General features: G+C 41.1%; 15 protein-coding genes across 20 annotated transcripts; 8 read left to right on the top strand and 7 right to left on the bottom strand.

Annotated features, from left to right (window-relative positions):
- The first annotated feature begins 14,988 nt into the window (after positions 1–14,988).
- On the top strand, positions 14,989–31,317 carry grhl1 (grainyhead-like transcription factor 1). The gene is made up of 15 exons (XM_063497698.1): positions 14,989–15,008; positions 17,113–17,302; positions 17,578–17,651; positions 18,195–18,328; positions 18,433–18,665; positions 19,275–19,357; positions 19,639–19,792; positions 20,129–20,240; positions 20,646–20,740; positions 23,373–23,579; positions 24,082–24,217; positions 26,088–26,207; positions 27,615–27,700; positions 28,153–28,217; positions 30,011–31,317. The coding sequence occupies exons 1-15, from the start codon at positions 14,989–14,991 to the stop codon at positions 30,123–30,125; spliced, it is 1,824 nt and encodes a 607-aa protein (XP_063353768.1). The 3' UTR covers positions 30,126–31,317.
- Positions 31,318–42,006: 10,689 nt separating this feature from the next.
- On the top strand, positions 42,007–45,490 carry LOC134646052 (Krueppel-like factor 11). The gene is made up of 4 exons (XM_063499725.1): positions 42,007–42,194; positions 43,005–43,307; positions 43,672–44,611; positions 44,842–45,490. The coding sequence occupies exons 1-4, from the start codon at positions 42,180–42,182 to the stop codon at positions 45,141–45,143; spliced, it is 1,560 nt and encodes a 519-aa protein (XP_063355795.1). The 5' UTR covers positions 42,007–42,179; the 3' UTR covers positions 45,144–45,490.
- A 2,905-nt stretch (positions 45,491–48,395) lies between these two features.
- On the top strand, positions 48,396–50,699 carry dnaaf2 (dynein axonemal assembly factor 2). Its single transcript, XM_063499419.1, has 2 exons — positions 48,396–50,192; positions 50,289–50,699. Exons 1-2 carry the CDS (start codon positions 48,429–48,431, stop codon positions 50,667–50,669), a joined length of 2,145 nt encoding a protein of 714 aa, XP_063355489.1. The 5' UTR covers positions 48,396–48,428; the 3' UTR covers positions 50,670–50,699.
- Positions 50,700–50,808: 109 nt separating this feature from the next.
- On the bottom strand, positions 50,809–55,920 carry lrr1 (leucine rich repeat protein 1). The gene is made up of 5 exons (XM_063498245.1): positions 55,391–55,920; positions 53,868–53,966; positions 52,441–52,693; positions 51,757–52,231; positions 50,809–51,656 (listed from the first exon to the last, which is right to left on the bottom strand). Exons 1-5 carry the CDS (start codon positions 55,571–55,573, stop codon positions 51,401–51,403), a joined length of 1,266 nt encoding a protein of 421 aa, XP_063354315.1. The 5' UTR covers positions 55,574–55,920; the 3' UTR covers positions 50,809–51,400.
- A 1,627-nt stretch (positions 55,921–57,547) lies between these two features.
- si:dkey-13p1.4 (transmembrane protein 151B) lies at positions 57,548–62,927 on the bottom strand. The gene is made up of 2 exons (XM_063498566.1): positions 62,434–62,927; positions 57,548–59,979 (listed from the first exon to the last, which is right to left on the bottom strand). The coding sequence occupies exons 1-2, from the start codon at positions 62,545–62,547 to the stop codon at positions 58,378–58,380; spliced, it is 1,716 nt and encodes a 571-aa protein (XP_063354636.1). The 5' UTR covers positions 62,548–62,927; the 3' UTR covers positions 57,548–58,377.
- A 2,955-nt stretch (positions 62,928–65,882) lies between these two features.
- On the top strand, positions 65,883–67,623 carry LOC134645487 (dnaJ homolog subfamily C member 30, mitochondrial-like). Its single transcript, XM_063498940.1, has one exon. It carries the CDS (start codon positions 65,902–65,904, stop codon positions 66,940–66,942), a length of 1,041 nt encoding a protein of 346 aa, XP_063355010.1. The 5' UTR covers positions 65,883–65,901; the 3' UTR covers positions 66,943–67,623.
- Positions 67,624–67,648: 25 nt separating this feature from the next.
- Positions 67,649–74,018, bottom strand: LOC134645488 (cleavage and polyadenylation specificity factor subunit 3). Its single transcript, XM_063498942.1, has 18 exons — positions 73,855–74,018; positions 73,667–73,730; positions 73,318–73,415; positions 73,084–73,212; positions 72,828–73,005; positions 72,628–72,717; positions 72,374–72,524; positions 72,000–72,175; positions 71,755–71,913; positions 71,163–71,309; positions 70,920–71,072; positions 70,698–70,806; positions 70,404–70,502; positions 70,109–70,203; positions 69,603–69,690; positions 69,019–69,085; positions 68,787–68,883; positions 67,649–68,708 (listed from the first exon to the last, which is right to left on the bottom strand). Exons 1-18 carry the CDS (start codon positions 73,923–73,925, stop codon positions 68,607–68,609), a joined length of 2,073 nt encoding a protein of 690 aa, XP_063355012.1. The 5' UTR covers positions 73,926–74,018; the 3' UTR covers positions 67,649–68,606.
- Positions 74,019–74,167: 149 nt separating this feature from the next.
- On the top strand, positions 74,168–78,483 carry itgb1bp1 (integrin beta 1 binding protein 1). The gene is made up of 7 exons (XM_063496676.1): positions 74,168–74,398; positions 76,146–76,260; positions 76,347–76,425; positions 76,524–76,654; positions 76,777–76,869; positions 77,252–77,401; positions 77,478–78,483. The coding sequence occupies exons 2-7, from the start codon at positions 76,189–76,191 to the stop codon at positions 77,559–77,561; spliced, it is 609 nt and encodes a 202-aa protein (XP_063352746.1). The 5' UTR covers positions 74,168–74,398; positions 76,146–76,188; the 3' UTR covers positions 77,562–78,483.
- A 189-nt stretch (positions 78,484–78,672) lies between these two features.
- asap2a (ArfGAP with SH3 domain, ankyrin repeat and PH domain 2a) lies at positions 78,673–136,700 on the bottom strand. 2 transcript variants are annotated; one of them, XR_010096451.1, is made up of 29 exons: positions 136,132–136,700; positions 119,662–119,734; positions 111,848–111,993; positions 109,868–109,942; positions 101,602–101,651; positions 97,135–97,264; positions 96,609–96,694; positions 95,881–95,956; positions 95,713–95,799; positions 94,494–94,597; positions 93,840–93,909; positions 93,251–93,338; positions 92,394–92,442; positions 91,939–92,105; positions 90,313–90,446; positions 89,679–89,773; positions 88,401–88,590; positions 88,155–88,240; positions 87,673–87,788; positions 86,226–86,293; positions 86,023–86,130; positions 84,677–84,902; positions 84,063–84,203; positions 83,573–83,669; positions 83,072–83,130; positions 82,880–82,959; positions 82,178–82,297; positions 81,462–81,524; positions 78,673–80,449 (listed from the first exon to the last, which is right to left on the bottom strand). XR_010096451.1 is itself a non-coding variant. In XM_063496675.1 (28 exons), exons 1-28 carry the CDS (start codon positions 136,258–136,260, stop codon positions 80,375–80,377), a joined length of 2,925 nt encoding a protein of 974 aa, XP_063352745.1. In that variant the 5' UTR covers positions 136,261–136,700; the 3' UTR covers positions 78,673–80,374. The 2 variants fall into 2 exon arrangements, 1 of the variants encoding a protein (XP_063352745.1); XM_063496675.1 differs by lacking the exon at positions 81,462–81,524.
- Positions 136,701–147,641: 10,941 nt separating this feature from the next.
- On the top strand, positions 147,642–191,457 carry mboat2a (membrane bound O-acyltransferase domain containing 2a). The gene is made up of 13 exons (XM_063499105.1): positions 147,642–147,872; positions 167,507–167,652; positions 173,545–173,622; positions 178,414–178,509; positions 180,821–180,876; positions 183,682–183,736; positions 184,666–184,852; positions 185,433–185,625; positions 186,264–186,367; positions 186,466–186,530; positions 186,786–186,918; positions 187,716–187,867; positions 189,159–191,457. The coding sequence occupies exons 1-13, from the start codon at positions 147,789–147,791 to the stop codon at positions 189,325–189,327; spliced, it is 1,518 nt and encodes a 505-aa protein (XP_063355175.1). The 5' UTR covers positions 147,642–147,788; the 3' UTR covers positions 189,328–191,457.
- An 806-nt stretch (positions 191,458–192,263) lies between these two features.
- Positions 192,264–239,538, top strand: kidins220a (kinase D-interacting substrate 220a). 5 transcript variants are annotated; one of them, XM_063498086.1, is made up of 32 exons: positions 192,264–192,371; positions 195,683–195,841; positions 197,107–197,205; positions 197,894–197,992; positions 199,169–199,267; positions 199,612–199,710; positions 199,926–200,024; positions 200,807–201,004; positions 201,111–201,209; positions 201,547–201,645; positions 203,272–203,370; positions 203,471–203,648; positions 203,759–203,923; positions 204,056–204,235; positions 205,419–205,584; positions 205,784–205,935; positions 206,685–206,785; positions 206,929–207,114; positions 207,300–207,440; positions 208,316–208,553; positions 211,367–211,458; positions 213,832–213,976; positions 214,418–214,580; positions 227,896–228,074; positions 230,098–230,309; positions 231,039–231,152; positions 233,784–233,816; positions 235,013–235,129; positions 235,333–235,431; positions 236,394–236,612; positions 237,541–237,762; positions 238,123–239,538. In XM_063498086.1, the coding sequence occupies exons 2-32, from the start codon at positions 195,710–195,712 to the stop codon at positions 239,011–239,013; spliced, it is 5,115 nt and encodes a 1,704-aa protein (XP_063354156.1). In that variant the 5' UTR covers positions 192,264–192,371; positions 195,683–195,709; the 3' UTR covers positions 239,014–239,538. The 5 variants fall into 5 exon arrangements, with proteins under 5 accessions (XP_063354156.1, XP_063354155.1, XP_063354157.1 ...); XM_063498085.1 differs by lacking the exon at positions 192,264–192,371 and adding an exon at positions 193,685–193,767; XM_063498087.1 differs by lacking the exons at positions 192,264–192,371; positions 233,784–233,816 and adding an exon at positions 193,685–193,767.
- Positions 239,539–240,943: 1,405 nt separating this feature from the next.
- Positions 240,944–243,434, bottom strand: id2a (inhibitor of DNA binding 2a). The gene is made up of 3 exons (XM_063499411.1): positions 242,982–243,434; positions 242,594–242,654; positions 240,944–241,693 (listed from the first exon to the last, which is right to left on the bottom strand). Exons 1-2 carry the CDS (start codon positions 243,333–243,335, stop codon positions 242,598–242,600), a joined length of 411 nt encoding a protein of 136 aa, XP_063355481.1. The 5' UTR covers positions 243,336–243,434; the 3' UTR covers positions 240,944–241,693; positions 242,594–242,597.
- A 193,662-nt stretch (positions 243,435–437,096) lies between these two features.
- Positions 437,097–467,357, bottom strand: rnf144aa (ring finger protein 144aa). The gene is made up of 9 exons (XM_063497245.1): positions 467,286–467,357; positions 466,799–467,056; positions 452,216–452,366; positions 449,575–449,679; positions 448,757–448,817; positions 446,324–446,540; positions 444,830–444,977; positions 444,390–444,479; positions 437,097–442,474 (listed from the first exon to the last, which is right to left on the bottom strand). Exons 3-9 carry the CDS (start codon positions 452,348–452,350, stop codon positions 442,343–442,345), a joined length of 888 nt encoding a protein of 295 aa, XP_063353315.1. The 5' UTR covers positions 452,351–452,366; positions 466,799–467,056; positions 467,286–467,357; the 3' UTR covers positions 437,097–442,342.
- Positions 467,358–470,268: 2,911 nt separating this feature from the next.
- Positions 470,269–472,992, bottom strand: rsad2 (radical S-adenosyl methionine domain containing 2). The gene is made up of 6 exons (XM_063498560.1): positions 472,555–472,992; positions 472,310–472,471; positions 471,962–472,191; positions 471,731–471,880; positions 471,118–471,150; positions 470,269–470,878 (listed from the first exon to the last, which is right to left on the bottom strand). The coding sequence occupies exons 1-6, from the start codon at positions 472,877–472,879 to the stop codon at positions 470,714–470,716; spliced, it is 1,065 nt and encodes a 354-aa protein (XP_063354630.1). The 5' UTR covers positions 472,880–472,992; the 3' UTR covers positions 470,269–470,713.
- Positions 472,993–473,442: 450 nt separating this feature from the next.
- On the top strand, positions 473,443–477,100 carry cmpk2 (cytidine monophosphate (UMP-CMP) kinase 2, mitochondrial). Its single transcript, XM_063498559.1, has 5 exons — positions 473,443–474,150; positions 474,404–474,518; positions 474,906–475,107; positions 475,302–475,535; positions 476,422–477,100. Exons 1-5 carry the CDS (start codon positions 473,557–473,559, stop codon positions 476,540–476,542), a joined length of 1,266 nt encoding a protein of 421 aa, XP_063354629.1. The 5' UTR covers positions 473,443–473,556; the 3' UTR covers positions 476,543–477,100.
- Positions 477,101–576,716: the final 99,616 nt, after the last annotated feature.

The raw sequence follows: 576,716 nt of genomic DNA on the forward strand, positions 1-576,716 counted from the left end.
CTTATAGAAAATACCAAAAATAAATCTAAGAGCTACATCTCACACTCTGCAAGTCTCAGTTAGCATGTTAAATGTTAAAGTTCATGACAGTTCATTTAGAAAAAGACTGAATAAGTATGGCTTGTTTGGAAGGGTTGCATGGAGAAAGTATTTTCTCTGGCAGCGGGATTTATTCCATCTGGTCTTCTGAAACAATTCCCTTTGGACAGATAAATCAAAGGGCTCTTGTACCAACTCTCAGGCATGGTGGTGGTTATGATTCGGGCCTGTTTTGCAGCACAGTTACTGGGCAACCTTACAGTCTTTGAATGAATCATGCACTCCTCTGTATACCAAAGTATTCTAGAGTCAAGTCTGATGGCTAAAGCTTGACTGAAATCAAGTCATGCAACAGACCTCAACCTGACTGAAACGCTGTAGCAGGACCTTCGGAGAGCTGTGCATAAGTGAACCCCAAAGAAATGAAGCAATGTTGTAAGGAAGAGGGGGCCAAAATCCTCCAAAGTGATGCAAGACTCAAAAGGTTATACAGAAAACAATTGATCCAAGTTATTGCTGCTAAAGATGGCTCTAAAATAGAATACAATATATTAGAAAAGCCCTCTATTTTCATTGTATGTGTAAATAAAAATTGTGGGTGCTCCACACTAACTGTGCCAGAATAAAATATAAATCTTAGAAAGCAGGAAGAGATAGCAAACAGGAGAAATATATACAATCAAAAGAGAAAGGCACATATTACAGAAAATAAAAAAGATGCTGAATCGGTGTTTTTCACACACTGTCTGCATTTTGGCTTAGTTTGTGATACATAAATAATGGCATAATGTGATATATCATGTGCTGCTGTTTGTCTCAGGTTATATTTACCTAATTTTGAGACCTGCTAAGGCCCAGTTGTTATTTTATCATGGCTATGAGAGAGGGTTTACTTTTGTTTTACCATGACTGCAGGTCCACTGTATCATTTGTAAACCTTAATGTGCATGCAGAGAGAACAGGCTGACTGAATGTGGGAAAACTGATCCTGCATTATATGCTTACATTGTACACTTCATTACATTTTCAGTATTTGTACAGTATTTTTTAAATTTCGGTTTACCTGCCACTAGCTAGGTTGTATGTGACCTATGAACTAAAATTAGCTTGATGCATTTTAGCAAAACATGAAGCTAAATCCATAATTACTGTAAGTGTGAGCCATTTTAGATGCTGCTTCAGTTTCCTGCTTCCTCTTAAGGCACAATTCAGGTTTGGCAACTAATCTTGTCAGAAAGGATTCCTGTCTGCTGAGTGTCTCACACAGGTCGGTTAGTGTGGGGGTGAGCATAAATGTGTACCTAAATATGAGCGACAGATCTCAGAGCACGTACATAATGTGCAAGAACATTTAGCCAGTGCTTTGATGGAAAGTAACCCAGGAAATGTACTGCAATATGCTTAGTCATGCACACTTCTGAGATTTTTCTTTCATAATTGATTAAAGTAATCTGCTTCCTACAGTATGTCTCCTCTTTTGCTTCACCGAAGCTAATAATTATTTTGCAGATTAAAACCTTTTCCACTCTGGAGATCACAAATACCCTGTTCGGGTTAAATCTGTTGTAAAAACATAACCAGCACCTTCTTCTACTCTGAAGCGGCCCTCACAAAGTTGTCCTCACAGTTTTGCAGCAGTTAAACAAAATCTGATTTTTAAGTGGAAATAACTAACATTGGCCAAAGTTTTTTGTAAGTAAAAGTTATTTTATCATTAAATTATTCCTCTGTTAATTAATAGCTAAAAGCTAAAATAATAGCACTTTTGCTGCCTGTAACAATAATATGCTGTTTTTGCATTGCTAATTGCAAAATATAATAGTGGCCGGGTTGTTTTGGGCATTGCAGTTGCATCCATTTGTAACATACACTAACTAGCCACTTTATTAAGGACATTTTTTTTAACCACCCATTAATGCAAATATCAGCCAATCACATGGCAGCAGATCAGTGGAGCTCAAGGCATAAGACAGGCTCAAGATCACCAGTCGAAGGTGACTTGTGAGTTTGAATGTGCCGTGGTTGTTGATATATTTCAGAAACTGCTGATCTGCTGGGATTTTCCTGCACAACATCTCAGGTTTACAGAAAACAACCCGGAAAAGAAAAAAATTCCAGAAGACAATCCCTTGTTGTTGTCAAAGGTTAGAGTTAGGACAGTTGCCAGAATGCATAGAGGTGTTTGATAGCAACAGTAGCTCAAATTATCACTCATTACAACCAAGGTATGCAGAAGAGCACAAGAGCTGAACAGGTCGAACATTGAAGCAGAGAGTCTGCAGCAGCAGAAAACCACATCATGTGCCACTCCTCTCAGTAGCAGGAAACTGAGGACGCAACACTCACCAAAACAAAAAGGAGACAACTGCAAAACTGTTTCCTGGTGCAATAAGACTTGATTTCTACTGTACGGCATTCAGATGGAGGGTCTGAATGTAGCGTAAACAACATCAAAGCTTTGTATATAAGCAGTTCAGGCTGCTGGTGGTGTAGGAGATATTTTCTTGGCACACTTTGTGCCCCTTAATATCAATTTAGCAACATTTAAATGGCACAACCCACGCAGGCATTGTTGATGATCACGTCCAGCCTTTTTTTTTTACCACAATGTACCCAACTAATGATGATTGCTTCCAACGGGATAATGAACAATCTCAATCCAATAGAGCTCCTTTGGGATGTGGTGGATCTGGAGATTTGCATAGAAGAGAAAAGGAAGGACGAAAGACAAAGAAGTGCAAATTAGAGGCACTTTACAACATTTTGGCATCTTAAATGACTTGTTATTTGTTGCAGTCTATAAAGATATACTACACTGATATAATGAAGGGAGATGAGATTAGATGGGAATACTGGCATTTTTCAGTGAGCCAGGTCTTTTGGCTCAACTCAGTATTAAGACTCCCTGCATTTAGTGCCACATCTGTTTTTTTACAAGTCAGTCGACTTTAGCAATGCTCAAACTATTCAGTGTAGTTGCACCTAATTGTATGTGTGTTATTCATAATAACTGCATTTTTGCATTATGTTTGGTATGCGTGTGTTCTGTACACATTCGGCCCCTTTTACCCAGTTGTTGAGCCTTCACTTGAGATCATGTGAGTGGTTTCATAGCAGAGACTCAGTATTCAGTCAGTTCATGGTGTGCACTTGGAGGGCCAGTTGCTGAAAAGGTACACAAAATAAACGATAGCTATAAGAGAAAGTGGAAAAGAAGCAGACTGACTTGTGACTGACACATACACACTACCTTTAATAGCCTGACAATATACAGAATGATTGAAATTAGCGCCGTCTTGATCAGTTACAATACAAAACGAATCTGCATTTCGTTCATATTTATATGTACTGTGATTTTTTTTAAAAAGGAAAGTCACTGGCCGTGATTGCTGCTTGTGCAGGTGAAGTAAAATCAATCACAGCAGAAACAAAACTGGACTGGGCAGAATGGGAGGTTGAACTAGGTGACAAGTGGCAGAGCTTGTTTGGCAGTCTCTCACGCTTTCTTCAACAATAACCGCCTTCACTGAAGTCAACAGGCCAGTCCCATCTACGCACGTCTTCCCCATAGAGCAAAATAATCCTCGCATTGTTGTTTGTGCATTTCTGTAGGCACCTTTAAGTCACAAGACTGTGATGAGTAAGGTTAAAGTGTTATCGAGACGAACAAAAAAGACAAGAAAAAAAGGACTTCATTTGGTTGGACTGAACCTCATGCTTTAAATTTAACATAATAAGACAGATTCACATCCAGCTGTACAAACTGAGACAAAAACTTTTCACCTAAGCTTTATGATAAGATCAAGATATTTTCACTGAGAGCTCATTTGATCAGGATTTTAGATCAGCAGAAAATGATAATCGAACTCACCTCTTAACTAAAAATGTTCTCAAAAAGTGCAAAGCCTGACAACAGAGAAAAAAGCAGTTTTGGACAGATAATATCTCAAAACACTAAACTGAAAAGGGGATTTCTTTATCTTTTCAGTGGGTGAATTTTAAGATTTCATCTTATCTCAAGAGTAACGCCTGCTCTCCTCGTGGAATACATGTCTGTATATGTTTTAAGTGGAGTTGGGAACATTTCCTGTACATGTTATTAAAGCAGCACACTGCCGAGGTTCACACAGGAATGCTGCGACATCTGTTTACCAGCATTCCTCAAACAGCCAACATTAACTGTACTCGGCTGTTTATAAAGGCCTTACACTACTGTGAATACAAAACAGTTGCAAGTTGTCACTTTTTATGGGATAAACAAGCATCAAAAGGAAATGGAAGCAGAGGCTGCACAGAGCGAGCAGCGATGAAGGGGAGGAAGTGTACAAAATAATGTCCTTGTGTTCAAGATTTGAGTGCAGCTTAGGTAAACAGCATGCAGCTCGGAAGCATCCATTTGATGATGGAAAAGTGATCAGGTTACTACTGATTGATACTGTTGATGCTACTGATTGTGCAGCTGTTCACAGATTATCACCTCACCTTGACGCCGGTCATTGTTCCTCATATTTTATACATATAGCCTGTTAATTGAGCTGTTTGAATCTTGAGCTGTGCAGCTGGCTTGCACAACAATTCCCAGAAAATATTTCATGACTTCTCTATCGTGAAAAAACTCATTATGTAAGTCTCATAATTTCCACTGTATGCAACACTTTAGTTTTACGCCTGAGGTTTATTTCAGTATATTGTGATAATCTGTTTATTTCTTCTAGTAGCAGCAAAAGATACAACACTATAGTTTGATATGTAGATGACACAACCGTGGCAGCACTCACCACCAAAAGTGATGAGTCTGCATATATAGAGGTTTCACAGAGTGGTGTACTGTCAATAATCTTACACTTAATATCAAAAAGACAAAATAAATTATTATTGACTTTAGGAGGAAGCTGGATGTCCATGCACCAATATATACAGTTGGGTCCATATATATTTGGACACTGAACAAGTTTTGTTTTTTTTTACTTGTCCATTGAAACATATTCCAATTATAGTTATATAATGGACATGGATATAATGTGTAGACTCTCAGCTTTCATTTGAGGGTTTCCACATTGAAACTGGATGAAGGGTTGTTGAGTTTCAGATCCGTAATATGTGCCACACACTTTTTAAAGGAACCAAAAAGTAATTGGACAATTAACTCAAAGGTTATTTCATGGGCAGGTGTCGGCAATTCCTTCATTATGTCATCATCAATTAAGCAGATAAAAGGCCTGGGGTTGATTTGAGGTGTGGTGCTTGCATTTGAAAGATTTTGCTCTTAAAAGGCAACATGCGGTCAAAGGAACTCTCCATTCAGGTGAAACAAGACATCCTTAAGTTGCAAAAACAGAAAAAAAAAACCCAGCTGAGAAATTGCTGCAATAGTAGAGTAGAGTGGCAAAAACTACAGTTTGGTACATCCTGAGAAACAAAAAAAAAGCACTGGTGAATTCAGCAAAGTAAAAAGACCTGGACGTCCACAGAAGACAACAGTGGTGGATGATCACAGAATCATTTCCATGGTGAAGAAAAACACCTGAACAACACTGCAGGAGGTAGGCGTCTATCAAGACTGCCATAAAGAGAAGATTGCATGAAAGTAAACTGAGAGGATTCACTGCAAGGTGCACGCCACTCATAAGCTTCAAGTACAGAAAGGTTAGATTGGACTTTTATAAAAAATAATAATAATAATAATTTTAAAAAAAAACTTTAAAAGAGCCAGCACAGTTCCTGAGAAACAATCCAGAATGACGGCAAATATGGAGAAGGCGTGGAACAGCTCACGATCCAAAACATACGACATCATCTGTAAAACAGGGCGGAGGCAGTGTGATGGCTTGGGCATGCATGGCTGCCAGTGGCACTGAGACAGTAATGTTTATTGATGATGTGACTCAGGACAGAAGCAGCTGAATGAATTCTGAGGTATTCAGAGACATACTGTCTACTCGTTGATTGGGTGGCATTTCATAATACAGATGGACAATGACCAAAAAACATACAGCCAAAGCAAATGGCTGAGTCAGTCACCAAATCTTAACCCAACTGAACACACATTTCACTTGTTGAATTTCAGACAGAACGGCCCACAAGCAAACAGCAACTGAAATCTGCTTCAGTAAAGGCAGGGCATTAAAAAAGTTCCATGAGTTCAAGACTTCATGCTGTCATTGCCAGCAAAGGATTTTCAACCAAATATTAGAAATGAATATTTTATTGTCAGGTAATTACTTTTCAGCCCCTGAAATAAAAGGCTCGTGTTAAAAATGCTTTAGTTGCTCACATTTCTATGCAACGTTTTTGTTCAGACAACTGAATTAAAGCTGAAACTCTCCACTTCAACTGCATCTGAGTTGTTTCATTTAAAATCCATTCATATTCATTCATTCATTGTGGTAATGAGCAGAACCAAAATGACAAAAAAGTTTTCTATGTCCAAATATGTACTGACCTAACTGTATCAATGGGGAGATGATGGAGAAAGTGTTGAAATTTAAATTCTTGGCTAAACACACAGAGGACCTTTCATGGACAGTAAACACCACAGCCCCCCCTATACAAAACATACAGGTACAGGAATAAATCACAGTGTGCACTTTGAGGAACTTTAAATATACAATAATGGACTTTTTTTTATCAATACATACAGGGTCAGTGAATGTATTGCATGATGGAAATACTGGGAGATTGGTGTGTATGAATTAAATTAACTGTTATTACTTCTATATAAAGTATAACTTATTTTTAATTGTTGTTTTTATACATTTATTAACTGTGATCAACTTAATTTCATTGTTTATTTCTTTATAATGACAATAAAGAATCTAGAATCTTATATCTGGATGCTTCATATTGTTGTAAATTTAATTTTAAATGGATAAAATTCAGGATTTGGCTTCAGTTTTTATTGTTTAGTAATAATTTAAAGCAGCTATCTCAGAGTTTGTGAAACATTGATAAAAAGACTGAGAGCAGCAGGGATCTCGGATAATGTGATCTGATGACTATGGTGGTGCTAGGGTTGTGTTATTGTGGACAATGCAGTTGTATAGTTGTATACAGTTTGTTTTTAGGAAACTCAGCGCTGTGAGATATGGGAGATGGTTCACCTCTGACAACCCAGGAGGTCTTTGGACTTCAGACAAACTGTGCAGCTCCACATGTTTGATTTAGCAGTTTTATGCCAAAAAATGCATTTTTGTCTCTCTGGAACCAAACCAGCAACCTTTCACTTGCCAAGTGACTACGCTAACCACTACACACTGGAGGAACCTTAAACGGACAAATTTATCCAAATTCCTGAAGATGTCACTGTGCTGTTTTCAGTCACTCTGAGAGAAACTGAGATGATCTGGAAAAGAAAAAAAAGAGATAATCTCTTCAAATCCATGCGTGCAAATCTTGTAAAGGCAAACACACTCAAAGCTGCAACTGCTGATAACAGAGCTTCTATAAACGGATTACGTGAAGTGTCCTTGTGATTTTTTAACAAATATTTTTGTTACTTTGGATTACTCAGATTAGACTGATACAATCAAAGTTAAAGGGCAATAAAGTTGGCAAAAGTGAAGGGATCTGATTGAGGTCTGAAACAGCTGTACGTAATGTATGTGTATATCAAAGCAATCTTTATATATATATGTTTATATGTATATAATATATAATATATGTATATTGATCAAACTCCTCTCATGACAAGTATAGCTCAGTGAAGTGCACTGCATTCAAATGTTGTTAAGAAAAAGGGTCTCTTCAACAGGTCAAAATGGTCATTAATATCTGCAGCTCGGGGCTAAAACATCCGCAGTGTTGTAAAGCAAAACACAGACACACAAACACATCATCAAGAATCCCAGAATCCCATAACACCTGGAAAAAACACCGGCTCCTTTCCCTCTTTCTGTGTGTGTGTGTGTGCGTTATTAGTAATAGTGCAAGTGTTTTAGTTACCGTGAAGCAGCATGCGGGTCTGCTGTGCCCTCAGTCCTCATGGCTGTTTTTACTGTAATCAGTGGGAAACATTGTGATACCATCTAACCCTGACCTCAGCATAAAAGATTACTGCGCTGTTTCCATCAGACTCTCCAACTGTCCTTCACTTAAAGCTCCTACATCAAGAACTCATTGAATAATGACTAATTGCAGTTTTATAGGCATGGTGACCATCCCACAATGTCAATATAACATTTGTAGGTCAAACTAATCTGTCGCCAGTTTAATACATGTAAATAGATTTACGCGGCTCGCATCACTTTCCGTGCTGAAAGGCTCTGTGTACGCATACGTCCGTTAACATTTAGCCAGCAAAAATGATAATGATCTTCAGACACATTACAACACTGTTTCATTGTTCGCAAAGGGTCGCCCACCTGTTTAACCAATAATAACACCCTCTACCGTAGGACCTCACTACAGTTAGAAATGCCGCCTGCTCAGACAAGTGCTCACATGCTGGACAAACGGGGTAAGGATTTGCATCTGATTTCCATCCCAGTTATGTGCCTGGAGTGTGCTAGGATAGCGTTAAACACCAACTGACTTCGAAGATGAGAGGTATGACAGGGGCGGAAGATGGAAAAGGTGGTTGGTGAACGGTGGGCACATTGTCAAGCAGGTGATACGAGCATGCTGACAAGTTGAAGTCGTTGGAAACTGTTGGAAAACTGCACCGAAAAATAAACTAAAGGTGTATTTAGGCCGTCTGTCTTTTTTTTCTACTCTTTCTATGTTTCTGTCTCTCCCAAAACACTCATGACATCATCACTTTGCCTCAGGCTGTTGAACAGCTACAAGGGTGTGGGTTCTATGGAAGCTCTTTTCTGCAAAAGGGTTATTAATAAATAAATAAATAAAATCGAGTCAAACAGTTTGTGATCAAAATAAGAAAGCCAGTCAAAATTAGGACACTATATTTCCTCATTTTTAGGCACATGAATATAAACTCATAATTATGAGAAAATGTCATTAGATCATCAAGCCATTAAAATTCATTAATATGGGATTGTACCATATTTTATGGGACACAAAGCCATAAATATGATATCTAAGCTATTAGAACTTCACATCCTGAGCCCCTATCCTGGTATGGCGACATTCCTTTTTTGGCTTTCCTGCAATTTCTACTTCATTCTGCTTAATAAGTGTAAAATAAACCCACTGTGCACATATGAGGACAATAAAAATATTTCTGTTCAAAGATAGTGCCCAGTTTTTGTGCTATTCCAAATAGGAGAAATTTGAAATGCTTCCCCAGTATTTCATAACAAGTCATAATTATGAGAGGCAAAGTCATGACTGCAGTTATTTGGGTGACGAGACTCTAAGAAGCTACATGTAGGGCAAAGAGTGTGCTCGTGTTGACCAATATGGGACTAATGCAGGGAGGTAGTCTGAGTCTGAGATTGTAATAAAACTTCTATGCAGGACATTTATATTGTCTTTTTAATACAATTGTTCTGATGCTGAAGCCTTTGTACACTTTTGTATTCACTTTCTCTGTCCAATAACTACTAAACTGCTAACTGCTGTTTCTGCTGCTGTTCTTTCTTGTAACCACCCTTCAGTTTAAGCAGGGCTGCATCCATAGTCGGGCACATTTCTTTATGAACTACACGTTTTTATATGAGAGTCAGTGTGAGCTGACCAGGGTTAAAATCTGGGACATTTTCTCTAAACGTGAGACAAGGAGACACCTGGTCACCCTAATCACACCCTTAAAAAATGTTCTCAGTATTATAACATATTACAGCGCTGTGGAAAGATCTCGAGTCAGCCCTCTTTTCTTTACACTAGTAAACCCCCACAATACACATACGTACAAACCTGTGCTACCATGATTATAGTATGATCTATGATACATTATATTGTGACACAGCGTTTCATACTATTACATTTCATTCGCTGCTCAGTTGAGCTGTGAAGTGCACAAATACATACGATCGTGGGCTCTTTATAAAATATTTGTATGTGCCGTACAGATGTTGGCACTCACGGTGCCCTAGGCAGTGTTTATGCAAAATCTCATCAAGAGTGTTCCACTTGCCTAGGAGGCGATAGGGAACATACAAACAGAGATAGATGCACTACAATCATTACAGTTTGATGTTGTTAGGAAAACTGGAAATAGACATAGTGATTCAGTTAAGCATGTGCAAAGATACATGGAAATACAGTACACACAAGATAAAAACAGAGTTTGTTCTAAAAGAGTTTGACTGTCTGTATTTGGTTCGACCACTTTTATTCTTTAACACAGCCTGAGCTCTCTTAGGCAAGTTTTCTTCTCATGTCTTTAAGCAGTCTTCAGGAATAGTTTTCCAGGCTTCCTGAAGGATGTTCAAAGCTGTTTTTCAGCTGTTGGCTGCTTTTTATTCCTGAAAACATCTGATGTCTTCAGTTTTTTAGTTCAAATGCATCAATAACGCTGAGGTCTGGATCATTGTCATGCTGCAAAATGAAGCCATTACCAATCAGATTGAAATATGACTGTACTTTTCTGTGTTCATAATTCCATCGGTTTTGACGAGATCCACAACACCACTGGCTGAAATGAGGCCCAAACCAATAAAGAGCTTCCACAGTGTTTTACAGATGGCTGTAGACAATCCTCTACACCCTCTCTGCTGACCTCCTCCGTTCATACTGATGACAATTTGAACCAAAAGTGTCAAACTGACTCGGTAAGACGCTTATTTTCAGTCCAGCTCTTGTGTAATTTGACATACCTCAGCCTCTCCCTGTTTCCCTTTCTTAAGAATGACTTCTTGGCAGCCACCCTTTCTGTTGAGGCCTTCAGGTCCTGTGTCAGGTCTTTGTTTTTGTTTTTTAATATTTCTTAAGGACTTTCAGATACTGTTCATCTGCTGTAGATCATTTTAGGCCTACCTTCCCTGCTTGTCTAGTTTCTTCAATTTTTTAAGGATACGCAAGTTTGCAGCTGTTTAGGAATCACCTTGTTGATGGAAAAATACAATTTTATGCCAGTTTAACTGGAAATTCTACTAAAGAAAATGAAACAGTGCCTGAAGATCTAATTCAAAATTGCTTCTTTGCTAAATTCTCTGTTATGTGTCGACACAACACTGGTTCATCCCTTAGGTTAGGTGCCTTTTTTATGCTTGAATGACCTACAGGTCAGGGTTAAGTGACTCAACAAACAAAAAAACCACTTCTCTGAAAATGGTCAGGTGCAGCAAAAATGAGTGAAAAACAGGCATTGTCCAAAGAAAACCTTTAAAAGACCTTCACAAAACCTGGAGAACTGTTGCTCAAGCCCACTACATAAAAATTACAAGAAAGTTTGGGTCCTTGGAAGCAAAATACAAAGAAACGAGGGGTGGCTGAACAGTTTTGAATGGAAATATGCATCACTTGGAGGTCTACACTTCATTTGAAGCAAAAAACTGAAGACATCAGATGTTTTTCAAGAATACTTTCTTCTTTATTTAGAGGCGGGAGGACAGGATTTGTTACTCCTGCTCTTGTTGTAAACATAAGAAAATAAATGCACCATTCATGAAAAGATTTTGCCATGTAATACCTACTCGGCTCACGTCATCAGATGTTGCCATGTAGTAAAAGAATCGAACTACGTGGTGACTAAGCCCACGCCTTCCTGTCTGGACCACACTGAGAACAGAGACCTATTGATAATTTAAATAATTGCAGAAATGTCACCAAACAGATCTGTTAAAGTTCTTCCAGGAATGTTAAATTTGATTTAAATCTCATTATTTGAAGGTGGTTAACTTTAAGTTATATGAGATGCTTTTTGGTGGCGTGGACATAGATCTCTTTTTCAAACAAAGAGGGAGTTTCAAAAGTCTGGATAGAAAGAAGAACAAACCAAACAGCTCTGAATCAAAGCATTAAGCTATAGAAAGTCCCCTTTGACTGTCCTTCAGGCACTCTGAGAGACAAAAAGATGCATCAAAGGAGAATTGTAAAGTGGGAGAGGCTTATTTGGACATCCCCAAATTAAAACTAAAAGAAGTTTTAAAGACATTCGGTTCACTTTAAACCTTTCAGCAGTTCTTAACAACAAATTTTTAAGTTTATTCTTTTACACTGTTGTTCTTTCACCACTATCCAGATGAAATGTGTCTTCTACATCCCAAAAGTGATTCAGCAGGTCTTTTCTCAGGTCTGAACCCGTGCTTTGATCCACATTCTGCTGTCTTTGGTGTGTTTTCCCTATATGTGCTCTGTCGAGTCAGCATCAAGCGGCAGCTACCATCAACAGCACAGCCACATGTTCCCAGCCTCCCCTCTCTCGCACACAAAGCACCACACACACACACACACACACACACACACACACACACACACACACACACACACACACATCCTCACATCCCTCCCTTATTCTACTATCCCATGTCCTCAATGCAAACACAAATAAGCACCAGCAGAAGCAGGTGTCCTTCCACTGGGATAAATAAACAGTACACCAGGATCCAGGAGCAGGAGGTTGTGTCTGCATGGAAGTGTGTCAGGGATGTGGGGGGATGGGTAGGTAGTTAGGCTAGGTGGGTGGGGTGGGGTCGTTGGAGAGTTTCTATGTAAGTGTTTGTGTGAGGGGGAAACTTTGAATATAACTGATAGCATCTCTTAAGACCCTTCTATCGCTAACAAAGCTGTTAGTTTTCACTCAGACTTCCTTTTCATCTTGCTTGTGTTAGAGTCATCTCATAGCTCACAGCTAATTGCAGAGCAATTGGCAATCAAACAATCCTAAATGTGCCATATAGACACATAACGACTAATTTATTCAAACAGATGCGTGACTGCCAGTGCTAGTGTGATTCTATTCCAAGCTCTTGGTTCAGTGGTGTCATCACTTTATTTGCACTCTTGATGTGGCTTTCAGGACTAATTTGCCTGTTTCTTACCTGCAGCTGTGCAGACTGATGCTTATCTGTCCTCTGGAAGAAGGTAAACAAGCTTCTGTATCATCATCTACTAGTAGAGACACAGGTGGGACGAAAGGTGTACTTACAGTTAAACAGAATGGAAAAAGTGCCCCCAGCTATGTGAGGGAATACGTTTAGGTGAGTGAGGGGTCCCATGATTGGAACTTTTTAAATTCAGTTTCTTGTTGCCTTCAAGATACCCAGAAACTGACACAAAAAAGCCCAAAGCATAACTCTTTACTTGCTTTACAGTTTAATCATCTTGTTTTATTGCATTAAGACAGATTACTGTAAGCTTTTGTAATCATCAAAGATGTTTCATGTAGTAAATACTGATACACATGGTTTTATATCAGGCACACTGATACACCACTTGTGATAATTGTCATGTCACTTATTCATAAATCTGACAGCACAGGTATATATCGGCCACTGATGTCAGTAGATGGCATTTTATTTGTTGATATCATTCAATAGCAGGTCCGATATTGGCGATACCCATGTTTCACTGCTATATCTGTGCATCCCCCAAAAATTAGTGTAAACTATCTTCTTACGATGCTGTCACAGCAGCTTCTGTGTGACTTGGCATCGTTGCTGCAAAATTCTAATAATCTGATACTTAAACATCTTTCTTGGAGCCAGCTGGCTAAAAGGTTGGTCCAAATTTTCATACAGGCCATAACACACGATTCAGGTAATTTCCAAACCATTCAGGGAGTGCTTTCGCCTTATGGATGGAGGTCATACTGGAAGAGGTGAATCCTATCAGGATAGAAATAGTTCAACATGAATGAAATCCCTTAGATGAAGAAGATGTGGCAGGTGTGGGCAATTAAATTTCCCAAGGGGCTGCATGAGAATCTGGGACTGTTGTGGAGGGTCACACCTATAATCTGAGGTGCGACCCAATTTTAAGTTTTATAAACTGCCACTAATAAAAGAAGTGTTTACAGTTAGTGAATGAATGGCCCGCCCCTGCTCTAAGGGCACAAGTTAGGTTAGATCAGGTTAGATTATTTTATTTGTACCCATAGATAGATTTGAGCTGCATTACTTAGTCATACTCATATGCACATTTTCAATGCAAACACAGACAACAGACAACAGCATGTTGGCCAACAGCTTAACACAAAACACTGAGGAAATAAATAAATAACAATGACAAAGAATTCCCACAGCATCATGTAGGATAGCAAAGGATTTCCAGGAAGACCCAAGTTATCAAAAAAGTCTCACAGAGCCACCATACAGAGACAGAGGGTTTTCCTTTAATTTGTCGCCTTTGAATTGACTTCATGCTCATAAAAACAGGTCTCCACGTATCCACTGCATGCTGATCATTTATCAGCGAACTACGTTATTAGTTTACTAAACGTCTTATTACCGTGTTATACAAGAGTTATCAGTGTAGACTTTAAAAGAGCACGTTTGTTCATGTCTTTGTGAAGTGAATCAGGTCTTTCTGCCACAATAATCTCCAGCATCGTAACTCCCACACAGCGACATGTATGAAGCCTGCAGGTGTGTACAAATAAGGGAATATTTCCTTAGTGACTGTAATCATCAAAGACTTTTTTTTTTTTTTTTTGTAAATCATTTTAATTTTTAAGTCATCCCAATAAATTTTGCACTGGCCTTTTTATGGGTAGGGGGGGGATATATTTCTCATTTAATATTCCAATATGATAAAATCACAGCTTTTAAAACCCAGTTTTACCACTGCTTTCTCCAAACTCACCCTACAGCTGCAGGTAGGCCATCAGGTGAGCCAATCACAAGCCCGGCAAGGGCAATTGACAGTAAGACCCCGCCTCCCGTCCACCTGTAATCCAATCCGCGTCCTTGTCACAGGTAAAACCGGCCTTAATTTCTAAGCATTGCCCCAAAAAGCGAGAAAAGCCGACAAAACCCGTTCTCTCAGGAGGGGACACCTTGTTTGTTGCCGTGGCCCTTATCCAGTGTTAGCAGCGGAGTTTTCCAGGGTGGTAAAGAAGACGGATCGGATTTTCAGTACCAACTAGAAAGTCCAGTTCGACCGACCGAGATGTCACAGGAGCATGACAAGTAAGTTGTCCTGACTCCTCTGTTAGCCCGCACAACGAGCATGTTGACACTATAAGCTTGTAATACTGACTTTAATTGCTTTTGCGGATTTTCTGATTATTTTTGCACTTTATTTTTTAAAACAAATAAATTCATTTCACTGACGGATTTTTCAAAAGCCGAGGTCACACTGTGACCTGCAGCTGCAGCCTTCTGTATTTTTCTCAAAATCGTGTCCTGATGTTCGTGTCGTATATAAGCATGAGCCTATTCTACGATCATTATAGCTCCTTTTAAAAGGGTAAGTGTGCTCTGTTACAGCGGGTTGCCAAGCGGGGAGTTGGTGTAGTCTCATAGTTTCCCATGGTGTTGTAACTCCGCTCGTTTCACCTGTCATGTTCGAGCCTGTACAGGTGTACCTCCACCTGTCGTGCGAGCTGGAGGCGACTGTTGGAATAAGAGCCGTCCCGGAGTAGAGATGGGCGGTTGTTTGATTTTGCCTTAAGCTTTAACTGTTATGTGGATAGTAGAAATGATGTTTGCTCAGGAATAGGCACAAGTCTCCGGCAGCAAGGTGTCAGCCAAGGAAAACTGCCTCTGCACAGGTGTAAAAGAGTTTTAATGGAAGATAGAGCTTAAAAAAATAAAATAATAAAAATAAATCAGTATTTTTCTGATATATGAATGTTTAGTGTGAGATATATTCTGTATTCTGTGTGTGGGGGGGTTGAGGGCAGTGACAAGGAGACATTTGAGGGGAGTGAAATCGTACACCTGCTAGGCGTTGGCCCCACGACTAACATAGACAAGCGAGCACAGGGCTATCTGAGGTTTTCATGGATTTTACTCTACACTGCTGTGTGTGTTTTGTTTTGTTTTTTTAATTTAAAATGAGGGATTAAAGCTCTTTTCTCTAAATGTCCAAAAAAGTAGTGTTATTTATTTTATTTTTTTTACTGCTCCTGTACATTAAAGTGACAGAAGTCTGGACTCATGCTGCCTTACTCACTTTATTTCTTGACATCTCAGTGTAATTTCTGCCTGATCAGCAATCAGACTCTTCATTGTTTTAGTAAATAATGGCTTATATTACCTTACCTTAGATATATTTTTTATAGCCAACACATAATGGATTATATCAGGTTGCGTTTAGATATAGGGTTACTAATTATCACTTTCTCTGACCACTGGGAGACAAAAAAGTTGTATTTGTTGTAGATACTCAACATGGAAACTGATCCAGTCCGTTCACACTTTATAATAATTACTTTGGTGGATGTGGTTGCAGGATGGCTGAAGAGGGGATATATGCGGTTTCCAAAGTTTGTGGATGAAACTTTAATAACAAGAGCTCCATTAATGACTTTACTTTGACTGGGGCTTAACGCGTCTCAGCAAACAGAAGCTGTGTAAACATTAAAATTTACTGTAAACAGGTGACTTCAGTGCAAACGTCGTAGGCTCATCATCGGCCGTTTCGTACACGCAGAGGCATTTTTGTTTTACTTTAAATGTAATGCACCGAGGTTCAAATAGCTTAAGCTTGCACACTGTGCACAGCATACCAAGGCGATGTTGAATTTTGAAGAGGAAGAGAAGGAGCGCAAGACAGGCGGCAACTGAGCGTTAAAATCTTGTGATTATTTGTCACAAACAAGTTCGTTTGCAAGCACAGCGCAGGAATGCAGCCGGGTCAGATGCGTCACATGTGGGCGGCTTCTCAACCAATGAGTGATCCCCGAACTAGAGTCGTTACACTGGACGATCCTGTAGAGCATCTTTTTCTCGATACACCTTCTGCCTCTGTGGTTCGGCGGCAGAGATTTGTTGCACAATCCTCGAAAAGCCTGACCAACTGGTCCTGCAGATGAAAAAAAAACATCTACATGGGTGATCTCTCGCTCTTATAACCTGTTTGTCTGTTTTGAGCGATGCTGAGATTTCAGGTCCCGGTCTGGTGAGCTTATGTGGAGTCAGTGTGGAAAATAAGTCCATAACAGGAGACGAATCCCTTCTAGTATGGACGGCTCTTCTCTTTTGGTGCCCACATCCATGGCTTTTATTTCATGTCATTAACTGCTTTGTATGCAGTAACTAAAGCACACACTCTCCTCCCTTTTAGCAGTAAACGCGCGATCCTGGTTCTCCAGAATGAGCCGGGTTATGGCGGCCAGCGTCGCTCTTTCACCACAGAGGATGAAGCCTGGAAATCTTTTCTGGAGAACCCACTGACAGCTGCCACCAAGGCAATGATGAGCATAAATGGAGACGAGGATAGTGCCGCAGCTCTGGGTCTGCTCTACGACTACTATAAGGTACCAGGAAAAGCTCAGCAGGAATAGTTTCTCCCCTCCTTCTAAGAGGAGTAGTGCAAAATCACATACTGGAGGAATAGTTGCCAGATTCTTGCAAACTTTCCCTCTGTGATCCTCACCCTTAGTGACATCTGATCATTAAGTAACATCTGTGAGACAGAGTCTACATTATGTCATGTAACTGATCTAACTATGCCTACAAACAGCAGGATGACCCAGTCTGTTAGATGTGATGTGGTCAGACGCTGAGCGGCTGTGTTTACTCTCGTATACAGGTGCCCAGGGAAAAGAGAACAATACACCAGCCCAAGACAGACACACTGGTCTCTGATGTGGATCCCAACAAAAGGTAAGCGGCAGTCCTCTCCGCGTACCACCTCCCCCTTTAAAAATAAAAGCACAGCAGAGGGCAACAGCAGGAAAACAAGAGAGCGATTCAAGCTCTTGTGATATGATTTTTAAATTCTATTTAAAAACTGTATGCACATTTATCCTCAGGGGTGCACCTGTTTTCTCCAGAGCAGCAAGGAAAAATGATTATTCAGTGGAAGCAGGGTTTTACTCATCTGATTTAATCAGGTAGCTTCATTGACATTAGGATTTCTTTTGCTGCTTTAGTCAGGCGTACTAAAATAGCTGCTCCGAGTGTCATAGAAGACATCTTTAAAATCTCAAAAAAGGAAGGAAAATGTCCGGTGTACAAATTCCTTTGTGTTATCAATGGATCGTTAATCAGTTCTCAGGCATTGCAACACCAAAGGTGAAACCCAGGACTGAGAAAAGGGAGAAGCAGAAAAACATATCATATAAATAACCCATTGTGTCAAGGTTCATGAAAGCAATGATGTGCCGTATTGGAGATCTAAAATTTATGTGCACTTCTTTGTCACAGGCACCAGATCCAGGCCGGACACTCCATAGTCCAACTCCAGGAAGCCAGTATGGAAAACAGGATCCCGGTACTCAAGCCTCCCTTCAATATTCTTCAGCTGGGCCCGGACAAGAGAGCCCACTTTTCTTCACCAGGTCTGCTCTGATTCAGCAACACAAACAGAAAAAAACGGAAAAATCTAGAAACCTGATGATCAGTTAACTGTTTTGGGTTTTTTTGCTTTGTTTTGTTTGTTCAGACACTACTGTCACAGTTTCCATTGCCACCGTGCCAAACCAGACTATCAAGACAGAGGTGCCCACCCACGGCTTCTCGGTGACTGTGCCAAACAACTGCAGCGAAACGGAGAGCCACGTGGGCGTCTTTGACCGCCAGCTCACCCACAACACGGTCCATTTCAGCCCTGGCACCCAGGCTCGTACGCCCCCTGACTCCACCTTTCCCGAGAGCTTTAAGGATGGTTCCCAGGAAGTGAGTGTTTCGATCCCCCCCCCTGTCTAAACCCTGCTAATGCTCTCCCAGCACCCCCCACCCCGCCTCCTCCTTCTCCTTCGCGTTCCTCTCCCCTCTCAGATCTCTCCCATCAGACAATAGGATATTCACCCGATCCCATGGAGCCAGCGGTGGGCTCAACCTTCCCTGGTTTTATTTGAACATGCCAAAATAGTGGCCAGTGTGTTATTATGCCATTGTCTCACCAACACAATAAAGTGCTGTACTTTTCTCCTACAATAGCCAAAGCCCTTTCTCTCTCCTCTTTCTCTTTTTAACCTGGAGGGGAATTACCTCAGAAAAGCCAACAAAACCCCTGTACAGGAGGGGGTGGAGGTGGCCACAGAGCCATTTTTTTAAACAAAAACCAAAATGGAGTAGAAGGGGAATAAAAAACACCAAAACAAACTGTTATACCTGATGAGAGAAAGCCTAGCCTAATAAATGACTAGAATGAAATACAGTGTTCATCTAGTTGCTTACACAATTTGCTAGTTGAAGAAAATCATCTAAAATTTATGCAAAGCAGCTGTTTTATTTCCTGTTCCCGTGCTTTACTTGATTCTGTTTTCCTTTTTTGCGCTTCAGGTGTTTTCCCTCCCAGGAGATCTCCAGTTTCGCATGACCTCCATGACGCCCGAGGAGTACACTCAGTTTGACACCGTGCCGGGGTAAGTCGCCCTGCCGCCGGCCCACCGTCCAACTTCCACACCGCCATTCAGCTTTTGACACGGCACAGCAGAATGGCTTCATTCATCTCAGTCACAGGGGAGACACCAGACTCCTGTCTGTGTGTCTCACAAGAGTCTGCACATATTTAAAGCCCGCTAGGTGTTACTCTGCTGTTTCATTTGTCTCCTTGGATTTGTTTACAGAAGGGATTTTTTTTAAACGCAGCATGTTGTTGTTTATGGTATTCACTAGATTTGACCCTTATTTTTGTGTGTCTCAGGAATAATTTTGAGTACACTCTCGAGGCATCCAAATCTCTGCGTCAGAAGACAGGTGATGGGACAATGACGTACCTCAACAAGGGCCAGTTTTACCCCATCACCCTCAGGGAGATTGACAACAAAGGCCTGCAGCAACCCATCACCAAAGTCAGGGTAAGAAAGAGCACTTAAAAAAAACAGGGAATGACATATAATTCATTTCAGATCAATTCAGTTTTATTCATATAGCACCAAATGACAACTACAGTTGTCTCAAGTCCCTTATATTGTAAAGTAAAGACCTTACAAAATACAGAGAAACCCAAAGGACTTGGCGACAGTGGGAAGGAAAAACTCAGTTTTAACAGGAAGAAACCTCAGTGTGGGGCAACCATCTGTCGTGACCGGTTGGGGGTAAAGGGAGGAAGACAGGAGAAAGTGTTTGGCAATGATTATTGATTATTGACAGTCATATTAAGCTATCACTGTGCTATCTTTTTTTACCCCCAGAGCGTGGTGATGGTGGTGTTTGGAGAGGAGAAGTGCAGAGACGACCAACTAAAACACTGGAAGTACTGGCACTCCAGACAGCACACGGCTAAACAGAGGTGCCTCGACATCGGTAAGTTCTGAAAAACGATATTTTCATAATAAACCACATCGTGAAATAAAACAAACCAAAAAAAAAGAAGTCACGCTACCAGTTTGAGTGCTGAGACATAGCGAACACGCTAATCCTCATCTGTCTGCACACTCAAGCAGCTGTTTGTAAGCACAGCTTAGCAGGAAAAGGTGTGTTGTTTGATTGTGACAGCTCATTTTGCTTTTGATGGATTACTGTTAGTCTGTAACTTTCATAAATCTCAGCATATGTTGAAGTTACCTTACCTTTCTTACTTTTTCTGGTTTGTTTTTTATCATTTATTTATATTTATTTAAATGGGTTAATTTCTTTTTAGCTTCGGCATAAAGCAGTTAATATGCTTTCAATACATCATTTATTAATAACCAACATCTGTTGCTCCAGCTGACTACAAGGAGAGCTTCAACACCATCGGCAACATTGAGGAGATTTCATATAACGCCATTTCCTTCACCTGGGACACAAACGAGGAGGCCAAAGTAAGTCAATGGACTGAATGCATCCACACCCACATCCACACCTTCACAGGTATACGGCTGCCTGACACCCCCGCTGACATCTCTGACACGGTTGTCGCTTGAACCAAGTCCAAACATGACAGTTCACTGTTTGCACTTCAGTGTTCCTGTCAAAACAAGAACAGTGTTTGGTTCTCAGGATCACCGGTGATCCGAGGCTTCCGCGTACTTCCTGGTCTTGAACGTTTAAATATGAGGCTTGACCTTTTAACAACAACAAACTTAGACACCTAAAAATAGTCCTCCTTTTCTTTTTGTTTGTTTGTTAAGGCCCCGTGCCTGAATGACAGTGTCAGGTGCCGAGTCCCCTTTATGGGTGATCGTCATCCCCTTTGCTCACTATGATTCCCCCAAAAACAGTTGTTAAATATAATTAGTGGTTTTAAAAAAGAAGAGTGAGGATGCGGTCATGTCGCAGTCACTCCTCTCCTGTGTGGTTACTCAGGTTGTGTAAAAACACAGAGGTGTAGGTGTGTGTGTGAGTGTGTGTGAAAGAGAGAGTTATTCCTACACTCTGTTCTTATATTCTTGACTGGTCCAACCTGCCTGTCACCCTTATTGTGATGTCGCATGTTTAGGTATTTTTGGACAAAGAGTGCAGGAATGAGGAAACTCATTGGGAGGGGAGGTGACCAGATGGGACAGTTGTCAAATAAAATCCAGCAGAAAGGAGGAGCTCCTGTCCTCGTCTCCACTCGTGATTGTTTCTTTCTTTGTTCCTAACCCTCGTGCTGCCCTGTGGCTCTGCTCTGCTCTCGGCCTGAGATGGAAGACTACTGACAAGCTGGCAAACAGACAAAGAGACAACACGGCGCTGCCGCTCATCACCGGCGTACTTTTCTTTAGGCTACACTTTGGATAAATAAAGTCACATGAACAGACCTTTCTAAGCACACACACACTTATACACACACTCATGCTTGCATACCAGGATGTGGGTCTAACTGTCTCATGACTTGTGGCATGCATTCATAGGATGTTCATCCTTGTGTGTTTTTGTTACTTCACCATTTGTATAACCGCCCAGCCACATTGTTTGAGCATCTCATCAGCGAGGTGTTTGGTTACAGATGAAGGTGTTTGGCGTGTGTGTCTTTGGATGGATGTCTGAGAGGATCGGTTTGGGTTTCTGACCTTGGGAAGTGAGGTCATTTTACATGCTGATGGGATTTCGGGATATAATTAGGAGTTTAATCATTTGGTTGTGTTAGTTAAACTTGGAGTGTGTTAAGGTGAGAAGTCCGTTAGAGGAAGTACCTGTATGTGTGTGGTTTGCCCTTGGGCTGATTGCATAGCAGTATATGTGCATATATCAAAGTGTACTGTATATGTAACCCTTATATAGTCCTGTGATGATGGGGGTAATAAAAGTTATAAGATGAGGAACAAAGGCAAAAGTTATGTAAGGCTTTACTATATCAAATCAAGGTTGCAAATCATATAGTTTTAGTATGTTTACATCAAAACAGCACCAACATCAAAACTGTCTGCATGTGTGTGGTTGTTATTGATTGAAACACTTTAAAAAAGGAAGAAAGGGTATTAGATCATCCACAGTCACGTGCTCTATGGAAAAGCTTGTGACGCTGCATCAGTTCTCCTTAAAAGTACTTTTGTTATCAAGTCGAGTTCATCGATTTATTAAGTGCAGTTTTATCATATGATTTCCATGACTTCCATTACTAGTAATACTAACTGGTTACATTTTAAATACTATAAGACATCATATTGAATGTTTTAGATTCAAAGTAACACCTGGTATTTCTTTAGTGTGTGTGTGTGTGTGTGTGATTTTTTAAATTAATTATTAGTTATTGACCCAAATTAAGTTTTATGGATATAAAATGATGTATGAAATGTTTCTGCTCCAAACAGACTTTTTCCTTAACGTTTAAAATATAGTTGTTGACCATTAAGGACCATTAAAGACTGTTAAATGTCTTCATTTGTGGAATACACCAAATGAACGACAAAGACTATATTTATTTGTAGACTGCTTAACAAATTAATTAAATCAATTCAAACTAAAAAGGTGGTTATAGCCAAATTTTAACACTGGACTTCTTTGAGAAGTCAGAAATAAACCGAGCATAACGTTCAACCACTAAAACTATTTATTTTTCTGTTCAAGAAATGCAAGTAAATAATAAAACTTAACATATTAATAAAAATAATGATTTACTTTACTATTGTTCTGCTCTTGATCAGTTGATCAGCTTAACAAATCTAATAAATTTGTTAAGCCCTTTCCCCTTGAGACTTTTCTATATGGTATTTTTAAACCTGTCTTGATTGTGTGTTGTGTTAACACAGTGAGAGTGTGTTTTCAAAGCAAATAACCAGGACAAAGGAAAGTAAAATGAGCATGTAATTACTGAAGCCCACCAAAAGAGGCCAGCAAAAGACACTGAAAGCATCTGAGGCCTGACTATGTGGTACCTGCTGCAAAAAGGCCTTCCTGAAAGCTAAACGTCATCATATTGGCTTCATGGTTAAGAAGCAGTTTCTACTTTAATAAACAAACTTTGAAGTTTAAAGTTGTACATTAGTCTGCTTCGGTCCTCAACTTTCTTCTTCTCTCCTCCCCTCACAGATCTTCATCTCCGTCAACTGTCTGAGCACAGACTTCTCCTCTCAGAAAGGGGTGAAGGGTCTTCCCCTGAATCTGCAGATCGACACTTACAGTTACAACAACCGCAGCAACAAGCCCATCCACCGTGCCTACTGCCAGATCAAAGTCTTCTGTGACAAAGGCGCCGAGAGGAAGATCCGAGATGAGGAGAGGAAACAGTCCCGCAGGAAAGGGAAAGTTGTCGACCTAAACCCTGGGCTGGCTTGTAAGTTGCTTTTAAGTTTTAGGATAATCAGCTACAACATATCATTACTAAAATGACCAGAGGCTTCCACAGTACGATCAATTTTCCCTTCAAGTCGCCCTGACACGTGTATTTGTTAAAATGATTTCCTGTATGTAGATGAAAACATCCCCTTAGTGTGTTTACCCCCTGAAGCTGTAGTTCCTCTGAGCTCTGCAGCATGTTTCAGCTTGCTTCAGCTAAACATTTTTATTTTGAAGACCTACGCTACAACTTCGCTATAACTACGCTCTAATACTGGAAACCAGAATAGAGCAAAGACAAGAGTTCATGTTGTTCTCATGTGTCCAGGAGGTTTTCCTCTGCGTTTGCTGGATAACTTTCAGCAAACATGTATTCAATCAAACCTTATTTCACTCATGTCATGTTATGTTTGACTTCATCCTACTGCATGAATATTAAATTGCTTCCTGCTGTTCTCCCCTCAAAGTTGCAGATGTGAAAGTACCAATGCTCCAGAAACGTAACGATGTGACCATCTTTAAGATGATGACTGATCTCGAGACCCAGCCTGTCCTCTTCATTCCCGACATTCACTTCTCCACCTTCCAACGTCATGTGAGTGCCGATCAAAGCCGCAAAACTTTTTCTTTATTTTTTCTTTTAGGCCACCACTGAAAACTGTATGTTTCTCTGCCATTCCCAAAGCACGAACGTGTCTGTTGCAACATTCGTAGCATCTTAGGTGGTCCATAAACAGTTTGTTTTTCAGCTTCCGCCCACTCGGCTGCCAGCTGAGTCGAGGTGACCTGCCTGCTTGCTAGTTGGCAAGAACAGAGAGTTCTGGTTTTGAGCTTTGATACAAGTCCTACATACTGATGGCTAGGTTTCAAACTGGTTACTCACACCATGATTCATTTATCAGTGACTCAAAACAAACCGGCGTACAACCACCTTGATTTATGCGTTCATATGCTCAGAGCAAAAAATAGACTTGGTGCACAGGGAGAGAGGAGTGCAGTTTTCCTGTCGGTTTGTGGAAACATGTTGCAGATGATGAGGAGAGATATAGGAGTTTACCTGAACTCTGCATGCAGGTTATCTGGCTTTTTTTATGAGTTTTAAATGGAAGGAGCGTCTCTTCTTTAGAACTGGACTCTGTGCTCTGCCACAGTGAACACGTCACATGGCACTTTCAAGATGAGCATGTCACAGGGCGAAGCATGCACACCTGACGTGCTCATATGAGTTTACCGGGCAAAGGATACTGTTTTTGAGAAATTCCACTAAGTGTGAGCTTTGATTGCCCCCTGTTGGTAAAATGATACAAGTAGGACACCAACACCCCACCCCTCCCCCTTCTCTCTTGCATGTGAAGTTTACATTAATACCAGGAAAGCAGAGGAAGAGACAGGAGGTTGGTTATTTTGGGGGATGCCATTGACATTGAACCTGACTGAACTCTCTGCAGCCTCGCTATCAGTTTTTGATAACGAACGGGTTTACTGATTTTCCTCTCAGAATAGAAAATCTATTCACAGCAATGCCTGTAATCGATACAGTCAAAGGGCGAAGGCTAGAAAAACAACAGCCTTCCAGGAATTACAAAAAAAAAGCGTTGGATCATTTTAAATCAGAGGATCTGCTTCTTTACTTTGTTTTATATGATAAAAAACCTCTAATATTTATTAAAAGCCTGCAATCTGAAGGCATTAAGTTGATGTGTTTGAGACTAAATGGATAAGTTCTACTTTATTCTCACGTTTTGCAGTCAAATTTATTCAATTGGCTGATAGATAAATAATGACAGTTATTGATATTTGGTATTTCACGCGCGCTAACAAGATAACAAGGAGTGCAGCTGCGTGAGCCACAAGAAACCAGTGAGTGCTGTCAGTCCACCTGACCTGCACTTCACCATCCACAGCTGTACAGGCTGGTTTACGTTGACCAGTTCCAGTTCTCAGTGATAAAGGAAGAATAAATGGGGCAACACAGGAAACTATTTGGACTCGGCTGTTGACTTTACCTTTGGCCTAGTTGACTGATTTAGCCACTACCATGAAGAGTTACGTGAAAAGTTACAACTGCAGCCTGCGGAATGCAGGAAATTGGTTAAAAACGTGTTTGGATATATTTTAACTTCACAAATCATCATAAATATTTGATAAACATTAACTATAATGCAAATAAATGTATTGTGAGATGCTGTATATAGTTTGTAACCTTTATGTTGCATTTTAGTGAAATTCTTTTTTTTCTCTCTCTGTTTTGCAGCCCTTCCCCACAGAAGATGGAGAAGACAGGTGAGTTCACTTAAGGCCCCCCCCCCATAGTTTCACATTTGCTTCATGGTAGCTTTGAACTGCCGTGACCTTTGACACTTCCCAGTAAAATGCATACAGGGTTGCGGTTTCTAGGAAATGTACGTGAGCTTTTTTGTCTGTGCTCGTACTTTATGGCCTGTCAGCCGGTTGTTGAGACCATTTAAGCAGCTGTTTGTGTGCGTGTGTGTTTCAACCACAGCTCGGGCATGAAGAGATTACCCTTCAGCGACGACGAGTTCGGTTCACCCCCAAACAAGCTGCCAAGAGTGGAGGAACCAAAGAAAGGTACTACGTGTGTTTGCTGCTGTATGTCCACACTGCTCATGTTCTAATCAGCAGCCTTTGAGTGATGCTCCCCTATGCGGCTGCGTGTGCACATGCATGTCCGTCTGTTTGCTGTGGTCAGCGCCTGTAGCTCCACACATGCACACACACACACACACACTCTCCCTCGCGCTCTCTCCCTCGCTCTCTCTCTCTCTGGGCCATGTGATAATTCCAGGTCTTTCAACATATACACGTGCCCCAGCCCTCCACTGACCCAACGAAATACCACAGATCACTACGTGCATGCAGACATATATGCAAACAAGCATTTGCCCTTCACCACATATCCTATTCACAGACTTAACAACGGGCATTTTCAATACATTACAAATCTGTAAATGCATGTTTTGAAATATTTTGTAGCTTAGGAAGGAATTTTTTAAACATTCAGGCCTGCTTCAAAGTGCTTCTGCACAAATGCACCTCTCGTACCTTCACAAAGCCACGCTCGACCTTGTTAAATACATTCTTGCGGAAGGATGTTAACCACAGAGAGGGGAAGAAGGAGTCACCGATTGCATGTTTTTTAAAAATAATTTCATCAATAACTGGAAACTTTTTTTTCTCTTCTGTGGTCTTTAAACACGCTGCTTCATTTCAAGGGGACACGAGGCAGAAAAGTGGAAGTAACTACATTTAGAAGCTGCTGTAACACTGCAAGTGGTACAAGCCCTACTGTACTGGCTTTGCCACAGCAGTCATGTTTTTCCTCGTTGTAAAACTGGAAGCTTTGGGAACTTGTTGACGTCTCAGTGACGTAGAGAGTAGTCAGTCAGCTCCTGTGCAGGCTCCTTAAATTGAAATTTGAAATTATGTTTGGCTTCTTCAGACCACAATGTGTAAATCTGGCTTGCCAAATATCATCATAAAAGCATCTCTCAGTTGCCCTGTTTGTTTTTAGTCCACATAACGAAGTAGATAAATTAGCCACATACTCAGATTACAGCTGCAGACTGTATTATTTTTTAATTGTATTAAAAATCTGTTGGAACCTGATCTAGTGTAGTGAGGGGTGCTCTATCTGAGATCTGTGCATGTTCTTCTGCAGTCTAGCAGAGAGATGGCTTGCAGTGTTATATATAGTATAGCTGCAAATGTATTACTGGCTCAAGACATATGTGTACATATGTGCATGCAGCTTCACCACTCTGAAAGTCATTTGGAGATGTGGTAAAACCCCAAATCCTCAAACCCACACGAATGTACCAAAGCATCAGTTAAGCAGTCTGGTCTGACGCAGATAAACCCTTTTATGACTCCCGCTGACATTTGTCTGAGGTTGAATTTGTGTTTGTGTTCAGTCCATGAGCGTGCATGCTTTTCTTTGACGCCTGCTTGCCTCCTCTCTCTTTTTTCACCACACAGTCCTGCTGTACGTGCGCAAGGAAACAGACGAGGTGTTTGATGCCCTCATGCTGAAGAATCCCACGCTGAAAGGCCTGGTGGAAGCTGTAAGTTGTCCTCAGTTCACCGAACTAGCTATGGATTGTACTAGAGAACAGTTTCTTGCATCATCTAAGCTTTGATGGGCCACTAACACAGGAATCATGCAAAGTAGTGATTGGGGAGAAAAGAAAAATGTGTTTTTTAGAATTGCACAGGGGACAAAAGGTGCTAATGGAGGGGAGGGTTAGGGGAAAAGATTTAGAAAAGACATGGAACGTGGAAATGTCCTGCGAAAAAAGTGGAATGGGTACTTCAGGGGTCATCGAGTTTAAAAAGAAGAAAAACAGTGCGAAGGTCATGGATATTAGTTATGGAGTACTTATGTGGAGTGGGTGAGATAACAGGTAATCAAGGTGTTTTGGAAAGATTAGATTCGAAACTGATTTTCTTGACAGTCCTAAAGCTTCTGTATTTCTCTTAACACAAATTTGTGTTTGTTTTGTTTTTTTCCAACCAGATTTCAGAGAAGTATGAACTGCCTTACGATAAGGTTGGAAAGGTCTACAAGAAGTGCAAGAAAGGGTGAGTGTATACATGTTTATCACATTCCCACACTATGTCTGAAACTTTGTGAAGGACGAAATCTGATATCCATGAACAAATTAATACAAAATTCATAAAATGTATTTCTATATTTCTTGGTGCTTTACTGAACTGTTTCACCTGCAGATGAAATAGATCATTTAGTTATAACCAATCATATTTTTCCATTGTATTTCTAGACTAATGATTGGCTCTTCCCTTTTACATCAAATTATTTTATATATATTATATCATATAAATTATAACAAAATATATTTATATTATATTAATATATATAATTTAGTGCTGTCAGCGTTAATCTTGTTAAAATGACGTTAACGCCATAACCGCACTAACGTGGCAAATCTCTGTTAGCGAGTTAGCGCGGATCGCCCCAAGCGTGGGGCTGCACGGCGTCAACACGTTACTGCGGTTAGCTCGTTAATGTGTTGCAGCACGGGGCGATCTGCGCTAACTCGCGTTAACGTCATTTTAAAGAGATTAATGCTGACAGCACTATTATAATTAAATCACAACGGGTTCTCCTCACACATAAAGTAACGGTAAACTTGGGGATTAATTGACCAATCAGCAATTAACACATGCAGATGAGGTAATCATGACCTGGGAGGAAATACGCACATACCTTATAAGGATTACACTTATATAATGGGAGAAAGTGTTTATGCTAAGCTAACCAGCTGGTGGCTCTGGCATGGTTAGTCCTGCACGCGCCCAAACTTAATGCTTTCTAATATGCCCCTTTCCAGCTCCATGTCTTTATTCTTGAACTCCATTAGAGTAGCTTTGCATGAGTCACAGTTCAAAATAAGTGTGTTTATTGTATACTGGGCCATTATGTGAAGCAAAAAATCAGTCTTTTCACCTCCCTTATAAAACAGCTGTCTTCTCTTTGAAAGAAAGTAGGTGGGAGGAGTTACTGAGCCTAAATGACCATATTAAGTATTTCCCCTGTCAATGATGTCATACAGAGCTAAGAATAGAAAAAGCTGTCTGAAATTATTTGTTTGGTTCATACTGAAGTCCAAGTTTTTGGCTCATATGGATTATTTGTGGATACACTGACTTATTTAAAACTTTGGCTATGATTCATATGAATATGTACCACTGCAAAATTACATATATGTCACTGTTACGTTCCCCTGAGGGGTCTAGGCGGTGAGGGGGAAGTAACAAAAAGTATCCGGGTCAGAAAAAGGAGACAAGAAGGCAAAAGGGTTAAATTAAAGAGTTTTATTAAAGTTTGTATTAAAACTAACTAAAAGAGACGGACAAGCCGCTATCACCATTTGAGGAAAACAAACAAAACTCAAGTGTTGGTCAATAAAATAAAAGTAAGTCAAAAAGAAAGAGAGCAGCTCACTAGCTGCAAACACAGCAAAGACACACAGCTCCCTAGCTGTAACCACTCACATGGCACTCTGGCCCAGAGCTCACCTGTCCCTGGGCTTAAATACTTTTAATTACTGACGAGAGTCAGCTGCACAAAAGAAAAAAGGTGGCAGCTAAGGCAGGAGAGATGGTCGGACACGCCCACACAGACAACTTCAGGAGGCGGCCCTGCTAGGGCCGTAACACCCCCTCCCATAAATACAAACCCGTGGTTTGTCAAATGATTACGATAACCAAAACAACACAATTAAGTCCAGAACCGTTTCATCACCAAATTGCAGGCTTTAAACCTACCAAACCCCATAGCAGTAATAATTCATAATATTAAAAAAAACATTATAAAATATTTCACTTCAACACACTATTTTCTCTTTTGACAGCATTCTAGTCCACATGGATGACAACATCATCAAACACTACTCCAACGAAGACACCTTCCAGATCTCCATGGAGGAGTTGGGCGGCTTGTACAAACTCACCCTCACTGAAATCTGATTGGAGATGTCGTAGATTACCCTGAAAAGAGGGGCGGAGGACAAATGGAGCCGTCAAGTTTACACTTCTGGCTATGCAGTGATTATGGACCTGTCATTCATGTTGTCTGCGTGTTGTATTAGCGTCCAACAGATGTTTTTTCTGTTTGTTTGTTTCCTTTTTTTAAAAGCCATAGCTCTTAACGGATACTGGTTAGAGATGTAAGTTATACATTTTGATCCTTATAAAGCTGTTTGTTTGTGCATAGGAATTAACAAGTGAGGACATATTTGACACTGACATGACACTTTTGCATTTAGTGAGAATGTGAGCTGCGCCTCAAATGTCAGTGCCTGCTTTTGTATATTTTGCTCAGGCTTGCAGAACAGTTGAAGTGCTGCTATACCTCATGCTATACAAAGCAGCAGAGTTCATTCATTCTTCAGAAGAAAGAGATTATCTTTCCCATCATAAAGCTACAGCGCTGATGATCTGCAAAGTTTAGCACACAGAAATTCATAGTAAAATGCCCTTAAATTGTTGATGAAGCTCCAGAGGTTCAGTGTATTAATCCTAAACAAAACGTGGCAGTATTTAGTGTGTAAAACCATCATATAATTTGGTAGAATATTGTAAATGTTTGTTTTTTTTTTAGCCTAGAAGATTTTTTTTTAGGTGCCATTAAAAAATGCTTTTTCTCAGATCAATTTAAATATTGGTCTCCTTGTAAGTATTAAATGGTCACTAAATATGTTGATAATATTGCAAAAACAGAACTACCCTTTTCCTGTAGAGTAGATTCACAAATGCTGTAAAAATAGGTCAATTAATATCTAGCACAGTCTGTAATGGCTGTCCTGGAAGTGCAATATGATGATTAGATTGAGTCACATTCAGAAAACAAATCTCATCAATTGCCATAACATACAGTATAGAAATCATGTTTTTTTTTTTATTTGTACATAGCAAAAAGAAAAAAGGGATCTAAATGATCTCTCTTTTGTATCTCAGTACTTATTGTGTATATATTTATTAAGAGAATGGATGTGGGTCATTGTTTTTTAACCATATATAGATTTCTATTTCATCATAATATAATGTTGTTGTTTTTTTCTTTTTATATGAAGTTATTCAAAAATTACATGTCCAGGGACACAAAGTTAACATCTTTTTGTTTTTTTGTTCCCTAATAAAAGCTCTGCTATAGCTGCTGTTTTGGTTGTGTAAGACTTTTTTCTTTCTTCTAATAAGATGTGTTTTATTAAATATCAGATATGATGGTGGTTGATCTGTTGGGCTGTGGCAGAGATTAACTGTCGGTCCACAGGAGCAGATGTCTGGGCATCAACTCCAACCCTGCAGACAGGAAGTGGGCATGACAGGATAGCCTGGTGCAGAGAAGCTTCTCTGTCGGAAACCTGGCCACAAATTTCCACATACAGTAGCTGGCATGCTTTGATTGTGCCAGGTCCTGAAATTTGATACATTAATGCTACAATTAACATTTAAATTACTCATTTTTGTAAAAATGTAGAAAAACACAGTACCCACGCTTTTAAAATAAAGTTTACTACCCAGAGCGGTGTACTACAAAGCGATTATAAAGACTTAATGAGCTATATCAAGCCTGATCGGGAGCAGGTTATCCTTTGTGTTTCGGTTTAAAATCATTTGGAAACATTACATTTTACTGATTCATTTTCACTGATTCTTTTATTTTAAGCATGTTTTAAGTGTAAGTGAGAATATGTTTTATATGTGCAACTTGTCAAGTTGTAAATTACTAAAACCACTGAATTAAGTACAAAGTGTGCATCACAGAATTGTGCATGTATTAACTTGGTGATTTGGAAAGTGTATAAATGCGGAATTGTAAGATGGCAAAAGACGTACCATTAGGCCCCCTCCTCAATTCAGAGATGGTCTTTCCCTTTTCACGTAAATTGCCTCCTTGACTCCACGCTCAAACCAGCATTCCTCCCTGTCCAGGATGTGTACATCAGCCATTCCCCAACTCTCTGTGAATGGTACTCATGGCCATTAATCATTGGTCTTTGATCAATGTCCTGTCCGTCAGAGGATAGACTTTAAAGTTCTGATGCTGGTCTATAAAGCTCTGAATGGTTTAGGACCTAAATACATCAGTGACCTCCTGACCCAGTATGAACCTTCCAGATCCCTCAGGTCATCTGGATCCGGTTTTTTATCAATTCCCAGAGTCAGAACCAGACACGGAGAAGCTGCATTCAGCTTTTATGCTCCATATATCTGGAACAAACTCCCAGAAAGCCTCAGATCAGCTGAAACACTCAGTTTATTTAAATCCAGGTTGAAGACTCACCTATTCTCAGCTGCATTTGAATAAAACACCAAATCCACACTTTTAAGCTTAAATTTCAAAACTTACATTTTAACTACTGATTTTATCTACTGTTCTGATTTTATCTACTGTTTTTTAATCAATTTTAAAATATGCTTTTTATTTGTTTTTGTTTTTTAATGTCTCTGTAAAGCACTTTGAATCACCTTGTTATTGAATTGTGCTATATAAATAAACTTGCCTTGCCTTGCCAATGATCTTTGATCAGTGGTTGTTAATCAATGGTCATGAGAATTTGCATATTAATGATCAAGGAACTGACCTCCCAGCCCATTGTTCCCTCAGTGGTGCTAGTTTCATTCATTATGCAAATGTACTGTTTATAAGATTGGGGAAACCTGCAGTCAGCTGAGACTGAAGAAGTCACTTGGAAGAGTAACGAATCGTTTCTCCTACTGAAAAATGCTACATCCAGATGAACAGAATCAACCTTTGTGGACAGGTAATCTAAGCTTTACACCATTTCCACTTTCCCACGCTGTCAAGCCAATTGTGACATCACGGGTGTAGTCCAGTGAGCATTCTGCTGGCCTTCTTCAGGCCAATCAGCTTTGACTTTAAAACGTTAAATCTCCTTGCGCAGCTGTCATTCTTCCTTGCAGTCGACTTCGTGCAGCCCACCTTCTCTCCATCACTGCCTCTCTTCACTCCATTCAAGCCTCCATCTTCATCTACACCATCAGCATCTAGACTCTGGGAGGGTCCTGCTCTAAACCCTATCACCACTATGCTGGGCCGTTGGGGTCTAACTGCCAAATAACTCAAACTGAATTCTTTACATCAATAAATCATGTTCATTTCCTTCTAATGAGTTCTCCGTATTAAAATATATCACTTTTCAAGACTAAGATCACAAAATGCTTCCCCACAAAATAACAGAGTATTTTTTAAAAATGGGGAAAAAGAGTTAACTAAACACAAGTCTAAAAAAATTGTTTTTATTCATTTCTTGATAGAGACCACGGAGTCCATAGACCTCAAGCTGCCTTGGTCAGATTAATACCAGTTTTTTTGTTTTGGTACTTTTGCATTTGCTTCATTTTCCAGCCCTGGAGGTTGTTCTACTGAATCTTGCCAGGCAAGCAAGTTGTCTGGCCCACCCAAACCAACCAAAACCAAACAGGAATATTTTTCTTTTTCTTCAGCCAATAATAAAAAAAAAACATCACAGAAAACAGAAATACCCTTTCTAATGTCTCACTGGGCGAACAGCCTACAGCTTGCTATAACAGCATTAATTATAACTGCATTTATAATCAGTATATTGTAGGACTAAAGGCTGCACGGCTTTTGGAGAAAGTCTTTCTCTCTGTTCCTGTTATCAAGAGATGCAGATGTTGATTCCTGCTGTTCCTGTCTGTGGAGACAATCTTACAGCTTCTATCTGTGTGTTTTGGAGCAAATTAATGTTCTTAATATTAGTTCAATAAGGAAATATCATAAGAAGGAGCTGAACACGATTTATTGATATACAGAATGTATTATCTGGTGATTAAGCTTGGATGGTCCATCACTACTGAATAGAAACCCAGCATTAATAGAATTTAGGGCAAACAACCCCCTCACCCCGCTCCCCAGAGTCTAGAAGCTGGTGGTGGAGAAGATAACATGGAGGCTTGGATGGAGTGATTTGGGTAAGGCGGAGATGTAGAGGAGGCGAGTTGCACGAAGGAATCTGCAAGAGAGAATGGGAGATTAGCAGTGTGATTTAGGTTGAGAGTGAAGGCTGATTGGCTTAAGGAAGGAGGTCAGAAAGATGATTGGACTAGAGCCATGATGTCAGCATTGAGTTTTACAGTGTGGGAAAGTTATGTAAAGAATAGCCAAACACCTGGGAAAGCAGACAGACCAGTGAATGCAGGTCATGCTTATTGAACTTAGTTGTTTAGTCTGTCTATTTTTATTAGTGGTCATGTACAAAAGCAGACATTTCAGCATCTAAACAGGGATCCAAACCAAAAACCTGCAAATTAGTAGCTGCCTGCTCCAACCTCCAGTTTTCTCTGACCAAAGTTACCCACCCGGCCCTGCTTATAGCTGTCAGTAAGTAGGTAGACTCATGCAGTACTACCGTTTGTGGCTACAGAAGCAATCTGATCCCTTTAAACATATAATCATAAAAGAGGGCGCTCTCTTATGGTTCAGTTGTGCAGTTATAAAGAGGAGAAAGCCCTCATTTAGTTAGAATTTAACCAACCAGCCACGCCAGTGTTGCCATGTTGCCACACTGCGATGCCTTCAAGTACCTTCCACCATCTGTTGTCTTTTACTCTCTCATTCTGCAGGAGAATAGATTAGAAAAAAATCTACTATTACACATGATGAAACTTTTTTATGGCTGTGGAAGCCCGATATAAATAAACTTGAATTATTTGCTTACTGAATAAAACTGTTTGTTATTATGTGCAATTTTTTTGTATTCTAAACAATGTTGAATATGTAAATGATCTCATTAAAATGCCCTGAAAGCTACTTTCAACTGTTCCCTTATTCACAGGAAGTCACCACAGCAGGTAGCTCCACATGTTTGATTTATCAGATTTTTTTTATTTATTTATTTTTTTTTTTTACAGCAGATGCTCTTTCTGACACAACCCCAAAGGGATTTTTGTCTCTTCCTGGGAGAAAAAAACAGGGATCTTTTGCTTGTTAGGCAAAAGTGTAAACCACCACATTATGAAGCCACATTGAGATTTTTATTCTTATTGAAATGCACTAATTTGCATAAATGATAGTGGATATATCCTGTAAAGACAAATAAAAATGTGTGTTTTGGACATTTTCTTTCAACTAGTTTGAGTTAGCATAGCGTCTTGCATTAAACCCACTGCTGGTGTCATGAAGGAACTTCTGTTGTAAGTATGGATGACTGATCAGGAAAGTGGTTCCTGATCACAACTCTTCTGTTATATGATTTAAAGAAATTGATTTTAGAGAAATTAGTAAGTGAGGCTTTGGCACTGGATTTCAAATTTCTGTAGTTACATAAGGCATTGTTACAACAGCAGATAACAACAGGTTATTAAATGTAGCAGAAAATGACAACTAAAGTGACTGAGTAAACAAAGTGTAAAGTTCAACAAGCAGTTCAGGGTTAAAATGAAGGGTTTAAAGTACTGCTGTGTAGAGTTGTAAAGCGTTATTGCATAGGAAAGCTGAGTCATCTCTAGTGAAGTGTGCGGATGAAGAGGAGTTTTCAGAAGACCATTCTCTCCCTGCTGCATGAACATTGTCCGTGTCCGCTCCTGATGAGTTCATTGCATTTTTAACACCATCCTTTTTCTTTTAATACCCAACAGACCACAGCTTAGTAAATGTAATTACGACAGACTTACAAAATACTCTTAGGTACAAAGAGTTGCTACCACATATAGTGAAGAACCAAAGCGAGCTTGCTCTGGCCGTTCCTGCAGAGAGCCTCGGAGTTCCTGCTACAGTACAGAAACTGTACTGCAGGAACTCAAGTGCTTTACTGAAGAGCAGTTTTAATATATTTGCACCGTTTTCTTCTTAATTTACTGCTACTCTATAGTACATTTGTTATACTTTATACTATTTTCTACTTCTACTTTACTATAGTTTATACTCCATGCCATTTTTTAAAAGTTCTGATTACATTTTTAATTTTTGCAGATTTTGTGATATAATTCTACTAATAATATTAGAAAACAACTGTTTTCAGGTTTAAGGCTGAACATTGACATGAATAACCAAAAGCCCCAAATTACTCCACAGGAGCTAGGGAGGCACACTACGAAGAGGGAGGACACGAGAAAGGGCAAAGGGAGACTCGGACAATATATACGCAAGGTAACGAGGACAGGGGAAAACAGGTGGGAAACACAGCGGGAATAAATCAGGAATAATCAGACAAGGGGAAGTCAAATGAAATATAAAACACATGAGACCAAAAACCTAACACAGAGACACAGAGACAAGGACTCAAACATACGAACTAGACACAGAAAAACAACCAGTAAAACAAGAGTGGAATCACAAACAGGAACTAATAAACCCAAATTCATCTATAAACAAGCAAAGAAACTTAAAAACACCAGGGAATATGAAATTGCATCACTAAAAGAAGGCTATAAATAGAACATAATACCTTCATTCTGGAGTCTTCTGTTATAATACATCTGTTGGTGGCCATCCATCTGAATGGATGATAGAGGGCCCATTCTGGCTCTTATTGGTCTGTTTACCTCTAATAAAACCCTTTGAATGGACTGATAAGATCCAAAGTGGGTGTCTCTTCTCAAAACCAACAGAACTCATAAAACCACAAAATTCAAAATTCAGTCAATAACCCAGGTGCAGTGATAAATGGATGCTTTATTACTATAAGGAAAGATGCCCAGTAGTAGAAATCTAATTAAAATTATCTCCTGCTGCAGTGTTAAAGTCATACATACATTAATGAATTATGATCCAGTGATACAGTCTAATGTTTAATATTGTGAAAAAGACTACTCTGCACAAAAGCATTTTTACAGTTACCTAAGTAGGATTATGATTTTTTCCTTAAGGTTCCAAATAATTTCACCGCACCACAAAGCAATAAATTTAAGGCTCTTGTGCAGTTGTGATACTGTGCTTTTGTTCTTTACGGTTTATTATTGCCTGTGAAAATTGTGTACATCACTGGCCATCTCTTCATATCCGCAGACTTTCCCATTGGTTGGCTTTTATCTATAAATCTCTGCTTTGGCTGGTTCCTTCTTATCTGTGTGTTTCTTTGTGTAAAAGCCACAACCAATATAGCCCACGCTATCACAACAGCATACAAATCTCAGAAATGGTTACAATGGTGGAGTTTAAGTCCATTTTAAAGGAGTGAGAGAATAGCCTTTTTGGTCAGTGCGATTACCGCACACTTTTATCGCACATTATTCACTTATTTATGTTCACTTGTCTGTATGGAATATTGTGTTTGTTTTTTACTTGTTATATTGTTATGTGTTGTATTTGTTGTAACTTGTGCTGCCCTCATAGCCAGGTCTCAGGGTTGCTCGTGAGCCTGAAAATGTGCCAGTTGTTTTCTATTAATTATTTTTTGATGCTGTATTTTTTTTTAATGCCCCTGAGTTTCATCGAATGCCCAGAATTAGAAAGACAATTGGCTGGAGTCCATATCTTAAAAACACAGAGAGCACATAGGATAGTGAGGTTCAACAGAGCATACACTGAGTAGACCTGAGCTATTTTCAGACTTACAATGGAGCACAGAAATAGTTTGTAATGTAACTAATGTAGGTGTTAGAAAGTGGGGATGATGAATAGAGCAGCACAGAGAACCGAGTGGCCCGACAGCCGCACAGAACAAAATTCAAAGTGTAATATTTAATAACAACATGGAGCCCACATCATTAGGCACCACACATCATTAGATCGTCTCCTCTAGGAAAGTTCCTCCAGGGAGCCCTCAAACCTGCCTCCTGTTCCTCATGTTGCCAGGACAACAGACAGCAAGCTTGCAGCACACAAGTCAGTCTCTCATAGCAACAGATTGTCTTCAGAATCCCATTCTGACCAATCAGGAGTCGGCTGCTGGATGAGAACTCCCTGTTGTTGCTCCACTCTTATGTGTAGGAGGGGAGGGGGAGGAGTCACATGGTGTGAGGTACACAAAACATCCTTCACTGCGGACTACTACAGGTCATCTGTGGCTGGAAATAAACACCAAAAATTTTCATCAGGAGCAGGAAATAAAATTGGTTTTTCCTCTTTTTCCAATAAAGTTGAGAGCGATTGCATACCAACTGTGATTATTAAGATGAAGATTTCAGTCATATTTCAGTGCTTTTGCTTTGTTTTGTTTTTGTTTTTTACATTCATGCATGCTCAAAGGATTCTTTCAGTGAAGTTCCTTTAGAACTAGTATTTGTGCCAGTAATTGACACAATAACTGGTCATTGTAAAAATTATTAGAACAATTTATTAGACCTCTTCAATTGAAATGATATATTTAATACTAAAACTATATTAATTGTTGTTATCCATGAGCTTTCAAATGTATTGTTTTAGAAAAAAGCAGAAAAAATAATAATTTGGCTTTTTTTAATTAAAATGCCAAATTAAATTTATTTACTTGCATTCCTGAACAGAAAAAAATGTTTTAGTGGTTGAATGTTCTACATGATTCATTTCTCACTTCTCAAAAATGTACAGTTGCTCAAATCTGTGTACAAAAACCTGAATTTTGTTCAGTGAATTCAGTAGGACTTAGTTTTAAATACATTTTTGACAGATTTCTAAAATATTTGTGTTTTCTTGTTTTTATGACGTGTGGTCTAATGTATCTGTTAAGCACTGTACAGCTGCTTCTTAGCCGCTTATCCTGTTCAGGGTTGTGGTGGCAGGGGGGCTGGAGCCTGCCCCAGCTGTCATAGGGCAAAAGGTGGTGTACACCCTAAACAGGTCAGAATCCACTGGAAGGCCCATTCAAAATAATATTTAAGCTAAAAAAAAAACCCATACATTTAGGAACTAAATAACGACTCTAAAATAAACAAAAACACACTTTAATAATTTTTTTCTAAAGGAAACATCCATTCTATGTGTTTTGGTTTGTTTTTCAATACACGTTTTTCACATAACTTTGCAAATCTCAACTTCACATATAATAAAGTAAAATAGTGTCTTTATTTCAGTGTGTAATTCATCATTTTCAACACATACTGCAAATGTTCCTTACCAGCCATGGAGTTATGTATTGTGTCCTTTCACCCAGATGCCAGTTTGTAGTTATGGTGAAAAGGAGCAACTGCTGGACAGTGTTTCTATGAGCCCACAAAGCACTCTGAGTACTTTAATATTAGCATTAGCGTGTGTGACTATCAGGAAACCATGCAAGTGTTGCCAAGTGTTGCAACATTCGAGCCGCAACAATGATCTGCAAACAACAACGTAGCTCTGCAAAGGACAGCAAGAACTACAAACTGGTTGTGCATGTCTGCTTTAACTGGGAGGTAAACAATCTTGCCACATATTTGCAGGCTTCACTTTGAATTCAGGTCCATAAAAATGGATTGAGATTGTGCTAAGTTTGTTTATAGTGAAGTTATGAATGCGCACGCCCTCATATTTTAGCAATCAGATGAATATATTTGGATTAATGTGAGTGATATTTATGATATTTTACATTTTTAGACAAGAAACCCTTCTCTGTGAATGGGTGTCAGAGTTCGGAGGCTCTTAGTGAAATGTGGCTCCTGGTGATATATTTAACCTCACTGGGGCAACTCCCCCATTTTCTGACTCCGGTCCAGGAGTTGCTGAGTTGGGGGAGTTGACCGGACAGGGGAGTTGTGCATGCAGAGGCCCAGATAGGGCCAGCATAACCTTTCCTCCAGATTCCCTTAAGTAAGATGAAGTGAACTGGCCCACAAACAGGCTGCTGTACTAAGACCCGGCTGCTTGTCATGCCTGCATGCTAACTGGTTTTCCTAGCAGCTCCTCCCTCTTCCCCTCTCTTCTCTCTAACAGCTGGCACTGAAACTGCATTGCCACAGCTCCAAAGCCCTCAATGCTCCCTGAGGTCATGCTTATGTGAGTCATACCGAGACCAGGCCCTCCTTAGCAGCCATGCGCTGCCAAGGTTGAGCCGACACACCTGCTACTCCCCTCCCTGCTGCAAGCAAGCAGCACCTTAACAGTTAGGTAAACTGTGCTCAGATTCTTATTGTATAAGCACCAATGACTAGAAATAAAATATAAAATACAATGGTGATCATAACAATCACAGTGGACCTGCTATTACCTTCAAAGTTTGTGATTATACTAAAAATAAAAACAACAACAACAACAACAAAAAATGCTTTTAAAGCACTGAATTTACTTTTTTTTCATATTGTGGTTTCCAGAAGTTTGTTAGAAGTTCTGACACATTTTCCCCCCTTTTGTCCAAATACAGTTGGTGATGATGTAACTAACAGCACATGTAGGTCAGGACCAGTTTGGTTTCTCTTACATGTAGATGTGCTCATACAAATGGTCAGACAATAGGACGCAGGAAAAACACGCAGCACACACTTACATAAAGCTTTCAGAACATATTTAGAGTCAGAAGCACAATGCATAACACAGAAAGCCCTTTGCCCTACATACAGGACAAATAAGCATGTACTGCCCTGTGGAGACTTGAATTATTTTAAGCCATAGCATGTCTTCATATGTATGAAGATGTTCAATAAAAATAAAACACCCAATAAGACAAAAGAAGGCTCGGGATTATGACAAAAAAAAAAACAGGAAAACATGACTGACAGTGAATTGGTGTGTTTTCCTGGATGGCCTAGTTTACAGTAAGCGGAGGGGGAAAAAACTGAAACATGGGAGTGATACATTATTTCTGGCAACAAAGTTAAAGATCGCAACAACAAGCTGGAGGAAACAAAGCTCTGTGGCTGAGTATCATTGTGTTATAAAACGTGAATTTGATACGTAATCCATTGTTTACCGGCTCGTTGTGCAAGAAAACGACATAAACACCTTGAAAAACACAGCACAACAAAACAAAACACACAAGCGAGCGGGAGACAGAACCCCGCGCTTCGGCAGGCATTCGTGTTGCATTCAGGTATTGTGGGAAAAGCTGGTAAAAATGACTTCGCTGCCCTTCTCAGATAGACCCATTTCCATAAATTCAGTCAAATCAGCTGAGTATAAAGCACAATTAAATCGCTGTTTTTTTAAGCTTTTTTTTAAAATATGCCTACTGAAATGTTTTTCTAGATAGTTAACTACAAATTCAAATGTTTACTTGCTTATGAGCTATTGCAAATGCTTTTCAAAATAATCAACTAGACATGGACTTTTTGCTGTATTATTCATTCTATTTTAGATTATTAAAAAAACATATCGTACAGCATCACAAAAAAGCAGAAAAAATACAGTTGAAACATCATATAAGAGGGTTCACTGCAATTTCTTATTTAATATCAAAAAGAAGAGAGAGGGAACGGCTATTATTTGAATATTTAAAAATGCCTGATGAAATTTTTAGACTCTGAAAGGTAGATCTAATAAAAATAATAATTTTTAATCACCAGTCATCACTTATGGACATTTATTGGCCATTGTTTTTCATTCTTTTCTTATAATATATTACTCTATCATATATTAAAATGAATCCGATTTACCATTCTCCAGGACATACATTGTGCTTAAGCTCCAAATTAATGTTATGTGTGATTTCCGCGAGATTATTCCTACAGCCCATGAATGCAGCATACACTGAAACGACCTTTCGCCTAGTTTGGCGGATGGCAGTTCATCGGGTTTACCCTGACACTGCTGACTCCTGTGACCACGCCCACCAACGACCACGCACCCTGTTTCCTCCAACCGTCCAGCGAGCACGCACTGTTCACGCGCTTTTTGCTCTCCCATTGGCTGAAGCGCTTCACACGCACGCTCGCGATTGGTGGAGTGTTGCCACCCGCCTTTGCGTGTTGTGAGTTTTGTTATTCTTTTTTTTTTCCCTTCCCCCTCCTCCTTTTCACCCCCCCCCCCACGTTTTACACACACAGCTGAGAGAAAAGGGAGCCAGTCAGAGAAAAGACGACCTCAACCCTATCGGAACAGGCAGCAGCTCTGGCAACCGCCGTCTCTTTGTTCTAAACTGGCTTCAGAAACAAAAACGCGATATCAAAATATTTTATTCCTCAGTGCCATCGCGAAAATTCAACGAAATGGACTCACTCGAGGTAAGACAATTTTAGTAAACTGTCACTTTAGCTTTACGCAACATTTTTGTTTGTTTGTTTGTTTTCACTTCAATTCTTTGAACGTCCACTTGTTTACTTTGACATTTCAGCACTTACATAAATGAAAAGCTTAATTCGACATTTTTTTAAAGTATATTTATTATAATTTTTTTGTCTAATTAACTTTGCAGTAGTGCCACAAAAAACATATTTAACATGAACACTATTTTTAGCATTTTATTCAACCTTAAATAAAATAAGAAAAATAAAAATATCACGCAACGACACGCGCAACTCTGTCGCTGTCAATTTTCTCTTTTAGTCCGGGTGTATTTCTGTGGAGAATTACTAATATGCTTTGTTTACTGTGAAAAATATATAATAAAAGTTGGAACGTGACAAGCCTACTTCCTGATGCAAACCCGCTTTATGGGGATTTCACATGGCTCATCTCGGCAGCACGTCACTGTTTGGTCTATATTTGGTAATGGGAGGTGTCCTGGCTTCGGGCCAGAGGCAGTGCATGGGGTGGGGTGTAGTCACCAGCACCCCCCTCTCCCTTTTTGGCCCGGGAACTTCAGATACAGGAAGAGTGACTGAGCAGATGATAACTGGAAATAGAATTTTTTTTGTTTTGTTCCATTCGGGTTCATAGAATTAAAAAAAATGTCTCCTCCTAAGCGCGATCGGAGAAAAGCTGAATAAACATAATGTGGAATAGGCGTGGAAAATAGCTTTGTGTGTTTGTGCGTGAGTTGTCAGTGACCTGAACACAGAAATGTAATTTAATTTTCTCCCCCCCCCCCCCAGACTGAGTATATGGATGCCTGTGAGGTTAACGTAAAGAGAAGGAGGCATGACAGCGAGCACTCTGACTCTAGTGGATTGGGTTTCGACTGCTCTGGTCTGGAGTACACTGACCTGGAAGCAGCGGAGGCTCTGGTGTGCATGAGCTGTTGGAGCACAGATCTTTTCTATAACCGCAAAAAGCCAAAACCAAAGCCAAAGACCTGCAAACCAAGACCCCTAACCCCAGCTTCAGACTCCGGCGACTCCCTCCCACCATCAGAACTTCCAGACCCCCCAAAGGACTTTGTGTCCCTCTCCTCCCTGGTAAGACATATCATATAGCACCAACATATGGGCACCACCACTGCAGCATTTCTTCATCATAGTTTGAACTAAAAGGACTGAAAGGTTTGACCTTGTGATGCATATGTGTTAATGATATGAGGTTGGGGCAGCTGACAATTGCTACAACAAGAAAAACCTTGTTGCAGTTAGGTGTTTGACCATCAGGCAGAGTTCCTTCTTGCAGAGGCAGGGTCATAAAAATCACTGTTTTATAGCTCATTATGATGGTTATTCTTATGTCTTATCTGCTTGCCACCTGTGATGCTTATCACTGCAAATGTAGGTTCTTATGCAACTAGAGACAGTAGATGCACTTTTTAACTCTCTGACTGTCTCTTTGCAGTGTATGACCCCGCCCCACAGTCCCAGCTTTGTTGAAACGTCATCAGGCACTGCGTCGCAGTCAAGTTCTGGCTTGGTCACATCCACACAGCAACTTGTCCTGGCAACCGTTGCTGAAAAGACCCCCTCTCTCCCCCTCACACAGCCCTGCAGAGCAATGGCGACAAGCGTGATCCGCCACACTGCGGATAGAACCCTCTGCCAGCACCACATTCCAGTGGCCCCCAATCCAGAGAAAGCTAGGGACATGGTAACAGCTACTACAATGGTCTCCCAGCAGCAGGAGCAGCAGTGCATCACAAACACAGAGCAGATAACCACACCTCCATCCCCTCCTGCTTCTCTCATACCTTCAAAAACAGAGCAGCCACCCAGTCCCCCCAAATCCTGTTTGGACGGTGTCTCCACCCTAACTCCTGTCAACAGCCAACCGCAAAATAGCCCACCCTCTCCCCCTGTTCCCACAACTGTGTCCCCTCCTCCAGTTGCAAGCCCTCAAATCATCTGCCAGATGTTCCCTGTCAGCAGCCAATCGGGTATAATCTCAGCCTTCATCCCCAGTGCGGTTCAGACATCCAGTTCTGGCATTCGGGCTGCTGCCACACCCATCCTCCCCCAACCCACCTCAGCTAACAACCCCCCTGTCCAGCAGTCCCTGATTGTGGGCTCCTCAGTGCCGCAAGGCACAGTGATGCTGGTTCTCCCTCAGTCATCCGTCTCTCAGGGTCCCCACTGCCCTCAGACTGTCATGACCCTGGGCAACACCAAGCTACTACCTCTGGCCCCAGCCCCTGTGTACGTGTCAACAGGACCCAGCAGCACCACAACAGCCACAAAGATGGATTTTTCCCGCAGGAGGAACTATGTCTGCAACTTCCCAGGCTGCAGGAAGACATACTTCAAGAGCTCACACCTCAAAGCTCATCTTCGAACACACACAGGTGGGGGGGTTTACTGCCTTCAGAGTTGCTTGTGAGAATGTGGACTGAAAATGTGCCTGTCGATGATGAGTGTTGCATCCTGTTTGTAAAACATTCCTTCTCCGACCTTGTTATTCTTGTCGGGAAATAGAGTGAGCTCATTGTTTTATTGTAAGCCAAGCTCAGTTATGTGTCAAGTTTTTATGACTACAATGTGACTCACTTGTTTTCTTCACTTGGTCCTCCCTTAGGTGAGAAGCCCTTCAGCTGCAGCTGGGACGGGTGTGATAAGAGGTTCGCCCGCTCTGACGAGCTCTCCCGTCACAGGCGTACGCACACTGGCGAGAAGAAGTTTGTGTGTCCCGTGTGCGACCGGCGGTTCATGCGCAGCGATCACCTGACCAAACACGCCCGCCGCCACATGACCACAAAGAAAATTCCCTCCTGGCAGGCTGACGTCAGGAGTTTGAACAAAATGGCCGCAGGAAAAATCCCTACCTCGAAATCTGGCATTGCAGCGCTAAGCATGCTGGTACCTGTTGGCTCAAACTAAACAATGAACAACCTGGCACCCGACCCACTCCCAAGATACCAGAGGGACACACAGGAAGCAGTCAAGCACATGGGACTGCTGTTCTTTTGAATCATGGGAATGAAAAAGAAATCATGCACTGGACTCTCTTCCTGCTCTACTGCTCATTTGTACACATATTTTCTCTAAAAGATTCTTTGTTTATATAATTGTGATTATATGTATGCACTCTTGCCAAAGCCTTTGTATGAAGTTTTGTCTTATACATTTCACCTTCTGCACCTCTCCTTTGTTTGTGTTGATATTCATGTACGTGTATGTGAATGTGTTGTTTGTTGTACTATGAAATGAATTTGTCACATTTTGGGGGGGGGGGGGGTGGGGTGGGTGAAAAGAAATGTACATATGAATAGTAATCATCAGTACCATAATTATACCTTGATTGTATCTCCCTGTCTACCTTTTCATATTATTTAATACTTATTTGTAATAAAAAAAACAAGGGTAAATGAGTCGTGATTGTGAGTCCTGTGACCTTTCCCTTATTCTAAAAATGAAAGAAATCGTGTGTGGGATCAAGATGAAGTCAGCAATTTTTCCCAGTCAACTCATGCACAAATACAGAAAAGTGGTGCCTGCCCACATCCTGTGTGTGTGTGTGTGTGTGTGTGTGTGTGTGTGTCATGCTGACTCCCACTACCGCCACCGCCCTCTTTGGTCAACTGAAGCTCACTCATGTTCTTTCAAATGTGCTGACTGGCCTGTGGGTAGCTTCCTGTTGGTTGAATGATTTTTTTCTGGGTGTTATAAAAGCACTTTTGGCGAATCCATCTGGGGACATCGCGTCCTGTTCATTAGCTCAGAGACAGAGCCAGATGAGTCAGAACAGACAGGCAAGTTGGTTGTTCTGTACTGGAGTTCATTAGAAGCATATTTGAGCACATTCAGATCTGTCACATGGGAGCAAGGAGGGCACGAGTTACAGCTCTTGCATAATTCTCTACTAAGTTAATTATAATGTCCCTGGTGTATTTAGCATATGTGGACTGGTGTTCAGAATAAAGTCACATGCCTGACCTTTTTTCGTGCAAAGCTCTGAGAAACTGTTAGAACTTAAATTTTTTTATGAATCATAAACAAAAAATAAGATGTACTGTCTCTTTGCGATGCCGCTTTCTCTCTCACACACACGCAGTTTCATAAGCAGTGGTCCCATACCTAGTAACAGTCCACCCCTTCCAATCACACAGTGAGGAACAGGAACTGCTGGGGGTGCGACCAATCAACTCTCTCGCTCGCACACCCGCCCATTTGCCTTACTGACCGATATACTAACTGGCTGAGTTCCACCTGAACTGTGGTCTACGGAGACACCTGCTGGTGGCACTGTGTAATGTTATTGCTTGCAACGATGGAAAAAACACGCCCGGAATATTAAAAAAGAAAAGAAAAAAATTTCACAAATAGCGGCCTACCCATTATGTCATCATTAACATGATAACATAATGAGTAGAAATTAAAAAGTATACTGTATAGAGTTCAAGGGTAGCTAATTCATTATTTGTACTATGCATTTTATTCAAATTTGTTTGCTTAAAGCTTTAATTAATATAATTTGTTTAATTCATAGGTTGTGATTAGGTGGCATGCTCTAATGACGAGATTTTAGTGGGAGTTATTGTTGGGAATTATTGTATCTACAATACAATGTCTCCTTAATCACAGTTCCGAACAGATCATATTTTAAAAATGATCAAAATGTTAATTAAGATTTTTCTGAAAAGACAGTAAAGACTAAACTATTAAAGGTCAGGAAAACATTAGTTTTAAAAAAAACTGTAGCAGTGGCATGTTTATGGAATTTTTCATTGTAGAAGAAAATAGGAAGACAAACCTTGACACACGTAAATGTTGTTTTGTAACCTAAAATAAAATTTTGCAATTTCTTTACGTTGTTACACATTTAAGGTCAGCAGTTGTTAGTGGAATTTTTTTATGTAACTTTGAAAATGTTTTCTGCAATGCTCTAATACTAAAGTCCATCTGGTGTTTCTTTGATGAAGTCTCTTCCAGTGTGTGTTTTTAGGTAACACCCTGTGCCTATGAACCCTATTCAGAGTCACTCACTTGCACACAATTTTGTTACAAACCTGATTTTAAGTGATTTGGGAGTGAATTGGTAGTAATATCAGAAAACATATCTACCATCTCTGACTACCTGCTCTGTCTGATTTGGTGATGTGCAGTACAGGGACTCTACAGGGAGCGTGTGCTGTGTCCATCCATGTTCACCTTCTACACCTGAGCCTTCCAGTACAACTCCAAGTTGTGCCATGTACAGAAATACTCTTACACTTCCACAGTGGTTGGATAGTGATGGCCAGGAGGGAGAGTACCGAGCATAAGGGGAGGTTTTTGTGGAGTGGTCTGGCAGGAATCATCAGCTTCTGAATGCAAATAACATCAGAGAGATGGTGCACATTTCAGCACAAGGACATCAGCACACTGGATGAGTACCAGGGTGTCCACATTGACAACAGGCTGAACTGAAAGAACAGCACAGAGGCTGTTATAAGAAGAGTAATGTGCACATTCAGTTTCCTAAGGAAGCTGAGGTCCTTCAACATGTGCACGTGAAGCAAAATGATGAAGATTTTCTAACACTCAGGGAAGGCAGTGCACTTTGCCATAGTTGGAACTTGTGGCATCAACAGACTGAATACACTGATTAAGACAGATAGAGAGCCTTTGATACCGCATGCTGTCACATTGTGTAACACAGTAATAAAAAGATAATAAAATAATAATGATATTAATATTATTAGCATATTTCATCATGATTTCACCTGCTCTAACAAAATAATTTCCTAAATATGGGATTTAAAAGTGTCTCATATACTCATTCATTTTTCATTTTTTTTTTGGCATTCATTCGTTAAATGACGACATTTATTATTGTTTATTATTGGATTTTACCCTTTAATCCGTAAAAAAAAAAAAAGGCAAACGGGCGGGGGTGGGAGGCGGGGGGGCTATCAGGCGGTATTTTTGGTTGCGCCGGTCTGTCGTTGCTATAGTTACATCAACACAACTGTTGCTTCCGCTACACTGTCACTGAAGCTGGACCGTCTATTATTGGACCTAAAGAAGAAAAATATATCGCATATCTTTCACAATAGTAAGACCAGGTGGTAAATGTGTTTTGAATTTCACCTCTTTATTTTTCCAAAGATCTCGAAAGTTTGTGGCCATTTTCTGTCCTCCTAGCTACGTTCAGCTTAGCGCTTCTGTTCTCCCAGTATAAGCATGGAGCTCGGGGAGAAGCTCAAAGAGCTCAACTTGACAGCGTATGAAGTCGACAGGTTTACGAAAGCTTTCAAAGACGAGAAATTCCGGGAAATGCTCCGGGATTACACCCAAGAAATATCAGACCCCGAGAACAGGAAAATGTACGAAGAAGAGATCAAAATCCTGGAGCAGGAGAGAGGCAACACCGTCGAGTTTATCCACCCGGAACCGTTTAGGGCCATCAAAACCAGCGTGGACGGCAAGCAGAAATGTTTCATCAACATTTGCGCCAGTGATAAAGTTGGGAAGCCTTCATCTGAGTGGGTTGTGTCGGAGGATGGGCGCAGAGGTCAGTGTTGGTCCTTGCCTCATAGTCTGCACCCTGGGAGGCAGGACACAGATCCTAAAGGTAATAAAATGATGATTTATGATGTTGTTTTCCACCCTGACACTACCCGCATGGCAAGCAAAAACAAGAGCTTTATGGAAATGGTGGACAGTATAGCTATCCAGGGAATCCAGGACACTTTTAAAGTGACTCTGGACAAAAAGAACATGAGAGAAATGAAAACAAAATACAAAGGCACCCCACAGCCCTGTGTTATAAGAAAAGCCATACCTGGATTCAAAGCCAAGGAGTCTTCAGACCATCCAGACCCCCTTGCCTTTCCATACCCAGATGAAAAAAGACCTAGCACACAATCAAAGCCCACAGAGGCACCTAGGACAACAAAAAACAGTACTGATTCTAAACCTCAAAGCTTACTGAAAATCAGAGAGCCAACCAAGCCGAACTATACAGTAAAGTATCGATCACTTATTGATCTCCAGGACTTTAGATGCTCTAGAGACTCAGCCCAAAGCCCCAGGCCCAAAGAGATTGTGGTGACTGTTGATTTGCCTCTTCTAAAATCTGTCAAAGACACAAGCCTTGAAGTAAAAGAGAAGCAACTGCTGCTGGAGACCAAGAAACCAGCCTACAGACTGGAAGTACATTTAGCCTACCCCGTGGATGAAGACAAAGGAGAGGCCAAGTTCAACAAACAGAGAGGACAGCTCATGGTCACCCTGCCTGTTCTTCCTCATAATTTGCCTCCTGATTTATTTGAAGGGCCAGTAATGGCCAACAATAAGAGCTCAAGTTGTGATGAGAGCGAGGAGGACAAAAGTGAGGTTGAAGAAGAAGACAAACAGAAAGAGAGGGTAGGGGAGAAAAGGGAGCAGGAGCTACAGAAAGGGGCTGAAGAAAAGGAAGAAAGACAAACTGAAAATCCCATGCAGGAGAAAGGGGGAGAAAATAGTGAAAAAGAGGAAGACGGAGTTCAAGAGAAAGAAGAAGAACAAATTAGGGAAGAGGTGATCGGTGCAGATGAGGCAAAATGGAAGAAGGGCCAGGAACATGTGGAGGAGGAAACAGTAACTGAAGGTCACGAAGGCAGAAACGTGCAGGAGGAGGAGGAGCATAAATTACAAGAGAAGCAATGGGCAAAACAAGGTAATCAGAATGAAGATGAGAAGTCAAGTGAAGGTGGATGCGACAGAGCAGCAGAGGATGATGATACTCTGTGTGAAGCTTCTGCCCTGAAAAGAGGCCCAGTGGCTGATAAGGGCCTTGTGACTGAAAATCAGCACATTTTAATCTCCGCTGAACAATCCCATGGTGCAATAAGAGAGGAAGGTGTAAATCTGGCCTCTAGTTTGGAGGAGGCATCCAAAATGAAGCCTTCAGATATCCAAGAGAAGACTGAAAAGAAAAAAGCAAATGTAGCAGGAAAGGCGCAGGTGAGATCAATTGTAAAAGTCAGTTTGTTGGTACAAGTTTCTACAAACTACTGATTTTTCCTTTTCTCTCCTCTTCTTTCATCAATTTTGTGCCAGGTGGAACAAGATGCAGCATTTCAGAACCAGACATCCAGTGACGAAGCCAGAAATACAGCTATGGATGACTGCGACACTTCTGAAAGGGTTGTGAAGTCCAGGGATACGCGTCCAACACGTAACGTGAAGACGTCAAGCGGAGGAGAATCAGGCCAGCGGGTCACCTTCTGCTCTGAAGACGTCACTTTAGGCTCAGCAAAGCAGGAAATGGATGAAGATGACCTGCAAACGGAGCAAATCTCACCAGTCTTACAACGTAACAAGCCTCCACCTGTATTACTGAGGGAAATTGATAAGGATGGAAATGAGATAGTAATCAGTGATCATACATCATCAGCTGGGTTCACCTTCCTAAACACTCTAATGTACGAGCTGGACTGATGGTGCTGTGAAGGATGCAGAAACATTGCTCGTAATTTTAAAAAAACCTGACATTCCTTTTTTGTTGATTTCATGCAAACTTGTGGAAAAAATAATAATAATTTGGATCCAACAGAATAAAGTACTTAAGACATGACAATGAATACTTTTATTTAATCTTTCACATATGTAAAAATTGTGGGTCATTTGCACAGTAAAAAGCACCTCCCTTTGGCTGTTAGTCATTGACCCTGAGGCACTGTTTTCAGGAAATTTATCTAATCTTGTAATTCCCCTGTCTGATGGAAGTAGGTCAGCGGTCTCTTTAAACACAAGGAAGGAAAAAAAAATACTGTTAAGAGATTTGCCAGCAGCACAAGGTTTTGTGCTGCCTGCTATCATAACGTACAGTAAGTGCCACTCTGTTTCAGATGGAGCAAGAGGTAACATATTCATGCTTGTCTCCGACCCCATTTTGATAAACGGAAACTGCCTCAACATAAATTTAAGCATAAACAAACAGCTTGAAGCTCTTTTTAAAAACACAACAAACTCAATATTGTCCTTTCACTCAAAGGCAGCATAAGGAAACTACGGCGGAGCCATTTACCACTGCAGCTTCCTCTTCACATACTCTTAAGACTGTATCCCACAATCCTAACTACTGCAGCGCAAACGCGCACGCCGACACACATACGCACACACAGAGGTTTCTAGGCGGCAACGTTTTTCGATCAAATAAGTTTCCGTCCTCATCTGGTTCCTCTCTGGAGGGAGTTGTCTAAGAATTCGGAGTAGCAGGAAAGCGAGCAGAAGTGTTGCTCCACCGGTGCGTCTGTGCCTCCCATGTCATCCACCAGCACAACTGTGTGAGAGACTTGGTGGAGGTTCATGCTCACTGCAGTCTTGATGTAGAAACTGATGCAGATGCGACCACAGTCACAGGTTTTGGCTATTTCGAGGTCCCGACACAAGTGAGCAGGGATAAGGTGAGGTCCATATGGGATTCTGTAAAGTGACAGAAAGAATAAAGGATTAATGAGTTTTATACTTGCTAGAGAACCACAGCGAGGTCTAAACTGGATGTAGAGCAGCATGTAAATCTAACCTGAGATTGGCCACGGCTCTGGAGGCCAACTCCTGAAGTGGAAGTGGGAATGTAAGCTGCATTTTGTGGTCCAGAGGGTTGGGCTGGATGAATGGATTTCCGAACAAGTCCAGGTTCTCTAGACTCAGCTTGCGGAAGTCACCAGGCAGTACAGCCAGCTGGTTGTGTGCCGCGGACAGGAACCTCAGCTTCCAGAGTCGGCCGATGTGGAACGGCAAACACAGGAGTGCGTTATCGTCCAGTTTGAGGTTCACGAGTTCTCTGAGCTGGCAGAACTGAGCAGGGAGCGTCTGCAAGCGATTCTGGCTGAGGTCCAGGTGTTGGAGGGTCCGCTGGAGGGTGGACAGACAGAGTGCCTCGCTGAAGGCTTCCAGGTGGTTATTGTGGAGGATGAGTTCGGAAAGACAGCTGAGGTCACCGATGGTGGCGGGAAGTTTCTTGATATGGTTGTTACTGAGGTCTAGCTTGCGCAGAGCTGAAAAAAATCAAACAGAAACACCTCAGCTTAGAGAGCAGAGTCTACTCTGACATACAAATTTTCAATTTTTAGGAGTCTGGGGTCTTGAAATGGCTTTTTCCCCATGTGTGACTTGGAGCTACACCCAACTATTTATTATTGGATTTGCATAGACAAGGAGACATGGTACCTTTAACCAACTTGACTCACTTATTTTATTTATTTACCTTTGAGTGAAAGCATTCGCATGTCCACGCGTGACAGTTTGCAGTACGACACCTGCAGCTGCTCCAGGGAGTGAGGGAAGTTGGAGGTGAGTGGGTAATCCTTCTTGGAGACGATGGAGAGTTTCTTCTTGGGCTGCTCTACGTCTCTGGCGCGAACAGGAGTCAGTGTGGACAGAGGAAGGCTGCTCGTGTCACTCCCTCTGTCTGCTAGACGAGCTGCCGAGAGAAAGTTCTTCAAGCTGTTGGAGTCAGCCTAGAGATAGATAAATACAGTTACGCTGGATCAGTGGATTAACAGGAAACAGCAGTTTCACGGGTCCTCAAAGGTCGCTGTGGTGCATGACTAGATTCACTGAAATATCTAACCCAGATTCCCTGACCTAGAATACTCTGACATACTTCTTTTGAATGAAAAGGATAGACTGTATGCAGCTGGGAGTGAGAGATTGTCAGTTGGATAGAAAATAGAGGAGTTGGAGACAGGTTTGTGCACCTGTACAGTACACTGACAGGTAATTTAATCCATTTACTGTAGGAGAAGTAGAATGTTTACAAAACTGTGGCCAAGCAGGTTAACCAAGGTTTGGTTTACACATTTCTCCATGTTTACCTGCTCAATTTAAAAGCCTGTGAGAAGGTGTGTGCTTTCTAAGAGTGTGACGCGTTAAACACCTCAGAGGGCTGTGCAACACAAGAAAAACAAACAATAAGTCATCTAAGTTCTCTGCTGTGGCCTGAACTGGGGTTGAAACTGAAGTGTGTGTGTGTGTGTGTGTGTCTGTGGTGGACAAATGAGTCAGAGAACATAAAGTTCTTTTTCCAGGACAGACAAAGAACAACCATTCCAGAGGCCTGCAAAATTAGAGTCTTAGCGAGGTACTTAGTGGGGGGGGGGGGACTTTAATACGGTGACATGATCCTATGATGGGGAAGTAAGCTAAGCCTACTTGCTGGCTTGAATTCTGTGTTTATATTCATTCTTCAGTGTTCTCAGAAATCTGAACACCAGCTAAAAGAATAAGGCTAAGACTATCCCAGGCACATCAAAAAACAGCCTGTTAATCTAACAAAGTGTCTTCTGTCCTATGAGTTTTCCTATTACACAGACTCAAACAAGACTGCTTAGGCGGCAGAAGCATGTTATGTGTACTTTACTAATATTACAGTTTAAACATCCTCATAAAATATATCACTCTGCTGTGAGAAATGTCAAAACAATGTAAAAATTACATGTTACAGTCAAACTTTTATTAACTAGCTGACTAAAAGCTCAATAAACAACCATATAACACTGGAATTGGACAGTTAGTTAATGCAAAACAATTTGTTTCACTCATGTAATGTACATACATCTTCTAATTTAATTCAGGGTCTTCAGTTGTATAGTCCTTACTAAGACTGCAGTCACGGTGTGCTCTATGTCATACCTTGCTCAAACAAATGTCAACAGCAGGTTCCTTTAATCTCACAGTGGCCTTGCCTTCCTCCACAAACCAAGTGAAGAACTTCTCTATGTTGCCTTTTAGCTAGAAGAGAAATAAACGGGCAAATTTCAGCAGTGGAAAAAAACATTACACAACTTCAGGGCGGTGGTGCGCCAAGCAAGTTAAGACTGGAATACTGAATTTCAACATTCAACAGCTAGGTGACAACAGCTGCAAACGTTTACATCAGAGGCTGACAAAATGAAAACAATATGACAAGGGTTTCCAGTTTAGGTCACTATTGGAAAAATAATGAATATTTTAAAAGGTAGATCTGATTAACTCCAGCAGTACTTTCCAGTGAGATTTTCCTGATGTTTGTTTTCTTTAGGTAAATTTGGGATTTTTTTTCTTTTTCTTAAATATCATTTAGTGTGTGTGCACAGGAACTAGTGAATTTCTATTTGAAAAATGATCCAATCTTTAACTCACTATGAAAACTGGCCATAGATCAATAAACTAAATGATTAATATATTAGCTGCTGGAGCTTGAAAATGAAAAGAAAAGGTCTGGATGTTCTCACTGACCAATAAACAGCACAGGCAGTGGTTTTCTGGTATTTGCAAAAAAAAAAAAAAGATAACTGGTATTAAAAGTGTCTTAAATGACTTGTTAGGGTGTAATCTGTCAAACATATCTAAAACATACCTCTCATGAATGATATAAATACATTTTGAGACAAAAAATAATGTCATAAGTTTTTGGCAAAGTGGCTTTTCTATATCTTTCATTTATCCAGGTAAAAAGTGTCACTGACATTAAAAATGCCTTTTCCCAAAACAGGTCTAAACAAGAGGAGAGCAGAAATTGTAACAAATATAACATACTAGTTCTATAAAGATATCGTAAGTGGCCACTATAATACAGAACAGAGTCATAAAGAGAGCAGCAAAACAGGTAACTTCTTTATTTTATAAATACCCCCTTACTAAATCCAGTTGACTATAGTCTACTCATCAACTTACGGAAAGATATTAGATTTTAAAAACACATATAAACATCAGCGATCACTTTTTGGCACAACACCGTAACATTTCAAGTATATTTTACTTTATTAAATAGTCTAAACAATGCTGAGTCGCCGGGTCAACTGATAGTTTTCACGATTTATTAAGTTATTAACTTTTTAGAGCCGTGCCGTTGGGTTTCATTATTTATTTATTTACTTTTTCCCCCCTGAGTGTCTGAAAAGCAAGGCATGATGGGATAGCGTCACTTCACTTCTCATGCCATCCATGACATAACAAACGGATGCCAGAAGAAGTAAATTACACGTTTCTGGCCTTGAAATGTACTTTGAAAAATTGAGTAAATTAAATAAAATAATTAGCTTTAATCATCTTGTAGTTTGCTTACTTTGGGGACCAAATAAAAACAGACGCACCACACCCAGAGATAAACATTAGCTCCAGACTGAACAGACAGTACTTGCTGTACAATAGCTTTTAAAGTAAGGAGTAAATACCTTGTACTTTGATCCGGCTCTGTCTTTGGCTGTGCAGATCATCAAGTAGATGTTGCTGCGTTGAGTCGTCTTGTCCAAATGCTTCCCAATGGAGAGCACTGCTCTCGTCCCCTTGCCTCGACTTTTCATCCCAAACGTCGGCAGCATCCGATTCACCACCTCGACATCACACTGGAGCTTCATCGCAATCTCTTAAGTAACAGACTTAAGTCCGGCCTAATGCCGCGTCACAGTGAGCAAATGCTTGAAAAGCATACCAGGTGGGAAACTTCCGTGAGAAAGTTAGGCTAGCTCGAAGCGTTTGTGGTTAGGCTGGCGACACATCCGTGCTCGTTATGGATGTCAACAACAGACCAGCCTTCTTCACAGAGCCGCAGCTGCATTTAAACCGCTGTCGAAAAAACGAGCCGGCATCTACCGCGGAGATAGTCACTTGGGTTTTCCTCGCATTACTTTGACTAAGCTACAGAGCTCAGGGAACGTTCTCGGCTGTCAGTTGGTTCGTTAGCTGCCGTTAGCACAAACCTCGCGTGCATAGGGAAGTGACGTTAGGGAGGCGCGAGACCAAGCCCGCGATAAACATGTACACATGTACACTCACCAGCCACTTCATTAGGTACTCCAGTTTGACTTCAGAAGTGCTTTAATTCTCTAAAATTTTAGTGTTGTTTACAACAAATTCCTACCCTATGATCAGAATGTAAAAGTAAAAATTAAGACCATCCAAAGTTTTTTCTAATCTTCCACTGAGAGTTATTATACTTTTATATTATCTTATTAGTTTTTATTTTGTTTTGACTTTTTTGGGGGGGAGTTTGTAGTTTTTATTGTTTGAAAATGTTTAGTTTTACTTGGTTTTTACAAATATTTTGTACTTTGATATTAATTATTATTTTTACAGATTTGGTATTAATGCCCATATTTATTTATTGTATTACTCTGGCCAAAGTATAACGCAGAATTCCTATAATTTCTAGAGCCTGACTGGTACAGGATCTTTAAGATTAATTGATATTTGATAGTCCTCAATAAGATAATATAAAAATGCATTTAAAAATTGTTTTATTGTCACAACAAATCACTGATTACTTCTGCTGGTGTGTTCCTTCATTCAGTTGTGTGAGTGCCCACTGGTGGGCAAAGTATGCAATATCAATACTAATAACATATTTATTTGGGCATTATAAATACTAATACAGATATATCGGCAAATAACTAATATCAGCCTCTCAGATGATAATAATTTTAACAAAGTTCTCTCTATAACACATATAGATGATTTTATATAGCCTACTAATGACTTTTTGCAAATTATGTAAATGCCTGACATAAAATGAAATGAAATAAAATATTAAGTAGCCTTGTGTTTTTCAAACTACATTAAAACCTTAAAATTCTAAATTTGTTCATAAACATTAATCTGGTTAATATTAATTGAATAATATTGATGTGTAACAATCTTCAAAACAGAAAATCTCCTCTGAAAATAAGTGGAAAACAGAGTATTACCAATGGTGCTTTGTAGTAGGCAGATGAAAGAAAAACAATTGTTCATTCGATAATAAAAATGTAACTATTTAAACATTTTTGTTCCGAGCTTTCCCATCAGACATTGTTAAATGGACTGAATCTTATATAGCTCTTTTCTACTCTCCTGGAGTACTCAAAGCACTTAATATATAACTAACATTCACACTCCAATGGATGCATCAGACAGTAACTTGGGGTTAATGTGTTGCCCAAGTATATTTGGCATGCAGGCATGGGATCCAACCACGAGGCGTCTAATCCGTAGATGACCTGTTCTACCTCCTGAGCTACAGACACCAATTGTTACAGTGAGTTGCTATAGGATAAAAGGATTGATGACTTCCAGTTTAAAAGGATCAAATCTTTCACCTCAGTTATAGATCTTAGTCTTAGAACCCCAAATTTTACTAGAAATTCTTCTAGAAAAACATTTTGAAGTCTCTAACAATGCGCAGTTACTTACTATGCTAATAAGACTGGTTGAATTTAAAGTAGAGTGAATCAAAAACTCAGCTTGTTATTCAGAAAATGAACTCTCCAGTCTAAAAGGCATGCTGAATTTATTTTTGTATCAATACATGCTTCATTTGTACCACTCCTCCCTCTGGTATTATTTGAAGTGAAGTCCCAACTCTATCTTTAGAGTTTGTACCCTTGCAGTTAAGGACGGGAGACGTACCAGTGAGCTGTGAGTCTGAGAGTGTGTGACATTGTCGCTTTGGATCAATGTGATCAGAGAAAAAAAAAACTTAACTCAGATCTTGTTTCCTTGTTTTGTCTCCTTTCTTTCTCATCTTGTGCTTTGAGGGTCCCACACGTGTTATAATATTTGTTACAGTTTATTAAAAAGTCATTTTACTAGTGATAAAATTCATTGGGATTTTAGGAATTTTCACACCTGTTTGACACCTTTATTGTTTTCACTTAGACGTTCACATCACGGTCTTCAGTTCACATGTTCCACATTATTTTTTGTAGGTCTCAATAAAAAATAACATAAAAAAAGTCTTTGGCTTCAACCTGGCGTGTCTTAATTTTTCAAATGGTCTGCAACAACATGCAACTTTTTAAATTTTACCTCTTTTTCTTACATGTGCCTCCGAATGGATCAACGCTCTGTAACCATAAAGGTACATCACCCACACACACACACACACACACACACAATGAAAATATTTCTGCAAATAACAGATGATGAAATTAGCAGTATTGCGCAGATCATGCAGCAAAGACATCATGAAAATTCCAAGATGACACTCTCTGGTGTAGCTACAGGATGTGGATGAAGTTCAGTGCTATCGCTATCTGTAACTTTTTTCAAAATAAATAAAATAATACCCTTGGTTTCATTTTGGTTTAATTTCTTCTTACTGTGAAATTTGCTAAAAGTGCATATTTTATCCACATAGCGATGAACCCCACCATACCCTCCATCATATCTGATATTAACCACTGTCTCACAAGGCCGTCTCCACACAGGATGACCCCCTTCGTACATAGTAGCGCCTCACTTCCCTCTCGCCCTCGCTGCCCTCGGACCGGTGCACAATGAGAACAGGAAAGAAGTGTGCGTCTCTGTACGTTGGTGGACTGTTGCTGAGTGCCAGCTGGCTGGAGTCCGACCGGCAGCACTGCTCATCCGCGCAGCAGGGCTCCGTCAGGTTGCTGCTGCGACTCCCTCTATGAGAGCCATACATGCGACAGAGGGAAAAGCGAGAAGTGTCCAAGGAGAGGTGCGAGTGGAACAGCGCTCCGTGGCAGGACAGAATGGAGGAGCAGCTGGAGCTGGTGATCGTCCTCCTCCTGCCTCCTCCAGCTCCTTGTCCACTCAGCTCGCTGCACTGCTCGCAGTCGTCCTGGCTTTGGAGAGCTCCGTAGCTCTCAGCAGTCTGGCTGCTGTCCAGTAGAAGGCAGTTAGAGGAAGACGTGTCTTGTAATGAATTAGAAGCCCCTGTCCTCATGTTTAACAGCATCGCCTCTGAGTAGCTGGGAATCACCTGGCGATTGCAGCGTATGTGCCACTCCATTTCAGTGCTGTCCAGCGTGTCAACTCTGGGAATAACACAACTAATATTTCTCCCCACAGGCCTGTCTTCATCTAGAGGGGAGGGGCTGCTGTGGGTGTACTCCAACCCAAACAGTTTCTCGATGCGGTAGTGCACGTAAGCAGTGCGGTACTCCGTGAGCACTCTTAGAGGCCAGGAAAGCATGAGCAGAGCTGCCAGCCAGAAGGCAACCTGGGAAGTGTACCAAGGCATCCTGTCTGGGTCTACATAGGCTAAGAGGTTTTCTCTGAAGTCCACGTTCTTTAGCTGCATCCCCTCCCGAGCCTCCATGTAATCATCCAAACCTTCGATTTCAGAGAAGAACCTGGCTCTCTGGCTGAGGTAATCGTTTTCTGGGCCCGCCTCGGTGAAGCTGAAACACTTGGTGAAGCGCAGGCGAGTGGCTGGATGCCTCTCCAGGCCTCTAAGGTCACGTGATACATCCTTCATGCCACAGTGGCTGTAGTCAAACTCGCCCTCGGCCACGTGAGTGTTGACTCGCTCGTGGTACACCTGCGTGGTGGTGTAGGCATCCCCGTTACGATACCGGGTCACCTGTCGTGTCCGCCGGACAAAATGGTAACTGATGGCTTTCCACCATATGCAAGGCTGGGCCCGCTGCATCCGAAGCACCCGCTCGTACACGCTGTCCACGTCTGCCTTGCACTGCAGCTCGCTCCTGGCCCTGCAGTGCCAGCACTCCACAATATACAGCACGTAGAGCATGAGCAGGAAGGCCAGGGGGATGTAGATGAGGCCGTCCGAGCAGGGGCTGTCGTGGTAGATCATAGCGTGTCCTCCGATGCCCACCCCAGAGGCGCCCCGCAGGGAGGAGGTAAAGGAGGATGTTAAAGAGGAGGTGAGGGCAGAGTTGAAGCTTATCTTGGTGACCCGGGTCAGCTTACACCAGGCCACTGCACCCAGGCAGCTGTACATGAGCAGGGAGAGCACCAGGCAGCGCCAGTGGGACTCCCGACAGACGCAAGCACCCAGGGACTGCTTGACTGGACGCTGCTGCAGAGAGAAAGAGAGAGCGAGGGAAAGGGATGGAAAAGAAATGAAGGGGAGAGTAATGAAAAAACGCACTTAAAGCAATGAACCCCCTAAACATGGCAGCGATTTTAAGGCTCGCAGCAGAAATGCAAATGAAAGTGGTTAAGCTATAAATCGAAGCGCTTTTCCCTACCTAAGCACAGAGTAAATCACACTGAAGGAAGAACACTGGGATTCAGCAGGGACATTAACACATCTAAACATAAATAAAGTAAAACATGTACAAGTGAGTGAACCGGATTATGTGCAATACCATTTCAAGAACAAGAGCAATTATGAGAGCAATTAAGCAGATCAAGGGAACTTTTTTCTTGATCCTACACTGGTTACTGTGGAGGACCACATTCTGTAGATTATTCCTGGATAACAGCGGCTGCTTATTAAAGACTCTTATTTCCTAATTCTCTTCTGAGTCTGGAGACAAACGTTTGTGCTGCGGGCGCACAGAGACAGCCGCTTAACAGCAGCATACAGAGAACAATGGCGTACATGACTATGATAGAATCTGATAAAAACGTAAATAACAACGGCAGACAGCATCTGATCTCTTTAGGTATGGTCAGGTGTATTCATAAAAATCAGATCACCATAACTAAGGTAAAAAATAAAGTGGCAGAAATTAAGTATTGCATGATGTTGAGAGAGAAACAAGATTTATTCCTGAAAGAAAGACTCGTGTCGGCATGGATACAAGCTTTTTTCATGCTATTTTGCAGAACAAAGTTCCACCAGTTATCAATAATGGAAGCAATTTGTTTGTTCCATCCCCAAACAACACATTTTAGTTGCATTAACAGCTAAATTACAGCTAAAGTAAATAGAGGTCAAATGTAACTGAACACAGTGGCTTAACAGTGGCTCAGTTGTTAGCACTGTCTCCTCACACAAAGAAGGTCCTGGCTTCACATGCACCAGCTGGGTGAGGCTGCATGGAGCTGTATGTTCTCCGTGTACTGTGACTTCCTCCAGAAACCTGCATGTTAGATTAATGGGTGATTCTAAACTGGCCGTAGGTGTCTGCTTGTCCAGGGTGCAGCCCTCATTTTGCCCCATAACAGCTGGGACAGACTCCATCCTCCACAACCTCTGAATAGGATAAGCAGTTAAGAAAATCTATAGATGGACCACACTTAATTTCAGTTATGAAGCACCAGTACTTCACTTGAACACGTCCATTTTAATCTACTTGCAATTGGCCTATACTGCTCTTAGTACAGATATATGTCTCACAGCTTTTAGCTACCCAAAGAAATAGTAGGGTAAAAGTATATTTTTTCACTTTTTTTTCACTCTCCCTTGAGTAAAAGTCCTGAAAGCTTCTCTTGTTACCACTTTGTCACAAACCCATCCATCACTCTGCGGAGCACTGGGAGGTTTGGAGCGGAGCGCCCAAACAGAAACACAAAGTGCTCCCATTTGCAATACTGAGCAGCGGTCAAACAGTCCTATTCAGCAAACACACTGGCTGAAGGCTATTTCATCAGTAACACTAACAGTCAAAACTTCCAGAGTGCATAAAGAGAACCTGAGCTCGGACCATTTACTGAAATTAAATTGACGGCATTTTGTCAAGTAATTATTTGAGATTCCTGATTTCAAATGCTTAAATTTGTTTTTGTCTCGTGGTGATATTCCTCCACATTGACTACCTCTGGTGTTTTAAGGAGTGAAAGGATTTATGCTGACAGCCAGCCATTCATTACTGCACTGCCACAGGGGTGGAGATGCCTTACACTGCCGGGTTCCACCTGAGTTATTTGTGGAGCAAACGAGGGATTCAGTTCTTGTGAACCAGAGAGGGTGGACTTTGAAGCGGTCCAAGCCTTGTGACTGCAGACATCATAGGTGCGACATCTGAAAAAGATTACCCTTTAAAAAAAAGAAAAGCTGACTCATATATGCTAGATCCTTGGTCATGGATACAGTTTACAGGAAGCTGAACTCAGGAAATGTAAGGGAAAAATAGGCACAAGTTGTTTGCAACCACAGAAATGTGGTCAGAGTCATTCCCCTGCAGACAGAAGCACAGTAATTACGTGATGACAGTAAAAACCAAGGGCGTGGAGGAACCAGTGCAGACACATGCATGTAAACTTGGGTTGTGCAAGACTACGAGCTGTGCTTTTGTCGTTACAGTACTTTTCCAAATCACTGGAGTCTGCTGCCACTATGTCAAATTAACTATTGTGACATTTCAGGAAGCAATGATGCTGCTTGGCTGCAGGTGAAAGTGATGGCACAGAGAGGACTGCACAGGGTACCAAAAAGGCAGCAATGAAACAAGACTGTATGTTTTTGTGGCTTGTCCTTCTACATTTGAACAATAAACATATGGCTCTTTATTATTATCTACTACTTACTTTTCTGGAAGTTATCGGAGAAAAAAAAAAAATGACTACATCTGTCTGCTCTTACCTCCTCCGGGACATCACTCTCAGCCGGTGAGTCCTCTTCCTCCTCTTCTCCATCAGCATCATTGAGACCGCTGGCCGCCGCGTCCTCCGCAGAGTCCTGATCGGAAGAGAGCATGCTGCACTTTTTCGCATGTCTGGAAGCTCACTCCTTTTTATTCACTTGCTTCGCTCCTAATACCCCTCCGTTCGCTCCCCCCTTTGGTGGCCCCCTCAGCCCCGAGGCGTCTGGGCCGGAGCCAGCAGGCTGCTGCTGGTGCTGATGTTGCTGCTGTGCGGAGCGGGAGTCCCGCGCTGCTCCCGGAGGAGGGGGGCGGGGTTCAGGGAGTTCACCGCAGCAGAGACAGCAGAGGTTAACCATGATGCAGTCAGTGTACTAAGTCAGTAGCTGAAGTTACCTGAGAAAGACCATAAAAAAGGGGCATCGCTGCATTTGTTAACGCAGGCACTAAGTGGATCCAAAACGCTGGTATGAAATGTTTTACGACGACAAAGAAGACCGCACTCACGGACTTCCGGTTAGGATCAAACGGCGTCCTTCACAATAAAAATTCTTTCTTTCTTTTAAAATAGATTTAGAATAGATTTGTCAAAATATATACGTTAAATTGGTATTATTTAATCATTATAATTAAGGACAAAATAATCTTCTAGAAATTATGAGATTTAAGTCAGTCAAGTTTTTTTATAACTACATTTTAACCGAACAACAAATATAGCCTTACAATAAAGCCAGGTCTTCTAATATGTTAGGCTATGTCTTTGTTTTTGACACATATTTTTACTTGTGTGTTTTGTTTTGCTCTGGTCGCTTTTTTTTTTTCCAACTTGGGTTAAGTTTGAGTCCCATGTGGGGGTTTTATGTTATGATTGTGGGTGGTGAATGGTTATCTGTCTCTCTGTGCTAACCCTGCCACCAATGTAGCTCATTTTATTGTTTTTGTTTGTTTTTATTCCATATTTATTCCATTAATTTGATCGATCTACGGTTTTATCTTGTTTGGTTTAACCAACTTATAAGGCACTTTGCTCAACCTTGTTGCATTCAAATGTGCTATAGAAATAAAATTGACATTAACATCTGACGTTTGCATGTCCACTAATATATGACATATCATTTTATTTCAGTGACATTTATATTGGAAAGTCATTTAGAGTGTGCATATTTTTCACTGATGTATCTGGCTTCACCTTTCTCTCTCAAGAAGCTAGATGATAACTGATTACATTTAACTGTCTTGATTTTTAGTTTATTTATGCATGACCTCTTATTTCAGTGTTTCTATATCCCAATTTAAAAAGAGAGAAAGTATTCAATAAATAGCAATACTGATAACACTTCCTTTACTGATTTATAATTTTCTATTAAGTCAGCGGTGCTTTTAATTTTAAAACTATCTAATTATTTTTTAACGTTATATTTCTGTCCTGATCTTCTTGGGTAGTTTTCGTAAGACATAAACTTATCATTAAAAATTTTGTTTAAATACTCGTCATTATATTTTATGTTATAGGGTATGTTATATGTGCCATTAATCTGCACCATACAGTTTTTTGCAGAGGCTGTAAAGAGCAGTTTCAGCCTCCTCGTCGCTGGGGCGCTGCCGGTGAACGACGCGGAAATGGGTATGTCAGTGGTAGTGATGGTCAAATGAAGCCTCGTGATGAACTGAAGCTTTCCATCCAACTGGTCGACTCATTTTTCGAAGCATTGGAGAAGGGTCTGAAGCATTGTTACAATTCATTTGCTCTACTGCGCCATAAAGTGGACGACGCAAGTGAAACAGGCTCAATGATTATAATGATGTGATGTGTAAACCTCTAAACTGACTAAATAAATTGTTTTCATGGTTATTTATCCTGAATATTGTCTCAGTATGTCTGATACAAAAGAGAAAGTGGAAACTATCAGGACTCAGTTTTGGTATGATTGTGTAACTGTGTAATCATGCTTATGTACATCTGGATAATGACACAAACTAGTGTATGGCGTTTCACCTTTTAATAAACCAAAAGACATAAATCAGATTATAGGATCTGTTATTTATATTATGGTACTTATCATTTGTGATATTTATTACTGTCTGCATACCTTATTAGGAGAGATGAGATCAAAATGTTGCCAGATAGGGGTAAATCTTCTCTTCCTTACTGGTTCCATCTATTAGGAAAATATATTTTCTAGTGCTTATTTGCTGTGTATTTTGTTTTATGCATTTAATAACAGGCCAGTATATTAGAGGCCACCTTTCAGTTATAAACTGTGTCATAGGTCATTGCTTGGCAAAACTGAAACTGTGGAGAACAGGAAGCTTTGCAGAGAGCATTGCCTGCGTTTGCGCTGCTAAAAGAGAACAACAGGAAACAGCGGGGCGAGATGCAGTTAAGATAGATTTCTGAGTAATTGCAGAAAATCACCGAAAAAGGAATTGTGTCTAACTGTCACTAACGGTAACTGATGCATGTTATGTTATCTGCTTACGCATGAGGGGACGTGAACCCTGACATATTAAACAGTATGATCTGTGCTTCCTCTTTGAGATCTACGCAGAGGGTGACGTTGTGTACATCTCCCACATATGTGTTAATAAATAATTGTTGTTTACTGGATCTGCTCTGTGTATTGGGTGTTTATTCTCTGCACATCAAAAAAGAATCGAAGAAGAAATGCTCAAGTAACTATGTAACACGTACGTAATCCAATTCCACAACACGGTGTGATGGGGAAATCAGCTGAGCTGTGTTTTGCTGCCCATTTTATTTCGAATCTGGCGCGAACCGGCGAGCCAGTTCCTAAATCACATGGTACGGACTCCCCGCGAGGCCTCGAACGTCACTGCATACGTAATCAAAGCAAGCCTCGCGCTTCACAAAAACTCCCCCGAGATTACCCGACACCAGTGTTGCCAACTTAGCGACTTTGTCGCTATATTTAGCGAGTTTTCAGACCCCCTAGCGATTTTTCTAAAAAAAAAAAGTCGCTAAAAAAAGACGTGAAAGCCCGTATCGCTTTTACTCTCAACAAGCAGCGGGTGCTGTAACGCAGTCAGTTCTTCTTTTACTCTTTTACTCTTATGCTGTTTTGTGGATCACAAGGTTTAAAACTACTTATAAACACACACACACAAAGTAACTCCACCAGAGTGCCTATTTCGGGTCACTTTTGCCGGTCCAAGCCCGGGTAAAGGAGCAGGGTTGGAATTGTGACATTAAAAAAAGCAATAATTGCTAAAAGAAATTTAATTTGTAGTTCTAAATAAACTCTAAATGCATTTAGGACGTTTTTTACTCACTTTATGTCTCTTCCACAATGTTATTTCTCTCTCCAACAATGTTACAATTACATTAGCATGACCAATTATGCAAATTAGGTGATGACGTCATTTAGCGACTTCTAGCGACTTTTAGGACAACCAATAGCGATTTTCCTTACTGAGGAGTTGGCAACACTGCCCGACACCCGAGAGGAAACATGGCGGAGGTTAGGAGTTGTTTTGGAAGGAGGGCGCACGGTTTCTTACACAAATTAAATAACTATTGCCTACGTGACAGCCACAGTAAACACGGGAAATGTGCCTCACACGGTTCGCCTTTGCCAGCAGGGCTTCTTTGGGGTGATAGTCGTATTGGCGGGCCGTATGGAGCCAAAGACGCCGCGGACACAGACCGTGCTCTAACTTCTCGGGACGGTTACACAAGCGTAAAGCCGGTCCTTGGTGCTATTTGGGAGAACGGAACGGTTGCAGAGAATTACCATTACTATGTTCCTGAGGAGTTTTCTCTTTATAACAAGAACCAGGTACAAAGAGAAAACAGGAGTCTGTCTCGACAGTGGAAACGCACCGGGTTTTGGAGGACTTTGCCCCGCACTTTCCGCCGACAGCAGAGCCCTTATAGTCAGCATTTGTACTGGCAACACGGGCAATGGACATTTGTCAGGGCTTACAGCGGTGATGGAGCCAGACCCGATCCTCTTTACAAAACCAAAACCGGCTACTATGATATCCTTGGAGTGGCACCTTCCGCCACTCGAGCCCAGATAAAAACGGCGTACTACAAGCAGTCCTTCACCTACCATCCGGATAGAAACACTGGCAGCGAAGAAGCCACAGTCCGCTTTTCGGAGATCAGTGAGGCCTACACCGTGCTGGGAAACAAGGGGCTCAGGAAGAAATATGACCTGGGACTATTGAGTCTGACAGACCTCACCGCTACAGTCAGGCCTTCAGCCAAGGACACGAGCGGGAGCGCAGGCAGACGGCAAACCGACAGCCGACGCTCCGTGGTGGACCCAGACGGCCGAGGAGGCATCTTTGATTTCGACCAGTTCTACAAGTCCCACTACAGCGAGCAGCTGCAGAGACAAAGAGACATCCGAGTCCGCAAAGAGGAGATACTGAAGAAGAAACAGGACACTATAGGCGAGAAGAAAATGGGCAAGATGATGGAGCTAGGAGTTGGGATGCTGCTGGTGGTAGCCATAGGTATACTAATGAACTTAAAACGGGGATGAAGACATCTTCTGAGAAACGATGAAAACTGTAGTGGCACCGAACACTGTGGGTCCCCCTTGAAACTCCACCACCGATCACACTATTAAACATTTCACATGTGTAATTTTAAGTCAGTTACTTGACCTAAATTGCCAACAAGCATCCATTGGTTAAAGCTGGTGAGGATTTAAGGCTTTTTTCGTTCAAATGTGTTGTTAAAAATAGCTGATTCGGTAACTTTGATCAGCAAAACAAGTTATATGTGCAATGTGCACATGAGCAAACATATGCACATTTGCTGTTTGTGAATGCATCATATAGAAGGGGTTAAATATGACAAAAAATAGAAATCACTTGTGGTCTTGGTTCATCCTGTATTACCTTTTGCACAGCAGCGCTTAAGTGGTTGGTTTACAACCGTTTACTTCAGCTCCTTTGGCTTTAATAAAGTCATTTGTCTGGTAGAAATTATACAAATTTTAATGACAAGCCAAGCTTCAATGGTAATGTGTTGCTATTTATGACATATTTATAGCAATATAAGTAAAGGGTGTGGTAATATCTTGAAAGTTCAGCCAAAATGGGCATTAAAGCAACTTTATGGTTAAAATCAGATGGTTATTTTTAAAGAATGTGCCTTTGATTATATTTATTGTGAAATTACTGGGTATATTGTTTCAGATATTTAATGAATAAAAGACTTATGGGCACTGTTTGTGTCGCCTGTTTTTATTTGATTTTGTTAATGCATGTAGTGTTTTTAGTGAGAACAGATTTTAAAACATAAAAATAAATATTAATTACATAAAACAAGCATGTGCATGTCCATAGATAACAAGATTACAATGAATACTGTATATTTAAAATTGACAAAACTAAACACAATACTGTTTTTGAAGTAGAAGTCTTCTTAAAACAACAAATAATTACAGCACATGTAGTGCATTTAGAAATTCACACACATCATCACATTTAAAAGTAAACAAGTGCATATTAATAATGAACTCAGGTCAAATGAAACCTGCAGTGAATCTACACTCAAACGCAGTTAACATAATAATGTATTTCATAATTAAAAGTGCTTACAATACAAACAACACTAAAATCTGTTAAATAACATCACATAGCTTATTCTCGCAAGTCAGACTTGCTCACTTAGTTACTGTGTTTCTTCAGTCTGTGAAACTGTAAACATTTTCCCCCTTTTCATGAAAAATATTACCTCATTTCGAATTTGATGGCAGGAACATGTCACAATAAAAGCCACGGGGGCAACAAAAGGTGAAAAAGTGAGTGGTTATTAAAAGGAAACAGCTCTGTAAACTGTGGAACAATTTCAGAATAATGTTCCTCTGTAAAATTATGAAGACTCTCATCATCTACAATACATAAAACAGACAATCTGGTGGATAAACATGACTGTCCCAACTTTCCTAAGAAGTGATGCTGCCATCAAAGTAAAAATGAGCTCGTATTGAGCTAATCGCACATTTTCTCAGTTTAAACATTTGATATGTTTTCTACACTCTACTGTGGATAAAATGTGTTTTTTAATGCAAATCACAGCATTTTGTTTTTAATCTACGTTAACACGATGTCCCAACTGTTTTAGAATTGTGTGTGTATATCTGATGACCGATCGCTAACGATGTTTGCAGACCCGCAGCCAGGTGTTTGTCTTTCTTCAGATAACGGGGTTTAGAGCGTCATAGAGCCGCTGCACCGCCAGTTCCACCATCTCTCTGAGCGAATCATCCTCTGTGCATTCATCTTCGTAGCACACAGACTGGTGAGGGGATAAGAAGTCAGCGACATATTCAAACACCAAATCAGCAGCTCCCACTAACAGGATAAAGACCCTCACCCTTGTTTTCAAGCAAATGTGCACCGTCTTCCCGTCCACAGTCACAGAGATGATTTTACCATCGCTGAAGTTCACGCATTCTTCTCCAAACATGTCCCTGAAAACAGACAGCAGACAAATAACATAATTCATTAAGAGCTTAGCAACTATTTATCCGAGGAACTTCATTTCCATAAAAATATTCATGCTACTGCATTATAAAAATGTTTTATGGGTTTATTCTATCGCTTACTGCAACATGACTTCTAGCCGGGTATGGAAAACATCCATGTCCATAGTGCTGCTCTGGGTCTCCATCACTGCTCATAAGGCAGAAAGCAGATCACTGCCATTAACCAGATAGCACCAGATAATAAAACCTCAAACTTACAGCAGCAACTAAACACACGTGTGCACCATGTGTTCAGTGGCACTGTGTTAACTGTATATAAAAGATGGATGTAACATTGACTTCTGAAAAGTGAAACAAATGCAGTATGCATTACTTCTAATCACCTGCAGGGGGCGACTCCTCTTACAGCAAAAAAATGTCAGTTTGTATGTGATAATGACCCTGCTTTTCATTTGATTTATGACTTTAGTAAAGACATTCCTCTATTAAAGATTAAGACTATATATTTTTTAATATTCATATTCTTTTCACAAAGACTATAAGTTCTATGGCCTCAGGTGGATTGGGGATGTCAACAGCCCTTAGCTCAAATGTCACAGCCTAACTGTTTAATTTCAGGCTTCAAAGTGTGTGTGAACAAACCAGTGTGGGATTTCATCTTACCTACATCCATCTTTTATATGGGTCTATATAACCAAGCTGACCTTTTTGAGCCTTTGGGTTGGACTGCACCTCCAGTACCACGGTGGTGACAGCATCGGCATACATGTCATTTAGAGGGTTAGCTATCCACTGAAACAGCAGATAAAGACAAATTAATAAAACACAAGTCCCAAGCTGTCTCTGAGCATCACAATGTACACTCCCGTTAAAAATCTGTGGCTAGGAGCAGAAATAACCAATCATAAAGTTGCCCCTTAGATTTTACATGGCTATAAAGGAGAGTGATCCAGTCAATAGTCTGCACCGAACCAAACCCAGGATTGTAGTTCACTGGACACATGCACGTGGAAAGCTGCAGAAAACATAAATGAGTAGTTGCTATTACGTGGCACACTGGTGCAGTGTTCACCTTCTTACCTTGTTAAAAGGATCATTAGAGTGTTTCAGTGATATCAAACCATGTGTCTATCCTGTAAAGAAATAAATTTAGGACTCCCAGTTATGCACACTGGTGTGAAAAGCACAGCGCTACGTTGTGGGCTCTCACCTCTAGCAGCACCATGCCGGCCTCTTGGATCAGAGTGATGTTTTTAAAGATCTTCAAAGTGTTCTTCTCAGTTCCGTCCAGCTCTTCAACATCACCTGAGACAGACGGACACCACCGTGGGGTACAAATCACACACAAAACTCAAAAGGATGCAGTGCGTGACAAACTGTAACAATGTGGGCAGTTCAGAGTGTTTTTTGGTTTCTTTTTATGAGTTTGGATGGTCTCAGACAGCCTACTGATGCATGCAGAGATGGTCGTAGAGATTTCCACAGAAGTGGTCACGCAGTCTTACCTGTGAGATTCCTCAGATGGCAGACAAGCAGTGAGTAGGGTCCAGTGAATGGGATGGCCTGGGTCTGTTTCACTGTACTCATGGCCAGCTCTGTGTACGCTGCAGAGCAGACAGATCAGGTCAGTACAGCTCCGAGAGGAGGAATGTTTCATTCATTCGTTCAGTCTACTTTGGTTTAGTTTTGAGCCCAAATACCCCAAAACAATAACAGAGCCATGAACTTTCAAGCATTAACGCTACTAAAATGCTTTGGTGGCCCTGTGCTCCATTTGGGGACGATGAAAGTGAACTTACTGGAAAGGTCAGAGGGATTGAGGATGTGGTAGTTGAAATTCTTCTTCACCAGTATGCCTGATACCCTCTGACCCTGAACACACTTCTTATCAGCCAGTGAGCCCATCACCTGAAAAGAGAAGTGTATCTGTCTCATTTTCAGTGGATTTGTCATTTTTAACAGTGTCATTAAAAAGCATACGCACAATGCAGCGACTGCTGATCACAAAAAGCGTACTGCACCTTAGCCAGCTTCTCTCCTCTGAAGTTCAGCGTGACAGCCTCAGTGTTGCGAGGGTTGTGGACTTCGATGTGAACCTCGTCGTTATCCTCGTACTCTCTGATCAGCGCGGCTTTCAGGCGCGCCATCTCATTCTGCTCCCCATGTACCAGGATCTGAAATTAAACATGTGCAACATTTTATGCAAGGGGGGAATAAAGAGTCCAGAGAACTGTGAATTTCACCACACTGCTTTCTTCTCATACCACATGTGGTGGTTTGAGGGCTCTGATGAACTCGCTGGTCTGCTGGTAATCAGTGTGGGCGGAGAAGGAGATGTAGTCCACCGACATCTTTAGCTGCAGCTTCTGTCCCGACATGGTGGTGATCTCCTCTGGCTCAGACATGATGTGCTGTAGAGTGTGCACAGCGGGAAATAACTGATGACTGATTTTACAATTATCTTCTTGATAAATCATTTAGTCAGTGAAATGATTTACAAAATAGTTAAAGAAAATGGCACGTAAATTGCTTTTAGAGCCTTCAGTTTGATTGCTTTGCCAAATTAATGACCTAAAAACTTCAGATGTTCGATTCATTTTCATTAGAGAAAATGAACAAAGAACATTGAAAACTTTTTTTCCTTCTTCTTGTGGTAACTTAATTTCTTTTCTTAAAAAAATGAGTAATTTGTCTCTGTCTTTTGTCACAGCTTCTAAATTTTAAATTTGATGGCTTGAAAATTGCTGTAAATAATGGCAATCTGGTGCAATTGAATCAGCATATCTATTATTAGATCACAGTATCTCTTCCCACTTTGCTAAGAAACACTTTTTTGCCGTCCCGCTGTGCTCTAACCTTGGCGAGTGTGCCCTCCACGCAGTAACCAGCGATGATAACTCCATTCCTCTTGTCGGTGCACCAGCTCTCAAAGAGCTCCCTGGAGAGCCCGCTCTGCATCATGCCCGGAGACGCCATCACCACGCTGGGGCCAATATCATCAAAGTGATCCATGCTCTGGAAAGAACACACAGTGCTGCTTTATTTTGGAGAGAGGCAGTCAAGCCTGAGAATATGCACAGGGTTTCTGTGACGGTCTCTACCTTCAGATTGCTGATATGCTTGAAGACAAAAGGGTTGTTGATATTTATGGCCTTCCGGATCTTGTCGTTCATTGCGTTAACATATGTCTGGTACACAGCCATGCACTTCTTGGCCAGGGAAGAAGCATAATAGATGGGGATGTCATGGAGCTCTGGGTGATTCTGCCAGTACTCGTCTGCAAGAGAACATTAAACCCAATCTTACAGACTTCTATGAGTGATAATGGGATAATGGGATAAAGAGAAGACAAATAACTGAAGTCATAACTATCAGCTGAAATCCAGTGCTAAACATAAATTTGAACATTGAGGTTAACAATATTGACACACATTATCACATTTTCAGTATCAGGGAGTCAAGCATGACTTCTAACCCAAGATAAGCAGCAGTTCCTGTGCTCGTCCCAAAGCAAACACAGGGATTAAACAGCGACCCTCTCTGTTGACAATGTCATGGACGGTGTTACAGAACCGAGCTTCTCGCTCCTCCCTTTTTTCATGGATGTGAGTGCCGTAGGTGGACTCCTGCAGAAAGACAAATAATAGTTTCTGACTATGTTGCGATCACCCTGCAGAGCCTTTTAAAAACATGTTCAATATGACTTATTATAGTTAAATAATGTCATACTATGATTAAGATGTCAGGTTTGACACTGGGGATCTCAGCTGCCATGAGGTGCCTGTCTTCTTGTCGGGAAAAGTCTCCTGTGTACAGAAGCTTTGGAGGGAAAAGGAGATGGGCAATATACATGTAGGTTAGCTTTTTAAAAAAAAAAATAAGCAAACAATCCTTTCTTATCATTATAGATTAAACAACAACAATTTTACTTTGACTCCAGCTATTTCGATCATGAACATGGCAGCTCCCAGCACATGACCAGCGTGGTAGCACCAAAACTTGATTCCAGCCACCTCTTTGACCTCGTGGAAGTTGATTGTCTCTATCTTGTCCATGCTCTCCTCCAGGTCGGTTTCAGTGTAAAGCATGTCGTCTGCCGAGATGTTACTGCAATAATAATAAAAATATGACTGTATGCTGCACTGCAATTAAAAGGTAATTGTCTCTAGGGACCTTTGCCCCTACCTGACTTTAACATAGTCTGATAGGAGCCAGCGGTAGATGGCTTTAGTGGCATGAGTCATGAAGGTCCTCCCTTTAAAGCTGGTCTTCTGGAGGAACCAGGGCAGAGCTCCACAGTGATCCAGGTGGAAGCTGAAATGAGAACACATAAAACCAGCAATAATTAGAGAGCTAAACTGTCGTTTCTGTGCAGGAAAAATGTGAAAATGTAAAGGAGACAGGACAGTTGAGCCTCACTGGCTGATCAGCAGCAGGTCTATCTCAGCTGGGTCAATCAAATCTATGTATGGGAGAGCGTCCATCCCCTCCAATCCAGGGTGAATGCCGCAGTCCAGCTGCCACACACAAATACAGCTTTGTTAATTTAAATCCAATCTGCATCAATGCTGCTTTCTGACACGAAATACTACAATAGCAACTATATGTCGAAATATATAAAATAATAAAATTAATTTAATTGTATTGAATGCATTAAAACAAAAACAAAAAATTGCACTTTGCACTCCTTCAAACAGGTAACCGTAATATAGTTATTATTGCTATTGATATAAGTGTATAACAAATTATTTGTTATTATTTATTTTACCATAATTTTCCTTCCTTTGAACTCCAGGATAATGCATGACCGCCCAACCTCCTGCCCAGCACCGCTGCAACATGAGCCAAATACGGTATCATTGCATGTATGTGGTTTTATGGCGGCACAATGAATCAGCCATAAAATATAATATTTATATGTATGTGCATATATCTAAAAAATAGAAATTAACTCACAGTGGACGAATCAGGAGCTGGTCGCTTTCCTCGGCAGGGACAATTATCTCTATTTTGCGTTTTGTGGCCATTTTGTTTTAAATTTTTAGTGTCATTTTTAAAATACAAAAATAAATAATAACAAATCCGATAATACTGCGCTCAATGTGTTTGCTGAATGAACTTCCGGGGGCGTGTCCAAAATACGCCCGACTGGAATCAAGTCGTGTGACACAAGTTCCGAGACGGACGTCGGTTGGCTTTTACCAGCTTTGCTCTAACATTTATTAAACAACCCGACGCCAAAAGAGGCTCGGCGGTTAAATATATTAGCTCAATTTAGGATTATCTATTTTAAGTTCAGCAATGTATCGACACAATAATCCGTATTATTCGTAGGATTTTTATGTGTTTATTTTTCCTCTGCGTTGCGTCTCCTTTAAGTGGTGTTGGGTGTAGGCTTCAAAGCTCAAAGGGAAGCCGAAGAGTCAAACTGTGGATAAATATAAAGTGGATTGGAAGAAAAGCAGCTAAACGGTACGCTGAGAGGGCCTCGGTACAACAGGTATGCTGTTTCAAGTCATGTTAGCGTTAGATAATTCACTCTCTTTACAAGCCCCTCCGAGGAAGTCCTCGGCTTGTAACTTCTAAATTGAATGCGACCAAGAGTGAGTAGGATAAGTTTGAGTCACTCAGGTTTTCTTGTAGCTACAGCACTACAAGCACAGAGCAGCTCGTAGTTTGGGTGATAGGTGTCGTAACCTTTGGTGTCTGTAGCCTGGGACTCCGTTAGCTTCATCTGTTTACAGACACGCTGTTCAAACCGCACCTAAACGAGGCTGTTACAGTAGCAGGTGTAATTTCCTGTTTAAATGGTGCTCCTGTTTTTAACTTAGTGGTTATACGCGTTGTTAAATAGTACTGTAATGCTATAATGTTAAAAAGTACAAATAATCTCACAAATTTGTGTTTATAATCGATATTATCAAATTAGGCTTTTGTTTGAGTGTTATATCGTCTGTTATTCTGAGTATTCCGGTCTTGAGTTATTTTCAGACTCAGACGTGATTAAACTCAAGTTGAAAGTGAAATGCGGTTTAGCAGCGGTGGTGATTGAATATAGACAGCAGAACATCTTCAACATTATTCTGTTTGGGCCTTTCTAGCCTTAGTTTAACTTTGCTTTCAGAGTTCCCAGGACAAGTACACCTTCCTACATGAAGAAACTACTCGAACAAATATTTCACCTTTCACTTGAGGATGTCTTTTTGTGTGTGCTGATACCTTTGTGTGGATGACTCAAGGTTATTATAGTTAACTAAAACTGATCTAGAAGATTGAGGGAAAAGATTTTAGTTCGCTAGAATAAAAATAAAGCCTGATTTTTTTTTTTTTTTTTAAAAAAGGAAACCAACCGGAAACATGTACTTGCAAAAGTAATTAAAATAAAATAAAATATCCAAGAAATCTCATAAATTTCATGAAAGATATTTAGCAGTTTTTTGTTGTTGTTTTTTTGAGCCAGCCTTCATTTCTTAATATTTTACTTTCAATGAAGCCAGACCTTCTTGTAATTTATTACAGTACTCTTGAGCAATAGTTCTTCAGGCTTTCTGGAGGTCTTTCAAAGTTTTCCTTTGGACACGGGCTGCTTTTTCTTTTCATTTTCAGTACAGTATCTGCAACAGAGATACTAGAGTACCAGATTTTTTTTCTTTAAGCCACTAAACACTGACCCATGAATCTTTTCTTTCTTTAAATTGCCATTGGTGGTTCAAATTGTCATCCGCATGTTTTAAAGGAGGACAGGAGAACGGTCCAATGGTGAATGAGTGCAGCCATCTGTAAAACACACTACTCTCTCATGGTTTGGGGTGCATTTCAGCCAGTGCTGTTGGGGATCTTTTCAAAATTGATGGAATTATGATCACAGAAAAGTACCATCAGATTTGAATCCACTGGGCAGTGCCATCGGGAAAGGGCCTGATTGGCAACGCCTTTATTTTCCAGAATGACCGTAATCCCAAAAACACTGCCAATGCAGTAAAAGTATACCAGGGTAGAGAAACGCACAGTAGAACACTATCAGTCATGGATTGGCCTCCCCAGAGCCCAGACCCCCCGTGTCATTTAAGCAGTGTGGGATCATCTTTATTTTTCTTCTTTTCTAAGAAGAAAGAGGAACAAACTAAGTATCAATTATTCAAACCGTATATGCTCCTGTGTCCTGCATTTAATTATTTATGGGCTCCATTAACACCTGAGAAGGCAGCCATGCTGTGCGTTTAACTCTGAGCCCTGTGATGATCCAGGTCAGCGGGTCTGGAGGGCTGGATGCGGTCGTCATGGTGAAGGATGTTCCGGAAAGGCAAAAAGCGCCACAGCAGCAGCAGCTCGCAAAGCAGTGAGATCAGCACCAAGAGCAAGGTGGTTAACAACACAAGCATGCGGAGACACTCGTGTCTCTGCGTTTCATTAAGGCGGCGCTGTCTAATGTTTTTGTCTCACTGTAGTCTGTGGACTCCAGCTTGGGAGGACTCTCCAGATCGAGCACTGTTGCCAGCCTTGACACGGACTCCACCAAAAGCTCAGGTCAGTGTGACTTCCTGTTTAAAATTTCGAAGCGGCCTCGCAGTGTTAATTTTCTAATGTGGTTTTTTTTTTTTTTTTTTTTTTTTTTTTGTCTATAGGGAACAACACATCTGAGACATGCGCTGAGTTCCGGGTGAAATATGTGGGTGCTATTGAGAAGTTAAAGTTTGACATGAGCAAGACCCTCCAGGAACCGCTGGACCTCATCAACTACATTGATGCTGCTCAGGTAAGAAGCTGGAGAAAGATCTGGGCACATTTTAACTTTAACCTTTCTCCTTGGAAACATGCTGTAATTATTCTGATATAAAACAGAGAAGGTACAGCAAATTTTGCTTCCTCTTCTAATAGCAAGATGGAAAGCTGCCATTTGTTCCCGGAGACGAGGAGATGGTTCTCGTAGTGTCCAAGTACGGCGTCAAGGTGGCCTCGCTGGACCAGTGTGTGAGTAGTAAAGGAATAGAAAGGTGGTACACGGTCATTTCGAAGAGTATCCCAAGAACGGAGGAACATTTTGGTGTCTAAACTACAACAACTGAGCTCCTCGGTTACCTGAATTTTAAAAAGAAGAGGTGATGCAACGGGGTGGTAAACATGCTCCTGCCCTCAATGCACTGAAAAATGTTGCTGGCATCAAATTCAAAGTGAGCGGGTATTCTGTGAATGTGCAGTGAAATTTCACACTTCCAACCTTTGATGTGATTTGATTTAACAGTTTAATTTTAACGTAATTTAACTTAAATTAATTAATTACAAATGATTTTTGGAAACGGAGTTAACAAATTCAAAAAGACCCTTACTTTGTATTTTTGTTGTACAATCTCAGAATGTGCTGCATCGCCATCCTCTCTACCTGATCGTGCGGATGCTGTGCTACGATGATGGCCTAGGCGCAGGGAAGAACCTGCTGGCTCTGAAAACCGCCGACACAAAGCAAGAAGAGTGCAGCATCTGGGTGTACCAGTGCAGCAGCTCAGTAAGTACGAAATGAAAGGTCTTTTACTGTGCGTTTCCTTTGCTTGATGCGTGACATCTGCCATCTGTGTGAACAGGAGCAGGCGCAGTCCATCTGCAAAGTGCTGTCAGCCTCCTTCGACTGCGTTCTGACATCAGACAAGTCCAGAGGCTCTGAGTGAGAGTTGGGATGAGAGCGAAACATCTGCAAAACCAGCAACAGTTAGACAACCAGCATTGTTATTGGCAAAAAAAAGTGCAACCATTTCCCTTTTATTTTTTTGCACCTTTGCTTTCTTACTCTTCTGAGAGGTCATCTAAAGGGCAGATCTGATGGTGCGTAATCTTTGTTATTGATGGAAAAGTCTGGCGTGAGCTAGCTGTTGTTCCCCTTCCTGTAATCTATCCAGTTAAAACAGAACTGTGGTGAATTTTTCTGAGTCACTTCCCTGGAATGTTTCCTTTTTTTTTTCTTTTTTTTTTTTTGCCTTCTCACAATAAATATTAAAAGAAGGTGTAGTAAGGAGGGAAACGGTTGCATTAAATATAGCTTTGGGACACAATGCAGAGCTTTTATAAGTGTAATGTTAAGTGTATTTAATGTACGCAATGGTACTACACAGTGCTAAAACTTTGCTGGCATGTGTTAATTCACGGAAGACAATCATCGGATTAACTGCTCGGTACACAGATGTGACAGCTGGCTTCAAGAGGAAATCACTCAAATCCCTCTTCAGGTTTAGAAACCTTGTGAGTGTTTTGTTTTCTAACAGCAGTATTGGTACAATAGTGGTCGCTTTTTGACCAGAAGGAATGTTACAAATATTGCCTCACTTTTTGGACACATTGATCTTAATTTGTGGGATTTATTCATTTTTAAAGATTTACTTGAGCTTATTTTAAATCTTTTTTTTAAACTCTTGGTACCAAAAGTGTGATTAGCTGGGGAAAAAGTAAATTTTAACAGGCTGGTAGCGACACATGTAAGATTTTGTGGGACTTGTTTACAGTTGTGGTACTAACTTGACTTCACCTTGTGAAATAATACTTTGGTCCAGTTGAAAATGTGTATGAAGAAGGAAAATAAAGGCGTGGATCAGGTACAGCAGAGGAGTGTTTTCCTTTTCTTGAGTGCATTTACCAGCAGAGGGAGCTCTTGAGACATCATTTAATTCTTAGCTTGACAAGATTGTTTTTAAAATGCAGGTCACGATATATGGTAATAAGGGGAAAAAAAAAACACTTGCTGCTGGATCACAAACTCTGAAGAAGAAACACACCGACGCCTTGCACTATTTCATATTTTATTATTCCAGTTTGGGTTTTTTTCTCCGATTTACTTGCACAACAGAGTTAAGAGTCAATGCAGTGATTCACAGACTGTTAATGAGAATGATTTGAATAGTGTTTGTGTGTGTGCGTGCACACATTAATGTCTGTATTCATGTTTACAGCACACACACAGGCCCAGCTGAGGTTGTGTGACTGCTCATCACCACAGTGCATTAAAAGACATTTACTGCCCGGGTTAACCTGCTCATCTTTTTTTTTTTTCCTTCCTTTTATTTTCAATATTTTACATTTAAATATCCACAAACAAAACCTGCTCTATTTACACAAACAAATTTAACAATCCAGTGAGTTAATAATAAACACGGTGGAGAGAGTGCGCGTCAGCTGCCGCCCTCTCTTCTCGTCATTCACAAATCCACGAAAGGCTCCGATTTCAGGTTAAATGCCTAAATATCAACAATATGAACAGAGAGAAAGTTGCTCTGCAACTAAAATGAAGTTAATTACACTATGTTTAATATTTATTTCATAATGCATTAGATAAACTTGTCTTAGAAGTACTATATGAGGCTTAAGCTGCAGGAAGGGTGTTCCCTCTCTCTCTGGAAACAGAATTTATTTAGCTCATCTGTGAAGAAAAAGTGTCTCTAGGAAGCAACAAAAGTCACAGAGCTTACTCCCGCTTTTCATCTCATTCCCACGCTCTCATTTTTTTTTTGCTCCCTGTTATTTGAATATGCTTTCATTTGCAGCTTATTTCCGTGCAGACAAAACATGCACTCTCATACATACAAGCACACGCTTCTATTCCTCTAATAAGGCAGATGACAGGTGGAGACGGCCTGAGGTGTCAGGACTCAGCATAAAGGTAATTACTGCCTGCTGCAGCTCCAGTCAGCATTGCATCAGGAAGAAGAAGAAGAGGATGAATAACTGGAGTGTTGCTTTTGAATATGACCCCCTGCCCCGCAGCTTAAATTGGTGCAGGCAGTGTGCATGTGTGGGGGAAAGCCTTGCAGAGGATGCATGTTCCTATTACTCTATGCCGGCTCGGGAAAGCGGACTCTCCCAGGTGTGATGGGCTGGAGGCTATTTTAACATGCAGCATCCCCGCTCTCGATTGCCAGTCCGTCACTTAAATTGGGTCAGGGAAAGGCTCCCTTGGGTGCAACTTCCAGCATATTTTAAGGTTAACTTAGCACCATTAGGAAAACCTCCACACGGGAGGGCTACTACATATGTGGAAAGCTGCACCTAAAAGCAGGCATTTCAGAATTGCTCATGCGCAGATATGGAATGTAAGCATGGGGACTAAGTTCACATTGACAGCTGTTAGTAAGTTAAAATACAACACTGTGATCTTCTCAGTGCTGTCGCTTTAAGGACTGTCTGTATAATGGAGAAAATGGATGAGAGGAATCCTGTACATACATGTCAACAAGGGAAAAGACAAGAAAAGTGCATTTATTGCGAGAGGACATTCACTACAATCATCTTTGTTTTCTTTTTTAACTGCAAGCATTAAAACCACAGAGTCCGATGAGTCCCCTGTGACACCCAGACTCGCTGGAGCAGCAGTGACGCTTGAACGAGCTCGCTCGAGACGCCAGCGGAGATGGTGATGATGGTGCCGATGATGTCGACTGCAAACACTGGGGCGATGGTGAATGTTTTGTCGGTGATACTTCCCGAGTCCTGGATTTCAGTCAGCGATGAAGTGCACAAACGTAACGGGGAAGGCGCCTCTTCTCATTGGCTCGCCTTCGATGTGGCCCAGCTGCGAAGAGCAAAGACAGAGATGAGACGTGAGGTCTGAGGACGATATGAGGCTGCCACGACAAGAAAAACAGAGGTTTAGTCTGTTTGGGTAGAAATGCTTAAATTATTTGAGTCAACTAAAGTATGCACAGACTTCATCTAAAAGATGGACATAGCCACGGGGAAGTCACCTACTGGCTGACTAAAGTTGTGTAGCCTCAGGCTGAGCGTTTGGAAAAACACGTGGATCTGACTGAGCTGTATGCAATTAGACTTGAAACTAGCAATCAAAACAATAAAATCATCAGGAAAGTGTTTATGAGGTTAGAAATCAAATCAAATGAGCAACAGGGTTTGTTTTTGCACCCGTTTTGGCAATAAGCAGTGCTGCCCCCTGCTGGCCGCTATAAAATAATGCAGCTTTCAGGCACTTCAGCATTGGCTTCACTTTTTTAGAGCAGGAAGCTACGCCCATCTTTAACATACAGTCTACGGCAGTACTAAACACCACAGAAAATGACAGAGTAGTTAAAACAGAGGGGGAAGACTTTTCCAATTATTTGTGATTTCAACCGATGTGATTCAGTTTTGATATTTTAAATCCCGAAAACACTACTTACATACTTCTTTGGCTTTTATTGGTGTACGTTATAATACTTGACACGAGACGTATGCTGTGCTAAAAGTGAAAAAATGCACAGATACAGTTCTTAAGTGCTCATAGAGGGGGAAACGTGCATTTTTTATGTGTGTAAGTATCATCCGGATATACAGCAGGCACTGTTAGAGGCTCTAAAGTGCTTGGATTTAGTTGATATCCTTCTATATTTTCTGTCTTTGGCTCAGAATCTAAAAAATACATCCTCAGCTATATGAAAAATGAGCATGTATCCAACGTAAATCAATCGGGATTTTATCAAACAAAACTGAATCAACAGAAACACCATCTAATTCTGCAAAGAGTAATAAAAGGCTACGTCACAACAAACATGAGAGCTTTACATTTAAAAGACTTTCCCCTTTTAAATTACCTTGAGGATAAAGAAGACAGTATCTATTATCTCCATTAAAGACATTTTAAAGGTCGTCTATACCTGAAAGTAAAAAGCTAGGACATGTTTCTGCTCCGATAAAGTTAAATGAAACATGACAAGTAACAACATCAAATGCTGATCAAAGCTTATCAGAGGAACTACATCAGAGATAAAAGTCATGTTTTAAACACTGTAAAGCATTCTTTCCTCATTACGCCGGTTTTCTAGAATATTTTCATAGCAAGCAGACTTTATAGTGTATGATAGACCCGCTTGTGCAGCCGCAGCTCTGTGCTGTTATTTGATATCTCAGACACAAAAAGAGTGATAATGTAGCTGGACATAGGACAGAGAGGAAGCATGGCAACGGGGTCCTCGGGGGGAAACTCTGGATCCACGGAGGGACACAAAGTGAGACTGACTAAATACGGTCATATCTGCAGGGGTGGCTCACAGAAAACAAGTTGCAGCTGGTCAGCGTTCACACAAGGGGCTCCACAGAGGAAGCAGAAGCAGCAGCAGGCGGAAAAAGAGGAGGAGGGAATGAGCTCATGGTTTATCAAAAAAAAAAAATTCCTTTAAGCCACCGTGGTTACAAAGAACGCCGACATCCATCAAAGAATGTTTAATATCTCAAATCTGAAAACACGTGCAAACATCCAAGATGCACAAAAGAACTTGCACACCGAGTCTTCAACGTGACAGATACTGACCCACCACTCCTGGTCCTCCTCTCCGTCCACCACGATCACCTCGCCCTCGGAGAAGGTCAGCTCATCGGGGTTGTCGGCTACACAGTTGTACATGGCTTTCACTCGCTTCGGCCTCTGCTTCTGGGACACGGGAACAAGCACAGACACACACACACACACACACACACAGGATTTCAAGGGCATTTGCGTTAATCTGTGGGATTTTACTTTTTAAATAGCAAACTAAGGCAAAGTTGAAGAGAAGATGAAGTTTGTGAATCATCGCGGCACTGCATGGGATTGGACTGGCAAATACCAACAACTAGAAGCCAGCGAGGGGGATTAGTGTACAGACCATGCAAATGAAAGACGTGCACTCTTTTCTGGTTTTTCTAGTCAATTTCAAATCGCTTTGAAATATTAAAACGCTTAAAATGTGCTAACATGAAACACAAAATGCCAGCAGTAGCCCCCTCTCATGCAGAATAAGGCCAAATTATGGAGTCAGGCTGCAGAAGGGGAATTTACAAGCAAGCACTAGAATCACTGAAACAATGGGGAGTGGACTTACACAGCTCTACAAAGGCAGTAAGCCATGAATTAGGAAATAAGCTGCAGATGAGTCTGCACTGCAAAGCGAATGAATATGCAAAGTAAAATCTGGATGATAATTAAAGGGGGTGGGGGGGAATTGAAAAAAAAAATAAAAAATCAGGGACTCACTGAGTATGCTTTCCTCGGCATGGGGGCTGGAGGCAGAGACTGACCTATGGAGTTCTGAGGGCATCCTGGCAGTTCCTTAGCTGGAATGAGAAAAGGAAATTAGATCACGGTGACAACAAAACTTTCCACGTTTCCAGAGTAGAAACGGGATCTGAGCAAATCCTCAAACAACTCACACGCAATGTTACTCACATGCTCTTTCTTTAGATTCTGTTCGATTTAGGGGCCCTCTGCTGAAGCTTTTATCATTTCTGGAAATAAAAAAAAAATAAGGAAAAGAAAAGAAGAGAGTGATAGTCGTACCAAGACGGAGAAAAGAGCTCTTGAGGAAGCTCAAAGGGCTGTCAGAGATTTATCACAACACTATGAGGCCTGTGGGAGGGGGGAAAAAAAAAAAAGGACAAAAGGACGACTGTGGAGGAAAGTTATTACTTGTCTGGCTTGATGTGGAGCTTAGCCTAGAAGCTAAAGAAGCGTCTCTATCCACTTGGAAAGAAACGCCACAAAACAAGCAGCCAAAACAAGACACACGACCGCAGTGCACAATCTTCCTGTGTATGTGTGAATGCATGAATATTTTTGTGTAGCTCAGAAAGCTCTACTACTGGCTTTAGTACATGTCGACACGCCTTTTACATCTAAGGAAATGAAAAACTTTGCTGTTCATAAATACATGCGCCTTTATGTTCTTACCCTGCGGGAGATTTAGGTGGCACCGCCCGGGACCCCAGTGGCCCCTGACCTGACTTGCTCATGGAGTCCATCTTCATCGCAGTAGGAAGACCCAGAGCTGGAACACAGCAATCCTTTGCTTTAGCTCATTTGTTTGCAGTGTGAAGAAAAATGTGACTAAACTGATGTTGTGATGAGTCAGGAAGTCTGGTTTTAAATAGATCAACTGATAAATGAAGGTCAGAAGAACTTTTGACATATGCACGTGGAAGGAAAAGAAAAACTGTGAAGGTGAGCTGAGTGCATGTATCGATTATGTAAATGAAACATTAAACAGCTTTCTTCTAGTAAAATGTTTTATTAGACGCTGAGAAGAGCTGCGATCCAGACACATTTATAAAACGTCCACTACGTCTTATTAAATCCCTTCACTGTAGCTCTGGTCAATACTGAGAACGAGTTTCTATGCCTTAAACGCAGCATTTAAGCGTGCACAAAACTGGGGCCGTACCTCCAGTGGAAGTGAGCCTCATGGGCGGCAGCGGAGGATGCATGTTGGGTGGGTCTGAGGACGACCTCTGTCGGCCAGTCAGGTCTAAAGGACTGGGCTTCCAACTGCTGGACGCTGAGCCTCCCGGGCCGGACAACTGGACTGGAGACGAGATTGGGGGGGGGGGGGGGGAGGAGAGAGAGAGATGGGGGTTATTAAAATGAAAAAGAAGGGAGACTAAGAGAGAGCAGGGCTTTTTTTGCCAGAACCAACGTCCACTAATAAAGTCAAGTCGTTTCCATTTCAGTGTAATTGAGAGCGACAGTTAATGAGGGCAATGAATGGCGAGGCTGGGAGCTGTGGGGACGTGAGGGGGGCGACACAGCTGGTTGTTCGTCCTCTGCTCTGTTGGCAGCACTCCAAACAGACACTAATGGTATTATAGGCCGACTGTGGCAAGTCACTAGATTTTATTTATTGATTTTTTTTATTCATATCACTTCTTTATAGGCAGGCAAAGAGGCCAGCTTCAGAAGAAGTGAGGTTATCTGTGTTATCTGGAGAATGAGATCATCTTTTTCCATTCATATAAACTTCTACCCACATTCGCCTTTATTTCTCCTGTCTGAGCTTACCCAGGTTCCTCGGGGGCAGAGGTGGAGCAGAGTTGGTGGTGGGCTGAGGGGGGTTTGTGTTGACTATGGTGCCGTAAGTCTCGTTGTTGACCAGGTTGGGCATGAAGGGGCGCTGCTTGTCCTTAGCTTCACGGCCTGCGGAGCCCAGGCCGGACTGTACGTGGTGGGAGTTACTGCTCGGGGTGTAACAGCTGACCGGTCGCTCGTCTCTCCGATGGGGGCTCGGCTGGAGTGGAGGCATGCATGTGAGGATGTGAGCATTACAGTTACACAATGTGAGACAGGAGCACATCATATATGATTAACCTCTTGTTTTTAGTACATGCTGCAAGGAAATAGGTACCATGCACTTTACACATGCACCACAATCATGAACTTTTTATTGACATTACGTGACATATGTGCAGGTGAGCATTCATAGTGAAGTATGGCTGTCATGTGACACCTGCACGCTCTGTGCAGGCAGCAATGTCCCAGTCATGGGACTTTGTCTTTTAATAAAGCTTCTCTCTAATGTTTTAGCATTAGTTTGAATAATTATTTTACTATTTAGGAGATTTCTCATTTGGCTGCAACACTTCAACAAAGGCAAAAACACAACAAAAATAAAATTAAAAGATGGTTATTCAAAAAAAAAAAAAAAAAACCAAACAGTTTCAATTATCTGATGAGTTTTCAATAATGAACTCAGGTCCAATCAAATCTAAGTGGCAACTTTCAGGGTTTAAAAATCAAGCCAATGCCAAAACTGCAGTTCCTCGAATGGCCACTTGAGGCAGGTTAACTCCTGCGTTAAAATGTACAATTTCTCCTCCTATATATAAGGCTCCTGTGTTAAAATGTCCACATTCAGCCTTGAAAAAAACATGTTTAAAGCCTGCTACAAAAAAAGTCTCACACTTCACACTTTTCTCATATAAAGTGCCTTGAGGCGACTGTTGTTGTGATTTGGCGCTATATAAATAAAACTGAATTGAATTTTCTCAGCAACTATTAGTAATTAAATTGTCCAAAATCCAATCACATTCAATCATTTCAGGCAGCAGGAATGACAAAGCGCATTATAAAGCACAAAGGAAATAAGGAATTTAGTGTTTAATTTAAGGAGATTATTTTGTTTCCACTAAATACAAAATAAAATAAACCTTTTGCAGAAATTCAGAGTTCTTCAGGTTGTTTTTCACAGCAGCCTCACTACAAAGCTGATTTGATCTCTCTCTCAAGCGTTAGTCGTTTTCATCCCTTTCATGTTTGTTTGTTTGTCTCTTTATCACTTTTTTAAAACTTTTTTTGTCTTGAATTCTTTAAAAAAAGGAACTATTATTATTCACAAAAGCATCCCTCACCTTCTCATCCAGATCCTCGTCGCTCTCATCCAGATCTTCGTGCTGCAGGCACCATTCATACTCGACGTGGACGTGGGCGTTGAATTTTCCTGCCAGTGCTTGATTCAGCTGTAAACACATACGTACGGAAACGCAAATGACTGACAGCTCTTACATTTCACGAAGCGACGATGTGCTTACAGGTCTAAACATAGTAAGCTCACCAGCTCCTCACACTGTAGGTGTTTGAGCCTTCGAGCGATATCCAGCGGTGTCTCCCCGGCCTCATTAGCTAGAAGGCAAAACAACAGACACATATAATCACTGTTGTACTCACAAGCCACATGAGCACAAACACACGGCCCATTTTCTCCCTTTCCTGTCACTGTGACAAGACAAATGTATAATTAAACCGTTTCCCACACCGAGCATCTCTCTGGTGTCTCTCTGTGCTCCGTCTCTATTCATTTGTTATCTGGCTGTTTTGTTTGATTTCAGAGCAGAGCAGAAAGATAAGTGCTGTGAGAAAAAGTTGCCACGGCTTGTTTTCTGGGAACCAAGTGTGAGATGAAGATGGGCCACCAGAGAAAACAAAATCCTGGACTCAAAAGTCTCACTCAAAAGCAACTTTATAAATACGAGCAGCTTTCATGTATTAAGCACACTGTTATGAAGAAATTCCATTGCAGTGGCCTCTATATAATGTGCAAAAGTCTCAAGCCACCCCTCATTTCTTTATATTTTACTAGTAAATAGGTGCAGCAATAAGATCATTGCCATGCTGATTAGAAGTTTTTCCTATGGTATTGCACGGAAGGTCAAAATCTGACTTTTCTATATTCAGTTCTGACCAGATCACAAAGAATGGCGCCATGTTTTACACTCACTGTGCCCCTCATGGTCTCCTCCATACAAACTGATGATGATTTTATCATTTCATTACTATATAAGATCTGTTGTCACTGATTCTTTAGTCCAGTTCTTGCATAATATGGCACACCTCAGCCTTTTCTCTCTGTTTCACTTCCTTAAGAATGGCTGCTTCAGACCTAAAATCAATTCTTTTCTAAGTCATATGTTATGTGTAGGCAGAAAAAATGGTTCTTCCCTTGAGTTAGGTGCATTTTTTAAAGCTTGAATGATTCAGAAGTCAGTGTTAAGTGGTTTAAAACACAAAAAATAATACTCTGAAAATGATCAGGTACAAGGAGTGGAATGAAAATGATGGAAAATTGTCCTAAAAGGCCCTTTTTGACAATTTTAGAAAGTTTTGGAGAGCTAGTGCTTAAACCAGTTAATACTACAACTACAAGAAAGTCTAACTCCTTGAAATCAAAATATCAAGAAATGAGGGGGAGCTTCAGACTTTTGCACAGTGCCGTAATGTGCAATTTAAATTGTACTGTGATCAAGTTTAATCTGCAAAATTGTTTTTTTTTGTGCTTGTGATTCCTGATTAAAATGACCGGTGTCTCACGCTGTCAGAAAAATGTGAAGGACTAAAAGTACAGGGAGAGAAGCAGATGGACATGGAAACACTCAAAGTACAATTACCTCAAAACTGTAATCACAATATTTCAGTCCTTGCACTTTGTTAGCTGCTGCAGAAAAAGAACAATGGACTGTTGATGCACTGCGGCTGTGCTGTTTGTTTCTGGTGTTTTTCCTTACCAATCTCTATGGAGGCTTTCCCCCGCAGCAGCAGCTTCAGACATTCACTGTTGTCAGTCAGGCAGCAGTAGTGCAGCGCTGTGCTGCCTTTGGCTGTCTGCTTATCCAAATTTAAACTTCCAGGGAAGAGAAACAAAGAGGGGAAAAACTTTAAATCCCAACACAGAGGATACAAAATCCAGCTTTCTTCTGTCCTGCCTCAGTGCTCCATAAGACCAGGGAGTAGTTTTTGCCAATACAAACACTTTTTGTAAAATTGTGTTTTTAGCAAGCAAACCACAGCAAAACAAAGCTCTATTGTTGTTTTTAATGCATCATTATTATTATGCAAATAGTTTCTGTCCATAGAGAAAAGAGTTAACAGAAAAAAAGTGGATGTCAATAAACCAGCAGGACTGAAAATAAGCTTTTGGTCTTTTTATGATGGTCCGACAGACCATCTCAGCATATTGATTTCTGGTTGCCTTCAGTGCTGTGTTTACCTGTTCTGAGTGAGGAAGTCGACAATGTGAAGGGACGTTCTGTCCACCAGCCTCACCGCTAGATGAAGAGCCGTCTCTCCTTGTTCCTGAAATAAAACGATCAAGCATTTGCATGAAATCTCTGGGAACGTGTGGTGGATTTCAGGTTCATGGAAGGAGATAAAGAGCAATAATAATGACACAGATTATTATAAATATGAGGAGGAATGGTACACAGGAAAATGTTAACATATGTTGTGCACTGACATGCCCGTTGGCCAGAGGAATGGGCTCCATGAGGTCCACCCCCTCAGCGTAGACCTGGATGAGGGAGAAGATGTCTCGGGCCTTCACTGCATCGCACAGCGTGTGAAGCCGCGACGTCGCATCCGGACACTTCTTCTTGGCGAAACGTTTCTCCGTGTATTTGGCTGTGATGAAGTCTTTCCTCGCCTGCCTGGGGGAGAACACGAGGACACAGATGCTCTGAGGCAGCTGCTTGTACAGTTTATGACGTTCGCAGGCTGTGCCATGTTCATCACTGACGACATCTCAGTGTTCGGCTGATTTTTCATAAAAGTTTTGAAAATAAAAGGAGTCACAAATAAGCCCTAAAAATTCGACCCCGGTGAATCCTAGCATTGTCATCTTGGAATATACCCGTGCCATCAGGGAAGAAAAAAATCCATTGATGGAAATACTAAACTGCTGTCTTCATTTTTTAATCTTGCTGAACCTGGACCTTACCAGCTCTAACAGCTGAAGTGACCCCAGATCATCACTCTGGCCCTTGTAGGGTGAACGCCAGGCATAAAGGGTGCATCACCATATCTTCCCCTCTTCTTACCTCAATGTACCCATCACTCTGGAACAGGCTAAATCTGGAGTAATCAGATCACACGACCTTTTTCTATTGCTCCAGAGCTGAATCTTTATGCTCCCTGGCACGCTGAAACCCTTTTCTCCGATTAGTCTCACTGGCAAGTGGTTTTCTTAAGGCTATCCAGCTGCTTAGCCCTAAACCCATGAGTCCTCTTTGCACCGTGCATGTGGAAATGCTCCTATTTTCACTATTAATAACAAGAGCCATGAATTCTGCTAATGTTTCGCGATCTACGACCATCCAATCAAAAGTTAGAATCATTCAAGATTTTCTTCCCCCAATCACACTTCTTCCCTCAAGACAACACCTCAACACTATCTTTCCAGGTTTCAATAATGCATTAAACTGTTCTTTCAGAAGTCGCCTTAAGTGTTCTCACTCTGAGGATCAAAAATAGCTTTTGTGATTATGATAAAAAGTTGATCAGATTTCAGATTCTTTTCTTACTTTTTTTTCTTCTTTTTTTTTTTTTAAACAGAAGAGATAATCAATAAAAACACGTCAAACTTGTTACTTAAAATGTGTTAAAGGGTCACATAAAAGCATCTCAAATCGATGTGCAGAGTGTAACCTGAGATCAGTGAGGAGACGGGAGCAGCAGAAGAGCTATGGAGGTGAGGTGAGGGGATGGAGGAAGAATGGAGTGTGAGGGGGTGACTTACATGTCACTGGTCGGGTTGGGTTTCACCACGTTTTCAGCGCTTAAACAAGCCTCCATGATTTCATTAAAGCCTACATTCCCCACATTCTTGGCCAGCTGTGGAACACACACACACACACACACACAGTAATTAAAACTAGTTATGTGTCATTTTCTGAGCCACATCGATTAATTCAAAAGTCATCAGCTCCAATCACGCCCCCACCGGGAGGCAGGAGACATCCTGAGCTCCAAGTGTGGAGCCTTACAGACTCCACAACGCCCCGTCTGACTGTGGCCAACGCGACTGGCGTCTTAACACCAGGGAAAGCAATGATGGCTGGAAGCATTTAATCCCGACCGTCCCTTAGGCAGTAAATCACTACACCAAACGGTGATTAGAAAAGCCAAACAAAATCTCAGCTATTCTGAGTGTGCAGGCTTCCAGAGGTCTTTTAAAGAGGAAGACGCAGAAGGCCAAGAAAGGTGCTGTAAGGCTTTCCTTCTCACTTTCACCCAATCTTTATTTACTGTCCACCTGTCCTTAAAATCTCCCTCTATTTTTTCCTTCTTGTTTCATTTTCCAAGCTTATCCTGCTTAAAATATTCCAGAGAGCTCTGGAAAAACAGGAACAAGAAGATGGGCAGTGATTTACCAAGAGCTCTGAGGTGCTGAGTACATCCAGCGTGAGGGACTGGATCCGCGAGTAGTGGACTCCCAGCTCCCTGTGTATCCCTGAGCATTCAATACAGGTGAGGATGCCCAGGTTGGTGGATAGCCAAGTCGGGTCTGTTAAGGGGTAAAAAGGGGAAGATCATTGTAGAGAAAATGGAGAAAAAGGGACATAAACAATGCATGAGTGACATGAGAGAGGAGTGTATGTGGGTGGCGCACTAATTGGGTGAAAAGCACTAAAGCAGAAGTCATTTCAGCAGCCTGTGAGCCAACTTTGATGTGTCCTTGTGGAAATCCTCTGGAAATGTAATGGCTGCCTGAAGAGCCACACTGCACAGTGTCACAGGAAAGTGACCGAGCTGGACTGGTTACTCTGTGCATGTGTAGGTATATGTGCCTGCCATACATACATACTATAATAAAGTACAGATCTGTGGTGGGGGTATTTCATGGGACTTTGGGGGATTTCACAAAACTAATTTCAAGGTTGTGGCAGAATATTTCCTCAGGGGAACCACTCTAAGAGTTTTCAATAGGAGGAATTTATACCACTGGTGTGCATGAATTACACTACCCGCTCCCCGTAAATATTGTATACTACATTAAATTACAGCAAACATTTTGCCAAAGCATTGTGCACATGTGTGATCTGCCTCCAGGCAGGCTTCTAAGTGTCCGCTGCCTTTAGGAACCGAGGACACGAGCGGAAGGACGTTAAAGTCAATGTTGCTTTTTCCAGAAAATCTGATCATGACTGCAGAACTGTGGAGATTTCTGATTTGATCCAGTCCCCTGTGTCAGGAGATTTAAATAATTAATGAAGTTATCTGCTGCTGTGCTGTGTAAAATGCACTCGGTGCGGCTCTCTATTTGGAACAATACGCTTAGGGTCCACTGTATATGCATTTACTAAGATCACAGCTGTAAGCAAGACAGAAAAAACACCTGAAATTATATAAGAGTAATATTTGAAGCTAAATGTAAAGACTTAAAAATCTTTAATCCAAATGATGTTTAAGGAATTGAAGAAATCAGAAGATCCTCATGACTGGAGATGCACCAACTAACTATGTGCGCACGCCAGCCAACTAAAATTTGAGATCGTTATGGTTTCTGAATTACTACAATTTGAGGTCTACACAACAGCAGTTACGCAATCGTGTCTTTCCCATAAATCATCTCTTAGTACATGAACACATAAACAAGTTCTTCAGGGAAAAAGGAGCTGATACTGGAGGAAAATCCCAGGAAATCCTGAGATCTCAATTCCTGGCATTCAACCCAATCTGGTCCATTTATGAAAGTAAATGAGCTGGCATCACTATGCTTTCAATAATCAAAAATAAAAAAACATGTAAAGCATGTAAACCTTGTGTTTAACTGAAAAAAAGAAAGAAAAAAAAGGCATACTTAGTCGTTTCTGGTCTTAAAAAGCTGCTTGTATAAGAGTTTAGCATAATCTAAATTGTGGGATATCTGGCTACCACATAATGATCATGTAAGTTTCAAAACACCTTGCAGAAGTGTTAGTTTTCCATTTGTTTAGGCTTAAATTGAACTTTATTAAGGCATCTGAGGGTTTCCCCCGTCCATCTGTGCCACTCACTCGGGGCTCCGCAGTCACAGCAAACATCATTCCCTATCATCCGCTTGACTTCCCCCAGTATCGCCTTGGTCAGCTCCTGCACGATGTTGTTCTCGCCGACATGATGGTCCCCTTTAAAAGCCTGATTTAACGCCTCCTCCTTACTGTTCTGTAGCACCGAGATCCAGCTGCAGGAGGGACAGAGTAAAGGAGCACGGGAGACATGAGTCGGGCAGATGAAAAGAGGAAAAATGACAAAAGGAGAAGCAGTGGGAGGAGAAGGGGGGAAAGTGGGTAAGAACAGGAGCAGCTAAGGCAGACAAGGGGGGTTCAGACTGGAGTAAAGGGGCAGTTAATGGGCATGAGGTGGGAGGTAAAGTGACTGAGTGTGTGTCAGGGAGGAAGTGTGTGGAAAGTATTGGAGGTGGTAAACAGGCGCACCCACACACAAGAGGAAGGAAGGGAAAAGCACTTACATTTGACAGTCCTGGTCGTCCTCGGCCTGAAAGTGATAAGTTCTGTCATCTAAAAACAAAAAAAAGAAAGGAAACAAATGATGGAATATAAAAGATGAGCGGGAGAAAAAACAGAAGAAGAAGAAAATCAGTCAAAGAGCTGCAGATATGCAGTAAAAAGCTTTGAGTGATTCTCTCCAGAGGGCATTAAAGTGCTCAAGTGAAAGGTCAGACTGAGGGCGCGCTGCAAAACAAAAACATAAAGTAAGAGTGTTTCCATCTTCAGATGGGAGTTTTTTATACAACTAAATGAAAGGAAACTTAAACTATGTTATATCCCTAAAGCCTGAAGTTTAGCCTCTTCATCTTAAATTCATCCTTAAACTTTAAATAACCACAAACTGCCATGTTTGTCACATGATCATCACACAGATCATCCCTCCCTCCCTCCATCCTCCTTTCCTGCCATCTCTTTATGACCAGACTTCCAAGCAAGTGTTATTTGAATATTTGTTTGGCAGAAACAAACAAAAGAAAGCAACATTGTAGTCTTTCAATTTATCTCGGCCATGAAAGCAATTATTCTACCATCATTTTGCTCTTTGGTATTTGAGTCTAGTCTACACGCTGGATTCAGATGCCTCAGACGTGTTAATATTGTTTCTTAATCATCTCTGTTTTCCTGCTGCATGGGAAATAATTGAAATCTGCTCAGCTACATAACAAATCTCGGCCAGCTGCTGCTCAGAGCCAATTAAACAGAGGCATTTGGTTACAACAACACACTGGAGAATGGGGAGAAAAACATGGAAAAGAGTTGGGAATAGGCAAAAAGATATCATAGGCAGCAGAAAGCAAAGAGAAGAGGCTAAACGTACGTGATATGAGGTCAAAACTCCGCTTCTCTTCAGGATTGTGTTTCACCTGGCAGGTGAGCAGGTTGAGTTTAGCTGGCGGCCGGTTAGCCTACGAAAGAGAGACAGATGGAGGGAGGGAAAGAAAGGAAAGGGGGAGAAGGAGAAAAATGAGAGAACAAGTGAGCAGGAGTGTTGGTTTAAGTGTATCTGACGGTTGCTGGAGCCAAACAGAACATCTGATAAGCAGCTCTGTGAGAGATGAACCGTGTCAGCAAGAGGGGTTGACCGAATCTTTAATGGCAAGGGGGCAATCACTTTTTTCCCTACATAGATTCAGGTAGGTTTGGATAGATTTCCCCTTAAATAAATAAAAATCATTTAAAAACTTAAAAAAAAAAAAAAACACTGAACACTGTGTTAAAAGTGTGTAAAAAATGCTAAAAAAAATGCTAAAAAATGCTAAAAATTCACTTTTGTGCTTTTTCACTGCACTGTATATGAAGACAAGCAGCAATGATGAGGCTTGCAGCCAAACTAAAAGGTTTATGCGTGTGTTTTCAGATGAAAAGATGTCGTCTTGTTTTTCATACCAGTGCCACTGTTTGCTTACTGTGCCGTGTGAGATAGTGAGGAATCCGTTCTTCGCTGTACACTTCCTCTTCTGCCACACTTTCCTCAACCTGCGACGCAGAGACGGCAGCGATTAGTATGTCGCGCATACACCGGTGCAGTGAATTGGTAAAAGCCAATGAAATATTTATCATTATCACGTTACCACTAGCATTCACATGCATTAGTTATGACACACAGGGTGAGCATGTCTACAATAAAACAATAAAAAGAATTAAAAGCCAAAATGATCTGTATCAATTTTGACAAATTAATGTCAGCTAGCAGGATCTCCAAAGTAAACTACCTGTTATGGACATTTTCAGCATTTTGCAAATTCTATGAGGAAAAAATTTATATATTCAAGATGATCTGCAGGCTGCTCGTTTCAAACAAAGCAAACCACACTTCTTTTATTTTGCAAGCTCTTTTACTGCACGTGTGCTCCACCAAGCTGCTGCATGAAACTGTGCTGGCAATTTTTGCACAATCTTGCTGACAAACACTCATTAGTAACCCACCAACACGAGAGAGACAGAGGTGGAGGAATAATGAGACCTCTAAACGCCACAGCCTTCTCTGCGTTCTTCACTGAAGAAATAGTTTGTTGTGTAGTGACTCATCTGATCTTTTGAACGCCCTTTTCTAAACGTACCCATCACTTTTCTTGTGAAGGTACCCGCTGCGCTCCGTGCCGTGCTCCTTGTTGCCCTGCGGCTGGTGCAGGCTGTAGGTGGTGCTCTGACGCACCTGTGAATCCTGAGGAAAAAAAACAGCAAAAGCAGAGCTGTGATTTCAGCAAATGAGGCGCGGAAGGCAGGAGCTACACACTGAATTAGCAAAAAACAGTATGAAGTCGAGGGGGAGCTGCACAAGCGCAAAATTGCTCTGGATTACACTGCGCTTCTGGGTCTCCTGCTCCGCGGAGGATTTTAAAGCAAATATCAATTATGTTAAGATTGCTCCTCTCAGGCTGAGTGATTTTGTGCAAATAAAGGGAAGGGAGAAAATAAGAGCTTGTACACCTTTGAAGTCAGAGTCTGCAGCAGCAGCTGGCCAAATTGTGTCATTAGCATTTTAATCTCATTAGCAATTCTTGCTGTTTTAACACATGCAGCCTGAATAGGCTTCATTTAAATACATCAGCTACCATGAAAGAGGACCCAGACTTTTTTTTTTTTTTTATGCATGAGCGATATTCCTTTTTTGTGGAAACACTACGGGAAACAGAGAGGACGACTTCTGAGAGCTGGAGCGGCTTGATGTGTGCCGATATCAGCAGACATATACACACAAAAAAAAAAATATGACAGCCCCACCTCAAACTTTTCTCACTGAACGACACTGTGAGCTACTACATCGAAAACATCGAGCACTGGAAGCAACGACATCACCACAGGGAACACGAGATGCTATATGAAGCTTTTTTTTTTTTTTTTTTTTTTTCCCCCCACAAATCCACTTACTCTTCTGGACTTGTTTCACAAAAGGCGGCAGCAGCAGAGGAGAGAAGAAAACAATCTTCAGATTAGACCTGAAGCTGCTGCGCTTTGCAGCATATTTAACAGTTCACTGAGCACCGAGCTGATGAGCAGTCTACCTCAGTTCATTTGGGTAGAGAAGTAAACGACTAATAGCACATGCAAGAAACAAGACAGATGTAAGAAAAGAAAAAAAGATGTGCTTCTTTTCAATTATAGTTTAGATCCCAACCCAGAGGGATAGATTAGTAATGGAGTCGTATATACATTAGTGTGTGCGTGAGTCCCAAGTTAATGTCATCACTGAGAGAAGCTGAAGTCTAATAAGCAGATTTGAGCTTGTCCGGTACATCATAAAGCATTTGATCGTTTCGTTTCTGTTGTGGGTGTTACCTCCTTCTGCTCCACCTGTAACGCCGACTTGAGGACGTCTCGTAACTGAGCCAGCTGCTTCCTCTCCTCGTCTTGCACCTGCTTTATCTGTACAGACACAAGTCATGTCTAAGTCATGAAGGAAGGTTTAAGAGTGGAAAAAACAGGCTGGAATTAAATGGCTCTGACCGTGTGCAGATCTGTGGCCAGCTTCTCTATGGAAGGTTTGAGGTTGTCCACAGCTTTTAGACCGTCCTGAAAGAAACTGAATGACGAAGCACACAAATTTATCCCAGTGTGACAGAAGTGCCACAAAACAGATTTATAGTATACGTGAGTAACTTTTTCTTTGCAGTGACAGTGGATCAGGGCACTGGATTTCCCTACATCCTAAAAATATTGTTGCTATAATACATTAAAAATAACATCAACCGTGCATACCCCAAACTAAATCTTTACTATTAGACTGTAAAAAATATGCTTTTCATATATACTCAACTTAACCACGTGTATCAGGGGTGTCAAACATAGGGCCTAGGGGCCAGAATAGGCCTGGTAAAGACTCCTACTCGGCCCGCTAGATGGGTTTTGAGAATGTAAAGGAGTGCACAGATTTTGAACTTTTAACCACATTTTCCTAGGTTTTACAGTTTTTTATTTAGATAAAAGGAGTCTCATCAACTGCCAGTCAGTAATAGATAAACAATTAAATAACAGAAACATTTTTCACCAAGATCTTTCACATAATCTTTTTATGTTATAATTACAGGACTGTCTGGGTGATGAACTACCAGAACTTTTCTGTAATTTTACACAATGTGTAAAATTTCACTGGTCAGGTCCACTTAGTATCAAAGTAGTATGTACGTGGCCTACGATGAAAAATAAATTTGACGTATATAATATGCACGTCTTACTTGCACTGTGCGTGGAAATACTTGATAAGGTTCTGCAGCAGATCCACCCCCTTCTTGATCTTGATCTCATTGACTTTGAGGAGATACTGTAAACAGATTGAATCCAGATCCAGGAAGAGGGGTCAGTCCAGGTTCACACAGATGGAAAAGCAACTCTGAAGTCTGAGACTTCAAATACTCATGGACCATCTCAAATGTATACATCCCTTTCATCTCATACCCAGACACTTCAAAAGGGGAAAAACGTAATTTTTCAAGCAAGGCTTCATTAAAATGAAACATCTAAAAAGGCATTCAGCACATAAACATGCTTACATGTAATGTGATTTTTGTATTCCAACAGGCCGTGCAGTATTCAGTTTTTACCGTACTTTGACAGAAACTGCCCTGTTTTCTCAACCCACCACTGCCAGGATAATACTATCAGGATTTCATACAATTTTAATGTTTCATTAATTCATGTTATATATATTTAAAACACTGGTAATCAAATGAAACCCGTCTCTTGATAATCGCTCCAACTAACCTCACACATCTGCAGCTGGAAGAATCTTCTCTCTTTCTCCATCTCTTCAGCGATTTCTGCCCCGCTGATTTCCGTCCTAATCATCCCATGCTGTCTCGCATGCTCCTTCTTTTCCTTTTCTATCTTGGTGCTGGCAAGAGTGACAGCATGGGAGAGGGTGTCAAAGAGCAATCAACAGATCCATAACAGTACCGAAAGCATACAGAAGGCATCATAATGTGAAAAATCAGCCCTAAAGTTGTCAGGCAGTTCATGGTTGAGCTACATATAAGATGAGAAAAAGCCAGGTTTGTAAAAGTGTCAAGGCAGTAGATGGGCTTACATGAAGAAGCAGAAATTCTCTTTATTAAACTTAATTTTTGCAATGTTTAGAAACCGTAGAGTGTTGATTACATTTGCTGATTTCGAGTGAAAAAAAGTTGTCTCATGACCTGAAAATATCGAGGCGAGCAATTGAAGAAGCTCCTGATAAGAGCACAGGATTGACATAACCTGGTATTAAATATGTTACTGGGTTACCTAAGCAACCGGAGCCTGAAATGTCTCCTAGAAACCATCAGTTAGCGACAAAGTGATGCTGCGTGGACGCAGATTTAGTCAAGTGCCTAAAGTTTTTGCATAGTAAAGTATTTAGCAACACCGAGGGGGGTCGGCACAGGAAGTGATTTCATTGCACATCCTATGTCAGTGACCCAGCCCGCTAGAGGAGTTGCCTAGGTAACCCTCTGTGAATCAACTGTATCCTTTGCTCTCATTGATGGCCGCTTCAGTCACTGGCCTCGGAGTTGAGAGATGTTCAAAAAGGCATCAATACGGGCCACGCTTTGCTCTGAAGTTCAAGACAGGTTCAGAGCAAAGTCTCGGGTGTAAAAAGTCTCGGGAATGAAGAGTTGACCGGTCCTGAGATAAACCTCTCTCAACTCCAAAGCAAGTGATTGAAGTGTCAACCAATGAGAACAAAGAATACAGCTGATTGACGTATGACGGGGAGGGGGGGCTATTGTTACAGTGCTATCTGGACAGCTGGAGCTTGGGACGTCCACTAGAGACCAACCATCATCAACAAAGCACGTTCTATGTTGACGCCCCTTGACGTTTGACATTCCAGGCTCTAGCTGCCTAGGTGACATTATAATTTTCGCAACTCTGTCACATGTCGCCTTGAAATTGAGAAAAGTTTAACTCGGGGGAATGCCCACTTTATTTGTATTTTTACCCGTCATCATTGAATCTCTCCGACTTTCTCCGAATTTGTGATCAGCGAACTGCTTCCTTTCCAGACACCCCATTAGAAAATAAAAAAACCTGATCCACCAGCTATGTCAGACAATCATGATGAATTAGAAAGTAATTCTTGCAAAGCTGACTTCATTCATTCCTGAGTAATTCGAGCTGGTGTCTCATTTAACCTTTTTTTTTAAATCACCTTGTACTGCCAGATGTATCGTGTCCTGAAGCAAACACACCAAATGTGTAGGTGTGTCTGCACAGGAGGAACGCACGGCTCATTGCACCGATTTCACTGAGATGATAGAAAAACAAATAAATAAATAATCCAAGCTGCTTGAACAGAAGTGCCAAGAGTCAAACTGCACTAAGCTCATCAGCGCTTTTTTTGGAAGGTTTCCATAATTAGCAGAGAGCTTGTTTGGGAAATCAAACACTTGTAGTTTCTCGCTGATGACGGCAATTGAGATCAGTACATAAAGCAGAAGGAATTAGAGAGCAGATGTCGACCAGGGAGAGGGGTTCAACTCAGCGATTCAACTCCACTCAGACTTTTTGCAGGATTCTTTTGTGCACGTTTTTTTTTAGTGTTTGAGGATGATTACGTTAAAGATGATTAAGGTTAGCCATGGGTTTAGTGTATTAAAAAGGTCAGGAGTAGGACCTAAGAGACTACAAGCCAATGAGATGAGTGATTAGATTTAGATTTGTTTATACATGCTGCCTGACAGCCAGCGCTCAGAGCCAGTTTTTCCCATAAATTCTCCATCTTCCACAGGCAATCAGGACAACACAGAAAAACAACAAAGGGAGAGGGGGGGTGGGGGCAACGTTTCATGCAACAGGTCATTCTTTTGGATATGCCGCATTTTCTCACAGCATATTTTTTAAAATAGTTATGCAGAAATGTGACTGAAAGCTGCGTAAGAGTCCAGCCTGGTTCATGTGCATTAAAGTAACATTCACAACCAGAACACAAAAAGTTGATTGTGTTCATGAACACATGTACCTGGATGGATTGAGCATGCATCGAGACATTTTAGCTCACTACCTGATGTTTAACTCACTTATTAACCTTAAACTTAATATTCAAAACTTAAAATTAAAAATCTTAGCAAAAGTAAAAAAGCAACTTTAAAATGTTGTAAAGCTTTTCTTTTAAAGTCCATTAATTATTTAATTAAGTATTTACCTGGGAGGTATATGGGTGATTACTGTATATTGTTTGGTAATTATAAAACAAATGAAAAAAATAATAATTTTACTCAAAGAGTGTTACTTTCCAAAGCTAACAAAACTACTCCAATAATATTCTGTCTTACCTGTGACATTATGAGCTGTTTGTATTTAGTTGTACATTCACATTTGTCTAGGTTTCACTGGAGGTACACTCACTGGACACTGTGTTTAGGTACATCTGGGTAGTATCAGGTTGGACCCCTCTTGCTTTCAAGTCCCTTAAATCTTGAGGTCTATTGGTGCTCTACTGGACTGAGATCCGGAGGCCGTTTGAGTGCAGTGAACTCATCGTCACGGTCTGAGCTTTGTGACACGCCACATTAATCTGCTGGAAGCAGCCATCGTTGAAAGTGAGGCAATGTTTTGGTGGGAACATGAGAATTGCAGCATCAGTTTCCTGTTCTTAGCTGACAGGAGTGGTTATGGAGTGAGAGGTTTGACGTGCTGAGCATTCAGAGATGCTCTTCTGCATACTTAGGCTGCAACAAGTGGCTGTTTGTTTACCAGCTCGAAACACTGTAGCCATTCTCCTTTGATCTCTGACATCAACGAGACATTTTCACAGAACAGCCGCTCGTGAGATATTTTCTCTCAGAGACCATCTGGCTCTTAGGTCACCTTCCTCCATTCTGAAGCTTGGCTTGAACTTCAGCAAGTCACCTTAACTGTGTCTACATGCCTAAATGTACCAAGCTGCTGCAATGTGGCATCTGGCATCAATTCAACTGTTAATTAGATATTTGTATTAATGAGCAGCTTAACAGGTGCATCTAGGAAAGTGGCCAGTGAGTGTATATTCATGGGTACAGTGTTAAAACCTTAGACACAGTTAGCACACCACACACAAACAGCCTCACACTCACAGACATTAGTCCCAAAAGCTTTTGGGTTTTTGTCCTAAACTTTCTGTTTGGCTTTGCTGAAGGTGCCAAACCTGATTTCATTAGATTTACACTGCCGGCCTTTGTCAGCACATGAATCTTCAGCCCCGACAGCATTACAGCACCATCAGGGCTGCAACTAATACAGAGACACGCGTTAGCCAGGCTGTTTGGCTGCGAGCCAAACTGACAGTTGTTCAAATGACGACGGGGCTGAGAGTCCATTCATTTTCACTACTGTTGGTTCAGGAAGCAAGGCACCCACAAGACAAAGGACTTGGAGTTTTTCTACATTTAAACAAAAGATAAATGAATCGCTTGTGAAAATGAAGGCAAAACACTTCCTGAATAAACAGCTTTCAATGTGGGATGAACCCCCAACAAGGAATTCAAAATCAGGCATTGGGTGCAAAGAGCTCGCAAACCAAATTAGGGAACAAGAAATCAATGCCATGTTGACCAAATACTGTAATTGCTCTTTGACTGAGCCTATGAAATGGAGACAGCAGATAGATCAGATGATCACTGATATGTTTGGATGCTTTTCATATCAGGCAGAAAACTCTATTGATGGCCTCCATTAGCCATCAATAGAGTCGAACAAAATAGAACAAGTTAGGACGGTCGGGAATGGTCACATGGCATCTAGATGAACCCTTAATGTCAGCACACGGCCTGCACTGCTTGATCAAAACGGTTTGGAGAGAAGACGCATTACCCTTTCAGTAAAGAATGTCCTTTGCTGCTTGTAAAATATATAAAAGTGCTATAAAAACTCCCGAGTTCTTTGCATGCACAATCACAAAGGAGTGTCGGTGAAAATGGAGTCTTAGTGTGGAAGTGGAAAAGGTGACAGTGGGTTATTCACATTATAAGGAACGCACTGAGTTGTTAATCAAGGGAAGAGGGATTAGAAGGGAAACATGGAGGACAGACACAAGACACTTACTAAACATTTGATTTTAAACATACTGCCCAAAATCATTCAAACAAAACTAACTTGAAGTGTTAAACTACTGATAACTACATGAGCACAAGTCATGGACTAACAACAGTGCAAACATCAAAAATGGTAGAAAACACACAAAGAACTGCAGATTAGATGCGTGTAGTTTCTTACACTTTTGTTTCGTAGTCCTTCCAGGCTTTGTCGAAGGGCTTTTTCAGATCCTGTGAAAAAAACAAAAGGAAGTAATAATTAATATAATAATTATTTTTTTTAAAAATGAACAAAACCAGCAACAAGCTCTTTGAAAGACAGTGAGACGATCGAGGGTCGAGAAGAACATGGACGAGAAATAAACTGGGACTACATTTTCTTAAATAGAGCACATGGTAACATTTAAAGCTGCAGGTGTGGAATGAACGGGGTAGTTTGGCTTTTATAGTCCATTAATTGTTTGGGTGATTTATCAGAACAAAGCCTTTATTGCATCTCCATAAAAACAAACAAACAAACAAAAAAAACATTACTCTGTGGTTTTCCTGTGATTGGTGCCACTTTTGGGATCCTCACATAAATTTAATTAAGAAAGTTGAGACCCATTGGGAAGTTACTTTCGGACGTCAGTACCATTTTGAGAGTAAATACGAAGGAGAAGCCAAAAAGTTACAAGAAAGACGGAAAACAGAAGGAAACAGCTTGTGTTTATCCAAAAATAATAAAAGGTCTCTGAAGCTCATTAATATACTCGTGACAGCTGTTTAGTTTAATGAGTCCAAGTTGCTGCACTTTTGTGGGAAGTTGTCTACTTCTTGGCCGGCCTCAGAGACTTAGTCAGAGGCGCTAGCAAGTAAATATCTATATCTATCTATCTATATATATATAGATATAGATATATATATAGAGATATATATATATATATATATATAATTTTTTACCTCTCAGAAAGAGTCTGACTAGCAGCTTCTACCCATTTCTTGTATTTATGTAAAGCTTCTCAAGGAGCAAAGATTTTATTCACATATCACTTCCAAACATGGTTAATAAATACTCTTAGGTCCTCAACAATGAAAGTAGCTGCTAGTCAGGGCAATGTACTATAAATATTGAACGCAGACAAGCGCATCAAGCAGAAAACTCGGGAAGTGTGTGGTTACACTCTTAAAATAGCGAGCAGAAATCAAGAAATTGGATGCAGAATGACACATCCTTCGTCATGTCAATAGCAAAACATTGCAAATAATATATATCTAAAAGCTAATCTATGCAGCCGGCATTTGTCTCAGCAGTGAGCAGGAGCACAAGGTGACTGTTTCTGGCATTCATAACGCAAATTCTCTGGTAACGATTTCTCGCCGTCGTGTGCTGCTTGAGCAAAACTCTTGATTAAAGCACCTCTTTGGTGCTCCAGTGGTGATTAAACAGTGATTAGGACGCACAAAGCAGACATTACTGGGTACAGCTGCCCATTTTATTCCCTAAAAAACAACCAATACACCAAAATCAACTGTTGTGTTGTTATGAGGAGTGGAGGGGGGTCAGGATGCCAGGAAAATCTGCTGTACAGCACGCAATAATGACAATTTTTAAAAAAGAGAAAAAACTAAAGGATTCAGCTGCAATTAAACCGCTTTAATTCTTGTAATTAAAACATTACAGTGAGCACTCCACAGAAAGCCAAACCAATTCATGCAGCACTTTTCTCCACCTTGCTATGAATTTATGTTGCCTCAGGTTTTGCTTAAGGCTTCAGTGCCACTGTTAGATCTCCAGAGTGAGCTGATCCCCACCGCTGACCTCCACTTCAACAGCAGAGGAGTGGCAGGCTCGACCTGTCAGCCCACAGGATCACAACATGGTTCACTGGGCCAAGTCAAGGGGCAGGGAGCCATTCACTCATCCAGCTCAACGGCAGAAACCGCCAGAGTAAAGAGAGTATAAAAGGCTATAAAAATCCCAAATCCAATGTAAAAGAGCAGGACTGTGGGGAAAATTGTCAAAGTGTAGAAGGAAGCCGCTAAAAGAATGAACTGCAGGTCAAGAGAGCAAGTGAGGAAAAAAAAAGGGTGAGCGGAAGGAAATGTCAGAGCCGGAGAGAGGAGAAAAATGGTAACAATGGCTAAAAATACCAGACAGAGGCATCACTGGGCAGGGAAGGGCAGAGCAGAATAGGACAAGGCACAGGGGCAAAACACTCCCTCAGAGATATGCAGGCTTTTAGCACTCTGTATCCTGTCTGGCTGAATCTAAAGATGGAGGATGCGACCTCTTACTACCCAGGACCATACATGTCAAGGATTAGCAGCTCCTGGAATACGTGCCTCACACCTTTTCCTACAGATATACTAAATGTGCAACCTAAAGTAGATTGGAGTCCTTTTCAAGGGCTCTTGATGAGGGGTAAGGGTGCCACTGGGGGAGTGTGGTGTCTATGTACACCCTAGCAGAATCACTACATGCTGCAGCTGTCAAAAACATGTGAAAAAAAACAGTACTGTGGATTACTCTTGCTTGTGTTTGGGATCTTTTTTGTGTGTTAGCTTATCGCCTGCTGCAAAGAAGACAGAGGGCACAAAAGACAAAGAACTATGTAGCATTTGCATTGGCTGGCATCCCATAATCCTTCTAACGTCACAGCCAAAGATGGACAAAAAACAAAAAGCATGTTTTGGGGGGCCTATGAGGGAGAGAAACAAATGAAATGTTACTGTCATCATTTAACAGACTGGCTAAAGAATATTTAGAGAGAAAGGAAGAAAGTGTGAGCAGCAAAAAGACCTCTGAATGTCACAGCGGGATCTTAGATATGATCAGGCAAGAGTGGAGAAACAGAAAAGGGATGTAATAAGGTGTAACTCAAATGTATCAATGATGTGGAGGCTCTTAACTTTAAAACTTTGTAGAACTGTCTACTGCCCTACTTTTTCCTTTTAATTTTTTTACAGAAAGTTTCAGAGAGGCAGGAAAGTAGGGAGAAAGCAGAGGGATGACTTGCAAAAAAAATAAATAAAAATGCTTGGAGTTGAATTGATGCGAGGCCACCAGAATAATGACTAAGCCTGTGTTACATGTGACGTGGTGCTACGAAAGGGTTACTACAGCGGAGGTCCACTGGCACGTTAACCTACTTCCTTGTGCTGTTTTTAAATGTCTGACTCTGTCATTTTTAAAAGCACTAATACTGCAGAGTATTTGGTTTGCAAACTAATGAGATCAGCAAACACAGATCAGCTCTCATCTAAAAAACCTCCAACAGCTAACATGCGTGGGCGGTTTCGGGTGTTCACGATCCACTGAAACACAATAAGGGGGGACACAGCTGGACTCACATCCCTCAATCCAAATGCATTAGTCCACACTAGCTTCCCCCCTCCCAATGCTCCAAACACACACACACTAGGTTCTGCACCCCTTAGTCACTGGGGTTGAATACTGATAAGTTGATATGATTCACGGCGTGTTAGAGACCTCTCCATAAGCAGGCGGGTAGACGGCAGGCATGATGTCATGCAGGCATCCACTCTTATAATTCAGTATTAGCAGAACAGACTGATAAAATCAACACTTTCTAATTTCTCCTGAGTGGGAGTGTGTCTATCTCCAGCAATAACACTACTGGGCTTTCCACTGACCCTCACAGTGGCGTTCTTGTTGGTACTACAGTGAAAGGGCTTAATCCTGAGCAAAGAACATTTCAGTGAAGAATTTCATTACTGTGCAAAACATCTTTAGCCACCACTAATTTCTTCACAGGAGCCAGACTTTCTTCTACTCCTGTAATTTTTTTCAAAGTGGTCTTGATCAACAGTTCATGTTTTCTGAAACCTTTCAAGGTTTTTCTTTGGATATTGGCTGCTTTTACATTCAGTCTAGTCCTTGTACCTGACCATTTTCTATAGCTGAATCTATGCCAAAAACAACAGTCAGACAGACATAAAAGAGTATTTTTGTGATTACCAAAGAGCTGTTAACTGAAAAATTGGTATATCTCTGCAAGGTGTGCATTGTGTCTGTAAAAAAATCTGAGGGAACTGGACAAGTTGAGGACAAAAATGGCAGGTATAAAATAATACTTATTATACTTATAATACTACAGCAGCAGATAAACAGTTTCTTAAGAACTAGAAAAAAAAATCCATCAGACATCTGGCAAAGTACCCAAGAGATGCATCTGACCCAGGAGTCCATCTACTGTTCACCAAAGTCTCATTCTTAAAGAAGGGAAACAGGGAGAAAATGCTGAGGTATACCAAAACTTCCACAACCATCTGTAAAACACTGTAGGGGCTCTGTCGTGGTTTGAAGTGCATTTTAGCCACTGGTGCTGGGAATCTTGTGAAAATTGATGGAATTATGAACACAGAAAATTGCCATCAGTTTTTAATCCACCATGGAGTACCATCTGGAAAGCCTCTCACTGGCAGCACGAACAGATTCATTTTTCAGCATCACGATGATCTCAAGCACACTGCAATACAGTAAAGACATAATGACTAGAAAAAAAAACACACACAGTGCAAAACCATCAGACATGGATCGCCTCCCCAGAGAGCTCAACATTATTGAAGCAGTGCTGGATTATCTTGACAAAAAAAACAGAGCAAAATGTCACTCAAGAAGCTTGGAGAACTATTCCTGAAGACTACATAAAGAAATGACAAAAGCCTGAGAGACTTCAGGCTGTGTTGAAGAATAAAGATGCTCATAACAAATGCATTTCACATTTTCCTAGCAAAATATGAAGAGAAGAAGGGTGACTCATTGCCTTAAAATTGACTTTTACACATGAAATCTTGATTCTCCTTTGTGATAAGATGGTAGGGGTTTTTAATCGAGTAACAGCAGTGACAGGTTGTTAAGTGTTAGCCCTCTAATCCCAGAGCCATTAGCTGCTGCCTCTTGCAGAGTGAGTTCATTGCACTCATTGCTGAAGACAGCACTGGCAGAATATTAACAGGGTTTATGTGAGCACCGGTCACCAAAAAGCCATTAAATCCTGAATTAAATCAAATGTAAAGGCTGGTAACTACTGAAGCTGCCACACCGAAGCGTTGAACGTGGAGAATTTTAAGAGACCAAACTGCATTTTTGATCTGCACTGAACGGCAAGAGGGAAGTACATTTCAAAAAACGTATCATACTTCTCATTTGTTGAGGTGTTACTGTTAGTTGCTCTCTTTTGTGTGTAAATTTTTGAGAAATGATCTGATCAAGATATACATTTAGCCTTAAATGCTGAGTAAAGAGTTACTGGCAGAAGTTAGGGTTAATCCTACCTATTAAAAAAAAAAAGGGGGGGGGGACTTATAGGTAAGATGGGCTTAAGGTGCTAAAATGGTAGGTGAGCTCAGATGTCTTATTCAGGACTGGTATAAAATAAACAAGCATTATTTTGAACCCTAAATCATGCAAAGCCATTCTATTAAAGTCAAAGAACAAAAAATAGGGAAATCAGCACAAGTTCCTTTTATTACCTCAAGCACGGCCTACTTTCGAAGCTGCATTAATAAAACTGAACTCAGGTTTCCGTCATCAACATTTATTCGAGTTGAGTTTCATTTGCTTGTAAAATTGTTGCATATTTGTTCCAAAAACACCACAACTTGTTTAAAATGAGCGTACAAATGTGTAAATCTTGTTCCTGCTTGTGACTGGTGAAGTACATAATTCCCATCCGCATTGCAATACATTCCTCCTCGTAAGCTCCTTTGATCTTTTAAATACATTACTCTTTAATGACGTCCACATCAGCCAATTAATATATTATACTTTAGTTGTTCCTCTCCCTGTAGTGTAAACAGCCTGTCGTGCATGTCTGGACTTCTTCCTACTCCCCCCCGCTCTCCTAACAGGTACTTCCCGTGGTAGTGGTGGAATAATGAATAATGAATGGCAATAAGGAAGAGGTGAGGGAAAGCCTCTGGGCTGTGTAGGTGAGCAACAGGTAAATATTACTGTACATCTCTGTGACCTTTTCTCTCTCTTTTTGTAGAAGCGTAACTTCCAGGTTTAGTGACTACATTTATATAAGTGTGTGTAAATGTGAGTGTGCCCTGAAGTATAAAATAACCAGCAGCTCATTAGTCCTTTGCCACTGGTGTAATGAGAATCGTCCGAGGGCTAATGAGCAATAAGTGGGCAAGCATTACAGATACAACTGGCTGCCAAAGCCGGGTGGGTGGGGGTGGGGGGGAGTGTCGAGAGAGAAAGGCGGAGATATCAGCAGAGTTAAAACAGAGACGAGAGGACAAAGGCAGGAAATCACAGAACAAAAAAGGAGATTGAAGCCAAAAAGACAACACTTGAGGAAAGAACGCAAAAGAACCAAAAAAAAAGGGAAAAGGGGGGAAAAAAAAGGGCAGTTCAGGGGCCAGACAGCACAAAGTGGCCAGGGGTCATGGGGACAACTGGCTTCCCCATGGCAACCACCCTCATTAGAGCTGACTTAACTACATCATACCTCAGTGGAAACCGAATCTAATCATGTGCCTAGAGAGTGAAAGGTCACAGACCACTGTGGACAGTCTGATTGCATTACAGACTGGCAGAGACTGTTGATGAGTGTCTGTCTGGGTTTAGTCTGATTGGTGGACACACATGACTGTCTAGCAGACTGCATTAATATACAAGGCACAGGCCTGTCTATTAAACCTCAACACACTTTATTTCAGACCAAAGCGTGTTTGCAGGCATTAAACATTTCCTTGCTGCGAGTCTTTGTGTCACCCCTTCCTTGCTTACTGCCGTCTCCAACAGTAGCACTAAAAACCTGCCAAAATACTGAGCTATGGTCTTTTATTCCCCCCTTAATTTACTGCTTTTGTTTTGGTGGCATTTCACGGTTGTTTAGCTCTTCCCCCGATAAAGACGACATTGTTTTGACACCTCGTAAAATATCAATAAAGACTCCGTTTAAGGACCATTAAGATAGTTTCCAGATTTTTCCAAGCGTAGCTGCACAGGCAGAGACCACCCCAGCTAACTTCTGATGCACACACAGTTAATTTCCTCTATAAGAAGGCTTGAAATGTCACAGAAAGCACTAAGTTTAGAGAAGAGCTTCAAGGTTTACTCCTAGTAGGCTTTCAAGAAGAAGAGTTAAAAAAAATATGACTTTACAGGAGAACATATTTATTATTATAAAAGGAAAGTGCCACAAAATACATACATGGTACCATGTATGTAAAATATATTATAGAGTGCCAATAGACAGTTTTTTGAAATAAAGGCGGTAGTCCTTATACCTATATACTCCTATATAACTGAAAGGACTGCAAAATGAATCAAACGGACCTTGATGGGCAGAAAACTGTTTTGCTTCTCCAAGCTAAACAAGAAACACACAGTTATAGATTGAACCAGCCAAGCAAATGAATATTGTTTTAGATCTCACAACAGAAAAAGTGAGAGAAGCACTGCATTAGATCCTGCAAACACATGCACAGTAACACATTCTCATACATTCATATGCTCCACATTTCTATACACGGCCTCTAAAAAGTAGCTTTGCATAATTCATGGTTCATAATAATCTTTATTTATTTTCTGGGCCTTGTTCATCCTCGATCTGAAAAAAGTCAATACATTATTAGCTAGCGCCCTTCTCCCTTTAAGTCAAGTATCTGATTGGCCTCCCCTTCCAAACAAAGCATATAAATAGCATGTTTGTAAGCAGCTGTGCTCCTGAGAGAACCTTATTAAGAATATCTGCTCTCACTGGTGTTGTTATTTGCACGCTTGCTGACCTTATGGCCATTTTAATATGAACCTGCACCATTGTAGCAGCAATTAAGGACAGATGTAAGGAAATTTAAACAGGTCTGCTTTAAATAATCACTCAAGCTGAGAGATTGTGGACTCCATCCCTCATAGTTTTGCATAACTACACAAAGACATCATGTTAATATTCATTCAGTCAGAGGCAAACTCTGATTTTTTATTCTGCAGTTTGATGTATTAACTCTGCTGCAGACAGGTATATTCCAGGAACTGCTTCACCCACCATCTCTCTCTCTCTCTCTCTCTCTGTGTTGCCAGCTCCACTTTTACTTTTTTGGGAACAGGAACGTGGTCTGAGATCAAAGCAGTGTGTTATTAACCTTGATAGCTAGACTGCAGCACCTAAAGGAGGGTAATAATTGTCCAGCAGCTTTGAACCACTCAGAAGGTCTCTGTGTACTTCTAGTGAGCCGTTTTCACTCTGCGATCTGGTTTCTTTGACGGATTAAACAACTGCAAGATGAATATGTTCATCAGCTGACATTTACATTGAAATTTGTGCAAAAACAACCCTTAGTGTAGTGGACTGACACCATTTCTCGTTCCTTCGCAGAATAAGAGGTACTTCAGGGCATCATCCAAGAATAATGGCTTTAATATTTCCTCCTGTATAAAACACAGCACATGGAGAGTAACACAAAGACTTGCTGTTTAGTTGCCTTACCCCTTTGACACCCTTCAGGTCTCCTTTCAGTAGGCTGTCCAGAGGGAAGGTGATGATGTTGTTCATGTTTTGGAACTGGAGGAAGTTGAAGAGAGACACAAATAAGAGTCGAAAGGTTACATCAGAGATTTTAAGACAGCAGGAGACTGAAAGTCACGGGCATCAATCGTCACTGAGACGTAATCCTTTCAGCAGTGTCCTGTGTGCTGCGTGTCCTTGCAGTGTACATAAAAAATACAGAGTATCCAGAGTTTCAGCTCTTCATCTTAAGCAAATAATAATGTTGAAAGACTAATGCTGCGCAAATAAAGAAGCAACTAGCAGACACGTTGTAACACAGAATACATCATACAGGTTCAGTGGAAACAGCCACTAAAAATATATATGTGTAAACATCTACTCCAACAGCATATATACACAACTGGTCATGTTTTACAATAAAAGCAGTGGTATGGATGGTTTCTCAGTCTTTCTTTTTAAGTTATTCTTTAAGCCTGCAGTATGTAGCATCTTAATGAAGATAAGGCCTCAGTCAGGCAGGCTTAGATGCGTGTTGGTGACCATCTGGCAGCTTCTGGTGACAAGGGAAACATAATGCTGCACCAAAAAACTACTTGTGATAGCTTTAGTTGCTAGCAGGTTGCTGCAGTCGTCAGTAGTTTGCACAGAAGTCTCCAGATACTTGCAAACCACTTGCCAAACAGTAGTGAAACTGTGAAAAATGTCACGCAAACAGGAAGCAAATACTGTTCTCCTTCAAAATAAAAGTTGAAAATGTTCTAGTTGCAGCAGTGAGATAAATCTTTTACTTTGAAGGAGAATGCTCTCGATTTCTGGTTGGTGTTCCATTTTTTCAAGTTTCACTGCTTCTAGTAAGAGTAAGAGTAAACGGTGAGTGTTTGCAGAAAAGTCCATGTACACGCAAACTATAGGCGATCACTACAGTCTGCTAGCAACCAAAGCAATCACAGGGAGGTTTTTATTGCGGCACGCTCTTTGGGACTGATTATACTTGCTAATACCCAGCTACATCAACCACTTGCCAACCAGTCCAGGAATGCAGATTTTTTTCCTAGAAACCATGCTTGCCACGAGAGTCACTGACTTAGCTCTAGATTTGTGTGCTTGAGACCTGAATTGATTATATTTGTTCAAGTGTAGGAGATTCTCTCTAACACTGTAAGATCTTACCATACAAAGTGACTGTTATTGTGAATTGGTGGCATCTAAACAAAAGTGAATTGAATGAAATGCTGTTAAGATTTTAGTCTGAAATGAATTCAGGAAGCATTAAGTTTGTGAGAAAACATCAAGTGAAGGCTTAATGTTTCAAGTGCAAAAGGATTAATTACACATATCTCAGTGTCTTGGGTCCAAAAATTCCACCACCCTTGGTATCATTTTCATTTTTAATCAAATTTCAAACTTGTTAAAGACACAAATTCTGCCTTTAACTCGGCTGTTTCCAAGCTGCTATAAAGGCCAGCCCCTACATGCAATCTAGGAACCCAGTGCTTTCTTAAGCTATTGGAGATTACATCTTCACATCCAGGTCAGGCAGAAGCTCATATTTCTTTAATATAAGACGCTGAGATCACACCAACACAAAATCTCAAGCTCCTGTTCTCGGTATGAGCTGATAAAGTGTGCGAGGGGGAGCGACAGACCTCACAAGATGGAGTCAAATTTTTTTAATAAAGCGTTGGCTTTCATACAAGACCTGGGCTTAACAGATCAGGCAGTATTAGATCCAGGAGATATTTGGTGTTGCACTGGCTCTTCGATGTCTTGATGGAAAAACTAGGGCTATGTCCTCAGGGCTTTAAGTTCAAGCTGGACTTGGTGTGTGCTCAGTGTGTATTAGAGAACACACACACGGTGGAATAAACACAATTAAGGACAGCATGAAAATTTTTCTTTGTCCCAAAGGACTTTACCCACCCACACATACAGCCACATACACACACAGTGTAAACTCACAAGGTTTTTGAAAAGCGCTGTGAGCTCCTTGGTGAAGACGGAGAACTTGAGGAAAGCCGAGCCCAGATCAGGATCGTCTCTGTACACACAGTTTTCTCCAAACTTCTCCAGGGCCTGAGTGTACTGCTCCTCATTTTCTACATGTGCTGGAAAACACACATATATACACACAGATTAACCAAAGTCTTTTTCTCTCTGATCCTAACAAGTTAAAAGTCAATCAATAAGTATTAATAATGCATGGCGATAGTCTTTCAGTGTAAAACAATCCAGTTTCCTTCCATTACACAGTTTTCCTCACACGTCTATAGTGAAGGTGGTCAGCAGGGACGGACCAAAAGAGAAACTCACCCCCGGCACAAACCATAAATTCTAAAAATTAACCCTACATGTTGATAATATGTTTCAGTCAAGTTATAGTTGCAATCATTTTTGATAGAAAAAAAAGATGGGACAGACCAATGAGGCTATGGTGAATTATAGAGACCAACAATACAGGAGTTAATATTTGTTATGTGCTATAATAACATGTTTACGTGTTTGTGGTATTACAAACAGTGCCCTCTGGTGGACAAACTATGCAACATCCACACTCATAACATGGTTGAAGGGTGTTTCTCCTGTCTCTTCTTCAGTTTTTTAAAATTTCCCTTTAATGACTGATATAACTGGCCATACCAATAGATGGACAAATGGCTAATATCTGCTGCCTGATAAATTGGTCAGACTCTATCCAGAGAAGTGAGTTCTCTTGGTAGGCTACAGTGTGTCTATTTACACCCACTGGGCTTACTCATATTTTATAGGTCATACAAATACAAATGATGAGATAATTAGCCTAAACAGAATGATACACAGAGAGAGCGCAAATGTTCAAATGATATGCAATAATAATATTATAAGGCCAAGCATGTATTTGTGCTTTCGCTCACGTTTTTGACAACTGGTCCCTATCTGAGGGTTATTTTTCAGCATTTGCTTACATCTGTAGCAATGAACTCTTTTATCTTCTCCCCGCCTGCCATCTTTCCTGTTCCTACAGTATGGTCCTTTTCACTCGATGGCATCGATGGACTTGATTTTGCCTTTATTGTCTTCATGCTATAGACTGAACAATGTTGGATGGGAAAACTGCAGTAGATCAGCAGTTTCTTTTATCGTCCTTCCCAATTTTGACGCTAAAATTGACTGCTGAATGCTTAATGTAGCAATAAATGACAGAAAACAGGACAAAAGGACAACTGGTCCTTTTTAAATGTGTTACATATACTTTAGCTATCATCTAGGCAAGGTCTTTATATAATATTTTGCCAATCTTATCTATATTTTGTTGCCAGTGAGTTCCTTGTGCAGACCTGGGATGTATGTATGCAAATCCTGACAGTTAGTAATCAGCAAACCGCCAATTCCTGCTCGCTGTTCACAGCCGTCCAAAAGCACGAGATTGCCACCAAGAAATATCCTAGCACCCTTGTGGTGAAAGGCTGCAAGACAACAGAGAGCAAGCTGGACTACTACACATAATGTCAGCATCTGATGGTTGCCGGGCTCGGTCACTATGTGCACTTTTTTTCCCCCTGAGGAAAACACTCAGCCAATATCCTAGCGCCCCTGTGGCAGCACTGATCACCACTGATTTGGCCGTTTCCTGACCAGTTAAATCTCAAGTTTTCTTTAATTTACTCAAATCCTCACTAGGGTTGTCAAAAAGAAAAATAAAGTATCAATACTCAAATATTAATAGAGAATAAACATTGATATTAAATTAAATGAGGTCAGGAAAATTCCCATTTCAATACCACTGAATAATTAACCAGTTATCAGAAATGTTAACCACAACAATTTATCCAAAGTTCAAATTTTATGCTCTTCTAACTTAAGTGATTGTGACTTTAGGTATTGTGTTGTTGTACCCTTCGTTTATTATTAGGTTTTGTAAAGAAATGTTCATAATCTGTAAAATGAAAGAAACCTCTAATGATAATCTGAAATTATTTTATTAAATCTGGGGTCAAACTCTTCCTCGTGGTATCGATAAAAGTTATTGAGTGTTTTTCTGGGTATCGTGACAACACAACGCAGATCATCGTGTCAAGCTTGCCATCCGGTTTTCAATGTAATCCGCAACACACAAAAGGCCTCCCTCATCTAATGCCGCCTGCTGCCCCTTAAATCTCAGAGTGCGTCTAAAATCGGTTTAATGTACCACAAGGTTAGACCTAGGTGTTTCCACTTAATGCACTTCACGCCACACTAGGCTGCTGATAACAACCAATGCCACTGGGACAGCCGTGGAGCGAGGGATGGAGCACCAGGGGACTGTTGCTATGACGACAACTTGCAGAGAAACGCAACAGAGGTGGAAGGAAGGGGGTGCAAGTAGGAATAACTGAAAGAAAAAAAATAAGGGGGGGGGGGGGGGGGGGAATTGTGAGGATGCATGCCAAAAGACACCTGCAACCACATCATGACTCAGCTTTTAAGAGGTAAAACACACACACACACACACACACACACACACACACAAAACGAGCAACTGCACAGATGTTCCAGGTAACTAGATAAGCTCACGTCTTGGCCGCTGACATATCCATCAGGTTATTAAAAGGGAAGAGCTGAAAGCCTGAGTCACTACCTGCAGGCATGCTCACGAGACAAATCTAATTTAAGCCACAAAATATCATCTGACGCAATAACAGAGGTCGATGATAAGAAAGCTGCCGTGAGACTCACAAGGGAAGTGGCAAAATGAGAAGCCTGGCGAGTATGTGTTATAATGAGACTTTTCCCCCTCTGTCTGTGGTAAGTGCAAAAATAAAAGACCTATAAAAATAAATAAATAAATAAATGGGGGAAAAAAACGATCTCATGTCTCCATAAAGTGATCAATTCTTCATCCAAAAAATAAATAAATAAAAATCCAAATCCTCTTTTACATAACAAAGACCTGCAGTGAGATGTACCACACAAAGATGTAGTAAACTTCAATCACTGTCATGTGTCAGAAACCGACCACTGCCACACATCCACAGCCCACTTTCCAAATCCGCTCCAGCTGTTTAGCTCAGCCAGGCTTCGAGCCAACAGGGCGGGGTCCTGTTGTTGTTTTTGAAGTGGCACATGAGAGCCCTACTCGAAGCTGACAAATAGCACAAACCCCTCCAGGGCAGCTTAGTGACTACATGTGTATTTGTTGTAACATGACCCAAACACGTTGCGCATGCAGCCCCGTAGTACGGAGCAGAGGGCGTGTGACACGCTGAGTGAGTTTACGTGGCAGGAAAAAACCAACAAAGGACAGGAGCGACATTTTCCTGTAGTTTACACTGCAAACACGACCTGCTAATTCCTTGTTTACCTGTAGATGTGCAGACACTGAGTAAACATTTCCATGAAATAACACTGGTGTTCCGAGCCTCACTTAAAGAAATGCAACAACAGAAAATGGGGATTTGGAATTTTATATGATTAGAGCTTAAAAGATTCATTGATTGTTGCATTATATAAGCTGATTTTACCTCCAATTGTTGAAGATCTAGAAGACCTCAACTCGGGCTCTGATGAGAGGTTACTGGGCTGATACACTGCTTACTTACTAAGGAGTTCTCATGGGAGGGAAATTTCTGAGAGGAGACTAACTCAGAATATAACAAAAATACTAAATGAACTACAATTAGTGAAGAGCTGTCAGGCCGATTGCAAGTTCTTAGTGATTCCTCAGGCTATTGCACAGGTATGCAAATAATCACAATCCAGCCCACTTTGACATAAACCCTTACCCTTCTGCAAAATACTCAATGTGGGGAATGCTGTGCTTATTTTTAGTCTTAGTTTCTACTAGTGTAGCTTTGCATGAGTCACAGTTCATAATAAGTCATCTTTATTTAGCTTCTCCTGGTATCTCTGAAACAAGCTTTTTCGTGTTATTTGCAGTAGATCCTTAATAAGCAGTTTGAACCTAATAAACTGACTGCTGAGCATATATTGTATCAGTAATGTATGAAGATAAGGAAAATAAAAGGATAGATGGTCCCCTCTCCTCTGTATAACTGAAGTCAGTACTTTCATCTTCTTAAAATTAGCATGAGAAATACAAAATGGGCTTAAATTCAGAGAAAAATCGCTTAAGAAGTCGGCTTGAAAGTAAATGGCAGCATATTGTGTGTCAAAGGGAGAGAAAAGGATTCCTGTTGCTCAACCTCAGGAAATGATAAAGTTGCATTTACTGCAAGACAGAAGCCTGCTCACGCCTGTGGCATTCATCGCTGTATCTTTCCTCCTAAACTTACAAACACACACATGTACAGCTTTCCAGGCGTCTGCTGAGGATTATCTTACATCCCAAAGGCTTGTTTTGCAGCCTCTTCCATTTCTCTCCCACACACGCGGGGTTTAATCACCAGATAGCAGCTTCCTCTCTCCCACACAGCTTCGTAAGTCCGGGTCAGCTGACGCTCGGCGACACAATGCGCCGGTGACCTCCGATCAATTCCAGATCTCTCTAAGGACTCAATGAAAACAACGCTGAGCAAAATGACCACAAGCACGGAGAAAAGGAAGCGTGACTATTAATCCCATGGAACAGAGACAAGGAATCGCAGAGGCATGAGAGACAATCAAAGGAGAAAAAGAACTTTCCTTAAAGTTCAAGTTTGATGTTTTGCTAAAATATTTTTTTTGCAAATTCCTGGAACGAGGACAGTAAGTGAGATGACAGTGAGTGAGAACATGTGCTACAGTACAAATCCAGTTAGCTTAGAATGAAAACAGAAACTGGGGAGGTTAGCTCGGCCAACTTGACTTTGTCTAAAGCTAATTTCTGTGCAAGCCAATGCACATGGAAATAATTTATTTTAATATTAATATACATATTTATATATAAACATAAATAATTTAATATCAATTATGTACCCAGCAGCTTAACCAGCTGCCAACTCCACCTGAAACCTTCAGTCTTGCAAAGACAACATTGTATTTTCTAAATATTATTTACTAAAATCTAAGAAACCGCTTTACACAAGTAACAAGAGCTCTTTTTTTGAGTCCTCTCTGCATTCATTTTAGTTTCTCCTCAGGCCATTTATCTCAGACATTAATTCAGGGTAATCGTGTTAAAAGTTTATGGAGAATCTCATTTTCTCTGCTACCTGCAGACACATGATCAACTTCAGTGTTTCTCTGATGCAGCGTGCTCTGAGTTCTGCATTATATTCAGCAACTAAATGTCCTTCCCGGCTACAGGTACATCATCCCCCTCCAGTTATTCTCTGTTCAGCAGCTCTGACAAGCCTGTCCGAGCAGCTCTGCGCGATCAGCTCCTGCTCCTTCTGAGGTCTGAGATGCTGCTGCTGGTTTATTCATCAAAACCCACATGCTGACACCTTGACAGGTCTCTGCAGCAACACAGGGTTCTCCTGCTCATTTAAAAGCACTCCCTCTTTCTCGCTCCCTTTCCCATCTTTTTCTTTATCCACATTACAAACTCACCATGCACACTCAGCCTCTCAGATTTTCCCTGAGATGGTCATTCTTTAAACAATCGTTGATTTGACCTCAATACAGTCTCTAAACCTTCAACATTCCCTCTTTTACCCAGCTCCTCTTTCTCCTCATCGTTACAATACGTTATTTCTTAGCCTAAAATATCTTTGCAGAATTTTGGAAGAGTCAGTCAGCCATAGCAGGTGCTGAAGCTCCCTGTTATGTGTCACATTACTCACACTTTACCCACAACATCTTCTCAGGAGAACATTATGAAAACTCAAGTGATCCTTTTCCCTCTATATTTATGTTAGAGCTTGGCTTTAGATACAAGTTGCATGCTATCTCAGCTGGTTTTAAAGAGCCCATAGGATCCTTTTTGAGTGTATGTAGCTTGTTTCTGCAGGTAAAAGGGTTGGCAAAGCCGCCCACTTAAACACTGCTCCTAAACTACAGTCGAGGGATTGTTTATTTACAGCGCTATGTAACCCATTTACATTACACTGATGTGCGGGTTAGTTTGGCATGCTGTCAAACAACTAAGGCGGCGCTGCCTTGCAATCACTTGAGCCAATGGTCCAACTACGAAATATGCAGCCACTAGTGAGCAAGCCAAGCTTTCTATAGATGGCTGCAGCAGCAAAGGAAGCAGATCGCTCATATTTTAAATCCTTAGCATTAGCCTGCCGCCCTGAAGTGACAAACATTAGATTTAATGATACTGAGGTCTGTCAGACTTCGGGATAACACAACAACCTGGCAATGCTCATTTCCTCATTTGGACACAGGTGTGCTGAATGAGGAAATACACACTGTTGGGTTGGTCACCTGAGAAACATAATAGCCACTTTTCTGGTTTTCTTGTTTTGATCACCACCAAATCCAAAAGGTAATTATCTGGCTTCACCTGCAACATACTCCACTATATTCCCCAGATAGCAGCTAAATGTCTGTATACACTTAGCTGCTGGGCGGGGAGCACACTGAGCCACAACAGAGGAGGTCTGCAGCCGCCTAATAATAAAAACAAGTGCGAGTTAGCAAGATGTAAGCAACAAAAAGCCCTAACAGCTGAAGCGAACTGGCAGGTAGTAATTTAAACTGCCCTTGTCACAACACTCAGTGGATGTACCGTTATTATAGAAATATGGATCAATAAAACTTAAAGTATAAGGCATGGCTTTTAATTTAGTAGCCTGTATTTGGAAAATATACTAAATAACTGTCATTATTGTGTTTCCATTTAAAAGTGCGATGTACTCGGCACATGAGGATCACACAGACATGAAACTGAAATCCTCTGGGTTACACTCAAAACACACTGGTGTCCTGGCTGCTTCTCCTTGATAATTGCTGATAACGAAAGGTGACCTCCATTCATGCGAGCATCCCTTGAAATGAGTGTAAATAAGAGCATTCCCCGTGGTATTTCTACAGACAAAGCAATGTTTCTACTCCAAACATATATAAAAACCGTCTGAAACGCAGCAACGTCCCAGTAAAAGATTCAAATGAAGAGCCTACGGCAACAATTTGCAGCTTATACGCCTACACTTACACCTGCATGTAAGATTACACGGGACTGAAAAGTGCTAGACGTTATAAATGTAAATGCATGTTTAAGAGTGACGTGAGAACATGTGTGTCCATGCCTCAGCGGCCACATACAAACACAGGCTGTGCCCCTCCCCAGCTGTTCCTTCCGGGGGTCTGGATCAGACAGCTGTCCCTCTGGCCTGAACAGAGCTCACACTGTTCTGAAAAAGACGTGCTCAGCACATTGTTCAGAGGTCTCTCTCCCTCTCTCTCCATTTCTGCCTCTCAGCGGGGTTCTGTCAGGCAGGCCAAACAAAAGACGCTAAAAAACACCCAACACTGGCACAGCCAGGCATAATGAGCATGGTAATGACACACACACATACAAAGGGCCTAAAAGACAAAAACCTCTCTCTCCCCCTCAAAGACAGAGGATATACTTTCTTTTAAAATCAAACAGAAAATAAAGAACAAAGGAACTGTAAAAGGAAAAAAAGTATTTCCAGCAAACCAACCTCTTAAATATTTTTTTACTAAATAAAGACGTAGAAGTATTCTGCTCACTGCACTCCAACAAGGAGTCTCCTCTTAAAGGAGACTCAAAAGGTAAGAAATAAGCATGTAGTCTTACTGCAAATTAACTCTTTGCTTTAGTGCTGGCATGTTACAATGGTTCATAATATTTGAATCATGCAGCATTGTTCTTTCAGTAATGCAGAAGAGGCCGCCGATCTGCTGTGGTGACCTCCAAAGGGACCAGCCGAAGAAGATGGTGATGGAGCGTAGTCAAGACTCACCTAGCCCAGACGTGTAGATGGCTTTCACAGACTTCTTCATCTTGTACAGTACGCTGCGATCCACATCCAGAGCCTGGACAGACACACAGAGAAGAGCACATTAAGAAGTCAACGTTCAACTAAGTGCAAATTTATGGCGTGAAAAAGATGGCGTATGTTTAGTCTGCATGAGGTCTTTACTCTTCTTCCAAAGGTAAACTCAGTAAGATGTAGTGCAACAGTGTGCACAGAATACAGAAACACTAGTCTGTACGGTGCTTTTTCCTGTGAGGTAGATGGAAATATCTGAATCTCTTATATTTGTGTGGAGATTTTGAGGTCTTGCAAGCAGCCATGCTTTCTGCAGTAACACAATGTACCAACTTTATTAAATGTGTACTGTTAGATAGTTACCTCCTAATCCCAGATTGTGCTTCTGCTCTGAATTGTAAAGAGGCGTTGAGTGGTTTCGGTTTAGTCCACATCCTCAATCCACGCCTGTGTGTGGTCGCTACAGTTTGTGCGTTTCTAACCCACCGATGTGGCTCCTAGCAATGCATTATTCAAGGTAAAGCCAAGAATAGACCTGGGCTCCCTCATTAGTCAGTGTGTCGGTGTGTGTGTGTGTGTTCATCACTGTAACGGCTCGTAGGGCAAGAGCAGTGAGTAACTGAGGTCCATTGCAAGAAGGGCATTTTCCCCACAGTGAATATACACACATAAGTCTATGATTAACCAAAGTCACACACACATGCACGCACACACCTTCCCTCCAATACATTAAGACCAGTCTCACAGAGAAAAGCTCAAAGTCACACTGACACAATGCGCCACTGTGTCGGTGATGACAGGAATCTTTTGGGGTGAGGGGTTTTTAGGAAATTAAGTTTTTAGGGACTTTATTAAGTATGTCCGCTTGACCAGGGCAAAGCCGGCGCCACTTTTCTCTGCCCCGCTCCCCGTCTTACTGACACCCATCAGATCCCCTCAACTCCCTGAAAACAAAAACAGACAATGACTCCCATTCAGCAATGTACTCACACATACTTCACACACACACGCACTTTTTCTACTCTGCAATTGCACAAGATGCGATGACAAAACTTATTAAATCCATAAATCGGTGCCGTTTTAATATCCAGGCTCCAAGATGCTGAATAACTGCTCAGCACGTCGTTTTCCCTGAGGTCACATCTCACCCACACTAACAGAAAAAGACGAAGTGATGAGAGACTTTGAAGGGAAAGTGACAGATAAATTAAGTGGCACTGGTTGAGGGACAGACAGAATAAAACAGAGCTCAGAGAAAAGACAAGAACATTCACAATGTCCTCTTTCACTCTTCTGTCAGTACGGGCTCACAGAGGCCACCTATAAGAGTAAAGAGGGGGGACCCTGTCAGTCTGTTAGGGGATACAGTTACACTCATGGAAGAGGGAAAAAAGACTAATGGAGTGTGGGGGATGAGTCTTGAACAGAATAATGAAACTTTTATAGTTTAACAGCATTTTAATGAGTTTAATGAGCTATGACATTTACACTTACTTCAATGTAAAATCGGTGTAACTTCAAAAAACTGTATATAAAAAAAAATGGATAGAGAAACCATGAAACTACCAACTTTTATGGAGCTGCCAGGTGATGATTTTAGTTATTGCCATCTTATGTCACGCAGGCTGTCACTACGTTAAATTGGACGCAAAGAGCACCAAAAACCTCCTTGCGCTTTCTAGCATATCACAGCTGCTTGCCAACTAGTCTGCAAACACTATCCAACCACTTGCCGAGCAGCAGTGAAGGCAAAAAAGGCAAAACTTTTACTTTCAAAATACATGACTGCAGCTTTACCAAACGGCTTCACAGAAGCTGTTAGCAACCACTCGCAAACTGGGTGGGGGAACTGGTGACTGCCAGTGGACTCCCCACTGGTCTCTAGGCCTGTAACTAAGACTGGGTTTGACGGAAAACCAGAGGGATACAACTTACCATTCACAAGGTCGGCCATATTAGTCAAGCCGAGGAGTCTTTTACAATAGGAAATCTCTTTGAAACAAAAGCAGTCTAACCCCTGATCACTGGAAAGCATGCTAGCTTAAGGCGTGTTTGATGCAAATCACTAATTTGCAGATGAGAAAATTAGTTAGCAGATCAGCAGATTAGCAGACTGAGGATGGAAACATAGCAGGAAGTTTATTTCCCACATCCATCATGAAGCAAAAAGAAACATTACCCCAGCAGGAGAGCTCTCAATCAACTTCACTCACTTTTAGTGATGAATGATTTAACCTTCCCTTATTAGCAGACACCGGTGGGCATTTTCCTGTTTCATTACTCTCTTTATTAACTTCTTAATAGTTTTTTTTTTTTTTTTTTAATATGTGCAGAACTGTTAACACAAATGCTAAACTAATAAGATACATGACATACTCCTGCCTTTAACAAATGCAGTTAGTCTGCTCATTTCAGCTGAAAAATACCCCGGGGTCACACTCACCTAGCCTTGACCCCTGAAACAGCAGCATATTATCCGCACTGTCAACCTCTACTTGGTGTTTCACAGAAGACCAAATCTCTCCCATATACAGTTCAGGCATTTTTCATGCTGTGAAAACACAGGCATGTGCAAAGTGCTAATATTTCAAATTTCTAAATATAACTCCTTTCCCCCCCTGAACATATGTGTTTATACAACTAAGCTTCCAGACAGCAGTGTCTGGTAACAGTAACATGTGCTAAAAATAAAATATGATGTATTTAACCAGAGGAACTGTGCAAATTAAAAGAAGCTTTTGCATATAAGTGGGACTTACAGTTCTGTGGTTTTAGTTCCTTCAGCTACCGTTAAATGACTCATCTGTAACATATGCCATTATCCCATTAGCTCTGTCTGGCTCAGACAGAGTCTGCAGCTGTAGCTCTGACTGAGCTTCAATCGGAAAAAGGACTGAGGAAAAGTACAGCTTTCCTACAAAGAGTATCATCTCTGCATACGCCGCCAAACCAATTCAACTACACAAAGACTTTTAACCCAGAGCGCATTTTTTTAGTAACGCTAATCTCACCTGGGGCTTGCCTTTGTACATTAAGTCTACTCCAAGTGCTAAGAACGAAAGCCATAAAAGCACTCAAAGCATTTCTGCTGGTATCTGAGCTTCTGTGAGAGCGTAGAAGGCTTCCAGGAGGATCTCATTGATCCCCTCTTCAACATAAGGTGGAGTTAATGATTTTCAGGCTCGAAACATATCAAACATGGTGAGGGGTGGCGCTTGAGGCGATATGATGTGCAATTTCACAGTCTGACTACCCTGTAACTCTCAGGGTGTCATGAAAACTGCCTCACGTATAGCTGAATTCATTTAAGCTAGCCAGCAATTTCAGAAAAACATGCTTGAACCTTTCATCTGCTTATTGATCAGTTGAGGTTGAGTGTGTTTTGGTTTGGAGGACGAGATGTCAAACAGAGGTGAGCTGCTGAAGCTAACGCATGTAGCAGAATTTTACAGATGAGTTTTGCGCATAAAAAAAAAAAAAAAAAAATCATCTGTGTATGTTTAATTCATAATTTTAAAACAGAAGAGCAAAATGTGTGCTGCATGTACGGTCAGGTGCAAGCTCACACAGCTCCAGTTAAGTTGAACAGCGAGTTCTATAACAAGAGATAAGAATGATATGTTAAATTAAAAAATACACGACACAAGACGAGGTCGGTAGTCATGGAGCACTCTGACTCTGACTCAGCGGGACTCTCTGGCAATAAAGTGCATGTTTTCATGGAGGACGATGAGCCAAATGGATCAGATTTACCGCAATCTGTTAGTTTTGTGACTAAAGATTTTGGTGCATATGCTGTATCAGGGCAGTCAGATGGCGGCTATGCGTTCTGCATTAGTATCAGCAAACAGCCTCTATGTTAGAAGTTATTTGTCGACTACTGCAAACTACACAGGGAAACACTGACATTCAGGCAACAATGATTTCAATGTGACCTCATTTCCCTGTGCAGGTTATAACAGTTGTGATGAATAAAAGAGTCCAACTTTATTCACATAAAGCAAGTTTGTGTTGCAGTAGAGCTCGTTTTAAGTAGGTTTACAGTGCATATGCAAACTGGGTGCGCTGGTGGATGCGGCACTATCCCAGAATACATTTCACTACTCACATGCTGCCTCCTGTGCTGCTATTGACTAGAGTCTTCTCATTCTTGTGGATATTACTTTGACATGTATCATCCCTCCTAAAACTGCTCCCCAAAAAGGTTAATGGGACTCCCCCATGACAGATGCCTCCAGCTGGAAGAAAATGTGCCCTACCTAACTGCAAACTAGCCCAGGATAAGCTCAAAGAGTGCACGATTCCCTCCCCACACACTGGGTCAATGACCTGGTGCCGAAGTGCGATCCGATGGGTCAGAGCTATTTTCAGTGGCACAATATTAAACAGCCAATTTTTATGTTCTGGCTGCTCAGTTGTCAATACTTTGCTCTCACAGACCGTTACCTCTAAACCTCTGGTTGACCTCTCTCATAACAACACTAATCAGTGTGTACATCAGTGACGAGTCCAAGCCTTACATGCACATTGGAACAGGCATCTCGCCTCCCAAAGACACAAGGTGTCCCCCGCTCAAGCACAAAGCACACCATCAATCAGGATCATGCCTCGGCAGACCCCTTCAATCAGCACAGAGTGGTCTGACAGGCCAGCAGGGTAATAAACCCACCAAACGCAGCAAACACACTCCTCTGACTCATTCTCACATGACCCATCAATCACTTTCACACATTTGCACTCCGATGCACTGCCCACATTTGAGCATAGCGCGAAATTTTGTAAAAACTTTGTTTAAAGCAGCCGCTCAAAAAAAAACAGTTCTAACCCAGAAATGTATTCACAGTGCGAGGGGAACTCCGCGGTGTTGTAATATTTCATCAGCCCAGGCTCCGAGCTGAATCCACACACACACAATAGGCCTCGTCGCCCGGCCTGGAGCTGCTTCACCAGCCAAATTTATGTGACATTTCTGCGATGTCAGCAGTTTTCTTCTCCCTGTTAGCAGTTCACAGTAAACTAACTAGAAGCGCACTTTTCTCCCATCTTGTGCAAGGGGAGAGACCCAAACTGAATTCCACTGATAATCATCTTAAAGGCATGACATCAGCATCATCATCGTGGTGATTATAACAAAGCAGCATCTGCTGCAGCCGATCTGTGCAGACTAACTCAGGGTCACGGGGATGACTGTCAGAGTGATCCATTCACTTAAGGTTGTACATTTCCTGAATTGCTGAGTATTATATGTCATGTTACTGATCGCCGTGAACCCACAGCTGATAGATAATATCGGAGACAGAAGGAAAGAAGACACCGTAAAGCTGAATAATGCTGAGGATGCTAAACTCCAGTCCACTAAAGTTTAAATTTAAAAAAATTAAAAGAATTTAAAGGGGTTTTTTAAGAGGAGAAAAAAAAAAACAGCGGACAGATATCATTTCTGCTCGAACGGAGCACTCAAAGAATTTCTTTTAATACAACTTGACTCATTCACACAAGCACTTTTTTCTATGCTTTTTCCAATGCAAGTGCCTTCTATCCAGCATTGATAACATTCATGCTCCGATGGATGCATCGGAAAGCAAATTGGGATTACTATCTTGCACAAGGATATTTGGCATGCAGATCACCAACCTTCATATTAGTAGGTGACCTGCTCTAAACTAAAACTTACTTCAAATCTGATTTCAGACTGAAAAAAGTAACATTATATAAGGACAAAATAAAGAAGTGTGGGGTTTTTTTTTGCTTAATTTATAACAGCTTGTAATTGACAAAAGAACCTTTATGTCTTCAGAAGAGAAACAAAACCCAAAACACAGTGAGGTAGTGAGAACACGAAGACTTTACGTGCCCATGTGAGACAGCGGGGAGTGATCGACAACGCCAGCAAAAGTGGGTCCAGCTAACAGGCCTGTTTTATCGTAGCAGTTTCCACCTCTTTCTCCTCTGTCTGAAGAAGAAACACATTCCTGGATGATTGCATGCAGGAGTGACTGACAGACAAGACAGAGACCCAGCCCCATTGTTCCTGCCAGCTAACTATCTGCTGATGACAGCATGTCTGCTTTGCAAGATGCCGTCCCTCTTTCCTTAGAGGCCCCATCAGCAGACAACAAACACGTTCAATTTTAATGAAAGGCAATCCGAGAAATCTTCACACACTTCTCTGAAGCTCACACACACGCACATCTGCGCTCTGTCTGTGCGTCTTTATAACTCGTCTTATAACCTTGCCTTACCCTTTAAGCTCCCCACCGCCTGCGACAGCCACCCAAGGAAACGTCTGCGTCATATAGTGGAAATCAGGGAGTAAGAAAGCAGCAGCCTAGGATTTGCTGCATGTGTTGGTACAGTAGCTCCACAGAAAAAACAACTACAACTAAAAGAGTGAGTTAATAGGACAGAAAAAGCCTAAGTTTTGATGTGAAGATCATTTGACTGCACTCAACATCACGTTTATCATATTTATTTCCCCACTGCGATGCGGTCAGCCCACACAGCAAAAACTGGAACAGGATCTCTTAATGAGACAGATCTAACTTCTTTCCTAGTTTGTTAAATCTTCAGATCTGAAACCGCTGATGAGCTGTGTAAAGAATTTCACAGGCCAAATAGCAACTGACTCAAAGCGGTTAGCAGGTCGACCACTAGCGCTACATAAGTGTCTTATGAACATCTATCATTAGGTGTACGAGGTTAACGCCCATCTATACACTGTGTGAGACTGCATCTAAAACTTTCCCTTTTTTTGAGTCACCTGAAAAAAAAGAGAAAAAAAAATGAGTATACTTGGGCCCAAGAGACACATAAATAAAACATTACATTTGTATGCAGTCTTCTCTGAAACATTACAAAAAAGGGACAAGTCAGCTTTTCTGCAGGTGTGCTGTTGAAGCAGCTGCACAGTGCAAAGTACTGACCAGCCTTCGGGCTGCTGTCTGCACTTCCATATGTTTCACAGTGTAAACACAGGAAGGGAAACTCGCTCTCTGTGCCGGTGAAGGAAGATCTATGTCTCAGCTCAACACTCAGGACACTGAAGTAGACCGATTATGCTTTTCCTTATATCTTGTCATAAGTCTCCCTTCACAGTGGTGATTATTATATTAAACAAATAGTGAGGTCACAATAGCCATAAGTAATCCCCTTGGAGAGCTTTTTAAACTCTTGGCTCTGTATGATGTTGTATGATGTGAAGCAACATGTTTAATGTGGCTTAATATGATCATCTCAGTCACAAAGGTGCGACACTGAGCGCAGAAGCCCGTCTCTCTTCCTGTTCAAACCTTTTGTTTGCGAGGAACAGGAGCTAAGAAAAAAGGCTCAACCCAACAGTGGATGAATTTTGTTGCATCGAGGCTCAATGTAAGTAAATATAAGGGCTACTTTATATGCAGACATTAAAACCAAGAGGCATGTCTCTGAGGAAGCTGTGCTCAATTCGTGCCGTTTTCTTACTTCTCTGCTTCTGATATTCCACCCGAGACAGATTTTATCTATAATCTCAATTTTAAACCTCTTCAGCTGAGCTGCAGATGAATTCCCTCTTTAAAAGAGCTCCTTTAAAGACACGTTCAAGTGTTTCATTCACAACTTTTCTCTGTGCTGAGTGAGAAAAGTCAATATTTGGACAGAGGTGGGTTTCGTGGAGCGGACTGCTAACAGGCCATAGTTGCAGGCTTTCTCTGTTCCCTCGACCGCTGAGAAGTGAGAAGTCAGTCTGCCCGAGGTCAGCATGGAAAACTCCACGCTGACACAAGCTCATTAACACAGAAATGCATGCATTTTTGCATCTCTGGCGACAGAACTGATGAAGACTCCAGCACAAAGCTAAGCAGTGACTACATTTATTATGAGTCAATATCTTTTTCCAGGGAACCTAATAATTCCACTCACTTGGGAAGTTTCTGTTTCGTTTCTGTTTAAGTTTTCTCCCCAACTGCAAGTTTCTGAAAACATCTCATCCACCCACAAGTACTTTAGCACCGCGCACTCGCTGCTTTACAGCTCCTCGGTGAGCACTACAAAGACCGCTGCTGGACCACAGCCTTGACTACCAGCTGCCAGAAATCACACTGGGATGACAACATCAACTGCAGAGCTTTAAGTGGCAGAGAAAACAAACTTTCAAGTCCCGAGGCGTATTTCAGGGTGTTTTACATTTTACAAGGTGAGAGACCCCAATGCAAGTATGGTTTCCTTTTGGTTTCCCCAGACAGCTGCACTGCCTCAAAGTGAAATGCATCTATAGCATCGGAGCAGCCCCAGCCCGTCACTAACAGATTCAGGTCTGCGTCACTGTATCCACCACGCTCTGTGCGTGACTTCAAATATAACATAAAAGATCTTAAAAATAAGGGTTAAATGAGCAGCAGGCGTAAGACCCCGATGGCGCCATGTATTTAAAACCTGCTAAAATGGTCTGCCTAACTTTGAGGGGGAGTATTTAATGAAGTTTATAAAAGTAGCAGGAGGCTGATAAAAGTTTGCAGGAGAGGGTGGGGGGGGGAATAAGGACCAAATGTGCTGCACTTTGAGGAAGGAGTGGGGAAAAAACCCTCCTCTGACTTCACCTTAAAGTTTCTGTTTGGCTTCTTTTCACACGGACGTTTGTGCCAGCTTCACGGTGTCAGAGACTCCTGTGCCAGAGACCAACAGTTACAACATGATGCCTGAGAGACAGAGGGGAAAATGACCTGTTTTCTCCTGGAAAACTCTGCTGTAAAAAACTACAGAGACCACCATTGTGTTTGTGTGCCGTTGTTGGCTTGAGAGCGCACTTCAGACGTAGAGACGAGGATGACCTGTATTTCACACAACTCTCTCTGAACTCCGCCGGGAACTCAGAACTTGAAAAGAGCTCCGATTGACATGAACTCATTCCGCTCTACGAAACTCAGACAATCTGAAAAGTGTCAGACTCGGGCAATCTCTACTGATAAAACCTGCTTCACAGGTAAAATTACAGGAGGTATCACTGTTTCCAGTGCTGCAGCGGACTCCCACAAATAAATTCTACAAATCTATTATAGAGCATTTGCTAAATGACTGAACATTTAATTTATCACTGATATTATGAAAACTGCACAGCAGGAGGACAGATGTTGGATGTTGCAGAGCAGTATTACAACTGAAGGGTGTTGGTGCAGGTTCGACTGGAGGTTTCACACCGTCCAAACTACCGATGTGTAATTCCAGCACCATACAACTGATCTTCTGCCCCAAGCGAGTCAGAAGCAATCAAACTAAGATTGCCTTGAGAGCCTCTGAGGAGGCAACGCTAGAACAAACAAAGGAGAGGTCTGGGTCAGATCTCTGAGTGAAAGTGACAACAGGACAGCACAACTGTGAGGATTCACCCCTCCCACGGCACCGTCGGCCTAAGGAACATGGAGTGGACAGGACTACAAATCAATAGCGGAGTTCATTAATGGAGAGGTAGAGCCTGTGAGGGAACAAAAGCCATCAAAAGCAGGCGTCTCTGACAATCTGGGCCAGGACACTCTGATGGATGAGATGGGCTTTAATTTCCAGGCGTCCCCAAGTGCCCCTGGTGTCTAACCCCCTAACCTCTGTTTAGGACAGAGAGAAGCCAGTTTGTCCTTTAACCTCAGTCCTTTTCACCATGCTGGACTCAGTTTCTGACTATTTTCACCCTGTCTCCTAATGAAACAGACTTATTAGGTCTAACAATGACTAACAGGCTGCAATAAAGGAAAATTAATTCACTACCAAGTCCTGATGCATTCACCCACAAGTCTAGACAGCATAAAAACTGAATAAAATCATATCACATCCTAACAGTCAAAGCCACAGAGGATAAAAGAGATCAATGCTTTGAAGTGACTGGGACAGGGCTGGGACGCTTGCCGCTAATAGATCTTAATGAGGTACATCATAGAGAGTCCTGGCCAGAGTCCATCTGAGGAGGATGATAACACAAACACTACATTACCAGGCCCCAGAGGCCGGACAGCCACCTCCCATTTGAAACCCTTGGGAATCATTGAGTTAGCAGTCCCACATAGATAATGAAAAGGGATTTTTATCACAGATATAGTCATAAAGTGAGAGTTTTTAAATCACATGCAACATGTCTTTTTCCAGATATCAACTTTAAGTATTCCATCACCAGTACCTCAAGCAAGATTACTATAGAAAATAAACTAAAAGCTAAAAATTCAAGAGCTCATCCCAAGATCTGGCTTTGCTTCAACATACTCGGCCTATTCTGGTGCCTTAACTACAGTTAAGGCAAAGTCGAGGGACAACGGATAAAGAGTTAGAATGAAGGGAGGAGACAAGACTGCTGTGATCGTGCCAGAAATCCCATTTCAATTACTGAGAGCATCATTAAGCTTCTTTGGTGGGATACTGAAGACTGGCCGAGGTGGCTGGGGGTTTGGGTTGCTCACTTGGACCAGACGGCGCATTTAGGCCGTATGTGTAAGAGCTTATAGATCCAACTGTGTGGCTCTAAAGCTATTAGATGTGGATTGTCCCTGCACTGATAATCCTTCTGTCTGAAGGCTGTTAAAACTTTCCTCCAGGCCACCTGTTCCAATGGGGGTGCAGCTGCTGTCCCTGACCAGGTCACAGCCGTTAACACCAACCACGCCTGGGATGGGGGCAGGAATCAGGACAGGAGAAGGCCACGCTCTCTTTAGGCCCGGGAGCTGCTGGAAAATCAACACAAGCCAGCAGAATGACATGTGTAAAATGAGTTAGGAGACCACATTTGTCTTTAGATGTTGACACATCCACCACAAATTGTTGCACTTTAGGTAAAACATGTCAACGCAAATAGTAGAAGAGAAGAATAAATGTTTTGTCCTGCTCCAACCGGTTATGCAGAACAGACTGGAAATTAAGAAATATCACCATGTGCTAACAGAGGATAGCGTCAAGTTAGAGCATGTACCCATAACAACTGGTGGCTTCAGATTAGGCTTAGAGGTGCTATAAAGAGATGAGAGGCTAAAGACTCAGAGCAGGCAGTAATCAGCTGCTGTTTTTTTAAACACAGTTTTTTTTTCATAAGCCACATCCCCATGCTGCACACCAGCGTTAGAAAAGTTAGTAACAGTCTGTGAGAACCAGACTGCAGACTGGTATGGGCTGCAGAGCCAGCACCCCTGCATGCTGTGAATGCCATTTCCATTCCCAGAGATACTCACAAAATAATCTCACTACAAAATCAAGTGCAAATAATCCAGCAGGCTTTACAATGCATAGCTGGCATGCCAGAGAGATGGACCTCTGTTGGGTGAATTAATAGCCAGATGGATGAATAATGATGCTAGCCTTCAAGACCAAGTTACCCTCAACTGCCCTCAACGCCAGGAACAATCCATGAAAAGCTGACTTGGCTATAAATAACCGTTATTCATCTGCGAAAAATGAATAAACTTAACAATGAGATAGAGGCCAGAAGGAGAGGCCCACTGAGTGGGTGTATTAGAGGGCATAAGCCATGCAGTATTCTGCATCAGTCATTTACTACTGCCATTACATCAAGAAACTGATTTTTTTTAGCATTTCATTGAGCTTGAAGTCACTTAAAGCTTCAGACTGGACCTCTAGTTGCTCCGTGTCATGGTTCATTAAGTTTTCTGGCTCAGTAACCTGAGCCGTTTTCACAAAAGCACTGCAGCCCCGAGGCTCTTGAACCAATGGAAGTGCATGTAAAAATGCAAATTTTAAACCGCCTGATCGGACATCAGCAGATCTTTAACCTGTTGTTTAACCTGCCTTGCATAAAATCTGTATGCACGCATGGACAAATAGATGTCTTTGGTGCTGCATCCTGCATGCGGTATCCTGACACGTCACTTACAATGGCATCGAGCCCAGTTGACAATGCCCTTAAAACTGCTGGTGCTACAGAAAAACATGTATTCCTCAACCAGATGGCAAGTGGTTTCTAGACATTGCTGGCTGTCACCAGGTTAAACTGGCTGCTGTAGCAAGTCAATTTAACTTTAATTACATAGCACCAAATCACAACAACAGCTTCACATTGTAAGCTAAAGACCTACAACAACCTCCTTACAACTGGTCTCTAGTTCATCACCATGGTTGCCTGTAGACTGCATGAAAGATGGTGACTTGTAACAAACACTTGTGATGCAAACCAGAATTAGAAATGTTGACTTTCAAAGTAAAAGTTGCACCTTTTGGAAAGTGCTGGTTGAAGCAGTAAGCAACTGTTACTTTGAAAGTGAATGGTCTCCACTTCTGGCTTGCATCGCCGTTTTTCAAAGTTTCACTGTAAACCAAAGTAAACACAATGTACAGTAAACAGCGAGTGTTTGCAGACAAGTTGGCACCTTCCATGAAAACTATTGTCAACCACCGCACCCAACTTGCAACTAAAGCAATCACGGGAAGGTTTTTGGTGCAGTACCATCTACTGAACTTTGCAGCCAATTTCACTCCAGCGACTGCAAGAAACCTCAACAGGTTAAAGAATATAAAGTTCTCCCAAGCACTCTGTGGTCAACAGTGAGATCACTTAACACTCTCTTGGTCTGTGTGAGCAGGGCTTTAGCAGTCAATTTCACAGTGAGTGCCAGCTACCAGTCACAAACAGCCAGGAGATAAACATTTTTCCCTGGAAATACACATTTTCCCTAGCAGCTAGAGGTTGCTGACTCATCTCTAGTCTTGTTTAACTGAGGCCTTACCTAAACCACGCACTTAGAGCAAGCTGTAAGGTGTCTTTTTGTCAAATGTTGAAACACTTGCATGATAAGTGGCCTTTCATAAATACTTTATGCTACTTTACAAGAAGTAATTGTCTTCCTTTGTTGTGTGTGTGTATTGTGGTGGACAATGTTTTACATGATCCTTTAAAAAAAAAGAGAAAAGAAAACACACACACACAAAAGCAACACACATATCATGTAACATACAACAACAGAAAGACAAACATGCTGAGGTCGAGGAACAAGTTAGGGATACTTTTACATACGAAGCTACACCGGGGAGGCAAGCACTCTACCTGTCAAACAACTTTAAATGAGAAAGCAGCTGTAATGTCATAACGGATATTGTGTGTCTGCCTGCAAAGGGTTGATCAAAGGGCTGAGAACACAAAAGCTTGTCTTAAATATCAAGTAGTGACGGCTGTTTTACAGCCCCAGACACTCCTGCTCAGCAGTCTAAAGTATGACTAACATCTCTTTCATACCGTTAGCCAACGGTTTGAGAGGACTGTTGATGTTACACATCGCTAACCCAGTAAGTGACCCACTTTACCACAGAATGAATGTACTAGTAATTCGTTAACCTCCTCTGTGAGCTTCAAGCGCAACATAGTGACAGTACACGAAACTACCAGGTACTGCTGCCAAAGATAGAAGTGAAAGCACGTGAGATTCATTCCTGGAGACAACTCTATTGATTGCAGCTGTTTTAGGTGTCTGTCTGCCAGGCAGCCTTTAGTAACTGAAAGAGGGGAAAAAAAGGTGCAAAAACAGACAAGACGACTACAATGTGTGCCAATTTCTGACTTCAGCCAAACATACTCATGAGTTTCTCCTCAAGTGAGACTTGAGTGCATGACTCTTCAGCATGATCAATAGACAGGGATCAGATCATCCCTCAGGGCAAGTCCCGCTTTCCACTTGAGCTCATGGTTTTTCCTGAAATGCACAGTCTGTGTTATATTTGGTTGCCTCATTAAAAAAACCCAAAAAAAAAAACCTGACAGCTGACATAATAACGATTGCCTCAGTGTCATATTTTTAAATAAGGAATGAGAAAAAACTATTACGAACAAAGAAAAACAGATCCTACATCTCCGACTGCTGAAAAGTGTGCCCAGAGCAAAGTCAGCACAAGTGTTTTACATGAGCACAGAGGGGGGTCATGACACAAAGCCCAATATCCTCTTACTGGATAAACAGCTTTTTATTGTTGTGGTTTTTACAAACGAGCACCCACATGCGCACAAGCTCTCTGAATGGCCTCCTAATAGCCAGCACTTTAAAGCTACTAGCCTAATTAAGATTCTGTCAGATGCAATTAAGTTTGGAAAGAAATAATTACACAACAATGTGCACCCGTTTACATAAACTCTCAGAGCGGTGCAGTCTCCGCTTTGGTTAACATGTTTAAAGCTTTTCTATAAACAGCCAGAAACAAAGGTCAGAGTCTTTAAAGAAGTTGAGACTGTAAGCCCATCAGGTACTTTACAACACGCTTCATTAGGAAAACAGATTATTGGATGCAACCTTCCAAAGATGTGCAGCGTACAGGTTTATAAGCAGTTTGCATCTCCAAAACAGTACAGGATAAAGCAGATAAACCTCCTGTATTTTTCCCAAACAGCAAACAGGACTGTTTTAACACTAGTAATCATTCCTTTCTACTAATAAATAACCCATTGTTAAGTTATAATGGGGGGGCAAGCTCCTAAAGCAGTGGAACAGGAGATACCACGATACACTACTGCACCATAAAATGCATTTTTGTGCAGTGTGGTCATTTTATAAAAACACATTTTTAGTGGAGAAGATCTACTTGTCGAGTGGAGCTTTTGCAGGGAAACAAAGCTCACAAGTGTCACCTGAAATCATATACCAACCCACTGTAGCATCACAGAGCACACTGCTGCTCTGTCCTCGACTGTCAGCTGAAGGGTAAAAGCAAAGAAATGAGCACTTGTACAGCAAACAGAAAGGCCAGAATCAGCACAAGGTATCGGTATAATGCTGAAAACAGCAGTATAAAATCTTCATCCGGCATTCATGACTAGACAGTATGCAGGTGTATTATTTATACTGAGGTTAAATGTGTGAAGTACGCTGTCCATTTGACTGCTAGTCAGTTTTTTCCAAGATGAGCCACCAGGAAGATGTGCACCACTAACAGGTGCTCGTGCACGCATGTGTATGTAAATGTGTTTATGTTTGCGTGCATGCGCTTGAAATTCCAGGCAGGCCTGCAGACAATGAGAGGAAGTGTTCCCCTTCCACTGCAGCGTTTAATTGGTCAAACAGACCAAAGTGAGCGAGCTCCGCTAGGCCCAACAATAAGGCCCTGTGTTCCCTGAGCCTCGGCTTTGGGCAGGTCAATGTGAAACAACAACACGCCACTCTGTGCGTCTCTCCAGCGGCTTCAACGGCAGCAGGACTCTAAAACAAAGCTGCTGAATTAGTCTCTCAACCCAACAATTCAAGCTCACAAAGCCACCAATTACAGCTGACCTGCTATTTAAGAAGAGAAAAAACACTTTTATGTTTACTTCTACGGGAAAAGACATTCGAGCAGTGCTGAAAATCCTTCCCAACTGGAGATTAGTGGCTATTTTGAAAAATGAGCAGCAGCAAAAAAATAAATAAATAAATGAAAAGGTTGAGGCAGACTATGTGCAGAATGGTGGCTGATGCCAAGGAGAAGCACCTGTCAGCTAGAGCAGGTGTGTGACCGTCTGCCTGGCTCAGTCCTCCATGGCTCAGTCCTCCATGCACGCACACACACAGATACACAGGTTAAAAATGAAGCCACAACCCTCACCAAGGTGTGGAGGATCAGGAAGCTTAAGCTGACACTGAGCCCATATGTGGATTATCTAAGCCACCAGATTCCCTCATCTTGTCATTTTTTTTTTTTTTAAATAAAAAGGTGTTGGATGGAAAAATGACTGCACCAGTTCCAAAACTTTTTCCTTAATGACACCAGAATTAAACCCCCCATTACCTCCACATGCCACCCAACGGCAAACAAAGCAGCGACACACTAACACACATAACAAACGGAGCTACTCATGTGGGAAATTCTATTTTTACCAGGAGGCAGGGCGAGGCTCTGCCATTACAGTACACAAAGTAGGGAAACTACAACAAGAGAGGGAGGGAGGCAGCAGAGGGCTGTCAGGAAACAAAGCGGAAGTGTCCTTCCTCCTGATGACCTGCAAGTTAAAGGAGAACACAAAGTGCTCTCTGTGCAGGAACAGTGAAAAGTCGTGTATAATTGACTGATTTCTTTTTTTTAAATCCTCTCACAGCCCCTAATTTACCTCATTCATTTACTCTGCACATGAGACATCTATTGCATGTATAGTCCTCTTAGAAAAGAGAACCCCTCCTCTGTTATACATTTTTAGATTCCTTCCATTTTGGGGAATCGGGGGTTTACGGATAGATATGTTGTAAATGCTGTGCAAACCTTTGAGGACTGATCTCTAATTGGACATTAAAAATAACTGAATTACAACCAGAGCACATTGTAGACCCAAAACAGTAATAAACCTCTAATTAATGATGTCTGAGCTTGCCAAAGCGTGAATATAAAGGTTAAGGGATGTGTAAGTGAGTGGTAACCGTTTACGTCACTACTTGCTAATACTGGAAAATCTGAATATAACTCATTTAAGAAAGGAATGATTTTCTTTAGGTCATGTTTGCAGAACAAGGGGCTACCATCACTCACCTCCTCCAGGGAAGCCACTGTATTCCTACACTGGGACATCCTGGTGGTGAAGTTAGAGGCGGTCGGCGATTTGTAATCTTCATTGGTCTCTGCCACAAACTCTGCAACTGTGATTTGGTCCGGCATCATTAATCCCTTCTTGCTGATAAGAACGAGCCCCTTTTTCTTAACCCCCTTCTCGTCTGCGCACTTCTAGGACTGAAAAGTTCAGAGGAGCAGTAGCAGCAGTGGTGTGTGTGAAGGTCCCCGCGGGTAGTAAACCATCTCTGTTTGTGTTATTCCCTTGTTTGCTCCCTACACAATCCAGCGCAGCAGTGCTGCACGTTGCCGCTCTCACCGCGCCGTGCTTTACAAGGTGATGGATAAGGTTAAATCCCTCCTGCCTTTTTATCCCGCTACTCCATTCAGTTTAACGGCCAGCCGGGTGGTCACAGGGGAAAGAAAAGCTTCCTCGGCAGATCCCGCTGTCCTCTCTCGGTGTCCCGAAAACCTGCGGCAGAGCAGAGGTAACTTCTCCTTCCTCCAAGCCCCGGGAAACAACAACCAGGCGTTTCAACGGGAGCGCAAGGAACTGACAAAGGTAGAGGAGGGGATTCAATGAACCCGCACCAGCCAATGGGGGCACGCCGCGTTCAGTGCTGCTTGTAAATTATAGCACCGCAGTAGGAAGGCGATTTCTGTGATATATATGGACACTGTAGTGCGTGTGGGGGCTTCAGTTTTCACGTTGATATGAACTTTTACATTTGATAAAAGTAATACAAACTGTGATTTCAATCAAAAAATACTATAGGGCACACAAACAGTACTGTGTATCTGTTAGGCTAGCTGTACTCAGTCCGCATATGACTCTGATGCCTTTATGGTAATTTTATACATGCCACTTTTAAATTTTGGAGGAAAACATATATAAGTTAATGTAGAACATCACTGATATTGCACAAATTAGTGCCTGAGGACATCACCAAAGGGCTGCAAAGTGGCAAAACACCCTACCAATAATACTACATGCGGGGTTCTATAATCAAAAGTGGCATAAAGGGTTAAGTAAGAATGTGTGTATTAAATGCACAATAGAATATAACATACATGTCATGTGTTAAATTAGCTAAACTCAGTGCACTGTCCGCGTTCCACGAGTCAGTTTTTGCGCTTACCGAAATATTTCCTACAGACCTTTAAAGCATCACTTTGAGTGTACAGTCGCTTGCTGGTTCTTTTTTTTAAGGTGGAGAGAGGAGAAGCAGCCGGGTGTAACAAATTGGCGGCACTATCATAATCAAAATGCGGTTTAGAGTGTCATTTTTGCAGGTCTGTATTTCTGTAATGCTCATAAAGCAAAACGGTTCTTATTCTGTACAAACACAGTTACTTTTAAAGGAATGATCATCACTAAAGATAATCTCTGAATCCAATTATGTGCGGCTAAACACCTAAACAGCAGGAGCACATTAACATTTTATTTTGTGTAACAGTGGGTTGCTGTTCAGATGTTGCCTGTGATTACAAACAGAGCCTAAAATACTCCAGCAGTAGCTAAAGCATGTACAGTATTCATTCAAGGGGCCTGCTCATCATGGCTCAGTGAATCAGAGAATAAAGAGTTAAAATAACTGGATTAAATGTGATTGTTTGGATTATGCTGATGCTTAAAGGTGAGCATCGTTAATGCGACTGTGCTGCATGAGAAGATTAAATGGAAAATAGCCATTTTTGATCTCTTGTCGTCTTCTCGATAGTGCCACCTGTTAATTTTCTTAATTTAATTCTGTCCATAAGTACAGAGACAAAAAGATCACAAAGCTGGATAGTGTTGATGCAACCCTTATGTATATAATAGCCTTCTGTAGCATGTTCGTGAAGTTTATAGATTTTTGTTCATGTTTATGTAGACTGATGACTGGGTCCAGCTCCTCCACATCTTTGATAAAGAAAGGAAAAAGTTCCAGATTTATGTTTGAAGAGGACCAGCACCAGTGCAAGGAGGGAAATCTGATGGTGTGCTTTCTATCATCTTTTTATCTGCCTACACTTCAGAGTTTGTTTAGTATATGTTTGTTTTCCCCATGGAGTATGGGTATTTTAAGTTACAGGCAAAAATAAAAATGAAAAAAAAAAGTTGGATCTACCAAAATACAGTTCAGAAAATAAAATATTCTATGATTAGGCACAGTCTAAAACTGTGAAGAGTTACTCTCATGCCGGAATTTCTGTCAACAGGAGCTTGAAAAAACAACAGCCTTTGCTCCCAGAGTGCTTGCATTTCTCCTGGGCTTTGGGATGATGTTTCCCAGCTCATTCAGCCCTGGCAGGACAGCTACTGGTATAAATAGTCTAGGGGCGGCAGAGGCAAAACCCTGGGCAGCCTTTAAATCACAAAATAGGCACTGTTCACACATTCTTTCAGTGCTGCAGCGTCTCCTGGCAAACTGCTAAATGAAGAGCCCGAGACCCAGGCTGACCCTGACCGGGCTAGCTGGCCTCGACTCCCTTATGAAATGAATACATGCACTTCCAGGGAACATCTGCTATCCAGAGACAGAGACGCTCTGTCAGTGAGGTCAGTAGAACCAAACAACATCAGCCCTCCTCTTCACCACGGACTTAATATTTTCAGTTGCATCTGCCTTAAACAGTGAGTGCTACGTCTCCTTCTGAAGTACTGCAATGAGAAGCAGGTGTATAGGGTCATCCAGAAGATATGGCTTGGAAACATAATAAAAAGCAGCATGTTTTATATTTTATGGGACCTGAAGAAGAACACGCAGCCTTATCAGTGAGGAAATATGAAATCCTGTTCAAATACACCAGTTTTTGCTTAAATAATCAACGGTCCACTTTTACTGAATTGTATAATCATCCATGTTTCCATTTTACAGTCAAGCTCTATTTGTTTAAAGCCCAAACGGAAAAGGGGTGTCATAGCAAAAAGCCGTCAGCTGCGTTATTAATCTGGACAGAAGCTTCATTCAGCAGCTCAACGCAGAGCTTGTTCGCATGCAAGAAACTTCCAGCCCTGAGTAACAAGTCAGAATTGTAGCTGTTGGATCTTCAAATGATTTACTGAGAAAGCGAACTGAAAATGTCCACATTAATCACTGAATTGTTGTGAAATGTGTTATTTTCGCTTTCCTTCGGAACCAAAGTTCATTTAGTCGTAAAAAACTGAAACCAAACGCAACCAGACAGCTGCAGACAGAACAATAGCCAAAGCAGATGTCATACTGTACACAGAGACCTTCTTGGAAATGATGTTTGTAATTTGTATCCTGCACAGAAAGGCACAGGGCGTGTCAGTGAGCCAGTTCTTTGGTCAAAATGAGCCACAAATATCCAACAAAGTTCGACTGATTTGGCATTTCAGCGTTAGCGGGAACAAGGCAACATGTCAGACTGCAGTAATGAAGGGGACTGAGGCTCCAGTGGGAGTCACTTTTTCCTAATTGGACTGCCATGACATCATGATTGTGTAGCAGGTGGGATAGGCTCACAATCCAGCTTGGAATGAATGACTTCTTTGTTTCAAATAATCTGCAGGCTAATTAAAACCATTCTGCACCTGAAACTTTTCCACACACGAGCGAATAAAACAGAATATTCCACGCTAAGGGGAACTTATGTACCGCGTCATCGACTGCTGATTAGATTAAAGACGAGCTTGTTATACAAACGAAGCAGCTGCAGATAGGCAAGATCGGATCAGACAGTGCCTGCTGAACCTGAGCGGTGGCCTCACATACTTGGACTCTGTAATGGGAGGAGATGAACAGATGAAGGGAGGGCAAGGGCAAAGGAACAAGAGGTGAAAGAGCAGCAGTAGGGGGCCCATCGGTCCACAGACTCAGCCTTTCCTTACAGATTCTCTGAGATTTTCTGACAAATTAACAAATTCTGGAGCATGACTGTCTTCGTGAATGGCGAGTCTGCACAGAGATGATGCTTGCATCACATGCAGATTACACTGAAGTGCATACACAAAATTAGAGGCGTTTTACTCCAGCTGTAACTCACTCTTGCTTCGCTCCTGCTAGGTTGAAGTCATATTTTTACGCAATCTGTGTGAATATCTTTTAAAGTAAAGCCAACTTTTCAAATTTGACAGTGCACAGCACGCTCAAAATTGATTGTAGACTATTTAGTAGAGCTCAGTGGTGGTATTTAACAAAAAAAAAAAATCACAGTCATGCATCTTTATTTTCATCTTATGTCTTCAGGTCAGCTGAAAACCTCACCAGGGTCAAAGATCAGTATTAGCAGCAATTACATGTGGTTCAATCAATAATAGAAATCATTTAACTGGTGGGGATTGGTCCAGTATGGCTGACTGCAATATATAAACTGTATACTGAAATGTTACTTCATAACACACAAAGAAGGTCACAGGATCGATAAGTAATTCCAATCTTGAGCACTGGGTTTCCATTAATATGCAAATCTGAGCACATTCATGCACTCCACACAGAGGAATGACCTGGTTTTAACCTTGCCACCCTGAAGGACATCCAAGAAATCATGTTCTCTCGAATAATTGCATGACATTTTTAGTCAACCCCCACCACGCGCATCCATCTGAGTGATGATCGAAAAGAGCTTGGGCTTTGCAGCTGCTTCACTGTCATCATTAGGAGTGAGAGGCTTTTACAGTAATTATGAGTCCTCTCAGGATTTGGCTGTGTGAGCCTGAGTATATCAAGTGTCCCCGTGCTTCATTATATCCTGTCAACCTGTCACCATCTCTTGGTTTCCTAGATACTATTAGGTGGTGGCCGTGGTTGAGGTGGTAGAGCAGCTTGGTAATTCAGTTCAAGCCGCCACAAGCATCTCTGGGAAAGAAGACGAACCACAAGTTGCTCTTGATGGAAAGCAAATAGGTGAATAAGAATCAGATTGTAAAGCACCATTTAGAAAAATCTCCATTCAGAGTGAAAGCACACTTTGTCATGTTTCATTGTGTAGGAAACACCAGCGTCCTATTTTGTTCAGTGTCCCCTGGGGCAACATGAGACTTCTGAATTAATAAAAGGTCGGTGGCTGTGCATATTACTCTTCTCCTCTAATCCCCAACACATACCACAGGATATTAGCTGTTAAACTATGTGACAAAACACACACACAAATGTGATAATGACCTCTGAACGATCTCAGCAGTTCATTCCTCGTATCTCTGGGTTGAAAACATGCAGATGGGCACAAACGCTGCTGTGTACTAAGAAGACCTCATGCCTGCTGAGGAAACATAACATCCGTGCTGTGTGGACTCTTCTTGTGATCAATGCAGATATTTAGATTTTTTTTTTTTTAAATATCCACAATTAAAAATGAACCCCTCCTCTGATGCTACACTAAACAGGTTCATTGCCTGCTATGGATCAGTATAAGTAGATAAAATAGTTTAAGGTGGTAATCATTATTAGGCTGCAGACATGACAGTTACATTCTTTGCCACCAACTCAAGTAGCAAGCATGCTCAGTATGTTGTTATTGTCTCCATCCTTCTACCAAGGGAGGTTAGGCTAACAGGGCCTTGAACTACATGTCACCATTTCATCCACACTAATTCCATTGAATTTAAAACAGGGTAAACTTGGCTTTAGATTCTCTCTCAATCTGCTACTGTTCTGCACCTTGAAACCAAATGAGCCTCCCAGAAAACCCTGCAAGCCCCCCTAAGTGACAACTGGCATGGTGCAAATTCCCAGGCTGCATTGATACCATAACGAATAAGGTGAGAGCATCTGAGGCATTTAAAGAAGTTGCACTGTAGATCCTATTGATGGATTCACAGCAGGGAGGGTAGATGCAATTCATTTCACAATCCTGAAAATGCCGGGTCAGTTCAAAGTGCATTAGGAGTGGATGCTACAGTTATGGTGTATCACAGAAAGAATAAAGCGAAGTGAACCTGCAGGCCAGTGAGTTCATTCCATGCAACACAATGATTCTGTCGGTCCTGATCAGAAATTGTTCACAAAGTGGAGCCTAAACAGCAGTTGTCTTCATCCATTTTCCTGACTAGATGGAATTATTTATCCATATGGAAAACTTCATCATAGAAGAAGCTGTCCTGCATAATGCAACAGCAGCAGGTGAAAAGACAGGAAGTGCAGCGAAATGACAATGCGAGGAGGAAACAGAAGCGCGATCTCTTTTCTGGATCGGATCAATACTCAGGTCCACTGGGATTTTTTATATCCCCCACAATTTGGTTATTAAACGTATCCACGATGAATCACCGTGAGATTAGTCTAAATAAGAAGCTTGGTGATTGACATTAGCTGATTCTCTGTGATTCATTATCTTCTTGGTTTATTGATTTTCTTGCCAAAAGTCAACTAAAAGAAAAAAAAAAGCTGCTAGTGTTTAATTGAATTTATTCATCCTACTGGGAAAAAAACAGCTGTTGTCAATTTAAAGGAAGGCTTGAATTTAAAAAGCACTTTGCGGAGATTTAGACTACAGATTTGCCTTCCTGTATCTTGGCTAGCTGTGGTTTCACAGGAGAGGAACATTAAAGAATTCAGAAAATAGATTTTGGACGTGGAAATCAGAATATTACAGGGACATGTGTGAAAACTGACAGGCCTCCTTAAATTCTGCTATGCTCACTCTCAGTTACACTCCCACTCTTCCCCTCCCCTGAAGCCTCTATTGTGTTTCCACTTTGCATGCTGCATTGGTTTGTGCAGTGCTTCTGAACTTTGGTGTGCTGGCCATGAAGTGAATTTAGGTCTAGGGCAAACAAGAAGATCACGAGCTGAAATTCTGCATGATGGATTCAAACATCAATTGAACACTGCATGCATTCATTGACAAAACTATGAAAAAAAACCTGTCCGAGAACCAGTTTGGGAACATATATTGTGAGCTTAATCTGTTCTTCTTCCACTATCTTGATAAGATCGGTCACCTATTTGTTATCTCCATTAGTTGAGATGGCTACAATCCTGGATGAGTGGGGAAAAAATAGAGAGACATTAGGAGACTACATAAAGTCAGACTGTAAGTGAGGGTACATGAACGACTGCCCCACCCTTCAGCTGAGTGTGGGCAGAAAATGAAACAATGAGCTGGGAGAGCTCCCGTTTCTCTGACGGAAAAAGATGTTTCCAAATGTATTGTTGATGTAGGAAAATCATGTGTGTGTGTTTGCACTCTGCAGTCTAGCTGGGGCACGCCATGCTAATTATTTGAAGTGTTAGTAAATCTCTTCTCCTCTCTGCAGTTTTTATTTTTCTGAAAAACACCTTGCAACTTTCATTTAATGTTATTTTTTTGGTATTTGGATATTATGCGGCATTATGTTGATATTGTATTTCAACCTTTTTCCCCTTTTTATTCAGAAAGTTTTTCAGTATCTCAAAGCTAGGATTTATCTGTCAGTAAAAGCTCATAACACTGTTTACCGATTAAAAAACACAGCCCCAGACTTAAACAACAGCTCATTTTATTCCCGCAGGTTATACTACTAGACTATTTTGAGTGACGATGATAATGTGCTCCCAGAAAATTCCCACTGGGAATTGCAGAACCATTAAAACGGTTGACACTCTCCTGTGCCAAGTAAGCTGTCTGTGTCTGCGGGCATTGCTGCTAAACCAAAATGGAAAGGGAGGAGAGGGGAGGGGTGAGGAAGAGAGCGGGCTCTTCAGACATCGCCGATTGTGGTGGTAAATAGTACATGTCCATCTCTGAGGACTTGTGTTCTATTTCAAGAAGCCTAGTCCAGCTTTGGGAGTGAGGCCTGACCCCCAAACACAAAGGCACTTCCTCTCTGATATGTAAAGAGAAAGCTGCGTGTCTCCTGAGAAGCAAGAATGAGTGCAAAACATGAGCTACTGACTAAATAAGGAGCTTTGCCTCAGCACAGCTTTGCTGATAAACAAATATTAGCGTGGTGGAAAGGGCCTTTTTGGAAATAGACGTAGTAGCAAAAATAGAAGACTGAATGCAGGGATTATCACACGTGTGCATGTGGCCTCCCTAGTATGTGAGTGGGAACTTCCATTAACTCCACCACCATTCACATCGTGCTACAACCTTTTAAACAGCCCAGTGAAAGCTTCTCCCTGCTCTTTCTCACCACCTCTTTTCTCCACGCTCTTTAGGTAGCATCAGTTTGTAAGAGAGACACAGTGAGAAATAGGACGGCGTTGCCATGACAGTGTCAAGTTAACAAACTGCGTCTCTTTTCACGATTTAATTGGATATCATCGGTAAAGAACAAAAGCACAGTTGTCTTTGTGTAGTTATGAATGATTAACGGTAATTACGTAAGAGCTGCAGTACAAGAAGTGTATGTGAGTGTTCCAGGAGAGCATAGTGTGGTGAAGGTGCAATCTCCAGAGGGCCTCGGTATAAATAAATACCTGACAATTACAAAGGCGCTGATGCCATCCAGTCTCACACACTCCTAAGTGAATGAATCAACTGACAATTCATTACACCCACTACAGTTACAGTTTTGCTCTCAAGTGTAATCTTATGCAAGCCGTTTTCTTTCTTGCACATGGAGCTTTTCTTTAACATTTCATGGACTCCTTAAGCATCCAGTATGATGCGCAGCTTCAGAAAACCTTATGATACACCAGCGACTGTTAAATAATTGAGCATGTCCAATCCTCACAGGCAGACACGCACAAGCGATAGCACAAAAAAAATATGCCTAGTCATTCTTCCATGGAGTCAGACTGATTCCAAATAAAACTGCAAAATACAGTTTTAAAAGCAAAAGTCAAGGTAAAAATGATACTGAGTGATGAAAAAACAAGACCACCAAGGCTGCCAGCAAAAACGTATGCAAGTGTAGGAAACAGACATATAAGAGAAAAAACACAAGCCTCTTAAACAAGAACACTCCTCATGACACACACTCACACACATGCATTAAATAATGCTTTAGCAGTTGAGCTTATTTACACTGCTGTATTGTCTCAGTTAAGATTACGCATGGCAGCGAGCCAGTATTTATATTAGAGTCAATAGAGAAAAAAAATTTCACAAATAGAAGAAAATAAATAAATCAAGCCGACTCGTCTACCCGACAGCTGATAAAATGTATTTGATAAAATGTGATGCTTTAAATCCACTTTAATCCGTACACCTGCAAAAAATATTTACATGCATTGTCTGGGATGTGTTTAGTAGCTACTTGTGTGCATTCACACACACTGGGCACAGGTTTAAGTAACACTTAATGTAATATAAGAAGTGTAACTTAATGTCATTTAAGAGCAATTTTCAGACAGTTTTAGTAGCTTCAGTAAGTTGTTAAGTTGCTAAGACTCCTTTGGATGATGCAGATGTTTAACTTTCCCTCTCTGCTCCCTTTTTCCTCTTACTCCAGTTCCCTCCTGCTAAGAAGCGGGAAGTTGTGACAGTATACCTAATCTCTCTGCCCGTACACCAGGCAAACTGAAAGTCTTCCGTGTTTATTGCTCCTCTACATCTTAATCTTTTCATCCTCCATTTGGCCTCTAGTCTGTATCTCCACAGCAGCTGTCGTGCTGTTATGTGTGCCAAGGTGATGCATTTTGTGTTGGGGTGGAACAAAAAATCAGAGAGTTGTGTTACACATCACCCTGCTTTTAATTAAGCGGCACTTAAGGAGTCCACTGAGCTGTGCCATGGTGAATGAGTCTGATCTGATCAATGCTATGCAATGCATTTAACTCAGTCAAGCCGATCCTTGTACCAGTGTCATTAAGATATGTTTGTGTTTCTTATATATAAAGTTACCTTTATTACCTAGAGACCAAAAAGCACATAGTGTATTTTTTGTGTCTTTATAAACCTAATAAAATGTAATATGTTTACTATGCTGGAATTATACATAAGCTTTAACTCCTGAAGTTTTCATATACTGCAGGACTAGTGAAAAAGCGAATGAGCTGCTGTTTATGAGTACGCGCTGCCCTCTATTGGCTACTGTGGCCAGGTGCAGACACCAGCTTTACCGCTTTAAACAAAAACATAACTTGATTATTTCAGGAAAACTTAACCACACACTATGATTAACACTTCAGTGAAAATGTACACGAGTTAATTATAATTCCATTTTAAATATATATCCGATACTTTATACCTAAGCAGGGTAAAAGGAAAATTTAGTGGGAACCACTAGATGGTGCTGATAGCAGACGGAGAATAAAAGTAGCTGTGTGACTTTTGTGGTTTGCTAATTTTCATATACAAAAGGCATATACAAAACCTTTGGGAAAACACATCATTTTCATAACGTGCAAGGCTGCACCTGCACACCTTTCAGATTGCTCGACTTCAATGGTGTTTTCCTTTCAGCCTCATGATGCAGTGGAAAGTGAAAGGCAACATCCTGTCTTACATTCTCAAATCGAAAACACAGATAGATTAAATAGAGCAATGGAAATGACTGTTACAGCCACAGGCTAAAGAATAAAAAATTCATAATCTATAAGCGGAAAAAAGTTTATATACACAACAGTGATAAAATAAATAAAAACAATGACGTTCATCATGAAAATAATGACTGACATTGTGAAAAGTAATAGGGGCACTATACATTTAAACAGTATCTAGCAGGTATAAAAAGGAAATGTGCAAATATTGACATTTTGAGCGATATTATATTACATAATTTTGATGTTAGAAACATCCCGTGAGTTACTTAAGTGTAATATAATAATCTTTATATAACCACCCTCAGGTTATACAGATGGTGACCGTTTACAAAGTCATGTTTACCTCCTTTTATGTCGCTATAAAGGACCAATGCTGATATTTGAGATAGAGGTCTTGCTTTTTTTTATTTTTTTTACACCAGCTTCGTTTTTGTCTTTTTCTTAAACGAGTATTACCAAAAACACCCCTTACGTCATGCTTTTTCTCCCCCTTCGCGTGTGGAATGGTGTAAATGACAGTGGAACGGAGGGGGGCGGCGCGTGCAGCGTCCCTCACGTTTAAATTCAATTTGCCTCGAGGACCCCGAATCCAAATGCGGATTTACAACAGTGGCACTGGATAATGGGATTCACGTTCTCCGCACACAGGGGTCAAAAAACGTTGTCAGGGAGGGCTGGGCCGCCATCTCTCCACCCATACCGACACCGATTTCATTGTCATCAAAGGTCTTGTACAATCGAGATAGTTCACGCCTTCAAAAATAGCAACCGCTGTGTCCTATTTGAGCTAATGAAATTGAACGAGGATTATATTAAACGTTAGATAGAACAAACAAACAAAAAAAACAAACAAAAACAATCCTCAGTTCGTGAATAAATAGCGGTGGATATTCTTTTTTTTTTTTACGACAACTTACATTGCGCGTGCTCCTAACAGGAGTTGCCACTTTTCTTCAATGCAAATAATTAGCATGTTGTGTAAGGCGAGAGGGGGCTTAAATGTGATTTAGTTTTCAAACGTGTTTCTTTCTTGCAACTCGTAGCTAATAGATATATAACTACGAGTTGCAAGAAAGAACATACGGGTAACTCTCTCGTTTCGGCTGTGTACTCTTCGTTGAGTGTGTGCCGTGGATGACAACAGTACAGCTCGTCGCAACAACAGCAGCAGCGGCAGGAACAGCGGCGGCGGCAGTGTATTTGTCATTGCAGCAGCCTAGGGGAGCGAAGTGAACCGAGGGGAGGAAAGGAAAAGAAAGGATTTACGGACACCGTCCAAGCATGGCTACCCAAACGACAGCATCATGCACTGGATCCACTCTGTTGCAGCCGCTCAGTGAAATTATCAACCTCCCACTTGACCAGGTATGTGTTTGGATGAAGAAAAAAAATTGATCGGTGAAGCGAAAGGCACGTTACGATACATGTTTGTCACAGTTAGGAAGCATCCGTAGATCTGAGGTTAGCAGAGGCTGGTGATGCGCACTACCAAATCGTTAGCTTAGCATTTATACATTGCGGTTTCACTGAAAACGAGTACACACACACACACACACGCACACAAATATCACAGTTGGTGGTTCACTGTCACCATCAGCTAGTTCTTAGCCAAGCTACATTAACGGTAATGCCCTTTGTGTCTTTATTTCGATGCCCAGATCCTAATCCAGTCTTTTCCAAACTGGGATCTCTTAAATATTCCATCGGGTCCTCCAGTCTAATTGAGGTCTACTAGTTTAAATGTATTTAAATTTCACTTAAATATTCCTTAAAGAGTCAGTATGCAGGCAGGAACGATTAACCCACTGCATTGTTTTTTCACTCTTACATACAAAATCTATCACTGTATAGTTAAAGGTGAGCTGTTTAAAAAAAATCAGGCATGTGATTATGATGTAAGGCTTTATTTTAGGTTCATAGCTGTAGGAATCTTAGCTCATGAATCCCTTTTTAAAAAATTCCCAAACCGCGAAAACATGTGACAGTGCTGTGTTGTTCACCAGAAGAGGGACCTGTGCCAGGTCTTTGGGCATTTTTTTTTAACAGCATGGAGACGGGTTGGGTAACTTTTGATAGCTGTGCCTTGTGTGGATTATTTTGAATTATATTTGTCACTGGTAGATTCCTGAAGTAGTGCAAAACATCGGCACTTTAGCAGCACTCACAGGCACCACACCCACTAACTCTGGTGGATCAGTCCATAATGATCTGTAATGGTGGTTTCAAAGCTCTGGACAGCAGAGATGGTGTGGTTGTCTGTAAAAGCTTCTGACTAGTCTGAGACAGATAAGGCCCATTTTTGTGTCTTTTCTAATCTCATCCATTTGTACTGTCATTCGTTGAAGTGCCACTGTGGCTAGGAACAATATTGCTTCACCTGAGCTACGCTATGATGTTGTTCTCACATGTGGGGGTGTCCAACTGACTGAAATAACTACCTTGCTACCTTCCTTGTCAATTTCAGGTAATGTTCTTTTTGTTAATTGTGATCTGAAATCAAACCTCGATTTACTTTTTATTCCCCACATTGCTTTCGGCATTTGACATAACTAGTCTGAATAACACTTTGTGGTATAAAGCATAAAAAAAGTTCCCCAAAAATGTTCTCCTCCTAGCGTGCCATGCATTTTTCTTCACATGCAAGTCTTGAAGTCATTATAGAAGGTTTTTGGTGGGGAATGTTTGCTTCCCCAGCCAAGCACTAGTGCTAGTGCTTCACCATATTTTAAAAGTAAAAATTTAACTTTGTTACACAAAGTAGTTGTGTGTCCAGAATCATGGATTGTGTCATTTGTGAATAAACTACGTGTTTTGCATCTCCATTGGCAGACCCTGCACACAGCTACTTAGCCAATGTTTAACTCCTTGTCTTGCTGTGTCAAGCAGTAAACCAGTCTTTCATCCTTAGTTGAAGCTACATGTGGAGACAGGAATGTGCCATTATTTCTCTCCTCCCTAGAATGTACCAGTTTCTGCAGGGAGTGTCATGTGTTGAGAACTCAGTCACATGAAGTAAGGAGTATACATCCCTGGGATCCAAACTTACTTGCTTGTTTTTTTATTACAATAATTGTATTTTAAGTTTTAGAATTATTAGAGGAATCTGTGGCTGACTGGAACCAAATCTCATGCTAAGCTGTTGAGGTTTTTATTCTCTTGTATCCTGCAATATTTAGCATGTTTCAACCTCAGAGTTTGGCATTAAAATACCTACATTTCCATTTCTACTCTGTGCGGTCCCGTGGACATCGACACCTGCTTTGGTCTAGCACCTCCCTGTATGTTAGGACTCCTCGGCACTGGCTCGTCTCAGAGCTATAACAGAAGCTGTAAAATCTAAAATGACGCTATGTTTTTCCTTCTCTCTTCTTTTTCTCTCCATCACACACTGCCCGCCTTCTGTCAGTAACATGCCGGCACTACTTTGAATAAGACCTCCCACTGCATTTTGTGTGCCCACACAAACACTCTTCACCTACTCTGATTCAAGGGTTTTTATAGGAGAAAAGATTACACACAATTACATTCCAAAATCCCAAACTGTGCCATATCTAGTACAAATTGATGCACTTAGTCTTAAAGATACAGTGTTCATGAAGAAATCATCCCCATCCCATCTTCCTCCTACTCAGTCTTCTTATGTCGACTGGTCTACAGATCCTTTTTTTATCAGGAAGCATGAAAAACAGTTTTTGTTTCCGATATCCACTTTAAATGAGGACGCTGGACACTTATTGCTCTCTCTTACTCCCTTTAGGACTTAGTGTTCTATCACGTATTTGCACAATTAAGCAGAGCTGCCTTAGCTGCCATTTTCAGAGCTGGTGGGTAAATAAATCAAATCTAATCTCTTGGATTTAATGTTTGCACGTCCTGTTTGTTTGTTTGTTTTTTCAAACAGGTCGAGGCATCGCAGATCCAGTTTCAGTCTGAAATGTCCAGTTCACATAACCTCACAGCTGCTTTACTTGTTATCAAGGCTCAATGGGTCCATATCATCATTCAGCTCCGTGACAGAAAATCAAAAATAACCCAGTTGAATGAATTATGCAGTCCATCTATAAATGTATGACTCCATACCAGAAACGACTTCGGTAATGGCCAAATTTAATTTTCCTCTTTTTGATGACACTGAAGCTAGAAGGGACCTTTGTAACTTGCAGCATCAGCTGTGATGTTCCTTCTGCAGCTGTTTCAATATGCAGCAGCTGGAGGCCTGGTGAGAGACTCCATGTAGTATATATGCACTAACCCTTTGTTTTAGACATTTGTAGGCTGAAAGTGATGTTTGAATTAACTTAATATAGTTATAATAACTGGTGATAGCAATACCAAATGTATGTGAAACAACAGATACAGCCTTCTTGCTTGTCAACAGTGCAAAAGAGATCAGTTGATTAACTTTTTTTGTACATGCAGCTATTCCTTGTCTTGCATTTACATTGCAGTGCACCAGTTGTGCAGTTCTGTACTGCCCTTTAAAAAAGCAATTCAGCTGATAGCTAATGCCATAATAGAATTTTTTTGATTAATATGAAACAGGAACAAATCCATGCACATCGTGTGGCGCAGGTGCAGAGCGGAAAAAATATAACATGGAAAAAAATGAACGGCTTGCACACTGCAGGACTCAACAGTTTTCTTACTTATTGCATCTAGTTGTGACGTTTTAAGCAAACCTGCTCTTCAGCAGACCATGAAACACTGGGCGGCACAATCTTAAATCACCTGTGATAAGTCACATGACCCATGGCACTAACGTCTAATAAGACAGTGTCTTGTATAGGACAAACAATTGATAAATAATTGACAAGTAATACATGTTGCCTTGGCATAAATCAGAAAAAAAGGTGCCTCAACCGACAAACCCAACAACTAGTAGAAGATGTGACGCAACAGATAAATATCATCCACTGACATCAGTAAATACCATCTTTGTGGTACACAGATGGTTGATGCAGCCATTACAGCGTGTTATTGTTTTGTTTCCTTACAGCGCTCAGGCCTAGTGGCTAAAACTACAGGGTGGTGTTCGTGTCTGTAACCAATGATCTTGTTGTATTGTTAAGTTGACATAGTTTACGCATGATATACTTTGCATTTCTATTCAGTGTTCTGGGTAAACATGATGTGACTTGATAAAGTTTACTTGCATTCAAAAGGCTGACGGCACTACCACCTGTGCAGGTGTGTGGGATGTCTCAGAGGAGCATGGCAGTGTGGAAATTTCCAACTGTACCGTGTTGTGTTTTGCAGGTGGTGCACTCAGGCTACACTGCCACAACTGGCACGACTTCACTAATGAAAGGCATTTTGCTCATTTACTTCAGGTCTTTATAGATCTCAAATATTCAGTGGAGATTTTGGATGAGATGTTTTTTAATGTAAGCAGTGACCTTTAAAGCTGGGAGGCAGGAGCTTGCACATATTCAGGTTCAGAGACAGCTTTGAGATTTCAGCTGATTATTGCAGACGTGAGTGTGTCAGTAGACCGTAGTGGCCCTGCCTCTTGATGCAGAGAAATACTGTCTGATGGATTACACAGTACTCTCTCTAGTCTCCGGTGATTTGATGGCTCAGCCACAAAAGTATCAGTTTCTCACCTTTGTCGTTTTATCTTGAAATAGTAGAACATTTGTACCCGTGCTGAGAGGTATTCCGTGAACATGCAGGCTTTGTAGCTCAGTGGTAATTTCACTGTGCACTGTCTGATATAAAGATATAGTCTTTGGGGTATCGGCTCAGGGTGTACAGGCGGCTCTGCTCTGTGTCCTATGCTCCCAAAAGGCCCGGCTGTAGAATCAATCTTCTGTTTGTGTTACATATTGGATTGCAGTCTGTCACAGTCAACGGACATGTCTGTTATCACAATAACAAGCTTTCTTTTGTTGCTGCTGCTGGATTGCCTACCCAGCTATGGTACTGTAAGGCCTTTGAGCCCACACAGTGCTTGAGGGTTTGACTCCCACTTTTCTTTTATTCGCTGTCAATTCCCTGCGATCAGTGACACAATTCAGTTCAATGGTTAGGTTAAAATGCGTTTAACTGAGGTTTGAAAGCAGATAAAAGTAGTCACATCTACAGTGTAGAAATCAGGATCTTGAAAGGGGACTCAAAATAATTCCAGATACCTCTGATTTCCTGTAAAATGAACTAAATGTTCCTTTTATTAGCCTTAAAGCAAACATTTGCTTCTTTCAGTTCATTTAGTAAAGCGATAGCAGAGTCTGGATAAGCCTTGCCTGAAAAATCCTATGTTTGCTCCTCTCCAAAGTCTCCTGCCACTGACTGAGTTCCCAGAGTCCCCTGCCTTGGGGCTTCTGGTCTTCATTTTAAGCCCTTGGGTCTTGTTAGATTTTCCCTACCTCCCCTTTGTCTTTAATTGGCTGACCTCTTGGGAGTTGTATCCTTTCAATTGATTTCGGTCCCTTAGCTCTCTGTAATACAGTGCCAGCGGCTGTTGCGTTATTATGGTTAGCTATCAACTATACAAGCATGTGTAATTCCTCCTTGGGAATATGGGAATGCTTTGTTGTTAGTGGCTGATAACAGGCAACGCAGTAATAATAACAAGCAGACAAGCTCCCTCTAAATGCGATTAGACATAATGATTATGTGTTTATGACACTTATCTATTATAAGTGTGACATACAGCAAAATTCAGAGAAGTAGAAGATCTGACCATAGAGGAAGGATCAGCCCATAGCTTTCCAATTTACACATCTTAATCAGTGTAATTACTAAAACTGCATTTTGTAGTACTTCTCCTCCATAATGTCCTGATTAAGTTCCATTAAATGTTATTAGGAAAATTAAATTTGTTGGACCTCTTGTGAATTTTGGACCATTTATTCTTAATTCTTTTTCAACAGCGATTAATATTCTGCTGCTGCCTTTCATATATTTCTTTCCCTCACTGAGTCTGCTACATTATAGAGAGCCAAACTGTGCGCAAACCTGCGTTCTATCATCATAGCGTGGCAGTACATGCATTCTTTGTCACCCTTTTATTTACCCTTTCAAGTGATTTTCCCAAATTCTTAAGTTGTCTGGAGACTCACTGGTCAGCTGGTTTTGGTAATCTTTGAGCAAAACTTGGAGCTCCCCCCTTTTTCTTCCACTCTCAGTATTCGCCATGACCTCATCCTGTATTAGGGTTGAAGTGATAACTCTGATGGGTATGGATGTATTTCTTACTAACCATAAATGCAGTCATGGAACGGCAAAGCCATTAGGCTGAAAGCATCAGTCAAGTGTGATACAAGGCATCTGTTATGTCCCACACACACACACACACACACACAGTCAAGTGATTTCCGTATATCCTGTAATGTAGTTTTTCTACTAATGCCTGTTGTTATCGGTTTGGCTGTTTGCATGGTAGAGCAAAGCAGGTAGGTTGTAGATGGAGAAAGGGAGGGAAATCTGTGCAGCTGTCGCTCCTCTTCAGTCTGAAGTGCTCACCACAAAAGTGGACGTACACATGACTCAGCTATACTAACTCATTAGTTCTGCTGGTAATGGTGTGGTGCTATGAGGGTGGATTGGGTTTCTAAAAAGCCTGCACTCTCGGGCTTGGAGTGCCAGTTTAATACTTGAGTGGCACAGCATATAGGCGGCACAGAGAAGATATTTTCAGGGACTCACTTTAGCAGTTTCAAATTACAGGCTAGTCAAATTACTATAAATATGATGTTGCAGAATGTGAATTTATGTGACCAAGCAAGACTCATCTGAGAAGATCTGCTTTAGGTTATGATGGTGAAGGCAAAGCTCACAGTCTTACTTTATTAGGTGTCACTGAGCGAGGCTGTAATTTGCAGCTTCGGAAAGTTTTCTCAGTTTCCTAAAGTAATTAAATGATAGTTGTCAGTTTATCCAGTGGTGCACAGCAAAAAAGGATTTTTTTTTTTTTACCCATATAAACAAATTTATAACTCATGAAGCAGCGCCTGAATATATTCTCCGCAAGCTTATCAAATACAAGGGCTTCCTCGGACAAATAAAATGTCAAATTCATTCCACAGCCAGTTTTTTCATTTCGTCAAACAAGATGAAGGAGATGCATCCAATATAAATAAGAGAACATACAGTACTGTGCAAAAGTCTTGCACCGTATGTTTCTTAATATTTTGCTTATAGGGAGTCAGACTTTAATTTATTAAAGTAGTCTTGAACAATAGTTATTCCAGCTTGTATTTTAAGTTGCCTGCTTTTTCTACTCATTTTCAGTCCAGTCCTTTTACCCTAACCTGTTTGTTTTCTCTTGCCAAGTGGCAGGCCTGAAAGGGCAGCAGATGAAGAGTATGTGAAACTCGTGTCCTTAGGAAATAGGAAAACCTTTTAAGTTGATTTATCTAGAACAAAACCTCATCATTATTGGTCTCAGTGGGACAATAATGCCAAGAAAGTAAGGTAAACTGTTAAAAAACAAGCCTTAGGTATGCCAAATTAAACAAGAACTGGACTGCAAATCAGTGGCGACAGGTCTTGTGGGGTGATGAATCCAAATGAGAGATTGGTGGTTCAAATCGCCTACAGTGCAGAGGTGGTCAAGAGTGAGGTACAACACTGGTTATAGCCACCTGTAAGACACAGTGGAGGCTCATAGTTTGAGGCTGTATTTAAGCCATTGGTGTTGGGGATCATGTCAAACTTGATCCACCAAGCAACCATCTGGAAAAAAGCACAAAATGGAATACTATCAGTCACATATTGTCCTCTTCATAGCCCGGACTTAAACATTATTAAAGCTGTGTGAGCTCATTTTTGACAGAGAATAGAACAAAAGGCAGCCAAGATCCAAAGAAGAGCTTTGAATGTCCTGGAGAACTAGTCCCGAAGACTACTTAAAGAACTTAGAAGAAAACCTGCCACGGGGAGTTCATTCGTAAGCTGAACAAACTGTTCTTGCCTTACATACTGTATTTCCATCTATGTTTGCACATCTCATTACGTTGTTGTTCCTATTTCCCCATTTCCTCAAAAAACATAAAGCATTGAGGAGTGGCTGAAGACCTTTGCATAGTACTGCGTGGGCATACAGCGAATTGACCCTCACTGGAAGACAGTCACATTCACCAGGCCTGTGTCTGGCTGTACATTCCAACTAGTCAACGCAAATGTTGATTAAAAAAGTACGAGTTGTATTGTCATTTGAAAAGTGGGACTTGATTCATCGTGTTCACTCTTCAGCACCTTCTGCCATCGATTCCCTTGAACCTGATTAGCTGTGCCACACGATGCTTTTTAATTTGTACTTAAAGGTGAACAATGCTATGTGCACACTTCAGCTGACAAAGTTACAAATTAGTGTGCCATGGTCTGCTAGATTTGTCATCCCTCGCCTTGCAAACATGAAAGCATATCGTGCTTGAAGCTTCGCCACATTATGTACATGTGCATCAAAGCAGCCTCGAGTGTTTCCTGTCACATTGCCAGCTTCTGCTAATAGCCAGTCACTTCTGCGCCAGTTGACCGAGCATTGTAACACAGGTTCTAGATACATTTTGAAGGATAGCACAGCCTTGAATTTAGAAAGAGCCATTGTATCCATTTTGCTTGTAAGATGCCTGGCTGATCGTATTTGTCCATTCAGAAACATTTTAGCAGGTGCCACTCTGCACATGCTGAGTTGCACCTATTGCTATTTTTAATATAGGAAGTGGCCACAGTTGCTTGGGTTTCTCTAGCATTTGATCGCTCTCTCTCAGTTACAAAGAGATATCAAAGGCACACTGTTGATAATTTTAGAACAAGCGTGTCTACACACAAACTCCACTTCTACTTTCCTGTAGGGTACACTTGTGAAGGGGGACGTGGTTTCAGATGATATTTCTTTCAGCGACCATCAGTAGTAGAATAGAAATGTATTACCACAGAAGAACAACCACAGAACATTCATCCATCCAGCTAATGTCGGTTACTTAACTTGCTTGTGTAACATTATCCCTGCATTTACAGTCTTTTGTAACTTTACACAAAAACCTGTCTTTTGTGCTGGTAGGTCCGATAGCCGAGCTAATAAAGCCTGCATCCTCTGTTGCTGATATGAACTGAAAATTCTTGTGAACTATTTGTGGCGATGCCAGCGGTCAGTGCCAGTTTCCTTTAACTTGCAAAGTGTTATCAAGCAGTTACTGGTTTGAATACATTTGACTATTTATGGCAAGTTTAGGGCCACTCTTTTCTTAGGCTGTTTTACTCTCTGCATTGGTCCTCATCGGCTGAAGAAAAGGCTTTCTTTAAGAGTTACACTCAGGAAATCTTTGCAGAGCTGGTTCACTGAGTAAAAAAAGGCCTTCAGACAGTGTTTGTCAAAGCTGTCATGCTCTTGTAGATAAATTTATTATAGCTCTCAGGTGGGGGTGGAGAAGTTTAAATAAGGCATTTCTATAAGGACTTTTTCCACAATAAAGCATTTCAGAAACATGCAGATTACAAGCTAAAAACTGAAGGAAAGCCTGAGTCAGAGACAACAGAGCCACCTTTAGTTTAATTGCTGGCTTGATATGACGTCTTTAAGATTAGATCCAGCTCCTCTACTTCACTTTTAAAGTGTTAAAGGGGATTATTAAAGCAAGGCTGATCACACATGGCAGCATGCCCTCCCTTTGAAATGCTGTCTTTGCACATTCCATGTGCACAGCTGTGGCCTCATGTTCGAACAACATGAGGGTGGTGATTAAAGTTTGCTTAGACGCTCGAGGTGTAACTAGCTCATCTTTATTAGCAATTCCCCAGCAGCTCTGTGTGAGTAAAGTGAGGTGATCTGTGTGGGCAGCAGCCCAGTATTTTTTTGCCCTTGGGCCAAAACTTGACATGCAATCAATTACACCAAAAAATGTATTGTTTAAAAACTGCAACTATTTTGCATTCATGAATCAGCACACACACTCATGTGAGACAGCAGCCGTCCAGAGAACAGGCTCTGGAGTCGGTCCCTTAGGTAATGTGACAGAGATAAAATAATAATACTGCTTCTTTAAACCCTTCCAGCAAAATTTAATCATTCTAATTATTTGCATGCATTATTTAGGGAGGGTTATGTGTGCATTTTTTTTATTTTTACACCTGGGCACCATATAGGATACCCGATGCTTGAATAAATGCTACAGCCTGGTTGCTCTGACTGTGAGGTGACCATTGTGTGTACCCTGATAAACTTGCAGTTTGCTGTTGTTTTTATTTTTACTGATACATTAAAAGAAAGGAAGCAGTGGCGACCACTGACAAAACTGAATTAATATACTTTTAAAAAGTCTGTCAAATTCAAAATCATAAAACAAATTTTTGTGCAGCTGACCTTGTTGCAAACTGATTTACTTACGTTTACGACGTGCAATTTACTCCAAATTGCGCTGATATTTAACACAGAAAAAAAAAGAATATCTTGGGGGTTTTTTGCCCTTGATTTGAAATGAACTGTGTTTAGAAAACAGAACAACTTTTGTAAAGCGCTCGTAAAACTAACCACACCTATGAGTCCTATTTGGGGACTGTACTCACATGCTATTTGGGCCCATTTAGTACATGTGACTCATAATCTTAAACTGGACTGGACTTGACTTGTTTCTTCAGTTTGCATTGATTCAGTAATGTACACTATGGATGGAATGAAGGTCGAGCTCAAGGTCAGTGCATCTGTGGAAGCACGACTTTATCGTAGCACCTTCTTAGGGATCCAAGATGATTTTTTGGGGGGAAGGGCTCAGATGATATTTATGATTAAAAGCTACCATATAATCTTTGCTTGGGACAGGTTCAAACACTTTCCTGGAGACACGCACACATACCATGAGCATGGTTCTGGCCCAGTCCTACTTTGTACCTTGTGGGGAATGTCTGATTGTTCGCCTATTAATAGCGGTGACTGTAGAGCCTGACTGGGATCTGTGGATCAGCTCCGAGGGGGAAAGCACCACACTGCAGGCTTTAACACGTCTCTGTTTGTGTGTGTCTTTGTGCACCAGTGCACACTTCTTTTAGGTTAGCCTTATCCGCATGACACTTTCCTCATTATCTCCAACATAATGTAGCCTTGGGCAACACAGTGAGTTTATGGCTCTGAGTGAGGCCTCTATTCCACAGTTTTCAGTGGCTATCTTATTCATCTGACAGCCTTTTGAACTGACTTAAGTGAGACTTTGTGAAAGTGTCAAACTTTTATTTTTTTTTTTATTTCTTCTTTTTTTTTTAATTCGAGTTAGCACAGAGACATAGCCAGTGTCACAAAACATGTCAAAGCTTTGTTTTTGTTGGCTGAAAGAACAAGACCACTTTTGTTCTCGTACTGTCAGCACAACCTCCTTGCGCTGAGCAAACACACACGCATACACAAACACACACACACACGGTAGTTTGTCTCTGGGAGCCATGACCAATTGTGGCACATTTACTGGCAGAGGCTAAAGTAGTCATGACATTTCCCACGTCTTTGCCCGCAGAGAGTTTGTTTGGCAGAGGATGGAGCTCACTATATTACATGTTATTGAAATTTACTGCTTCATATATGCAAGGAAACATTTGTTCTTGTATAATATTTAGCACTTTCTCTTCATTTTCCTACCTCCGTTTCAGAAAGAAAATTCCTCGGCTCTTTTCCTGTTTTCCTTTCGTCGTCCCCACTTTCTGTAACGTTTACGAACACTCTTATCGTCAGCTGCTTTTAATCTTCCGGGGAATTAAATATGAGTGCTCTTTCTCGCTGTCACCTAACATGAAAACTGCTGCAAAACTGCTGCTTGCACTGCACCACTCTCTAAAGAGGATTAGGACAGTATATGTGTGGTGCACCATATATGCTCCGCAGACAGTTTTGCATCGAATGCAGACTGTGGAACTAGTTGAGTTTAACTTCGAGGCTTTGGTTCCCTCCCTCCACTCGAATCTGCATGAGTCACTGTGGACTACAGCTGATGGAAATCAAATGAGACTGTGCGGAGCGGGACTGTAGCGTCGCTTAGGCTGTATGGGTGGAGGAGTGTTTGGGGGGAAGGGTGGGTTTACTTAATGACATGGAAAAAAGGGTTTTATGCTAATGACTGTCTAAATTTATCTCTCTGTGTGTGTAGACACACACAAGCAGATGCACACACATGCTGAGATGGGAACTCACCCGTCACAGCGAGTAAAGGGAGGCTTTGTGCAGGAAGGAACTATTTTAGTCCCTGGGTGTTAAACACAGACTACACACATGGAGAGGACAGGAATATTCTTCATGAAAAGTGATATTACCCCTGTGAGTGTGTATGTGTGTGTACCTGTGCTACTTAGGCTTACTAGAGTGAAATTTTATCATTACCTAAGCAAAGATCTCATCTATGGAAAAGGTGTTAGCACCAACAGACAGCAGGTCAAACTCATCAAGGCAGTCTTAAGATGTTTATCTCTCACGGTAACCCACGGGAACCTTTTGTATCGCATTTTTCCCACTCTTATCATAACACACAGTTTGACACAAGTGGGCAAATAAGCACTTTAGTAGACTCGATGCAAATTCTCACTTCCGCTTAGCATTCGTGCTTTTTACCCGAGGCGTGTGTCTGTGATTGTGAGCCTTTTGAGCCTGTCATCGGTTTCCTCATAGGGCACATGTAGATTTCCACATAAACACTACTAATCACATCCTGAGTTTATTGGCAGTTAGTCACACAGGTGATATAGATGTCAGAGTCGGTCTGTCAGTCAGTTGCTCTGAATTTTTTAAAAAGTCAGTTTTTTCCATTACAGTCTGCAGCCATTATTTTCTTTAGTGTGACTGTACTATTACTTGGCAAATGTTACCATGCTAAATCAGTAACACCTCAGACCCCTTGTGACCCCTTGGCAGTTACTGGTTGCTAAATGGTTGGCAAGTGGTTGCAGCAGTTGGTGAAACTAGTTACAAAATGAGTGCTGCACCAAAAATCTTCTTGTGATTGGTTTGGTCATTAAATGCTAGATTGCTGTGAACGCCCGCGGTTTGTATGGAAGACGCCGACTAGTCTGGAAAGGTGTCCAACTCCTCACTGAGTAGCAGTGAAACTTGGGAAAAATGCAAACACAAACAGGAAATGGCAAAAGTAAATTTTGCACCTTTTTAAGCATGTTGGCTGAGTGCTGAGGAGGAACTTTTCGTTTCAAAGTGAATGGTCAACAGGAACCACTGGTCAAGCAGTCAGGAAGTGGATATTTTCCTTGGGGACCAGACATTGCAATGGTGTCACTGACCGTTTTCTAGGTCTGTGTGACTGAGATGGTGAAGACCGTAAACACTATAGCTGCATAACTTGTGAGCGTGACATAATTGTTTTAATGTTAACATTTAGCTCAAAGCATAACTGTGTTTCAGGGCAGCGTGAAACTGTCGTTAGCATGGTTGCAGTCTCTTACTGTTGTTTTTGTGGAAAAGAGAAAAAAGATAAGCTTTGCCCAGAGTATAAAGGACTTGCCGCCCATCCCTTCGTTCCTGTGCTATCCCTACTTTCTTTCCTCACAGCCTCCCTGCTCAGCTGCAGCTCCTCTCCAACACAAAATTCCTGGCTGATGAGACAGATAAAAACCTGAACAGAGTGGGAAGTAGTTGCTTTATAGACACGCTTTAAAATCCAGATTGTGGGTGAGGATATCATTTTGGTGATAAACGAACTGGAAAAACTGGAAAAAGATCAGCCCCGAAGGCCTTTATGTTTCCTCACATGCTTGCAGGCACCCATACATGGACACTGGGTCTGACTCAGTAATGAGCTTCAGGAAACAGGCTTATCTGTCTTCAGCATTCACAGTGATTTCCTGCCTTCCCTTCAGCTTCTTTCCCAGTGCCAGTTTGTGTCAGTCTATAATATAGCGTCTTTAAGCTGAGCTGAGCTGAGCCCTATGTGCCACAGCTGCCAGGAGGAACTGCCTGACAGCTTATGGCCCCTAAGCGCTGGCTGCACACTGCCACTTGCTACCTATCAAAACATCCGTATGTTGCCTGTCTCTGTGATCTGTACACTCTGTAATGACATGTGATTGATTTGCTGAGACATCACTGTTTGACATTGTATGCTGAAGACAAAGGATGGAAGGAGCTTTAGCTTCACAATGGTTCTCACCAGGGCTCATTGGAGCCACTTCTCAGCTTCAGAAGTAAATATTCTGTCAGTGGCAGGCATGGACATGGCACCTTACCAGCACCCCAGATCTGCAACTTTTTGTTTTTGGGGTCTTCCTCCCCCTTTCCCAAGCTGGTCTGTGTCCCTTTTTTCCTTGTCATAAATGCAGTGCATTTATCCAGAATAGCATTTTCTCCTCTTTCATCCCCTTGAATCTTGAACGATTCTGCAGCACAGATATTCTGCCTTAGTTTCTGAAACAATAAGAGTGCTGTACCCCAGGGTAAGGTTGACTTCAGAGTGAATCAATAATGGAAGAGGGGATCCATGTATTATGAATGAAGGAACAACGTACCTCGGCACAGGAGCTTGTCTACTGCAAAGTGTTTATTCAATAAACAACCATCCCAGGCTGAGAGAAAACACATTTAGCCTAATCTTTTAACAAATCCTGTGACTATCAAGTCTGATACTGCTTTTCTTTTATTTTTGGCATGTGGCGGCTTCTATAACGATATAACTTTGTTGCAAAGTACTGCATGCAACCCAGAGGGAACACTGGTTCCTACATATCCCAGAATTCCTTAGATTTATGTCAAAGGCAGAGGGCTCTGGTTGAAAGCACCTTTTTAAAGCGAAGAAGGGAAAAAAAAAAAATCACAGATGCTACAGTGTCCGTTCACAGTGTAAAATCACATCTGCGAGTGAAATGTAGCAAGTTTGCTTGGCATCTGGTCTCATTATGTAAGTGCTGCCCGGGTGAAAGAATCGTTCCGAAAATGGTTATGTTTTCCCTGGCAGCTTATTTCTCAACTGCTGGCATTAATTTCTAATGTCAATCTCCTACATGATTTCACAGATTCTGCAGGAGCTCTTGTAATTGACCTGTGAGCAATAATAATATATCTTCCCGCTGAGCTGAACACACAGCACTGAGTGGTGAGAGGTACTGCAAGCTGTGGCTTTTGTCTATAAAAGGATTCCGATTAACTAACATATGGTGCAGAAACGCTGTGAGAATATGAATGCAAATGCTCTCATTTCCAATAAGCCACCAGTTAGCGGGGAGCCGCTCTTTAAAGTGGTCATGTATGTGCGCTCACCTTTAGCTATTCAGTGTAGATGTTGCACAGCATTCTCACAATGAACTGGTGTGAAATCAGTTAGTCAATGTTTGGCAACTATAAAAGACTCTCAGGTGCTTTCTTTAGAAATGAACCCCTTCATTACTCATTAATTCAATCTTTTCCATCTCAGATAACAATCAACAGGTTGTTATCAACAGGTAAAGTAGCAAGTATGTAATAAAAAAGTCATCTTTACTATTAAGGAGACTTTTGCTTGCATGACTTTAGTCCTTGAAGTAAATTTGTAAGTATACATTTGGTCTTAATCCTGCAGATTTTTCATGAACTCTCCTGTTCTCCTTTAGTCCTGGGTCCTCTGTTCTTTATTTGTCCTAATTAAATAGCTTGGAAGCGTAATAAGTGAACAACTGCAATCTCATTTCTGAGTTCTCACTTTAAGAATAAATGATTGACAGTTGTCAGTTGGCCCGCTTGAGGTTTTGCCACAAATAGTCACCCACAGCTCCACTTCACTGTTGACTCACCCAATGCTGTCTGTCTGTCTGTCTGCCACGCCCCTTCCTTGCTCTTAAAGCAATATTTTGATATCCGGGGAGGGGCCAATTCACACTTCTTGATTTTTCAGCTAGTCAGCAAAGGACGTTGTAACTTCCTTCAGTACAAATCCAGAGTCGAGAGGTTGTGGCTGTAATAATCTAAGATCTAATTTAAGATGCATACCTGTGGTTTGACATACTGTCAATGCTCATTGGAGTCATGTACATTTAAACGCTCCTAAAAACTAGTTGGGTTCTCACAGAAACATTCAACTAGTTGACTTTACCTGCTATTTTTGCCTTACTGGAACACTTGGATAAATCAGTGACTATAGTAAAATGTGGGCTGTTTGCTGCTTTGCATATCAGCCTGTTACCCTGTGGGCCGGTGTACAGGCACACAAGTCATCTTCAGCAAGTGAGCAGCTTGAAGGTAATCAAAGTGTGAATCAACATCCAAAGCTGTGGACTGAGCAAAGAAAGAGGCTTGCATGAGAAGGGGTGGGTGGAGAGGGAGTCAGAGAAGGTCGGTTTAATGTGATTTCTTGTCATTACATTAGGGCATCTTATTTTATTTTTAGCACTTGAGCTTTAGAGAATTAGAAGCGATCTGCAAATGAACTGCGGCTTAATTTTGCCAAATTTGTTGCGCTAGAGTTTCTGAGCAGAAGAGCAACAACAGAAACAGAAGCCACTCGGTTATTACTATAAGTCAGGGAATGATTTAGATTGAAACTGGGCCTTTTCCCTGTTAACCATAGCTGAAAGATGGAAATAACAGACACTGTCAATAAAACTTATCTTTATTGGCACACAGCTGGGTGCGGTTGTTTGTCTTTCATCCATATGAGACAGATAAATGACTCATAGTCTTCTTTTGGCAGCCGTGGAGCTAAAATGACACATTTCTTCCCAGCGGATTGCTTGGATTTGTTTGCTTTTGGGCTAAGCTCAGGGAGTATCAGCATCAGGACCTGAACACAGCCATCTGGTTTAGCTTCTCCTGCTTGATTATTTGTTAATTACACTCATCTCAGTCCCAACTGGTTTCCTCCTTTTAAACAATATCACTCGTAACAATAGAAGAACAAAGCAGGGTAGCTTCTATTGTTGAGGCTCATATACATTGTGTGTGTGTGTGTGTGTGTGTGTGTGTGTGTGTGTGTGTGTGTGTGTGTGTGTGTCTGTGTGCGCATGGAGAAACAAAAGCCCTGATATTCTCAACCAACTAGCATCTGATATGAAACTCTCAGGCTAATGCTGCAGATGATTTGTGGCTACATAGCCCTGCAGACGTGAGGGCTTTAGTACTTAGGGCTATATCTGTCCCTCTCCCTTTCTCTCTCATCAATCATGCAGGATCCATAGATAATGGATGGCGCTCATGGTGTTACTTGTCTTTTACCGTTCACTGGCCAGACGGATCTGTTAACATGACCTATATACATTGGCGGGCTGTCATGTATTCAGACATGCATCGCTTAACGTGACATCAAACAAATGTGGGCTTAGTGCTTAACAGTCTGTTTCCCTTTACAATGTACTGATGTTTGAAATTTGTTTTGTATCTGTAGTTCATTTGCATCTGCCAAAGGAGGCTGAGGGCAGAGATGGACTTGGAGAGGCAATAAAGAAGTTAACGTGCAGCCTTCTGCTTTGCATTTGTGAGGGTGTATGTGGAATAGGCCTGTACAATATGCAGAAAATGTGCAATGACATGCTTCTATATTGCAGAAAAAGTATGATGTTATAGAAAAACTATTATTAAAGATATCATAAGGTTAGGTTCTGAGGTTGCAGAGGTGAGGGTGTGGTGGTTCTTCTCCCCATATTCACAGTAAAACTTCTAGCTAGCTATACTGTCATCCTCTTCTTTATTTCTATTTTAAAAATAGTTTTTAAGATAATCACTGTTTAGAAAAAAAAAAAAGAAACGTGATTGGAAAAAAAAAAAGTGAAATGTCAATGAACACAATAATATTTAAGACATGGAAAGCCATTGAGTTTAAAAACACTGAAGAACCATAGACAATATAAATGATGTCACCCATTGTTTACCCACCGTTAGTGAAGTCTCTTTATGAAGCCTTGATGAGTGTTTTCACCATCATCATTTTGGTGTTGATGGCAAATGGCTTTATGAAACTTATACAAAATGGACCTAAAGTTTTCTTTAACATGCCTTGAAGTAGGGCTGCTCGATTATGGCAAAAATGATAATCACGATTATTTTCACTGAAATTGAGATCTCGATTATTTGACGATATTTATTTAATAATAACAATGTATTGAATAATGGCTTTAAAGATGTCAAAAAATAATATAAAATAGTGTGCAAATACTGATAACAGTGCAAATGTTTGCAATATAAAAAAAATAAATGAAAAATGTAAACATCTATGTTTAGTGAACTTCAAAATACTGCATAATACTGGTTGTTCACTGTGTTAATTGAGCAGTGGTCTTTGGCGAGGAAAACGTTACCGCATTTGTTATCTCCTTGTGTCTCTGGGAGCTGGTGGGATATTTATTCGCGTTGTACAGGGTAGCGTGAATGGAGGTCTGTGAGGATGAAGCAGGTGTCGTCAAGAGTTTTTCTCTATGTTCCTTCATTGTTTGATCATATGTCACTTTGTGAGCGGTCTTCAAATGATTGAATAAATTTGTAGTGTTGCTCTGTGGTGCAGCTACGACACCGTAGCAAAGTTTCCACACTATGTCTACTTGATCCACGTCTGACTCCGCGAACCCATAATGTTTCCACACCACTGAAGTCGTTTTACCTCTCTTTTCAACCAATGGCATTCTTTCTTCAGCAGCCATTATCCTCTCCTCACCAAATAACTTCTGCTTAGCTTTCCGAGCTTCCCCTCGGGTCCTCTTAATTGTTGTGACGCGTGTTCGAAACGCAGAGAGGTGCGCTCGATTTGCCACACGGAGCAGCGCGAGAGGAGGAGCTAATAATCGGCTCAGTCATTTTTAATGATCGTTGAAAGCCCAGATCGTAATCACGATTAAAATTCGATTAATTGAGCAGCCCTACCTTGAAGTGTATGACTGAGCCCATAAATTCATCAGTATTAACAGAGGTCAAGTCCAAGGGGTTTTAGACTGAAAGTCTTTTCACAAAACACATGGTCCCTGCAGGCTACATAAGCATCAGTCATTCTTTGTCACCTTGCCAGAGGGGATCGACTGCTGCCTTGGCCCACGACTAGCTTTGGAAGAATCGGCTATGTGAAGATAATTGGCACATTAAGTTACCAGTAACACTACGTGCAGAGCTTTTTTTATAACTTGTGCAGAACAATTCAAATTCTCTGTTTAATCTTGATAAAGGTGATTTAATAAAATACTGTAAAAGACTCGGCTGTGAAGGCTGATTGCACGTACTAAAGCTGTGTTGTAAAATCTTCACTTCACCTGGGCTTGCCTCTTTGCTGCCCTGCTGCGTGTGTCAGACAAAGAGGAAAGGCTTTAGCATGGGACAACAAAACATGATAGGGAACAGTTAGCTTTTTATTGTTTATTTGGCTCAGATGCACTGCCTCAATAGTAATTTTAGGGTGAGAGGTTTTACAGCACACACGAAAAGATAATTTAGTTTTCTGTACCGGTATATGACACACGAGGACTTTGTCCTGACTTGCAAGGTAAAAACTATGTGCTACTGCGTAAAATACTTCAGTGTTGCCTGCACATGTTAAAATGATCATAGATCCTTACTCACCTCTTTGTATACTGAAAGACATGCCAACACAGCCAACACTACTTGAAATATAATGATGACAGACAGTGTGAATCAAACAATTATTACAAGGTTAGCTTGGGCTGTTGTCACAATTGTGTCAAATAGCCTCGATATAGCAAAATCCAGACGGATCAATACCGTATAAGAATCTCTTTTCTATCTTCCACCTGTGTTTGGTGTTACTAATCAAACAGAGAGGTTTCCTTTGCCCCCTCCCACTGGATTCAGTCAATCTCACTATTGACTGGTGTAAAGCCTCTTTGCTGTGCCATTTGGAGACATTAGGAGATGAAACAAGGTCTCAAACACCCACTCTAACACCCTCCAACCCAGCTATGACCTGTCAGACTCATATTATATTAATTTTTTTCATAAATAGATGGATATATTTTGCCTTATTTTTCACTATGAGAGACAATTTAATAGTACAAGGTGGCCCACACCTTTGTTTTATGCCCAGTGTCTTCTACTATTAATCTTTCATATGCAAGTGATACACAGAAAAAGCATACATTTTTATCATTCATTACTGTGTCTCTGTGCGCAGGTTAACTTTGTGGCATGTCAGCTGTTTGCCCTGCTGATGGCTGTTTGGTTTCGGATCTACCTCCATCCCAGTAAGACCAGTCCCTTCATCAGACATGTGGTGGCCACTCTGTTGGGCTTCTACTTGGCTCTCTTCTGCTTTGGCTGGTGAGTCACCCCTCTGTTTATCTCGCAGCTCTGTTCTTGTCATCAGTGTGCTTTCAGACTCTGCTCCAACCTTCCTTCCTACAGTATCACGTTAGTGACTTTGTTTTCCTGCAAACAGAGGGCATGTCCCAGTTTCATGTTATGGCTATGTGCTTTGTTTTTTTTTTTTTTAATTTGATTTTACTTATGCTTCAATTATCAGTATATATTATGTTATGTAATGTTATATAATACAAGAAATGTTATGTAATGAAGTGTCCATTTCTACTTAAGTTATTTTTCTACATTTCCCAGAATGCTTCTTTCTAAATCGGGACGTACATGAACAGTTCACCCTCTGCTGGTTTTGCTAAACTAGCATTCATTTTTACACATAGATCTCCAAACAAGTAGTTCTGATAGAAAGTCGGCTTTTAAAAATGGTGACACGGAAACCCACATTTGCTTCTTGTTTGGGTTTCGTCAGTCACAGAAATTAAGCCAAAACAGCTCGACTCCCAAACCATTTTGGATTTCATCCCTGTGCAGCAGTACCCATTTTCCAGTGTCATGGTTTCCGTTGGCAGTTTGTGCTCGCCTTTGTTGTCCTTGTAAATAAGAATGCGTGCCAAAAATTAAGTCACAACTTGTGGTGCGCCTTGGCATTGTTTTGGCTTTTCGTGCACCCCCCTACACACACGCACACAATTTTCTTTTTTTTCTTTTTTTTTTAACCTGGTGTGTCCAGGGCATTTTGGATCTGTGCAAGCAGGTCAGAATCTACTTGAGTGTAGAGATGCCAAATGGTGCCAAATGGCAAAGAAGGAGTTTGGTTTTAAAAAGAAACCTCTGTGATGGCTTTCTTTCTTTTGTCGTTTTCTGGTCTGTTTGAATTTCTTAATCACCTGCAGTGTTTATTCTGTTTAAATTGAACTCTGGTTCATTTTCCTTTTGGTGCATTTCATTTATGCAGGTGTGAACACAGTAATCACACCCTGGTGCTGACCAAAACAATCGCACCAAGACCCTTCGGAGGAAGTGGTCTCAGTGCGTTTCAAAATGAACTTCACAGCGAGTCATTTATGGCGTGAATGTGATTTGACCTTGATCCTAACGAGCTACCAGGTATACGTTACAAGGTTGAACTAAAACAACTTCCCAAAGCCACGTATGCTTTTTCCTCTAACATGCAGCAAGGTACTACAGATGTGCAAAGGTTGGTATGAGCTATCAACTAACCACAAAATGAACGTAAACACTCCGTGTAGTCTAGAACGTTCTCACGTGGTTTGTAGTGATGACTTTTGGTTCGCGTGGAGTGCACTTGGATTTTTCTTTGTGTGAAAAGAAACCAAACAAGGGAGAGATTAAAAGTTAACAAATTCATCAGCTGATTCACACTAGAGTAAACAAACTATAGGTGTGAAAAACAAAATGTCACTGCTGTTTTTGCTCTGTTGCTTTAAGAAAATATTACAAACTTCTACCGTACTACCTCTACTGCACACACATGGTTTACAATGAATGATAACCCTCAAGTGCCGTGCTCATATACAATGAGATTGTTGCTAAAACTACTAAAATGCTCATCAAACACTAGTAAAATCTGTTAGCGTGCAAAGAAACCAAATAATCAGTTAAAGTGAATACCACAGTGACACTCTTTGGTCTGCCTATGGCCTGATTATTGTAGTTTATTTGTGTTGATGTTACTATACTAACAAATGAAACCAGCAGATTCAGCAGTAGTTACTTCCTGCATATTTGTCGGTGGTTGTTCGGAGGTTAGGTTTGATAGTAGGATTGCTTCATTCGTTTTTCCGGGCTTTTTTTGGTTTGTTTTTTTTAATCCTGTACTCATTTGTTTGCCTGCCATCATCTTTGCTCTCCCTTGTCACTTCTGCCACTACCCTCACAGCCCTTCATGCCAAAGCAAATGAATCGATTGGGTAGTAACTGCTGTCTCATTAGGAAGCTGTTGTCCTGTATTAGACTGTACCTCTGGCACAGTGCCACTGTGTGTGTGCGTGTGTATATATAGCAAACACAGGAAACACTTGTTTCCTCTTAATCAGACTTCAAGCTGCACAGCAAGTGAGAAAGTGATAGCCAGATAAAGTGTTATCTGATCATCACACCGATGGGGTCTTATGTCACTTTACCAACAGACTGTTTATGCTGCATGACTGAGCTGACACCAAGCTGCAGATGGATGATAGTCAATCATATAGTATCAGAAACAAGCCTTAAGACCACTCTCCTTATGTACAGTGACGTGAAAAAGTATTTGTTTTGTTTTTTTAAATCTTTTTTGTTTTAGTTTCTTTTGCATATTTGCCAGATCATCAAACAAATGTTAATGTTAGACAAGGATAACCAAAGGGATTACATAGCTGATGGAGTATTGTTGTCACTCTGGTGGGAGGGTGGTTGGCATGGTAACCTAACTTTGTGAACATTCTCAAATCGATGCTATTGGTGCCGCTACTAGAAATCTCAGTTTGATTCTCTGTGACCCTGACTTCGAAGTCAAGGTCATATGACCGCAAGGTCAGAGGTCAAGTTTTCTTAAAACACTTGTGAATCCAAGAACTCAAGAAGAAAGTCAGCTACAAACTTCAAACTTAGACCACAGGTGCATCTATGTGGAGGGTGAGGGGTAGCACTAGTGACCTTTAGTATTTTAAAGTGATGATTTCATTTATTAAGGGAAAAACGTTATCCAAAAATAAAACCAAAGTAGAAAATCATCGACATCTGTCAGTCTGGAGAGGGTTACAAAGCCATTAGTACAGCTATGGGACTCCAGCAAACCCCAGTGAGAGCCATTGTACACAAATGGAGAAACCATGGAACAGTAGGGAACCTTTACAGGACTGGACAGCCTATGAAAATCACTCCAAGAGTGCATCGACAATTCATCCAGGAGGTCACAGAAGAACCTGGAACAACTGTACGTCTTACTAGTCTCAGTTAAGGTTGGTGTTGATGATTCAACCTTAAGAAACAGAATGGGATCCATGGGAGCGTTACAAGGAGAAAACCAATGCTGACCAAAAAGAACTCAAAGGCTCGCATTTGCCCAAAAGCACAATGGGATGGTATTCTGTGAAATGATGAGATACAAATTGAACTTTCTGGAAGGTGTGAGTCATGTCACATCTGGAGTAAAACTAACATAAAAAGAACACCATACCAAGAGTCAAACACAGTGGTTGTAGTGTGATGGTCTGGAGCTGCTTTGATGCTTTAGGATCTGAATGACTTGCTATAATTAACAGACTCATGAATTCTGCTCTGTACCAGAAAATCCCGAAGGAGATGTGCGGACATATTATATCTGGCAGCCTAATCAGTTTAATGTAAGTTTTGAAGCTGGCAACCACAGATGTTTTAAAAATTCAGGCAAAACACAGGCTGTGGTTATCCATGTGGATGCACTGCAATTTCTAAATCACAAGGTCCCGTGGCAATAACAGTCCCAAGTGGACAGGGCTTAAATTTATTTTTGCAAATGAACAGCATTTGACTATGTCTTCAACCACAGGCTACTTGGAAAAGTCGGCTCTAGCAAGGCTGCGGAACTTATCATCAGATACTGGCAACAGGGGAAGTGTAGTAATAAAGGAAGTGAAACACCGACTTAGTCCGACAACACAAGAGATGTGAGCAAACTTCATTCTCTCTGGCCAAAACCAGCCGTCTATTTTAGCACAAAGGGGCCAAATAATCACTATTTGATATTTACCTCTGTGAGCGCCCGCCAAAGAGTTTTATTGTCTGCAGTAATTAGTAGGTAATAAAAAGACTATACACTCATAGAAATGTCATTAAGAAGATACATTTTATGGAGGTAATATATGGCATTTATTGTACTTGGCTCAGTATTCCCAGTTAAGTGTTTTATGTTGCTAAGACTGAATTTGCTGCTAATCACAGGGTAAAAAGGTTGAACTTGACAAGTGGAATTGGTGATAAGCATGTAATGTAGAGGAAGGAAAGGGCATGAAATGCATGAATGCATCAATAGTTTTTTGGTTTTTTTTTTGTTTTTTTGGGTGTATGCTTTTATTCAGGGGGCATATATGATAGCTTTCGTGATGGCTTTCATAGCACACAGACATTCTGCTGCTGCTCTGTGTTAGAGAGCCCTCGACTGCTGGTCTTATACGAGCTTCCTTCCAAATGCTCCAGGCTGACTGGTTTCTTTTAGGTTGTATTTCCTCTCTGCCAGAAACATACGCTTTTTCCTCAATGCTGCTGGACAAACATTTGGAACTGTTTAGCACGTTTCAGGCAAACGGGTTGGAGTCTCTTTGTATAAGAATTTTATTGCCTTTTCCCCTCTCGGACTCTTAACCCTTGTATTTTCAGTTTATTCCATTCACCCACCCCTATGATCTCTCGCCAGCCCTGATAGACGTGTTGTCTTTGTTGAGTCACAGCTAACACACTGTGACATCTCTCCTCTCCTGGAGGGCTTGACGTCTGTAGGATCACACACTGCGCCCTTCAAAGATCCATCCGGTAGCTGCTGCCACTGCTGAACTTTTGTGCCTCGCACAAAGGGAGCGAGGTGGATATATGGCAGAGTTGGTTTAATATCTTGTTAGTACGTGGTGTTACTAACACGTTAATTAAGAACATAGTATGATGTTATGGTCACATTCCCTGCCCTGTGACTAAAGATGACACTTTACTAGTTACAAAGGTCTGTCCTCACATGGTTGCTGGTGTGACTATGCTTTGTAATTCTGTAATTTCCTCTTCCTTACAACTAGAGCTGGGCGATAGAACGATAACGATATGTATTGCGAAATAGCTTTTTCTCGATAGAAAAATTTAACTATTGCGATAGGCCTCATCTCTCTTGTCCTCTTAAAAAAAAAAAACCAAACAAACAAACAAAAAAAAAAACAGCCAATCCAAATTAAGTAGCGCAGAGATGAACCAATCACAGCCGCAGCGTCACGTCACGTGACTTGTTACGTACAGCACAAGTGCCAAGGCGCACATGTGTATTTGTTTTTGCAGCCGGGCTGCCCGGCTAATGAAGGAAATGAGTTTGCCGACTAGAGAAAAATCAACCGAGAGCGTGAGCGAAGGTTACCGAAGAAAAAACCGATGATGGTTCCAATGCCGGAGAGCTTATCGAACGGAAGGGCCTTAGAAGTTCCGTAGTGTGAAGGTATTTCGGCTATTTCAAGTCTGACAAAAAACAGAGTAACGCGCACTGTAAATTGTGCCGAAAGCAAGTCTGGAAATACAATAAACCGGTGCATGCTCAATCTCTGACTGAAAGCGCTAATTCGTCATTCGGCTTTTGTCAGACTAAAGTAACTGTTAAAACTCTTTGAAAAGCTAAGCTATACAACAAGGAGAGATTGAGAATTTCCTTTTAGTTCTCAGTTTATTTGATATTGACAAAAGTTAGTCAATTTTGTCTGTTCTTCTGGAAAACGAACTAAGATTTATTTTTAGAATTAAAATTTTGTTTCTAAGTGGAATTGACAATTTAGTAGTCTGTTTTGTTTGTTCTATTTTGAAACTTAAACGCTTTAGCGGCTGCCTTTTGTGTAGTTTGCAATATTTGCCTTTATTTATCTGAAACTGAAGTTTCATGTTCCTTAAGTACATCTACCCTGTTGAACTTATTATGGGAAATAAATATTTAAATCAAAACAAGCTGCAGATTATTTCACATTTTACTCGTGAGCAACGGCACATTTAAATCTTACAAATATAGTTATTTGGCTTATATCGTGATATATATCGTTATCGCCTGAAATGGAAAAAAAAAAAAAAACATATCGTGATATGAAAAAATCTTATATCGCCCAGCTCTACTTACAACTATGCAGGTAGATAAATAAACAGTGGTATTTATTATTTGTGGTATCTGTCTCTCTACAGGTATTCCCTTCATTTCCTGGTCCAGAGTGGCCTGTCTTACAGTGTGATGGTGTTTGCTGGGCTGGAGAACATGCACAAGTAAGAAGAAAACTCACAAACCTATAAAAAAATCTGTTTGATTTAATAAACCCTGAAACCAAAACTTGAAGTTTGCTGCACTTGAATCTTGTCATTAATGTTACATTAGATATTGGACTGTTGTAAGGCTTCATGTGCTTTATCTGTTTAGGGCACATAGGCCTGGGTCACACTGATAATGATTCTGCTCCCGGGCTTCCATCTGTGTCCATGCCTCATGAAGACAAACACACACACTCAGACGCACAGGCATATTCACATTGGCTTAGATGTTATTTTTGCTAGAATTCAAGGTTATGAGTGCAGGTGTGAACATTGGATGTTTCCCCCTGGGAAGATCGCTCTAAATAGATACTAAGGAAATATTCATCACAACAGCTGCTCTCAGAAAGAAAAGGCTCCAAACCCAGTGACAGAATGGAAATGACAACTTTGGTTAACTAGATGAGTAACACGTTTTGACATGCCTCACCTTTTGCAAGAGGTTCAACTCTTATTGTCCTTTGTAGCCCGGTGTTGTGTCTTTGCAGGTCGGTACATAAGCGCAGTCCACTCCCTCTTATGGTAATGCTTATGAAACCTTCACCTGCATTATATTTTTACATAACAAATTAGTTATTATCAGTCTAATAAGCTGAGATTGAGCTGGGGGTTTGTGCCAAGTGGCTGGACACGTCAGTCTGAACTTTAGACTGCAACCTTTGTTCTTTGAACTATTTCTAACATAGCAGATTATGTAGACTTTAAAATATCTCAACACATAAAAGTGTGCCACTGGTAAAACTTTTACCTTAGCGCCCTCTTTTTTTTTTTTTTTTAACTAGTCTGCAGTAATCAACCTAAGGAAATAATCTTTTGTCCCTTTTAATGGAGGCTTGCGGTGAATTACTATAAAGCTGAATACACAATTTTTTCCCCCCCCCACTATGAAAGCTGTTTTTTGGTTTTTTTTGGGTTTTTTTTTTTTTGCTGCCTTGAAAACACTGAAGGCAAATCAACATCTTCTCCAGTGTATGAAAATGTACCAATCCATAGTAGGGGACATATATGACATCCTGGATTTCCCCTGCCATCTGTGACAGATGGGGAAATCTAATGAACCCATACACAACATACAGTGAGGAAGGTCGAGCATACAGGGAGCACAGTATGACAGCTTTTTGGGTCTAAGTGTGGATTGAACCCAAGTCTGGCTGTAGTCTGACTAGGGGTGCTTTGTTTAGTTGTTGGCATCATATTTCGTACTATTCATCACGTGAGCTCCAGATCTCTTTCAGTCCCAGCTCCCTGCTGTCTTTGACGGCTCACCTGTTGGATGTGGCAAGCAGACGGGGAATGTTCTAGATACATTCCAACTTGCCTTGAGCGTGAACACAGCACTGCCTACTGGTTGAAGGCAAAGAGGGAGAACTGTGACATTGTTAGATATGGTGTAACTAATGAAAGAGGCTATCAGAGTAATGAAAGAGCCCACTTACAGGGATACTGGCAGTAAAAAAGAATTGTAACAAGTCAGACTTCTACAGAAATGAGAGAAAAACTGCTGTCTTGATGCAAATGTGTTGGTACCTGATCTTTATAGTTTTCAGCTTTTGAGCCTTAAAATGAGGTAATTGTATCTAATTGGCTCTTTTACAGCATGTAGCTACTTAAAGCTGTTTAATCAATTGGGTTGTTTTTCTTTATTTTATGTGTTTTTCTTTTCTTTTTCATTTGTTTTATTGGCCTCAAAAGCCATTTTCACACATGAGCTGTGGGCCTGAGCTATATGTGAGAACGCAATTTTCCACTTCAGTTTGATTTGATATCAAATGGTCTTTGCCCTGCCAGCTCCCTAGTTTGATGTCACCTTGAACCCTTGTGAGAATCGAGCATAGTCTAGAGAATTCACAGCCAGCCAAGAGCACTTAATGTATCCTTCCACCTGCACACTCTCTAACCAGGCAGCACCTTCACCTAAACCAAACAAATGACACATAAGTTCCGGACAAAGTCTGGAACTTATGTGTCATTTGTTTGGGGAAAACATAAAGGTAAAGAGATACTGGCAGGATGCATATTCTCCCTGTGCTTGTAGGTTTCTACTGAATACTCTCACTTCCTCCCACAGTCCAAAGACATGCACAGTAATTGGTAACTCTAAATTGGGCGTAGGTGGATGCAAGCTAGGCAAAGCACTTAAGTGAATAAATATATGTGGAAAAGGCGAATATAGTGTAGCATACATTGAGTGGTCATTAAGACCAAAAAAGGTCTGAATCCACGTCTGTTGCATCTGTCTGTTCATGAAACCACTTTGCTACCCTTTAAACATCTGTAGCTCCAGTGCTAGCCAACAGAGTTAAGGAAATTTGATCTCTTTTTAAATTGACTGTAAATCTAAGGGTGACATTTGTATGAATTACTTCCTCAAATATGCTTGGCCTGCTTTTAGTTTTCATTTCTGTATGTACACCGTGTACTGTATCCATACCTTCTCCTCCAGTGTGGCTTGACCTGTCTACCGCTGTCCCACAACGGGAGGCCAGCCTGCTTTAGTCTCCAGGCTCCATCTGATGCCTTGAGTGGAAATGAAACACCCCCTTCTGAGCTGTAAATTACACAAATACAAATCAGGTGATGATAAGACAGGGTCCCTGTTGGGCTCAGTACAAATATAGCCGGTCCTGCATATATAGTTCACATCCTCACTGATAAAATGTGGCTGCACACTTCTACTGCAGAGTGCTGATCCTGGCAAAATTAGGGTTTTTGATAAAGATTCTTTTTTTTTTTTTTTTTTTTTTGTGGAGTCAAAAGAAAAATTCTCTTTTGTGTTGCACTAAATGTGCACTTTCTGGCATACAGTCTAGTCTTTTTGTTAAAAGCGAGTGTAATTTCTGCCAGTGCAACAGAACAATGTACCTCACTCCAACGCATCAGTAATATGTTTTAAGTGGGCTTTCTCCAGGTGCTCCTGCCGCCTCTCACGGATAATTGGTGATTTTTATCTCGGCTGTCAGTGTCAGAAAAAGCGTTAGTAGTCATTCTCTTTGTGTCTGCTGTGTGATGGACTGGCGACCTCTTCACGATTTATCCCTCCTCTTTTCCCCAGCTAGGACAGACTGCAGTATTGTCGCAGATGCAGATTTCAGTGTTTTTAATTCAATGCTGGATGACTGTTCAGGCAACAGTGGCTTACCTCTTTCCCTGACAAACACTTGACGACCTCCGCTGTACCCATAATGACGAGTTTTGACACCTCAGAATATATAATTAAAGATGTAGTTTGACCACCATCAAAAAATAGTTTCCAGGTTTTTCCAAGGATAGCTGCACAGGGAGACCCCGCCTTCACTAACTTCTGCACACAGCCACCCATTTTGTAAAACCCCACATGGGGGCTCAATAAAATGTGTATATTTTCGCCAGAACTGATGCATGTGCAACGATACACGGAGCAGATATAATAGGGCGTTCGCACTTGCTTGGGGACAAACTAATCTACTCTTTGTAAGTTTAAGGGGTAAAGAGTTTTGTCATTACATAATTTCATTGCATTTGTTTCTTGCCACCAGTATTTACCAGCCAGTGTGACAGATAGCCCTCCAATATTTACTGACCAAATGCAGAGTCTTCCTACTAATCTACTGCTTAGTGGGTGTTAATTTTGGACCACGTATGAATGAAGCCTTGAGAAATATTATGTGAAAGCGTCTGACGGACAGAATATTGTCAATTTATGCAAGAGAATAATGAAACCAGCTTTGAAAAAGCTACAGGCAGCGGTTAATAAAGTATTATAATAAGCTGCTGGTGTGGGAATCTTAGCAACATTGCAAAGAGCCGTTTGGTCTCCTATATGTGCAGAATGCTGAAAGAATATTGTGTAAACTGCTTATACCCTCGGATGAGATGCCAAGTGTGGGCTGTATACAAATCTCTGAAAATAAAAAAGGACTACGCAGTGATTATCACCAGTTTACTGTGCTTTATCTGTCTCCTCTAAGGGTTTTGTGATTAATAGGAGTGTGCAATTGTAGTGTTTGATTGCTTCTAGAGAAATGGCTCTTGAAAGCTATACAAATGTTTCATACTGGAGAAGTACGAGTGCCTTCTTTTATTTTTTTCATACGTGCTTGGCAGCAGATATCGGGTGACGTCTTGGATACAGTAGGCTGTGAGAATCAAGAGGTCCCGTTGTGGCTTATCTCCAGCACAGCATTGTTGTAGCTGGTATGCTGTATTGCTTCTCGGAGAGGCACAATCCTCTTATTGTTGACAGCGGAGGGATGCTATCTGGCTAGCTTTGACTTGAGCTGACTCTGCAGCAGCTTTGTATTAGACCCTTTAGCGCTGCTCTGTTTTTGGGCCTTGTCTTGAAAGGTCGTGTTGTCCTCCATCTTCCCTCCCTGACAGAGACACATTGCTGGAGCCTTCTCTGCCCTTTTGTCCAGTTTACGACTCCCTCCCCCCCCCGCTGCATAGTTCTGCCCTGTTCCTGAGGCCACTGCGTACTGTGCTGTATTGGAAAAAAAATCTTTGTTCAGCCACAGAGATCAAAACAAAGAGATGAAAGTTTATTTTTTTTCTCCCCAGAACTCTAAAAGTAACTGTTTATGTTGCACATATCAAGGTACTAGTCTGAAAAGCTCCTCGTTGCTATGTTGAATAGTTGAGAACAAGTTGTACCCAAGTTTCTTAGCTGTTTTCGTGTCTGACTCTTGTGACTACTACTTTATTTATTTTTAAATGTCACTTAAATGCAGATAAAATCTAATAATTTTTTTTCTCTGCTTCTTTTCTGTGTAGATACTGCTTCATTGTAACACTGGGCTATTTGATATTGTGTCAAATCACACGGGTCTACGTTTTTGACTACGGCATGTACTCTGCAGATTTCACAGGGTAAGCTAACACTAGAACTCTTTCATCCTCATTTTTTACATTTCAAAAGAATGCTTTTCTTTGTACAGCCCATCAGTTTATCCATTTTTTGAAACAAGCTATTTCGAATGCTTTCCTTTTAAGACCACGCTCTCTTTAAGCCCAGTTTGATTGGCTAGCCCTTGCATATACAGTGTGTTTAAACATCAGGTGTTTGGGGCATCTGTGAACTGTATGCCTGAGCTGACCAAATTTTAAGAATAATCCCCTCTCTGTCCTCTCTAAAGACTGAGGGAAACTGTGTGTTTTGAGTAGACTGAAGCCTGAACATTTGGCTCACGGGGATTACTTGTGTGCTGACCTCAACATTTGAGACTTTGCCAAATGACAGTAAATGAGGCATAATCAGTGCACTTTTAAGATATTTTGGACCTTAATTTAACATTAAAGACCTCCACTGATTGAGCTTGAATCCCAAATGGACTACAAATGACGCTAAAAGGAGAAGTCGTCGATAAGAATCGGCCGAATATTGGATGTGACTCGAGCTAAATGGATACAAGACTGAGTCCCACTGCTCATCTGTGTCCGCACGAGGACGTCGGCAGGGACTGCAGTTCCAAGTGGCTGGTTCCCATTTCTCCAGACAGTCTGACAGTTTGAGCACACAGCCCGCACTCCCAGCAGGTTGGGGGTGGCTAGTTACTAAGCAACCTAATGCAAAGCCATACTTCCTCTGTGAGATTTCACTCCTTCAGCTACATCTGTTGTCCCTCTGTTTTCGCTCAAAATGTCAAAATCAGATGTTTTCCTAAATGTCACTGTACCCCCACCCCAGCCAAATGTGCTTCGGAAAAAGTGAATTTCATTTAAGGCCAGTATTCAGATTTTGGACTATTTTGTTTCCTTATTATGTTTCTTTCGGGCTAATAGGGAAAATGTCTAAGATAGGTGTTTATTTAATTAGAGTAGTAGTGCATATTTATTGAGTTAATCCATTTTTTGCATATTACAAAAACATTTCTACACAAAAAAGAATTGCCTCAGTGTAATCAGTTAGGAAAGTTTTTTTCTTTTTCAAATATCTTGAGCCACATATCTCCACACTATATTTCAAAGATGACTAATATACAGTAAATACATTTTTTTTCTTTAAGTCACTTAACACTGACCTATGAGTCATTCAGGCAGAAAAAAGACATGCTCAGGGCGTGAACTAGTGTTGTGTCAACACATAACATACAACTTGGCAAAGAACACATTTTAAATTCTGGCTTTAGGCACTTTTTGCATAAATATACAATTTCTTCCAATTTCTTAGCTGAATCTGCAAAAATGTTAGATGCCAAAAGATGAGACAGTTTGATAGGCATAAAATAGTAGTTTTGCATCAATAAGATGGTTCCTAAAGAGCTATTAGCTGAAAACTTGAAATATTTTGGCATGGTGGTCAGTGTGTGTGTGGACAAGTGGAGGGCAAAACGTTGCAGGCCTAAAAAACCTATCAAGAAAGCTTGCCTAAGAGAATTTAGGCATTATTAAAAAATAAAGGTGGTCTTATCAAATATCGACTTTCAGGCTGGTTAGTATTATACAAACTGTTTGTATTTAATATACTGCATTTCCATGAATCTCTGCAACTATTTCTCTTCCTACCAAAATATAAAGAAATGACATGTGGCTCAAGACTTTTGCACAATACTATAAATAGGTTAATAAAGCCTCATTTACATATTTATCCTTAAAACTTGCAAGATAAAAAATAATTGCCTTAAGTCTCATAGTAACATCCCATAGTTGCAACTTTTACCCATTTGGCCTTTAAAGAGCAAATAATCTCTACCTTGTGGCTTATTCTTCCATTTGTAGCTCAACTTCATGCCACCAGCAGCTTTCATGTATAAAATTAATCCAGAATGTGCTGATGCAAGCATCAGGAGAGGAGCTGTGTTTTTCTGAGTTCAGGCTTATACATATCCCGCACTGATAGAGAATATCATTAAGTCGGGATAAGGAGGGCTGACCAGCACAGAACTGGAAAAAAAAACAACAACAGGAAGTTTAATAAAAGCCTGCCGTTATCCTGGAGGAAACTAGCCATTGTGAAGATACTAGCACTCAGTGTTTGCACTGTTATTGGAAGATTCCACATAAAATATCAAACAATAGTTGCTAAATGAATACGGGATAGCAGCCAGGCAGGAAAACTCAGGACAAAGGTTTAGTGCGTGAGGAAATGTATGTATCCTAAAGTCAGAACACTGAGACTTAAATATGCTGCGTTTGTTTTTTTGTCTGTTTGGGTTTTTTTTAATGTTTACTCTGTCTTTAGGCCCATGATGGTTATCACACAGAAGATCACCAGCATGGCATTTGAAATCCATGATGGTAAGAACAAGTGTCGTTAAAGCCCGTGTGTCTCCAGTGTAGTGTGCGTGCGTGTGTGTGCATACTTTGAAAAAAAGAAGTGGCAGATGTGACAGAAGTGAAAATGTCAGTTCAATTCTCTTTGGAGTGTGAAAACGGATCAGATGGCCACATTTCTGAGCCAGTTGTCAGTTCCTACAATGGGCTACTGAACCAGAAGGAGAGCATAAACATAGTTATATAATGGAGCAATGACCAACTTTGCATTGTTTTTTTCCCCTCCTCAACCGTTAAGACTTTCTTTAATCCCAAATCTAATTAAACTAGACTTTGTGCTGTCCAAAAAGTCAAGACAAGACATGTGATGGAACAGCCCCGTGTTACATTGTGACATACCGCAGAGCCTGTGATTATTTATTTGTTTTTTTAAGGTAGCACAACTTTAGTGGACGTGCAAAAGTCCAATTTGTCTTCCTGTGGCTGACCTGGATTTGACTCTCCCTCTGCTCCTGGAACAAATAGAGACTTTGCTGATATAATTGAAACACCACATGTGCCAATGAGGAGTAAATAAAGATCCAGAAGTGAAATCATGTTTAAAATAGGAACACATGACCGAGTATCAGACAGGTACTCACAGCTGTTTAGCGCCCACTTGGAGGCTTAAGTCACCTCAGTGCACTGACTGAACACAGTCATCAGTCTAATGACAATTTGGATGATGTTTACTTGAATAGTGTGATATAAGGATTTTAACTGCTTCTCTTTGCAATTATGCCAAATGCACTGGTGTCACTGGATGATTTTGCAAAGTCTCACAGGAGTACATGTTTTCTGGAGATTTCACTGTATTTTGTAGGAAGCCAAATCATTAAGAACAAGATGTGGCATATGAGTGGCATGGACATGGCCTGCAATGCAACAATGAAGTGAGATGGTTAAGCCAAGGAGCTGTACCAGCATGTTTGTATTTTGAATTTTTGACAGTAATGTCTCTGTAATCACAGGAGATTGAATCTGTAAAAAACAGAAAGACATATTGTTGAAATTACACTCTCAGACATTTTGTACTGTTCATCTGTTTTGTAACAGGGCAGCTCGTTAAATGCGAACAGTTTCATAAAATTCTTTACATACGGCTTAAAAATGTGGATGTCTTTTACTCTTGGTAGCTATGCAGTCCAGCCCACTGAGATAAAATGGCCCATGAATTAAATGATTTTTGACACCCCTGGTCTAATAAGTGAGATAGTAGTGGCCATGAACGAAGTGCCGCATCCTGATTACCTGCCCAATATTTATTCTCTCCCTTTGTTAGAATACATGTGTAGATGGCACAGTTTACAGTCTCAGAGGTCAATATTTAATTTGAGTTTTTATTGAGTCAGAGGGTTAAATTGTGGCCCGAGGAGCAGGAAAGTTTAACTAAATATTACCTTGCACAACAGGCATATAATCTCATAGTATAATGAATTGCATAGCCACTGGTCTTCATAACAAAGAGCAGACTGCAAAGTGGAACAGCCAGTGTTAGACAATGAGTTTGTACGAGGTTATGCACACAACACCCTGTTTGCTCTGTTGCATCATCTTTTCTTTACACCCTTTGCTCTTGCTCTCCGTCGCTCACTGTCCTCTGCTAACTCAGCTGTGATTGATATTGTATTGAATTTTTAAACAACATAATAGCTTAATGAATGTGAAATGGGGACAAGGGGTGATGGGTATCTTAAAAAACAAGCACTGAAGCACTGAATAGAGAGAGATGAGAATGTAAGAATGAGTATTAAAAAAAAGAAAGAAAAAAGAGTGTGTTGGGTTTAGGATCAGGTAACAAAGGATCAGGTGTGTGTGAGCCATAAATTTCCATGTAACGGTCGTTAATATTGTAAAGAAATCGTTCCTGTAGCAAGTGATATTGTTGTGTCCCGCTCAGCTATATGCTGCCAGCCAGGCAAGTAAATTTTACCAGCCTGCGATTGATGGAGCATAAGTTGATTTCCATTGTTAGACAGGTGGTCTCCTTACCAACATGATGGTGGTCTGAACCCATTCTATACCTATTCTATGAGCGTACATTGAACTCATCATCATTTCCAAGAAACTGGTTTGCGATGACTTGAGCTTTGTGGCATCATGGCATGTTACCAGCCATCAAAAGATGGGTACTGTGGTCACAGGGTCAGCAACAATACTCAGGTAGGCTGTGGCGCTTAAACAAATCAAGACCAGGAAATGTATTTTCCAGTCTTCTATTATGCAATTTTGGTGAGCCCATGTGAATTGTCACCTCAAGTTCCTGTTCCTGTCCTGTAGGTTAGATATTTGCCTTAAGAACCAGTCCAACAGGTGTTCCTAATAAAGTGGCTGATGAGCATAAATGAAGAGGGAATTGTGTTATTAAGGAAGGACAGGGCTGCGGACAAAAATAAATAAAAAGGGGATTTACGCGCCTGCAGCTTTCTGGATAAAGCCGTGAAGCGATGTCCAAAAGTTTGTAGTTTAGGGCAGCCTCATAGGACGTGAGGTTATACACCCTGGTCAGGCCCTGTGTAGCACCTACGCTAACTTTTACAATTAACCCTACAGAATCTATGGTACAAAATGTTCTGTTGATAGTTTTAAATTGTACTAAACTGCTGTGGCAGGAGCGTAATCCATTTCAATCCATATCCTGTTGACAGAATAAAGAGCTAAAATAGCATAGTGTATTAGAAAAATGCTTGTGGCCCTTAACAAGCTTAAAATAATACGTGTGTGTGTGTGTATTGTGAAGCTGTTATGCATGTCACTTGTTGGCATTGAAGTGTCTCTCTACATTTGTAGGTTTGACCAAGCGAGAAGGGCAGCTGACTCCCAGTCAGAAATACCTTGCTATCAGGTATGTGACTCAGGTATGTTTTTGATGCTTCAAATGATGAGTTCACTGAATCAAGTGGAATTAAAAAGCTGCTGTGATTTTTAAATTGGCATTCAGTCTGAGAGCAATGATGCTCTTTTCTTTAATAAAAGCGTTATTGCTTTCTGCATAGGCAATTGTCACACTGCCCTCCCCTTTCAGTCTCTCTGGCGCTGTCAAGCAGTTGTTAGGCACTCTGTATCTAGGAAACAACACATTGACTACTCTCTGGTGACTTGTACTGTGGGAATGCCTATCCCCTCCATCTACCCTGCTGTATAACTGATCCCCCCCCCCCCCCCCCCCCCCCCCCCCCCCCCCCGTCATTCCTATTGGAGACCATAATGCAGCAAAAACAAAAGTAAAAGTAGTTGTTTAGAAACAGGTAGTTTATATGTGTCAAAAAGGTTAGGAAAGACTAGCCAATAAAAAGAACAGAATAGAAAAAAATGCACAGCAAAGAATAACACATATTTTACATGTGAATCTTACACAAACCAGCCTAGATGGTTATACAACAGAGCAACATAGTGATCACTAGAAGACCTACTCATTGTAGCTTTAAGGCCCTAGACATCACAATCCTTCGCTGGGCTACTCTGAGTCAGCCGCTTACTCTGAAATGGCTGCTGGGAAGGACATCCCGCATGTTCAAGCAGCCAGACTGTGCTTCACCTAGCAGATGAAATTTAAATAGGAAAAACTAGGAGAAAAAAAGTCTCCAGGGTCAGTCGAGATTCTCCATCTTTGCTTGGACTGTTCAGTCGAATAAATCCTACTTCTTCTCAGTCGATATGGACAATACTGCTCTAAGGCATTATAACATGGGTTTAGTCACTCATATATGTTTGGTCTGGACTCTGTAATGAATGGATGAATATTTTCTAATGTTCAATCCCTGTCTCCTCAAGTCGTATGCCCAGCTTGTTGGAATACTTGAGCTACAACTGTAACTTCATGGGGATCCTGGCAGGGCCAACCTGCTCCTACAACGATTACAAGGCCTTCATTGAAGGAACGTGCTACCAGCCGCGGCACCAGGAGAACGCCAACGGCAAGGAGAATGGAAAGTACAAGCAAACCGAACCCTCGCCCAAGGTACAAAGCACATTAGTGGACACAGTTAAGTCCCATTTAGATTGGTTAGGCAGATGAGCCTAACGGTCAATACAAAATTGCAGTTTTTACTTGACAGAAGGTACTATCTTGAATCTTGAATGCACATAACTGTGATGTAAAATTGCACATTTGGATAAAAGGCCCAGAGTGGCGCAGTCCTAAGAATAATATATTGTAATACATGTTCAGGGTTTTGATTTACATGACAGGAACTGGGACATTACTGGGAATTTGTAACACAAATATCGAAACCTCAAGGTTTTTTATATATTCTTGATGCATAATGCGTTAATAATTTAAAGACAGTCCAAGATTAGTGTTTGTGTTTATAAGTGTTTCATAAAAGAAAGGAACAAAGTGAAAACAGATGTTGCTAAATATAAAACATGAAAGGATTCTCAAGGACTCGACTAACCTTCAAATCAACTTAACCGGGTTTCTGTAGAATAACATCACCTCTCGCCATGTTGCCAGCGTTCGTTTTTGAATATAAAGTGAATATAGAGTGCACCGAGTTTAATTGGATTGCTTCATTTTATTGTCTCCCACCTCTGTCCAGAATGATGTCATCTCCAAGCTGTGTACCTGTGCTATCTCGCTGGCCGTCTATCTGTCCCTCTACAAGCTACTTCCAGTGGAGCGCTCGATAGACGACGACTTTGTAAACTCCACACCCTTCCATCTCCAGGTTGTCTACCTTTACTTGGCAATGCTGGCGCTGAGGCCAAAGTACTACTTTGTCTGGACACTCGGTGAGTTTGACTTGGCTTTCTTATCAGTGAATAACACATTTCCTCCCATAAATGTGTTATTCAGAGATTTGAATCTCTCATTTGAGTGTTTACAAATAAAATCTGTATATTCCGATTTTATGCAGATTTTAAACATTTGCATAAACACTGTATATACAGAGGTTCCCTTATGCTGGAAAGGAAACAGTCTTTAAATAACATGTGTAACGTGCACAAAATGTTAGGAAGAGCTGGGACAGGAGACGGAGGAAATACCTTATGCCTACTGGTATTCAAATTTTCATATTTGGTCTAATGTGAGTTAGGCAGGTATTAAAAGTGAGGAAATTTGGTGATAAGCTGGACAGTCTGATGAAAAGTGTGTCTATAAGTGTTACTAAGATCATATTGCTCAACCCCACTGCCTCTTTAAGTTTTATAATTGAACTAGTCTATGTGAAATGCAACCTCAAGATATTTCTTGAGGTAGCAGTGCCATCTAGTGGTGAAGACCTAGAGGTGTTGCACTTAATTTTAGACAAACGCATCCAATGCTCCATTTGTTTCCGTCACTGCTTTACAAACTGAAGGGAGGGAAGCTCTTGTCATTCTTTACTGTAGTCGCTCTACTCTGAAGCCCATGTACCTCTGTCCTGCAGCTGATGCTATCAACAATGCTGCCGGATTCGGCTTCAACGGATACAACAAAGATGGCTCCCCACGGTGGGATCTGATATCAAATCTCAGAATTCTGGACATTGAGGTCTGGATCTTTGTTCTCATTTTATTGTTTTATATCCAGATAAAGCCCCTTTTTATGTAAAGCCTGAAAGAATATTTTTTTTATGTATTTGTTTTCAGTTCGCCACCAGTTTCAAGTTGTTCCTAGACAACTGGAACATTCAAACAGCTCTTTGGCTTAAGAGGTAAGAGCATTTCGGTTGTAGTACTGTAGCTTTCTTAGTCTGCGTGAGAACAAGTTGTGCATGTATATTGTCCTTGACACATAAGCAAAAATGTTTGCTTGATACCTGCATAATTTATGTGGAGAAATTTTACAGAACCTATAATCTGAAGCATTTATATTTGATGCAGTTTTGCCCATTTATGAGATTTTGATTCATTTGTCTCCACTTTTTTTGGACTGAGCACTAGATGTACACCTTATGTTTTCTTCTCAGGGTGTGCTACGAGCGCTGTCCCATTAACCCCACTGCTGCCACCTTCCTGCTGTCAGCCATGTGGCACGGGGTGTACCCTGGCTACTATCTGACCTTCCTTACTGGCATCGGCATGACCATGGCTGCACGTGCAGTGAGTACACGCAGTGCACACTGTTCAATTGATGAAAAGCTTCTGAATTTGTATATTACTTACTTTCAAAAAACTTGCATTAAAATTCTGCTACAAAAATTGATTTGTTTTCCACCGCCATACTAGACTTTAAGACCTCTATAGATTTACCACAGCTACTTAACAGACCAACGAACACACAACAAAATCACTTAATGGATTGCAAGTGGATAATAATGAAGTAGTGTGCCACTTAAACCTCATTTTGAGTGTGAGGCCATTACCACTAATCTCGGCAAAGCCAGACATCTTCATTCCAGTTATGTCAAAAGAGGAGACAGGAGGAGATTTATGCAGAGACAGTGGAGTGATAGTACACTAGGAATGCATTAAATCTCTGGATAGAAGAGATAAAATGCAGAAACGGTCAATTTTGTGTGCAGGGCAGTGAGTTGTGAGTTTCTGCAGTGACTGTATCCTTCTTTATCTGAAGGAAGACATGCAGAGCATTGACCTAGTTATGCCAACTTCTGGCCTTTGCCACACAAAGCTGTTTCAGAGATAGATTCCTCCTAAGATCTACGAGGGACAGAAAGAGACGGCGCAAAAGAAAGATGGGCAGATAATGAGTGGAAGCCGACAGTAATCCCTGCTGTCATGTGGAGATTTCTGGAACTAGGTCAGTTAGCTCAACTTTAGTCTATCGTACAGAAGAGTGGGTAGAGTATAATTCAAACTTTACAGCTTCATTTACCTAAAATGTATAAATTGACAAGTTGAACTTGTCAGAGCAGTAAGAAAAATACTTTGTCTTTCAGGTAAGGCACAACATCAGGCCGTACTTCCTGGTGTCTGACTCATACAAGGGCATCTATGATGTGATCACGTGGGCATGGACTCAGGTGGCCATTAGTTATACAGTGGCGCCATTTGTCCTACTTGCAGTAGGACCCTCACTCAAGTTCTACAGGTACGTCTGTCATGTATCACTATGAGCTTCTTATACACTGTGGAGTAGGAGACACAATGTCAGCCTTTCTTATTTTAAAAAATACATTCATTTTGTGAGCAATTCTGTTGTGTGAGATTACTGTGGTATTGTTGCAAACTTAAACTTTATTATTGTTGTAGTATTAAAAATGTAAATGAAATCGTTGTCCGTAGTGTTGAAATTTACATGTTTTTATTAGCCTGTCAGGCGGTAATGGTTAACGAGACAGCTTTATGATTGAAGGATGAGGAGGAAATAAAACAAGTGACCTTAACATTGACCAGTCGCTGCAAAGAAATTACGATCCAAACATCAACAGCAGCTGCTAGACAGGCAGTAAAGAACAGACACACTGTAGTAGTAATGAACGAATCGTTCAATACTCGAGAATCACTTTACTGACTCGTGAATCATGATTCACAAGCCCAACTGACTCATCCCTGTTGCTATTAGCAAACTAATTTCATTAGTAGAAATATATCTAGCTTATAATTAAAATTGTGTGGAAAAACTCAACAGCCAGTTTCTTAACAAAAACATTTCTGCTCTGAACTGGAAGAAAAAACCCTGAGTAGAAGCTCACATCAAGACAATAGCTTCTCAGTTCACAGTAGCATCGCTCTGCTAACATGCTAACAGCACATTTGAGTTACTCACCCCCTCCCTTCCTGTGCTGAATCGTAGCATGAACGAATCACTCAGGACTCACTCACCCCCTCCCTTCCTGTGCTGAATCGTAGCATAAACGAATCACTCACTCACTCACCCCCTCCCTCCTGGCTCACAGCTTCTTCTTCTTGGTTGGCAACCAATGTTAAGAAACATTACCGAGCTGCAAATGTCATAAACCCATAATTTATTCACAATAGAGTACAGAAAAGATATCAGATGTTTAAACTGAGAAAATGTACAATTTTTAAGAAAAATATTAGTTTGTTTTCAATTTGATGGCAGCAGCATTTCTCAAAAAAAATTGGTAGAGCCATGTCTTGTAGCAGTCTATGAATATCCTGGAACTGAGGAGAGCCGGGCTGGACTTTTGGGAGAAGATTGTTGTCTCATTTTTCAGTCCCGGGTCTTCATTTTTGTATTTTATGTCTGTGATGCGCCAGATGTTTTCTGTTGATGAAAGGTCTGACTGCAGGCAAGCTAAACTGGCTTGTTTTTGTTTGTTTGTTTATTTACTACAAAGTCATGTTGTCGAACATGTGCAGTATGCGGTTTACCGTTGTCTTGTTAACAACATTCTCTCTCATCGATGTTTTCGCAGGTCTTGGTACTTTGGGTTACATCTTCTATGTCTGCTGGTGGTCCTGGCCCTACCTGTCAAGTCGAAACGCCGGCAGGCCAAAGAGCAGCAGGACGACCTCCAGAAGGACAACCAGACAGATCACAACAGCACAGACAACAACTGCAACCAGAAAGAAAAGACCACATGAGGGTCGGGACGGTGACGCGCCGCCCCTTCAGCAGCAGAAACACTGAGACGAACTATAAACTACTGAAACCTGGAGTGTGTTGAGTCTGTTTACCTGACAAAGAACCAAATATCTCCTATCAGACAGAAAACACAAGTCTACATCCTGGCAAAAACTTCCAGTAGCAAGGCTGACAGCAATCACACTTCTGACATGGATACGAGACCAAGGTGAAGAAATGGCCAAGGTGTAAACTAATGAGTGGTAGTGGTTACTTTACAATACATTAGTGAAAACGAACACCTCCAAGCTGCCTTAAACCCTCTATGTACTTTGAAGCTGAAATAACAGTTTGAATGGCACGCTGCAGGAACCTAAATGCAGTTACACCAGTGTGGTTTCATGTAAGGTAAACAGATTTAAAGCGCAGTATGTGGAGGGTTTTTGTCATTGTCTGGGTACAAGCCTCTGTTAGGTGGCAACAGAAAACCGTGTACATGTAAAAGAAACATAACCTTTATCATCAGCTGCCAATTTCAAACAGGCCTTAGGATCCTCAAAATATTGTTTGATTTCTATGTCTTTTTTTTTTTTATCTCTATTCCAGAAGAATTCACATCGTGTGTGTTTTGTATTTAGATGTTTGTGACGACACTAATTGAAATCCATTCTGAATGCTCTTTTGTTTTTTGTGGGATGACTCGACTATGCCTGAAAGAGAGAATCTCAAAGTGGAATTCAGATCTCATTCCTCTCCAGTCTAAAAGATTTAATAACTGGATATCTTTTTATATTTTTCATATCTGCTGCTTTTTTTGTTGGGCAAACAAGACTCATCTGATAAATGTGTGTTTCAAAGGGAGTTTGTTTACCCTCTGGTAACTTAGAATACTTTTTAAGGCTTGTTGACTTGGGGTTCAGAATTATTTTTTCTTTTTTTAATTTCTGCTGATATTTGTCTCATGACAGGTTTCCTCTGTGTTCAGTTGTTAAAACAAGTATCCAAAATGATTTTAATTAACAGAATTCCTACAGAATTTACATCCTTCTTGAGTTATTTGTGCAGTAATTGTCTTAAGTCCTACAAACGCAACAGAAATCTAATCAGATCACCGCACTGACTTAGAAATAAAGTGTCAAATGGTCCATGCACAGTGCATAAAAGCACATAAACAAACCAGTTACAGTTATATATGTATGTGACTTTATAGTATTGTACAAATTTCAAACACATAAGCCAGCTGTTGTGGTAAATGGTCTTATTTCATATTGTGTGCACTTAATGTTAGCCTAGGGGATGTTTCAGCATTTGCTGTATGGTGTTCCTGTTTCTCATGTTGTTTTGGTCCGTGGCTCGCCTTATTAGCCTTTTAGAGTCCCCCAGTTGGACCTTATAACAGCGATTGCTGTGATATTTTTCTGAAATCATTAGATCGGATTAATGAATGATGTAGTTAATGAAAATATGGTGTAGAGAGGACCTTTTACAAGGCACCTCGCTGCTCTTTGAATAATAGTGACACATAAATGTACCTGTAAGAGCAAGATATAATCTTGGGATTTTAAAGCCCACAACATCACTTTGAAATTATGCTTCCTTTTTTTTTTTTTCTTTTTCCAAAAATCATTCTCAATAATTTAAGTTAAACTGATGCATTTGTTTCCTCTAAAGTAGTAACAAAGCAGCAGAGATGAGTTGGGCATTTTTCTTTATTTTTTTGTTTTTAAGACTAAGATAACACTCGCATTTTCCTGCCATAACTTTGTGTGTGTGTACCAGTATTCATGTGACCCGTTGATGTTGATGTGAACTCGACTTAACTATATTTGTAGCCTGGGCCCTGCGTAGGCGAGAGCGGCCCACCCAAGGGGAAAGGGATGTCATTGTTCAAAAACATAGCGATTATTGCACTGCATGGCCACCCAAACCAGCAGATCAATGCAAACTGCTCCATATGTCCAAAGTGCCAAATCATAAATGGCGCATTTTGTTTTATTCTTTTGTGTATAAGTGGGCCTGCGTGTGTGCGTGTGCGTGCCTGTGGAACATATTGGTTATTTTTGTGTCAGAACGAAATTTATTGAAAGATTTGTATAACAGTACATTACAATTCTGATTTATGTGGGGGAATAAAGAGAACTTATTTTTAAACACTAAAACTGCCATTATGTCATAAATGATTTGTTTTTGTCCTGTTTAAAAAAAAAAAAAAAAGATGTAATTTGTTTTTAAATGAATGCAAACACTAGTACAATAGGGCTTTAGCGGCATATATCACATGTGCATATAACAACATTAAGCTTCTTGCATGTTAAAGAGAAAAACGAGTAAAACCATTTAAAATATATTTATCAATTGGGTTTTTATCTTTTATTGATTTTTGTCTCTTTTTTAAATAATACTTGACTTATGTGGATATATCCTTCATCCGCCCAAAGTCCAAAAAAAAAAAAAAAAAAATGGGACAAACAAAAGGAATTAGCCTTTTTTCTGCTTTGTAGTGTAACAAAATTGCCATCATCATTAGACTATCCATCTACTGCTCCATGCACATCATAATGGGAAATGGAGTACAAATTGGGGGGAGTATCCAGATGCTTTACTCAGGTTCGGCATTTATATTATAACTTTAATAGGCGACCAAAGAAAAAGCTAAATATTTTGTTTCATATCACCAGAATTACTTAAAAGCAACGCACAGCATGTAAGCTTTGTGCTTAAAGCTTATTTTAACTACTTGTTGAATTCAGAAAAATATTTTGTTGTGTTTTTAAACACAGAACCTATAAAGTTACTGTTAAAACTGTAAAATTTAATGTCGTACAGTAAAAACTAATCTCACCTTCCCACAGTAATCGTGTGAGATGAGATGCTTTTTTTCCCCTGTTAGTTTTCTTGCCACATGTTACCCTGCTGTACTCTTGGGTGCGAGGAGGTGGAGTCTTACTGTAGCAGGTCGAGGCTCCTCTGTCAAATAGAAGCAAAGATATTATGGCTTAAAAAACGAAGACTTTTTGACTGGATTATCTGGACCGGAATTAAAATACAGAGCAACCCAGCGTAGGTAAGACTACTTGAAAAATTGTTGGTGTACTTTTCTCCAGCTTTTTAGAGGAAATAAAAAAATAAAATAAAAATGTAGGGACCTGTTGGAAAGCTAACGCTAGCCTGTTAGCCCGTTTCCAGGTTTGGCTAGCTTGTGTTTTCAAGTTGCTTCCTAGTGATAGTGAACGGGAAGTCGCTGCTGTGTTTGCAATATCGTGTTTGCAAAAGACCTTTGTCAAGACACCGGAAAAACCGAGCCACACTATTTCTAAACTTTTCTTCGCCTCGTCACATTTAAAGGCATGTGATTATATGCGCGTCATACAGATGTTCTTTTTTTAAGAGTCATGGGGGTCAGAGCAGTGAACGCACCATAGACTTGGTTTAAATGCCACGATGTTGATACGGTGTTTTGCCTATCAGTTTGTTGTGTCCATGAACTTTGTGCACGTTGCAAAGAACACAGCCAAGCAGTTTAAGACTCTGTGTGTATCAAAAACATGAGCCAGTTTTTGCTTATCCACATAACATAAGCAGACCCTGGTATGCATAAGGGAACTGAATCCTCAGCAGTTTCATACCCACATGACTGGTCATAAAAAAGCTGACAGGTTAAATTTAGAGACCCTATCCAGTGTTGCTTAGTTCCCTTCTAACATTTGAATGCGTTCAGATAACCAAACAGCTGACGTGGAGTTTTATTTGATGGTTTGTGATGTTAGCTAGTGCTCTGTGTTTTTACATAAACACTATAAATGCCATGTTTATGTCAGTTTTCCAGCTGGAAACAAAGAGAATTGGGCTGCAAGTAACAAGTGTTTTCATTACTGAATAGAATTGATTATTTTTTTGGTCGATTTGACTTTTGGACATTAAAATGCCAGAAAACCGAACTTCTAAAGCCAGTTTCTTGTTTTGTTAGGGCAACAACACAATTTATTTAATAAATTGTCACATTTAAGAATGGGTTAGTAAATAACTTGCAGTGATTGACTGATTTATTAGGTAATCCTTTGTTTTTCTTTATTTTTGTATCCAGAATCCTGTGTATAGATCATTTTGATCAGCACCTGAGTCATTTTAAACACTGTGATTACAGTGATACTAAAGTGACAGCTCCCATGCTACTTTATTGCATTATCCATGAAATTAAGTCATACAAATGCGTCCAAACATCCTAATTGGCTTTATCGTCCTTTTATCTTTATCAGTCGGTGCCAAGCCATTGCATGCAATGAATGAATATCTGGTTGTGTGCCTCTATTGTGTTGGGTGAGGATGGGCGTGGGCCAGCCCCCTCATCTAATATTCAGCTGTTTGTAAAAAGGGGGGATGCTGAGCCTGAGCCCGGCAGTGCTTGTTGAAACTGTGTGCAGCTGAGCAGAGAACCACTGCCAGTTTTACCCTTCACGGAGGTAAGAGTTTCTTTTGTAGTAATGTTTTCTGGTGATTGTAGGTCTTATTTTCCCTTCTTTCTCCAGCAGCTTATTTTTGATGTGTTTTTTCTTTCTTTCTGTTTTACTGGTTTATTGTCTCTGAGCTTTAGTGTGCATGTGTTTTGTGAAAAAGATGCGACCGAGCTCCACTCTGATCACTGCTGAACAGGGAGAGAGCGCTTAATGTTTACTGATTGGTTCTTGGATGTATTTGTCCACCCATTATGCTGAGAGGCAAGAAGCTGGGGAGGGTGTGTCAACAGGCTCCAATTGCTTTGACTGTAAACAAAGGATTTTTTTCTCACCTCTTCCTGGCACTGTCTAATATGGGCAAATGGTTACCAGGCGATCCCTGACTGAAAATATAAAGAATTCAGAAAAAAAGGTTAAATATTTGCATTGATTGGTTACTCTGCATTTGAGTAAACTGCCAGGCCTTTGTACTGACAGCCCAAGAGGCATGTGACATTTGAGTGTTTATTGACCTGAGCTTGAGCTGCTTGTCTGAAGGATTATGGTGAAATATTGAGCCGTATATAAAGCCCATTGCCAGGGCAACTTACAAGCAATGAAGGGAGCTGATTAATTCTTTGTTACTGTGGCAGGAAGTAGGTCTGACCATTAGGAAAGAGCCCAACTTGATGAATGATTAATGAGTGCTTTTATCGATTGGCTGAATCCCTAATTCCTGTAAAAACCCCTTTCAAAAGAAAACATATTTGAGGGCCTTTCTCTTGTCCAGATGTATTATACAATACATTTCTGGGAGGTTTGTGCAATTTTATCTTAAACTGGGAATTTCTTTTCTAAATATAGAGTAAGTCACTACCCAGTAGTTAAAGTGTCAAAGAAAAAAACAAACCTTGGCCGTCCAGTTAAGGTAAAAAGGCTTAAAATGACTCAGTAAATATAGAAACATGCTTGTCTCTTGGTTTAGGATAATTCTTGAGAATGGTTCACTCCAATTATAGATAATCTCGCTCCAGTGGGTCATGTGCATTGATTTGTCATATAATCACTGCGTCTTACTGCTTTTTTCCTATCGGTGCAAAGTACTTCTTGTACTTTTAGGGAGAACTCTGCTTTTTTTCTTGTGTACAAAAGTTCCGCAATGTCCAATTTCAGGAAGTGGAGGAGGGTAGAAAAGGCTGGCTCTGATATAATTGGAGCAAACAGTCGAGTGCACCAATTGTCCTAGCCCTTATTACATCAGAGAGTCAAAGTTTAAAGGCTATTGTTTGTCTTTATTGGTATTTGATGGCTTGGTTAACTATCTTGAGCAGAGCTTTGTGATTGCTCAACCTTTATTATACTGAGTGGACAAATTTCAGTCAGTGTTTTCAGCCTCAGCAGACAGACTGAACGAAACTGAAGAGAACTAACAGCCCCTGCTCATCCCTGTGTAATAAGCTTGTTTAATAGATTGTAAGTATGGTTATAATGATACTTTAACATGATATTAAAAGATTTGTAATGACCTCTGAAATGCACGCTCACAAAAATTTGTCCTGATAATTTGTGATTGATAATATTTTTGCATTAGAGTGCATACTGCAACACGTTGAACACACATACACAGAAAAAAAAATTGTTTTTCACTTTTTATATGTGTATTTCTTAAATATTATACTCCATTCGTTTAATGTGTACACCATCTAGTCTCTGCTGTATTGTTATTATTTGTATGGGAGAGCTTATGCATGCAAGTTGGGGTTTGGACAGTGGTGATTTATTCCACTGCATCACTTCAAAGGCACACCACACCTCTTCCCGGTCACGATTTTAACTTCTTGTTTGTCTCTTAGAAGTGCTGTATATTTAGCTGCACAGGCCACAAAGCTATTGTTGTGCTCTTTAGCTCATTGTGAATGCTGCTTTTGCTCTCATTCTGCAGGGGTGTATACCTGGTTAGCGGTCAACCATGGATACCAGCACGTCCCTGAAGATGACCTCTCTGGCTGTCCAGAGTCTGTTCAGCTATGTGGATGAGGAGAACCTGGCTGCCGTCAAAGCGCATTTGGACATGTTCACAGATGTGGACAGCAGGAGTGATGTAAGCCACATCACAGCAGCCTTAATGTTGACTCTAGAAGTTCAGGGAAGAATAGGCAGTAATTAAAGGCTCTTTAAGATAACTTTAGTTGGTGTTATGTAGGAAAACTAAAATCCTTCTGTGTGGAGTTTGCGTCCTCTTCCTGTTCAAAAACATACTTGTTAGGTTAATTGGTATTTCTTGGCTTTAGGTGAGAATATGAACGGTTGTCTGTGCTAGCCTTATGATGGACTGGTGACCTCTCCAGGCTGTTTCCTATCTCTCACCCAAAATCAGCTTGGATTGGCTCCAGCTAGTAGCTAAGAAAATGAATGGATGGATGAAGATATAGTACTCATAAAACACTATTACGTTATTACCTATTGCATTCTTAATTATTTTAGATAACATTTTAGATATCTCTTGTCGCTGCAATTAAAAGGTCAGCTACTGTTTTACAACAGTAAAGAAATTGTTTATTATGTGCACTTAGTACTCATAGGACATTATTGCAGTATACCCTGAAAGACACAGAGGGAAATAGCTTAGAAGGGATCATAAACATCCAAGGCCATTAAAAGGTAATGCAGTATCTCCACACTGTCTGTACTGTACACTGTACGATTGTAGCAGCTGTAAGTAGCCTGATTCCTGTATTTGCAACATATACAATCTTAAAGGATAATGCCAGTGAGATGATATTTCGTCAAGAAATCCTACAAAAAGACCAAAACTCCAAAACTGAACCGATCCTACTACTAATAAGTATTTTCATGTAGCCAAAATCTGATTGTTGCACATTGCTGTTTGTTTCCATGTTTGTCTATATAGGTGCTGAAGTTTATACACAGTGCTTGTATGGACATCCTCCTGCTGTTGCTGTAATTACCACAAAGTGCTAAATTTCCTGCAAATGAGTTACAGAGTTACTTATAGGAGCATTTACCAAAAAAAATAGAGCGCATAGCAGGTTGTTAAAAGATTAAAGAAAATAAAATTGTGCGGCGACAGACAGTCTGGTACCCGAGTAGAGCAGATTTTGTAATTTTAGGCTTTACATGAATTTGTTGACAAAGAAAAATTGAGAAAATTCCAGATCTCTCGCTTAATGTGGAAAATATCAAGCAACGTGTAGACTTGTATGGGACAGTAATCAGTTATGTTACTGTACATGATTAGCGTGAAGTCATAAATCATTGGACCTATCTGTCATTTTGTTCCAGTGACGTCTTATTTAATTTGTATTGGATAATCGACTGCCTGTACTCCGCGTCTCCTTGTTTCAGAATGGACAGACTCCCCTCATGGTGGCAGCAGAGCAGGGCAGTCTGGAAATAGTGCAGGAGCTCATTAAGAGAGGAGCCAACGTTAACTTGGACGATATTGTAAGTTTTCAAATGCACACGCACTTGTCATCTCTTAATAAAGAGCACAGCCCCAAACATGAGTAAACGCAATGTACGCAGAATGGAGGGACAGGTGAAAAACAGTGCGGTCATTTAAACCACATCATCCACTTGACAAAGAAGACATAACTAGTGGCCTTGATGTTCCATCTTGCTGAACTCACCACATTCGGGCTTAGCCCTCAGCTGTTATGATCCGTCATGAGCCATAATGACAGCTTATTACATACTTTTACCTTCGCTCATTTGAGTAAATGACAGGATCCACTCACTAGCCAACACCCTGCGTCTTCAGATCCCAGCACACACTCACGCATGCATGCAGCCTCCTACTTCGACGCACGCATGCATTGCTCTCACACCACTTATTAACATCTCACGTAATGTAACCTATTATTACACATGGCGCACTCAAAGTCAAAGAAGAGAGAGGAAGTTTTCCATTTCGTAGTCCTTTCCGTGTCTCACACTCGCGCTCCGTGACACCTTTGTCTCTCGATGCGACACCGCGTTCCCATGAGCACCTGGTACGACCAGCTGGTAGGTGCGGTTTTCTTTTTTTTTTCTGACCATCCTCGAGCGTCCCATTTATTGCTCTGACAGATGCTCTGTCAACTGGATTTAGAGAATGGGAGTTCTCAAAGTAACAGGTAGTGTCTGTGTACAGGACTGCTGGACGGCGCTGATCTCGGCAGCTAAGGAGGGACACATCGAGGTGGTGAGGGACTTGCTGGAGAACAATGCTAACCTTGAGCACAGAGACATGGTGAGAATGTAGACGGTGTGAAATTGTTCCTCATTTAAAATATGTAAAGTTTGTGTTTACTCTACTACAAATACAAAGGAGCAAAAATGAAATTAGGCTAGAAAACTGGGCTCCCAACATCAAGCTAGCCTAACACCTGTTACGTATTGGCCGATAGCCTTTTGTTTTGCTTTAGCTCCTCACTAACTCCCCTTACTTTCAATCAGTGTTACCAAATAAAGTCTTAAGTGCATCCTAAAATGTATTTGGGGTATATTGCTGAGCTGGAACAAGCTCCAAGCACAACCAAAATGATTTAATTTACGATAATATAAAAAAAGGCTAGATAGCTGAACAACAGAAAAGAATAAGACCCCAAATCAGTCTTATGAATTTACTGAAATGGTATATATTCCTTTTATATTTATTAATGCTTTCTGTTTGATGTGACAGTTCCAGTGCTGGTTGAACAGAGTAATGCATTAGCTTGGAAATCGACCTCAAATTAAATTACTTTCTGTCTGATGGCTCCTTTCTAGTAGTAATCCCATTTACTGGGCTCTGGTTGTCTTGGCATGGGGCAGTGATATGATTTAGTTACTTTGTCAGAGGCAGACACTCGACAGTAACCAAACTGTAGAAGCTTTTTTCTGTATTAATAAGATTAAAAGCAATGCTTAAGAAATATGATCTACATGTTGTTCCTAACTGGGCTGAAATCCTGGGAGAAATGTTAAAAAACACAGTAAGGATAGTGAAAAATAACAGTCTTTATGTATCATCGTGTATCAAAGGATACATTTGCTTTCGTATTATGTACCAGACATGTACATTATAAATCCTTGGCCTCTGCAACTCCATGGCAATGAGTCAGGAGGTGGGCTGACTCATTGGCGTTCATGGTGTGTCTAAGCTGCGTAGGAGAGATCACAGTCAGTCATCACAGTGGGATTATAATAAACGACACTGTGTGATACTTCACTTACTGGGTCACGTCATCTTTAAATAGCACATTTTCCAACCACAAAATCTGTCTAGATCTGTACTAGCCTGTAAGGTCAGTACTGTTGTTTGTCTTCCTCTTTATTATAATAAAATAAACTGAATATTACATGCGTTGTGTGTGTTGCTGTTTTCTGATCATGTACACTTACACTCCTCACTAGCTGAACTAGATTATCTGTGTTTTCTACTTAGGGAGGCTGGACTGCTCTCATGTGGGCAGCCTATAAAGGTCGTACAGATGTGGCCCAGCTGCTTTTGGAAAAAGGATCTAATCCTAACATCACTGGACAGGTATAAAAACTCAACCCAGCATTGTTATTTCTTTGTTATCTGTGTCTTCTGAAATCTTTGGACATCTGTGATCTGATAATCTGAATAAAGACATTATTTGGTTTGTTTGTTATGATTTTAAATTCTGTATAAATGCAGGGAAATAGAGAGAAATGTCTCATTTTAAATAAGTGGTAAAAGTCAGTAAATTTGAGAATTAAAGATAAAAATGGGGTAAGCACCACAGTGCTTTGCCTCTCCCCATCATCTGCTTTTACAGCTTGAAGCATTTGTATGACCGCGGGCTTAACACTGATCATTAGTTACTGTCAGCATGACTACACGGCTGTCCTCTGCCCCAACAGTACAGCGTCTACCCCATTATCTGGGCGGCAGGTCGAGGCCACGCAGAGATTGTCCGTCTCCTGCTGGAGCATGGAGCCAAGGTCAATTGCTCAGACAAGGTAACTACATACTGACAGATGCTCATTATTTACTTGCTTTAAATCCCACATAAGATGTGCTTTGTGGTTAGGGCTCGGCCTAAAAGAACATTCTTATTCCCCAAGTGCCTTTCCTGTGTCCTGGGCCTCTTATTTATTGCCCTTCCTTCATGATTAATCAATCTCTAGGTTGTTGATTGAATCATCTCTTGCACTCTGTCATTTTTTATTTGTAGTATGGCACCACTCCCTTGATCTGGGCAGCCCGGAAGGGCCACTATGACTGTGTGATGCACCTCTTGGCCAATGGAGCTGATGTAGACCAGGAAGGAGCAGTAAGTAGACTGTCAATAGCATTCAGCAGTGATGCTAATCGTTTCATATAAAAATGGACACACTGTGTCAAAGGGAGTGTTTTCCTTTCTGTGTAAATTATTTTGATTACGAGTCAAACTGTACATTAGGCAGCACCTCAGCTGTAGTTCACATAACTATAAACAAGACAATGCTGTCATTTATTTCAATGAGTACTCCACACAGATGTAATTACTCAAGAACTTCATTTGGCATTAGTTGTGATGATGCCACTAAAGGTTTCAGCACAGTCACTTTTATTATTAATAAAAATAATGTTCTTAATTATTTTGTGTCTGGAATGTTTGAGTAGCAACATTATTTATTTTATTTCCACACGAACAAAACGCAATCTTAACACCCCCCCACCCCCCACCCCCCACCCAATGATTTCTGCAATGTAGTGCATCTGTGCTGCTTCAAGTCATGTTGCATCTGTGCTAACACAAAGTGAATGATGCGCTTTTTTTACGTGCTGCATCAGTAATCGGATGGAACTGTCATAGCTAATGTTACAGAGCAGTTTAAAAGGCAGTGATTAAGAGACTCTGTGGAGTTTGCAAAACCCGAGTTATTAGGCTCTTTAAGCTAGATTGTTAATTGACAGAAGGGTGTATTGTCTCTTAAAGCTCCTGAAATAAACAAGCATGCGGGAAAGGATGATCTTTACCGATAACTGCACATTTTTTGTTTGATAATAGGAATGTATGGCAAAAAGGGGTTCGAATGATGTCTAAATATGCCTCTTTTCTTGGTTTCACAGAACTCAATGACGGCTCTGATTGTGGCCGTGAAAGGCGGCTACACAGAGGTTGTCAAAGAGCTGCTGAAGAGGAACCCAAACGTTAACAAGACAGACAAAGACCACAACACAGCCCTCACCATCGCTGCCAAGGAGGGACACACAGAAATTGTGCAGGACCTGCTTGACGCCGGCACCTACGTCAATGTTCCAGACAGGGTGAGATGTTTGACAGTAGCAGCAGCAGTGGCTGATATGAAATACAATGGAAATAAAATACAACTCACTTTTCTCTGTTTGGTTTTCTCTGGTTTCTCTCTTGCAGAGTGGGGAAACAATGCTGATAGGAGCAGTTAGAGGAGGTCATGTGGAGATAGTGCGAGCTCTGTTGAACAAATATGCTGATATTGACGCCAGGGGCCAGGTAGAAGCTCTCCTTCTGTCTTACTGATGTTTGAAAGAAGGCAGGAGGCCCTCTCATGTGCTCGGTGTAAAATGTTACCCTACTGATCAGTACTGTTTACTTATCCCTATTGTTTCTCAGTAAAGTGAACTTTTCCCCATGGGTTAGAATTACAGATATTTCTTGTTGTTGTATAGACCTACCTTAACCCAGTGTGCATAAAAATATGCACAGTACAGCATAATATGCTGCATTCCCAGCTATGCATATTAAACCTTATATATTTTATTTTATTTGAGATTTTTTTTTAATGCAATTTGTTGTTGTTAGTACAAAACAAGCCTTTATTTTTCATCAGGATGGAAAGACTGCCCTCTACTGGGCAGTGGAGAAAGGTAATGCTACCATGGTGAGAGACATTCTGCAGTGCAACCCTGACACCGAGAGCGCCACCAAGGTATCTTTCTTGACCTTTGAACTTCTTTAATTTGATTTCTTGATTATGTTGCAATTTAAATCCTCCAGATTTTTCATACACTAAATCAAATTTTAAAATATGGTATTGGTATTTATATATAATGGTATTTATTTATTTATTTTTAAATGTGTGATGTTGATTCATTGTTCTTTTTTATTTTGGCCATTATTCAGAGACAACAACAGCAAATGTGTTTCCAAACAAATAAATAAATAAAACAAAGAATTTAGTTAAGTTGAAAGAGGAAGGCTGTAACCTTCACTTTTACAGAGTGTTTTCTAAATAGCAACACTTTTATAACTGGATTTCACTAAACAAATGGTAAGAATAACAATAAATAAAAATAAACCTTAGATTTATACAATACTGTGCAAATGTCACCGTGATATCTTTATATTTTGCTTCCAGAGGAATTCTTGTCATTTTTAAAAAAGTTTTCCAGGCTTTCTGAAGGTCTTTCAAAGTATTTCTTTGTACATCGGCTGCTTTTTTGCTCATTTTCAGTCCAGTCATTGTACCACAGCATTTTCAGAGGCATTGTTTTTGTTTAAGCCACTTAACACTGACCTGTGAGTCATTCAAGAAATCGGTCAAAAAAAGACACCTAAGTCAAGGATGAACCGGTGTTGTGTCTACACATAACACATTGTCTACAAAGTGTTATGTCTACACATGAGGCAGTTTAGCAAAGACCCAATTTGAAATTGTATCTTCAGGCATTTTCTTACAATAAGCCTATTGCAAAAAACAAATAACGTGTTCTGTTGTTTGTTTTTTTTAGTTTTATCTGTATAAAATCTCAACAATAACACAGTTTTCACAAACATAAAATTGTAGGTGATTCCAGAGAGCTGAAAAACTAAATAAATAAATAAAACAAAGAAACTGAACAAGTGGAGCAGAAGGTGAACAGTAAAGTAATCTCCTTAACAAATGGGAACAAATCCAGCAAGGAACAGAGAGATGCATTTGGCCTCCCCAGAGCCCGAACCTCAACATTGTTAAAGCAGTGTGGGATCATCTTAACAGAGAACAAAATAACAAGGCAGCCAACATCCAAAGAAGAGCTTTAAGACGCCTGGAGAGCTACAGCTGAATACTACCTAAAGAAATTACAAGAAAGCTTGCACAAGAGAATTCAGGCTGTTTTGAAGAATAATGGTGGCCACACCAAATATTTTATGCATGTTAGAATTACGCAAACTCTGTCTATACTTTATGTACTCTGTATCCATATATGTATGGACATGACTCGAGAAATCGCTACACCTATTTCAGACTTTCCAAGCAAATATTAAGAAATGAGGGGTGTCTCAAGACTGTACAGTACTTTATTTCACAACTTTACCCCTCAATCTTTTTCATATGTTACCTGACCCTTGCTCTGAGTTCATGCTGCATCTCTCTGATAACAAATAACCTCAGGCATAGATTCTTTTGTGCTTTGTACATTATTAGTCACATATTAAGATTAGCCAAGATGTGAAATTTAACAGTGTGTAATGTAATAAATAGTCTGCTGCATACGAAGGTGATGTGGTTCTGAAGTTCTGAAGGGAAATCATTGTAAAGTTAATTGAGTGATTGTGTTTGTTTGGGTTGTAGGAGGGAGAGACCCCGCTTATCAAAGCAACGAAAATGAGGAACATAGAGATCGTGGAACTCTTGCTGGATAAAGGAGCCAAGGTGTCTGCAGTGGACAAGGTACTGTTTAAAGCATGCTTGGTCTTGCTTCTGTTTTTAGATTGTGTTCTCAGCTTGGAGTGAACAGTCATTAACTGAGCTCTGTGTTTTCTCCTCTCAGAAAGGAGACACGCCTCTCCACATCGCCATTCGAGGGCGTAGCCGAAAGTTGGCCGAGCTGCTGCTGAGAAACCCGAAAGATGGCCGCCTGTTGTACCGTCCCAACAAAGCTGGAGAAACACCGTACAACATCGATTGCACCCACCAGAAAAGCATCCTGACGCAGATATTTGGAGCGAGTACGACACATTTCACACTGCAAACTAAAAAAAGAGAATTTAAGTTCAGAATTTGAGAAAAGAAGCTGTTTATTTTCGCTGAATATTTTTTTCCCCTAACTTTCTCTCAGAGCACCTGTCCCCCACTGAGTCTGATGGAGACATGTTGGGTTATGACCTATATAGCAGCGCTTTAGCAGACATCCTTAGTGAGCCCACGATGCAGCCGCCTATCTGCGTTGGCCTGTATGCTCAGTGGGGCAGTGGCAAGTCTTTCCTTCTTAAGAAACTGGAGGGTATGTAATCTCACAGCATTGGGAAAACATCCTGGATGAGAATAAAGTGGTACAGGGATGTGGAAAGTACTTTTTATTGTTTTATAAATTTCTTTTTTGTTTTCGCCTCTCCGTTCTTCTCTTGTTCAACAGATGAGATGAAGACATTTGCAGGCCAGCAGATAGAGCCATTGTTCCAGTTCTCATGGCTGGTAGTCTTCCTCACCCTGCTGCTCTGCGGCTCAGTGGCCGTCGTTCTGGGCTTTACTGTTAATCCCAAACTGGCGATCGCGGTCTCGCTCAGCCTCCTCGCCCTGCTCTACATCTTTTTTGGTGAGGAGACAGACCGGCTTGAATACTGGGTACTGAATGATTGTGGGAAAACTCTGCTTTGATTTGAATCACTCTGCAGTGAGATGAGAATAAAAGGTCAGCCTCCATTTGGACATATTTTGGACTTAATGGTTTGCGTTGGGGCTCTTATAGAAAACAGATGCTCAGGGCTGGAGCACAGCTCGAGCTTTGTTTCTGTGCCGTCCTGCTGTCCAAAGAGAATGTCGAGCAGAATTCTTTAACTGGAAAATATTTTGACCCCTGTTTCAGTGTGGCATGTCTTTATGCTGTGCAAAAACATTTAATCTAAACTGTAAATCAAAGCCTTTTAACAGCCTTTTAATAATGAGTCAGTAACAGTGTTGTAATGAACCCCTTTTTAAAAAATTACCAGCTTAGCTACTATTAAATTTTAATTCCTTTTAGTGGACATTACGTGTAAACATTGCTACACTAGGACTTCTAGCCAAACTAATTTGCAGATCTTGTCCCTGGTTAGGCTTTTGGGGTTTTCTATTATCCTAATACAGAGACAATTACTAGTAGAAACATAGTCAAGCAACCACTGCAGACAGTATAGAAATATTGACTAAAGCAAAAAAAATAGGAACAATGAGTGAAAAAAAAACAATTAATAACAAAATAAAGAGAAAAAATGGATGCTTTAAAGATCCAGCTCAGTGCTTACAGATCAGCCATTGTTTGAATCATAATTTACTGAAGCGTGAAGAAACGTCTTTCGGCTGTTTTCATATTCACAAGGGGGCGCCACAGCGTATATTTGATTTAGTAGATTTTTATCCTGCATGCTGTTTGTGACCCATCCCTCCCAGAGTTTTAAGTCTCCTCCTGGTCTTGAAGCAGGGCTTTTTTGCATGTTTGGTGAATGCTTTAATGTGTCTTAAATTCGTAAAATCTTAACAAGAAGCACAACCAATCCTACTCCATCATCATCCTGGTTACGCCATACTTGACAGCATTTGAAAAATTTGTGCCTGTTATATTTTTTTTTACTTTTATTTTTGTCACTGAGGCTTGGTCTTGGTAAAAATCTTACTGAATTTCAGGAGCCAAACCTTTTGAGGTTTAAGAAGATAAAGTAATCCCAGATATTGGTTAAATGGAGTAAAGTGGATAATGTTATTTTTTTCTTTGTTGACTGTGATATGTCTTCTGCATTTAGTATTGGTGTACTTCGGAAGCCGACGTGAGAGGGAAAGCTGGAACTGGGCGTGGGTCATCAGCACCCAGCTCGCTCGTCATGTCGGTTACCTGGAGCTGCTGCTCAAACTGATGTTTGTCAACCCTCGTGAACTCCCTGAGCAGACCACCCGTGCCCTTCCTGTCAGGTGACAATGATGCACAGACACAGAACTACATCCACTCGATTTATTGTAGTCAACAAATAAAATACACCTTCACAATTTTCTTGTTGTAAGTTGCAAAATTTAATGCATTCGTTAGCACAATCGGCTAACTCTGTATATGTCTGTTGTACTGATGATATTAAACTAAATACTGATCTGCATTCTCTCCCTCTTTATGCAGGTTCTTGTTTACTGATTATAATCGCCTGTCCAGTGTTGGAGGAGAGACCTCAATGGCTGAAATGATTGCAACGCTGTCAGATGCCTGCGAGAGGGAGTTTGGCTTCTTAGCCACCCGGCTGTTTAGGGTTTTCAAGAGTGATGAGATCCAAGGTGATGTTACTGGCTTTTTTTATGAGTCATGTCAGGACTCGTAAAGAAAAATTTTACTGAGACAATAAAGAATATTACATTTACAAATAACACACTATATAACTAAATGCGTTTTTTTAACGTGCTGCAGTTCAGCAAAGGATAAATAATATGAATGTATGTCTTTTCATTAATCAGAACCTATGTAAAATTATAATGATGGGAATTCTGTGGGAGTCTTATAAGCATTCTTTTCTTGGTGAACCACTGCACAAATTGTGCTGGTGAGTCAGTGTGGGCAAAAAATATGACGGAAATACAAATGAAAGAAAGCGCTCGAGAGACCAAGAAGGAGAGAGAGAGATACCTGTGTCGCAGTAAACAGACCTTTTAAGAAAGCTGCACAAATCATCTCCCGACATCTGTCTCCCTCTTAGCTAGCTACATTTGGTTTGGTCATGCAGGAGTGGTTTTAACCTGCTTCAACAGCAAACAACAAATGATAAACAAAACAAACTTGCAAGTTAATGTTGAAAGTAAATGAATAGAAAGAAGGAGCAGGCTGCAGAGTAGATTCGGGACCAGAGCTTCCAGTAAGCCCAGTATAAACACCGGTAGCTGCTGATGTAGCAGGATTTTTTTAAATTCATTGTTTTATTCAACTTAAAAAGTCTTTATATCCTTCTTGATGTATTTTTAACATGTGAAGGTTTGTTGTGCCCTCCATGCATCTGTGTAATATTACTGTCTCCTTTCTGTGAACCCCTTAGGTCAAAAATGGAAGAAAACATGTTGTCTTCCCTCATTTGTACTCTTTGCATTGACGCTAGGGTGCTTGATCACTGGTGTGGCACTGTTGTCTATTTTTAAGGTAGGTGTTTTTAGTTCTCTGAAAAAAGACTGTGTAGGTGTATTTTGTTTATTTTATGCTGGTCTGAAATAGCCTTACAAGAAGAGAGCCTACCCAGTATGTGTCAGAGTTTCAGTCCTACTTTTTATCTTTTGGTTCCTCAGGTTGACCCTAGGAATCTGACAGTAAATGCAGTGCTGATTGCGATGGCTAGCGTGGTTGGCCTTGCCCTGCTGCTCAACTGTAAGACCTGGTGGCAGGTGGCTGACTCTGTCCTCAACTCCCAGAGGAAACGCCTGCACAGCGCTGCCAACAACTTGCATAGACTCAAGAGTGAAGGGTTTATGAAGGTAATTTAGTAATTGTACATAATCAAGAGAAAATGGAAATCCTCTGACATCCTGTTGCCATGACAGTGGGGCATTCAGTTTGCTTATGAAATTATGAAGTTGTGCTTTCTAATTCAATTGATTTCCTTTAGTTTATAGAAAATGAATTGGCTTTGATTTGTTTTGGGTTTTTTTATGTCTCACAGGTTCTGAAACATGAAGTGGAGCTGATGTCAAAAATGGCCAAAACTATCGATGGCTTTACCCAGAACCAGACACGCATGGCGGTTATCATTGATGGGCTAGATGCTTGCGAGCAGGACAGAGTGCTGCAGATGCTGGACACGGTGCGTGTTTTCATGTGCGTCAGTACCGGCAGATTAACGATTAGAGCAGCTTCCTCTTGACTGAAAACAAGATAATGGAATAATTAGATTTTTTTGACATCTGCCGCTCAAGAAAATTTATAACTATGAGCCAGACTGTTTTAGAGCATCTGCCATGTGGTTTAAACACAAAGTGGGTCTTTCACCTGTGCACACAGAGACCACACATCTCTGTTGCACTGCAGCCACCTTGGTGTTCCCAGCTGCCTCAGCTTGCCTCCAAGTTTAGATTCTTTTTCCCAGCTGCTCTAATATAATTTCCTTTAGCCAAATGTTATTATTTGGTGAAGTAATCCCAGGGAAGATGGCAGCCTCCTGTGTGCTAATGCAATCTTCTCATCTCTGCAAGCACGTCCCAGTCACTCCAAAACCATCTTCTTTTGAGAGACTCAAACAACACATTTGTCAATTAACTAAATGTAATTTTTTTCTCTCAGTCTGTGTACTTTTGCTAACAGATGATGTGCATTAAAGATGCAGACATCATGTGAAAGCATTTTCACTTGATTCTGCTGACAGCTGCTTTTGGACAGGAGGTTCATCATCCTGCAGGCGAGCCTTAGGGTTGTTGGCTACGGGTTAACAAACCAGCACTGCATCTAGCACAAATTGATGTCCTGTGACACTTGGACAATGTCTCTTAGTTAGTCGAGTGGAATTCCCCAGCACCATGTGCTGTGGACAGTCAGCTCTCACAGGAGTCATTATGTTTAAGTACTACAGCTGACTGACTACCTCGAGGTGTCGCGTCATGGAGTGATTAGATTGGAAACATATATTTAATGCAACTGAAAGATACTGAAAAACTTTCTTATGGTGTTTCTTTTTCTTTCCAGGTAAGGGTCCTCTTTTCTAAAGGCCCTTTTATCTCCATCTTTGCCAGTGACCCCCATATTATCATCAAAGCTATCAACCAAAACCTCAACAGTGTGCTAAGAGACTCAAACATCAATGGACACGACTACATGAGAAACATTGTCCACTTGCCCGTATTCCTCAACAGCAGAGGATTTAACACAGCTAAAAAGATGAGCATGGCAGCACCCACCAACGGGGAGCCACTGTCTGGTGAAGGTAAACGACAAAGGCTGCACGTCCTCCTTTTAAAGTGCTTTTATTTTTTTCTTTACTGTCGTCTTTTAGTGTGTTATATAGCTTTTTGTGTGTGAAAAAGTCTGCAAAGTTACACCCAAAGTTTACTACAAAGGGAGTTAACCTCTCCCACAATAGAGTGCTGCTACTGAACAGTTTAAAGCACCTCATTTGTAGGTCAAGTGTTACTTCCCCCACATCTATGTCACAATAAAACAAAAATTTCCACTCAGCAGCCAGTTTGACACACCATTTTTACTTACTTGTTGAAGCCACTCATGCTAACTCTAAAATGTCTCACCAAGTGCAAACACGCTAAGTCTTCTGTTACTGGTTGCAAGAGCAAAAACATTGTGCACTCCCTCCATGTGAGGAACCCAATAACCAATTGATTACTTTTGGCAGTGTCCCCATAACAATGTTAGCACATTGTGCGGCTAATTTCATAAGCCAGAGCAATAGTATATTGGAATTGTCACACTGAGGCATCAAAATTTGTAAGCTTTTGTAGATGTGAATGCTTTTTTGTTAGCAATTCCCTCATAGTACATTTGTAGAAAAATATACAGACGGGCGTCTGTGTATTCAACCCTACCTCTGGCGCCGGTGGCCACCTCTCAATTTTAAATCCATGTAGACATTGAGGGTTCTCGGGAGGGGCCGTGCTAACACCTGCTGCTCTCTGGCAGCAGCACCATGCCCTCCCTTGTTTTAAATGCACTTTAGAACGACACGCAGCAACACTACACATGAGCGGGAGGAGGGAGGTATGGGGTCTTCACACACCCCCGTTCTCTACTAGCCATCGGGGCGGGGGGGCTGGGAGGAGGTGTTGGCTGTCCGATTGGCCTCCCTGCTGCTGCGGAGCCTGGGGCGGTCTGCTTGCCTCCACCCCGTGGGAAAGGGTAACATCTCTTGGGTCTGGGTGCTGTTTCCCCCTCTGGGGGTGAGGGTACCTGGACCCGGGGTATAGAGTATGTTTGGGGAGTGTGATTGTGTGTACATGTCCATTTATGTCTATCCTTATGTTGGGTGAGTGCTGAGTGTTTGTATATATGTGCATGAGGGTGGAAATGCATGTTTGTGTCTGTGTGTGCCTGTTTGTCTGTGTCTATATGTCAGGTCGGGTCTTAGACTCCACCTCTCTGGGAACTCCCAGGCCCTCCAAAGGATGGAGGCCTATCTCCCCTCACCACACTCCCTGCTGGTGACTGATGCCCTCAGGGGTCGGTGCATTGGTGGTTCTTGGTGTCTGGGGCTGGGCGCTCAGGTATGCACCAGCTCACTCCCGGTGGCTACTTGGCGGGGCCTGGCGCCTGTTGCTCGGTCAGGCCTCTTCTGGGGCAAAGGGGGCCCTCGGGCCTCTGGGCCTGTGACTCGGTTCACTCTGGCACAGCTGCCGGCGGTCACGCCAGTGCAGCCCCTTCTGGCTTCTGCTCTGTGGCTACTGGGTGACCCCTCGTCTGGGGATCTCCTCAGCCCTTCCCAGGAGGGTGGCACAGATGCCCCTCCGGTGGTCCTCCTTGGGCTCTCGCACTCTGGGGCCTCTGGATGTCTGGAGCCTGGATCTCCTCCATGCCTGCTTCATGCTCTGGGGGACGGGGCTATGGCCCTCTACACCCTCTAGCAGACCGTTACATGGGGAAACCTTTTGAATACAAGCGCGCTGATCCACACAGGTGTGCACACGGGTGTTCACTGTTCGTAGACATAAACTACACCTTTCTTAGCTGCTACTTCAAAGCACATTGTGCGCTGTCTGTCCTGCGTGCTGCACAACAACATTCAATATTTAGTATTTACTACTGTTTACACTTAGCTAGATTAACGTGATGATGTTGTGTTTAGTATGTTGCTTTGTTTTTTTTGCTTGTTTTCTATTCTTTTTCTCTCAACAGGTGATCCAGGAGATTTTTTTTCTTTGTCTTTGTAAGTGCCCTCTCTCACTGTCCCTCTTCCCTTCTGTTTTTCTTTTCCTTCCTCTCTTTCTTTCTCCTTTTCCTATCCCCCAGTCATGTCTGTCCCGTCTGTAACAACTGAAAATAAAATAAATAATAACAACAAAGGTTGATCAAATGGACCAATACGGCAATGCCATGATGATCCATTTGGCAAAATAAATCCATTGGGTATCCTTGTTGGTCTTCAGACAACAATTCTGACGGCTAAAGAACCAAATGGGACAGACAAAAAAAAAAAAAAAGAAAATATACAGACGGGCACTGTTCTTGATCCTGTTATTTTAAAGAAAGCAATCTAGATTCGCAAATGTCTTTAACGGGTTATTCCTTTGCTCATGATCATCTCTGCACCAAGGTTATGCTTTATGTAAGGTAGCAGCTTCTGCAAGACTTTTTTGTTCTGGATCATATTCTTGGATACAACCCAGGATTTTGTTAGCCATTAGGTCTAAGAAGGCAGCTCCTCCTCATAGAACTACGCTAATTAGCCAACGCTCCAGGCAAGCTGACCCATCTAGAGTAGACTGGAATTTTTGTAAGTGGGGTCTTAAAGAGGCAGCAGCTAAAATGATACGTTTCAGTGAGATAATAAAAAGTGGTGCTGTATAGTAAAAGGAAAACGATGATCCAGCCTTCTAGTTAACCCACAAATTAAAGTTATAAACTTGTAACTGGGCATAATATGGTCACTTTAATATAGAGAAGTAGGTTAACACAGAGCTTTGAGGCATTTTATAAACTCATAGTTTCATAAACTGTTTTACATCTAATACATGGCCATGCTTGATTGCCTCTGTTGACACTGTGACTCTTCCTCTTCTTCCCTTTCTCTAGGATGGCATGAAGACACGGACAAGAAGATGTCTCAGAACAGCCTGGCTCAAGACCAGGCCAAACTTGGCAGCAAGAATGCCTTAAACCGCAGGGTAACAGCTATTCAAGTCAAGTTTATATAAAAAAGTATTACATGTAATATTTTGGTGGGATTTACAAACACACATCAGTGGTTGATTTCCTAACTTTAGGTTTGTAAGTTAAGAAGATGAGGAAGAGCCGTGGTAGTTCAAAACAGATTGTTAATAAAAAGAAAAATCAAATAAAAAATCCCAAAGTGTCATTAGTTCAAATTCTACTTTAAGCAGGGACTGTTCACTGCTTGCACCAGCCTGTAATACCCAAATCAAAAAGGCTGCAATAGCACATTGAAGAAGCTTTGGACACAATATGAAAGCAGGCAGGTTTTTTTTGTTTCAATAATTTCCCCAAAACCCACGCTGTTTAGGAAAGTACTTAATATTCACGTTTGATTTCTACATATTAATCAAACAAAATGAAAAAGCTGCCAGTTCACTGCTCTTTGACCAGAAAACATTGGCTTCGTGTGAGATATTCTGGCTGAGAAACCTTCACTGCCCTCTCTCTTCAGCCTCCTCCCTGAAGGAGGGAGGAGGAGGAGGGGGGGGGGGGGGGGTTGAGTACAGGCGTGGTGTTGGCAGGCGGTGCAGAGGCCAGAGGACAGAAGGAGACACACAGAGACAAAAAGAGAGAGGTGCTCGGTGTGCGGCCAAGGTTCCTGGTGTAATTGATGTAATGGCTGTTTATCCTTCCTGCTGCGTTGCCACAGCCTAATGACAAGGCCTAGCAGCAGTGGGTCCTAGTGACAAAACACTGGCACCAGGTCTGCTGGCAGGAGGCTAAGTGACTCTGCTGCTGTCGCTGATGCCTTCCACCCTCCTATGAGACCTTCCCCCCAACCCCCCCTTTCCTTCCCACTTTCCTTTCTTGTTTGTTTGTTTGTTTGACATTTGGTTGTACCTTGGGTTTACCCAGCATCCTCCATTATTGATGTTGGCCCCTTTAATACAGGGCAGCATTCTCTTTTTATATGCCGCTAGCTAGCACTTGGCAGGAGGGCCCTATTTCTAGAAGTGGAGATTAAAATGAGGGGGCAGGAGGGCAAATTGACTATGAGCTCTCTCCACACTGAAATTCTGTGACTTCTTGAATTAAGTGTGATGCTGTAAATATCTCTGTAGTATTTTGACATTTATTGGATTGAAACTAATTGCTGCTTAGTATTTCTTAGCACTTCAACAAGTCATCAAAATAAACCATTGAAGCTGTGAAGCTACAGCAAAGGTTAATAAATACCAAAAAGCTAGCCCCAAAGAGGTGTCTCTATGATAGACCTTTTTGGTTCAGACTGAGCAGTGGCCATATGTTTCATCTCTCTGAGAAAGAGGTCATGAGACTGGTGTTACAACTTCAAAGTCAACCAAAAGGCTTGTCTTGGCTCATGACCATTGCAGCTGTCTGAAATCATCACAGATGTTCTCCGGTAGATCTGTGTCAATAGCTTGCCTGTGTCATGACTTTTCAGTGTTGGACAGCGGCTCTTTGATTTCTTCTGTGCAGTCACAGAGATTTAGTGCTGTGTATGTCATGGCCATTAAGAGATTGGTTATATGGAGGGAAAGAAACCAATGTACATCTCTTTTACAGGGCTTATCAGTATAAACCTTAACTGGATTATGTTGAGAGTAAGGTAGTGTTTGCTGTTAAAAATTATTGTGGTGCTGCTGATACTTTAAAATAAAATCTCTCTCTCAAATCTGGGATATGTGGAATAATATAGAAATGATCACATCTAGATGTAGTTGTAGTCTAATGAAGCAAAAGTTCTTAAAATGGTCTTAGATCACATGGTGACCATGAAACCTCTCCTCTGGTCTCATGATGCACATAGCGGGACAGTAAGGGTGCGTTCTCACAAACATCAGTCAGGGTCCACAATAACTGCTGCTGTTTCAATTTAGAAGTCTAACATTAAACAGGAAAAATTTATGGCTCTTTATGGTTCCTTTGCTGTATTTCTTTTCCATGTGTGGCTAGAAAACACTTCCTGTTTTCCTGGTCCCTTTATTATATACTGTGAACCAGTGGTGTCAAATATAAGGCACGTGGGCCAAAGTCGGTCCGGCAAAGACTCCAATCTGGCTCACTAAATAACTTTAGAAAATGTGAAAGTGGGCACAGATTTTAAACTTTTAACTGTATTTATGAAGACTGTTTATAAATATAGAAGAACCTTAGAATAACCTTTCCTGTAATTTTATGCATTTATTATGTAGTTTCACCGGTTCTGTCCACTTAAGATCAAAGTGTGGCCCATGATATAAAATGAGTTGGACGTCCCTGGTGTAAAGTGTTTTTTGGCGATCCATTATGTAACTTATTGTGAAGTAAAATTCAGCATGTACCATCTCCAGCCTCATGTTAATGAGTGTTTGTCTGCTAAGGACACATACCGACGGCGCCAGATGCAGAGGACCCTCACCAGACAGATGTCCTTCGACCTGACCAAGCTGCTGGTGACCGAGGACTGGTTCTGTGACATCAGCCCACAGACCATGAGGAGACTGCTCAACATTGTTTCTATTACAGGTGAGGAATTAACCATGATCTGCTTTAGAACTGTTCATATTATTACAGTAATAAAGCCATTTTTCTTTTTACATCAACATCCGCGCTTCAAGAGTTCTGTTTTAATGAAGAGTACATTTTGCTTGTAAGCTTAAACAGTAATTTTAATTTAACCACAAAAGCTTGGCAGACTTAGGATTTAGAGGTTATAAATATATTATAATAAATTACACAAGGGGTACAGTAATAGAACAGAGCAGAAGATTAAAAACAGTTGGCACTACCACTGACAGTTTGTTTTTAAGCAAGTTGGCACAACAAGCCCCTATAGCTGATTAGTGCTTGTGAGCAAAACCATTATATGTTATACAAGTCAATGATGCAGCCAAAAGAAAATGTTTGTTATTAAGCAGATTGGAAGTGACTTCTGTGGCCCCTAATCCTCTGATTCGTTGTTGGCAGGTCGTCTGTTACGCGCCAATCACATCATCTTTAACTGGGATCGACTGGCGTCATGGATAAACCTGACAGAAGAGTGGCCTTACAGGACATCATGGATCATCCTGTACTTGGAAGAGGCTGATGGGATGTCTGATCAGGTTACTCTCAAGACCATCTATGAGAGGTATACACACACAGAAACATCATCTTTTGATTAGTTACTGATCTGATTTATTGACTTTCTTGCCTTTCTTTCCCGGGTTGTTTTATTGCCTTTTATTCATTCTCTTTCTAACTTGAGGGCAGCACTAGCAGACTGATCATCAACTAAATTATCTAAATGAAAATTAGGTGATGGATGTATTTGGATGAGTAAAATTCCACATCTTCAAGCCGGAATAAAAATACTGAGAAGTCAGCTAAGAATTTGCTTTTATTGCTCCCTGTCTAAGTAACCCTAACCAGCAGGTGGCAGTAGAGGATTTTGTTTTCCATGCAGGCTAGATAATCTGAGCACATTTAGTGCCAAAGGCTGTGCCACACTAATTGGCAACTGTCAGACAGATTTTGTAATTGACCATAATGTTCAAGGCGAATGATGACTGAGTTATTGCCCGGATTCGAGATTCACAAAGGGACACTAATTCTTTAAAGTCTACAAGAGGAGCAGTAAAGTCTTGTCCCTGTGTGTGTATACTGTGAGGTCATGAATGCTTTTAGGCGTGCTCACCGCAGACGAGAGGAGAAGACCGATAGAGGCTGAGTCGCTGGGTTTGGGCGCTGTTGTGCATCAATCGCTGGCCTTTAAAGGTTGCACTCTGTCACAATACACTAGCGCCCACGACTCCTGCGGCAGGGAAGTGTCACAGACGGTTATTGTCAGCTATTCAGCCAGCTAGATTCAGCCGACAACTCTCCATCCCCCATCTCCAAACACAAACCACTACCTCATTAGACTGGATTTTTGCTCTATGGTTTTTTTAAAAGACAAAAGTTATTACCTTTTCTTTTTCCATATGGCACTACAGAATGCAGATTTTTAAATGTCTCGTTTCTCTCTGCCTTTTATGGGAAAAAATATCACTACATTTCCTCCTGTGTATGTTTACTCTACTCGCATTCACTGGAGACCCTAAAAGAAATATCCTTACTTTTGCTGTAATTATTGTGGAAAATAAGAGAGCCATAAAAACTGATGTTTCTACATCGAACAAAAGGCCTGGATTCAAGTCCCCTTACCGCAGCATGGGGTTGTACTTAGACTACTCATTAGACCTAATATAGCCATCATCTTGCTTTTGACCAACGGCCCTGTCTTTCTTTATCTTCCTCCTCGCTGAGTGTCTTTCCAAATGGCTGCTCTGTTCCGCATTGGCCGTCGAAGAAGCTGGCTTAATGATGATGACAGGAAGCCTCGAACAGGCTAAACACAACGCCTTGCCTAGAGGCCTTATCTCCTACACCAATCTTCCGCTGATAAGACTCGGGCCTCTGTCTGTCTGTCTTTTTCTGTCTCTGCTCTTTTCTTCCTCTTTCATATGATCTGAGGCTCTTTAGGCCCTTTTTTTGTTCTGGATGAGTTATTCTGTCTCATTCCCTTTAACGACGGATGGGCACTTGACTGACCTCTAAGAACCTCGGGGTCTCGGGGATTGCCTGCCTGTTTGAGAAGTGGATAGCTTCTTCTATTTGCTTTCCTTTTCAGAGCGTTAAAAAATACACACATCCACCCACGTCTCGTTTCACAGCTTCACTTTGACCAGTTTGATAATTTCCTTTTTTTTATACTTAGCATCCTTTTGCTCATGTGGTTCAGATCTCATCTATTCTTTGTTGCGTTTTATTTTGCAAACATGTGTGCGAGTTGTCATGCACAGCCATTTTTACACAGCAAAACTGCACATCCCCTGAGCGTTACTAAGTGAATATATTAGTGGTGAAGTGAACGTGGGGGGTGAGTCAGCCCCTTATAGGTCAACTGTCGCCCTGCATCTCAGTCACAAAGCAGCAGCTCTTCCTCTTCTCTCCCCTCTCTTTGTAAAAGTGTCTAAAGCTAAGTATACCACAGCATCAAAAATACAGCTTATTGTTAACCATAAGACTGAAAACAGTGCAGCTGTGGTTGCAATTAAATATTTTTTTCTGTTTCCATCTTCATAAGTACAAAAGTGCAGGTTTCATCCTTGCCCAAAGCCCTTTAAATGGGGCTAACCACCATTAGTTGGTCTCAGTTCAGATTGCATGCCCCATACATTAAAACTAAATTAACTTCACACTGTAAATTATTATGGAATACACACAGGCCTTTCAGTGAAGGGGGTGAGCTGAACTCTTAAGAAATAGTAAACAGAAATGCTTACCCACCTTCTCTCCTATCTCACACAAACAGACAGGATTTCGAAACAGCTAAATGTTTTTCACTAACTTGCTTTGCATTGACAAGCATCACCGAAGGGCTGTGAACTGTCATTTTAGGACGTGGCGTGCAGAGAAAAGCTCACTTCTGATTCCCGTTGCAGGAACAGGCTAGTACAGCCGTCTTAATCTGATGGAGAATGCGTAATCGGTTAATAACCTCAGCGATTTCTATCGTTAATGCTAAGACTGAGGGCCGCCCAGGCTCATGCACGGTAGCTGAGGGAAAGAGGTGTGTGAGGAACAAAGACGGCACTGTCTAAAGAAGATACTGGTCCAAAGCAGTCAAGCTTTTACTCGAAGCATAGGTAAAATGTTTGTATCACTACTTTCACAGGGGAAATTGCAAAAAACACAGCATTGTGGTTTGTCCAGTACACTGACAGAACCTGAGAAGAAAACAAAAAATCAAATGCTTTAGACCAACATCTGCAAATCTTCAATTTGTAGTTGTCAAATTAACAAACCCAAATCTTTCTTTTGAGTTTTTTCTTTCCATTAGTAAATTGGATCTGGAGCCTGCAGCATTATGACTATCATTTTTCGGTTACATCATTACTTCCTCCTCGTTATTGTCTCTTCTCAGGAGTTGTTTCTTAGCTGTCATTAGAAACTTGATGATTATAGCTACCCTGGCCCTCTCCTGCTTTGCGGTTATTGCTGTATATTTATTTCCTTGAGCTTTTTCAGCATCATTATATTACATTTTGCCATCTAATGGAAATTCATTTGTAGAGTGAATTTAAATGTCTGAACAAGTAGTTTTAGGATGTTGAATACACATCTGATATTATTGTTGTGAACGGTTGGTACTAGTCTCCATGGGGGTTTGTATTTGTGAATAAAAAGCAAAAAAAATTAAAATAAGTGATCAGAATATATTTTCTAAACTTAACTACAGTTGTGTCCTTTTTTCTGTTCTTTGCCATTAGTTGAAGATTTAAATCAGTGGATAGGCATTAAGGACATGGTGTTCAGCAGTTAATTATGCAGAATTAGGCAATAATCAGCAAAAATTTAAAAAAAAAATCAAATGTCTAAATGACAAAATAAAAGATAAACCAGCAAAGTTAGCAAATAATTTGCTTTATAGTGTAGCAGTATGGCTGACAGAAGGTAGTTCGGTTAATTAGGAAAGAGAAAAACCTAAAGAACAACGAGAAAGGACAAGTAATGAAGACATGTGGAATGTAAATAGTGAGTGGATGAGTCAGTTGGCAAAAAAATGTGAGAAGTTTTTTAGTGGAAAAAATTAAATATTGTTTCCAGACATTCAAGTTGCTAGAACCAGAACCAAAGGAGTTCCTGCTTTCTTTGGTTTCTGAAACACTGAATATCTTCGGGTTTGGATGTGATTTAAATATGCTAACTGCAGGATCTTCAGGGACTTTCAAATGACTTGTACTTGTTTTTTTTAGTGATAATTTGTTTCACAGTGAAGTAATTTTGGATGTAGGGTTAACATACTTGGATCTAATCATCTGTGAGGGCGGGTTCAGTCGGGTCCTAAGAGAGTTTATTCCTGGACGCCCAGATCCAGTTTTCAGCTCTAGAAAAAGAAAAAAAAGTGTCACTGGTCCACTGAGCAGGTTCCTGCACTGCTCTGACATCTGGTACCCTGTGTGTGCCAGGATGCCCCTGCTGCACTCAGGAGTGTGTTTCTGGCGTTGCACCTGAATCTTCTGTTCATTACACACCCACTCATATATACACACAAACTATTGCATGCCATGGACTTATAGACACTCTCTCACACACACTCAGGAGTTGTCATCCGTGCATGTTTCAGCTGAAACTCATTTGCCACTACAAGTTTTTGCAGTTTACACAGGTGCACACATGAAATCACATACAAATCTTATGCATGCAGTTGATAGAAAACTCACACACACACACACACACACACACACACACACACACACACACACACACACACACACACACACACACACCACACACACACACAGCTAGCTCTCACACCAGTGCAAGAACATATGTCACCCCCAACTCCTCTGAGAATCGGTGTAATTAATCAGACCCTGAGATGCAGGCTGTGTTCAACAAACATGCATACTCACACACATTCACACAGTGCAGGAAGCAGAACACAGCAGAGAAATTGTTGTCAGGTGAATTTGTATTTTGAAGCACAGTGACACTATGTTTTATAGTATTGTGGGCAAAAATTTTTTTCCTACTTTCTGTGCCCTCTATGCTTTTAATCACCAGGTCACGGCTTGTGAATAACGAATTGTTTCTCTCATCCTTTCATCTTCTTTTCACCTCCGATTTGTTGGCTTGACCCAGCGTTCATACGCTAAACAATCACCCTTTCAGTGATGTACAGCCAGCCACTCGATGGACACTTAAAAACTTTTTTTTTTCCACTAATCACAGTCTGAATGAATATGCAGCCCACCAATTCACTCTTAATTAGGGAGACTCTTATCCCAAGTACTGAAACATTAAGATGACACTCTCTTCATTCGGGATTACTTTAATTGGCACAATTATTGTAATTTGGTTGCAATTATGTGCAGGGATAAAAGCGCCATTCCAAAGCTCACGCTGGTGATTCCCTTTATGTGGAGTCCTTTTAATAAGCTCTTAAAAATCTGGACTCAAAAAATGGCGAGACCCTGTTCTTTTGTTATAATGAACACTTCTGAACTTTTCCTGCCCTCAAATGAAGAAAAAAAAGTCTTTATTCTTCACCATACAGCCCATTCATATGGAGTTCTGTCGCATTTGCAACACATTCTATAATCTAGCTGCACGACAAATGCGCAAAATGGTTTTCTTCCCTCTCTCTGTCCTCTGAGAGAGCCCATTGTCCCTGTACCCAGGAGGTATTTCAGTGAAATACAGAGTAAAACTGGTAATTCGATCGTTCACTGCGCTGCCATTTGCCAAGAGGCCTCCAAACGTTTGTGAATTTGTAAAGGCTAATGTGAAGTCACCTGTGTCTCAATAGAGTTCTGGCTCCATCGCTGATAGGACACCACCACTGAGTCTACACACTAGTGTGCTGACAGACCACCTGACTGAGGGAAAGATAAAGACAGACAGAGACAAAAACGAAACTAGGGTTGGTGTGAGATAAAGATGGAAAAAGAAGAACAGTTGGGGGGTGGGGGGAGATAAGAAAGGGCATAAAGAGAGAGCAAGAAGAGAGAGTTCTGTCTCTGGAGGTAAAATAAGGTAACGGAACCAAAGCTTGTGAATACTACAGAGGATCAGACCAGATACCAGCAGGATTACTGCATGAGGCGTTTGCCATTGGTGTGCTAGCGTCTCGGGTGTATTCGAAGCCTCAGGTGATGCTGCTGCTCCAAGTGAGATAGTCCAGGTGGTGGACACACACACAGAAATTCATGCACATGTCCCCTGGGTCCCACGTGGCTGTTTATATTAGTGAAACCGGTCCTCTGCTGATTCCACTTGAGTGCATGTATGCGTGTGGGTCGATTTGGCCTGCTCTGTCGTTCTTCCATCCCTCAGGTGTTTGCTGGCGGTGACTAAGGCATGAATCAGCCTCAGCCAGCTCCAACACCACCCAACCCCTACTGAGCTACTTAAAATGTAAAAGGAAAAAAAAAGACAGCTCTGGCCAGTGTGTACAGGTGACACAGGAGGAGGTGTGTGTGTGTGTGTGTGTGTGTGTGTGTATGTGGAAGAGGAGTTTTTGACTGCTCTTGTGTGTATTTGTGCAGGGAGGCTACCATGTGAGGACGGAAAGAACGTTGTGCAGCATTCTTTGCTAGAAAATCCTTAAAGCCTTTTTCATTTGTGCCTGTAAGCCGAGGTTGAAGGATTAGTCTAATTGGTCAGAAACAAGAGAGCTGCTCTGTTCTCTTTTTGTACAAAGCACAAATAATCATTTTTAAATGCAGTAAAAGCCCCACCGCTACACCTCTGGCTGACCTCTGCTCCGGTCTTAGAGCCCATCCATCAGACCACAAGGTTGGGTTAACATTTAAATGTGACACTTAGATGGAAGAAAAAGAGCAGAGGGCTGGGAAGCTGACAGCCGCCTGATACCTTGGTATTTCTGCAGTGTTGAGCATTATCACTGATCTCTCTCGTGCTTTCCCGTGTCTTTGTGCTGGAACTGCTAGAAGGTGGGGGCTGATTATAAATAGCAGCACAGGGTTACAAGAGGGTCGGCGCTGACCTTTAAGGGGACAGTGAGATTCACCACTCAGCCACTGCGGGAGCCACGGGCAATCTTGATACGCACACACACACACATCCGGCTCTTAACTGACATTAACATCCTGGCCCTTCAAAGGTCAATGGAGGTTAGGGCTTGTTAGAATATGTGTGCAGAAACCACACTGAAATTGCAAAGAAGCCCAGAGAAACATATTGAGGATTTAGCCTGTGTTGAAAGGTTTCACAGGTGCTTTTTTTCTATATTATCATTGACTTTCTGTGATCTTGTTGTCAGCCTCTGTAGTAGTTGCTCAAACAGTCTGCTTTTTTTAAAGTCCTTAATAATCACGCGAGGCTTTACATCCTTGCCTCTAACTTGGACGCAAATTGGAGTGGAGAAGCTTTTGTTTTACCACAGTAATTTCCTTTTCTTTCTCTCACATTCTCATTGATTTTTCTTTTTCTCATTCCAATTTCTCTTATTATTATTGACATATGTATCCCTTTCAGTGACGTTGAACGGGATTACTCGTCCAGCCTGAGGCTCCCAATTTTGTTTGTCACATTAATTTTTCACTGTATGGATCTTAGATTCATTTTTATTCCAGCTGCATAATCTGCAGCTGCCCATTTGTCTTCACTTTAGCAGTCCACCCCACTTAACCGGCATCATATGGCCTATCAACTGGCCATTACAGCTATCAAACAACCACATGTGCTGATATGAGCTTCATGGTGCAATTACTGTCACAATGAACAAACTGTGTAATGACCCAAGGATGCTCCAAACTCTCTTCTTGTGCGTAAATCACTAAGTTGAGGTTTACTGTTTTAATATTTGTCAAGAATGAGGCCCTAGTTGCTCTGAGTGGAGGGTTCAGTTAAGGTTTTTGGGGTCTGGAACAAGGAGGCTCCATTTCGGCGCTACACATGAGTTTAATCAACATTTCACGGAACCACTGAGCCCTGAGCCTGTTTCACTGAGAGGCCGCTTGCTCCGAAACTGCTTGGTTTTTATCAGCATGGTGTGTTTCCCATTAGCCTGCTTGTCTCTGTGGTTTGCTTTGGGATGCACAGGTCCAGCTTAGTACAAGAGAGTTTCAATTACTGGACTTAACTTTGCCACAAATGTATATGGAAAGCAGACGCTGCCGCAAGTTGTCAGTTGGCACTGCCAAGACAAGGAAGCAAGGAAAAGAGAAAGTTAGAGACGGAGAGGAAAGCAGAGACAGGGGTGTCCACAGTACTTGAAGCATTTGATTTAAATCAAGGAAATGCGTCTGGATTTTTAAGGAGACAAAGAACATGGCGTCATCTAAAGTGAAAACATATTTTTGCTCTCCCCCTCTGCCTTTGGGTGGTGGAGGTCTTGGCAGCTTCCATTGTAACAATAACCTCCCTCAGCCTTGATGCTGCGAATCCACGCGCCAACTCGCCTGTCCACTGTTTTCCCAGAGAGGGCCTCGCTGTTTTCATCCACACGCTGGGCAGACACTGCAAGCAGCTCTGACATGACTCTGACCAGGAGAGGAATGTGCCGGACCCGGGCCTGGTTAGCTTCTTCACCCACACATTGTTGTACTGGTCGCACAGTATCTGACATCGAAACTCTTGAGCTTCTCAAACACAATGCGCACAGGCGGTTGTCTGTTCGGAGGCATCTCTCTGTCTTTGGGCCCCTTTATGGAAATGTTTGGCAGAGAGACCACCTCTTTGTGGCGTGTGTGCGAATGTCACCCGTAAGCACAGTGGGCAGCTATAAAGCAAAGTCAAGTGGCACATTCATACTTTCTGTGCCCAGCGAGAGTACTGAAGAGAGAGCAAGATGAATTCTGCTCCTTCCCATCAGCTGCAGTGTGTGGGAGGTTGAGAGGAGAAGAAAGGCTATGCCCCAGTCAGCTTTGGGACCTATTAGCATTTGGATAAGCTCAGAAAGCTCCCAGTAGCCACGCCACACAGCAAGCGGTTGGACCTGTGCGCCTGCATGACTGCAGCTATAAGCCCGGTCCTGTCAATGGGCCTATTGTGCTACAAAAATGGCTGCTGAAAATTTTTTCTTCATCTGCTTGAAAGTAGTGTAGTGGCTTCTTGGACACTGCAAACAAAACATCCAACTTTTCATTAAGCAACTGGTTTCTGATAAGAATGACTAATTAGTCCATAGTGATTTGCAGCCAACATCTCAAACGATGGGAATTCTAGATATTGGCATTTTAAGTGGTCGTATCTCATTTTAAAAGTGTTTTTATCATTTAATGGGTACATGCATTTCAGCGTGTTACCCAGACTCCTGCAGTCAAGTTGTTAGCTCTCAGTCCATTGGTATTGAAATATCATTTATGGTAATATATTATTATATAAGGTATAATAATCATAGCCTCAATATAGGGACTCGCACATGTCAGCAAATTCCTGGAGGGAGATTGCTGAAACTGTCAGAATGGATGTCAATGGATGTATAGAGAAAGGAAAAAGTCTTAGCATTTCATTTGTTTCAGTCGTAGCTTCCACCAGATTTACAGTAGTGTGAAAAAGTGTTTCCTATTTTTTGGTATGTTTGTTATACTTGCATTTTCTAAATGAAGGTGAACTTAGCTAAACTGCCTTTTTAAGGTCATGCCACAGCATCTCAATCGGATTCAAGCGAAGGCTACGCCAAAGTCTCCATTTTCTGCAGAACCCAAGTGCACTTGAGCTTGAGGTCACAAACAGATGGCAGGGCTTTCTCCTTCAGGATGTTTTGGTAGAAAGCAGAATTCATGATTTCATTTACCACAGCAAGTCTTCCAAACACTTTTTCACACCACTGTAATTTGCTGGGTTGTGTCCCAGTGCATATAATACACCGGGACACAACCACAGGATGATTAACACATAATACAGCATGCAGAAGCATGAATGCTGGCAATGCTGTCGGCTGCTTAAGTAGGTTATGTTGTAGGCTTTACCACAGAAGTCTAAATCAGCTGTTGTTCTTTTTCAGAAACCCAATATGGCAATGGGTCACAGTAGCTATATCCATCTTTTATGTACAGTTTATGCTTATTTTGTGTTTTTTTTTTCCTTTTCCACTATTTGTTGATTGTTTTGTTTTGTTTTTCTGGCATGTTTTGGTCCTCCTTGAAGCAGGATTTCCACTCAGTGTTGCTCTTTCCTCTCTTGTCTGAATAGGTAGTTGGGAACTTAAGGAATCGTCTTCTTATTCTCTCACAGTTTGTCTGGGTATGATGGATGTACTTGACTTGCTCTTAGCAAATCCAGTTGTATTTAGAAGACACATCTGTCTGTGCTCCTGTATGCTTGCACATTGTGCATTACCAAGAGCAAACACACAACTCAGTGAATTATGCACAATTGTAGCCAGTTTCTTGGTTACCATTGTTGTCCAGTAATATAAATTAAGCGTTTTTTATTTGTTTGTGAAACTTGTCTCAGTTTTAACAAAAGCAAATGTGTCTGAAAATATGACAAGATAAATGAGTTATTGAGTTATTTTCAGTTATAATTTTCTAACTTATCATCTAACATATGACTCTTCGGGCTATAATAAATCTATGAATATAAACAGTCTGTAGTAGACCAACATTTCTGTCTGTGTGTACATCTACAGCATAATAAGTCTCAGTTATACTTTCATAATTGGAGCCCTTTCTAATTTTTTTTCCTGTTTACACATTACAGAGTTATTTTAGATGGTCCTATAAAAAGATATAAGATTCCTTAGAAAGTCTTTGGAGGATGTTCTTTGTATAGCAAAAGGAAGTGCTCTGTGTGCGTGCATGTTTGTGTGTGTGTGACTCACTGGCTCCTGTTGGTCTGTGTCTTCAGACCCACAAATAAACAGCACTAAGCCAGCTGGAAATGGGGAAAAGCACAAGATTCTCTCAGTCTGTGTATGGGTTAATACAGTTCATGAGAAAAGGAACCAAACACCCCCACACACATACAGTACACACACACACAGACACTCGCGCATGCGCTTAAACACACACTCCACCCTTCATCTGTGCCTTTGAATTTTCCCATCCTGACTGCCCAGGTGTCTGCGGTGGCTATTACATAATTGTTCTCGTCAGTGTTATTTGAATCAGCACTCAGGCTGACACCATCACTGGTGGTGCTTACGTGCATGTACACTCAGGTAACAGCTGTGCCTTCAGAATCACACTCATCCGCTAGGTCACAGCAGAGGGTTCGTCTGTGTGCCAACATTGAGCTTCCTCAACCTTTTGGGTCTTGTTAAAGGTTCTAATGGAAGAAACACTGAGAGGGCTTTGTCCACTGGAGCCAGCTGTGCTGCTGTGTCCTCTCTACTCACAGCCTTTTCTGTCTCCTCACTGTCTTTTCTAAGTAGCAGTTGGGTGGGTACAAAGGGTTGCTGTGAGCCACCTGGGCTGTTCTAAGAGAAGATCCTGAGTGGGAAGATAAATGCAGAAACATTCACTTGATTCAACTGAAATAATGTGTATGCTATCAACATGTGGGATTTGCATGTCATATATTTATTTTTCATTTATTATGACTACCAAACACGCCAGAATGTCTCTCTAAGACACCCAAATGTCAGTATTTCTTGTCAGACTTGAGCATGAACCTGCAACAAGGTCACAGGTTTTAGCGCTGCAGCAGCAGACCTGTCTATCACCAGCCATCTGTCCTGTCGAAATGTCCTTGAACAGAGGACTGGAGCCCTACCTGTTCACTCACTGTAAGCAGTCTGGAGTGTCAACTAACAGCCAGAAATGGAAATTATGTAACTTGTAACTGAGTGTTCTGCACCTTTAAAGGACTTGTTTGTGACCACACATCACTGAGGTATGAGAACTTCACTGGAATAGGCTGATGGAGGACATTTCAGGCCACCGTGTTAACCAGATTAAGTTAGTTTATATTTTGGATTATTAGCTAACAGTCTGCTGTGTTGAGCTCTGGCCAGATGCTGACCTCATCCTGACTTAGCTAGCATGCAGCAGCAGCAGCAGCCGTACTAATCATCCAATCAAGTCACAGAAAGACGAGTCTGTGTTCACTGTTGAAAACAGCTCAGTCTTTGAGAAAAAAACCCAACTTTTCCAGCTTGTATTCCCTGCACAGCTCACCACTAGACAGACTGGATGATGTATTAGAGGAGGGTGAGTTGAGGTTGATCTGTAAGGAGGGAAGGTTAAGGGGGATGTAGGGAGAGAAAAGCATCTACTGAGAAAATGATGAAGGGTTTGGATGACAAATGGAAGCCGAGATGAGAAAAATGTCTACTCCCCACCGAGGTCTCCTCATTCATCTGATAAGAGCTGCATACTCTCATGATGAATGGCCGGTGTCATAAGTCACTCCAAGTTTCATATTTTCATGTCTGAATGATAGGATCGGTCGAGATGTACTGATTGCTGTGGCTTGTTGTTGTTTGTATCCTGTGTATCCTTGGCCTCATTTTACCCTTTCTGTGATTTTGTGATAGCACTTTTAACATTATTCAGCTTAAATAAAAGTCCTCACTTCATAACCTTTCAGCATTTGTAATCCATATGCAGCATTTCCGGGGTCTAAAATTTGGTTTATACAGTTTTAATTTTAGTGTTTTAAAATGGAATATTCCATAAGCTGAACACAGCGTCGATAAATTGTTCTCATCTAAAGTTCTTCATGTAGTACAGCTTTTTCCCCCCTGCTGTATAGACCAGGAAAACTATAATCACGCAGAAACAGAACAACCTCCAAACGTGGTGTTTACTTAGGGCCTGTGATAACAAACATCACGTTAACCGTAGCAGCACATCATGACGCGCTTCCGTCTGCTGCTTGCTAAATTACCCTGATTGTCATCTTCTCAGGTTTCCTCCTCTGCTCAGAAAAGATAACATCCCTCACTCTATCTGTACTCGAACATCCCCGCTTTCACTATCTCGCCTTTTTCTAAATCCAGTTATCTCTCTGCTCTCATGATGATGATGACCGTTGTCATATCTTTTCAATCTTAACAGAACTGCTTGTTGTTTCCTCTTTTCTTTTTTTGTCAGAATTTAATGATTTCTATTTTTGCTATGAATCCACAAGTCAGAATTTAGCATGCAGTTACATATTTATGCCACATTTGTCAGTAAGACAGAATAGTTTGTCGTCATCCTTGTTCTCTTTGGTTCTTAACTCGTAAAGAGGAGTAAAAGGTGTCAAATTGTAACATTGTTTCCAATTGGTGCTGATGTTACATATAAAGGTGCTCTTCTGGTAAAATGTTTAGCTTTTATTCAGATGAGTGTGATGAAATTCTAAAACCATGCTTTTAAATGTTAAAATAGAGCTGTTTTCAAACCCACAAGCATTCTTCTTAAGCATGTAGCCCACAACACATAACATCCCCTCTTTGCATCAGGATTGCAAACACCTGAACATAAAGCCAATAAACTCTTAGTAATGCCAAGTATGATCACTAGATTGCTCTAGAAAATGTAGAGAAGGAATTTAAAAAGTGTATAAAATTTACCACACCTGCACCTGGCCAGATTACAACTTCTACACAGAGCTGCCTGCATTTGAAATATATAAAAAGTGTGTCTGCGCACTGGTAGTTACCACCCTCATTGTCATTTTTGATCATTACTAGGACTTCAGACATGAGGTTTTTTACATTTCTGTTATTTGTACTGTTAAAGTATTTGACCAAAGGGTAATTTACCTTTCTGATTTCTAATTTATTGTTCATGCGCAATACAAGATGTAGTAAAATGGTGTTAACTAATGTCATACATACATTCTGATAAGTCATGCCAGCAGTGGGTGCAAACATCACATTTCTAAACATCCTCAAATAGTCAGTGGTGCCATGTGTTTTTGTTGTCCTTGGCATTTTCCTCTAAATAAGTATTAATTAAGCTAAATGAGCAACATATTCACTACAATAACTCCTTCAAAAAATCTTCGTTCCTCTAAAGAATCTCCAAGAACATCCCGACCACAAAGGACGTGGAGCCTCTGCTGGAGATCGACGGAGACATCCGCAGCTTTGAAGTGTTCCTCTCCTCCAGGACGCCTGTTCTTACTGCCAGAGATGTGGAGATGTTTCTGCCCTGCACTGTCAACTTGGACCCCAAATTGCGGGAGATCATAGCAGGTCTGTACACACACGGTATATTTTACAGATGGCAGGGGAAAAAAACCCTGCCATAAATAGCATAGTGTTAGTAGATATTTGAGTTGCAATATCCTGTCAGAACAACTTCAGTGCTCTTTGGCAGTCTCATGTGCTCTCCTGCAGGGATTAACATTCTTTCAAAAGATATTCCCTCATTTGGTATTTTGATGATAGTGCTGGAGAGTGCAGTCTACCATGTCAAAATCTGTTTTATTTTGTTGCAATCTGGGGAAAGGAAAGGGAGCATGAAGGGCATAAACTCTGTTGTTGCCTCTGAAGCTTTAAGCCGCATCTCATTGACATCTTCAGCAAACGGACAAGCTCAGTTGGCACGTGTATGATTTAGCTGTTATGATGGGACAAAAACCCCCAAACTGAATGGTATACAATAGCATGGAGACACTGAAAACTGTCCTCTATGCAATGTGTCCGGTGCAGTGCCAGCTCATTTGGCAGTGGCATTACTCATAGCATTGTAGCAGGGTTGCTCTAAAATCGCCCACTGCAGGGGCTCTCAGTAACCCACAGCGTGCGTCTCGTTTCCAAACAATCAAATGTCGACCAGCGCTGTACGAACAGGACAATGCCTTCGCTCCCTGTTTCCAATCTGGCCGTAGTGCAGCACCAAATTTCACACTTTGTAGTTACACTGACGTAATAGTGCATCACTGTTAAACTGTAAGCCAGAGCGGAGTTGTACTTTCGTTACCGTGCGTCAGCGTCCATTCGGCCCATACAGGAGTGTGGATGACGCCTGGTGTGAAGCTGCTGCATCATAGCGTTATGAGACCACAGAATACACACACTCGCACACACAGAAAGTCTGTTCCACTGAGACAACTTTGAGTCACGGAGGGCGCAGCTGACAAAGTACTACAACCAGACGCCCCGATCTGTAAGTACAGTACTCTGTTCCTAAAAAGGTGCGTGTAGTGTATGCATCCATGAAACGTGTTTGTGTTTGTACGTGCTCGAAACTGTGGGCGTTTGCGCCTCCACTCTTATCCACAGCGAAACGGAAGGTGACCAACGCTCCTACCCAGTCATCGAACTCCCTGCACTCCCCTCCCTGACCAGTTGGTACTTGGTGCCCAGTGTCCTGTGGCCAACCAGTGGGCAGTGCTGTCAGTGATACCCGCCCATGAGCCTGACTCACATCATAAGGCCCCCATTGTGTTCACAGGCTGGATTGGGTCTCACTCAGCGTGTCATTCAGCAGCCACTTGTATAACCAGGAGACATTCTGGTGCCTGCTTCTGTTTCTGGTTCTTACTTTCTTGCCAGCCGCACAGAGCTACTCTGTTCTGTCTTCGGGCTTATTTAACTTTAATTTGGGAGCTTTAACCAAAGCTCCCTACTTACCTCCTCCTTGACTTCTCTCAAAGTCAGAATGGTTCGTGTGAAAGCGGTTGTAGCAAAGCACTTACGGGATGATGTCTATGAGTTCACATGGTCCGCTTTGTTTGTTTACATGGGCGAATTTATTTGTCGGGGACAGCAAAGAGCTGCATGTGCCAGAAAATGTCACGTGGCTGGCATATAATTTGGAAAACAGAGAATATCAACACGCCTGCTGTTTGTGAGCAAACAGAGTAATAGGAATCAGTGTGAGAGTGGAATTCACAGTTGAAGGTCTCTGTAATCGTAACATCTGCGCTAATTTTCTTTCCAGCCTGTAGTTGTTTGACTCTCTTCTTACTGGGATAAGGAGAACATGTTCACGAACAATGTTCTTGTTGTATTCCCTGCAGTGCTTTGAGAGTCAAAGAATTTTGCCGGCATGTACGTCAGCTGTTTGATATGTAGTTTTTTTTCCTCTGAATTCACAACTGTCCAAACTCTCCAGAGATTATGAAATAAAGCTAAATTATTGATGTGTGGGTGGATCTGAAGGGTCTTTATAGTCATCGCCAAGACATGATAATCAGCGTCACAGATAAACCCTTCCTCTCTCTCTCACTCTTTCCATTGTACGTTCTTCCCTGCCTCTGCCGTCTCTTAGATGTGCGTGCGGCCAGGGAGCAGATGCACATCGGAGGAGTGACCTATCCCACACTGCCCCTCCAAGAGGCAGCGGCCCGTCCCCAGTCAGTTTACACCCAACACTCTGCCGCCTGCTCCCCAGCAGGCTCCTTCACCGGATCCCTGCCTCCTCAGCCACACAGTGCCTACTTCAGTGGAATGACTGGCCCTCAGCATCCTTTCTACAACCGGGTGAGGAAACATGACTTACATCCTCTGCCTACTACTCACTCTAAAAGGTGTCTATATGGCCAAGTGACAATGCTAACAACCCAAAAATGGCACACAATAGGCGCTTTCAGGCCAAACAGGTCTAAGGACTACCCACTGGGGTGGTCCCATGTGAGAACATACCACTGAGGAATTAGGAAAAATGTAGGCGGAAAGGAAATACAGCAAGGACACAGTTGAAAGCAATGTGATGCTCTTTTAGGTAGTGTTACAAAAAACTGTTTTCTTTAAACAGAAGCTTCTTTCAGCAGCTTGCTGCTGATGGTAGCCTCCAAATCTGATCCTTGACCATTGATAGTCTCCAATAAATCATACTGATTCAGATCTACTTTGATTGTTGTGATTGTCATTTTCACTGAGTGCAGACTCACACACCCAATATCAGAGTCCTTCAATCTCTACTAATATTTACTCATTGTTTTTCTTAAGAACTGTGATTGGCTCCTCTGGTCATTGAAATAAAGGTGGATTTCAAAGAGTTACTGGATTTAGCTGCCCAGTCCTTTACACCTTATCAGTTGACCTACATTGCAGATTTGGACAGTGCCGCATGACCATGATATTTCCCCCCCCCAGCATCCTTTCCTGTTATATGTACATATGCTCATGCTCCTTTATATGATTTTATGATTTTTGTTTTATTTTGTCTTCCTGCCTGCCTTTCCACAATCATTCTTTCTCCCCTCGTAGCCTTATTTCCCCCATCACGTGTATCACCTGCCACGGCATTTCTCCCACCATGTCCCCTCATCCTCGCGTCCTTCCATTAAACCACCTGGTCAACCCCAAGACACCAGTGGACTTGTAAGTAAAGAAGTTGGGCTAAATGCATTTCACACGTGCTTTCATCTCACCGTAGCACATACACTGTGAAGAAGTGTTAATAGTGTGTTTGACGCTGTTTGACTGGATCGATTGAAAGTTTAAACGCTTTTTACTCTTCTGGTTCACTTTGTTAATAAGTTTATGTCATCTGAGCAGTGCTTCCTGGCAGCTAGAAAAGTCTTGTTTGATTAGACATACACAGAATTAAGTTAATAGATTAAAGCAATTAAACTTGTAAAGTTTCAGGCTCAGGACAGCGTGGAGTTTTAGCACTCAGTGTTTAATGTGCTGTGAAGTCCATTGTGCATGAATGAACCGCAAAGTCTGACCTTCTTTCCTTTTTTAATACTTCCTTTTCTCTCGCACACCTCATTTGTCCTGTTAGTGATTCTATATGCTTTAGTTTTAAATTTCTTCATTTCCTCTCAGTGATTTTATAACTCCCTGTTTTCACTATCACTCTTTTCATTCACAGTCCAGGTCCTGACCTTAGCGGGGGTATTTCTCTGTTTGTAAAGCCTTACCCTTGCAAATTAAGAAGTTTAAGGTCCTCCCAGTAGGCTGCATGCTTATAACCCCAACCCTCGTTAACACGTCTCCCTGTACAATCCTTGTCTCCATTCTGCACTCCATATCAGGACGTTATTGCAGAGGATGCCAGCGAAGCCTTCCACACGAGCCCCATTGACCCCACAATGGTAACCTGACTAACATTAGCGGACGTATAATGCGCACATACAAACACAACACTAATGCAAAAAACAAAAAAAGTAGTCCTACATTATCTGCCTGCAGGCCTGATGCTTAAACCTCACATGCTGCACGAATAAAATGCATGCCTCGTTGTGCGGCAGGCTACTTATTTTGTTGCAGTGGTTTACAAACGCCAGGAGAACTAAAATAAGCTGTCACGCCTGCTGCGTGCTGCAGACTGCTTAAATACTCATAGTAAGCTGCATCCGGTGTGATTATTACCCCCCACTAAGGAGTGTGCAAGCAATAACACATGTAATTATAACACGCTGAATGAAGTTAATTCTGATTCTGGCACGCTGCAATCTCTACTTCTCTTATAAATGGATATTTCACACTGCGAAGTCTTGGTGAAAAGTGTGTGGGATCAAAAATGGTCTGTCTTAAAACGAAAGCCAAAAACACACACTGCCCATTGCTCATTTTCTGCCCATCATAAGTGATGGGCAGTGTGCATTACTGAAAAACAAAAATCAACAGCGGGTTGGATTTTTTTTTCTTCTTCTTCTTCTTGTAAATGGATGTAGAGGTCCTGTGAACTTACATCAAGGATGCTTGGAGTTGCACTGAAAAGAAGTGAGCCTCTGCATCCAGATATTCACACATTTGAAGAGAAATCAGCCAGTATTAGAACAATTTGATGATAACGCTACTCGGGAGATTTCTGCTTCACAAAGCCACTTATCAGGCTGCTGCCAGCAAGCATTTAGAGGAGCTGTATGAAAGATTTAAATATAGATTACTGAGTAATGTTCATTCCGTCTATCTCTTATCTGTCTGTATTTTGTGTCTTTAATTTTAAAAAAATCCTTTATACCTTCATCAGTCTCTTATATTTTAATACCAATTTTTGTTCCTCGTATCTCCCTTGTGCTCTTTCCTCCTTAGTATAAATTTTCACATTTTCCTTCCCTTTTTTGGTTCGTACTTAATCTCTTTGTGTCGTGCTCATGTGTCCCTGCATTTCTACAAATCTGCAAATGTGTATGTGTACATTTGTGTGTAATTCCTAGTGTGGGGATATATAAGCAGCCCTATCCCAGTGTAATTGCCTAGCTGATGTAAGTGCGAGTATGGATTCCTCTGGCTGCTGGGATTATCATCAGAGCAACTGTTGGGGCTGGCAACACACGCACAGACAGACACACACATATATACTGACAATGAGCCCAGCGCTGGTAGAGCTTATCTCCTTACCAAGACGCTTCCTCCCTCACAGAGCTCTGTTTCCTCTTCCCCATCCTTCTGCCCAGCCCTGAGCTCAGCCCAGCTGTAATTACAGTCTTATCACACACACACTGGGAGGGTTCACACAAACACACACACGGACACACCCGCAGACATTCATGCTTTCACTCACGCTCTTAGAAGACACGCTCGGTGTCTGAATCAAGGAGCCTTATTCAAGGCCTTCAGTGAATCGAAACTTCTGCTTTTTCTTTGCAGAGTGAGAAACGTCTCATTCTCTAGATGGATCTTTCTTTCTGTCTCTATGTCCTCCGCAGTCCGCTCTGTCTGCAAAGATTATGGCTGTAAAAGCCAGCTGACTCCAGCGAAAACAAAATCTCTTTCTCTGACAATTCTACTTCCAATAGCTTCCTCTTTTCCAGGCCGACAACACTGGCTGGCTAGCTGTCTCCCCTCCTACTGTTTGACAGATAAATGTCTGCACTGTTGTCGTGGTGATGAGTTTAACATGTGTCCTTACAGTCTCTCTGCTTGTCTGTCTAAATTTCTGCCTCCCCGCCTTCTTTTTTCACAGGTACACTCCTGGTTTCACAGTGTTATAAATGTCTGTGTGTATTTTTGTCTGACTTCTTGTCCGTCTGCTTCTTATTTTTTTGTCCCCTGATCAAGCATTTAAAGTCGCTGCCTTACAAATTCAAGCAGGTACACCTTTGGTTTCGATGCTACTTCCATCTCCATCATCCACCTATCTCTGCTTCATCCCTAACACTTGCACCGGTGTACGTTGCATGCTTTAGAAACACGGACTTGTTGCTTTAAAGTCAATGCAAAACACAACTTAACTAGTATAGTTATTAGAGTCACTAACATAGTTTCATTCTAGAGTGTGGATATGAACAGTAGTTAAACTCCCTTAGTGCCAGTCTTCATCCTAGCCATTACTGAAAGTTGGCACCTATTATTGTGTACTGTGTTGTAAGAGCTGCTTGGGTTTTTTGTCTAACAACCACTCACAGTCCGGCTAAGCTCTGCTCTTCTCTCCCTCGAAACCAGAAACAAAGCCAGGGGGCTTAGACTGAAGCCTTGTCTTAATAGTGCTAATAGCTGAGTGGAGCGGGAGGAGGGAAGGATGGAGGGGTGGAGGGGTGAGAGAAAGACAGTGATGGAAAAGAGAGTGATAGGAGGTCAGTGCAGGAGGCTGAGCAGGGAGGAATGTGAAAGGAAGGAAGGAAGGAAGGGAGGGAGAGAAGAGGGAGAAGGAAGGAAGAAAGGAGAACTTTGCTTGTCTCAAAGACGAGCAGAGCCAGAGGGAGAGGGGTGAGTGAGAAAAGGGACGGGAGGAGGGGGGGGTTGGTTGAAGGAGGGTGGATGAGGTTTGTTTGGTCTCCGTGCCAGCGGGTGGCATTTTGGCTGTCTGTGAGGCCTTCACAGACAGCCAGTTGCATCAACAGGCAACTGGTGTTAGTCACATCGAGCTACGTAGCTGCTCATCAGCGGAGGCCGCTTCGGTGTTGGTCGGCTCACAGACTCACAGACTCCATCCCTTAAGTGTTGAGCACACACATTATGCGCTTATATATACACAGAGAAAAAGAATAAGGGCAGGTAACAGCGTATTTGGATAGGTTGGCATTTATGTTTACTTTTACACTTACACTGTGTGACTGATAGAAAGAAATACAGTGTGAGATCGTGGTTTTGCACCTCTGTGTGCCTCGCAGCTAACAGCCCTGCACGTCTGTTTCTCAGGAATTGTTGCTCAGTTTGCCCTAATCAGTGTGTTAGGAGTTATGAGTTGCTCTAACAGAATGTGTGTGTGTGTTTGCTCTGTTGACTTTAACTCCATGAAAGCTGTCTTAATATGTTCCAATTATATGTTTATGTGTGTTATTATGTAGAGCTCTCCCGCCGTCTTGCTCAGCTCTTTGAACACAGACGCAGTGTGCGAGCGTCTCAGGCAGCTAGAAGGAATCGACCCCACCATGCTGCCTCAGTACACCTCCACCATTAAGAAGGTACACGTTTAAACTAAAAGAAGTTTATGTGAACACCTCATTTTTTCTTGTTGTCATCTTTGTGTGGCATTCTTTCAATGGTCACATTTATTGCAACATATGAATGCAGTTTTCCTTCATGAAGTTCTCGCTACTCTGTGGGCTTTTCTAGGCAATTGCATTGAATCTGTGATCAAACTAGTCCTTTTCTTTATCCGTTGCAGGCCAATATAAATGGTCGGGTGCTCACGCATTGCAACCTAGATGAGCTGAAGAAAGAGATGGAGATGAACTTTGGTGACTGGCAGCTCTTCAGAGGAATGGTGAGACTAGATTGCTTCGTTTAGGTGCCTTTAATGCAATAAATTGTGCAACTTGACATCTTGCTAAATATTGTGTGCATGTTCTCCCCATTCTTGTGCGGGTTTTCTCTTGAAGCTCTGGTTTCTCATGCTCCAGAAAAGATGCTAGGTCAATCTTGCCTTTCTGGGCCTGTGATACTGTTGAAAAAATAGGCTCTAAATCTCACGATTTTCCTTTCCTGGATAAATAAAGTTGTTTTTTATTAATTACCCGTTAAACTCTTGTGAACAGAAGTGGCCATATGTAGGCTGACAGGGAAAGCATTAGTCCGCCACAAACAATATCAACTGCCCCTCTGCAACTCTGACGTATACTCAACCATGCCAGGGCCCCGCTGGTGATATTTGTTTCAGTTGTGGTTTGTGCCAGAATCCAGACAATATCTCATAATAAGACATCTCGTGTTGTGCTGAGATATTGGGATGGAGATTTTATAATCCGTATTACGAGAAAGGCGCTAGTCAGCCAGCCAGAGGTCTAGTCGGCTGAGCCGGGGCTCAAATCACTAACACATGTAGCCGGCTCCACTTCCTCAAATGTCAGTCTGTGCTCTTAATGCCAAGGCAAGAGCCCCAGATTGGTCGTGTTTTACCGGAGATCCTATGCAGGGCTTGGGCAGAAGCAGCTGGAGAGTGCAGTGGCCTTGCAGCTCCATGTAAAAATCAGTGTTGTGTTGCCAGGATGCAGCCAGCACAGCCATCTGGTTCAAGATGGCTGACTGATATCTGGATGAAGGGAGGGTATTGTCAGGGAGGAGGGGACAGCTGAGTAGCTCTACTTAAGGAACAGCTCCCAATTCTGTTCTCACAAGCTTTTGTTGTTGTTGTTGCTGCAGTCTGATGTACTTGTTACATTTAAACATACCAAAAACCAACAAGCTAAGTGACTTGTTGATCACATATATTGTCCTGTATTGTTTAAGGTCATAGAACAGCGGCATGCTGAAAGCCAGGCAGCACTTCAGGATGAGTCCCGAGCTGCTAGCGAGCAGGGCAGCAGCGTGCACCTCGGGGAGCCCAGCAGACGCTCAGGGGGAGCCCAGCGCGAAACAGCCGCCTTCAGCCTCAACCTCAGCTTTGAGGAACTCAGCGGTGTGGGTCTGGAGGAGCCTGTGAGACGCAGCAACAACTCACACTGGCCGGTTAGTCTTCCTGTCACGAGCTTGTTATAGAAATATCACAACTGTGGCGTGATCAGCCAGTGTGTGCGTGGGCACATTATTTTAACACATGCAGATGTGCAACCGTATTGAAGTTGCTACTTTTAAGCGTAACTGTTATCGTGTTACACTTGGAAATAGTCGTACCCCAAACTGTTGAATGGCCACTGCACCCAGCCAGTGTGTTGATGGCCTCAGCAGTTTCACATAAATGTGGTTTAACCCAAAAAAAAGAAGAGCACAGCGGAGGAAGCTGACGATGGTCTTGAAATTTGCAGAATTAAAAATACTTAGACACTGCTGCAAACCAAAAGGTGTCAAAGGGCCCCCTATTTGGTATTTTCACCTTTTTGTATTTCCAGTGTGCAAAATGTCTGAGACACATGCAAACGGTCACACGTAGAGTAACACTGCTGCTGCTTCAGATGACCTCAAATCAAAAATCCAGTTGCTACTCCACACGCGGTCTTTGCTGGAAGCATTATTCATTTCTCAGATTTAGAATATTTCAAATCTAATGATCAGTTTCAGTTTCAAGTTTCAAAGTTTTCTAGTCATATGCATATTAAAGAAACATGTTTCCCTGTACAGTGAAACTATTCCTCTGCTGTACACGACAGATGCCAAACAGTATGTAAGAAATACAGTAGAAATATAAGATGTGCAAAAAATAAACTCTACAAATAAAATGAATCTGAGCTACAAAAGCTCATGTACATATTTATGCAGTTAAGAATGCTGCTGTATGTGTCTGATTGCACTGAGTTTCACACAGAGTAAATGCTGTTGCGCTCTTGTTTTATGCACTCTTAAGTCAATAGCCCACAACCATAAGGCACTCTGTACTCAGCACATGACAGACTCGGATAAATGTTGCACCCCAACCCAACTTTTTTCCTCATTTTTTCAGGTGGCAAATCACCGTACTTCAAGCATGTCTAGCCTGAATTCCCAGGAATCCTCTAATGACATCTGCAAGCTGACAGACAAGCAGCAGGCTGAGTATCATGATGCCTACAGGGAGTACATCGCTCAGATGGCCCAGCTGGAGATGTCCGGCAGTGGGGGAGAGAGGCCTGTTCAGCCCCACCCTGGACAATTCCTTCAGGCTGCCAGCTCAGAGGACAAAGGGGTGGGTGGACAGTCACAAGTACACTGTCGTGTTTTTGTCACCGCATCGCTGATGGCAGAAATAGCTCGTTCAAATAAGTTCCTACTGTCATGACTGGAGGAAAGTACCGTGTAGTCAACTTGTGATTTTGAAATGTTGTATTTCGCTGTACTGAGAAATGGCGGGACTCGAAGTCTCAGCTGAGAAAATGGAGACCACTGCTTCTTGCATTTCATCATTATTGGCTTATATTCTTTTTCTTTGTCTTGGCACTAGAGGCAGAGATAGGAATCCTTTTGTCAGTGGTCTCTCAGAGGTCAGCAGCAGAGGATTCAGTATATTTTTATGTTCTCCTCATTGAAACTTCTTCCCTCTTCTCAGGCCAAGGAAGGATCTGATCAAGACAGCCGCAAGTCTTTCACCAAGAGAAGCTCCAAGAATTCTGATGCCACAGACTTTGCCTCAGGGACCGATGGATTAGACCCCATCAGCGAAGAGGATGAAAAGCTGGATCACAGCTCGTCCTCCAGGACTCCAGGCTCCAAGAAGAAAGGAGCTGGGTCATATTACCACAAGCTGCCCAATGATGAAGACTCGGGCCCAGAAGACTCTGACAACACCACACCTCTCCTCCATAAAGAGGCAAAATTTGGTGCTCTGTCTTCCCACAGCTCCAAGCCAACTGGGCTGCTTGCCAAGCCTGGCTTCCTCACCGAAATCCTCATCGATAAGAAGGACTCGTCCGATTCGGGGATGCGCTCCAGTGAAAGCTCCTCAGACCCTTCCCTGGAAGAGGCTGAAGGAGACACTGGCAGACAGAGAGAAGAACTGAAGCCCAGTCTGATTGAACTGGAGCTGGAGGGCTTGGTGAAGAAGAGAGGCCCCCTACCCAGCAGCCTGAGCGGCCTGCAGGATGCCACGGTGGCCCGCATGTCCATCTGCTCCGAAGCTCCATCTGAGGCCAGCCTTATGGCCAGCAGCCCAGATGAGGGGTGGCCATCCAGCGGGGTTAGCAACCTCAACCACAGCGCCAGCAACACCACCCTTAATAACAACACAAGCAGCCCCAGCGACACCAACACTAACACCAACAACAGCCGTCAGCAGCAGGCTACCATCACAGGCACAGAGTCCGCCTGCTCCAACATCATCTCCCCAGATGTCATCATCATCCCCGGCAGCAGCACTGCCAACACTACGGCAGCCACCATCCACCACAACCAGAACCTGCGCACCATCAGCCTTGGCGACGAGAGGGAGAGCGTCCTCTGAGAAGCCACATGTTTGTTACACTAAGAAGGGTCACGCGGAGTGTGGTTCTTGATGTTTGTATCGTGTTGCGATGAACTAGCGTAGATGAGTGTTGTGTTGTTAAGGACAAAGTCAAGGAAGAGTTGTAAGGTTTAATAAAGCAGCCACCTTGATTTTTGAAAAGGATAAATCTGATAGTTGATGGTTAAATACCAAAAAATGTTTGTAAGGTCTGTTTGTTTGTCCCGTGTGTTTATGCCGTTAGTTTGGATTTGCTGTGTGTAGCGACGGTAATGTTACAGTAAAAAATAAAACAAAATAAAGTGTTGCTTATAGAACAGTAGCCATGACTGTGAAGAGAAAAAAAGTCTAGTGTTTCTGAGGCATTCGGCCTTCAAAGCATGTTGTGAGGTTGCGAGAATATTTCAGGTAGAACAAAGTGTAGACAGTTGTGCTGTTTTCTGTGTGATAGAAATGCATGGACTAGACTCCAAAGCGTCATATGTAAGTGTGTTTTATGAATCAATAAACATCCTCAGTATGTGGACTCTTGAAATCAGTCTGACGGGTTGTTTTTTTTGTTTGTTTTCTTTCTTCGAGTTAACTCAGCTGCTTGTGCAGTAGATTATTGGAATTCGCTGGTAAATAGGCCAGAATACGCACATTAACTCACATTTTTAATAGCTTTCATATTTTACCTAATGATGTGGTGAGGAAAAGCAAATGTCTTCAGTGGTAGGATTCGTATTGACCGATAGATGGCGCACTCTTCATACAAACGTGTTACTGCCTGGTTGTACAGACACTGCCTGTCAGGTTTGACGACTCTGAACTTCAACACAGTAACTCTTAAAGTGTCCTTTAAGGAGCCGTTTTTATTTCTGGTACTTCTACATTTAACTGTAAATGAGTCTTAACTTGAATACATGCTTTATTTATAAATAGATTTTTCCTGGTTTGTATAAGAGTGGCTCTTTCCACACTTGGAGATTTTTAAGTGTCCCTTGGGGTTATTAAAAAAATAATAATCACCTAATGGGAGGCCACAGATTATTTGGCGGGTCAGTGGTATGGAAACATTTGAGAACCTGCTACACGGTGCTGTTGGGTGACGTGACTGATAGTTCTCACTGCGGGGTCCATCACGTCACCCAACAGCACTCATTAGCCGCCCCCTGTCCCCCTTTTTACCTCAGTCCGCTTTTGATGCCTGCTTTAAAGAACAGTGGACTGCCAGATAACCACGGGTGGCTTTTTAAGGTTTCAACGTGGCCTTTTGATTTTGAACTCCCGCCATCGTTTGACTTGGTTTATAGTTTAATTTCACAGGAATCAAACTGATAAAGTCCAAACTGCGGACACCGGTGGGGTTTGATTAGTCAAAATCCGGTCTGAATACAAATGCCTCTAGGAAGTTTTGATCTGACTCGTACTTCTGTTTTGCAAAAAGGGGAAAGCCAAGTTAATAGCTCGACTTACGGAATCCAACCCATCACAGACCTATAGTTTCACCTCTTTCCCACAATTGTCTACCATTTTAAAAAAACAATAGATCCTCGGCTTCTGGCTCTCACAACCTAAACCAGTTAATCCCTTTTACTTTCAGTGGCATGTGAGAAAGTAAGAGTGCAGTCAGTGCGTCCTCAGTAAGCTTTTACGCAACCGTGCCTCCAGGTCGTGTTTGCCTTGGAGAAGTGTTGACGCTGTGTTTTAAGACTATTATAGGTCAGATACTGCAGATCTGATAAGGACACTCTGTACGATTTGTACAAGCATCTCAGATGTTTTCTGTACATCCAACCTAAAGCCAACACAGATAACCTCAGCTTGTTCTGTATCTGACTAGATCATTTTACGCACTGGTTTAATATCTCCTGAACAAACAAACAAAAACCCACCACATTTAACCCCAACCCGAAGTGGTTCTTCCCCCAAAAGAAACATATCCAAATGGCGTTTTTGATTTATTTTGTATAAAAAGGTACAATTTACATTACTTTTATAAAAAGTTTCAGCATAATTAAGTACAACATTACACTTTTGCAGAAGTTTCAAATTCCTGCAACTATACAAGATAAACTCCCGATGAGAGTTCACAAGGTTTCATTCTTTTCATTTTAACTGTTTTTTTTTTGTTTTTTGTTTTTTGTTTTTTAAACAACGTCCAGTCCTTCATGTGCCAACAATTCTGACAAGACTAAACTTTTTACAGTAACTAACCAAGCTGTCTATTTACGTTCCCACCTCCGCAAAAAAGCGAAGACTTCAACAAGGAGGAGAAGGACAGGAGGGGGGGGGGGAGGGGGGTGAAGAGGGAGGAGGAGGGATGGGGTGAAGTCGGTGGTGGTGGTGGGGTGGAGGATAATCCTTGTGACAATCTCGTTTTTCCTCCCGCTGTCGGGAATATAACGCGCCTTCCATTTCCAGAAAGGACCCACAAATAATAATAATAAAAAAGTCTTAAGTTAAATAATAATGAAGTGTCCAAACAGAAAACACATCACATAAAGATTGTCCCATAATAAGCAAAAGTCTCTTGATTTCAGCGTCAGAAGAGGAGAAAAAAAAAAAAAGAGGAAAAAAAATCCAGGCCTGGAGGACAGAGGTTGGAGGTGAGGGAAGGGAGAGAGAGAAGGGGGTGGGGGGGAGAGAAGTCCTGCTCCCCAGGTCCTGTGTGTGTTTTTACGTCTTGACCAAACACCTGCAAAAGATTGAGAAAGAGAGGCGTGTTTAGAAAATGCAAACAGGGCAGAGATCCGGACAGACTGGCGCCAGGGAGGAAGCCGCAGTTTTTAACATTTAACCAAACACTCCCAATACTAAGCAAACCCTGCGCTCCAGATGTACACACACAGAAAGAGAGAGAGGGAAAGGAGAGGACACACACACACACACACACACACACACACACACACACACACACACACACACACACACACACACACACACACACACACTTCTCGCACAACTTCAGCCTACAATCTGGGGAAGAATCAGCGTAATTGCCGCTCAGCTGGCGCCTACCCACTTCTTGTACCAATTATGTGCAGACATCGTAGTAGCAGTAATCCAAACAGCCATTATTTTCCTGTTGCAGATGCTCTTCATTATAGACACAAGAGGGTATAATACAACCCTGACGATTGCTACTTATATACAGTAAACCAAGCAGCCTGGAGCGAATACCTTGCCACTAAACTCCAGCGCGAAATATCAGTCTGCTATGTTTTTCCACACAGCAGATGAGACACGAAATAGTTCGATCAATCTGTGACACACTAAAGTCTCGAAGAACCCAGTGATGCGATCTTTAATTTTGTTTCAGATGAGCCTTGTAACTAATAATAATAATAATAATAATAATAAAAATGTACCCAAGTCGTGCTTGCCATAACAGACGCCCCAGTGTTGCATCGCATTCTCATACAAAAACATTAGTGGGACCATTACAGCAACGTGAGATGACATTCGCGGTGGAACAAATGGATGGGTAAATGGTAATTCAAGCCCATTCTGCTCCAGCAGACTGGGAGACAGGCTGTAGCGGAGCCTAAAAGCCCTGGACAGAATGCAGCAGCAGACATGAGGACAGCCTACTTACCGCTTTAACGATGCAGAGTCCGGCTGTCATCTGTCATCAGCTCTGATGGCAACTCCGGGGACTGAAAACAAACAAACAAACCGACCAAATGTTAATTCTTTAAGCAGTATCCGAATGATGTGTCTGGCGTTTGCAACAGTGTTATGTAGGTCAAATCTCTTCCTCATCTGATTCTGAACAAAAGGAGGAAAAAAATATATAACATGCCATTTCCCCCCCTCCTCCTTTCCAACAAGCCATTTTGTGCGAGTTACGCATAGGCTACAAAGGCGCACTGCTTATGCGCGCACATGAAAAAAAGAGAAAAAAATCCACCAAATCTTTCTCTCACAACACTCTGGACTGTCGCTTTTGAATTAGGATACGCGCTCAGCTACAGTGTAATTACCTGTAATGACAAGATGCTGATATCTGTGTTGAGGGTGGTCAAAGGAGTCCTGGACGGAGTCTGCCCCGGCCGGGAAGGGTGATGCAGGCTGGTTAGTGCGACACTGGAGTCCAGCGCAATCTGCAGGTCCAGGATGTAGTCGATGACATGCTGCAGGATTTCCATCTTGCTGACGTTCTTGTTCTGGGGGATGCTGGGCACCAGCTCCTTCAGCTTGGAGTAGCAGTCGTTCATGTTGTACAGCAGGCTGAGCGGGTCATCCACCGGGGTCTTGCTCCGAGAGATTCCCAAGGAGTGCTCTGATAAATTCACGCTGTTTTTCCGGAAGGATCGCACGGGGCTTATTGCTTTCATTTTTGTAAGTGTTGAGCGAGAGGGTTTGCTTGTGTCGGATGTCTTGTTTCTATTAAGTCCTGCGATTTGCCAGACGATCTGCGATCAGACTGGATTACCTAGCTGTCAGTGTGGTATATATAGCCAGTAGGCTGGGCATGCGGCACGGGCGGGCCAAACGCGCTGATTGGGAGCTGCTAACATGTCACTCAACTTCCTTTATACCCTCTATTGGCGCTTCTCATTCAAACCCCACCCCTTTTCCACCAGGTTACCAGTGGCAACGCATGTTGGAGGCGGAACCCAGAGGGCGCTTCAGCAGCTCCGGTGGGCAATTTGGAAAATTAAGCCCTTACCTGTTTCTGATCAAGAAAATTAATGATTCGCATGGATGTCAGTTGACAACGGCAAGGCGCGAGCACCTTTGCCTGCACGTTTTAAATTTGACCCTATAGATTTGGGATGGGCGTCGAGCTTCAGTGGGTTTAGAAAGGTGTATTTAAAATTCAACATAAAAATAAATAAAGGAGATCTTTGCAAGAGTTTATCAGCTAATCCTATTCACGGAACACCATCAAAGTCCTCATCAGCCAGCACTTATTTTCCTTCCTGCATCAGCGCATTGAGCTGTGGATTTGAAGGTGTGGAGCAGTGATGATAGGGACCGTGTCAGGCGCGCCCGATGATTCTTAATTCACACCAGCCCGGACCGGTGTGAAGGCAGGTTCCTGCATGAAGGCGAACAATAAACTAAAAGTGGAGAACTGAAACAGCTACCAACAGAAAGAAAAAAAATGTTCAGACCAGTCAAAGTTTTTTTTTCTTTCGTTCCTTTATTGTTTTGTGTGTTTTTACGCATGAGGAAACGTATCCATGTGCACGAAAGATTATGGATGTTTGTTTTGTTTTGGTGGCAGAAATATACAGTTTAAGTAACTAACGCACTTAATAACTAATTAAAATGTATTCACTGTAGTCACTGACGCCAAGAGTCTGTAAAATATATCACAATAAAGTGCATGTGTGTGCGTTAGAGATGATGCGCGACAGTTGCAATCAGAGGGAAAATCATCAGTCGATTTACTTCAGCGACTTTTCCCCACAGTTGTATTAAACTGTTGTAATCCAAGGCCTCGTGTTTAGACCACTTTCACGTTGGAGATGTGTCATCAGAAAAGACCCAGTGCACTTCGGCACAGCAGAGTGCAAATGTAGCTTTTACATCCACACACGTGAAGAGGCGATTAACTACAATTGACACTTTAATGTTTTCTGAATGAGTCATTTGTTAGCAGGAATTACACGCTTCATTCTTCGGCTGGAGGTGATGGGGGCTGCTTGATACTGCACTAAGTAATTGCCCCCAGGGGCAGCTGAATGTGATGTGCGCGATTTTGGCACTGTGGATCAAATTTGCTCCAGATGACGCGTTTCAGTGTACTTTTAAAAGGACGACGAAGCGGTCAGCGTTCGTATTTTCAGTTTATTGAAATATAGGCCTAGTAATTTGGCAAGGCAATTTGGTTGAAAGGAATAATCAAAGAAAACCCCCAAAGTCAAAAGAATCCACTTTCTACAGCTTAATGGACCACAAGAGAAGCATTTCAGGGGTGGATCCTGTTGAAAAAGCCCAAGAAGGCTGTTCACCCATGGCAAAGAAAGACGCTCTAGTCTATAATAGTCGAAGCTATGCAAAGGGTTTGAGCCCTGAAATGCTTATAAATATATATATATATACATATATAAAAATATATATATCAGAGAAATGTTTTCCGGGATCAGAAAAACCGGTGAAACACCATCTGTGCCATTGTTTTGCGCGTGGTTCAGTTCACGGACAGCTTCTCCTTCAGCTGTCTGACGAGCCTGATTTTTTTTATTCATTTCTAATATAATCTGGAACTCCTGCAGTCTGCGTCCACATCTGGTGCAATAGGATTTTTCCATTTTCTCCCCTTCATCCTTTCGCTCCCACAGCTGTGTACATTTCGCTCTGCGCCTCTGACTGATGCCTGACAGACAGGTGATGAATTGGCGCAAGAGCACGTCGGTACAAAGCCGAGCGAATCACCGGCAGCAGCAGCAGCAACAGCCGCAGCCTCACCCTGCCTTCCCTCTTCCCTGTTTCTCCTTTCTCTCCTCTCTCTCTCCCTCTCTCTCCGTCTTTGGAGCAGACTCTCTGGCGCCGGCGCCGTGACGTCACCCCATTCACAGCAGCCCTCGAGCCAGCCCTCCCGGCGCCGCCGAGGCGGTTTCCATAGAGACGGGGTTTCGGGGATGTCAGTCAGAGGTGTTTCTCAGCTGATCGAGCCGGGGCCCGAATCAGGGAAGCGTTAACACCGGGGACGGGTTTGGGTCTCCGGAGGAGTCTGCTTTGGTGGTGGTGCTTCGAGGGGCCAGCGGATTATCTCATTACAAATCTTAAAGAAGAAGAAGAAAATACCACTAAAGGAATGTGACCAAAGCCTCAGTAGTATGTAGAAGAAAGTCTTGTAACCCCACAGCCATGCTGAAACACATCTGGGCCCTTATTTGGGCGGTTATTTTAAAGCATTATCTAAAATATCCCATTTTTAAATTTCTGTAGCCAAATGCATGAATCACCAATCAAATCTGATTTTAAAAACTCTTAAAATAATATCTGTCTTTGTCCCCAAAATAAAGCAAAGCTCAAATGGAGATTCTTCGATTGCCGTGTCCGCTCCTATAATGCCTCTAGTGTGACTAAGTAGCCTACATTTACTCGCTAATGGAGGATAAGCTTACAGGTCCGTATTTATTTGATGCTACTTCTGCTGCTTCTCCTCCACTACATCCCAACCCGCAGGGAACTACTGTGGACATACTTTTACTCCATTAGGCTATATTTATCTGACATCTATAGTCACTAGTTTAAGGATTAAGATTTTCCACAGGAACATTAAAGCCAAAGATAGATTAAAACCCAAGTGAATATAAAATAGCTTGATTAATCTTCATCTTATAACAGATGAATCACTCATAATGATCCACGGATGCCGCTAAATAAGAACACTTGCATATTTTATGAAGTATGAATATGCTTCTTACTTTCCTAAGACTTCATGCATGCTGTGACTTTAGTGACTATTTCAGTGCATGATTGGAGATTTTAAATTTTTTTTAATTATTTCTGAGTGTCATTATGAAATTAATTCTTTTTGTCTTTTCATTTGCACCAAACTCTATATTGTTAATGCTAACAAACGGTCAGCATCTTCTTTCTGTGATAAGGTGTGGGTGTGTGGGAAGAAACTAACTGCAGGCCTATGTTCAACTATGTTTGGATTGATTTATTTTTAATTGCAAAACCTAACCAGTCTTTTTTCTTTTACTTTAAGGTCATCTGTTTCTTTTCTACTATGAAGCTCATATATATTTCCATATGTGGCTGTATGTCTTGTTCTGTACCACAGTGTCAGAGTTCATGCATCACCTTGCGAAGTGCAGGCCAAGAACCTGCATAAAAGTTTGTGAGCGCACAGTCAAACTTTTAGAAACATGCCTCTCGGGCTCAAGCAGTACTGCAAAACTTTTCTCAAATTTCTCTAAAGTAACACAGTGTTGTAACTCAGACAGATTATCCAATCTGAGCGAACAGAATAGTAAAAGAAAATAATGAAAAAATAAATAAATGAAGAAATCCTCAATAACCAACTTTCTTTCAAATATCAAGAGAAGGATCAGAAAGTAATGTTCAGCACCCAAAGCGGAGATTCGGCCGGGCTGGAGTGCGCTCTACAGCCCGGCGTCACGCAGATGTGCTCCGGTGAACTTGTTGGTCCTCCTCCCCTCTCCCTACCCTAACTCTCCAGGTAAAAAGATGAAGCTGGCTCTAAACGATGTGCCGATCGTCTCCTGGTGCCAATACTTTAATCACGGGAAACGCAAAGAAATGAACTTTTTGGTCGACCCTGCTGCATGCAGTGAATCACAGTGGAGGCTATCAGAGTATCCTCCCCGTGCGCCTAAAAGTTAACCCGAACGGCGACTGGTCTTCAGTTCTCATAATAACAGCAGAAATAATAATAATAATAGTAATAATACTAATACTAATAACAATAAATTAAAACAACAAAATAGGAGAAAATGTTATAATATCCATCTACGGCTGATGTTATCGACCCCAGCCGTGTGATGGAGAGGGTTAAAAGCGGAGAGGAGAAAACACCGATGATTAAAAAGCTTTTTTTTTTTTTTTCAAAGGTTATTTAAACTCGTAATTTCTCAAATGTGGGTTTGATCGTACAAACCGCGCGCTCTCTTTCTTTCCTAACACTGAATTCCTTCTTTTGCAATTCCGAGTCCTCCGACGTGACAACAGCCGAGTACACCGCAAGTAACACTTTGCTCTCCACCGTCCCTCAGTACCGAGCGGTCTCCCCTTCGACACTCTTCTTCGTTGGGCTGCCACGCGCCTGTCGCGTGGAGGAGTGTACACATCAAACAGTGGTGCGGTGACTCTTTAAGCAGCGTCTATTCTGCAGGGCGGGGTTTGCTAAAATAGGCCCACACCCCCAAACACTGATGTGATGCGGTGGGGTGAAGCGTGATCAGCCCCCGAGTCACCTCTAGCAGGGTAAAGGCTTTCTTTTACATTTATCGCAGCTGAACTGCAGACTACGATCAGGCTCATCGTCAAGTAATCTGCACATTAGCTTTTCAGTAAACCTGTTAATCAATAATAAGACAACCGCAGCTTACAAAAACCACCATTGTGATTTTTTGTTGGTATTTTTGCTCAAGAGCCGACACAGATTTACTCATTATCAAAAGAGCTGTTGAATCATTTTCTTTCAAATTCATTTGACTCATTGTTTTAGCTCAGTGCAGTTGATTAACTAAAAGGTTATGTGAGACACACTAAGTAGTCAGCCCACATTTGTGACTTGATTATGTGAAATACTGATATGTTTGATATTTTTTTTAAGTTCAGAGAGACTGTTGCATTGATTTAACTGGCAGCTGACTAAAATCCTCCAGCCTGTTGCTTTCCTTGTCTTCCAGTCCACCTCCTGCCCGTCTTTTAGTCTGTCCTGTGGTCCAGATGGGACTCTCTCTGCTCTCTGAGCAACAGCCATGCCTGGCTTTACTGTAACGTGAGAGGCTGTGGCCGCATCACATGCAAGCGGGAGGCACTGCGAGAGATGGTGGCCAGATTGGTTTGGGAGACAAAGGCACCGTGGCTGTCCAAGTGCCTTCCAGGCTGGTGGTGGAGTGGCCACTCCAAACCTCCCTGGAGGCCGGCCTTCCTCTTCTGCTTCTCCCCAACGCACAGCTGGCTGCAGGAGAAAAAGTGGAGGATGGAGATGGACAGTTGAGCTGCAGCAATATGATGTGCATTATGCTACCACCTACATCTATAGTTTAAACCGTTCAAGCAACTAGTCGTGTAAAGTTAGAACTCCACTTATTTTCTGCTGAACCGCTCGGCTCCTTTGGACAGAGAAACAACCACCAACCAGTTGGCAGTGTGAAAAAGTTGGCTGCAGTTTAACTTTTAGGCAATATTGCCCGTTGGCATACAATCACACGCTAACATTGCTGTGTCGCCCACCTATCACTGCGGTACAGCTGTCACTGCAGCTAGCAGTCTGCACCCCCGTAATCAGATATCTGCATATCTCCACTTTCACACAGGGAGTATGACAGTGTGGGTTCTAGTAGAATATTGTTAAAAGATGATTGTGGAAATGAGATTTTTTTCTTAATGCAGCTGGGAGAAGAGAGGTGAGCTGGTGTGTGAGTGGAAATTAGGAGTTGGGATTGCTTATCTGTCACAGCTACACACATGTGACAAAAATGGCTTTTTAAAGTCAACATTAACGTGTGGCGTTAATGACTAGTCAGTTACTGTTAGGATGTGACAGGTGCAGGAACAGTGTAATATTATTGTGTTCGTCATTTCTAAACTGATGAAGTTTGGGGCTGTTTCAATCCCAGGGTTCAGTTTGTCAGGTTCCTCTATTCCAAGGGGAATTGAGAATGTATATGAGACCTGAAACTAGGTTCTGATACCACCTAGCCCTCAGACTTCTTGGATTCTGTGGTAATGCGGTTGTGCGTGCTCGTCTCGAAGATGATATGTGTCAAAAAAGCCATTTTGGTTAAATAAGCTTTAGCCTTGCATAAGCAGTTCTCTATTTTCATCCCCAACACCAAATTTCAGTAAAGTTATCACTGCCGTTTTGCAAGACATTCCAGGAACTAGAGCAATCTCTTCACAGGGACCATTTCCAATAGCGGACAAAGAGCTTTCAACTGTATCATATTATTTTTCCTCAGCAGACCTTAAGAGTTCAAGAGTTCAAGTTTTTTTTTCTTTATGGATTGCAAAAGCAAGTCTTCGAATCTTTGGAAACATGCTGAAGCAATGTGCATGTGCATGCAAGAGAAAACCCAGTTAAAGTTTAAAGGGGTTTGTTGAAATAAGTCTAGAAGCAAAACAAAACTGGAGCAAACCATTAAGAAATGGATTCGACATCTGAGCTGCAGCTGTTAACATTTTGGGCCAGGAAGCACATCATTAAGGAAAAAACCCCAACAACTAAAAACTAAAAATAATACAATAACACAAAATGTAAAAAATGTTACCACGATTAAAGCTGAAAGATATTTACTGAACCATGTAGGGTCATGTTGATACAAAATAGCAGTCTAAAATTGTTCATTTTTAATCCTTTCAATAAAAAAGACAATCAGCTGTACCGCTGTAAAAGACCAAAGAGGTTGTTTCAACATCGCATCTTCTACAAGGATCATCAGCTGGAGAGGATGCTAGATTTGTCTGGGACATGTAGGTTACTTTACCACAATATTTAACCATGAAGAGCATATTTAGAACCTTAATTTGCTTAGTTTATTTTTAGACCACTGCATGCACATAAACTCTACAAAAATGTTTCTTTTTTAGTTAAAAGAAAAAAGTCATAGCTGGAGCCATGTTTGTGTTCAATACACTGGACCAAGCAACCAAAAAAATTGATTTATATTTTTAAGGTACACGACCTTATGCTTGACTGCTGCGACACACTCCGACAGGAACACAAGAAGAAAACATTTCGGACTGACTTCTGTCTTTTGCAGAACTCTGTTTCCTTCAGCTGTATCTCTTAGTTGCAGCAAAGCCCACTTCCTTCTGACCACAGTCATCTTGCTCTTACTCAATCTTTATCTATTTATACAGCAGAGAAGGAAGAGAGAGTTAATGTAGGAAACACACTTATTTCTGTAAAAACAGGTCAGCCCTGTTTGATACATTACATGCTCCTATACATTCACTGACCACCGGTACACCACCATAAATACATTTTGAAAGGATGTTGTAGACTATATATTCATATTTGCAATGGACCTGTGTACCCCACCTCTCACCCCATGCCACCTTCCCATGCCAGTAAAGTGATGTTAATTGCTGTTTGCATTTTGTTGTCTTAAAAGTTGTCAGTTTTAAAGTTGCTACGGAGAATTACATCATACGGAATGTAGTGGCTCCATCGTGTAGTGGTTAACACCTTCGTCAAGCATGCCAAAAAAATCCCTAATTTCCTAATTTGCAACCTGGAGGGCAGACAAAACATACCAATTCCAAAAAGTGCAGTACCTCGAATGGCCACTTGACCCTGGCTCCAAAAGTGAATTATTCGACTCCCACTTACAGACTCATCTAGGGCACTAACAAAATTCTCTGTTAAATGATAAATGGCTTGTTTTGAGGGTAAAAAAAAAACCATGCCAAAAAGTCTGTATGTCGTTTAGCGGCAATTAGCAGGTATCTGTTTCTAGAGAGTGTATAGATGTGCACTCCTACCAAGCTTGTTTGGATTTCCTGGTAATGTAGCAGTCCATCAATACTCTAGCTCAAATATGGTAACTTTTCGTAATGTAAAAAAACCCCAGCATGCCAGTAATAATGATGCTAAACTTCAGGTAAAAGTTACAAACCAGTAGATGATGTCATGATGGCTCTATCTGTAATACAGTTGTGGTTAGAAGTCCACATACACTCATCATTGGCATGAATGTTATGGTAATTTTAGGATTTTAATGATTTCTTTCAGCCTTTTCTAGGGTGGAATTATTCTATAGCATTCATCTTTAATGACTTCAAAAACAAGAATTAAGTGCACAACTTTGGATTTATTCTGGATTTTCTCTACTACACACAGGGTTATACAGTATACATACAGGCTCAAATATATACACACACCCACACTAATATTCTGTCAAATGTCCTTTAACAAGTTGCACCTCAATCAGATGCTTTTTGTAGCCATCATCAAGCCTATGGCATAATTCTGGCTGGATATTTGATCACTCATCTTGGCAGAATTGGTAGAGTTCATTTAAATTAGCTGGATTCCTGCCACACGCAGCTTTTAAGCGTAATGCACAGATCTAAGGTTGGAGCTTTGGGAGGTCAGCTTAATGTTAGCCTGCTTTATCAATTTCAAAACCAGTCTTGATGTGTTTGGGATCATTGACCTGTTGGTACAGCCAAGTCTCAACCATCTAGCTGTTGCGTTAAGGTGAAGATGAAGGTAGTCCTTGAACCTTCCCGTTGTTCTGAGCATTGATCAATCCAATGAGTGGTGTCAAACAAATCCTTTTTATGCTGGCAAAGAGAAAGTACCAGTTTTAGCCAATCATGATCTTTAAGGAGGAATGAATAGGCCTTGACAAGTCAAAAGACATTTTAGCATGTTTAGCATAATTTTTTAAAAGATTTAAGAATGTATGCGTGAGGTAGTCTGACTCAAGCGTCAAGGAAGGTGGCAGGTAAGCAGACTCAGCAGAGATTTTGGGTTCCCAGAGATGAGCAATTTATTCACAGTTACCTCCATCGTATGCAAAACTTAACAAAACTCCCCCCAAAATAACTTAATTAACAAAACTCAAAAACACACAGATTTAATAACACAACTCTTCTCTCCTCCCTCCTCTGAATCAAGCAGAGACTGACTATATAAAGGGCTATCAATTTCCCTTCAGGTAGTCTAGCCAGTACCACTAGCTTGAGCTGAGGAACCTAAAACTCAACACAAATGACTGAGAATTACATGAAGCTCCCCACTTGTCTGATTAACACATTTATGCAACTAAACGGCTCTATATAAGAAAAAATATCCAACAAATCCCTTTGTATCCCGAAACAAACAAAAGGAAGCATTCCTGTGGTAAAAGAAACCCCTCCTCTTGGTTTAACCCGCTCATGTCAGACATGACATCATCAGTACTTTAAAAATCAGGAAATGCTGGGCGGGCCTTTCCTCACACCTGACCTGCATGAAGACTGAATACAAAACACAACATAAGTATGCACAAATTCTGCAACATAATAAAATATAAAGCAACATGTAACTGAGTATTTGCTTTAATTTGCCGAATGTTTGGTTTGCTGGCAACATAATGCTTACACAAACAAACCCGGGATAGTAAGTGCAGCAATGTTACTTTGACAATAACAAATCATAGCGAATAAATATATAGAGAGAATAATGTGCAAAAAGTCAATTCTGGGACAAGTGGAGAGTATTACAACTGCTCATCCACTTTGTCACAGTATATATATATCTTAGGCAGTTATATTGTGGTACAGTTCATAATTGTTCACATACTTTGATAAAACAGTGTGAGCAATGCTGTAGACAACACATGGGAAAATATGTGGTGAATGCTTTTGGACACATCTTGGATTCACATAGCTCATGCTTGTGTTTTCCACTCATATTGGTATCTGACGCTTTGATTTAAGATTTGTAGAGATGCTTAAAGAAAGCAGACGTCAGCTCTGTTAAACATCTGTCTGCAGGGCTGTGGACTTGTGGTCGTGGGTCCCCGTGTTTCAGTGGGTTGCTGACGTTGTCTTGTCATGCCTCACATGCAGATTTGCTGCTGTAAGCACACTGAAGTGGTCAGGTGGATCATTGAGAGCCAGTGCTTTTAACTGATCACAACAACAAAGGTTCTCACAGCCCTAATCCTCTTTGGCTCTTATCTCTCACCCCTCCTCACCCGTCACCCATCTCATCGGCTCACACAGGATCAGACCCACCAGCGGACTTTCTCATGCCTTTCTCTTTTGGTGTACTCTTAATAGCCCCATCACTTTCTCTCTCTCTTTCCTCTTAGATTATCTATCTCGCGACGCTGACGCTGTCTTCGCCTTTTTAAAAAATTCTTTTTCTCTCTTTCACTTGCACAATTTTATTGCTTCTTTCCCACCAAGGGCATCTGGGTCTTAAAGGACCCTCTTTACCCTTTGACTAACAAAAGCTGAGTCACTTTTGAAATGAAGAGCAAAGTCTTTGAATGACACTCGCTAAGCCCCATTTGAAGAGAAGTTTCAGTCTCTTATCAACAATAGCTTCACCCCTGTGTGTAGACTATGATCAAGCATAAGGCGTTTCATTCAGGATGGTGGGAAACTACCCAAAAAAGCAGCCGAGAGAAAACGTTTGAAGGAGAACTTCCTTAAGCTGTGGCATCTTTACGTCTTTGTGATGTAATTACATTAAATCCTCAAAAACCTGCTGTGTTTCACATTGCCACTAGTTTTTACTTCCTCTATATGACAAGCTCCAGCACAGCTAGTCCCAGCCAACAGGTTAATGTGGCCATTTACTTTTATCTCAGCAGAATGAATCAACCTTTAAAGGCTATTACTGTTATTAAAAATGGCCCAGAGGGAGCAGCTATGGCTTGTGTATTTCCAGGGTTTGTGTATGTGTTGCAGTTAGGTTTAGATTATTGGGACTTATTGGAGTAACAAGCTAATGGAATTAAGGTGCTGGATTTCATGCACCGTTGCCAAGATTCAGCATTAAAAGGATGTGTGCTGAATAAATAGTGCTTTAAGTAGATGAGATTCCGACACGGCAGAGATTCGCTTGTCAGAGCAGCATTGTTTGCTTGGCTCCTGAGCCAGTGAAACTGTCAAGTGTGCTGCTGGCCACGGATAGATGGATGGATGGAGGATTCAGAAAGCGGATTTCTCTTCTTAAAGTGCATTTTTAGAAGCTGAAGTTGACAAACTCTTCAAATGCTGAGAGCAAAGAAACTTTTCCTCTCACATGTAGCTTTCAGAACGCAAAGGCATGAAGCGGCTCTGAAAGGAACTGCTGGAAGCACACCTAAAGCCACCAGCACCCTCCATAGACGAGCAAAGGTTTCTATACAGATCTATATTTGCCAGCTAATTACATACATGAAAAGCAGAATCAAAATGAAATCCAAATATTTACCAAAATAAACTCGTGTTTTGTTTCATTTCTCCGTCAGCTGTGCCAGAACAGAGTCCTCTCCATTACAGATAATTCATCTGATGTTTGTGTTTGTTGGTGGATTAGCTGGGAGGCGTTGCTGTTGGCCCAGGCTGTAAAACGCTCTCATCTGTATTTTAATGGACTAAGAAGCAGTGGGAGGATGTGGCTCCGTGCCACAATTTCACAGTGAAAGAGAGGATCGTATGTAGCAGGTAATCTATTTGTGAGAGTGTTTTATCCGTATAAATGGAATTAGTGGCTGGTTTGACGACACATTAAAAAGGCAACGTTGAGTTCGTGTGCGTGCGCGCCTCTGTGCTCGGGGAGCCATATTTGATCGACCCTAATTGGGATTTCAGTGCAAAAATCTGTCTTTGCTTTAATGATGCTCTGGATGTGATGGAAAATCCCCCCCCCCCCCCCCCCAAAAAAAAGAATACAATGAACAAGGGCATTGAAATCAGAGTGCACCTAGACTAAAGTAAAAGTGGAATCATGAAATTGCAGATGAAAGGCCAACAGCTGTATGTAGATGGATGTATGAAGTACCGCTGGCTGCAGGATGCACTTTTGAAGGCTTATCACAGAAAAAGCTCTAAATTTAATTAAGAAAAAACCCACCAGTCCACACCAGTTTCACAATAAGATGAAGCAATTGCGCAGAGAACCTGTAGCTGTTTTCTTTCCCAGCGAGTGTTTTAAAGCAAAATGACAGCATGCGAGTATCACACAAAGTCATGCATACACAAATACACACACGGAGCTTGCAGATGGTAGGGTCTCTCCTACCCGGCTCTTTGTAGCCCTTTCACAGTTTGAGAGGAGGAAGAGAAGCCTTGTCTTTTATCATGCTCTGAACGCAGCAGTGTTGACATTGGGATGGCACCTAATTAGGTTAGGCCCAGCACAGCATGCATGGTTAACTAGGCTGGCCTAGGCCTCGGGCTCCACAGATCCCAAGGTGACTGGCACACTACAGCGGGAATAATACCTCGGTCTACTAATGTACTTTTAACGTTATCCATCTTCTAAAAATATTACAGCAATAAATACACACGGACACCGTTATTCTCCATGCCCTTCTGCAATTAGAGGGAAACACTCAAGAAAGCACAAAAGTTTGATCTACCAGTTACAGTTCCTCTTAAAAAATATTTGCATGAAACAGCTGCTAAACTTTCTCTTTTTTCTGCTATCATTAGGGTCTTCTTTTTTAGCTCTTCAAGCAGTAATAACAGCTGAAAGTAGCTGTCAGAATATCACATTATAAACGCATCAATTAGTGGCCACTTCAAAATAAAACTGCTCTGGATCATAGTACTGTAGAGAAAGAACTGTTTACCTTAGAGCTCTGATCTTATGTTTGGGAAAGGCAGATGAAAAGTCTTGTGATCGTAGTTAATATTTCCAAGACAAAGTCTCTGAGAAAAAATTGCAGAGGTATGGTGTCAGGTTGTTCAGTAGGGCTTTTTGAAAGCATGTACTGTTTATAGACTCAGACATTTCATTTTAAAACCTTTCATGTTTCCTATCGACCAATGACGAAGGACCAAGCGGGGTTGCGAGAGCCTGACAGTAGCTCTGTTTGGGTTTAGTTTCACAGTTGTCTTACTTCCCCCAAGGGGCTGTGCTTTGTAGCTTCATTAACAGTTTCCTTGCGTGGAATCCCCTTCTCTGATTCTATTTCCGCTTTATCGCCTTTTATGCCTCATTAAAGTGAGATGGTCAAGCTGGAAAGGGGATGTGAGCTTAAAAAGAGGATGTGGTGTCTGGGAGTATCCAATGTTCCTGCTGACATGTGACACTGGTGATTTAAAAGTGACACACTTTGACTCATTTCTGTTTCAGCGTCAGCCCTGACAGAGATGGAGATCTCTGTGTAGTGCGAAACTGGCAAGAGAACATCTTGGCCACTTAAGGTCACATTAGCTCCTCACAGGTGTGAGGGAATCAAATGAGATCATTTGAATGTCTGAGAGTGGCTACGGGGAGGAGAGGAGAGTGTCTGGGCTGCTTGTAAAGAAAGACAGAAGGCGAGTGCTGCAAAAGGAGGAGGAGGGAGAGTAATAGGAAGAGAACAGGAGGGAAGGAGGAGGGGGTGTCCGGTCATGCTCAAGCCCGGCGTCTTTGAGAGAGAAGAGGGGAAAGACACTGGAAGAAAGAGGGGGAAAAAGAAAGGAGAACGCTTTGCAAGCCACCCAGGCTTCATTACCATGTCAATCTGAAGAGAGAGAGATAGAGAGGGAGAAACAGGCCGGCCAGGGCCCAGCAGTGGGGCCGGATCCATATGGTGCTGCCGGCTCTGGAATGAATAGTGAATGGAGCGGCTGGGCGCTGGGCTGCTGGAATCTGCCTCCAAGCCTTTGTGAACAGGATGACCAAAGACAAGAGGGAGCTCTGCAGATGGCCCGGGCTATAAATAGGTAGCTAGTCTATCTCCGTGCTGTCACTCTTCTTGTCTATCTGCCTCTCAGCTTCCCCTCACACCACCCCACATGCTGCCAGGCCCCTGGACACCACTAAACCCAGGAAATAAAAGCCTATGGTTGCATGCCTGTATGATAGGGCCACCGGCCCGGGAATCTAAGTAGCGCAGCCGCCCCTCTCTTCAAACATTTATCATTCAGATTTGTTAAAGATACAGGAGAGGTGCGGGACACGCTGTGTGGCGAAGTGTGTGAGTGCGGTCTAAACGAGAGAGTTGCTAAGTTGCTCAAACACAAGCTGGGGAAGGCAGTGAGATTGAGCAGTTGTGTTTTCTGTCCAAACTTCTCGCAGATGGACTTTAAAGTGAGTGATAAATCCATGTCCAGATTGAGGGTCCTTTTGTCATTAAACTAAGCCTTAGCACTGCTGTCCATCTGGCTCTGCGCATGTGTATGTGCATGTTTGGCTGTGTGTGTGTGTGTGTGTTTGTGTGTGTATGTGTGTGCACACTGGACATGATCCGGTACTGGGAAGAGCACTACAAGCGTTCCTTTTAGAGTCTTGCTGACTGTAGCGCACTATACGCTAGCCTTCTGCTCTAACATCGTACATTTTCTTTCTTTTCTCTGTCATGAACACACACACACACACACACACACACACACACACACACACACACACACACACACACACACACACACACACACACACACACACTCTTACTTTACCCCCCAGTTCTTGTAAACACATCTCTAAGCCGGCATGTGCTTCGTCTGTAACAGCCCCAGACTCTGAGGTGCCTGATCTGTGAGCCAAAGATAATTGTTAGGAGTGATGGAGCTCAGAACCAGACCTGTGGAGACAGAGCAAGAGATGACGTGTGTGTGTATGTGTGTAAGAGAGAGAGAGAAGTAACCCACACACACAAACACAGTCAACCAAGTGGCCTGGATGGCTTACGTCTGGACCACACAGAGCAAAAGGCATCCGTCAGGCTGGTGTTGCATAAAAGCTATGGCGTCAAGGCTGGGTGGCACCAAAGTAAGAGAACGACAGAGAGATAAAGACAGAGAGAGAGAGAAGCAGACAGAAACACAGACACAGTCAACCAGAAAGAGCTCTTTCCAAATTCACCAGGTTTCTGTAGCATCCAATGAGCTGCAGAGTTCCAAGTTTTATTGTTTTGTCCAGTTGGAGTTGCATACCAGCTGCTGGCTCTATGTACTGTATGTGTGTGCGTGTATTTGTGCATAATGACTGCGCTCTAAACAACCTTCTGACATGTAATGGCTCTCTTGTGGTGAAAGCAGCCAGGTGCTCACCGCAGGCGACATCACCGGGTCAGCTGATGATGTGAGACACAGACTTGACTTGATGACATCATCGCCCTACTTCTCATATGTGTGTGCGAGTGTGTTTGCAGTGTGAAAACTAAGACATTAAATCTACCGAGAATATTAAAAAACTACATTTTGGAAACAAGAATTTTTCCAAAAGCTAACTAACAGATAATTTCATTTTTTTTCTGATATGCATACATAAAAAATAGCTTCACGATATCTTGAAGCATTTCATATTTCCACCCCTTCTGAAGAGAAAATGCTTTGGAAACCATGTTCTCCCCCTAATAGTACTGTTTTATGTCTAAATTAAACATTTAGAGATGGAACAATAAATATTTTAAGACAGAAAATGAGAATAAATGCCTTGTTAAGACATTTTTTGCCTCATTTTCCCCCTCTTTTTTTATGGCGAGAAACTCCTTCCCAGTAGAGGCCCTCCATCTGTTTAAACTCCCGCAGACACTTTGTATCTGTGTCTTTACTCCTAGAAGATGGTACAAGAAAAGAGACAGATGAACTCGTGTTATTATCCTGCCAGACAGTCAGATGTGCTGCTGCTGTAAAAAAATAAATAAAAAAAATACAGCATTTATCAGCTGGAGCAAGTTTCTTATTTTTGTGCACGGCAACAGCCAGTATCCATCATCGCGGTGGTGTGTTGTGTCACAACAACCCAGAGGTTGTTAAACGCCCGCCACTAATGCTGTGGCGTTCATCTCGGAGAATGTGCCATTATCAAGCATGCTCGGTGCAGACGGACAAAAATATCTGCGCTGTGGCGCCATGACATCACAGACGCTCCCTTTGGGTGGGGAAAAAGTCATATAATTGCAATATGCTCTATCATTAGAAGGGCACGGTGTCATTATATTACATGAGTTATTGTAAGGATTAAAAAAAAGAAACCCAAAACAAACCCACATTCTTCTCCTGCTTCGGCCTCATGTTACTTCTGCTACTGCGGGTGTTTTCTGCTTCCTGTCTGTATAGCTGCTAAAAGCTTTGACTTCCCAGCTGGCCGGCGTGTGATTCAGCTCACCTCCGTGCTGTTCGGGCTTTAGGCTTCTGAGGGACTTAGTAGGTTTAGACCAACGCAAACAGGAGACCACTACAGAAGGAGGGCGGGATGAAGAAGTTAGAAGGAGCTGCGAGAAACGGGACAGATGGGGTAGGGATCAAGGCCCCGTGTCCCTCTGTCCCTCTCTTGACTTGTCTTCTGTTTCTGGTTCAGGTCTTTCAGCCATTATGTGGGGCCAGATGACAACCAGCCTGTGAGCTCCTCTAATTATGACTACAGATGTCCTCTTACTGCTTCTCTTAAACTGTTATTATAATACCACGTCCATGATACTATGACATTCTGCTTCTAAGAATTAAAAAAAAAATATTTTCACACTACTTTGGGCATAAAGGATTTTACCCAGAGAGCCTAATCTGGCAACCTGCCTTTCCCATGACCCCCCCAGCCCCCTTCCCTCTTCCCCACCACCACCAGCACATGCACACAGAAAGCACCAGAAAATGACAGACAGTGAGACAGAAGTTGTTTTTATCTTTTTCCTTTTTCTCCCTCTCTTCTGCATATGGTCATCCGTTCTGCCTGTCTATCTGTCTGTCTGTCATTACAGTAAATCAGAGGGCTCTTCGGGCTTTATCCGAGCGTCCTTCTGGCTGGGACGGCTGCAGCAGATGTTGGAGCCTGGGACAAAATGGATTTCCCCCCGCCGAGAGCAGCTTTTCTTGCCCTCCTTAATGGAGGCTCCTTGAAATGCTAATGCCCCACCATTAGTATAGTGGTGGTCTAGCATAGTGATGGTGGGAAAAAAGGGAGAGACCGCGATCCTGACTGAAAAACCTTTGTGACTGGACAACCCCTGGAAAAATCAACTGTGCTGATCCAGACGGACAAACGTCCAGTGGAGGTGCGAGAGAGAGAGAGAGAGAAAGAAAGAAAGAAAGGGGCGATATCCATCTCACCACACACACAGCTGGGTCGTGTGATGGCATCTCATCCACTCCCCTCCCCCCCCAACCTCATCCATCCTTTCCTCAAAGTTCAGCTCCAAAGAGGGATAATGATAATCGTGCATATAAAGAGAGCGATAAAAGAACCAATTTCTGCTTTGCACCAAGCGTTTAAAGGATCAGGGAACGATTTTGAAATTAGGAGGCTTAACTTGTTGAGAACATTTCACAATGAGCTGGTGCTTACTGTTATCGGAGGAATCAAACGGCGAAAGGCAAAGCTGCTTTGCTGAGTGGCGTGTACCACGTTTTTTTTTTTTCACCCCTATGAGCACGGACGGGGATGAACGCAGCAGTTGGGGAAATGCATTTTTCTATTTGTGCAAAGAGGCACCTCAGTAAAAGATAAAATCGGCTTGCAGGTGCGAGGGAGGCAAAACCTGACGTGGCCTCTTTGGTCAGAATATCAAAATATGAGGCTGGCTTCATATTTTTATTGAAAAGTGTGACTTGAAACTATGCAGTGACTTCTGTGGAGTATCCAAAGCTAGATGAAGATTTTTGCTCTCCTGCTATTTCTTGCTTAACCCCCCCACCCCTCCTTCCCTCACACACACACTTGCAGATTTATCGCTCTGGACACTCTTGTCCCTGTCAGCAGCTGGCGGGCTGAGTCTTGTTTGAGCTTGTGTGTGTATGAATGCATGTGCACAAATGTGTGTGTGCACATAGCCCAAGTAAAGCCTGCTGCTCTGCTCTGCTGTGCTGGCCAGGCCATGTGGCCACTTTAAAGCTCCTTTCTGAGAGGCCTGTGAAGTTGTTAAGGAGCTCCACTACACTGGCAGTTGGCTCTGGGAATCCCTCTGCCAGCTGTAGCCTGCACACACACACCCCTCCCTGCTTCACTTCCCTCTCTCTGTCTCTCATGTTCCCCCTCTCATGCTTACACTTGCTCCGTTTTTCTGTGTTCGCCGCCGTCGCTGTCCTCTCTTTCTGTCTGTATTTGTTTGTCGCCTACTCTCTGTTTTTCGTGCTCCCTTTCTCCCTCCCTCTCTTTCGCTCTCTCTGTTTCCCTCGCTCTGTCTGTTCCTCGTTCTGACCGCGGTATCTGCATAATCTATGTAGTGAAACATCATTGCGGACCTTCTGTCTCTTCTGGCACCGGTCCGGCTGCACATGTTTTCTCCTGTATACCTGCTCAGATCGCTGGAAATGCACTTTGGCAACCGACACGGAGCCACGTGTGGCAATGATGGCTGTTTAGAAAAAAAAGATGGGTTTTGAAAGTGGGTTTGAAGAAAAAAAAAAAAAAAGGGCCACAGCGAATAGTTTGTATCACTAACTCTGCAAAAAAATTAAAGTTTAATATTTCTTCATCTTGCCTTCACTTTACCGTTGCTGTGATTATTCCTGTGTCAGTCTAGCTTGCTCTCTCCCACTTTTTTGTCACTGGCTCCCGAACACTGGAAGGCTGCATCCCTCTCTGAATCTGGCTGACCTTTCATCGAGAGCAGAGAGCAGGTGCACCTGTGTCCCGTTCCCTGGCTCATACTCCCAAGGTCTGCAGTGCACATCTGCTTGAGTGCTCTTGCTTGTATACACAAGGAGGACATTTGCTTGTATTGTCATCAACTCCATTTGCAGTGGAAGTCCCCGGCTGCAGGGTTATGGATGAATCACAGAAGAGGGCCAGCACCTCCGATATTTATTCATTGATCTGCTGCTATTCACCGTGAGCAATTTTGAAGTCATTTTATCCTGAAAGAATGACACAGCACCTACTTTTAGTTAAGGTTTAGCTTTAATGGTAAGGATCTTCTCTGCTGCCATACAGCTGAGTCACCACACATGTCACATGACTTTAGATTAGCTCACTCACTATCAGCTTTGAAGAAAGTGCAGAACATGATTTTGACCTGATTTTTTTGCACTTTTACCTTGAAAAATTTGGTGTGAGGCTTAGCAGGTGCAGATTTAAAGTAAATTTGCTCACTTGCTTAACTTGAAGACTCAATTCTTAATTAAGGAATGTGGTCAGATTAAACAATTGTATATTAGACAGCGTCTCTCCTCTAATTATCAGCTGACAGACAAGGTTTGGAGCTCCTGTTGACTCTCCTCTCCTCTCCTCTCCTCTCCTCTCCTCTCCTCTCCTCTCCCCATCTTTTCCTTTCTCTAGAGACGACCATGCAAGCTGGCGTCCTTTCACTCCACAGATGTCTCTGTTCCTATAGGGCTCTCGCTGCGAGGAGATGTGTTGGCAATCCTGTGAAACACACCTAACACGCGCGCCTGGGTACACACACACACATTCACAGATGCTCACACACACACACACACTCGCAGAAACACCCAAACACACGGTGTGATACTGCTGTTGTCGCCGCTGGAGTCGATGTCTGTGAAGACTCTCTCTCCTCTTCACTCCCTCACTCTCTTGTTCCTTCCTTTTCCTGTGTGTCGCTGTTCAAAAGAGAGACAGGAAAAAAAGTGAAAAGAAGAAGCAGAATGTGTGTGTGTGTGTGTGTGTGTGTATACACGTGTGCCTGTACATACAACACATCCTGTGTGACAACCTGGCGTAGCCTAGATCCGCCAGAGCTCTCAAGTTGGGTGTGAGAAGGTTGTCACCACATACCTGAAGCTCGCAGGATTAACACCTGTTATGAGCTCGAGTGTGTCATGTATGTTTGTCAATGAGCATCTCACTGCATTCATTGGGATTCTTTTTTTTTTTTTTTTTCTCTGCGAAGAAACTTGCAACGAGCCAATCAAACGAGGCTCAGTCCCTTGAAGAAGTTCTTGGCTACATAAATAGACAATGGCTGCGGCTAATTCTGGTGATTTATTGTTAAGTCAGTTTATAGAGTTTGCATATTTCGTCCGTTTTATCTCAAATGTGCGTCATCTGTGTCCGCGAAGCCTGTTTAGGCTAGCATGTTGGTGTGTTTTTCTGTTTTCAGCAGTCGTGCTCTGATATGTTCTCTTGTTGGCTGTACTGTTGTGTGTCACTCTGAGTGTGTGTGAGTTTGTGCGACTGCGTGTGTGTGTGTGTGTGTGTGTGAGAGAGAGTGTCCACAGCATGGCAGTCCATCTGTCTCCAGGAGAGCAGCTTCCTGTTCTCTCCCTCTCATCTCTGCCACTGCAGGAACACACAACCTGGTCTGACATCCGCTCACACACAACGTGCACACACACACACACACGCAGACACACACACACACACGCAGACACACATGTATGTATACCTTCTGTCTGTCTATCTGTCTGTCTGTTTGCCGACACACATTCGTCTGTCTGTCTTTCCGCACACATCCCCATAAAGCTCATCAAAGCCAGTCATCTGCCTTCCTTCTGTCTCTCTGTCTGCCTGCGTGTCTGCCCATCTATTTGTCTGTCATCCAAACCGGTCACAAATGATGGAGGGGGGGTGGAGGGGGTTCACACGCGCCATTTGGCATCCCCAGCTGAAGCTCAATAGAGTGCTAAATGGCTGGGACACAAAATGGCTGCAACAAAGTGTCTGACTCAAAATGGCGACAGATGGGAGGTGTGACACTGAGTCAAAGGTTTCGGCATTTCTCTGGCCTTTCTGAGCGGCGACTGTTTTGAAGTTCAGGGACGAAGCAAAGGGCCGTGTTGACTTTCTATACACGGCGGTCTCATCGATCGCCCACACCGCCGGCCGGGATGGTTTACAATGATTGTTCCACATATCCTTGTTTGCTGGAGAACAGTGGTGCCTGGGGTGTGTGCATGTGGAGCATGTGTGCGTATCTCCGAGCGTGCGCGCGCAAATGTGTATCTGTGTGTGCGTGTGTGTCCGAGGGGGACATTGATTGGAGCTATTTCTTCTTTGCCACATGACAGATGCAGCCTGTTCACAGTAGAAACGTCAATGCCCACACCTGCTTGGGTGGTGAATGTGAGGCATCACTGATGATTGCCTCGGTGGAGCCAGACTGAGAGACTGACAAAGTAGGAGGAAGGACTTTGTTAGGATACTGCTATCTGCTAGAAAGCAATTTTTTTCAGCACTATAAGCACCGCGTTAAAGATGAACGTCGGCTAATTCATCAATCAGCAGAAACGAGCGTGTCTGTAGGCATCCGTAACATACACTCGCAGCATATGCCTTCAAATGGAGAGCTGCGTATTAGCCCAATGATTCCATTATATAGGCGACAACGGTGCATTGTTATGAAAATAAATATCACTGTAAGCCTTTACAGTTGGTGAAAATTACCACACACCACATGTTGTGCCTGCATTTCCATTCAGTACTGTCGGTTTCCAGCTCTGCACCATCACGGGGCAATCTGTTGACTGTTGATTTTAAGCGAGAGATAGCTGCATATCATAATATTTCTGCACGTGTGTCAGCCGCACAGTTTGAAGATTATAAATACAGAAAGATTGAAGAGAAAATCGTGACAAGGACTTTTCTGGCACATAGAACTGTTTTAAATGAGGCAAAAAAGAGAGCCAGTCCTAAGCGTTGGGGCGTGTTTGACGCAGGTAGGATTATAGGCACTAATAAGTTATAAATGATAGTAATGGCCATCTGTTCGCCTATAGGGAGCTCCTAGCCAGCTCTGATTTGGCACGCCGAGCCGCGGCACGACAGACACTCCTTTGAGCATTGGGCGTTTAGAACGCAGCCACCTCGTGCCTGGGCATTTGCTAAATTCAGACGTGACACTCTGACAGCAGATGCTCAAAGCTAGACTTCAAGACGAGGATAAGTACAGATTTTTCCCTCCTCAACAGGAGCATTATGAACGCCGTAGTTATGGAACTGTCAAGTGTGCCTCCGATTAATACCAACCAATTAGACTGATGGTTGCAACATAGGGACAGAAAATCCACACACTGCAGGATAAAAAAAACACAGTTTGCGATGTAAAAAACAAAACAAACGATGGTTTGAAACGGCACAAAGCACCTGAATGCTACACCGCTTGGGCAGTAATTGAGTGACTGTGGACAGCTTTGTCCCTGGTAACCGTGGCCTCTCCATCTGTGTGTGTGTTTGTGCGTCAGGGCTCTGGTCTTAGCCCTGTGGCAGGTGTCTCATCCCAGTGCAGTGTTTGCAGTCTGGCCCCTCTAAGCACTGTAGCCTGTCTGAGGCAGATTACACACACACAAGAGCAGATGGGTGCAGACCTCAGCACCCACAAATACACAAAACAAGGCCAGACCAGCTGAATGTACTGGATCTATACATGTGTGAGAGAGTGTTTTTGTGTATATATGTGAAATTAGGCACACACAAGACATGTTTGTTCCTGCATTTATGTCTGTATATTATGTGTAGAGTATGCACGAATTTGTGTGTGTCACTTGCCCCGGCGTAGCTAAACACATTAGTGGGTAAACATTCTAATCCTGCTGCCCAGAGATGAGGCGCAGAGTCTCTGTATTCTTCCTCTATCTCCCACATACGTCAAGTCCTGTATCAAGGCATGGCTGGGTAAGATATTTCACTCATCTTTCTCAATTTCGCTCATATCGAAGCAGGAGTTACTAGCATTGGTGGCTAGGATGCTACACTAATGCGCCATGTCTTCTCTGTTATCAGAGCTTGTGTGGCTGGGATAAAATGCTACGGCATGCTAGAAAGCGCCCAAGGCTAAAACGACACCAAAGCTTGCTGACACAAGAAGTTGGGCAGAAATGCTCTTGTAAATCTGAACAGGCACCGGGTCATATGTGTAGTCTCACACTGTAAAAAAACAAACAAACCCCATAACGAAATTGTGGAAATACGCAAATTTTATATAAATCTAAACATACCATAACTGTATTTCAGTTAACCTTCCTGTAAAAAATATAGAAATAATTCTGCATTTTAATTATGGAAAATTTCTAGAACCATAACTTGATCTTTGTTTTAGTAGTTTAATCAATTTTTTACAGTGAAAAGCTGTAAAATGTAAAAGTGCAGTTGTTGACATGCTATTTCCTAAAATGATCATATGGGTAGCCATTGTGATGTCACAACAGATAAAACTAAAGAGCCAAACGTGGGCTCACAACCTATAAATGAACTAAAATTATCTTAAATTAAATACTTTTAAGCCTACAGTGTACGTAGATACTAAAAAACCTACCGACATAAAGGTTTTGTTTTTATTATTACAATTATTTAGGTGAACAGAGTACCCTGGAGTTCAGTTGGGTGTATTACAGATTCTCATACACAGTTTATTAAAGAGGATTAATCTAAGACAAGAGCAAGAAAATAACAAGGAGATTTTTTTCATCAAGAAGTTGCCCAAAACGTTACGCTACATCTTGCTTCTTTAACGGTCTCCACTTTAAGGCTAGGCTAGTTTAAGGTTACCTGAGATTCTTTCTTAATGATTAGATTGCTACCTATGCCATAGCTCAGTGCTAAATATGAAGCTACCTCCAGGAGCTGGTAGCACTGTTCAGTGTGCAGACTGAAAACAAGAAGCAAGCCTGGCTCATATCGATATGCACTATCTCCCGCTGCATGCTACATGAGAGAAAGGGCAAGTATGGGCAATGACCTGACTTCATTTTCTCTACATTGCCCAGATTTCATGTGTGAAAACAACTTAGGATCATTTACTTTCCTGGAGCCTCCAATGGTTTCTTGGCCCCTTCTCCCAGTTATGGACTTCAAAAGTGCATCACGGGCAATTTGTCACAAAGTTGAAACAGAAATTGGGTTTCCCCAAACTTCAAAGCACACAGCTGTCTAAAATGTCATAGCATGTTGTGATATCATGTTTTTATTTTTTTTAAACCTGATGAACTTGACATGAACCATGATGAACAGCCACAGACCAAAAGTAAGTGGACAGGAGTGCTTCTGCTTTTGGCCATAAAATGTGAATCGCATTTCACGTCTGACGCTAAAAACACTGAAGATGGTGGAGAACATACAACATTTTAAAGAAGCTTTTTTTGTGTGTTTCTATATTGTGTGACAGCTGATCCCACCTGCTCAGAGATTCAGCTGTAGTTTGGCACTCATTTATTGCTTTCCTTATGCTGCAGTTTTTTTATGGCTAGTGCAGTTTCACAGCGATGACAAGGTGATGTCAGAGGAAACTTGTTTAGCTCTGACTAAGCTGACAAGAGGATGCGCACATGCATTTATATATGTAAACCGCCCCCCACCCCCCATGTGTACACAGAGATGCTCCTCTGTATGTTCCCCTCACAGCTGCTATAAGCTCCGTCATGTGACCTCAGGCTGCTGGTCACACGAAAAACCGAATGTGTCACCAACAAGGCTGATATATGGGATCTTACAGGCAACACTGTGTGTGTGTGTGTGTGTGTGTGTGTGTGTGTGTGTGTGTGTGTCTGTCTGTCTGTCTGTCTGTCTGTCTGTCTGTCTGTCTTCAGGGCCCTTATGTCCAAAATGGAAGAGGTGTCAGATGACCTGAGGATGCATCTCTGGGACACAACAACTGGAGAACTGTCTTTCACACACGCACACTTTTATCTGTACGTCACAGCAGCAGTTTGTCTTCATTCCCTCTGCACCCTGCATGGATGCTCAGTCAACACCAGCCTCCTTCCTGCCGAGTGTCTCTTCGCCTTCTGTTTGCATCTGTAGGAACACGCGCACACACACACACACACATGCAAATCCATAACCACACCTGTGAAAGCTTTGATGATGAGTAATTAGCTGACCAAACAGGTACTGCTTCACCTGATGACTGAGGCTGCAGTATTGAATCCGGGAGGAAGGAGGGATGGAACAGCAGGAAACTTCCTCTTTCATCATCCAGTGTATGAATCCTTTCATGGGATCAGATTCTTTTTGTCTGATATTACAATTCACGGCTGTCATGTCAAATTATTGTCACTTTTCACACTTTTCAGCATCTGAAATTGAGATTGGGCATAGTTACGGTGCATGTCTGCGTGAGAATGAATGTGTGTGTTGTCCTTTTTTTCGCCTTTCTTCACAATGTTCCACCTTTTTGTTTGGCTCGGTTTTTTATTATGTTTATGCTTTGGGGTTGAATGTGTGTGTCAGGGCATGAGTGTGTGCTTGTATTTGCGTATGTTGGGACAAATTAGTTTTCAGCTTGACTGCGTGCATGTGTAAATGAGTTTGAAAGGCTATGTAATCACCCAAGATGAGAACTAAGTGTGTGTGTATGTGTTTGCATGTGTGTGAAGGCAGCTGGACCTTAGCCAAACCCTTGCCAGGTCCTTTTTGCTACGTCCTCTCAAGAATGAAGCACGCACTTGTTAGAGTGATTCTGCGTATGCGCGTATGAGCGAGAGAGAGAATTGAGAGTCTTATAATTAACATCAAGAAAATGTCATCTCTTCTTCCCCTGTCATATTTGACACTACTATGCCACAGCTTTGTTAAATGATGAGAGTGGGTGTGGAGCTGGATAATAGGAAATCCTTGTTGATCTTTTTGTGACTGTAGTAGGCCCAATACAGGCATAGATCTAGAAGGGAAAGTACCCCCCTGCAGACCCCTATTATCCACCAACTCTCTGCCCCTCCAGCACCCAGCTAGCATATAGATGAAGCAGTTCAAAAATAGTGCAAAGAACACTCTTGTGTACTCATGGTAAGCTGCGTTGCCAAGGGTTGCCAAGAGGTCAGCACAGTCTGGAGGCAGGGGCTTTTTCTCTGACTTAAAAGAAATTCCTTATGTACGAACTTTGGCTCTAATTTTCACTTTCAGTAAAACACCCGCCACATAAGAAACTCGCATGATGAAATTCACCTGTGGGCCTCCCTTTGGTGCTAGAGTGACAATTTCCAAAGGTAGCGGTGAATTACGGTAGCTCAAAAGCTCGCGGCTAATGTTTTGTGACTTCAGGAACGTACTTCCAGTGGCTCCCTGAGCTTTGTTCTTTGGCCTCAACCGTGATGTTTACGCCACCCCTAACATTTTTTTTTCTTAATATTGTGAATCATCAGATGAATCATCACATGTGAAGAGAAACAGAGGAAAAACCACGAAGTCTAGAAGCTCGCTGAGCGAGTTAGCCTAGCACTTAAAGTGATAAGTTTACTCAGTTTATTTAGATAAGTTCAGTGAAGGAGGACATGCAGCGGGCTGGTGTGACAGAAGAGGATGTAAGGGATAGAGTGAGCTGGAAGCAGATGATCTATCATGGCGACCCCTAACGGGATCAGCCAAATGAAGAAGAAAAAGAAGAAGTCACTGATTGATAACTCATAACCGTCTGGAAGCCATTCATATTTCCTTTACTTCCTTATAGGTCGCTAAGTGAATGAGACAAAACAGGAAATCCGTTTTCGGACTAAAATATTCTGTAGACTCAGTGAGGGTAACCACACTGTGGAGAGCTGCGAACACATGCCTAACACTGAAGTGATCCAATAGCTGGTTGGTAGCAGTTGTTTCATTTATGAAGTTTTCATGTGTTCAAGTCAACCAATCAGCATATACTAAAATCACTCAAGGCCCCTCTTATAGTTGGAGTTTACTTATGAAGCTAAAAAAAGAGCCTTTACTTGGTGAAACTATGATATTCATCACTTCCTCCATTGCTGACACAATTTAAGACTCTTTTAAAGATCCACACCGCCACAGCAGCTATTAGTCCCACAACGTACTTTTCCCTTACAATCCATAAATCCAACATGGACTAATTTTTGCTTTCATTGCTGTTTTAAATGCTTTAAAGCATTTACACATGCACTACATGGATAAAAGCACTAGTCCACACTGCTTTATCTGAGTATTCAGGTGTTTTCAGTCCTGTGGCCAAGGGTGTATAAAATCGAGTACCTAGCCATGCCGTCTAGGATGCAACAAGTCGGTTTGGGAAGTTTTCAGATATAAGTGGTGTTATTGCAAAGTGGAAGATATTTCAGATATCTTCAGCTGTTAAAATTCTGTATTAATATTGTCGTTGTCCCTCGGTGTGAACAGAACTTAATTTGCTGTTATAAATGTTTCCTTTTTCTCCCAGAACTCATTTTCAGGTTAAGCACATTTTTGCGATGTGTTATACTTCGTATAAGTCCATAAAGGAGTCGTCGTGTAAATTCTTTTTGCTATTACTTATTTTTTTTCCATTTTGATTTGTTTCATTGTATATATATTTAATGTACCATCCATTAATGCCTCTTCCCATCCATCCCCTTTAATTGTTCCCACATTGCCCACGGTTGAATTCTTTTCCATTTCTCTCATTCCTCCTCTCTCAGTTGCTTTCTCACCATTTCCACTGTTATTCCTTCTCCTCTCTGCTCTGATATATTTAAACCATCCCCCTGGGGAGAACAGAAGCCCGCCTCAATCTGGAACCAATTGTTTTGTTCGGTTCATGAATCCAGAACCAAACCCTGACAAAAGAAGTCTTGTAAGGACCGCTGTGTTATTTGTTTTTGCCTGAGTTACAGATTGCGCTGTTATCAAAGTATTTATTGTACCATTGCGCTGCAGTTGTGGATGCTGAGAGGGCCCGAAGCCTTGCAGCACATCAAAGCTGTCATAAATGTGGAGCAGGGGCCAAATGGCAAGAAATGCTGTGGGCACAAATGAAATAAGCCAGAACTGCTACTGATAAGAAGCGACTTTTAAAAGCTCTCTCACTGTTGATTGCGCCTTGCGAGTTCGAGCTACTGGTTAATATTCTCACACTTCTATCACTCTGGTGACTTTTCGGCACAACTGAGTTTAGCGTGATTCGCATGTTCAAAGGGTGAACTAATTGGAAAGAAGCTTGGCATTGCAGAACAATGATAAGCAACTGATTAATAAGCTGAACTTGGAATGATTCCTCTGCCAATCTAAAAGAATAATAACAAACTCGGGCCTTGCTCTACTTCTCTGCTCATCAGAGGAGCCCCGTGCAGCGGCACATGTGAGTTCAGGGAATTACAGCAGGATGCCTACCCCCTGGAGGTGATTTGAGGCAAGACCTCTGGCTGGTGTCGTCACGGCTGATAGGTGTGTGTACATGTTCCATGTGCATGTGTTTGTCTGTTGCAGATTTAGCCAGTCGGCTGGGAACCTGTGAACATATGCCAGCAAGTTGAGTAATGCTGCTCAGAATTAGTTTAGTGAGTGAAGCCACCTGACCCCTGACCTTTTGACCTTTACTTTAGAGGCTGAGCTGCAGACAAACAACAAAATTGCAAATTGCCAAATGCCACCGATGTGATAACCTTTTGGACACCGTAACATTTAAATACTTTTATCATTGCCTTCATAAGCCATCATTTATTATGCCCGACTGAGAGTAAAGTCTAAGCATTTCATTTAAGGTGTATTGCACTGAACTTTAAACATGCTACTGCAATAATGTGTATAATTTTTTTTTCTCCTTGGCTTCTTGACTTCTCATGCGCCTTTCTGCGCAGTCACATGCAGCGACAGGAGGTTTCAGGTCTGGGCACAAGTGCAGGAGGATCTTAGACTGCTCTTAAACCCATTAAGGCCACCTGGGTGTGTAGCCATGCATGGCTAGAAAGATGGCCAGAAGGTGTGTGTGTGAGCGATTGCACACTTGTGTGTGTACGGGCCGAGAGGTGGCCAGGAGGAGCAGGCTGTTCAGCAAGATTAGCAGGCTCTCACATGTTGCATAACAGATTTCCCCCATCTCATGAAAAACCTGCCTGCATGATGCCGCCTGCTAAGCAGGACGGCCTCTACACTCACACACAGACACATATCTATGAACACACCCAACACTTTGCGCATTCAAGTTAAGCCTCTTCACCAAAATGCTTCTACTGCTTTGATTTGCATAATTCGTGTGGCTATTTGTTAGCTTCTCTTTTTATACCAGTGATGTGTGAGAGCAGAGGTAGACAGACTGGCCTTCTGACTCACGCAGGTTGAGTCAAAGCCTTAACAAATGTCATTATCCAGACCAGCCTGGAGGTGATTAGGTAGTGTGGCGCTTATGGCTCTGTGTTTAGCATGGGTCTGCTGCAACCATCCAGGCCAACTGCTGTGTGTGTGTGTTTATGCATATGGGCCTGGGCTTGCTGGGGGCTGTGATCCGATGGGTCCTATAACACCAAATCAAACACAGAGGGAGACGCAGCCTGTCTATTTCTCTGTTACAGTGAGTGTGTGCGTGTTTGCGAGCAAGGGGGGTTAAGTCGTAAACAAGGTCTCCATGGTGACAACAGATGCAACTGCAGCAAAGAATGAAGTTGAGTGTCAGCAGTAAGGGCCCACTGTGTGTGCGTGTTTGTGTGGGGAAAAAAACAGCAGCAGTACGGGCCCAGGGAGAGTCATAAACACCAGCAGGCCATGACTTCCACAAATAGACCTCTTAGAGAAAAATGAGAGCCTCCAAAAGAGGGGAGAAAGATTATTTCACACACAACAAAGACTTGTATCGCATAAATGTGCACGATGCGTCTGTAATATTATGAGACAAGTAAAAAAATGTGCTCACATCAAAGAAACACAGAAGTAAAACTGAAACAAATCTGTGCAATTAAAAAAATTTGCAGTGGAAATCCCAAGCTCTGGCATCCATCCTTGAAATACCTCACAGGAGCACGCTGTCCTCCCTCCCCCCATAGCTAAAACGCCAACAATTCATTCATCAGTCTTCATCATCTTTCATCATTATATGGTAATCCTCCCAGCTCACTCTAGCTCTGTCTTGACAGCCCCCTGCAGTGTCTCTTTCTAGTCCTGTTGTGTGGTGAGTGTGCCATCTTGATTCACACATCCTGTCAGTGGTTCATAATCCCTCCTTTATGGAGACCAAACAGCGCACCGCTGTCTCTCTCCAGTGCCTAACCTCGAGGCTTCAGTAACCTCATGATGCATGGTCATTGTTAGAGCACCTCTGCTTGTGGAGCACATTTCACCCCAGCCTGACCCCCCCAAACACCATCCCAGGCTATTTTCCAATATTATTTATGCAGAGGCTCTCTTTAGTCCCCACTAAGCTGGCTTTTTCAAGGCTTTTCACTGAAAGGCTAAAAACATACAAATCCCCCCCGAAAACCCTTCAGAAAAACCATATGGAGCACTATACCTTAATCAGAGCAGTCACTGTGTGTGTGTGTGTGTATGTATGTGTGTGTGTGTGTGTGTGAGAGAGAGAGAGCCTGTGTGTTTTTGTGTGTGCGCGCTCACTAATATTAGAATAATCCCTGGTGATTATGGGAGTGGTTATTAGGATGAATATGGCAGCAGGGTTGGGTCAGGCCGAGCTGAGCTGAGCCCAGGCTGCAGTGAGAAACAGATGTCAGTTGACCCACATCTGCCGAGCATGCTGGGACATCGGCGTGTCAGGTCACGGCTCTGATCACCTCAGTGATGCTGTACGTCTCAGTCCCTGAAAGATCACTGCCTTTTTCTCTTGGTTCACTTTTACCTCTAAAAGCTGTGTCTGCCATATTTTACTCTTTACCTGTGCGCCTCTCTCTCTACCATGCTTTCATAACACACATAGACACTTTGTACAAAATACAAATATTTCTGGCATAAAGTGCAAGTTTCAGACTCTGATCTCCAGATCAAAGGTTTTGGCCAAACTACACTTTTGGATTGTGACCCAGACTGACCAGTTTTTGGACAGCTAAATGTGAACGCTCATTTCTACAGCACTGTGATAGGGATATCAAACTGAAGCCTTGGAAATGAGTTGCATATCAATCTGCACTAATCTTATAGTTATGCATATGTGGCATCTTTGCCATTTCTAAACCCACTTTTCTGTGCAAGCAGCTGGGTTCTGAATACCATTCATTTTCAGGTCACCTCAGTACACGATGGCAATGTACTGCATGTAGTTAGAGCTGCAGAGAGCACATCTAGGAGATGTATATGTTATTGATAAGTAGATCTAAATCAATCTAAAACTAGAAATGATCTGAACCCAATGTGTGAGAATTGTCAGCTTTAGAGCAGTTAATGGAAAGTCTCTGAATAACACACACACACACACACACACACACACACACACACACACACACACACACACACACACACACACACACACACACACACACACACACACACACAAATAAATAATCATGCTTCCAGGGAATAATTTTTTATTTACAAGGGACTCATTTATAATCTCAAATTATTTCTGTTTTGTCCAACTATTTTATCTTTTTGTTTTGATTGTTTTTTGGCCTGCCAACACACACTGATCCATCCTTTTTAGATTGTCTGGATGTTTGGACAGGTAACCAGTCCATCACTGGGCGAGCAGTGAGAGCCAGACAACCACACACACTTTCACATCAACAGCAACAGAAAATTTAGAATAATCCATTAACTTTACATACAGTCTTTGAACTTTCCTCCTGGTAGTCTGGCTTTCTCCTACAGTACAATGATAAAACTGCTTATTCTCAGGGAGTTATCCTGTTATAATTTTCATGTTTTAATGTCCAGTCAGATGTGGACTCAGATGATTATACATGTTGTGCACTAATTGCTTCACATACTGAATGCAAGACATCAAACCCTAAGTTGCTCCCAATGGTAGGCCAGTGCTTTACCATGAATGTATAAAAGGTGATTTAGAAACATACACTGTTAAAGACTTTGTAATGATATATAGACTAAAAAGCCTTATATAAATACAGACCATTTATATTGCATTAGGTAGAGCTATTTGTCTGCTTGTCATCACAGATCTAACCAATATCTAATCATTAAAAAGATTTAATCAACCAATGACAATGCATTTGGACATGTTGACACGGCAAACAAGACCTCCTAAAGTTTAAACTGAGGTTCAGAATGAACAAGAAAGGCGATTAAAAAGACTTTGAATGTGGTGTGGTTATTGGTGTCAGACAGGCTGGTCTGAGTATTTCAAAAATTGTTGATTTACTGGGATTTTCCCACACAACTATCTTTAGGGTTTACAGAGAATTTTCCGAAAGAAGAGAAAATATCCAGTGAGGCTCACTTCTTTGCGTGAAAATGCCTTGATGATACCAGAGGTCAAAGGAGTAAGGCCAGACTGTTTTGAACTGATGCAACGACAACCATAACCAAGGTATGCAGAAGAGTACCTCGTTAGCATGACAACACATCAGACCTTGAAGCAGATGGGCCACAGCAGCAGAAGACCACACCGGGTGCCACTCCTGTCATCTGAGAACTTTTAAAAACTGGACAACAGGAAACTGGAAAAATGCTACCAAGAATCTGATGATTCTCGAGGGTATGATCAGATTTTGGTGCAAGCAACATGAAAGCATGGATACATCTTGCCATGTATTAGCAGTTTACATTGGTGGTGGAGGACATTTTCATGTCACACTTTGGGGGCCTTAGTGCCAGATTGATACAGCATGTCACAAAACTCAGATAATCTGAAACTGGGTTCTTAAACATGACAATGAGTTCAGTGTACTCAAATGGCCTCCACAGTCGCCAGATCTCAGTCTAGCAGAGCACATTGGAATTGTGGTGAAATATGAGATTCACATCATGGGTGTGCTGCTGCCAAATCTGCAGCAACAGTGTGAAGCTATCACGTCAATATGGACCAAAATCTCTGTGAAGCATTTCCAGCACCTTGTTGAATCAATGGCATGAAGAGTTACGGCACTTCTGAAGGTAAACCCCCCACTCCCACCCCGCCCGAAGTTTTAAAATTTGCTGAGCTTTTAGCACTAAGTGATTTGTCTTCCTTTTAGGCACTGACATCATCTGTGGTCTTGTAGTTGTTTTGAGTTTTGAATCACACTTTCACTAGTTTTGAAGGATATATGCAACTCAACAAAAGAGTTCACAGCATGTTAGAGGACTACCACTGACAAGGGAAAGGAGACGAGCACGAACCTCCTCGTGGCCAAACCAAACATTGTGGTTTTAAGTTATAGCTGCATTTACTTTAAATGATGTGGTAGACCAACACTGAGAATCAGCAAGCACTAATTGAAAACAGCTTGCCAAAGTTCCAGCGAATACGACTGTGGGATACGCTCTTATTCTATTGTGTTTTAATGCACTGGTTCTCTGGTCATTCCTCTGACATCCCAGGAGGCCTGTGCGGTTACAGTCCAAGATAGCTGGAAGATGACTCATTCTGGCTGTCAAATGACAAGTTCGCACAGTGTCATGTTGCCTACTAAGGAGAGGGACATCATTTTCTTTTCATTTCCCAAGATAGACGCTACCACAGTGAAGCCCAAAATGAAAAAAGAGCGGCTGCAGTTTTTCGCTGCTTGACGCAAAACAGTGCACATCCCACAAGGTTGGAAAACAACCTGTTGGCATTAGTTTCCCTAAATCTAAACGGTTGAATAAATAAGTACACCCTTCCTGTCCCGCTCATGTTTTCTTATGTTTTTCCCTGTCTAATTTCTCTCCTCTGCCTGTCCATCACTCTTACTTCTCCTCCTCGTCTTCTCTCCGGCTCACTTTAGTGATATTAAGGCCCATTCTTGTCATCCCACAGGGCAGAGTGGCTGGATTGACAGCTGGGTTCAGCATCTTGACATAGGTCTGTGCCCCTGTCATCATTGCTGATCATCCCATGCTGGCCCTTAGAGTGACAGGCGCCTGCAGAGCCATTTACTCCTGCTGCAGTCAAAAAAAAGCCCTCCTCGATCATTGTCTTTCACACGGCAATGCAATCGCATACTTTCCTTACTTCCTTATTCTTCCTCCAGAATTTCTTCCTCCCATTTCCTTACATCCTCTATAAAACATTTCTTTGAGGTGCCACTATTCTTTTGCTTTACGAATGACCAATTTTTAGTCCCCGATTTCTATTTTTAGAATTCTTCTTCCTTTTTAAATTTTTCTTAGCATTTGTTTCTAACCGTCTTTTCTCTTCTCTGATATAAACTCTCCAGCATTTCACGGAGGCTACTATTAATCTAAAGGAATCTGCCAGATCTCAATTAGGGTAATTACTGTGTTTGTTTTTTAACGTAACACTGATGACTCCACTTGCGCTACTATCTTTGAGGAGGCCCTAACAGATGGGGTGCTTAGTACTCTTTAGGGAAGGCTGACAGGAATCAGGATGAAGCTGATTTTGGAGCTTCATATTTGTCAGACTAATTTACCTTGCAAAACTGCTTAACTGTAGTTCGTTCTACACATTTTCATTTAAGGACAAAGCATCTTAATGTAAATAGGCAAATGGGAACCAGAAATAACTTTATTTCATAGGCAAATTTGGCTGGGTTGTAACCACAATTAAATATGACATCTGGCTTGTACTTGTACTTGGTTGATATAAGATCTGCGGTTCAGGTGTCTTCTTTGCTAGATATAAGTTCACAACACAGGTTGTGTATGAAGGAGCTGCGCTAAAGAAATTGCACACATATACTTTTTAATGTTTTTTGTATAATTAAGTTTTTTTTCTTTCACAGGGGTCTGTAGGGGTTTCTGCAGAATTTCAGATTTGCATCCCTTCATGCAATGCCTTAGTACTAATTTGCGTATTGCCACTCCTTAAAAGTTGGAGATGGCTCTGCCATTGTCCCACATGATCTGACATCAAGTCTGTATGAGAAGACACGTTTATAATTTTTCTTATCCACTCATAGCTTGCACATATTGGAGAACTTATGTAATGTAAGTACTGAAAAAACCATTATCTGATTGCTGAATTAAGCTATATTACTTTGTTGGTGTAACATGATTACAGTAAGACTTTACTTTGGATTGCGCTACATTCAACTTGAAACTTGTTGTGGAAGTCCTGACTCTGAGATTGGGAGCCACTGACCTACATAAAACTTACCCAACTTGTAATTCGCTGCAGTTCTTAAATTAGGAAACTCCCAGCCTGCAGTGTAAAGTTAATAATGAAACATTTCTTTTGAGTGTTCCTGCTACAAGTTTCTCAACCGTACAGTGTTGTTTCTAAAAGCTGCAAAGCGTCTCACTCCAAAACAAAGATGGCAATTTATGGCATCAGAATATGGTTTTAGGCAAGTTCCACATCGCGTATGTGTTTGTGAGCGAGAGTGCAGAAGGACAGGAGGGCATCAGATGAGTACAGACTGTTTCCACCTGCCAGGTGCCTGGTCTCTAATCCCCCCCTCTCTGTCTGATTAAACACACACACACTCACTTACACACACACCCACACACCCACACACAGGCGCAACAAGGTCATCTCTCTGTCAACCATACAATAGTGCTGTGTACCCATCTGGCCTAGATCCTAAATACTTCCTCTTTAGAAACCAAATAAAAAAAAAAAGAGATGAGCGCTAACACTTGTTCCTTTCAAACACGTCAGAGGTAAGTGACTGCTCTGCAAAGTTATGGGAATGAATCTGTAGCATATTGGCCACTCTTTAGGAAGTTGTCACATCATTTATCCATCATTTGAGAGCACTGCTGGCAATCTAGGTGTTTGTGGGAGAAACGATCAACATTCAGTTGCTTTGCATCCTGTCCTCTCTGTCTTTATCACTTGTGCAACACTGAGTTCATTTAGCAAAATACCTTCTTTACATGATATCAGAACATCAGTTTCTTTCTTTCCAAGCTTCTCTGGTCATGAGTCATATCATCCTGACAATATTTTATGTTGCGAACACAGTGCAGCGCTTTGATATCAAGAGGATAAGAGGGCTTTGTAGAGACAGTGACACCCACCCTCCTACTTCTCCTCCTCCGTCTCCTCCCACTCTTCTGCTTTTCCTTCCCCTGGGGAGGTTTGGCTTCTTCAGCCCCTCCCGGACTGCTTTTATGTGTGGTGAGGTTTGGTGCGGTTGAGGTGAGGATGAGGTCAAACGCTTTCAAACAGTGCCGAAGAACATCCCACTGTAAATGAAGATTAATTCAATAATGTTTGACTACACTTGAACAAGTGCCTGAACACTGTGGTTTTTGTCCTGCCTCTTTTAAAAATCCCTGTGGATTTGATGCTGTTAGTAAGACATTGGCACTACATGCTTCCACACTGTAATGTAATACAGTATGATGCACAATAACACATATAAACACATGCGTGGCGGGATATACGTGCATTATTCAGTGCATTTCGAGTCAGAGCAGAGGGCTGCATGCAGTCACTGTAAATCCTGGATACCGTGTGTGTGTGTGGTTTGATCTACATGATGATAGTGGAGGAATTCCATGTGGTGCCATGCTGTCTGCACCATCTCTACTCCTCACCTGTTGAGGCTGTGATTAGATACCGTTAACCCTCAGGCCACAACTATCACATACAGGTAGAGCAGAGTCGGGCTATAGCTTTCCCCTTCTGCTGTGTGACGGGAGAGAGCTGCTGAACTCCAGAAACCGCAGACGGTGCTGAAAGTTTGTGTCACACTAATGAGCAGTCTGTCAACAAGTGTGCGCTACAGGGAACGAAAAAAAAGACACCACTGAAAAAAATCTAGATTGTATATGGCGGAAATCCTTGCATGATTTCCCCTCCTTTTGTACACCATCCCCCAAGACACAAAAATTCCAAAATAATCTTCTTGTAAGGTAGTTTTAGGATGTTATGCTTCTTTCTTGCTAACAAGCCTTTTATGTTTCAGTGTGAAGATTACTGGTGGCTGTCAGTTTTTTTGGTTCTGCACTGATTTGTTTTTCTCCAGAGGCTTAATGAGATGACTGATACCCGTCGTGTTTATTTAATCCACATAATCAGAAACAAATGTACAATATCTGCTTATACATGTTCAAAGCTTGAGCTATGGAAGCTTGTTTCTTCCACTGAGAATTTTTTTATTTTTTTAAAAGTCAAGATTTTGGAAAAAAAATCTAAAGTTTGAGTTATCTAAAAGGTTTAAACCTGCAGTTTCTCGCAGCAAGAAAAGTCATTCTCATTACTCATAATGCTGTGCTCAAAATACCAACACATTTCCCCACTCACATTAGATATTCTCATAGTTTTTACATTCACTGCTGTTGTTCCTACACATACTTCACTGCTAAAGATATTTGTTACTGTGCAGATGCACTTCAAATCATTATAACAGTTTGTACTTTTGTTGCTTACAACTCTAGATCTCTCACTTTCCTGAAAACTGTTTCACTTTTTTCAAATATGTATGTAAGCACACTGTCACAGGTACCCTTGAAAAAAATAGAAATACAAACTTTCAAATTTGTGTCATAGCTGCTCATCAAAATTTCTCTTTCAAGCACATCCAAAGGAAGCTCTACTGGACTGAGAATCATCTTTATTCCTCATTCTGATGCTCAGTTTGAACTTTATCAGGCTGTTATGACCATGTCTACATGCCTAAATGCACTGCCTCTGATGTGAAAAGCTGATTAGATATTTGGATTACTGTAAGGAGCAGCAGAACAGGCGTACCTAATAAAGTGGTTGCTGAATGCATGCAGCGTGACTTTACTGGACTGTACAGTAGTTGATGCTGTGTTCTCAGACTGTATATTTTTCTGTGTCTGTTCTCTGATCCATATAAATTCGCTAGTATTATTTTGCTTTTCTCAATTTCAGCAGTTGCAAAAAAAATTCTTTACATTTCTATTTTTTCTGATTTTTTTTTTTACTATACATAGAGCAGTATCTTAAATCAGTAAGGTTTTGAGAAAGTCTTTAAGGGGTGGTGAAAGGTTTTACTTCATTGATCACAGAGGTGAAGTGACTGCAATAGTATAAAACATGCATTTTGACAAATGTGGAAAAAGGTTTTGATTGTGTTGCATAGGTGACTCTGTGTTATGAAAAACTGCATGAAGAGTGATGAGAATGACTTTTCTGCTGTGAGAATCGATTGAGAAAAACTGCAAGATTCGAAACTCCAATAAAGTGGAGCTGAGACCTGCTTAGCTGCTCTGCAAACAGCTTTGAACAATTGCACTTGGGAAAGGACTCCATATAATTCACAGTGCTCACCTGTTTTCATGTCGATAATTTCCTCGGTAGAAAGCAGTTAACCTTTAAAGTATCTAGCTGGAGGCAGAGAGCCCAAACTTTGGCAAATATATAATCTATATGTCTACATACCACTGTGAAAATCTGTGTTTTTGTAATTTGGGTAAACCAGCCTTTTAAATATGATTGCTTTTAGCCCAGAGGCTCCATAAACCAGCTGTATATCACTGACTGCAGTCAAACAAGATGATTCCTGGTTATGCACTAAAAGGGCAAGTCTTGCAAGCAGGGAGGCTTGACAAAGTAGACTTGACCCTGGACTGAGGCTTGTTGTGGCGCTGCGTCTCTGGAGGGCTTGTCTGAAGGCTGGCTGCTCTCCGTCTGGGCTGCAATGCTCTCTAATCACCCTGACACTGCACTTACAGGGCTGACAGCTATGGCGCCAGGGAGAGGGAGGGAGAGATTGTACACGTGACAAGGCCCACCTTGGCTCTCCATTTGTTCCCTCTCAAGATAATCACTTTCTATTGATTTTCCTGGAGCGCACATATCCCTGTTACCTTTCAACCTCTCTTTAGACTGCTTGTCAAAATATCTCAGAGCCACGTCGTACCAACCTGCAACATATTACCATACAGTACATAATTTATGTCTGTGAAATACATAGAATAGCAGAGTTACTGCTAGATCAGCCCCTCAGTTTGCGACAAGATCAATAACAAAGCGTAATCGTCACATTGTACCTATCCCATTTAAAAATACACACGGTTAAAGAAGTTAGAGGATGGCGACATGTGCATAGTGTAAACTCTGTGTGAGTATGTGCACGTATTTGATGCTTCATTCCTTTACAGCTTGTATCAGTGAGCTGAGGCGTCACAGCCGGCGCCCTCTGCTACTTACCTAATTAGCTCTAGGAGTCCCTGCATTATTAACAGACCCCCTAAATCATTCAGAGGGGCCCTAATGTGTGTGTGTGTGTGTGTGTGCGTGCAAGGGAACACACCAAGGGGGTTTGGAGGATCACTGCGATAATGTCCTTTCCTATTCACGACATGTCACGAGTAATTATTCACCCTGGGAACACACGGGTCCAGAACATTGGTAATGTCACTTTTCTTAGCCCCTCCCCTACCTCCCCCTCCACCCTCCCACTGCTTTTATGACTGACAAGGTGCTAGATGGCCCAGCCATTCTCTATAGATAGACAAATAGTGGAGGATGGCTAGCATTGTTAGACAAGAGTGTTCATGTTACAAAGGTCATGTGTTAATGCAGGGAGATCAGCGGGAATAGATGGATAATGTTTATTTTATTGTGTACATGGATCTCATTAACATGAGCGGCTATGCCATTTGTAGGCCTCATTTGGTTATATTACATGTAATGTACTAATCATTTTAGAGGAATATTACTGTGATAATAGTGCAAGTGTCATTTAGCTGCTTTAACCGGTGGATGACTCACAATTGTGGCTGTTGGGAAACAGAAGAGCTTGATGGAAAAAAAACCAAAAATCCTAATTTGGGAAACAAAATGCAGCTGAATCATGTTCAGCTGAATGTGACTGTTTGCTCTAGTTTCAGCAGCTGGAAGTAGTTTGGTCCTTTTGTCAGCAGAGTCAGCAAGACACAAATGAAAAGTCAATATACATCACTTCCTCCCTCTCAGCCAATAACTGCTGTGTAGGATGGTGATATTGTTCTGTATGAGATAATATTTGGCTAGGCGTGTGACCAGGAGCTCTTGCTCTGGTAAATCCACATGTGTTTACTGGAATGTGACTGTTTCCTGAAGCTCTGCAGTAGCTTTGATATGTTGGTTAAATTCCCTTCTTTGTGGTGTATTTCCCTCTTCCAGGTAGAAGGAGGGGGAGTCGAAGGGGGTGACTTTAAATGTCTTTAACTTTTATAAAAATTTAAAAGCAGATAAAACATAAATAATGCTCTGATAACAGAAAACCCACATGGGGCTCAGTGACATAGACTCAAAATTATATGATGTTTCAAGAAAATTTGCAATCACGATAATTTTTGATGATGCAGACAAAAAATAGTGAACAGAATTTTACCGATGCTTGCAGACAGAAGTAATCATAAGTATAAATAAACGAAGGACACTTTCCGTCCTAAGTATACAAGTATGGCTGCCCTGCTTTTCAATCACCCACTTCCATCCACTATTTGCTCTTCCTGTCATATGGATGGCAGCTAGCCAGTGCTCTAGTTATGCTTGGTTGAGTCATTAATTTACATTTGGGTTACGAATCACTAACTGTATTTAGCATCTCCTTCTGGTGGTACTCAGTGGTGTGTCTTTGTCTCGAGTGGTGGAACAATTTTGTTGTTTCCAATTTTATCAGGAACAATTTTCTTGCATTAAAAAAAGTGTACTTTCTTGGAGGCTAGCTAAGTTTTTAGGCACTAAGTCTTCATCAGATGTTGACACACAGCTCTCGCTATCAGATATGTTTGGACTCAGTATACTAATGCACTTATCATTGGCAATGATATCACGATATTTATATCACAGACAAACCTGTACCAATATTATGGTGGATGATATGATATTAAACAGCCCCAGGGGGATGTAGGAGGAATGCTCAAGAGACTGAAAATAACTTGATCCATTAATTAACTGTTAATAATAATTAGTCAATGTTGGTGAATTGCAGGTTGCAGGAGAATTTAAACAGTCTACAGCGGGCACTACCTAAGTGGATGATCCTGACTGTGCTGAGGCATGTATTATTATTACCTGTAGGAGTACATGAGCACAATATGCACATTCAGCCTTAATTTCCTAGAATTTGGAACAAAACAAACGATTATCAGTTTGGTCAAATGTTTGGAAAATATTGGCAAATAAAATTATTCACTGTGGTGAAAGCTTCCTACTGGCCATTGCAAGTACAACCCAGGACTGCTGATGTGTTTGTGGAAATGTATTTGTAATACAACCACACACACCTACACACTCATGTGTTCAGCCACACATAGGTGGCAAAGCCCAACCTGTTACATTTAGCTTACCTAGCATGGACTCATTTGTCAGAAACCATACAAATAATATATCATATGACATATCACTTCCAGTTATGGTAAATAAGAACAACAGTGGACCACCACTTGCATACAGAAGTGTTAATTGCTAACAGTTTTAATTTCTGCCTTTTGGCTAATTGGTTTCTGTTATAACACAGGCAGAAGACAAACAGTGATATATATTCCTGAGTATTTCAGCACAGGCATCCCTTGATTTTATGATGGGCGTGAGGCTAAGTAGATTACTGGTCTTTTACTGCAGTTGCAGGATGAAAAAACAAAAAAGATGAAAGCTGCAATGGGAAAAAGAATTACGTGAGATAAAAGTCTGAAGACGGCGGGAGAGTACGAACGAGAGAGCAAAACGCTCCTTTACATCGTTAATCTGGTCTGCCCCTCCCCCCTCTGTTTCAATTAAGAAAATTACTTTTTAGTTCAATTAACAATAATTCACGCTTAACTGAATAAAGTTTATTACACAATCAAGGCATCAACAGAGTGAGAGGAACACACTTAAAAGTGCGTATGCACACACATATACACAGGAGGTTGTTGTAGTGGGTGTTAGGGCTCGCGGTACAAGCTTCGCTGAACTCTGAGTCAGACAATATTTTTACAGGATGTTAGAGAGAAATATGTCATCACACTCTTAGATGGAAGGGAACCTCTATCTTCTATCTTTGGCCTCGAGCATCAGCTTGCATCACAGTGATTAACTCCAGAACATAGACAGTAACACCAGCAGCCACATTGTCATAATTGCCATTACCCCCCGACTATGAGCACCACCACCAAAAACCATCACTGCAAAACATGGCGTTCGCTCGTTTCTGAAAGCGTCTGCCCTCTTTTAACGCAGCTACCGATGAACTATCTGCTCAAAAACATTTAGGAAAAGGAACTAACGCAGCACATAAACTGCCCTATTTTACATTTTCACACGAACAATACGGCGTTCCTCGCTTTAGCTGGGGTTTATCCTCCTTTGTTCCATCCCTCCCCTTTTTCCCTTCTCTTCTTCTTTCTCACCCTCTCTCAAATGATTTATGCTGCTACAATTATTGGGTAATCTCCACTGTCATTACTCTTAACATCTGCTCTGTCAGAATGCTAAAGGCTTTTGGCTGGGCTGTGCGACAGTTATTCTATGTGCTTACAGTCCTGCGATGCAGACAGATCCCCCCTCAATCCCCCCTTCCACTCCGCCATCGCCTTCTCTCTTTATGTGCTATCGGCATTGGAGAGATGAAATGGCTTTTATATGAGTGGGAGCCTTATGCTGGGCTGATTTGTTCATGCTGGTGTGTGAGCGAAAGAAAAGTAGAAGATCTGATTGGAGAGGTAGGCTGAGTTGTATCAAGGTTTTGTTGGATCTGGAGGTCAGAGGTTCTTGTGATGGTGAGTCAAAAGTCTAAAAAAGAAAAACAGAGGGAAGACCTTCAACAATCAAATCCTAGGTATCAAACAAAGAAAACGAAATGTTTTTTTTTTTTCCATTTGAAACTGATGAAAACACTCATGACCGTGTAATTCCCTCTTACAAGCTCATTCTCATGTGTCTGTGTTACTGAATAAATAACAAGCAACCACCCAGCAGACAGGCAGTTAAGCAAGCTAACCTTTAGCGAGGAGGGAGAGGAACACTCAGAGATTTCCATCAGATTGCCCTCTCCAGTTTCCATTGTGTGTGTTGGCTCCCTCCTTGGTATTCATGCCCCCCCCTCCACACACACACGCACACACACACACACACACACGCACACACACACAGACACACACTCACACATACAGACTAAATTGGAACCATTTGGTATTCAGATAATGGCAAACAGCTCAGATCTACTGGAACAATAAGCAGTTTCCAACCAATCGCCCACCTGGACTGAGCTTTGCTGCTCGTCAGTTGACAGGGTAGGCCCTTTCTTCTCCCAAAAGCTAGCTTTTCTAAAGTGTCTCCTCTGATTCCATTTTCACCTCCCTTCACTGCTGATTGACCTTCAGCTTCCTTGCAAATCAGACACCACTCCTCAGAAGTGCTATACAAGAAGAACTGTGTCTACTGAATGTCAAAACCTGGCAAGTGTTATGACTTTAATCAATGTTTCTGCACTGTAGCTGTTGTCTGCAAGTGTATGTGACTCAACCCACAGAGAGGGATGTAATGACATGGGTCCAATACTGTGTGATTGAGATGGATGACCTGTTTTATTATCTGTGTTTTCTATGTATGTGCATGCATGAATATACCCCCTGAGTGCTGAGGGAACACATTGTGACCCTCGTTGCATTTGGCCACCAGAGGCCATGCTGGCAAAAGCTGAAATGATGATTAAGGACAGGGGGCTGAATGGGAAAATGTGGATTAATGAAGCTCAGATAGAATTAATAGCCATGACATCCCACAATAGTGAAGCTGCTAAATGAGAATATGTTGTGGGTCCACCAGAGTCTCAAAGCTTGTTTTGCTTTCAAGGTGATGGTAGGAGTGAAGGAGAACTTGCCTCTCTTAGCTAACTTGGCTAACTTGTCCAGTCTTGACAACTGAAAACAGAGTTTTTGAACTCTAGAAATTTATAGTGGTCCCAGCCTAGAAATTATTATTAGTATTTTTAATGGATGCCTCAGGACTTGACATGCTTGACATTTTTCAAGTAAAGGTGTGGATTTCCCGTCCAGCTCCTGGTGTAATCATCAGCGTTTACAGCTTGAGCACCTGGTATTGTAATTAGAATTCAGACTATACTAAGAGGATTTAAATGTTATCATTGAAGTACAGTGCAGACATGCAGGTGAGGTTAATTTGTGGTTCTATATTAGCTGTAGGTATGAATGTGAGGATGTGCTATTGTGTTAGTTATGAAAGACTGTCAGGAAGTTAAGAAAAACTCAATAGAACTAGAAAGTCCTGCAGTGCTCTCTTAGCTTCTGCAGCTCATTTATCAAGTATGTTGTAGAGTTTAGGCTAGTAATTACATTTTGTTTAAGGTGTGCAACATTAATCTTTACCTGACCACAAAGGGGAAGGAATTAGTACTTCCTTTCCAGTGCTAAAAGAGCGTAGATTAAGTTTAATCATCTTCTTGGTTAGACTATAAGTTGTATCTGGTAGTGGAAGAGGTCAGAACCTGGTACCATATATTCATTGCTAATCACAGAGTTGCTAAAGTTGATTGCCAGTGTTTCTGTCTAACTGCTTGTAGACTTTTCTCAACTTCATTTCAAGACTTTAAGAGAAACATAAAACTTTTTTGACACAAATAATTGGGTTAGGCTACAAAGCTGCTCAATAGCCATCTCAGAATGGAGATAACACTGTCTATTAATGTTACAGAGGGGCAGGACTTATGATGCTGTCAAGCTTCATAAATTATGTTATCATGATATTGTTAGCCATAGCCATAAGCAGCTACTTTAACGATAGCCTAACAGATGGCTAATGTTGGTAGCTGCTAAAAGTTAAATGGTTAACATTAACATATTCACTGGTCTGGTTAACATTTATGACAACTGTTTAATACTTCAATGTTGCTGAAAATGTAGCTTTACTTACATCATGCACTTCTTTGAAAAGACTGTCTGTCAGTGTTTGTTGTGCTACTGTTCATGTTTTCAGGTGCTAGTGAGGGGAGGGGCTGTGTGAAGTTGTGTGCAACTGCAACAGGCGAAGACGGGACTCTTAGTATCAATACTATTGTGAATGACAATCTAAACTTATAGAAATTTTAGTGTTTGACAAATTTATTTAACCATCGCCAAGTGTACAAGCTGCCCTAAACTAACAGTATTGGTAATTACCAAAATCATTTTTTTATGCTTCTGTAATGGGTAATCCACCAGTCTTTAATTAAAATGGCATTTTCATGCTAAAATATGATTACTGTTCTTAGCCATGAATTTTAAAATATTAGTTTTAGTTTTATAAAAAAAAAAAAGCAGAAAAAAGCAGTAAAGCTTATGAAAGTATAAAATAAAATTCTTTTTGAGTAAGATGCCCAATTACAGTTATTTGCTTACATTCCATATTAGTGTCAGTTAATGTTATGCTCGAATAATTTCAGACATCTCAGAGAAATCCAGCAGACTCAAAATTGTGTATAAAATTCAATATTCTTTTAGTTTTAAACAAGGTTTTGACAGATTTCTAAATTATTTGTGTTTTCCTATTTTTATGACAGGTGGTCAAACTTAATTTGCTAAGCACTGTATGCTGCATTATCTTAACTATAATTAAAATAGAAATTTAAATAATTAAGACTTAGTTTTGGCATTTCAATAATAGTGGGAATTTTTTAAAAAAAAATGGTCAAACTGACACAAAAACTTTTAGGTCATGAGGCGTACAAAGCCACTCAATAGAAATAACAATAATTACATTATCTGTTTCCTTTTTTTACTCTTTCCAGAGCTATAGAAGACATCAGAAAACATTTTTCACAGTCTTTTTGAAAACAATTAAAAAAATTAAAATGCTTTTTCACCTAAATGCCAAACATCTGAAATCATGACAAATCTGTACAATCAAAAAGGGCTGCTCAAATTAATCAAATATGTGGAAAACCCTGCAAACGCTGTTTATCTCTGAGAATCTCGGATGTTTTTAGCTGCAGCTGCAAAGATTCAACCCCCTGAAGTTTTAGTTTGGCTGTTTGAGGATAACAGTTGCTGGACCGTCTTGTCTTCTCTTTGATTTCACCACCTGGTTTGTTGTTCAGTTGGTGGTCTTTCACTTCTACCTCCCGCGGGCTACAAACAGCCAGGCTTGTGTGTACGCATACACACACCTAGATAACTTATTAGCATTTTAAGTCAGGAACTGGAAAGTGGTTCGGCTCCAGGTGCTGATCAGCTATTAATGTCTGGTCGGTTATGCAAGTAAATGTTTATCTCAGACTGGTTACATGTTACGTGAGCTTAGAGGCTTGGATCATTAAGTCTTTTTCTGGAAGTATTTGTAACAGTTTGGAACAAGTTATTAATTCAAGTTACTCATTTGCTTGTTTAAACAAAGGAAAAAGTGCGAACGAAAATGGCACCGGTTTCTTGGAAATGTTGTCACATCGTGTTATGGGAAACAAAAGCAAATACATTTCTGGGAACTATCTGTTATAGTGCACGATTAAAAGGAAAGATAGTTTATGGAATTCACTCTCTAAAGTATTGTGCTTCCAATAAAAACATGGGATTTGTTTCATCTCATGTAAAGAGAGGTGAGAGAAGAGAATTACAGTTGTGCTTTTCTTTGATATAAAGAAAAAGCAAATGCCAGAGATTGGCTGATAGCCTGTCCTCCAACAAAGGTACAAATTATAAACCTAGTTTGGAAATATGGACAAACAAAATTCACAAAATCACTAGTACATTTTTTGTAAATAGCTTTATGAGGAGAACAAGTCACCCCATCTCAGCCACAATGTAGGTGACAAAGACATCTTCAATCCTTCCATTTCTCACCAGCTCGAGTTATTCATCTTAAGGAATGGTTGTGCCATTTTGTTGCTCTTTTCTTATGTATTTAGGCGCCGATAGTCACCCTGGGTGGAGCGAGAGAACTCTGGGAACAGGTGTAACTCGAGAAAGTGCACGATACTGAAAGGGAAACTGAGATAGTGAGCGTTGACAGGATTGAGCTCCCAGGTGGGGTGTCACCCTCATGGGGAGGCAACAATTGCTGACAAAGCTGTGTGCGTATCACATGAGAAGGTCTTGACAGGTGAATTTCCTCAGGTATTGCTCATTAGAAGGCTGCGCAGATTCTGGGCTTTCGCGAGACGTCGTTATGACAATTTGACATGCATCCGAGTGATTCAAACTGCGGTCACTGTTGCAGAAAAATTAGAAAGTTAGGAAAAGAAGTCATAATTAAAGAAAAGACTTTAATTGTTCTTATTGACTTAGTATTTATTAAAACATCTGAGAGATCAGATATCTCACATGACAGCGAACTCAATCATAGACAGTTTTTAACTTTGACTGTTTTTATTATTTTATTATTTACAGTAGTTTAGTCACGCAGCCAGTGTTGTTGACTTTGTCACTAGCTTCCTATTGTGAAAGGGTGACCTTCCTCTTTCTCCCACTCTCTGTTCTGCTCAGCTCCGTACATCTGTGTCTGTTTACCAGCCTGCCTGTGTCTCCCTCAATCTGAACTGATGAGTGCAACTCACAGCTGCTCCTCTCTTGTTTCCCGCTGCTTGGGTTGCGCGTTTCTCTGTGTGTGTTTGTGCGTGCCGAGCACATTTAGTGTGTGGTGTCGTTGTGCTCACCAGTGACAGCGCCGTGCTCTCAAATCAAAGACCGGCTTGCTACCGCAACACACCTTCTGTTCACAGAAGCGAGTTTAGATAGAAGGAGTTAACGGGTTAATATTATTCGTTCATTTCATACGTGTGACTTTTTGTATTGGTAAACAATGAGATCGGGATGTATTTAGTTTCAGGGCGGGAAGGGAGGGGTGATGGGGAGAAAAAGGTTAAAAGCAGAACATGTCTTCAGGTGAGTATGGGATACTGGTGAGAGCATGACATCATCAGGACAGGTGTTGTTTGCTGTTGTTTTTCTGGTGTGAAGGCGAGGGGGGCCTGAAGGTTGTTTGACTGTCAGTCTGAACCTGTTGGACCTGTTGCGGCCCGCAGGATCTCTTCTCACCTGTGGGAAGTGGGAAGATTGTGCTTTTGAGTTTGACACGTTAGAGTTGCTGCAAAACCTGAATTTAAGCTGATGTTTTTAAAAATGTTACCAAAATATGCTTGTTAAGTTTTATTGTTTTTTATGAATCTATTTTATTTCAGGTGAAAAATTGGTGTTTACGTTGCATTTTAAATGAAAACTATGGGACTGCTTGGAGTTGGTGACAGTCTGTAAGTCAGTTGGATGACTCCTCTGCTTTGATATAGTTTAACATGTATTGATTTAAAAAAAAAAATCCTTTGAATTGCTGTGTTGAAATTCCTTGTCTCCCGGAGATAAAGGTTGCCGACTTTGAACTGAGAGCTATGAACCGTGGTGAGTGCTAGAAGGGGAACTCATGGTGAGTGGCGGTAACGCGTTGGCAGTCCTTTGGTTCAGACAACGCATCTACCTGCAGAAAGTTTCTGTTGTCGGATGGGGGAAGTGTCAACAATATGTGGTACAACCAGTCTGTAGGCTACTTTTTGTTGTGCTGTTGATCCATCAGCCAACTGTAGAGAAGAGTGATGCTATAACATACAAAACACACTTTTAGCACTGGATTTTAAATGTCTTTTGATGTTCTTCTTTGCGCTCCCATTGCTGATGAACTCTCTTTCGTCAGTCCTAGAGCCAGTTTGGGTTGGTTGAAGACTCTGTAGACAAACACCTACACAAACTGGAAGAACTGTGGAACCATAAATTAAGCAGATGCACTTTTTTGCACTATGAACTTTGCATGAAATTTGTCATTGCACAAGCTACATGGCTTTGTTGACCCACTGAGTGCCCATGAAGAAACAACCCAGTTAGGCTTGTCCAGTGTGTGGGCTCCAGATGAAACAACTACAGCTTTCATCCTGTACGAGCATTAATGATCTTGCACTACTTAGCACGTTCTCAAATTCTAAACTGTGAAAGTCTAAAGTTGCACGTATAGAACATCATTTGCATTGCTACATATAGTTCATTGAAACAGGCTGCGGGCGACTTTTAGCTTGTGTGAAAGTTTTCTAAGTCTCCTATAAATATTTCTGTGAAAACACTTTCTCCTTCAGCTAGAACTCGTGTCAGTGTTGTGCTGCCTGTTGGTGCTTGTGAAATGATTCTTTGGTAATTCATTTGCAATTAGGAAATGTAAATCAGACAGGTGCTGCTGGCATCTATCAGAGTCTGTATTTGTTTTACCTGAGGCGCCTCAGATCCTCCCTTTGTAATAACAGACGCGTGCGCGTTCACACACTCGAGCGCGCGCGCGCACCTAGACACAACAAGGTCACCTCCGCTTATTACTTGGGGTCTTTGTACGAGAGTCTGGGGAGACTTAAGAAGTGCTGTGTGAAAGAGAAGCAAACTTTTTATTCAGAAGATGGAATACAGAGTCTGCCTTGTTTCTGACTGACATATGTTCTCTGTGTGTGAGAGAAGAACTGGGATCAACACTTTCTGCGCATAAGGAGAGGTACAGCTGCTAGATAGCATTTCTTAGTTTGTGTGTATGAAGTGAGGGAATGTGTGTGTGTGCTGTGGGTGGGGGGGGTGGGGAGAGGGGTGGGGCGTGGGCTTCACGGCACACACATTTTCATGAGTGCGTGGCTGTGTGGTGGTGTGTGTTTGTGTGCAAGTAGAGGCGAGTGACTTCACACAGGCGTAGTAGTAATGAAGCGTGCCAGTGTGGAGAGAGTGGAAGTTGAGTGTCAAACTGGTGAAGAGGAAGGAGGAATCTGTAACATTTGGTTTCCAGTATGTCACATTTCCACCGCATTTTAATCACCTTTATTAATGCCAAAATCCTGAGCCCGAGAGATAAATCCATGTTTACAAAGACTGACCAGTGCGACAAATGTGCAATTTTAATAATTGGACTGCGGACAAGCAACTTTTAAAAGACAGTTTTTAATATTCTGATGCCCTCCCACACGCGACGGCACTCGCTGCATTTACAAACACACACATGCGCGCACACACGCTCGGTGTTTTATACCACTGGCAAGTGCCTTATTCCCACCAGCTGTCTCAATGCATAAAACCCAGGCTTGTTGTTAAGTCGGTGGCTTAAAAGCACTGCCAAAAAGAAAGCAGGGCAGGAATAATGGCATTAATTCTACGATTTGAGCCACCGCTCAGACTCAGCATTTAAAGTGCTTAAAATCAGCAGCTGGTGTCAACAAGGTAATAAAAGTGGGCGCGGGGGATCGCTCTGCCTGATTCATGTTGGGCAGCAGGATGTTCATGTTAGTTTAAATGGTAATGATGCGGGCAAAGAGGAGACACTGGCATGGGTCATAACCTGCCATACTGCTGTGGAAAGAAAGGGCTGTAATGTGAGATAGCTATTTGTAGTTTAGCAGATTCTGTCATAGACATATAACAAACAGTGGATTGATGCTAACGTGTTACACCCTCCCGATTTGGTTTCCTGTGTTTTGTTTTCCAGCTTAAAGTGTTTCTCAGATGGCTTGTGAGGGCTCTGCCAGTGACATCACTCTTGCAGCTAAGGCCCCCCCCCCACTACTCCCCCATCCCTCCTCCCTCTCAGGTGAAAGGTATCATTTGCCGCAGCTCCTGCCAAGTCTGGAGTTGGAAAACTTTAATTTCCCTAGCTCTGCAGACGGTGCCAGAGGTTTGATGTCCATTACCCAAGCCCTGAAACAAGAGCTGACGTGGACTTGGAGTGAGTTAAGTGCTCTGTGGCAGCATTACCTAACCCCCAGAACCTCTGCAGCGTCTTTCTTAGTGTCTCTCCACCTCTTCATTTGCTTCCCCCCCACCACCCCTCTTCGCTCCCTGTTGTCTCTTTTTTCTGAGGACATTGTCATCAGCAGGGTTGAGATTCCTGTTAAAAAAAAAAAAAAAATGAAGACATGGCTGGACCCGAGCCACCAAGTGCATTATGACCCACCTCCTCTTAGCTGCCCATTAAGTTGTCCTTCACGATGTGGCGGCGGCGGCTCGTAAACGCTTCAGCCTTTCAGCACTCGAGCTCCTCCGCTCTTAAATCCACACGCCACAGTCTGTAAAACATCTTGACTGTCCTCACAGCTTTGCACTCTTGCACATCCCTTTGAAAGTGAAACTCAGCCAGTGAGTCAGCATGGGTATTGGCACGTCTCGGTTGCACATATAAGCAGCATGGGTATTCCCATGCTCCGTCTCAACTGCACAAAACACGATATACAGTTAGCAATAACATCACAGCTTCTAGTAAGAATTTTTTTTGATATTATAGATGATCTGCAAGCTGGGACTCTGATAAATTTGTAGCGTGACCGAGCAATTAAAGTAGTATGAAATTAAAAAAAAAAACATGCTGTAACAAAAATATTCAAATATTTTACTGAGTTCTAAAACTAAGATGCTTTAGTTTGTTTGTTTTAAAGTAATAAAGTTATTTTTTAACGGGCCAAGATGCAAGCCGAGGGACAGAAACACGGTTGGAAATCTTTGGTTGTGATGTATTTCACTATATTATGTATATATGAAATTGCACTCAATAGTGGGAATGTTTTATGAAATCTGTGCGGAGCTGTCAGTCATCGTGGAGGACAAGTGCAAGGTGTCCTGAAGGTTAATGGCTGAGGAAACGCTGAGCGATTTAAACACCATATGGATAGGCTCATCATCTACAAGCTGTTCAAGGTTGAACCCATCCAGAACACTGTAGGATTGAGATAATAGCCTTCTTTGCCCAACTGTTGTTAAGCTACCAATCTCCTGTCAGCTGCAGGGGAACTGATAAGCATTAGGACCTGAGACCCCGAGCAACTTTCTCTGTTTCTCTGTCTCTCCTCGCTCAATCTTTGACTCTCATTCGTCAGTCTGTCGGCTGGACAATGCAGAGGTTTCGATGTAGGAAGCCGACTTTCTTTCCTCCCTCAAAACTGCCATTTTCCTCCCCTTCTTCTCCTTTTCTCATCATTACTATTTCTCTTCTTCTCTTTTACTCCTCAGCCATACACATCCATCGGAGAGTGGCTCGCCCTCAGAGCCATCTGTTTCCAGGCAGCCTGTGAGTGTTGCTGAAATATGTAGGGCCTAATTAATTCAACCAAATTGTTTTAGAATAGATTAATACAATAATGGCAGCGCATGAAAGGTTATTTCAAGTACACCACTCAGCTAATCTCATCAAACGGTAGATTTTACTGCTCTGTTACTCAGCGAACACCCACTGCCATATAGACCCTCATATAGTAAAGGAAGCTCATCTGTATGTACTTGAAACGTCTGAGTCTAGGTGCAGTGAAAGTGGTGAGGCATTTATTAAAAAGACAGTAGGTTAATACTGTACTAAACTGTAACAATAACACAAAGACTGGGCCTTTACAAAATTATTGTGTAGTAAGGAAATCATCTGGAAAAAAAAGAGTCTATTCTTGACTTGTTTCTGTATTGCATGTGATGGATATATATATATATATATATATGTATGTATATATATATATATATATATATATATATATATATATATATATATATATATATATATATATATATGAGGCTGTACGCTAAGCGGAAGGAAGGGGGCCGAGGACTGGTGAGTGTCAGCACCACAGTCCAGGATGAGACAACGAACATCCAAGAATACATTGGGAAGATGGCCCCAACTGACCGAGTGCTCAGTGAATACCTCAGGCAGCAGAAACCCAAGAAAGAGGAGGGAGACGAGGAACCATCATGGAAGGACAGGCCCCTGCATGGTATGTACCACCGGCAGATAGAGGAGGTGGCTGATATCCAGAAATCCTACCAGTGGCTGGACAAAGCTGGACTGAAAGACAGCACAGAGGCACTAATCATGGCAGCACAAGAACAAGCTCTGAGTACAAGATCCATAGAGGCTGGGGTCTATCACACCAGGCAAGACCCCAGGTGCAGGCTGTGTAAAGATGCCCCAGAGACGATCCAGCACATAACAGCAGGGTGCAAGATGCTAGCAGGCAAGGCATACATGGAACGCCATAACCAAGTGGCCGGCATAGTGTACAGGAACATCTGTGCCAAGTATAACCTGGAAGTCCCGAGGTCAAAATAGGAGATGCCCCCAAGGGTGATGGAGAATGACCGAGCTAAGATCCTGTGGGACTTCCAGATACAGACGGACAAAATGGTGGTGGCTAACCAACCGGACATAGTGGTGGTAGACAAACAGGAGAAGACGGCCGTAGTGATCGATGTAGCGGTTCCGAATGACAGCAATATCAGGAAGAAGGAACACGAGAAGCTGGAGAAATACCAAGGGCTCAGAGAAGAGCTCGAGAGGATGTGGAGGGTGAAGGTAACGGTGGTCCCCGTGGTAATCGGAGCACTAGGTGCCCTGACTCCCAAGCTAGGCGAGTGGCTCCAGCAGATCCCGGGAACAACATCGGAGATCTCTGTCCAGAAGAGCGCAGTCCTGGGAACAGCTAAGATACTGCGCAGGACCCTCAAGCTCCCAGGCCTCTGGTAGAGGACCCGAGCTTGAAGGATAAACTGCCCGTAGGGGCGTGCTGGGTGTTTATATATATATATATATATATATATATAGTAAAAAATGTATATAGCAAAATAACCTCCTTGTTCTCATTAGGAGTTATTTTTACTAAATTATAATAACTGGAGTAATGAAAGTCTTCTTCATCTTAGTTGGTCTTCTTGTTTTTTTCTACATTTTTTCTTTGTCATGGCATTTTAGGTCAGCTCTCGCTGTTTTTGTAACCAGCAACCTTTTAATTTTAGATGACTTCACTGATCCTGCCAACCTTCCAGCTCATATACATTTTAGTAGATGCATCTGTGATTGTTTTTCTTTGGATGGTTGTTTAGCAGAACAGCTGGCGATGCTTTAAATCCTGTGACCTCCAGAAAGAAAAACAATAGTCACTCACTTGGAAGCTCTTTAAAAATGATATGACAGTAGAGTCATTATAAAGGGTGTCATTTTAAAGTACTTGGTATCCATATTAGGAAAGACAGCGTTCCCTTGATGTATTATTTTTCATTGCGGTTGTTGTTTGTGACTGTCTGTCGATCCTTGAAGGAGAAATTTGACCTTCTGGGTGAAAAATTTCTCTCCATTAATTAAACTGCACTCCCTTCTGCTCCTGCACTTTCCAAAATTATCTTTATGGGAAAGTTTTTGTATTGAAAATGCCCTGCCCGTTTGCGTAGCGGCAAATGCAGGCTCTCCATCCGCACCTAAGTGAATTATTTTCTCAAAGAGTGTGATTGAATTTAACTATCGTGCCTGAAACCATTTTTTAACTGTAAATGTCACATTGTCACGCAAGCAGGTGTCTCATGTTTAAATCAAAACCTTCACGTGCAAATCCTGCGAGACGTAGATGCAGTGCAATCAGTCACCTGGACTAACCTCTGCAGGGAATGAAGCAGACGAGCAGAAGTCACCGCGCTGTTGTTCATCAAGATTAATACCAGCTTGGTGTCCTCCCCAGAGAGGTAAACTAACAGATTCCCTACTTGACTTCCAGAGCTGGCTCCTATAGACATCTCTGGTTCATTAACACAAGTATTATGGCTGAACCACTTGCAATTAGGAATATGTCTAAGATGGTGCCATGCACCTACAGGCGCACGTAGCCTTCCACGAGTGCGTGCACACGTCTGAGCACACACTTACCCTCACACCTATACGCACAAGCGCAGTCGCAGTGTCGGTTGCGTTTTTTTTTAAAGAGGAGGAATATGATAATGAACCCGGCTTGATAGAGTAATTAACTGGGCTAAATGGAAATCCCACGAGGTTCAGTGATAGTTAGCAGATGTTCTCTGAAATACATTAAAGACCAAACGTCTTGTGAAGGGGGAAAGAGTGAGAGTAAAATAAGAGGTAGACTATAACTGCTGCGTATGAAGTTGGGTTTTTTTTTTTTTCAAATAAGAAGAGGAATGTGAGGTCTTCACTTCTGGTGTGGGAGTCTTCATTATTTTTGGGAAACAGTGTCTCGGTGTAGGAGTGGAGGGCTGCGTGAGTGGGGACGGGATTGCGTGGGGGGTGGGTCAATTAGCCGATCAAAGTTACGTGGCTTACAACAGTAACATAATCATTAAAAAAAGAACAACTGAAGCTACTTTGGGTTTATACGGAGAGCTTAGGTTGTTAGATAAATTTAATTTTGATTGTTAGGAGCTAGCACATTTTTCTGATATAAAAACATTATTGTCTCCTACTGCTGTCCTTTTCTTTTTCTCCTGTTTTACGTCATTGTGGCCTTTCTTGTCTTACCAGGCAGCATTCCTGTTTTGTTTGCAGGAGCAATTTACACAATACACAGCTGTCATTTTAATACATAATAGAATTAAGCAGAACGGATTGCCCCAGATGATAATCTACCACAGATCTCAATCACTGTATATACAACTACATAGCTAAAGTAGCATAAAAAGCGACAATTTGAAACCTCTTTTAGTTACATATTGTTCACCTTTGGTTAAAGTAAACCATTGGCTTGCTGTGGCTTAATCTATAGCTTGGGTTGGCCTTGATACTGCACTATCAGTGGCACCAAGAGAGGCGGTGAAGTTCCTCTCTACAGCTAGCTAGCTTGCTAAGTCATACTGAGAGGAGCCATCTGCTTCCTTGTCTGAACTTTAGAACAAAGACACCAGGCTGTCAAAGTTTCCCTCAAACAGAGAAATGCACCCTGACTCAATCACAAGCATATACGCACACAGGCAGAACGCCACGAATGCACGCACACACGCGCGCACACATACACAACACACACATTCCACCCACATATGCAGACTCGTTTTGGACTTGTTTCCTTCTGTTCTGGAGTCTAATGGACTTTCCCGTTCTTAGTGAATGGCTCATCTAAGCGAACGGATGTAATTTTGGATATTTCCTCATTTTGCAAACTCAGAAATAGTTCTCTGGGGGAAAAAAAAATCAGTGAGGCATGTGGCAAAAAAGCATGTGCATGTGTTTGTGCTTGTGGAGAGGAACACCTGTTAATATTAAGTTTATTACTGAATTTATTCCAATCAGACCATGTGGTCAGTAGGTGTAAAGCAGCTGCAGGAAGTGTAATAATGACTTCCTGTTTTCTCCTCCTTCCCCACCCACTCACCGGTTACAGCCGGCCATGTGGCTCTGTATGCACCATCTCTATCACTAATTTGCTGGCACTGGACACATCCCTATGACAGACTAAACACTCAAGTATACATCTACAAGACACATGAGCAACCTTCATTTACAAAAGCTAATGTAATTGTCATTTTCCATGGGAAACATGCTTGATACTTGTGGGCGAGCTTGAACTTTCTGTGACCTTCCACCTCTCTCTCTCTCTTTCGCTATATGTATATATGTATATATGTATATATATATATATATCTGTATGTGTATATATCGGGCATGTTTCCCACTGATGCCGTTCATGCCTCTTTTCTGACCCTGGCACTTCCATACTAAAAACATAAGAACACATAAGTAGAAAACCTTTTAGCGCACCCTATTTTGACATGCATAATGTGTTCCAGTAGAGCACACTTGACCAACTTTATCTGTTTACATTAAGTGTAACGAATGCCTGAGCACAAAACCCTCCTGCCCTGACATTAGAGAACAGTTCCTATCAGGCCCCAACACTTGCACTGTGTTTTTCATACGGCGAAGCCGAGTGAATTATTAGTTAGGAAAGCAGTTGTACATTACCTGACATGAGGAAATATTACTGACATGTTGACGTTTGACTGTCTGTAACACCGAAGATAGAAACCAGAAAGCTGTGAGTTACAGTTGTGGTCATATCTATCATAAACAGAGCAGATTTGGCGTCACCGTTGATAAAAGGGAACAGTTCAGACGTGCAACATTGCACTATAGCAAGCTGCTATGCAGTCTTCCTCTCTGCTGATGTGAACATTGATATACTGCACTTCTCCTTCTGATGCTAAATCCTATTGGCTAGTTCTCACTGATAACTTGTGGCACAGCACAGAGGGAAGTTCTAAATCATAGAGCCAGATCTGCCTGCACTGACAAGCATCCAGTTGCAATGGAAATGCTGTCAGTGCAGCTGTTGTATGTGAAACTTTGCTGTACAGTTCTATAAATTTATCATCCCAGACAAGTGTGAAGCTTATAAACATAACAGTTAGTGTGTTCTCATCCCATGATGTTAAATACTGCTGTTCTGTCTACAGATGTCACCAGAATCGATTTTTATGGTACCTTTTGATACCAAAATTATGAATCTGCAACAGTACTTGATATTTTTTTCAGTACCATTGTCTACCTATACAGTGTTATAAAAAATACAGATACCCTGATGCTAACTGATACTAAAAATTACTTTTCCATAATATACTCACCTACAACAGTACTGATACTAACAGTCCCATGTTCACCTCCTCCAGCTGACACAAAACTTCACACAGCCCCTCCCCTCACTAGCAGCTGAACACATGAACAGCAGCGCAACAAACTTGGAAAAGTATGTTAACGACTATCAAGATCTTCATGAAGTCATTTTGCTATTAAACTGTTATCATAAATGTTAAGCTGGCAGGTGTTAATGTTAGCTGCTTAACTATTAGCAGTTACCAACACTAGCCATCTGTTAAGATGTTTTTAAAGTGGCGGCTAGTGGCTATGGCTAATAATAAAATTATAATGCCCATCTGTAATATTAATAGACAGTTTTAATTTAACAGGAAAGTGCTTCGTTTACCCAAAGTCCCTAGTAGAAGTTGAGGAAAGTCTGTCGGGGCCTGGGCAGAAACAGTGGCAATCTACATTATCAAGTCTATTTGATTATTTGATCAGCAATAAAGTACAACACCAAGTCACCAGAAACCGAGGAAATTAACATGGCTGTAGCTCTGTTGTGAATCTTTCTATATAGAAAGAAGAACATTTAATACATTTGCACAGATCACCAATGTTCTAATCTTTATTTACAACAATATTATGTCCCATCCTCCATGGTATCACAAACGGTTTCCTGGGTATCAAGGTTCAAATTTTAGTATTGTGACAACTAGTTCTGTCAGCTGTTGCTGATATTGCTGAGAAACACGCAGCAGGTCTTTTCCCATCCACGCCTTAATGCACAAACTTCTGTAGAAAAACACAATGAGTGATGACGGCATGCAGACATGCTGGGGGGTCGATTGTGGTGATGTTAAGTTTTAGTGGGTTTTCCAGCAAAGAGAATGTGGTTAGTATCTTGTTTGGGGTTTTAATTTGGTTTCACTTGCTGTTTAGTTTTACCTATGCTCTCGATTCGCTTTGTCTTGCTTGAAACAGCTGGTTAGGCGTAGGAATGATTTTGTTTTGGGTTAAAATACATTTTTGCTTCAAATTATTTCAGATCAATGAAACACAAGCTAAACCTCTTACAACTTTATACAGAGAAATCCAACGTTTTAGAGCTAACAGTCACTCAGCGTTATTAACTCTGTCACAGTATGAATGTGTGTTTACACATTGAATTGGAAAACCTTTAAACTATACTTTCACATAATAAAGACAGCATATTTTTTTCAATGAGGGACATTTTTCCATTTATTATACATTGCTCACAGACTGAAATTTACTGCCTTTAATATGGCATACAGTGGTTACAGCTATAATAGATTTGTCAGTGTGTGACCACGCTGTGCTGCCATGGTAACCTCTTTAATAGTCCAGAGTATGTATGTGACATCTGCCATGGTGTGCTTGGCGTGCTTTATTATTGAAAACCCAAGCAAAAGCACACTGGTTAAAAACAGAAAAAGCTCCACATATAAACGGTTGTTTTTTGTCATCTATTGTTTCATATAAAATTATTAAAGATGATGGTGATTAGCAGTTTTATTATTTTATCTTAAGAATGAATATTCAGAGCAGTTCTAATGCTTTGTTATTGTGCAGTACATAGTGTTAATGTCTTCTGTCTGGCAGAGAGTGGTTAAATAGTTTGGTGAGGTCACAGAGATATCAATCAAAAGCTTTAGATAAATGTTTCTCAACATATCCCAAATTAATTTGAGTTTGGTTTTGTTTTTATAAACTGCATCTCCACCCAAGTTTGTGTTCCACCCATTAAGCACAAGGGTCAGCTCAGTCAAACGCTTCACTTAATCTGTGCAACATTCCCAGGAAGACAAAATCTCTCCATGCTGGTTAACCATTACCATACTCAATTAATCATTCTAGGTCTGTGAGAGTTTCATGATGCCTTTCTCTCTCTCCCCCCCCTCCTTTCCTCATGCCACTGGTCTTACTTCATCACATCCTTGTTGACACCCGCTGGCCACATGGCGACAAAGCCTGCCTTTCATGTGCTCCCCAGCCTGCTCGGAAACACCGGTGTCGCAAGCGCCCCGAAGCGCCATCTGCCACCGCCCAATCCAAGCAGATGACAAAGTTAGCATCTGCGCTTTGCATCCTCCCCCTTGATAGCCACACACATGGAGACACACCTACACTAAAAAAAAGAAAAGGACACACATATATACATCATATCTCTCCTGTGTGTGTGTATATTTGCTAAGAGAGGAAATGACCACTTTTCTACAGAGTTGGACTGAAAACAAAATTGAATAAAATGAAATCAGGAAGAAAACAGGAGGCTGATGGAGGGCGCTGTATAATACCAAATAGCAACAAATACTGAATCTGTGAGCCCATACGAAAACTATTACAGACGTAAAAAAAAAAAGTTTGATATCTTTTGGCTCTGCTGTTGTTATTAGTAGCACTGAGGCTTTTATATGAAACATTTAGGGCAGTATTTAGCAAAACCTGAATTAACTTTTGTGTTCTACATTTGTTCATTTAAAGCAGGTGAAGAAATGTGGCAGAAAAATAGTTCAAGAGAGGACTTTTCCAGGCAGCTATCCACATTGCAACTTTGCAATTAACTGTCCCTTTTTATTGCAGTTTTGCATAAACTTACCTTGATTTCAGGAGTAATTAGAGCTTGAAAGAAATTAAATGAACCTGTCAGCGGCTCACCAAATGCATCTTTTCTGTATAAAGATAGTGTTATGCTTCTTTACTGTAGCCAAGGATGTTTCTTTCTGTATAGTCTGATCTGCATTCATATTGAAATGAAAAAATATGAGTTAAACTTAAGCGCTAACATTAACAACAACAAAAACCCCAGCTTTGGGGCTGTTTTCTGAACAAAAGGTCATATTTGGTTGAATAAGTGATGAAGTCTTTGCCTGTCAGTCAACAGATTTTGTTGAAATTGGCAGCTTTATCAAAGTACATCTTGCATAGATTAATATAATCAGATTCTACTTTAAATGCATTTCAGCACCATGATAACCCCAGACAAACCTATAATGATAGCTTTAGTCCCAAACTAAAGTGTCTAATGGAGTCATCAGCCGGCTCAGATTATCATCATCTGTTTGGGCTAGCTACCTCTGCGTTCCACACTCCTGCACGCACACACACACACAAACACACATATCCCTCAGATTCCCAACTACAAGGAGCAAAGAAGCGTCAGGAGATGTTTAATTAAGACAACAGATCAATTAACAGCTCAATTAGCCTGGCTAATTAGGGGCTCAGTTGGAACAAAAGCTCGCTCTCCTCTGCTCTCCCTTTCTGCACACGTACACACGCACACTCCTGGACTCACACCCTCTCACTGGGTTTGAGCACAGGACATGGTTGTCACTAAACCTCGCTATAGAGCACATAATCCCACTTAATCGTCAGTCCAGATTTTGGCTGAAAATTGCCTGGAAGGGAGGATAGGAGCAGGAATTCCAACTCCCTGCTAGTTTTATCTATGATTCCAGGACACTGGTGATTTCATAGGACTAATTGAAGTTTCAGCAGCCTGGAGGTTAGGGCACATTTTGGCAAACCACCTTTTTTTCTTCTTCTTTTTTTTTTTTTTAATATTACGTCATTCAAACTATCTTCAGATATTTGAATATAGTGATGGACATATTTATAAACTCAGTTAAATCTCAGCATTATGTTGTCTATATGAAACTCATGTTACCAGGTGTATCGGGGCTTTTTGTGTGTTTTAAGTCTTTGGGGGAAATGTGGCAGGGACACTGCCGAGGTTCATGTGCTTCTGAATCTGCACATTTTTGGCAGAAGCTCATGCTCTGGACCCCCATGCCTAGTCAATTAGTATGACTGTGTTAGTTGGTACAGAGCCCTGGTAGTGTCTGCCTGTGAGAGACAGACAGGAGGTATGTTTCCATTCCGATGCTGATTGGTTTTTGTGCAAATTTCAAAACATGAGCAGAGGAAAAGATGCTTCCATGCGCTAGTGTAATGGGTGTAACATGATTATATGATTCAAGTGGTTGTAACTTTTGTGAGGGCTTTCTTTTTCAAAAAATTGAACCATAATAACTACATATTACTCCATTTTCAGAAGCTTTAAAGTAATAGCAAAATTGACTTTATAAAGATTTTCATTATAAGCTTTGTTTTTAATACTTCACAAAAATCCTTTGGAGTCAATGATGGCCTGAAGTGTAGAAACCAAACACATCAGTAAATACTGTGTTTCCTCTCTCGAGTTGCTCTGCCAGTCCTCAGTTCTTGCTTATTTGTGGGTCTCTTTGCATTCAGTTTTGTCATTGGTAACTGGAAAGCATGCCCTATTGGATTATGATCAGGTGACTTGGCCATTGAAGAATATCCAATATCAGTGTCCTGAGAGACTCTTGGGGTGTGGTCAGTTTTGCTTAGGAAGCTTTCTAACTGCGTCAATTGACCCACAAGTATACGCATGGCAGTCATATAGGTTTGAATTCTCTAGATACTAGGAAGAGGTGCTTTTATGCTTTTTCTGTTAATGTAGTATATCCTGGACTATCCTTTGTGAATGGAAAGTAGATAAATTTTCAATTTTCCTGTTGACTCCTGGGGGAGCATAGGTCCGCAACAACACCACGCCAACGGACTCTGTTCTGGGCTGCTCTCTTCAGCTGGGTCCACGTCATTCCGGCAGCCTTCACTTCGCTCTCAACAGATCTTCTCCACGTCTTTTTGGGTCTCCCCACTTTCCTTTTCCCTTGTGGGTTCCAGTCCAGTGCTTGCCTTGCGACGTTGTGGAGTGGTTTTCAAAGTGTGTGGCCTATCCAGCCCCATTTTCTCTTCTTGATGTCTTGACCGACCGGGTTCTGGCTGGTTCTCTTCCACAGGTCTGTGTTTGAGATCTTCTCAGGCCATCTGATGTTGAGCATGTGTCGCAAGCACTTGTTGATGAAAATCTGTATCTTGCTGGTAGTGGTCTTGGTCACCCGCCACGTCTCAGACCCATACAGAAGGACTGCTTTCACATTGCTGTTGAAGATGCAGATCTTGCTGTGCTGAGATAAGGCTTTGGAGTTCCAGATGGGTCGCAGGGTGTTGAATGCAAGCCTTGCTTTGTTGATCCGGCTCCTAACGTCTTCATCTGCGCCACCATCGCTGTTGACTATGCTTCCTAGGTAGACGAAGCGGTTGATTTCCACCAAGTCTCCTCCCTGTAGCTGCAGTGGATGTTCTTGTCGGTTGTTCAACCGCATCACCTTCGTTTTTCTGACGTTGATCTTCAGGCCGATCTTTTCTGCCTCCTCAGCGAGCCGGGTAAGCTTGGACTGTGCATGTTGCTGCTTATGGGACAGAAGGCTGATGTCGTCTGCAAAATCCAGGTCCTCCAGCTGTTTGGTGAGGGTCCACTGGATACCGGTGTTGCTGCCCTCTGTGGTTCTTCTCATGATCCAGTCCATGACGATCAGGAAGATTGTCGGTGACAGCATGCAGCCTTGCCTCACTCCGGTTTTCACTGCGAAGGGGTTGGTCAGTTTTCCATTGTGGATGATCTGGCAGGACGAGTCTTCATAAAGCTGTTGGATGATGTTGATGAGCTTCTGCGGGATTCCGTAGTGCTGCATCAGTTTCCACATGGTCACGCTGTCGAAGGCCTTTTCAAAGTCGACGAAGGTTGTGTACAAGGGAGACTGCCATTCGATAGACTGCTCGATGATGATGCGCAGAGTGGCGATGTGGTCTGTACATGATCTGTCTTGTCTAAATCCTGCCTGCTCTGATCTCAGTCTCTTGTCCAATGGAAAGTAGATCATTTAACCCAATGATACAGAGTGATGCATGTTCAATGTTTTACATTTTTAAAAAACAGCTGAACTATCTTTTTTATAAGTCTATTTTTGGTTTTCTTTCTAATGATGGCCTACTTTACTTGCATCAGAATCTCTTTGGACCTCATTCATTCACACCTCATGTGAGCTGTGAATGAATTTGTCATGGATTAACGAGGGAACAGGCTTCACATGGCCATAAACTACTCATTGGTCAATTGTTCAGTTGATGATGATTTTTAGACTTACAGCATGAAGAGATGTAAAATCATAAGGATTTGGTAATTATAAGTGTGTTCTATAAATTAAAGCGACTTGAACTGACTAACCATTTACGTATAAATATTAATAATTTTAAACTCAGCTGTGACTTGATTTTGTGTAGTACAGGATCGGCATCTTTGTTTTAACACTTTATAACACTTCACTTTGACTTCACTTTGATAGATCAAAAGCTCGATGCCCCTTCCTTTTCTCATAAAATGCGTATAGATGTGCACACTGTTTAATTTGCTGTCTAGTATTTTTTTTCAGTAACTTGGTTGCCAGAAATGTCGAGAATTCATTTTCTGTATTAAGAAAAAGAAAAACAATACCAAGTCATTATTTCTTTGAAGCAAAAATTTTTTCCCATCAGGTTCCAGCCAAACTTCTGTTTTCCAATGTAAAGATGTTTTTGGATTTTCCCCGCAGATTTCTTGAAAGTGAAGTCAGAATACTGACATAAAGGCTATGTTTGTTTGTTTGGTCCTCTGGCTGGTATTGTAACCTCTGGTGACTGTGAGATAAATGTCCTCATCTGCCTTTCCACGCCTGTCCCTAGGGATGCTGGTTTGTGTGAACTAGCATGCATGCATATACACTGAGTGTGTCTGTGTATGTGTGTCTCAAACAGGGTTCAGATGTCCAGTCACCCCATATATCTCCAATGCAGCAGACAGGTCTGGGGTTCTGCTGCCGATGCACTGTCTGCTCTCATTACTGAACAGGCCCAGGAGCGGGCCCAGGCTTGACAAACACACACTGAAATGCACTTACACACACACATGATCTTGCTGGGACAATTAAATGCGACTGGAAACACTGGAAGAATCTGACTAAAGTGAAGGAGACGGCTGGGAAACTGCTTCAAATTGATAACTGTTGAATTACCTTTACTTTACAGCTAGATTCATGAAAAGCCTACATCATGCATGCGCACACACAACGACACGCAAACACATAGACACAATGGGACACACTTTGCAAGTCTTGTGACAGGATGACTGACAGAAGGACAGGCTGTTGCCACATGACTTCCTCTCTCTCTCTGCTCACACAAACACACATTTCCCTATGTTCCACTGTTAATAAATTGTGTCCCAGCAGCTGTGTATTCTAGCTGCAACCTCCTCCTGCTGTGTGTTCTGGCAGTGACGTCCACCAACTCTGCTTCTTTCTGTGAACTTCTCAGCAAAATGTACCAGACTGTAAATGTGCGCTAGTTTAAAATGATGCACTTTCTCAGTACATTAGTCGTGCTAAAGTCATATACAATCACCAGCCACTTCATTAGGTATAACTGCTCATTAACACAAAAATATAATCAGACAGTCACATGACAGCAACTCAGTGCATTTACGGTAGAGACGCAGACCTGCTCCTGAGGACGTGCTGAAGTTCAAACTGAGCATCAGAATGGGGAAGAAATGTGGCATGGTTGCTGGTGATGTGCTGGGATTTTCCCCTCTCAGCCATACAGAGAATGATCCAAAAAAGAGAAAATATCCAGTGCGCACCAGAGGTCAGTGGAAAACAGTCACACTGCTTTGAGCTGATAGGAAGATAAATGTAACAGTAACACATAACCGCTCATTACAACAAAGTCTACAGTCTGTTATTGTAGTGTCTTTACCTTACAACTCCTTTCAGTTAAGAAAAGGAAACTGAGGCTCACCAAAATTGGACAATGGAAGATTAGAAAGCACCGACTGGTCTTATGAGTGTCAGTTTATGCTATGACCGTTGGATGTTGAATTTGGTGTGAAGAACATGTAAGCATGGATGATGTAATTATGTGGGGGGATATTTTCTTGGCATACTTTTGGAATCAAAATAAATTCCTATGGTGAAAAGGCAGCAAAGTACAAAGCATCAGGAAAAACTTGACTAATTTTAGTTTCAATATTTGGTACATTTGTGTAATTAGTCAAATTTTTGTTGAAGTTTTGTGGCTGTGCTATATTTTTACTACTGTGTTGTCTAATAACCAATATAACCAATTACAGAATGAATCAATAAAGAGAAAAGCAGGATTGCATGCTGGAGTGCTTTACTGCTTTATTCTGAGCTATTCATTAAAATGCTTGATTAGATAAAAGTGATTTTTCAGGATATTAGAGAGAGTCTGGCCATAGAATTACACAAGCTGCAGCTTCTTTCACTTTGATATTTGCTGTGCACCGATAACATTTTGTGACTGTGTCGTACACTCAAAACTACACCTTTGGAAGCTCCTGCTAAATACGTTATACCACATTTTTCCCATAATCACATAGACACACAAACAAGTACAAGTAAAATTCTCATTGACATTAAAAATGTCTTTTTTTTTAAGAAAGGCCACGGAGGCAGCAGAAATTGCAAGAAATAGAACATAATTTATATAAAGATATTTTAAGTGGCTCAAAAGGACGGGATCAATTATAATGAATACAGCGTATGTATGCAGGGCCATAAAGACACTTGAGAACCAGGTAATCTGCTATATATAAGCCCTTCCAGTGATAGTTAAAAACTCCTGACATTAAAAACGCATAGAAACATCGGGAAACAGTTTTTGGTATAATACTGGGATCAAAACTGCAACTGACCAATCACGTTGCTGTGATGTCATAGCTTTGGGAACTGGAGGAAAAAAAATACTTTTGTTTGTGTAAAAATCTCTTCTAGAGCAAATGGTAAGCATTTCAGGTATTTAAAAAAATAGTTTCTGCGATATAACAAGTATATTATCAAGTTAGGTTTACTGTTAGCCAAATTTAGGTTATTGTTGTATTGTTGATTTGCTTGTAATAGTTTTTAATAGTATTAGATAATTTCTTGGCGAATGCTAATTAAATGCTCATTGGCCAGTTGAAATAGTGGTCCTGGACCAACACTGTTATGATGATGTAGGAACTACACTAACACAGGGATATCAGACTGTGCATCAGCAAATACGTACTTTTTCCTAGCAAGCGGATGGTTGGTAGATGGTTGCTAGCTAGTCTCTAGGCTCTGTAAGCCCATTTATTAGCCGTACTGGCTAAACTTTATACAGAGTAATAGAGCAGTTTTCTAATAAATTGTACATTAATGAAGCTAGAAGGATTTCATTTTTGTTGAGGTAGCTTCATGGGTTTATAGTGTCAGCCACGCTGTTAAATTGTAACACACTGGCTGCTTTATTGTTTTGTTCACCCTACCGAAATTTATTAGGGAAGACTAAATAACAGTAAGAAAATACATCTCCACCACCACCAGCAGCAGCAAATTAATATAATCAATCCTGCTCTTCAGCAGTTTCATTAAAAACTGAACATCTTACCTTTACATCATAGAATTTACTGTTAAATATTTTGCTAGATGTACCTAATAAACTAGAAACTATGTATTAGCATATGCATATATAAAGAAAAGAGAGAGACATTGAATGTGGAGCATAGAAGCGAGCCAGGGGAAGATTCCAGCAGAGGATAATTGGCCTTAAGCCATTCCTCTGGCCTGCTGCTCTCTGAATAATGCATGGTCTTCTTTAATGAAGCCCCTTTTTGTTGTCTTTTTACTTTTCTAGGATGTAGGGTAAAATTAGCATACTCCCGTGTCTGCATCTTAATGAGGCTTTGGCTACTAAGGCTCGGCTGTGCTCAGAGCCATGCCCATTCTTACTGATCTGAACTTAAAGGTAAAATAAGGATAGCTGATACAAAAAAAAAAAATCTACCACCCTGCTAGTTGATGTAGACAATGTGACTTCATCAAAGCACTTTTAACAATGATGAAGAAAAAGAGGCTTGTCTTGTGATACCGGGATTGTAGCAGTCATCGCTTATTGAAGTTTAGAGCCCCAGGCGGCTGTGGTTATTAAAAGTAGACAAATGTGAGGAAAGAAATTAAAGATTCATTTACTTGTAAGTGCTCTTTTATGTGCGTTTCTTTTCAGATTTTCCTTTCTTTCATGGTCACTCTCCGAAGAATACTGAATGCGAATCCTCCAGAGTATATGCACGTGAGCATTTCCACGAGGCTTACAGTAAGAACTCACACAGCAGCCTAGACCTGAAAGTGCCGTCCTTTTTGCTGAAGACGTAGTGAAGTCTGGAGTGTTTGAGCCTGTCCTTGAGTGGGGCAGGAGAGCATTCCTCAATCATTGGGGCATATACAACAGTTACTAATCCTACTGTAGACCGCCTTTCATCTACAGGCTAATGCTTTGTGATGCACTGAGCTGTGATCAGGCTCGTTGCAGGAGGAACAGTGGAGCTGAGCAGGTCAAACGGGGTTACGTAGAAAAAAAAACCCTGTAAGAAGCTAGAAATGGTAAATAATGCTACTTAAAACTGCACTGTTTGCTATATAGTTTAAAAGCAAAGAAAATGGAAGCGTCTTCATCCTCTCCTGGTGGTCTGACAATACGTGGCGGTAATGTGACATGCAGCGTAGGACGGAGATGGGTGAAGACAAAAGAGGCCTCATAGTGCGTGTGAAAATTGATTTGCGAATCATGAAATGGTAATATCTCAGGTCTCTTTGAGTGCAGAGGCTTCTTTACCATGAAAATGACAAATTACATTCTCTACACAAACAGTATTTGGCTGCTGATTTGTTGGTGTTTACTGTAGACTTAAAAGCAGCTGCTGAGTGATTTTTACAACATCTGCCTTCATTTGTCCAGGCCATCAAGTCACCCGCCTTGGAAATGATACTTGCTTTCTGGCGTTTCTTTATCAGCTGATTTATCACAAGCCGAGAGGAGTGGTAACTCAAGAATATCACGCATGACAACAACAATGCTGGCCTAACAAACCTCTCTTGGCTCCGATTCTGTTTTCTCCAAACAGAGTTGCCTGGATAATTAACCTGTACATTAACTTCCCAGCTGATAGGAAACGGCATGTGGATATGAGCTCAGTGAGTCATGGAGATTGATCCTGAGTGTGATGGGATGGCAGAGGCAGGAAGCCTCACAGTTTGGCAGATGCTGCTATACCTGTCAATTCTCACATTCTGTTCAGTCTACCAGGTTCAGAGAGAGTCTCATTTCCTAGTTTGGCTCGGGAAGTAGTCTGGCACAGGAACAGAATAAGTGAAGTTACAAGATGCTGCCTTGCTGGGACTGTGTAGCAGCAAACTTTCTGACAGCTTGAGCAACCGACTAGTTCTCTGTGATGGACTGAAGTTACGGCAAGGTTGTTGTTCCAGCTGACAGTATGCAGAATTATCATATTTACTGAAATCTACTGCATTAGTTTGACAGTGCAGTGAAACGATGGGCAGCCTGGCCTGCTTTTGCTTTTCTGTTTTACATCAGATACTGTTTCCGTAAGTATGATTGCAGGAAATTCATTGTAATGATTATTTCTGATCACAGTCATGGTAAAAATGACTCTATACTCAACATGAACTGCATTTTAAAGAAACAGTTGCCTAAAACATATAATTCATACCATATCACTCAAAAGAAGACTTTCTCCACCTGCAGTAATTGTCATTTCACGGCATGGCTCTGTTCTTGGCTTTGCATGGGCATATGTGGAATGGGAGAGCAGCAGTAAGACTTCTGGTGCAGAAGAGATCCGGCATCAGTTACAACAGACGTGGCATTGATTAGATCAGATACAGCATGAAATGGAAGAGCTTGAGGGTGGAGGCGGGTTGCAAAGCGGCTTGCACAGGAAGCTGCAACTGATTTGACTACAGGTTGAGTAGAAAGGTATCAGCTGATGTGTTCCTTTGCTGAACTGAATTATCAGTATTACATATAGAGCTTGACTTTATGTCCTGCTAAACTAAACCTGGGCTCTTTATCATAAATAAATAGAAGTCTCAGAAGTTTAAACCTCACTGTAAATAAGTATTGCATGAAAAATAATACAGGACTATCCGGAGCAGTTTACCCTAGGGAATCAGAGGTCAAAGACTGTTTCTCTGATCTCACGTACATTTATATTCTTATGTCCCATTCATTACAGCCACTAGATGGGGTTGACTAAAACAAAAAGAAATATCACACACTGCAATCCCTGATAATTTTGGCTCCTGCAATCACCATTGAGGACATAACCCTTCGCTTGAGCTTCGTGTCGTTGTAAACCAGTTAGCCAGCCACAACTGATCTCCTGACTGTGGGTGTCACTGTTTGTTTTTGTGAAGTTGGTGATCATTTCTTGCAGCTTGTGGTGCACACCACTGCACATCTTTAACTGCTGGCACAAACCCCTTCGTCTGTGCTGGGTGAAAGCCTGCGGGACTCCAGGACAGCCCACCTCTGGGCGCTGAGCACCAAGTAATGGGCTAGTGGCAGCAGGGACTGGGCACTGGGCGGTGAGTTGGGACACAAAAGCGCAAGGCTAGTCCAGGCCAAAATCAGGCCAAGTAGTTGCAATCAGTGGTGCATGAGGAGATCTGGCATAGGCTTTCAGCTGCTTCTCCTCTCCTCAGCAGTGAACTGCAGTGATGAGCGCTGCTGCCAGCTACTGTCTGTCCTGTCTCAATTAGCACTATTTTGTGTTCTTTGCCCCAGAGGGGAGAGGCCTATGTCTCTTATCCTTTGTGCAGAAAACAGTGCCTTTTATTTGGTAATGCTTTATATTGTAGGCCTTTTAATATTTCACAGATTTCCAATGAAGTTTAGTCCAAATAAATTTGTAGTTTAGTTCAATTATTCTGTAAACAAATGCATTGTTTAGGGACAGTAGGTCTACATGGAGCAGCTGTGCACTCACTTTATATCTTAAATACTAACAAAAACAAAAATAACAAACTGCAGCTGCACTGATATGCATAGTTTAAAATTCCTTGTTGAGGTCCGGAGGATTTTCCTTAAAAGAACAGTTGAAACAATATTTCTGTATTTGTTAAATAAATTTTCTCAAGTTTTGTTAAATTGGCGTAAATATTAGAAAATCTGCCAATGCAGTACTGTTTTCTTTTAATTGGTACCAAAACCCAGGATCCTTCCAAAGAAATCAATGTTGCAAAATCCAGTATTCTTAAGATTATTTTCTTTACTTTTACTTCACCTTTGCAGAGCTAAGAGCAAGTTTGGTCCAATTAAAATAACACAACTTTATTAAATAATTTACAGTGATATAATATGAGGGCAAACCAACCTGGAAGCAGCAAATATTAGGCATTTTAACTTGAAAGAAAGAAAATAAAAGGATTAATTAGCTAAATGTAAGAAAAGGTCAAATAAAACTATCTTTTAGAAGTCATCAGGGAGCTAGAATAATTTACCTTTTTGGTTCAAGAGACCTGCACCCTCCTTATGAATTTAAATGATGAAGAGTATAACAGTTTATATGCTTTGGCCGAATTTTGATCTGAAATCCATTGCGTTTGGCTAAGTTTCCCCCACCATCTATTTTTAATAAGCACACCTCTGTAATGGAAAAACAACGAGCAGGACACATCGGATTGTCACTGTGGCTCGGAAACCCAGCAACGTTAAATTAACTATGTGAAGGCAGCTGCTCTTTGAGCTCCAACACTTTTGTTGTGTGGTGAAAACAATGAATAATTCTCTTTACACCCCGTATGTGGGTGTTGGGAGCCAGGGCAGCAGGCAGGAGTACAATACGCGGCTCAGATCAAAAGCCGGGCTAGGTTTAAAATGAACACGCGTATTGAGGGGAGGGGGAGGCAGTAATGCAGAGGAATGTTTGTTCGAATGAGGAAGAGAGACACCCCCCGCCCAACACACGCCCCCACCTTCCCCCGTTTCCCCACCGCCACTTGTACCATAAGGCAAAAACAAGGTGTGTGTGTGTTTTTGTCTAAGTGAAAGAGTTGGGATGTTTACATGTGATGATGGAGCGCGTCGTAAATGACATCTGCCTCAGTGGTTCATCGTTGTTCCCAGCGTATGGTGCAATGCACTGTGCTGGTAAAAGATTTGCCACAGCCCAGATGCATTAGAAATGGCACCATATTGTCAGCAGTTATAAAAGAGGGTGGAAGTCACACATTTGGTACTGTGAGACTGTAAAGAGCGCACTTCATCTATTCTGATTATACTGCAAGATACTGAGATTTTTGCATGAGCATTATTGTGTCTGAATGAACCAAATCTATGAAAAGTAGAATGTTTTGTCTTGTAATTTATAAGACAATTGCGGTTCACCAACACAAGTGCTAAATGAAAGTTGTGAAAATGAACCCGTCCTAATTTTATTTTTCAGCAAATAGACAAAAAAAAAAGACAAGAAAAAAAACGTATCTGCAACTTATCAAAACTTCACCATTTCCCTCAGATCGTTTTCTGTTTCTCTCACTTCAGCTGTGATACCTGTGAAGCTACTGCCAACCCAAAAACACCTTCAGAAAATCAAGTCAGACTGTTGGTGTGTTGTCTGCAGGGCATTCACCTGCCTGACAAACACAGAGAGAGAGATAGGGAACAGAAGACGGAGGGGAAGCAACAAAGAAAGGCAGTCAACTTTTTACTGAGCTCCTCCACGTTGCTCACGACAGCTTTTTTTTCTTTTTAATTTGGTTTTTGTCTGAAGAACTACTAACACGGGAGTGCATCAGGTTCTGTAACTCGCACAGAAAGATTTCTAGGAGCGGATGGAGAAGTTTATTATTAGCCAATAATTCCACCAGCTGCAGTCAGGCAGTCAGTCTATATGAGAAAATATGGGAAAATGATGCAGTGCGTGTTTACTGTGATTTGGTTTGGACGAGGAATCCAATAAAGATGATGAAGAAGCCTCATCTCTGCACCTCGCTGGGCTGGGCTGGGTGGTAGAGTATTCAGCGGAGCGAAGGGAGAGAGTGCGCAGGGAGAGGGAAGTGATTACTGTCGTTAAGTCGACAGGAAATGTTGCATCTCCTTGACGTTTAGTAATGATCGCAGCAGCTGGGAACAATGAAACTCCAACATTGCACGATTATTGGCCCACCTCACTTACATTGGATAAAAGTAATAATGCACATTATCCCCACATCCCCCTTTATAGTCACACCAGCGAGGGAGAAGAGGCAGCAAATGAGATTTGCTGCGCAGGAAGCTGAGTAGGCTGGCGGTTATGATTGACTGGAGGAAGACTTCCTGCAGTGCTGTGTGATGTGACCACTCTCACTCGCTCTCTCTCGCTCTCAATATCCGTTCATCCACTTTTTTTTTCTTCCCCCACCTCCCTTATTTTATTTCTCTCTGATTTGACTTTGCGCCTTTGGGACAAAGAGGGAAGATTAGTATGTTACGATGACACCCGCAGAGTGTTGACAGCAGTTTGGATTCATAACAGACAGAAATCAACATTCACCACTGGCAGAAAGTCAACAAGATACAGCACGAGTGAGAGCGAGAGGCAGATAAAACGAGAGAATGCTCGTATGTGACTGTGTATTAATTTGTAAATCGGTAAAAATATATATTTTTTATTTCTGAAGTAACACACCGAGCGCAGCGTGTAGAACAACCTGCTTTGTTTCTACTTGGAGAAGGAGGTATTTCTCAGTGTCCTCAAAAAAAAAAAAAAAAAAAAAAAAATAGACGTCGCTTGTAAAAGTGGATAACAGCTTAATGATCAGTGCTGGTGAAAATAAAAAAAAAATTGCAGTGATGCAGAGGCATCCAAAAATATTCCCAAGATTAATTGTGTTAGTAAAAGAAAAATATGCTGCAACGAGAAAAAAAGCTTCCCTTTTATATGTATATATATAATTTTCTTTCATGCATATTTTCATTTAAATTCACAGTTTTTTACCTATTATTTTTCTTCATAATGCATTTATTTACAATCACGTTTTTCATTAGATTTCAGTGCTCCTTTTGTACTGTAAATGGCTTTATGTAAATAGAGCATGTTTGAATTGGAGACAGGGTAAAAGAGTGGCTCTAAAGTATCATCTTCCATATTTAATTTAGGCCTACAAATGTCTTTTGACCTTTCTGCTCTGCGTGAACGTGTGTGAGGCTATAACCAGTTGCATATTAATGATTGATTAGCCCCGTCGTGGCTGTGCATAAATATCAAGGGTGCGTTTGTACTACGAAAGGCATTTCTCTTCTCTTCTCTTCTCTTCTCTTCTCTTCTCTTCTATTCTCTTCTCTTCTCTTCTGTATATAACAGAAAGGTTGAGCCTTGATCTGAAAAGCACATTGTTCAGAAACTGTTTGTCAGCTCGTCATCAATGTAAACATCCTCCCTTGTGAGTCCTAAAATATATTTGCTGAGGGCTGGGGTGACATTGCGTAGGAGCACTAAAACCTTGACATCTTAGAAAGGCACTTTTTTTTTTTTTTTAAAGAAGGAAACAAGTTGATCTTCATCTCGTGCCCTGGCTTCCTGTCTGGGAGTTGCTTCAAGAACAAAAGAAACATCTTGTTCTGCTGAAGAGAAGAGAGGAGTGGAGTTAAAAAAAAAAATCTGATGTACCTCAGAGTGCTTTCTCAGAAACTCCTCTGACACCGGATGCTTACTTCTAGATATAGCGAGTGTGGGGTTGTGTGTGTCTTCCGGGATACTTTTACCTTTTGGAGGGGCTTTGAAGGAAGCTATCAAAACCTTACTCTTTCATCTCCTCTGGCCCCACCGCTCTCTGCTCCTCCGCAGGTGGTTTCCCCTCCAGCCCCTTCACTCTCTTCACTTGCTTACTATTGCCCACAGCTTCTTCACCCTTTCCTCAGGAAAAAAAAAATACTCACATGCTACGCTCCTGTCCTCAAATAGTTTTCCAATAACTCAAAAAAATACAGCAGTCAGTGTGTGATCTATATTTTTTTAGCATCATTTCCCCCTCTTTGCTCGCTCATCTCAGCGGGTGGAACTAGGTAAATGATAACTCAGAGAAAGTGGGTGCTGGTGATGATGTTCGCAATGATTATGTCATGTTTGTTTCTTCCAGGGTTGCATTTGTTATGAGTCAGGCCAGTGTGCTTACTCGGTATGCTAATGTGGAAAAAGAGTTCACATTCAGTGGGAGGCTTTGGGAAATCACCTCTTTCTCTCAGTCCCACAGGTTTGAACTGTTGGTGCATACATTGGCCAAAACGGTAGCAGCTTCCCTTTACTGGTCAGATGGTTTCATATGGTGTGATAATGTTGGTTTGAGATGGATATTGCAGGGTTTGCATGATTATATGACAAACCTGCCTGTCACAATGGCTAAATGCCATCATCATTCCCGTGCCCGACGAAGTGATCGGCGTAAAAAATCTCAGCGCTTGGATTTTTATCAGTCTATAACCGACTTGCCAATCAATTTCAGGTCGCTGTTTGTCACACGCCTTACCAGTCAGACAGCGAGACCGAGCGAGATGTGGCAAACTCTTGAAAATCCTTCTCTCTGTTTCTGTTTCTCTCACCCCTCTCTCCCAAAGTTTTCCTCTCTCTGGCTGGGCGGCCGCAGGTTTCCAAACAAACTAGCTGAAACATGTTGTCTGTGAGTCCGTCCATCCAGCCCTCCTGCTGGGCACCAAAGCTGCCATCCACAATGTAAGCAGGTGGCGCTGGCATCCCAGGGAGAACGGGCAGAGCGTGTGGGCGTCACACAGGCGACGCCAATCCAAAATTCCCAGCTGACCTCCAAACCAAGGCTATGGCTGAGCTCGCCAATCTTCGGTAGTTTTGGTTTTCCGCGTGCCTGCGTGTATCTTTCTCTCGCTATTGTGATCTTGTTTTTCTAGCTGCATTCGCATAATCTACCTTTTATTTTTCCCTCCTCACTTTGTTCGAACGTCTTTCTTTGCCTGCACGCGTCTCTCTCTCTCGCTCTCTGTCTTTCTGTTTGCTTTGTGGAGGTGCTGTTTAGCCGAGTGGGACTCGCAGTAGGCCCCAGGCCAGCCGCCTTCGGTTGGACGTTAATGAACGGAGCAGGAGTGGGCACATCTGATGAAGCTGGCCATGCTGTCAACTGATTTTCATCTGGTGTGTGTGCGCGCGTGTTTGTGTGTGTGTGTCTGACAACAGGTGCAGACCAGATCTCTATGCACTGACAAAATACAGCCTCTGCTTTGCCAACACAGGTGATTTCCACCTAGAAAGGCACACACAAACACGCATATTTTCTACTTTCCGTACTTTTCTTACTTTTTTCCATTCGGAAACGGAGAATTCCTCATAGACCTTAACGACAGTTTGATTACTTAAATTATCTGGAGATTTTCAGCCTACACTCTTTCCACTGGGTCCTTCATTGATAAATTATAAATCATTGCCTGTGAGCTGACAATGTAAAAATCAGTCTGATAGACAAACAAGGAAACACCTGTCACACAGAGCCCTGACTCGTGAGCAACATATACACACCCTGTGGAAGGTCTGAGTGACAACATCCTGTTCCTCTCTGGTTGTCAACAGGCCTGAAGCAACAACAGCAGAAGCGTGTGTGTTCATTAGAATAGTACCTGTCAGGGGCTCCCTTAGCCACCTGGCTTTTCAAACACGAGAAACTAACTCTCCTAATCTTTCTTTCTATATGCCACAGGCAGAGAAGATTCAAAGCAGCTTCAAAACAACAAAACCAAACATCACAGCATTCCCAAATGTCACATTATTGCGCATCGTACATGGACAGAAGCTAACGAGACGGGAAGACAGGAACGTGATTCTCCTTGGAGAGAGACAATTTTCGCTGCCGCGTCCGAGTCCAAAAATAACAAAGAACAAAGGCGGATAAATGAGTGAGTTTTTGAGCACAGGCTAGTGGGCTTTGGCAGCACCGGCCAGGCGGGAGGGGAGGGAGAGACAGTGAGAGCTAGCTAGCAGGCCCGTCCACACATCTGTCCACACAGCACGGGGTAGGTTCCAGCGACACCCACAGAAACAGGCTTAACCTTCTCTTCCCCCCACCACCTGTTCATTACTATGGGCCCCCCCACCGAGCCACCGCCACTCTGCTCTTCTCCTCTCACCCGCTCCCTTGTTCTCGTTTTCTCTCTGTCTGTCGCTACTCGTTCCAGTTCTCTCTTTGTTATCCTGTTTGTGTTTTTTCTTTTCTTTTTTTTATCCAGTCTCTCCCTCTTTCATTTAATTTTTGCTTTTTAAAAAAAAATCCTCAGCAGTTCAGCTGCTCTCTCTCGCTCTCCCCGCTGGTCTCTACCCAATGATGATTTAGTTTCAGTTAAAAATGTATGCAGCTAATAGTAAGATCGTCTATTTTTTTTTTCCCTTAGGTAAGGGCTCAACAGACAGGTTGTTTCAACTCGCGTGAAGGAGAAAGAAGTGGCCGGCATTCGTGGAGGGGAGAAAAAGAGGCTTTTGATGAATTGTCTGTGAAAGTGCATCAGTCTACCCACATCTTCAAAACCCCCCGATGCCTCTTGTCTGCTTTCAGACTCATTTTTCTCCACATTGTTGGTAATTTGAGCATTCTCGCCCATGGCATCATTCATAGTTGGCCCATTTAAATCCCCTTAGAAATTCAATTTGGAGAAAGGAAATGACAAGATTTAGCTTATTGAGGTATGCCAGAACATCGTGAAAATCAGACATGGGAATTTGAGAGACTGTAAAACCCTCATCATGGTTCGCCTTTGTTACTGTGTGCAAAAGGGACTAAATAATCACTCTACTTGTTGAAGCACATTCGCAGGTTTGATCTTTTTTTATTTCAGCCAGGGTGAACCGTGGAGTAGCCTCTACTTGTGATAGCCTCGGCAAGCTGAAAAGTAGACAGACATTTCCTTTGGAACAAAAAAGGAAGAAGCAGGAATCTGTTTGCTTTAAACTAGGACGACCTCTTTCTGCAACTTTGCTAGACCATAATTTGTGTCCAAAACAAAACAAAGGAAGAAAAAGAAAATTGCACCCGGAGCCTCTTAGATGACACACAGCTAGAACAAACTGGCATGGACTCATGCCATCATTGTACATATTGTGGTACATATTTCATTTCAGCCAATTATTATTTATAATAATTGGCTGAAATGAAACATGTGAAATATGTGACATTGTGGGCCGTGTATGTAATTATTAGTCATGAAATCATGCTCAAAACATGTGATATTTTTTAGCGTTTAAACATAGCATGTCCGTGTTATAGGAAAAGAAAAGCAATGATCAACAGCAGACCAGTCTGACTTTAATGAATAACTCATTGGCCCATAGTGTAATTTCAAATTGGAGACTGAAACATTTTCGACAAAACGAACGCAAATAAGTGCAATCTGTCAGTCGAGTCCTCCTCTTCTTCTTCACAGGCTGCACGTGTGTGTTTGCGCGCGTGCTCGCGATGTGCACAGGGCACCTTGTTGACTTGCGTTCTGCTCTCTTGGATTCTGCATAACTCCAGATATTCTTTTTGGCTCTTTAATTGCTTTTGCACAGTGGTCCTGATGATGATAAGGAGGACTTGGTGACAACATCTCAATTTCTCTCCCCAACTGAACGCTCCCCGTTTCAATTATCCTCGCCGCTTTCCTTGCCGCCCTCACTCTCTTGCCTCCAAATAAATTTCATTTCCCTTAAGCCTGCTGGTTTCAGTATCTGATGGCGTCTCACTCAGTTATCCATGCATGGTATTATCGGGAAGACGGGCCCTTACTGCTCACTGAGAGGGAAAGGCTGCAGGCCCCTTATTACATACCAAATATCAGGCACCGTATTCAAATCCGAAGATGCTGGCTGTGGGAAATATGCCTTTAACTGGTTCAGCCTGTTAAGAGTTTTGCACTGGCCTATACAGATAAATGAAGTCCCCGTAGTGAGATGAGGGAGTTGAAAATTTCAAATCGGGTCATTTCAGGTGTTTTTTTCAACAAAAACATATTAGTTAATGATTCCACGCTGAATCTGATAGCAGTCACTTTGCATCTGTTCCTCTGCATCTGGGAAGATAAGAAGAATTTGCAACCTGAGAATGTATGTAATGGCGTGCAAAAGTAAGCTCAGTCCAGAACAATGTAATTTAATAGGGCCTTTTGCCACATGTTACATGGGAATGTTTTCGGAGCTGTCATGACATCAGTGGATTCAAAAAACAGAACTCGCCTGAGCTCTCCAAACAATGAAATCATTACAAGCAGCGTTTTTTCCAGGTTGCCTACCCATTAGAGAAAGAAAATAAGGAGGTAAGAGGCTGGATACAGCTGCTGGGTATTGCGCAGTGTTACGAAGAAAACAATGAGACAATCAGACTTGGTGATATCATATTGTTTTATTGCCTCCCAAAAGCTCAAAGTAATATTCTTTTGTACTTTTGAAAATGACATAAAGAATCTCGCGGCGATTTGCGGCGACAATATGAGTCAGTGCCGTGACAATTTTCCCACAGAGAAGAAACTTCGGCTCGTATAATAATTACAGAGTAATAAACACACAATAAACGCCTAAGCTTTTCGAGGCAGCTGAGATAAGATAGTGTTTAAGCACCTTTTTATTGCAAGAGGTTCCCACAGTTCAGCGTGTTCAAAGGTCTTTTACAAAACCACAGATGTCCATAAAATCTGCAGTTAGTGATCAAAGCAGTGAGGGAATAAATCTATGTTGGAGATGAGCTACTGGTGATTAGGTTGGCTAAAACTAGTCTCTTTCATTTTCAGATCAACACACAGTAAAATTTATTCAAAATACATGTTTGATTTCAAAGGAACATCGTTCAGTTGATCTAGGATGAATATACATATATATATATATATATTTTTTTATGCAATATTTTTGGAAAATTAAACTTTCGCTTACAATTAATTATATCTTGATTTAAAAAATACACAAAACAAAACAGCAATCCAATAGGAATCTGAAAAAATCCAGCATTATGCGTAGGACTAGAAAACAAACTAGTTATACTAAAAGCATAAAAAGTAAAGAAATGAAAATAATCTTTCGCTCATTAGAAAATTGAATATTAATATTTTACCCCACATATTTTAAGCAGGTTTTGTAAAAGCTTTGTGATTCAGAAAGAACATTTTATTCCTAAATCGCAGTTATAAGGTATTACTTACATGAGGAAAAATGTAAACTATAATATCAAGCAAAAAAATTAATTGTTTAAGAATTTCAAGAACAACCTGTTGAAATCTGGTTATCTTTCTCACTAAGAAAATTGAAGACATCAACCAAATTTGCTCACTTCTATAACCAGTTTGAACCAATCTACTAGAATAGTTTAGTTGACCAACCCTGTTCTCCAAAACATTCATATTCTTTTCATGATCACTGTACTGCTATTTTACAAGCCTTTAGCTTTTTTGCATTTTGGCAAATTTTGTGTTCATGTATGATACACACATTTGAGAAGAAACCTTGCTTGCCTATTGCTCTGATCTTTACTTTAAATTTAAAGCTGGAGACCTTTTGCTGTCTCCTTGGGGACATTTTCACAAGCTGTAAGATTTACATGTCTTGTGACAGAAGTTAAAAAATAATTCTTTTCTTGTTTAGTTAATTTGGAAAATGCAACAAAAAAATTACTAAAAAAGTGTATGATGTAAAAAAGCAATGATATGCCATTTACAATGAAGTAAAATTTGGAAAAGCAACAAAACAAACACACAAAAAAGAACACATAAGAAGCTGGAACAGGAAATTTTATGTTAATTATGAATTAATTATTGAAATATTGAAAATATTGAAAATGGTGCATTTTTCCATAGGTAATCACAGTGATATTAGTATCATTCAAAAGCATGTCTGTGCAGTGAACTGGAGCATAACTCATATGCTTTTAGGGCTTCATTGATTGCGTATTCTGTCATAACTGCTCTGAGAGGACAGTCTGTAAACGTGTTGCCACAAATGGTGGGAACTCAGGCTTCCTTTTGTGTCACGTTTATAGTACCTTTGATAACAGGTCAAAGGTGGGGCGGGTTTGTGCGCTGTAAAACTGAAAAACTCTTTCATGTGTGGACTTTATGCCACCGCATCAGTGTGTTTGTTCACTCTGTTATTGAACACTTATCACAACGACAAGATGATGCTCAACACCGGGGCAGATAAAGATGAAAAGCACAGACGGCACATTTTTCTCTTTTCTGGTTCATGCGAAGAGCTGTCCGGGGGGGGGGGGGGGGGGGTCACTGGACTGAAGAAAACCTCAAACGGCTAGAAATGACAATCAGTGTTGCACTGCGTTGACTTATATATATAACCCAGTGCTCTACATTCATGGCTGTGTGTGCATCATGGTGATGTGAAGAACTTAACAATCTTTAATTCAGCTATCGAGGGTGAAAAGCGCTTCGTGAGTCATTAGACATATTTGCAGGTTTTGCATGTTGCCAAAATGATATATCCAGAACAAGGCGAGATCTGGATGAATGTCCGCTTTTGCTCAAAATAAAATCAGAATATCAGGATAAGCAAAGACTTTCTGTCAAAAGAAGATTTGTAACACCGGCTCGCAATGTGCCAGGATGTTGTGCCGAGAAGCATCAGTCCCCTAACTCTGCCAGTCTTCCTCTCCCTTTATTTTGGGGCTAATTCAATTTCCCTCAGACAGACTCTCTCCCGCTGACGCTGTCTCCATTACAACGCACAGCCAAACACAAGCATTCATTAATTAGTGGCATCGTTGTCTTTTAATTATGCATGTGGCTTATTAGGCACCTCACCCATTCACCTAAGCCTTCCTGTCTACACTCCCCTCTGTTCCTTGCCGTGCTCATACGGGACCTTTAAACTTCCACCTGCACATTATAGCTCTAATAAAGCTGTTATCAGCCCGTGAAGGAGATGGCAAACAGGTGAGAAAGGAAGAGAGGGAAAGAGATGGCAAACAGGCGACTGAGGGTTCTGATATGTCAGCAACAGAAATTAGCTAACTGCACTCCCGACTGTGACACAGGCAGGGAGAGAATAAACCCACCAACTCCTCTTTCTCTGCCTCTCTCTCCCTTTCTCTCCTTTAACTCTCCTTCTCTGCCTCTACGAACCACAGAGAGAGGAAAAGAGGAGGGGGAGAGAGAGAGCAAGCGAGAAGGAGAGAGCGTCAGCCGGTGAATTTTTACAGCTCTCCAAAATCATTATTGGCAATTAGCGTTCGTCAGGGAAGACAGCAGCTGCTTGTAATTACAGGTAGCCCCTCATTACTTCTCAGTGTAGGGAAGAGGAGGGAGGGAGGGAGAAAACATGTTCCAGAGCCAGTGTTTATATTTATTTATATATTTCTTTACCCGTGATGTTGAGCCACATAATGTATACCAGCTATAGTGCATGGCTGGGGGCTGCAGCAGGTGCAGATTATAAGGAGGAGAAAGAGGAGAGTCTGCACTCACTGTAAACAGCCGACGCCATCGTGCAAATGTTGTGCCTTTGCGGTGCTGCGTACATAAGAGTGGATATAACTGTATATATGTGTGGCAGTGCATTCTTATTAACAGGTTTAGATAATTACTGTGTATTTTTTGTCTGCTGCTCATGGGCAAAGTTTTGCTGTCGGGAAGCATTGCGCTGCCTTTAGCTGTGACATCTCAGATTGAAATGGTACAGGTTGAGGTTAAGATGACCTGACATTTTAGGGCACGGCGCACTGTTGATGTGCCCTAAAACTCTGCACCGAATGGCACAGCGGAGTCTTCAGCGGGCCTTGGATACTGATACGGTTCATAATTTATTACACTAATGGTTAAAGATTCGATTAGGGCACAATCTTGGCTCATGCATGAGTGGCTGCTGCCTGATAGGCCAGTAACTCCCTAGAAAAAGTGGTTAAAGAAGAGTCATTCCTTGATAGAGGAGGTATTTCTTACCTAATAAGCACCCTGGAGATTAAAACTGGCACAGGTTAAATAGTTCTCGAGTTCTGTTTTATTTTTTTTTAATCCAAAGGCACGCCATCTAATTAAATGATAGCCGGTACCTTTCCTCGAGTTCAGATTCAAACATCAAACGGTTGTATTTTCATACCTTTCAAGCTATGTCGAAGTTTTGCTCATGCCCTGCACTGCCGATTTTCTTCTTTTTTTTATTAATGGGGAGATTGGCAAAGCGAAGCTGTTGAGATTTCATTCTGACAGATCAGGCATATCAAAAATATTTACTTTTCGTATAGCCAAAGACATTTTTTGAACATTTCTACCAGATGGGACAAGATTAATTTGCATAGCTGAAATAGTTAAACCTTTACTCAGGAAGGTAGACAAGTAGTTTTTAGTAACTATAAAAGGAGATCTTTCAGGAGGCGATAAAGATGAGGTAAACACTTACCTTGGGCAGAGGGCTAGACTCCTATGAATAGTTAATTAATACCATCTGAATACTTCATATGCCCTTGTGACTGCAAGGCCTAAAGTCCCCTACTGAATCCACCATAGCCTAAGGCATGTAATCAAACCAATTAACCCCAGACAGAAAACAATGTTTGTTGGTTGTGTGCATGCAGCTACAGTATGGACCATTGCTTCTGCTGATCCCTTAGCTCAGACAGTGCAAGGTTAGGTTCAGGGGAGTGGACGCCCTGCTCCGTGTTGAGGTGCAGTTTTAAACATGGAGGTCAGGTCTGCTGCACACAAGGCTTCTCAAGACTAACAGAGGGCATGCTAATAGGAGCTGGAAATTAGCCTCTTAGCCTCCACTGAGGGTTTTAGCTTGTTCTCCAAAGGAGGGAATGTTTGAGTTTGTCTTTCCTCTTGGATAAAACCATTAGTCTCACTTATGAGTGAGTCATTCTGGTTCCACAAAAGGGGGGAAAAAGTTACAACTGTCAATCTTTTGCTGACTTTCATGACAAGCTGTCATCCTTCTTCACCTTCATCTTCCCAGCATCATAACGGTAAATAAACCGCTTTTTCTGCCAACAGTATAAAGCCCTAGCTATGTTCTAGCTAATGCATAAAGCATTAACATTTAGAGTCTCTTTTAATAAATGTATACTATAATAGTCTGTTACAAAAAAAAAGAAGGAAAAATCTCTTTAGACCTTGAGAATGTCTGCAAAGCTTTATTCGCTGCAAGGGTGCTGGTATTTATTTTCTGCACACACACAGGCTCCTGCTCAGTTACAGTAGAACAACCGGCATCCTGGCAGAGGAATAGCTCACATTTGCAGGGCATCTCTCGTTTCCACTGTAGACCGTCCAACGCAAATACAAAGAACAACTGTCACATTCAAACTGGAGCTGAAATGACTGGCTGGGTTTCGATTCATCTTGTCTGTCCGGGTCCCTCTTTTTCATTTGCTGCCATGAAAAGTTGGAACTGTATGAGAACCCCGCGCTAGAGAGAGAAGATCAAGTGTGTAAGGATTTAACAGATGGAATTGGGACTAAATGAAGCGCTAATGCATGGATGGTATAAATTCACTGTGCGTGCTGTAGGTTGTTCAGGGACATGATGAGATGGGTTCTGTTCAGCGTGGAAGTTAGTCGTTAATTTGATTCCCACTTAGGAGCTGCAGCATGTGTGTTTAAAAATGTGTTGCATCGTGTTAAAATAATAAATGTAATCTCTTCGTTGTGTTTTTTTTAGATGTTAATTTTCAGATAGGGGGGAAAAAAAGAAAAACAACTGGGAGGATTTAAGTAGTTGAGCCAAGTTTCTTATCATAAAGCGTAGACACATCTGTGTAGTTGCTGGGAACTCAAATTAATTCTTGGTTTACATGTAAAATTGCTGAACTAGAACAATAGTAGCTATTGTAGTTCACAGTAGCAGCTGAGCTAGGTGTTACAGGGCACCCGTGTCACTTACTTTTAGAGTTTCACGTTGTAAAGTGAAAGGAATAAAGATGCATTTTTTTCATTCTTTTTGCACGGCAAGGTTTAGGATTGTAAAACGCACTTACTTCACGTATTTTCTACAGTGCTGTCACTTTGATAATGAGCGCCTAATGTGCAGACACTCATCTAAAATAGGGAGTTTTCCACAGTGTGTTTTGCACCAACAAAAGCAAAATACTTCTCCCACACCTGTACCAGACATGCCATGTCCTTAAGGAAAGCGGGCCCTTAAAACAAACCTCTGTTTAGATACTCCCGCTGGCTGCTGCTGTGGCAGCTTTGAGGAATATTGTCGTTTTATTCTACTGATGCTCACAGCGCTGCCGAGCTGCATTTTAAACTGTTGAGTCAGATTTCATTTACCAGCTCTTTCATCTGTTTTAAGTCAGTGAGGCGAGGGCTCGCCGTGTGTGTCTGTGTGTTTGCGATTTAGCACTGAAAATGTGTATAAATTTGCGGTCTGAATATGTGTGGGCCTGCCTGTGTCCCATGCTGCTTGCGCTCGCTTTGTTTGCATGCGTGTGGATGCTGTGTGTGTATCCAAATGTGTATGCGTGGCTTCCAACCCAGAGCTATTATGTGGAGACAGCAGGTATAATATCTGCAAACCTTTGCTGCTGTGCTGGATAAGTAATGGCCTCAAGACGTCACCTTTATCTGTAGCCACACTCCTGCAGCTGGGGCTGTGTATTCTCTGCCTCACACTTCCTCCATGACACAGGTGTGGCCATTATGTGTGTATGTGTGAGTGTGTGTATGTGTAATTTTTCCCCCAACACCTCCTCCTCCTCCTCGTTGTGTATTTGCCACACACAAAAGTGGCCATGAGGAAGGCAGATAGGGCCAAGACTGACACATTCATTTCCTAAACGGCTGTGGATGCTGCGGCCGCCTTTTAAGCAGCTTTTGCTATATATCCCCTACAGATGTCGACACTGGGTGAGTGCGGCACGAAGCGCCACTGGGAGCATCCCATCATGCCCTGCAAATGGAGAAACAGAGGCTGTGGTGAGGACAGATAGGAGGAAAGAGGATTGACGGGACATGAAGAAGGAGGGCGAAATTTCGACAGAGACAGAGAAGGCAGAAGCAGAGAGATGCGAGAGCAAAGAGAGGATGACATGCAAGATAGATAGGGAGAGAAAATTGAAATGAGACGGAGAGAGAGGGAGAGAGAGAGAGGTGAAACAAAGGAAGAGTTAGATGGGGGAGTGAGTGAGCTTTGTGGTCTCGGGCTCCATGGGAGGTTCAGCCCAATCATTTATAAAAGGTAAATGCTGTCATGACGCAGGGCGTTTAAAGGCGCGGCACTGCAGGTGTGATTTATGCTCTCAGTACGGGGCTATAAATCACCCTGCCTTTGTTTCCACAGGCTGCTGCTGCTACTGCTGCTGCTGCCGCATCAAGACATAGCCGTCCCTCTGCCTCATCTATAGTAGCAAAACACACAACCGAAGACACACACACACGCCCTGCGTGGACAACAATAAAGACAGAGCGAAGAAGCACAACGATGGAAATGGATGGTTGGAGGGTAGGAAGAATAGGGCTGACCAGTTGGAGTCTATCAGTGAGTGATATGTGTTGAGTCCAGGAGGTATGGGTGCGCTCACACACACGAGCACACACACGAGTGTCAGCGCAGAGCTCATGTTTCTCAATTGTATTGACTCTGGCACTGTTGGACTCTAAAAAAAGGACCAGATTTGCTAAAGCTTTCACACTTAAATTAACACTTTGCTTGCAAATTTAGTTGTTTTTACTGATCTAATTCAAGGCAGCAGAGATGGAGCATGGACGTAGATTAAGTTATATTGACTGTGACCATTTCAGCATGCGTTATCGGGCCTGGCTCTGTGTCCCGTATTACTTTACCACTGATTATCATTCTGTTTTGACTGTTAAAGCATGTGTTGAGTGCATCCCCCTTTACTCAAAAGTCTATATTTTGGTCTCTGTAAACAGAAATGCTTTACAAAATATTTATTATCAAAAGGTCTTTAGTACTTGGGAATTTTAAAAAATTGACTTTGAGGATTTTTTGCAGGGGGTAATATGTTAATTACACAAAGGATTTGTCAAAACAATTACACATTAATTCTTTGATGAATAGTAGACCAGTTCTGAATAGCCACCAATGTCTGGCCACAGTCACAAGTCACTGCTTACAAGAACTTTACTGGTGAGGACATAGGCAGTATTGATATGATGGGTGTGTGGGTGGGAATGGCACTTCAGCAAGGTCACAAGTCCTGCTTATGACAGTCACATTGTCAGCATTCTTAAACTAGACCGGATAAAGCCTTTTGTTCTCCCACCACTTTTGATGGGGAGTATAAAATGGGTTAAATTACTGTAGACTGTGACGTATACGGAACAGGGTTGAACAGTAAAAAAAAACAAAACAGAGGTTTGTTGAGTGTGCGAGAAAACCATCTTTGTAAGATGCTCCGTGTGACAAATGGCAACATTTCAGGAGTCATGCTGTGAGGTGGTGTTACTTGTAGCTGCACCATGAGTCAGTAAGCGCCTACATTTCTTTGAATAACTGGAACGGGCAAAATGAAAGTGTTTCAGTTGTACTGTTTGATTTCTAAGATGGGGAGATCGCTGCACGGGAGAGCTGCATGAGTTACAGCAATAGCAAGCGGCAGAAAGTGAAATAATGACATCTCTTAGTCAGGGTGCAACTGGGTTGCTTGCAGTATGCAATATTGTGGTTACTGTCAGTAGGGAAATTGTACGGTGTTACTTCCCCCCTTTTTATTGTTGTGTGTCAGGTATTTTTCTGCTTGTGTTTTAAATAATTCGACATTTGACTCATTCTTACTATATCGTACTGTAGGCACACTAGAAGTACACGTTTTGGTGCTTGGTTTTCCCCAAAATCTTTAACAATATTGTAGGGCAAAATACATGCACGTGTCGACTTCAGGGCTGGAAGCACATATTGCATAGCTTAGTGGAAAATCAAGATCTACAGTATACGAGACAATAAAGTTATGGCCTCGGCACACAAAACACAAAATCAATAAAGTGAAATTAAATTCTAAACTTTGTTGTCCTTAATGTGAAAATTAGACTTTTAAAGAACTTTTTTTTAAAGAACAAAACATATCAAATGCCTCAGTATATGGTCATAAATGGGCACTTATGAAACAGTGGTGGATATATGTGAGTGTGCCGGAGGGAGAGCATCCGAGCAGTGTCAGGTGCTGAAAAGTGCTGAAAACTCACTATAAAAATATAGTTTAATTCAATTCATTTTTATTGTGTTATATATATTGAAAGACCCATCAATAATACAGAGAAAACCCTAACGATCAAACATGCCTCTGTGAATGAGCACTTGGCGATAGTGAGAAGGAAAAACTCCCTTTTAACAGGAAGAAGGCTGAAGAACCAGGCTGAGGGAGGGGCAGACACTCACACAAATGATAAAATCTAAATAAACATTGCATCCGCTATAACCAGGAAATATTTCATTTGTCATTAATGAATAATATTATTAACAATAACAATTTGACTAATCATTTTAGTTTCTTCTCCTTTGTAGTGATTTTGCAGAGAGCAGAGGCTTCTGTAGTGCCACCCGAATTATATTAAAATACTTCTCCAACAGCAAAAGCGGCACCTTGTCGCCTTACATAATCAAGCCTTTCATCTAAACCATATTTCACCCTTCTACAAACCACTCTCAACAGAAACCCAATTGTATTGCAGAAAGCAGTCAACAATGCTCTCCACTCAATACATAATACAAGCGTATAAATCACCTCTGAGAAGGCTCTCTGACTGTGAGGGTGGGGGAAGAAAATGGAGCTGTAACATGCAGCGAACAAGTACAAGCTGACCTGAATGGCTGCTGGTATTCTGATTTCCCCCAGGAGCTCCTCTCTGGCCTGTGCTGGTGTTTTAGATTCCAGAGGGAGGCCATTAATGCTCAGCCTGTCGACCTGATCCATATGTATGGCTGGCTGTTCGTTCTGTTCAGCTATCGCCTCCCTTCTTGCCTACCTGACTGTCTCAAGGCCTGCTGGAGCCCAAATTGGTTCCTGATCTCTGCGAAACATAGAAATAGAACAGCAGACATGTTAGGCACAAAGCACAAGCAAGATGGTTTTCACAAGGTGATTATTCAGACAATGCATCTGGACATCGAGCAGCAGATAACAGGCTCTATTTGCAGTTGGAAGAACGCAAACAGGCTCCTGTCTTTTTGCTCTGTGACCAATCGGTATGGATTATCAGCACATGACTGATTACTACAGTGTTCTGTCAAACAGACCAGTAACAGCATTTATTACTGATTGTACCACAAACGAGGAATGAAAATGCTTTTTAGCAAACTGAGCAACTGTGCCAGCATTGTGATCTGAATATGGTTTATTGGCTACCGGCTGCAGCTCACTTGATGCCTTTCTTCTTTCTTTTCTCTCACTTATCCCTTCCTCATTCATGATACATTTGGTGTAGCAGTACAGAAAATGTTCTGACACTTTTATTACCAAAGTGGTTAATAAGAGCAATCCAATACAATGCAATACAGGGTGAGAAAATGCTCCAAATAGAGAAAAACACTATCAGAATACAGAGATGTTAAAATACAGCTACAATAGAAAGGTTACATAGGGCACTATAAGGTGATAGATGTAGCAGTTTTTTTCATTTCATTTTCCAAACTTAGGTCTCACATACATGATAATGTTTAATATTCTTTGATAATCCGCTCTTCTGCTTAGCTTTTCCGTGCTAGTTATGTATATCCAGTGCATTCAGTTTTAAATGTGTATGGTTAGAAAAAGAACGATGCTTTAATGCCATTTTTTTCCTCCCTTTAATTTTAATCTGTTTCAATCAGGGGCACCAGAGAAACCTAACTAGAAGTGTAAGCATTTATTCCTGTATGATGGCCTGATGATGCTATGATATGCTTTTAATGGTCTCGCACTTATGCCGCATCTCCAACTGGCCAGCTGTAGTGAGTGAAGATGAACAAAGTCTAGACAGCATAATTAAGAAATTAGCGCTGAAACTGTAATAACCCCACTTGGTGAAAAAGACCGATTCAGTCTGCTACCCACATTAGCATGCTTCAGTTTCATTGTCGTTCTTCAAATTTTTTCCTTGCAAAAATCGTTGTTGCCCGTGCGCATCCATTGTAATATGTCTTGTTCTGATTCACAGTTTAAAAATACTTTTTGAATAATTGCCGCCTCTCACTTGACATCAATTTAAAAGGCTAGTCTTCGGGGGGTGGTCTCTTTGTCTCTATAACACTGTGGGCCATTTTAGCCTTTAATATTAAAAATTAATAAAACCAGAAAATAAAGTGGATGTGAACTGTGCTGTCCAGATATAGCCGGCTCTTATAGAGTCCATTTAGCACTCCGCGTGAGTCCAAGTCATTTTCGCAATCATCACAATACATCCCGTCACATTAGGGTGCCCAACTGGAGCACGGTTTCAGCCAGATGGAGGGAGGGTCAGTAGAAAGCATCTTGAGACATAGTAGACACTGTATTTATTATGCTTTTTATATATAGAACAACTTTTTATCATCACCGTCACGTGATAGAAATCCACGTGAATGAGAAGTTCTCTAATTATTGTTATATTTAATTAAAATAATGATGTAGATAATGTGCTGTGAATGAAAAAAGATCTGCCTGTACCCACAAATATAATGGGAGTAGTGAGAACACAGGGAGTGCAGTTTGTATGTCGACCAAAAAACTGCCCGCTTGTAACTGAAGATTTAAAGTATTATCTTAAAAATGAAACCCAAATATTTAAAATAAAATTACTTAATAGTTTTCTTTAATCACCTCGTCACATCAACCACGTCAAGAAATGAAAGTTTCATTTAGTGAATGTTGAGGAACATTTCATCCCTCCTTAAGATTTTCATGACTCGAAGGAGAGACACAAAAATATATCGATGTGCTCCTTTCCAAGTTTATATTTTCACTCAACCCAATTGGGCAAAAATGTTAAAAAAATAATTTCAAATCATCTGCTCCCATAAAGGGATTAATGACCGAAGACACCGGCTTTAATTTAAGGCTAATAATTATATCATTACGGTTTAATTAAGTGGCAAGAATTTGAAAGTGAGTAAAAGATGTTATTAGTGAATTAAATGTCATAAAACCACATTATTTATTTACTTCTTCCTTATTGCTGTTCTCACCTCTCTATACGTATTCTTTTTTCAAATTTGGATTTAAACTCCATGCACACATTTTCATTACAAAGCTGAAATAACAATTAAGAGGAGTTACAGAAACCCTGGACCAGTGTGTCTGTTAAAAACATGTTTCACTTATTCAACTCTTGTCCCATTTCCTCACTAGTAGCTGTAATAATGTTTAGTTATATACTCTTTGACATACTGTGTACTTCATCAGTTTCCCCTGATTACCATAATTGTTATGAATCTAACAATTAAGATTTACAGGTCTGTTGCCAAGTGGAAAAAAAATACGGCTCAATGATTGGCTGAGAAAATGATCAAGGAACAGTTTGCCCATCACTTGTTGTTGGCTAAGGGTGTAATCCTAGTGTTGGCAGTCTAAAAAAGAGTCGACCGCCTTCCAGTCGACACTCAGGGAATAATAGTCATTTTTTTGGGAGGTGTTGTGGGGAGCACTTTTATTAAATTTCAAATTCATCCTCTAAAATTTTAGATTTATGTTTTGTGTATTTGGAAAATCGCTTTAATAACAAGTATTACACATACATTTCAAAGACAGGCTCTCTCCACATATGGAGTCCTGTTCTTCATGGATATGAATGATAGAAGAGTGATGATGTATTGCTGGAGGTGTTGAATTTTCTTGCCTCAGAGTCTCCGGTGAATAACCCTGTCAGACGTTCATTAATGACAGCTATAAGCCAGAACATGTGAAGATCATACACAGTGGGGCACAGACGCCTACAGTATTTCTCTCTTCTCCCGCCGCCTATGTTGCATCTCCCCCGGTTTCTTATCAGCCTCTCAACCTTGTGTAAAAGCCTAGTAACACTTTACTTTTGCAGTGTTTAATAGAAGTCTCTCTCATGCCTAATGTGCTTACAACATTAGAACAGCACTAAGAGCGAGTGTACAGTTGTAGCTGCTTGTTTTGACATTGTAGCCGCCTTGGATTCTGCATTAGCTTAATGTAATCAAAGGATTTTAACTGAAACAGTTTTTTTTCCTACTTAGACTTTTCCATAATTGGCTGCACACTGAAATAAGGCCACCTCGAAGTAAAGTGTTACCAAGACAGTCCCTACAGTAAAAGCTTTGAGAACTATAATGGTTATACACTATCATCCCCGCTTAAAAACAAGGGGATTTGTCAGGGATGTTTCTGCCTCGGTTGGGGCTAGGGGGACCAAATTACAGCCCTAGTGTCTGGTTGGAGGAGGAGAAGGAAATAGATGGGTCTAGATATAATGGTGATGGCCCCTGGGTGGTACTCCTTTGAGAGAGAAAGAGGAGATTAGAGTGGAGGTGTGAGCTTGCACTAAGATTACATTTTCCCTCTTTATAATGGATAAGTGCTTCTCTCTTTTTTTTCCTATTTCACTCCCACTATTCTGCGTCTGTTTCACAGTGTTCCATCTCTCTCCCTGCCCTCCATCGCCACAAACGCACAAAAAACACACACACACGCACACACATACGCATTAAAAAGCATACACATGCACATATGCGTGCACACGCACATCTCTCCTCTCTCCCTCTGTCACCCTCTCCCTCCGTCCTCCCTCACTTGATCCTTACACCTACGTGCTACAGATGGTTTCATTTTATAAGAGATAAAACCACATTTGGTGGAACTGATTAAACAGAGGGAACAACATCCCCATCTGCCATTTATTCCAATCTGAAATTGCTTGGGCAGATGCTGACATCTTTGGAGATGATTGATTCACCCCGTCTGGCCAGAGAGGAGTGAAGAGGAGAGCAGAGCTGGATCCTCCCCGGGGCTGCAGCTTCCTGCCACCCTGCCATGGCTTCACCACAGTGTCACTTCACCAGTGATGGAGCTCCCAACCCCTCCCCAGTCCCCCACCTCCCCGACGTCTCTTGTCTGCTGCAAGCTGCCGCAATCAGTACCGTCCCCTGATTGGACTTGGGCAGGTGAGCGCAGTACACTTTAATCACGGGGCCAGAACAAGCCAGATCATCCCCGGTGTGTGCCTGCCTGGCGGCAGAGTGGGAGGACGATCTGTGTCTGTGTGTGGATGCATTAAAAGGTTTGTTCACCCAAATTACAAATACACATATTTTCTCACTCACCTCTACCTAGCCATGCAGACAGGCTGTATTTGCATAGAGTTTTGTGATGCTGACAGAATTGAAATGTCTCTTTTAAGCATGTAGCGTGTGCAGATCATTGGCAGAGTACAAGTACCGTTTACTGGCTAAACCACTGAGAGTCGTTTGCAAAACAAGACAGCAGGCTTAGGTTTTGGTGTAATGCTGTATTTGAAATGTTCAACCCAGCACAATGCTGTAAAACAACAAAAGTTAAATGTGATATGTATAAGTTTACAGACTACAGTAGACTATAGATAAGACATGAACTTACTGAGCAACCGGCAGCTATTACTTGCAAAATAAATGCCGATGCCAGAGTAATTTCCTCTACACCAATAGTCTAATTGTGCATAGTGGTGCCCTTATAATTTAGCATGTGTAGGAACTTTGTTTGCAAGGTCACAACAAATTGGAGGCCATGCAGACATCTGCACAGAACCTCACATTCACCCTCTGATGACGACATTTCTCTCATTTGGATCCAAGCGGTCAGTCACATACTCAATGACCAGCCTGCGACTTACATACTGAAATCAAACTATAAGAATTCACAATCCCAACACAAGAACTATTCATAAAAATAAAAAACACAATCCTTATGTCCTGGGCAATAAATTTGACAGTTGCCTTTGTAATATCATTTTTTTTTTTTTGGCTTTATATCCTGCTTGGTCTGGGTAGCTGCTGTTACTGACAGACGCTGGAGATGAAGCTCTCCCAGAATGCACCTGCTTTCAAAAATGATAATTAGACCAAACATATGCCAATTCTGATATGTTCACCCTCATAATCTCAAGCGTTAAAAAACAAAAGTTGGCGTAACATCCTAATTTGGGAAAGTTTAGCCCGTCGTTTGTAGATGATATGTTTGTTGTTGAGCTGCAAACTTCTAGTAGTCACGCTGATGGCTTCATAGATGCGGTGTCAGTTAGTTTGAAGCAGACAGTTCTACAGACTAGAGGCTGATGATGTTTTGCGTTTCACCTTATCGTATCTTAACCTTTGATCAAAGGACGAGTTCTCTTTTTCACATTATTCTGTTTGGAGAACACGAACGATGGTAGGGATCATGTACTATAGTTGTTTCTTTGCTGTCTTCCACCGAGGTTACACGATATGAAAAGAATACCAATGTGTCCCAGCTGATTAGATATTCCACTCAACCTTCATCTAATCAACATTTATAGTGTCCTGCCTGTGGAATTACACTGCCCTCCACTAAATCGACTCTGAATCATCAGTTGTAAACACTCAAGCATTTTAAGATTGAAAACTCTTCCTGTTAAAGTGCCATCAAAGCCAGCAGCGTGTGAGCTCGAGTGTGCGAACAAATGCGCGTAGTCTCATAAAAACTGCTGAGCTGGGCTCCTCAATGCAATCAGGCACTGGTCTCAGCTCATATACTTGTTTGATGATAACCGAAGATGGAGGGAGAGTGATGGAGCTCTCTCAGGGACTACAGCAATAATTTAGCCTGGGGAGTGGGTGTGAATCATAGTGAAGGCACGGGGGGCTGGAGGTGGTGGATGAATCATTAGGGAAGAGGTGGGGGTGGGGGGTGGAATGGAAAAGGGGGTAGAGTCCCGGGGGACTTGGATCCATCAGACGGAGCTGCTGTGGCCTCGACTGCAGCATTGACCTGCAAGCCTGTAACCCAAACCTGTCCATCTTTCTCTCTGATCTCTCCCTCCTGTAAACCACTAGCCTCACTATTCCTCCATCACTGCGGTTCATACTTGTCGTTCTCCTCTGCCTCTATCATCAGAAACACCATTCCACATCAGCAGTCTCATCTTTTCCTTTTTTTGTGTCTTCCATAAACCTTGAAGTGCTGCTGGCTCCGAGAAAGGGAAATGAATTCACAGTCTGAATGCGTACTTTCTCCTCTCTCTGCTGCCCTCCGTCTCTCACCTTAGGGTAGTTATTCTACATCTCCTCCCTCTGCCCTCTAAACTCTGATGGCATTCACAGCAAATTGCTCACTCCTGGAAGAAAGAGACAGGATAATATAAAAAGGAAGAAAGTGAATTGTTTCACTTAACTGACTGCCATTTTCCACGACTGCGCAACATGACAAACAGCGCGCACTCTGAAACACGGCCCTAGCCTGCCCTATGTCTCCCAGTGCAATAATCCATTACCAGCAACATCCACGCCTTTTCGAGAGTTTCAGCTCCCCAAGGCTTTGACTTTGGACAGGCAGAGGTTAGAGGAAAACAACCTGAAAACAGCCTTATCTCCCAACACACGAATGTTTGTTAAGGCTCCCCCATTAAGTCTCCTCCTGAATTTGCATATTAATTGCATTTTGGCTCTACTCCCTCCTTTTAAGGCTGCTGTTTATAGGTGCTTTATTTCTTTGAGAAGACACAGACGTCCGCGGGGATCTCACCTGCAACGGAGGACAAGAATTGAATTCCACAGGAAATTGCTTTAACTCGAGTGTAATCGAATTTGCACCCACACACACCTTGACTCGAGGACCTCGAGGGCATGCACGCATGTGGAATTACATGTATAGTACATAAAGTTACACAAATCCACACATAGACAGAAAGAAACCCTTCAACTTTAAGAAGTGAACACTGCTGCAATATGCAAGCTTAGATGGTTATTTTCAAGCTCTCTATTCCCCGCCCCTCTCTGACTTTCCTTTTTAATATTTGCATCCCTTCACTAACTTTCTTTTCTTGTGATTTGTGTTTACTGCTTAGATATCAGAGCGTGATTTAGCAGCTTTCTCAACAAATGTTTGAAAAGATGTGAAAGTTTTAATGACTGGATTGAGTAGGGGATAAAGGAACAGCTGGAGATTCTGTAATGTAGTGGCTATTCTTAAACCGTACAGGTACACTTCAAGCTGTCTCATTTAAAAAACCAGCGCTGCAGTTTTAGCCATACTTTAGAATAACAGGTGATTGAGCATTCTCCCATCCCTATCTCCAAAGCAGTGTGACCATATGGATCTTATTTCAAAACGATGTACCGAATGGCACTCTGTAAGTGTGATATCGCATTATGCAGAGTGGATCTATTTATTATTTTCAAGATAATAGTTTCATTTCACAGATTATGACTCACATGTATTTTTTTCTCCCACAAGCATGGTTGCAGTGATGCTTGGCATTTAAGAGAAAGTTCCAAAACAGTGAAGGAGTCATTATTTTTATTACCGTCCATCTCCAGAAACAATGTTTATGATGATCGGCATCTTCAACACAATTATTATATTCCTAGGATGCAAATAAATTCCTCCACAGAATCTGTTTTCATTTTCATTTATTTTAATGGTCCTTTATTCCTCGAATCAAATCTAATGATCTGCACTAAGCCCATCGGAGTAACTTGGTTCCGGAGCATTGATTTCCTTTGTGTTGCAGATTGATCTGCGCCTTGTTACTGCTCAGTATGTCACAGCCTCCCTCGGAAAAGGCGCATAATAAAACCCAAAAAACCCCAAAGAGGAAACAACAAAAAAACAGATTGATGTACTACAGTAGAGTAGCTTTATTGTCATGAAAAATCTTTAAATCACTACAAATGTCAGCATGGACTATATCACAGATTAAATCCTTGTCCAGGCTTCATATAACTTCTAGACTTGTTGAATGGTCAGATACTGTAGCTTCAGAAATCGCCTTATTTGTAGCGTTTCCCCCTGGTTGGCTCAACACTTTCTGTGGCGACACAGCTTTACGAACTATTTCTGAGTGACAAAAAATAGACCCTTAATGTGCTGCTATGCCACTGGCCCCAATGCCTTTGCCCCTCTTCACTTTGGTGTGTTAGTATGTGAACAGTAGCCTGGGAGAACAGAGTCTTATTAAAGCTTCCATTGCAGTGGACCACTCCCCAGATCTCCCTGCAGCAGCATCATCCCTTCACATGGTGAACCACAACCCCCAAGGGCCGCTGCACACAAGCGTACACACATGTGCACACATGCGCAGATTAAACCTTTAGTCTTTCCATTAGGCCATTTACTAAAGCACTCTTCTTTTTATCATGGTTGTCTGACTTCTCTCTCATCTATGCTAAGGCAGACTGGGCACAGACCCCCACCAGCATCAGTGTCTCACTTTTTGAGAATTTATCGATAAGGACAAACAAAGAAATGTGCATGTGTTATGCACAAGCTCAGCATGTGCATGCGTGCGTGCACATTTGATTCGGCTTTGAGGAGGTTTCTATGTGATATGTGTGCATAATGTGTTCTAAGGGGTTCGGTGGGCACGCGATGGGACACATAGGGCTGCTCTCCCGCAGATGCAATTAGGCTAAATGGGATTATGCCTATCACATTTCAGACAGGCCGGCCCCACAGCCACCTGGGGGAGAGGGTGATGGGTGGAGGGTGAGGGAGGTGTGGCCTGATGAAGAGGGATAGAAAAAAAAGAAAAGGGTGGAGAGGTGGGGAAGATGCAAAGACGGGAATGTTGTCTCGGAGACGGCATCCAGTGTAGTGTTAATGGAGGCTGTGGTAAAGCACACTGATGCTATGCAATACTATAATGAAATGCAATGACAGGGTGAATAAAACAACATTCCTGTCAGGTGATTCAACACATCCCTGACCCGCCGCTATAGCGGCATTTTATGATGTCTTTGATGTGATGTACTACTGAACCCCCTCTGGTATCAGGCTAAATGTCAACATCAACAAAGAAATCGAGGGAGGGCATGCTGCCTCAACACATGCTCGTGCTAGAAGTGGTTGTTGTTTGAACTGTGTGGTCGTAGGATTTAGTAGAGGACATGGATGAAGAGGGGAGAATGTAGAATTATGATTTTCACAAGTAGCTGTACTTCTTTAGTGCTTGTGTAATGGGTTGATAACCACAGAAAACAAATGTATTTTTGTCTTTATCGCTCCCCGTCTCCTAAAGACATAACGACAGTCATAACACATTCCACTGAAAACTGCACCGTAAGTTAGGTGAAAATTTATCCAGTAATCAAATGCAAATTCAGAAGGGAAATGAAGTAGTGTAGAAATTAATCAACAATGTCATGGACAACAACCCGAAATCCTGTTTAACTACTGAAAATTATTAGCTTGATTACTAGTTAGCTACCACACTACTTATTTGTTATCACCACCAACAACAACAAAAAAGTACTACATTACTCTTTAAATTAATACAGCACATTATTTATTTACAGCAATTTGTTATGCTACATGCTATATTATTTTCCCGTTACTCTGTAAAGTGACCTGAAATGCATTGCCACATAATTATCAGTTAACAATACTGATTTTAGGCAAACATAGATCCCTATCCTAATGACACACATGATTTTTCTTTAAGTTTATAATATCTGAACACAAAGCAAAGTAGAAAACCACCCTAAAGGGAATTCACAATGATCGCTACAGTGATTCTACTGTAGAAACATGTACATCCAGAAATGGAGGCTACAGTGCTCCAAGCCCAACTGCTCATCACTGCCTTTGTTACCTGCTAAAGATCAGGACCTGGGCTCGGGCTGGCATTCACTCAGCTTTATAACATCTCTCTGGGTTCTTGGCTAGCTTTGTGTTTGCATGCTGTCTGTGCAGATGCTTGCTGAGGGCTGAAGTTGTGTTAGCAGTATAACATGGTTGTTTCTGTCCTAGATGCAGTTTGCATTTCACCATCGCAATCTTTACCTTTTGTGCAACAAAAAGGAAAGTAATCTCTATCTCTACTCCTCAAAAGCAGTTTCCACCTCCCAACACACGAACTGAAATCAGCTGATTGTAACGCAAGTGCGCAGAAAGAAAAACAGTTTGTTTGTTTGATGTTTATTTATTTATTTTTTGTGCCCAGCATGCCAAGAGCCTTCGTAACGCAAGTACCAGCATGGCCGTACTGTTACACCCAACACTGATTAACAACACTACTTCTGTTGTATGTGGAAGTGGACAACTTGTAAAATCTAAATCTACAACTCTTGGGTCTTCTCACTTTATATGTTTGCCAGTAATGAGCATGTATGCTAACACTTGTTACATTTGACCAGCTCTAGATGATCATACATTAGTATAACTGACTCTACTTTCCCCTGCTTTGCTCTCATTATTGTTTAAATTGGCCTCTGTGAGACTAAACATGTACAACATGTACATGGACATTATAACATTGTCAATAACGCTGTAACTCTTTTAAAACGCTAAGCTTTGAGACATTGCTGCCAGTGATGGACCTCCCTCACCTACACGCACCTCCTTGGCAGGAGCAGAGCAGGGCACAGTGTAACCATTCTTGCAGTTGCCCATGCTCGCTCTTACATTAATCAAAAGCGTTGTGGCAGTGCCCAGCCCACCTCTCCATCCCCAGGTGCCAGCTGTGTTTGGGCTGGCACCTGTCTGGCCCCTAATAATACACTATCTCTTTTCCTTGGCCTTGTGCTTACAAGACCAAACGCTGAGACTGTTATGCACATTTGTGCACATGAACATAGACCTGCAGAGGCATGGATACTCTTTAATGCATAGAAATAAACAAGCACAAGTTTTTACAATTTGTACAAGAATGAATATTTTCCGTATTTTAGTATATTTATTTCATTATATGAATCGGATCAAATGAGGAATTTTTTCATCTGTGTCAAACTACTCATATTGGTCAATAACTACATTTTAGATGCTGGTTCCCTGGTGGGATGGGTGTCTCACTGGGAGCCCATGTGAATGGGAGCAGCAATTTTTTAAACGTTTGTCATTGTGAGCAAATAACTGTCTGGATGCAACTGGACATCTCATAATGATGAGAAATTAAATGTTCACGGTGAACCACAGAGAGAGCCTACAATATGCTCCTGAACATTGGGGGACAGAGATCTGAGACCTGGGGGGTGGCAAACTGGAGAGCTGTGATAGGATACGGCCCATTAATTATTGAATTTGCTGACGTTATGACAAATGGCGTTGTCCTAGCCCTTGCTGAAGCTCACGACTTTTACAAGGCCAGCTGGACAGAGCCTCAGCATTTCTACTGTAAAACCACATAAGCAGGTTTAAAATTAATGCTGTTTTTTTCCCCTTTTTTTCCCACCTCAATAAATGTTCTCTAACCACCTGCAGTTTGGCAGAAATTAGATTAAGTAGCCTGAGTTAAATACCTTTAAGCTGGGTCACTGTTGCTGGGTCTGACATCCACCTTGAGAACCTCCATGAGGCTTTGCAGTTTTGGGAAGGAGAATAATTGAATGAGGGTGCATGAAGGTGAGCAAGCCAGTGTGGGAGTCAGTCACACCTCCGTGTTGGGTGTTTTTGCGATGTGAGGCCAGCAGTGAAAGAAAGGCAACAGTGTGCTGTGTTTGCACTGCGTAGGATTGCCTCCTGCTCCTGACGTGTATGTGGTCAGCTGTGCCCTAAGGAGGTGTCCACTATGAATTGTTGGTTAAAGTCCTGAAGGCTCGGGAAATGCTTCTCCCACGCATGCACTGAGCACAAATGCTCCTGTATACGAGTGTGTGTTTCTTTGTCCGCGTCTCTTTGAGCTTATTCTATTTTGAATAATCCATCATGGAGCCACCTTTTCATTGTTCATCTATATCTGACTGCATCTAACCTTCACACACCTGCAACACAGGGAGTGAGAAACATAATGTGAAGCAAAACACGACAGGCAAAAAAAGAAAAAAGAAAAAGAAGGGGGGCTGAGTTAGTACATAATGTACTCCACACCTAAATCATCCTTGTTTGGTCTGCCTAAAATAAGCTTCACTGCAGCTGTTAACCTTTAATAGCAACGATGTATCACTGGAAGAGGAATCAGCGCACCTCTGTTCACCTTCGTCACTGCTTTTAATATCTTGCAAAAATTAGTCTCTGGTGAAATGAGCAGGCCTTGAATGTTACTAATTTAAATTATTAAACAACTGGGTACCACATACTGAATAATGACTCCTTTAATATGAGACACTTAAGACTGAGTGAACTAGAGCTCGAATAATAAACACCATTTATAAGTCAAACGTATGGTGAGAAGTAAGGGAGGGTATTCTCAGCGTGTTTGTCTCCTGTGGTGTTTGCCTATCTCAGAATAGAGCGAATGCTCGTGAGTCAGCCAGGGTCTGCGGGCCTTATTTCTTTGCTGGATGCACTGTCGTTAGCGGCTATCCCTGTAGATACTGCCTGCTGCCAGCTGCTGCTCTGGCCCTCTGGAAAAGAGGCTGGCAATTAGACCTTGTGCTTAAAACAAGGTGAGTCAGGACCTTTTAATGGAGCACTATTTCTGAGCTCCCACACATGTGGCTTTTTAGATTTTCGCTGCGCCAGAGAACTCTGCAGCACTGAGGCGTGGAGGTTACTACGTCCAAATAACTGGGGTAGTGAGTGGCTCGGTAATAGTGCAGCATTTTTCTACAGGAATAGCTTTTTCGTTTCTTTTTTTTCTGTACGAAACTGAATGTAATCTGTGCTTTCATCTTCCACTCGAAGCCATTTGCTAATGGTGTTTATTCTTTCACAGTTTCTAAACCAGTTTGTAATTTAATCTGTTCTAACACAGAAGTGAAAATTTTCTAGGGTTTAGATCATTAATAGCTGCTTTGCTGGAAAACACTGTATCATTATGCATAAGAGCTATAGTGCTACTGCTGCTGCATATTAGCTCTTCACTGGCTTCCTGGTGTTTTTTATCTGGAAGGGTGAGGTTAACTGTCTTAATCTGTTCTCCCTCTCATCTCTCATCTCAGACCTTGATAAGATGGAAGGGAAAAACTGACTGTGTTTAGACTACTGCACCTTGTTTCCTTGGACCTTACCCAGCTAACCTTGAGTCTATTCAATGACGAGCATAAACCAGTAAACACACTGACATGCGTGCTGCCTCTCTCTAGCTTTCTCTCCCACACGCAAAGTGAAACACAAACATACACACAGCATGAAGAGACCACGTTAACATGAGCAAGGCAAGAAACGATTTACTGTTGCACAAATAGAAGAGTTCAGGTTAAAAAAGAAATCTCTATTTTTTGTTGTAGTTAAAGGAAAAAAATATGCTTGAACTTGAATCTCACATCTGTTTATTTTCAGCTAGCTTTGATTGCCTAGCTCATGTTAAATATGACTTATTTATTGTAACGCATGGTAGCAAAAATATTTTCAAATAAAATTTTCTTTAAAGCGTTTTTTTTTTTAGACTCCTGCGCTTTTCAAGGAGTGGTACTGAGCAAAAAACAGAAAGCTGATGTTGTGTTACTGAAATGTCTGCCAGGTCCTTCCTCAAGCTGTGAAATCTGAATCCTCGGACCAGACTGGAGAGTCACAGTCATCCATACACGGTGACAGACGTAAAGGCCGCTGGACCTCGACTCTGGTTGGCTGAAACTGTCAGACTACCATCTGAGGAGGGGCCATATACTCATAATATATGACAGCCTTCAACCTGGCCAGTCTAAATAGATTATCTTGGCTGCGTCTTCCCCCGACCAGGTGCCAATGTGTAAAACAGACCAACTATGTTAAAAAAAAAAAGCAGTTACTTGCCAACTATGACAAAATGAAAGCAGGGAAGTAGTATTAAAAACTGGAATGATTTAGTACATTTTTGCGAATGTACATTATGTCACTGTGATTTTAAGTGGCGCTTTATATATTAATACCATAGGAATGCCCTTTATTTTAAACAGCGCAAAATCTTAGGATTGTTTTCCTCCACTTGGTCAAAAAACATCCATAATAATGCAGATATTGTCAGCGTTATCGGTGTGCATTATTGTGAGTGAGCACGCATGCACGCTGTGCACATGTGTGTGTCTGCTAAGGGCTCTTTTGTCTTTTGTTCTCGAAGAGATGGAGAGCATCCACTGCTCACTAACAAACACATAAATATGCATTAATCTGTTCTGGTTGGGCGAATTTGAAGAACTGTCAAGCGTCAAATGTAAAGGTCATGCTTTGCTTGCTGTAAGGGGAAGGTCCTGGAGACCATGGTTAGGGCACTATTTGAATAAACTATGCAAGGATTTACAAGAAGTAACCTTCAGGGCTAAACACGCCCTCTTCCCTCGCCAGAGAATAGCTAACATTATAAATGAGCTCAATCACCAACTTCACCGTACAGGTTCAGATTATAGATAGTTTGCATGTTTTTGTACCTTTAGGTTAAATCGTCAGTTAAAGCCCATCATATAATTTGTACTTTTGTTATTATATGTTGTAATGCAGGGAATAATATTGTGTATGGAAGGAGTGCACAAGGGATTACCTTTTGAATTTTGAACAAAGTGCCCCCACTCTAACCCCCACGCATCTCTATGTAGCATGACAGCCTAGCAGAATGTGGCAGGTGGAGGTCTTCCAGGCTGAGCGAGGGGTGACCTTGCCACTTCCTATGTAGAATCGGTTTGGTTTGTAACACAGCGCCAGGTCCCAGAAATGTGCTGCAGCTCAATAGACAGGCGTAGTGAACAGAGGGCCAGTCGCAGCCCCAGTCTCATCCACAGCCCCCATGGCAGCAGATGCCACATGGCGGCCCCAGAGCCTTCAGCCGGCGGGGAGACGTAGGCGAGCGCCAGCCGGGTCACCAAAGCCCATGTCCATGTCATGCACAGAGAGGGCCTTCTCAGCAGGCAGGCAGGCAGCCTGCCGTCCTCTCCTGTCCCCCTTTTCTTGGAGGCAGAGTGTAACAGCTCGTTTGCACGTGCTTTGTGTAGATTAAAGCAAGAGGCTGTCAGGGATAATTAAAAGTAATAGAGCTTAGCGCTTTTTGGATTAGTGTCCTAGACAGCGGTACTACTGTCTGGATGAGTGTGTTTATTTATCGTATATGTGTGTGTGTGGCTATATGTTTACTTCTGTGTACACAGAGAATGTGTTCTTTAAACTTTTCAAATAGATATTCACAGATCATATTGATATGGCATACATAATGTTATAAACCAATGATGATGTAGGTCATCCTAACCTTGTGTTAGCTGTGTTTAAAAGGAAACAAGACAACAAAGTCCCCTCATCCCATTAAATGAGTTCTTCAATCATCCAAATTGTTGCTCGGGCAAATCTAATTGCAACTGTGCTGCAACCCAAGTAAACGACTTCACCAAGATCGAATAATTAATATATAAAGGACATGTAAAAAAACAGAAAACTAAAAGATGTTGCATAATTAACTTGTTTTTGCTCGTTCATTTCGACCATCAGTCTCTACTGAGACTTTCTTTACTCTTGATAAGTAATTGTTTTTTGCTTGTAGCAATCCATTACAACAGCTTAGCCTAGCGCATGTTGTTTCTTTTATTGTCAACTTGAAGCAGTTTGCCAGCATACTGTGTGATGAACTGTGAGCTTCCTGCCATGGCTAGCATCAACAGACTGTGAAACTTTGGTGTTTAAGGTTTGCACTAAGCTGCTTACGTTCTGGCACATTATGTAATTAAGTTGAACTTAAACAAGATCAGTGTCACATGCTTCAGCTGGAGGGTTCTTCCTGTTAAAATTGAGTTTTTCCTTCCCACTGTTGCCAAGTGTTTGCTCATAGGATAATGCCTAATTTTTTTTCTGATATTGTACGGTCTCCACCTTACAATATAAAACCCCATTAGGTGACTGTTATTGTGAACTGGGGCTACAAAATAAAACTAAATTCAGTTCAACACAGAAACAAATCTTGTTTCTCATTCACAAGTCATAAGATCCTTGCACAATTTACAATTTTGTCAGTGGTTGATTATGATAATATTGTTTATAGACATCCAACCTTGAAGCCTTTTGATTCTGTGTATTGCATCTTAGTAAATGAAAAGATGGGGTGGTCCTCTCTATAGAATCAAAGAGAACAGCATTGTACAGTGTTTATTTTTAAGGCTGTACTGCATAAATTGGCATAAATTGCCTGCTTAACTCTGCACCTTAATTGAATTCAAAAACAGTACTTACAATGTCAGGTCAGAGAACACAGAACACTTTTAACATCTCACACTGAACTTGGGAAAACTGGATTTAAAGATTTTAAATGGAATAAACTATGAAATTTCATACGTTCACAGGAACATTTTAAAAGCAAGTAGTTATTAATTTCCAAGTAGCCTTGCGCATGAACTCTTCTGTGTTCTTGTGTGTTACTTCCTTTAGTCTGGTCTTCACTACCCTAATAAACACTTTTATTGCCTCTTAAGTAAACTTAAGGTTAACCTACTAAAATATGACGATGATACTGATGCTATAAGAGAAAGACCACCATATTTATTGTGTCTTTTTTGCATTGGCGCTCATTGACTGCACCCTGAGATGAATCCGCTGAGATTTTCCAGGAGCACGACCTATTTTGTGCTGTGAAATACAGCCGCCTAAGAAGAATGTATTGGATGAGTGTCCTGTTACTTATAATCCCTAGTAATCTGAGCATTAAGTGTTAAAAGGGCAACGTCTCAGTCTTTGTTCTATTAAATAGTAAGTAAACCAACTGAAATCAAGACCACCTAAATGTAATGCCTTTTATTTCAGACTAACTGTGTTATAGTTTGTAATGGCTGGACAGAATTCAGCAGAGATTATTAAAACTGTTTTTTTTTTAAAAAAACAAAAGTGAACAGGTTCATCCACTTCACTCAGGATTTAGATGTCATGACTGTTCTGGGCAGAACAATTTGGAAAGTTCTTATTTTGATCAAATTACTTTGAATAGTTTAAATGGGGGGAAAAAAGGGTTAGAGGAAAAATTCATTTAGCAGAAACACCTAAAAATACTCTGCCTGGATGTGGAAATTGCTGCACAGCACACTATGAATCAGCTGATGTTTATCACTGAAATGCAATTTTGAATGCTTCACTTAGCAAAAATTAGTAGAAGGAGGTTCCACAGTTTAGCTAGTCAGAAAAAGTTCACAAGATGAGTCTTTACTGAAATCCCCTTTTTCATGATAATAATTCAATTAAACTAAGTTCTATTCAATTTATATTGCGCCAAATCACAACAGTCTCTTCAAGGTGCTTAACATTGTAAGGTAAAGACTCAAGAGTAATACAGATGTCTTGAGCTAAAATAACATCTATGCATGTTATATTGTGCTATTCCCTATTACTAGGATGAAGCAGGAAAATGAAAATGCATATTATAATGAAATTATAGGTGCAAAATGACTATTTAAATTTAGTATAGTAATAGCTTGATGAATTATGGCACTTTTTCTTCAGGGGACATTGCTTGAGGAAATGTTGGAAAATGCTCATGGGAAGCAGCAGTCATCAATCACACATGGTGTGGTTGGGGGTGTTGTGGTGGCCCTGAGGACTTGGGTCTGCACAGCAGCCAGTAATCTAAATGGTCTGAGCTCCAAGGCCCCCATGGGGCTGCCCGCTCTGTCGCCTGCAAAGAAAACAGATCAGGGGAGAGGGATCAAGGTTTGTTTTCTCCTTTTTCTAGGTCATTATTTATTATGTGAAATATCAACGTCCTTGGCTGCTGCATGGGATCTTCTCCCCCCAAATTGACAGATCTCATTATAAGATAAACGTGACAAAGATAGCTCATAATGCTTCAGAGAAATGTAACACCATTAGCGGGTCATTGTCATCGTTCTAATGTGTCCTTTTAAGCCGCTTAGTGAACTGGTGCTGAAGTGTGATACAGGGATTAACCTATCAGAGAGTTGCTGCGGAGGAGTTGAGCCGCCATTGATGGAAATTTTTGGACGTGTGGTGATATCTTCCCAGGCGCTACGCAGAGTCATGGTTGAGCCTGATTCCTAAACACAGCGAGGTTTCTGGGATATGGGGGAGGATGTCTGGAGGGTATCGACATGCACGGGGCTTGGACTGCCATGTATTTAGTGTCTGAATTCGTTAGTGTTGCAAAGGAGCAAATGTTTTGCATCAAAACATGTGGATGAATTTTTGTTTTTCCTTTTGTGGCTAGAAATGTTTTTCGTGCCATTTATGCTTTATACATTGCATACTGCTGGCTCCACACAATTGTACTGCAACAGTTCTTTTTTTGAATTCCAGAAGCACACTGAGCGCTAGTAGTTGCACTATAAATCTCAATATATTGGCAACAGCATCTCATTTCTAGGACAAGCCTCTATTAAAGAATGTGCTTTTAATGAGTTGACACAATTGATATACTCTGCCTGAGTGAATTAATGAGTGAATTCACATTTGAGTTGTGGAAATGACTTCAAAATGTGAATGACAGCAAATGCTTCCAGGGGTTAAATGGTTATTTATGAAGCCATTGTTTAATTCTACCGTACAGTAGAGCCATCTGCAGCTATGTGGATGCATCATTATCATCCAGTCATTCATTGTGCTTTTGGTGACTGTTAGCTGACACAATTCCAGTGATCAGTTTCACAACCTCATCAATCATTCCATTAGCCTTCAGCATCACATTTACATCATATTAAACTTAGTGAACACAATACATGCATGTTAATGATAACACAACATTCACCAGATATAGACACATACACATACACACACACGTGTATGTATATATATATATATATATATATATATATATATATATATATATATATATATATATATATATATACACACAATACATATATATACAAAATTGGCAGATGCTGAGTTGGTGTCCCCATGTAAGTGCTGTTATTTAAAGACTGAAGTGAATTTGCATCAAAAAAGCTGCAACAGTAATCAGTATACTGTAATTTCACAGGAAATCAGAGTACACTGATGGCTACTTTGCACAGTGGGACTTATTTTCGTCAGGTTTAGTGGAGGTAAGACTTTGCAGCTAAGCTTCTCTATTACATTTTCTAATTTCATGGCTCAGCAGGAATTATCAAAGCTTTTTTGATTACATTTTCATATAACCTTGATCACAAAGGGCAGAGCAATCAATACAATAGCCATTAGCATCTTAGTAATTATTAGTGAAATAGTAATAATTTCTCCTTTAGCTTCTTATTTATTTTTTCGGCCCTATGGAGGGAGAAAAGAGCTGCAAGTTGAGATGGCTGCAATGCCATAAGATGCAATTAAAATGTTTTAATTAAACCCACTGATCTTTCTTGTTGTAAGATGCAGGCTTGCCCTTCCTGTCTGAACTGTTGAAATTCCTACATTTTAACACAGAAAGTTCTGCTTTTGAGTTGCTGTGATCATGCAGCATGATTGGTAAACGGACTCATGTTGTTTTTGCTTACGAACATAAGACAACATGTAAACCAAATCACAACGCAGTAGTCAGGGTAATGGGACTATTTATTCAGCTTTGTTAGGAGAAGAGGTCATGTGATCAGGGGATAGTAATTATAGCATACGCTTAATTACATTAGCAACCTCCTGTCTTTTCATATTATCTCTGACGCAAAAAAACACAGAGAGAGATTTGATTATGTTAATAAGCTGCGTTTTATACATGGTAATGGAGGCCTAGTTCAAAGCCATTAGTGCTATGAGGAATATCCATTTGAGTGTCTGAGCTCTCGAACGCAGCTCAGCTCAAAGTGCACATTGTTTAATGGTATTGATCAACGGTCTAGCGAGCTCCAGGGTTTTTGCTCATTACTGTGTCTTATTCATGCTTTCTTGGGTAATGATGCCCACACAGCAATTACTGCCACAGCCATTTAAATGATCTGAGAGAGAAATCATAATCATGAAAGGTAGAGGAGAAACAGATGAAAAAAGAATTGTGTCATTTTCTGAAAGTGAAAAAAGCTGCTTATTGAGAGGAAACATCAAGATTTCAAGTGCACTGACTTCACAGAAGTCTCCATTAACTTTCATCAGCCGTAGCTGGTGCTAATCTGATTTTAAGTCTTCAAATCTCACTTCTCTTTAAAGTGGATTTGTTCTTAAAAGGTAGGAAGGTGGTATTATTAATGCAAATATGCTTGATTTAAGATTTTTATTTTACCAGCTATGGCCTTTTTTGAGTGTATGTACAGTGCAGTGATGTTGCTGTTGGTTTACATTATTCTTAACCAACATAATGAAAGTCAGTAAAGATTTTCAAATTGAATATTCCATTCGTCAAGACATGACATTTGATTTAATTGTTCCCCTTTTGGGGCAGTATTTACACTCACTAACCACTTTGATAGGTAAACCTTTTAAGTATCATATTGGACCCCTTTTGCCTTCAGAACTGCCTCCATTCTTCATAGCACAGATTCAACAAGATGCTGGAAACATTTCTTAAAAATTTTGGTCCATACTAACATGACAGCATCACACAGTTGCTGCAGATTTGTCGTGGCTCCCCTGTTCCAAGACATCTCAAAGACGTTCCATTGGATACAGATCTGCTCACTGTGGGGGTCATCTGAGTACAGTGAATTCATCTTTAAGAAACAGTTTGAGATGATCTTGGTGACATGGTCTCTTATTATTCTGGAAGCAGTCATAAGGAGATGCATACACTGTGGTTTTGAAGGGATGGATGATAGTTTCTGAAATACTCAGAGCTGCCAGTCTGGGACCAACAACCATATCACATTTAAAGAACCTTAAATCACTTTTCTCCCTCATTCTGATGCACAGTTTGAACATTAGCAGGTTATCTTGACCATGTCTACATGTCTAACCCCACTGAGTGCTTAGAGATTTGTCTAATAGCGCAGCTGAACAGGCGTACCTAACAAAGCGCGAGTGTATATAAAACAGCATGGCACCATAATAAAAATGATCTGGTGCTAAACCGACCTGCCGGATGTTTGGACCTCTCACTCATTGACAACAAGGCCCTGAACTGGTGAGCAGCTCAAATTTTAGAAAGCAAGAACATGAAAAAATTGCTTTAAAGGCTACAGCAGTAGCTGTTGTATTCTCGACTGCTACAAGTCACAAAAGGTCACTGACATTTCTTAGACTGTTACACTGTTTTCCACATCGCTGCTAGTTTCGTCCTGTGTATGTGCCACCACAACCTCTCCCTTTGTGTGAGGGAGTTTTGCACTTTGTAGTGTTGCATCTGATTCCACGAAGAAAGCAAATAAACAGTCCATTAAGATTTCTGCTCAAAGAGCTTTATATAGTTAATCAAAGCAGATGCAAATAAAGGTCACTTTCTGAATCAACCTGGATCCTCTCATGTAATTTCTGCCTGTTTTTCTCGTCTTTCTCTCTCTCAGTCCCCCCAAAACCCCCACCCTTGTCCCATCTCTCCCTATCAATGAGGCGACAGACACCCCAGACCTGCTCAGTCAACTGCTTCAAGATTTATTCTTTGTAACAAATCTGCAACAGCTGGAGAGCCGGGGAATGCATGTAAACTTTGTGTGTGTAATTTGGTGACAAGTCAGGCTTAATCAAGCTCCCAGTGGCTGGATGAGAGGAGCGCAGGGGAGCGGCATATGGGGAGCTGAATGGTGAACAGGCAGTGGGCAGGGAAGGAGACACAAAGCTCTGTTCATGTGCATTAACATGCTGTACAGTAGCAGTGGCAGGCAGACATACAGCCAACTCCATCTCTTTATAGACAGGTTCTGTACTGGTTGTATGTATACTGAAAACATATTAAGGCTCCATATAAGTGACCATTTCTCTCTTACATTTTATAAAGACATTTTTAGGGTGTTTTTGTTGGTTTTTAGTGTGGATTGAACCTCAGGTAGTGTGCAGAAATCAAACAAAAATGACAAACAGTGCTTATGAAGGCTGCACAGTCATCAAAGAAAACAACACATTTGTAAAGGTAGTAAACTCAGTTATTTAAGATCAGCAGAGGAAAAGACTTTAGTTTCACTGAGTTTATTCAGCATCATTTCTAGTTTATTACTGCCAGATATAGACTTTTCTAACAGAGCCATATAAACCTACCATAAAAATTGTTTACATTTATCCAAGACAGCAATTATAGTATACAAATCTTGCTGCACGTCGAAAATTCAAAACAAACATAAAAGTGTGAGCATGCCTGAGGAAGGAGATTGCAGATGTCTCTGATGTCTCCGAGCTGCCTCACCAGTAAGTCTCTTGTTCTGTGGTCAGAAAAACTCGACTGTTTTGGAGCACAGTGTGGGACTCATGCAGTCCTTTTTCCACTCCCTAGACGATTTGGGCGGACACATTTTTATAACACACTGTTAAAATGGTGAAAATGGTGAAAGCGCCAAAAAATCAGATCTTTGAAGCCATGTGTACTCGCACGTGTTCCCCTTATACACAATTCACACTGCCCTTTACACACCCACATTTAACCTTAAATGGTCAAACCACCTCATGACGACGATCCTCTAGTAGGGCCAGTGCTTTAATTGTGAGTTATTACTTGGAAGATTCAATACAGCATTTTAATGTTTATAGCTGTTAGACTGATTGAGTTAAAGGATGGCAGTAATCTGTGGTTTCTTTGACAGTGGGACTTTGTCTGCAACTGAAACCTTTATAGGTTACCACAGTTAGTTTATTTGACTTTTTTATGGCTGGTTTTGCCTGCATTACTGTAAGCTTGGGACTCACGATGAGGATGTAATAGCTGTATGAGAGATGTCACTGGCTTCACTGTATTCACACAGTGCATATGTGCACGTTCCGGGTGAAGTTACTGCAGAAGGCAACGTGAGCGGGAGTCACTGCAGTGTCAGGGTTGTGTTCACTGAAGCGATTTTATTCTCAAAAATGGAATAAAAGCCAACATTGTACTTGTTGATTTATGAACAGTATAAAAACATTACTAAAAACTGAGCTCTGCAGCTGACCACAGCAGCCAGATGACAGTAAGGACCACAGCAACCACTAAACCAACCAGCCTGCAGTTGCAGAAATGTAGTATAGGCCATGAGTGGTCAGTTGTCAGTTATCACATTATTTTTTTGCAATTTTGTCTTTGTACCACACTGTACTTCTAAATCATTCAAACAAGGAGTCAATGAAGTGCCGACTTTCAGTTTTAATTCATAGGGTTTACACACAGTACTGCATTAACTGTTTAGAAATTATAGCCATTTTTGCACATAGATCCCCATTTTCAGAGGATGTTCCCCTCTCACTCACTCACACGAATGCACACATACAACCAGACATGCACAATGACCACAAGGCCCCAGCACTGGACCACTCAGGGTGCTTGATGTTAATGACAGGGTCTGTAGCTGAACTGAACTGTACAGCTGGTCCCAGCTGCCCTGCGCAGCTGCAACACATGACAGAGAGAAGGAAGAGAATGAATTAGAAGAGAGACAAATATGGTTAAGACAGGGAAAGTGGACCAGAGAATGCAACAAAGAAAACCTGTGATGGACTGATGTCCTGTTTAGGGTGTACCCTTGCCCAGTGACAGCTGGGATAGGTGGTTAAGAAGATGGATGGAGCTGATGGATGGACAAAGAAAAACTACAATGGGGCAAGGATGAAAATGCAAAAGAGAAAGCATCAGAATCAGATTGAATGTAGAAGGAGATTAACTGGAGGGTCAAGGGCTGTCAGTATAGCAAAGAGATACCAAGAAAGAATAATTAAGAAGAACAAAGAGTAAAAAATACTTTTTTCTTTGTCTCTAAGCCTTAAATGTTCCCACTGAAACATCCATCTGCAATGTTTCCACACACATGTCGACATTGTGTCAGAAAGAAAGATCATTATTGTCTCCAGTTGTTCAAGGCCCGTGCCTGTACCTTTGATTGTACATGCAAAAGGGTTTGCACAATGGAATCAGACCTTTAGCTGTCATAAAAGATTATATTACATTTGCTATTAACTTTGCAAAGGCAGCAATAAAAGAATTGGAAGTGTAAAACCTAAATACACGTGTATGAAAACCCTTTTGCCTTTTTGAACACAAACATGATTTTTCGATGGGGTAAAGAAGTGTGATTTCTGTGAATTTGGTGTGTTGGGGAAGTATGTGTTTTCTTTTCTTTTTTGCTTTCATGATGCATTGTAGTTTCTCCTCAGGAACACATGGCAAGGTATTTACCAAGCCATCTGCTAAAATCGCCTGGCTGAATTGAGCTGACGTCCAGTTGCTAAGGAAATAGATGCTTTTCAAAAGGGCCAGCCAGTGTTGCACACCTGTCACTGTAAAAGGACCCGGTCTCTTTCGCTCTCGCTCTTTCTTCATCGCTCTGTGCATTTCTGTCTCATCCATCACATACTGTTTTCAAATGTGTATGTCCCTGCCTCAAACATAATTCAAAATTATTCTTTATTTTTTTCAGATTTGGTGCTTGGTGTGTGTTTGTTCTAATTGTAAGTTGCTTTAACTGTAAAACTGAATTGGTAACTTCTACTGCTGATAGAGATGACTTCATGATGCGTCCCTATTTCTCATTTAAATTACAACAAACTGCTTAAAAAGCGCGTTATTACTGAAACGACCGGTTAAATGAGCTAACATGCGTGTGCCTGAGAGTAGCAAACCTGAGAATGGAGCACGGCGCGCTTCAGCACAGTTGGGGCACGTCAACGAGCAGGTGGTTATGATTGCTTTAGTGTCACAATCCTAAGGCCTGCGGCTAGACACTTTTCCCAGAAGAAGTTAATGCAGTTGGAGAAGTGTGTCTGGGGCTTGTGATGAGTTTCAGAGAACGTGGCTGCAGGGCAGGGTATGACCTTCGGAGAGAAGCTTTGTCATCTCGAGCCCGAGCATTGCATCCCTGTCTGGGCAACACCTATAAAGGTCACCACAGGGGCAGATTTCTGGTCATAAATCAACAAGGTAACTTGGGACATGCTGTCCTTTTGGTCCCAATTCCGCTGTCCTGCTTGGACCTTGCCCTAGATTCGAGAGAAATTATATCATAGAAGACCGACATGACTGATGGATTGAACTTCTCCAGGTTCTTTCCCTTAAAGCTGATACAGTAGATAAAACCGATGTGAGTGCTTGCTATGGTTACTTATACTAATGCACAGATATTTTACACTGACAGAAAACTGTGATTCGGTACTTGCTCTGACCATAAAGCTGACAGCATAAACACAACAGTGATAAGTGAGTTCGCGTCCTTGTAACCTTGCTTCATAAGGTGAAATTCTGGGTGCACGATCAGAGCTTTTGCTTCGCCTTTGTACTTGACATCAGCTTTTGTATTCTACACTCTCTGCAGTATATTATTACTTTACCATAACAGGACCATTAGGCTTCCATTAGTGAAATATTAATATGCATCTCAGAAAGATAATTGCCCTCACCGCTCTCATCACCCAGACATCATGTGAACTTCGAAACAATCCCTGCTGTCTGTCCGCCACAGAACAAAAGAGCCTTGGATGGAGGAGGAACATCTTCATTTCCCTCACAGAATACATTAGGCCTGTAAGTGGGCTTGGTTATTGCTGATGCCTGCGTTTGCGTCGGGCACCTGGGATTCTCCAGACCTGTTTGATGTGGCCCTTTTCAAGCACTCTGATCATCCTGTTAAATTGCGGCTAATGGACAGGGCCTGCCACTCGGAGAGGCCTAGACAACGGGGGGACAATTTAGTGACATGCACACACCTGTCCTTTGTAGTTGAGCGAGACATTGTGTGCACAGGCACATTAGTCTCTGCGGCGCTCACACAGGCACTTTGTGGGCTGCAGCGTAGCCAGAGCTGCCATTTAGGCCTGAATAACCCCAGGTGCCATTACCTTGGGTACCTGAGTATCCCCACACAAATATTCTGACCAAACAATGACCAACAGCCAATGGGGTGAGGATGATGGTGGAGGGGTGTGCAGGGTGCTTGTACACGTGCTTGTGTGTATTATATTGTGTAGCAATAAGTATTTGTGCTACTGTGTGTACATTGTGGATTTTCTTCTTCACTAGGGGGTAGGGCTGATGCATAGCTGCACCTGTCTCTACAATGGAATCCCCCCTCAATAGACAACAGAAGGGGGAGGCGGCAGCGAGCTGGGGGAACTGTCGAGACACAGCCCACAAAACACCCCATACTGGTTCTAAACGTCGTACCTTGTTTGCGTCTAAATGTTAGCTTGAGACCACAACATTTTAAATTGGATTATTTTTTAGTTTGTATGAAATATTTACAGCTTAGTATTGCAGCTGTGACATTTTTCCTAATTGGCAAACCCTTTTTCCGAGCACACTTTTGTTTTTTCTTCCTGATCAGTAATCTTTTTCTATTAGGTATAAATTATACAAATAATTATTCTTCAACAGCAACCAAAACGTAGGGGAAAAAAAATTAAATAAGGGGGCCCGTGTGAGGGAATTGACACCGCTCATACGAAGACACCATCAGCTACTTTTCTGAAGTGTGCTGGAACAAATAACCGAGCAGGTAACTGAGCAGAACCTTTGAGAAATGTCCGAGGCTTGGCTCCAAACCAAGCCCATATTGAATGGCACCTAACAGTTTTAAATCAAGTCTGTGTGCCCAGCATCTGATGTGGGAGGGACTGGGAAAGGCTTTCTGTGAGCGCACCGGGAGATTTTTATATTTGAGCTTAGTATGTGTGTGCGCGTGTTTGTGTTTGTGTGGACAATGACAGTATCTGTTGTGCCAGAGGAACTGATGAGCAGGTGGTCTGAGTGGGATTCAGCATACTCTCTCTCCCTCCTATTCACACTAGCACTCATCTCTCTGCTGCTTCTGTATTTGTGCGTGCGTATCTGTCTGTCTTTCGGGCCGTCTCACTCTCTTTCTGTTTTTCTTGTTGTATTTTTTGTTATATGTGAATCATCGTGTAGAGGTTTAGTGCTGGGATGGGCTGGGCGGAAAGTAACAACTTACTTCTTTGAAAATTAGATTTTTGCTGTTTCGAATGAGGAAAAAAGTATTTAAAACTAAAACTGAGATGAATGTAACCATGTTGCAGTACACTCTGTGGACCTGGCGTTGAATATAGTTGATTTTTTTTGTTGAAGTTTTGACACCCTAGATGTATCTTTGATGTTCCAATGAATAAAACATTACAGGAACTCTCCTCTTCAATTACCACAGCCGTGCAATATTACATGACTCAGAGGACTCCGGACAATACCCTTCATCCTCACACCCATGCACACACATACACACACATGCATACTTTACATACCTTCACTAACCAGATGTCTACAGTATGTCTATTGATTGCTCCAGTGACACGGTTCAGCAATGTTCCATTTAAGTGATGCAAACAAGACGCTTACAGTCCACACGCACACACATATACGCACACTCGAGCAACTCCGTACAATGCAGCGTGCAGTGTGCCTTGCCTCGGCAGGTATGATATGACCCATATGTTCCTGGTGCTTTGTTGACCTGCTTGGACAGTGAGACCGCGTTGAATATCGACTCCATTCAGAGGATCAGGTGTAGATCTGCACCTTCGGTTTTGCTCAGACGTGGTGTCCCATGTCCCTTTTCCTCTCATGTATTTTGCAACAAGTTTAGCAAAGAAAGTTTTAAAAGTGAACTTCTGTTTCTGAAACATTGAAAATATGGACACGAGGCAAACCTTAATTGTTTTTTGGATATAAAAGAACTGCAAGGTGAAATGTAACTTTAGCAATAAGTACTGTCAATTACCATATGGCATGTTTTATGCTACTCTACAGTTAAATTATACCACTGAAAGTGGCCATTATGGAAAGTGGGTATATTTACTCTTGAAAGTTTAATCATTTATTATACTGAATAACACTTAAACTGTATTATTTAATGTTTAAAATTCTGGATGCTGTTTTTACTTTTAGTTCTTCTGGTGGTTGAAAATGTGTAATTTACTAAAAAGTGGGCTGTGAATTCCTGGTCAGACTCATCATTTATCTTTTATCAACCAGGTCCTATTGTACATCCTGATTTTCCCAACGCGGTATGTACAGTAAAGATGCACTGAATATTCTTGGTCGATTGAGATTTCCAATGTTTTCTTTTTGTCCTAGGTGCTTATCTAGGACGCTAGCTGCTAGCTTTAGCTTTAGTCGTCTTCTTAGCTTCTTTAAAACATTCATCTTAAGCTATGCAAAGGTGATTAAAGTGTGCCATGAAGTTAGATGCTACAATTTCTTTTGTGGTGGTCCTTCCACAGTTTGCTTTGGTGAAATTTGAGCATTCACTCACAGAGCTAACACGGGCAAGTTAGCATGCAAGCTCTCTGAGCGTGTGCACGACTGTTTACCCATAAAAATCAGCCGTTATTAGTTAATTTTATTCATACTGAAACTGAAAATTATAATAGTACTGATATTTTTCAAGTGATACACAGCCAAGTGTAAAATTCAAACAAACAAACAAATAAAAACTAGCACCATAAATAGCAAATAAAGCACATGTCAGGTATATAGGACATCTGACAACATTTGCTTTACAAATTTTTTTTGCATAAAATTGTATATTTTATGTATGCACTAACTAAATATACATTAAAATATACTGTTCTGTGACATTTTATGGCATAAATGATTGTTAAAAAGGATGATATGGCCATTAAAAGGGGGAGGGGGGTTGAAACTCTGGTTCAGTGTTATGCTTTGTCATATTGTGGACTTATCTTGTGTTTGCTTTAGTGCTTTAATTTGGCTGCATATTTGGCATACAATTATTCACATGACACATATGTGACACGTGCTGTGTCGACCAGCGACTGAGCAAGATATAAGCCGAGTGCGACATGGAAGACTGATGCACTTGTAACAATAGAATGACAAACATTCCTACAGAGCCATCTTAGAGGTACATTGTCTCTGTGGCTGCACGGTATTTGATCCGAACGATTTCCAGAGTGCGTTCATAGTAGCAATCCGTTCATCATTTCCCTCTGTATCACTTCGATTTGCGTCAGCCCAAGGCAAGACAAAAGCCAGCCAGATTTAAATATGCAAATATTTTAGGAATTAGGGGGTTGATTTAAATAATGATGTGAAACGATGAACTGATTTTTCTGGAGAGGAAGAGACATGGTAACTGTGCGCCACTGTCCTTTCTCATTAGCCACAGCACATCAAGCCTGCAGAAGCTCCGTTACTCTTTGTGTGCGCTTACACTGTACGTGTGCGTGCGTGTGTGTACATGCATTGTATAAACCCTGTCTTTTCTTTATTGCTCTTTAATGAACAAATATTTTTTCTGCATTTCTATCAGAAATGCTTATCAGAAACCTTATTGAAACCTCCAGAAAAGTCAAGCGAGCGACGCTGTTCGGTAATGGAAAAGAAAGCAAACTTGTGGACGTACAAATTCATCTGACACACAAGAAATTTTTTATATCTCCCTGCTTTAATCTTACATGAAAATCTTCCACCGCACCAGCAGCATGTCATCATTTATGCCTTGACGCTCTCAGCAGATATTTAATTGGAAGCTTCAGTCAGATGATCTTTTGTAAATAATACTTTTAATGGCACTACAAAGTGTGTTTGTGTTTTGATGCACGACTGTAATCTGTTCATTTTCATCAGGGCTGGGGTATTTGCTTATTGGCTGTTCAGCTAAGTTGGGTGGGGGGTGGGGGGGGCACTTAAGAAAATGAGATAAGGGGTTTAATTTTATTATCATTGACTACAAAGTCCAGTAAGAGAGGGGGAGTGTATGTGAAATGTAATTATATCTAAATGTATATAGATTTGTTTTAAAAGAATCTTTGCATTTCTTAACATTTTAGTGTTTGTTATTGCGTCTCTCCTTTCTGCTCATGCAAATGTGCATGCCCCCGTTGTATGTCTGTAATTGTGATTATTTCGTGAACCGAGCTCTGAGTGGGTGTAGTCCATTGACCAGTACATAGCAAGCTATGCCTTGGCAGGTGTGGGATGCTACGTGGGCTAACTGAAGTCCCTCAGCCAGCCTGTTAGCCAGCCAGTCATCCACTCATTCAGCCAGCCAGTCAGTTACACAGAAAGGCAGAACACAGCTGTCTGAGCAGGCCTCCATTATCCGGCACTATCTATTGATTCACCCTGTGGGATTTTTCCTCTTTGGCATGGGATCATTTGTGAAGACACACCACTAATGTACAAGCCTCCATACACACACAGGCATGTGCACTTTCACACATGTATGCACAGATGCAACACATTTATAAATGGAACACACACATTTGTACCAACATCGGGTAAAATCAATAGCCGGGGGGGATCTGAGACCTTATTTTTCATTTTCTTATTTCGGTATTGTCTCTTCATGACATTGAGGAGTACCCCTGTTAACGCTACTGTGTGCTGCTGTTTGGTTTTCTGTAATTATAGAGCAATGTAAAACACAAAGACCCTTAAAATATATATATATCTGATGCTCTAAATGCTATGGTAGTAAATTTAGATTATATCATGTTAATACTATTAACAACCATTGGTCTGTTTGGCATATTTGTAAATATGTGAAATAAGAAAATAGACTGTATACGTATCTCAATAATTCCCCCCCCCCCCCCCCCCCTATTTTTATGAGAAACTAACAATATAATTCTAACAGATTACAACATGCAGACACAGATTATTTGCTTTAGGAGAAAATCAAGCAGAAACAACCAAAAACTGCAATGACATGTTTGCATTCGTATCCTCCTGTGTGTAATTGCATGGACAGCAAACAAATAAGCATCTTAATGAGTGAGTGAGCACAAACAAACCAGCAGATACAGTATAAGCAAATGTAAACTCCAGATGATCATGATTCACATATTTGTCCCAAGTAGGCACCCTTCAGTATTATTGCCAATAAATAATACACGAGCCCCAGCCTTTGTTTATGGTAAGATGTAAAGCACGATCCTAAGTATTTTGCAGCGATGCCAAGAAATGCCACTCAAATACGACGTCCTCCTCCATCCTCTGTCCCCTCCCCTTCCTCTTACTTAACATGCTCTGTATTCTTCTTACAGCAGGCTAACGAGACTTTGAGAACAGAGCGGGGAAAAAAAAGTTAATAAATAATAACAGCCGTTAATCTCTGATGGAAAACATCTTTTCATATGAAAATCTCCAGGTTGATCTCCCAATCCAACCACATTGTCAATCTGGACTATGGAGATGCTTGAGGGAAAGGCTCTGTAATCTGCTCTTAATCTCCGTCTCCCTCCCCTCTCCGTGCACAATATCCTCAACAGCAGCTGTTTAGTGCGCTCCACTTGTTTTCATTACTGTGGATTGTCTTTGAATATCACTCTAATATTTAAAATGTCTCTCTTCTGAGATTTTCTCCAGAGATGATAGAACAACCATTTAGGGCTATTGTACAGAAGGAATGTGTACTTGGCCAGCCTGTATCTAATTTGGAAATTATAGTGATTACGAGCTAAATATAAAAACCCGGGATTTTGAGGCTGTAAGAGGCCTGCAGCGAAGGCTTACTGTATTGTTTGCCAGATGCACACACAGAAGCACACACGAGTGGGCAAAAGCACAAACAAGCACAATGGTGGAAAAAAGCTGTCTGATACACTAAGTGTTTCTGTGTTTAGTTGAGTCTGTGTCATCTTCTCTCTTCCCTCTTATTTTTTCACTGTCCTTCTGTCTGTCTGTGCAGTGGGAAACATTTGGAGCGATGCTGTTAAAAGCCCGCGAGCGGGGATGCAGGGAGCCTCCTCGGGCTCTTAGTCCATCCTGGACTTTAAATGGAGCCACACACACACACACACGTACACACACATACACGTACGATGGCTAACAGATGTTAGCCAGATTACACGCAACATGGGCCCAACTTCGCCTCAACTGCCACTGTCTGTTTGCCTTCGCTCAAATGCTGCAGATTTAAGTCCTCTGCCATCTCTGTCTGATTCCTGCTTAAATCCAGTGGTTAAACAATGATCTGCAGGGTCAGGGATGCTGTCTAGTAGATCTCTGGTTCCTCGCGCTGCGTGTGAGCAGGGGGATGTTGTATTGTTGGGAAAAGGGGAGCGTGACGAGAGTCTGCTGTGGATATAATTAATAGGCCACATGCGGCTGCACCAAATGTGTCACAGTGAGGGGAAATCAATCGATGAAGTCTGCCGGCATAAAGGGTGTATCTGTGGGGATGGAACGATTGGGGAGGGGGCTGGTGGTAGAGTGGAGCGTATTGGGGGGAGGGGCAGGAGAAAAAGTGGAGTGGCAAAGAGGAGGGAATGAATGAAAGAAAGACAAGGATGAGGAGGAAACGGAGACCTTGGAGGACGGTGCAGGAGTAAGACCATGTTGCAGAGGTGAATAGGGACACTGAATCTCCTATCTCAGCAGGATAGGAATCACAGCCTTCAGCGATATCCTGCTGCGACATTTGACATGGAAATTCATGACCGTGTCAATATATGGACATAACATAAATCCAACACATACATCACTGGAAACTCCCCGACTGCATATTTAGCAGCTCCTTTGATTCATACTTTTAGAATAGAAGTCACGGGCAGTATCCAGCCTTTATTCCTCTCCTGCCGATGGTGCAGATATCACCAGTGCTTTGGAGCTAACTACAAAACAACATTAGAATAGCTAAAAGCGATGGCGTCAACGCTTTGGACTGACCACCCAAGGAGTAAGATGTCCTGCGTTCTTAGACCCCAAACTCTGCAGTTGGCCTGTTTTTTAAAGAGTGCATATCTAAGTTTGGAGGCAGGGGAGGAAATCAATAGAGATAAGAGCTGGATAGAGAGCTGTGTGTTGAACAGGCTGGCAGCAGACTGAGAGGAGCAGCCTGTCACCAGCTGCAGGGCCCTCTCTGTGCGATAGCGTTGGTGTGTGTATGTGTGGATACGGGGACATGTAGGCACACAGTGGCTGATAATGCTGCCAGTCGCCAGACACCCGTAGATGAGACGGGTGGCGTCTTTGCAGACAACTGCTGCATTTGCCCTCAGAACATTAAGTCACGTAAGAAGAAAAACACGAAAAAAGTCTGCATTCGCATTAACTGACATGTATAAAATGACATGACGCCGCTGCACATTTATGTAAACGGGCTCATGAGCTAATATTAAGTTCCAACTGCACCTGTAAACTGTCTCTGAGCTTGGGGGCCAATTTATCCAGCAGATTAAGTGTACTGTGCACTCTGAGTGTAGGTTGTGTAAGGATGAATACTGTCAATATATCTGAGTAGATTGTATTTCTGAGGGTTCACTGCTGCAGTCACGGCACTACTTTAAATAAAAATTTGAGGTTTAAATAAATCCGTATTGGACGTAGAAAAGCAAAAATCCTAAAAATGCATTCTGTTATAATTTAGGGAGTCTTTTACTGCCAATAAGGAATCCACTATCCCCATCACAATGTCAGAGGATTCAGAATTACACGGCCAGATTGCCAACTGTATATTGACAGGACTGTAATGATGAGCCTAACACCTCACTGTCTCTTTAGGATCTCTGTGGCTTTGTCACATGAGACAAGGCAAGTTTCACATAACTCAGTCTATCAGGAGTTGTCTGCTGACGGTTAAAGAGCCCTGCATGTTTGCTACAGGGTGTGTGGATGCTTGGATGACAGTTTGTGAACAACACAACACATGACAACACTTTCGAAATGACATAGAGCATGTCTTATATGTTCTAAATCATTTCATGAATTTAAAAGACACACCTTTGATTTATATGTATGTAAATGAATTTCTGTACATGTTTTTTTAATACTGCTGGTTTATTTCAACTGACTCTGAGTGGAAAAAAAATGTTTTGTACTGTGGCTGTGGTTTGCAGTAAAAAAAAGTTACTGAGGAATCACGTCTTTTTTTGGGCCAACTCTTCATTAACTTATTAACTTCTCATGCACGAGTCCATAAAGCCAATACGGTGGCCCTGAAAGGTCAAATGTATCGCAATTTAAGAAAACACCAGAAAATAGAAAGACACTGCAAAAGCACACAAAGCACATATAATAATAAAAAAAAACACATAAAAAAGCAGAAGTGTTTTTGGGGAGACAATGATATGACGGGCCAGCTGCGGAAATGACAAGCTAACAGTAAAGAGCTAATAGCAAACATGCATCTAGTGTATTTTTTGAATCGTGCGATTAAAACTCCCATTGCCTGCATCTTTCTATCCCTCACAACACTGATGGATCATCTCCATCCTTTAAGCGTGTCTCAGTACAATCCTTCACATGTCTTGGTTTCTGTCATTTCTGCAGCTAGTCCGTCATATTATTGTGTCCCCAGAAACACTTGTGTTGTATATTGGAGACTTGTGTTTTATTGAACTTTAATTGTGTTTTGTGTGCTTTTGCAGCATTTTTCTATATGCTGGTGTTTCCTTAAGTTGCAGTCCATTTGCCACCAAAGCCAAAGAGTGACCACATACAAGACAATTAAACATATAAACTCAGGTCAGTTTGGGACATTGTCTGAAGGTCAGTTTACAACAGGTTTTACTCTAGTATATTGGAATTTTATTATCAGAGCCCCTTAAAAACACACATGCCCATTCCGATAATCTGATTCAGTTCAATTCAGTTTTATTTCTGTAGCGCCAAATCACAACAGTAGTATCCTGAAGGCACTCTGATACCATCAGGACATGTCTACTTCGAGTCTGAATCAGCACACAGGGTTACGTTCTGTGAAAGTTGCAAGAACAAGGTTGGTTAGTGACATTCATGTAATTCAGCATCAGTTCAACAGAGATTACAGACACAAGATCACAGCTGGTCGTGTCTCTCGGTTATGTCGTTGAGCTTCCTCAACACAATTGTTTTGGAGAATCCTCTAAGCAGCAATTTCATGTATACAATAATTCTAATTTGCAGAAAGATCAAGAGACATGTCTGTGATGCATTTTCTCTATATTCTTAATCCAGAATCAAGGAACAGAGCAGCTATCACACACGGAGACTCACAAAGCACTAGATGTTAAAAAGAGTGGTTACGCTAGCTAAAGATGATGCATTTTGGCTTTCCATCTGAACACCTTGTTGGTGACACTCTAGATTAGGTTTGTTAGTTTTAGGAGATGGGGGAAGCAAAAGAGCTGTCATTTGGTCTGAGGAACACACAACCCCACACCCAGCGTGCATGGTCGCTGTAACACCCCTTGCTTCCTCCCCCTAGTAAACAGTCCATTAGCGTAGTGCTCCAAGGTAAACATATTTACTGGCTGGTGACGGCTTGCCAGTGTGGCTCCTCAGGCCCCGTGGCAGAGGGGATTTCATTAGGCAGAGGGCAGGGGGAGAAGGGAGGAAATTAATGTGCCATTCAAGATGATTTCTTTGTTTCCCATCAACATGATCACAGACAGGCCGCAGGGAAGAGATGATTTACGCACACAAAGGAAAGAGACAGAGAGAGAGAAGAAGGGTAAGAGGGAGGGAGAGAAAATATCACAAAAGGCTCCCAGTGCGTGAAATGTCTTCCTTTTGGTGAAAATGCTCTTGTCATGATTTTTGTTATGGCTTGAAGTGCTGGAATTGTTTTCAATCAGAAAAGCTTTCTTGTTTGTCATTAAGGATTGGAAATGGAAGTATTTCTGAGCAAAAGCACCAACAGGCACAGCAGTGTAATGCAATTTTTTTTCCCACACTATCTACACACAGTAATCCAGCCATTGCGGTGATGTCCTGCAGCCTTGTTAAGAACCTGTTTCACACTATTTTTTTTAAAAAAAATTACAGTTTGCTTTACAACCTGGAGGATATTATTCTGTGTCCTGCCTTGTTTATTAATTAATAACCAATTAATTTAATGAAAAGTAAATACAGCTTATGGCAAAATGCTTGTTGGAAAACAGTCAGTGACACTGGTCTATTGTTTGTTTGTAAAAGTAAAACTATTTTAAGTGTTACATGAAATTAAAGTTTTTATTCCAAAGTAAGCTTTCATTTTTCACATTCAGGGAGAGTTTCAATGTGAACTTAAGTCTATAATAGTGACTTGGAGAGTGTGCACATCTTTACACTGTAGAGTCTTGCTATCACTCGCCATGTCTGAAATGAAACAAACTAGAACATAATGAAGGACAGTTCTGATCAAAAGTAGGCGGTTTGGAATATAAAAAATGCAGAAAGTGACTCAGATAAACTGGATATAAGCCTGTCTTTAGTTGGACAGGACCGCTCTCCAAAATAGAAAATTCCAATAATGAGGACAGCAAACCTGGTTTTCTTTGAAAAATTAAACACAAAGTACCTCATAATGAATGTTGCTGCCTAAATCCGGTTTTACATGTTCTAATGTACTGTTAATTTCTTTTAAGTTTAAGTATTTGTGTAAAAGCTGAATGGTAATATACAATATGTATCTCAGTATTTTCTAGGAACTTGCTAAGACCTTTAGTTATCAGTATAGTCCACAATATTTCAACAAAATGTACAATGAGAATTTAAGCAACTACTGAACATTGTGCTATTGATGCTTGCAGGCAGCAGCAGTTGTAAGCATAAATAAATAAAGAGCACCTTCCATTCTTTTCCAAGTAGTTATTGTCATTGAAGACACACTACCTAATTGGAAGTGTTAAACTACTGAAAAAAGGTGCTAACAGTAGGATTATAATGTAATAGTAGTAACAGAGCAGTATATCCAGTGATGTCTTGATGCATGCTCAATTATCCAGGTAAGGAAATCCCCAAAAGTTGATTCTGTTCATTTGGACGTAGCGACAGAATTAACTTTTGGTATATCCAGTGATACAGTGCAAGTGAAATGTAAGGTCAAAAGTAGCTGAGGTAGTGTTTTTCCTGGGAATTTAAAAAGTGCCAAATAATTGCTTAGTTTAACAATAACTAAAATGACATAACCATGTAACATTCAATTCAATTTTATTTATATAGCGCCAATTCACAACAACAGTCGCCTCAAGGCGCTTTATATTGTAAGGTTGACCCTACAATAACAGATACAGAGGAAAAAGCTAACAATCATATGACCCCCTATGAGCAAGCACTTTGGCGACTGTGGGAAGGAAAAACTTTTAACAGGAAGAAACCTCCAGCAGAACCAGGCTCAGGGAGGGGCGGGGCCATCTGCCGCAACCATTTGAGGTGAGAGAAGGAACACAGGACAAAAGACATGCTGTGGAAGAGAGCCAGAGATTAATAACAAGCATAATTCAATGCAGAGAGGTCTATTAACACATAGTGAGTGAAAAAGGTGAGAAACCTGCACAATATTATCACATAATAAAACTGAAAAATATATTTTCTACCTGTTCTATCTTGGGTTGAGCTTTTTAACCTGCTCTTTTAAGTTTTGCCTTTTCACTGTGTGACTGCATCATTAATTTCCATTCACCCTTTGCGCTTTCTGTAATATGGAGCGCAGCTAGCAAGTGCAGCTAGTGAGCGCAGCTAGCAAGTGCTCCAGCGACAATCAATGGAGTCATTTTTTTACATTTTGGTCACACATCACTATCTGTTTGCATCTCCTCCTTTGAAGCCAGATTGTTTCCAGATTTACCTGGAACAGTTTTCCTGAGTATTTTGCAAGGAACTTTTGGACGTAGTTGATGTAGCTCCCTTTTACTGTACTGCAAGTCATCAGGCTGATACGTGGCTCTGGCGCTTAGACATGTCCATTCTTGAAAAATAGTTAGGTCTTTTTCATTGGGGGATGCGAATCATATTAAAATAGCAAAAGAATGGACCTCATCTCGCCATGAAAGGGATTCAATTGTCCAGTTACTTTTGAGCCTCTGAAAATGGGGCGCTTTATATAAAAAAAACAAAAGTGTGCCCTTCAGTGACATCGTGATTGTTTGATAAAGTCCAGTGTGGTGACATACAGAAGCAAAACGCAAAATTTCTAAGTCATGCACTTATCAGCAGTGCTGGTGAAACTGCTTTAAACAATTCACACTTGTTTATCTTGTGAGGTTGATATTTACACACCATATCCAGACTACCTTGGAAATACATAAAAATACCTCAGAATTTACCAAACAGTTTTCAGGAGAAGGTAAAAAGTAATATTTTGTTTCAGGTATTTCATTTTTTCTGATCTTCAAAATCTTTCCCACTGTTGCCACAGTCTGTCCACCTATCACAGTGCATGTGTGAAGACAGTGATTTGGAGCACAGAGATTTTTCTGAATTTTCGTATGTCAAATTAATGAGAATAAAATGGAGCAATGCGTAGTAATGTGAAAAAAATGATAATAACAACACCCAATGTAAGCATGCAACAATACCAGGTTTCCAAACTCTCTTTTGTATTTGTGTAATTGCAGTAACTCCGCACTTCAGAATTTAAAATCTTTCTCAATTTGCTGCTTTAAAAAAGAAGCTACAGTTCCTGCTAACGCTAATGCTAAATGTAGCTAAGCAGCTCGTCATATTTCCACTAACTTTTGCAAGCTGTTTGTCTATGTGTAAAGTGATTATAAGCAATTGAGCTGTGTCAATGCTTAGTAGAATTAAAGTTGTTTGTTTTTTTTAATTGTGAAGGGAATAGCATCCAATACTTTGGATATATTTTAAAACCGTGGAGCTCAAAATAATCATATATCTACTTAAAAACTGTGAGATCAAAGTACCTTTTTACTTTGCTTTACTAGTTACGTTACTAAAGATGGGAACTTAATGTCTAAACACATAGTGAGGAATTTATATTGTATAGCGCTTTCCTAAAAGCAAAGCAGGTACTGTAGAGCGTAAAGTCTGTGTACATCACAAGAATGTGACCCTGCATGTGTCCTTACTCTCCTTCTCTTCATCCCCGTCTCCCTCTATTAAGGTCATCCTCTGGATTATATGACACCTGTGACTGATGTGCTGGGTGACACGAGCTGCATATAAATAACTATAGAACAGAAGCATGCCTCTTTTTATTTACACACAAAAGAATGTATTTTCAGATGCCCGTCTCACTGTGCCAGGGAGGCAGTTTTTACTTTATGTAGCTGGTGACCTTAGACTGTGGAGCAGGTGTTTAGGGTCTGATAACATCATGACAGAGGGTACAGGTGTGACAACATTGAGACAGGGAGGACACAGACGCACGCATGCAAAGACACAGATTGTGTGTCATATTGAGTGGTACGGCTCTTTGTTCCCTGACTAAAAGACAGTAACCTCATACAGCAGGAGATGAAAGAGGACGCAGCTTTAAATGAAAAAAAAAAAAAAAACAATTAAAAATGCCCACTCAACTTAAGCCATTACACAAATTCGCATCTCTTCAGTGCAAACAGCGGAAAAAGTAATTAATTCAATTTACATACATGAAAATAAATATTTCAGATGCCGGGCGGATTGTTTGTTGATGTAGTTCAAAATAATCCCTCTCAATACATCGTCCGTGTTTCAGCACGTGCGTCTATGTGCACGGATCTACATATGTAACGACCTAAAGATGAATGTGAGCTTTCATGCTGTCAGGGGGGGAGAGTTGTCCTCTGCACCATCATGTGGAGAGAAGCAGTACAGCAGTGACTTCATTGGCATTCCTCTCCTAAGGGTGGCGGGTAACCCAGCCTCAGAAAGTAATCCTTCTTTACTGAGGCGTGGGAAGGGAAGAGGACACAGTGTAAAGCTGATCGATTTGATCCTAACCAGGAAATTGTACATGTGGTTCCAGAGCTAAGAAGTTTGTCCACTATGCTGCTATCCAATCCCATACTTATACCCTCGGGACGAATACATAAACTGCTTCTGTATAGCGTCAAACCGTGAAGAGATGTTTATAAATTTGGAGCTACTACATAAAGTGCAGGGTTTTCCTTTTTTAAAAGGCCCTACCCTGCGGGGTGATGTTTTGCTGATATCCAGCAAGGCCCAAGGTACAGCCTTGATAAGGACTGATATACAGACAGAGAATGTTTTGTCTCTCCAGTTCTCATTGAGCATGACAGAGAGGATTTTAGAGAGACTGCACTGCCAGATGGGAGATTGTTCCTTCATGGGTATTGTCTGCGAAACGCCTCGGAATATGTCAGCTTTATCTGTGTTAAAACATACCAAACATTTTTGCATGTGATACTGTGGTACCGATGCTATAGCCTCTCCCATCTGTGCCGTTGCAAACTGTATCTCGGTCCTGCAGCATCCAGCACACAAGGCAGAAATAACTCCACTGATCTGAGGAGAAGGCTGCCACTGCCACATTTGTGATACGTAAATGTGTGAAATATTGTGATATTGAGACATGGTTCCAGATAGATTATGTTGTATCAGCGAGCTGTGTTTTATCCGTCCCCCTGCTGCTCTCTCCCTCGTTCTGTCCCTCTATCTCATTCACACACACACACTGACACACATAACGCTCTATCATTTCCCCTCATCCGATGCAAGAGGTGTGAAAGGCAAATATATGCTCTCTGTCACTGTGGACATAATACCGAGGTCATGAATGGAATGTTAATGAATGTTTCGCCACATACTTCTATCAGTGTATACCCAAGCACGCATGCAGAATCACACTCGCACACCGGGAGTTGCAAAGTGAGTACCGATGTAGCCAAAACCATAACAATACACTAATTCAGATATGCATTCCTTTGCAAGCGAGTGGGTGTTTCTTCAGACCACGGCAGCTTGCTTTGACTTGTACGTTGCGCTGCGAGAACGTGCAAAAAGGATGAAAACAAAAAGAAAAATCCCAAAACAAAAATTCAGCTGACCAGCTAGGTAGAGGGAGGCGAAACAGTTGAGCCTCAGAAGCCAAGCGGGCCCGCTTTCTGAATGCATCCCGTGAGCTTCAAATCCGTGTCACGTTGGGAATTGCAATAGAGGAAACAAAGGGGGGACAGAGGGTGTGGGAAGGAGAGGCCGTGGCTCGTAGATCAAGAGGCTGTGTTTGAGTATCTTATCTCGCCTGTCGCCAGCTCAACCTGGCTCCATTGACTTTGTGTAGGGATTAGAAAGGCCCACAGCGGCTGATTATTTGGGTGAGTGAGCGGTTCCGTGTAAACAAACATTGTGCCCGGGATTCTTCCAGTCACAACATGGACGGTTGGCCCGTGACAAACAGCATATACAAACACATACACACAAACATCCATAAAACACAGCCACTGTGGTGCGTCATGCAGGTCGTGGGCAGCGGTGGTGGCTTCTCATCTATTGTCAGCCACTAACAGTTTAAACTTGTAGTCCAGGAAAGCACGCCGTTACCCCTGAAACATCAAAAGATATGCTTGGATATATACAAAGTTCTGTTTTTGACTGTGAGTGGATAACATTGTTCCTTTGAAACATGCTAAAAGATGGCAAAAGAAGAATGAGGCTACTGTAACCAAAAACTGCTGGCATCTGTACACTTGCTAAAGCCAAGAGGAGTCAAGTGGAAGCATATTGGGGGTGAAGGGAAGCTAGCAATTTTAAGAAAAAAGTGTATTATAGTTTACTGACAACACAATACCGTTACTGCCAAGCAGATGGGATAGCACCAAGTTCGAGAAAAAGCATTTATTTATAAACACAATTCCTCTGTGAGTCTCCACAACCTTTTCACTGTGCATTTAAAAAAAAAAAAACAGAGGTAGAGTGAGAAGCGCACGTGGAAGAGGCTGTGAATTCGACTGCATCTCCAGATATCCATTCCAGATGCTGGCTAGACTTGGTGGAGCCAGGGCCTGCTGCACTGGGGGTTGGATTTAGTTGTCTTTTCCTCCAGGTGTGATGCCTCATGCTGATTCCCCCACATGTTCCATGGGTCTTATCCAAACACGCAGGGGCTGGTGACAGCGCCGGTAAGACTGCCCTGCCTCCTGCACCCCCCCCCCCCCCCCCCGCCTGCCTTCCTCTATTTTTACCTCCCCTCGTGGCCCACCCACCCGCCAACGCTGCAATATTGTGACGAGCCACTACTCTTCTTATCCTTACCTGTCATCAGAGCAGCTATCCTGAATCCCTACCCACCTGAAAGTCTCCTTCCTTTAAGGAGCTTTTTTCCCCCTTTATTCCACTTTTTCCATTCCTTCAGACTTCTCTCTCCTCCTGGGTTTGAACCCTTTTGACAAGGGGTTATGTTCACACTGCTCCTCCGTGGGCTCTGCTGCTCTGCTGCAGTCTGGGAAAGACCAGTTGTTACTCTAGTAACTCAATCGTGCTCAGCGGTGATGTAGGACATATTAAACTCGTCATATTTCAAGGCTGGTCAGTTTTAGGACAGTGCGCCATCGGGGAGTGTTAGGTGGTTAAAAAAAGCAAAACGGAGTGGAAAAAGAAAAATAGAAGCTCTGCCGTTTTGTGTATTTGTTCCCCCAGCTGAATGTTCAGTGTCGGTTTCCATTAAAAGGGTCAGTGAGCGAAATTCTTTATCCCACTGTGAACTAGGCTGGCTTAAGCTCTCTCTTTTCGCAGTTTTTATTTTTACTCTACACCATGACTCCATTCTTCCATTACAAAATGAAAGTTTCCCGTTAACGTACATGAAATCCTCCTACTCTTGGAGGGTTTTTTTTTTCTTTTTCTTAGGGCAGGGACAGATAGAAGCAGTGGGGGCAAACATTATTAGCTAGCCCACACAAAATATGTTGTCTCATGGCTTGAGTTGGACGCTTTCCAGCACTGGCATAACCGAGGATAACATATTTATGGGAAGAAGAAACAAGCGTCCTTATTGAAACATGTTGGCCTTCATTTCTTTGACAGGAATCCGTTGCGGTTCATTAGTATTGCAACAGACATTGAGATGATTGATTGTTTGTTCCCATTTGAAGTTGTTTTTTTTTTCTTTTTAACAGGGATGAAAAGTTTTATAAATTCATTACAAGTCAATTATAGAGTTACAAATTAATTACAAGGCTTTTGTTTTGAATGATGAAGTCAATAGATTAAAATGACTACATACCCTGCTTTACTGCAGAAGCTTTAAAATGTAATTAAATGGTTGTCTTTTCTTAATTCATTAATCTATTCAGTTCCCTGCAAAGTATTAAGAAACCACATTTTGAGTTATATCTTACAGACACAACCTAGTCTGGTCCGTAAAATAGTCCGTGTGCACACTCGAGTGTGTAAGTAGTCTTCTGTTATCATAATTTTACTTGGATACTTTGAAACTCCCCTTGAGCCAGAGCAATGTAAATGATTTCCTTATGTTTAAACCATCGTTGCTGTGATTAGACACAGAGGATCACGATTGCAGCCTATAAACTGCCTGTAATGTCCCCAGAGCTCATTAAAAAGCACAGAAACGATGGCAACGCTTAACTCTCTGCGAATGTGCAGTGACAGAAAGTGACTATGATTTGATTTTATTGTTTTTACAGTATAATCAAAACCGTTGTGTCTTCAAACCGAAAGACAGAAGCCAAGAGCGTCAAATCCGCGATGGTCCTAATAACGTTCATCTGTATCTTATCAACTCATTTTCTCATCAGGTTTTTTTTCCAGCGGTTAATAATATTGTAATTCCCCTTCGGGGGGTGATTAATATGTTGTGTCAAAGTAAATCAGATTTTTTTTGGCAACTGAAGTCTAATGTGATGGGTGCAGCAAAAGTCAGGAAGCTGTGGTTTGGTTTGGGAGCTGTGGTTCAGTTTCACTCGTCATTGTTGCTACACTTCCACTCCCTTTCTTTTGGATCATAGAAATGCTGCTGCTGAACAGAAAAGCAGTGCTTAGACTGAGAGTTTTATGAATGAAATCCGATTAACTAGATGGTTCGTCGATGGGATAATTTAGAAATTACATGGTTTTATATGTAAATCTCATTTTTTCCTTATATTGAGGCATATATTCAAATAAGTCATGTTTCTGTTTCTGGGTGTTTCTCATCAATGGGAACTAATTCCCCCTGTTAGTTCCAGGTGAACCATAGCTAGCATTCAGTCAAGCCACCTTTTCTGGTGACATCATTGCCGGTCATTTCGTCTTTTCTGCTCCAGCCAGAGCTGAATGTTGAACCTTAGTGAGGCCCCAGTGCTGGTATTAATTTCTTGGGCCTGTTGGCATCCGTCCCCTGGCAGACCAGCTCCAGTCTCAGCCTCAGCCCAAGTTCTGGTTCCATCTCCATGTAGGAGTGTTACTGGAAAGCTGGACAGCGGGATCTGGCTCCCATAATCATTTCAAACTGATCTGCCAGCATCTGTAGCAAAGTTTGCAGGAGATTAACTAGCATTCAGAGTGGACAGACAGGAGTAAAAATAAATAAATAAATAAATAAATATACATATGTATGTGTGTGTGTATATATATAATAAGAGGAAAAAGAACGCTCATCCTGCTATCATACATCATCTTTACAAACCTGTGAAAGAAATGAACTCCTTCTGCGGTCCATTTTTCTGCAATATGGCTTTACAGCTTAATACGATATAGTGTATGCATTTGTGGAATTTCTATGCGGTTTCCAAGAGTTTTAGCAATTTATACTGGGAAAGGGTTGTTTCCAATTGCAAACAGAAGGAATGGCTGAATAATGAAGTGGAATCTTTTTTCTTTTTTGCAAGGAGATAAGAAACTAAAGTTCACAAGTCGCTTCGTGTTAATATATTCACCACTCAAGGACTATAAGCATGTGAGCATGAAGAACAATTAAATAAACAAAAACACATCTGATGACCCATATGCGGTGTTCATACTTTGGATTGAAGCCTATACACTCCAGCTACTTTGTATTATGTTGCCTTAATACATGGATTGCAGGCTTATTCTGTTCAAACAAATGCAGCTGGTGGTCAGCAATATGTTCCTACATGCTGTTTCATGAACTAGTTTGTCTTTGTCTCATTGTCTCTCCTGCCAAAGAAACAAGATATGTACTAGCTATACCGTTAGAGCATGCCCGCTGCATTCAGTAACGATTAGTACATCTGTGGTGGTGATTATAAGTGTACCTTACACTGACTGTGAGTCTCTGTGTGTGTAGAGGTGATCAGAAAGTCCCACTGGGTCTTGTTCTGCTGTTCACAGGATTCCATTGGCTTCATGGGACACCGCACAGTTTTTGAGGCTATTAGTGAATGTTTAACATTGAGTCAACATGAGGGAATACTGTACCTTCCCCAAATTTATGAGACCAAGATGTAGAATGATTAAACCTCATCTCTGACAATCATTATAACTAGGTGTGCTTGGGTAGGAAAATCCAGTGTTTCCTCCTCCTTTAAAATAAACATTACATTGGCCTGGATTTACAGTTTTCTGAGCTGAATCTAGTGAGTCCACAAAACATAAATGTCAGTTTGGAAAGAAGAGAAACACTAAAACCTTTACAAGTATTTCATTATGATGAGGGAGTTTTGACACAACAATAGGTTCACATCCTGCCAGTGTTTCTACATAATAGCAAAGCACTCCCGCTAATCCTTTTTCATGCACCACATATACATCATATATCACGTTTAGATGCTTTATTGAAGTTATCTGTGCATGAACTCTCTCATGACTAGCTGACCTCCACCATGATGCCCATGAATCTCTTCCTTCCTGGACCAACAACTCCGCAGAGGTTTCTTCTACAAGCTGTTGTTCCTCCTGTAAACACAAATAGAATAGTGTGTATGTGTATCTGTGTGCGGATGGGGTTATTCAAAAGCTGTTCCACTTGCATGGCAACGCCTCATTACCCATACTGCCTTCTTCTTTGCCCTGAAGTGGGGTGTAGCTCCCCTCACTGGGCCCAGTTGTCAAGGTGACCCAACATGCCCCAGGATGGCAGGCAGGCAGGCAGACAGGCTGGGAGAGAGGGGGCTGTTCACCCTGTCTTTAATGTACGGGGCCCACCGTATGCTACCTGGTACACTAGACCCTGGGTACTTCCAGACTGCAGTATATATCCCGGTGAGCAAGCAGCTGATCTCATTTTTCAACAAGCAGCTGCCCCAACATCAGGCCCAGGTGAAGGTGACCTCCCTTGCCTGTTGGTGTGTCTCCTAAAGTAGGGAGGTGCAGTCAGTGCTGTGCAAAATAATGCTATAATGAAATCAGAATTTGATTGTTGATTGTTGGCACCCACAGTATGCAAGGCTTGTAGACACAAATGCGACAGTTGTTGCTGAGTTATTGTAGCAGCCTGTGATGTTTGAACTGTGTTTTCTGCAAAATGAGACAGATCAGGAAGCACAAACAGGCCATTTTATCTTTGCGCACATCTATCTCTGTGTCTTGTTCATTCTCACACTATGCATCCCTCTATCCATTTACCCATTCCTTCCTCTTATTTGTGTCTCTCTCTCCCTCCCTCCCTCCCTGTCTCTTCCTGTCACCCCCCTCCCTCTTCCACTTCTAACACAGGACAGATTGGGAAGCCGTGATGGCGGCACAGAAGTTGAGGGAGAAGCTATTTATCCCAGACGGATCAGGAGGTGTGTGACGGAGGTGTGGACGGTTGCTGCAGGTCAGTGACGTTGGCAGGCGCCAGGCAGGCCGGCCCACATGGCTCGGGGACTGTGGGACTACAGACAGATGGCACCTGGTGGGTGACAAACAATTAACAAACCAACAAGAATAGCTGGATCGGCAGTATACCCACAAGCACAGGAGATAGCAAGAGAGCGGGTGCATCTGTGCTCTGAACACTTTTACTCTTTACTTTTCCTCTTCCCAAGTCTTGTTTTGTATAACAGTTGCAATTTACCCATGTGTCTTTTTCACAAAAACACTCTTGTTGTCGTGTCGCTATAGAACAGTCTAAATAAAGCAGTGTGGAGCATATGCAGCCAGCATATGTTTCTGTTTATTTCAGAAGAAGCAGTGGGTAATTTAAATGTGCAATACTGTGGAACAGCACATTTGATATCTACTTAAATGTTAAGCAAAACTTATAAACAGTTATATAAAGTTTGTCTTTGCAATAGCATTGCCTGCGTTGGTTACAGGTTATGTGTAAAATCCATGCTGGAAATAGATTGTGTGGTGTATGGTCGTCACTGGTATTTGACTGTCTAACTACATCCAAATGTGATTAGACAGTCCACTTACTGTACACTGAAGATGGCCTGTGTTGTCATAAATGAGAAAATATGTGATTATTTAATCTTTTTTAAGAGTGACAAGATTGGAATTATTATCCATACTGAGCTCTGTGTGCGAGTAAACGACTGTCATCTGGTAGAATTATTACTTTGGACCGGCACTGGTACTTGTGTGTGTTTGTGTGTGTGTGTGTGTGGAGGAACACATCTGGAGTCTAGACTCAATGGCTCTGTGGGCAGGGTCCTATCTCCAAGCAGCATCAGGTCCGGAGACCGGCCATGTTGACATAGGTGGCACACACACACACCAGCATCTGTTTCAACAGTCAGTACTCACACACACACACACACACACACACACAAGCACTTTGATTCTCCAGTGTGAGGGCGAAGGAGGGAGGAGGTGACAGAGAAGTACCCAAGGTGGAGTTATTGGGGGTACGATGCACCGCTTCCTGAACCCTCAGAGGTCCCTGGTAACCAAAAGCAAATGCTACTTCTCAGAATCAGCACTGTAAATCCTCCAGTCCCCCTTTTCCTTTGCTGTGTCAGGATATTAAGGAAAAGGAGGGGAGGGCAACATGTGTATCTATGCGTTTTTTTTTGTTTTTCTCCGCATGCTGATTGTGTGGTTGTGCTCGTGTTCATACGTGTGTGCTTTTATGTGTGCGTCGTTAACAGACAACGCATATTATGAATTCCCTCCTGAGGAGTTATGGGTAATCTTGAAAATGGCCCCACAGTAGTCTTCAGGGGGAAGTCTATGTGTGTGTGTTTGTGTGTGAGTGTGTGAGCAAAAGAGAGAAACTACTACTGGGCTGCATTGCAGGGTGTATGCTGAAAAAGCCTTTAGCGCTTCCGGATCAGTGAGTTTTATTAGTCCATATCAGAGGACTGCCACTTGTGATTTACATCTTTGTAATGTGAAAACACACACACCCACACACAAACAGACATGTGATATATTAATACATACATTTTCTCTGCATGTACCTTGCTAATGTACACACAAAGTGTATGGAAAGAAATTAAATTGAGTACTGAGCAGAAACTCTGCTTTGTGTCAGCCAAAACTGAACAACAGGCAAGACAGATGGATGCAGGCTTAAGAGTAAAAGATGTATAAAACAAGCCATTGTGATAGACAGCCAGACAAAATGAATTCTGCAATACTCTGAAGCCAGTTTACATAGAGCCTTGACGTATTAATGGGATAAACACAGTGATAAATCTTGGTCAGGGAATGACATGCAAAGAATGCTGGCGCGGTAAGCTTTTCACAGTAGCAAAATAAACACTGATAAGACTGTGGGAATAATTATAAAGAGGTATGGCACAAGGTACATGTGTGTGAGCCTGCTTGGACCAACAGACACACATGGAAAACATAGGCAACAGCAGCACCTACAGCTTAGATATCATTGTCTTTGGAGATTTACTTGTCGAATACAGTTAGGTCCATAATTTGTTGGATAAAGACAACAACACCATCATGTTACATTTTAATCACTGATTAATATGCAGACTTTCAGATTTCATTCAAGGGGTTTAACAAACATTGTAGATTAACTGTTAAGGATTTACAGCCATTTTTATACATGCACCCTTGTTTCCAGAGGCTCAAATGTAATTAGACAAACTAACATAATTTTAAATATAAGGCTTGTTCTTAATTCTTGTAAATCCTTTGCGCTCAGAGACTGCCTGATGTTTAGGACCCATGAACATCACGAAATGCTGTGTTTCCTCTCTTGAGCAGCTCTGGCAGGATGCAGTTACTGCTTATTTGTTGGTCTTTCTGTATTCAGTAACTGAAAAGCATGCCCTATTGAACTGCAATCAGGTGACTGACCTTGCCTTCTGAAACTCTTGGGTTTTCTTGCAGTATGCTTAGGGTCATTATCTGTTTCACAATGCAGTTTCACAGCAGTTGGCTCAATCTGAGCAGAGAGTAAAAATCCATACACTTACAATTCATCCTGCTGCTTCTATCAGCAGTCAAATCAACCCTGTTAAAGATAAATAAGCACTGGTGACCTGGTTCCACTGGCAATGATACAGTACATGCCCACGTCATAAGCCTTCACCATGTTTGACACATGATGTGATCGTCCCCATGTGTTTCTTTATAAGTTCATCTTGGTTTCATCTCTCCAGAGAAGATTTTTCAGGTGTTTTCTGGAAAAGTCTAATCTCATTTTCCTGTATTTGAATGTAACCAGTGGTTTGCACCTTGTTGTACACCCCCTATTTTTTGTCCACAAAGGATTGTAGAGCATGATTTCCTTGCAAATTTTCTTGACATTGTGAATTTGCTTTTTTTCAACCATGGAAATAATTCTGTCATCATAAACTTTAATTGTCTTCTGCTGGTTTTCAGGCCTTTTGATATTGTTGAGCAGACCAGCACATTCCTTCTCTTTAAGCACGTGATAGGCTTTTGATTTCGCAATTCTTAAAGTTTTTGCATCTGATAGATGTATTTTATTTATATTTTAACCTGATAATGGCCTCTCTCACATTTCTTTTGCCTCATATTTAAAATTGCAGTTAAAAGCTACAGAATACAAACTTGGCACACCCATTAAACTGCTCCTAAGTCAACTGTCTCTTTAATTTTAAGCCTCTGAAAATGTACTGATCCATGTAAAAAAAAGCTGTAATTCAGTTAATACAGTATGTTTGCAAAAACCTTCTTGCAGTTACAACTGAAAGTCTATACTTTAATCGCGCCTTGATTGATTTAAAATCCTGTGTGGTAGGATATAGAGGCAAAACTAAAACAAATTATGGATCTAACTCATGCTTCCCCTATTCTTAAACCATGAAACCAATATGATTTCTATTAGCACATTCAACTAATAGAAGCATTAAAACAGTAATAATGAATGAACTTGTAGAAGGTTAAAAAATACACATTAATAAAAGGAGTAAGTCGGGTGGGTATACTCAGCTGCAGTCAAATGTCAAGAAAAATAAGAGGTGTTTCTGCAGTAGCAAATAGAGCCTATAATACAGTCTGAGGTATACATTTTCCTGTCACCTTCTCAGCGGTCGATAAGGTAGAAAGATTGGGTTGAAAATTGATTTTCCAGAATAATTGCTATTCTCTTCGTCTCGGGCACTCAAGTGTCTCCAAGGCTATTTTCCATTACAGCTGCTGGCTCTCCAATTTACCTGCCCTAAGTAAATACAAGAAAGGGCACAGCCTTTGGCCTCTGGAATCATCAAGGTTGTGAAACTTACAGATGATAAGATTTATGGTGAGCTCCATATAATTGGCCGGCAGTATTCTGTAGATTGATAAAGCTTGACCTTTGTGATGCGTGAAGCTTGAGACATCCATGACACAACAGCCTTTCATTGTCCCATAGAAAGCTAGCTGAAAATATTTATTACCAGATTGAGGTTGTGCCACATTGCGCCACGCAGTCGTAAATGGAACGAGCTGAAGCGTGTTCTTTGCAGAAATGCGATGGACTTCGGTCACATCGTGTTGTGACAGATTTGACACAGACATGTCCTGTTGTGGACAGCAGTTCATGATAGCCAATGTGCTTTGTGTGTCATCACCATTTTGATCTCCTGTCCTCCTTCAAACAGCAGCAAACAGACTGACTGCACGAAAGGTGATTAGTTTACACGTTTTTACCGAGCCAGATCTAATTTCTCATTACTTAGCTGGTACCTGGTGTGGTCCTCATGTGGCCAATCCTACCCCCCTTTTTACCATTCAGCTAGTAACAACAGCTATTTTTATGAACTGACACGTCACTACATCGATTTTATAACAGTTTGGGTAAACATGTGCACCAAAAGAATCATTCCTTTCTTTTTAAAAAATATTTAAAAATCATCTTGCTTGTGAACATGCACAGCAAAGGCGGTTTGTATGTAGTAAATGCCAGGTGAACAGGAATCTCTGCTGCTTTCATTAGAGATTGTGTTGTGTGTTGCATTGTATTGTATCATTGTGTGGAACAGAGAGTGATTCTCTAGCCTTCTGTCCTCCTGAATATCATACTCGGCTGCCATCTGAAGCCTCCCTGCTTTGCTCCAGTGTACAAAACCCTATTGTGTTTTTTTTGAGATAAGCAGAGATGGCGAGAGTGAGAAAGAGAAAGGGAGAGAAGGAGGGAGAGAGAGGGTGAAAGACTCCTCTGGAGGCGCCAAGCCTATCTCCCCTATCTCCTCCAGGGAACACGCCGGCATTCCCAAAGACACTGATGCTAAGAGCCTCATCGCCCTGCTGCCCACCTCCAGGAGAAGGAGACGGGGAGATTTATGTCATGGTAACCCAATCCCTTTCCCTTCTGAACTCCCCGTCGCCCCTGACTGCCTGGGAGAGTGACAGAGAGTTTGAGATTGGTGGGAGACTCCGAGGGGTGCTATTGTTTTTGCAGAACAGAGGCGCACTAAGAGTCCTGACTACATGTCAGTGCATCTTGTATAATCATGTGTAATTTTGGAGTTGTTTCAGTTGTCTTTGTTGTTCCTCAATAGCCTTTTCTGCCCGAATGAAGAGATATAATTCAGTTTTATTGACCAACTGTTACAGTAAAAATCAAGCCTTGATTTTGAGTCAGAAATAGAAAAACTTTGCCTCTAAAGCAAAGTTGTGTGTTTTGAAGTGTGCTCGGTGGACACGTTATTTTAAGTGGAGCTAAATTAAATAACTCAGTCATGGTACTGTGCAAAAATCTTGAGCCACGCCTCATTTCATTATATTTTGCATCCAATGAATCAGACTTTCTTGTGCTTTTTAAAGTAGTTTTGAGCAATACTTGTCCAGACCTCCCTGAAGGTCTTTCAACGTTTTTCACTTTCTTTAAGTAAAGTAATACCAGATTATGATCGATCGTTATGTACCATCTGGATTGATTCTGATTGATAATGGCTTATTTTTTCGCTGCCCAAACACACTACAAATGCAGTAAAAGCATAGCTGGATAGAAAACAATGGAACAATGGGAAATGATCAGTGATGGATAGGCCTCCCCCAACTCAGGGCAGTCAACATCCAAAGAAAAGCTTTGAAGGTCCTTCAAAGAAAGCAGCAGAACTACATCTTAAGATTACTTAAGAAAGGCCTAAATGAGTTCAGGCTGTGATGAAGAATTAATCTTCAGGTCATACCATATATTGACTTTTAAGCTTGTTAGAATTTTAGAAACACTGTTTTTTTCATTATACACTATGTTAAATTGCACATTGCAGTAAATTGCTGCACTTACTTCCCATTTTTCTTCCAAATACAAAGAAATGAGTCTCCAGGGGTAGCTCAAGAGCTTGGCACAGAACTGCCAGTGCTGTATACTGGTCTGGCAATATTTTTAACTGCACATGAGTTTTTCTTCATACATGTACGTCTACAGTGATCTGTATGTGTCTGAATATGCTTATATTGGAGGGTGTGCGACACTGGAGACCACAGACATTTGCATCATGGATTTTGTCTTGGTTTCAGAACAGTTACGCCCTTGCCTGTGCATGTATCACTGTTTAATATCTACCAGTGGCCCTACTTTATTTGGGACTGAGTGGGATTGACTCCCACGGACGGCTTCGAGAAGAGATGTGACACTTAGAGAGAGAAGAGCAGAGAAGGAGGAGGTCGTGTAAACACATTCACACATAGATACACACTCGCTCACATGTTAACACATTTCAAGCCAATATTCACACAGCTACATTTTTAGGATGCCTTCCTAATGCTCTTTTAACATTTTAACATTCACCAGATTTTCGTTTTCGTCTAGACAACAACTGAAAAAATAACTGCGAAAAAGTTTACAAACTAAACAGATGCTGAGCACAAGTTGTAATGCCAACATAATGATTGCATTACTTCCTATCCATACCTATTAGAATTCAAAGAGTCAACAAAGTAGTGTAGGTGTACATAATGAATGAAACACAGAATGTGACATCTCCTTGAATTCACACATTTAATATTTCATGGTTCAGAAGCACACCTGAGAGCTGAACATATGACTGAATCAAAACTTAATGTGGAACACGCAATATGCTGAAACTATGAAGTCAGGGGGAGGAGGAGACTGAATTACTGCATCAAGGATGACAGAGTGAAGTTAGTAAAACACTGAACTGCAGTCACTTTTTATTTCAAACTTAAAAAAAAAAGGATTTAACCCTTTATTGCATATAATGTGGATTTTGTTTGCCTCACATTTTATTCTAAATCTGCCATAAACCAAACAAGTCAGCAAAATTCTTCCATTTAATCTCAATAGAACCTACAGTTTTTAAAGTGTCTGTGATGTTTATCTCCTGCACAAACTCACTCCACACACTCGCCCTCACCACTGTAGCATCTTCCAAACATGTGTTGAACCCACCAGGAGTCTGCCTTGTGGAGATGTGTGTGAGCGTATTTGTGTATTTGTGTGTTCAAGCAGGCCTTCCTGCAAGTGTGTGTTCAGCATGACGTGGCAACCCCCTGCCCTGTTCAAACATGGCGTTGGCTGTGCAGGCAGCCTCATTGTCAGGCTTGGCTTGCCAGTGGTACACGCTGTGCCTGGCACCCTGTGGAGGGGGAAGGAAGGAGCACAGCGGGGCCAGGCCGCCTCCAACACCTCTCCCACCGAGCCAAAGGCCCCTCTGGTGGGGCTCTGAACACCAGAACAGGCCCAGGGAGAAATGATAATGAGGACCAAGACTGTGTTGCACAGGATAACACATAGGGATGCCATCACAGGTTTTAAACCGTTCATGCACACACACGCACACACACACCAAGACGTAAACATGCAAATATAGAAACATATGCGCTCAAGCATGTCTGCTCTTAATCAGGCTGGCGGGGACGCAAGCAAACAAACACACAGAGAAAAACTCACAATCTAGTTTAGCAGAAGACATCTGCACGTGGAAATTTACATCGTCTAGGGATTCCACTCATTCAGAATTTTGTCAGTCAAATCAGATTTCAGCATTTCAGGGAGACACTTTGAATATGCGCTCCCTTTTTTTAAACATATGGATTTAGCGGAATAATGAGCCACATAGCACACATGTTTATCTTTTCAAGTTAAGCTATTGTAACCTCATTTTGACTCACTGGAAAGAACATCAAATGAAATTCATTGATCACTATGAGTAGTTTGCCTTGGCTGTTAGTTCTTTCACACAGAGGTAAAATTTAACTTTTTAATGACTCTTCGAAACTTAAAAATGCTGCTGTTACTTTCCTGTCACCTGGCTCATAATTGGTAACCTACTGTTTGGAACAACTTTGCGGCGGTGAGTGGGGAGGAAACCAGGGAGACCGATGTAATGCTGCATTCTTACAGAGCAGGGAACAGAATTCAGTTATTTAAATATCTTCTACGTATAATAGACACTGTATGATTACAGCAGCTGAGAGATGGACTTTCAACTGGCGACCGCTGCTTTCACACACTCTCTTTGCAAACTTCCCACAACAAGGGAACTACGCCACATGCGGGTTCCTTAAAGTGGCAGGTTTAGCCAATAGCAAGAGAATCATTCCACGTTGTTTATCTGCATAATTTATCCATAATTATGTAGATAAACAAATGCTTGATTCCTAGTCACATTGGGGATGTTTGACTAATGTTTTCAGGGCGCCTCTCTCATGTAGACCCTTGTCTTTGTTTTAAAAAATCAACTGCCTCAATCTGGGGATGTTTTTTTACCCTTAAATAAATAGTAATTTGATTTCAAGCTGATCACTGGTCCCTGTTTTCTCCTGCATGTGAGAGTTAGCCGTGATTACATATTACCTAGCTTGATATCAGACATACTGAATATGTCAACTCCTTACACTCAGTTTTCATTTTCAGTCTCATGTTGCATCCACTCTAATCAATTACCGAAGGGGATTCAATTTTTCCTAATAAATCAGGAGAGACCAACATTCCCACTTATATTAATGTCATATTAAGTCAACACTGATCTCTAGCCATGCCAATATATTTGTTCGTCAAGGGTTTTAAAAGCAGAACAGAATGATTGGCTAATTATTAATCCTTCTGCGCTGCTCATTGGAGTGTTTTTTTAATCAGAGAACCTCTGTTTTATGTCACAATGCCAGACAAGTGAACAGTGAACAGATTTAGAGGGTCATACTAAGGAAATGACACAGGGTCCAAGAAATATAACAAAGAGATTTAAAAATATGCAAAAGACAAACTGTACTTAAAAAACCTTTAGTCGCATCTGGGTTGTTGTTGGGGTTTTTTTTGAGAAACTGTGCAAGAATGGCCTTGATGCAAACTAATTTTATAAGCATGCTCCATTGTACCTGTGCAGCTTATTTGATATCAAATGAGAAATTCAAGAAAAAGTCACCTTTAGCTGTGTGAATGGGGTGTTGAGTGTCCAGGTGTTCCACTTGCCAGGTGCTGGTTTATTTTGTCTCATCTTATCTGTATGAAGTAGTAAGATTGAAAAGTAAGAATGGGTTCTCACTCGAAGATGCATTAGAAACATTGCAGTCTGAGTATGTCAGCCATTATGAGAAGGCTTGTATGTGTGAGCCAGGAACCAGCCCTGAGACTATATGTTTATTCTTTCGATTTGTGGATGCCCAAAACTGAAGAATTAATTTTATTCAATCCAATGCAAATCACAATGCAAGTCGTCTCAGGGGCATTTTACTCATTAAGGTTAAGAACTTATAATATATACAGAAACACAACAATTCCCTTTAAGCAATCACTTGCTGACAGTGGGGAGGAAAATCTCCCCTTTACCATGAAACAAACCTCTGGCAGAACCAGCCTCAGTGAGGGCAGCCATCTGCCTCAGCCAGTTGGGGTTAGAGGAGAGTAAAGACAGAAGAGAGGAGCACAGAATAAAAACAAGAAGTGGGCAATATAATAGACAAAGTCTTGAACCACAAGTGCCTGCACAAAGGGTATATGGTAACAAAAAAAAAATGGAGGACAGAATGGATGAAGCAAAAACTGCAGGAAAGAGAAGACACAAAATGAATAAGATGCAATGCTGGCTTACATAAATGCGTGTGGAGTGAAAGAGAGGAAGGTAGAGGAGCAGTGCACACTGTGAGAATTACCCCATAAGCCCAAAGCTATAGCTGCAGAATCAAAGGGTGGTTCAGATATAGCTAACCTTAACTATAAGCTTTATCAAAAAGCACGTTCTCAGAAGCAGAGAGGCCGTCTGCCTCTCAAACACAAACAAGTGAACGTGGATTTTGAGAGCAAATCATGCTTTTGGGGTAATGTGATGCCTTAAATGTTTGCTTTTTTTGGGTGTGCAAACTATTTTAATTGTATTCTGGATTTTATGTGGGTCAAAGAAGAAAAATTAACATTTTCTATTAACATTTTTCTAGTAACATTTCTGTCTATTTCCTGTACTTCTACTGTATTATTATAGGGTCTTTACCTTTAATGTAAAGCACTTTGAGGCGAATGTTGATGTGATTTGGCACTATATAAATAAAACTGATTTAACTGAATAGCATTTGTCTCAGTTGAAGGCTTTTTAGAGTATTTTTGAGACATCCAGCTAGTAAGGAATTATAGCATTTCATTTTAGAAGTAACAAATTGGGTAAATTGTTTTTATCCCTTACATTTAGACAGGATTTTACTAATTTTGATAGGATAAAAATGTCCAACAGACTTGTTTTAGTTAAAAGACATATTCTGATTAAGAATTAGTCAGTGGTTCCTGACTGTAGTAGTTCACAGCAAGCTTTGAACAGTGCAGTTGGGGTCAGGAATCAGTAGGAAAGCTGCACTCAAAATATAAATCAGGTATTATTGACATTTGCAGAGCTGGCTGCTGCAGCGGAGTCTTTTTTTTAGAACTGTGCTCCATTTGCAAACTAAAATGCGAGCAACCTAATACCCAAAACAAAAGCAAAAGTGACAGGTGTCAAGCCATGGATTGATAGAATTAAGCAGATCCAACATGTGATTACAATACCAGTGGGAAGCATATGGATTGTAGATATAAACCACTGCATGGGTGTGTGACTGCTTTGCGAGATGTTAAAGATGAGAGGGGATGAAAATTGGATTAAATTGTGTGTGGCAGCTCACTGTAGGGAGGTAATTAGGGACAAACATTGAGACGCTGAGTCTGATCTCTCCTGCTGGAGGTTAAGTGAAATAGGAGCTGTGAGTCCCAGTGTCCCGGTGGCACAGTGATTAGAATTTCCTAATGTGGGGCTAATGGGATGTCAGCCGGGAGCAGAACCCCTACACAGAACCACTCATAACAACAAGTGGTCAAAGATCAAGGCTGATTAAAGAGAAAGAGAGGAGAAGGAAGAACACTTTGGCACTGGTGATGAAGAAGTAGACACTTAAGTGAGTTATGAGTCCTGACCATCATCGCACCATGCAGGAATGGGTACATGAAAAGTAGGATATTACTGTTTTGTTAGATGCACGATTAGGATGTGGGAAAAACAACAGTAGCATTGTATTTTAATGACCAACAGATTGCAGATGTTTTCACACGAGCGTGTTAAATGTATCAGCTTTATATGTCCATAACTCAAACCTTGTTGAGCTGTAAAACAGCAGATTTATACATCATTAAGATGAGCCACAAGGTAAAGTACATCTGTAGTCTGTATCTCACATTTGTACAAGCCAGATTTATATTTCCAGCTTATTTATTTATTTAATGGGAGCCTGTGTTACTCCTGTTAGTGTCTCCCTCCATCATCAGACTTGTGCCATTTTCCTACATCGCCTCTTTACCGGCTCTTCCTCACTTTGTTTGTTGTTGTTTTTTTTTGTTCACCCACTCCAGCCCCAGCTTGCCTTTGCATATTTGATCAACGTCTAGTGAGGATTAGATGGCATCCCTAGTTGCCAGTTGCAGCAGGGTCTGCGGTTGAAATAACAACAATAGCAGCACAACTTGACTGCCAGCCCCTGATGATGAAACGACATGGGGAAACAAAAGCAACCCCCAGAGCTGCAGATGTTGACGCTGGAAGCTGTTTGTTGTGTGGAGGTGTTTGTGAGGTAGAGGTGGCGCGCTTTTGTGTAAGTTTATGAGTGTGTGTTTGATTGTGTGTGGGTGTATGAACATGTACTTACACAACTGTGTGTGTGTGTGTGTGCGCGTGCGCTGTATCTCTGTCTGTGTGAATGTGTGTCAAAGCTGTGGCCCTGTGGCTATGAGGAACCCAGCTGGGAGAAAGAGTGAGCGCATTCATCCTGGCTCTCAGGGGCCGGGGGCCACACAGGTACCCGGTGTGGGGATGAAAGGCTGCTCTGCAGATGTCACCCGCTGGGGTTCAGTGGCCTAGCCAGCAAATGTCATGTTTGGCAGCTGGCACGCTGCTGCTCTCCCACCAGTTGTTGGCAGAGGCGTCTTCTAAAGGATGCTAGAGTGGGATGCAAGCACCGAGAGCGCCCTAATGGGAGCAACATTAAAGAGAGTTGCTGGCTTCTGTCTGTCATAGAACATTAACCTTGTCCTGTTTCCTGCTTCTCTCGGGCAGCTGACGCATATGCACTCTCTCTCTCTCCTATTCTCCCTTTTTACCGCTCTACCCCCAGTAACTTACCTACATGTGTGCATGCATGTCTTTCTTCACACAACGCTACTCTCCATTGAACTCACTATCAGCCAGTTTATGTGCCTGTGAGGTCAGTTGACCCACACTACAACTTATCATTCTTGATTGAATTTGGCCCGGTTATGTGTCTCTTTCTTCTTCCAGTCTAGTAAAATAGAGGTGTTTATTGTTCAATATTAAAATGATTGGATGAAAAAAAGCAAAATTACTCTAATTCCAGTTTTCGGAGCTATTCGTAACACTGTGCCATCATTTATACACACAACTTTTTCCTTCTGTTTTCCAGAATCTATGGTTGTTGAGTGTCAAAGGTCTCATGACCAGCCAGTGGTTTTTAGACCCTCCTGCTGTCCTACAGCCGAGCTCCCTAGGGTTACTAAAACACAGAAACATCACCCACTATGACCACAGCACACATGACTTCACATCCAGATGTACAGACACATACACACAGAAGACAGACCTTCTTTAACAAACTAAATGCTATCTACATATTTGTGAAAAGCTACAGATGGTGTCCTCTGTTTTTATTGATGATTTAATGGCAGCAATCCAAGTGTGTACAATAGATCACGGTGCATATTTTTTTCCTTCTCGTAACACAGCGCTTCCATTGGCATCAACGATATTCCTCCAGTTGTTGGCCTTTGTGTTAATGCTCACCAGGGCCATGAACATGAAAATACCATTTGTGCAAATGCTAAAGGAAAGCATAAAAGAAAGGTCAGTTTCTCACTGTCAGATTGCTGTTTAACAATACATCAATCCCTCCATAATAGAAGAAGACACATGGGAATGACTGGATACCCTGTGTGTGTGTGTGTGTTTGAGTGAGGGAGTGAGATCATTTTTCTGGTCACTTTCGGTCAGTTAATATAAACATACAGTACTTCGGAACAAGACTAAATCAGTGGGTTCCCTTACTCATAAAACCCATTATCCAGTGGAAATGCCCAGAATTCCCTGTAATTTCCACTGATGCCCCCACTGATCCTTTATTTTGTTTTTATTTTTTGGTCTTGGTGTCTAAAGAGTAATGGTTTTCAGATATTTGTGTTTCAAGATATCTGTCAATTTTTCATTTTAAATCTGATTATGCAGACGTGAAAAATCCACTTGCCCTTCCTTTAAATGATTTCTAATAATAATTAAATAACTGAACAATATATTCAGCTGCCTCTCGTGTGAATCACACAAACACTGGGCTTGGTGTTGGCAAGGCACGGGCTCCGACACTATCGTCATGGTCTACAGCTAGTGATGTGACCTTCATATGATACCGCATAACCAGCATGATTCACTTCAAAGAATATCTTTCTCTATGTGTTCCTTTGCTGGACATGTATGATAGTCAGTAAACATTTGGAAAAGTCATCTTTAACAGCTTTTCAGGATTTTTTGATGGGCAGGTTAGGAGGAGAAATTGCCTATAATTGATCACAGCTGGTCTTGTCACCTTCACCAATAAAAAATAATAATAATGAGTTTCCACATATACAATGGCATCTGTTTAGCAGTGCTTATCTGTGGGGAAACAGTGAGTCAGCTATGGTTTCAAGTTTGCTACAAAACAGATCCAATGTTTGTAGTCGAGTTGAAATAATCGCTTCATGACAATCATGTCGTCATATTTTCTGATCCTGTTGAAAGATTAGTTTCAAATTTTTGAACTGTTTTCCAAGGCAGGCAGTAAATGGACAAAGATGTTAATGTTAACCTAATGAGTGCAAAGTGTGATAACAGGAACCTCTAGGTCTAAGTCCACATTCACACAGGTCTAGAGAATGGTCAGTGATCCTCTGGGGTTTTGGTGGAGTACCTTTTGGTACCGCTTTCCAATTACAACCAATTTTACCTAGCAACAGCAAGCAAATTCCCAAAACCATTCACCAACTGGTGCGGAAATACATATTTTTCCTTAGCAACCAGTGGTTACAAGTGGTTGGGGAGTGGTTGGTAGACAATTGCTAACCAGTCTTTCAGCCTATGTGATTTGTGATTTTTTGCCTTTCAGCACTTCTTTATGTCCACTATGTGTTTACAGCACTTATGAAGATATTGCCAGAAACATGGTTGGTGCACTTTGTTGTTTAGTTGAGGAGCACAAAATATGCTAAGCTACCATTCAAAACCTTTTAATGTTTAGACAGTATTGCTTAGGAATTCTAGATTACATTCATGTCAGTAATCTAATACCATCAGAGAGGCATCTCATCTGTCCCATTTTTATTCTGATACATGACAGTGACCTCAAGTATACAGCCAGAGTCATAAAGAATGATCCTCTTCAACAAGAGGAATGATGAGCCAAACCACAGATGTGGGGCAACATTATTGTCCTTCTGGGATTACATGAAACAGACAGAAGCTATAGAAAGCAGCCTAAATCCACAGGAGAACTGTGAAAATTTCTCAGACATTCCCAGAATATCTGATATACCAAACAATTGAAATAATTGATTTGGCTGCATTCATACCATTGTTATGAAAGTATCCTCCTTTTACACATAGGTTCATCATAAGTAAGGCCTTTAAAGAAGCAGACATGGCTTTACCACTAAGCTCAAACTCTTCTGCCATTTGTCTGAAAGTTTGCTTTAACATTTTGTAATATACATGAATACTATACATTTACACAAAAGGCACACGTGCATACATGGGCACACTCTCTCTCAGACACACACACACACACACGTGTCAAGTGGACAAATTACACCCAGAGGATTTGGATGCATGCAGTTAAGATTATGATCAATGACAAGTCAATCATGTGAGTCTGTTCTCCTCTCACTTCCCCAGCTCAGCAGTTATTCTCCAGCTGGCTGGATCTGCCCTGAACCATTGGTGGAGACATTATGCTCCTCCTTTTTCCATCATTTCTTTTTCCTACCGCCTCCACCCCTTAACCTCCTGCTTCGCCCTCACCCTCACCCTCCCTTTTCTGACTTCCCATATGAATATTTGTCTTCCCAGCTCCTCCTTCGCTTCTTTTCTGTCATCTCTGTGGAGCAGTTAGCTCTGTCAGTCACATATGACAGCTCACAGCCCTTCGCCATTAGCCCCTGGCCTCCCAGCCTTCAGATTCCATGTTAGGTCAGATATCCCCTCCAACACTAAAAAGACAGATAAGGGATGCTATTTATTGCTCGCCTCAGGTGAATGTTAAAACTTCTGCTGAAACTCGAGCTCTAAAAGACTGTTGTGGTTTATTATTCCATTTTTAAAATATGGATTACTGCCAAACATGGACAAACTTATTGTGGTTGCTATTGTCTTCCATGTTGTCGCTTGAAAAAGCTGCTCATTTTGTTGACCAGTCAGAGCTGTGTGGAATGTACACAGACAACAGCAGGAGAGGAGCTGCACCTGTCCTCTTCCCTGTTTTGCTGTGTTTTTTTTTTTATTATTGGCAGCTCAAACAGGCTGGATTTCACAGTTTCTCAGGTACATTTGCTACTGTGCTACCAACTGCACTGAATAATAGTGTTCTGTGTGGTTGTGTACGTTGAAGAGAGGCATGCGCTCAGCTCTGCCCATTATTCATAATAGAAAGGCTGGCGGGCTGGCCAGCAGACCCATCGCTCCCGTGCTATCTGAGAGCAGATAAAGGAGGCAGGTGTGGGGAGGAAATTAATGTAAATCCATCAGTCTTCAATTAGAGCTCTGCTCACACCCAAAATAAAGACTCCATCTCACACCAATAGGACCCCAGCTTTATTCACATCCCAACCCCACCTGCAAAAAGCACAACAGCAGCAGCAGCAGCCCTACCGTGTAAACAATCAGGAGCTATATAATGCGATGTTTAATGATGAGAGAGCATAAGATGTGTGATATGTGCAGGTGTGAGGTGTTATCTAGCTCATGAGCAGCAGCCATGGTGTACACGGTTGTCCATTAGGTTCCCAGTATGTGGCCCAGCTAATTCTGTGTGCCTGGAGGTGCAGGGGCAGAGGCTCTCCATGGACTGTGGGCTGAGGGAAGAACTGCAGTTTAACCTAATTTGGTTCTAATTACAAAGACAGGAAGTCCACCTGCCACACATACGACTGTGTTTCCCCTGCCTCCCAAAGGGCGGAGAGTCTGGAGAGAAAAGAGAGGCGATGGGGAGAGGGCAGGAGAGAAACTGTGTCATAACAATAGCAACAATAATTATTAGAATTATTAACTTTTATCCCGTGTTGTGTCCTCCTGTGGTAAAAAAGTCCCATAATTTCCCAACATATACAGCACCCTCACAGCTGATACCAGGCTGAATATTTTGAATAGTTGTCTCAACAATAAATATTTAACAAATCAACAGCACATTAGATTGGAATTTCAAAGAGTTGTGGGAGTTTTGCAAATCCGTATGAATGTTATCTGATATGAACAATGTTATCTCAAAAGAGCCATTACCAGTCTACCCAACACTGAATCAGCCTTCTATAGCTCTCAGTTAGCAGCTTGGGAAGATTTGCATCTCATTGTTTCTTTTTGAGTTTGTGGTTTGATTAGTGATTGCATGCATTCATTTTAGCCATAACAGCTTTCCGCATAGAATTTATATAGTTTGAATATAATGTCGATCACATAACATCATCAAGGGGCAGATTCAGCAGGTCAATAAAGAGTCTGTAGCTATATGAGGTCGGGTTTCCCCATATATTTTTGTCTTCAATTAATTGAATTGATTCTTATTATGACTTTATCCGTTCAGCTTTATGACTTGAATTTTGAATCCGGGCTAACTTAATACAGATATGATAAACACAATGAGTAATCTTTGTTAAGTAACAATAAGAAAGAAGGCGTATGTTGTAAAAGCAAACATTTTGAACAAGTGTGGCATAGTGTGCAGTCGCATGAAGGTGCTGTTTTGACAATATCTCCTTTCAGAGCATTCAAAAGCACTTTTTTAAGCATATTCTACCCAAAGGACACAAATAAATGCAGCCATGTAACCTGCACAGCCTTCTGTTTCTTTCATCTGGCATATCTTATCAATTGACCAGATCTCCCAGTGGTGTTAATAGCAGGCTTTAGCGGCATAAAGCTCCCTAACAAGGAAACTGATTGTTCTGTTAATGTGTTACTTCCTGTTGGAGTCACTTTTCTGGAATGGAGCTGAGTGACTGGTGCCGGAAGAAAATCCCCACATCAGAGCGATCACAGGCCAGGGTTTCACTTAGCTGGTCAGCCAGCCAGCCAGCTAGCCAGCCAGTCAGCCAATCAACGCCTTCCAGTGCCGGTGATGGGGGAGATACATTTCACTACAGCAGTATGTGTCACCTAAAACCCAGTCTATAGGCCTTGGTGGTCCGGTTAAGGCTGGGATATATCATACAGAGGATTTAATACGATTGCACAGACTTTACACAAGTCTGCATCTTTCCCAGTTTGAAAATATGAGCCAAGAAGTGTTTGATTCAGACATTCTCAGCATATGCTAATTGGCACTTTTCAAATCGTAATGTACACTCCATATATGGCACAGGCTCACGGATATGGACTGAAAGTTATTGCAATTTGGCATGTGAGTGTTAGTGGCGGTGATTTGCCACTATGGATTTCTCCAGCTTATTCCCCCCACTCTCGGATTTAAAACTTTGATCATAAGGTATTAAAGTCAATAGTAACCCAGCAGGGTATGTAGTAAAGCTGGGGCTTATAAGCTTTTTACCCTAGTCTATATGCGGGGAACTGTGTGAGACCAAAGTTAGGTGAGGAGACAATGTGGCAGAGAGACGTCAGGAGTAAAAAAAAAGAGAGTGAGAGAAAACATAGATAGAGACAATTTGGCGGGTCATGTTACCAGCAGGTCAAATTCTTGGCAGAAGAAGTGCTGTGTTGCTATGGCAAAATGCCTTTTTAACCACCCAAGAGTCACGGGCCAGGGCAGTATCATTGGTGTGAGTGTTGTTCAAGAAGCAGTGGAGATCAGGGCCTTAATCAGTCAGCACTGCTACCAGGGTGAAGAGTGGGAATTCAGCCTGAGGCTATTTGGAACAGGAACATCAGTACGGATGCACACACACACACACACACACACACACACGCACCCACACATTCTTATCTGATGCACAAATGAATCAATCTAACAACAATTTGCATTTTATATCTTGCATGAAAAAGGCCATTCTTACCTAATACTGAGATAATTAAAAGAGTAGATAGCAGCAGTGAAGAGGATCAGTAACTTCATATGGTTCAATATGTGCAACTCCGCTTGGCATCTTGCATAGCTGCAAAGAAAGTAAACAGAGAAGAAACTTGTGCCGCGTGCCCAATTTGTGTCTTTTTCCCTTCGATGCTCTAAAAGTCTGAAGAGGAAATCTATCCTGAAGTTATGTTATGAAACTTAATAACTGACCAACCATCTGATTCACACCCTATCTGTCCAAGACATGCCACATATTTATTTCCAGCAAGTGATTGCATCAAATTTGTCCTGTTTTTAACTTTGTTAGAAAAAACATGCTTGGCGGATGCACGGCACACACTGGTGGCTGCAGGGAGCCAAAAGCACTTTATTTATGTTTGGATGGCAGTGGGCGCTCAGTTCTGCTTGGCACAGACAGTGTGCTGTGGTCTTTGGCACCTCTTCGCATCCATCCTGTCCCCCTGACATACACTCTCCCTATCTCCATTGGGCCTCTGTAGCATCTTGTGTGTACGTATGCATTTGCATGTGTTTGGAACTATGCATGAAATGCCGTGTACTCGTGTTTACATGTTCTTTGAACTACAGTTAAGATTTTTTTTCTACCCCGAATATCATGTAAAAGAAACAGCAGGAATACTTTATATGAATTTTTCATTGACTCTTTTATCTGTACTTTTTTTTTTCCAGAAATGACTACCAGCTCCTCTAATTAAGCATGAGAAGTTTTTCAGAAAGTGGTTTTGAAATGGAAACTAATCTCCAGTGCACCTAAGGTCATGGGACTGCAATACTCAACGTTCCAAGAAGAAAAATACTACATGAATTAAGATGAATACATATGCCAGTGGCTAATCTTCTACTTTGAGTTTGCTACTTGAAACTTACTTAAGACGTCACATGCAGGGCATGAGTGACTCATGTGGTAATACCAGCCAAGTGCAAACTCTAATCTTCCCTCAGCTATGCTTATGCAGGAGAGAGCACTCTGCCAGGGCGTCCACTGAGCACAGCCATTGCAGAAATTCAAAGTTACAAGGTCGATGTACATCTGCTGCCGGCAGAAACTAAAGTAAGCAAAGATCTGCAGGTCTATAGCCTAGCAATCTCATTTATTATTTTTCTTCCACCTTCCCAGTGCTTTTCATGTTACCTCAGGGAACCGATGGACCTGTGCTTGGTATATAAATATATAATTTATATCTCACATATTTATAAACCAAAGCAAGGCCAGCCCACCTTAAAAGGAAGCAAGGCCCTTTTCTTTGTGCCGGAGCACTCTGGAGTCTGTTGAGGCTCAAACCCAGGATTTGTAGCCTGGATTTCCTCAGTCTGGATCAGCAAGTGTAGCAGAAGGCTGGAAAAAGAGTGATTCTGGTCAGGCAGGCTGGCCATCCACGGCCAGATAACGGCTGATACTGGGACTAATTTGGTCATGTGTAGGGCTGCCGGATGATGAGGGCTGATAAAGAAAACATGGCAGATAGACAGCTGGGCTGCTGGAGGAGGATGTGAACTCTCCAGATGCTGGCTGTTGGGTTTTAAAGTGGTTCAGTGCCTGTCTGTCTTTCTGTCCATTCATCTGTCCAACTGCACAAGAGTGGCACACACCCCACAAATCATCAAATCAAGCTCATGTGTAGATAATAGTTCCTAGTGAAGCAGCTGAAACACACTGTTATCACGGGGAATCTTGGATGATGTAGTATAATTAAAGAGCAGCAGCACAGTTTGAGCAGCCCTGCCGGGGTCATATGGTTCTGACAGTCCTGGTCTGCTTAGGCTAACACAGAGCCTGTTGCCCGGCCTAGAGAGGGGAAAGACAGAGAGATAGTGTTTGATGGTGTGTGCATGTGTGTGTGTGTGTGTGCTGATTGGCTCCCGGAAGATCAGCGGTGGCTCAGGACTGCGAGGAGGCTGCTGGGAAATGTCTGTGTCACCGGTGTCACCCAGGCAAGGCAGATACACAGAGCAGCAGTCACGGACACATTCTTGGCCCAGGCTGATCTCCAAACACACTACCACAATCCTCTCCTTGCACTTTCGAGCTCTCACTCTGTTTCCTCTCTCACTCACAGATGCTCGCTCTCTATTCTCTCCCTCTCTGACATCAAGATCTTGCTTTTTCGATCTCTGTTACCAGAAACATGCACGCATATACTTTAATGTGCCGTGTCACCGGACAGAACGGTCAAGAGCAAAACATTAAGACGGACTAAGTAACAACATCGAAAAAAAGGCAGATTTCAAGAAATATTTATTATGCTGATTGAAGATTAAATTAAGATTACTTTACTTCAAGTGATTGTTTTTAGATTTTTTATCCTGAATAGTTTGCTTTCTCTGTTGCGGCATATTATCCTCTTTAATTTAGTCTAACAAGGGCTCTAACTCTTTCAGAGCACTACAGGCAGAGGAGCCAAATGAAGCTAACTAGCACCCCCTTTTGAAAGTTAACACTTGACCAGAAAAAAAAAAAATCTCTTTCTCTTTTCATCATGTTTGATGCTCGAGAATCAGATGAGCTTTCTGTCACCCGCGCGGATCCAGATCGGTCCGTCTCACGGAAGTGAACGGATGGAGTGATGAGCTGAATTAGCGATTAATTGGGATTAAAATGTTTACCACGGGAGGTTGTTGTGAATGACCTTTTTATGTAATGTCTGCGTGTCTCTGTGCGCCTGTGTGCGCGCGTGCATCGTGTGTGCTAGAGAAAACAACGGCTCAGCTTTGATTAATATGGATTAGGAGTCTTACAACTCATAATTCACACACGGAACAAAAACATGTTTGGTAAAACCCTAATTCCTCTCAAATATGAAAAAAAAATTGCTAAAGAAAAATGGGTGAATGAAAGGGAAATTACAAAGTGCTTTTTTCATTTAGGTGAGAAAATCACTATGATCACTTTAGATGAGCAAAATATTGTTTTTTTTTTTAAATAAATAGTCTCAGTAAGGAAGAAGATACCCAGAGAGTGTAATCTGGGTGCCTTTTATGATACAATTTCCTGATTTCCTTTTTAAATGTCATTGATTATCCAAAGTTTTCTATACTACAGCATTAGTTAGCTAATAAGTTATTAGTTGGCTTTACTTTTTAGTTTTTAACTGTTGGTAAACTTTATAGACACTAGGGCAATGGTGGAAATATGCCCTCCATATACTATTTTGCTCTTGATAAAGTCTGTTGTGTTTCTATTTTTTTACAAAAATGTATTAAACATTGGTGAATGTACTGATATTAATCTAAATCCTCCATCAATATACACACACATATACATTTAGTTCACATTTTCGGGCATCTAATCAAAACCCCGTGAATTCAAGCCCTCACACCAGAGAGCAGTGTGCGTGAGATCCGATAAGCAGCTCAGACTTGATCAGTTGTTGCAGTAGAGAAGCATGAGAGCTTCTCATTGCCCTCCTCTCTAAATATCCACCATCCCTGCATCCATTCAACTTCATTTATTTCTTATGGAGCACTCTGTATTCTGTTTCCTGTGTTATTATTTACATTCTTACATACTAAGCATGTCTCAGTCACTTATTTCTCTTCTTATAAGCATCTTGTGCAATGCTAGCAGCTATTTTTTTCTTCCCCATTACTTGCATATCATCCCCTTCTCTTAGCTATCCTCCTGTCTGCTTTAAACCACCCTTGTATTTCAGCCCCACCCCCCTCCTTTCTCTATGCTTTGAGAGCACAACTAGTTTCTACTCAGAGTTTGGAGGCATTGGAGGTCAAAGAGGAGATGGAGGGCTGGGGAGTGGAGGGAAAGGAAAGGGAGGGCTGAATGAGTATTGAGCTGGTCGGTTGGTCAGGTGCAGTGCCACCAGTGATCATTAGGGTTACAGCTGCCCGGGCCAGATTGTGTGCTGCCTGCACCAGGCGAGATGTTTTGCCCAGGGAGAAGAGCGAGCATCTGTCTGTCCCTCCCCGTAGACAGCAACCTCCTACCAGCCTGTCCAACTCAACCCAACTGGTAACAAGGTCACCCAACTCTTACTTTCTCTCACTCAAACACACCCGCTCTAAACTACTCCGTACTTCTTTCCCCGATTTGCTCAGTGCCTCCTTTGCAGACAGTTCCTCAATCTCTCTCTCTTCAGGACGTGTTGTGAAAGCAGCGGGCCCTAAGTGCAGCGCAGATTGCAAAATGGAGTGCATGTGATATTTGGAATGAAGTGGAATTTATGTGAATGTAATGCAAATGTGCATAGCGCTGCAGAACAGCTTTTCCTTTTTAAACTCTAGATGCTTTATTCATTATCTGCACCCAGTGTTAATTGCTTAGTATGATCCTGCTTGATAAAGGGATACTTTCATCATAAGAAAATAATTGGCCCTTGCAATTTGAGAAAAGATTATTTTGAAACTATTTCTTTTACCACCATTGTTTCTCCTTATCTTATGAAACTTGTACAAAATCGTAATTATGCACAAACCCCGAAGGGGAACTTGTAGCTGTATTTACTGTATGTACTGAAATTATTTAACTTCTCTTTACATACTTAGACTTGATGAAAGTGTCAGTAGAAACTAAGTCGAACCAAAATATATTCTGATAATATGACTTTTTTTTTAACATTAGAAGCCATTTTTAAGGCATCATAAAAAGTCAGTAAATGCTTTTTTCCTTTAAAAGTCTTAATTCTGTTCTGTCACTTGATGATTACTTAGACCTCACAGTGTTAAATTATTAAAGAAATGGTACAGTAGTTACATAAAAGAATACCATTCTTATACCAGCTCATACCAAGTCCAAAAGAGTAGTTAGCGCAGCTTAGCATATTGGTGACTGAAAGTAGTCTGTCTAGTCCATCTGTGCATTTCAAATATAAAAAACTGCAGACAATGATATATATTTTAATATCACACTAAAAATATTCCCCTTAATAACATCTGTCGGTAAGGGTGACATTCTTGCATGACTTATGCTGTTGGACTAGCAGCTGTCTGCTAGGTCGCAGCTCCCCAGATTTTAGTATGTTACTAAAAACTTTATCTCTACAATCCTAAATTGGTGCTTTTTTGGAGTATCTATTAAATAATCTGTCCTGCTATGTGCCAATCCAAGAAGTTTGTGTTTGAACCCTTTTTACAGAAAGGTCAGCAATTTGTGCCACTGTCTGGTAGAGTTTTGGGGTACTGCCGTGTCCCCAGTGTTCTTTAGCTTACAACGGCATTCAGTGTTAGCCATAGAAATAACGCTAAAGTTATGTAAGTTTGGGTTTGAAGTTCAAACCTGTTCCATTAGTAGGATAAGTGTTTCAAAATCATGCTCTGTTTGTGAATTTAAGCTAGTCATTTAGCTACTGCCTTATTATTATGATATGACATTAACAATTACTCAACACTGATTTATCAGTCACATGCAAGCTAAGGCCAGTGTTCTTGATTGAAATTCTAGTATTTTCAGCAAATATGTGTGTCAGTTTATGGATTGGCAATGCTAACCAGGCTTGCTAACATTAGCTAATAGCCTAGCACTTCACTACAGTCTCTGATTTTGTGACCACTGGGCCTTCGTAGCAAATCCACATTACTGTTTCCCACCTGGTTTTCAGTCTACAAAATTCAACTCATCAATTTAAAACCTAGTGCTCACCCACGGGGCAACAGGAGTAACCATTTAGTCCCCCCGACCAAAATTGACCATCTCAGGTTTTTCTCATTTGTGGCTTCATAAATATATTTCCAGCCTTCCAACACAAACTTTATCTCTGCAATCCTAAATTTTAGATGTTATCTAGCATGAGCACAAAAGCATGTGGAATATGCATCCAATGTAATCTGTGGTTACTATAGCATAGTAAGTATATGCAAAATAAGTGGCAAAACCACAAGCTCTGTTGTTTACTCTCAAATCCTACCAGATTATGTGGGGAATTCCTCAGAGGGCTGATTTTGTCTTTGGTTGGATGCCAAACGTCAGTGTTGTTTGATATGGTTTGAGGTGATTTGTTGTATAAATGAATTGGGTGATGGATGCTAATCTCTCTGATCTCGCTTTGTTTGTTGACTACCAACAGGACAAAGGAGCGAAAATCTTATCAGGCGACGAATAACATACGGCCTTTGTTGTTAATCTATCAAATGTGACGGTCCCCTGACAACAATAAACAGTTTATGAAAATATAGAATATTTAACAGTGTTGATCAGCTTTGTTGGCCTTTTGTTTTGCAGAAGTATAAACTGAGAATATAAAACAAATGGGAATGTGGTATCCACAGAAACAGTCGTCTACAGAAAAAGACAGCCCGTGATTTTTTCACACCTGTCACAGCAATGCCCAGTATGTACACATAACACTTATTTTGAACAAGCAACAAATTTGCTGTGAGTCAGTGAAGTGGAGGGGTTAGAAAGCAGTGAAACCTTTAATTCATTTTGACAGCATCATCTGTACTCAATTGTCAGCCAGACAGAATGAGCCGGGCCAGGCGCTCACAGAAAGGAGCTGAAACAGGTGTGACACCAACTTTCTGCCTCACAGGAGACGATAAAGCCCTTGGTCAAGGGCACAGCACCTGGGCCATTGTTTTATCACACAAAATGGCTTTTAAGTGCAAATTTCCACTTGGTCCTAAAGGAGACCTGGCCTCTGCACTTGCTTTACTCATCAGAACCAATATGTGATCCGCCCTCATTTACATAATGGGCAGAATGGAAATGAGGGGCCAGCTTTGTCAGCTCAAGACAAAAAGAAGAAAGAAAAAAGGGAGGCAGACTGATGCCATTCTGTTGAACTGCATCTGTACAACACAAAGGTGTGATATCTTGAGTCTCATTTGACCACTTTTAATTATGATCAGAGGTTATATCGAGTACTGCCACTCTTGCAGTTTGACAAAGGCTTTATAAGTGGCTGCTAAATTTGAGATAACTAAACATCATGCATACAGATGATGCAGGAATACCTGCCTATACATATTTGCCTTTTATTAGCTGCTAATAGGATTTTAATTTCAAAAGCTTCCTTTCTACTTTTCAGGCTCCGTGTGGAGGTGGGAGTAAATTGTTGCGGTGCTGACAGCTTTCAGTCTTGTAGAGGGAAGGACTTGTCTGCTTATATTCTGACTGCATTGACTGCATTTCACTCATGTTGCATCATATGTTTCCAAGTTTCTTCTCTCAGTCTGTCTAACAAGATATCAGTGAGTAAGGACTTGGCAGGTTTGGAAGTTGGGCTCGAATTAATCCCCATGATGAGAGAGGATCTTCTGCACCGTTTAAACAATCAAAAGTTTTACAAATTCACTGCACAGCAGATATTTACCAAACTCCCGCTGATATGAGTTGTTGATATGTATGTGTGTCTTTGGTTTTTCATATATAAAGTGACAGATTTGCTGTTGGGGAGAATGTTATTCTTATTTTATCAGTTCATTCGACTGCCTTTTAAAGAGAGGCCCACCATGTGTGCCATTGTCTGGTAGATAAGTGGGGTAATGTAGTGTCCCGGAAGTTCTTTATCTTACAAAGGTAGACAGTAGGTGCTATAGAAACAACAAAATTAAGTAAAAAGGCAAATAGGATGAAATATGGAATCACACATTTCTATGGCTGGGTAAATGTATCATTCTGAAATTGCCAGATGTAAGATATAATTAAGTATAGTCCATTTTTCTGGCCATCAGGCTGCCATTGAAACTGACTTTAAAAGCAACTGCAGAGTGGGGTTTCAAGTTTGTTATTTGCATTGCTCTGCAACAGTACAGCCTCCTCTCCTTCTCCAAAGTGGGCTTTGCGGCTGGGGCTTCAAACTGTAAGCAACGGTGCACTGCAATTAGCAAAATGTCACTTCTGCATCAACTAAAATGCACCTTCACTATGACTCATTTCTCTTTTTTTCTGTTAACCACTGGCAGTTTTTATTGTTATGTACACTCCTGTGACCTACAAATGTGCTGTGGTGAGATAGTGCACCCTAGACTGTGTACTAGGGAAATGATCAGATCTCAATGTATAAAAAGGCATATGGGCCATAAAATGCCCTTGTTTATGACATCCAATCATAGCCATCACCTATAATCAGTGACTGTAAATTTTAAGCACCCCCAGTAGAAATATACAAAGCTATAGTTCAAAAAAAAGGTGGAATTATGGGTAAAATGTACATGTAATGTGTATCTGAATTCAGTGATTTGCATATCGTTTAAACCCTAATCAAATTTGACTGTTTTTGAGAAAATATACCCAAAATTTTGAATTTGAAGCCAGCAATATATAAAGTTGGAATGGAGCGACAACCAACTGACAAAGTTGTTTAAAGCTAAAACAGAAATGCCCGGTGTAATATTTAGCAATTAGGTTAATTATGGACATGATTGGGTATAAAAAGTACATCCCATGCTTACAGACTGTTAGAAAAAAGACTAAATGCACCATTTCCCACTTTTTTCATAAAATAGTTGCAGGCATAAAATTAAAATCGAGGTCCTATATAAAAAAAAAGGTAAATAAATAAATAACATCTCTCAATTTCCACGTTTAATATGGTATCTGTTTACTAATTACGGGATTCAAATGGGTTTTTCCTTCCCCTCACCCACAACTGGTCACAGCAGCCTGTTTCTGCAAGAGGCTTTTTCCTGTTAAAAGGGAGTTTTTCTTTCCCACTCTCTCCAACTGCTAGATCACAGCAGGTTAACTGATTGTTAGGATTTCTTACTAATATTGTAGAGTCTTTATCTTCCAATGTAAAGTGCCTTGAGGCGACTGTTGTTGCACATTAACACTATGCAAATAAACTGAATGGAAATAGTTTACAAATCAACACCACAACTTCTATGGACATGAGCTCAGAGCAAGATTTGAGAAATCGTGGCTTTTTCATTAACCTACACACATCATAATATAAGTTGTATGATTCCTGTTTGGAAATAAACAGACCGGTGCTGATTTAACATTTTATGTTATTTTTTTCTGCTAGGAAACTTAATTGTACGATATCTATATCAAAGTGGTATTTTCAGGAAAGCACTACTTACTTTTCCATCACTATGCTGGCACTTAGGCACAAAGGTATTTACTTTAGTTTAATCTTCTTGAGCTTTCTACAACCAGGCAACACGTTCACATAAATTCTTACATGGACAAATACACAAAGCGGCAAAACCCTGTCGCCTTGTTCTCTGCGAAGGTAGATTATCTGTGAATGCACAGAGAAATTTCTCGGGGGATGCTTTGGCGCGGAGTAATAAAACTCGGAGAGTGTTGCCTTTGCCAAGCTGAGACATCTGGTCACCTTATCACAGATAAGTGGGGGTTAGTCCTGGCATCTGCTAGAATTAATCCATTTTGCAAACACAGTTATCCTAATCTCCTAAATATGTCATTCCACAACTGTACAAAGCAGTATGTACAATTTCACCTTTCTTTCTCCAGCACGCACAAGATTGATCAAGGCGCACTTCTCGGCACCGTGTTATGAAACGTGAACGGTGACACACTATAGAAGTGGAAGACAAAAAAGGTTGGAAATCGGTGTCACAACCTGCACCTGGCCAACTATTTGCCAGTGCCCAGCCTGGTCTACAGCTAGCCACCTAACATCCCTGCATGAATATTCATGTGGGTGGATTTCTCTTTTGTTGCCTGCCTAGTCAGCAGTCACAGAACACATGGTGAGTGTTGGCAGCGCCCGGCCTAGGTAGAGGGGCCGCGGACGGAGGCAGTGGCAGGAACCAGGACCTGTGAGGCTGACTGACATTTCCATCTGTGGCGAGGCCTGGTAATTATCGGGGAGAGGAGCGCCCGCAGCAGCGCGCCATCTGCTAGGGGAGATGGCTCAATGAGGTATGAGCACGAGCGGCACTCCGTCGGGCCACTGCCTGCCTCTGACATGAGGGCTCGCATCTGCTACCGAGGAGCCGGGCCGCCCAACACAGCCTGCCTGCCTGGCCGAGAGAGGGGGCTGACAGGAGGGAGGAGAGCAGCCAAGAGCCCCTCTGACCCCCTCCACCCCCACCACCACCCACAGCCATCACTACCACCACTGCCCTGCCAAAGGCACACTTGACAAACAGCAGAGCCCACTCGCAAGTTTTCATACAGATCTCATCAAGTTGTTGGATTTTTGTAAGGGATGCTTCTTGGTTCCAGTTCCTGCAGAGGAATCCATCATTGTTATGTCAGTGTCAGTGAATGTTGGAACAGAAATACAGCTTGAGGTGAAACTCAGCGAGCAAATGTATTATATATTATATTGTTGTGGAAGAGGATGGCTGGGTTAAAGGCAGTTGCTCTATTGCTGTGCTTGTTACCAGGATTTGTTTCTGACTCATTTGTGAAGCACAGCTCTCTGAGACTGGTTGGTTGTGGGAGCCTGGCTCCGTATCACACAGCCTCCTCACACACCTGGCAGGTGTGTGTGTGTGTGTGTGTGTGTGTGCATCACTTTTGCATGTGTGTACGTTCTCATCTTCTCTATGTAGCTTTTTGAGCTCAGCATGGTTAGTCCAACTGTGGTTCTTTTATTACACTCAGCCCACAGACTCAGGCACATGCTTTCAGCTCTGCACACCAACATCCCATTAACGGTGAGCACAGAGCACGGGCCTATTGCTCACTGAGCGGTCTAGATGTCTAACTACAGAAAAAAGAAAAGACAGCTGCGATGCACACACCTCAAAAACAAACTGTGTGAGGTAACCGGGTGTGAAAAGAAGGCGGTTTCTATTGTGCGTACTGCCGACCTACTTAAATGTGAGCTTTAAATAATTTTTCAGAAACAGAATGATACTAAGTCTTGAATCTCAGACTGTCATCCTTTCTATTTTTGGTTTTTTACAAAGCATTTTGTTTATCTTTGAATAAGACTCATACAATCCAGCCATTCAGCTCTAGCTTTCATTCCCAGATTTGTTCAGTTGCTGCTCCATGGCGTCACTAGTAGTGACAGAATGCCTTAATGAATTAAACTTGATTTCCACAAACTTTTTGCGGTTACTGATCCCTCCTCACCAACTGGCCGGAAACTCACTATTGACATTTTTTTACCATGTAGTGTAAAGTGTTGCATATATGGCAGTTTCTGTAACTCACAAACTTAAATTTTACCATCTTTTGTTTTTCAGTTCTTCAGCATCTGTCAAGTCTCTGACATGTTGTTGTGGAAGCTGTTTTTACCTTTGTGGATCAGTGTTTTCATAGTGCCCTGGTGACTCTTGCATCACTTATTACCGCTTGGGAATTACTCTGAAGGAAAGGAAGAGCAAGAAAGAGCCGTCAAGGTAGACAGACAGAGAGAGAGAGGAGAAGAGGAGGGGTAGAGCAAGTGAACTAGAAAGAGAGAAGCACATCTCTTCATCGCAGGATTTTATCTGACTGTTTGGACAGATTGGTAGAATTCAAAATGCAGCAGGGGCCTGTGATGTGGCAATAAAGCGTTTGCCTTTGATCCCGCCTCACTATTTTTCCCCCCCTGCACATGTGCGTGTCAAAATCAATTAGATCAACTCTGAAGAGGCGAGGCAGCTGCGCATCCGCACAACAAACCTTTTGCATCACCTTAGTTTACCAACAATCTGCTTATTATTCTCATTGTCAGCTCATTGATATAAACTCTACCGCCGCCATCACCTGCATGCACAACAAACTTCAAGGTGTACGAAAGATGAAATGATACACAAATAGAATATCCATCTTAACAGACAGAAACACATGCTTACATCCTAGCCACAGCTGTCAATTACCTACAAAAAAACCCCTCTTTGATAAGGAAAATTTGAATTTCCCCCTCCCTGCTCTTGGAGTGGCTTTTTCAGATGTCATAGCACTTATGAGAAATTTGTGACAGCATCAACAGCGCCTATTCCCCATTCAGCAGCATTAACTCTGTGCCATGTGTCTAACAAACGGAGGCCATTCTGGAGCCCTTAATGACAAGGCTGCTTCGCTCCTCTCCTCTCCCCCTCGCTCTTTTCAAATTGCTCTCTAAATGAAGTACAGCTGTGTGGACCAGGTGCTGCCATCCCCCTTTCAGAAAGAACAGGAAATTATGAAATCCCCAAATCCTTCACAAATGGCGGGCAGGAGGGAAGGTTGGAGAACGTCAGCTCGGTTTGCCTGGTCTGTAGCTACATGTCTCTTGTCGTTGGATAATCTTTCATTCGAGTTCCTCGTTCCGCTCTCTCCATCCACCTCTCCGATCCGCAACCTATCACTTAGGAGTGCCAGGACGCACAACAGATGCACTGATAGTTTCATTCGGTTGCAACCTCATTTTGACAGCTTGATTGGTATCATTTTTTGAAACATGCATTGATTCTAGTTGTTGCAGCTTCCGTGCAGACGATTAGGAGTTTGACTAAGTGGAAATATATTTTTAATTTATGTATTTTCATATATGTAAGTTCAACATTTTAATAATCTAAAAGTTCACAACTAAGCTTAATAATCCAAAGATAAATCATCCTCCTTCTTCCCTTTAAATGAAGGTTTGACTTGAAACCTGCGCTAGCAAGCTTAGAATCCATTTAATATTTAAAGCTCTGCACTTGTTCTCTGTTCTAGACAACAAAAAGAGCACAACTGCTGAAGTAGGCCTCCTGCTCAGGAGACTGTCAATGTGCAGCTGTCAATGTCTCCATAAAGCCCCATATCCATAATAGACAAAGCACTCATCAAGCCTCAGCTTCATCTGGCCTCCCAGATGCCCCATCACCAGGGGCAAATCCCATCCAGGACTGAGCGCCGCACCATGCAGCCAGATGTGAGCTGGCAACATGGCCGTGGGGTCAACACATGGCAAAGGTAGACTCAATAAATGAATTATACTCTGATTATCATAAATGTGGCATCTGAACATTGCGCTTGTATTACTGTTATTTGGAAGGGAAATGGTGGCACGTAGTGTATCAGGTGCACTGCTGTCACCAAAATCCACACATGCAGAAACATATGAGAATAATATGAAGCTTAAATATGCAATTCATTAAAAAAAAAATCATTTTAATATAAGAATGCAACATTATGACTCAAGCATGTGTCTGCACACGTTTGTTAATCATTTACTTATGACTCAAACTTTGTGCAAGAAAATTACAGGGGGTAACACGATACAGCCAAAACATATTTCGGATTCTCAGAATGATTCCATGCCATATGCCCTGTATTTGTACATAATTCCACAATGTTCTAGGTCGCTCCCTCAAACATATTCTGTTTCGTCACATGCCAAAAAGACCTTTCCCCCCCATCCCTCCTTTCCTCAGTTTGACACGTTTTCATGCGGTATCTGGCTGCCCTGGCTCCCTGTCTTCCCCTTTAAAATGCCATGCCAACTTCAGAGGACCCAGGTGTATGGGTCCGTTATCAATTCCACTAACAAGCGTGCTTACTGGGATCACAGGACGCGTTGTGGCTTGCTTTTAAGTCCCCGTCTGTAGCCAAGGCTGACCTGAATTGGAGACATGCGGCCCCCTGCTGATAGCAGCCAACCTCTGATGGGCAGTCCCTCTCCCAGACTTGGCCGGCACTCTGCCTGGGAAGGAGGAGGGGAGAGAAGAAGAAGTCTTTGAAATGTTGGAGTTCCATGAAGAATTGAGAAGCAGGACAGAATCAAAGGCTTCTGATATAGGAAAGGAGAAAAAATATTGAATCAAGACTTCAAGATGAGGAAGAAGGCAAAAAAAAGAAAAAGCCATCCTCACACACGTGTACACGGTAGATCTTACTTACACTGTGAACAAAGAACATACCAGAGGTTGCAAATAAAGCTTCTCTAATTCTTTGCCATAGAGAAAAAATCTGCAGCTCTGTAAAGTACAGTTCATGTAGACACACAATTCATCTACACTCATTAGAATTACCTTTACTTTAAAGTTAAATCTTAGGGGTTAGGATAAAAATCATCAACCGTTTCCAAAGCCAAAATAGGTTTTTGAAATTTTATGCTCTTTTTAAATTGTCGTTTTAATATTAATTGTTTTAAGTTGTTTTAGTGTCCTGGTGGAATATGCAAGGTCTTCCCAGAATAAAACAGCAGTTGGTATCTGCCAATACAAACGATCAATTTAATACCAGTGGTAAATTGTACAATAATAAAAGATGACATATTCCCAGACTCCTAGTATTTTACTCATTGTATGAATCCCTTTGAGGAAGATACTGAGGATCATTTTTTTAGGTAATATCAGGCTCGCGCCAAATAATTCTTTTCTGGGTGTGTAAAATAATAAATTAAATAAATTAAATAATAACAAAAATCTTGCATATATTAAAATATACAGTTGTATATTCATAATTGGCATTTGTTTATAAATGACAGCATAAAAACCCTAAAATTATTTCCATTACTCCACTAGTCTCATTTCAACTCAATCAGAATCAGAACAATTAATAATCCCTGATGAAATTATGTTTGGCAAAGTCATGAAGGTGCTTATTTTCTAGTTCCTCCTTTCCCTGCTCTCTGTGAGAGTGCACTTGCTCACACACAGACACAGACATACAATACACACATGTTGTGTGTGGATCGGAGCTGATAGGAAGATGGTAAAGTGAAGTGATATTAGTATAGTTGACGAAAACACATTATGTTACCATACTTTCAATAGAATTTTGAACTACAAGTGTTACGCAAAACATAATTAGACTGAGACTGAGCATTAACAGAAAAGAGACAATAAAGGAAAGACTGCTGGAGTGTTAGGTACCTCCAAACTGCCAACCCATTGCTATTAGCTTCCGGCACGCTTTGTTATCTCTTAGCTGTATTGTTCCTCACGTGTGGCAGAACTGAACTGAACAGTTTGGGTGAAGTGGTTAACACTCACAGCAAGAAATTTCCTGATCTGAAACCACAAGGCCACTTGTTCTCCGGGTGCCTCTAACAATCAGAAGATAAGCTTGTTGGATAATTCATTCTAAATAGTTAGTGACATGTTTGTGTGTCTCTATGTTGCCCCTGTGATTGGGTGGTGACATGTCCAGGGTATATCGTGCCTTTTGCCCCGTGTCAGCCGCGATAGGCCCCTAGTTGTTCAGTGGCTAAAATCCTAAAGAAAGCAAAATGTGGAAACAGTAGGGATACAGTACGGGTATGTACATATGTGAGAGGGTCTGTGCTTGTCACTTTGTCTGTTTTCTTCTTGCACACAGCTAAATGAACAGTAGCAGAGGTCCATGCGTCATAAAAAGAAAATGGGTGCATGTGTTAGAAATGGGTCTCTCTCAGCTCTTGCTGCTGCTTATATTGGTGGTGATGGTGGCAGCTGAAGGCCATTATGTCCAGGTGGCCTAGAGGATGCAGGGGCTTTACTGAGAGCTATACACACCACACACACACTCTTTCACACACACAGATAGAAAGCTTCACAGCTGCTAGGGCCCACTGCATGTCAATTAGGATGGCAGAGGATGTATAGGGACACATGGACATTCACACAGCACATGTATAATGCATGACAGGTCGGATGGACCGTACTGAGGTCTCGCAGTAGCAGTGTGTAAAAATATATATAAACTTCAGAAGGCATCACACGCACACATCAGGTTCGCACTGGCAGGTGGATTCCATGCGAGTTGACTTGTGTGGACTCACATGTGTTTGTATGCTTGTAAGTTCTACTTTTGTGCACATATCACAAGGTAAAAGAGGGAAACGGTGCATTGTATTTGAAGACTACCTGAGAAAAAGATGTGAAATTGTGATTTTCATTCACACAGGTGATAAAAGCACTTTACGCCACAGCGAAATCACTTTCATCCCTGAAGTGCATTCGGGGGGCGTTACAGTATACTCCTAATATTTATAATCTTGCATGAAAACTTGCAATAAGTTATACAAAATACTTGAAGTTTGAATATACTATCATATAAATTGAGTCAAGTCTCCATTATGCCTTTTGCCTCCATGCCAAAGTGACAACAGGTAAACCATAACTGTACCACAGAGATGTCTTTAAATGTATCGTAACAACTGATAAATTCCAAGTTTCTGATATGAAATAAGCTCATAAATTGACTTTAAACTGACATCGCTGTTATTAGCAACCACATTTAGAATCACTGTATTAGAAAGTTTTTTTACAGTCTTCATGTAGTTTTGAGAGGAAGATAAATTATAAGCTGCACAACTCAGGACTTGTAATCTTTCAGCCAGTGCCTTCCCGTTGCCATGGAGAAACACTTATGCTTTATAAACCTTTTTGCCATGTGTGATTATGAACATGTATTTAAGAATTCTCTAAATCCTCATAAATGTATTATAATGTCTAAAGTTTAGAATGCATTACAGACATGACCTTCAAAGAAAGTCTTACCAAATTTATGAAGCACACAAACATTCCTTTTAGGGTCAAAACAAGTCAGAAGTTATGTGCAGAAGCTAGCACATTATGCTGATTACTCTTATGAAAATTGCATGTCGCGGGGTGAAGGGTCACCAGAGCTTAATTCTGTTTTCATGTTTTGTTTCACACTAGCCAAGCTGTGGGTGTCTGTGCGTGAGGCACTGTTTGCTATTGGCTTTGACAGCCTGCAGTGTAATTGGCTCACTAAGGTGATTCAGTAATCGCCTGAGTGACACCTTCCCTGGCAAATTTTGACATTGGAGGTGGATGAGGATGCGGTGGGTTTCAAGTGCCAAGGGAGCTAACCTTGGTAGCAAACCACATTTATAGCAGGAAAATGTTGTGGAGACCTACTTCGTTCATTCATTGTATTTGCATCCTGTAATGAAACGAAATAGGGATTTTTTTTCACATCCTCTGAACCTTATTGACTTCCACCGCTTAAGTGCCCTTGCCCCTGGCTATGTTAGAAACAGTCGCCTAATTTCATCATCTTTCCTTTTTTTGACCTCTTCATCATCACCTACTTCCCCCTCTCTTCTTACTTCTCCTAGCCCACTTGATCTTTACCTAACTCTTGCAACAACCCCTCTTACACTTTCAACTCACCCACCTACTTCATTAACTCCTCGCTTCCCCGTTTTCCAACTCCTTCGCTTCCTTCTCCTCCCTTTTGCTACTGGCGTCGCCCATGGAGAGGAGGAGCAGCTAGCACTGTTCGTTCCTCAGGACTGTCCTCCTCATGCAGAACACAGATGGTTATTATGGAGCTGCACATAAATTGATTATGTTGGAAATTAACTGTTGCTGTCAAAGGCAGCCGCCAACCTGTCCCAGTGTGTCCCTGTGCCCGCTGATGCATAGGATCCAGCTGATGGACCAGATGTTTGCACAGTGCGCTGCTCCTTTTAAGGTCAGCACAAAAGTGGTATGGGGGCTCTCTGATCTCTGTGTCTTTGTACTTTCAGTCTATGCGCTCTTGCCTCCTAACACTTGTAGGAAGTAAATTAGGATTTTTTTGACCGTGGATTAGACGATTGTGGTGCTGAACTGGATGATGTTTTTTTTAAATTTTGTTTTAAAATTGCTTTCATTTAACTGTTACTTGTTAGAAGTTTCTTGACTTATTACACTTTAAAATTAAAATACTTTTTGAATATCTTCCTCACCTGCTATATTTTGAGATTTTTAGTGTGTTCCTTCACATATGGAGGTTACCACTAAGTAACATTTAATCTATGGGAGTTTGAAGTTGACCCTAGTTTTGTGCCAGAAGACCATGTAGTCTCTTCAACAGAACTATCGTGCCAACAGTCTCCAAACACTACTCCTACATCGGAACGTCTTCCAGCAGCTCATTACAGGTTGGTCTGGATAAGCATGATGGGTGACTCCTGGCTGTGGCCTCGGGGGACAGCGAGCACAATGCCAAACTCAGCAGAAATTCAGGTTTTAGGAGTGTTGCTACATCATTTTCCAGGCCTGACCTTGATTCCAGGCCCACTCCTGCATGTTTCCGTATGCATGGCAGAATACAGAGGGCTGCCAAAATCTGAGCCAAACAGGGAAGAGAAGCCCCCTGTGATTCACGCACACACACACCCCGACCAACAGAGACATGAGTAAACACACTCACAGACCTGGGCCAAATCCCATCATGAAGGTTAACATGCATAGGAATGAAAAGCTGGATACATTATTTAATATACTGTAAAAATGATTTAAAAAAAATAAACTTTGTGGGGAATTTATAGATATATATTTTGAATTACAGGCACATACAGTGCAAAGTGGTGCAAAAACGATCAGCATAGTTTTTTTTATGTTTAAGCTGCATTACAAAAACATAAGGTTCACCCACTTTCAGTTATTGGACATGTTATTGTGTTGTATATTTAATTTGTAAATATTATGAGATGTAATTTCTCCATCAACACTCAATAACTAATAATTGCAAACATGCTTTTTTTTCCTGCATTTTGCAATTAATAAAAAATCTGAAATGAAAATGAAAATGAAAAATTTTCAGACTCTTCATTTAGCACTTTGCAGAAGCTCCTTTGGCAGCAACCATAGCATTGAGTAATTGCTGAATTTTTGCCAAGAGTTTTCTCACGGGGAATCACTGGACCATTGGGGCTCTCACTCTTATATTGTAGGTTCTTTACCTTATAGTATAAAGCACCATTACATGACTGCTGTTGTAAAATAGTACTTTATATTTTAAAAAGCTTCTACAGCCTATTCACACACATTTTTCACAGGAGGTTCATCAGGATGGGAAACATATGAAACCTTCTTCAGGTCTTTTCATAGATATTTTGTAAGGTTTAAGTCTTGGCAATTGTTGCTTCCATGATACTACTACCATGATCCCGGGGTGGTTGTAGCTCAAGCGGTAGACCGGGTCACCTCCTAATCATAAGGTTGGTGGTTTGATCCCCGGCTGCTCTGGTCTGCAAGCCAAAGTATCCATAACCAAGATACTGATCTCTGATGTGTTCATCAGAGTGTGAATGTTATATAGACAAAGTGAATGGGTGAATAAGGCAAGTTAAACAAAGTGTTTTGAGTGCTTTAGTAGAGTATAAAAACACTTTATAAGGCCCAGTTTATTTATCACCATTTTTTATATTAGTAGTGTTCACACCACAGCCCCCCATTTACACCACTACTGTATATGGAAGGGTCTTTCAATCAGTCTTTTTCATTTTTCTCCGAGTCCTTTAAATGTTATTTGCTGCCTGATTGATGAAGTGCTGCTAAGCTTAAGCTCTACTGAAACAGATACTTCACCTAACTCACCAAATTTGGTGTTTTGGCCAGATGGTCAACAACAAGAAGAGTACTTGTGGTTTCAGACTTCTCCTGCTTTCACCATAGTTTTATTGTAGTTCTTTGGAGATGATAGTGGGACCTTATATGGTCATATAAAAAAGAAATATTTCACAGACCACTAAGCACTCCAATATAAGGACACACTTACTGCTTCCATATGAATTAACATGGTACATAAGTGGCAGCCAGGTGTTGCTAATCAAATGCACTTGATCATCAGTTAGTGTGACCACCCCGACAAAAGTAGTTTTGGCAGTTAGCGATTCTGGAGCAGTCAGGTGTGTGTTAACACAATGCCAGAATCTTCCCAGGAGTGACAATCCCATCAAATTCACCCCAATGTTCGACCTTTCAGTGCTCAAAGAAATTGAAAAAAGAAAAACCAAGAGCTACATGTCAGACTCTACATACCTCAGTTGGGATGTTAAATTTTGAAGTTCTTGACAGTACAATTAGAAAAAGACTGAATAAGTATGGCTTATTCCAGGAGAAAGCCTCTCCTTGCTAGAAAATGGCGCATGGCGCCTTTGCAAAGCTAAACTGAACAAACCACAAGAATTCTGGAACAATGTCCTTTGGACAGTCAAGTTCAGCGTGGAGATTTTTGGCCACAATCGTGAGAACCAAACACAGCATTTCAGTAAAAACACCTCATACCAACTGTCCTGCACAGTGGTGGAGGTGTGATCATTTTAGTTTGTTTCAATTGAGTTGACAATGAACTCTTCTTTATACCAAAGAACTCTAGAGTCAAGTGTGTCCCAAACCTTGGGCCAAACTGTATCAAATGCCTGCAACCCTCAATGAACTCAACAAATTTTTTAAAGTTCCTGCTGAAGGTGGTTCTTTGATTTAGGGTCCTGTGAAACCTTAGACATAGGAATGTGAATTTCTAAACTATGTCTAATCACTGTCAATGCTGTAAGTGGGCTATCGGTATGCTTTAAGTATGTCTCAAGGATACTATAATTAAAGCAAACAGAACACACCTAACCAAAAACATTGCCAGCAGGCAGTTTAATGAGTTTGTAAAAAATGAAAAAAGAAACATTTTTCCTTTTTTGTTAATGGTTTTTGAGTGTAAATTACTTAGCAAATATGCAATTATTTTTTATCTATGTAAAACATGGAATATGTTCAAACCTCCTCAGTGTGAAAGTGTCTTGACACTTATTAGCATCACTCTGAAGATGAAGATCCCTTTGAAAATCTTTTTGATAAAAGTTTATAGTAGCTTGGAGACAGATTAGAGCCTCGCTGGTCAGTGAACTAACCAAATCCTATCACAGGCCAGACAGGCATCGTGACATGAATATGAATGTCAGCAGGTGATAAACAGAGTGGATTTCTAGGATGTGTGACTGTTTGCGACACATACCCCTCACACCCCAGATGTAGGCGAGCTGGGGAGGCTGCCACTCAATTTGACGACATCTGAGCAGCTAGCAGCAGTAATTGGCTACAACAGCCTGACTGTATGGCAATGAGTCTCATAGAAAATATAAAAGATACAGAAATGAGAAATACAGTGGAGACCAAAAGTTACTGTATAACAGTTTTATGCAAGTGTAGTTCAAGTGTTGTTCAACTGAATGCAAAGTTACAGCAGAGACAAAGCAAGTTGTAATAGTGTTGTTTAAATCGAATCTTTCTCACTCTCTCTCTCAGTTTGATTTCATTACAGATCATCTAAAGGTTTTTGCCCTAACTTTGACTCTTGGAAAAGTCATCGGTGGGAGATCACTTCTTAAATTCAAATGCATTTCCTTTAGTTTTTTCTTTAATTTGTCATGTACTGTGTCTTTGCAGTCTTTAATAGAAGAAAGTACAATCCTGAATGAGCCTACTGATACTAAACTGCAAGGTGACTCGTGCTCCAGAAGCCTTGGAGAATACAGTTCAGTGATAAAGTATTCCTGATTTCTTCCTTTTTGGTTGTTTTTTACACCATGTTTGTATGATGTTCTTTTGCAGTAGTTAAATTACACCTGATGCAACAGGACTCGAACCTTTCAAAAAATTAAATTTTTATCTTGTCAGTCTACAGAATATTTTTCCCAAAGTCTTGGGGGGGGTCATCAAGATGTTTTTGGTAAATGTGAGATAAGCCTTTGTGTTGTGTCTCTTTTTAAATTTTGAATCACGTACAATGACCTTAAAGCAGACTGATGAGGCCTGACGTTCATTAGATGTTGTGCTGGTTCTTCTGTGACATCCTGAATGAGTCATCCCTACACGTTTGGAGTAATTTTGGCTGTTAGGAAGAGTACAAATACTTTTTCATTGAACTGTCCTGCAATATTGAAGCAGAAAAATTATCCAAAGTTTCTAAAGAAGAAAATATATGACCTATCACAGTATGTCACATGACTTTAATAACATAAAACACATTTTGGGTATTTTGAAAAGTAAACTTAAGCAACACAATGCCTCTAGCAAAAAGCTAAATTCCCCAAATTTGTGGAACACTAGCAGTATCCTCTGTGCCAAGAGGACTTTAAATAAACATGAACATAAATAAATGCATGTGCATGTTCTTCTACACATCTGTGAAAGTGTATTGGTGTGGCTTCATTTACTGTATGTGTGTGTGGAGTATGGTACCTGAAGCCCTGGAAAATATTTTCCAATCACTGCTCTGCTGGTTTCTCATTGTTCTGTGAAGCTGTTTGCTACTCTGCACGATTAACAGTATTATCTATACCCAGTGCAGTCAGCCAGCCAGCCAGTCCTTGGGCCATTGTGTTTCTGTCAAGGGTGAGTGCTCTGTGCACTGCATGTCACGCCTGCCCCCCTGACAGTAGGGTCAGGCTTGGCTAGGCCCAGGTGGGACGTGCTGGCATTTGGGCAGTGTCCGCTGCAGGAGGCAAGGGGTAGACAGGAGGGGTATTTGGGAGAGGAAGTGGCCTCAAAAGTAGAAGAGAGGCAGAGAACTGGTCCCCTTGCCCAGTCAGAGCCCCAGTTTAGGGGTGAGAAGGGGTGAGGGGATGGATTCAGAGTCCCCCAGGGGGCCGCCTTTATGCGCCCTGAGCATCAGGCTCCATCTGGTCACTCTGCTGAGAGGGCAGTATCTGTGACAAGACTACCTTCGCAAGACAGATACGCCTTACAGCTTCTGGTTCACTCTGTCCACCTCTCCATCACATTTGTTTTGATGTTTTGCAAAATGTTAAGGACACCACATAACTGCTGTGGAGTGTAACTGCACTTAGGTGCAGTTTTGAGATGCTTGTATTCTCATTTAACACTTTGACATGTCAGCAGGAAAGAATCACTTTGAGAGTTAATGTCATCAGTTTGCAGATAAGAATTTAAAACTAGATATGCAGTATATGCAACATGCAAAATATGACGCATTAAGGTACAGAAGACACTAACTAATGCTCACAACAAAACATAGATCACTAACTACTACAGTACTAAATGAACCAATAATAAAATAAATAATGAGGGGTATCACATCTACATCGTAAACTCATTTGTTCTTGATACATAAAGTACATTTTTGAATGCAGTGAGATAATTTTTTAATTGAATGAACATGGTCTCCAAACCCAACAGAACAGGAAAAATGGCTTACTTATATTCATGCACATAGTACATCACCAAACATAAAGTGCAAAATATGTAAAGAAATACTCACATTGCTAAATTACATTCCCCAATAAATATCTTCCAAGTCAACTAATTAATATACACAGAGCTGTGCTTAATTTTGCTATATTCCAAATTTCAAATATATGTACACAAAATGTTGTTGACCTTCATTTTTCAGCAGAGCGAATGCTAATAAATCAAGATGCAAACACTCATATGGAGCCTTTTATCTAAATTGTGTCTTATTTGATTTGATGATGTAGTCTCCTCTGATGTTAATGTCATATTAGCATACCATTGACAACCTACCGAACTGACGCTCTATCTTTTCTGTTTCTCCCACTCTCTTGCTCACTTCCTCCCTGCCTCGCGGCCTCTCTCACCGCTGACCCCTCCGACCTCTCCTTTGATGAACTCATGAATTCATTGCCCTGCTTCTCGGGCCTTACCCCTCTTCCCTGTGCTGTATAATTGACTCAGCTGCAGCCTTTGTGATATAATAGCTAGTTTACCTGGCAGAATGACATTTCACAGGCTCTGAGCCACCATAAAGCTAATTGTTCTAGCACGAGAGGGAGAGAGCAGTGTGTGCGTGTGCAGCTGATGATAAGAGGAGAGCGGTCGCTCCATTTGTGCTGTATAGGCCAACGGAGGGTTAGAAGTGACATTTATCTCACTGAGGCTCAGACCCAGCCGTGGCCCGATGAAGCCTCGCTCCCTGCTTCACTTTCTAACATTTTATTTCCATTACTTACATGGACTTTTTATAGTTTTATTCCTTTTAATAAGTGTTGTGCATGTGTGTTTGCAACCAGTCATCCTGCATGCGAATGATAGGGTCTTTAATTAAGCCCATTGGCTGCATTTGCCCTCTTAGTATTCAGTATAATGTGGAAGGAAAGGCATATAATATACATAAATGTATAATATATATATTTATGTATAATTTATTATACATAAATGGAAAGGAAAGTCAGGTGGCCTCTCAGCAATGTCATTCTGACGTGTTGCATCTGATTGCTCGGTGCCCATCTGTCTTCTTTAGAATGAATATATAATATGAATCCATGTGTTCTAACAAATGTCAGTGACCAATAAGGACCAGATAAATGCATGATAGAACTTTTCAATGTATGGATTCATTGTTTTGTTTTGTTTTTAGTTTAAACGAGTAAAAGCTACTAAATACGAACAGAAAATGACTTGGGAGAATCTGAATTATTGCAATAACTTTTTGCAAAAGTGGCTCAAAATATCTTTAATATATGTAAATCTGAGGGTGGCACAGTGGTGGCTCACAGCAAGACGGTCCTGGGTTTGAATCCCATGCGGCACCTTTCTGTGTGGAGTTTGCATGTTTTCTCTGGGGACTCTGGCTTCCTCCCACAGTCCTGTGACATGCATGTGGTTAATTGGCAAATGATAATAGGTGTGAGCGTGAATGGTTGTCTATCTCTATGTGTTAGCCCTGCAACAGACTGGCAGTCTGTCCAGGGTCTACCCTGCCTATCATCCTGTGATGGGGATAGGATCTAGCCCCCCATTGACCCTAAAGTGGAAAAATGATGATGTAAAAACATCTCAGAGACAGCCAAACCTTCACACTACATATTATGTGCTTCACATATAGGGTTCTAGCTTAGGGACAAGAAGTACTATATTTTTGGAATTACCAGTGACTTCTACCAGTCGGTATAATGATGTTTACTCCAGCACAGTCGTGGTCTAAACTATAAATTATATCCAGCTGAACTAGACAGCAGCTGAAAATAATACTTTTTGCAGTTGCTCCATGAGCTCCAGCTTTTCAAATGTAGACATGTTTTGTAATGGTGAGGTGATACTGGAAGTTCAAAAATGACTGTACCCCAAAACAGCCCTCAATAATGTCTTTTGCCAGAGGGACCTGTGAAATACTGCTGTTCAAGTCTTTTAAGATATTCTTGAACATTTTTAATGGGTGGGAGGGAGATTTATTTCTTTATGAATTATTTTAGTTTTAAATTTGTCTTTTGGGTGGGCATTTCTAAATGTTTAAATTCTATGTTTTTGATGTCATTATTGTAAATTTATGATTTTAAAGATGTTACCTTCTGCAGTTTAAGTAAAAGTAAGTGTCCTGGAACATAAATAATGAATTAGATTCTCAATCTGGTTCAGTACATCTTAAAATATCTTGTAACAAATTGTATTCAAAATCTGCACATTATTACAGTGAATCTCATTCTTTTTTATAGTGTAACAACACACTCAGAAAACAGAGAACTGTCACTGACATGTTTTGCATCGATTCTCCCTGCCTGGTATTCAGATAGTCCTGTTTCAGTAGTGAAACTGAGATGGATGAACAATATATATAGAGAGGAGAAAGCTCCCAGAGGGAGATCTGCTCAGCACTGCAAGGAGATACATTTCATAATCACAATATACTGCTATCGATTCCAAGTTTGAACAAAGCATTGATTTGATTGAACTGTCATTACATCGTGACCCTTCACAACCCTAATGTGATCAGACTAAAAGCATGTCTAATGCTATTTAGCTAGGGATTTTTGTCAGTGTGCACGGTAAACGATACTGTACTTTAAAGCAATAGTTCAGCATTTAGGCACATTTCATTTCAAAACCATGCACATTGGGTATAGCATTAGAAAACTGAAACGTTATGCTTAGTTGAGCATAGATGGTAGGGGGGAAGCAAGTAGCCTGGTTGTGTAGTTCAAAAATACATCGCTATTACTGAATGTCCTGCAGCCCAGAGCAGTGACTTGATGTCACCGTGAGATTGCAAGCAATCTGCGGAGACTTAAGCCTGGCTTATATTTCTGTGCTGAATCGACACTATAGGTACACTCCAGGCATGTATCCAAAGGCTAAGCTAATGAGCTAGCTTGACGTGCAGCTCCCCAGAAATGTAAACACATGTTGACTGCAGCAAATCTGCTCTGTCTGCTGGCCGTGATTTGTAGAAAGGTAATGCTTCAGCAAAAGAAAATGTTATAGGAGTATCTGGCATGCAAACAACAGTAATAATAGTGCAAACACTGGAGCTAGTATTCTGCTAGTGCAGCAATAAAACACTTGTTCTCTTTCTTAAAAAATGTGTTGTTCTGATTTGTTATTTGATAGAAAAAAGAGAAAAGATTCTCAACCTTTCCCCCGACGCACCTGTGGCTCGTTCAGGTGTCCAGAGATTTTGAACTAGTTGTTTAACAAAGCGCATTTATAAAAACCTGCATTTTCAGGTTAAGTCACGATCCAAGAAACAGCCTTAAAATATTAAATATTTGGTAACACATCCATCCGTGCTGGTAGATTTTGAGGAGGCAAGCACGCCTGCCTCTGTGTTGAACAGACTGTGGGATGTCACTGTAGCGTCACTAGGGTTTCTTCTGCTCTGTTCCTGTCAAAAAAACCCACAGGCCCACCCATCCAAGATGGCCTCTCTGCTTCCCACTTAGAGAAATAGATGGAGTGTTTAAGTGTTTTTGTCGAGTCAAATGGCACCAGGCAGATGACTGCATGCTATTACCATAATTTACCCTGATGCAGGCTGTCAGGGTGTATCATCAGCAGGTCTGTTTCCTGCCCTACGGAGCTTCCAGGAGCTTATAGACAGGTCTAGCTATTCACAGTCATGCTGTGAATCTCGATGCAGGTTCAGATTATCGTCTGCATTTAGTTTGTTGTCTGCCACAGCTTGTCGCCAGTAAAGTAAGCTTCACTTTCTCTTTTGCATGACAGCTGAGGGGTGCTGAGTGGCACTCGTCCTTCAGTCTGTCTGTCTGTCCGTCCCCACCTGTCTCTCTCTGCCAAAGCTTTTAGGGGCTGCCCGCACAAATCTGTCAGGCAGATGGGGGGCCGGCTTTTTACATGTCACTTGAGGGACGCCCATGCAACACAATCTGCGGCCCACAATGCAGTGTGTTTGAACCTCGCGAAGCCCAAATGGAGAATCGATGCAGCGCCATGCACAACCCAGATTCTCTGAAGAATCCCTCCATATCTGCCTGTCTGTGTCTACCTTCTGCTGGGCTCCTTTAGAAGAACTCTGCATCTTTTATTTATCCCTTGAAATAAGGCTGGACCCTGACGAGAGCATAGGCTGCACACACAGACACTCTTTTCACACAAACGTGTACACACACACGCAAATGGGCCTCCTTCTGTTACTGAAAAGTCGGCAATTATGGAGAGAGAGGGGAGGGACAGTTGGGATTTGCATATGTCGTTGAGAGAAGAAACTACATCTCCCACAAGGCCCGGCGGTGGAAATGAACCAGCTGTCCATGGTTTGTAGATCAGATCCCATCCTCTTGATTACGAAATCACAGAATAATAAGGACCAAAAAGTTGTGGGCCACGCTGTTTGTTCCTCCTTTGTTGTTCCCTAGAACAGAAGTTATTTTGCTTCCGCTGCCTCCGAGCTGTTTGCCATGTGCCAATGTTTGGTGCACTGTGCTCCACTTGTTCTCCTTCTCACACAGAAAATCAGAAGGCTCCAGCCCTGCCCCTCCAAAGCTGTCATGTGAACTCCCGCCTTTTGTTTAATTTACATTTTGAGGCACAGCCCATCAATCCCCCCCTCTTCCTGCTGCCCCCTGCCAACACCACCACCCCACCACACCAACTGGCTTCATCAGAAATGCAGAGTTCAAACTAATTAGTGACATTTGGCCATTTGTGAAACTTTTTTTTCTCTCCAAGCTCAGCTTCTGTCAAAGATGGCCTTATAGCTCATAGAGGACTGTAATACTTTTCATCAGTATGAAAACTGTGAATACTGTATACCAGAGACAAAAGACTCTTTCTGCCTCTTCGCTGATGCAAGTTTGTGTAGAGCTCAGATGCACATTACAATATGTCAAGCACTTGTATTTATTGCTACTAACTGTATCATTTATAGAAAAAATAAACTATGATCACTTGTTTTTGTCATGAGAAACATCTGTCTCATTGATTAAATGCAACTCTCCTATGAGGGAAAACATCTGCAGGGCCAAAACTACACAGATAATGTGACAAAATGATACTGGAAAGCCAAATAATGTAGACAGGCATTGATATTTAGTAAGTGTAGAATCAAGGGACTGAAGATGGCACACACAGAGGAGTATATTTTATATATGTACAGTGTGCACTGTGATTTGGCCAGTGCAGTGACATATTTAGTAAGTGTTTCTGAACTTTCAGCTGTTTTTCAGACATACCAACAGCTGTTGTTTATGGTTATATATTTTTATATATATATTTTATTTTGAATAATAATGTTTTGTACATTATAGGTCTACGTAGGTAGCAATGAATCACTTTATTACACACTTCACTGGGCAGGCATACTGAATTTTACTCTGTAACATCTTGTATTTATAGGTGTTTTTGGTCACGTGGTAGTTTTAAATGCCACAGTTAGACGAAAGTCTGTCAGTCAATGTTACAGACCAAAAACCATAACAGGCTTGGTGGGTAAAGCACTTATCATATATAACACAGCAGGTGTGTCCATGCACTGTGCCATGATAGAAACGAGAAACTGGTAAGGTGGGACATGAAGCATGGACAGTAACCATTTGAATACATGCAAAATAAAGGCTTCCTCAGAATGAACATTTGGGTAATTCAGAAAGCATTTTTTAATGCGCTGTAACATCTGTACTAAATCCTTTTGTCAGGATTTGGATCATCCCTGCTGTCATATGACTCAGACGCACACAATTAAAATCATGGGAAAGTCAGGACTTGCTCATATATTGTGTCCTTGCAGCTTTACCACACAGTGACACCACGTCCCCGTTTACTGGCTCAGCAGAAATGACTGACATCTGTCACTCATTTAAAAAAATCCTCACTCTTTCAGCAATAATGACGTTTTTAAATATATGCATTGCTTTGATTTGAGAACGCCTTGTCACATGAAAGGGATCAGAAAATATTACAACTCTGCAAAACCGAAAGTTTTTTGCCAAACTTTCTTGCACCTCTGTGGATCGTGTAGCGTCTGGGTGTGAGGGGAGCCCTTGATAATGAGCAAACAACAGAACATGGTGAGGTATGGAGCAGTGCAGGTGAGGAGAGGGGAGGTAAAAAGCTGACAACGTTAATATGGAACGAAAAGGAGAGTGCAACCTGGCAGTCACTCAAATCCTGCACCTGCACCTTTATAAAACAAGCTCTCCGGTGTGTCTCTCTGGCTCCCTCTCTCTGTTTTTGTTTCCCTCATTTCTCTCTTTCTCCCTCCCTCTCTCTCTCCCTTTCCTTTCCATGTGCTGTGGCTTGGGGCGTTGTCATTTTCGGCATGTTTTCTCTACACTGTGCACTCTGTGTGTGTGTTAATTGCAGCCATCCTTGGGGAAAGGGGGAACGATGAGTAGGACCTGTTTGAGAACTGCCGTGCCAGGTTCTGTGGTACGACTCAGCGTGGAGCTGTAGACACCTGGTCTGCCTGAAGGGCACGAGGAAGGCACACTTGCTCTCTCTCTCTTCTCCCTCCTTCTGCCCTCCCTTCACTTTCTATTCGACCTCTCTCTCTTTCTTTCCTCTCTCTCACTTTCGCACATACTCTCTCTGTCTTTGCTCTCCTCGAGCTCGGAGAAAACAGCTGCTCTACAGCCTGCACACAGGCATCCCCCCTTACCAGCCCAACCTATCCCATCAATCATGGCACACTGCTTACCCCTGCTTGTATGAATGCAAGTGTGCTAGAAAGGGAGAAACTTAGAACTTTGTGGGTCAATAACTTTGAAAGAACTAAGGCCGCTGTTCCAGCTGTAAATGTTTCAGAAATCACGACAATACTTCCCTGACCATCCTCAGCATCTCTTGGTTGAAGTGAACTACTCAAATAAGGCACAGTGATTATTAATAATTATACATATATTAATATGAACAAGATTGTGAAGGTTTATAACAAGATGTGGTTTACTTTGACAATTTAGGCCATTGTTTCTTTTAGTAATGAACAAAATGTAGTTACTAAAGTAACTGCAGAGATCTGAAAACATGCCTGCACCCATTCCTGAACCAAAGTTACTGACAACAGCAGTGAGCTGATCAAGCAGCATTTCAACTGCATCTCTTAAAATGTTGGGATTTAAGGTCCCAACAAGTTCTGTCATGGGACTTTGTGCAGACCTCAAGTTAAAGTACACCTCATGATTCAATAGGTTGTTGAAGCATCTTTAATAGCAGTAACTTGAAGTAATAAGTTTTTTGCCAGATTTTATTAGTCTCTCACATCATTGTGAAGATATTTAGGCCCGCTCTTCATTACCACATTGCTTTAGTTCATTGAGGTTTGCAGGCATTTGTTCATATTTATGGTCTCATTACAGCATTTCAATCAGTTAAGGTCTGGAAACCTTGATTCTTTTCTTTTTCAGACTTTCAGCCGCAGAGATGTTGCAGTGCTTGGGATCATTGTCCTGTTGCATGACACAGTTTCAGTCAAGTTTTAGCTGTCACACAGCTGGCCTCACATCTGACTCTAGAATGCTTTGGTATACAGAAGAGTCCACGGTGAGGTGTCCAGGTCCTCTGGCTGCAAAACAAGCCCAAATCATCATCCCTCCACCACCTTGCTCGACAGTTGGTATGAGGTGTTTAGGCTGAGATGTTGTGTTTGGGTTTCTTCTAGACGTGGCACTGTGCAGTATGCCTGTCACATTCTTCATAGAGAAAAGAAGCATTTTCCTGGCATCCCTTGCAAACAAGCCACACTTGTTCAGCCTTCTTCTAAGTGCACTGTCAGGAATTTTAACATTTAATATGGTAACTGAATCTGAGAGGGGTTAGACATTGGAGTGAAATAGCTGGGACATCAACTCCTGGAAAGATTGTGGCATTGTGTGTGGCACCTGAACGTTCCAGAGCAACAAACTGCCAAAGAAATCTACTTTTACAGAAGTGCTCACACTTCCTAATGAGCAGTTAATCAATGCTTTTGATTAGCAGCACCTGGCTGCAACGTACCCTTTCAATTCCTATGGAAACAGTAAGATTGCACATCTGCGAAAACTTTATTTTTCACATATGGCTGCATGTCATTGCATTCATTGAAGCAGTGTTACAGTTTGAGCTAAAACACATCATTTAGGTCAACTCGCCTCAGGTGAGTTAACCTGAAAAATGAGTTTTTAATGGGGAAAATGCATTGTTGCTTCCATAGAGCTTGGTAATTTAAGGATTAGTTCTTTGTTTTGTTACAAAGAGTTACAAGTTCATATACATACACACTTTCTCACATGAAGCAGCTTTTACTTGTTTACAGTGCAATACCCACTGGCAGATTTTTTGCCGTCATTACATTTGTGAATTGATCTCCTTTAACATTAGACTGATTATTGGAGTGGCCAAACCTAGACTGCGATCTGTGTCTATCACCAGAGTACAGCATGTATTTATAGTCTGTGGTGCTTTGTCACTGGTCCTTGGCCTTTCCGCTCAACTTTGACATTCACCATCAGCGTTGTGGCCTTATGTGCACATGGTGGGTGAGTGATGAAAAAGTTGCCCATTTTCATATTCAAGTCTGACATATTGAGCAATGGAAAGATGCTCGTGGAGTGCTTGTGGGCAAAGACAGTGACATACGGACACAGTATCTCTCTCTCACTCTCTCTGATACACATGCGCACACAACTCTTGGTCAGCAGCACAGATGAGTTCTGGGAAAACAAGCAGCTGCAGGAGGAGGAAAGGACCATAAGGCTGGACTGCTTGCCAAATTTCATCATCTATTATGGATTGCCTGAGATGCACACTCTACTGCAACCAGGGGCATGTCTCAGATTCACGTGCAGTAACAAATTTCTGTGCACACTCATGCACACGCACATGTGCAACTTGAGATCTGCTTTGGTGGTGCATGTCAAACCCCTAAAGTCTATCTAAACAGAACCTAAAAGGCCAAACTGCACCTTCAGTACTACCTATGATACAGGACGCCACATCATTGATAAAAACTACTTCTGGTACCAAAACAATTGACATTCATGGTTTCTTTATTGCGTACATGTACAGTATGTGGCTTGAATAATAATCCTTAACTTATCATGAGTAAGATGTGCCAACGTCAGAAAGTTTCAACTTCCAGACAGAACCTTAAGGTGAAATGAATTGTTGCATTTTTCGACACAGAAATGTGTCCACGCAAACTATGATTCTTTAAGTGCAAATAAACAGCTGAAAGAACCACTTCACATAAAAAAACAGAAAAAAAACACCCACATTAGCATTCGCGCCAGATGTTAGGCAACCAAGACAATTTAACTGTAAGTGGGCGACTGCTGGATTAACTTGGTGTATTAGTATTGTGACAGCAAGCCATGAGGACATAAATAAAAATGTATATAGGTGTGACTTCTTGATTCATAAAGGATTAGAGTCTAGAAAATATATTGTCCTTGTTGATAGGCTGCTGAAATCTCATTAGAAGTTATCGCTAAGGGGTGCAAAGTTTTGCTGTTTTGCACCTCAATTCGGGTCAATATGTGAAGGCTTTATGTCATAATTAGTTAAATGTACCAAGTTGTTATCTTCTTTTTTAAGATCCTGCAGCTCAGATGCATGTTTTTAGTTAATCCATCCCAATTCCCTAGATCTTAGATTCCCTGCCATGGTTACTGCTGCTTTTTTGCCAAATGGCAGAACAATTGCTACAGTCAGCCGTTACTTAGAAAATGATAGATGCTATATTCCCTTCATACTTTATGTTAATAATGCATGATACAAGCTTACTCCATGTAAAAAACAACAAAAAAAACCAAAACCCTGACAAAAACCAAAAATTGTCTTAAGGTGTTGGGTCACTATGTTCTGCCAGAAAACTTTCAGTATCATGCTTTCTGCACGTCTTTTGAGTTCTTTTAAAGGGATGGACCACCATTCTTCTAAAATATGTTTCCGCATTTGAACATCTGAAATATTCAAGTTCTGGGTTGTGATCTTGAAAACGTTGAAGGCCACAGTATCGTCTTTTTTTATAATCGTCAAACCAAGGCCTTCTAAGACCATTTTATCATTTATTCGCTCAGAACAACTCTCAGAGAACAAATGGGCCCAAACCATGCCTGCACAATGCATAAAAGAGGACTCAGTATCATGGGTTCAGGTTTTTCCTTTTTAAATGTGTCCTGTTCAAGAACATCCCATATCTTTGCCTTGAGAAACTCTTGGATTGCTGTTGCAGTATACTTTGGGTTATTTTCCATCTGCACTGTGAAATGCTGTCTGATCAGTTTCACAGCATTAGCCCAGTACACTTCATAATTCATCCTGCTACTTTTATCAGCAGTCACATCATCAATAAACGCCAGTGATCCTCTAACAGACTGACGGCCATACATGCCCATGCCATAACAATGCTGCCACCATGTTTGAAAGATGAGCTTGAGATCATAAGCTGTTCCATTCCTTCTCCATACTTTTCAATTCTCATCATTGTGATACAAGTTGATCTTGCTTTCATCATCCAAATAATTTATTATTCTAGAAATGGGCAAGCTTTTTTGTTTTTTAGATACTTTGTGTCAAAGTGTAATCGGGGTTTCATGTTCTTGAGTGTAACTAGTGGCTTGCACCTTGTTGTAAACCAGGAGTGTCCAACTCCAGGCCTCAAGGGCCGGTGTCCTGGAGGTTTTAGATATCACCCTGGGTTAACACACCTGAATCAAATGATTAGTTCATTACCAGGCCAACTTCAAGACATGTTGAGGAGGTAATTTAGCCATTTAAATCAACTGTGTTGGATCAAACACATCTAAAACCTGCAGGACACCGGCCCTTGAGGCCTGGAGTTGGACACCCTTGTTGTAAACCTTGTATTTCCATTCAAGGCGTCTCTTGATTATGGACTTTGACAATGATATGCCGACATCCTTGAAAGTGTCCTTGACTTTGGTTAGATGTTGTGAAGTTGTTTTTCATCACCAAAGGAAGAATTTTGAAATCACCCACTTTAGGTATCTTTATGGTCTTTTAGTGTTAATGAGCTGGTCGGTGCATTGAGTCTTTTTAATACTTAATCACATTCTTTGCCTGCTCCTGAAGTGTTTTTGTTCTCTGATAGATCTATTTACATTTTTAATATCTTTGGACCTCATATTGAGAGTCCAAGTGAAAAGCTCCAAAGATGAGTTCAGACCTTGAAATCAACACAAAATATTTTTTCTGGTTAGTCATGGAAGAAAAAGGGGACGGGGCTCATTTGTCCATGAATATCCTTTTAAGTCAGTTATTACTTTTAGCCTAGAAAATGGGAGACTACGTATAACAATGACTGTAATACCTAAAAAGCTGATTTCTTTCTTTCATTAAACCCTTTAAATTAAAGCTGAAACCCTGCAGATTGTTTGATTTAAAATCCACAGTGGCTGTGGATTGGGGCAAAATTTTAAAATGTGTCACTGTCCAAAAAATTTATGGACATAAATACACAATATGCAGTTTATAGAAAAAAAAGGATCAAATTACCTTTAAAACCTTATTTTTACTTTGCTTCATGCATGCTTTTGCTACTTGCAAGTAGGTCTTCCTAAGCATCAAACTTACTCAAACTACCAACCTGCAGGCTACATCTGTACATCTCTGACATTTGTGTATACTAGGAATTCCCTCCACCCATACTGTTCACATACTGGAATTACTTACACTCACTTTTTGCTGTTATTTTCCAGGTGAGTAGAGCTTAAAAGCAAAGTTTAGGTTCTAGGTTTTGTGTTTATAACTAAATGCCAAATAAATGCCTTCATTAAGAGACTCTCTGAAAATGGTGCAGTTGTCCCCTCTCTGCGATGGGACACTGCTCACCCCATCTGTGATTGCAGCCGTGTGAAGCTGCTATAAAACAGGTTGGCCCTCTAATGTGGTCTAAGTTCATTACCCTCCTCCTCAAATCCTGATCTTTGTGTTTGCTTGTGCTGATTGCCAAGTCTTGACACCAAAGACACGATGTTACTTCTTTTTTGTTTAGTGCAGCTTTTTAGCAAATTTATCACTTACCTTTTTGTCTTACTGAGACTTAGCACACTCATTCAGATTTTTTTTCCTAAAATAAGTAAATCCATAACCCTAAAATGAAGTTTAGTAATTTAGTATTGGACTCCTCGGCGAGGGGAGCGTTGAAATGTGTTGCGCAGTAGATGCCTTGTGGCCCTCGACAACACACACGTTCGTCCTGTGGTTACATTTTACAGAGTGGTCTTGGCATTCTCGGTCCCATCTTCAGGCAAGGAAATGGGATAACTTGTTGTTGTGCATGTTTGTGTATCTTTTCAGAGGGAACACTTTGGCAGGCACCATTACCGCCCAGCAGTAAATTGCCTTGTAAATTACAGTGCCGGGGTAATAAAGCCAGATTTGTATATCACCGGGAGTGGAGACTGTGTCTGTCTTGTAAATTTAATTAAACAGCAGGTGCAAAATCAGGTCATATGGCTTTGATGTGCCCCATGTGAGAATGACAACCAGACAAAGATTCTAATACGAGCGGCATTTACATATTTTTGCATGTGGCGTGCGGCTTGTACGGAGGTAGGGGGAGCCTCGCCTATCACCTTGTAGTGTATTAAATTTCCCCCAAATTAAAGAGGATTTTAAATTAGCTGTCACCTTCAATTTTAATAGATCTACAACTAAATAAATGGTTAATCTTTTTAAAGAAAAACATCCCCTTGTTTGTTTAGTGTGCATATAAATGCTGCCATTACCTATAGCTAGTGAAGACTGAAACACTTTTGGACTAATTGGCTCTTATTGCCTGTCTCCTGTACATTGCACCTCATCACTAACCTATTAGAGTGCAATTAAAGAACTTCTAAAACTTCTCAACTTCAGATAAAAAAATAATAAAAAAAATCAATGCACGCTGGATGATATTGAGAAAAACTGCAGTTTTTCTGGCCAACTGGAGTTGTGTTTTAATATAGATCTCCTTCAGGCTGATGTGCACTGAAGCCAAAAATCATCCTCTTATGGCTATGCTTGACCTCTGACACTGTCAACACGCTGTCTGGGCTCCAGAAGGCCCTTTCCTGTACATCTCTTTGAGCTCTCTGCCAGAGAGCCTACAAATGTGTCAGCGGCATCAGTTGACCTGTCTGCAACACCTTCGCTTGTTTCTTCTCCATTTTTTTTCTTCTTTTTTTTTTTCTTGTTGGGAGGAAGTGGTTGATAATTACCACCTAGGATGTAGCCATCTGTGCCGCCCTTTCACGGCCTGTTAAGCTCGCTTTTCAGAAAGTTTACTGTTGACAGAGGGCACGTGAGAGGAGTGAACACCGGGGCATGCTAAAAAGATTGCACACTCAAGCAGTATTAGAAGCAGCGCTAAGGAGCTGATTTACAGGCTGAGGAGGTGGAGGAAGCAAAGGAGTAGGTGCTAAAGAAGGATGGGGTTGGGTATGCTCATTAATGTGCTTGCATCCAGAATAGTAATACTGGAAATTTACATCTAGTCAACATCAAACCATTTAATCTGATCATTACTACTAAGCGAGTTTAAAAGTGACCACAAAAGTTCACCATCTCCAGCTTGTTTTCATCCCAGCGCGCACGCTCTGCTCGTGTTCCGGCTCTGTAACTTTTCATCAAACCTGCCCATCACTCAGAGCTGCCTATTGTCGTCAGACGTGAGGGACACCTGTGTTTCTGCAATAAAGCACCAGTTATCGTCAAGCTGTCGGATATCTGTCACTATGGCAGGCTCGATGTGGAAGCCTTCACTGTCAAAACCTGTCACTTCACCGAGTCTTTAATGAGAAAAAGCCAAGTTGGAACCACAGGCACAGACGTGTGCGTCTGAGTGAGTGAGAGATGGAGCAGGCTGAGGGAACAGGTGCATGGCTGGAAGCTGTGGTGGTGGTCGGAGCAGTAGGGGCTCGGTACAGTACGTCATTCCTGATAGCTGATGATTCCAGTCCCACTAATCAAACGCACATCAACTGCCAGTGACTAAAAAACACATGACTGACATTTCATAAAGAGCAGCGGGATGGAAATCGATCCAGCTCCGTTTTACAAACTTCCTCTTAAACTCGCAGAGGAAAATATTTTTTCCCCACTCTAGCCTCGGGTATTATAAAAAAAATCAATTTGTGAGCTTCAGATAATTTTCTTCCTAAACCAAATATAAACTGAACTGGAGCATCCTTCCATGATTGATTTCCCTGCAGTTCATTTTCCACCTGGCAATATCCTCATTAACTTGAGTGCGTTTGTATTTGCCTATGCGTTCATGGCAAACCCGACTCCGTAAGATCCTCACCAGTGCGTCATCTTGACAGAAAACAGAATTTGTTAAGATTTCTTCCGGCAATCGGCAACTGTTATCCTCACCAGGCAGGCCTGCTGTCCCGGCAGGCTTTTCAGAGGCCAGGTGAGGAGGCTCAGGTGAATGCCCCAAGGCAAACTTCTCGCAGATAAAAATCGAGAGAAAGGAGGGATGTTGGGGAATGAGACAGGAGGCAAGTGGAGTTGGAAAAAACAGGAATAGTTTAGAGAAAGAAATGGGTTTAGGCGATGAGGCAATGAGGTGCAATGGCAGGAGGCTAAGTCAAACAAAACTCGGTGCAAAGGGAGAGGATGCCGATGACACGTGAAATCAACAAGAATGCAGAATACAAATTTTTTTCATCATGGATTAGTCCAGGAAAATACATATTCTTATTTTAACTTCACATAAAAGTGATTTTTCTTCACCAAACTCTGCTGTGTTTGAATGAATTCCAGGTTTTCAGAGAGTACTTTTATTCACTTTCTTGTCCAATTTGAATGGGAATACTCATCTGAGTGTTTAACTAATCTAAAAAACATCTATGCAGTTGGAATAAATGTGAAATTACAGTCAGCAGCTTAGCTTAGCATAAAGAATGGAAGCTAGGGAAAACAGCTGTCCTGGATCTGTCCAGAGGAGAGAAGCAAGTGAACCCTGTGAGAGGAACAAGTTTTTAAAAAGAAGCTACAGACTATTTTCTGCACATAACTGTGATGTCCTGAAGTTTCTTCTATGCCAAAACCTTGTAGTTTTTTGTGCAGGTTAAGAAAAACATGTTGGTCGGTAAGCTCAGCAGTATCAGTCTTCTTATCCAACTTTCAGCATTGATATTTTGTCCACATCTCAAATTCTTCCTTTAATGTGATATTTTGCGACATCCCACGTCCATGGTGCACCCACTTAAAAAAATTATTTCAAGACTATCCATTCTTTTTTTTTTTGAGCCCATCTTGCTGAACCACAGGAAGCTAATGAGAGCTAATAGGTGTCACAGCCTTGAGGGACAATGAGCAGTACAGCTCCACGCTGGGATAAAATAGATCAGAGGCGGAACCCTGTCACCGTATGTCAATCACCAGCTGATGTACAATGGCCCCTGGTCACAATTAGAGCCCTGTGTGCAAGTATGAGCAAATACACATGCCTAATATTAAACCTTAACCCCCATTGGGAGCTAGCAGGGAGCTCTTAGCTAATAATGTCAACGTGTGTTTACGGCATTCTTTCCTTAGTGGAAGTCTCCATCAGAGTGACAAGTGAGAGTGAAAGAAAGAAAAGTCAGAATAGGTGTGAAAGCTCAGTGGGACAGAAAATACTGAACGGTTGTATTGTTGTATTCTGCACCTACCAGTGTTTCCTAAGTGACACATGTGCAAACAAATAGGTGAACAGAATGAATGTGTGGTTTATTTATCCCCAGCTAATTTGAAAAATGTGTTGCAGGATTGAAAAATAGGTGGAAAAAAAACAAAACCATCTTAATCATTCTGCAGTGAACACGTCACTTAATATTTGATTTATTTAAAGCCACTGTGTGCCACTACTCACAAACACAATGGGATGTTTTTCATAGCACTCTAGTTCCCTCTTCTGGCAAATGGATTTATGGTTAATATCGAGTGAATGGTGAATATTGCTTTCAACACTATCGATTACGTCCCACTGGCGCACCTTATGGACTGGATGGCTCATATGGATGTTTCTACTGATTTCTGGTCACTCAAAGAAAATCTAAAGAAAACATTTATAGCTGCAAACATTTAACTGGAACCTTTTGAGACTATGTAGATATTCACTTCTCTCAAACACATTGACCAAAATCAGACAGGCATTTTTAAGTACTCTCTAATATTTGGTAGAGAAAATGATTTATGTATGTAAAAAATGGAAAATGTATCAGACAATATGAAACAGAGGTATTTCTAGTGATGTCATAAGTTTAATAGTAGAACTGATTATACACTTTTATTAATGTAAATACTAATTCAGACATTAACATTCATGATAACAATTAATGTCAGTAAAAATCAGTGTGTATGTTTTAAAGCGGTCTTTAAGGAGAAGCCCGTGGAACATTTTTCCACTGTATATGGGAATGCAGAATTGTCCGTGCATTTTGGCAGGAGGTGATGAACAAAATAAACCAAATTTTGAATAAAAAGATTGCTTTAGATGTAGAAATGTTGCTATTACATGTGTATTCTAAAAACCTTAAACTAAGAGCCCATCAAATTGAGTTTATGGAGTATTGTATATTACAGGCAAAACGTATGATTGCATTAAATTGGAAAAAATCAGATCCTCCTGCTATTGGTGCTTGGATAAATTCTTTGGCACAGTGTATGGCAATGGAAAGGATAACGTATTTTCTCAAAGACAAGTTAACATATTTCGATGAAATTTGGAAGCCATTTAAAAACTTTATAAAAGAAGTAAACATCGGACAACTCCTGCAGGAGTGTGGATGAGGAGAAAATTGTTTAGTATGTGCTAGCTATTTCTATTGTCCATGTCTTGAATATGTATAAATGCCACATATTGTACAAATGTACATATATTCTATGTGGTTTTTTTTTGGTTTTTTTTGTAGGTTTGGAAGAGAGCAGGGTGGGAGGTGAGGGCGGGGGAAAGGGTTCCTATTACTGCGGCATATTACTGGGAAAACAAACCTTTGTATGCTGTTGCAAAAAGCAATAAAAATATTGTTTAAAAAAAAAAAAAAGCGGTCTTTAAATCTGTCTTTTCTGCTCTCACATGAGTGGTTCCCAATTTGTCAATAGCTCTACATGAGGTCATGACATAAATCATGCAAAAATAAAGCTGTTTGATAAGGTAAAACCTGCTGAAGTGTTAGTAGTTTAAAGACTTGAACTGTTGCTTCAGTGACTGGGAATCGATGAAGTCCAGAAGATTTTGAGTCCCTGCTCTGAATATTCAACTACTAACAGGTCGAGCAGACAGATCATGCAAAGCACCGTTAAGATAGTTCAATTTGCATTTCATGCATTAGACACACTAGGTTCACGTGCATTGTATATTCAGTTTAAATTAAAAAGTAAATAAAGGGTTTCTGACTATTTTAAGACTTTCAATTCTCACTTGCAGTAATTTTGAAGGCTTAAAGCTTAAGAGTATTGTTGATATTGTAAGTACAGAGCAGCAGATGAGGGGGGTGTTGATGGGGAGCAGGATGACGACTTGGCAGCAGAGTGTTGGAAGGTAAAGCCAGAACAGACCAGCCTGATGGGCCGGCAGCCAACACACGTGTGATAGCAGAATCTTGTGTTCTGTAACAGAGCAGGTGCAAAGGCCTCGTCTCTTCTCTTCCCATCCATCCCCTCTTTCAGTGCTAGGGCTTGGCTCTCTGTTTCCAGTTTCTCTGAGGTTCAGCTCTTTGTCTCGCAGGTGATACACTCATCTCTGTCTCTCCGTCCATCCCCGCACCTCCTGGCACACTCTCCCTGCATCATACTTCATTTGCTCCAGATAACACATCAGCTTCAGCGCCCATCCACAAACCTTGTCACCATGGTGCTCACAGATGGCAACTTCCTGTGGTCCTGCCTAGTGATTGGTGGAACGACTTCCAAACAGAGAACAGCTGGTGAGGGATGATATATCACTGAGCGTTTGCACTTTCATTTTCAGGGTTGTCTTGTTAATGCTCCCGATCCAGCATCTGGCAGGAAATAGAAACAAAGGAAGAGAGAAGGAGAGAACAACCTGTTCTTTGGCAGACCTTAACAAAAGGCCGATACATCTTTGATGAACACAAAGAGATGCAGTGGAACAGAAAGAGCCGCAGTGAATAAGAAGGAAAGATGCTTGGTGCAAGTTAAATAAGGACTAATCGAAATATTATTGTCTATATGATTCAAAAAGTAATTTTTGTATACAAGTTATTAAATGAACTAGACAGGAGGGTTAGAAAAAAAAATAGCCCTGTGAAAGGTGACAAAATTAGCTTTTTGTCAGATCTGTTACTCTCTTCTCTCTTTAAGTCACTTTTGACTTCAGGTATCTCTTAATAGAAAATTACACATTTGGAACACTAGAGGGAGCTATCTGACAATTGCATGAGCCAAAAGGCGTCTTTGAGACATGTTAAGAGATTTATGGAAGCCTGTTTCTGCCACTAAAAAAAACAAAACAAAAAAAACAAGTATCCATAACTCAAAATTTCGAGTTATTTTCTTGAAATTTCGAGTTAGCTCTGCCAGTCAGTAATCTACATGAATGTGGTCACTTTCTTGTTACCTGGAAGCATATGGCGCAGAGTAACACGCACTCAAAACCGGATCGCAACAAATTGGCGCTTTCGCGAGTGCGTTTGCTGATAGTAACGCCATGTGATTCAGCTAATAACACAAGGATTTCATCATTTTTGAAGTCACGCTGAAAATACTCAGCAATCTGTGCATTCATGACTGGATGTAATACTGGTAGCTTAGCTGTAGCATTTCTACCTGAGAGCTTCAGCTTCCGTGTAACAAGGAAATGATGTCATCCACGTAGATTAATGATTGGCAGTGCTAACTCGAAATTTCGACTTAACTCAAAATTTTGAGAAAAGTCAAAATTTCGAGAAAATAACTCGAAATTTCGAGTTATGGATCCTTTTTTTTTTTTTATTAGTGGCGGAAACGGGCTTCCATAGAGATTCATTTCCCCTGCATGCCACACTTAAATACGAACTGAAATTAATCACAACTGTAAAAGACGTCTCTAGGTTACATTCTTCACCTAGTTGTAAGCAGCTCCAGTTTGAGAACCACTGGCATCAGTGAAAGAAGAGGACAGAATCACGAAAACAACAACCTTTAATACCTGGTGTCACAGTGTTAGTGGAACTGTAGATATATTAAGATGCCAATTCTAAAGTTGTACAGAATGGATTTAATGCAATTTTACAATGGTCATAGCTTTGTTATCATTTAACCTTTAATTACTCAGTGAACTAGAGACATTGTTTTCTCATAGTCCTGTGTATGGAAAGCAGTTTCTTTGAAAATAACTCACCTACGGGAGCGACCGATAATTGTAACTCATTGTAATTAATATACGACCAATAAAGGGGTGAAAAATCCCTCTATATAAACGGATAATACAAATACACAAACTGATGTAACAAGTGTACAAAACATAAAATATATCAAAAAAGAAAAAAGTAACAGACACATGAAGGCCATCTACTAAATATAGGAAGGCTGACCAACATATTTTATGGCTGAACATCAAAGTGCATTTTCTAAACGAAAGAAGAAGAAGAAAAAAAAAAAACCCAAAACAGGATGACGACTTTATCAGTGCCACCATATGAAAGCTCTTTAGAGGCTACAATATTATATTTACCATGTAGAAGTCAAAGAAAACTCATGCAGCTTCATCTCTTGACACAACAAGTTATAAAATATAGACTGCTGCTCGTAACCAAACTTGATCTGATAGTTACAAAGTTGATTTTGAGCCTTTGTAAAATACTCTCTTTCCATTCAGGGCCCCAAGTAATGAGAAGCAAGCCCTTACTCAGGTCATCCTATTCTCCAGCACCTGTGCTGATGAATCATCTGCGTGAAGTGGTTGTACTCTGTAGGCCTTTATGTCAAGCCCTGAAAAAACAAGTAATTATGCTGCCCTTATGTTTGTTGCATAATACGGTATCTACCTGTTTATTAATGCCAGCAGACATTGGTAAAGAAGAATGTTGAGTTTGAAAAAGAAAAACAAAGTGTCCATGATTTGTTACTTTGTGCCTTTCAAGAATTCGATGGACTTTTAGTTTTTGGATTTAAATAAATGTTTACTAGTGGTATCAGCCCCCTCCCGCTGTTCCTCAAACTGTTAAAACCCCTAAAAAACAAATTTAAAAAACCAAACAAACAGTTGTGATCATCTGCATCGACTTTTCCATAGAGTTCATTTTAGCTGCTAAACTCCTCCAGTAAAACACAGCAGGCACCATATCACGCACGTCACAGATCATATCAAGAAGAAGTAAAACGATAAAATCCATATTATACAGTGCAGCGCTTACATAAAGAAGCAGTCATTTCAACCCTGTAAAAACTGTTAATACATTACAAAGACGTGATCAAAATGCACACACAGCTCAGCTTCCTTTTGCCTTCTGGGAAATCTGCTTGGCACGATTGTCATTAAAACAATGAGAGTTTCAGGAATTTAAATGATTTGCAGCGAAGAAATGTTGCTATGAAAGGTAGAAAATTTAACCGAATTCAGTGTCAAATGATCATGCTCCTACAGAAGGCAAGGCCAATAAAAGCAACCCAAGCTACTGGTAACGCATTCAAACCTGAAGGCTACTAATAATAACATAATTTATTTCTAAAATTTTACATAAGAGTTAAAAACAGGTGAAAACTGGTGGGAGGTGCAGGTGATTAGCTACTGTTTAGCTTATACAGTATTAGCTACTCTTGTTAACCCCTTTATTGGCAACTGTAGCCACACTTTTAATGAAATGCTACATGAACACTGATGAATTGCACCAGAAGGGAAGCGAGAAACCGAATGGCTTATTAAAACACTGGAATGGCTATGACAGGTTGGCACAGTGGTTAGCACTGTCGCCTCAAAGCTCGAACCTGATGTTCAACTCTGGTCTTTTCTGTGTGGAGTTTACATGTTTTTCCTTCTGCGCCTGTGTGGTTTTTCTTCAGGCGCTCTGGTTTCCTGCCACACTCCGAAGACATGCAGGTGCTATGCACGGTAGCAAAACTTGTCTAACTACAAACTTCTCCCATAAATTAAATGTCTCTATTTTAAACTGAAAGGTTTCTACTTTTTTCCTAAACTGACTTACAGTTTTGGTAAAGAAACAAACAAACAAAAAAAGCACAGTAATACACATAATAAAAGAAAATTGGTCTTTAGAAGGTCCTTATATAAGACCTCAGCAATGATCTTAAAGAGCGACCGCTTCTCCAAACTATTTTACAGTGAAAGATCCATCCAATCATTCTCTTTTACTTATATCCTTACTGGGGTTGTGGGGGACTGGAGAATATCCCAGCTATCATGGGTGAGAGGCGGGGTACACAATGGACAGGTCGTCAGTCTGTCGTAGGGCTAACGCAGAGAGACAGACAACCACTACTCACATTAACACCTATGGGCAATTTAGACTCACAAGTTAACCTAACTCCTCTAACTGCAAGTCTTTGGACTGTGGGAGGAAGCTGGAGTACCCGGAGAGAACCCACGCAGACACGGGGAGAACATGCAAACTCCCCATCCCCAGATGGTTAAGGCTAGATGGTGGAGTCGAACTCAGCACCTTCTTGCTGTTAGGCAACCGCTGTGAGGGAACAGTGCTAACTGCAAAAACCCAATAACTACATCTCAAGACTCTCCAGGCCTCAGTTAGGATATTAAATGTTAAAGATGACAGTACAATTAGAAAAAAGAGAAAAACAAACAAGTATGGCTTGTTTGGAAGTGTTACCAGGACAACGTCTCTTCTCTGTATAAAGAACATAGCAGGACTCCTTAGGTTGGCATTAGGCTATAAAGCCTAATGCCACTTATGCTGTGTTTGGTTTTCACCAAATCAACACAGACCCCTCAGACCAACTATCAAGCACGGTGATAGAGGGGTGATGATTGGGGCTTGATTTCGAGCCACAGGACAACTTGCAATCTTTGAGCTGACCATGAACTCATCTGTAAGCCAAAGTATTCTAGAGTTAAATGTGAGAACACCTGTCCATAGCTGAACAGGACAATTATCCAAAACACACCAGCAAATCTACAACAGAATGGCTGAAAAGAGGGGGAAAAAAAGGGTGGGGTGGGAGGGCAAATCAAGATGTTGCAATGACACAGTCAAAATCCAGACATCAACCCAACTGAAATACCGTGATGAGACATTAAGAGAGCTGTGCATAGATAATTGCACAAAATCCTAAATGAATTAAAGCAACACTGAAAAATAAGCAGGCCAAGATTCCTCCACTGGACCCAGAGGACCAAATATTTTCTTTTATTATGTCCTGGTCTGAAAAACCTCAGAACTGACAGTTTGCGTACCGTGATTATAACCAGGTAAGATTGTTTTTGTAAAAAGGTAATTTCATTTTTCTGAAGACTGCAAAGAAGTTGGCAAAGGCAAATTTCTTCTCTGGAAACCTTAAAACTAGCCTAAGGACAAAAACCAAAAAACAATGCACTGTATATAATGATCATAAAATGGATATTTTCCAAATGATTCCCTGATTAAATTAAAGCGACGATATGCTGACATTCTGCAGCTCTCATTAAACAATACTTCCTTACAATTAATCATGGCCAATCAATAACCTTATCATTACGGTGATGCACAAACTTGCATAGATAAAGTGATATAGTATAGAGCAGCTTGATATTCATGTGCCCAAAGATTTAACATGCTTTTTAAATTTACTCTATAGGCTTTTCTCACATTCCTGCAAGGAATAGCTGCTTTTTGTTGGAGGTCTAACTACCAACAAAACAAAACAGACACTCGGACCACTAACATATGCAAGTTTGCAGTTTGAGCCAGCGGGTATTTGTTAAGACTCGAAAAGTGGGAGAGTTGATCTTGAGATCATTCACAACCATAGTTGGATTGATCGCTCTCCTGCTTAAAGAGGCTCAGAAAATACAGGGCCTAGATCACAAAGAACACCATTTGAGAACAATTGTTTATATTATATGTAGAGAGAGAGATCCTCGTTTATTTTGTTTTTCTTTTTTTAACAGTATGGCTATTAACAGAGTGGCATATGAATGACATCATAGAATCGTCTGGATATAAAGGGCTTCACTGACTAGTCCTTAAAACATGCTTTCCCTGGGATCATTTGGATCTGACTTGTTCTTTTAGTGCATGGGGGGCTTGCCTGATTTTCACTACTTTTAATTTAAGGCCATTCATTTCTATTTGGCTAGACTGCTGCCTAGGGACTGAGAAATACAGGAGTGACATCTCTTTTAGTGAATTAAATTAAAACGGCTCCACAGCACGTGGATACGAGGTCCTTTGATAGAGTTTAATTTAATGCTAAAGGGGAGTGCCACTCAATTTGTGACATTTGTGAATTTAATGTAGAATGCAAAGACAGTAAAAGGTAAGGTGATAGTTAACCAAAACAAGACGCGATTATCATTTTACCACAGGAAAAACTGTTTTTTTTTCCTTTTAATGTATTTGAGAGGCAGTCCCCTTTAATATGTTTGCCTAACAGTTGGAAAAACACTGTAAAGTACAACACATAGACACTACTTTGAGCACAGTTCTATTAAAAGCGCAGGATTATAAAACATTGACATCATCAAGAGGACGTGCTATACACTGAGCTGAGAGTGACGCTAGCCTCCCATCTCTACCTCAGTCGCAGACATGACAAAGAAATCATGTTCCGTGTGCAAATCGAGTGAACACCAAACATCCGTGGTGTAACTCTATTATGCTACTGACTGAATCTGTAGAGCTACATCGAGTGTGGTGGTGAGGGAAAAGCTTTTGTTGCGCATAACAAACCGACGAAACAGAGCGATGAAGTAAGAGTTCTTTCTAAGGTGGCTCCTGCATGACATGGTCCATACAAGAATAATAATAAAGAAAAAAAATCATTTCTTAATGTTGATTTTTTTTCCCTCCTTCATTTGCAATTACCCACCAAAGTGCAACAACAAATTAACCCACACCTCATGAGAGAGGGGGGGGGGCAGCTGAAGTGGTGCAGTCATCCTCCACGTCCCCAGTCTGGCAACTTCTCATACATTTGGACACAGTAGTCCCTCAACGAGTCTCATGTCCACTAATCTTTGACCCCTGCACCTCTCTCCCTCGAGATAAACATGTAGGGTCGCTTTTCTGCCATGCCTCCCTCATGCAGAGCAATGGATCCCCAAGCAGCTTGGCTGGTGCAGGTTCAGCCCAAAAAAGAATAAAGCTCTCAAAGCTGGTGGGATGGGAAAAAAATATGTAAAAGGGGTGAAAAAGGACAAAAATAGATAGGCCCATCCTTGAAGTGGCTCCCTGTGCCAACTCGGATGGTGTTTTTTAGGTTGGCAATGGGTCATCATCGCCTTTGCTGCACTTGCACTTGCAGCAGAGTACGATGGGAGTGGCCAGGAGGAGGAAGGGAGAGGCAACCAGCAGGAGAAGGCCAAAGCCAGCAAAGATTCCCACAACCTGCAGGGACACAGCAGCGAAACATTAAAATAAAAAACAACAACAACAAAACCCCCATTATTTAAATAAATGCAGCATTCTTTTAAACATAAAAGCAGCCATGCATTTAATCTATTAATGCTGCAATTCAAGTAGCGTTAACAGCTTTCAAAGTCATTTCAGAAAGTTTTATTGCTGATTTTCTCTTCAGTATCTGTCATATAAGTTACCGATATTTTTTTGAGCAACTGTGCATATACTGTTTCCCAAGTGTCCCAAACTATGAGCACGATTTCTGCAGTAACACATGTTCACCAGTAGATGTCACCAAGTGCTTTAAAATGATCTCTTTTTTTCCCAACATGTTAAGAATGGTCGGTTTTATTCCAGTTTTACACATTAGGCACCACAATTTATATTTTCATAATTGGGCAAGTTCTTCACTTCTTTTTTTTTTTACTCAGAGGAAAAAAAAAAAAAGAAGATATCAAACAGTGGAGATGCCATTTTTTATCATTAAAATAAGTTCTATACTGCAGTACATAAAGACAGAAAGCCTTTAGTAAAATTTTCTTACTCCCACAAAAAAATAAAAATCTAAGGACATCATGATTTTGTCACATAGTGAGACTGTACATAGCAAAGTCACACATTCAGTTACATAATTATGTACTTCTCCAATCAAGTGGCACAAAGGATGGTTGTTTTCCAGCAGAACCATTTTGTGTGGAAGTTATGCAAGTGTTCTACTAAGGAGATGGTTTTTAGGAGTTACCAACACAGTTATAGATTTAAGAACTGTAGAGTTACATGTTGGTAAAATCCAGCTTTGTTTTGTTGGTAGCCAGGCAACTTAAGTAATCCACCACATGGGGGAACCAAACTGCAAGAAATTCACACAGCATGATGGAATACATAATCGGCTGTCACATGCAACAGTGACTTATAATAGCACAATGGGTTTTTTTCTTCCTCCAGTTTATTTGGGAAAATATATTTTGCAGGATTGCTTGCATGCAGGGTTCTTTTTAAATAAATAACAACAAAAAAAAAACCCTGCATTAACTGAGTGTTGGCTAATGCATTAACTGTTATTTTTTCAGTGAAAAGGCAATGTGCTGTGAAAAACAAACAAAAAGTATCAAGTACAGGGTCTTCTTATTAACAGATCGTTGTGGCACTTTGAAGCATAGCATGTGACATTGCTTCAGAACGATGGTACGTGGCTACAACAGAAGATGCTCTTTGCTCTGATACACCTTGGCTTTATAAAGGAAGCGAAAGGGAGGCTTACATATATGTGAAAGAGCAAACGGGTGTGAAATGAGGAGAGCGAGACAGAGAAAAAAGACACATAGAACACTGAAGCTATAGCTGGCCTCCACCAGCTGAACTGTAATCATATGACTCAGCCTGCCCTACTAGGCAACAGATGCCAATGTGTATGCTAATACTGGGAAAATAGCAAATATGCTGGACAAAGGGATGTGCTAAGCTATGAATAGATTTTTTGGCTAATAAGTGATACTGAGAGGGCATTTGGGAGCTCAGTCTATGAATTAAGCACTTCAATATGTCGTATCATGAGGAAATCTAATCCTTATATGCAATGTGTAGTTTTATTGGATTACCTCCAGGTAAAGAGAGACCTTGGTTATGTAAACCTTTTTTTTTTTTTTTAAGCCTTAAACAGCAGGACACTGACCACTAGACACTTGTCGCTGCATGTGGATTGAGTTGTTCTTTTGCTTTTGTGCCGTTACCATAATACGAGCCCATCACTGTATGTGAATGTGTGCACCGAAGGAGAGACAGAAGCAGAGCCAGGGAGCACGTGTGAGGCCACATGCTGCAGCGTGGCTAAGAGAGGGGGAGGAAGAGGGGGAGGGGTGGGTTGCCGAGTGTGACTTGCGGATGGGGAGGTGGGTGTTCTCACCTGTGTTCTGTGCCAGATAACGGACGCCCTGGAGTGCCCCAGTTTGTTTCGACAGGGCCCTTTGTCATAGTGGATCAGGAGAAAGTCATCCTAGCACATGACACACATACAGATAAAGACTTGACCATCAGCTATCTGAATGATATGGGTGGGCGTTCAGAGAAAATTGCTTTTTAAGTGACCTGCGTATTACGGTCGCCTGTGTGCTCACACAATTAAGATTATATAAGGGCACCACAGCTCATTAATCACCAAAGTTATAGGAGTTCAGCTGAGGATGTCGCTTTGAACAGTCAAAATAATGAAAATTGCAAATACTCTTAATGTAAAGCTACGATTTCCTGATAATTAGAGATATTGTTGTCCCATGGTGTCAAATAATATCCAAGATTAGCAGTGTGAAAATACGTTACAGGATGAGGAATAAAGATGCCACTCACATCCAAGGACTCCAGACAGTACCAGCAGAAGGCATGCTTGCAGTTCTTGCACATCATCTGTGCACAGCCCTCGTCCCTCTCAATGTAAACTTTACATTTAGGACAGCGCTTGATTGGTGCATCATCCTCTTCGTTCTTATAAAAAGAGCTGAGGAGAAGAGACGCAAGTTAAGTGTGTTCAATTCAATATTCATACTATGTGGCATAACAGGATTTTATGTAGTTCTAAATCAGATTCATTTAAATAAACACATATGTAGGTGTCACCAGTCACTAAAATGGCCTTGAACTCAACCCCAGACTAACATTCTTCTGTCCTCTCGGTGTCAGGTTATCTGTATCCATTTCTCCCATTATTTCTAAACAGCTGACTCCGAAAAATCTGTGCATGAACAGCTCTCTGTCATTTTGCGAATTATCCGAAGACAGCAAACAGGCCCATTGATTTTTCAGGCCGGTCTCCATGAATCTGTCATACTGTTCGTTTGAGTGAAACACAATACAGTCTCAACACCTCCACCACTTTAGCTAGAAACTAGAAAACACTGAACTGTACTTAGAACATGACTTGTTTTTGTCTCTCCCAAGTTTAGCAAATTCTACTGTGTTAAAAAAAAATTCTTCTGCATCATGAAAGAAAAACACTTGTACGACTGGAGAGAAAAAAAACGTGTAGAAACCATAATCTTGTGACAGGCAGAGAGATTAATGTTTAACATAAGCGTAGCCAAAACGAACAAAAAAAAACAAAACAAAAAGAAAATGATGCTTTCAGAGATATCCTTATGGTGAACAAGTATAATTCAAACACCAAGGCTCTTTACAACTATGAACCCTCTTCTCCAGTGTGGCCTCTGAGCTCCTGCGCAGACAGCAGAAGGTTCTGCAGAGCTAATGGCATTTCCAGGGTAAGAGGATAAGACAAAGAAATGGGTCAGCTGCGTGCATCTCTGAGCAAGTCTGTTCTACCTTAGGAGACAGATGCTGTACCCTTAAAATGAATGATTAATCTATTTCAGCCGGCCTTACTGCAGTTTAGTTGAAGCAGATTGTTTTATCTCTACCTACTAAATATGTGCTTGAGTGTTGGCTGATGCTCAAGCAAAAAGTGGCAGCAAAAAGACACACTGACTGAATCCTGCCAGGTTTTCCTCACCTTCACTCAGATGGGCTAAGACAGCAAGATAGCATTGACAAAACTAGTATTTCTAGCAGGCCTTATACCTGCTGCACTATCACATGCCAAAATGTATTATTACTTTACTGAAGTGCTCATGTTTAAATGATTGCCTGTTAAAATTTGAGCAAAAATTAAAAATTTATTATAATTAATGACTTAATAATTATGGATTTAATTAAGGACGCTGCTTAAGGACAAGGACAGGTTTCAGAATTTATTTCATGTCTCATAGCCTGTAAGTATTTTTTGGATTATGGTCCATGAAATGTTAAAAGTGTGGAAGTTAGTGAGTGGATACAAGTAGAAAGCAGCACCTGTTTTCTCCTGGTAGGAAGGACGTAATGGGCAGGTTGTTCTCCTGGCAGGCCTGCCCGGGGTGCCAGTTGGCCTTGCAGGCCGAGCAGAACTCGAGGGCACATACAGCACATTGGACCAGCTGGGGCAGGGCTGGAGAATCCGCTTCCTTTAGCTGGCACACCGCCTGGCAGGTCGACGAAGGGCACCATGTTCGGCACGGGTCCAGCAATACCTCTGACGACACAAAAAAGGTCCAGGTCATGAACACCAACTCTCTTATTAGCTCATTTGAGCCAAAATATTTAATGAGTTTCAGATGCAGATTTCTGAAGATGTAGTGCAGTACACTAGAACCTTCTCTGGCTGTTTGGTGATTTTTTTAATGCCCCGGGATTTCCTGTTACGTGTGAAATAATGATACATGTATTCAAGAATAATGTTTCTCTCTGCAAACTTCTTATAATTTGATATCATGCTCTCTGCACTTTATCTTTATGCAACAAAAACAAAAACAAACAAAAAACATCAGTACTGGAAGAGAAAAAACCATTTTCACTCATTTTCAATTCTTATACAAATAGCAGATGAGTCATGTTAGACATATGAATTTCCCTCTGGGATCAATAAAGTTCTTATTCTTATATACTGAAAGGTTTCTTTTGTTTTAAAAAAAATATGTTGTTTCTTGTGTTACTGCATCTATTATTTGGTAACTTGTTTCCATGGCTTCCAAAAATTCTTTCGAATATTTTTAAAAGTGGTAAAAACACAGATTCTGCCAGTTTTAAGTACATAGCATGATGCACTTGCCCTTGTATCCCGTCCTTACATCCCCTTGCCTCTCTGCCAAGAACTATGAGCACAAATTCCACTTGCACTTTTGGCTCAGCCTGAGAAATATGGAACGGTTACAGAAACTGTTCTGCCTGACTAGACTGGGACATTGATGAGACGGCTCACTGCTTTTATCCAGAATCAACAGCTCTTTCTGAGGATTTTTATTAATTTACAGGGTCCCTTCTGTGTTAATGAATGTGTGTTTGTCTTTATGGATATGCATTTATTCCTGCAAGCGTGATCTGCATGTTCTGTGTATAGTTTGTGCCTCTGTGTAGGCGGAGAACCTGCAGAGTGAGTACCATCAAAGAGTGATAGCACAGCGTGGTCACTGCTGTCTCTTGTAGGGATGGAACTAAAATATTGCTGATTAGCATGTCTACACTGACAGTGTGAAGCAAAGCGACACAGACCTGCCATCATGTTTTCAGCTCTGAGATCCAAGCTATTTATTAGAAAATGAACTGCTGACACTAAAAATGTACAAGTACACGGGGGAAAGAGACAATGGGAATTTAACAAAAATACAAGGGATCAAGTGGTGATGATCCCTAAGGCTAAAGAGGCCAATTAACTGTAGTTCCTGCAGTGGCCAGTTGAGGCTGGCTGCAAAAGTGGGTCAATCCCTTTATGCACATTACCTGTTAGTTTCATCCAGCCATGCAGTTTGTATCGATGGCCCCTGCTAACCAAGCTAGCTAGCCTTAGCTAATAGCTTAGTACACTGCCCTCTCATGTACACTACTATGCCACCCTTCATTTCTTTATACTTCGCTTCTAAGCAGCCAGACTTTCATGTAATCTTTAAAGAGGTCTTTAACAATAGCTCCCCAGGTTTTCTGAAGGTCTGAGCAGTGAATGTCTACAGCTGTGAAACACAATCGAGGTTCTTCATTTGATTTGGGGCTGCATTTAAGCCAGTGGTGTTGGGGATCTTGTCAAAATTGCTTTTTGCTTACTGTATTTCCATGTATTTTTGCACATTTCAATAAACTAATGTATCCATTTCCCATTATGTAGTAAAATATTGAGATACAAGTGTTGGCTCAAGACTTTTGTACAGTACTGTAAATAAACACAAGCAGCAGCTAACGCATGGTATCACTGTGGCTATACACGTTTTGCATACAGTCTAGCACTTGAAATGTAATTATAATATTTCAAAGCAAAGTACAGGAATATTACTTAACTGAATGACTATTTGTAGTGAAACCATTCAATTTAATTGAATCCAGAATGAAATCCAATTGTTCTTCATTTTGTACATCACAAAATGTATGCAAAGAAAACTTGAAAACACCTGTCAGTGTTGAAGAGTGAAATTTATGGGGCTAAGAAGGATTTGCCAAATATATTCTAGTAGTTTTCCACAGACACCCCCTGGTGTAACTCAATAGCGAAAATGTCCACAGGGGTAAAATGATTAAGTCTAGATAGAGCAAGCAACAGTTGAGCTCCACGTGCAAAAATGAGACTGTCATCCTTTTGTGTGTCGTATCTCTGCAGGACAGACTGGTCCATGTGACTGTGTTTGATAGTCATTGCCCATACAGCGCCTACTGGTGAGCTCTGAAGTGATCACTGACGTACTGAAACTGCTTGTACTGACTCACCCCTTTCAAACTGAAGTTTCTTGTATCTCTGCATCATCTCTGTGGCCACCATGCACTCAATCTGCAGGAAGTGAGGAGAAGAGAAGTGGGAGTGAAATGAGCAGGTCAGTGTGGACATTTGTAGACAGAAGCTGCAAGAAGCAATTATAAATTCTCCACGCGAGTTTCATTTCCAGAACAATGTCATAATCAAAATTCCACAACACCTGAACTTGCCATTTGTTTGAGCCTTAAATCTCATCCCCACAGTAAAATAGAAATTGATTGCCAAGTGCAGCCCAGGTGCGTACGCGGGCCCACACATGGTTACTTATTTAATGGGCATTGAAAAACATTCAGGCTTTGAGAATTACAAGAATGGAAAGGGATGATGCATGCTGTGCCTGACCGGCTAAAGTGGCTTTGGTTCTATTAAGGGCCAGGGATGCTAATTAGAAACTGAATGCTGCTGTGTGCTAAGCTATGCTGCGTCCTATGGTAAACTGCCTGAAGAAGGAGCAGTTTGACCTCAATGTGACATCTGCTATGGAAAAAGGCATGCAGGATTGCTCATTATAATGGAATACACACATGAAAGTGAAGTGAAATGCACGTCTCAGTTAAGGATGGTGCTTTAAATTGACAATGATGTTTTAGAAATATAGGTTTAACCGATATATTCAATAGTTGCACAAAGTGCATTAACTCTGCTACATTTGCACATACAGTGCTGCGCCTGTGTAGAAATTTAAAAAATGACTACTGCTAAATGGAAAACGAGTGACTGAGTGGTCCGATGTCCAATGCAGAACTAAGACGTTCTAATAATGGAAACACACCTCATTTTCTTGCAAGTGTCCTCTTTTAGGACAGGCAGAGTCCGGACAGCTAATTGCAGTTTCAAGGCCATCTTTAATCAGGAGTTCCACATACTGCTTCAGGCACTGAGGGAAAAAAAAACAGACAAGTATAACATAAATCCATTAAAATCTCAAGTTAATCAGCAAGATGAAACAAAAATGAAAGCATAACCAGCGGCAACAGATAAGGCAAACAAACAGTGGCCAGTCTTGGGATCACTATGCATGTTAGATGTACACCAAATGGTAGCACTTTTTTCTGAAAGGCTGACAGCTGCACTAATCAATTGTTTTACACTACCAAGTGATCTGTCTGTGAAAAGCAGGTCTGTGATGCTTTTCAGCTTCTTTTGACTCACCATTTTGGTTTTTTAATGATTAATCAAATGGATAGTGCTGTAAAAAAACAACAACAAAACAAAACAAAAAAACACAACCCCAAAACAAAAACAAATTCTATTCACCTAAAACCTGCAACATGACCATCCTTCACTCCCTGGTCAAGATATATGCAGACTATGCAAAAGCCAAAACAAAGCTAAAGACAAGTAATTAACAGATTGAAATATGATAGCCACAACAATTTTTCTAATGGTACAACAGTAATAGAGATGCCCTGCTTTAGCATGTTATAACATTTCTTGGCGCAAACACATGAATTATGCTTTTCATGTGAAACTTCTATGAGTCATTTAAGGGAAGCCAGTAAGTTTTACAAAGCTGATTGTTACCAAAGACACACACAGACATAAACCTTCTATGTGCCACGACTGGCTATTTTCTAGTTGTTGTTTTTTTTTAAACTGTTCCTTTTATGTCAGCCCAAAAAAAAAAGAAGAAAAAAAAGAGAGAAATAAATTGCAACATACTGGAAATGTAAACATCACATATCAAATGTTTCATGCAATATATCAAACAAAAAAAAAAGAAAAGGAAATGGTGAGTTATTAGTTACAGACTGCAGTACGCTTGCACTCTGGAATAAAGTGTGCTAAAGAAAGTTTGGCAATTACGGCTGCACCCCAGACTGAGTTCTAGGAAATGGCAGCTATTTTTAGTTGTCATTCATGAGCATTGTTTCCTCATCCCTGGAAAAGATTGGTTTACATCTGCTAACCAATTGAGGGGGGGTTATCGTTTCTCAGCCTCAGCTGTTACACTGGAGGGATGTGAGATTGATACTGTAGCCATTTCGGTGTATGACTTTTACTGGGTCTAAATTTAACACAGAAGTTACATTTACTGTACTTCAACGCAGAGGCAGATCTTACTTAATCTTACTATTTTTAGATAATTGTAGTCTATTTAATAATAGTAAGATTTATGTTGTTTGAATTGGAGTTTTAGGGAAAAAATTTTTTAAATGTATTTATATAGCGCTAGTTCACAACAGTAGAACCCCATTGACTGCAACATCCCTTATGAACAAAAGCTTTGCGGGGGCAGGAAGGAAGAACGCTCCTTTTAAAGTTAGAAACTTTTGGCAGAATGTGATTTAGAGAGGGACAGCCGGTACCCAGAGCATAGAGAAACAACAAACAGGACGAAAACACCAACTACGAGAGAGAGTAGTCAAAAGTTAATGACATGTATTAGTGGTATATAAACACACAACTGAAGTTCAGCTGAGTGGAGGAGAAGTGCTAAGTGCAATATGGAAAGAGCCCTAGCAGGACAACTAAAGCTGGGCATACACTGTGCGATTTTTTCAGTCGCGTTATTCAGCTCCAGCTCAAACTGTACGACTTACTCGCAGGGGTTAGAAGTTTGTAGGTCACGATGCAGGGTCTCACACTATATGGCCCGATGCTCTGATGCGACCTGAGTGCTCACACTGTGCGTCCATAACATGAAGATGATAACAAAAAATCTGTCTCTCGCTCTCCCTCTGTCTTTCACTTACACAGACACACACCACCACCATCAACTTTGCTAAATTGCTAATGAAAAACATTGATCAGGCAGCTGTGATTGAGCAGCAATGTCCATCCAACTCTTTTCACGGTTGTTGTAGTCGTGATAATTTTGTGAGGTGACATCGAAAAGGCTCAGACGAGCTTGCCAAAGTTCTACAAGTCGTGCCTCCATCGCTTGTGTCCAGATGACACGCTGCACTGCCATGCTGCTCCATCTTTTCACTTTCATTTCTGTGTTTGCGCGTGTGCAGTGTGAGAGGCTGCGGGGACAGTGTATGCACAGCATAAGTGATAGCTCTGGGTCAACAGATCCAGTCATAAGTGTAAGGTTTATCAAAAAGGAACATTTTAAACATAGCCTTAAAAACAGAGAGGATGCTTGCAAATAGCTGAAGGTTCTGCTTCTCATTGTACTTTTGGGAACTCAAGAAACTGCAAGTAAGCCTGCAGTAAATGCTCTATTGGGATCATAAGGTACTACAAGTTGTTAAAGATATTATAGAATCTTATCGCTCAGGACTTTATATAGAAGAAAGAAGGGTTTAAATTCAATTTTGGATTAAGCTGAGTGTCAGTGAATAATATTTTCTGTGGTATTAACTTCATCTCTTTTTCTGGTTCAAAAAGGACTCCAGGGTTCCTTAAAGTAGTACCTGAGGCCACAGCAATGCCACAAAAAAAAGGGAAAAAAACCCAAAACTTACCAGTGTACAAAAGACACATTGGCACTGTGTGATGGTGGTCATCTGCTCCAGAGGGAACTCTCCAAGGCACAGCTTACATGAGACCAGAGGGTCCACGGCCAGCTCCCACGTGGGACGATACCGCGCCGTGGTCATCTTCACCGCCACGGAGCTGAAACATCAAAAGACACAGGAGGGAAGAGGAGAGAAATTAGTTAAGCTCAATGTTTCCTGGGAGATAGTGAAACAAATACTGCTGGTGACAGAATAAATAAGAAAAAAAGAGTCTGTGTAGCTTTGAATTGTTTTTTTTGTCTGTTCACTTAATAAATCCCCCGTCCAAGATTTGCTCTGACTCAATGCTTTACGAATTGTGTCCAGCCAGGTTGTGCACACACAAATGGGCTTCATGTATGCACAATGACACTAGCTCGCCGCCTAAATGGCCGTTGTCAGTTTTGTTCATTTTTATTTCAGGCCTCATGCTTTCTGGCATTAAAGAAAACACGGTTCAAAAAGCTTCTGAAGCTCCTGTAGTTATCTTCAACAGCTTTCACAGCTCCCTGTGAAATTTTCACTTGGTATGAAGTTACACTTTTTTTCCTTCACTGCGCGTCATTCCGTGTCTCTTATGAGAGTCAGAAAGGGTTATTTTAGGCCGTCTCGTCTCACTCTCTCCTTCTCTCTACAGCTGAGAGCAAAGAGCACCCACTCGGCTGTTTACAGGAAGTGCTCCCGCACATACACAACGTCAACACTGTCAAGCTCTCCCCCGTGCTGCTTAGCAACTGGCTAAAGGAGGATTTTGGAGGTGGAGGGTGAGCTGATAGGAGGGGGAGAAACGTGGCAGAGGGAAAGAGACATGGAGAGTTCGCAGTTTGCCTTCACTGGTCGCAGTCTGCTTCAATGTGCAGCTGCCTGTTTGCAGAAGAGGGAAGCAAGTGGGAAGAGATGGGTTGAAGAGTTCATATCCATGGACTCTTGTGCTGTCTAAATGTGCTAGTCAGCGATGAGAGAGACTGTGCACATCACATCCTCCTCCTTAACAACACATTACACATTCTAAGTAGATTGGGAAATGCAGGTCATTGCATCCACCACTGACTGACTTCATTAAGCGGTAAAGTCAATCCACAGATGATGTGTGCTAGGATATTAAAATAATAAGAGTTACAATCTGCTAATGTGGCAAATATCTCTTTGTAGGATTGTGTCTGGTTTCTTCTTTTAGTCCACTGACTACTTTATGAGGTGCTGGAAACATTCAGAGATTTTGATCCATATTGACATGATGTCATCACACAGCTGTGTTCTCGTACTGGAAGCAGCCATTAAAGGATAGGGACGCACTGTGGTCATAAAGAGGTAGACATGGTCAGCAACAATACTCATCAGCAGATCGTCATTTTCTAAAATACTCAGACAAACCCATCTTGCACGACAACCATGCCATAGTTCAACAAGTCACTTAAATCACCTTTCTTCACCAATCACATGGCAGCAACCTAATGCATTTAGGCTTGTAGACATGGTAAAGACAATCTGCTAACATTCAAAACAAGAAACAGAATGGGGGTCAAATATAGAGGAACTGAACAAGTGTTCCAATTAAAGGGTGTAAGTATATTTGGATTGTTGGTACAAATGGTTCTCTTTAGATAGAATGGGTTGATAAATGATAAAAGGGAATAATTTCAGTGTTTTCACTATAAATATTTCCAAACATTGTGAGACAGCCTCCTCATCCTCAAGTTAGTAGAAGTAGGAGGAAGAAGAGTCATGATTAAAATGCAAATGTACATTAAGATGGAAAACTGCTCATCTGAAAGTACAGGTTTAAGCAATAATATATGAAATGTGTCACTACTCTTGTTTGTGTAAACAAAAACTCAAACTCTCAAGCTGGGAAACTGTTACTAGTAATTGATGCTAATTCATTTGCTGCTTGACTGGGGGCAAATTTGTTACAATTGGACTGCTTCGGTTCTTCCTGTTTTGCATCTCTTTGTTGTGTTTTAGGGTAGAGGGGCCAAGGAGGAAATTGCAAAGTGAGAAAAACTGAGAGGACAAATTAGAAAAATGAGATGCAGCTCATGTCTGACTCACTCAAAATGCCTGGCATTCATCCATCCATCCATCCATCTATCCACCATCCATCACGCTCACCAGAAAGCACTGAGTGGTGAGGAAGCTCCTTTATGTAGCTGCTGAACTCATAGAAAAGCTTAAATGGCAATTTGTTATCAGGGTGTTGCCAGCTCATAAATATGACCCTCGGGGGAGTGTGTGGAGGTGTGTGCTTTGGAGGCCAAAAGGAGAAAAAAAGAAAAAAAAAGTCAAAAGAGAAACCAATTACTATATTAATGATGTCACAACTGCAAATGCAGCCAGACAATTTAGTGTAATGGTGTGTAATAGCCCTTTTTGTTAGCTTAGGGAAAAAATATATACATATATATAAACATGTTAAGACAGCCTGGATCATCACCATGCAAAAATGAATAATAAAGTAAATGTGCAGGAACTTCTATAAAAACAGAAGCAGCTTAGCCACTATTTCATTCAATCAACAAACTGCATCACTAAATATGATTTGAATACGAGTTGAACCCCACCAGCAGGAGTGGACTGACACTTCACAGGATAGATGCTTAACACTACAAAGCAAAAAGCTTTGCTGATGACTAGAATGAAAAGATATTCCAGGGTGACTGAAATTAGGTTTTTTTTTTGTCTCTTTGTCTAAATTACTAATTAATATACATTTACATTCCACGAGCAGGATCTCCTAATACAGTGGGTACTTTAATACTTGAACCTTTTCCTCTAATCCCAGGTTTTATATCGGCTGTGCAAACACTGACAGACTGGGTCGATGTGGACAAATGAAATGGTTTTGTAAAGCCCTGACATGGCCTGAGGAGGAGAGGGAGCGAGCGAGATAGAACGGCAAACGGAAAATGAGTTTTCACGAGAAAAGGTGGTGCAGTGCGATCCCTCTGCTGCATTATTAACTAGATGGTCCATTATCACTGAGAAAAACACGCGCGCGCACACAGATACACAGGATATTCAAAGCAATGGACTACTTGTGCTATCGTTTCAAATATAGCCTTCCTGAGTACGATAAGTCTGAAAAGGTCAGGTCAGAGAGTTAAAGATTAATAAAGTGAGACTCAGAAATCAAACATCTTTCCTGTGCAGTGTCCACCATGTGTCAGTCAACAGTCTAAAATAGCCCTCACTCACAGCTTAACCGGCTACAGCACCATACATGCCATAATGACTCCATATCCAGGAGACAAACAGACACACACACACACGCATTAACAATCCATTGCATAACAGGGGTGGAACTAGTCACAGAGGAGTGACTGACTTCTCCAGGGAACAACAAGTAAATGGGATTTCTTGCCGCAGTAGAAGGCATATGATGCCACCCATTAAAGTTTTTTTTCACCTACATCATGTTATGTAAGGCAAAGGTCAGCCACAGTACACAAACCCAAGCGCAGTCAAACAAACACACACAAGCCATGCAAGTAAGAGCAAAACCTTAACCAAAAAGCATACTGCCCGAAGCCTCACATCACAAGCTGACCTCACTTCAACGATTTCAAGGTTTTCATGCTACATATGAGGACTATGATGCAAGGCCAGACACAGACTCACTCATCACCAGCATATAAACATTATGCCTCTTTATTGTTGGGGAATTCATGTATATCGTCTTACAGATACACCTGTTGAACTGCTTGTTAACACAAATATCACCAGATCTCAATCCAGTGGGGCACCTTGGAAACAGAAAATCTGCAGCAGCTGGGCGATGCCATCATCATCATGACAGGTGGGTACAATTATGGAGAGCATAAAGAGCAACGGTGAATAACTACATGTCAACATATGTTTTTAATGAGTAGCAGTACTCTGAATTCCTTTCTTGGAAATGTTTGTACAAATCCGCAACAGTTACAGTGTTTTTCCAGTCAAAGTCCTCCTGAATTGTGAACATTGCTTTCTTCTATTTACTTATTAAAACCAAACAACCTATTTTAATCCATCAGAAAGTGTGTCATTTATGAGTAAACAATTAACAAAGTAGTCCAACATAGAAAATTGATAAAAGTCTTCTTAAAAAAAAGCTAGACTGATATTAATACACTGCTCCCAGTGTTATCTTCTGATCAGAGGGTGCATTCATATAAATGCTGCTTCCTAGCTTGCAAAGAAAATCCTAAAATGCTAATTCTCACCTGAACCCCCTCAGAGAGACTTTAGAAGTGAGAGCACATTTTCACATGCTTCAAAAAGCAGCCTCACGCTGAATAACAATGCAAGCCTTTACATTCACTAGGAATCAGCCTCAAATAACAGGTTATAATGCACCAGTGTGTACGATCTGTACTGTGTCATTTGCTTTGATGCAGATGGGCAAGCATTGAAAGAATCAGTATTTCAGCTCTTCGTTTTCAACTGAGCACAGTTTCACGTCGCATCCTATCTGAAATTAAAAGAAAGACAGCAACCATTAACTGCTTTGCAAGTTTGGGCAACCCAATTTTTTCTTTTTCTTCTCACACACGCACAAAAATGTCATTTGCCTGATTCAGAAAGAAACTGCTCTCACCCAATGAGACGAGCCAGAGACAGTGTGATGAAAGACACGCAGTAAATACCGAATTGTGTTCAGCTGCAGTAAACAGCTCATATTGTCCTACGTAAATTATGAGAACGGCCCAGTGCAGTAGATGCTCGCCCGTGTGATTATTTGCCACAGCCAAATGAATATTGTTAGAGGAATGATATAACACCAGCTGTCATGAACAGTTTTCGTTCTGACTGGCTTTATCGGTGAAAACAGATCTTTCTCAACTTTTCTGAGCAACATTTCTGTCTGGCACACAGCTACAATCATTTCCTTGTTGTCTCATTGGACTTGGTCCTTTAATTGCATTTCGCTGGAATGCATCACTCTTCACAGAAGCATGATTCATTGCAACTCAAGAATCTATGCGCACACAAATAGTTATTGAATCTTCTGAAATGTCGATACAGTTAACAGAAACTGGAATTTGTTTGTTTCTTAAAGAATTATTAAGAAAAAGTAAAAGAAAAAAAAATACTCCAGGCTGAGCTGTGTGCACAGTGATCGTCAGTCTGAAATAACCGCATCTGACCACCCCCCCCCAATTTACTTCCTTCCTTCCTTCCTTTCCTCCCTCAAAAGCCCAGCCCAGCTCATTGTGGTCAATTAGTGAGGCCTTTAAGTTTATGCCATATTAACTCTGCGAAGGAAGAAGACGCAGTGGAGAGAGAGCGACAGGCAATCTGCCAATTTTGCCTTTTTTTCCAGCCTCCCTTGGCTCACCTTTACTGCCTGATATTTCTTCTTGTCACCTCATGGTGCAAGCTTGTGGCTTTTACTCGCTGTCCTAGGCAACCAAACAAACAGGCATACCACGGGCTTTATTTATAACCACAGCCTACGCACAAAACTGAGCAAATAAGATAGGTACAACAATTCAAACTTCTTGAGGATGAGCATCCTGTAAAGCAGCTGTGCTCCATGTGTACCAATATTTCAGAGACTGGGGGGGGGCAACACAAATGCTTAAAAGTAAGTTTTATAATAAATCATCTCAAGTTTAACTTGTGAATTTGCAGAAAAACAGTATTACACTGGACTTGAGCTTCACATGAATTATTTCTTAAAAGATGCAAGCAAACAAACCATTTACATATCTGACTCTTAATTCAAAATACTGAGCATCTGGCTCATTACCATGTTCCCAAACCCTCTGTGCTCTGAGGAGAAGGGTTCTGTCAGTTGACTCTTACTTAAGCACAACTCCATAAGTATCTGTAGAAGGTATGCTTTTAAAATGTGTGATCCTACGAGCTTGTTCATCAGTGCTTTTGTTGCTTTCTGAAAACTCAAACTGCTTTGTCGGGGTCAGCACACACTCTGCTTGAGAATTGCATTGTGTTGGCATCATAGACGGTGTATAAAAGAGGAAAGCATGTAAGCTTCTGCAGGTACTTGATATTGATATTGTGTTTGCTCCTGTTCTTAACAGTTTTACCGTCGCACACTGGTTCCCTTTTGCAATAGGTCATTTAAACCCTCAAAAAGAAAGCAGTTCACAGTTATAATTTATGAGAAGTGCTGTAACGACAGCAATACACTATTGTGCAACTGCACATCCAAAGATGACATCATCCAGATAGTACAGCAACCTATGTAGCAAAAATAATGGCATAACTGATGAGCAGCTGTAATGTGATTGCTGAAGCTATAACCATAATGCACTACCGTGTATATAATGACAGCGTAGGTTATTCTTTAGAGCAGCTAACCTACATTTTATAAGTCAAAGTGCACACAGAGTATTTTTGGGTGGCTCTATTGCTAAAAGTGAAAGGTGACTTGCTCTTTTTGACAGGCTGCGGTTGGGGACAGACGCCGTCTGTCCTTGACACATAGGTGGGGTGGGGGGAGGGGAGCCAAGAGTTGTGATAGGCCTAGTTTTTACATGCCCCAGTGAGTTACACAGTCACCCAAATGTATTTTGGCATTGTGAGTGCTGTGCTGTGCGTGTGTGTGTGTGTGTGTGTGTGTGTGTGTGTGTGTGTGTGTGTGTGTGTGTGTGTGTGTCTGTCAGTGGGCTTAGCAAGTCAAAGTCCATCTTGCAGTGTGGGCCAGACGGACAGTGAAATGGTGATTTAAAAAAAACCCCAACTAAATATAATATAAACTCAGTGCAGTCAAGCATGTCGATACGGTTAATACGACCTGCTGAATTTCAGTCTGAGTATCAAAATGGTAATTTAAGCAGCTTTGAACATGTCTTTGTTGTTGGTGCCTGATCTGAGTATTTCAGTAACTGCAGATCCACTGGGAAAATCACAGTGGATCTTTCCCAGTTTTACAGAGAATGTTCTGAAAAAGAGAAACTATGTTCTCTGGGTGAAAATGTCTTGTTTATCTCAGAAGTCAGGAGAATGGTCAGACTGCTTCACGCTGACAGAAAGACAACCGTAAAATAATGTCACAACCGAGGTATGCAGAAAAGCAGCTCTGAATGCTGAATAAATCTCACAGCAGCAGAAGACCACACTGGGTGCCACTCCTGCCAGCTAAGAACAGGAAACTTCGCCAACAATTTGCACGAACAGAAGCCGTAAAAGTAAAAATGTTGCTGGCCTGACGGGTTTCGTTTTCTGCTGTGACATTCAGATGGTAGGGTCAGAATTTGGCGTCTGCCTTATATCAATAGTTCAGGCTAATGCTGCAAGTTTAAAAGTTTCAGATATTTTCTTGGCAAACTGTGGGTCCCCTTAATACCAGCTGAACACCATTTAAATGCCACAGCCTGTCCGTTTATGCTGTTTTCTGTGGTTTATTTTCCAGTTCAATTTTTGATATAGGTAATAACTATGACCAGATGGAAGAACAGGAGGGTAGGGTCTTGTTTTCCTCAATAATTTTCAATTGAACAAGAATGACAAAAAGGAAAGAATGCAGCCCATTCAGAGGTGACAGTGGCTTAACTGCCATTATCTTTGTCACCTACCATTAATGTGTCAACAGCTAGAGGAAATTCGGGGGAATGCAGCAAAGCTATACTACATTCAGTGTTAATGCCACCCGCTGGAGCTGCCTTCAGAGAAAAGAGAGAAATAAACTAGAATGAAGCAGACTAGCAAGACGGGAAACAAAAAAGAAAAAGGGAAGGAAAGAAGATGTAGATGAAAGCATGAGTGAGCATGAAAAAGAGGGAAATGGGTAAAAACTGACTGAAAGAGTGACAGTAAAAATAAAAGACTGGAGGAAATACAAGAAAATCGCTGGAATAAAAAGGGCTCTTTTCTTTTATGCCTCCTAACTAGACCATTAGGCAAACAAGCTGAAGCTTTGGCAGTACTTAATGACTGAGTGTAAATATTCATGAGATTTTTGTAGCATTTTGTTTTTTCCTTCAAGTTGTAAAGAGCCTACATTGAAGAAAGTAGACTCGATGTTGGGCCACACTCATCAATAAAGTTCACAAAGCTCTTTTTTTTTGTTAATATTTGAGCCCCACCCCATTTTCCTTTATACAAAAAAAAGAAAGAAAGAAAGAAAGACTGAATACTGAATGACATGATGGTGAACAGCAGGCACAGAGCAAAACAGTCAGATGGGGGCTAAAGCAAGGGGGCCAGTTCTTGCCTACAGAGTCTTATTGTCAGTGGTAACAGCACTTACAGTTCTCTACAGCACAAAGAATGAACAAGATACGGATGTTGTTGTGGAGACAGTAACAGGAGATACTTGTTTCTTACCAAGTCGGTATGCAATAAAAAAGAAAAATTAAAAAAATGAGGCTGTAACCAGAGACGGTAAGCTAGTTCTCACCTCCAAAAAAACCCATGCTGGCACACATTATTGTCTCGCAAGCTGAGTGAAGATGACAGGCATGCCACACTGAGCCCATTTCTATTGACAGATGGAGAGAGCCTGGGCGAAGGGTCGACTTTGCTGGGTATCTCTTGTCACTCACCGCTTTGCATCTTCAGTCTTTATGTTTACATGTAGGGTTTAACTAAATTACAGCAGACAATAACAGGTAAAGTCCAAGGTCATTATTGTGGACGATTTTGACTTATTCATATATCTGTAATCATGCAGGGAAATTGTTAAACTTCCCCTGGCTTTAGCTGACAAAGAACACTTATCTAATACCGTAACACTGCTCAGCTGGGTATGAAATTGTGTGAACTGCTTTGTCTAATGAAGGAAAGTTAGTTTTAGTTTGTTATGCAAATGCGTCCAGAATTCACTTTGTACTTCTGTCCAAAACAGAATCCAACAAATATCAGCTGGCAGGAATTTTTCTCTTTCCAGACTCTGTTTGGTTGATCAGCACTTTTGGCTTTCATCTTGTAAAAGTTCTTTGTTTTTTTTTTCCTCCCTACCAGGTTGTTCTTTATTTATTTAAATTAAATTCGGTATTTAACTCTGAAATCAGACTCATTAGAATCTCTTGTGAATTTTAATACAAATTAAAATGTTAGAAAATACTAATAGCTGCTGCATAGATGGACTAAATGGACAAACTCTTGACTGTTACGCACACAGCCAACAAACGCGAGGACACATCCACTGAGAGCAGCAGCTGACAACTGACAAATAAGGCCCGTATTTGCACACTGATAGAACGTTCCTGAAAAACACATATTAGGCTGTGTTTCTGAATAAAGAAAAGACAAGAAGATGTTTGCAGTTTCTAATATACACTTCCTGATTTATTTGGACTTATAATGGAGGTGATGCCACTCTGTCTTCACCCCATCAGTTTGACGAGTTAAGACAAATAAACCGTAACAGGTCTTGTGTTCATATCATGAAGTGACAATGGAGTTCTATGACAAGGAAAATAGGATTTATTATTTCTTAAATTTTGCTTTTGAAAATAAGAGAAAAGGTCAGAATGATCAATTTACTATGTCAAACACACACGTCTCATATTTTGAAACTGATTCATTCCCTTTACATGTCAGGCTGAACACTCAGTGTGTGTGATTGGCATATCACACACACACACACACGAGGCATAGTCTACATGTCCCTCATTAGAAAAAAATGCCCTGGGGACAAATTCCTTATGCCACTGCAGTGTGCTAAATGAACTGAGATGAACTGAGTAGTTTATGTCAAGATCGGGCAAAAAAGCTAATTCATGACATGAAGAGAAGTAAGAAATAAAAAGAACTGCATGTCCTTTTTCACCACAGCTTTAAGCCACTAAATAGTACTGATCAAGACACTTAAGTCGGGTCGTGTCAGCCATTTTAGTCTTTCACTGAAGTTATTTTAATGAGGAAAATACACAACAAGGGCTAAAATAACAAGCGTGACTCTTGCATGCTGAGCACTGCCGTCACTCCACTGGACAATAGTGTTTTCATGGACAAAACAGGAGTGAGAAGCACTCCAACAGAGAGGCACTCAGAGTCTAATCTGTGGGATACAGTGGCACTCTCACCAAGCAGTGGGCTAAACAATTCACAAGCAATTTTGCTAATCGCTGAGTCTGCAAAGCAGACAAAACAGAAGAGTGAATAGAGTCAGATCCCCCAAGATCTCATGCCCCAGTCTGACCCTCCCTACTCCCTGTAGTCCTGCCATGACATGACATCACAGCTTATCATCTTGTACAGAATACTTTCTTGTATCACGTAAAAATCACCACGACAGCATATTATTTTCTCTCTGCCTCCCAGCTCTTTCCTTCCTTGCTGTTGTGGGATGCTACCCTGTATAGAAAACCCAGTCTACAGGTCTCTCGTAGAAATGGGAAGGAGGAAGCCCCAAACCCATGCTAGGAAATGTTCCTATCCTGTTGTTGGGTTTGTTGTAGAAACACAGAGGATACTATCTCACTAAAGGTAAGTAAAGGCCCTCAAAGTATCTACATGGGGGGAAATATTACAACACCCTGGCGACACGCCAAAAAGAAAGCCCCATTAGAGGTTTTTGATACTTTGATATATTCTCTATCAATCCTTATCGGGTTGGGCTTCACCTATTTGTAGTTCGGATATGTGTCAGGCATTAGCCGTCACATATTGGTTATAACCGATCCAGATACTTTTGTTACACTGGACATTAGAAAGAAAGGGAAGAAATTGATCAGAGTTACTGACAGACTCTAATTTTCACATTATTTTTGCAGAGAATGAAAAAAAAATGGAAAGCTGGAAACAGAAAAACCCCTGCAATGTTCTTGATTAAAACTTACTCATAAAAACACTTGCATTGACCACAGCTTCCCAAACATCTTCACACCACTTAGTTAGGATTTTTAGGATTTAATTAAATAAAACTGCCTTTCCAATATTATTCTGGATTATTGAAAAAGTAGCCCGATTAAACAAGCCTAAATTTTAAAGGCCTTGTATCCAAACAAGTCTGAACACTAAATTTGCGACGGTGTTCTTAATAGCATTAAGCACTAAGCAATAACCACATCAAGTGGTTGCTGCAGCTTTAATGATTCCAACTTTCCAAGTCTTATTCATTCCAAAACAAGAATGGTGCAGGAAAAAACCTTCGATATCTGCCCAACAGGCCAAGTTGTAATGTGATCACATCTCCTCTAACAAGGGGATTTTCACATTGTCAATGTAATTTTTCCTCTTTCAATCCCCAGTGGCACTAATCTATGCTTTACAAAATGCCAGGCTGCACCACATTTCGCTTCAGTGGTGTCGAGATCCCAGCCTACCACTTGGCTCATCTACTTCACTTAGCGGTTTTCATCATTTCTGCGAATGATTCTCAGCTGAGCACGAGCCCAAACGTGTTCCATTTGCCGCTTTTATCTGTAGGTGGAGAGCATCAGTGATGGAGACAGACATAGTAGGAGCAAAGGGCTGGCTTAATCCCAGTAGCTGAAGTGTGAGCTGTACCCCTTTAATGAACAGAAAACATAATTTGTTGTTGAACTATAGTCTACTGAGAGTATTGTAGGAGGAAAAACTTCCATCTCCTCCTACAAAATGTTTCTTCCTGACTCTTTTCCAAATTATTAACCAACCCGTGGTGTGTGAATGCGAGACACCAAATTCTTCTCTTTATAAAAGCTTTACAAAGATGTGCTGGAAATACTGCAATATAATGATGATAAATTATCAGTATTCAAACCGTTTTCTGCACAAGTCAGTAAAATGCATGACAAAATTTAAAAAAAAAAAAAAAAAGGACCTAGAACTGCAGTGAAAGTCAGATATTTTATCCCTGGATGGTGCAAATATATCTGCTGGAACACGGGAAACTTTAATATTCAAGAAACAGATGTTCAGCTGGCGTTCACTTCTCCCTCGCCTAAAATTCTTTGTTCTTAATCTTTGTTTGTGTGAAACTATCCTGACTCCTGAGGACTAACTGAAATGAAAAGAGGAAGACCACAGAGAAGATTCATGGATGTAGTGAAAGAGGTCATGCAGAGGGTTGGTGTGACAGAGGATGGAAGGGATAGGATGAGATGGAGCCAGATGATCCACTACGGCGACCTCAAAGGGAGCAGGCGAAAGAAGCAGAAGATGAAGAAGAAGATTGAAATGCTCCGTCGTATAAAGTGTCCCGGTCAGCAGATTCCGTGGTGCGTTACATAACAGCGTCTCAATTTACAAAGCCGTACCTGTCTGAGAAAAATAGGAGGTGTGAGACCAGTTCAAAATGCCAAGAGGCCGTCTGGAAGAAGCACAGCGCACAAGCACCAAATAATACTCTCATAACAATCCCCGTCTCATCCAAACATAATCCTAACTGGCTGGATACAAGCCATAACACACAGAGCTAAAGTGCTCTCGGAGCAGAGAACATCATTTTCGGGAGCTATTTAGGGCTCAACTGACGGCAGTATTGCCTGTTTAGTGTGTACACCATCCTCCACTCTATCCCCAGCCATGCACACACACACACACACACACACACACACACCTGGAAACCAGCACCACCACCCAGAACACTCACTCCAAGCAACACCCTGCTGAAATGGCATTTAAGCCGTTGCATAATCTTTGGAGGACTGACAGCACAAAGGCAGAACACGACCCCTGAAATCAGATTACTCTAAAATGACTTTTTCTCTGGAAGTGTAAATGTTACCAGAATAAAGGAGTAATTTAACAAAGCTGGACTGCAGTAATGAAGTGTATACCTGAGACCGCTAAGGATTTAGAAAGTCCAGTTACCTAAGCACAGTAATTTGACATTCAGTGTCAGCCCCCCTAAATTTAGCCTTACTTCTCTAACAAGGCTTTACTGGCATTGGAGGACTGACAGTAATTGAGGTCTGATCGCTGGTTAGGGGTATTTAAACTGAAAGCCCCACTTCTAGATCAAGTCCAACTCAAGGTAATTAATCTTCTTAACATTAGGTGCTTTTGTAGTGACCTAAAGATGGACAGAGCACTGACAAACAGCCTCTCCAGGATGTTGATTACAAATTATAGCACTGTTTCACCAAAAAACAAAAACAAAAAAACCCAAGGCCCTCCCTAGTTTTATTTCCCAGACACCCTTCTGTTATTAAACCAGAAGGTCCAACCTACAGATCACACTGGAATCACTACCCTTAGTATATGATTGCCTTCAATATAGCTCAAATAATCAGCCATGAGTCGTTGCAGACATGCTCTTTAAAGAATGCATAAATGCCCAACCCAGGGCTTTCCCAAGTCTCCCAGATTGCCTTATTTGCAACACAGCAATGATGTATCCTGCAAAGATCGCTGCATATTTTTTAGTACGTAGCAAATGCCAAGGTCAAACAGACCGCTGCAAAGCTTGGATGAACCGTTTCTAAGAAAGTGTCTGCCCTGTGTGAAGCCCATGTAGCACAACAGGACAATCATAACACCTCCTTGTCTATATAAAAAACACCAAGTGCCCTTCATACATGTCTGTTACGTATAGGTTTCCATGTGCATTCATGGGTGTGTTGTTTGTGACAGTCTGTTGACTTCAATAGCAGGCTGGGTTCTCGGCATCATGACCTCATTCCTTCTGGCTCTTAAGTCAACTCAGCACCCCACTTTCCTCTGGGAGCGGGCTGAAAGCTGCCGGTCATTCCAAGGGGCGTGTTGTACAAAGCAAGCTACAGTATAGCTCGCTTTGGACAAATTTGCTGCAGAAGAGAGGAATAGCAGCTCGATGTATTTTATTCCCCGATGGGAGCAAGCTATATCCGAGAATAATGGAGAAAGTGAGCAAATTATTTTTTTTTCTCCAGCACATTGATAGGGCACCTAAAAGCCTGTTTATGACAGGATTGGTGTCAAAAGTGGAATTTCATTTAACAAAACAATGCTGAAGTAAAACAATTTCTCTTCACATTGACGTGTCAGATAATGTTTATAAAATACAGGAAATACTGACTTCCGTTACTAAAAATGGTTGTTTAAGAAAAAAAAAAAGATATTCCCCAGATTTACTGACAGCCCTCAGAGGGGAGATGACACCATGTGAGAGGTCTACAGGTAGCAAAGAAAATAGCAAAGGAGTATTTTAGCACTTCAGAGCCTTGATTACTATATAAATCCTTTGATTACCTAGTAGCCTGGTTTCACAGCAATGCATGTAATCCAGCTGCACCCTGAAAGGAACCTACTGCTTTACGTGTATATAGCAAGCGCTGAGTGACCTTTTCAGGGCTCAATGGAGCAATCAACTCCAAGCATGTTATGCACCCTGCAGCTGTGGCATAGGAGACGAATATGACAGAAGGATGTGGGAAACAACCCAATTACACAAACTCCAAGCAAGTGGCAGCAACAGCTACTTAGGACCACTGCTCTGCCAACTAACTACAACTGTTTATGTTAAAATTCGCTAACACAGAGGGGAGCTACACCTTAAGACTTTAGAAATCTCGTCAGGCATCGGCATCAGTTAGCTGGCTGTAAGCCAGGTAGCTACAGCATATCTTGCAGTAACAACAAAAAAAAAAAAAAGAGAGAGAGAGAGAGAATGTCGGAAATATGCGACAGCCGTGTACTGACACTGACAGCTCAAGCAGCTCTCTCACACTGAGTAAAAGCACAAAACCTTACCTGGCTTTCTGAGATAACGCCGTCTTGATAGTGTAACCTCAGGAAGGGCTGAAGAGCTGATCTCTTGAATTGGATTAACGAACAGGCGGCCAACCAGTCAGGCGGAGGAGGTGGCGGTGGTAGAGGTGGAGGAGGAGGAGGAGGATACCTCTGAAGGGGTGATGCCCATATTCATTATGTAGCCCTGAAACGTCGGGGCGGACACATTTGACCTGCTACTGTCGCCCACAGCGCCTGAGTTCCAGCTCTGGTCAAACACTGATACCAAAAAACCTCGAGTCAAATCATAAAAAAGCCTCAGCGCAGATAAAATAAGCAAACGGCGGGAAGCACGAGCCGCAGCTGACACTCTCCTTTCTGTTTTGCTTGACAAGAGGATTGTTTGCACACCGGAACAGCGGTCTACTCTCGATTACAGAACAGTGCGCAACATCCAGTCGTCACCCTGCCACACGAATCGTACAAAAAAAAAAAAACAGTACACAACCTTGCTGAGAAGAGATCCGGTGGCGCCCTGTTTATCTATCCGCCGTTCCTCCTGCCTTGCTCGGTAGGAAATCAGCTGCTTCGCACTGGAGGGACGCCATTTGTTTGTGAGAGGTTTTCCGTCTGCTGTCCTACGGTGCCCCTTAGAGGAGAGCTCAGCACCTGCCACCTTTCTAAACAACAGCTCCCCCTGCTGTCAAAACACTGCAATCGCCTTTAAGCGTTTTCTCATTTGCCTTTACAGCCTACATTGCATACACAGTGCCTAACAAATGTCTTTTATGTACTTATTTATCTGGGTAAAAAATGAGAAAATACAGTTTGTTAAGAACTTTTTAAAACTAACAATTGATTTAATCAGTTGTTAAGGAATTCACGTTTTATACAAACATATTGGACTATTAGTGTGCATCACTATTTTTTCAGCTTTATGTGAAACAGTAAATTTGACAACAGTTTAACAACAGTAATTATATTTTAGCTTTAAAAATGTCATTTTGATTAAATGCATTAAATGTGCATACTGGTTCATTAACTATTACAGAAACATAAAAAGTGATTTTAATAATTAACAAGGCTGTTAATTTAGAAAAGCTGTGGCTTAAAATGGCATTTTTTTAAATTTAATATTTTTTTAATTTCAACTAGTATACATGCTTGTTTCCATTAATTTTTTTTCTTTTGTCTGCGAGTCAAAATTTTATTCATTTGTCTAAATTTTAAGACCTAAAAGTGAAAAGACTTACAAATAGAAAAACGTGTTTTCATACACAAGCTTTTATGCAATAGAAATGGAGACCTACATCTCAGTACTCAATCAGCTGCAGTGAACTGCAATAACATTAGTTTCAGTTCAGCTATGTGTGAGTGTTGCAAGACATAAATCAGACATTGTAAGGTATGTGTTTGAAAAAAACAAACCAACTAAACCATATCCAGAAAGAGGCAGTGACAGAAATATTGAAACCACTCGAGCTATTTGAACTTCTATACAACATTTCCAGTAAATTGAAAGTAGAAAAGTATTGCTGATCTTGTTGGAACCAGCTACAGTCTGCTAGGTTTATACAACAGATAAAATCAGTGTACTTAATTTTCCAAGGCCTGAAAGGTCCACACAATGGTGTGGCTTTGTTGTGCTGACTGTGTGTTGCTGTGGTCACAAGTTAGCCTCGTGGAAGTAGATAGCCCAGTTCTTGCTCTGAGAGGAGTCCACCGTTCTTTCAGATCAACGCTATCCATGTTTATCTTACTTTGCATAAAAGTGTGTTCTTATTTCTGTTCTCCCTTAAGAGGAAAACAAATTATAGTATCAAAAAAAGTTTAAAATGTACAGTGACAAATAGTTACAGTGGCTTGCAAAAGTATTCGGCCCCCTTGAACTTTCCCACATTTTGTCACATTACAGCCACAAACATGAATCAATTTTATTGGAATTCCACATGAAAGACCAATACAAAGTGGTGTACACGTGAGAAGTGGAACGAAAATCATACATGATTCCAAACATTTTTTACAAATAAATAACTGAAAAGTGGGGTGTGTGTAATTATTCAGCCCCCTGAGTCAATACTTTGTAGAACCACCTTTTGCTGCAATTACAGCTGCCAGTCTTTTAGGGTATGTCTCTACCAGCTTTGCACATCTAGAGACTGAAATCCTTGCCCATTCTTCTTTGCAAAACAGCTCCAGCTCAGTCAGATTAGATGGACAGCGTTTGTGAACAGCAGTTTTCAGATCTTGCCACAGATTCTCGATTGGATTTAGATCTGGACTTTGACTGGGCCATTCTAACACATGGATATGTTTTGTTTTAAACCATTCCATTGTTGCCCTGGCTTTATGTTTAGGGTCGTTGTCCTGCTGGAAGGTGAAGCTCCGCCCCAGTCTCAAGTCTTTTGCAGACTCCAAGAGGTTTTCTTCCAAGATTGCCCTGTATGTGGCTCCATCCATCTTCCCATCAACTCTGACCAGCTTCCCTGTCCCTGCTGAAGAGAAGCACCCCCAGAGCATGATGCTGCCACCACCATATTTGACAGTGGGGATGGTGTGTTCAGAGTGATGTGCAGTGTTAGTTTTCCGCCACACATAGCGTTTTGCATTTTGGCCAAAAAGTTCCATTTTGGTCTCATCTGACCAGAGCACCTTCTTCCACGTTTGCTGTGTCCCCCACATGGCTTGTAGCAAACTGCAAACGGGACTTCTTATGGTTTTCTGTTAACAATGGCTTTCTTCTTGCCACTCTTCCATAAAGGCCAACTTTGTGCAGTGTACGACTAATAGTTGTCCTATGGACAGATTCCCCCACTTGAGCTGTAGATCTCTGCAGCTCGTCCAGAGTCACCATGGGCCTCTTGGCTGCATTTCTGATCAGCGCTCTCCTTGTTCAGCCTGTGAGTTTAGGTGGACGGCCTTATCTTGGTAGGTTTACAGTTGTGCCATACTCCTTCTATTTCTGAATGATCGCTTGAACAGTGCTCCGTGGGATGTTCAAGGCTTGGGAAATCTTTTTGTAGCCTAAGCCTGCTTTAAATTTCTCAATAACTTTATCCCTGACCTGTCTGGTGTGTTCTTTGGACTTCATGGTGTTGTTGCGCTCAATATTCTCTTAGACAACCTCTAAGGCCGTCACAGAGCAGCTGTATTTGTACTGACATTAGATTACACACAGGTGCACTCTATTTAGTCATTAGCACTCATCAGGCAATGTCTATGGGCAACTGACTGCACTCAGACCAAAGGGGGCTGAATAATTACGCGCACCCCACTTTTCAGTTATTCATTTGTAAAAAATGTTTGGAATCATGTATGATTTTCGTTCCACTTCTCACGTGTACACCACTTTGTATTGGTCTTTCACGTGGAATTCCAATAAAATTGATTCATGTTTGTGGCTGTAATGTGACAAAATGTGGGAAAGTTCAAGGGGGTCGAATACTTTTGCAAGCCACTGTATTGTGGAAAAAATGACTTTATTTTGCCTTGTTACTTAACCACATAAAAAATAAATTATCACAACATCACTGACAAGTTGTCCTTCAATCTAAATTTGTTGTGTAAAATTATAATTTGAATATAACACTAAATGTTACTTTGTTCAACAATCATAAACAGTACAATATATTTACAATACAATACATCTTTATTTATAGAGCACATTTAAAAACCAGCGGTATACCAAAGTGCTTAACATAAAAGACAGATATTTAGATATTTAATCAAAAACAAAGAAGAACAATACTTCTGGATCACCATCTATTTGGTGACCGTAACCTTCAAATACCCTCCCAGAACACACACACACACACCTAGATATATCTAAATATTTACATTCCTAGTGCAAAATGTGCATACTGTAGAGCATATCAATGCAAACACTTAGCAAAGGAGCATCAAACACAAGGTGAAGAAGGTCACGGGCTCAGCGTTTTACCACTCTAGCTTCATATCAGCTTTGCTCCACACATATTTTCCCCCTCTTTTAAGAAACATTTTTTCATCGAAGCCGCTGAAGCGAATCGCTTCCTTTACTCCAACATCAAGGATGGATTTGGAAGGATCCTTCCGTCCCTCTCGACAGTCCAGGAAACGCATCTGTAACAAAAAAAAAAAAAAAAAGGGGGGGGGGGGGGGGGGGAATCAACATATGAAGTAAGTTCCTTCAGCTAAAATGCCTAGCAAGTTACTTATTTAAACAATTATACCAAATTCAAGCCTTTTTACTTAATTTGAGCACGTTCATATAACTCAAACATGCAGTTCATTTTTTTACTTAAACATTTGATAAAATGGCTCAGCCGCACTACCAGTTAGTAATAATCTAAAGTACTTACATATTCATCCAGGATCAGATAGGAGTTCCTCATCTATTAAAACAAAAAAGACCACAAATTTTCATTTTTGCGTATTCTTACTTTGGATTTTCAACCATTAATTACAGCACAACAAAGAATTATTTTAGGCAGGATGAGCTGATCTCATTTTTCAACCTAATATATATGTTTAGTTCCTACTTTTTATGCTATGGTGCTGCAAAATTGAGGAATAATGCAGAATGCAGAATGAACACACCACAGATATGAAATATGGATATTCTAGAAGTTATCATAGCATTATAAACTACACCAAAAGTCTATACCAAAATTCCCTTATATTTGGTGGCCATCTATACAGCAACAAGGAGAAAACAAAATCAAAATTCCTACCTGACAGTGGTGTTCAAAAGTCAACTTTTGCATAATTTGTTTATTTAACTGTGCATTGTGTGTGTTTACTATAATAATATTCAAATTGTATTCATTCTAGGCATACCAAGCTCTAATTCTACACCCTTACATAAATCAAAAAATTTAAAAAAGGATGAAAAACATGTTTCCCACAGAATACATTAAGGTTATTGCAGTTAAACATATTTGCAATACTTGCTGCACTGTCTGAGAATTATACCTTCTCATTAGACTCAGGAACAAGGCAGGAGACGCTGCTGTGTCTGTCCAGAAACTCCTGAAACTGCTGATCACTGATGACAAACCTCTCTGCCTCTCTCAGGGCTGTCTCGCCTGCGTTTTCCCCGTCAATCAGCAGGCACTGAAAGACCTGAAAACAAGAACGAGCGGTTCAGTACATCCATGATTACACCGTACAAACATATTTATTTACTTATTTTTTCATTTTTACCTTCCAGCGGACAGGATTAATCCAATTGATTTGCTGTGTCATGTCTTCGTCATAGTTGAAGATGTTGATGACGGAGTTGATTTTCAGTGCCACTTTATACTCCTTGCACCAGCTGCAGATCTTGAAGAGGTTGTCAAGGTGGCTCTTCCTGCCTTGAGTTCTGCCAATCAGCTGGTTGGTTGCTTCATCAAAGCTGTCACAGGAGATAGCTAGAATGTCCAGATAGACACCTAGAAGAGGAAATGAAAATGAAAGAGGTCATAAATGTAAATTATTTTATGGTATATGGCACAGCTGGAATGTACCCATAAAAAAAAAAAGAAGCTGTTAATAACTTAGCTATCTTACCATATTTCTGGAACCATTCTTCTTTGATCATGCTTCCATTGCTGACAATGCTGACACTTGGGAGCTGGAGGTCCTGTTTGCAGTACTGGACCAATTTCCCCACAAACTCTCCCTTCTCATGCAGGAAGGGCTCTCCGCCAGAGAAGTTGATCTTTTCCATCCCTTAAAAAAAAGACATAAATTTAATAGCATGCACAGCAATTTGACAAAAAACAAAGCTTATTGTTATTAATTTGTCAAATCACCTGATTCCTTTAGAAGTTTAAGCCCCCTCTTTGCTTCCTCCAAGGGCAGGACGAAGGACGTTTTTGCAGTGTGGAAACAAAATCCACATCTATAATTACATTTGCGCGTAAAGTGGTAGTTGACGCTCGTTGGGATCGTTGGATTTTGGTCTTTGTTTTGGTCCAGTTTATCACCAGCAGACGAAACGAATGAGTTTGTTCCCTTGCAGGCTCCTGTTGTCCAGTAAATGAGTTTTGAAAAGGCGCTCTCAAAAATGCAGTAGATGGTGCTGATGAAGCGCCGCAGAAGCAGCCTGGGAGACGAGACAGCCGGAGAAAAATCCATTTTTTAAAAGATGAGTTGTGCTGTCAGACTTGCTATGTTTGCAAGGTAAATGCTGGTGCGTCATAAACAGAAACCCGCAGGGCACATCTTATATAGAGAGGGTAGGGAGAGTCGGTCAGCTGAGCGACTCAAAAGTTTCTGTTTACAAACAACGAAAACGAAACCTACCCTGGTTCCATTCTGCTGAGATGCAAGAAGTAATTTACGCGCGTCATGACAACGCATTCTTTGCATTTCTTCGCAGTGCTGTTATTCGTCCATTAAACCTGTATTAGAGACCTTTATGTACAGTAGTGATATGCCATTAAATAGTGCAGGACTTATAGATCTTTAGTTCTAATGGTCAAACTTTGAGTGATAAATGGTTCTTTGTAAAACAGTTTCTGTTTCGAGTCTGGGTGCATTTAGTTCACTGTAGTTTTCACTGCCTCGCTACTTGTCCAGTCTCTTGGTGTCTCTTATTTTCATTAAACACGTTCAAGAAACACAACTTGGATTCCTGGAAAGAATTCCTGAGCTGCCCCTGAGAGGCGTTGGCTTCAATAATAAACGCGTTTCACAGTAAACGAAAAGTTTCGTTTTCTCCGTTTGGCGCCGTTACTATCGTTTTCCCTTCCGCTCACACGATGCGTCTTGGGCCATATTTTGGAAACAGATAAGGGCATCTGGTGTACAAGATGTCAAAACACGCAATGTCTCTTCTTCCACGGTGGTGCTCTCGTATTTTTTCAGTGGAGCTAAATGGAGCGCCTTTTTATTTTGCTGTTAAGGAAAAGCACCTGGGAGAAGACGTGCCGAGGGTGTTCAGAGAAGTTCAAAACCGTGACAAGTGCTACTCTGTCCTTGTTTACTGCAGCAGAGACAGAATCAAAACGGCGAAGTTTTACGGGGAGCTGAAAGACAAACTGCTGAGGGACTTGCCTCCGGAATGTCGCCTGTCTCCCATGTCTTCATTTCTACCAAACGTCAGGGATTCTCTCGTTAAGGGTTACTTTTTAAAAGGGAATTCTGACACTTCCTCCCCGATAGAGCGGCTTTTGAGTGATTTAATACAACATGACCCAGTGTTAGTTTGTTCGTACTCTCCAGCTGAAGACGGCCAACAGTGGACGCAGCACATGTGGTCAGAGACAGCAAGCCAGGTGATGGATGTGGCAAAGGGATACTATGTGGTACCCTCAGAAGCGCCAGAATATCACCCATCTACTCTCAACATGATCAATTCTGATGTATACTACAGCTTTGATGAGGCCTATGACGTGATGAAAAAAGTACGTATTATCTCATTTTAATGTTTACAAGACTGTTTTACGTTTATTTTAGTATACCGCATAAGATTTTGGCAAACGGGCGCACTCTTGTGGAGGATGTAGGGATAGCAGTTTATACCAAGAGACCCAGAGCTCTTGCTTCTAACGTTTATCTATCAGGGAGGGCCAGGTGGCCCACAGCACTGTGTGCGCTCATTGACAGCACAGTCTATGACTCACTCCTGCCTGCTTAACTGATTTGTCTGTTCTGCAGTGTGGTGACATCATCCCAGAGGCTAAGACTGTGCTGGAGCTGCTGCCCAGCAGAGTGGAGGCCAGAAATAAACCAGACTTCCCTGTTATTGTCATAGAGGGCCTGGATGCCACAGGTTAATGCCATTACCTCATAAATAAATATGTGATCAGTCTGATGCATAGATGTCGTCCTAAAGTGGTGGCTGGTTGTTCTCCGCTAAAGCCATTATCTGCCAGGGAGCTTCACTTAATGGAATATCATGTATCATGACCTCAGAAAAGTTACATCACTTTGAAATGGTTTATTGCGTAGCTCGCTCCTCTAATACTATTTTCAAACCTTCATGAAAGCTCAACTGTGTGGTTCAAGAGGGAGTTTTAGTTGAACTTTTCAAGGGCCACCGCAGTTTCTTTTAATATGAACAAAAAGGATGAATCCCTCCTTTTGTGATTCAAAAATGTTCACAACTTTGTTTTCTTTGGTTTTGAGGTGAATCTATTTCCTGTCCTCTGTATCACAGGTAAGACCACTCTGACTGAGTCTCTGAAGGATACACTGGGGGCCACTCTTCTGCCATCCCCACCAGAGTGCCTTTCCCCCTGGAGAGCCCGCTTTGATCAGGAGCCACCCCTCATCCGCAGGGCCTTCTATGCTCTGGGGAACTACATCACAGCAGAACAACTAGGCCAAGAGGGCATGAAGACACCTGTCATTGTTGACAGGTAAAGACAGCTGAGATGTTGCGGGTGGAGTGAGGTCTGCCTGTTTTGTGACCTTTTTTTTTCTTTTGTAAGAACTTGTAGATCCCGCTGAGATCCAGATCTATACAACTCAATATTCAGTGGCTACCAAGTCACCTGATGCGACTTCCACCTGTCGTTCACCTTTCAATTCACCATCGATTACCTGTCCCCAGATTTTGGCACAGCACAGCGGCCTATGCCATCGCCACAGCGGTGAGTGGTCCAGTGTGCAACCTTCCAGGAGAAGGTTCAGAGGTGTACTGTTGGCCTAGCGACCTGTTTCAGCCCAGCCTGGTGGTCTTACTCACACTTGACCCCGAGGAAAGGAAGAGGAGACTGAGAAACAGAGGCCAAGGAAAGACTGATGAAGAGGAAGAGCTGGATCACAACCTGCTGTTCAGACTCAGGTGAGGTAGTTGGAGTGCTTATGCATAATGTATTATTTACTCAATTAGCATTATACTTGTATTAGAACACTCATCAAGCAAGTGAAAATGCCCATTTAGACTGAAAGCCCAAATAATTGGTTGTGAACTTGTGATAACATTAATATAGATCTTTTAAAGTAGTTCTCTGTGCATATTGCTGGCACTCTTAATCTGATTGAGGACAAGTACGATGATTCTAGGTACCCAGACTTGGTGATGTCAGGCACTTCAGACAAAAATGAAAGGCTCCGCTATGTTATACTTATATTAAAAAAAAGAAAAAGAGGAAAAAGTATGAGTGTTAGAGCATGAAAGTGAAGATCAGTACAAACCCGACTGTGGATTCACAGTCAAGTCAGCTCAGTCTTCGTCTGATCCATCAAACACTTAACAATCAATTACAGTCCCGTGGGAGAGGCAGCTGATGAGAAAGAGCAGGTGATTAGTTGCTGAGCTGCTGTGCTCCATTAAGCTGGTCAAAACTGGCAGGCACTGCCGGCCTAGTTAGTTGCTACACAGACAGGTCGATGGCTACTTTCATTCGTCTTCTGTCCTGACATAATGGCCTTTCCACACGGGACAGCCAGATGTTGGGCCTGCAGAATTAGAAAATGGCGGGAGTTGACAGTCAGCCTGTGAATGAGTGAGGGATTCTGCAGACTTGGCCCGCCACTATCAAAAGGACAATTCTTCACTGGTAACAGGAATAGCAGAACTCTGAGCCATCTGTGTTGTTTCTCAAAAATGTACTGTATTGTATACCTTACTGTGCAGCAAAGCTGTAAGCAATCACAATACTAAAATTTGTCTTGTGCTGCACGCTTCCTTCACTCCTTGACCAATGTTTGCGTGTGTGTGTGCGCAGAGTGGAGGAGGCTTATCGGAGGATCAGCGGCCCAGCTTGTGTTACTGTGGATGCTAGTCCTTCTGCAGACCGAGTGCTCCAACAAGTACTGCTTTTAATTAGGGGCAAATGCCACTTGTAAACAATTCTCCATCTCCCCTGCTGGCAGTCAAGCATCAAGTGTATGCAGTGCATCCCGTCACCACTAGGTGCCAGTAAGGCATCGTAAATGTGATCGCAGACAGACTAGTGGGCAGATTGGAGTGTGGAGAAGAGATTCTATTCATAACGTGTAAAGGTTGAATGCCAGGGGCCAGAACTGCATGCTACAATCAGAAATACATATTCATGTAGACACACACACACACACACACACGCACACATACTCACACTAATGTATTGTCAGGAAGAAGTGTACATCTAACGACTGTTGTGACCTCTCAGAAATTAGACACTGTGTAGCCTCCAGATACCTTGTAGCAGCACTTTTTTTTTTTTTGCAGACTGACGCTCGTGAAGTGGATAGGAACATTTATATAAGGGCGAGGAGTTACTGCTGATTGAATCAAAATGCACAAATAAGAAAAAACAAATCTTAAAATGTACGTTGAATGTTAGCTTGTTAAAATAAATGCAGAACCCAGTCTATCTTCGGATAACATATTTTCACTTGTAAAAAAAAGTTTTTGAATTAAAAGAAAATGACACTAAACATGTGTTTGTGTTTTCTCTTCTACAAACTGTGTATAGCTGCATGTTTGTGTTGCTTATATAACTGGCTATGTACTACATGAACACAATGTCCTGCTCTGTTCGCAAGAACATGAACTCAGCTGTGTGATACTGACACAAGTGATGCACTAAGATCACATGGCACTATCTGTACTTGATGCTCTCATAAGCACTGGCATTTTCAAGTTGACACACGTAAATGTACACACGCCTACTTTTGTAAAACACACACACAATCATGCACATCTACTAAGAGCATATACTGTAACTCATTTATATAGGGAGGAAGTGTATATTTGGCCTATGTGATGGGAAGATTAATTGGGGGTTTTAGTAATTATGAACTTGGCAAAGCTGCAGGGTGGAGAAGACAGAGTGACCCATCTCTTTTACTGTGATGCATCAGCAGAGTGCCAAGCAATGCAGACCCTATTCATATGGCAATTAATGGAGCGCTGTATATCAATGTCATTTCATTGGTCCCCCACATAAGTGCATGGAATCACTCTTTCTACCAGTTATAGCAATTCAGTGTTTTACTGAGTGCAGAGGTGCTGCGGATGCAAATCTTACCATCGCATGCCGTCACACAGACTAAAATTAAGTCATTATGTTTATAGAGTATGGTTTTCTACATGAGGCAGCTGTGTACAGTTTGCTGAATTCATAAGCTCCTTAGCTGCCCCGTGCCTCAGTGGATGTTCTGTATGGCACAGAATGAATGTAGTATAGACCCATGTGGAATTTTGATTGCCATTAACACAGAGAGTCCAAAATGTATGAAGTTGGGAGAGCAAGCCAATTAGGCCTCGTGCCATATTTCATACCTGAATGCAAAGCTGTGTGCGCTAGCGGTGTCAGCCACATTTCCCCGTCAGATGTTGTTAAGCGCTGATATTTTTGGCAACAAAAAGTTAGCGGTGATATCATGCCATTACTGCTCCTCAACACAGCCGTAATACAACATTTATGGCCCATAATCACATCGCATTACACATGCAGCGAAATAATTCTGTTCACATTTGTCGTAGCATTTTTTTTTCCTTTTGGAAACACTTGTAGCTATTTTTTTTGTCAGATAGCCAGAATATACTCCGGAGTCTTAACAACAACAAGAACTCACATATTCACCCACTGAAAATATTTCAAAGCTGAATTGCAGTTCGAGGAAGAAGTTAATAACTAACGCAATCTGCTTCCAATCTGTGACTTCACTACTTGAAGTTTCAAGATAAAAGTCCGAGCCTCATATAATGAAAAACTAAGATCCATCTGAGAGCAGCAGAAACTCGGCCTAACAGATATATGTCTGTGCACACAAATGCACTGTACACTTACAAAAGCAGAGGAGACACGCACACAGACACACACCTTACTCTGTATGGGGCCACTTTGCACTACACTCCTCAACTTCAATATTTCATCTGCACAACAGAGAAGGAGCAGCGGAGAGGAGGAAAGCCCTCCATGAAATAATTAAAGATCCAGCAGGGATGCAGCAGCACAGCAGCCGCCGTCCCGTCCTAAGTAATAGATCAAATGAAAGCTGTCCCTTAGATCATTAATAATGAGTGTGGTATGGAGACTGAAGGCATAGGTAGGAGGGGAGTGGGAGGGCATAGGGCTGGTACAGGTTGGGAGAGGGAAAGAGGGCACTGAGAAAGCGCAGGTTTTCATTTTGTGTGTGGGTGTGTGTGCATGTTAGGAGTGTGGCTTGTTGGGGTGTGGGGGTGTTGAATAATAGTCTAGGTCCCTTGACAAAAACCCGAGTGAACCTCATTTGGCAGCCACATGAAGCGGCATGGCAAGAGGAGTCATGCATATGATTTGGCACCAAGTATCTGCCAAACTCTAAAGACCCTCTACAGCAATATCTGTATGCATCCACTGTCAAATAAGCAACATTTTCCACAGTGGATGGGCAGGATAGCGGGAGGTAATAATGCTCCTTTCAATCAGTGAGACCTCAGAGCAGCAACCGGATGGAGTGGTGGTGGATTTTGGGAGAGCTAAGTTTGGCAGGGATGGGTTGTCTACAGTGGGGGGAGGGGAGGGATAAAAGAAGGAAGAGAAGCCTAGGGGAAGACTGGAAAAAGGAGAGGATGCAGGAAAAGGGGGTGGAAGTGTTGAGAGTGATGGGAGATGTCGCGTTCGCTGCCATCTGTGGGCTCAGGTCCCTCCAGATTCCCCTTGCTTTATACTGCTCGCACCTCCAAATACAGCACACGAGTGGCTTCAAATACCAACTAAAGTCTCCTATTTTACATTTGTGATAAAAAAAAATCCAAATGATATTTATAAGGAAATTTAAATCAGAGTACAGCCTCATAAACTCATATTTTAGAGCTATTTAAACACCTTTAAGGACAAGTATTTTGATTTCATCACCCAGTTTATGTCATCAGACCAAGTTAGATGATTAACAAAACAAACAGATTTATTTTTAGTCTTCTTTGACCCTAAATCTTAATACAATTATTTGTCCATCCAGGCCAATCTCCTCTACAGTCACTCACCCTAACATAACATGCCCTTCAGACACTTCCACTATTGTACACACAAACACAGCGTATGCAAGCACACCATCGAAACGTCTCTCTGAACACAGCAGGTGGTGGCAGACACCCCAGCACCATTCTCTGTGACTGACGGGCGGTGGGATGTAAAAACATGAAGAGTGTAGGAGTTGAACTGATCGCTGGTGAAATGTTTCTCAAAAACATACAGAAAAAGCTCAAAATGGGGATTACTTTGTTGGGTGGGGGGGAGGAAAGAAAAGTTTTGAAAATATCCCATCAAAAAACAGATGTATAATTCAACGGCTTTTCATCATCACGCTCACCCTTTGTCATGTTGCTTATTTGCAGGGGCAAAGACGGCATGTCTGTCGATAGGTGAAGGTATTAGGCACAGCAGGCTGTGTATTCATAATGCCATTATGTATTCAGGTTGTGCTTATTTTCTGATGTTTTCGGGGGATAGGTTCAGTATAGTTTGTGATGATTGCATGAAACCTCACCAGTTTTGCCTGGCGGCTGTTGGGGAGGCTTCACCAGGAACGGTTAAATATTTAAACACTGCTGTGAGATCTCATTAAAAACGACACATCAGCCCCCATAAGGCCCCTACAGCACTCCCTCACACACTCCCAAAAACCCAGTTAGAACTCGGTGGAGTGTGACAAAACAGTTATTGTCTATTTACTGCGGAGAACTTGTGATAAATCATCATATCCTGTCAAATAAGGCAGCTGGCAGATGTGTTGACGAGTGGTAAGTCGGGGAAGAAAATGATTGAGATTCAGTTCTGTTTGACAGCTCCAGACAAGCAGAAATATACCAAAACAAAATAACATGACAACTAGACCAGACTAATATTTCCATAACACACATTTGAAAACAAGACGGAGAACAAACTTTGGCTCTCTCGAGTCTTCTTGCCTTCTCACAAAAATCTGGGCAATTAATTCCAACACTATTGTTTTGGGGCTTCCCTATTTTTAGCCCGGCTGCCCTCTCAAATAAATTGATTTCCTGTGGCAAACTTGGAATGTTCCGTGTGTGCCATGTTTTTTTTCTTTTCCCCCCCTTTTCCGAACATACAAACACCGTCCTTCTTCCCCAGAGGAATAAATGAAAGGCAGCACTGCCAAGTTCTACGCAGCTTTGTATGCGCATCTCTCTTTATACATGAAAATGGTTTATTTTTGTTTTAGTTCCATTAATGTTTAGGCATGTCTTCTGCTTCGTCAGGCATCAGCAGACAGCAGAGAAGCTGCTTGCTTGACAGGCAAGTGGATGACTAACTCTCAAAATACCTAAACTGACTGGCTGTCTCTCTCCCTTCCTCCACATCTCTGGTCTTACTTTTTGATTCAGTCTCTCATGAGGCATGCAGGTCTGTTTTTCTTTTTTTTTTGTTCTGTGGTCCCCGCCACAGAAGTAATGGCTGGGTCAAAACAGACCGAGCTCTCACATCGCAGGAAGATATTTAAACTCCCGGCACTACACATAAATAAAAGTAGAGCAACTTGATCCTGGTTTCTTGTAACAGTATCTGGGGAGTCACCGGTCTTTGATGAACACTACCACAGACAGATCCAGGGTGGTTGGGGGAAGCTGCACTCGTGGAGAAGTGAGGAATTACAAATGCACAGACTGACAAAGAAAATCAGAATAATTCTGAAGGATATGAATCATTAAGCAGAGCAAATGTTTGCTAATTTTCAATGGGAAAACTCTGCAAAAGTACACCAAACTGTGCAATTTACATAACAATTTGCCTTTAATTTATTATGGTTTTAAGTCAGTAGATGAGAAGTTAAAGTGTATTTTTTAAAATGAAATGACTGAGATTTTGGTGAGGCTTATGTTTCAACCTGTGCTGTTGTCACAGGCTGCAGCGTGAGAAGCAAAGGATTGCAAATAAGGCCTTTGGGGTGAGAGAGCACAGTGATAAAAAGAGAGCGAAAAGCAGGGGGAGAGGCAGAGACACAAATAAGAGAAACATACCACTAGATCCCAGTTCCTATCCTGACTAAGCCATCTGAATCCCTCTACACCCATTTAGCTTGCTCACTCTCTGGCTCGCCCGTGTGAAAGGGAGAGTGTGTTTGCTTGCTTTACAGTCTTCTCACTTCAGCACGGAAAATATTGAGTTTATGGCTCTCATCTCCATAATCAACACCATATACCTCGCAGCCAGCTGAAGGGACAGTGAGCTAACAGGAAAAAAGGGATTTACTCTGGAATCACCTCCCAACTCTTCCCACAACTCAATCCTTCTGACTTCTAAACAGAGTTTAATGAGTTGTCCTTGGGGGTATGGTTTAACAGTAGACATGATTTTATAAATCCAAGACCTACTCACTTTTAAAGCTGTCCATCTCTGAAAAGAAAACTTTAACGGGTAAGTTCTGAAGTCAAGCATACGTATAATAAGATATGGAGAAAGGACATTGTGATGAAAGAGCCAAGGCCTCATCCTGCTTTGTGTTTTCTACGACTTTATAAGTAGACATTCACAGATACAACAGAAAGTGAATTCCTCATGCCTGAGATGAAATATGTGCCATAACAGAAAAGCCAAGAAACAATGAAACAAGAAACAAGGTAAAGCACACTATAAAGAAGTAAACTAAAAAAAAAAAAACAGTAGAAAGAAAAAAAAGAGAAACTTTTGCTTTCCTAACTACCTCTACAGAGCCAAGTGATGATGTAGCTGGCTAAAACCCGACTGGAGCAGTTATCCATCTCGCCCTGTGCTGCCAGCTGTCAGAGTACACAGCTCCAGCTAGCCGCTGGTGGCAGGTGTAATCAATATAGACTCCACAGAGAGTTGCACTACCAGAGGCCAGTCTCTACTCTCTAACCCATCTCTGTCTCTCCAGGGGAAACAGTAGGCAGGCGGGCAGGGAGAGTACGTTTGATGTCTCCTGCGGGCCAAGATGGAGCAGCTCAGCTCTGTTGCAGGGAGATGATTAATCCTGCCTATTCGATGCAGCATCATGTTTGACTTAAAGTGGCCAGTTTTTATCTGACTGAGGTGGGTATGGTGCTCCTGCGAGAAGTTTTCTTGCCAGAGATTTAATACAGTGCCTAAAAAGACAACTGCAGGACTATATGAACTTCTTAGAAACTTCATTTTGGTATTAAAAATCTCAATCGCTCACAATATAAAGCAAAATAAGCAAAACTTAGCTTAAATTTTTTTTCTTTGGCAGAATTTTTTAGGTATTAAAAAATACTTAAATAAAGCAGCATGAAAAGCATGAAAACATCATTGTTAAACAACAGTTTTGACCTGACATTTATATCAGCAGTTATATGGAGTGGATTACATCCTTTTTGATAAACACCATGGATTTTCTATTAAACGTTTTACAGGTTTCGCATTTCTGTATAATCTTTCTATTAAATTTATCCCTAAGAGTCATTAGTAAAAATGCCAATGTATAGTTACAACTCAACACTATACACGTATTAAAATTCCCTATACTGTTAAGTTGTGGAGTAGTTTTGACTGATGTATCATTAACGCTCATTTGAGCAAAAGACTGGCAGTCTTGCAACACACACGCACACGATAGTGCACCCAAAGGTATTCGCTTCTCCGGCTAATTTAAAGCGTTCTCACAGCACAGCAATACCGAAGAATAAACAGTGAATATTAAATGATCTTTCATTTTAATGACTTGTTGTTGTCTTTAAAAAATAATCTTCTGGAATGTTTCCAGGGGATCTGTGGAGGAGTCGAGCTAATTTAAAATTGTATAGGTCTAGCCTGAAGAAAAAAAGTCTTATGTCTTTGCGTGTACTGTGCTTCTTTTGTTCCATATGCACATATAGAAGTATTTACAGTAATGACAGATTTAGGCAAGGGGGGCCACATTCTGATGTCTCTAAGGTATTTTTTCTGTAATTACTAAACTCTTGGTTTTGCTGTTTAGCTGTTAACTTAGTTTTGTTTGGTCTCAAATTGGATTTGCATTTAACATGTAGGGCATGGCATCAGTTGCAATAGTTTTAGTTTTCAAATCGTTTTTAAATATCTTAACCACTTGACAAAGACTGACCTCTGGGTTACCCTGGAGGAAGTCTAGCAACAAAAGACAAAGATACTATTACAAGGGTTAGATCTATCTTACAGATGCATGCAACAAAGGCTCGCATTCATAACATGGGAGGAAATCTCTGTGACAGCCATTCCACTGTGAAGCAGACTGTTGGAAAGGGAAAACTGTATAAAATAAAGCAGGATAATCTACTGTGATACATCGGTGTAATTCCAGATGATCACTCCTACTCTGAAGTAACTAATGGAGATTTAACAATAAGAAAGAAACTTTGGGGTAATATTTCTCCATCTTGGCATAATTAATATGCACAGCGCAGCGCTTTAATTTGAAAATTTACTGGTCCATTGGATTTGTCTGGTAAAGCCATGTCAGCCTAGAGACACCCACCTCGCTTTGCAGGACTATCTAATCTAATCTCTAGTTGCTTGTAAACCCTTTCTGTCAATCTTCCAAATCTGGCATCATCTTTCTTTTTTGTTCTACAAGACTTCATGGAAGCATCTAAAGCAACATTCATTGCTTACTTTGACACTGAAATAGAGAATAAAAGAACAAAGTATCAAACCATGCAAATAAGATGAAAAATGCTGAAGTTGTCACTGTGTTTCAGCTTTTTAAGGAAGCTTTCAAGCTGGAGTGAGGGAATGCCATTATTCCATTATCACTTAAAGTACGGTCTGAAATTGAGAATATTTTATTAACTGCATCTACAGAAATGTGAGAAGAAGGCGTGTCTCTCTTCTACATAGAAGACCACCCTAGCAGTGAGTATGTGTCAGTGGAAATAGGTATCTTTCTATCACTTTAAATCCTATAATCTCACATCCTCCTTCTTTTTTCAGTCTGACCTCGATTTTCTGCTCTCCTAAACAACTGATCTTTTCCTCTGACCTCAAACTAGTAAGACTGCTCCGTGAATGATGGATTGGTGCAACACGGTGGCCCATTTAAAGTTAACTCCTCTACTTTACGGTACGTCTGATGCAACCACGTGATAGGCCTTGCAGTATGCCAGTGTGTCAGCCGCATGCTTGCAACAAAACTCAAAGCTTTTTGGTTTATTTAATATTCAGACTGTATTCATACCCTGTTATACCGCTTTAAGAAGACTATCATTTGGATATACTTCAAGCAGAATGTGTTCTTGCAGCCTGTAGCACAATCCTATGCTTGATGTCTCTTATTACTTCTCACAGTTGTGTGAAAGCAGAGAGGCAGGGATCACACCTGTTCGCATGCCGTAAAAACGGCTTACTGGAGGGTTGTTCCTGACTCTAATGTTTATACCATCCTCTACATTGTCCCCACAGGCCACTGAAAACACTGTGGATTATTTAATAGTGCTGTATACTGATGGTAGGCTACAGTTTCACTGCCGCTTTATTATCCAAAGCTGGGAAAGCTATCTTTCAATTGAAGATATGGAGACTGCATAAGCAAGAGGCATCATTCACTGCTGTGGTTTAAACGCCCTCGCAGAACACCTTATTCAATTGTGAGGTGCACACAAGTCAAGGGGCAAAGCAACCTCCCTGTACACATTAAATCTAGGTTTGCAGATAAATTGGCCAGAGCTTGGCCGGAGATTGCTTTGATTTATGGTGTAATTACACAGGTTTGTTGCAGCATTGACATGCTGGGCTGTCTGTGCTTCAGTTTTTGTGCATGGTTAATAACAATGAGGCTGTCAGGTCTCTGAGGCAAGCAGACAAGTCTGATGTTACCGGTAGTATGATGTGTGCGGTGGCATATCTCATGTAGCAACCACAAGTCATATAGAGGCATGTTATATTACACTGCAGTCTCCAGCATGTCTGCGCATCCTGGCTCAGAGAGTAATCAGATAAGATAATGTAGTCAAGAGAGAGGGAGAGAGAAAGAAAGAGCAATAACTATAACACCCCCTGTCAGGATGGGAGTGCATCCCTGGGAGGGAGGATCTATCACTCTCGGCGCTCACGTACACAGTCACGCCTGATGCACACACTTACACCCACACCCACGCACAAAGCTGAGCAGAGAAGACGGGGCTGTGAGCACTGGCCGTAGACAAGGGAGGATGTTTATAAAGCTGCCAGGCTCAGTGCATCTTTCAGGTTGCATTATGTGTGCTATCCTAATTGGTGGTGGTGGAGGCAGAGGTGGGCCTCATTGGAGGTTCAACCAGAGGCTACAAGTCTCATACCATCTCAGCAGCTCATATTTCACTGTACTCAGTGTGCTAAGAGGGTCTCTCTCTCTCTCTCTCTCTCTCTCTCTCTCTCTCACTGACACACCTTCTAAACTTACACATTCACAAAGTGTGTTGTGAGCGAATGTACATGGACACATCAAAATTCATAAAGAAAAATGTTCTCTTTATGTAACGGTTATGTGACTACAAATCTACCCAGCACCACAGTCACACCAAAATTAAAAAAGGCATGCTTTTACAGATCCCGAACCCTAACCCTACATCTCAGATTCATTCAACTGCAGGCACGCCAGTGATCTAATGCAACTATAGTGCTTTTCTTCATCAGAAAGAAGAGTGAAGCAATTCCTTTTTAACTGTGTTCTTTAATTACTGTTCTTTAACATGAGAGTTCAGCAACAGTTTGCAAAGTATAACAAAAGTACAAAAGATACTGCAGTGTACTTGAAAAATATCTTACAGTATTTTGCATTTAATTTGCTGTAAGTAATTGTTAAAATTACCCATTCTAGGCTGTGAAAGTCTCTACTGAATTCTCTCGTACAGTAGCTACAGACAGGATAATAGACTGCTTTTAGAAGATGAAAAAAAATCTCAAAAGGCACAGCTAAAGCCCAACGGTTTTAGTGATGTACTTATGTGTGATAGTTTTTCAGTTATAATATGCAGTTATTTATGGATAGAAATATAATGATTTATTATCCTAGATGAGAGACAAAATACAATTATACATCCATTTATCCATTTCAAGTCTTGGGGGACTGGAGGCTATGTTAGCTGTGACAGGGGGGAAGGCAGGGTAGACCCTGGACAGACAACCATTCACGCTCTCTCTCACACCTACAGCCAATTTAGAGTCACCAATTAACCTAAAATGCATTTCTTTGGAATATGAGAGAAAGTCAGAGTACTCACAAAGACACTGGGAGAAGAAGCGTACTCTGCACAGAAAGGCCCTTCAAAGACTGGTTTGAATCCAGGATCTTCTTTCTGTGTAGTGACAGTGCTAACCGATGCACCACCTGCGCCACCCAATTGAGTTAGTTTTTGAAATATAAAATTGTTTTGCCAATTGCGTATAGTTGTATAGTCGTAGGTGGGTGAAGATATTGAGTTGTATTCTAGTCTCCATAGTAACCTCTCACACTATTGCAGACGCTTTCTGAAACAGTTCTCATTTACTAAACATATTTTTTGACCACAGGTGAAAAAAAAATCGTCACTTTATGTACCAGTCAACATCGTTTTATCCATCCCTCCATTTTCCTATCCAGTTCTCGAACTCAGGTTTGGGGGGGGGGGGCTGGAGCCCCCAGCTGTCACAGGGTAAAGGGCAAAGTACACCCTGAACAGATCGCCAGTCCATTACAGAGCTAATATAAAAAGACAGACAACAAGTTCACACTTGCAGCCCATTTACAATCACCAATTACCCTAGCCTAGCATGTATATCTCTGGTATACGGAAAAAAGCTTGAGCATCCAGGGAGCACCCACACATGTGCAGGGTAAACATACAAACTCCACATAGAAGGAGCATAACCAGCTGGTGGATTCAATCCTGGCACTATCTTGCTTCAGGTGACAGCACTAACCACTGTATCACCTATAGAATATATAAATTTTCCAAGCCCATGAGATTACGACACCTTTTTCAAATGGATCTTTACTGAGCAAATGAGAGAAACAGATTTCCTCTGAGTCAGAAGCCCACTTATAGCACACAGACCTCACATGCAGCACTAAGCTTTTACTCTGACTGCATCTTTCACTGTCTCAGCTACAATTCCCCTGGATAAAGTTTGCATCAAATGTAGTGCCTCTGCTCTGCCCCCTCCAACACCTTCTCCACCCAGTCAACCAGCAAGGACTTTGCTCTAGTGCAAAGTGGTGAGCTCTGTCTGATCACTGGGCTGAGCAGATCCCACTGCAACAGACTTGAGGGGCTCGACTGTGTGATTAAGCAAGCCTCGGTTCCACCAGAGGGCCACCGGAGCAGATGTTCTCATTAAAAATGCAGGCTCTGTGAGCGAAGAAGATTGCCTTGTTCCAGGCAAAACCTGGCCGGAGGTTGAAAGCTCTCATTTCTCTCACTTGTAAGGCCAGCCAAGTTTCAATGCCTCTACACCCTTTAAACAATGTGGCAACCACAAAAAATGAATTATTCCAACAGAATCATGCAATCTTGGGTTATTCTACTTACTCCACTGGTAAAAGGAAAATGGATTGCTTCAGCTGTGTGTTATAATTAAGCATGTGGTTTTCCACTTTTTCTGGCTTCCTCACTTGTATTATAGTGTTTATAAAATGTAGTAGGCTGGCTTAGATCTCTCATTCCTGGGTAATTTTCGAACATATTATTTGGCGACCGGAGCAAAGAGAGGCAAACATTTTTACCTTTAAAAGGAAAGATGACTGTCTATGAACACTCTGTGTTTTAGGGCTTAAGAACAAGGTGCTGATGACAGCTTTGGATATTCCTCGGTTTTCCAGCTGGCACCTAGACGAAGCCTGCTACAATTAACATAAAACTACAGTGCACTAAAAAGTGATGCAGCACTCCAGAGGGTACAACTAAACCCACAGTACACAGCTGCTTAATAGAATTGGGGATATCTATCAAAAGCTTGTGTAAACCCTCAGTGAGACAGCAGCGGTCTAAAAATCTTTGTTGAACCCTGAGGATAATCCCTGGGCATTAAATATTGTCAACACAGACAGAGTTTGGTCTATGAAGCTAAAGTTGTTGGAAAGTTAAGGGGGGGGGGGGGGGGGATTTGTGTGATCTTGTGGGGCATTCTGGTTTTCATCAAACAACCAACAGTGGGGTGGATGGAGTTTGACGGTAGGGGTTACACGAGCTAGTCACAGTTAGTGAGTTTATGTGTACTTACATTTGCAGATGCATACTAGGCACATGGCAGTGTGGAGTGCATGTGGGAGGAAAGGTTACTGATGGATTATAGCCCTCACCTTTGGGACTGAACCCATTACTGCCCTTTCTCTCACCCTCTCTCCAACATGCTCACCACCTCTTATTCCTCCGTTCCATCTCCTTCTTTCTTTTTCTTCTCTTCTGTTCTACTCTGCAACACATGTGCACACACACACACACACACACACACACACACACACACACACACACACACACACACACACACACACACACACACACACACACACACACACACACTAAAAAACAGCAGTTCCCTCACCACATGAGCAGACACACGCAAACTATTAGGTTGAAATGTTGGGGGGAGGCAAAGCACACACTTAACATGAATGCCAAACAGAGGATCCTTCCCTGCTGCTGGTGGCTGCCGACCAAAGAGGCCTTAAGCTTCCTGCTGTATATGCCCCGACATTATTTCCCAAGGTGTAAAAGAATGCCGCTTACAACAACGCACACCTCGCCATGTTCTCGTTACATATTTTCGTCCAGCTGAGAATGGTGTTAAAGCCACAGCTGCATGACGCTGATGTTTCACTTAAATGCTACGAAGCGTTTGGATGACGCCTGCTGATACTGCAGTCTGCACATAAAGATACTGAGTGTGAGCTAAAGTTGCTGTCAAGTACTTTGTGTTTGTTTAAAAAAATGTTTTTGGCTCTATTTTTGTGTTGTTTGTTTAAGTCCAAGTATTTCTAGAGCGCATCCCGGGATGCGCTTTATGTAGCAAAGAAAATCTATCGCAAGATACTTCAATCAAAGCATAAAGGAGGATGCTGTTGGTTGCTTTTGGTCACAGAAAACAGCTAATGACTTGTTAAAAAGGTTATTAGAGTAGAGTAATGTGTAGTTTGGCTCAAACTGGGAGCAAGTGCCCCAGAAGGAAACGCATCAGCATCATTAAGGAGGGTTTCGGAGACTACACTGTAATCTAATGATGCAAATGCAGCCATATACACGTACACTGGTATGTGCACATGTATACGCACAATTCTATTCACAGATTTATGGAAGATTCTTGTTTCTTGCAGCAGTTTCAATGATGCTCTCTAATGATTTATCATAGCAATATGAGGTGGTAAATACTACCAGACATTTTACATGATTCACTTTTTTCCTCTTAAATAATGTGCTGATGTCACTTTGTAGATTATTGGGGAGGGAGAGAGTTCATTGTGCTCAGCAATAGCTCTTGGTGTCTGTCTGCTATTTGTGAGTGTAACTCTCCATGTATATAGTCCATAAAACAAATGGCAGTTGTGTAGAACAGATTGTGTTGTTAAAGGAAACATTGTTTGTCACATTCAAAGGCAAGCAGAATTTCAACATAAAAAGTGCAATAACCTGTACATTACAGAGATTTATGTGGCTCTGGATGGCACGCTTCTTCCATACTGAGGATTGCCAGGTAGTAAATTAGGAAATGCCTTTTGGCAAAAACTGTACCCTCTACATCCAGGCACTCACACAAACACACACAGGCACACTGTAAGGCATGCTTACTATTTTCCATCACTGACTTGTGCACCAATATACACTCACTGGACACTTTATTAGATCTGACCCCCTTTTGTCTTCAGTACTGCCTGAATTATTATACACAGATTCAACAAAGTTCTGGAAACATTGCTCAGAGATTTTGGTCATAGTAACATGATAGCATCACACAGTTGCTGTAGATTTGTCGTCTGTGCAGATTTGTCATCTGTGCATTCATGATGCAAAACTCCTGCTCCACCACATCCCAAAGGTGCTCTATTGGAAGGAGATCTGACTATATGGGTCATGTGAGTACAACAAACTCATTGTCTTGTTGAAGAAACCAGTTTGAGATGATTTGAGCTCTGTGACATGACACGTTATCATGCTGGTAGGAGCCATCAGGAGTTTAATTTCTCCATCTAAAAGCTAATTAACTAATCCTGTTGTTTACACCAAATCCTGTCTCACCACCCTAATGTTGCAGCAGAAATTGAAATTCATCAGACCAAGCGACAATTTTCTCTTCTATTGCCTGCAAATTGTAGTCTCAGTTTCCTGTTCTTTGCTGGCAGGAGTGGCACCAAGTGTAGACTTCTAATGCTTCAGACCATTCTGTGAAAAACACCATGTCAACTAAAACTAAATAAAAACTAAGTCAAAAAACTATGACTGAAACTAAATCAAAATTTGCTGGTGGGAAATTTCTGAAATACTGAGCTCATTCTATCTAGCACTAACAACCATGCCACGTTCAAAGTCACTTTAATCACCTTTCTTCTGGATTTTGATCCTCAAACTGAACTGAACAGGTAATCTTGACATGTTTGCATACCTAAATGTATTGAGTTGCTACCATATGACTGGCTGACTAGATATTTGCATAAACAGGCAGCTGAACAGGTGTACCTAAAATATGGCTGGTGCATGTCTAGTGATATTTTTAAATGGACACACAAACACACACAGAGTCTAAATAATGTAAAGGACAGAAAAAACTGATTAAACACAATATTCACAATACTCATCTCTCATGCTTTCCCTCTTTTTCTTGTGACATTTGATCAAGCCAAAAGATTTAATGTGAGCTGAAAGCTGTTGTCTGTCACATTCACATATCCACAGACGCACTACAAGTACACACACTAATTTCCAGTGTGACTATGCTTTATTAATGGAGAGACAGGGCTGCATATCTAATGGCGACAGCAAGTGAGAGCGAAGAGGCTGCTGGGTATGATCCATTTACGTGCATGCTAATAACGGAGCACATTGGGCCCGGGATGAGCAAAAGATCTCTCTATAATCGACCATCCATCATTAAGATGTGACTTTCCCATCAGACACAGTGCGTCATTACTCTGCACACACAACAGGCAAACAAACATGCACAAACACACTCACTCAAAATCACTTTATCTGCAATTGTTCCTTGCTTTCATCACCTTTGCACACACTGTGTATTTGTATCAGTCGGGACGCATGAGAAGCACAGTCACAGAGTGGAACAAGTAAAAGTTAACAAGCTTTCACAATGGCAGAGCTCTACTCAAAAGGGTCTTTGTAAAGCTAGACTTCTCTTTCAGTAATGAAGCATGTGTCAGAAGCTGGCTCACCTCTGTAAAAGACAGTGACCTGAAACTGCACACACTCACATACTCATGCACACACAACTTTATCCCTGCACATATACAGCTTATGAGATTACTGATGGAGTTCTGAATTCCACTGCACAATAAATGTCATCCACGTGTTCCAACTACAGGGCGGCCTCATGAGTCCTGCAGTGGTTTAGGAGGTCATTGTTGAGGGAAAGGTAGCTGGTCTCCAGTGGCCCAGTGTCAAACCTCAGCTCTCACGGCCGCTTGCTCCTCTCGGAGGAGGAAATGAGTAGCGGTGTCTGCTTTCCACTCAAGGGAGTGAGAGCACTTTGGGGTCCTTGTGCTCTTCAAATGGCACATATTTAGGCAGTCTGTAAATGCACCTACCAAAACAGAGAACAACTTAATGATGTTGGATTAACCAAGCACAGTTTGAGTGTGAATTCCACCCTTTCCTTTAATTTATTTATTTATTTATTTTTACTATGGCTGGTACTTCTTGTTAGGATTCTTGTTATCCTTTATATTACAAAAAGGCCATTTAATCAAAGCAATTTTATCTTTACCGTATGAGCTAAGTGTGAATTTAAAATGAAATTGAAGTTGAATTTTTATACTTGTGTTAATTGTGTGATTTGTGAAGGTTTGTTAGCTTTAGTTTATTTGGTAATAGTTTAGTAGCTGGTCAATGTCACCACATTTATGTTTTCTTTGGGTTATTTAAACTTTTTTGACGTTATCTGATATCTTAGATGTTCTGGTTCTTGAGCAATTCCTCTCAGATTTCTTGGAAATGTGACACTATAGAACCAGCCTAAGTCCACATCAGTTTTGAGTGAAACCAAAGCGATAAAAGATTTGCCATCAACTGAGGATGTTGCACTTCCTCTTTGTAATCTGCAGAATATGACAAACACACTGATGCCCAGTTAAAACTTGAACTTGAAAACCTGTTATTTTTTTCTTACTCACTGCTCCTTGTGGTTTAAAATTAAATGCAGTCCATGTTTGTGGAACATGTCGGACCTTTATGAGGTCCTCAATCACCTCAATTTTGCCCGAATGTGATGACAAGGAAAAAAGTTGACTTCGAGAAAGAATTTACACTTAAAAAATAGCTCATTAACTTAATCTTGCAGTTAATGTGATATATGCTTGATGAAGCTTTATCTTATTTTGGAGAGGTCTCATTTCTAGGTTTAAGAAATCTCTTGAAGAAGGCAAGCGCACGATGGCACTCGATTAAACACAAACATTTTGCATTTTAGTAAAATTACTCCACACACTACTTATGCCTGCATAATTAAAAGCCTGGAAACTCACATGTATAGACTCACAAACTTGCTCACACTCACAGTAAGACCTACATATGGCAGACTGTGAACAGGCAAGTTGGGCAGCTGGCCGGTATTAAATTGGATCCCTGGGTTCCCCACTGTTCAGTGAGACTTAAAGCCATATTAAAGGCATCTCATACAGTTCTGCAGCAGTGGGAGAGCATGGACAGTGGCCAAGGAAAGCAGCCCTGTGCCAGCCACACCCTTGGAGGACTACATCTGCTCTCAGTCCACTTCTTTATGTGTAGCGTGACATATCGTCCCATGTGCCTGTATGCCAGTCATTCCTAATCCGCACTTTAACACAGAGCCATGCAGGCGTGAATGAATGCATCTCCGATTATGTGCACCAGTGTTTTATGTGACTTTGTGAATGTTTGTGCCCTGGGGATGGACTCCTTAATGATCAGCTCACTCTGTGGAGGTTTGATGTTAGCAGGCAAAAAAGGGAGTGAGTTTGAGGGAGTGAGTCTGTTGGCTGGTCAAGACTGACTACTTGGTTTGGTGCACATTGTGATACTGCTTCATGTAGCGTGGTCATTTTTTATTACTGGGTTGTGCCATACACAGTGGACATAAAGCTAGTGGAGCAGTTAAGCCTGAAGAAAGTGAGAAGATGTGCTTGTGGAATCACTCTCTGTTCTCTCTCACACTTAATTGAACTGGTCTCATTTCCTGCAAAACCCAGGACTGAGGGGACGTTTCAGAGGTGATTAAATATGCTCTTGAAAAATGCAAGAATCGTACAGAGAGTTTTTTCCAAATAGGACGGTGATCTGCTTGATTTTGTTCCTTTCTGCTTTACCTACATCCGGCCAAAAAACTGACCAAAATTGTAAATTTAAAAATGCCGTTGAGGAAGAGCTCCTTCTCAAACTGCCACATTGGCAGGAAGGAGAGCAGGAAGGATAATGGGGGTAGTCTAATAAGTTTGTTTGGCTTGTTAGTGTGATTGTTTTCCCACAAAGCTAATTAACTGTCTTGGCCCTAGGGACCCTTCATTCTATATCCTGCTATCACCACCCATCCACGCACACCCACACACATATATGCACATTAATCTATCCATCCCCACCTTGCTCACCCCCTCTGAGCTGCCTACTCTCTCACCCTCACCAAAGACAGTTGTGCGTCTCTGTCTTTGGATGCTGTCATGTGTAAATTGATGGAGGGTCTAGTGATTGTCTGTATGGTCCCAAGGTGCCTTTCCCTACCACACAGGCATCCTCTAGATTCTTCCTGGCTCACAGTTGATTACGATAAATCAATCTGAGGGTCAAACACTTGGACTGGGGCACTGTCATCTCCAGTGGCTACGGGGGTAAGCCGGCCCAGGATAAGAGGGTGTTTCCTCGAACCCCTGTGACCCCCTCGACCAGTCTTGTTTCCGTGGTGAGACCTTCATTAAGGGACAAATCTGTTCCTGGAGTTAAAAGACAGGGAGTGGGTGGGGGTTGAGGGTGGTTGGGTGCTTTTGTTTTTCATCACATCTCTCTCCTCTACCTCTGGTGGCCTTATTTCTCTGTCTGGTAGGGCTGGATAACTGACAGGTAACGGCAAAGCAGAGCAATAATGCCATCCCTCTGGCCTGCATAGCAAATAATTCCGGAGATTTAATCAATGGCCGAGAGGAAAAGCAGGGCCAAATCAATAGAAGCCTGGCTGTTTGCTCCCCAGCTTTGAAGGTGAATCCGGGCCTTGCTACATAAATTGGACTAATTGAAGAGCATGCTAGGAAACAAGCCCCTTACAAAGCAGGTCTGTGTCAGCATGATACTTGTATGTGAATTTCATCAAGCTAGAAGTGCAGAGGCTGAGTTAATAAGCTGACATAAGCCTGGGCAGAAAAGTAGGGATAAACACAATATTAGTTTCATTTAAACTGATGACAGCCATCCCTACTTGTTTAGATGATGAGCATGCAGCATTTATTGCTTAGTTGGGCATATAAAATTGGATCTCACATTTTAATCCCTTTTTACTTGGTAATAAAAGAGATTTTTTAAACCTTGATGTTCTGAATCTGGTATGTTTCTTCTTCTTTATCTATCACGGAGCAACGTCAGGTCCACGTTTTGATACTGTACAGTGCATGAGAGTTTTAAAAGAGACCCCTTGCATGCTGAGCTGAGGACATAAATCCAGTGACAACGATACATCTCATCAGCAGAGACAACAAATTAAAAACACCCACCCACGAGACACGGCTGTTCAATAGATTGGCCTTATTTTCAGTGGGAAAATGGGGGCATTCTCCACAAAAAACAATCAATCAAAGTAAATGATCTTGCTGTTCACAAATCTGTCACAGCGTAGCAATGCCATATTAGCCATAAGATCTCTCTTGTGGTCAGGCTGAGATTCTCCCTGAGACCTCATTTCAACTTAGATCTCTCATGGGGGGGTGGGACGGGGCCCCCGAGGTCTTAGTGTTCAGGTCAGTTTTAATTAATAAGTTCTGAAGGAATGACAAAAACAACACAAGGTGCTAACCCTGTTAGCTGAGTGGCATGTTATAGCATTAAGCTCTTCTGATGTGGGTGGGTGGATGGGTGAATTAAAAGATTTTTGCTGCGGATTGGTTCACAATGCACCAGGAAGGAGATCTGAGCTCAAATGAAATGATTGTATCAGATAGAAATCGATAGCAATCCATGCCTTCCTTAATCCTGCACTAGCTCCCAGATCACTCCCTAGTGCAGGCAATCTTTCAGCCATCATTACGACACGCAGATCGATAGCAGGCAGCAAGGCCTCTGGTTAAGTTTCTGGCTACTCTGCAAAGTATAAGAGAAGACTCTAAAGGATAAGAGAGAAGGGACAGGAAGATGAGAGAAGCCAGTGTGGTTTTAGGTGTCTGCCAATGTGAAACTGTGATGTTGTTAGAGGTAATTAACAAGAAAAGACAGCAGAAAACAAGTAATCTACCTAGTCTAAAAAAAACCTTTAAATCCTGCTAAAGCTCCAAAGCACAAAATCTTTTGTTATGTTATTATCTTGCAATAGGGGGTTTGAATTAAGCACCAAGCATATTCTGCTTCAAGAGATGGATGATGAAGCTTGGAACAGTGTTTTATGGTTGTAATCAGAACAGGTGCACATCATCTATCAAGGCATAATGAAATTGTACAAAGTGCCTTCTTGTCTTCAATACTCCTGACATCCTGTTTCAGTTTATGCCACAACCAATGAAAGCGACCATCTCATAAGTCTTGCTGGCAACATCTCTGGGGATCCGAGTGAAGAAAAACAGGCTTGAGTTAGTACGTGCGATTTTGGTTGTGCAGTGATTGCATTCATATGATGTGAAATATGAAGGAAAACAATGCAACGGCAATAGACGCGAGCCCTTGTCGACTCGAAGCGGCACCTGCAGAAAAGCCATCGTGGAGTAAATAAAAGAACTTTGTGCACAAAACTCACTGGGTATTTGTCGCACAATTTCTTCTTGAAAAATTAATTGGCTAATCATTAACACCGGTGGCCTTAACAGCAGGAGGATCCATCATTAACACTACTGGCCCGAGCTGCTGAAAATACAGAGAAAGCGCCTGTGGCTTCAACCTCTTGCTTTGTGCTTTGTAGTCAAGTCACAGTGTATGTTTAAAACCCCTCAATTAAAAATGGCGAGTGGGGCGCTGCTTTAATGATAGCTGTGATTTTAATCAGGAGCGCGGTATTCCTACTAGGTCCTGGAGGTCTGGGGGTCTCGCTGCGCACATCAGCTTATCTGCTTCCTAAAGCTTCCCTTTTTTAATTTCCCACCTCAGTCAAAGTCTGCTCTGCTCTCCCGGTGCTCCTTTCACTCTGCTTCTCTCCCCCAGCAGACCTTGCTGTTAGGATGCAAATATTGAAAGAAAAAGCACCACAAGTAATTAATTTCATTAGCATCAATATTCTACTCATGAGCCGCAAACACAGGCAGAGAGATAGTTGGTACAGGAAATCTCGGCGATGGAAATTATAGTAAGGGGATATGAGCAGGAAGACGGATAGAAAGAAGGGGAGAATGATTGTTTACTCTCCCTCTATTCTCTGTCTCTGTCTTATCACCTTATTTTCTACAACCCTGCACCGCTTTGAAAAAGACTACTGGGGCAAAGGAACTTCTCCCAGCAATTAAGGGGGGGGGAGGCACAAACACTCAGCGTAATTACTGCCGCACATTGCTGCTGTCACAAAACTCAGCTTGCCCTCTGGTCATAAAAAAAAAATACACTGAAGAATATTTAGAAATGAATTATTCAAAGTGATTGTTCGCACTCAATTATTCATGGGGCCCCGGCGAAGGGAGATTTGCATCTCAACGCTGTAAATATTATTAATCTTGCCAATTACAAAATTCTCTGCTGCTCCAAATTCTTCAAATGATGTTCCAAATGTGCGCGGCATTTTATAGCCTTTAATGTTTAAGTGGCTTGAAATGAATGTGCTACAGCTTTTACAAGTCATCTGGAAAACAAATCAAGTTCTTCTGAATGAGAGTTTTCAGCGTTTGAGACATAACTACCGCAAAATTGCCAAATGCTAACAGCTCGGACAGAATTCAGAATTTTTAACTCGTAATTCTCGGAGTATCCTTGAAAGAAAAAAACATGCATCAACTGTGTCCCAGGACAGAGCGCTATCCATGCCAATTAACTGATTTTAAATGCTGTTTTAAGGTATAGATGAACTCTTCTTGAGAAAGAAAAACTTTCTGGATTTTCTCTGCTGTCAACGGAAATCAAAAACACAGCAAATGCACAGATTTAATAAGTTGAATCCTGAGATCTGTGAGCTCTCTGTGATTGTTCAAGTGCTAAAACGCACTTGCTGTTCCAAACAGGCTGTGTCAAAGTGTTAAGCTTTAAAAGTGATTCAGCTGCTGCTGCATGTGGATGTTACCCAAGCAACACAGCCTAAAGACGCAAATATGAATTAAATATACCTGAACTGGGTTCTAGCTTGAGGGAGATAGTTGCTGAGGCTTTTGCTATTTGGTTTGCATCTTCGCCTCAGACAAACAGCTTTTCATGCCCATTTTAATCCTGAAAGCAGAACACATGTTCTGCTGCAAATCTGGACCCTGGAATTAAAGGGAAAACCTAAGCCAAAGTTTTGAAGTCCTGGGAACTTTTCCCCATGTAAGTGATCATAAGTCAGTAAGACTTTCTGAACAGGCTCTCGTGATCAAGAGCTTGCTTGACCGGGAGGAAATCAGTTTGCAGCTGTGAATTATTGTGGTCACAGATGCTCTCCAAGACTTTGAGCGAGGATTCATATAGTGAGTGTTTGATGTTAAGAAAGGAGACAGACCACTGTGAAGTCTGTTCTGGACAGTGTTGCGAGTCAATTTCTTTAATGTTGTGGTAGATCGTCATAAGTGTTAAAATGTGTTAAAAAAAATTTGGCCAGTGGTGGAAAGTATTTGGTTCTCTTAATAAAGAAACCTCTATCCTGGCAAATAATGCAGATGGTATGAAAAAACAGGGTTCAGCTGTACATGTTTATACAAGAAAACAAAGTAAGACATTGAAAGTTCAGTACGAGTTTCCAGTTGTTGTGGGGATGCTGCATTGAAAAAGCTAAGTCATCCTGTGCTTCTTTACTCCCTCAGGTGCCAGGAGTGGATAAAAAGTCACACAAGTGTAACTTGTGTGACATCATATCTGAGACATTCAGGAAGTAGCAGAAATGGCTCTCGCCATCCAGTGGTCGGTAAAATTTTTATCCTGTGATTTAGTTTATGTACTATCACAAGTGCCATGTTTTTGCAATGTGCAGTAAACATAGCATATCATCAGCTCAACTTAAATTGGTGTTAAATGCGGGCAAATCCAAGTTCATGTTATTCTCATATGGCAAAGCCTCCTAAGATCAAAACCATCCAATGGGCTGAAATTCAAATGGCTGCATCTTTTAAGTATTTAGGTGTCATATTAGATCAGAATTTGTCATTTGAAAGGCTTGTGTCCGAGCTGAAACTTTTTTTTCTTGAACTCCGAAACGTTTAACCTTTTTTGGGCTTTGGTTATCTGCTCTTAATGAATGCACCAGACCAGGACATAAAGAGGAAGGATACTGTCTATCTTTGTGCTTCACATTTTATTATTTGCTGTGGAAATTGTGTACATTTCTGAACTTTGAATACTGCTGATAAGCGGCCATCTCTGTATAAAGAGACTTGGTTGCTTTATCTTTAAATCTGTACTTGGGCTGGGTCCTTCTTATCTTTGGGTCTGTATGTGTAAAAATTACAACCAGTACAGCCTACAAGCTCACATTAATATAGAAAAATTAGGATGCTGCCCCTGTATCCTGGCATAATGTACAGAAGGGGCTGAAATTGTCAGAATTGGTTATGATTGGAGAGTTTCAGTTCGTTTTAAAGGAGCAATAGGAAAGCTCTTATGTTCAATGTCACTGCTTTTAATGTTGCTATTGTAATGATTTACCGCATATGGTTCATATCTGTGAATGATTTGCATGTTAGGGTTCATTTGCCTGTACTGAATATTAGTCGTATTTGTGGTTATGTTTTGTTGTATTCCTTGTAACTTCTGCTGTCCTCTTGGTCAGCTCTTGCTTGAAAAGAGATTTTAATCTTTAACTTGGATAACTACAGCATACAACTTTCATCTGAAGTATTAATTTAAAATTAATGGGTTTTTTTTTTCAAAGAAAGAAACAGACAAAATTACTTTCCAAGTGTGTTGAGTGGACTAATACAATATTTTGTTTATGTGTTACCATGTGATCTTACTGTACAACACAAACTGAAATTCAGTCTTATTGTTTGAAATGCTAGGAAACTTAAAGTGATGAGGAACACATCCAAGGCAGAAAAATGATAGCACAAAACAGACGGTCAACACATCATCCCTCTGTCCCAGCCTCATTTAACAGGCCCACAAAGAGCTTCTCTTCATTTGCTTGCACACCTGATTTTTGAACCAGTGACAGCAGGTTATATCATCAGCACACGTAGCAAAAAAGTACAAAATAAAATAAAACCACCATGTTTTAAATATGGGTTGCCATTATCTTTCTTCTATTCCCTACAAATGCATGCTAGAACATATAATTTATGAAATGCAAATTGGGGTCCATGTACAGACAGTTAATTAAATTTATGTCAACTTTGATATTACGGTTAGCTAGTGTCACAGATTGTGATAAATGGAACACATGCTGGTCTGCAGTAATAATCTGTCCAGGCTGATTTCATTGTGTAAGACTGGGGGGTTAGTGGCAGAGTTTTGAAGCTGTGCATCTGTCTGTATGAATGTGTGATTTGGCTGTGCTGAAATAAGCCCAAAGAATGGAATTTAAAGGGTTTGCATGATAAAATTCTGCATTAATTTATGTATTTGCAATGTTTTTTTTCAGATTTTTTTGTACAAATGTTATTCAAATTCAAGTCTCCATTAATATCTTTAAGTTAAAGCGGTTTGGAGAAAACAACTTAAAGTTTATTGCACAGCAAAAGAAGACAGATGAGGATAGGTGGGGGTGGAGTTTGGCCCTGGGAGAGGAAGGCAGTTAATGAGTGTTTGGGCTGGATTGGCTGAGAGGGAGAGAAGCAGGTGATAACGGAGGCAGAAAGTAGTGTGAAGCCTCGTGTCTAGCAGAGATTGGGCAGGCAGGCTGAAGGTGAGAGAGAGCTGGTAGGCATCCTGGAGAGCGGAGAGTTGACCTGAAGTGCAATGAGATCACAGTTAGTCAAATAAGTAAACACGAGAAACTGCTCATGTTTTATTGCCAAAGAACGCCCCATACCACGTAGGTGAAGGAATGATCTGGCAAAGACTGGATGAGGGCCGCGGCAGATTACTGCAGGGGTTAATTAGGTGATGATAAGCAGGTGTGCCAATTGCCATCAGCTCAGGAGACACACACACACACACACACAGATACAAACAGAAAGATACTGTGCAATCATTTCCACCGCATGCCTTTGTGCATTTACAATACAAATACCTGTATCATATTTTAAAACTGATCTCATACACAAATAGATGGAATATCCAATCATGTACAGCAGAAGCACACCTATGTGCTACATCTGCTGAGCTATATTGCTTTCTCTTGTGACGTCATGTGTGAGAGTTGTGCATGTTATTGGATGTAATACAACCATCAGTCTCAAGTGAAAAATGTGTATTGATGTTGGCTGTTGGTAGGTGAAATCAGCTGCAAAGAGGGTGCTTACACCAGTTAGGGGAATACATGTTTTTGGCTAATGACTGGAAGTTACCAGATGATTGCAGATGAGTCTCTAGGTGGTCATGTGTCTACAACACCTCAATAAAATAAAGTCTTTATTTATATTTAATAATAATCTACTATCTTACGCAACTCATTAAAATATTGCCTGGAGAAACATTAATGTAAAGTTAAGGGAGAGCACCACAGTGATGGTAAGTCACATAGTTTAGTAACCGTCCAGTTATGAATCCAGTCATAAAGCCTTCACCCAGTGTGTTGCATGCATCAGCGATCTTAATATTGACTTGTAACCCAGTGTCTCTCACTTCCCTGTCTGTGCTTCTCTCGGGTCTCAGGGTAAATAAAAGAATGACACTTTGCAATGCTTTAGGCTGAGTAGCTTTTCAGTCTGGCCTTAATTAGTATGGGACACCCCTGTGTTAAAAGATAAATCCAAACCCCCTTGATAGAAAAGCTGATGACAAAGGTGCAAAAACAAAATTTAAATGGAGGATACACAAAGTACGTGCATGCACATACAGATTCAGCAAAGAGTTTTCCACAAACTGATGTAATTTTCAGTTTTTAATGCTGTTTGAAAGTGCTGCTGACAATATAAGACAAGTCATACAGACTTTCAGCTAAGTCTTTTTCTCTCCTTCCACCCCTCACTCCCGCACGATCCCTCATTGCCTTGCAGGCCGCAGAGTGATGTGTCATTTTATAATCCTTTCGAGGCTAAATTACATTAAGAATATCCTCTCATTAATTAAACCTGCTATTGGCAGCACCTGAGATAAAACAGATTATAAGAGCTGAGAGTGAAAACACAAAGCACAAAATGCTGGCATCAGCACTTTGTGTGTGTGTGTGTGTAAGTGCGCATTCCTGAGAGTATACTAAAAGGGATAAAAAGCTTGAAAGAGAGACTGCAGGAAGAAATAACATAGTTATATATGCTGGTGTGTTTTTAGCTATAGATGGGGCTGGAATGAATACTGTGCTTTGCTACAGTGCTACATTCACTTTTATTTTAATGCTTCTTCTTTTGGAAATGTACAAAAATGGTTACATTTAGGGTTTAGGTGCTACACTAATTCTTTTTTCGTCTTTGTTAGCGTCTATTAAAACAACGCATCAACTCAACAGTGGTGAGTATTGGAAAGGTAATTAATCAGTGCAGTCATCTGCTTTTTAAACATAACACTTGTTAACATTATAAAAAAAGATTTGTGTGAAAGTGGTAAAAAAAACATTCTGTGTTACTTAGATTACAGATTAGATACAAAATCTACTAGATCTGAGTTGATTTTAATGGTCTGGTTTCAGAAGAAAAATATCCAATTTCTCATCTGAGCTGAGGTGAGGTGGAGTAGTCTATAAAAGCAGAAAAGTCAAAGCAAATACCGCATAAAAAATGTATCAGAAATACCTCCTTCAAACAAAATTAATCATGATAAAACTTCACATTAACCACACTCCTCTTGGTAGCTGTCAAAACTGATTAATGGCAAAGCGAAGAGGAGTGAGAGGGTGAGAAGTAGGAAAGAGGAAAAAAAAGTTGTATAAATATTAAGTGAGTCCAAATGGCAATGCATGTTGTCTTTGTATGCACATGATGTAAAGCCATTATGGAGTTCATGCGGGTCCCTCACAAATGAATAAATCACTGCCTTCAGACGAATTAATCAAAGTGCCCAGCTGTTGCTGTGTGGCTAACTGGCTGTGGAGGAAGAAGAGGCTGAGACTCCATCCCCCCGATGTATTGCTACCCTCACGTCCTCTCTAAGACCAGCAGACCTGAAGTGGTAGATTAGGTTTGTCTTCCTCTGATTGATGGTTCTACTTCTCACATGATACTCAATCATCAGATCAGATGTTTGTAGGATTGATAAACCTCCCCTTTTCTTTCAAAACAAATCAGAAAATGGATGACTTCTGTGACCATTTACAGAATAAAAACTGATTTCTTTTTCTACAGGCAGACAAAATAAAGTGTTTAAATATCTTCATTTACTAAAAAAAAGGTAACAATACTGAATTTCTGTTGAAAATCCTTTTTTTTTCAGAGAAAAATATAGAGGTAATGGGTTGCTATTTTATAAAAAGTGGATTACATTACATCTACACTTTCTCTCAGTGGATATTTCGATACACATTGAGGTTCATAGATTAAGAAATAAAGAGACAGTCAGTCTATGAGGGTTTGTGTTTATCTGGTAAGTGGTTTTGTTTTAAACATTTTCCCTAAAAGTTGGTTTTGTGGTCAGTGTGATGGACTTTCTTATCCATTACAAAGCATCGTTATCGAGTATCAGTGCAGACCAAAGATTTCCGACTAGTACCACAGTCATTCTGTAGCATGATAACAGGCATATAAAGCCTGAATATGGATCCTTCACAATATGAACAACACAATATGAAGTCTTGCAACAGATGGTGTGGCTCCCACTGAGCCACAGTCTCTACTTCATCAAGTCTGCCTGGGATTTCATGAAGAGACAGAATCAACCTAGGCATATTTAATCTGTACAAGAACTATGATTTGTTTCACAGGATACTTGGAACAACTTTTTTCCTGTTGCATAATATCACATTTTGAAAGCGCTATACTTCTAGAGCCAAAAACTTTGTCATTTTGTGTTTATTGCATAACTGTAGTCACTTGTGCCATTTGCCATAATTCATACCTTCAACCTTGAAATACACTGTAAGAACAATCCTACATTTTACTGTAAAGCAAATTAGCAGGTGCCAACATAACGGCAGTCATGCACGTGCCACGGCCGTCACCTGCTCTGCTTCTGGTGTCACGATGCACTTAAGGTAATGGGAACATGAGACATGTCCCTTTCTTGCTCTTTCTCCTCATTTTTCCGGAGAACATTTAATGTTGTCATTTTTTTCTAATTCCTGAATTGACTGTTAACCCTGCACCCTGCCCAGTACTGTCTCTGTTGCCGAATGCTGATGTCCCCTGCAAGAGAAACCACTCTAAGAAGAAGTTTACTTTGTGCTAATCTCATAAATGCCCCGTGTCCCCCCCCCCCCTCCCCCTCTTCGTGATGCAGGCACGCAATAAACCACTTACATAAACCCCTCCTCTGAGACGGCCCAGAAAAACAGCTGACATGCTCAAAGTTCCACTCTGCCTTTCTCGCTCTCTCTGGATGCTTATGATTTCCACCAGGAATGCTTTATTTGGATCCTTTATTACACGTGCTGTCCCAAAGTCTTGAAGGGCAGTTTTAATATGTGAATTCTCTGCTCTGTAGAGTGTGAAACAAGTATGAGGCACACTAAAAAATGTTGACATTTATGAGCACAGATGCATTTCTCTGGGCTACTTGTTGTTAGGTGATCAATAGAGGATGGCATCAGTAAAGATGTGGTAAGGTGCAGTTTTATAGTGGCAAGGAAGGCATATTTAACAACTGTATACATGTAAAGCCTGTGATGCCATTTTCTTGTGAACTATGAAATAGTTACTTGCATATTTTTTTGTGAGGTTTTTTTATGAGTGTGTAATTTTAAATGACAAACACATTGACAATACAAAAGGGAATATGTTTAAGAGTAACCAGAGAACCATTACTGGCCTTGGATCAGGAACCAACCTTTGTCTTTCTGAGCTTGCTCGGAAATCATGGAATTTTGATGATGTCTTCTGTGGACTTGGAGAAGGCCTGCAGAACTGCATTTCTGTGCATGTGTGTATTCCTCAGCATAAAGGCGTTCATACGTCACCAAGGATGGTGCTTGTCTTAAATCCTGTTGATATGCTCTCAGGGTGCAATCAGAGCAGGAAGGACTTCCTGGTTTGGGAACCTCAGATATGAGTCTTTGCTTTTCTCAGTTGACGTGTTTTTTGTTGTCGTCATCAGATTAAGTTGAGGGTATAGCTGAAGTTATAATTCAGAAGTGATAAGTAAGTAAGTAAAATGTATTTATGTAGTGCTTTACACAGATAAAAATCAAAAGTTGTTAGTGCACTGGAAGTCCATTGACGGCTTGTCTACCTTCAAAGAGCATCTGTTGTTGATGGAAGCACAAAGTATGTGGTACAGCTTGTCTGTGGGCCATTTTTGCTTGTGCCGTCACCCAGCCGTGGAGAAGAGTGAAGTTATAACATACAAAGAGCTGAAGTGAAGCCAAGTGTTAAAAACAATGAAAAGTGTCCACTGTCTGTACTTTTCATACTGTATATTTTGATTTTCTGATCTTTTTTTCACACTTCTCCCATTCTTGTTCAACCCCACCTTCTATCCCTTCCCTTTTCCGGTCCACTTCTCACCGGTCTACATCCATCCAGCAATGTGTAGTTTGTATTTTGGAGGAACTGCACAGGAGCACATTTGCATTGGGTGAAAACCCTTCTCCGTACATGCAAAGAGTTTGGGGGATAAGATAGGCAGTTTTTGTACTGGACCGCTGGAATGAAGAGGGAGCTGAAGTAGAACACAAATCTTTCAATTTACAGGACAATTTATGTTCCAGCCATCACATATGGTCATGAGCTCTGGATGGTGACCATGACACTGAGATTGCAGATACAAGTGTTTGAAATTGGTTTCCTTCATAGGATGACTGGGCTCAGCCTTAGAGAGGAGCTTGGACATGTGGAGGAAGTCTGGAGTAGTGCCGGTGCTGCTTCACATTGAAAAGAGCCAACTGAGGTGGTTCAGGGCATGTGATTAGGATGCCTCCCAGGCACATTCACTTGGAGATTTTGTGGGCATGTCCAGCTGGAAGGAAGCTCTGGGGTAGACCCTCAGCTCAGTGGAGGGATTGAATATCCCTCTTCACCCCCTCCAACCACAGATAAGTGGAGGAAAATGTGATTATCTATTGTTATTTTATATAAGTTCATCATAGGAATTAAGCAGATTTACTGCTTGGTTTCTGGCTAATAGTCTGCACATTAATTTACAACAGCAAAAACTGTGTTGTCAAGAAGAGTTGTTCTTCAGAAGTGTGTGTGCGTTGGCTTTCAGACTGCTAATATTCAAATGACCAGTCTGGATAGATAGGAACCATCATCAGACCTTACCTCTTCTTTCTGTTACTCTTTTCATGTGTTTCTATGGCTGCATACCATTTTCCATTTCCTCTTGTCAATTCTCTTTCCCCTCCATCTCCACTGAAACTCCCACTCCACTCTGCACCATATGATGTGCCATCATTCACATCAAGAGAGCTATTCTCTTTCTGAATGGGATCATAATCGGTCCAGCTTTACTTTTAATAGCCCATGTGACAATACCTTGCATGTGCATATGGGTAAATGTGTGTGTGTGTCTTTCTATGTCTGACACCTCTGCGGCTGCATGGATGAACATGGGCAGATGTGCCCACTGGAGCGGAACTGCCTAAGCGTGCAGAGACTTAGACATTAATAAGATGGTGACAAAACTCACACTCTCCAATTAAAGAGAGTGAAGAGAGGCCATTTAAAACAGAGGAACTGGGAAGGATGAGAAATGACAAGGGTATCCTGAAGGGAAGGTGGTGGTAGCAAAGAACTGGCTAGTGTGCCCCACATATTTATTTTTCAAATGTTCAATATAGTTATTCCTGTCAAAGAATACAGATTTTGACCTAAAACTGTTTTAAAACTTTCTTGCTACTGACTGTGCAATACACACATATTTCAAACTCAACTAGACCTAATTTGGGATATTTACATGTAGGGCTTCTGTAAGGCTTTACCTCCAGTCTTTCTGAAATCTGCCTCATTAAAGGTGTATGGGGCTTGAAGTGTCACTGGCACCGATGTAATATAACACCATTCTCACTGCAAGTGTCTCTGCTCTCCGGAATAATACCTATAAATCTGAAAATATGTGCTCTCCATCAAATTACTGTTGATAAGCAGACTTTCTAATCCTTCTCAGTCTGCTCTTATTCTCCATTTCGTCAGGTTTAGTTTTTATAGTCTCCAAACATGAGTCTGGAAAAAAAACAACTGTTCACCATACATACACTGTGGGCTCCAAAGTGTATAATGCCAGCTACAAAATGGAAATGTTGACATGGTACAGAAAAATAGGGATAGAGAAACTGGCAAAGACCTGTTGCCTATCCGTGATTGAAATTTAGCAGAACGTCTGATTACATTTTTATATGTTTTATGCTCAAATTAATTCTATTCTTTATATTTTATTGTTGATTTGTTAAGCTAGGCTCTCTTCCATCTGGTTCTCTACTCTCACTACAGATCACAATTTCATTTACAAACATCATAGTCCATGGAGAGTCATGCCCAACCTCATCTGTCATCCCGTGAATCACCAGTGCAAAACAAAAAAGGGGCCCAGATATGATCCCTGATGTAAACCCAACCCCACTTTGAACCCTGTCACCCTTACAGCACACCTCACCATGTCTCACTGTCCTCATACATGTCCTGCCCCAGCTTCACATGCTTTTTTGCCATCCTGACTCCCACATACACCTCCGCAGTTCCTCTCTTGACACCCTATCATATGCTTTCTTTGGATCCACAAAGACGCATTGCAACTCCTTATTTTCTCTATACTTATCCATCAACACTCGTCTATAGTGCTCTTTCTTGGCGTGAAGCCATAATGCTGCTCACTGACTGTCACCTCTTCTTAACCTAGTTTCAAAAACTCTTTTCTGTATCTTTATGGTATGACTCAACTTTATCCCACTGTATAGTTGCTACACCTCTGTACATTACTATTTTTCTTGTAAATTGACACAGTAGGCACAGATCAGTACACTTTTTCTTCATTCCACAGGCATCCTCTCACTCAATCACATTGTGTTAAACAATGTGGTTGAAAAGTCCACTGCCCTCTCCTCTAGACATCTCCATACCGCCACAGGTGTGGGATCTAACCGCCTTTCCACTTTTCATTCTCTTCATGGAGGCCCTCACCTCCTCCTTGCTTATTCTCTGCACTTCCTGATTCACTAACACTCTTCCAGTCATCCTCCTCGCTCTCATTTTCTTTATTCATGAGCTCCTCAAAGTACTCCTTCCATCTTCTCAACAGACTCTGTTTCACTCATTAGTACATTCCCATCACCCTGCTGCACATCCTTTCCAGCTCAAGCTCTCTGCCTAGCCAATCGATACAAGTGCTTTTCTCCTTCCTTAGCATATAACGTCTCATACAACTTATTGGAAGCCTTTTTAAAAAAAATGAAAATGCAGTAATACAGACATTTACGTAAGTATCCATCTAATAAGGAACATGAATATCTGTGCATTTATTTTTGTTGTTGTAGATGTTTCAATCTGAATCAAAGTTGTGAATCAATCCGAAGCGAACATTTCTCTAAAACGGCAGCTTTTTTGTGTAGCAAACTGTAGTCAGGTTTGCTGAGCACCACCTATGAGGAGACGTGCTATAAAGAGAGGGTTAAACATATCACAGAGCGGTATCTAGAAAATAACCTGGTCCTGAGTACTGCAAGACTAAGGATATCAGCATGGACTCCAGAAGATCTGCAAATACTACAAAATCCCCACTTTGCATAAATGGTGAAGAGGTGGAGATTATGCAGAACATCAACTATCTGGGTTTTCACATCACCAATGATCTCACATGGTCACTGAATATTTCATACCTGGTGAATTTCGAAAGGAGCACAATAAAGAGCATCCTCTGTCAGTGTGTTATACCAGCTGCTCAGTAGACAACAACAACAAGAAAAAAAACTTATCACTAATTATTATTTTTGTGTCTTTTTTAAAAGCTGTATTTATCCTTTGTCATAAATAATTGTCACAAAACAAGATTTTTCTATATCTTCCTACAATGAAACCAAAGTGTCTTAATCTTAAGACCCACCCTTATGTTATTTATTCATTCATTTATGTATTAATTTTACTTAAGGTTATATATCGAAATAAACCGACATTTCTTTATGTGTTTTGATGTCTTATAAAAATTCATCATCAGTGTGGCAGAACAGATCAAGATTTGTGTAGGCAGTATACACAGTATGACTAATCTATGACCTATTCTTCTTATCCATCCATCCATAAATACATTTTCCTCTGCTTATGTTTTCATTCATTTATTTATATTTTCTAAACTTTAATTAAGGGAGAAGTCTTTTGAGTTTAAATCTTTTTTTCAAAGGAGACCTGGTCAAGAAGATGCACCATTATGAAACTACATAAATTATATCTATTGTTCTTCAACTATATTTTACTTAATAAACTACATACAACATCTTGTATGTATTCACACAAATGCAGTTTTGACAAACCAGCAGAAAGCTAAGTGTTGTTATGAGCAAGCTGTGAGTTGGGCATTAATAAATGCCTTTCTGTCAGTCTGTGCCACTGGAGCGACACAGGTGGGATCTGACAGAAAGACTCATTTTGGCTCTAGAGCCTTAATGAAATTGATTTTACCAATACTGGACACAGAAATAAAAGAAAAGTGTCTTCTTTTAATATGCTACAAAGTTCACATGAGGAGATTTCAGGCTTGGCGGTGAAGTAAGTCACACATCTGTTAGCCAGGAGACTCTGGTTTGTGTCCCTATCTGTATTTTGCTTTACTTGGTTTTCAATGCAAAGATGAAAACCAGGTCAGAAAGATGTCAAAGGAATTGCCACTTCAACTGTACACTAGAAACATGATAGAAATAGAGGCTACAATGCTACAAACCTGACTCCACATCCCTGACTTTGTTATCTGCTGAAGGTCAGTCTCTGCCTGCTGTGCTCGAGTCAGCATATACTCACATTCTTTGTTAGCTTCGTGTCAGCATGCTGTTTGAATGCATGTTTGCCAATGTTGCATTTGTAGTATAAGGTGGTTATTTGTTTCCTGGACATAGTTTGCACTTTACCATTGCACTCTTGCCTTTTTTTTGCAGTAAAAATAAAAGTAACATTTCCACTCCTTAAAAGTTGTAGAAGCACCACAATTTTATTACTTTGTAACATGTTACACCCACTGGCTTTCAATTCACATTTTACTTTTGATTCATTCGTTGATTAAGTGAATAATAAAGCAGCAGGCTAGGTTTAGGTACTTAAACCTACATTAAATTTAGGAAAACACTGTAGATAATATGTCCCTTCATAAAATTGACCCTGCATGTGGAAAAATTGGTTTTACCCGGTGCATTTAGTCCTATGCAGGTACACTGGTGGTATGTCCTGCTCCCACCATATAGAGTATGTTTGGTATGTTGGACCACTCTGCAGTCAGCATCGATCGAACCTCCTGGACACTTGATGCAGCATGACCCCTCCAGCAACTAACCAGTAATTGATCCTGCAGTACTGTTGTGGATTCCCACGGCACGTGGACTCTACATATGTGAGTGTGAGTTTGGCTCCTACATTTTTCTTTGACGAGGCTTCTAGAAGCATGCCCCATGTTGCTAACCTCTCCAATGCATTTGCATCATATCCAAAGGCCATAGTGATGTGCACTGTACTAACCCCATACTTACATGCATCCATTTTCACCCTACTCTTCCTTCCGCCATGCCCTTCTCCTATTTATTTATTTTTTTCTATACAGTCCACAGCACTTATCCAAAACCCGATGAATTCTCTTTGCTTTCAGTCAGGCTACCACGCTAGTTTGCCTACTGATCAAATAGCCTTGTGATTTTATGTTGACGAAAGTAAACCACAGCTCCTCAAACTTCTTTCAATCCTCTGCCACGCTTGATTGTGTAGCCATTTTGAGCGACTCACTCACCATAAAAGAGCCCATTTCACTTCCATCCAGTCTGAGACAGAAACAGAAAAGAGGGATGTGCCAAGTAAAAGCCTCAGTCTTGCTTTTGGTGGAAGATTAGCAGCTGCCAGGAAGCTTTCAGACCACGAAAAATGAATAGAAAGAAAGGGGAAAAAACACATATGCACATATATACACTAATAGCCAAATCCACACACTGTCATATTTTCACACAAATGCAAACACACACACATATATGTGGATGCTCAGTTACACAATCAGATAGTCACTCTCTCTTACTCTCTCTTTCTCTCTCTCTCTCACACACACGCACACACACACACACACACGCACGCACGCACGCACACACACACACACACACACACACACACACACACACACACGCACGCACGCACGCACGCACGCACGCACACACACACACACAGAAACTTCAATCAGAGCCTCGTCAAAGCACTTGGAGTTTCTTTTAGCCTCTGTAGTATCTGCAATTCAAAGTGCTGTGGGTTTTGCTTCTGCCAAATTACAAGCTCCATTTGCCAGCCTAATTAACGGTTCATAGCATTCAGTGAAATTTATTGCCACAGCCCGAGCGCATGCCAAACCAAACAGGACAGACCTCACAGATAACCATAAGCTTGGCCGCGGAACCTGACACCTTGAAAAAACAAACTTGTTACAGGGAGTCTGTTTATATACTCCTATTTCCCCCTGTTCACTCTCTCTGCCTCTTCTCGCTCCAGTGTCTCGGCTGACAGTTACTTGACTGTTTCACTTCATGGTCTCTGTGGTGATGGTTGTTAAGAGGAAAAATTCAGGCACACAACCTATTTCTTTTGACCGCAATTCATTTTATGTTTGTCAGCGGGTGCCCTTTTGGTCAATACTGTTTAGATACACGGCTGAAATGTGAGTCCAGAGCACAGGACACTACAGGACAAGACAAGGCCTGAATTTCAATCTTACTCTCAGACATAACCCAAACAATCTTCTCGATTCCTTGTGAAGAAAAAAAATGCAATAGAACCTAAACAGCTTTAATATAAACTGAAAGAACTTTGGTGAAAACTAAGACTTAACAACTGTGACAAAAGTAAAACACTTTAAAACATGGACAAGGGAAAGAGCGGAGTTTCCAATCCAAGCTGCAATGGTTTCCTAATGCTTTTACTCTTGTGATGGAAACAGTAGTGGAATGAAACAATCATTCAGGCTGGGAAGTCGACTACATCTAAGGAAACCCTGTACAAAATGTTTGTAGGCTAACCCACCTATATTCATCTTAGTGGAAATCTATCGAGATTACAAAATACAAATAATAGGCTTCACTGCATAGCTACTTCAGAACAGCAGGCTGACTATCAGTCATTATTTATAATGGCCAATAAATGAAAAATGAAAAAGAAAAGGCGAGAGAAACACCCCTCAACCATTTTATTTAAGTTACATTATATGGTTTGACCACCAGAGGGCACTCTTCAACTTTGCTGTTGGCATGTTTGGAACAGCATAACACAACAACCAGTTGCTTCAAGCAGGGTTGGGTAGAGCTTAAATGAGCAATCCACAACTTTTTGTGACAATAAAGCAATTTTATCTTAAAACTTTAATGTCATGTTATTTTAGTCTCACATTCTGAAATCTTCCTCCTTCATTTCCCATTTGCTTGTTAATTACTTACCATAATTAACAGTCACGTTTTTCAAGGTAAACATATTTTCATGTCTGTGTCCTCTGTAGATAAGCCAACCATAACTTTATCATCAATCATGCATTCCAGGCCTTCTCTTGCTGATCTGGTTTAGTTCAACTGACTTACTCTGTTTCATTTTTTTTCTGTCCTGGGCTTTCAAACTTTTTTCTCTCTACATATTTGGTTATCCCGCAGAATGAAATTAAAGCTGTAAATTACACAGTACATGGTTAAAATTGTATCAGTTATAGAGTCATCAATCGTGTACCCCCATGATTACAGTTCTACTCATAAACCTATAAAAAAGAACACATTAATCTGAAAGCTTAACCTTCATGTTTTAACATTGTGGACTTGAATTGGACCTGATGGTTTTATCTCCTGTTCTGTATCCTGTTAAGCAATCTACATTCTTTATCCTTGTTTTTTTTTTTTTTTTTTTTTTAATTTAGCCAGAAGCTACTTTCTTATATTTTACAGAAAACAACTGACCATAACACTGACTTTTAGCTACACTAATATACAATCTAATGGACTGCAAATAGTTTCAAAAATATGTTAGAAGAAAAACATTCATCGCAATGTCACTTTGATTAGCTCCAACTTATCTATCAGTATGTTGAGTACCATAGGTACCAAAGCTGAAAGAGTATAAATACTGAACAATAACATAATGTTTGGGAAAAATGTACCTACTTTGTCTTGGTTGTTTTGCTTTTACTGAATATAGTGTGATCAAAAACTGGGCATCTGATCATAACATCTGGACATTTCACAAAAGTGATGACTTTAAAAAAAAGCACTCTGTGCAGATTTTTGTCCCCTCATCACATGTGACTTGATATGAAGTAAGAAATGTCTAATTAAAATATCATTGTTCACTGAATTTTTATAAATTCAGTTATTTATATTTATTTCAAAGACATGACATATCAGCGGTTAGCACTGCTGCCGCAAGAAGGTTTCATGTTTGAACCTCTTGGCTGGCTGGAGCATTTTTGTGCAGCGTTTGCATGTTCTCTTGGTGCCTACGTGGGTTTCCTTGGGGTCCTCCAGCTACATCCCACAGCCCAAAAACACGCTTTTTAGGTTAAGTGATGATTCTAAATTTGCACATGTAAATGTAGGCGTGGGTGTGAGTAGTTATCTCGTCACTCTGTGTTAGGGCTGTGATGGACTGGGACCCTGTCCAATGTCAGCTAGAACAGACTCCAGCCGCCCCGTGACCCTGAACTGCATAAGTGGTTAGGAAAATGGATGGATGAGTGGATAGTGCTTAAGATCACAGCCCCCATAGTTACTCTGTAGCTAAATGTAACGAGAGACTGACTAAAAATGCCTGTAAAAATTTAACAAATGGTAAATACAGCTCCATGTAATTTACTCTCAAACTACAAAGAACATTATAAGAAAATAACAAATGAAAAGAGGCTATGTACACAGCCTAAAACAGGCAATCTTGCATCTTAAAAAACAGTGATGCTAGTCAACTACTCCGTAAAAGGCTTTCAACATGTAGTTACAAAAAAATGTATGACGTTGGTAAATTCTGAAAACTGTAATAGTTCTGCTACAGGTACACAGTAGTTACATAATAACTACTTTTTAAATTATATTTAAGTTCCTCCACATTACTCCATCCATCGATATTACTTCTCAGTGTTATTTGCCCTGCTGCTGCCAAGGCAGGCACACAGAGTTGCTGGAAGGTAGCAAAAGGAGACCTTTGCCATATGCCTTGAGCATCCTGTCAAATTATTGCATGATAAAGTTTTGACATTTTCTGGTCAGCCTGGTGATGTTGTCCACTTGCTTCTCATGGGAATGGAGTTTTGTTGTAGGTAGAAGCAGAATAGCAATTAAATCAAGATTGCTGTTTAAATGATCACTTGTTTGTCAAAGATTTACATTGAGGAGGCTAGCTTCTCAGTCTCTTACTAGCTCCTTTTGGGCAAAATCGAAAACGTCAAGATTAAAAAAAAAAAAAACATAACAGAAAATTGAAAATACTCAGATTCTCATTGTGATAAACTTAAAGTGCAGACATGGAATTAATTTTCCCTTATTCATTTGTTTGATGGTGCCATTTTAAGTATTCCTTCTGTTTCCTCTTTTTCCGGAGCTACGTTAATTTTCTAACACTAAAACCGATCTGTGTAATACACTCCATATTGTACAATTGGGCCGTGTAAAAACAAGAATTTATAACAGTGCATGTCATATTCTCCTAAGAGGTTGGCCATTAGTAAAAAAGAAACTGGACTGGGTTTAACTTGTCAGACAGCTTCAAAGAAGGCTGTGTGGGCCTCTAGGAAGCCTCCCTGGCTGATGGAGAATTATTGATTGTGTGTTCAGATATCTTGAGGCGCTGGTGTATAGCACTGGGGTTTAAATTCAGCCCTAATGCTCAGCCCATGCATAATTTATGTAGTTCCCATCAAAAGGTAGTAGCAATGCAAACTAAAGAGGTCTCAAGAAGCTTTTTGTTGAAAGTTTTCACACATCAACAAGCTTAAAGCTCAGTATGATTTTACAGCAATAGGTCAGAATCCATGAGAAACACAAATTCCAAGTGAGTGCAGCAGTACTCGCGCATTGGTGAAGGTTTTTCATCTATGAAACATACACCATGATTTATCCTTTATAAACACACAATTTAGATTAAAGAAAAACACCATCTGTAGATTCCTATCAACTTATTAATGGGGCATTTTAAATGCATGGCTTATTGCTTTTTGTGCTAATTTCCCATACATGTATAATACAAATAGCACAAACACACTACTGGTGTTGTGTTGTACTATTTTTATGTTCCTTTGAGTCCCATCTTGCATGTAAACTACCATGCATTAGTTGAATAATAAAAGGACCATTCAAATATTGATCTGTCTGTCTGTATTGACCTATGCTGCCCCCAGCTATGCTTTTCCACATGGTATGGACATTTATTTAGATAGAGAGGCACATTTGCTTGTAATTACGGAAGACCGCTGAAAAATGAGCATTGCGTATAGTAATATTGCAATCATGAAACCCTTGAGCTTTTTCAAAGAAGCTGTCAGTTACATAGTAGGTGCTGCTTTATTCAGACTCTAATGCCTCTCAAAAATGTCTAAATGCACACTGTTGGAAACAACTCCATTATGAGAAGTTATTGGTCAGCCTTGTCTAATCATTAGAAGCAATACAGGATTCTTAGGACTGATACTGATACCGATACAATGCAATTTAAAAATCAGATATATCAGCTGATAGTGTGCAAAGCATTTGTGTATTTATTCATGGGTGCTTACAGATAATATGACAAAGCAACTGTTTTATTGTCGCAGCAAGTCGTGCATTACTTGTTTAGGCTCTCCTCTGCTCAGATCAGCTGATTGTTGTGTTTGCAGTGTTCCAAACATGTGTTGCCAACAGAGAAATTTCAGAGTCAACCATAATAATATTGTTAAATGATGTTTCTCATGTCTCTTCTTTACTTTGAAAACGTTCATTTATTGGCCACTACAAATGCCGGTAAATGAAAGTTAAAAAGGTTAAATATAAAACTAAACTTTGGTTAGCACAACTGAGTGTAATCTTAACTTTTCAAATGCTGGATAAACTGGATTTTTTTTAACTGGATAAAAAATAAATAAATAAATAATGACAGAATGTCTTTTGGGAATTTTGGCTGGCCACAAAAAATATTTCCACTCTACAGGAGGGAGGTTATCTAGAACTCTTTGTGTGGCACTTTTAGCAGTGCTAGAATTTGTTTTTCTTTTTTCCCCTTTTTTACTTATCTATATACTCTATTTATATAGATTTATATCTACTTATCTACATAAAACCTTTGCATTTGTCTGTAATCATATCATATATCTGAGGTAGATAAGGGGAGGTTGTGAGGCAATAGAGAACCCAGCTGCATACAAACAAACTCTGCACATATCATAACAGGTGGTGTAACATGGCAAGAGTTTAACTATCTTTTTTTCTTTTGCCTTTATTTATACACACTGCTCATTATGCCCTCCTCTGTGTCTGGCACAGTGGGATGCTGAGTTTTGACAATGCCCGTCCTCATTACTGGCAGGCGAGCACCAGAAAGATGAGATGCATTCTGACACCCGGGGCTGATTCTCACCTCCATTAACACCAGCAGGGGGTCACCGTGATCTGATTACAGGAGGGGATGAATAAGGGAAGGAAACGTAGAGAAACAAGGGGGGAGGGAAGGGAGCAGGGAGAGAATGGGGGGCGGGAGTGTAGATAGGTGATAAAGCAACAGAGGGAGGACAGAAAAGGGGAGAGAACAGCTCTAAGATGATGAAAGGGGGTGGTTGGAAATGGTGATGGTGGTGATGCGGTGGGGGTTGATGACTGCTCCACTTGTCTGGAGTGCATAAGCCAGCAGCTGCGGGGCCTAATGATGGAGGTCATTGGCACATAGCTCGGTAAGGGCGACTGGCTGTGATCAATACCACCTGATGAGGTGTCTGAGTTCTCTCTGATGTGCATCAAAATGGAATATGTTTTTCCTCCTCATTTAATCGATGGGAAGAGTGTGAAACTAATTGGGCAAAACTGCAGGGGCATTTATTGATTAATCAAGCAGAAAAACGAGGGGAGCATATCAGGAGCCAGGGCCTCGATATGTGAGGGCAACGACATGGTGTTTTGATTGGTGAAATGAATCGATATCTTGAAATCATTGGCTGGGCATAAAAGTCAGAGGAGCATGAAATATTTAAAGGCGTCATGGCAACAGCACCTGCAGATCTACAGAAAGCTGAATAAAAACAGACTGGCATCAATTTTGAATGCCAGACAGTCACATACTGAAAATCACTTCTGTGGATGATAGGATCTTCCTTTCCCCGTTGCTCTCGTGTATGCAACCTTTTTAATACACAGCAAATGCAGTGCGCTTTGGTGTCGAGCGCGCCGTGAAGTTATCTGCATTTTTTCTCCTCCGTGGTGAAAATATCACGGTGGTGGGCCCATTTTGCATGATGGGAATGTGTTAAAAAATGGCATGTGTATGGTGGAATGTCATACTGGGGTCCTCTGAAGGACAGGAATTGTGTGACTATAATCTCTCGTCTCTGTAGCGCCGAACCCCCAGGGAGAGCTGGATCGGACCACTTGATTCAGTCTTTTAGTTCCACTGCGGTGCATGATACCGTACAGCAGTACAAAAGCCATGTCCCTTGTTGAAGAAAGCGATAATAAAACCAGTTATGTGCATATGTGTGAGTGTTTGCGTGTGTAGGTAAGGGTAGTGGGGATTATTTCTTTTCTTCCCTCATATCACATTTGTATGTTTTTTTTTTATAAAATATGGCACTCACAGTAAACAACAGCAGATGAAAAACAACCAGTTATACCAGAAAGAAGTCCAGAGAGTTGACCAGTTAGTACATTACTCATCATTACGTTACCACACCCGGCGTTAAACACAGCCTCCTCATTTCAGTCTCAATCACATACCTGTAAAAGATTGGTGACTGCAAAGCTGTGACAGTAGAACACTGACAAAATTTCTCTAAGGACGGCTAAGAGGTACTTAAAAATCTTCCTGCTATAGTACTTCTCTCTGTCACCTCACACACACAGAGTTATATTAGGTTAAAAAAACATTACCAGAAACACTGATAAATATAGAACATATGAATATCGAACCCGTGATGAAATCTGCTGCAACTAAAATCAGTCACTGTGTGGCGGTGAGGACGGAGGGTAGAAGAGGTGTGAAGAGGGGGAGAGAGGGAAAATCAGCTATGCCTTCGGAGGTCAGCAATGTGTCGGGGTGGAAGAATGCTCAGTGACTTCCAAACACAATTTACTTAAGGAGATGTTAATGGTCTGGAGGCTATTGGGAGCTGGTTGATAAGTGTCTGGATCATGTATTGACCTCTTAGTGGCCTCGCAATGCAGTTGATTGCTGACTGCAGTCAGCAGGGAGGCTGGTGGTCTGGCTTTAACAGCTCCTGCGCTCTGAATGTCTGTCAGTGGAAAGACTCAAGGCCGCATTATTCTGAGTGGAAGTCCATCGGGTCTCATTGTTTTGACCCACTACAGTCCTGTTTACATACTAATGAGAGGCTTACTCATATAGTGTAAGGACTGAACAGTATTAACGCTGTTTTGCCCAGGAGTTGGTCAACACTTAGAATGGTAATCCCGTTAAGTTTCATTGGAGTGCAAGATGTAACTGCCATGCAGTTTTATGTCCAATACCCAAATCATTGACCATCTGAGAATCTGATCATTTATAAGAATGCTAATAGATATTATAAAACTATATAAAAGTCCAACATCTGTATATCCAGTTCTCATGGTTCTGGGCCAACGGAGCAAATTGTCAAATACCCTGAGGTGTGAGGTCAAGTCTGCCTATTTGCTTGGGTAACATTTTATTTTTTTTATAGTTCGGGCTGTATCACAATGATGCAAACATATTATGAAATAGTATTTTAAATATCTTTTACATATACACACAAAGTAGGTTACTATTGTACTCATGGTGAGTCAGGTGCAGTGAGATGTTCATGAGGATGCTGAGGCATCTCTGAGCTTATTCCTTTGCTGCAGCGGTCCCCAACCTTTTTCGCACCACGGACCGGTTTATGTCTGACAATATTTTCACAGACCGGCCTTTAAGGTGTCACGGATAAATACAACAAAATAAAGTCAGTACTGGTACCAATAAAAAGAAGATTTATTCATAACACATGGGAAAAGACAGGGAAACAAAGTTAACGATAAAAACGATTAAAAAAAATGCTAAAAGCCAATAAAAATCCTGAAAACCATGAATTTCACACCTGAGCCTCAACTCTCGCGGCCCGGTACCAAATGACTCACGGACCGGTACCAGTTCATGGCCCGGGGGTTGGAGACCGCTGCTTTGCTGGAATAAGGCACTCTGCCACTCGTTGACTCTGACACAGCCCGATATAGCAAAGTATGTTCAGCTGATTTTGTATTGAATGATTTATATCTGTTCAATTTAATTCTGTGTTATTTATTTATTGCCAATTCACAACAAAGTAAGTCCATACAATACTAAAGAGAAAATCCAATCTCTAGGAACTACAAGGAAGTCTGTACACTGAAAGTGAAGTGCTCTTTTGCAGTAATATGATACCAAAAGCTTTTTAAGGTATGACCATGTGTGGTTAATTTTTTGCCAGTGCAGAAAGCTGTAAGCACCTTATTTTGCGATGCAAACATTAGCAGAATTGTAGTGGTGTTGGTGGTGGTAAACTTATATTACACTGATTTCTTATGTAGAAGACTACTGCAAGACTTCTTTGGGATATACTTTTTTAACTGACACCCATTCCGCAGTTTTTGATGGTGTTTTCCAGATTTAGTCATAAGTCAGTTTTCCAAGTTCCCAATCTGAATTTTTAACTGGAATGCCCCCTAACTCGGATTTCCCACTCGGAAAGTCGGAGAAGCCCCACCAACCCACAGTTAACAATCCAACATAGCAGTGGTGAACGTAAACAGTAATAACACTGTAAAACCTTTAATCTGTCCTGCAGATTCAGTGACGTCACTCCCAAGTTCCAATAGCCAACTGGAACACGGCATAATCCTGCACTGGCTTACAGAGGAGAACCAGCTCTTCAGCGATTGTAGCCTTTAAAAGTCGGTCATTACTCCTCTCTTCCAGTCACCTTATGTTAACTTTGTGTGTGTGTTTATGAGGGACTGAGCTGGTAAAACACAAGTTTTAAATCATTGAATTATGATTATTTTATCCTCCAATCTGAGTTTTGAGTATAAAACAAATATAAAAGTTAATAAAACTGAAGAGCGCTAATTTATATTCAAAATAACTCAAGAAATAAACAATACAGTCAAAGGAAATAAATCTGTTTGCACAGCTAAAATGTTGTGACTTGGTACGAAACAGGAACAAAACTCATCTTTCACAATCTTGTCTGACGTTTGATTTGACAGAACAATGTAAAATGTAAGCAATCCATAATGCAGGGCAAGTCCGCGATGCGTTTTTTCAATAATGTGTGACAAACTGAGCTGAATGAGCAGTTGTAGAGTTGAAGGAAGGTAACAGACTCAGACAACGTAGCTCTCTGTCGTCCACTGACATTATGAGAAAGCATGTGTCATTCATATTGAGTGACATCTGTGTTTGGACTGGATAAAGTCATGCAGGTGCAGGTATTGAATGTTCACCGGTAGAGTAGCAGGTAGACAATCAGCCACCGTACACGGCACAAAAACTGAGAAATTATTTGCATGCATGATTTGTTTAAAGCACAGTGAAAATAGCAATGTGCTGAAAATCCACTAACTGTTTCATGCTTTGACGTCAGCGGTCATAATATTTTCTTAATAGCAAACTGCTTGTGCGATACACTGACTAGTTAAGAGCCAAGGTAAGCTTTAACTCGAGCGGATTCTAATACTTTTGGATGTTTTTTGACAGTTCCTGTGTTACAGTGACCAACTCTGCCTCACGGTTGACAGGTAAGCGTCCCTCAGTGCAGCCTCTAGCAAATCTCTGAACACTGAAAACTCAGGTTTTAGCAGGGCAGTGGGGATGTAGACAGAGAGACTAGAAAGGCAGACCGGCATTTACAACCTGTTTGGGATTTGGCTATTGCACCGTGACTAACACCCCTGCTGTACCACATATGCTGCTGAATTTTAAGTCTGGCATACTGCAGGAGGTACAGGGTTAGAAAGACGAGAGAACAAATGCCATCTGTTAAATAAACAAACACAAAACATTGCGCAATCACTTTCCATGCAGGAGGAAAACTTTTCAATCCCTAAAATGAATGCGTGCCATTACGCCTCAACTCCAGACGGCCAATTATGTTTTATTTTGGCACTTAAAGTTTGCGAAGGAGTGCAGGATATTGCCCATAATATATACACAAGCAGGCTGCCACCACAGGATTGCTGCTTAAACGGTCCCCTTGGGGGTCCTGAGGTGTGGAGAGAAGGTACCACAGCACAGAGACAGCCACCTGCATGTGTGTGCTCTTACTATATGTGTGCCAATTACTCACTGACAGACAGAGAGAAGGGCCTGACAGGCCATAGCTGTTTGGCAGATGCCATGCACAAATGCTTCACACTGGCTTGACGTCCATGGCCTAAGATGAGGCTTTCGTCTGACGGCTGGCTTGGACCAGGGCCAAGGAGGAAAATATAGGAGTCACGGCAGTGGTGAGAGGGGGGTTATGAGGACGTTATAGGAGGGGATCTTGGGGGATTAATATTACATTCATTTATCCAAGAAGAATGACAGTATGACAGGCAGCATATGAATATTGGGGACAGTCTGTATGGCTGCCTCAGTGTTTTAAATGTTAACTGTTTATAAAGCAGACAGTGCAAGGAGAGGATTTTAGCATGTTTGCTCGAGGCTATGTGGTAACTTAGTGTTTGAAATTGGGATTTTACATAAACTTGGCAGTTGTTATACAAACTAAGAATAAACCGGGGAGCAAAAATAATGATTATACCATCCCACCCCCCTGCGCAGACCTACTGTACACCCCTCTCTGCTCTCTGTCCGTCTGTTTTTTCTCTGTTTTTGACAATCCTCCTTTTCTTTTCTTTTTTTTAATCCAGTGCTGAAATCACAGTTAAAAAAAACACCCAGACATGACCATAAAATTGTTCATGCTATTGTTATGATGATGAGGCAGTGAATCCATTTAGATATTTCGCCACCCACACTATCAGACACTCTGCTGATAGTAACATTTTGTTACATGTTTAAATCTTTCAGGGCATCCTTGTTGCTCCTCTGGTTAGGTTTTTTACTTCTTGCCGTCTTATTCAGCACCTTAAATACAGTCACTTCATGTATAAAAATATATTTGGTCATCCATGCACACCATGTACCACAAATATCCTGTACGTTCACACCTCACAAAACCAGTTGAGAAATTGACTCTGTCTTCTGTGTGAGCTCTCCTTGCTTGTTATTAGCCCGAGCCAAGTTGTTAAATATGCAAAAACAGCCTGACATACCAGGCCCACATTTATCATTTTATATATTACAAATTCAAAATACTCCAAGTCAATTTTGTGTGAAAAATTTTTAACAATCAGAACTTGTATTTAGGGTTCACTATTAAGCACGGTCAGATCCCTACAATCACTCACAAGAGGGCCAGTCATATTTTCTTCTGAATAACAGGGAGCTCCAGATTGAATTAAACAAGGCCATGTGCAGTGGTAAGATGAAACAGGAGTGGTTAAAATATTCCACTATTTTGGACTGTGCCTGCGTGACCATATGTTTGCATGTGATTTCAAAACTCCCCAGTGATACTGCCCACCTTGGTCATTCATATTTCATACAATAGCATGATTACAAATACACACACAGGCACACATAAATGCACAGATACACACTTGCTTGCAACAATAAGTCTAGATAGTGCTTTGTCTGCATGTCCATGGCTTGATTCTCCCAGAAGCATGGCGTGACAGTGCTACAGTATCCCAAGATCCCTGCAGGCAGCCTTGGGACAAGAAGCTCATCATCACTCAATGCACTCCCAGGTGAATGGCAGGGGGTCACGCAGTGATGAGGACAGAGGGTAGAAGGGAGGAAATAGACTGGAGGCCTATTGTGAAGATGGAGAAATATCCACATCTGCCACAGCTGCCACTCAGAAAGACAAAAATGCATCTGCACACGCACAGCTGAGAAAGCAACTCAGATGGGCAGTTATGTCACCAGTGATTACCCTCCTGCCACTCTGACATGAAGAGATTGGGGCCATATGAACGCCTCTATAGCCCTAAGCGATGTTTATGGGAGTTAGAGAGATGCGACATTTGCTGCTTATAAGGGGTCATGATCAGATGTGAAAGCTTGTCTTGTATGCTTACGGGCAGCATTGTAGTGAAAAGCACTGCTCGCTGTTATGCTGATGCTGTTTTTCAGCAAGTTATATTAAGAAGGTGGAAGGAAATTGGAAACACATTAGCAACACCTGGCTTTGAATTTCAGGTTCGAGGATCCTGAACTCATCTCAATCAAACAGAGGGACTCAAAATGTTAATCATGCATGAAGATTATCATCGCAGTGGGTGAGTGATGGAGGAGAGACGGGAAGAAGCAACACTGTAACACTGGTTTGGCACAAATACTGGCTGTAGCCAGCATGTCCTGTGCTACTGAAAAAATGATGACATATTATTATAACATGACCACTGGCACCATCACACCAAATAAATAAATAAATATATAAGATAACACACTTTCCTTTTCTCTACGGTTTTGGCATGAGGATCTTCATGCAGACTGTGAAACAGCATATTTTGTTTTCACTCCTTCATTCCCGGGAGTCACCACAGTGGAAACTATTTATTAACTAGATGCTGTGTTGGCTGGCCAGTTGGAGCTCTGTAATAGGTGGGGGGGGATGCTTGTGAAACCTTAGATTTATTTTATGCCACTCTCAGGTTTTCCAATCTACTGCTCCTTGATAGTTCCAGTGCTCACATATAGAGGGGCTGAAAATAGAAGAGAGCACATCTCTGGATGAAAGGCGCCTCAAGGGTGTCTATCTGGACAGAAGAACACAAAGTAAGCACCTCACTCACATGCACACTCCAACCCTCAGGGTCTTTGGGAGTGATGAGAACTGACAGTGGTTTGTGTGCAATGACTACCCCTGTGTTAGTGAGCCGAGGCTACTGGGCCGACTTCTTCACAAACCTTCAGCTTCCACCGCTGACACCTTCCACCAAAAGATCTTTCCCTTTTTGCTTTGTCTAAATCAAAACACAGGGGACAGAGCACCGCTTGAAAGGAACGCGCTCCGTAATGTTGCTTCTGCAAATTGCGGTGGATGTTGTAAGCTGTGAGCTATAAATGATAGCAGCTAAATACAGGAGATTTAAAGGGCTATATCAAGGTTGGTACATCTTCACCAGCATACATAATTAATATGTGCATTAGACACCACACAATAGTTAATGCTTTCAAAGTGCTGACCAGTAAAATTACATGCATTTAAGGATCCCAGACGAAGGTCTAGGCACTGCTACTTTGGATAGTTTGAATTGTGTACTGCTGCCTCGCTTTTCTGAGCGTGTGAGATGTATTCATGTCAGAGTAATAAGCCTCCATATGCATAAATTATGAGACAGTTCTCCCCTTTACATTACATTACATTGCTGGAGCTACAGAACATATGTTTTAAAGTGTTCACAGCTGTAACTATTCTATACACACTGATTGTAAAGAATTACTCAAACATGCGTGCATTTAGTAGTTAGCTTTTCTATTCTTGTAATTATCAACTTAACTCTTTAGATCTCATTAAGGCAACAATGAAAATGTGGTTTGCACCACAACGACTAAAGATAATCGTATCAATTAATGACACATCACTGTCACTAATTCACATATGCAAATGCCACATAAAATACACATCATTTCAAATAGCTTGAATTGATAAATTTTTTCCCTATAATTATGGTGATGATTCAAGTCAATGAGCAAACAAATTTCATTAATGGATTAAAAGCTAAAAAATGGTCTGTTATCCAGCACTTAAGGGGAAGGGATTAGCGAGCAACCATATTAGACTTATCTTTGTATGCAAATGAACATGACTAGCAATCACTGGTTCCCCTGAAAGCAACAGCGGCAAATAAAAAAAGTTACTGAGGTCGAAACAATAATTTTAACTACCACAGAGAAATTAGTTATCTTTTTAACTGTGGACATACAGTTAAATAACTGTTTAACTTGTTGGATGAACTGGAGTAAAACAGAATTAACTTCAGAAAACATCTGATAAAACTGCTTACTTTGAACAGACATAACAGTGATAAACTATCATTACAACAGAGACCTAGTCAGTGCATTTTTGGCACAGATGACTGCATCAGTGCCTGTCATGAGAGTAACCTGTACCCCTGTAGAGAACTAAGTTTGCACATGGCCATTATTTTCATACTTTAAAAGTAATTACAGAATGGGCCAACATAGTCAAAGCCATTTGTTTGTGCTTCTCATATTTTTACTTCTCACAGAAATGTTCTCCTGGGAAACTTTTGTGTCCCAGCAGAACATTACCCAAAACATCACACCTCCACTGGCTTACCTTCTTCCCATAGTTTATCACCGTACCTGTTTATTTTTCAAGGAAGCTAAGCACACACACTGGGCTCTCCACATGATGTAAAAATAAATGTGATTCATCAGACCAGGACAACTTCTATTGTTCTTCTGACCACTTCTGATGCTCCCTTTGTTGGCTGTTTCTGCAGTGGACAGGGGTCAACATGGACATCCTGACTAGTTTATGTCTACGTAGCCCATACATAACAAACTGGGATACACTGTATATTCTGGCACCTTTCTAATAGAACTGGCAGTTTGAGGAGGGGGCAGAGCAAAGCTTTCCTGCATGAGAGGATCGGTGTTTGCCTTGTTTCTGATTAACGTGAGCAATGTCAGAAACTTACAGGAGACAAACATACTAAAGCATCAATCCCATCACACTAGTATTGATTTGATACTAATACCAGCATTGCTATCAATACTATCAATACTTGGATTGGTCTGCCCTGCTATTTTTTCTGTTTCCCATACAACATCATCCTGATTTGCCTTGTCAACTGTGGATGCTGTAAACAAATTACACATCAGGTGCCTCTTAGTTTGCTTCCTTCACCACATCTACAGCCCTCTCACAGTGCCATTCAGCTTCAGACCATTTTCTGTTGGCATACATTTCTGTTGGCTCTACAATGGCATGGCTGAGCTCATATTTAGGTCTCTTTGCTCGTCAGTGGCTGCTGCTACTCTTTGCATCAAAATGCAGCACTTCCTCTCAGTGGAGTCAGGCAGCTGATAGCCCTTATCTCATCTCCAGCAGCAAAAGCTGTTGGACTGGGGGGTACACTGTACTGTCAGTGTCCCTCCAGCTCTCTAACAACGCTTTCTCTCTGGGTGAATGGTCTCTGAGGGCTCAATTTAGACTGTGGATGGTCACCCCTGCCTCAGATTAATGTTGGCACACTGGGGCAATTTACAGGGATTTGCTCTGGTATGTTCAGTAGACTGTGTTAAAGGTCTTGGAGAAACAAACTCTGAGACGCATGTAATGGTTATTCAACTGGGTTCACTTCCATGAACAGCCACTTGTTTTGACTGATATTTTTTAGCTCCCCTGCCATCTCTGTCCTTCCGATAACACTTCAGTGCTGGACTCTCACATATGCTCAGCTGTTTCTGGCAGGTTTAAAATCTCCCCTTCTTCCAATTGGTTTTGCAGACAGAGCCTGTTGTTAATCTTGAATTCATGAAAGAAAGCCTGAATGAAACCCTAATCCCTGGCCTCGTTATAAAAACATCATGGCACAAATTATCTACAGTATTAGGGCATGGTGAAAGTTCTTTTTATCTCCAGGGGTCCAAAGAGTGCTCTGACTGACTGAGTCTGAGTAGAAAAATACACACCCTGGGAGGACTCACATTGACTACTTGTCAAAGTTTCTTAGTGCAGCCAGCTCTAAGCTAGCTTCTGTAATGCAAGCACCTCTACCTTATCATCCAGCTTATGCTGTGAAGACCCAGTGCAGCATGTGGAAGACCCTTTCCTTCAACGGATGGCTGAAAAGGATCAGGCAAAAATGGAAGAAATCGCACCACAAACATAAAATCAAAAAGTCTCAGTTCTCTACTGAGACAGTTATTAAGGATTGAAAACATATTGCCTGAATTTATCGACTGCTGATAATTTCTTATATCTTCTTACATGTGCATTTTGTCCTCTTTTTAGTGCCTGAATCAGTCATTACATACGTCACATAAAATTAAAAAGAAAGGGTGAGCAATACTTTTTAATCCAAATGTTATAAAGATACATCCGATCTACCTTTTAAACCAGTACAAACCTAAAGTGAAAAGAAGCCTTTATGAATTGAAAAAAAAACTTTTTTAGTGCTTTCTCTATTTAAACAGGGTTAATATAAGTCATGAAACTACTTGCAAAGTACATTTCAGATTTTCTTTAGCCACGTAGCTGTAACATGCTCTAAAGTAGTGTTTGACACGTGAAACTAAAATTACTGTTGTTCTCACATTCTAAAATCCTATTACTATGAACCGACCTCTTATAATTGAGTTTGGAATTTCACAGTCTATTACTAATCATGCACTGTGAATATGCTCAAAGTCAGTTTCCATGTCAGATACTGTTTAATCCCTCCTTTTTAATATATCCAATCCACCAGTCCCTTCATTAGGGTGCCTATAGGTTCCTCTTCCACTCTGTACCATAGCCTAATGAAAGGAGAGGGTATGAAATAGGGATGGAGAGAGTGTTTGCTCTGCAGAGAAATAGTTTTTTTCTTCTCTCTTTAGACTGTGTCCTTATTAGGGCTTTGCTTTCCAAAGCAAGGTCAGAGCGTCTACCAACTTTCAGCTTTATTAGCCTTGGGCTTGTCCTGAGGCACTAAGTGGCTCTCACGCAAGACCATAGAATGCAACCTCTGATTGTGCCTTATGTCTCACTCCACCATCCTTTTCATGTTACACTTTCCAGTTTTCTCCCTCTCTACCTTATCCTCATCTCTGTTGCTTTCTATAGTGAAGTTTTCCCCCCACAGCCCTCCTCATGCCTCCACCCAAGCACCAGCATGCTTCTCTCTCCTCCAATCCTCCTCATTAGATTCTGCCTGGATAACCTGAGAAAAAGAGCTCCTCTGTGTTCTTCTCCTTTCCATCATAGCCTCTGCCACCCCGACCACAGGATTCATCTGCTGGCGACGAGTGACCTTTGACACCTTCGCCTCGCAGGCAGGATTACCATTGAGTCCAGCTCATGCTTTGTTCCTGGTAGCCGAGGAAGCCAAGAGGGTCTTTAATAAAATTCAAACTTTGGGCATGAGGAACCATAGACATCTGAGGACCTTACTTCCCTTCACCTCAGTTGCAGTGTGTGGAGATCAAAAAACCTTGAGCCGAGCTGCGTAGAGGAATGTTTCTCCGCTCTGTGAATGCACAATGATGATGAGAAACAGTGGGAGGGATAGGTGAAAACCAAGGGTTTTTGAAGGACTCAAATATTCTGGCAAGTGCTGTCAATTATTATTTCACTTTTACTTGCTTTTGGCAACCAGTGAGCTGAAAACCATAAAGTTATTCGAAAAAAATATAACGAAAAAAGAACCGAAAGAAAGAAAAAAACAACAACAACAACAAAAAAAAAAACACGGTATATGATATAAATTGCCATTCCTAATTTTTATGTCATTACTTTTAAATATGTCCCAAACTGGCAGAAGCCATACGTTTTACGAGTCTATCGGGCACAAATGTGAACCCATCCGTCATCTCTCTTAAAGTGCACAACCATAATGACTGTGGTTTCCTTGCCTTTCGAGAATGTGCCAAAGTTTTCATTTCCACCCAGTTCACCTCTTTATATAACTTTATATTAAAATCATATTTCAGACGAGTGCAGTTTCCCCAATCACTCTTTCATGCACATACACTATGTAACTTTATTACAGCACCTTCTGTAATGCAAGCATCTAAAAAGCTACCAAGCAAAACAAAGCAAACAAGTTAATAACTCAAAACAGTCTTTTTGTAAGATGCTAAATATATTTACATCATTATTGAGTGAGGTATATTCTGTTAGTCACTAATATACTTAACTTTGAAATTAAAACTTCATTTTATTGTTAACGCTTCAACAATTTGAGCGTAGTGCAGTGGTCCCAGGCCCTAACTAAGAACGTAAAATATGTGATAATATTTTTTCTGCTGGAATTGTGGTTGGAAACTGTAAGAAAAATCCTCGCCATGGTAACAGCTGCTGGGATTATGGCTCCTGCTGCACTGAGGGTCTTTGAGAACTGGGCATCAGTAAATGTGAAATTCTCCAACCTAACAAACTGGTGAGCCACAAATGTAAATGACATGCAGTAAGTGTCGCACATTCAGGAAGTCTTAAATAGCGAGGAAAAAAAAGGAGATTTCGTTAAATCATTTGAAAACTAAACATTAGTTTCAATCATCATTGCACACCACCTTTTGTTAGACTGCTAATGTTTACACAGCTGATGTATAGTAGAGGTGATGCGCATGGAAACAAATTTTGTAAATCACCCCTTTCATTGTTCCAGTGCACCTGCCAGAAAATAGACAATTTAGAGAAGAAAAGAAGAAGCATGATAAGCACTCCCATGCAATATATTGAAACGAGACACCAAGTTGTTAGTAAAAAAAGGAAACAAAAAAAAGAATCCTAGAGGTCTCATCAATCACTGGGGGAGGGGGAGAGGTTGCCTCAATAGCTTGAAGCCCTACTTTGGTTTTGCCATTGACGAAAAATGGCTTTCAATTGAAAAATGAGCAAGATCACACACACATATCCTCGTCCTGTATTGATTTTTTATGGTGGTGGTGGTGCGGCTGGTGGGTAGTGGGGGCAATGCTCTCAGAGCAGATGTCTAATGGTGTTTAGAGACTCTCCACTTTATCAAGCCAGGCCAGCACTGACAGTTAGATGCTGGAGGGCAATTAAAATTAAAGCCTGCCTGATTAGAATATCATATTCATCTGGATGGTAATTACTATGTCTGGCTCCATATAAATAATTAATTATGCAAAACCCATGCAGCTGCCACTGGCTAGAGTTAACTGACTTTCTGTCAACGTCTCACAGTTCTAGAAAGGATAAAGAGATTTGGGAAATAAGCTCTTTAGCCGCTATCTGGAAGCCCGCTGGGGTGTGCACGCAGCGCCCATTGAAACAGTGGCAGCCTGCCCTCTGTGTGCAGGTGGCGTCAGCGAGACATTGTGGGCTTTTTCCTTTTGAAGATGCATTTAGTTTAAAAAGAGAATTATCTTTTTAAAGACAACGTCATCGTCGTACCGTTTGACTCCTTAGCGCGTGCACAGCTCTTGTCTCAATTTGTGAAAAGGTCTGTCTCCCTGTTATGTATGGTTTGAAATAAAGTGCATTTAAGGTCATGTGATATAATTTTCTACTCTGTCATTTTCCTCATTAGTACTTAATCTGCATTCCCTACCTCGTGTTAAAATCACTGATGTCATCATCTGTCTGCACAGCCTGATATTTTAAAGATTAATAAAATAACTTGGCTGATAATAAATCTAGTTATGATGAGGATATGTTACCACTGAAGCTGTAAAGAGGAGATATGGCATGGTTTAAAACAAAAAAATTAAGGCTAACAACATAAATGGCTTTCAAACTCAGGTTTGTGATATGTTATATGGACCTAAAGCTCCCCAGCTGATCAGGTAGGCTGTCCATGAACTACACTAACACCTACATAAAATGTGCATAGCAATGCATAACACCAAGATTATCGGTTTTAGTGATTGCTTCTCCTCTATAGTTAAAATGAAAAATGATTAGTTTATTTTAGTACTCCCGCTTTTTCTATTGCAATTGTTTTTAACATGCCTAAAATGTTATATTTACTTCTCATGGTCATCATGAACACCTTAGCTCGCTAATGTCAACATTTATATGAAAGTGCTGCCATCCTTGAGGACACTTGCAAAGCCACTAGCATGCATATAGTTTTCTTGTCTTGTTAGACAATACTTAGAGGATGATCTAATTATTCCTACTTAACTAATTTCATGGATATACCAAGTAAGTCTATGAACCTAATACAAAAACAACAAATTTTGCATTAACAGTTGTACTGGGTTTCCTAGATAGCTTTCTCCTGTGTGGGCTGTTAGCCAGACGATTAGCAGAGAACCACCTGAGAAAACACGGTTCTACCACTGAACTATCTATTAAATATAACAAGGTGAAATTGCCATAGTATCTTGTGTCAGAGGAGATAATTAAAAGCACCAGTGTTGGAAAAAGGAGTGGGATGGTCCACGGAAAAAAAAAAAGTGATAACAGCCACAAGTATGGCACATTACATCCAGGGCATTCTTCTCTTATTAAAATTTCTAATCACGCAAATATAAACAATTAGCAAATGTTTAATAAGTGAAGCTGAAATCATGTTCTTGGTGTACACTTCATTACTGTGACCTTCTCCAAAGACATCCATAGCTCACAAATTAGCTTCATGCTGTTAAGGACGTTAATATGGTAATCAAATGCAGAAGGTTATATAAGCAGTGAAGGTTATTCCGTTTCATGTGGGAGAATGTGGAAAAGGAAATTGAAAACAGGGCAAAAGACCTAAAGTGTATTCATCAACCTTTACATGTGTCCTTGGTTACTCTTTCACATTCCCGCACATAGCATTTAACCAAAACTAATTGTAACATTATGCAAAAGGTGCAATGCTGACAAGCTAGAAAAGTTAAGAACAGCAAAGTCCACCAAGCTACATAAATCACGAGGTAAACAGTGAGTACTTGTGAACTCTGCACTATGGCCATTTCAGAAAACAAATTTTATTGCGTTGGGAGTCTGCAGAACTACCTCTAAAACCACAACTGCAGCTTTGAGACCAAGTTTGATTTCTGTCTGGAGAAAAGTTCTTCATATAGAACAGCTGTGGATCAACAGTGATTTTTTGTCTTCTCTTGAACACTTAAAGGAAAAAAAGAGAAAGAACTATTCTTACAAACCCTGTTTTTCATAAGCATGCATTAAGCACCAAAGCTGGGGTGTTCACTGCTGTTTTACTAATGTTCCTATTGATTTTAAGGTTCCAGTGACCACTGGGATAAGGTAGCTAATTATGTTCAGCAATGTTTTACTTGATGTATGCATGTTTTCCCTCTTAGCCTCAAGGACTGTGTGGTGAGAGATGGCTTGTTACATGCGTTCTTTGATAATCTTTTCGCAGTGGGTGGTTTGGTGATTATGGAGATCTTGAAGCTGAAGCTGTGGGATATAAGCTCGAGAAATGCAGAATTGGCTTGAAGACATTGCCCAAGTGGCTTGCAATGGAAAGAAAAAAAATGTTCTCAAGTAACACAAGAATCCACAGTACCTAATTTGATGTTTTTGTTTGAAGTTGGCAACATTAAGTCATTCCAAAAGTTGGTGTTTGGTGGATAAAAAAAAGTTTTTAAAGAAGAAAATAAACCTGTGAATGTGATATATTTGAATATTGAGTCACACACACACAAAAAAAAAAAAAATCAGTCAAAGTTGTCTTTCTTGCGCCCTCTGTTCTTATGTAAAACGGCTCCAGGATGGCAGCCTACAGCTCCATCCTGGCTTCCACAAACACTTCTGGAGGGGCACCTGGCATTGCTGGCACACTGGACCTCACCGTGGGGAAAGAGGGTGAGGTTTTGGCTCAGACTCTGAGCTTCTGTTTGCAAGGTCACAGCTGCTTCATTGGTGGCTCCTACTGCCTTGTCTGGCACTGATGCAGTGTCTCTCTGCCGCTGCCATCCTGCAGGAGGCAAAACGTCCCAACTTCCTTGTGATGGCAGTTTCAGACAGCGTGTTAGCACATGTCATCAACCCAGCACACGGTCATACCGCTAAGGGGGCTATTCTGTGCCAGTAGGGGTAAAGGATTACAAGCAAAGGTGAAGAACTGGACTTACAGCATGAATCAGTATCATACACAATAACCAGACAGACAACTTTAAAGACTGAATCAGTTTAGTCAGTGGAGATATTTAAAGAAAACTTGATTCTGGGACAAATAGGCCAACTTTAGATCTTTCACACAGAGAAAAAAACATAAACAGCCACAAAAAAAATGCAACAGCTACTGATAATAAGGTGTATCTTCCAGCTTTGCCCAGAATAAAAATAAAAAACAGTTTCCTGAGCAGAGAATAAATGAAGTTTCCAATACTTTTTCCCTTGTCAATATTTCTGCTATCTTTGGGCTTGGCTCTACACCTGCTGTGCTGTTATTGACTGGAGGAAAAGGAAAGCAGGGGAGTGGGTAGGTGAGTCTGGGGGCTGGGGTACATATGTGTGTATGGGGTGGTAAGGTGCTGCAGGACCGTGGCAACCATCCACAGAGCACTTCCCTATTCCTTTGACTGTATGCTGAAAGATGTAACTCCAGCCAGGAGGGGATGTGAGAAATGGGCTGGGAGGTTGTTTGAAGACTTAGGAAGAAAAGCTTAGCAAAAATAAATCAAGAGTGTTTCTTGTAAGATATGAGATTCGCATTGAGTCTTTTCAAATGAGCCCCTTTATGTCGGAAAATGACTGACAGTCATAATAGCCGCTCGCCTCACAGAAACAGGACAATGGAAATGGGCAAGGAGCCAAATCTGGTTTCCTCATGAAAACACAGCCTCTTAAATAAAGCGAAGAGAGCTGGACCAGCTGATTTTAGTTTAGTATTGCTCATAATATGGGAAGACCGGGAGCTCTTCCTGTATGTAATTGCCACATATTCAGAGATCAAGAAAAATAAAAAAATATGTTTTGGTTGACCTAAGTGAAAAAAAAGTTTGAAGTGCAGGAGTCTCCCTACTAACAAGCCTATAAATTAGCCTCAGGGACAAGGAGATGGAGAAAGAAGAAGCGGGAGAGCAAGTACTGGTGCTCATTGTGAGGAAGGAAAAATAATAGTAGGCCATACACACACACACACACACACACACACACACACACATACACATCCTAAATGCTGCCAAATGTCTAAGACAACTATTCAGTCCTTACACACTGCAATACAATATGTGATGTATGTGATGGGTCATGCATCGTTAATTGTAACTTCCATTTAGACATATCCACTGTTGCAGTAGTGGTGGTTACATTTTAAGCTGCAGTCATTATTCTTTCTTATAGTTTTAAATTTGACTGCTGATTAATTAATTGAAGACACCAATAATGCGTTTAGGTCTTGCTTAGTGTGTTTGTAATTCTCTGTGTGTGCGCACATATTTGAGTGGTCACATGAACACACTGTGTTCTTCCAAGCACATATAACGGAAAACTCTAATGCATCATACAGTATGAAGGATCACCAAAGTGTGACCACTTTCACTGAGGCAGAGCCCTTCAGACACAGCATTTCATTCATAGAGTGCTGATTCCAATTACATGACACCCAACATGTTTAAGATACATAGATAAACCACGTATTTACAAGCAACCTGTGTTATAAATTGTTGCCCCTAGAGTGTACGTGTTGTTTACATCATACTGTCGGAAGGAATATTCAATTTCCAGCTGCAGACTCGCCAACGTATACGTAACTACCTGCACTTCACTGTGCTCCTTCCCCAAACTCTGTGATGTGCTGCAGGAAAAACGAAGCAGGAACAGGTCTGCTAATTGAAGTGGTCATGCTTCCCGGTTTCCATTAGGGTAATTGGCATATCTGTTTCGGACATACATATTTCGTTGACATCTATGCAACTGAACCATAAATGATGTATGAAAGCAATACAATGTGCCATAGTCAATAGTTACTAAACCTTCAGTTCAAAAAATGCATTTTAGCTAGTGATGGCCAACCTATTAAACTAATTATCTGGACCTTGGCTTACGTTCAGCTGTCTTCTGTTAATTTTAAACTTAATTTTAACAGTGAGAGATATTCATAGGGTGGGCCATTATTTAAAATTTCAATGGCAATAAAAGTGCTGATAGCACACATTTTGTTTTATAACAAACAGCTCTCCATACAAAGGTGTATAATAATATGAATGATGATTAAATGCAATTAATGTATGCCAGTTTGTGCTAAGTCTAAGTCTCCCTTATGAACTACATCTTTACTTCCAAAGTTTTACCTAAGTCACTATTATCTGAAAGCATGCACATCTTACATTACTGTCGTAGCCCAAGTACATATTGCATTTTTCCCTTTACCTAATTATTTCCCAGTTTTATATGGCTTCTTGTCTCTGATACCATTTAAGGTAATTTCTGAATTTTCTTTCTGGTGCCAGAAAACCGACTAACTCATTTTTGAGCATGTGGTAGAGATTTCCCATCATCAGTCACCTGATGTTGGTGGGCTTAATATCCGGGATGACCCTGTGGAAATTGGCGCTATGCCACCCTGGATCTTTCCCATTTGCTCCATACTGGGTCTAGGACATTATCTAGTGATGTCCTTGAATGGAAATGGCATTAAAACATGTCTGAAGCACCAAAAATAAATAAATAAAAGTATATGTCCCAGGTGAATATTCTTCTTTCAATGGTACAAAAAACACATACAAATAACAGAAATTAACAAAACAAAAAACCCTACAAAAACTAATTACATTATAATACTTTATGTATAATGCATTATAATGTTTTTATAATCCGGTAAGCAGTTCAAGTTTGAGTGTTATGTGCCATATCATAAATTTTCATCAAATGTAAGATTTAAGTTACTGCAAATCATTGCATTTGCAGGCAGTTAATGTGAGGGGCATAAATCATTGGTTTGACATAAGGGGTATATAATCCCTCCTTTAGTATCACTGATTGAATAATAAAAAGAATAAAATATTAAACTGTGAAGCCACAATAGGACTGCTTGTCTAAAACAAAATTGATCACTGTAGTTCCAGCTGTTAGTCTTTGATGATTGGCTGTTGGCATTGGCAGCAGACCTGGGCAAAGACACAAATGCTTAAATTAATAAGCCACTAAAAGTAGCACGATTAAAGTATCAGACTACTGCTACTGTATGAAAGAGTAAAAAGTATTTTGCACTAAAACTATTCAATCCATCCATCTATCCATCCATCCAAGGCTTTTTGGGGGGGGGGGGGGGGGGGGGGGGCGCTGGAGCCTATCCCAGCTGACATAGGGCAAGAGGTGGGGTTCAGCCTGGAAAGGTCACTAGAACTAAAATTATTCCAATATTTATAACGTACTATATAAAATATACAAACTCATTGCTTCCTATCTCTGTTTTGTTTGCAGTTTTTGCTTACAAAAGCCTGACACAACAACAATTTGAAAATAGTTGAAACACCAATGAGCTTTTGTTGAACTGCACACTAAAGAAACCCATCATTTATTAATAATAAAAACCCCCAGAAATATTACTTAACTCAGCATTAAAAACAGCATTTTAAAATATTTAAATGTTAAATGACAAGTGAAAAGATTAAGCTAAATAAATGGCACTGATTTAAACAGCATTGTGGCTAATTAAAAAAAAATATCTACCCACATACTAGCAGAAACACTGGAAACCTATAATCTTTCATTTTAGATAATAGTGTAAAATGTTTTTGAACTGAGCAGTCAGGATTGCTACTTGAATATGACCAACAATATATATGTATACACATAGGTTTTTGTTCTCGACAAACAGTAAATCAAATTTTACTCTAGAGGTGATCTACATGAACTGACAGCTTGGTAGACCACATGAACCAGTTAATTAAAAATAACATCACCCTCGCATGAAAATATTCAAACCAGGCCTTGTGATTTAATTGTTTCCATAATTTGGAGTTCAGGCTTCTCTTTTGGTAACTGTACCATCACAGCCTAAGACTATCATTGTGTTGGTGGTGGGTACTATTCTTTTCCCTTCTTTTCTCGTATGTGGAGGCAGCTATCTGAAGCGTCCACACTGGTGGATTATCCCACTAACCACCAATCCTTTTGCAACAGTTGAGAGGATGAGAGTGCCTGCTGGATCACCTCCAGGGCCTGCTGGTTCCTCTTTTTCTTCTTCTTCCCTTACATAGCAGCTTCAGGCTGAGGCCCGAATCCCCCATTTCAACGCGCGCTCTATGCCATCTCCTGATCCAGGCCACACCCCGGCAAGGACTGGCATGGGTGGTGTTTTGAGGCTATCACTGAGAAAATGTCAACTCAGATGTTTTTTATTACCATGTTTTTCTATGCATGAATGGACAAATCTAGCTTCTCTGCATCTGAACAGTAGTTTGCACCTGTCAGGACATTGCAGGTGGGAGTAGAACCAGATTTTACATACAGCAAAAAGAGAAAGAAGACTAGCATGCATGCCACTAACAATTATATTAAGATACAACAGCATTATTGTAACACGTATGTATGAAAATGCTAACATATATGACAAAACACTCCCACACACATTCTGTGGACACACACTGATGTCTAACATAGTACCACCCACACATGGATGGTATCTTTATCACAAATGTCAGATCTGTTTGGCATCTGTCTCCATTTATTCAATGGGAAGTAGGTTCTACAACATTCCCCACACATACTAATACCTTAAGACAGCAAAGCCAATGATGAGGAGATGGTGTTTGCTTGAAGCCAGAATGCATGTTCAATCAGCCTGAGGGCCTTTAGGTTAAACAATGTCTAATCAGACAAAATAACTAAGTAGGACATGATGAGAGAGGGAAATAGATGGACTGGTGGATAGAAAGTGAATGATTGTGTATAAGCCAACACTTTGTAAAGGGTTGAACATGGCTCTGTGTCAATGTCTCTGAAGACAACTGCACTTTTAAAACCTCAGTATAGCGATACTGTTGAGCGATAAAAATGGTCTGAATTGTATACTAAACTATAACAGCTTGGCACATTTGCAGGGTAATGCAATCATATTTTTTTAAAACTGGTTTTATTTTTTTCCACTTTCAAACACAATGCCTGCACCAATCACAGCGGGAATGGACAGATTGGTTTCTAATGGCTATCCGATATTATGCTGCAGTATACCTATGTGTTGTTTAATAAGGTGAACTGACCTTTCATCGCGGTTATAAATCAATGACATCCTCCCACACTAAAGCTCTGCATGCATATGCATAATATTATCTTCCTGCTTTCACATGCACACAACACATACACACACGCACACCAAAGTCAACATCTGCACAGGAAGTCAGACTTAAAGACTAAAATGCACAGATCCATATTTATCTGTGTACACTTTGCTTTTTCATACACGCACATGTCTTGTACCTTCAACCCTACTGTTGAGTGATGAAATACAGAAAAATTCATTTGCTGTTGCTACAGTATAGTTAAGGATAAAAAAGGCTTCTGAAATTACCTTGGTAAGTGGAAAAAGGTGAGGCAGAAAGATTGTGTTTGATTGCACGTACATGGTAGATGCTCGTGTTCAGAGCCTTTGATGGTGTTTTTGAAAGGACCTGCTGGCCTTTCATTCTGTGATTACTTTCCTTCTGCCACAGCGATAATGGCTGAGGTACAGCTTTGTAATGAAGGCATTAGCAGCAGCAGAATAGGGTAAAAACCGGAATGTCCAGATTTTACTCATTTAGGTCCTAAGTAATACTTAATGTCATCCAGCAGGAGCAGCAATAATGGCAAATTCACAGCTAGAGCCATCCCATCCATCAGAGAAAACAATATAAAAATAAAGCATTTCTTATGTGTCTTGCTTGCTACTACTCTCCCTCTCTATCTTTGATCATTATAAGTACAACCCTAAAGCAGAACACATTCTCCAAACTGCAATTTATTTTTTTGTCATTAGTACAAAAGGAAAAGCGATAAACACTTGCTGCATGACTTAGACATATTTTCTCCTCACGGGCCCTAAAATTGGCCCAGATAGAAACATAGGTCCACACACCACTATGTGTGTCTGTGAATGTGTGATTGTGCTGAGGGGTATTCGGGGTTGGTGGGTTGTGCGTGTGTCTGTGTGGGGGTGGGGGGGTGGGGATATTTGGAATATGTTCCCTGCTTCTCTAATAAGCCACCGGCTTGATGCCACTGCTCTCCTGCATGGGAGGAGATAAGAACTGGCAGAGCGGTGGTGTGGGCTCCCATTGAAACCCAGTGTGCTTCTAAGCCCCCTCGCAGCCCCCAGCAGAACCTCAAAATGCGCACACACACACACACACACACACACACACACACACACACACACACACACACACACACACACACACACACTCAACTACCACCACGTACGTGCACCTACACATGCACCTGCACACACAGGCTGCAAAGGCAGCCCCCAATGAGGTAATGTTGTGATTACAGATGCAAGAGCACAGACAGCGCGTTGGGAATATGAGGTGGAAGGAGAGAGCGGGAGAGAAAGGAAAGGGAGAAAATAACAAGTATTAAGTCCACTGAGACAGCATTAAAAAAGCACAATGCTCCAGTTGTTGTTCAAAAAGAGTGAGACTACTGAACTGAGGAATCTCTATTTTTCCCCCCTCATGCAATCTTTAAAAAAATGACCACACAAGCAAGACTCATCCCACCCTCATTTACCATCTTCTTCTTTTTTTTTTCTACATAAATATATATTTTTACATGCCTCAGCAACACTAAGAAGTCCTCTTTTGAAAAAGAGAAATGTGTTGAATTTGTAAATGTTAAGAGAATGTCATTTGCATATCAAACCTTGTTTCTCAGGCCACAGGGGAGTTTAGTTCTCTTCTTTAACCAGCTGAGATTAACCCCATGCAAATGGAGCAGATGCCAAACTCTAATAAACCCACAATAAAGAAACCCAGCAACTGTAGAAGACATTGTTATGAAGGCCAAAGCAAACATTCCCTATCTGGTCGCCAGTTATTGGAAGACTGGTGCTAATCCATCTGTGGAGTGTTTTGTAAAGGAAAAAGAGGTGTCAGCTATTGTACTAGAGGGCTGCTATTTTGGTTTTGTAGAAAATCCTTTTACCTCATTAGCACATTCACAAGTGAGTGACCATTAGTGGTCATCCATAAAAAGTCACTTGCCCCAGGGTTCTCCTGTCATTCAATTCCTTTTGTCTCAGCAGCTGTATTTATTTGCAAATGCTAAGGTAGCAGACTAACAATCGGTTAACATTCAACAGTGCTCACAAAGCTGTGGCTGCTTTTTTTGACAGCTGGTGTTTTGTGCTGCCTTATTTCAGTTACCAGCTGCAAAAGCATGGATGTCAGTACAAGAGTGTTTTAACAGATGGGTAAAATAATAAATAATTAAAGTTTTATAGGTTCTTCCAAGGATAAGAAACATAAGTGATGCAGCTCAATGAGAAATATAAGTTGGGACTGTGACAACTTTGTTTCTGTTAATGAAGAAGAATTGTAGGGGATATGCAAGAAGAACTAGAAACCATGATATAATCAGATCACCTATCTGTGATGTCAGTGTTCTTGGACCAAACCCATCCAGTCTCATATTTAAACAGCAGATAAAGATACTCTACAGAAAGTTAAAAATAGACTATAGAAAATAGAAAAAAAAGGATGTTGAAGAAGGGTAGACTCCAGTCCCCTTTGCTCAGTAGTCAATGGTCAGACTTTACTACTGTTCAGTCATTGTATTGGTCAAATGCAATGATTGTAGAAACCATTGGTCAAGCTCTAGTATAATACACCAGAGGGCACTCTGCAACTTCCCCGTTGGCAAAATATTGGGAACACCACAAACACACCAAGTAATCCACAACTCAAACAAGATTATGTTTAAACTGCATTATCATAATATCTTAGTGACGACTCATAAATACTTAGAAATAACACATTTTAGAGAAATCAATTTATAATTCATGTGTCTAAAAGAGAAAAAAAAATACTTTAAAATCTGCAAACAGCACTGGTATCGGTACTGGTAACGCGCTTAAGACACTTACCAAAGTACATCAGCTGTCTTTGTTGTAGATCCTTCTACAGTAGTTGTAGCCTACTATTGTAGCTTCTAACAAGTACAGGAATGTTTTCATTTGTTAAATTTGATCTCTCAGCATATTTATTTATATTACAAGTTTGATAGTTATGTGCACAAGTTTTGCTTTACTTTTACTGGTTAATTAAGTGAAACGTCTGTGTTATTTAGTTGAACATTTATTTAACATGGTGCAATGGAAAATTGGGATTTCTGGTTAAAAACTGTTTATTTCACTTTACCTAAAATTAAAGTCACTTATCATGGATTACCATTGTCCTTACCATTGTGTACTTCAAGGCTGAAATTAAATTATAGTCTGAGTAAAACTAATAAATTTATCTTTAACAAATTAGAGTAATTTTTTAAAGATGGTTCAAAGTAGCATTTTTTTCAGTGCGGGTACAGATACCTACATATTATACCTTGTGTTATAGGCAGGATGTTCAAAGCCTGAGGAGTCAAGAGCAACACTGATCGAAGAGATGCTTTTACATGTGAGGCACTTTGGGTAATTGCTGGAATGCTAATTGCACAACCATATTTAGAGTTCGCAGAGAAGACTCCCTGAAAAAAAAAGTCTATTAAGTGGCAGTCCTCTGGGAGAAAATGCCTTGCTGATCCCAGAAGTCCAAGGAGAATAGGGAGATTGCTTCAAGCTGATGAGAACAACATAGCAAACCCTTAAGCAGATGAGCTGCAGTAACAGAAAACCACTCCTGTCAATTCAAAACGCAAAACTGAGGCTACAGTTCACAACAGGACAATAGAGGATTAACTGGTGTGATGAGTCTTGATTTGTCCTCTGACATCTCGATGGTAGGACCAGAATATGAGTCCAACCCAGTACTACCGAGGTGTACCTAACAAAGTGGTCAGTGAGGTTAGATGAATGTGTTTGACACATAACATAAGAAACTAGAAAATGTGATGTGATTGTAATGTTTATATAGTTTCTTGATTCAAATACTGAATTAATATCTTCAGATCACTATCTTTTTGTTTACTCAATATTTTCCATGTGAGAATTTTGAAGTACAATTTTTTAGTTTCTTTTTTAACATTAAGTTGCTTAGTCGACAATCTGTTGAAGATTTAAGTGTAAAAGCTAATTTGCTCTATAGGGATTTATTCACAAGTATCTATAAAGCAGCTACAGTTGTAACTCAAATCATAAGACATTATTATTGATATTATAAATATCATTCTTTTCTTTGCCTGCTCCTCTTTTTTAATGACTCAGTTTTCATTGTTCCTATCTCACTATTATGTCTCCTACCAGAAATGAAAGAGACATTTTTACTCATGAAGTGCAGTTGCCAGCAAATGTATTATGAGTAGAATCACAAATTTGTAAAAGCTCTTGAAAAAAAGTAAATATTTAATCAATAAAATGGACAACAAAATAAAAAAGATGGTAAATTTCATGTAATTGTTTGTTTGTGTTGCTTTGATAGTAACAAGTCATGTCATTTCTAATTTAATCTTTTTTTCTCCTGAGACGATCGGGTAAAAAAAAAGATATAATCAAATCCCTTGCTTACAGAAAAAGCCGAATAAACCATGGTGGAAATCTCGGCTTGGTATATTATGTATCGTTAAACTTAAAGAATACAGTCAGATCAGCAGTAACAGGGCTGTTTGAATTGGTGTATTAAGAGTAAAGTTCTTGTTCTGTGTAATATGTGCTTGTCTGTGCACCAACCTAGCCTCTATGACAGTAGACAGTTTTAAGGGCCATACTGAAAGTCTAAAGCAGGGAAAATCCCCCTCAGGAATTCCCCTAATACCAGAACCTCTAAGAGGGCTGGAAGCAGGGGAGAGCAAAACTGAATGATTGTAAGAAGAGTAGAAACAGTAGGACTGAGGGAGCAAGACAGCTCCCCAGAAATGTATATGGACAGGAAAAAGCAAGAAAAACAAGAAGGATTTCGAGGATTTAGTAACTCAGCCTAACTGTCAATATTATCAGGTTTCAAAACCAACCTGAGCATGAAGTCCATGGGCAGAGCTGCCTGTCAGCTGGTGAATTAAGGACTGAAAACAACACAGAGTGAATTGGTAAAAGGTAGAAAACTTGGCTATATCATTTCTTGAGACTGGGATAAAGTCTATGACTAATTTTAACTAACTGGCTTAAAAAGGAGAATCTAATGTGGGAAAAGAAAGATACCACTGATTAGACTGTAAGGAAAGGGGTGCTCAAATGTCAAAAAGGCCTTAATGATTCAAGAATGTCATTGCATATTGCTTTTTAATTGAATGCTATTACATCCAGAAACAATGTCACAGAAAGTGAACATTATAGCATATGGGACCATCGCTTAAATCATGTGAATTATGTCTGTCAAATGATTAAGCCATTGCACCTCTTTAAAACTGCTTTCATAAGCACTTCTGCTATCCAGACTGTACATTTTAATTACAGTGAACATTAGCTGAATCCAGGTTCAGCACATACTTTTGGAACATCTTTTGACAAGGTCAACATACGATGTGTCAGTTTTATGGCACAGAATGATCCTGCTGCTCTCAAACTGATTTGTTAAAACCTGTTCACTTTTTGCTCGTTAGTACTAACGCAAAGAGACAGTCTTTTTTAAAAAACTAACCTCATTATAAACTCTATAGGTTTATTTAAACTCACCATCTGTTTCCTGTAAAATGTTATGTGTGTCCTGTTACTGTGCCCATGTTTGTCTGTGTGTCAATGCTGGGGGTGTGAGGATGAGTTCCCATTGCTTCTGCCCTCTCTGTAGTGTGTGGCACAGCTCAGCCAAGCCAGCCTCAATCCTGGCACAAGGCACTGCTGGGGAGAATTGCAGTATTGAGCCAGCTCCCTCCGCAGCTGTCAGACTCTCTGAAAAGCGGACCCAGAGACATTCATATGGGTCCCGAAACACTTGTGGGCTGTGTGACGGCAGCCCTGGGCTACCAGTGGACAAATGCAGATAAATACAGACGCATTGTTACTAAGGTGCAGAGCAGACAGGCTAAAAATCATAGGTGCAAATTTGAACCCCTTTATGATTCATAAGGAGCCCACCCCCAATCATGACTTCATGTGTGATGTAAACTATGTTGTTTGCTTGTTGTATCCTATTATAAGTGATTATATAGATTATATGAGAATTAATCAAAGAGAAACGAAAAGTTAACATACAGTATGTTTTTATACATTTTTAAGGGGTTCTCTCATTGATCTGGAAAGAGTACTCCCATCCACATTTAGCTTAGCAAATGCCAACATTATCCACTATGTAACCTGACTGCTTGGGTCTACTCTGATAAGAGCGGTTAATGTAACCTCAAGCAGTTATTCTCACACAAATATGAAGAGCAGGTGTCAGAGATGTCATCACCTCATTTCTTTCTAACTATGCACATGTGCACTAGGTCCTCCTTCAAAAAATGTTTTAAATTATTAATATTGTGTTATTAAGGATTATGGCACAGCTATGGCACGTATTTAAATACGCTTCATAATTACAGAAGACACAGAATATGCAGGCTGTATCTGTTCATAGTAACCGAGTCTTTTGGATTAAGCACTATTAAATGTATGAGAATATATTTGCCCCTTACATGATTTTAATTTACTGTGTGATATGGTTTGTATACAGCGTACAACTCTCTAGGATTTTTTTGACATCAATAAATATACAGTAAACTAAACACAGTATAAAATTTAGCTTCCATGACTTTTACTGTGAAAAAAGAAAAACAGAAGCAGTTACCTGAGAAAATCCCTCAGTCCCTCTTACCCCACTTTCTAATGACAAAACAGTTTGTAAGGATTCATTATTCTTGGTGAAACAAAAAGCAGGAGACTTATCAGGCAGCGGGCAGCTCATTGACACCATGGGGCCCCGTTTCGTGTCGAGGGACCATTCACCTTGCCAGCTATTTCCTGTTGCAGTGTACACACGCTTTCCCCTGCTCCTGTCCCCACAATTCTTCCTGCATCCCTCCTTCATGGGGCCCCTTGGCCGTCATGCATATCCAATGCTTTATGAGCAAAGAAAGAGAAGGAACGGACTGGGAGGAGAGGTGAGGAAGCAGAAAAAAAAGCACGGAGGTAGGAATGGGCAGTGCAGTAAGGCCTAGGCAACAGACGGAATCAATCAAGTCTGCAGGATTACTGCTCCACTGAGTTGTGATCAATAGATCTCGAACACTATCCCCTGCTAGAAGGCTGACAGGGTAAATGAGGGTCCAAAAGCTGTGCACCACCCACCACCCTCAACTCATCCTAAGTCTCTCTTTCAGCTTCTCCCCCTCTCTCCTCTTAGTCATCTCCCTCTTTTCCGTTAGTTTCTAATAAGGAAAAGAAAAGACGCAGTTTTTGTTGGTGGTGAAGAGGGTAAAGACTTGTTCCTGGGCCACTGAGTTTTAACAATAATGGAGGAGTGTTGCACATTCAGCTGAGAGGAACATCTAGCCTCAGCTCTGGCCCTTTTGTACCTCTGTTAGCACTCCTTTCTTGTTTCAGAAATGCAGTGAAACGTTGGAAAACTTGATGATATTCAAAGACAGCAGTACTTGGTCCTCCAGATTAGATCCTATGTGTGTATTGCACAGCCAAGATATACTCACAGTGCTTAACATATCAGCATTTGAAAACTGAAATATGTGGAAAAAGAACAACAAACAGAGGGGAAATAATAGGTTGTTTTTTTTTTAAATATGGGCTAATATTGTGATGGAAAACTTGGATGCTTAAGATTCTGAGGATTTCTGAAGAGCTTTGTGATATTCAAATGATACTGTCAACTGATTCAGTGAACAAAGTGCCGGGCTTATTGATGGGAAGGTTTCAGGCCCCGACACAAATCTCGTCAGATGTCGGCAAGGATGACTTTAAATTTAGTTAAATGAGATCATCTCTCCTCCCCTCTCTCCTGCTGGTGTACAACATACACTCCCCGGCTTAAACAGCAGATGGCAGTCCTGCTATCCTGATCCAGTGGTGTGAGCCTGCATGCCTGCAGGCAGAGTTTTGGACTGTTCAGGGTTTAACAATGTGTAAAAGTACCCCAGTTCTCAAATGCCTGGCGGCTGAGGGAGAGAGAGAGAGCGAGATAGAGAGAGAGAGAGGGAAAAAAACAAAAAAAACAAAACAAAAAAAACAGAGCAGCCCAAATAACAGGTTCCCTGGCTCACAGCCAACAAACTCACAAATGCTCACACATGCTGCAACATAACAATAAAGCATACCATTCTTCTGTTAATAGGCAATCTGTGTTGCCATGAACATTTAGTCTAATAACTGTTACTGCTGTGTAAATGATGTCATAGGCCTGTCATTGTCTGTAAATTATGCTGCTGTCTTTGACGAGCCTTGTTGTCACTGATCCACCTTTTTACAACGTAACCAAGTCACCCGCCTTCCACAGCAGTAAAGTCAACTCCTTTGCAACAGTCAAAAAGGGGAGTAGCGTGCATTTTGGTGTTTATATCAAATATAAAAAGCACACAGTTATTTAAGGCCATTTTACTGTTTGGCTTTTGTCTGCTTGTTTGCTTGCTGTTTGTGCAAAATGATGCCCTACATTAGCACTGATTGAATCACATATTACAGTTAAAGCATATAAACTAAAAGCCATTAAAAGCAGAGACATTTCACAGAACTACCCAGCAGCACACTGACCCATCTGTAGATGAGCTGAGCACGGGCTATGAGAGAGACAGAGAAAAAGAGCATAATTTCATTACCGTAGTAATGAGTGGAGAGAAGGACTTGTGTGGAAGCAGTGACCCTGGCAGCATAGCTTACCTGCAGACTTGTAGCAGTAATACCCCTGGTCAGGTAATTAGTTATCCATTAATACACAGAGATGATGTGATCTTCCCAATTAGGAGGCAGTGGTGCTATGACTCACAGGGACTCAACTGTCAATTTTATACCACTAACTGAGCCAACTATGTCAACCTGATATGACCCTTTCCTTCATCAGTTTTAGTTAACTATTCCACATTTTGAGAACTCAGTTACAAACAAAGTAATATTTTGAAGTCACACGAACTAATGATGAAACTGCACTAACATAAACATATCTTACAGCGTTTATTTTTCATCATACATTTCTTGCATGACAGAACAAATACTGTACATTCTGATTCCACTCAAATCTGCACAGACCCAATCGTGGTCATTTTTTTTTCTTATGTTCATAAACACAGTGATTGTGTATTTGGCTTTGCCTCGCCTGATTCCAGAAACATGGGTGACCTACAACTCAGTGATGTCCGTGAAAGCCCGCTGCTGCTCACGCTATGCCTTCCGTGTATTCTAAATGTATGCTTTCTGGGTCATCTCTTCTCAAGAAATTGTCCCTGTTGTGAAAAGAAAGTACCCATCCCATCCCACTCTACCCCACAAGTCAGGGGTGGAATGTGAAAATGATCACGGAGCTCTCCCAAGTGGAAGCCGTGCAGCACAGAGCATGAGAGCACATGATAGGACAATGAGGGTCGAAAAAAAAAAAGAATATTGCAGTTGAAATGGTTTTCTTTTCTATTTTATACAAGCTACTATTGTTTCTCCACAGGTGTTGCCTTAACCTGTGTCCCTATACCCAGAACACATTTTACACAATCAGCACTTTATTACAGTGCAGGTGTGGCGGCGATGATGTATGGAGATTTGCCTCATTTGTATGTGAGAGTTGCAATCTTGAAGAGTTAGCAAATACGATCCGCATTTTCATTCACTGGGCTTTATGAGGAAGAAAGCATAAAGAAAGAGTTTACACGGTGACGCTTGCATTTTTTTTTTTAATGCATGTCAAGTGTTGGTATCATTCTGCAGTGGACCTGCTGCTGGATTTGTCTCATCGATGACATGTACACTTAAGGGTTTATGGGTCTGAAACCTAGCCAGAAGTAGCTAATGAGTGCCTGTGTGCTATTAGCTCAGCCAAGACTGAAACACATGCATTATTCACTCACGTAACACCACAATTTCAACTGCACTGGTACTATGCTGCAGGTTTGTAGCAAAGAAAGTTTTTGTAGGAGGTGTGCGATTGCAAAGTATTCCACTTTCATTTAAACTGATCACGAGTTTATTTTTCCTGTGTGCTCACTCATCTCTGGCTGATATGCAAAGATAGTGAGGGCCCTTCAGACGCTGCGCTACAGTAGATAGATTTGATCTAAGGAAGCTTGATTGGAACATAGCATACTGTACTCTTGGGACCTTGCAGGAATCATGTTTAATGTGCGACAGTCAAGGCGGTGGGGCTGTGTTTCCACCTCTATATTTATTACTGCTGTATATAAATGCAAGGGCCGTTATGAATGTATAGACACTGGCAACCGCTTTTTCATTGACGCTTACACACAGAGCCGTTCACAAAAAAGGCCCAGACTCACATATGCACACGGTCCTCTGTGAGACCACACAGCCTCCATACTGAGATCCCTTTCATCTTTCCCTATTGACTACGGTTGTATCCTGTGGCTTGATTGGACCACACCAGACACCATCTCTCACATCGTCTGTAATCACTCGCAACCCTCCCGCACTCGCCCACTGTCTCCTTTCCCTCTCTCATTCCATACCTACCCACCAACACCATACTCATGTTTGCCTTTCATTAGCTTTCATCTCTCCAGCTTATTGAACCCCACCACTGGCATCAGAGTGATCCTTTGATGGTGCCGCTCCACAACATAAATCCATATTTGCCCCCTTTACATATTACCATGCTAACAAATGATTTGTAATGTCTGTTCTTGGGGCATACAATGGGAAGTACAGACTGTGTACACTACAAGCTCTGTTAATGGGGCCTTATGTGTGCCCTGTGCACGTTAGAGACCATAAGTCCAGTGTTTCTTTATGAACCTGTCCACAAGTGAGGGCTAAAAATATTTTTATATATCTGTCTTTACAGCATTGATTAAATAAAGTGAGCAAAAGAGAATGAGACATATGTACAGACCAGAGGGAAGGCATTTTAAGGAAATACATATCAATGTAAAGGTACGTGCAAAGATCATTTATTATTCTCTTTACTCTGAAATACCTGCCTTCATCTTATTTTCCTTCATCAAGGTACACATCTTCCCTTCCCCCTATATTACAGAAACAGACAAACACACACATACACACCTCTCTGGGGTACAGAGTATTTCAGACTGTAATTGTGTGGTGCTGTAGGTCTGGTGGATTTAGTTTTCCAGTGGGGATATGTGTTAGCAGGTGGTGCACTGTCCCTTCATAATGGAGGATAAAGCCCCCAGCAGTGTGTAACACTACAATCTAAAGTGTTCAGCGCCAACTATTTACACTTGGGTATTCATCCAAGGCTGTGCCCAAAAATCTATCATTTATTAACTACTGGCTCATAATATTTCCGTTTTTTGCTTTGGTTTTCTTCGTTAGCTTTGTTAAGGGAGTTTTATTACAAGATTTCAGGGTTAAAGAGATACTTCGAGTAGGCAATAAGTCTTTTGTTATATTACGATAATGTTTGATTGAGTGAATGACTTGAAAAGGCATCAAATTTAAGCATATTAACAGAATTTGCAAGTTCTGGGGACTGAGGTGTGAAGCATTTTCAACATGAGCAGGTCAAAATGAAGGCAGGAAATAGGACAAAATAAATGCAAGCTTCCTTATTGTGACAAGGATGAAACTTACGTAAGCAAACAATACAGCAAACAAGCACTGAGGAGCAAACTGACCTATGAAGAAGGCTTTTGAGCTGTCCGTGTCCACAGGATAGTGACAACCTCTGAAGAAGTGTTTAGTTTACTCAACTCAGGCACGAAATTCCATCTCAGTTTTCTCAACTTCAAAAAAGTAAAATCTAACGTTTTGAAAGTTTTATATAAGCACAACTAAAACATGTCAAATGAGCTGAAGAGGACAAGACGTCCAGCTGTTCCAGTGAGAGGGATGAAACTCTTTGATAAACAAACTAACCCTATTGTGTTTGAAATGCTAAAGAACTAATATGCAAATTGAGAGTGAAAGAGCAATTAAGAAAAGGAAATGTTGGCGACAGACTTGTTAGACGAGGCTGTAAACTCACCCCTACTTAAAACACATAGAAGACCAATAAAATGACACAGACAATGAGAGTTACTACACAGGAACTATTTTTTGGGGATAAAATGGAAGCGTTTAGGCTGGCCAGAGTACTTTGTGCTACTGATGAAAATGGGGTTTTTTTTTGCTGTGATTTTAAATGTAAATATTAAGCAAGAGCCAAATAACCATCAGGCTCTTTAATATTTCCATGACGGATAGAAGACAGAATATATCAGTAGTGCAATGTAGTGACAGTATTTCTTTTGGTGTGTTTAGGGGAAGGCAACAATTTAGATTGATTAAGTTTAGGTCATTATCTTCCAAGAACAAAGTGCCTAGTGGTAGTAGTTAGATAGAAGGCACTAGTTCGATTCCTTGGATCAAAACACCCTATCTACTCTATCTCTGCCATATTGGATTTTCATCCATAATGAATTTCATGACATTTTTCAAAAAAGAAAATTACTACATCAATGCAGGACTGTACACTGAGCGGGACAGTTGACAGGACTGTTTCAACTATTTAAAGAAAAATGTGTTTTGTCTATTAATTAATTCCATGTTTCCATTATGCCAGTAGTTCTCGTGTGTTGATTCAATCAAATTCAGAAGCATCTGTTAACATTGGGACTGTTCCCTGCTAAGTTATACTTTGAGACGACACCATAGGTATCGCAGTGCGGATGATTGACTGGAAAAGCAATGCGGGAGCTCCGTCTCTGTTTTTCAGATGTGTTAGCAGAGTTCAGCTTTTGCCTGTATTAAAAAAGTAAATAAAAGGTATGCTGCTAATAACTGTAGCATATCTCAATTAGTTTCCTAATTATGACAGATTTAGAAAAGGACAGTTTTGGCTTGCGTTTCAAATATCACAACCTAACATTCTTTCAATCCTTACCCACAATCCATTTCAAAATGTTCCAACTCCACGTCTATATCATTGGAAAATAAATAACTTGTACATGCACATAATGAAATGGCTGCTAAGCTTGTCTCACCAATCATTCCACAGCGCCGCATGTTACCATTTCATTCAAGTGTATTAATCTAGGGATAGGTATTCTCAGCTTTCTTTGTTGTGCTCAATGAACACTGTCTACAGCGCACAATCGGGGAAATATTGGCTCTGCGTTACATCACACCATGAAACATGGCAGAGCCTTCCACATTTCTGCTTTAATAAGATTGTATCATCAACATCTTGAAAGAAACTTGGGGGCGAAGTAAAAACAGAATATACTCTTCTAAACACCCTGCAGTGTTAATTGTTTTGCTTTGTGTCAAACCAGTCAACAGCAGAAGAGTCCCGGAAAATCAGTGTTTTTTAAAATATTATTACATTTTTTTTTTTGTTTTCACAAAAAATGTCTGCTGTTAAAATGAATAACTTCAATGCAAATGAGAAAAAGTGATGGGGGCTTTTTATTTGAAGCTGAACCTTTTGTTGTCAGCTCCAACTGTACTCTCTGTTTTTAAACCTAGCAAGGGACCTTTTACACATTTCAATGGGGAATTGGCTTTGAATAATTCATCAGACTAATCCACCATCGCTGGTGCTTTGGTCTGTGTGGGCCTGCTGTTTGGTGCTACAGCCAGTTTGAAAGAGATTGAGAAAAGACAGAGAATAACAGACAGAGAGTCTGGAGTTAAGGAAAAAAGGTGAGGTTTGGGAGCCTACTTAATGTTAATTACAGTGTGCTTAATCCCAGAAGCTAACAATGATGTCATGGGGTACTGTGACTAACGCTGTAAAACAACTAATATTAGAAAGCAATTACACATTATTTGTGTAGCAAACACTAAAACAGGTAGCACACTTACAGGTGCAAAAGATAAAATCATAAAAATATACACCATCCTGTACCGGATCACATTGTAAGGCATTTTATGAAACACTGATAAACACACACATCTGAATGCAAGCTACATAAAAAGCAGGGGTAATACTAGTGTGGTTGTGAAGCTCTTCTTATTTAGTCGACTAAATGAGATAATTAACTGAAACAAAAATGATGTGTGCCACTGATTCTCTTTGTATATTTGTTATCATATCGCTATCTGCTTTACTGATATCTCATTTGATCGTCTTCATTTCTCTTTCTTTATGTACTTTGGATTTGGTTATTCATTGTGAAGCACTTTATAGCTTTTTCAATTTATGCACTGTATATCTAAATAGCTGCAAAGTATTTTCTGATTACCACTCTCTTGGAAGCGTGTAACATCAGTGGTGCTATAAAAATCTGTGTAATGCATAAGGACGATACTGTTGGACGAGATCACTAATACGATAAAGACATAGCCATTTTGTTTTATTTTCTATCCATCAATCCATTTTCTTAACCACTAATCCAGTTCTGGCTCGTGACGGGGGCTGGAACCTATCCCAACTGTCACTGGCTGAGAGGCTGGACAGGTTGCTGGTCTTATTGCAATAAAATTTTTATTTTATTTTATTTTATTTTTCAGTGCCACTTCTGCAGATAGGAAAGTCACGTGTTTATATGCAAGGACTTGATTAGGACTAAATGCTCTGCGTACTTGTCAGGAGAAGTGAAAAATGCCCATGTAACATAAGCAGTTTGATAAAAGATCTAAAAACCCAGCACAACACATTGTTCAGAGGCTTTACTGAGGCTAGCAGCAGGAAATAGCAACAACCAGCCTCTAGAGAGGGGAAAATATCCATGGGCAATTCATAGACAGAAGATCTTATGCAGTACATTGTGCTTTATGACCCATTGGTATTACTCCCTGATAATAAGTGTTGTTATTAAAAAAAAGCAATGTATTACACTTTAGTCTATACCTTTTTTTTAAGTAATGCATTGTGTTAACAAAGATAATTACTTAAATACTCCCTGGATAGAGAACTTGCTTAGACTACTGGTTACATTACCTTTGAGTTAAATGTGTCCTGAAATCCATTGTCACAAAGTTTTAAGCTAGCGATATGAGTATTAGGCTACATTCCCACACACTGAAAGAAATCCTTATCCTAATGAGGACTTTTCTTTGTTTCAGTTTTTAAATATAAACACAAAGTTTAAAGGCAGCTCAAAAAGACTTTAAAGTGACCAGCTGAAGATCAGGCTCAGACTGCTGGGTTGGGGTTAGCATATGCTGAGCTTTAGCCTCACTCTGGCTCCTTTGCTAGCCTAATGTTAGCATGCTTGTCTGTGCAGATGCTTGCAAAGAGCTGATGTTCTGTTAGCAGTGTAACACGATTATTTCTGGCCTGGACACAGTTTGGACTTTACCAACATGCCTTTGTTCTTTCATTCAATAAAACTGAACTTTCAAAGTTACAGCTTTTCTGTAACTTAAAAGTTTTTAGTAGAAATGTAACATTATTATTTGGAAACAATCTCAAAAGCCAAATGTGTACTTGGGGGGGAAATAAGTGATGTCAGTGGATCACTGTGACTCAAATATGCAAATATGAGCATTTATTTTCATGGAGAGTCACTTTATCAGACCGTTATTGTGCATCATACATAAGCTCACCAAATCTAATGTCTGCAGCAGCTGAACAGTGAAACCATTCCCCTGTTTGTGTACAAAAGAACGAAACAGAGAAAGAATGAGAGCGAGAGGGAGGAAGGATGGCAGCTCGAGTGTTTCTCGTTATAGTTCAAATTATGCAAAAGCACACTGAGCAGCATGAAAGATCAAAGACAAAGGCCATAGGGCATGCACATTAAGAGATATAACGAGAGCCCTTAGCTGTACACTGTTTAATTATTGAAACAAGAAACATCTTAGATATTTTAAAGAGCCTCTAATAATGCAGTTTGAAAAGAAACACCCCTGTGAAGACAAAACTGGAGGAAAGGCAAGAAAACACCTTTTAATTTGCTGAGTAGTGTAAGATAGTTTGTTAAGAAGATGTTGGTCTTTCATGGTGTAAAGCTGTCTGTTTTGGCCTAAAGTAAGAGAGAACTTTGTAGCACTGAGGCCAAATGAGCCAAATTTATTACAGGAAATATGAAATAACTATACTCGAGAGTACACAGTTGTTTTAGGTACAAAGAGTGATTAGTATTCAAAACACAACCCAGTGTCACCTGGTTACTGTCACTGTTACTGTGAGGATGTCCAATTATAATATCAGAGTGCCAAACATTTGACAGATTCTCATATTTCACCATGGTCGTTTGGCACTGATAGATTGTATGTGGTCGATTAAGGTGAAGATTACATATATAATATGAAATATCATATCTAATTGTTATAATTATCAGTATTCCATTTGCATGCTTCTAATTATTTTCCCCTTGGTTTTTTTTCTGTCATTTATATATTCTAATTATTTCTAATCCAGGTAAAAAAAATAAAACAAACATTCCTCAATGGAATAAAAAATAATTTCGAAGTGCACTCTGGGAGCTACAAAAATCTTTTAAATGCCTGTGGGAACATGCAAGGCTCTGCTCTAAATATATGGAAGCATGCTTAAGTTGTATGATAGCCTCTGAGTGCTGATAAGAATTTCATGCATTTTGGCCTTTAATGGAAAGCCAGTTTGAGGGGCCAAGCATTTGTGTGACCAAATGCCAAAGGGGTGGGGGGAGGAGTGGGGGGTGTCTAAGGGCCACATTAATCCATGTCAGTGCAGGCCAAATTATTTATCACCTTGTGCAAACAAACGCTGTCCTGAGCAGCCCATCAGAGGGGGAAGAGGGTGGTGTGTGAGGTCCGTGAGGGCTGCTAGCGATGCTGCAGCCTGACCCCCATCACTCTTCCTCTTATCTCTCCTCCTTGGCCCCCCTCCTCATTACTCCTAGATGCAGGCACCGGGCCCTGGTGACTATACATAGAGCTGCAGATGACGGTAGAAGAATGAGATGGCTGTTGAAGAGGTCCCAGGTCTTCATTTCACAGTCCTGTGACATTTTCCCCACAACTTTCTTTGCCATTTATAGCTCTCATCTGTGCGCTACTGATCAAGCCTGCTGAAGAGGATCTCAGTGGAATCTGCAAGTATGCACTTGTGCTTTGTGAGTCTATGCTTCGTGTTTGTGTGTTTATAAGTAGCATGTGGAGACACGGGAGGAGGGGGGACTGCGGTTGCATCTGGACTCTGGGAAGTAGGCCGATCAGTCTCTCTCACCCACAGCCTTGCGCCAGGCAACCTAGGAGTTTCAATCAATATCCAGTCCCTGTAGCTGCCCCGAGCAAGCTGTTTGAAAAGTCAGAGTACCATGAAATGGCCATTATTAAATTACTGGGACGGACACATTTAGAAGGCCATTGCATTAAGAGAGCAAGCTCTCCCAATTAGTGGATCAGCACATTAATAGCCCTGGATGAGAACACCATCTGATCAAAGATTAGACACACACACAATCTATTGACCTATTTTACTGCTGCACTGATAGCTACATATAGCATTTGTAAAGTGTAGTACTGACTCATGTCCCCTAACCAGAATGAATGGTTGGATATTGCTGAATAAAGAATATATTCTGTCTTTAAGCATGATTCATATTTGGACTTAGCAAAGAACCTTCATCCTACTGCAATTGTTCTATGAGCGTTTTGCTGATTCAAGTCTCATCCACTTGCAAGTAGTAAAGCTGTATTACACAGAAAGAGGGATTGCTGGGAGATCAACATTTGTGCTCTGTTTACTATTACTCTGAGCATGTTCTTCAAAGGGAAAATAAGAGCTGCTTTATTTTCCTGGGTGCAGTGCGAAGCCCATGGCATCTGTTTAAAATGAGATCGAAAAGGCACACCGTTGCAAATTTTAGTGTGACTCATTGAGTAATAGAGTCACTCCAAGCTCAGTGACCCGGTTTAGTTACTGTAGGTGTACATCAAGAGTAGGTATCCAACCTCTAATGCTTAAAAATAAGAAGTGAACATGGGGAAATTCGCCAGCGCTATCTGCACTTATTTCTAGAACTAGAGGTTTTTTAGCTCCAGGAAGATCTTTTTTTTCATGAGCTGTATTGATGCCAGCACACATCCAAGTGAGAAGATCGTGTGTTCCTACACCACAACGTGTGCATTTTAAACAAGCTTTCCCTCAGCTTGGCACATCATTGGGTCTTCAGAGCCCTGGGCATATTTTTAGTGCTTTTGTGAGTGATGTTTTTAATATGAATTATTCACCCCAGAGAGACACGGCTTGGATGCTAGCCCTTGTTTTTAAAAAGCACCTTGTTTGCTCCTAATTTTACAGCCGGTCAGGCAGAAGTACAGCGGCTAACCTGTAGGTCAGGCTGACAGCTGGGAATTGCCATTTCCCCCTGCACTTTCAATGGTGTTGCAGTGCCTGTGAGCGCACAAACACAGGCTAGGTACATGTAGGCAGAGGTTACAGTGTACCTGAACTACAGGGATGCCATGCAGGATCATTATTTCTCTCTTATTTCAGGGTTGTATGAACCTCCAGCCCCTCTTCTTCAACACCACCACTATCACATATCACGATCAACCATACAACCCCTTTCCACCTTTACAGTATGTAGTTTTGCTTTCTTACACACCCTGAGGCTGAAATGTTTCCAACAGGCCATGTCTATGTGTATTGATTACACACTCTTGTATTCACCCACACAGACACATTCACAGCATCAAGTTACACTTGTTAACCCTTGACCTTTTGGATGTGGACTACTTTGTATATTATAGTTGCAGTACACGAAATAACAGGCAATGCTATAGTTTTGCTTCTGTGTTCAAAACTGAATAAACTTGATAGATGTTTTACATGATGTTTGGATTATTAACTCACCTTTACCCCTCTCCCCTAGCACTTCTTGTGACTTGGCTGACATATTGATAAGGTGAGATTCTGGTTTTCAGCAAAGACCCTGGACATATTTTGAAAAAAGCGTTCCTGACTTTTGTTAGCTGGCCTAAAATTACTCCGCAATTTTCTGAAATATGCTGAAATATATCTCTCAGAATATGTAAGGTGGTGAAAATTGAGTTTTGCTGGAATAATGAAAACACAGCCTAGCTGAAATGAAGAGTGTTAAAATGTTTTGGTAATATAACCTGACATAACTACAGAAGGCGCACATCCTACCAAAGCCCATTGGTCTTTGTCTTATCTTACTGATTCAATCCCCCTGAAATATGAAGCTAAACTTCACCTCAGGGCCACAGAGGTTCTTCTGATATCTCCAATATCAGCATGTTTCTTTCCTCTATTTCCTCCCCAGCATCTTTCTCTGCTCATCTACAGCACACTCGCAAGAACAAACAACAGATTAGATACCAGCAAAAAAGATGCCTTCTGCTGGCCCACATGGAAATGGCCCAGATCTGGTGGTAAGGGGAGGGAGCTGTAGAAGCCTGATGCCGGGCCGGGGGCCAAGGTTTGGTCCCCAGTCGTCTGGCGTCCTTCCAGCCCAGAGGAATGAGTGTTCAACTGCGGAGCAAAGCATGGGGCTCAGCCCCTCCTCACCCACCACCATCAACACCATCCCCCCGAGGATGATAGATGCTCTGTCCGCTCCCTACAGCAGGGAGAAAACATTAGACATCTGTATAATTGACTGAAGATGAGAGAAAAGAAAAGGGAAAAAAAAGGTGGAAAAGAGAGAAACAGGGCGACAGATTGTGTGGGTGTGTGTTTGCACATGAGTGAGATATTGAGCATAGAGTGTGTACTTTAGTTGCTTTTTTTGTGTGTTATAACAAAATATAAGATATTACAGAGACAAAAAAACAAGAAAAAGGGGAAAATAAGAGAAAGAGGAACAGTGTTAGAAACTGAGAAGAAAGGGAGGGGTACTAGAAGAGGAAGAGAGAGGTAGGGAACTGGCACAGATGAGGCTGGCTCTCACTCAACAGGACATCTTTTCACACATATTACACATGTCCTCTCCAATCCTCTCACAGAACCGTCACTGGAGCTTCTCTGTAGAAAGCAGGCCTATACACTTCTGACTGCTGAAACTACCGATATTTCATGGCTGTGTGATGCTTTGTGATCCCGAGTCTTTGCAACAGAATTATTCCGAGGGTTTAACATTGGGGCTTACCCTTACAATTGGGCAAGGGTTGGCATATGATCCAAGGGGGTAATCTCACTGGGAAGCAAAGATCAGAATTTCAGAAAGAAACAAGAAAGAATTTCCAATCCTTTTGTTTGGAATATAAGCACATCCAGAAAAGATAAGTAAAAGGGCCTAACATGCCACTGACAAACAAAACCAAATGTGTCTGAGCAATGTGTGTCAGTTTGTACAATCACTGTGGCAAACAACAACGCGAGTAACTTGATAAATCCCCATTATGTCTGAAAGTTACACCAAATGGCCTCATTTAAAGAACATGTTCCTGCGTGCTGGCCAGCGCGCACATATCAAAGCTACCCAACAAAAGCGATACTGAAAGCTGGTGTACACAACTTTCCAGGGAAAATAACACAATTAGAAGAGTACACAGAGTTGTTCATTATTAATGGAGTTGCTTTTTAACTGCCTCACTGAAAAGACCTCTCAATAATTTATCACCATGGAGATGCATGTCAAGTTGGTGTGCTTGGACACTTCATGAATATCAAATAAATATGCAAAACAAAAAGGGGTATACATCATTAACCACACTTTAAAACAGCTTTGCTAAGTTCTGTTAGAAATCAGGGGTCCTTGATTGTTCGTTGCGCCGTTACATCAATCAAAACCTTCCGATTTGATCTTGCTTGATGAAACAGTTTGTAAACCACTGGACCACAATGACTGTGCCACTTGGCATATCATTATCTCTCTGAGAGGAACGGGTGGAGAGAGACTAACGCGACTGTTAAATTCTGCTTTACTGAAAGTCCTCGGCCAGTTATTAACAAGATAAAGTTCAGGCATTCCTCGTGACTTTGGATTTATTCAAAGCATTAGACCTTAATGAACTTTAGATGATAGAGCTTTATCTTTATCAATGCTATTAGCTTGACCCCAAAAAAATAGGCAGTAATGGGAACTGGGCTAGAATATTCCTGGAGTTTAATTTAGAATTCAACAGTTATTTTTTTAATGAATGTGATTTTATTTTCACATCCTACCTAGTGTCGTTGCTGAATATATCCATCCTTTTATGGCTGCAGTGGACCCCTCTCCTAATGTGTACTTCCAAGAGGATTCTTGACGATGACAGTGAGTTCACTGTACTCAGACAACCTCCACTTTCACCAGATCTCAACCCAACAGAGCACTTTTGGGATGCAGTGGAATGGGAGATTGATATCACGGATGTTAAACTGACAAATCTGCAGCATCTGTGTGATCTTATTGGGCCAATATGGACTAAAACCTCTGGGGAGTGTTTCCAGCACTTAAACTATTATTACATACACTTTCTATAAAAGAATGAAAATACTACATAATGCATCGATTTACATGAATATGAACATTTTTATTAAGTATTCAAAAATATGTTGTTTTCATATTAACAATGGGTTAAAAGATACTGTATAATGTTAAAGGAACTGCTTGGAGTTGGATTAAATATTTAATTGGATTACGGTAAAAGTCAAAAGTTTGCCTGAAGTTCACTGCCACACAGTGTCAACTCTGACTGGGCTTGTTTAGATCATCCATTTTTAAAAACTCTCTTTATCCAGTAGAAACCCAAACATCAACTGTTTTTTATTTTCACAAGCTTGGTACTGAGGGAAAAAACATTGTTTAGGTCTAGATGGAAAGTTGAAACTGAGAGAAAGATTTTTTACAAATGTCACAAGTTTACTGTGGATTTTCTCTGTCTTGCTGCTCGCATGAAGACTCATTCCCAGCTGTAGCAGACAGATGCTCTAATAAACAGACTGTGCTATCTGACCAGCAACAAAGACGAGACAAAATCTGTGACTAGCTCATGGACATAAAACAAAATGGATCTGAATGGAAAGTGAATATTGAAATGACATTGGCAAGTGCTACAGTCTTCCAAACAAATGCTAGTAATCCTCTGGCCGCTGGATGCCTTTCCATGCATGAGCGGCATTCGGCACCATGACAAAAACAATTTACCGACGATACTACGGTATTATAAATTCCACAACATGTCTGAATGCTGTTAATAAGGAGGTTTTATGCAGGTTCAGTCATCTGACAACATGTTGTGGAGCCGCTAGCTGTCATGTTGCCTTTCCAGTTAATGCCATGCAAATGAATGGCTCTCCCACAAGACCACTACCACTCATTTGGTTTACTGCTCGATTTGGTTCGTACAGTTAAGCACAACACCCCAAACATAACTGTCAGCGCTTCCTTCCTTACTTTTCCTTTCACGTTTTCTCCTGCTCTTCCCACACACAATTAAATGACAAGAGCAATAATTAAGCAGTACGTTGGCCAGATTCTACTTTATATATGCTTAATTTCCGCTCTATTTGGGAAAAAACATGTATTCTGTTGCTTGATTGCTAGAAGTGTAAAAACATGGCGTGTTGAAAACTACACCCTGTGTTGTGCATGCATGTCCACGTGCATCTGTTTATTCTCTAAAGATGAAATTCATGTTTATAAATGCACAACACATCGTGTTAGCTTAGTTGGGTCAGAGTTGAGGGTTACTGTATGTGTGTGCGTGTTGCTGGGTGAGAGTGTGTGTGTGTGTGTGTGTGTGTGTGTGTGTGTGTGTGTATGCTTATCAGGGAGCTTGAGATGTGGGTCTATTTGGGGGGTCTCCAAGGAAGCAGGTGAGAGGCATGCTTGCTGTTCTCTTGGTTCATCACTAATGCAGTTCAATCCGGTTCTCTCCTCACCCCTTAGTTCTCAGTGCTCAATCATTGTAGACTTGTCCATTTTGGCTCTGTCTGTGTGTGGGAGTAGGTGTGTTTGTGTTAGTGTATATTTGTTTTACTGAGAGTGAAAGATGCAGAAAGTGAGTGAAGAAACTGCATAGTGTGTATCAACATATACAAGTCTTTCTCCGAGATGCAATGAGAGTGCAGCTTGCCTTCTTTTTGTTTTCTCTCTCGTACAGACTCCTCTCCTCACCTTAGTCTTCCATTATGTCAACAAACAAAATGAACAGACTCTAAAATACAACAACAAATCAGTTCCACAGTGTATAAAACTGGGGCCTCTATCAGTGCATCTAAAAAAAGGAGAGTGCTGATGTAGAAAACTTTGCCTTCTTTATTATGAATGAGGATGTAAGAAGAGGATGTTAAAAAAAAGGGGCCTCGTCAGTGATCCCACATCAGCACTTCCCCTGTGACACTCAATACGCCACTTGATAAATGTCTGTCATCGCCTTTTCATGTTAGTGTGCTACATATGTTCTCCTCTACCGAGAGCAGTGGACTGGCTGCTTCTCTTTCACAATGTGTGAGATTAAGCATCTGCTCTTCAGAAAAGCCTGTTCAGCACAAAGAAGGTGGGACACAAGAACCTTGTCACCATACGAGTTGTCCAAAATAGAATTTGCACCATCTGTGTTGCCTGGTATGTCATCACATGTTGAAGCTGGGTAGGTAGAGGTTAGGCGTTCAATGACATCACTGCACGCATAATATGCAAGGACTAACGTGGCCACTCCAAAGCTGCTGCAAAATACATATACCTGGCTTTGTTTATGCAGCACAACTGGACCACTTGTTCAGTTTCTTTGCCTTTTTTACTCTCTCTGTCCTTTCCACCTCTCTCTCTCCTTTCTCCTCAGCAGCTACTTCATACATCATTTGCCCCTGCGGAGCTCATAGGTGCTTGGTTCCTCATGTAGAAACTAAGAGATCCTGAATGTGCAGAAATGGATCACTATATTAACGTTCTGTCTTTGGGTCTGATCCTATGGTCTACAGCCTTTCCAGGCCTCTTCAGCATGCAGAGCAAATAATTTACAGTGCTATGATCTTATCCTCTCTCACTTTCTCTCTCACCTACTCCATCAGTAGGCCCATAGTGAAGTTGGGTGTGCTGATCTATTTACCTTTCTCTCTTTCTCTCTCTCTCTCTCTCTTTCTTTTTCTCTCTCTCTTACTCCAGCACTTCCCTCTCTTTTTTGCTCTTACTCACTCACTCTCCCACACACACCTCACATATCCTGTCTCCCATAACAGATGTACCGTTCCATCAGATGAAGTCCAAGGCCAAGCTTTGAGCTTTTGCTGCTACATGAGATCCATTTAATTTGCAGTAACATGAAGGAAAATGAGGCCAGATTTGCTAGGCTCCTCTCGCTCCACCATCCAGGTCATAATGAGCAGCAGCTAATCAACCTCATACATTTCTCCAAGATGAGAAAAACATCTGTCATTTATGTAATCCAAAATGTCTCCACAAGGCACTGCACATCCAGCAGTTTTCGTCCCGTGCCTGCCACTTATGTCGATGCATTTTTATTAAAGCATGGTGCCCGGTAATAAAATTGACTTAACTCAGAGAGATAATGCAAAGCAACCACATTTTAAGACACAGAGAATGAGTTACATCTTCTTTATCCTGGTTAATAATCTATCACCTCACGGTTGCTGTATATAGGGCCTAGTTCTAATATCATTTCAGCATGTAAACAGATTGAAGCAGAATCCACAAATTGTTTTTTTTTCCTGTTTAATGAGAATATATTTTCTATTAAGCACAGGAACGAGTCTCTGTATGTTTTATAACGTGCTGAACCGAAGCCAGGCGCTGTGTTTGTTGTGTGTTTCGGCAGCTGTGCCAAACAGTATGCACCTTGTTGATACGTGCTGAGCCACATGTCTGTAGCTTATGACTTAAAAGAAAAGAAAAGTGCATGCGGATTTTTTCTTTTTCTTTTTTTTCCCCTTTTACTATACACAGCCCATTAGCTATTCTTGACATGAAATAGAGTTGGCCTCTCTGAGGGATTGGAGGTCTGTTTTTGCTGATTCCACGCTGGTGGTGAGGGAGTTCAAGGTGGGCCGGTGCTGCCCCGAGAGCCAGAGAGAGCCAGAGGTCCAGTGTGTGTTGAGCCAAAAGTCACTTTCGGATGTTAATGTACTGAATAACAATCTAAACCATTCTGTCATTAACAGTGATAACTAGCACACTGTGCCCGATTACCCGAACACAGATATTACACTTGCATACCAAAGTGCATGCTTTTAAGTTTCCTGGGAATTTAGATGGTGAATACAAATAGAGTATAAGCATACCGTGTCAAGTAATTTCCAGGGAATAAAAGCTTTTGGAATTGCAAACATTTTGCTGGAAACTTAATGAAAAGATTTATGACATCCAGTCCATACAGAGTCGTGGACAATGAAAAACCCATCTTAAGTCCTGGATATTCTTTAGTTTTGATACTGGGAAAAAAAGTTAGTGGTTACTGACAACAAACGATTGCACCTATTTTACTCATTTTCTCTTTGGTCTTTTCTTCTCTTGTAGCATCCACCACTGAGTTAAAGAAAAGCATTGTTTGAGTCCACACGAGCTGAGACAAGATTACACATATTGCAGCTTGAAGCAAAAGATAAAAAGAATGATTAATTGACTCACTGACATGGCTAAATGAGAGGAGTGACACCACTTTCCTCCAGAGCTTTAGGCATGGAGATAAAGAGACAGCAATGTCACAACAAAAGACCGTGGAATGTCAAGGAAATTTAGTGACTTTGGTATAAAAGGTGGCAACAAGAAGTGGGCTGTTACCAAGGTACACTAATAAAAGCTTGAGGTCACTACAGATACTATTGGCAGATACACAGTGCTGTGAAAAAGTATTTGCCCTCTTCCTGATTTCTTAGTTTTTTTGCACATTTGTCACACTTCACTGTTTCAGATCATCATCGTCAGAATTATCCAAACCTACAAGGACCTGTACGAAAAATGATGGCCCCTGAACCTAACACCTGGTTGTGTCATCCTTGGCAGCACAAATCTTTCACATCACTGTGGAGGAATTTTGGCCCACTTTTCTTTGCGGAATTATTTTAATTCATTATAATTATAGGGTTTTAGAACGTGAACGGCCTGTTTAACGTAATCCAAAGCATGTCAATCAGATTTAAGTCAGGACTTAGATTGTGACTAGACCACTGCAAAACCTGCATTTTTTTTCTTGCCTTTTTTTTAGGGGTGCATTAGCTCTTGTGTTTTGGGTCATCGTCCTGCTGCATAACCCAAGCTTCAGAACACAAACAAAAATGGCAAATCAGCTCCAGACCACCACCATGTTTAACTGGTGGTATGATGTTCTTTTTATGTAATGCTGTGTTTGTTTTACACCAGATGTAACTGGACACAAACCTTCCAAAAAGTTCTACTTTTGTCTCGTCAGTTCACAGAATATTTTTCCCCCAAATCTTCATCATGGATCGTCGAGATATTTTCTACCTTTATGGTGGCCATTCCCGGGAAGTTTTCTGCAATTGTGAATAATGGCTCTCATTGTGATACACTCGAGTCCCAAAGTCTTAAAAATTGCATTGTAAATATTTTTACCACTGACAGAGGACGTTCTTTCTCATCTGTTTTTTTTAGATCATGGCATGATTTGCTGCTTTTACCTACTTCACTTTATCGGACGGTTCTACAGGGTGGGCGATTTATATGGATACACCGTAATAAAATGGGAATACTAAAGTGATATTAAAGTCCTGTTTGTGGCACATTAGTATATGTGAGGGGGCAAACTCCTCAAGATGGGTGGTGACCATGGTGGCCATTTAGAAGTCAGCCATCTTGGATACAACTTTTGTTTTTTCAATAGGAAGAGGGCCATGTGACACATCAAACTTATTGGTAACGTCACAAGAAAAACAATGGTGTGTTTGGTTTCAACGTAACTTTATTCTTTCATGAGTTATTTACAAGTATCTCTTTGTTCACAGCCATTGACTTGTCGAAGAGGTTAACACGTGAGGAGCGGATCGAAATTGTGTTGATATCTGGTGAATGCAGTAACCGGGTCATTGCAGCAGATTTCAATGCAAGACACCCTACGACAGCGGTCCCCAACCTTTTTTGCGCCACGGACCGGTTTATGCCCGACAATATTTTCACTGACCGGCCTTTAAGGTGTCGCGGATAAATACAACAAAATAAAACTAGTACCGGTACCGAAAAAAAGATGATTTATTCATAACACACGTGAAAAGACCCAGGAAAACCGAGTTAACGATAAAAAACGATAACAAAATAACGCTGAAAACCAATAAAAACCCTGAAAACCATACATTTCACACCTGAGCCTCAACTCTCGCGGCCCGGTACCAAACGACTCATGGACCGGTACCGGTCCGTGGCCCGGGGGTTGGGGACCGCTGCCCTACGAGACCACCCATCTCCCATGCTACAGTTAGCAAACTGCTTGCTAAGTTTCGTGAAACTGGTTCAGTGTTGGATTTGCCAAAATGTGGACGCAAGAAAACTGTCACTAATGAAGAAACATCAGTGGCTGTCCTAGCTTCATTCAGCAAGAGCCCACAGCGTAGCACTCGCCGCATGTCACTGGAGTGTGGCATTAGTCGAACATCCCTTCGGCGGATATTAGCTACTCACAAATGGCACCCTTACAAACTCCAGCTACTGCAGCATCTCAACGAGGATGACCCAGATCGGCGCACAGAATTTGCAGAATGGGCAAAACAAAAATTGGAACAGGACCCTCAGTTCACGCAGAAGATTTTGTTCAGTGATGAGGCAAACTTCTATGTGAATGGTGAAGTTAACAAACAAAACCACCGCTATTGGTCTGACACTAACCCACATTGGATGGATCCTTCCAAGACTGTTGGAACAACAAAAGTGATGGTTTGGTGTGGTATATGGGGTACAACGATAGTGGGTCCATTCTTCATCAATGGAAACCTCAAGGCCACTGGATATTTGAAATTGCTACATGATGATGTGTTTCCCTCTTTATGCACTGAAGCTGGCACGTTCCCTGAGTTTTTCCAGCAAGATGGTGCACCACCACATTATGGGTGCCAGGTCCGAGCATTCCTAGATGAACAGTTTCCTGGAAAGTGGATTGGTCGTCGTGGGCCAGTTGAATGGCCCCCAAGGTCTCCCGATCTGACCCCCTTAGACTTTTATCTTTGGGGTCATCTGAAGGCAGTTGTCTATGGTGTGAAGATACGAGATGTGCAGCACCTGATACTATGGATACTGGATGCCTGTGCTGGCATTTCTCCTGTGGTGTTGCTATCGGTGTGTGAAGAGTGGGAGAAGAGGGTTGCATTGACAATCCAACACAATGGGCAGCACATTGAACATATTTTATAAGTGGTCAGAAACTTGTAAATAACTCATGAAAGAATAAAGTTACGTTGAAACCATGCACACCATTGTTTTTCTTGTGACATTACCAATAAGTTTGATGTGTCACATGGCCCTCTTCCTATTGAAAAAACAAAAGTTGTATCCAAGATGGCCGACTTCTAAATGGCCACCATGGTGACCACCCATCTTGAGGAGTTTGCCCCCTCACATATACTAATGTGCCACAAACAGGACTTTAATATCACCAACCATTCCCATTTTATTACGGTGTATCCATATAAATGGCCCACCCTGTATTTAAATTATATTATGGTTAACATGGTTAATCACAGTTAATTTTTTCCCTTAATAAATGAAATCATCATTTAAGAACTGCATTTTGTCTAATATTAACATTAATTTAATGATCTGAAACATGATAGTGTGACAAATGTGCCTGTTTCACGGCACTGTACATATGACTCCAACACTGAATGCTTCACTTAGAAATCTTTTTGTGTCAGAAATATACAAGAGGGTTACCTTGGCAAGCACAACCTGGAATGTCCACCAATGACCAACTGTCATCTACAAAGCAATGGGCAACATGTGAATCACTTTTGATGTGGACAGGGCTTTATTCTCTGTGTGTAATTCCAGCTCCAGCATGGTAAGACAGTCCAGCTCCTATTTTCTTTTTGTTGTCACTTTGGGTAGCGGCCATTCCTCCTGAGACGCCATCGTTCTGGAACTCCATCAATGCAACATGGTCAGCAGAGCAGAATGTGTGTGCGTGTAAGAAAAAAGAGCGTGCTGAACAAGCATGCTGATGCACACCACCCTGCTCTACACCTCTCCATTTACTATTGCACTGCAGTTTCATCATCCAAAGCACAGGTTTGATAGGCAGTTCCTCTTATTAGAAAGCCTGGAGAGGGGCAAGTAAAAATGCAACCCTCTTTATCAAATTGTGGTGAAGTGCCTGAAGTGAACACAAGGTTAACTAAATTGCATATCCCTTCTGCTAAACTCACTACACTCATCATCACCTTAGCACGCAGAATTTTAAGACACAGGGGTTTTGTAAGTACAAACTAGATGAGAGAGGTGTTTCTCTACCTTAAATCACTGTGAAATGTATCCTACTTGTTAGAATTGCAGTTTGGTTCTAGCCAGCGGCTGAGATGAAGCGTCTGGGGTATTATGGGTCTCCAGCATCACACCAGAGCTGCTGTGTGCTCTCTTCACACCTTGACAGTGACTTTGTGTGACAGCAGATATAATGTGATTTCTCCTGTCCCCAGGGTCTAAGGCTGATGATGGAGACTTTTGGGTCCTGTTTTGCTCAGCGGCGACAGCCATGACAGAAAGTTAAAAAAAAATCTTGAGCATGATGATCAGTGGCACTTTTCACACGGCTTGGAGATCCCTCAGTCTGTGCCCTGATGCACATGCTTTGCTGACACAGAAATTAGGTCTCTATGTTCAGCCTGAAGTTTCCCAGTTTGGGTTTGCCTCAGTTTTGGCACAATCACATCAGTTCGTTGACACACTGTCAAGTGATTTCAGGATCTAGTTGTGTAACCCCGAACAAATACTGCATGGCATTCATTGCATCTTAGTCTGTTTTACAACACTGGCCTTAGTTTACAACAACTAAATAACGGGGATACGTACAACGTCACTTCTCCTGTAAGTGTGTCACATCAGGTGAGTCTGTAGTGTCTCACACCTCCAGGCTGTACTGGCCACCGCTGTCTCTGCAAGTTATATGCAAAAACAAAACAAACCACGTGTGTTGAGCTTGGATGCCTGTGGCTCAAAACACGTCTTTTGGATGCATAACCTAGGATGTGTAGCCAGGGCTCAATTAAATGATTATTCATTTTTCTTTTAAATTAGTAATCAATGATTTATTTATTTATTAAGTAAATTACTCATTTGTTATGAGAAAATGTTGGTATTTTTTTTCTACTAATATGATGGGTAAATTAGTAACTACATGCTGGACACATGTCACTTGGATGCTGGGTTATAACCAAAGACATCTGATTTTTGATTACATGGTTTAATGAAAACACACTCAAGTTAAACCATTAACATGATCTCTCCATTTACAGTCCTTTTGGCTCTAAATGTATACACACTCAGGGGTTAAAATGGGATGGACCAATCCCAAATAGTATTCCTTTAATTGAGTAAATAAATCCAATAAGGCAGTTTAATATAAAATTATATAAAGACAGTTCATTTTTTATATGCTGCTGTCTGGGATTGCTTCCAGCTGATGCCATTGAGAGACTCCATAAATCAGGAAGTAATGTCAGTCCCACAGTCTCTTACATCCTCAATGCATACTTTCTTCTTTCTCATCCCAAGAGAAGGTCCTGTGTTCATATTGCAAATGTCCATAAAGTTTTGGTAAATTGGGAGTGAGCCTAAATTGAGTACCGTGTTTGTTTGTTTGTGTCACTCAAAAAATGTTTTCATGGATTTTCTCATTTGTTTTTTGTTCAGTGATTTCAGCTACTTCAATGTGTAGTCACATGACTTAACTTATTTTTAAATGAGTCCAAAATTTGCTTTTTTGGGTGCTCAATGTTTTGTTGAAATAAGACTGACGACTCAAGTACAAAAAAAGTTAAGTAAATTCAACTAAAGACAATTCTAAAAACCAGCAACGGTGAAATTTAACTTTGTCGAGCACTGATCATTTTAGTTGCAAGGTTTCATGCAGCTCAACAAATAGCAGCAACCATTCAGTTTCTGTGCAGTTTGAATATCCCCACGGCAACATGCTAACTATTTAGTTGCTGCCAGGATTAAAAAAAATTAATTTGTGATAACTTCTCTCTTAGAATTGGGGAAAGATGGAAAAATAAAGCGGACAAGAGGAAGGTTAGAGATGATTTTTTAAGATAGGGACTGCTCAACAAGTGACACTGGATAAAGTAGAACTTTAAAGGTTACATGTAAAGTCCTCCATCCTAAAATTTAGCGATGATCAATCCATTTCTTAGTGAAAAAATTCCACCAGCCTGTCCTACACTGAGCTTCACTGACAAAAATGTTATTGAGTCTGCTCGTAACCTAGAATTAATTTGTGAGACACTGACAGTGAGCTCTGTTTCGATGCTCAAGTAAAAAATATTATCCAGTCATGCTTCTATCAGCAAAAAATAAAAATGTAAATAATTATAAAATCCATTCAGTCTGTTTTGCTAATGATTTGCACAGGATCATGCATGCTTAATGATTGCAATGCTCTTTAAACAAGCATCAGTCAGAGCTCACTTCACTGATTCTTGCTGATTCACAATGCGGCTGCTCACTTTTTAACTGGCACCAAGAAATATGAACATATTAATCTGGTACCAGCAAATTTGCACTCACTGCCTGTTAAATTTTGTATTGATTTAAAAATCTTACCGATGACTTTTGGTCTCGCTCCGAAGTATATAATGGACTTATTAACCCGTAATATACCTATGTACTTACTTACTATCCCAGCTACCATAGGGTGAGTGGAGGTACACCCTGGACAGGTCACCAGTCTGTTCCAAGGCTCACATAGAGGCAGACAACCATTCACACCTATGGGTCATTTAGAGTCATCAAATAACCTAATCCCACAAACTGCATGTCTTGGACTGTGGGAGGACATTCAAACGCCGCACAGAAAAGCTCTGACCAGATGGTGGCTTTGAACCCAGGACCTTCTTGCTATGAGGCAACACTGCTAATCACCCGACCATGCCAATAATTTATAAATAAATAAATTATTTAAAAAAAAATTAAATCACATTTTTATTTTATTTTATTTTTTATCTGGTTATTTCATATAAAATGTCTTGAAAAACAAGTTAGCAGCACAAGTTAGCTGATCACAAGAAAGGAAAAATCTATTATCACTAAGAATATAATATAGTATCTATTAGTATTCGTTTCACCAATGTTGCACTACCACCGATCTTGTACACACAAAGGGTGAATAGTTCAATATTTTGGGAACTGCAGTTTCATTCACACTATTAGATGAAACCAGTAACGCTCTCATTATAATTTGCTAATGGTCCAGCAAACCTCTGCATAAAACTGTCAGCATATTTAATATGTGCGACTTTACTTTCAGAATACACAGAACAAGACAGCTTTGCATGTCTATCACTTGATCCTTCCCCCCACTCACAACATATACATATTATGTGTACGTAATAAATAACTTGGACGTTTTTACCACAGTAATACCCTAGTATAAATGCAGTTACCTCATTGTTACCAGCTGTAGATGATATTTTAACAGTCACACTACTTGAATCTCAGCTTCCTTCCTCAATTCCTTCCGACATTTTATTCCATTTAAATAATGCAGCCACAACGAGTCATTGGGGGGTGGGGATCCGTTATTGAGAGAGTGATATAGAATGCTGGGATGCATGATCAGACGCTCTTATCACTTTCACAGAGCATGTTATAGTGCAGCAGGGAGAACTCTGTATTGTCATGTCTCTCCTAAGTGCTTAACCCCATGGTTGATGTGATAACGATACGCAGTCTGAAGAGTTTGGAATACGTTATAGTTTTCCCCGTATGCATAAGACCCAGATGATGTATGGTGAGGCTTGGATGTGTGCTCATGGAGTATGGTTAAAGGACATTTCAGGGCATGGGTGAAATTAACTTTGTGCTGCACTGCTAGTGTGATGTGAACAACTACGGCCCTCACGGTTAGTGAAAGAAGATGAGGGGGAAAAAAAATTGCCAGCCACCCATATCCATTCAGAGCACCTTCTATGACAGTGACGGCATCGGTGAAAAATGTCATAATAAGATTGGAAGCACTGAAGAAGCTAACCTTGCCAGATGATTTATTTGATGTCTATTCATTTTATTCTCAGCAGCTTCTCTGAGAGGATACTGTTAATTACATATAGTCTATTGAAGAGCAAATGAGCTTGACAGTGTTCCATCATGTTGTCACAGGAGGGAACGAGAGTGTGTGTGTGTGTTTGCGTGGGCACACACATTCACAGGTGGAGTCTGTTATGCTCTTTCTCCTTTGCACTAATCTGCCTGTCAGTAATGAAGTCTGAGGCTTAAGTGTGGGAGAGAGCAGGCGTCATCCATTAGTCTCATCCATTTCCATTAATGTTCACGGATTACTTATTATTCCCTGATTAATAAACACTCGGCAAGCGTGTCCTCAAAGCAGTCTCAATAAGGACAGCTTCATTAATGATTAGTTTTAAGGCTATTAATATCCCAGTTACTGGCATTCACAGCCAGCAGTAGCTCGACCTGTGTTATTATTGTGAGTGTTTTATGAAAGCATATTCGGAGGAGACGAGCAACTACAGGTGCATTAGCCATTGACATTGGTTTCTACTTTCAAGGTAAAAATTTCATAAACAAGTCACATTGCATTGGTATTTGGACATATTTGACGAAAAGACAAGTAATCCAATTAGTTAACAGACTGGGGTGTTATTGATTTCACAAAAAAAAAAAAAAACATTACCCAATCAATTAGAAGGTTAATGAAACTCCTTTACTTTGTGAAAACAGCACAAGATATAGATAGAGAGTGTGTGAAAATGTGTTTGTTAAACTCAAAAGATCACAGCATAATTTCATGTCAGATTTGTCTTTCAGGCCACACCCTGATGGGGCGCAGATGTCTCCTGTCACACAAAGTAATGTGCATGCACACACAGCCAAAAACCATAAAATGTCATATATTTCATTGAAATGTATAATTTTAGACATATGCAAGTATTAAACGGATATGAAATACTTTTAAATCCTCTTTGTGGAACTCAAATCGACTCAACAATCTAGCACTTGTTTTTCCATTTAAACCTTACATCCTGTCCCACTCAACCCCGTGGACAAATTGTCACACTTGTCCTGAACACCACTCCTCTTTAATATTTATATTACACAGGACTTGAACTCCTGCCACTTTAACTCTTAGTTGGATTATATATCGGACACAATTAGATTCTCGCGGAGTGGTATAAATAGCCCGGGGATGTTTGCATGAATTACACCATGCCGGAAACTATTGTAATGTATTGTGATGCAGTGTTCACATTTTGCCTGTGCAAATCTCCCTGGTCTCATGACACTAATCCTTAGCATAGTAAATTCTATGTTGTCTCATTTAACACCATGCCCGAGGTTGTTTTCCTTTCAATAATCTCATAGGCAACTATAACTTGATTAAATTCCCCCAAAATTCCAAGGGTAAATCTAGTGATTGTATGCAAATGGAATTAATCTAAGGAACAATTGTGTTGCCCATCTTTCTTGATATTTATTCCTCTGTCCTTTAAATCAACTTTCACACACACACACACACACACACACACACACACACACACACACACACACACACACATACACACACACACACACACACACACACACACACACACACACACACACACACTCCAATCCAATTATATAGATAAATAGGCTAATCATGCCACACAAATTTTAATATGAGGTCCATGGGCAGGTCGATAAGCATAATCATTCACAGTGCCAAATTCAGAGCACAATTTTAGATAAGAGAGATGGGGCAAACGAGAGAAAGAGGGTGAAATGAACAGATAAATACTTGCATATTAGACATTAACATATGGATCATAAGGGAGCCAGATAAGGGGGGAGACATTTCATTAACGGAAAGAAACATTTGATTAAAAGAATTTTCTATTTACATCACTTCCCATAATTCATTGGATGTGGATAGTGCTGCTTCCTAAACACTTTAGCAGACCTTTAAGGAAGGAGGTGAATGAAACTTGTTCTCCCCAAAAATCTTGTTCCTTCATTCAAGACAATGCAATGCAAAGACTGTTTGCGATTTCATATTTTATGCATTGATAGCAGATTACACATGTTGTCGTGCAAACTTAAAACAAGTTATTTGTTTAAGGAGCACCACAAACTACTTCTAAGCAATAAAAAAAATCACAGCCTTAACTGATTCAAAGCATTTCTATCATTCTTTCTGAATCCACACACTCCTTCACATTTATTCTTTGCATGCATATGAAAAGCACATTTTCTTATGTTTCTCATCACCACAACAACCTACTGGCCCAAACATGCTGTTCATCTAATCACAATGATTTTCATAAATATTTTGTTTGGCCTATTTCCTCCCTACAGGAATGTGAGTATTTCTTTGATATTTTAAAAATCAGGAATATGTTTCTTAATGATTGAGTTAAGAGTAAAATAGTGTGACCATGCAAATCTGTTTAGCTGATGACAAGACAGGCAGCACAGATTGTGTGATGAATGTGGTTGTGTGTCTGGTTGTATGAAGGTAGGAAGAAACTGTTACCAAGGCTTTGAGCTTTAATCAGAAAAAAAGTTCAGTAATATTAATTTAAACTTCTGCATACACACACACACACACACACACACACACACACACACACACACACACACACACACACACACACACACACACACACGGTAATGTAAAGTGTACTCATTGCTCCCTGCATGAATAGGGAAATCCGTCCCAACTCCACATGAATTTCTGCTAAGACTAAACAGCACAGCAGGACTGTCTTCACAAACATCAACCAGTGAGAAACAAATGCTAATGAAGCCTCATCTAACCTCATGTAACATATTCCATCTGTGTTTATATCATTGCCAGCTAGGAAAAAAAAAAGTATTGATAAACTTGTTCCATCTGAAATAGTTGAACACAGAAAGACTCACAGTAGCAGTGTTATTATGGTATAGCACTTACTGCAATACAGTAATACTGACTTAGCGTGTAATTATCCAACAATTAAATCTATTTTATAGACTAGAATGAGATGGTAACAACGAAATTTACAGAGAAGAATAAATACTATACCGTAAGCAATATCAAATAGTGCATAACCTCTGGGTAATGTAGTAAAATGTAGTTTTATTCATAATTTAGAACTGAATTTTTTAGTTTTAGTCTACTTGACTAAATGTTATTGTCATGGTTACGCTGTGTGGCAGGCAGGATGAGGACCCAAACACAAAAAAGTAAACTCAAAGCAGCAGCTTTATTTGCTGAAAAAACAAAAACCAAACACTAAATACAAGAAGCAAAACATAAAACTAGAAGCTAGGAAACTAGAAACAAAGGAACTAGAAACTAAGAACTGATGGGAAGTAACAATGAGATTCAGGACCACGGGGACAACACAACAAAGAACACAAAAAACACAGGGCTTAAATACACAAGCAGGACAATGAGAGGATGGGAAACAGGTGGGAACACAGCTGGGAGAAATCAGACCTAATGAGACAAGGGGAAGCAAGACTAGTTACACTGTATAGAGGACAAAGACTATCAAAATAAGACAGGAAATACACAGAAATACACAAACTCATGCAAGCCTAACACACTCCCCGGGCGTTTCTCAATATGCGTACTTGTGCGTACTTGCGTTCTCGTGTACTCGTGATACGTCATCAGTCGGAGACCAAGTACTGTTCCAATTCGAAGTACGCATCAAGCCGAGAACGCGAAAAAGTCCCGGATGTGTTCTCGCTCCGCCCGTTTTATCGAGCATGCATCGGTGTGGACTTGGTACAGCTAAATATCCCAGAATGCATTTCGTCCAGAACAGCGGACTCCCGGCACATCGTTTTTTTATTAAGGTATGTACACGTATGTACATGTACACTATTTTTATTAATAGAGGTTTCACTACTGAAGTTAAAAATGATATATAAGTCACTTAGATCACTTCTAAATGTTAATGTTTGGTTTATTTCAGTGTTTTATTTGTCCCTGAGTAAACCGGTTTGGCTGTGATTAAAGTTAAGCTTCATAACAAGTTACTCACAGTTAAATTAGGAGGGGACGGCAGTAGAAACTCCGGACCTGTGACATCATCACGTACGCTGGTGTTCCAATTGTACAAATCGCGAGTCCGTGCTCGCGTTCTCGGCGAGTCCGTACTCCCGTGCGTTCTCGGCTCGCGTACTTGAGAATTGAGAAACGGCCACTGACTGGGGAGACATAGGGAACATAGCGACAAGGGTGACATGAACATGGGACCCAGGAAAAGCATAAAGTAGACATGGGAACAGAGACTAAACACAGGCTGAGAAAACACTGAGGGAGGGAGAACAAAGATCACTGAACTGAAGAAAACCAAAAACCATGAATAACAATAATCAAAAAACGTAATTACAAACTCTGAAACATAAATACTGCGTCGCAGACTCAGTCCCGTGACAGTTATAAGATTAGCAGATTAAATCGAAAGTTGAGTTGGTTCCCTGAAATACAAAGTGTAAAAGTTTTTGCGTTTTTGCTCCAGATGGTTTACAAAGTTTCTTACTTGACATCCTTGAAACTGTTCTGTTTCCTGGGAACAGATCAAATGTGCGTAGCCTCCCCACACAAGGAGGTTACTTCTGATTGGATAACTTCCAAACTCCTCCCACCTTTCCGCACAACTTAATTAGTTCTGACTTGATTTTGTCTCTCAAAAATAGTTGCATATTTTTAATATTTCAAAATATTTTTTGTCTTCTTGCATTCGTTTTTAATTAGTTATCATCTTGCTTTATTTAAAAAAAAAAAGGTTGTTGATGAAAACTATGGCAAATTATTGGTCAGTGAAATTAACGAATATTAGTATTTGCTTACTTTTTGTCTCATTCCTTTGAAATACATGAAATTACAAACTACTTAAAATTACTTAATGAGTATAATTATTTCCTCTTTCCTTTAAAAAAATTTTTCTACCTGCATTTTTGGTAAATATAATTGATCATAATTTCAAATAAAATGCATTGAAATTCTATTTAATGTTAAACTCTGTTATTATTGTTATTATTATTATTTTATTATACAGCTGACAATTTGTGATCACATGGACCTCAGTGATGTTCTAACCGTGATAGTTTTAGTGCCAAAGTCACCTCTAAGGATGCTGCCTCTTCTTGTGAAACTGATCAATACAAAACTGTGTGTGTCTAGTAAAAAAGCAAAACACTGTGATAAAACACAGTGAACACAAAGTACATCTTAATTGTAAAACACCTCAAATGTAACGCAACCTTAATCAACAATAAAGTAACACAACCATTAAGAGCTTTAATCGCATACATTCAAGAGCACTTAGACAGCGATTTAATTGGTGTGTAATGATCCCAATC

This window comes from Pelmatolapia mariae, linkage group LG16_19, assembly GCF_036321145.2.
Source record: "Pelmatolapia mariae isolate MD_Pm_ZW linkage group LG16_19, Pm_UMD_F_2, whole genome shotgun sequence".
In the NCBI taxonomy this organism is placed as follows: Eukaryota; Metazoa; Chordata; class Actinopteri; order Cichliformes; family Cichlidae; genus Pelmatolapia; species Pelmatolapia mariae.

Excerpts from the sequence above, each read along its gene's own strand:
- kidins220a (XM_063498086.1), top strand. The coding sequence starts at position 195,710 with ATGGATACCAGCACGTCCCTGAAGATGACCTCTCTGGCTGTCCAGAGT. Across the intron at positions 201,210-201,546 it reads ATATTGACGCCAGGGGCCAG|GATGGAAAGACTGCCCTCTA; the intron begins GTAGAAGCTCTC and ends ATTTTTCATCAG. Across the intron at positions 231,153-233,783 it reads CCCAAGACACCAGTGGACTT|CATTTAAAGTCGCTGCCTTA; the intron begins GTAAGTAAAGAA and ends CCCCTGATCAAG.
- mboat2a (XM_063499105.1), top strand. The coding sequence starts at position 147,789 with ATGGCTACCCAAACGACAGCATCATGCACTGGATCCACTCTGTTGCAG. Across the intron at positions 167,653-173,544 it reads GCTCTCTTCTGCTTTGGCTG|GTATTCCCTTCATTTCCTGG; the intron begins GTGAGTCACCCC and ends GTCTCTCTACAG. Across the intron at positions 184,853-185,432 it reads AAACCGAACCCTCGCCCAAG|AATGATGTCATCTCCAAGCT; the intron begins GTACAAAGCACA and ends ACCTCTGTCCAG.
- rsad2 (XM_063498560.1), bottom strand. The coding sequence starts at position 472,879 with ATGGATTTTTCTCCGGCTGTCTCGTCTCCCAGGCTGCTTCTGCGGCGC. Across the intron at positions 471,151-471,730 it reads TTCCTGAGTCTAATGAGAAG|ATGAGGAACTCCTATCTGAT; the intron begins GTATAATTCTCA and ends TTGTTTTAATAG. Across the intron at positions 470,879-471,117 it reads ATCTGATCCTGGATGAATAT|ATGCGTTTCCTGGACTGTCG; the intron begins GTAAGTACTTTA and ends TTTTTGTTACAG.
- lrr1 (XM_063498245.1), bottom strand. The coding sequence starts at position 55,573 with ATGAAGCTCCAGTGTGATGTCGAGGTGGTGAATCGGATGCTGCCGACG. Across the intron at positions 53,967-55,390 it reads GAGCCGGATCAAAGTACAAG|CTAAAAGGCAACATAGAGAA; the intron begins GTATTTACTCCT and ends TTTCTCTTCTAG. Across the intron at positions 51,657-51,756 it reads AGAGCCGTGGCCAATCTCAG|AATCCCATATGGACCTCACC; the intron begins GTTAGATTTACA and ends GTCACTTTACAG.
- rnf144aa (XM_063497245.1), bottom strand. The coding sequence starts at position 452,350 with ATGACCACGGCGCGGTATCGTCCCACGTGGGAGCTGGCCGTGGACCCT. Across the intron at positions 444,978-446,323 it reads TTCCTACCAGGAGAAAACAG|CTCTTTTTATAAGAACGAAG; the intron begins GTGCTGCTTTCT and ends TCTTCTCCTCAG. Across the intron at positions 442,475-444,389 it reads TTATCTGGCACAGAACACAG|GTTGTGGGAATCTTTGCTGG; the intron begins GTGAGAACACCC and ends GTGTCCCTGCAG.
- dnaaf2 (XM_063499419.1), top strand. The coding sequence starts at position 48,429 with ATGGAGCTCGGGGAGAAGCTCAAAGAGCTCAACTTGACAGCGTATGAA. Across the intron at positions 50,193-50,288 it reads ATGTAGCAGGAAAGGCGCAG|GTGGAACAAGATGCAGCATT; the intron begins GTGAGATCAATT and ends ATTTTGTGCCAG.
- asap2a (XM_063496675.1), bottom strand. The coding sequence starts at position 136,260 with ATGATGCCGGACCAAATCACAGTTGCAGAGTTTGTGGCAGAGACCAAT. Across the intron at positions 101,652-109,867 it reads ACCTGAAGGGTGTCAAAGGG|GATCTGAAAAAGCCCTTCGA; the intron begins GTAAGGCAACTA and ends TTTTTTTCACAG. Across the intron at positions 84,204-84,676 it reads TCTGCCCCCGAGGAACCTGG|TCCAGTTGTCCGGCCCGGGA; the intron begins GTAAGCTCAGAC and ends TCTCGTCTCCAG.
- cmpk2 (XM_063498559.1), top strand. The coding sequence starts at position 473,557 with ATGTCAAAACACGCAATGTCTCTTCTTCCACGGTGGTGCTCTCGTATT. Across the intron at positions 474,519-474,905 it reads AGAGGGCCTGGATGCCACAG|GTAAGACCACTCTGACTGAG; the intron begins GTTAATGCCATT and ends TCTGTATCACAG. Across the intron at positions 475,108-475,301 it reads ACACCTGTCATTGTTGACAG|ATTTTGGCACAGCACAGCGG; the intron begins GTAAAGACAGCT and ends ACCTGTCCCCAG.
- LOC134645488 (XM_063498942.1), bottom strand. The coding sequence starts at position 73,925 with ATGGCCACAAAACGCAAAATAGAGATAATTGTCCCTGCCGAGGAAAGC. Across the intron at positions 73,006-73,083 it reads TCAGACTATGTTAAAGTCAG|TAACATCTCGGCAGACGACA; the intron begins GTAGGGGCAAAG and ends TTATTATTGCAG. Across the intron at positions 70,807-70,919 it reads GAGGAGAGAAGCTGGCTAAG|GTGATGGGCTCACTGGCTGA; the intron begins GTGCAGTACGCT and ends TTCTCTTTTCAG.
- grhl1 (XM_063497698.1), top strand. The coding sequence starts at position 14,989 with ATGTCACAGGAGCATGACAA. Across the intron at positions 26,208-27,614 it reads AGTGGAGGAACCAAAGAAAG|TCCTGCTGTACGTGCGCAAG; the intron begins GTACTACGTGTG and ends TTCACCACACAG. Across the intron at positions 28,218-30,010 it reads TACAAGAAGTGCAAGAAAGG|CATTCTAGTCCACATGGATG; the intron begins GTGAGTGTATAC and ends CTCTTTTGACAG.
- LOC134645487 (XM_063498940.1), top strand. The coding sequence starts at position 65,902 with ATGGCGGAGGTTAGGAGTTGTTTTGGAAGGAGGGCGCACGGTTTCTTA.
- si:dkey-13p1.4 (XM_063498566.1), bottom strand. The coding sequence starts at position 62,547 with ATGCTCTCTTCCGATCAGGACTCTGCGGAGGACGCGGCGGCCAGCGGT. Across the intron at positions 59,980-62,433 it reads AGAGTGATGTCCCGGAGGAG|CAGCGTCCAGTCAAGCAGTC; the intron begins GTAAGAGCAGAC and ends TTCTCTCTGCAG.
- itgb1bp1 (XM_063496676.1), top strand. The coding sequence starts at position 76,189 with ATGTTCCGGAAAGGCAAAAAGCGCCACAGCAGCAGCAGCTCGCAAAGC. Across the intron at positions 76,870-77,251 it reads TGGCCTCGCTGGACCAGTGT|AATGTGCTGCATCGCCATCC; the intron begins GTGAGTAGTAAA and ends GTACAATCTCAG. Across the intron at positions 77,402-77,477 it reads TGTACCAGTGCAGCAGCTCA|GAGCAGGCGCAGTCCATCTG; the intron begins GTAAGTACGAAA and ends CTGTGTGAACAG.
- id2a (XM_063499411.1), bottom strand. The coding sequence starts at position 243,335 with ATGAAAGCAATAAGCCCCGTGCGATCCTTCCGGAAAAACAGCGTGAAT. Across the intron at positions 242,655-242,981 it reads TCAGCATCTTGTCATTACAG|TCCCCGGAGTTGCCATCAGA; the intron begins GTAATTACACTG and ends GTTTGTTTTCAG.
- LOC134646052 (XM_063499725.1), top strand. Across the intron at positions 43,308-43,671 it reads TTGTGTCCCTCTCCTCCCTG|TGTATGACCCCGCCCCACAG; the intron begins GTAAGACATATC and ends GTCTCTTTGCAG. Across the intron at positions 44,612-44,841 it reads TCATCTTCGAACACACACAG|GTGAGAAGCCCTTCAGCTGC; the intron begins GTGGGGGGGTTT and ends GTCCTCCCTTAG.